Genomic DNA, 446,277 nt, shown 5'->3' on the forward strand with positions numbered 1-446,277 from the left:
TCCAACACAGACCATCTCGCAAAATGACAGTGCTGGAAAGCCCCAGATCTGGCACCCAAATCTTTTTCCAACCAACCAATTTATGGCTCCAAATTTCTCCTAGCCCACTAGAATGATCCTGCTTTTCTGGTGTTTTTTTATGGTTTTGAATGTCCCTGGAATTTAAAACTGTTTTTAATAGAGAAGATGCTGACACTGAAACTACCTGGTTTACCTCTGGGAGACATTCCTTCTTGTAGAGGTGACTTCACCCTAGCATTTGGTGGTCCCTTTGCACCAGCTGTGCTTTGCAAAGTGGTGTCAAGGCTGTGCTAGTGCAAAATTGGCCACAAGGTTCCCGTCTCTCCTTGGTGAATTGGGCCTGGCACAGCAGGCTCCCAGCATTTTCCAGAGCCAGCTCGGTGCTATTGCCACACAATCCCCTGGCACCGGAGTGATCTGAACAGAAGAAGGGATGGCCAAGTCAGTCCTGCAAAATAATAAGGGGATGAGCTATTCTGCCCATCATTTCCTTTTGGGGTCCTCAAAAAAGATTTGGGGGTCGGGGGAGCTGGTACCAGGACACTGGCTAACTGAAAGACAAGAGAAGGGAAGGAGTGAGATTCACTATCATGGCTTCACCCCCCATCATCTACTGGAACCCTGGATTCTTTATCCTAATCCTGAGAGAGGCCCTCACCAGACTTGGCCAGAAAGAGATAAAGAGAGAGATCACATTGCCACATCCACTACTCAGTCTAAATCCCAAATACCACCTGGGATGTGAAACTTTGTCGCCCTCACCTCCCTACCACCACCATTCTCCATCTTGTGTGTTCCTTTCCTCTTCCCTTATATTCTATCTAAATTAATACACAGAGCTGATCCATCCCCTAGCATCTGATCCATCTAGCACAGCTAAAGCCTCCCCTCTCGGTTCCAGCACTGGGTCAGGAACCCCAAAGCACTATGGAAAATACCAACATTCTCAGATTTATCATTTCCATTTTTCTCCAAAAAAAGAACAAAACCTAAGCTCCATGGCTCACATCCTTGCATCAAAGATGAGGATCTTTGACAGAGGGAGAAGCAGGTTCAGGAACTGAGGGCTGGTCTATGCTAGAAAGCTACGTTCATGTGAGTTGCCTTGCACCAACCAAATTGTGCGTATGTCTTCACTGAAATTGTCTTTCACTGATGTAAGTGGTCCATTATGGCAGTGCAGTAACATCACCTCCCCGAACGGCATGAAGCCATGGTCAACATACTGTGGTTGACACAGTGTTTGTGTGGATACTGTGTGACTTAAGTCTGCCCTAACAGTCCTCCAGCAGCTGTCCCACAGTGCCTGATACTGACAGGTCCAGTCACAATTGTGAACTCCACTGCCCAGGGTCACAGAGACCAGAAGCCAGGCCCCACTTTAAAAACCCCATAATTTTGAAATGCCTTTTCATGATTCACCAGCTTGGTGAGTACCCCTGGCATCTCTCCATTGTTGTGTGCCACCACCCAGTCAGCTAAGCCAGTTACATGCTTTACATGCTTTACATGCTCTGACCTGGAGTAGACAGAAGGTATTGGAACATGGACATCTCTGAGCAGATTGCATGGGAGATTCAGGAAAAGGGTAATGACAGGGAGCAGCAGCAGTGCCATGTGAAAGTGAAGGAATTGTGGCAGCCGGCAGGGAGTCTGACAGTTGATCTGGTGCCAAGCTGCAGACCTGCTGCTTTTATAATAAGCTGCATGCCATACTTGGTGGAGACCCCACAAGCAGTCCATAGACCACTGCAGATACCTCGATGGAGCCCAAGACAGAGACCCCTGCCATGAACAGCCAGGAGGAGGAGGAGGATGGTGGACATGTGTCTGGGGGATGCAGCTATGCTGTGAGTCAGGACCTGTTTGAGATTCCACCGCAGTTTAGCCAGTCCCGTCAGCTGAGCACAGGCAAGTCTGTTGAATGGGGAGGAACCTCAGGTAAGCGTGTGAATGCCTTTTGCTTTGGAATGTCTAAATGTACAGATGGCACCCAACCCCAAACTAATCAGGACTCAGGTATGGACTTCCCATGCATTTCCTCATACAAGAAGAGGTAGCAATACAACAAACAGAAGCAGAGTTATCATTTGCTTTTCATTCTCCTGTAAGGTTAGGCAGGGAGGTGATACACGTGGAGCAGTTTGTTTATGTATATAAGGAAGTCCCTTGAATTCTTCTGAGATATCTCGAAACTTTCATGGCAGTACTTTGCAATCCTCTCCTGAAGGTTCCTAGGGAAGGCTGCCTTATTTCAACCTCCATGGTAGGACATTTTCCCATGCTATTCCACAATGAGTTTGTCTAGCACCATTTGTGTGAACTGGCTAGCAGGATATGAGCTCAGGTGGCTTTTGGACATCAACAGCCGCTGTGCTTTCTGTGCCTTCATTACCTTCAGGAGCGAGATAACAGCTAAAAACACCTCCACCTCTGGAAAATAGTGCCAGCACTCAGCACCATTGCCTTGTGCCATTACTCTGGGAAATAGGGCCCAAAATTTTATTGTGTGGAATGCCTGACCCTGAGAAAGAGGAGAAAGAAGGTGACTCTGGAGTACATATTCTCAGAGATCCTGTAAGTCAGTGCTACATTGGACCTTGAACAGAGAGCACAGAAGGTGAATAATTCAGACAGTGTGGAGAAGCAAAGAGCAGATAGGAAAAAGTCCCAGCAGGAAAAGGAGAGGGAGATGCACCAGGCCATAATAGGGCTTCTCTGGCCTGCAAACACACATGCTGGAGACTCTTGTTGACCTGCAAGTTTAATAAATATGAGCTTGCATCCCTTTGCAGTCAGAGGAGATCTTTATAGTAGTACCTTCCTATTTCCCCACCACCACCACCCCTGTTCTTGTCCTGTGCAATCCTTCCCCTACCACAGTAAGGACAATCACTCACAGCTTCACAAACACTGACCAGTGAGAGCCATGGCTGGCTATATGTGTAGTCAAAATGGACATGAACGTTCTTTCCTCTGTTCTGTTAGTTTATTTGCGTATGTTTTTATTGTATTTGTTTTTAAATTGCACAGATACTTTTCCACAGGTTTTGATCCACAAATGCTTGCATAACCATTGAAAAGCAGCCCTCTTGTTGATGTACTTTGTGGTAAGGTGGGCTGGTGCCAAAATAGGGATGTGCATGCTGTCTATTGCCCCATCACCATTCAGGAACCCATTGCTGCAAATCCATCCACTAAGTTCTTCACATTAGCAAGAGTCAGTCCTGCACAGCAGGAGACCTTTAATGACCCTCCACACTTGCATGACAAAAACCCCGGCTGTGGATTTTCCAACTCCAAAATGATTTCCCACTGACCAGTAGCAATCTGGTATTGCACACTTCCGCAGTTTGATAGCCACTTGCTTCTCAACTGTCAGTACAACTCTTATTCTGGTGCCCTGCTCTAGAGGGCTGAGGAAAGCTTGGCATACATATGCAGGCATATGGCCTTTCACATCTGAAAGTTCTGCAGTCAGTGCTCATCATCTCAAACCTGCATTACAACCAGGACCGGTTCTAGGCTCCAGCAAAGCAAGCACGTGCTTGGGGCAGCACATTTCCAGGGGCGGCATCATTCCGGCCACCCTTTTTTTTTTCCCAGCCCCATTCAGTCAACCAATAAGCCCCTGCGTGGGGTGGGGCGGCGGGCTCAGCTCGGGAGTCCCGGCCTGGGGGTGGTCCCTGCCCTGGCCCACCGCTGCCAGGGGAGCAGGGCGATGTGGCTCCTCCCCCCACCGCCTGCCCCTGCCACACATGTCACAAGCGGCGGAGGAGCCCAAGCAGAGCAGAACCCAGGATCGGGGCAGGACCTGCGGTCAGTAAGGGACCTGCTGCCCCGGGCAGCTCAGCGCTGGGCGGGCACCCCTGGTGCCCTTCCTCGCAGCTGACCTACCTCCTAGCCACCCTGTCAGTTACTGTCCCCTCTGCGGGGGTGGGGCCGGGTCTGAGATCGGGCTGGGGGCCTACAGGCGGGATGTACAGCCCCGAGCACCTCACTCCAAACACTGCTATAGCATTACACATTCTTTTAACATTACCAGTGTCAGTGGCTTCTGGTGAGAGCAGTTTCTTAAAACTGAAATTATTAAAAAACTATTTGAGGTCCACCATGTCTCAGAATCATTTGTAAGGACTTGCATTAATTTCAATTGAAAGTACTATTGCAAAAAATTTAGATTTCACTGAATTATTAAAAGACTACTCAAGTATAAAAACCAGAAAAAATCAGTTCATATAAAGTCTTTTAATTTATGAGGAACTGGGCGCACCAGAAGACACTAACGTTTTTCATTACAGTGTATAGTTGAACCCAAATTGTTTGTAATTGTGACTTTGTTAAAATTAAATGAGTACACTAGAAGGAAATAGTTTTATTTCCCTAATTACAAATTCTCTGTTTTCATTTTTTTCATTTTAAACAGTCAAAAACAAACAAACAAACAAAAAAATGCAAGTGCAAACGTGTAAAAGCCAAAAAAGGGGGGGGGGGGGCAGCCAAAAATTTTTTTGCTTGGGGCAGCAAAAAACCTAGAGCCAGCCCTGATTATAATGCGATCCCACCAGTCAGTGCTTGTTTGCTGGGCCAGAAGTGGTGCTTCACCATGTGCATCTGCTCCATGATTGCCACCAACAACTTTGAGTCAGTTTTCATTATGTCCCACAGCAATTTGTCCTCCACAAAATCATCATGCCTCCCTTGTTGCATTTGTCCTGTGTTTGCACATTTATGACAGTAGTGCAGCGCTTGTGGGCTCAATGCTTCTGTTGGAGATGGCAGACACCAAAATGTGCCATGCAGGTCTGTGGGATTTTTTCAAAAAGTGTGCAAATTATGGGATATGGATGGATTATGGGATGGAGAAAGTTGCATGATGAGAACTTGACTCTTAGTTCCAGTCACTCCTGCATGACTCATTTCTACCCCACCTTGCATTGCACAACTTTCCCAAAAGATGGTGCACTGGACAATAGCAAGTTGGACACTGGGATATCTACCCATGGTGCACCACACTGTGCTTTAACACAAGTACTCCTTGTGAATAAATGCTATGCTGATGCAAGATATGCATGTGCACAAGCAACATACTAACTGCAGCAGGCTTATGCTGACATAACTTGCATTAACCAAAATGTATAGTGTAAACATAGCCCGAGCTCACAATTTCACTCTGGTGCCATATATAGCAACAGCTGTATTTCTACATCAAATGTGCTTTTCACTGACACAGGAACAGAGTTGTACCTGCAGGAGGTACTGAAGTGGAGATGTGATCTGGGTTTGCTCTTTGGAAGATTCTACTCAGCAACTCTTCCTCTTAGTTGCTGCATGGGGACATGGTGAAAAAGCTGAGTGGAGCTGCAAACTGAGCCTGCTCCACCTTCTGTCAAAGAGCTTCAGGTAGGTCATCTTGTCTTTCCATTTTCCTAATTTACCTTTCTTCCAAGCTCTCGGCTCCCTGTAAGAGCTCCAGTGTTTAAAATCTCTTGGGTTACTGGTGTGGTTGGAAGATGATGTTCTCTTATACTCAGTGAACTGTGAGGAGTCAGCAGACTGGGGAAAACTTTTAATCCCATTGACCTGTGTGCTTTGAAACCTTCTTTTGTGGACACTTCCATACTCAAAACCTTCTGTCGTAAGCACTCTGGCAGACAAAACCCTCTGCTATAGGAACTCTTGTTTGCTAAACCTTTATCTTTTTTAAAGACTCTGTTTCTGAACTTCTATGCCTAGGACATTTGTGGTGTTAATTCATAGATCGAAAACATTTTGCCATAGTAGACCCAGTGCAGAAAACATCATTTCAGTAGCTCAATGTTAACATTTTTTTTTCAATTTTTTAAAATTTATACATTGTTGCCCTAGTCAAAAGTCTGTTTTATCAATCAATGGCATGTAAATCTTGAGGAGTCTACATGCCATGGTTTTTAAACAACAGGGTAACAAAAAAAAGTGAGACGATGTCTAAGAATCAGAAACAGTGTTTTTTAAACACAGTAATTTAAAAGCACTGGCACTTTTCAAACAAATAAGGAAGCAGGTCACTGCCCAAGGAGCTTACAATCTAAGGCCCTAATCCTCTAAATGCATATGCATGTGCATGACTTTGCTCACATTGAAGTTCCACTGACTTCAATTTGTCTCTTCTGAGACATGAAAAAAGGGCCTTTGGAACAAAAGCAGCAGTAATTCTGTCACGTAAGCATAGAGAATCTCTCTTTGTTGACATTGGGAAAATTGGCATGTACTACTAGAAGGCAAGATCTGTCTTTTAATAGTACTAGTAGTATTTATTAATTCCTGTAGTGTCTGAAGGCCCAAGCCAAGATCAGGACCCCATGATGCTCAGCACTATACAAATATAGAGTAAAAATGATCCGTGCCTGTCAAGGCTAATTCCCCACTCTGGCACTTAGAGTGCAGAAGGTGGGGGTCCGCAAGGATTCTAAAAATTAATACGGGCCACTCTAGCCTTGTATTAAACTCCCAAGGTTACAGCTTTTCTCTGACCTTGAATTGGTAGATGCTGCCGCCACCCAAGTGCAGAACCCAAGAGAGCCCAGGAAGGCGCACTTGGGAATTCCTTCCTGTGGGGTACCCGCAAGCCCTTTCACTCCTACCCTCTCTGGGGAAGAGCTGAGAAAGGGGGGGAAAAAAGGAAATCAGCTGTTGCCACCAGCTAATTAAACAACATGCACAAACCTCTTAAGACGCAAAAATCCAATTCTGTTCTTAAAATAGGTAAATTTTATTAATAAAATAAAAGAAAATACATCTGGGAACTCAGGCTATTGCTAGATTTTAAAAGAGCAACTACAAGGATTAAGCACCAAGAATAACTTTCTTGAGGTCCAACTTAAAGGTTACAAGCAAAACAAAAGCACTTGGGATTATCACAGAGGAATCGACAAGCAATAACGAAATAAAAGGAATAAACCTAATTGCGTCTTCCTAGACATTTCCTGATCTACTTACATATCTGGGATTTTAAATGAGTAGTTTTTAGGTATGATACTGATGATTTTTTCATACCTGGCCCAAGCTTCTTACAGCATAGCTGCTGCACTGTCCACCTCTCTCCAGGAGAACAACAACAAACACACAAAAGGGGAGTCTTTTTCCTATTTTAAAAAGTTCTAGCCTTCCCATTGGCTCTTTTGGCCAGGTGCCAACTCATGTCCTTTTACCTGTGCATAGCAGTGAGACTTTTTAACCCTTTATAGGTAGAACAATTAGAGAACAGCTACTAAGAGGGATTTTATAGCTGGCTGGGTGTCCATAAAAGGAAGCTTACCTCCCTCCCTTTCATTTATCACAGTGCCCCAAAGAACATACAGTCTAAAAGACAAGATAGATACATTGTGGGAAAGAGAGACAGAGTATACAATCAGAGTGAATAGAACCCTGTGTTTGGCTGAGTTGGTCATTGTCTGAGTAAAGCAATCTAAATTTAATTTGGTGCAGTCAGCCCCTTTACAGTCTTTCATGTATAGATGCTTCAACATTCAAGGTTTGTTTTTACATACATAGTGTTTTTAATACTTTGCTATGTTTCAGTATTGTGATCTTCCCTTACTTTGTTCTGATCTGAGACACTAAAATAATATCAGTCACACGATTTACAGTTTTGCTAATGTGTATGAATGGAGTGGTATGGCCACCATGTTCAGCACAGAATGTATTGTAAAGGGCAGACGTTTGGAGATCCCAGTGACGGGCATGATACAGATACACAGTAGATAACATAGAATGGTCTATGGCGAAGCACAGCACTGTAGTACACACAATACACAACTTCTTCCATTTCTTTCACCTCATTCTCACATGATATTCATTAATGAGGTAATAGGAAAGCAATTTTTAACTGAGCCTTTGGTGCTTAGCTCAATGCCATGCAGGGCCCAATCCCAATACCTCCTAATGCCAGCTATTTTTAGAAATCATTTATTCTATATGTGTTTTACAGATTACTTTTCTATGGGAACAACACATTTCTCCATTTGCAGGATACATAACCTTTGAACATCAAGCTGATACATTTGCAAATTTTACTAAGAATTCTGGTATCTAACAGTATTTCCCACTGCGGGGAAAAAACGGTTTTGTGTTCCTGCTAATAGATTATATGATTGCCTGAGAGTGAGTTCCTGCTCCCAAGTTATAAAGAAATTTCTCATATTTTCAGTTGACATATGTTAGTTTTCTATTTAGTTACCCTTCTTTTTCCTCCTATATGTGTAAGATAGAAAGGACATTTATATTGTTTTGACATATCAGCCAATCATAAAACAAAAAGTAACAGCCTCTAGTGCCTGTATATGTGATATCTACGAGGTCTGGGATATTTCTGCCACCACCTTTTTCAGCACCTTTCTATTAGCCAATCAGAAAAAAGCAAAGGGCCTGAGCACTCTTCACAACCATGGAAACTCTTTCCAAAAATAGTCCTGAGCTAAGTGCCTGTCTGCTAGGAGTCAGTGACTGACACATCCCTCTGTATTTCACACTAATTGGCCAACTGTGTTCTACTAACTGATTCTTTCAAAACAATTTCATCCTATTTCAGTTGAACAGCTGATTTCTTCGCTTGGCATAGTCCCTTGACAGTATTCACTCCCTTGCTTTCCCAGGGAATGTGACATCCTTTCACATTTGTCTTTGTTTAGCACTCTGGCTCCTGGTATCATTATACAGCTGTCTACGCTTATCTTGCATCAACTGTCTTTTACTTGCAAGGTGGATTTCCTCATACACGCCACATTAACTCAGTGTGCACTATTAAAAGACATAGTGGTTTGAAATAGTTGGTTAGAAAAACAAAATTACTAACAGCTATAATTTAAAAAAGGGAACCGAAAGTAATATATTTTATCCAGAGATCAGCATGTCAATGCTAGTGCAACAAAGCACTAAAAAGCACGTTCACTTTTCAGAGTTAAACCTCTATATAAAGCAGGAGTTTTGGAACAGCTGTTGAGCTTCAGGATAGTGTCCATGTAACATATCTTATCCTTTTTATTTTTAACAGTTCTGCTCTAACACTCTTCATATGTTCGAAAAAGAACAGGTCAATATTTTAAAGCCACAATATCTACAGGGACCATGATCTGAAAGCATGGCTGGCTGTCAATATAAAAACATAAATATCCACCATAGACTTAAGGCTAAAATTAATCTAACAGAAATTCTTTCCTTAATATACTATCCACCCAATAAAAGGGGGGAAATCTGAATAAATGATACTGGCAGATGCTAGAAATATGGAACAACAAAAGGCACAGTATGATGCAGTAAGAGGTGAATTTGTCTCAAGTCCCAGCAGTCAGAATCCTAGGACATGTTTAAGGAACAAGGAGTGGGATTTTCAAAAGCACTCAGTTTTGCCTTAATTGTGCCCCTATTGAAGCAAATGAGAGTCAACTGAAGTTAATGAATTTAAGCACATCCTTAAAGTTAAACACATACTTAAATACTATGCTGAATAGGGATAGACTGCTGAATCAAGATCCTTAGCAGTTCATATATGGTACAGAGAAGTGAAACAAATTAAATTAAATTTACAAAAAAAGAAAAGAAATGAAAAGAAACAGTTTAATCCAGATGAAAATGTGATAATTGTATGTAATTTGAATAATGCCAAAATAGAAAAGCATTAGCTATTTAAGTGGTCAAGTTAAGGCTAACTTTGCCTTTTTTCTAGGTGGTGTGCATCCACAGAAGGGAGCTCTGGACTGAGGAGAGGAAACCACATTAGTTCTAATTGTGTCTTCTGTAATTTGACCTTTACACACACGCATTTAAACTACTCAGCATTTCCTAATATTGCTCTGCCCCCACCCCACCCTATGTGTTTCTCATACCTTTATATGTCTGAGTTGTTCTTTTTCTCACTTGGCTTTTTTCACCTGTGCGAGATTTTGGAATAGATATAATTTCATTTCTTTTTTTAGAAAAGTAGTTAATCTAAATTTACATTGATGTAACTTTTTAAAAAAAAAGAAATGTAAGATATATACTAATCTCAATTTAGCAGCCAAGGTTTCATACTGATTTTTTGCATTTTTTTATACTAAGATTTTCCTTTTCTTCCTACAGTACTCCTCTCTTCTGTGTTTGTCCCCAGGTTGCTACATTGCCAGAATTTGTCCTTGCTTTCTCTGCCTCTGTCACATCATATCACTCCTGTCTCCTGTCACCTTTATTAACTTCCAAGTGTCTCTGAACCCAGGAGAAAATTGGCCTCTTGATTTTTTTCTTCTTCCCCCATTAGCTGCCAATATCCGCTAACAAAAACATAGCAGATAACACATTTGCATAAATGTTTATATATTTGCATACATTCATATATTTTTATCCCCAAATTCTGAAACTTGGAATTGCACTCCAACCCCAAAGATGGTCTAGAACAGCTGATATAGCAGTTAAGTATTTAACAGCCTTGCATCTTTCTTTAGGAAAGGTCTACTAATTTCCACTGAGCTTTTTGGCACTTTTTTTTTTTTAAATCTATAGTGTCCTCTGGATATTTAAATGGAATTAAGTGGTGTATAGGTTTTGTCTGGGCCCTCTGCACAGAAGTGAATTTCTTCCTTCAAAATTAACTAAGCACTTTCATTATAAAAATATTAATTATTTTAAAACAATCCTAGCCATTCCCTTCTCTGGGCTTCTCAGTGCATCCTCTCTGTCCTGATCTAGAGCCTCAGTTGTTGTAAATTAGTATAGTCCTATTGACTTTAATGGAACTATGAGAGTCTAGCCCAGTCTATGTCTTGTTTGGACTGTGAACTTTTCAAGAGAGGAATTGTCTATATTCTGTATCTTATACAACACCAAGCACATTGTTTTTTCTTTACAACATAATTAACAATAATTCATTTTAAACTAAATATTTGAAGATGTTACTTGTTTGAAACTGATATAAAATAAGATTAGATTTCATTGTACTAAATTTCTGGCTCCCTTGCTTTAAACTTCTCTGGAGAATTTCAGTAAAACCTTAATAACATAATGTGTTTACACACACAAAGATTTGATTGATGGAAAGCCCTGAGGAGTTCCAGGTCACCCTTTGATCTTAATGCTGCTATCTAGCTAGGATGTACATGTGCAGAGCCTTCCTTAGTATCACTTTCACTCCGCAGTTCAGGAAGTTCCTTGCATTTCATCAGCAAGAAAGCTAGTAGGTCAGCTTTAGTTTGCACTTCTTCACCTTAAGTGTAAATCTGTGGACCTCATTTTGCTTTTTATTTGTCAAGGGATATTAAATCATTCGAGAAGCAAATCTCTAATTCCTTACAAAATAATGCTCTGGGGCTTCAGCAGTTGCCAGTAATTGTAAAGCCAAGCTACTATAGTATACTGTAATCATTTGTCTATCAACTGTGTGCAGTGTTTCTGTTTAATAATAGATTAAACAATGAGGCTTCCTGAGGGAGGATAAAAGCAACAATGAGGCTTCCTGAGGGAGGATATGCTCCAGTGTTGGTAGTAGGGATAAAAAGGGCTGGGCCAGGGGTCTATAGCTCCATCATGTCTTCTGCAAAGCCCTTCCTAGGACTGAGAAGCCTTCTTCCCCATGAATTCCAGCTCTCCCCATTTTTAAGAGAGAATTTAAGTCCTTTACAATATATTTATTAGCTTTCTTTTCCCATATTCAACTTATTGCCCCTCTCTTTTTCAGAACCCTTTGACCTATTTGTTATGACTGAGAATTGTCAATATTTGTTTTCAGTTTATTTAAAATTGTTTTATTATATGCAGCCACTTAAGAACTTTGTCAGTGATTGTGCTCTGTAAATAAAATTGTCATTATTACTTTTGTTGCAATTTTTGCTTTGTTACTTATAGCCAAATTGCCGCCGCGGGACATGGACTGCCATCCCATTCTAAATGCTGCCCCAAGCACCTGCTTGGAAAGCTGGTGCCTGGAGCCAGCCCTGTCCAGGACCTGAGCTAACTAGATTAAAGCTATCTTGGGTACATTGACTCATGCTGCAATCACAGTCTAGGCGTGCCCTTACTCATATGGCATCATCACACATTATAGACTTGCAATAAAACTAATGAAATTAGAACAGTATGTTATTTGCATTGCCACAGGAAGTCTGGAGACTTTTAGGGAAATTGTTTTACTACCACAGGTGCTATTTAGTCTTCATACAGCAGCCATGTTTTTGTTACTATTTTGTGACACTCTCTTCTGATCCATTTATAACAAACACAGGTTAGATGTGTCCAAACAGCCAGGGTGGATCTGATTTAAATCAAATTGATTTAAATCATGATTTAAATCACTAGTCAGGAAGACTCAATTTAATTATGGATTTCTATATAAAAGTGCATTCTTGTTGGTTGTTATAACCTTAATACATATTCTTCACAACTCGAAGATTTTTAGAAGGTACACAATATACATTTTTAAAGTGATTTATTTTGAAAACTTTTCAGATTAGTTTTACAGCTATATCAGAAAATGAATGATTGGTTGGTTGGTTATTTCATTTACCAAAGGTAATTGAAGCAGATATTTATGAAGTCATTGGAAGGTGAACTATCTCCAATTAAACAAGTTAATCATTAATATTTGGAGGATTTTCTTGCCATGCTGTATTAGGAGGAGAACATCACCAGACAGACATTTAAATTGTTTTATTTAACTAAAACAGCAACGTTATGTATTCTGGATATTTTTCTTCAACAGCAAACATATAATATTTTAACAAAACAAGCTTATGAATTTTTGAATTTAGTTAAACATTCAAGTTTTTTAAAATCAGGTTTGTTTTTGTTAAAATTGTTTTAACTAAAAAAATTAAATGAAATATTTAAAAAATAATAAAAATTAAATTGACTGTGTCAGCCAGATCAACATGAGAAACTTAAAATACTGGCTTCTGCAGCTAACTCAGTGGTCTTCACCTTCATTTTCCTGTTTTTTCATAATCTGGAAAAGAAAAACAAGCTTTCCTGCTTTTTCAGGTCCCAAACAATTTCTCAATTTGGAATGAATTAGTCCAAAGGAAGAAAATATTCTTTCTACACAGGCAGAAGAAGCTACTGCTATTAAAAGTGAGATTATCACTTCAAAAGTCTCTGAATCCAAGTGCTTTAGTGCCTTCCACCGGTTCACTGGTGTGACTTTCTTTAAAACATCACCAGCAAATTTATGTTTCTTGAATGATTCTTATTCCCAAACTGGGTCTCTTTTATGGCCTGCTGCCATTATAGGTTTTCCCTTCTAGTGAGAGAATGGTATGGTAGATCTCAAATCAATAAAGGCTACACTCAGAAAGACCTCAAAACTTCTGGAATATGCTGTTCAAACAGTTCCACTTTTGTTTCTACTGCCTGTCCCTCCCGTCTCACATTTATCTCCAGGCTTCTTCTCCTTGTCCAGATCTATTCCACCCCCAACAATCTTTTGATTCTTTGAATTTTTTGAAACTTTGCACTTTTAGAGAGAGATAAGGGATTGACTCTGTGTTCACAAATTTGCAGAGGGAAAATAGGGTTGAGGTCTGTTATTTCTCACCTCTATATATTATTTATTTATTTAAAATTTTTTTTGCTGTTAACAAGCATGTTATCTCTTGAGAGACAAATCCAGTTTGAGAACTGCAAAACTAAGTATCTCTGATGGTATCTTCTAGACTGAGCACTGAGTTCCATTGGGTAGATAGAAAGATTAACCTTAATTATCTATACAGAAGCCCCTGGAACCCCATAAGAATAGGTCCCTAATCCATGAACTATTGGAACTCATTTACAAAACTTTTCTTAAACATTACATGAATATATTGTCTCATACTATAGAATTAGAATTAATAATCCCTATTCCATGATGAGATATCTTTGAGCTATAATGTATCTTAATTAAAACTATCTTTAGATAGTTTTTTTCCTACAAAAGCATTTTATCAAAAAAATTGATTTAAATAAAAAAATCCATTTTTTAAAATCATTGATCTTTATCCACCCTGCAAACACCAGATTTAGTCATAAATATATTGTCATCCATGTCTGTGCCTCTATTTTTTATCATGCTGTCTAAGCATGTTTGTATCATTGCATTCAGGAAAAAAAATTCCATGCAGCCATCACATAGTGCTTTAGCAGAGTAAAGAGTTCCTGAAGAATTTAACCAAGAACAGCATTATCAGTTTGTTAGGAACTGTACTCAGGGATAGCCTACATTACAGAGAGATGAGAGGAAAGAGGACCAGCCAATTTGATTACACAGATATGGTAAGGGATCCATTTGCACTGGGGGAAAAAAGGTGTGCTGAACTGTTTTCTGAGAATAAACTCTCTTAATTTAAGTCCCTGGCAGCGTTGTCACACTGCCAGGTGCTAGTTACCAACATATAGGTATTGTTATGGCAGAAGTCACCAGATGGTACTGATAAATTTAGGTTAGAAGCTCTTTTTTCTTAGCATGAGAGCAAGTTTTTAGTCTTGGAAGAAAAGGCCACATTATAAGTTTTGTTATGCAGATTCTTTAGGGAGATCTATGGTGAGCAGCAAAGGAGTTTACTCTCTGCCTTAATCTCACTAACTAGAATAAATTCTTGAGGTGGGGTTGTTTTTAGAGTTCAAGCACTGGTATTTGGGCTGAGATACTTGAAAGAGGGGCTGGCCTTTGTGCTGCTTGTGACCTCCTCAGTTCAAGGACTGGACTGTATGTGTAAAATAAACCAGTTGCACTAAGAATATACTCAGATTCCATGTCATTGATTTCTCCTCCAATGAAAAGCTGACCTGTAAGGTCCCATCCTCTGCTGCCACTGAGCATAGAGGCAACAACAGTATTATGGTCTTGCACTAAAGAGACCATAGTTAAGGTTGCAAAATAATTTTCTGTTTTACAGAGTCTGTACCTCAGTGCGTCACCTGCGTTAGGAACCCTCTTTTGTAAACATGCCATGGGAAATTTGAACCAGATTTCAGCCACTAATTAACATGTGTGGAATAATCCCTCATACATAGTTTGTGTTTGTATGTTGGGTTTTTAGGAAATTTGAGAAAACTGGAACACTGGAAAAGCTTGATTCTCTCTCCCATTCCCCCCCTCCCCCGATTCACTGGCTACTGCTGCTGCCTGAGCAGTGACATTGTGACATCAGAACTAGTCAGCCACTTATCACTCCCTCCCCCTCCAGTTCCATTTCATACTTGAGAAGAGTGCCCTGGTTGTCATGGCAACAGCTGCCTTTGATTATTGATTTCCTTCAGGTACTGGAACATTCTCACAGAGAAGGGTAGATAGAAAGCTGACTGGGTTTGGACAAGCTCCTGCGATGCTCCTTTAGGTTTGTACTGGGGTAAATGACACTGTTTCTTTTCAAAGGATAATCGTTACTGTCCTCAAAAAGGGTTACATGGAAATAAGAAACAATTTACATGACAAGGAGGTGGCATTTTGTAAGTGTTGCTTACAAATGGGAGGGGAATGACTTTCTGAATTTACCTTTTAAATAGGCAGGGAATTTTAGCTATAAGTCCCTACTTAGTGTTGTTACACAGTTAAAAACAGTGTCATTTATAAGTTGCGGGGAAACAAAGTTGCATTAAAAAAAACAAATGTGTTTCATTTGATGGCACTTTAATTTATTAACTTTCAACATATTGGTCAACACGGCAGTGAGTGGTGAAATATGGAGCATCACAAAGATAAACAATGGCAAAAAATACACTGAAGACCAGAATTGTGTAAGTCCTTTATTCTTTAAATGGGCAAAGATATAGAAAATATTTTCTTTCTATTAAAAAAACTAAGGAAATCCATAAACAAGAAACTTGGTTTAACCTTAGTCAAGCTTGTTCTCATCAATGAATGAAACTGTAAAAATTAGGAAATACAAAGTTAAGGATTGAAAGGTTGCAAAGTCATGCATTCTCAAGTTGCCCAGAAAGCTTAATTCAGCCTCCTTGTATGAATGCTTTTTGATACAGTCTTTAATTACATGCAGAAGTGTCTATCTGTGAAAAGTTTGGTGTAAATGACTTGCCCAGCCTCACATAAGAACTCAGTGGCAGTGGCCGAATCCTAGACTTAATGGTAGTATTCAACTGCCCTAATGACAAGACCATCCTTTCTCTTCCTGCAGACTCCTGCCTCCTTCACTACAAACCTTCCGCTTCTGCAACAAATGAAGCAGACAACAGAGTCCTTCACTACAGAGTCCCAATTCATCCTCAGAGCACATTTGTCCTCTGCTTTGTATGAGCTAGGTATCCTGTGTGATAATAATAATAATTAATAATAAATAATGGATCATGTAATTAGAGTTTGTACCATAATGCATACCACAGAAGGGGAGAAAATTAAGACTGAATGAGCAGTGTTCATTCTGTCATTTCCTAATTTGAGAGTACTCAACTTTCCAACATTTAATTCTTTTTATTCCTTAGCTTTATTTTCTATGCTTTTGTTTATTCATTAAGGGTTCTCAAACTTCATTGCACTGTGACCCCCACCTGACAACAAAAATTACTACATGACCCTAGGAGTGGGGACCAAAGCCTGAGCCCACCTGAGCCCTGCTGCCCCAGGCAGGGGGCCAAAGCCCAAGCCTCATCACCCCAGGCAGGGGGGCCAAAGCCCAAGGGCTTTAGCCCCAAGGAGGGGTGGCCTGTAACCTAAGCCCTGCCTCCCAGAGCTGACGTCCTCAGTCCCGGGCAATGGGGCTCAGGCTTTGGCTTTGGCTTTGGGTGGTGGGGCTGAGGCTTTGGCCCCGGGCCCCAGCAAGTCTAGCTCCACCCCTGGTGACCCCACTTGGGGTCCCAACCCACAGTTTGAGAACCGCTGCACCTTAACTAATGGAACTTGAAGTTTTTTGGTTTCGAATTAATTATTATATATGGACGCAGACCATGTTTAGAGCCAGCCATGCCACTAACTAGTTAAAAACTCAATTAAAAGTTATAGTGTAGATGAGGTGAAAATCTTACATCTTAACAGAGCTGTAAATGGATTCAAGCACTGTTGCATTTATGGTATGATCAATGTAAATTCGAAACGGGAGAGAGAGATAAAGTGAGGGAAAGACTGCACCTACTTTTTAAAAAGGAATTGATAGCCCAATATGCTTTTTCAAAATGAAATAGCTCTGCTATAGCACTTGTTCATGTTAAATACAGAACCCAGTTTTTAAGTAATGTGATGGGTAAGCATTGCACGTGGTGATAAGTGGTTGCAGGATTGGACCCTTGTATTGGACCTACAGTTTGCAAGTCTTGGCTCCAATCCTGCAATCGTCTATACATGTGCTTACCTTTACGCACATGAGCAGTGCCATTGGCTTCAACAAGATGAGAGAGACAAGGTGGGTGAGGTAATTTCTTTCCTTGGATCAATTTCTGTTGGTGAAAGAGACAAGTTTTCAAGTTTACACAGAGCTGTGTAAGCTCAAAAGCTTGTGTCTTTCACCAGCAGAGGTTGGCCCAATAAAAAATTACCTCATCTACCTTGTCTCTCCAATATTCTGGGACCAATACAGCTACCACAACACTGCAAACTACTGGGGAAAATCTCAGTGAATCCACTGATAGATATTACTTCATATACTGCATCTCTAGTTAAAAGAAATGGGTTGTAGATATGAAGATAAAAAGAAACATACCAAATTAACCAAAATAAAAATGAAGTATATGAATGTTAGAAAGTTACAGGTGCATTTTTGGACAGAAAACTCAGACAAAATTTTCACTAAAGTCTGTAATCAGGCAAAACGTCTTCCTGGGCAAGGTCAGTATGAGAACGTAGAACTGTGATCGTTTAGCACACTACAGAGCAATATAATGCTATATATATCAACTATATTTTCATTGTGCAACTTGTTTCGTTTGTTGGTAAATGTATGAGATTTTCATCAGTATCGTTTCTGAGTGATAACTATTACAATAGTAAATTGGTTTGTCTTCTGATGATAGGGCCACATTATTAGTAGTAAGATATATTGCCAGTCTTGAAATGGACATTTATCTTCCACCAACAACTTATCTCTAATCACATATCTAAATTCAGTATAATATTTTTCTCGTTAGAATATTTTGTTTTCATATGTATCTCTATAACATATATTGACTAATTTACAACTATTTTAATACAAAACCTTTTTTTTTCAATTTAATGTGGTAAAAATAAAAAACAAATGTTAAGATGAAACTCCTTACAAGGAACTTTAAAAAAAAAAAAACAACCCTGTAAATCAAACCACAGACTGTACTTTCTATTTCTGGTGAATGGAGGCACTTTGATTGTGAACAAGTGTCGGATTTATAATTCCTGAATAATGTAAAACAGACTGAAATCCTTTCTAGAATACAACAAAAATGGAACATTTCAACATTAATTTCCTTGAGTTTCTAAGCACCAAGTACACAGAACTTGTTGTGGCTTCCAGGGCTAACGTCCTTTCTGCTGGAATTCCAGATAGTGGCAGTCTGCTGAAATATGAGTTCAGTTACCAAATATAGATGAGTGCGGTAAGAATACATAGTCACAGAGGACAGATGTAATTCATAGGCCACAGTCGCCTCAATGCTTACTCAGGACCAAGCAATCATTTTTGAATAGTTAAAGCAACTTTCAGCTTTCTTAAGCGAAGAAGAAAAAAGAAGCCTTTCCTGAAATTAATTATATGTGAGACTCTTCAAACTGGCCTAACAAATATAAGGTCTGTATTTTTTTGTTTGTTTTGTGAATTCAATTAATTATTCTCAGGGAATAATAGCCCAGGGCTTCAAAATCCATAGCAAAATAAGTATTTATTGGTTTTTGAAACACCATTAGAAATTTTCCTTAAACTCTGTTACTCATTTGAGTGGGCTTGATTTTATTTTGATTTTTTTAATCTGTGATTTTTCTTAACACAATTTTCACAAATTTTAAAGATGTTTGTATTTTTCCTTAGTATTTCTCTTTTCATTACAATGAGAAAATGAGATCTGTAAAATTATTTTCCATGGTACTCTGTACCTTAATATTTATTCATTTAATGCTTTAAAACTGATGAATTATTCATGTATTTTCTAAAAGTGTAAAAATTATTGCCACTGTAATAAAATAGATTTTTAATTAATTATTTTACCATGTTAATGGGTATAGTATCTGTGATTTTATATGACAAGATAAATATCAAATTGTACCATGGAAATAATTTGTGCATAATATATTTTCTGTAAAGTTAAACATTCCAAATAATATATATGCAAAATTTTTATTTTCCATGTTGTCTTTAAAAAATACAGTGCATTAATAATGGTGAATATACTCATTAGCTAGAAGTGCAAAGCACCATTATAAATATTCTGTTGTATAACCAATAGATGCTAGAAATAGAATTAGATATTTTAATTATGATCTTATGTGCTATTTGATAGGGTTAGTGTTATTTTAACTTCATTTAGCTGTGACTTAAACAAGCAAGTTGCTCTAAAGGAAATTTTGGATTCCCTGGATTACAGTGGATTTATACATTACAATATAAGTTTTAAAAGTGTCTTTTAGACCAAAATGTTCAAACTTAGATGCCTAAAGAGAGACATACGAATCCATATTTAGGCACCAAAATAAGTAGCCAGATTTTTCAGAAATGCTAAGAACCTGTAGTTCTCATTGAGGTACTCAGCACCTCTGAAAATCTAGCCAATTATTTAGATACCTCAATATGGATTTAGATGCCTAACTTTAGGCATCATACTTTGAAAATTATGACCTTCAGTCATCTGTAAACCATTGTTTTTATCTAATAAGATACATAATGATATAAGCTCAAATAATTGTAGCATGTGTTCACAATATATTCATTTTACTAGAAACTAACCATTCTCTGTTATGCTGAGCAGCAAAGGGCCAAATTCTGCCCTGAGCTATATCCCAGTGAGACAACAGAATAGCATAGGGTGAAAGTCAGGACAGTTTAACTTATTTTGTAACATTTCACATTGAGATATAAGCTACAGTATGAAGAAGAAACAGTGTGAATCAGATTTGTGTAAAGATATGCTTGTGATGCACAATATGACTTAAAGCAATACATTATCCATACACAGTAGCATATTTATTCATTTGAATATGAAGTTTAAAAAAATTACTAAGTATTCCAGAAACACAAATTCTCCAGATTTGACTCTTGATTCCCTGGCATTCATCCAGCTGCCGTAACAGCTGAGCATCTAGATCAGGTTGGGTTCATTTTCTAAAATTGCTAAATTGTAGCCAGTTATGTTGTACATACTTTTTTAGATTTTGTTGACAATATATTGGCATGATTGCTAGATTTGTTCCCCTGTAAATGCGAATAAAGGCAAAGAGACCACCTAATTAAAGCAAGGACTACCCCATCAACCTACTCTATAAAACTATGCTTCAAATGTTGAACCATAAAACAAACTCTTTAGCTTCCCTGTACTTGTATGTGCTTGGTTGTAATCCACTGGCAGAGCACACAGAAAAAAAGAGATATCAAGAAAGGCATATACTAGTCCAAGAATTCAATCAGTCAATCAGCTAATGATTATTTGCTGAGTAAGCCTCAGTGAAGTAACTAGAAGTAATTGGAGTGTTCATGAGCCAGTGTAAAATACATCAGAGTGCATCTCATGACTATCGAGCCAGCTAGCACTGAGGAAATGGAATAGGGCATACTGTGAACATGGAAACTTTTAAGCAATCTAGTTACAAGAAATTAAACTCCCATGGAAATGAGAATATATATATATATATGGTCATGACAATCAGGGATATTTAAATCACTGTTGTTCAGCTGAATTAATATTCAGAAGAAGGAGTTATCGTTTTTGGAGCCAAGTTGTCACCAATGTAGCATCCAGGAAACCAAACAAGCTTCAACTCATGGAACTTCTTGCATATCATTCCATTTGGGGAACTGGGTTTATTCTGCCACCACAGAACAAGCAAGGAATGAGATGCTTAAAAATGCTGTAGAAAAACTGAGGAGGGTTATAGACAATTTTATCTTTGTGCAGAAGCTGCTTGATACAAAATGACTTGTAAGATGTATGCATCACACTCCCTTCAATGTTGCTTTACAGTGTTTATAGTTTATGGTAGTCTGATATTCTATTAATTTAAATTATCACTGTATATAATAACGCTACCAAGGAACATGCATGTTCCAACAGCAGTGAAGGAAATGAAATATTAACAACTAGAAGAAGATCATAAATAACATAATTAATAATAATTTTATATTATTAACTAGGAGAAAGCATGGCAATTCTAATCAATGGAATTCTAGGGACCCCATTCATTCAGATTCTAACAATACTAATACTAATAATTTGCTTAAATCATTTCAATGATCTCTTATTGTGATTTAATGTTGCAATATGTTATGATTTTGAAGGCAATTTTGTGGGGAGAGAAATGCAGGTACATCATGGAAATGATCATGAACCTAAACATATAATAATAGAATGGGTAAGATTAATAGGAACCAATAAATCACTGAAAATCATTTGGAGGAGATGAGATTGTGCTAGCCAACATGCAGGGGAAAAACAAAACAAAACCCTTACAAATTCATAACAGGACTGCATGTAGAGGACCCACTCCTAAAACACTTACTTTATAACAAGCTGCTCTTGCTCAGTGTCAGTCAGGCCTATTCTAACTCAAAGTGAATGATCGTGCTACAAATAATTCTTACATCATTAGGATTTGACTTTTTCATGCCTGCTCTTGTATCATGTCCTTTGTAAATAATGAATCTACAGTTATATGACAAAAGTGTTTGTTTTATTGTCACACTCCTTATGTGCATTTTCTTCCAGCATGCAAGACAGAAGGCATGAGCAGGTGGTGTCTCTACCCTTAATGCTGAAGGAGGCTTACTCAGCAGAGAAAAGAGCCCACGAGGGTTACTCTGAAAACATGTCAGAGGCTTCCTCCTTTCATGACTTTTTTTATGATTCCCTATCAGGCATACAGGATGGAGAGGTTTCAAATGAGCTATCTGCATTTCTCAGCAAGGAGGAGATAAGTAAAAGCCTTGACCTTGCCAGAGAAGCTATTGCTAATTCAGTGAAGGAGAATGAGAATGTAGAACAGGGGTTCACTCATCATTTCAACACTTCTCCAAACTCATCAGAATATGCTTCTTCTAGGAAGGCCAAAGACCACGAACAAGATGTTTTGGGGAGGCTTCAGGTGAGCAGTCCAAATTCACTATTCAGCACAGCTCAAACTCTCCCAGAGCAACAGAAACAGCAACCACCCATGTCCCCTCAGGCAGCAAGCAGCATTTGCACTGTCCCTGAGAGGCAAGGCAGCATCTCGCCCTCACTAACGGCTAGCCCCAGCTTTATTCGGAGTCTAAGAAATGCAGAGAGATGTAGTCCAAATACGCAAAAGACAAGCCCAAAAACCAAATCGATGTCCCAGGGAGATGCTCCTTTCAGGAACAAGCTGTGTGACAAGGCTGCCATGTTCATTGAAGAACTTTCTTCCATATTTAGAGAAGCAGCAAAGGCAAGAGGCAGGAGTCCCAGTGGGGACTCCTCTTCTCCAGACAGTGGATACCTGTCTCCTAAAAAGAAACAGTCAGCCATGATAAATGCTTCAGTGAATCCGAGCCCTGTCAAAGCATATCCAGAGACGAAACCTGAAGCAAAGTTACCTGAGACTCACCACAATGGAGAGCCCTTCCCTGACAGGCAGAATGTCATTCAAGAAAGTGGAACTGCCTTCCACCATGAGCTCACCAATCCGAGTAGCTATCAGTCTTCAGCTCCTCGATTTACCCAGAAACTCAGGAGCCAGGAAGTGGCTGAAGGAAGCAAGGTGCTGCTGGAGTGCAGAGTGGCTGGAAACCCAACACCTCATGTCAGGTAGGTGCATGGCAGTTTAAAATGGTCACAGGCAATGGCTGATATATTCTAATTTTAGTTTTGTGGAAGGGTATCACCAAGGACCTGCTCATGGGTAATGAACAAGAAAATTCTAACAGTGCGTGCTGACAGCCAACTGGTTTTACTAATAAATACATGAAGTGACAGATTCTACCACCATTACCTTGGTGGTTCCTTACTCCACAAATATTTCCATTGACTTCTACTTGCAGAAAAATGTTCTATTCAGTCCAAGTAAGGGTGACAGAACCAGGCCTAAAACTGGCTTCAATAGGACTACTTATGAGACTAGTGAGTAAAGGGGTTCACAATCTGGTCCTTAAATGCTTTAGTCACAAAGACTGTAATAAGTGTATATATTGCATTTCTCTCAATCAGTCAGTACATTGGATAAATAACCTGAAAAAACTTTCTAATAATTTTCTCACCTCCAGCCAGAAGTCTTTCAGGTTGAGACATTCTCAAAAGATATCAAGATGGTCCCTGTATCAAAACATTTCCTCCAGTATGTCATTGGAATTTTGAGCCTATATTATTTTGCTTGGTGGGCATACTGAAATATCTACTGTAATAACAATTTTCACAGTGTTCTTAATTGTTAAATCATAGTTGTTAGCTATTATTATGAGAGTTCTAAATTTTACATTTCTAAAAGCTATAAACACAATTATTAAGGGAACTAAGCAACATCTGAAAGGTACTGAGAGCTTTCAAATCCTTTTGAAGCCAATGGAAGTTGAGGGCAATTGCAACTTGCAGACCTGGGCATTTCCTGGAAAGGTGTCTGCCAATATTTTGTCTTTGAGTCAGAACTTAAATCAGATGTTTTCTTACGCATCTTTAACAAGAAAAAAAACTGACAGATCAAAGCAATTATTTTGCAAAGCAACATGTTTTTGACATGATTTTAACACAATTATTCATTAAAGTACTTCAAAGCAGCTGTACTTCCTTAAATTGAAAAGCAAGTGAGAATGAATAGTCTAAAAATAGCAGACCTTAATATGGAAGGGAATGTGAAAAGGTTTGACACCAGAAAACAAGCTTAGTCTTTAATTGATTTATTTTGGCTTGATTAGAAAGAACTGATAGTTAAGTTCTATACTACATTAATGTACAAGAGTGAAATAGGTCATACAGATACACTGAACATTTCTACTGAGTTGACTATTTTTACCAGTTCTAGCCGAACACTTCAGAATTATAAAATATAAGTATAGGCACCTACCCTATGCTATGGGTACCTATGGGCACAGTTCCTGGACTAGGGTGTATGAGGTGCTTATGAGAAACTAAATCATGCTCCTTTGTGGGAATCCTATAGAAACAGTGGCTTTTTCCTTTAATGTGAATGGAATGGTGATTTGAGATGGGGGGAAGATTCAGAAGATGTGCCCCACCTTGCAATAACATTTTATTTTCGATGCCAATAAAATTCTTCACTGGGGCTTATTGTAATCTTATCCACTTTACTGAAGAGGTCACTCTATCACAAGTCAGGCAATGAGAATTTTGACAAAATTTCTCTTTAGTGAATAACACCAGGGGGCAGTATAAAGCAGTTTCAATATATTTATTTAGTTAACAAATACATTTCAGGGTGAACCATGAAAGCGGTACTATTATCCAGTCAGTTATTAAGAATTTGTTGTTAGACACAGGTGACAACAAAGATTTGAACCCTCTCAGACTATGTGGAAGTTTGGACCTAGACCCAGAGTCCATCTCCAAATCTTGTCCAGGTTTTTATTTATTAAAACAAATCACAAGTTGAATTTTAAGTCTCTATTTTAAGAGAAATCACAGCTATTATACTGTAAGACTATCTAACATTAGCATAGCCTGGTTCATTAAGAAGGCTTCCAAAGAACTGTACATTGTGCACATAAGAATCACTTCATCACCATTCTTCCTCCCTCCAACACTGAAAATCAGCCATCTTCAGGATGGAACTGTGTAACAACATCACACAGTAGTTCAACACAGGAAGGAAAAAATAATGTATCCAGATGAAATTGCAGAAGTAAATTGGAGTAGGCAAAACATGCAATCGCTGCACTTAAAATGTTTCTACCATTTTCAGAGATATTTCTGCACCTGTGTGTGAGAGAAAATATAATGTATATAGGCCCAGATTTTTATAAATGAATGATAAATGAAGTTAGTCTTTCTAATCCATATTTAAGTACCTAAATAAGTGGCCTGATTTTCTAAAGTGCTACACATCCTGCTGATCACATTCAATGGGAATTTCTGGGTATGTGTTACCTTTGAAAACCAGGTCACTTATTTGCGACCTAAATATATGGATTGGTGAAGCCTCACTTTGGACACCCTTATTTCCAAAATCTTGAACATTAGGGGGAATAATGGTAGAACCAGTGAAAATGTTCATACCCATAAAAACTAAGCATGCCAACTATATGAAACTAAAGATGCCCATTAAACAGAAATTTGGCCATAACACCAGGGCCAAACAGTAATATTTGTATGGTAAGTGCTATCAATCTTTAGTGACTAAGAGTGTTCAGAATCTTGGTTTTATATCTCATGTGAAAGGCAGCAAAACCAATAGTATAATATCCCCTAAAACAGTGGTGCTCCCACTTTCTCAGTTGTGTCTTTTAAAACCCCAGAAAGTTTGTTACTGATGCTGAAATTATAGCAAAGTTTTTTTTTCATATACACATATCTTACTATTGCTGTAACTACCATAGATTTACTCAGATTTTTTTCTTTTTTTAAGAAAGAACTTTTCTGCTAAAATTAACCTTAATGCTCCTCTGTCTTCCTAGAGCCTGTTAGTGTAGTATATTTGATGTCTAAAATATGTAAATTTTTTTTACTTCTAATATCATAGTGTTTTTACTAGGAAATAGCATATAAAATGTACTTCATTGGCTTAAGAGAAATTACTTAAAATACAATCTACTTCACCACATGATTATAAATACCTGTCTGTTGTTAGAACTATGAGGTAGGTAACAATTCTCTTGAATCATGTAACTTTTCTTTTATATACAGAGAAATATTCTTAAAATACCCTGTATTGATGTTTTGGTTTTGCTGTGTTCAAGGATTTAGCCATTAGCACTATTACTCCAGACTTCTGCACTTGTATTGTTGTTACCTGTGTCTATACTTCTACTGTCCTCTTTGTAATTTTTTTTTTATCTGAATAGGCATTCCTTTAGTCAGGGTTATGCCAAAGCTAAAGCCCTAAGGAAAGGGAGGGTGTTTAAATAGAGGACTAGTTATCTAACTTGTATTCCTTCATTATCTCCCACAAGTTCTGTCTTTTGTTAAATTGCTGCGGTAGCAAAGTACTCCTCGTATGTAAGTGTTTTGGGGGTAGAGGCATTGTCATCTTATAGGTGGGTACTGCACCTACACTATGAATAGTGCTACTAAAATATAAATAATAATACAGGAACTTTTATGTGTATTGCTATGATCCTGATTATAGAGGACGAAACTATAGTAGCCATTTTTAACCTACCAGTATGCCCACTACAGGAAGCGAAAAATTTGTTTCAAATCTGTTTATTAACGGTAGACTGTTATGGCTGTTTTACCTATCCCTAATTAAGATATGCGGTAGCTTATATATAAATGTAATGAAATAATATCCCTGTCCAAAGAGAGATTTCTCTGGATGTTACATCACTTCTTTTCATTTTTTCCTAATTTGCTTTCTTACCCTTTCTCAATCATTTGGCGTTGTTTTGTTTCTGTTGTTTTGCCTTTGATTTATATTCTCCTTTCCTCTGTTGCTTTCTCCTTGTTAAATTCTTTTTGTTAAATTTTAGAAATCAGAGTAGTATCCCTTTCCTATTTCGGTGTCTCTCCCAGTTATCTGTTGTCCTCTTTTTCCTGTTCTGTGCCCTGTATCACAGTTCTCTTTTTCCCTTCTGAAATCCTACTTCACTCCTCATTTGGGATAATGTATTTCTGTGTCTGAACGCGCAGGGAGCACCACTCTTATAGAAATTCTGAGCATCTTTGGGCTGCAACAAGAAAGTTAATATGTATTGAAAAAGCATTCTCAATGGCTGATGTGATTATTTCATCACTTCTCCTGCTTTTTTTATTGGAAAGCATGCTGTGATTGTCACTTCTCCAAACAGTGCTTGGGCAAATGGGTTTTCCTAGCCAACTTGCCTGGGGAGCTCCTTTTGGAGGGGAGGGTTTGCCATGATGCCAATGAGCAAGTGATGCAAATTCTGCCTGCAGTAATTTGTGCTGATATGCCCTGTGGATTTTAGGGTGGATGAGAGATCTGGACGAGATCTCTTCCCACCCAGCATGCGTGCTGAACACCCACATTAGGGATTCTGTGGGATTGGGAAGAATATGCTGGGAGGCAGCACTCCCTTGTGTCCAGGATGGTTCAGATCAGGCTCCCCTCTGCTTGGCTGAAGGATAGAGCAGTGGTCTTCTTTCACTTGTTAGGAAGACGTCTTTGCTTTTAAGAGCCAAGATGGTGTTGAATGGGCATCATGACTGTCTGTTGATATTATTTGTGCATAAGTGCCTGGGAACCGATGCAGTGTGTGAACACCCATTGTCATTGGAGGAAAATGTCTGACTCCACCCCCCCACACACTTTATGGTCAAATTTTACAAATAGTTACACTAGTGATAAACTGGTGTGAGGAGAGTCAGGCCCCTTCAGTGTCATTGGGAAAGGACCCTTCACAGGGACTGGGTGTTGATAATAAGATACTGTATCCTATATAACTTTGGACACCAGTCACTGGTTCAAATGTGGTTTAGTCTGTTCAGGGACCTAGAAACAAGCTTGTATGTGCAAAACCTCTAAAAGTCACTCAGCATCCCTGCCTCTTCTGTCCTTGAACTACTAATTTCACCCATTTCTTGTTCCTCTGGTATATGTTTGAGGGTTGTTTGACAGATGATGCATTTCTGCTGTCCATTATTCTTTCTGCACGCTAAGAGGAGTTCTGTCCTCAGGCAGACTGTCTGTCTAATACCTTTCACTGATCGACCTTTTAAAAAAATACAGAAACTTGTGTTCTACTATGAAATATCACAGTATAAATAAAACAAGTTAGGTGCATAAAGATGGAAGTTATGAGAGACAATATCAAGATAATGGGGCAATTGTTTAAAAAAAAAAACCCTAGGACTGCTGTCTTAAATTGGATTTAGCAGGGAATCCCAGCTCAGTCAGTTTATTGTTCAGCAGCTATTTGTGAATACGAGTTTCTTTGTCCTGATGTATTTCTAATTACATCGTGAATATTCTAAAGATTACTTGATCCACTTCTTTAACAGTTATCCCTTTTTGTCTGCTTCTGTTACAAAATGCAGACCTAAACTTGCTAACGCTCCCAAATAAATAGCATCTTAATTCCTATTTACAAAGGAAATCCAAAGACTAAACAATAATATTATCAAGTACAGTTGTATTTTGAATATTCTGGGCTTGATGCGAAGTGTATGCATCGCCACTCTAATTCTTAAAAACTATTCCTGAAGGGAATGTGAAGAAAATGGGTCTCTTTCTTTGTACAGTAAGTTTATAAGGACACTTTTTTTAAAGTGGCTATGTAAATATTGCGCTTGGCTGAGAGCATAGGCAAACTTTCTCAGATGAGAATGGATCCACTCAAGTCTTCAGCAGATTTTCACTGAACTAATTGCATCCATGTTGCACATTAGCTGGAATAGTGATTATCTACTACAAGGCTGCAGTTTTAAAATCATTATTATTAATAACAAGCTACACTGTAAAAATAGGACTAAGACTCAGCTCTCTGTGTCACTTAGTATTTATCTGAGTGCCTACTTGCATATAAATTCAAAACATGGTCTCTTGTTCTTTCTAGCCCCCTACAAGCTTCTGACCTTAGCCACCTCTTGCCAAAGATTTTGGCAAAAAGGAAATATACTAGTAATCTGACCATCATATGCTAATTTGTTGGAGGTCTTTTTTTTTGTCAGTTCAGTACTGTCAATCAGAAGCCCTATGCAAAATAGAATATTGTGTAGCTTGCAGAGGTGCAAGGGAAAAGTGTATTGGAAGTGGAGGATCTTATCAGTGCTGAGAATATGGGGAAAGGTGGGGGAGTGATGCTTTCGATAAAGAATAGCATTTGGAATCAATATATTTGGCTTCATTGCAGTCATTGCTTATCAGTGTTCAACAAGTATGTAATGCAATTCCAAATCATTTCTAAATAGTTATGTTATAGTGTTTTGTGATATGTTTGCTTACTTGCCTGAAGGTAATACCACATCTTGGATTGTTTAAGAGTATTAGGGGTAATTACAGCAATTTAATAACCTTATTTAGACAGCACATACTTTTGCGGGATACAATGCATTGCTTTATAAATACGAATGCAGTAAATACAATTATCACTTTGAAACTTGACGCTTGAAACATTCTTTGCTGACAGACACAAAGCTGTTTGCCATGTCTGAAATGCACTCTGTAAATGTTTTCATGACAGCATGGAAGTTAATTTTAATGAACTGGACTACAAAACTAAGTAAATGGGATTCTTTGCAAATGTACATAGCTGATGACTGAAAACATTAACTTCAGTTTATTCAATTAAAGCTGACAAGACCTTGGGGGAGGCAGAGCAGGCCATACTCTAATGACTTATAGTAGACCAAGCACAGAAGAAATACTGTTAAATAGCAGTGAAAATTGGGTTTATTTTATTAGTTTTAGAGGCCATCTGGAAAATCTGTTTTTCTTTCTTATAAGAATTTAGTTTGATAGGGCAGTGTTAACTAGACCAAAACTAAGTAGTTTGGTAGCTTTGGGCCAGATTGAGGCCAGTCCTGCAAGCCAGTGCAAGGGGGATTAAAGAGATGAAAGATTCCCCTTTAGTCCCTTTCATCTAGTACATGTACCATAGATAGTGGTGTAAAAGAAATATCATCTCCATGGGTCTTGTGATATTTCTTAAAGCATCCAGAAGCATAGGTCATTGTGTTACCCCCACCTCAGTGAGAGAAAGAGACTTCCTGGTGCTAAACTCGGAGACAGATGTCCCCCAGTCTTTTAGCCACCTCAAGCAAACTTCTCAGGGCTCTGCCAGCCTTTACTTTGTCTCACAGATTAACACTTGGTGTACTTCGGTTCCTGAAATTCCCAGAAGTGTCCCCCTGTAGTGTCCAGCCTCCTATCACTGGACACTCACAATAAGTGCCAAGTCCGTTGCCTCCAAAGTGACAGTGTACTCACAAGCTTACTTGATTCAACTGAGAAGGCACATTCTTCTTAATATCAGAGTGCTGTGCAGTGAAGGAAACCTGCAGCTGGCCTGTACCAGCCAACTTGGGCTCACAGAGGCTCAGGCTATGGGGCTGTTTCATTGCTGTGTCGACTTCTGGTCTCAGGCAGGAGACCAAGCTCTAAGATTCTGTGGGATGGAAGGGTCCTGGAGCTCAGGGTCGTGCCTGAGCCCAGAAGTCTACTTAGCAGTAAAATAGCCCCACAGCCCAAGCCCCATGAGCCTGAGTTGGCCAGCCGCAGGTTTTTCTTTGCTGCGTAGACATACCCTGAGATGACTTTATAGTAAAAGGAGAATAAGTTTAATAAACACTCAATACTCACTTGAATCTGTTAAGAATAATGGATACAGTATTGGTTACAAATACAACATAAGTATAACACACTTCTAAAAGACTAAGGCCTATTAAAAGTTATGCTTTTAGACCTTTATCTAAGATAAGTTTCTCATCTAAAGCAACCTCTGTGTCATCAGCCCTCAGGGCCGGGATCCAACTTTCATGGATGCAAGAAATGCTGTCCTCTTTGTTCCCTCAGTGATGGGAAAAGAAACCCCTTCTTATCCTTCTTGCAGGCCAACAAACCTTCAAAAGGATACATTTCAAAGTGTACCTCCAGAAAAGATCCTCGTTCTCCACTGCTTTGTGCTTTGGTTTGGTGACACTGTGCTGTTTGTGTCTGGTTTGGTGACTCATCCTCCTATTAACTTGTTTTGCCTGTGCTTCCACTGTATTTGGCTTATCCTGACTAATTTACATAAGAGATCCAGGCAGAAAGGTAAATCAGTATTCCTTTGCCTGGGAGAACTTTGTAACTAGGCAGGGTTGATAAACACAGTTTAAACATTTGTAGTACATGTATACAACTTCTTGAATGACACCCATACATATATCTCGTAATGCCTATATGATGTGATATTCTGTTAGCCTTTACAGAGGTGTGAGACAAAGTCAGAAGGCAGCAAGTAGACCTGTTGATTCCATTAATCCACGAAAGAGCCTTCTGGAAGGCAAACACTAAAAATCAAAAGCTACTAAAGCTACTACAACACCTCTGTGAAAACTATTTATATGTGAAATTAAAACTTCCAAAGTTCATTCACTTATTCATTTTTCTGCACAAAAGGCTTGCCCTCAAAAGATGAATAAGTGTGTGGGGGGGGGTGTTTGCTTTTGTTTGTTTTTTTAACCTTCAGATAACTCAAGTGGCTGAGCACAACTGCCTGGAATTCTTTTAAAAAATACACACATTTAGTCATGGAAACTTTAATCCACAAATACACTTCAGAAAAGTTATGAACAATGAAAAGTGGGTTGTATAGAAACTCTTTTGTGACTTTAAATATAATGGTTGCTAATAATTGCTTTAGGATTTCAGACACCAGCACAGCAGTAATTCCAAATTGGATGCAACACAATAACAAACTGTAGCCTTGCATTTTTGAACCCACTGTGTTATTACTTATTACTGTGTTGTTGAGGGTGTTCACACTCATGAACCAGAATCTTGATCAACAAGAACATTCCTTCTAACTTACAGTGCCAAAATTGTCAAAGCAAATAACTGCTGTCTATTCTGAGGGTTGGTATTTAAAATAAAATAAAATCTCATATGTGACATAAGCACTGCATTGTAATATCCATTCATACATGTAGAAAAATACTTTTTAAGAAGCACAGATACTGAATTGATAGCAGACCTCTCACAAAACTGTGAACAGGCACCAATAATACAAGCAGACTGTGCCAGTGGCCAAATATTGCTCTAATATTACAAACATTCTTAGATAAAAACCCTGAACTGGTTTTTACAGCATGTGTGGACTCTTGTATTTGACTTCTTGTGAATTTTTATACAAGCGCATTTTTACAGACATTTTTGTGGGAGACAGTGTTGAATATAACTCATGCTGCTCTGAATTAGATTTGTATGCAGCCATCTTAGAAGCTTTGTGGGTATGGAAGTCATCTAGTTAAGCAGCTGAAATATTACCACATCATCCGGTGACCAATCACAAAATATGACTAGCTAATTAAGAACAGGGAATAATTGATTGAAGTCATAGTGAATAGTTTGCAAGCAATCCATAAGCTGACATATATAGACAAATTGAGTAATTAGCAGATGAGCACTTTTCTGTATACAGACTTTTAATAATTTTTTTTAAATTAATGAGGAATAATTCACCCAGCTCTAGTGAACACTTAAAATTGTATAAATGTGGGGCTTTTCAGATAGGAAAGATTACATACCTATATATCACTGAAGAAGGTATCTTATCTGTTGCCTTAAGAGCTGGATATCCACAAATGCTAATTATGGATCAGATACTGAGAACCTTATGTGCCCTAAATAGCACCTTACTCTGCATTTAAGTAAGGTACTATTCAACATGAGTAAGAGTGGCACAATCTGACCTTGTGTTGCTTTAAAAACTGACATCAGTCTGGTTTCCTGTGGGAAAAGGCAGTGTGTTGAACATTTAAAGTTTTGCTGGTAATTACCAAGTAGAATCACCCATAAAAGTTGTTTTTTCAGCTAGCTGCAGGCCAAAGCAAGTAGATGGTTTTAAAGATCCTTGTGCAGCAAGGCCATTACTGAGATGTTTGTATTAGTTACTAACCCTAATGTACTGCTTCAAATCAAATTAACTTTTAACATCAGGGAACAGTAATCGTGCATTCCTGCAGTGTATGTATGTGCTGATGCCATAAAAATAATTAATACTTTGCAGTACCTTTCATCTGATGATCTGAGTGCTTTATAGAGAGCTTGGGTCATACATTGGCAGCTTTGGTTTGTTTCCTTCTGTTTTATATGGCTATGCTTGTCAGAAGGGGAGGGGAAGATAAGTTGAGAGAAGGCAGTACTCATTGTTACATTTTTGTCCCAGGAACAGTTAAATACCAGTTGAACACCTTGCTTACTACCTGGCAAGCAGCTGAGTAATAACGTTTATACATCATAGAAAATAAAGTTACAGAGCAGGAGCAAGGGGGCCTAGGGGAAATAACTGCCTTGTAGGCGAAACCTGAGACATCTTCACAGGGAGGCTTTTTGAAAATATTTGCCATTTTGGAAAGCTGTGCATGTATTTGCATTTTAATTGTGCCGAACTGAACTTCAGGGCCTGATAATCTATGTTAACTGGTCATGAGGCTCACAATTTGTGGACCTACTGTGTAAAAGACTGTTTAACATACAACCTCAGACTAGTCCACGAGCATTGTGTAAGAGAAGTATGAGATAATTAGTCCAGTATGTAGCTTTTCTTTCTCTATAATGTATAATACTCTGGTGCAGTGGAGAATTCTAATATCAAGAGGCCAGGTATAATGCTAGATGCTGCCACACACACTTATATCTCAGTGTACACTTTCCAGAAGGCTGACTTGAAGGGGAAGAGGGCCTCTTCAGTCAGAAGTGATGCTGTTTTATGATAGGCTTTGCTGCCTCCTGGGAACTAATCTAAATGTCAAGGCATACGTCTCCTCTCAGAATAACAAACTGGACTTGAACCAGCTTTCCCAAGGAAAAAAAAAACAAGAGTGCTAAGAATACCTAAAAACACAGGTATCTGTAAGGGAGGCAAGGTAATAAAGTAAACTCATGTCAAAAAATACCTGTTAAAACAATGTAGAATTCATATATGGTCAAAATATGGCTAGTCAAGCATCTGCAAAATTAATAAAATTGTCTCTTTTGTGTACAAAGGCCAAAAGGTGGATAATGCCAGTAGTGTGCTGAGACCAGGAGTCAGAGTGTTGTGTAAATAGTGGAGAAGAGAGATCCCGATATTCAGTATTTTTCTTCAAATAGAAGCACTTCCAATAATTCCTTTTGTGGAGAAGACCCTTTGTAAATTCAGGATGTCTTACACTGAATAGTAAAGACCATGTATAGCCCTTTAAAGTCAAACTATATCAGATCTCTGATCTCTAAGCCTGACAATCTAACTGAAACTAGGATTTTCCAGTGACAATAGACCACATATTAAAAAATAAATCTCCCTGTCTAGAAGATGTCGGACAATAAAATGCCAACAGTTAAATATGGTATCTAATACTGTTTTATGTTTTCTTCCATTATGAATAGGGTTAAATGGATTGTATCATATCACTTGAAGGTAACAGTTGGCAAATGCTGAGGTTTTTTGACTACTGAAATTCTAAATAATATCTTACAGTAATACTTTAAAATCAGTCTCAAATTTTGAACCTAAATCTCCTGTAACCACGGGGTTGTACTTTATTACGGTTTACCTCAGAAAGGTAAAGTAATAATAAAATAGTGAGAAAAACCTGTATACATGAGATTTTTGCAACAGTTAAGTGCACACTGCAATATAAGAACAGTTTGAAAAATAGTTATAGCATTCCTATATCTTTTTTTTCCCCTGCTGAAGGGGTGGGCATGGGGGGAGCTCTTTGGATCCTTCTTTCTTTTCCTAACTTTTTGAGCCAACTTCTGGCACATATGTCACTGGCTTAGTCATATGTCATATGTCCATCATTCCTCTGGATGATCAGAAATGGAGAGTGAATGCCTGTGAGGCTTGACTGACCCTGCTCTTTAACCAGCTAGAGACTGGTGTTTAATTCTGGGGGAATGCACATACCTTATCCCAGTGGCTCCCAACCTGTGGTCCATGGACCTTTTGAGGTCAACAGACTATCTGTAAGGGGTCTGCAAAAGGTTATCATTACTATAGTACAGTGGCTTTCAACCTGTGGTCTGTGTACTCCGGGGGGTCTGCAGATTATGCCTAAGATTTCCAAAGGGTCTGCACCTCCATTTGAAATTTTTTTGGAGCCAGCAAATGAAAAAGGGTTAGAACCACTGCTTTATCCCCTATGGCTGCCTGCATAGCAAATCTACTGCTCTTGTCCCAGATAGAATAAGGCACTAGAAATCAAACCAGATAATTTTCCATTAGACATTGAGTGCTACTTCTGGCCAAAATAAATTCCTACATTTTGATAGAACTGTATAGCTTCAGTGCTGCTGAAAGATTTAAAAGGAGGGTTACCAAAAAGGACAGAGTTGACATATTGCTGCTCTTACTGACCTAATCAGAGTCCATTTGAGAATCATTATTTTAATCCATTTTACACATTGGTATTACACAGATGTATATAGCTGTTTGATTTTACAGGTCTTCTCTCAAACAAAGGTATTTAAAAGCACCTCAAAGTTAGGTGTCCAAACTCCAGTGCAATTAATTGAAAAGTTCTGCCTTAAATTTTGTAGTAGGTTCAGTAGGTTCACATAAATTTTGTGTCTGAGAGCTGTCGAAAAATTTGGGAGCACAAATCAAGCTAGATAACGTTTGTACAGTATGTACTATCACACTTTATTTGCCAGTTTAAGGTGTTCTGAAAATATGTAATTGACACAACACACAAATGTACACAAAATACGAAAGCAGCAACTATGAGAACTTTCCTTTATTCAGGACAAAATTATAAAAGCCCTACTAACTCTTTGAACAAAAGACATATTCTTGGATTATTCCCATCCCAGTTTTAACACGAATGAGGCAAAATTACCAGAGAGCTTGTTTTTACTTGCTTTGCTTTTATTTTGTGTGGATCTGAAATGTGAACACTTGCCAAATTAGAGACAGTTAGCTCAGTGTGATCAAGCCAAAATAACAGTAATAGTTAATATAAAACACGTAGCTTGTACACTAGAATGTAATGTTTAAAACTGAATTATTCTTATAATGGTTATCAGTTTTTTTACATTTCCCTCATCTTCTTTGAGAATATAATATCAGTGGTGCGTTTTTCCATATATCAGATACCTTTTATGGACACCGGCATAATATCCAATTGCTTAAGCCAATCGCAGAGTTGATGTATAAGGTAGTGCCAGTTAGGCAGTGTTAAACGTCCTTGGTCTCTTAATGTGTAAAATAATCTAAACTGATGTAATTTACATGCCAAATAGCTGGAAGAAAGCTTTAATTTAAAATAACCCCTTCATTCCCTGCTTTACACACTGCAGAGCAGAACAAAGATGAAAATTAAAGTACAATAATGGGATAGTAATGGGGAAAATAAATACAAAGTACTCTGTGTAAAGGGTCTCATTTACACCACATTACATCACTTCTACATTTGACCATAAGGCAATAACTAATTGGGCCCTTTCTGTATTGGATCCATAAAAATTATTGGAGGTATCTGTGTAAAACTCTTCAAAAGTGTTTTTGAAAACAATGGGAGTGGTGTTTGACACTATTCAGTGTTGGTTTGGGTTGGGTTTTTGCCCTCGTTGTCTCAATTAATAACTTCTTAATGTTCATCACTTCCCTGTCCCACTACTGAAAATACTCACTTCTATGTTCAAAATTGGTTAGGTAGGCTCATAGGCCTTTGTTAGTTATCAGTGCTAGCGCTCCCCATCATGTATTAGGCACGGAACTTGTGTTTCTAACTGATTTAGGAATGCTCTTGTAATCTATTGTGGGATTTCTAAATTCAGTATTGTGTATAATAATTTGAAAGAGTTGTACATCTATTTCTTATTCCAAACTGATAATTAAATAGACAAAAACTGTCTGCTTATCTCTGCTTTTAGCAGCAATTTGGATTAAAGTGGATTTACATGGCTCTTGAATACTGCAGATTACTTAACCAAAGAGCAGAGGACAAGACGTGGAAATGAAAATTACACAGTTAATGGAGACAAATACTTTTTACTTACATTAACCCTTGCTAGTTTCTCAAGCAGCTTTTCCTTTTGTTAGCAGCAAATCTTCAAAAACTATCCTAAAGACAACATTCAGAAGGCATAAATGAAAAGCAGTACAATATAATCCTAACTAGAATTATGCATATCCCTAAACTGGAGACAGTGTGTGAGACTTGATAGTGAGACCTCTGGTCCATGAGGTAGGGGTGTTAAATCTCCCAAAAGGAATCCTGGCCTGTACTTCATTAGAAGTGATGGCTGTTGGCTAACTGTGTGTCAGAGCAGCCCCTTTTAAGGACAGCTCAGCCTGAATAACTAGGGGAGGCTGTCGCTGGATTCTATGGGCTCCGTTCTGTGGGGAGGAGTAGAGGACAGGAGATGTAGCCTTTCAGAATGGGAATGCTATTGTATGTTCTCTGGCTTGCTCCAGAGAGGTATTGCTTCAGGTAATGGCTTTCAAGTTTAATGAGGGGTGGGGCAGGGTGAGTGGGTTGATTCCATCTATGAGCTTCCTCAGACCTGCCCTATAGCCAGAAGCTATCTATAAAAGTTTTTCTGTAAGATCTGTGAAAGGTAATTTTGGGGACTTTACCTGTGCAGGAACTAGGCAGAGAAAGTGGTTCCCAGCCATGAAAGACATAAACCACATAGCTGAAGAGGAGCAATGCTGGAGTTTGTTTACAAGGCCTACTCAACCTCATGCAAAGTACATAAGAGAGAACAGCTAACCCTCCACTTTTAACTTACTCTTTCTCACACCGTCCTGTTGGCTGTGTTTCCTGCTACAACCCTCACTCTTCACTCCCTTTGCATGTAATTTACACTGACATTAAACTTATGTCATCATCCACATCACCAACTTTTGCATAGATGCACTGGGTTCAGAGAGAAACTGTCAGATGCGAAGCCCCACTTGATGAGGTAGAAACGCTTATCAATACCAACTTTAAAAATTCAGGTTGGTTTGCATCTGAGGCTGGGGGAAGAGATTCTAGATTATCTGTAAACCAGCAAAATTGGTTTGGTCTCTTTTAAAAGACTTCTTAGCAAAATAAGATTAATGTATTCTTCTTTCTGGCTGGAGAAAGCAACACCATTGCTGTTATCGAGCTAAATGACAACTTGGAAGCTGAATGCATGTTAAGTTATATAATGTGGTTTTACAACCAAAGTCACTCAGGAGCGCAGGTCTGGAATAGGGCACCTGACAAATTCCTATGTAAAGTGATGCAGCAGTTGGCTTTCATGAAGGCTTTCCACAGTTTAATGGCTGTAGCAGGCCAACTGTATCTGTTCCTCCAAGTCTTTCCTCCTCAAAAGGGCTATTCCACAAGTATGTGATATGAAGATAGCAAATCACATATTTTCAAATGAGCAGAAAGGCATCACATTCAAGTTTTCTGCTGGGCTAAATAGAAAAGTTTATACTTACAATGTTAAGAATAAAGCCAGATATTCAAGGTAGATTCTCCCTCCTGCCTCTCCTCTATCTGAAATATGCATCTTATGTACTGGTCTTCAGCACAAGATCATGCTGCTCTTTAATAAACTGTATACTGTATTTAAATAGAAAGCTTGATTGCATAAATTAGTACCCCATTAAACTGTACATTTAGCTCTACTTCATAGCTGCAGATGGTAGCACAGTACAGCTTGAATACTTGCATTAAAAGATGCTGTAGATTAAATGTGTATTTACACTATCTTAAGTGTTGCTCATTTTCTTTTAATTATATTTATGCTAGAACTGATGTATTATGTGAAGTGAGGCTGTTAGCCAGTAAGGAAAATACTGCAATAATTTGAACTAAAACAAAATAGCAACATATTGTCAATGAGCTGTTGTCAAGGTTCCTTCCCCACTCTGAACTCCAGGGTACAGATGTGAGGACATGCATGAAAACCCCCTAAGCTTATTTTTACCAGCTTAGGTTAAAGCTTCCCCAGGGTACAAACTATTTTACCTTTTGCCTTTGGACTTTATTGCTGCCACCACCAAGCGTCTAACAAGTATTTAACAGAGAAAGAGCCCGCTTGGAAACATCTTTCCCCCCAAAATCCTCCCCAAACCCTACACCCCCTTTCCTGGGGAAGGCTTGATAAAAATCCTCACCAATTTGCATAGGTGAACACAGACCCAAACCCTTGGATCTTAAGAACAATGAAGAAGCAATCAGGTTCTTAAAAGAAGAATTTTAATTGAAGAAAAAGTAAAAAGAATCACCTCTGTAAAATCAGGATGGTAAATACCTTACAGGGTAATCAGATTCAAAACACAGAGAATCCCTCTAGGCAAAACCTTAAGTTACAAAAAGACACAAAAACAGGAATCTACATTCCATTCAGCAGATCTTATTTTATCAGCCATTTAAACAAAACAGAATCTAATGCATATCTAGTTAGATTACTTACTAAATTCTAAGACTCCATTCCTTTTTTGTTCCCGGCAAAAGCATCACCCAGTCTAGCATTTGTGTACAAGCACTTTAAAAACTTGTCTCTGTTTATTTCTCTTGGTTACATAAATCTAGTTCTCTCCTTGTATCACACTTCACAGTTTAAGTGTCTCTGCAATCAAATCGATCTCACTATAGAATGGAGGTGGCAGGATATTCTGTCAAGTGTCCTCTACTTTGGAATTTTCTTTGCTCCTCTAGGATCACTTCAAGCACAGAGAGGCAAAGCTCATCTCTTCCCTCCAGGCTTTTGGGAACAGAGTGGTCTGAGGGTTGAAGGAATTGAATTTTTTGTTTATTTTCTGGTGACTAGTTCTGTCTGGGTTGGATCAGCAGTGTGTAATACTGTATTGGTCTTGTGTGTATTTTTCACTTATAGGCATAGATGGCATCCAAACCTTAACAAATAGGAAAGAATTTTAAAGAAATGTTTAAAAGCTTTCTTATTTAAGCCTCTTTTGGCTTGAATAGAGTCTCTAACTGCATAGGTGATGAGAGCTGTAGTATCTGAGTATGATGTGATTCCTGGAACAGTGTGTCTTCAGTCTTAAAATCCAGCCCAACTGTAGGCACTCCTTGATTTTGAAGAGAAGGGGTGATAATCTACAATCCATGATACTCTTTTTGAAGTGTTAGGAAATTGAACTTTTATATTCATTCTCAGGTAGGGGAGCTCATCTCTTTGCAAAGTCATAGGAGCCTGGTACTGTAGGCTACAAAACTCTGTATGAGTTCCTATTAGTATGTAAAGACCAACCCATGTAACACTCTGAGCTGAATTCTATTTTTCAGACATGAAGTTCTGAACATAAATACTTCCATCAGTAAATGTTTACAGGCAAACACTGAGTGTGTGGAAGACCCCCTGACAGTGAAAGTAATCTGTTTATAATCTAAGCAAACGAATAAAAACCCTTATGAGTCAACCATTTCCTTAAAATAAAAGTTATTGCTAAGTTTGACAGAATTTGATGTTTTTGTTCATTTTTTTAATGTGATTTTATTTTTATCATTGAAATGTTCACATTTTGTGAGAAATTATGGGGGAGAGTCAAAAATATTTGTTTTATGATCGTACACATTGACATTCAGAAAGTGACAATTTGTTTTAATGGTTACAAATCTTTAAATGTCACATGTCAAAATATAAAAAGTAAATATCTCAAACTCTGTTTTCTCAAGCAGCATTTTTCTTTGCTATCTGTAAATTTATATTATTATAGATGGAAATATTTTTTCGTCAACTGGTATGTGTAGGGTGAAGTCAGCATCTGCTAACATTTACTGAACACCCCCCCCCCGCCAAAAAAAAAACACCTAATCCTTCCACACCTGTTTGCATCACACATGAAAATTAACAGTAGATGATATAACCTGAACTCTAATCCCATTTTGCTTGCAATTTAATAAAGCTGGTAATGTTTAACTTCAATCTAGAGTAGAAACTCTATTATGAGAGTGGTGAGTAAAGGGAAATATGTGATATTCTTAGTCATTCAGAAATTCTATTATTCAGGAATTTTTCAAAAAAATGAGTTAGATCCCTAAATCAAATTGAATTTCAGTGGAATTGGATGCCTAACTTCCTACTGTGCCTTTCAAAATACCAGCCTAAAATGTTAACTAATCTAATGACAGAATGCTAGGTAGACATCAATGTATATGGTTTATACCAGGCGTGGGCAAACTTTTTGGCCTGAGGGCCACATCAGGGAACAGAAATCGTATGGTGGACAATGAATGCTCACAAAGTTGGGGTTGGGGTGCAGAAGAGGGTGAGGGCTCTGGTTGGAGGTGTGGGCTCTGGGGTGGGGCTGGTGATGAGAGGTTTGGGGTGCAGGAGGGTGTTCCATGCTGGGATTGAGAGGTTTGGAGAGAGGCAGGGGGTCAGGGCTGGGGAAAGTGGCTGGGGCAGGGGGAGAGGCTCAGGGGTAAAGGCTCCAAGCGCACTTACCTCAAGAGGCTCCCAAAAGCAGTGGCATGTCTCTTCTCCTACATGTGGACCGGCCGCGGACCTTCAGAGCAGGGCCATGCCATGGCTTCCAGAAGCTGTGTGGTGTGGCCCCCCGACTCGCTGGAGTGCCAGAGCAGGGCCGAGCCGCGTGGTACAGCCCCCAACCTAGCGCCCCAGCTGGAGTGCCAGAGCGGGAACTCGCGGGCTGGCTTAAAATGGCTCACGGGCCACATGTGGCCCGTGGGCCATAGTTTGCCCACCCTTGGTTTATACAGTTAAAAAAACTGTTATAGTTATCTTTAATATAGTTGTGATGTAGGTATTGAAACAAATGTTATACTGTCTATATATAACTGTATGTTAGAGTTCAGGTGGTTGTTGGAATGACCAATAAATTTTCACATGTAGCTTTTAGAAATGTATGAACAGTGATCTTTATGTACATTACCTTAACTGATCATATCCATACTTCATTGTGTTAATAGCATATTTGTGCATAACCTTTTGTTTATAGTTATATTTTGGTATGTAGTTTTTGTTAAGGTAATAAGGACTATAGTAAACTTTTTGCCTTGGAAATTACATAAGGATGTATATCATACTGCATTAATGGGAGTTCTTTTGCTGATTATATAGCCTATGTTTTTTAAGAGAGAGCTTGGTAATAGTTACCATTGTTCTGCAGCTAGTGTGGCTGCCTTTGGTTCCTCAAAATAGGATATTTTTCGAGTAAAGCACAAATATGGATTGTGCAATAACAACTGAAAGTGAATCATAGATTCATAGAATATCAGGGTTGGAAGGGACCTCAGGAGGTCATCTAGTCCAACCCCCTGCTCAAAAGCAGGACCCATCCCCAATTAAATCATCCCAGCCAGGGCTTTGTCAAGCCTGACCTTAAAAACTTCTAAGGAAGGAGATTCCACCACCTCCCTAGGCAACGCATTCCAGTGTTTCACCACCCTCCTAGTGAAAAAGTTTTTCCTAATATCCAACCTAAACCTCCCCCACTGCAACTTGAGACCATTACTCCTTGTCCTGTCCTCTTCCACCACTGAGAATAGTCTAGAACCATCCTCTCTGGAACCACCTCTCAGGTAGTTGAAAGCAGCTATCAAATCCCCCCTCATTCTTCTCTTGCGCAGACTAAACAATCCCAGTTCCCTCAGCCTCTCCTCATAAGTCATGTGTTCCAGACCCCTAATCATTTTTGTTGCCCTTCGCTGGACTCTTTCCAATTTATCTACATCCTTCTTGTAGTGTGGGGCCCAAAACTGGACACAGTACTCCAGATGAGGCCTCACCAACGTCGAATAGAGGGGGACGATCACGTCCCTCGATCTGCTCGCTATGCCCCTACTTATACATCCCAAAATGCCATTGGCCTTCTTGGCAACAAGGGCACACTGCTGACTCATATCCAGCTTCTCGTCCACTGTCACCCCTAGGTCCTTTTCCGCAGAACTGCTGCCTAGCCATTCGGTCCCTAGTCTGTAGGTGTGCATTGGGTTCTTCCGTCCTAAGTGCAGGACTCTGCACTTATCCTTATTGAACCTCATCAGATTTCTTTTGGCCCAATCCTCCAATTTGTCTAGGTCCCTCTGTATCCTATCCCTGCCCTCCAGCGTATCTACCACTCCTCCCAGTTTAGTATCATCCGCAAATATGCTGAGAGTGCAATCCACGCCATCCTCCAGATCATTTATGAAGATATTGAACAAAACCGGCCCCAGGACCGACCCCTGGGGCACTCCACTTGACACCGGCTGCCAACTAGACATGGAGCCATTGATCAGTACCTGTTGAGCCCGACAATCTAGCCAACTTTCTACCCACCTTATAGTGCATTCATCCAGCCCATACTTCTTTAACTTGCTGACAAGAATACTGTGGGAGACCGTGTCAAAAGCTTTGCTAAAGTCAAGATACAATACATCCACTGCTTTCCCTTCATCCACAGAACCAGTAATCTCATCATAGAAGGCGATTAGATTAGTCAGGCATGACCTTCCCTTGGTGAATCCATGCTGACTGTTCCTGATCACTTTCCTCTCATGTAAGTGCTTCAGGATTGATTCTTTGAGGACCTGCTCCATGATTTTTCCGGGGACTGAGGTGAGGCTGACTGGCCTGTAGTTCCCAGGATCCTCCTTCTTCCCTTTTTTAAAGACTGGCACTACATTAGCCTTTTTCCAGTCATCCGGGACTTCCCCCGTTCGCCACGAGTTTTCAAAGATAATGGCCAATGGCTCTGCAATCGCAGCCGCCAGAAATGTTCTTTCTCTTGAAGTATTTCAACAAATGCTGACCATTGGTAGCTGTCTGGTTATTTGCAGCAATAGCATGCCTGAGTTTCCTTTTGAATTACACCGAAGCTTAGTGCAACTTCTACATTAGCCTAAAAAACTCTAATTTGATGCACCTAGTAAAGCTTCTAGGAATGCAATGTGGGAGGCTTGAGCAACCAATGACCCTTTTGTAGATCTTGCCATATATGCGTACCCCACACTCTAATGAAGAGGAACTACAATAAAATTACAAACCTACCTAATTATGGATGAGAACAAGAAGAACAAAATAGCTTTAGGATGCCAGAGACATCTTAGGTGTTGTCTGTATTGGATTTTTTTATAGCAGTTCATAGTTTCAGACTCGAGTAATTTGCATTGGTGCAAGCTGCTTTCTACATTAGTGCAGCCTATCTACACTGTTACACCAGTGCAAAAACTCCCAATGTAGACACAACCTTATTACCATCTCCAGCTTACAAATGGAGAAACCGAGACACAGAGGTAAAGTGAGTTTTCTAACTTCAGTGACTCTGGCAAAACTGGGAAAAGAATACTACTTCTGACTCCCAGTCTTGTGTTCTAGTTGGTAGATTGTATTCCCTCTTCCATGATCCTTCCTTATCCATACATCTGAAACCACTCCTGGAACAATGGTTTTTACCACGTGATAGTCAGCCTATATAACAAACTGGATGTCCCATACCATCTAAGTCCAAAGTATTCTATCTAATGTAGGAAAAAGCCATTGCCATAATCTATAAAAAGGTGATCTCTGCTTCAACAAGCAATTTTAACTAGGGTGACCAGACAGCAAATGTGAAAAATTGGGATGGGGTGGGGGGTAATAGGAGCCTATATAAGAAAAAGACCCAAAAGTCGGAACATCTGGTCACCCTAATTTTAGCAAACCTTCTCAAACTCTAATTTGTATGTCCTTTTTGGCTGGGAGCATTTAACTCTCTACTCCGTGGCTTTCTTCTTTTGTAGACAATCCAGATTTCCAAGAAAAAGCACTCTGTCTCCACAAGTGACTCATCACTGGCCAATCACCTGACTTTGAATCTTGTAAACCTTCAAATCTGCCTTCCCATGAGTATATGTCTATTCCCTCAACTCTCCAGAAAGAGCTTTCCGTACTTTCAGGTCAAGGCCAAATTACTTTCCATCAGAACTTGGGTCGGAAAAGAATCCTTTTTGCTCAGGAATCTAATATAACCTCCTCCTTTACTGGCTTACTATTTACTTGCACAGGAAGTTGTTGAATACCCTTTTTGTGGATCAACTGCATTTTTTTGTAAAAATAAATATATGCTTTGTATTTAGCTTGATGACTTATCTTGAAACTTCCATTTCTCATATCTCTGAGGACAAAATTGATTGTACTGTCTGCCCACAAATGGAACCAGCCTATCACAATCAAATTGAATTCAAGTTTTTAAAACATGAAAATGTGTGTATAAAAAAGAGCTTCATTTTCACAAATATCCTAAGCATTTTTCTCCTTTTATGTTACTTGCATTTCAACTTTTGAAAAATCTTTTTGTTGGCTGAAAAAAATTCAGTTGGGTGGATGGAGCTGAGGTAATAATTGCATTGTCCCCTTTCCCTTTTTTCCTTAGTTTTCTCCTGTACTTCATTTTCTTTCTCTCTGGTATCTTGCTGTACTTTATTCTTCTGGAGCTGAGTGAGTGAGCTGGATTAAAAGGCAAAATGGCAAAAGTCACTTAAGGATGAGGAAAGCAATCTGTTCAAAGCTATTGGTGTCAATAGCCCTTTCACTGAATTTGTATAGTTGGAGTGAGTTTACCTGGACCAGGAAAAATCATATTTGAGGGGAATTCTGAACAACTGGCTACCTTTCTTTCTTGAGGAGAATATAGGTTAGCATCTCTTCAGTTATCTTAAAACTGCGTAATAACTATTAATTGTAGAAGTGGTTAAGATCAAGGGCTACACAAATGTTAAATATGAACTAATATAAAAGATTCTTAAGGGGTGTAGTTATAGTATATTCTGTAACTGAAGGCTGAAGCCAATAGTGTCTGGTAAGTGTATAGGGAAGGGAGAGAGCATAGTAATCATAGACTCATAGATATTAAGGTCAGAAGGGACCATTATGATCATCTAGTCTGACCTCCTTCACAATGCAGGCCACAGAATCTTACCCACCCACTCCTGCAGTAAACCCCTCACCTATGTCTGAGCTATTGAAGTCCTCAAATCGTGGTTTAAAGACTTCAAGGAGCAGAGAATCCTCCAGCAAGTGACCCGTGCCCCATGCTACAGAGGAAGGTGAAAAACCTCCAGGGCCTCTTCCAATCTGCCCTGGAGGAAAGTTCCTTCCTGACCCCAAATATGGCTATCAGCTGAACCCTGAGCATGTGGGCAAGATTCACCAGTCAGATACCCAGGAAAGAATTCTCTGTAGTAACTCAGATCCTAATCAAAGTAGAAGTGGAAACTCTACAGAAGCAGTCATTCAATAAGAGTTTGTTTTTTGCTGTGCACTGCTGATTCGGCCCACTAAAATCAGGGGTCATAATCCAGAGCCTGTGAATGTCATAGAATCATAGAATATTAGGGTTGGAAGAGACCTCAGGTTAGTCCAATCCCCTGCTCAAAGCAGGACCAACACCAACTAAATCATCCCAGCCAAGGCTTTGTCAAGCTGGGCCTTAAAAACTATTAAGGATGGAGATTCCACCACCTCCCTAGGTAACCCATTTCAATGCTTCACCAAACTCCTAGTGAAATAGTTTTTCCTAATATCCAACCTAGACCTCCCTCACTGTAACTTGAGACCATTGCGTCTTGTTCTGTCATCTGCCACCACTGGGAACAGCCTACCTCCATCCGCTTTGGAATCCCACTTCAGGTAGTTGAAGGCTGCTATCAAATCCCCCCTCATTCTTCTCTTCTGCAGACTAAATAACTCCAGTTCTCTTAGCCTCTCCTCGTAAGTCATGTGCCCCAGCCCCCTAATCATTTTCGTTGCCCTCTGCTAGACTCTCTCCAATTTGTCCATATCCCTTCTGTAGTCGGGGGACCAAAACTGGATGCAATACTCCAGATGTGGCCTCACCAGTCCCAAATAGAGGGGAATAATCACTTCCCTCAATTCGCTGGCAATGTTCCTACTAATACAGCCCAGTATGCCATTGGCCTTCTTGACAACAAGGGCACACTGCTGACTCACATCCAGCTTCTCATCCACTGTAATCCCCAGGTCCTTTTTGTTATACCAATAAAATAAAAACCAGCAGGATCTTATTAAAGGGGAAAAGGCAAAATGCCACATTTATTGTGAATACAGAAAGAAACATAGTAAGCAGTTAGTTATAGCTATAACATTCCATTCTATTTCATATTTATTCACACATTCATTCATACACACACACACAGGTTCTGCAAGGTTGTTATCATAGTTACCAGCCTTAGAGTTGCTCATGCCAAGCCACTGGCCAGGTGGGGGCCTTGTCAGATGCTCATCTGATGCTCCTGGAAGTTGGTTTGCAGAATCAGATCCCAAAGTTCTCACTTTCTAAAGTCCATTTTTATAGGAATTTCTTCCTATGCCAGTCTATGGGAATTGCTTCATCCTGCTGTTGCTGAATCAATCAGCAGATGGCACATTCCTGCTCCATGCTGCCAGATGTTATCTTGTTCTTTGGTTCTCCCATTCTTGAGGCTGTTGGGTGGATTCCAGTCTGCCCTCTGGGGGTCCTCTGGTTTTTTCCACTTGACGCCTTCTTCAGCCGATGGACACTGGATTCTTAGGCTGGCACCTCCCTGATCATTCAGTTATTATCCACACCAAGCATCCATCCACATACATCCTCTATCTCTATTTTAATCACAATTGTTAACAAAGTGAATGAATACAACAAAAGGGCGGGGAGTCTCTGGATGCTGTTTTTGTTGTTACAGAGTATTGCTTTGAGTCTCTCTCTGTGTGAGTGGTTGTTGTTACCAAGAAGTGCTTTGAGAATAGACTCTGTCTTAGAATTTACTAACACAATTAGCAGCTTGCAAGTTTCACACATAGAGGGAGAGAAACAGTTCCAAAAACCAAGAGACCTCTTAATTAGTAATACCCTGGAATTTAAACTATGGGGAATCAAACTCATTTGTGATTTTAATACAGAACTTCTTTAATACGTTCCAACATTTTCAGCAGAACTGCTCCTTAGCCAGTCAGTCCCCAACCTGTAGCAGTACATGGGATTCTTCCTTCCTAAGTGCAGGACTCTGCACTTGTCCTTATTGAACTTCATCAGATTTCTTTTGGCCCAATCCTCCAATTGGTCTAGGTCACTCTGGACCCTATCCCTACCCTCCAGCGTATCTACCTCTCCCCCCATTTAAATTTCATCTGTGAACTTGCTGAGGGTGCAATTAATCCCATCATCCAGATCACTGATAAAGATGTTGAACAAAACTGGCCCCAGGACCAACCCCTGGGGCACTCCATTTGATACCAGTTGCCAACTAGACATTGAGCCGTTGATCACTACCCGTTGAACCCGACAATGTAGCCAGCTTTCTATCCACCTTATAATCCATTCATCCAATCCATACTTTTTTAACTTGCTGGCAAGAATACTGTGGGAGACCACATGAAAAGCTTTACTAAAGTCAAGATATATGTCCTATCTGAAAGGCTTCAAAAGTTAACATTCCAAGTAGTGGTGCCACCAGAGTGAGAACTGCTGGAGTTAGAGCTGTAGTTGGGGTATAGGGCCTCTGTACATATTACCCTGGCATTCTGCAGATCCCAGAAAACCAGATGGATCCAAGGGCAACATCCAGGTTTGGTGTGAGGTTATTTCCTGCATGAGAGAATAGTTGGACACTGTCACTTTCTTCTATTCATCAAACTTACAATATATATACTTCAGAAAAAAACAAAACTTACGTGCATGTCTCATTCATCAAGAGTTTTCTCATTCTTGATATCTTCACTCGCAATGGAAGTGAGGCTTACTTCAAACACATTTCTCTGAAACTCCATGTGGCTATGTATAACTGAATCAAAAAAGAGAAAGTGGAAAATTGCCCTATAAACATCGCAGGATTTCTCCTTAATCAAATGTTTGTTATTTGAGCACCAAAGCTGTGTATAATATTAAACATGATATCTTGTTACAACTCTTCAATTTAAAGACAGCACTGGAGGTTAAGAAAAGTAGAACACACCACTACTGTACCACACATGAAATTCCCTTAAAATGACAGTCACACTGCATTCTTCCTCAGTAGGCAAAGTACTAGAAGTAGAGAGAAATATTATGCTATTAAAAATCCTACCTTAATTTTAAAACAATGGTGACATATGGGAACCACAGACCGGTCAGCCTCACTTCAGTCCCTGGAAAAATCATGGAGCAGATCCTCAAGGAAACCATTTTGAAGCACTTGGAGGAGAGAAAGGTGATCGGAAACAGTCAACATGGATTCACCAAGGGCAAGTCATGCCTGACCAACCTGATTGCCTTCTAGGATGAGATAACTGGCTCTGTGGATATGGGGAAAGCAGAGGACATGATACATCTTGACTTATATTAAAACCTTTTGATATGGGCTCCCACAGTATTCTTGCCAGCAAATTAAAGTATGGATTGGATGAATGGACTATAAGGTGGATAGAAAGCTGGCTAGATTGTCAGGTTCAATGGGTAGTGATCAATGGCTCGATGTCTAGTTGGCAGCCGGTATCAAGTGGAGTGCCCCAGGGATCTGTCCTGGGGCCGGTTTTGTTCAACATCTTTATCAATGATCAGGATGATGGGATTAATTGCACCCTCAGCAAATTCGCAGATGACACTAACACTAACCCATCTCCCCCCCCGCCTTTTTTTTTTCAGTAAAGGTATAGCCTAAGATTTTTAAAGAAAAACCTTAACTGCATCTCTTCCATCTACTGATTACATGGATTGAAAGTCAAACAAAATGTGGAATTTTGGTAATAGCTGGTAAAATTTACTTGGCTTTGGGCTAATAATAGGACTATCCTCCTTTATTGAATGAATAAATAACACATGGATGGGCATTAGCATTCCTTTCTTACAGCAATGAGGCTAAGCCAAAAACTGCAGCTCTAAAGAGAACTAAATTTCAAATTGTCATGGCAGCTCATTTATTTTGATTTCTAACCAAGTACCTGTCTCAAGCTCCATGCTTTTATTGGTCTTTTACTTTATACTGCACTTAGTTTAAACTATTATACTACAATACATTTGGACTTGTCTTCACGCCTAATCAGTATTTTGAGCTATCTCTGCTTCCTAACAGTTGCAAGACTCAGTGACGTGACTAACAAGTTCTTGAATTAATAATTTACATTGTCCGCCACCAGGTAGATTCAGAAATTAACTATAGTTGGTGTATGTCAATATTACTTATTGCAGTAAACAAAATGCATAAACAACTGGGGATGAGTATTGAGTGATAACCACTGTAAGTCCTGTGAGGAAGCTCAAAGGATTACTGTATTTCAGAAATGTACAAAACCAGCTGAACATACAACAGCAAAGTACTGAATGTGGCACAGTTAGTCTCTTTTCAGAGGTTCAGAAGAGATTATAGGATGGGCAAAAAGAGGAAAAGAACTGGTGTTACAATGGAAAAGTTGAGGCCACTGGAAGGTTCTGGAATCTGGTACCATTTTAAATACAAATCTTCTGGGATCGGTTGATTCAGAGAGGTTCAATGACTTCAAGATCAGTAAGCCAATTGCACTGTTAGGGCTAGGCAGCGAGTCCCCTGGAAATAAAGCGGATCATTTCTTGGCTCAAAAAGGAATAGAATGCTTAACAGAGAAGTTCACACTAATCTGAAACACAACCAAAACCAGGCATTATTTGCTGAACTGATCTTTACACATGATGGTTCCACACAATGTGGCAACTGATATTTTTATACTATTGTTACTATTCATTACTTTTATTGAGTGCCCCAAATTGTGCTAGGTGTCTCCCAAACACAAAACAGTTCCTGAACTAAAGAGTTCACAATCCACATTCAATTGAGGGTCCTAAACAGAGAGACAAGATGAAGAGGAAAAGGTAGAGAAAAGTCCAGGATAGCAATAAAATCACATTATTGGTCAGCAGGGCACGTACACATCCTGTGAATCTGCTTTTACTTACTTTTTAAAAATTGATCTTGTTTTTGCAAATGCCCTGCAGTTCTTTGTTGGAATTTGAATAGGGCAAGGAAGGTTTAGGGCGGTTTAATGTTCAATAGAAGCAGCATGGAAGAAGGCTCAGAAGTTAAAGTAGGAGAAGGGAACCAAAGGGGGCATAAAATGACAGGGAAGAGGAATATTGAGAGGAGATAATTTGAGTGAAAAGGGCTTCCAATTCAACAACAGGAAGCTTGAAATTGACATGCAGGGGAAGGGTGTGTCAGTGGAGAGAGATGAAGAGGATTGACAGGCTGTAACCAGTTTCTACAAGGCCCAAGACAAGATGTTTATCCAGATCCCTCTTCTCTACCCCTCTCTCCACCCCCGCAGCTAGGGTTGCTACCACACTGAAATTCATGGAATGGTTCCTAAATTAAACAGTCCTACCTTAAGTGCTAGGGGAGTTAAAAGTTCCAATCTATATTGGCCTTTTTGGATTTTAGTTCCTGTCAGGCATCTGTGACTGCAAAGGACAAATTTAGGCCACTGGGACCTGGAAGAATGGATTTGACACTGCGGCGCCACCTTTCAGCCAGAGGAGGTAGGTTGCTGCTGCATTTCAGAACTGTCAGCAGAGGTGATACCTTTTTGTGTGATTGGGCCAAAAGAGCAGTCCAAGGACAGAGTAGTTCCCTAAGTATCTCCACATTCTGGAACTGCACTGTCTATTCTCCTAAGCCTTGATGAGCAACTTGGATGCTTATTTATCCTCATATTTCAAAACACCTTTTCTCACAGGAGAAGGTGCAATAAACTGGGAGCCATGAGACCATGAATTCGGTTTCACCTTTTCCACTGACTGAAGTAATCTATACATTTCACAGCCCTTACTACTGAGCAAGGTCTTCTTGTCAGAGGGAAGCAAATACCACTCCCTTCCTTTTACAGGCAAAGTAACTGAGAGGTTTCACAAGCTCACTTCTGGTAGAGCTCTGAATAGAATTCTGTCTTTTAATATGGAAGAACCAAGTCTTAGCCATACTAACTGACAAATCTGGTTTTGGTTATTCTGTTGGTAACCCCCACTTTAACTACTAAACCACACTATCCTTCCATCCCCCCATCAACCTCAGCCTAGACAAATCCACACAAGCGGTCCATTTCCTGGACACTACTGTGCTAATAAGCGATGGTCACATAAACACCACCCTATACTGGGAACCTACTGACCCCTATACTTACCTACATGCCTCCAGCTTCCATCCAGGACACACCACAAGATCTATTGTCTACAGCCAAGCTCTAAGATACAACCACATTTGCTCCAACCCCTCAGACAGAGACAGACACCTACAAGATCTCTATCAAGCATTCTTAAAACTACAGTACCCACCTGCTGAAGTGAAAAAACAGATTGACAGAGGCAGAAAAGTACACAGAAGTCACCTACTACAGGACAGGCCCAACAAAGAAAATAACAGAACGCCACTAGCTGTCACCTTCAGCCCCCAACTAAAACCTCTCCAGCGCATCATCAAAGATTTACAACCTATCCTGAAAAATGATCCCTCACTCTCACAGATCTTGGGAGACAGACCAGTCCTCACTTACAGACGCCCCCCGAACCTGAAGCAAATACTCACCAGCAACCACACACCACACAACAAAAACACTAACCCAGGAACCTATCCTTGCAACAAAGCCCAATGACAACTCTGTCCACATATTTATTCAAGTGACACCATCATAGAACCTAATCACATTAGCCACACCAGCAGGGGCTCGTTCACCTGCACATCTACCAATGTGATATATGCCATCATGTGCCAGCAATGCCCCTCTGCCATGTACATTGGCCAAACCAGACAGTCTCTACGCAAAAGAATAAATGGACACAAATCTGACATCAGGAATCATAATATTCAAAAACCAGTAGGAGAACACTTCAACCTCTCTGGCCACTCAGTAAAAGATTTAAGGGTGGCAATTTCGCAACAGAAAAGCTTCAAAAACAGACTCCAAGGAGAAACTGCTGAGCTTGAATTCATATGCAAACTAGATACCATTAACTTTGGTTTGAACAGAGACTGGGAGTGGCTGGGTCATTACACATATTGAATCTATTTCCTTAAAAAGAAAAGGAGTACTTGTGGCACCTTAGAGACTAACCAATTTATTTGAGCATGAGCTTTCGTGAGCTACAGCTCACTTCATCGGATGCATGCCGTGGAAACTGCAGCAGACTTTATTTATACACAGAGAATATGAAAAAATACCTCCTCCCACCCCACTGTCCTGCTGGTAATAGCTTATCTAAAGTGATCATCAGGTGGGCCATTTCCAGCACAAATCCAGGTTTTCTCACCCTCCACCCCCCCACACAAAGTCACTCTCCTGCTGGTGACGATGGATCGTGTGGTGTGGTCAGGGTGAAAGCTGGAGGCATGCAGGTAGGAATAGCGGTCAGTAGGTTTCCGGTATAGGGTGGTGTTTATGTGACCATTGTTTATTAGCACTGTAGTGTCCAGGAAGTGGATTTCTTGTGTGGACTGGACCAGGCTGAGGTTGGTGGTGGGATGGAAATTGTTGAAATCATGGTGGAATTCCTCAAGGGCTTCTTTTCCATGGGTCCAGATGATGAAGATGTCATCAATATAGCGCAAGTAGAGTAGGGGCTTTAGGGGACGAGAGCTGAGGAAGCGTTGTTCTAAATCAGCCATAAAAATGTTGGCATACTGTGGGGCCATGCGGGTACCCATAGCAGTGCCGCTGATCTGAAGGTATACATTGTCCCCAAATGTGAAATAGTTATGGGTAAGGACAAAGTCACAAAGTTCAGCCACCAGGTTAGCCGTGACATTATCGGGGATAGTGTTCCTGACGGCTTGTAGTCCATCTTTGTGTGGAATGTTGGTGTAGAGGGCTTCTACATCCATAGTGGCCAGGATGGTGTTATCAGGAAGATCACTGATGGATTGAAGTTCCTATTTCCTCTTGTTTTTTCCTACCCCCCCCCCAGATGTTCTGGTTTAACTTGGATTTAAACTTGGAGAGTGGTCAGTTTGGATGAGCTATTACCAGCAGGAGAGTGAGTTTGTGTGTGTATGGGGGTGGGGGGGATGTGAGAAAACCTGGATTTGTGCTGGAAATGGCCCACCTTAATTATGCACATTGTAGGGAGAATGGTCACTTTGGATGAGCTATTACCAGCAGGATAGAGAGTTTGTGTGTGTGGTTTTTGGGAGGGGGGTGAGGGGGTGAGAGAACCTGGATTTGTGCAGGAAATGGCCCAACTTTATTATCATGCACATTGTGTAAAGAGTTGTCACTTTGGATGGGCTATCACCAGCAGGAGAGTGACTTTGTGTGGGGGGTTGGAGGGTGAGAAAACCTGGATTTGTGCTGGAAATGGCCCACCTGATGATCACTTTAGATAAGCTATTACCAGCAGGACAGTGGGGTGGGAGGAGGTATTTTTTCATATTCTCTGTGTATAAATAAAGTCTGCTGCAGTTTCCACGGCATGCATCCGATGAAGTGAGCTGTAGCTCACGAAAGCTCATGCTCAAATAAATTGGTTAGTCTCTAAGGTGCCACAAGTACTCCTTTTCTTTTTGCGAATACAGACTAACACGGCTGTTACTCTGAAACCTATTTCCTTAAGTATCCTCACACCTTCTTGTCAACTGTCTAAATGGGACATCTTGATTATCACTACAAAAGTTTTTTTCTCCTGCTGATAATAGCTCATCTTAACTAATTAGCCTCTCACAGTTTTTATGGTAACTTCCACCTTCTCTGTATGTATATATCTTCTTACCATATGTTCCATTCCATGCATCCGACTGAGTGGGCTGTAGCCCACAAAAGCTTATGCTCTAATAAATTTGTTAGTCTCTAAGGTGCCACAAGTCCTCCTTTTCTTCTTCCAGATCCTGTATTAGAGCCCAGGAATCCTATGTGTCTCATTCTACTGCTGTCTAGAAAATATTAGTGTACCACTAGCAAAGTGCGTCACATGCCCCTCTAGTGGTTTGCCATTGGAGGACAATCGTCTTATTGCTTCTTGTTCCATAACAACTGTATCACTCACATTGTTCCCTACTGGTTAGATGATGATTTGAGGTCCTGTCCCTTCCAGGATAACTTGAGGCCTAATTCTTTCCCTTCAGGTCATTCTAAAGGGGACAGTAAGTTCACTAGACATTTTCCTTTCTTGTTTTGAATGTAGGAGTGCAGCCTACTTGCTACTGTGTTCTGGACACAATTCTCCTTTACTAAAACAGTAATATGGAGACAAATTATAAAGAAAAATAATTGTTGTAAAAATGTTAATTAAAATCTTAAGAATCTTCTGGTCACAAGTGAATTCTGCCTCTTTATTAAACAGTCCTTAAATGATGTCTGTTTTGGGCTGAGAAAAATTAAGTGATCCTTTTGCTTTTCTAATTTTATGCCTTTTGAAACATAATAACCTGAGAACCCTTTGAGGGTGGTCATCATACATCTAACAGAATATGTTTGATTTTTATCACAGTGTGAGGGAAAATGTCGAAGTTTCAAAGTCCTTCAGTTTTTGTTCTTTGGAATGTTACCTAAAAATATCTACGGAAAAAATGTTGTCCTGTTCTGGGACCACAGATTGGCTACAAAGGAAGTACTTTGATTACATTGTAATAGTGTAAAATATATCCTCGATAATGTAAGGCAAAGGATATGGCCTTTTACTGTTTAATCTTGTTGGCCATTATCCAGAGCAGGAAATTTTCTCTGGGAGAGCTATGGTATCCAGTAACTTAAAAAGTAATATATTTTCAGACACTAGCTTCATTTCACACTGCTTTCTAAATTAGACTGTCATTTCAGAGAACAAAATTCCTGTTTGTAAAGCAGTCTTTACATTCCGAGGGGGTGTTTAAAAACAGCAACCCACTTTCTAATAGAGGGTACTTACTACAGCAGATTTTTTTTTTTAAACAAGGCCCATTAATTTGTTTTACTAGTGTTCCTGGTCAATTGTTGCTGACACTTGATTCGTGATCCAAATCTGTGGGTGTGAAAGGAAATTTTAGAGCAACTTGTTCACAGGACAAGAGTTGATTCTTAGAATGGTCATTACAAGCGTCAATAGCAATCCCAGTATACGTGACCTGCCAGTGGTCAAGGAAAGTGGCAAAGACAAATGAAAAATAGAATGGAGGGGCTCATTGTTACCTTGCACTTCCTCCATCTATTGTATCCGCTTGTTGTCTCTTGTCTTACACTTAAGTAGTAAGATCTTTGGGGGAACGGCCACTGTCTTATATGTTTATACAGCACCTTGTCCTGATGTATGATTTGGGTCTCTAACTGCTACCACCATACAAATAAGTGGCTAGATTTGCATCAAGTTGTTCAAATAACTTTGTATGCATGTGTGACATATCTTATCTGAAAGGGTATATGCTGCAAAATAGACTGAAACTGCAATAGTGGAATATGTTCTTGTTTATACCAGCCATGGATTGATTGCTTATTTTTCAAACCTAGGCATTATTCTATCCTCAAATTTAGAATAGTTTTACATACAGAATAGGTAACTTCTACAAATTACGTTTCAACTATTTTAATATTAAATATTTTAACTGATGTCATTGATATACATAGGGAAAATAACATACTGCATTCAATGTATAATTAGTCTGTGGACAATCAGTCAGTGATTCCTTCTCTTATTTGAACCTGTTTCTTTAAATAGATCTGTTGGGCCGCTAGTTGTGATTCATGGAGTGGATTTCTCTCCTAGTTCCTTGGGTGGTTCCCTTCACCTACACTTGATTATCATCTAAGTGCATCCGATGAAGTGAGCTGTAGCTCACGAAACTTATGCTCAGATAAATTTGTTAGTCTCTAAGGTGCCACAAGTACTCCTTTTCTTTTTGCGAATACAGACTAATATGGCTGCTACTCTGAAACCCATCTAAATCCTAGTCAGTCTCAAAAGTGCAAATTAAAAGATCTCACTAAGCCCCTTTTGGGGCCAGGGGCGCTGCAGTTGGGCCCACCTGGTCTACTTACAGCTTCTACAGATCCTGGATAAACCCCTTCTCTACATTTATTGTGCATGGGATCTATACAACTCATTCCATAGTGCTTATGCCAACCTATTGTAAGGAGCCTAAAAGTAGTTAAGTCTATTTGTAATAAATCTGCCTAAGGTTGCCTGGCATTTTCCATTATAAGATGCTGTTTTCAGATGCTTGTAACTTTGCCATATTTTAACCGTTTGGGCTGAAAATATACATCTGGGAGTCTGCTTCAAACTCACTTCTTCCTACCCCTCATTCCAGCCAACCTGGTTCAGCCATTGCAGAAAATAAGTTGAGAAAAATACAGTTTATTGCTCATGTTAAAAATTCTGGTGACCTTTTCTTAGAGAAGCTCTTGTTTTCCCCCCGGCCCCACTTTGGAGCAGTGACTTGAAATTTGGCAGGATGTGCCTTTATGCCAAAGTCACATGCCTGATACATTCCACAAAATCCACCCAAACTTGGTCAAGTTATGATAATGTAACACCGACAGACCCTAGTCATCGGCAGGTGGGATAAAACTGGGGAAAGCTGAAGCTTAGTGCATGAGCCTCTACAGCATGAGCTAAAAGCCAACTGGCTTTTAGCTAAGGCTGTTGAGTAAACTCATTTAACTGTCTCTCTCAGTGGTCTCAGTGCCACTAGATGGGACAGAACACCACACCCAGGAGGGGTGTGGGCAGGGCCGTCCTTACCCATACGCAAAGCACACAGCTGCGTAGGGCACCAGGAAATTTGGGGCACCACATTTCCTGGTGCCCTGTGCAGCTGCATGCTGCTTCAGCCCCTGCTCTGGCTCTTCCCGCCCCAGCCCCGCCTCTTCCTGCCCCTGCTCCGCCCCAACCCCACCCTCACTCCCCTGAGGCATGCAGCAGGGCTGGACCTGCACTCATCGACGCTGGGAAGGGCAGACCTGGCCCCAGTCGCACCGCTGGCGAGTGCTGTGGGGGTGGTTCCCCCTGCCCCCCAAGCCAGCCCTCCCGCCCTGCAGAGGCCTGGACCCTCCTGTCCCCCCTGCAGGGGGGCTGCATAGGGCCCCAGAATTGCTAGGTATGGCCCTGTGTGTGGGTTACAATAAGCCCATGAGAAAATTGCAATTTGCACATACTCAAACTTGCTAGAGCCTCAGAGCCAAATTCTTTGAAGATTGTCTGCAGTAAGCCTGGTCCAGGCTGTGGCTGCAGGGGGCTGCCTGAACAGGACCTCCCCTGCAGTTTGGATATCTGGGCTGCTCTGGGGTGGCCTGTGGCTCTGCCAGCGCACTGAAAATGAAAGCGGGAAAGTTTGTCTGCTATGCTCTCAGTGACACCACTCCCCACCCCTGCTGGTCTCATTCAGCATGGAGGAGGAAGATGCCTGATTTGAATGTAGAGGGGACTGGGGTAGGGAAGAATGTATTAGGATGCAGGGAGAAAGAGACTGGGGCAATATTAATTTGCCACCACCATCCTTATGAATATGCATTATGATTCAGTCTTTAATTACATGATTGCATACTATTTTTAACTCATGTGCAGTAGAGACCTGCTCTGGGGATAAAGCAGGGTTGTGTAGTGAAGGAGACTGTTGTCTGTAGGACCCTTGCTTCATTTGTTGCAGAAATTGGAAGGTGGATAGTCAGTGATGTAGAGGAAGGATGGCCTCATAATTAGGGCAATTGAATGCTGCACTGGAGAATTTGGAGCATGTACCATAGAGTTCCTGTGTGATGCTGGGCAAGTCTCTTAAACCAAACTTTTCACAGGAGGTCACTAGGTTGCCCAGGCAACCTTAATTCTGGCACTCTGACTTTTGAGTATGTAACTTTGTGGTCTTAATGTTCTTTTAACCTAATAAGATGTGTGTGTGTGTATATTTGACTTAAAAACTCCATATTGAAATGGATACACAAGCTCTGAATCCTCAGTCAATAGTTACTCTGAATTACAGTCAGCTAAATAAAGGCAGCGGGTTTATGCATATAAATATCATGGGTACTATTTAACATTTTTATAAACTTCTAGAATGATTGGTTTTAGTCATTTGACCAAATGACTAATGATTGGTTTTAGTCATTTGGTAGAAATTATTAAAACACTCAACCAACTCCTTGTGCTCTTTGAAATATAGGATGTCAGCATGGGTCACCCCCTGTCTCCCCCTCTCCTCCACAGCTGCCAAAATCCCACCTCAGGAAGCCTAACAAATGCCAGAAAACGTATTCTAGTCTATTCAAATGAAAACTTCTGTTAATGAGGAGTGGTTACAAGGCATGCCTTTGACCTTTCAACATTGTTCACACGCACACAAGAAATATCTGTTTTACCTGCCTTGGAGAGCATCTTATCAGCACATTTTATTCAAACAATAACTATTCTTATCAACAAGAACCAGAATCAACGGTGTTAATGGACTGAGCTGGCAAGCACCCCTATCTACATAGCAACTGGGCAAATATTGTTTCAGCCCTGCTGAGTAACGAATGAGAATCAAGGTGCTGCAGATCAGATCTTTTTCAATTAAATAGTAGTAGTGTGAATAACCTTCGTCAATGCCTTTCTCTCTTTCTGTTTTCTCTCTATCAGTATTACTATTTCTGGAGTATGATCTCATCTGCAGACAGTAAATACTTGGGGCTTTTATGAAGGGAAAATATTACAAACTGCTGCAGTTTGCTTCAAGAAGAATTTAGGCGGGAGATACATTTTAATTACTGTTAGCAACTTGTAAATATTTGTGCATGCACTGTCAAAAAGGTACAATCTTTAATTAACAGTAATGAGATGTTACCTTATCTTCAGTAAGAGCTTGTAATGTGCATTATGCCTGAGAAGCTCTCAGAAACAGCCTAAAAATATCCCGAGTAATGACAATTACCAGGGATGTATATTTTTCTAGTCCTCTAATGAATATTCTCACGGTCTAGGGTTTTTGATAAACCCTTTAACATGTGTTTTTGACATTCAGATTATCACTGGAGCCTCTTGATGGAACTGAGTCAGTTGCACTTTATTGTGCCTAACACATGGTGAGGGTGAAAAATGTTTTTCACCCTATCCGTTAATAAAATGAACCTTTGTCATCTAGCAATACCCTTCCTTAGCTGTTCAACCTGTGGCTGCGCTAGCTTTAAACTCCTTCTCAATAGAAGAACAAAACTGAAGGATGCATGTTTCCCCTTCTAAATTTTCATATCCGAAATGTAAACAATGCACATCTGCAGGGACAAGGCATAGCTCAGCTAGCCACGTTTTAGACTGTAAAATTTGATTTTATTCCTCTGCTATTCTAAGTAATAGTTCATACTAAAATTTAGCATATTGTAAGTGGGTTTCTCTGCCTCTTCCCTCCATTTCTATTTTAATCTGGTATAACTCTTACTAAATTACCTAGAATGCACATGGATTCTCAGTCTATGCAAACAAAGTTTGACTTTCTCTCAATGAGACTCTTAGGAAAAGGAGATTCTAGGGGAGCAGCACTACAGTACTTGCTACACATTTAGAGCAACTTCTTACTACAGGACCCTGGGCCTGTACGCCAGTATTTAATATGGAAGGGTGTTGTCTTAGTGCGTGCTCTGCTTGTAATGTATTAGAGAACCTGGTTTCTAACCGAAATGATGCGTTATTCATGAATATTATCTGAAGATGCTGCTATCAAAACAAAAAAGGATGACAGCCAGGGGAAATGTTACCATACCAACAGCGTTCCTTCTATTAGCTTCCAGTTTTTGGACTAAGGCCACCGCATGTATTAAAGCTGGTGTGGCCACACTTCCTAGACAGAATTTAGAAATCTGTCTTAATTTACTGGTTCATACATGTCTTTAAAAACTAACAAGTGCTCAACAATTCTGGAGTGGTTTTAGGTTTTGAATTTGGAATGTGTTGCAGGTCTATGTTGAGACTAAACAGATGCTAAACATTAGAATGAAAACTGATTTTTTTAAAGGGATATCATTTTGAGATTGGCATAAAATAAGTGTTTCAGCACAGCGGTGTCTGTAACTTCTTAGCTTTTGATGAGACAAAGGATGCCTTTCTCCATACAAAGATCCAAGCCAGAATCACTGTCCATTAAGAAAGCAAATAATACTTGTGGGACCCATTCTTATAACCATATTTTGGAAACCTCTTAAAAGATCCAAAATCTGAAGGAACAGCCGTTCACATGCACTTCCCACAACTTTGATTTCCTTTGCTATAGAATTGTCACTTTCACTTTTATTTCAGTATACTGTTAAGTTTAAATGAATGCATGTAAAAAACTATAACTTCAAAAGTTAAAAGTCACTGCCCTTGAAAGAAGCAACAAATTCATGGTCCTTGTGGTGTTTTAATTCAGATCAGGTATATCTTGTTTGTTCAAAAATATTGATGCTCCCACAATCTCTCTAGTCTAGTTTATGGGATAAGTTTTTATTGTGACTCCTGCTCATTAGAAGCTGATAGTCCATTTTATAGGCCTCTCAAAGTAATTTGCATTCATTACCAGCATAACAATTCCCAAAAGGTCAGTGATATATTGGCTTCTGCACATGTTCTACTAGTAACATTAAAGGTGAATTAGAAAGTTAAATTTAAAATTGGATTAAGTCCAAAAACATATATTCTAATGTCCATATTATCCCGGGCTACAAGAAGCATTATCATACTCTTAATATCTAATATATAGAGAGAGAGCGAGAGATAGAGAGAGAGGGAAAGAGAGAGAAGCATGAAATATATATAACATTACATTTACTCTTTTATTACCGGAGGTGGTGATTAGCTTCCATGTTGTTGTTTGAATATTAATTTTCTCTGATGTTTAAAACATTTTAAAGTCTCTGTTTTTTCCCTCTATGAAATGCTTTCACTTCTGATCTGCCAAACTTAACAAAATCATCATATAATAAATACCAGTAGTTTTTCAGAGTGATGGATCTAGGATATTTTTTGGAGAGCACAGAAGTGGCACAGGATTTCAGAAGGGAATTTTCTATTTTTTAAAATAAGTTAAAATTAATTTACTTAGTACTTACCACAGCGTGGTGGATAGACCTTGAACAATCCTCTTCCTCTTCTCTTCCCCCTCTCACACTCTCCCACTTCACTTCCCACCATTTTATGAACTACTAAAAAACAAATAGGAAGTCTTGGTGGGCAGAACTTGTACAGGAATGCATCCATCATGCAGTGTTTTGCCTGATTGACTAGTAGTGTATGCTCATTGACAGCTACTCTGCCAGGAAAATTTGCTAGATTAGAGGTTCTTTTTTCATTTGAATAATGGGTGTAGCTTTCTTACCCTCTGATCATGAGGGTGAATGTTCCCTCCTCTGAAACTAATACAATCTGTAATACTTTACCATTTATTCAGTTATCTAGTATTCTGCCCCTAGATGAAGTCCCTTTTCAAGTAATACAGCCTCTGATGGGTTTGGTTTTGTTTTGCCTTCACTTTCTACTGTATTTCCTTCCTTATGCCTTACATCACGATGATTTGAAAAAAAATTCTGGTTATTGCAAGAGCCCTTCACTAAGGGAGAAGTCACTCAGAGAAACTCACTGAACACCATTTTGAGTGGGAGTTTGACTAGACTGCTATTTTGGAGAACTGAATTCTAAGGACCAAATTCTGGCCTCTATTATCCCCTCTGTAACCCCTATGACTTAACTGGTTTTGTCTGGTGGATCCAAACCTCAGGTTCTAAGTCATAGGCTCTACAGTGCGTATTCTCATCCAGATGTATCTTCAAGAATAACTGAGTCATCTCTTAATTTTCACTATGCTGACATGTTTAGCACTTAATTTTTGGAATAAAATCTGAGTTCAGAATAGAAATAAGTGACTGATAGGTTTACCTAAATGTACACCACAATACATAGTATTATCCCCACTTCTCAGATGGGAAAATTGAGGCTCAGCAAGGGTGGCTTTCTGAGGCTCCCACACAAATCATGTGGCAGAGCAGAGAAAGGAGGCAAAATTTCTTGACACCATTGAATGGTTAGAGTAGTTCAGTATTTCAGGTTCATGCTCATTGAAAAACACTCTCCTCCCTCTCCTTTTGGTATACCACAAGTAAGGATGCTGCTGTACCTCCACAAGAATTTGTGTAAATACAGGCTTCAAAAGAGTTTTCAAATGCATCAAATTTTAAGCGAGTGCATATACAACTTCAAGAGCAAGTCAATAAATCAACAGGCTATGAAATAAAATGTAAACTGCTTCCCTCTATATACAATGTGTCATTACAGTGGTAAGTCTCAAGCACTACACTGACTGTGCAAAGATGAAATCACTGTATACTGCAGCTATACGTGTTTGATCTTGACCTTTCCATATAACACTTACTAGAATTCAGGCCCTCAATTTAATGGCTTCTTTTGAATTCAAATTCAGTTGCATCTTTTTAATTAACATTTTATAGCCTCTGATTCCCACACCATGCTGACAGATTAGCATACCATCAGAGTGACAAAAGGAGATTTTAAAAGGTAGTCAAGTTTTTGATTGTCTTATGCAATTTCATGAGCAGGGGGGAGGAAAGAATTTCAGATGCTACTATTCCCTTGATTGTTACAAAGACAGGAAGACTCAATCTTTCTTATCTGCACGTCATCCATTATCTACCTCCAGGTCTCAGAAGTTGTCTTTTATTTTGATTTACCATATGTCTATATTCTGACTTCCATTATGATCTGGCAGTAGCTTCACAGCTATAGCAGGCTCCAATGCCACTGAAGTCAGATAAAGAAAACAGCCATTCATATATTTCCACTTCAATCCAATTTTTTTTTAAATGAAAACATTCTCTTGGCTTTTGTTAAAGAGTAAGGTCTCTGTGAAGTTTATATGAGATTGAAAGTGTGGAGCTAGTCAAATGGGTGTTCCTTACTGCCTTCAGTTGCATTTCACCCTGCTGTTGCCGTATATTAGATATACTTTGTAGCACTACTTTCTACTTAAAGTTGTAAAGTTGTAACATTTTTTTTCCATCATGAAAACTAACAACCAGAGGTTGTCTTGTCTGCGCACAGGCACCCTGTTGCGCACACAGCATGACTTTTTAAAATAAATGTGGCACATGGGCAAGAAAGTCACAGCTACAGCTTGAAGGAATTAAATGATTATAATCGAGTCTATTCTGCTGATGAGGAAATTATCAATTGTTAATTAACATCTTCCTTCAGATACAATAGTATGCATCACTGAGGAAGCAGTTCTTAAAACAGGTTTTTTAAAAGGACAGTTTTAGAAGCTGCTGGGACTTTATCTATTACATTTTTAACTTTTGATACAAAGCTATCTGCCATTAGCAACAGCATCTTAACTAATTCTTTGTAGTCTTATTTTTTTTCTTTTAAAAAAAAGACTAAAGGAATACTTTTTCTTGCTTTTTGTTACAGAATTACCTAGCTTGCACCTGTATACTCTAGCCTTCCTCACCTGGAATAAAACCCTTATAGAAAGATCCTATAGGCTTATTAGCAAATGAGAACCTTTCTATAGGTTTTGGTAACCTTTTTATGGGATTTACTAGAAATTCTATTCCCTGATATAGGTTTCTTTATGGTGGTTCAAAAATCATATTAAAAGGTTATCATTTGCCATTACATTCTATTACTCTTCAGAGTAATTTCTATAAAACTCTGTTTCCTCAATCCTGATAAACTGTATAACATCAATGGAAAATTGGTTGAATATGTGGTATATTACACAGTATATGCATGCTTGCTTGTATAATATACCACATAGCAAACATGAGAACCTTTCCTGGTAACTTCACAGTATCACTTCAGGATAAATTCTGCCTTGTATTACACTGGTTGATAGAAGCTAACCCAGATTTACTCTGTTATAAATTGGAGCACAATTTGCCCAGTGAGTAAAGGACTACATTCTCCTCCCATGATGTCCTAATTTCCACTATCAAAATATTTGTATAAATCAGAACAAAAGCAATGCAACACATGTGAATCATCTGTGCAAGCCTTTCAGTACTTTCATTGACCAATAGGTGTATTACAGATTTCTAGATTTAGATTTAATGTTCAGAGATGAGCCAGACCAGTTTCACAAAGTATACTATATGTGTTCACCAAACACACTTGTTTTTGGAGGCCCCTGGGCAGGTTAAATATTTTGACCTGGTATTGTTCTACCATACCTGTTTGATTTGAAAAGAGAACTGGGAGATATCAGTGAGTATTTCTGGATAAAAATCTCAGAGAAGCTGTGACAGCAGGTGCTAATTGGTCCTTATGATCTTATTCCTAGAAAGACCAACTTTTGTATGGCAGGAAATATTTTAAAAAGCCCTGGGTGGATTAGTATACTCCCTCTGCCAAGCATTGACAAGCAGAGACCAATTTGCTGCTTTTAAAGCAACACCTTCAAACACTTTTTGCATTAGATTGAAAACTAACTCTTTCTGTGTGCAAACCAGCTGAATTTCATATAATTTTACTAGTTAAATACATGATAGAAAAACTAAGGGCAATGTTATAATGGTTCTGGGTTTTTCTGCAATACTCTTGCTCTGACAATGGAAATTAGCCTGAACTCAGGCTTGCTATGGAAGTGTCATGGATGAACAGTTTCAATTCAGAAGAAACTACTGAGCACTTTAACAAAAAATTCACAATCAAAGCCCTTGCTGTGACATTTAAAGAGCAGCATAATCCTCAGTTTCAGTGGTACTGCTTAACTTAAGACCTACATTATCTCGTGTTCTTTATAAATTATCTGGTCCCAGTTATTCAAAATTTCAGAATAGCCAAGTATGTTGCACAGGAAAATCCTGTCCCTCTCTCTTATGACAGCGTGGGTGCCAGAAACTATCACATAACTTTAGCTGGGCCCCATGTTGTAGTTGCAGCTGAAAAACTGAATGTGGCAGTTTCTGGAGTCCAGCATGATGCCCCTGTAGAATGCCTAGTCATTGTTGGCATGGAGTGTTCAGAATTGAGATCAGGACCCAAACTTGGGCCTGCTGAGTGGAAGAACAGTCAGGGGTTGGTTGAGTCAGACTCCCATCAATCAATGAATTCAGGCCCTGGTGTGAGAAGGCACCCATGGACCCACAAAGTTTGTCTCCAAGGATCTGTGGGGGAGAAGGGCAACACCGGGATGTATTGGAGTCCACCACAGGTATCAATAAATAAGTATTAGTACTGACAGGGTCACGACCCAGGCGAGCTTTGATTTCTTATAGGCTATTTGGTAAGATGTGATTCAGGTTCCTTCTAAGCAATGCAGCATGATGGAAATATTTCTAGGCCCATCTGCTAACTAGTGGGGTGATAGGATGAGGGTTCAACTTCTAGTCCAAGTCTTGCTCCCTAGCCTGGCAATGTTAGAGGCAGCCCACTTAGTCCCTGAAGGGAAGGGGAGTACATTGTATTGTTCCACAGCAATCCTGCTGGGTTATTAAGGAAAACTTTTGATAGGCCTTTGAAGGAAGACTTTACCAGTCCTACTAAGCAAGAAGGATGGTGTTTGCAGTATAAAACCTTAAGGATGTAAAATGGGAAAAGCTGGTCGGATTAGGGAGGGATGTGGAATTCTCAGTTATGAGGGGAGGGCTATTTAATTTAAAACATAAAATCAAATCAGATATCCTAATTACCAGTTGGTTATCTAGATGAAATCTGACCATTATAGATGGGTGGGGTGTGCTCCATAACTTTCTCAATCTGTCTCACACGAGGTTTTAAAACCTTTCATTCTATTGACTGTTGTGTACTGTTGTTATTAATATCTTTTCAGTAGTCTTTCAAGTCACTTGTAGTCTCTCATCTCAGCAGTCTCAAAAGCGGAATGGCCAGCCAATCCAAATATTTAAAAGGTTAAAGCAGTTCAGGCAGGGCTTAAATTCTCTTGGTGTTGCTCAGAGTCCCTCGTGCTCCGCCTCCTCAACATGCCATGAAAACTCCAGGGGGGTTGAAAATATTTACTGGAGCTCCACTCTGGACAGCTCCAGCTGAATTTAAGCCCTGAGTTCAGCATACCACTTACTCTTACTGTGTTGAAAAGTATGACGGGGGGTGTGGGGGGGCAAAATGACATCCTTCCTCAAGTGAACAAAAGTGATGATGGAAAATACAACCTTTCCTTTTCATTGTGATCTATTGCTTCCCTCAAATAATATACTTCCTGTTTTAGTCACAGAATTGAAGACTTAAATTTTAAACATCACAATCAGCGCTATCATGGACTGTAGATATTTCTCAGTGTTAAAACATTGATATCATCATATCTAAGTTCTTGTACATTTAAAAAAGCAAAGTTTAATATTGCAAACCTTAAATAAACTCTATTTGCCATCATAAAACAGGGTTATGAAACATCACCCAAACATGTAGCCAAAAGCCTGAAAGCAGAGATGGGCTTTGCATGATGTCCTGAAAGCTAATAAACTCTGTCCAACAAGAGACACATCAAGTCTTTTCCTTACATCAAGAGTACTTCTACAATTACAATGTAAATCTTCTCTTTTTGCTTTGCAAAAGGACCTCCTTTAAAGAAACATTGAAACAAAAATCATTATAGATATGCTGTCTTTGCTTTTTATACAACATTAAGACCATGAGGAAACAACACAGATCTAGTTGGGTTCCAAATAACTGTTTACAAACAATAAACAAACATAAAAGGCCAACTTCCATATATACACTACCACTTTGTTAGGTTCTGGTGGATTCTGCCTCTACCTTTTTTGCGAAAAGTACTGAACACATTTTTCAAAATTTAGGAATTGCTCTCTCATTAAGCACAACTTTTGCTTTCCTAGAGAAAAATCCTTAAATTTTGCACACAACAAAATATTTCCATATGCAAAGGCCAAATTTTCAAAAATGCTCAGCACTCCACAGTTGGCATTGTCCTCCCATGGAGCAGCTGGATATTTAGCTTTTTTTAAAAAGCTGCCCAATGAAGAGCAAGACCAGTATTTTGTTTAAAATGACACTATCTTATATATTAAGGAAAACTAGAATGACCAAGAGACAAAACAACTACCCCATTCCAGGTGGTGTTCTGCAGATGGAGTCATCAAATAAAAAAGGCAGTTGCTGAGGAAGTGGCTGCAGGGTAACAGTAGTCTAAAAAGAAAAGGAGGACTTGTGGCACCTTAGAGACTTAGACTTAGACTTAGTCTCTAAGGTGCCACAAGTCCTCCTTTTCTTTTTGCGAATACAGACTAACACGGCTGTTACTCTGAAAGTAGTCTAAAAGCACATCAAGCTACTATTCTGTTTAGAGTTTGAGAACAGAAACCTTGTAGAAAAGAGAGGCCTTCCTGTTCTCTCAGCCAACCAGAGCAGGTTCAGGGAAGGACAAAGCAGCATATAACCTGCCTTTCTCCATCCCCATACCGGGGGGGCGGGGGAGAGAGATATTCTTAGGAAGAGGGCTAGCACTAGGGATAGGGAAGATGAGATGAGACAGTTTGACCTCTCCCAGATGACAGAGGAGAGTCAGGGAGGTAAACACCTTACAGGAGAGGAAGGGACCCCAGCTTTTGATTTTGTCAGCTTTTTTTTCAGGTTTCATTTACTTGTTAGACTGTACCACCAGCCTAGGATGGAGATGGGTGAAGCTGATTTAAAGGATCTGCTGGGTGTGCCCAGCTCAGAGCTACAGCTGGCTTACAGATAGAGTGAATTCATATTCATGATCTTTCTCGCAATACAAGGGGGCAGTCAATGAAATAGAAAAGTAGCAAATTGAAAATATTTTTTCATATAATGTGCAATTAGCCTATGAAACTGATTACAAGTTAACACTAATGCCAAGAACCTAGCAGGATTAAAAAAGACTAGACATAAGTAAGGCTTGCAAGAGTTGGAATCCACAGTTGTAATAGTCAATAATATAAACAAGAGCTTTTGGAAGGGATATAAACCCTCATGCTTTGTCACCTCTATGTGATATTAAGAAGCGTTTACAATTATCCCATAACTGTCTGCTGCACAGTTTCTTCCTTTCAGTAGCTGGTACTGACTTCTGTCAGTGACAGGATACCTCGGGTCTGAATCCGCATGATCATTTCTATGATGTTTTGTGACAAGTTTTTGATACTATTATTCTCTCGCAACATTGTTTCCAGTAATGCCTTTGTAGTTTGCAGTATGTAAAAATAGCTGTTTAAACATTGTGTGTGTGTGTGTGTGTGTGTGTGTGTGTGTGTGTGTGTGTGTGTGTATGGAAAAATATATATAATTTATAGAATATATTTAAAATTTGTTAGTGTGTATATGTGTGTGTATATTGTATATACATTTCAGAGGTAAGATTTATAAAAACAGTCACATATAAAGCTGGACTGCTTTAATTGTTAAGGCCATATTAGTGACTTGGTGCCCTGCTAGGATTCACAAACTCAAACACAGAGGCATCAGGTTTGATTTAATTGTGTCCTGTTAAACATGACCATTTAAACAGCTTTTCTAACACTGCTGTATTTATAGCTATGCAGTTCAGTTCACTGTCTGTGTGCGTGTGTGCATCTGGCACGTAAGTATCTTGCAACACCTGCTACAAAACTGTCATGTGAACGCCTGTTCTCACTGTCCAGTGACATTGTAAATAAGAAGCTGGCAGCATTATCTCCCGTAAATGTAAACAAACTTGTTTGTCTTAGCAATTGGCTGAACAAGAAGTAGGACTGACTGGACTTGTAGGCCCTAAATTTTTATATTGTGTTGTTGAGTGCAGTTATGTAACAAAAAAAAATCTATATTTGTACGTTACACTTTCATGATAGAGATTGCACTACAGGACTTGTATGAGGTGAATTGAAAAATACTATTTATTCATAATTTTTACAGTGCAAATATTTGTAATAAAAAATAATATACACTTTGATTTCAGTTACAACACAGAATACAATATATATGAAAAAGTAGAAAAACATCTAAAATATTTAATACATTTCAATTGGTATTCTACTATTTAACAGTGTAATTAAAACTGTGATTAATCACAATTAATTTTTTGAGTTAATCACATGAGTTAACTGTGATTAAGCAACAGCCCTAATCAAAACCTCTTCAGCCATCCTTGAACTATGGGAGAGTGTGCATTTGAGGAAGGAGGAGGAATACTTTTACTATCATAAAAATCTGGAACCATACTGTTAGGTCTGCAACAAAAATGTTTAAAGTTTAAAACTGGAATAGCTATAATCCTAACTGGAGTGTGTTTTCCTGAGGGTTTTTTGGGGAAGAATCTGGTTATATGACTTTGACAGTTCCAAGCACTGAAAATCTGTTCTTTTGAAATTCAAATAGACTGCTGGAGAGGGCTTGAAGAAAGTTCTCTATGCCACGGAACCCCTGCAGGTATCCTGAGGTGGGGGGTGAGGGGGAATGAAGTTGAGTTCTGTACAGGAAGGGAAATTTCCTGAATAATAGTGAGCTCTCTGCTTGTGCTTAACATGCCTGCCTGGAGTGGAGAGTTAGGCTAGAAGAGCAGCCACTGGATCAACTAACTTTGATTTGTGGGGAATAGTCCATCCCTTTACCACTAGTTAGTTCGCTAGGCAAAAATCTAAGGTATACGATACGATGAAAATCTTCATTCTCTATATAATAGCATAATATTTTGTCTTTCCTTGTAACTTTTTCTATTACAATCTGGGCCTTATTCTGTCTAGTGGCTTATTTAATGCTAGTATCAACCTTGGTCCACTAGCCAATTCAGACATTCCACTTACGCAGTTAATACTGTGTGCAGTTCTGGTCTCCCATGTTTAAGAAGGATGAATTCAAACTGGAACAGGTACAGAGAAGGGCTACTAGGATGATCCGAGGAATGGAAAACTTGTCTTATGAAAGGAGACTCAGGGAGCTTGGCTTGTTTAGCCTAACAAAAAGAAGGTTGAGGGGAGATATGATTGCTCTCTATAAATATATTAGAGGGATAAATACCAGAGAGGGAGAAGAATTATTTAAGCTCAGTACCAATGTGGACACAAGAACAAATGGATATAAACTGGTCATTGGGAAGTTTAGACTTGAAATTAGACGAAGGTTTCTAACCATCAGAGGAGTGAAGTTTTGGAATAGCCTTCCAAGGGAAGCAGTGGGGGCAAAAGATCTATCTGGCTTTAAGATTAAACTCGATAAGTTTATGGAGGAGATGGTATGATGGGATAACATGGTTTTGGTAATTAAATATACATGGTAAATAGGCCCAATGGCCTGTGATGAGCTATTAGATGGGGTGAGATCCAAGTTACCCAGGAAAGAATTTTCTGTAGTATCTGGCTGATGAATCTTGCCCATATGCTCAGGGTTTAGCTGATTGCCATATTTGGGGTCGGGAAGGAATTTTCCTCCAGGGCAGATTGGAAGAGGCCCTGGAGGTTTTTCGCCTTCCTCTGTAGCATGGGGCACGGGTCACTTGCTGGAGGATTCTCTGCTCCTTGAAGTCTTTAAACTACGATTTGAGGATTTCAATAGCACAGATATAGGTGTGAGGTTTTTTTTGTAGGAGTGGTGGGTGAAATTCTGTGGCCTGCGTTGTGCAGGAGGTCAGACTAGATGATCATAATGGTCCCTTCTGACCTAAATATCTATGAATCTATGAATCTATGAATAATGTATCCTGGTTGGAGGGAGTGGGCGAAATAAGTTGGCCCTTACTTATAGAGTTGGTCAGATGCTTTGAACAAAATATCTTTAATCGAAAAATGGCCTTTTTCAAAATCAAAGTTGTGAAAATGTAGAGGGATTGACAAACTTTAAAGCAACAAATGAACCTGCTATTTTTTTTATTTTTGTTTGTGGTAATGGTCATCCTTTTCTTGTCCTATGGCTAGACCCCTTCTGTTTTCTTGGTTTTGTTTGTCAAACTCTTATTTTCTTGTTCAGTTGTCAATCACAATACATTTCTTCTTCTGTGTTCATGCATTTCTTTGTGTGCGTTTTGTCACCATCTCTTTTTATTTAGAGGTAGTGGAATTTGGGGGGATGATATTATTTACATGAGAGGGGTCCACATAGTGCAAGGCATTGTACATATGGCTCAACTCTTGTACTGAGTAGACACGCAGGCTCAGCAGTTCACCCACCCACTGCACGATCAAGGAACCAAGCTGTAGAAAGTCTTTGTCCTGAAGTACTTACAATTAGGTAGACAAGACAAAGGCTGGGAGGGGAAACAAAAGCAAAAAATAAGTGATTTGCTCAGGGTCATATGGAAGGTCAGTGGCAGAGAAAGGAATAAAAGCAGTTCAGGTCTCCTGATACCTAGTTCAGTGCCCTATCCACTAAACAATACTGCCATCCCTGCGTTACTGCTTCATGTAAATTTTAATAGATATCATTGGCAATTGTGACTAAAAAAGTGTCTAAGTTTACCAAATGGAAAACATTTTTGAAAATCTTTCCATTTTTTGAAATCCAGAATTCTCATTTTCCAAAATTATTTAACTAGAAAATAAAAACAACCAAAGAAAATAAAAAATAAACAAAAATTGATAAACTATATTGAAAACTTCAGGAAAATGAAAGGGGTCTGTCTGCATTGCCAGCAGATCGAGGGACGTGATCGTTCCCCTCTATTCGACATTGGTGACGCCTCGTCTGGAGTACTAAGTCCAGTTTTGGGCCCCACACTACAAGAAGGATGTGGAAAAATTGGAAAACGTCCAGCGGAGGGCAACAAAAATGATTAGGGGACTGAAACACATGACTTATGAGGAGAGGCTGAGGGAACTGGGATTGTTTAGTCTGCAGAAGAGAAGAATGAGGGGGGATTTGATAGCTGCTTTCAACCTGAAAGGGGGTTCCAAAGAGGATGGATCTAGACTGTTCTCAGTGTTAGCTGATGACAAAACAAGGAGTAATGGTCTCAAGTTGCGGTGGGGGAGGTTTAGGTTGGATATTAGGAAAATCTTTTTCACTAGGAGGGTGGTGAAAACACGGGAATGCATTACCTAGGGAGGTGGTGGAATCTCCTTCCTTAGATATTTTTGAGGTCAGGCTTGACAAAGCCCTGGCTGGGATGATTTAGTTGGGGATTGGTCCTGCTTTATGCAGGGGGTTGGACTAGATGACCTCCTGAGGTCCCTTCCAACCCTGATATTCTATGATTCTATGAAAAACTAGCAACAGAAATAATTGCAAAATTTACCCAACTTTTTGGGGGTCTTGTTTAAACTGATCATTTCAGACAGGGGTGGGCAAACTACAGCCAATGGGCCTGATCTGGCCCTTCAGGGTGCCACGGGCCCTGCACTTCTCCCGGGAGCAGCCAGCACCACATTCCTGCGGCCCCTGGCAGGGGCAGGGGAGCAGAGGGCTGCCCTCACCTGCAGGCACCACCCCCTGCAGCTCCCATTCACCAGGAACAGGGAATCGTGGCCAATGGGAGCTTCGGGGGAGGTACCCACAGGCGAGCGCAGCACGCAGAGCCTTCTGCCCCCTGCCCCCAGGGGCTGCAGGGACATGGTGCAGGCCACTTCCACTCTGGAGTCGCTCCAGGTAAGCGACACCGGGCCAGAGCCCACACCCCAAACCCCTCCTGCACCCCACACCCAAACCCCCTGCCCTGAGCCCCCTGCTGCACCTCGCACCTCTCCTGCACCCCTGTCCTGAGCCCCCTCCTGCACTCTGCACCCGTCCTCCACCCCAATCCCTTCCCCTGAGCCCCTTCTGCACACCACACCCCCTCCCACACCCTGCACTCCCTCCTGCACCCCAAACCCCTGCCCCAGCCCTACATTTATGGCCCTGCATGCAATTTCCCCACCCAGATGTGGCTCTCAGGTCAAAAAGTTTGCCCACTCCTGATTTAGGAGCATTTGATTTTAATGGACCTACTTATATGCTTATCTTTAAGCATGTCAGTGTGTACAGGAGCAGAGCCTAAATCTTTTCAGTGAGTTTTCTTAAATAGTCTAACTTCTTATATAACTCAACTTGGTGCTCTATACATCAACTGGTTTTAACCACATACAAGAATTAATGCACCAAAAGCTTTGTTGGGAAGCAACTAGCATCAAACTGAGTTTATTTTTGTACATATATAATGAACACACACACTTCACACAAACCCGCAAAAGCAAAGAAACGAAAAGTTAAGCTACCTAACCAAGGCCCATCAGAGGGGGAGCCAGGAAGACCATTTGGCCTTGCCCTCAAGCTCAAAGGGGGACTCAAATTTAGACACTTGTTAATTTTTTAGCATTTGGTAAGTTTTGCAACTTGTTTTCCTGCACATCCCTATCGGACCAAAATGTGACACTCTTTCTTAGCTTAGAGCTGCAAATTTAAGAAAAGAGATGTAATTCTGTAAAAACCATATTTTTTTTGTTCACTGATATAGATTTTGTCATATTAAAGAGTTAAAAATATATCGGTTCCGATGGCACAAGGTTATACCGTGATAAACGTGTCCTCTCAGATCAGCTGATTATATAAACAGACCACTATTAGTGGCTGGTGCTGGATCAAGTGCGTGTTGAAAGGTAGAGAATTGTTACATTTTAGTGTCTTTATAGTTTTACGTCTAGTTGACTAAGGTGAGAGCTGCACAAGAGACTGGTTATGCTGGAGTATGGAAAAACAATCTCTGTACTGTGCACCCTGCTTCATTTTGAACAAAAGTGCTACAAATGCATCTGTTCTCTTTGTTCAATCAGGATGGAGCATCAACAGAGGTTGGAGGAAGTTGAAACACCGAAAACCATAACATGAGAGTTCAACCTCACACAAAGGAAACTGTGTTGCATGGAAATCAGGCAGTAGGGCAGCATTAGCTGAAAGTTCAGTTGAGAATTTACTCTTGACTGAACTCTCTACAGAAACCAAATAACTGGAAAAAACTTGTTGAGTGCATCCTCAATGTCCTCCTTTTTCTTTCTGAGCGGGGATTGGCTTTCTGTGGTTCCAGTCAATGTATTGGTGATTGTGCAGATGGAAACTTTCTAGGCATAGTTGAGCTCTTCATCAAATATTAGAGCACGTTAAACATGTTCAAGAATTGCAAGAGAGTCAAAAGCGCATGCAAATCCATTATCTCTCCACACACATACAAAACGAGTTTATTGAGCTATGTGGGTCATTTGTAGAAACAACAATTCTGGATGAGATTTGAAATGCCAAATATTTTTCAATCATTGTTGATGCCATTCCAGATTGTTCTCACAAGGAACAGACTACTATGGTTATTCGATATGTTAAGATTGTAGACAGCTCAAAATTTTCAATCGAAGAAAGGTTTATTTTGATTGATAATTTCATGAGAAAAACTGGAAAAGAAATTGCTGCTCAAGTACTAGCAATTCTAGAAGGTTTTAAGTTAGATTTTCAAGTCTGCATTGGTCAAGCCTATGACAATGAATCTAATATGGCTGGGAAGTACAAAGGTGTACAAGCAGTTCTGCTTGAGCATAATTCATACTTTATTTTCTCCAGTGGTAGAAACCACACACTAACCTTGTAGGTGTTGACTGTGCTGAATCATGCAAGGAGGCAATTACTAACTTTGTACATTTGCTGAACAGTTCCAATCTCTTCAGTAGCAGTCCACAAAGGTGGGAAATTCTGAAGCAATATCTTCCTGTTTCATTGCATGGGATGTCCAAAAGTAGATGGTCTGCACCAATTGATGGTGTTCAACCAGTTGTGCAGCATTTTAATTCAGTGAAAAAGGCTTTAAATTAGTTTAAATCTCTCAATCTCACTGCACAGGCTTAAACTGAACTTCAGTCTATTCAGAAGCACATGTCCAAATTTGAATGCATTCTGATATCATCTTTGTGGATGAAGCTACTTACAATGATTCACCAAACTAATCTGGTAATTGAAGCACACAATGCTACACTTGATGTTGCGAGGGAAAGTCTTATCAATGACATTCAACAGATTCGTGAACAGTGGGATGCAATCCTGACTGAGTCCATATTAGTAGCACAGAATATTGGCATTTCATCTGAGTTCTCCACTACTCGCAATTTACTTACTGAATCCAATGCCAAGCAGCATTATAGGGTCAATGTCTTCCTTGTCATCATTGACTCTATTCAATCAGGTCTTACATGTTGAGTTGAGTCACTGTGACTAATTTGTACCCTTTTGGGGTTTCTTTGGCAGTTCAACAGGCTGAGTAATGAAGATCTGCTTTCTGCAGCTGAACAATTTCAGCAACAGTAGAACAAAGAAATCTCAAAAGAGCTCACTGACGAGGTCATCTTCCTCAAACAAATATATTCCACGAACTTTAAATTGGATTGCAAGCCAAAGGAATTGCTTCAAGAAATACTCGAACTTGGGCTCTCTGAGGTGTTTCCAAATATCACAATTGCATTGCGTATTTTTGTCAGTTTGCCTGCATCGGAGGCTTCAGGTGAACGCACCTTCAATGTGTTGAAGCAGGTAAAGCACTATCACTGTTCAACTATGGGACAAGAGCATTTGAATGAGCTTGCCATGCTTAATATCAACTGTGATATTGCACAAAAGTTAGATTTTTTTCCTCAATAATTAGTGCATTTGCCCAGAAAAAGGCTAGAAAAGCATTTGTTAAATAAAAAAATATCAAATTATGTCTCTTTCTTTTTTTGGTGCCTTATTTTGTTTTCATGTCTTTTTTTATTATTATTATTTTTATTATGGCTAGGGGCCTCAAAAGCTGAAAGTGGCCTGGGCCTCTCTGGACCTCTGAGAGGGCATTTACCTAACAATACATCCCTTCTCCTGTATCCTCCCCTGGACATTATGACAGCTACCATACGCTATAGGCCATGTAACACAGCCATAATTCTGTCCCATCTTTCAGCCTTCTGAACTCAACCAGTTTTTCCCCCAGCACTACTAGTTAGTTAGTTTCTGCTGGAAGATAGTAGTTAGTTGGGTTGTGTTCAGAAGAGTCGCTAAAGGGGGTGGTTTGAAGAATGGCACCCTAAAGGTACAGCGTTAAGGTTGCACTGTGTGGTCTGTGCTATATGATGGTTGTGGGAATGGTAACGTATGAAGGATGGAAGAGTAGAGGGTGACTGCTGGGTGCATTAACTTTTCATTTCTTTGCTTTTATGGCAGTGTCAGATAGGATTGCTGTGCACACAACATAACTGCTTCACAATTAAGTTTGGGTGTGTGTGTGTGAGAGAGAGAGTGTTATCCAAGCATTATAATGCTTAATTGAGGGTGGGAATTTAACAAGGGAGGAAGGCCTGCAGGCTTGGAGGTGATAGAAATGCAGCTACTGACAGAGAATGTTTTGTCTGTCAGTAGTTGTGCATGAATGCCCTATCATAGGGTATGATCTGATAGAAAAGTGTAGCTCCTGATGGAGACAGTTTTACGTATACCCATACCTGTTGCTCAGTCTTGCCTGTTTTCAGCCCCCAATCAATCAGGCTTATGTGTGTTGCACATAAACTCTCAATTATCGTTGTGAATAGCTTCTAAAAATGACCCTAAATCCAATTTTTTTATATTTATATCAGATCTTCTCAGAATCTACCATTCTACCAACTTTTGGGTAGACAGACAATTTTTTAAGAGATGGCTCAATAAACTCGCCACGGGTGAGGCTGCTGGTGTGCAGAGATCACCAGCTATCATGCTGACCAGTGTTGTTTCCGCATTTCCTTATACTCCCTAGTCTGTTGTCTTACATTTAGATTGTCAGCTCCTTGGGGGCAGGGACCATCTTTTTTGTTCTCATTGTACAGCATCTAGCACAATGGAGTCCTGATCCAGTAAAACTACTACTAATAATAAAAAGTAGGATTTACATGGGGAAAAAAAAGTCAGAGCCCTATTTCAAAGACATTCTACTAACAATTTAGGAGGAGAAACCAAACCAATTTCCTAGTTTTTATCCCCTTTGAATCTTCTAATCCTACCTTTACAGAAAAATGGGAATTTTTGCCAATTTTGGAATATAACCTTAACTATGGTGTTGCTACCATGAAGTTACATAATGTAATATATAATCTCAGAACACCTGTTTTTTGTAAATCTGTTTTAATATGTTGTCTTTGTTCTTTACTGAACGTTTGGCATATGATGTCCCATAAAACTAGCTTGCTAACTATTTTTTGAATTCAAGGTACTCATTCTCTAATAATAAATTTGAAGTATGTGAATTAGCTCATCCATTTGTTGACATCAGTCTGTTTTTGCTCTTCTCTGCTCTCATTTATTTTGATGAACATGAAAAACAAACCGGAAACTTCGCTTTGCTTTTGAAAGTGTATTTATAGGGAAGGCCTCTAATGTATAGTAAACACATGGGATGACGCTTTCAAAACTGGCCAAGACCCCTGGGATCCTAGATGCTTAAGCAGATCTCATCATTTACTATAAAAAGTTCAAAGGCTTCATAGCTTTTACCTAATACATTTGCTGCACAGAATTACACAGGTAGGTAATCTGATAATTTTTATTGCACCAACATGTATGTTGTAACATGTATGTTGGTGCCAAAATGCCATTCTTTAGATGTGGACAATTTTCATAAAAGAGCTTTGTGTATGTTATATAAGTATTATACATACTGGTCTACTTGCTCTTAAACTAGAAAGGTAGCTCATGTCACTGGTAACTTGCATTTGAAGGAAGTTCAGTTGACTGTTCTTATCACTCATCAACACACTGCATTGATGCACAACAACAAAAACGTATAAGGAAATATGTGGTTACCTGCCAGGCAAAAAACCCACTTTTTTCCCATGTATTCACAGAAGTGTAAGAAAGACGCCTATATGCAGATCATTTAAACAAAACTTATGCTGAGGTGTTGTTTTGTTCATCTTTCACTATTAAAGTGTCAAAACTGGAAGTCAACGCTCGTGGTCTTATACAAAAGCTGCACCCACTTGAGATGCATAAATAACATGCCAAAACAAAACTATATTTATAGAAGATGTTCATCATATGATGAGCCTTCTTGTTTCTTGTGTGCTTTGTTTGGCAGTGAAATAGTTAACAGTGTCTTGTAAATTGCCATTCAACTTCAGAGTGAAATGAAATGGAGGCTATTGTTTCCTTCAGTGAAACTCCCTCTCTGAAAATGGCCAACAGAATCACATTTCATCCACCATCAGGGCTTGATGCAATCCTTTTTCATTTGGGTTAGCACAACTCACTACTTTCGCCTTTTTTTCCCTATTTAGATTTTCTTTAAGTTTTAATTTAGTTTGATACTATAGTAGCATATGAGTGCTTTAAAAAAGATAAATTAAAACTGCCTTTTCTCCTAAACTGAAGTATTTGAATGTCTGAAACAGACTATTTTAGCCATTACATTTTAACTAATAAGCATGTGTCATAAATATAAAGGGAAGGGTAAACCCCTTTGAAATCCCTCCTGGCCAGGGGAAAGCTCCTCTCACCTGTAAAGGGTTAAGAAGCTAAAGGTAACCTCGCTGGCACCTGACCAAAATGACCAATGAGGAGACAAGATACTTTCAAAAGCTGGGAGGAGGGAGAGAAACAAAGGGTCTGTGTCTGTCTGTATGCTGGTTTCTGCCAGGGATAGACCAGGAATGGAGCCTTAGAACTTTTAGTAAGTGATCTAGCTAGGTATGTGTTAGATTATGATTTCTTTAAATGGCTGAGAAAAGAATTGTGCTGAATAGAATAACTATTTCTGTCTGTGTATCTTTTTTGTAACTTAAGGTTTTGCCTAGAGGGGTTCTCTATGTTTTTGAATCTAATTACCCTGTAAGATATCTACCATCCTGATTTTACAGGGGGGATTTCTTTATTTCTATTTACTTCTATTTTTTATTAAAAGTCTTCTTGTAAAACACTGAATGCTTTTTCATTGTTCTCAGATCCAAGGGTTTGGGTCTGTGGTCACCTATGCAAATTGGTGAGGCTTTTTATCCAACATTTCCCAGGAAAGGGGGGGTGCAAGTGTTGGGAGGATTGTTCATTGTTCTTAAGATCCAAGGGTCTGGGTCTGTAGTCACCTGGACAAATTGGTGAGGCTTTTTACCAAACCTTGTCCAGGAAGTGGGGTGCAAGGTTTTGGGAAGTATTTTGGGGGGAAGGACGCGTCCAAACAGCTCTTCCCCAGTAACCAGTATTAGTTTGGTGGTGGTAGCGGCCAGTCCAAGGATAACGGGTGGAATATTTTGTACCTTGGGGAAGTTTTGACCTAAGCTGGTAAAGATAAGCTTAGGAGGTTTTTCATGCAGGTCCCCACATCTGTACCCTAGAGTTCAGAGTGGGGGAGGAACCTTGACAGCATGTCATCAGATTTTTTTTAGAATTGACAACTTAAGTTTTATTCCTGCTTTTTAAAAAGACCCTAAAAGCAGATATTTATAAATAATATAAATAGTAAAAATGAGTCAAAGTCCAAATATCACTGGACTTTCTTAAAATTAGGGTTTCATCCAAGGTTTAGAGATTTGACCAATTGTGAACTAAAAGTATGGCATATTTTGCCATGTAACTGAAAGTAGATGTTGTCATGTTCTGAGTATCCTGTACCTTTAAATGCAGATGACTCTCTGCTGATGAGACAGCTGCCATTTTATGTTGCAATTCAGAGGCAGTGTATTAGTGAGTCAGCGCTGACTCTGTCGCTAGGTCTGCTTTTTGCTGTGTTCTATTTTTGCTTTTCATTAATAAAAATAAGTCATCTAGTCTGAAATTTTTTTTGCTCTTTGTATACAGCACACGACAACAATTTATACTGCAATAATATCGAGAGGCCTCAACTAGATCAGGGCCCCTTTGCACTAGATTGTGTGTGTGTATATATAATGTAAATAACAGCCTTTACCCCCATAGAGTTCACAAGAAGGATCCCCACATGCACAGATCTTTGCACACCTCTCCTTCCAAAACCTGTAAATAAAAAGGGCAATAACAGAGAGAGAAAAAGATCAATCTGAAGAAAAACCTATTAGCAACTCACTCCAAAATTGCAATAAACAAAACATGTTTTAATTTTAAAAGGTGAACCATTATCTTCAGCTTTGCCCAGAAGGCCACAGCTGACCTCTGGCATGTACTTTTATGTTCTGTTGAGCTGCAAGCCCTAAATGGTATATGGCACTAGAATGTGACTTTTGAAAAGCCTGGAGCTGTAAGGGCTCCAGGATATGCAAAAAGCTCTCGCAGGCACAATAGTACCACTCTAAATGACATAAATATGTGAAGAAAGCAAAAACTTGATCGCATTACCTTCATGTCTCAGCAGTACTAGTGCGCACAGCTTCAACAAAGCTGGGGTTGCCGAAAAGTTATTGCGGCATAAGTTCACTCAGCCGAATGCAGAAATAAGCCAATTTTTCAGAGAGTCAAATACAAAACAAAAAACCTTCTGAAAAGAAAACTTGTTCTCAGCTGTGTTGCTCATTACTCCTCTGTCTGAATTATTTGCTGTTTAACCCTCTTTGCACAATGCAAAAGCGAGGCAGCAAAATGCACCTTTGAATGCTGTGTGGGCATTTTCTTACATTTGTTCAGAGACTGTCATCTATAAAGCAACTGGAAATGCTGCAGGAGAGAGACCTCCAGAAAACATTTCCAGATCTGCTTGGACAGCTGGTCTTTTCAGTCCATGAAACCATAGCTGAAGATGTGCACAGCATGTAAGAAGGTTTTCACTTGTGAGCAGCAGGATATCTACTTAAGACATCTGGAAATATTGTGTGCATGGATTATCCATTTCTCGTCATAAATCCTATTCAGGTCAACCATGCAATTAGTTCAGGCGTGTTTGACTCCTGCATTTCAGAATGATGTGAAATAGTGTGATCCAGCCCTGTCTTGGAACTTACATACTGATTTGTCTAGTTTGTGTTTTCACATACTGGTTACACATTCTTAACAGGGCTGTGTCATAATTTAAAGTATCCCCAGAGGAATTACCATGGGGGGGGGGGGGAGGGGGAATCTTTTTCCTTTGGAAGGTTTCAACTTCTTCAAGTTCAAGTATCAGACTGCATTAGCCATCTAAAGCTGTGAGAAACTTATCTAATCTAACTCTTCAAGTATCCATAAAACTTGCAGAAAGGTATAAAGTGGGAAATGTGGTTTTGCCCTGGGAGTACACTTAGGAAATTTATATTTCTTATATAACTGAATTTTATTTATATAATGTCATAACCAAAGGACTGTACCATTGTGTCAGCTCTTTTTCATGTCCTGGAAAAATGGGAATGGGAGAGTGTTGTATTGATCTTAAAGGTCTAAAGAGTTAAAGACATTTATAAATGCTTTCACTGTCCAACATGAAATAGTAATAGATTCAGAGTTATTTTTAAACAGATCTCTTGGTTTTACTCAGTTACTTGGTGTCATAAATATAAAGGGAAGGGTAAACCCCTTTGAAATCCCTCCTGGCCAGGGGAAAGCTCCTCTCACCTGTAAAGGGTTAAGATGCTAAAGGTAACCTCGCTGGCACCTGACCAAAATGACCAATGAGGAGACAAGATACTTTCAAAAGCTGGGAGGAGGGAGAGAAACAAAGGGTCTGTGTCTGTCTGTAGTCGTCTTGGCCGGGGACAGAACAGGAATGGAGTCTTAGAACTTTTAGTAAGTAATCTAGCTAGGTATGTGTTAGATTATGATTTCTTTAAATGGCTGAGAAAAGAATTGTGCTGAATAGAATAACTATTTCTGTCTGTGTATCTTTTTTGTAACTTAAGGGTTTGCCTAGAGGGGTTCTCTATGTTTTTGAATCTAATTACCCTGTAAGATATATACCATCCTGATTTTACAGGGGGGATTTCTTTATTTCTATTTACTTCTATTTTTTATTAAAAGTCTTCTTGTAAAACACTGAATGCTTTTTCATTGTTCTCAGATCCAAGGGTTTGGGTTTGTGGTCACCTATGCAAATTGGTGAGGCTTTTTATCCAACATTTCCCAGGAAAGGGGGGGTGCAAGTGTTGGGAGGATTGTTCATTGTTCTTAAGATCCAAGGGTCTGGGTCTGTAGTCACCTGGACAAATTGGTGAGGCTTTTTACCAAACCTTGTCCAGGAAGTGGGGTGCAAGGTTTTGGGAAGTATTTTGGGGGGAAGGACGCGTCCAAACAGCTCTTCCTCAGTAACCAGTATTAGTTTGGTGGTGGTAGCGGCCTGTCCAAGGTGTAATATTTTGTACCTTGGGGAAGTTTTGACCTAAGCTGGTAAAGATAAGCTTAGGAGGTTTTTCATGCAGGTCCCCACATCTGTACCCTAGAGTTCAGAGTGGGGGAGGAACCTTGACATGGTGTCAGAAGTGGGATTAACCTGAAATCATTTTGAGATCCAGTTGAGATTTTTTGAACTAGAAATACAGATTTTAAAAAGGAATTTTTAGGAAGTCCAGAAGGCAGCTTTGAAACTGAAAGCAGCTTGGTTTCTCTCTGCTTTGTGGCCAAGCAGAGACAAAAGGGGATTATCTTGTGAATTGCAGGTTTTCTTGCCTGGAGGCAGGGTACTTAACTCCTGCAGGGAAATTCACAGTCTTCCAACCCAGAGGTTTTTTTTTTTTTCTTTTCTTCCTAAAAGTAAATAGGGGGTGTGTGCTCTACCCATTTGCCTGGAGACAAAAGTGGCAGGGTTTTTTTTTAGGATTTTGATTTTTTTTTTTTTGTTTGTTTTACAAGGAGCACAGGTTTGAAAAGAAATTTTTTTCTTCTTTGGGCTGGGTAAGCAGTTTTCCAAGTAGTTGGAGGTTTTTTGCTTTAATTTGGGCCCAGAGCAGAGACAAGGGAATTGTCTTTTTCTGTAGGCTGACAATCACTATCAGAGAATAGGTATTCTATTCCAGCACAGCAAAATTTTACAGCCAAGTTTTGTTTGTTTATTTCTAAACCTCGGGTGTAAAGTTAGTTAAAAACAGAGAGGTTAGAATGGCCAAATCCTCAGCTCGACTACAGCTGGAATTAGCCAAATTTCAGGCTGAGGAAAAACAAAGGGAACATGAAAGACAGATAGAACTCATGCGGCTGAAGGAGGAGGAGAAGGAAAAAGAGAGGAAGCATGTGGAGGAGATGGAGAGGATAAAGGCCCAGCAGAATATACCAACAAACCCTAGCAATCCTTCTCCAGGTACCACTTCCCATCCCAGAAAGTTCCCCACCTACAAGGCAGGTGATGACACTGAGGCCTTCTTAGAAAACTTCGAAAGGGCCTGCCTTGGGTACAACATCTCTACTGACCAATACATGGTAGAGCTGAGGCCGCAGCTCAGTGGACCCTTAGCTGAGGTGGCAGCTGAAATGCCTAAAGAACACATGAACAAGTATGAACTGTTTAAATCCAAGGCGAGAGTCAGAATGGGGATAACACCCGAGCAGTCTCGTCGGAGGTTCAGAGCCCTAAGGTGGAAACCAGACATGTCATTTACCCGACATGCCTACCACATTGTAAAACATTGGGATGCCTGGATATCAGGAGCAAGTGTTGAATCTCCAGTAAATTTGCCCTTCCTAATGCAAATGGAACAATTCTTAGAGGGTGTTCCCGAGGAAATAGAAAGATACATCCTAGATGGGAAACCCAAAACTGTAATTGAGGCAGGAGAGATTGGAGCCAGATGGGTGGAGGTGGCAGAGAAGAAGAAAACTGGTCGCAGTTGGAGCGGAGACCAGAAGGGACCACCCCAGACCACACCCTATTACCGGGGGCCGCCCAAAGCCCCACCTACCTCCCAAAGAACCCTCCAGACCCCTTATCGTCCCACCACCCCGTTCTCCAGCAACCCTCCTCGCCCCAGTGACCCGTCAGCTGGACGATGTTTTAAGTGTAACGAGCTGGGGCATGTAAAGGCCAACTGCCCCAAGAACCCCAACAGATTACAGTTCATTGCACCGGAATCACACCAGAGGTCCACAGGCCCAGATACCTCCCAGATACCCTTGGAGCGGAGGGAAACTGTGAGTGTGGGTGGGAAGAAGGTCACCGCGTGGAGGGACACCGGAGCACAAGTGTCAGCTATCCATGCTTCCTTAGTGGACCCCAATTTAATCAACCCAGAGATCCAAGTGACGATTCAACCCTTCAAGTCCAACTCTTTCAATTTGCCTACAGCCAAGTTGCCTGTCCAGTACAAGGGCTGGTCAGGAATGTGGACTTTTGCAGTCTATGATGATTATCCCATCCCCATGCTGTTGGGGGAAGACTTGGCCAATCATGTGAAGCAGGCCAAGAGGGTGGGAATGGTCACCCGCAACCAGGCTAAACAGGCCGTGAGGCCTAGCTCTGTTCCGGAAACTTCTATCAGGACCCAGTCAGAGGTGATGGACCTGGACCCCAGGCCAATGTCTGCAACAGCAGTAGTGGATCCAGTCCCAGAGACCCAGACGGAACCAGTCCCAGAACCGGAACCAGCCAAACAACCAACACCAGACCCCGTGTCAGCACTGAATCCAGTACTTGCAACCTCAACACCAGAGGGCCCCACCGAACCTGAACTGGCAGCAGCCGATAACCCTACACAAGAGGCTCAGCCGGAGCCTGAATCCCAACATAGTGCACCAGCGGAGAGCGGTTCACAGTCAACAGAAACAGCTCCATCCCCTATATCGCTTCCAGAGGGACCAAGCCTAGGTCCACAATCCCATGAGGAACTGATGTCTCCAGCATCAAGGGAACAGTTCCAGACCGAACAGGAAGCAGATGAAAGCCTCCAGAGAGCTTGGACGGCGGCACGGAGCAACCCACCGCCTCTCAGCTCTTCTAATCGATCCAGGTTTGTTGTAGAAAGAGGACTTTTATACAAGGAAACTCTTTCTGGGGGACACCAGGAAGACGGGCATCCTCAGAGACAGTTGGTAGTTCCAACTAAATACCGGGCCAAGCTCTTGAGCTTAGCCCATGATCACCCTAGTGGCCATGCTGGGGTGAACAGGACCAAAGACCGTTTGGGGGGATCATTCCACTGGGAGGGAATGGGCAAGGATGTTTCTACCTATGTCCAGTCTTGTGAGGTGTGCCAAAGAGTGGGAAAACCCCAAGACCAGGTCAAAGCTCCTCTCCAGCCACTCCCCATCATTGAAGTTCCATTTCAGCGAGTAGCTGTGGATATTCTGGGTCCTTTTCCGAAAAAGACACCCAGAGGAAAGCAGTACATACTGACTTTCATGGATTTTGCCACCCGATGGCCGGAAGCAGTAGCTCTAAGCAACACCAGGGCTAAAAGTGTGTGCCAGGCACTAGCAGACATTTTTGCCAGGGTAGGTTGGCCCTCCGACATCCTCACAGATGCAGGGACTAATTTCCTGGCAGGAACTATGAAAAACCTTTGGGAAGCTCATGGGGTAAATCACTTGGTTGCCACTCCTTACCATCATCAAACAAATGGCATGGTGGAGAAGTTTAATGGAACTTTGGGGGCCATGATACGTAAATTCGTAAATGAGCACTCCAATGATTGGGTCCTAGTATTGCAGCAGTTGCTCTTTGCCTACAGAGCTGTACCACATCCCAGTTTAGGGTTTTCCCCATTTGAACTTGTATATGGCCGTGAGGTTAAGGGGCCATTGCAGTTGGTGAAGCAGCAATGGGAGGGATTTACACCTTCTCCAGGAACTAACATTCTGGACTTTATAACCAACCTACAAAACACCCTCCGAACCTCTTTAGCCCTTGCTAGAGAAAACTTACAGGATGCTCAAAAAGAGCAAAAAGCCTGGTATGATAAACATGCCAGAGAGCGTTCCTTCAAAGTAGGAGACCAGGTCATGGTCTTAAAGGCGCTCCAGGCCCATAAAATGGAAGCATCGTGGGAAGGGCCATTCGTGGTCCAGGAGCGCCTGGGAGCTGTTAATTATCTCATAGCATTCCCCACCTCCAACCGAAAGCCTAAGGTGTATCATATTAATTCTCTAAAGCCCTTTTATTCCAGAGAATTAAAGGTTTGTCAGTTTACAGCCCAGGGAGGAGACGACGCTGAGTGGCCTGAAGGTGTCTATTACGAAGGGAAATGTGCTGGTGGTGTGGAAGAGGTGAACCTCTCCATGACCCTTGGGCGTATGCAGCGACAGCAGATCCAGGAGCTGTGCACTAGCTACGCGCCAACGTTCTCAGCCACCCCAGGACTGACTGAACGGGCATACCACTCCGTTGACACAGGTAATGCTCACCCAATTAGGGTCCAACCTTACCGGGTGTCTCCTCAAGCTAAAACTGCTATAGAACGGGAGATCCAGGATATGTTACAGATGGGTGTAATCCGCCCCTCTGAAAGTGCATGGGCATCTCCAGTGGTTCTAGTTCCCAAACCAGATGGGGAAATACGTTTTTGCGTGGACTACCGTAAGCTAAATGCTGTAACTCGCCCAGACAACTATCCCATGCCACGCACAGATGAACTATTAGAGAAACTGGGAAGGGCCCAGTTCATCTCTACCTTGGACTTAACCAAGGGGTACTGGCAGGTACCGCTAGATGAATCTGCCAAGGAAAGGTCAGCCTTCATCACACATCTCGGGCTGTATGAATTTAATGTACTCCCTTTCGGGCTGCGAAATGCACCCGCCACTTTCCAAAGACTTGTAGATGGTCTCCTAGCGGGATTAGGAGAATATGCAGTCGCCTACCTTGACGATGTGGCCATATTTTCGGATTCCTGGGCAGACCACCTGGAACATCTACAAAAAGTCCTTGAGCGCATAAGGGAGGCAGGACTAACTGTTAAGGCTAAGAAGTGTCAAATAGGCCTAAACAGAGTGACTTACCTTGGACACCAGGTGGGTCAAGGAACTATCAGCCCCCTACAGGCCAAAGTGGATGCTATCCAAAAGTGGCCTGTCCCAAGGTCAAAGAAACAGGTTCAATCCTTCTTAGGCTTGGCCGGTTATTACAGACGATTTGTACCGCACTACAGCCAAATCGCTGCCCCACTGACAGACCTAACCAAAAAGAAACAGCCAAATGCTGTTCAGTGGACCGGAAAGTGTCAGAAGGCCTTTAACAAGCTTAAAGCGACACTCATGTCTGACCCTGTACTAAGGGCCCCAGACTTTGACAAACCGTTCCTAGTAACCACAGATGCATCCGAGCGTGGTGTGGGAGCAGTTTTAATGCAGAAAGGACCTGATCAAGAATTCCACCCTGTAGTGTTTCTCAGCAAAAAACTGTCTGAGAGGGAAAGCAACTGGTCAGTCACTGAAAAAGAATGTTATGCCATTGTCTACGCTCTGGAAAAGCTACGCCCATATATTTGGGGACGGCGTTTCCACCTGCAAACCGACCATGCTGCACTAAAGTGGCTTCACACCGTCAAAGAAACTAACAAAAAACTTCTTCGGTGGAGTTTAGCTCTCCAAGATTTTGATTTCGACATCCAACACATCTCAGGAGCTTCTAACAAAGTGGCTGATGCACTCTCCCGTGAAAGTTTCCCAGAATCAACTGGTTAAAATCGTCCTTGAGATGTGGAAAATATTGTTAGTCTTTATGTACTTGGTAGTATATTTAGAGATGCATGTGTCTTATTAACTCTGTTTTCCTAGAGCTCCAGGAAGAAATCCCAGCCAGTGTTTCACCCTAGCTGAGATTTGGGGGGCGTGTCATAAATATAAAGGGAAGGGTAAACCCCTTTGAAATCCCTCCTGGCCAGGGGAAAGCTCCTCTCACCTGTAAAGGGTTAAGATGCTAAAGGTAACCTCGCTGGCACCTGACCAAAATGACCAATGAGGAGACAAGATATTTTCAAAAGCTGGGAGGAGGGAGAGAAACAAAGGGTCTGTGTCTGTCTGTAGTCGTCTTGGCCGGGGACAGAACAGGAATGGAGTCTTAGAACTTTTAGTAAGTAATCTAGCTAGGTATGTGTTAGATTATGATTTCTTTAAATGGCTGAGAAAAGAATTGTGCTGAATAGAATAACTATTTCTGTCTGTGTATCTTTTTTGTAACTTAAGGTTTTGCCTAGAGGGGTTCTCTATGTTTTTGAATCTAATTACCCTGTAAGATATATACCATCCTGATTTTACAGGGGGGATTTCTTTATTTCTATTTACTTCTATTTTTTATTAAAAGTCTTCTTGTAAAACACTGAATGCTTTTTCATTGTTCTCAGATCCAAGGGTTTGGGTTTGTGGTCACCTATGCAAATTGGTGAGGCTTTTTATCCAACATTTCCCAGGAAAGGGGGGGTGCAAGTGTTGGGAGGATTGTTCATTGTTCTTAAGATCCAAGGGTCTGGGTCTGTAGTCACCTGGACAAATTGGTGAGGCTTTTTACCAAACCTTGTCCAGGAAGTGGGGTGCAAGGTTTTGGGAAGTATTTTGGGGGGAAGGACGCGTCCAAACAGCTCTTCCTCAGTAACCAGTATTAGTTTGGTGGTGGTAGCGGCCTGTCCAAGGTGTAATATTTTGTACCTTGGGGAAGTTTTGACCTAAGCTGGTAAAGATAAGCTTAGGAGGTTTTTCATGCAGGTCCCCACATCTGTACTCTAGAGTTCAGAGTGGGGGAGGAACCTTGACACTTGGCAAACATTGAAAAACATTCATTCAAATTGAAAGTTTATTGATGAAAAACAAAGAACTAGAAATTAAAACAAGCATTTATATTGCAAATGTGGTTGAGTGAATATGCAAAACAGACTTAGACAGACCTTTTTGAAGTCCATCTCCTTTTGGAGTCAAAATATCAGTCTCTTATGTTCAGAGCAAACTTTCTTTGATTAAAAGGATAAGGTTAATTTTATTCAGACCTGATGTGAAGGGCATTCATTTAACCTTTTATTAACAAACACACACACACCAGATGGAAAAGAGACAGGATAGAAAACACGATGAAATATGGCATTTATTGATGCCTTTTGGACCGCTGGTTAGTGACAAGTGACTGCTGGTTAGTGACAACCACAATGCTTTGGCTGGCAAGTTGACCATGACACCTGCTCCTTGGACCCTGGTTAGTTACAATCTGGTCATGGCCATCATCTGGTTGGATTTTTTCTACTTGAATAAGACAGGTTTGGATGAATGCAATATAGTTGACTCCAGGATTTGATGAAACACCAAGAGATTGAGATAGGATAGGAGGAAAGAAATTGATGGTGGGGGGGAAGGAGGGTAAATATGATACAGCAAAAATCATGAATGGTTAGAGGAAAGGAATAAGGGAGCATTGTTTATCCCTTAACATAACACAAGAACCAGGGGTTTGATGGGGTATACAAACCCCACACAAGGCAACAAGGGGTTAAGGAGCTGTTCTTGGCGCAGTCAGCTCTGCCCCACCACATCTGTATGAGATGTACAGACTGGAGGAGGAGTTAAAAGGAAAGCAGACCAGCTTACTTGTGGACCTTTAACCTGCAGCTCTTGAGGGAAGGACTGAGGGAACGCAGGAACTTTCCCATCACCAACTACCTGAAAGTCCCTCCTTGAGGGAACAAAGGACTTGTTTCTAATACACCCTGAAAGGGAGGCATTCCCCCCCTCACGTACTAACCCAGTTTATTTGTGTTAATTCCCCTTATTTTGTTTATGGACTACCACAGAGGGGAAGAGACTTGGAACTGACTGAGCCGGAGGGTCAAGTCACTGGAGGAGGCAGTCACCACCTCCAAGAGAGGGAGAGAGCTACCATGCCACAGCTAGTTACAAGGAGGTGCTAAGTGGTGAGCTGACCCCTTCACACTTTCTTGCTAGAGACTGTGAACTTTAGACAATAGAGGCCCAGTAGGAAGTGGCCCGGGGAGAGCAGCCTTAAGGCACTCTTAGGTGTCAGATCCTTTGGTAGCCCTCAGAGGGCTCTGGGACACAGCTCAGTAGAGTAGGAGGCCCTGGGATCCCCCCTACCAAAACTGCCTTCTGCATTTTGAAGGATCTTAATCCCTTAACCACTAGGTGATGCTCCCCATGAGCACTGACCATCACAAGGGGTCTCCTGATAACATTAATAAGCAGCAGGTTTAATAACAAACATAAGGAAATATTTTTTCACACAATGCACAAACAACCTGTGGAACTCATTGCCATGGGATAATAAAGGCAAAAAGTGTAACTGGGTTCAAAAAGGAAGTCGCTAAGTACCGGGAGGAGATATCCATCAATGGCTATTAGTCAAGATGGTCAGGATGCAATCTCATGCTCTGGGTCTCCCTAAACCTCTGACTGCAAAAAGCTGGGACTTCACAATGGGATGGCTCACTCGAAATTGCCCTGTGCTGTTCATTCCCTCTGAAACTTCCGGCACTGGCTTCTGTCAGAAGACAGGACACTAGATATCTGGCTATATGGACCATTGGTCTGACCCAGTATAGCTGTTCTTATGTCCCTCACAGTGGAGCAGAAAATAATACAACAAGAAAAGGAAGCCCTGGGAGGAGAACCAGACCTTCAGTTCTCTGTTCCCAGAGGAGAGTGTGGCTGAGAACTGGCACTTCTTGCATAACCATTGTCTGTCAGAGTTCCCTGCAGTAGTCTGGACTGCAAACAATTACTTTAGAATGCCTACTAAGACTTGCCTGCGGGAGCTGGACTGAATTATGGCCTGCCAAAGGCCCCTTGAAAGAAGGGAGTGATGCTGTGGGCTTGGCATCAATTGGTTTTCTCACCTCCTGCCTTTTTTGACCTTTGGTGACCCTAGAAGGAGTGGTCTTCCACAAGTGGAGCTGTTCTGCCAACTGCCCAGACACTGAAAACTGGAGGATGGAGGAATACAAGACCTTGTCACACCTGAAGAGGGCACTGTGGAAGACCAAGCTCATGATAAATGGCATTGCTAAATCAGGGGTGGGCAAACTTTTTGGCCCAAGGGCCACATCAGGGTGTAAAACTGTATGGAGGGCCAGGTAGGAAAGGCTGTGAACATGTCCCTAAACAGCCTGGCCCCTGCCCCCATCCGCCCCCTCCCACTTCCCACCCCCCCATCCAACCCCCCTGCTCCTTGTACGCTGACTGCCCCCTCACGGGACCCCCGCCCCTAACCGCCCCCTGGGATCCCACCCCCTATTTAACCCCCCATCCCCTGCCCCCCCCAGAACCTCTGCCCTAACCAACCGCTCCCTGTTCCCTGTCCCCGACTGCCCCCCCCCATCCAATTGACCCCTGCTCCCTGTCCCCTGACTGGCCCCCGTGACCTCCTGCCCCTTATCCAACCCCCCGGCCCTGGCCCCCTTACCATGCCACTCAGAGCAGCATGTCTGGCAGCCGCGCCGCACAGCCAGAGCTAGACACGTCACCGCTCTGCCCTGCAGGAGCGCACAGCCCCACCGCCCAGAGTGCTGCCCGCACGGTGGCATGGCTGCAAGGGACAGGGGGGACAGAAGAGAAGGGACTGCTGGCTAGCCTCCCCGGCCGGAGCTCAGAGGCCAGACAGGATGGTGCCGTGGGCCGGATGTAGCCTGTGGGCCGTAGTTTGCCCACCTCTGTGCTAAATGATTCAGTGAGATACATCAGGGTTATTTGTCTGTATTCCAAGCAAGTGGAAATAGGAAGTTGCTGTGGCAAACTCAATTGCTGTGGAAGATGTTGAATCCCAAGAGGTGGCTGGGACTCCTGGCCCAAAGATGGGAGGACCTGTAATTTAAAAAAAAACAAAAACAAAAAAAAAAAAACAGCAACCATGGGTTTAAGTCTGTCCTGGCATTGTGGAAAGAAGTCTAAGCAACACCACAGCAGCTATCGTAAAACACTCTTCTAGCCTGTACATGGCTATAATATTGGCGCTTGGAACAAGATTTTTTTTAAATGGGAGCCTAAAGTCAGGCTCTAAAATCCATAGTTAGGTGCCTGATTTTCAAAAACACTGAGCATCCAGAAACTCCCACCCAAATCAGGGGAAACTGGTGGGTGCTCAGGCCTATTAAAAATCAGAGCCTCTATTTAAGAAGCTTAAGTTTCAACTTCAATTTGAAAAAAAAAATCTTGTCTGTGAATAACTTCAGTTGGTGTGGGCTCCATGCAATCTGTTTTTACATGGTGCCTGTGCATATGCATACCCTTCCCAGAGTACAATCGTGAATGTGTGACAAATAGATCATCGTTCTCTGTGTAGAGTGATTTCTCTACATCTACTAGCTAATTTCCTGAACTGATTTTTTTCCTTCAGCAGCACCAGAAATGTGGTTTTTACCTCAATTACTTCTGAAGAATTACTGCAGCACAGTTAATCCTCTTGAATGGCATTTTTAAGATTTTTTTTTCTTTTTTTCTTTCAAATGATGAAAGGAGATTGTCCCACAAGTAGATGAGGCAGGCGGCCTGGTGAAACTCACCCTTCACTCCACAGCTATGCAAATAGCCAAAGTGAACTTAGTTCTTTATAAAAAACTGATTGATGTATATAGGAGGCCCACTGCAGTTGGTGCGTGAACTGAGACCCCCATGGTCAAGTTAGCAGTCTCTACCAGGTGATCTATAGGGAAGATTTCCCGTTGGCCGACTTAGTCCATGGTGTTTGTGCCAAGAATATCTTATCTGGAAATCATTTTTACAGACCTTGCACATTTTGTTTGAAATTGCTTTCTCCGATGTGGAATGCTATAAAGCACATATAAACAAATGGGATTTTTTATTTAAAACATACCAAGAATTATGCATGCCTTTTACAAGTGTTTTATTTTTTTATTTCTAGCTTTTATTTTTTATGAACCTCAGTGCTTCCTAGGCAGCAAGCAGCCACCACCTCCTCTTCCTTCAGATCCTTATTAAAATCCACTTCATTGTCACTGTTAATCCCTACTTCCAAACATCTGCTCATCTTTTTTAGGCTTAATATTTATCATATTGTATTTCCCTACATTGGAGTAGGGACCATATACTTCTTTGTTCATAATGTGGCTTATACCGTTAAGCTGTTCTAAATAACTAACATTGTGACCAAGCTTTTTTTAAATGGTGGCAAAGCTCCTAAATTCATATTTTATGCCCTCCAAACTAGCAGTCTGATTTTCTGGGTCACAGGGTGACAAATTGTTTTTAACCATCAAAAATTACTGTAACAAGTGCTTTTTGAAAACAAAGTTATAACTAATGATTTCTCTCCTATGCCTCTCAGAACATAGGATATAAGCTTTCTTTAGGAAAAGGAGAATTTGAGGCCTCTTCCAGGAGATAATTTTAGTTTGGTTTATGATTCCTCTTATTCACACATGGATTTGCTGATCATGAATGCATTCTCATCTTTACAGATACACAAGGGAGCATTGACAAGGATAGACAAATAGGATCTCTTCTTACATACTGTAGATATCTTTACTGTCCATTTACTGGCAAGGGAAGCTACTAAATAGTAGTGAATATTGCATTTCAAATGGACATGAATTTTTGGCTTCTTTAGATACTCACGTTGCTTGACTAACAAAAAACATATGTGCCCACGAGTTACCAGTTTCAATGGAGAGATACATTTAAAAAAAAATTAAAAATCCTAGGATCAAAGTGCAAGAACTTTTATAATGTTCAAAATAGTGCTATTTTTAGTCTCAGACAAGGTTTTTTCATTCAGTTGTACCTATTATAACTCTTTGAAAAGGGTTATAAATGGTTGTCAGCTTTTCTGAATGTTTCCAGTGCCTCAGTAAATACATCATGCAAAAAATGCAGCATGGTCTTTTGGCTTAAACTAACTACTGTCTTACATAAAAAAAGAAAAGTGTATTCTGCCCAGTTTTATAGGCTTTATAGCAACAAGCTATAGATGAAAAGCATTTTTTCAACCTGCTGTTAGCTGGGAATAGAAATATTTATGTGGTGGAAAGAGCAGGATGATTGCATTATAATGGGGTTTTATTTGAAGCAATCCTACTTAATATTTTATCATTGTCATAACATCTTTCAATAAATTCCAATAATTTGTCTTCTTCACCTTGCTGCCAGTTTAGAATTTGATCTTAGTTCAAGGAGTATACATTTATTACATGACAGAAAATTTGGACTTTCCTCATCATTGGGCTGCATTTTATTTTTTGCGATGTATTTTTCTCTGCTCAAATCTCCTTAAAAAATCTTTGCAGATTGCATGACATTTAACAAAATCTGGATTGCTTCATTCATCCAATTAATATTTCTTTCAATAGTGCAAAACAAAACAAAAACGCACCCTAACTTTCAAGGTTATTTTTCAAGCTCAAGCTGAGGTGGTCAATTGGGTGGTGGTTATATTTAAACTATATTTTCTCAACTTTACAACAATCAGTTAATGTTAGTAATATGGCAGTGGGTGAGGACAGTTTTGTTAAAGTAACATTAACATTAGACCCAGGTTACAAAGGCGGGCCCCATCAGTCTCTTGTGGTACTGCTGGTCATGTCTACACTAACACTTATTTCCTCAAAACTTTTGTCACTCAGAGGTGTGAAAAAACCACACCCGAGTGACATAAATTTTGCTGACATAAGCACTTGTGTGCACAGCGCTATGTCGGCGGAAGATGCCCTCCCGCCAACATAGCTACCGCCACTCATTGAGCTGGTTCTATTATGTTGACGGGAGAGCTCTCTCCCATTGTCATAATGCAGCTATATGAGCGATCTTCCAGTGGCTCAGCTGTATCAGTATAATTCTGGCGCCGTAAGCTTGTAAGCGTAGACATCTCAATCTTGTCGTAAGCTGCTTACTGGCTATTTGACCAAAGCACTGGAACCCTTAGCTCGTTTTACAATTTTTCTTAAGATGAGTGACCTGAGAATTAGTATAATTTGGTGTTTACTCCTCCGTTGTCTGTCCCTCCCTACAGATTCTCGGAATGGCAGATAAAATAAGTGTGAAGAACAAGCTGTGCAAAATAATCACTACTATAGAAATATTTTCTAACTTGACCAAGTAGTTTTCTTAAAATCACCTCTAGCCTAATCCAGAGACAAACCCAGAGCTGAGCTGTGTAGGTTACAAACTTCTTGTCATATTGCCATTTGATTACATTTTCCTCTCTGCTTATTTACACAAAAGTGAATAACCATGAAGATGTGTGAAATTTATAATAGCGTAAAAATAATAATGGCGGACAGGAAGGACCAGTGACATACCTAAGGATCTCTGTTTCAGTCCAGGAAGGTGCAATGGCTGTTCTGGAAACCATGTCTGGAGCAGTCAAAGTGGAGGACCCCAACTTCTCCAGAGAGCTGGTGGGGAGTGGTGGCAAATGGAGGTTGGTCAATACTCCCAGCTTCTAAACAACAGCCTTCCTTGTATAGCTGTGCTTACCTGTTGTTGTTGCTGTTCTGGTAATATGATGTGTAGCCACAAAATATACATGCTTGTGTCCAGGCAACATCTCTTCTGGAGCTCCTCCTGGCTTTGGGTAGTAAATCCCAGTTCAGGGAGAACATCCAAAATATCCTCAGACAGTGAAACTGAACTCCCTTTTCTCCTAAGCGTAGGCAAGGAAACTCCCTTCCCCCACACCCCTTTAAAGCTGCCCCTAGCAACCCACCAAACCATTTTATTCCCCTCCAAAGGAATCTTCCGTAATCATTTTCAGAAATAGCTAATTTCCTTGTGGAAATCATTTCTGACTAGGAAATCTCTAGTGACTGGACAGGATTACTTGGATCAATAGTGTAATAGACAGAGGATAAGGAATGATCTTTGTCGTGAAAAGTCCTGTTGACATGCTCTAGACTCATGCTTGATTTTAATGTTCCTGCCAATGTGTTGTGTTTTTAGTCTCCTTTTTCTTCTTAGATATTTCCCTGTTACCATCCAAGGTCATCAGTCTCATACTGAGTTTAATAGCAGTCAGAAAACACCTTTTTTTATTTAAAGTGAAATCACATTTCTCCTCTGCTCTGTTTTGTTTTTTTTATCTTTCTTCCTCAATCCCTTCCCTTTTCAGTTTGGAGCCCTCCTCTCCCTAGGTTCAAGTACTGTATTGTAAATGACCTGTATTGGTGAATGTCAACATCATATATGAAACATGGAAGGTACATGTAGGATTTTGTATGTATCAAGTACATGACATTGGTGTTAGGTGGGCTAGGACTTATGAGCACACACATTGTAGTTGATCTAAAGGAACAGGTGAGATCTAAGGGTTTTTTTCCCCTTCACCACTTGAGACTATTTAATCATTGCATCAAAAATATCAAAGGGGGAGCAGGAAGCAAAGCCAGTAGTTTCTTTATGCAAGCAGCACAAAAGAGCCCAGCACAGCCTCCCTGGATGGGGTGTTTTGGGCATTACTGAAGGAGGGTACCTTCTCGTGCAATCTTAACTGTGCTTTTCCTGATTTTTTTCAAAAGTTTGAGTTTTGCTCAACACAACATTCTGCAAGGGGATAACATACTACAAAGCAACCTTAATTCTGTATTAATGGGTGGGTTTTCCATTGAGTACATCATTAATTATGCTGATGTTATGTTCTATTTATTATGTGCAGTCTTCACTGAAGTATAATTCACTGAATAATTAGACAAAAACACTTTAATTTTGCAGGAACCTCAGTTACACTAACACCAACCATTATAATTTTTCTTGCTCACTTCAAATACATTATAAATGTCCTTAGTTATGAATGGGCTTGTCATAAACTCCAACTGTGCACTTGCTAATTTGCAGATGGTCTTCTCCTGTTACTGTGAATTATATTCTTTCTGCAGCCTTTTCAACAACAGGTGATACTGGTGGGTGTTCATTAGAATACCCTATTAGAATTCTTTGAGGGGGTTAACAAACAAGTGGACAAGGATGATCCAGCGGATATAGTGTACCTGGACTTCCAGAAAGCTTTGACAAGGTCCCTTACCAAAGGCTCTTAAGCAAACTAAGCAGTCATGGGAAAAGAGGGAAGGTCCTCTCATGGATCAGTAAACTGGTTAAAAGACAGAAAACAAAGGGTAGGAATAAATGGTCAGTTTCCAGAATAGAGAGAGGTGAATAGTGGTGTCCCCCAGGGATCCGTACTGGGACCAGTGCCGATCATAAATGATCTGGAAAAAGGGGTGAAACAGTGAGGTGGCAGAATTTGCAGATGATACAAAATTACTCAAAATAGTTGACTCCAAAGCAGTCTGTGAAGAGTTACACGGGGATCTCACAAAACTGGGTGACTGGGCAACAAAATGGCAGATGAAATTCACTGTTGGTAAATGCACAGTAATGCACATTGGCAAACATAATCCCAACTCTACCACACGCCAAACCACTGGTAGCCCAAAGGGCCCTGGCTCAGAACCCAATGGAATGGGAGGGCCCAGGCTCCCCTACCAACAATCCTTTGCTGCCACGGGTTGCATCCTGACCACTAGGCCACGCTGAGTGGGAACCATTACATGCCTCAATAGTTTACGCTCTAGCTCTGGGCAAAAAAATAAAAACATCTAAAACCTTTTTTTAAATGGCTACTTTTTTCAAGGCCTATATCTCTGGAACCTGGGGTCACTATCCCTACCCTGCATCCTTCTGAAAAACACCAAATTTCAATGAAATCTGACTAAGCGTGTTGATTTTAGAGGGACTGTGATGGGGTGTTCACTCCACACCTCATATGAAAGGTTAAGGTAGGTGGGAACGGGCTAATTAACCTAATAGGCTGCACCTGGGGGACAGTTAGGTTGGAGAGGCAAGACCTAATAAAAGATGAAGCTCAGCTGAGCAGGTGTAGGCTGGGCTGGTATAAAGCCAGCAAGTTAAGAACAGAAGGGGACTGAAGAGGAAGTACTGTGCAGTCACTCCCTGAGAGAGGGGAGGCGTGTTTGCAGTATAGACTCTGTCAAGAACCTGAAAGGAGTGAAATAGCTGCAAATAAAGGGAGCCCCACCAGTAACCTGAAGGGGCGAGCTAGAGGAGGAAGTAGGAAGGAGCATAGGAAAACAGCAATGGGGTCTGGGAGTAAGCAGACCCCATTGCTGTTTTCCTCTGGGAGTAAGCAGACTGTGGTATCCTTGTACTGGAGCCTGGGTTCCCCTGCCTGCCACTGGGAAAGGTAGCATAGTTGTGAATTAGAGGATGGCCCAGAAAGGCAACCGGACAGTCAATCCAGAGAGACTTTGGTACACCCAGAAGGGGAAGCACATAGTGTCCTGGTCAGAGGGCCAAGGCATGAAGAGAGGGCACACTGAGTCCCAGAGAGCGAGAGAGGGCACAGCAAATGCAAATGATGGAAGAGAGTGTCAGACCTGGACAAAGCTAATCCCCTGAACAGCCAGGAGGAGGCACCCTAGTGGTGAGAGCACCATTTTGCAATGACTTTAAGTAGATGTCATGACACAACTCTATCTATAGTGGCACTATTGTGCCACTGTAATTAATGTTGCATAATACTTGTCAATTGTCTCTATAGACATCTTTATATTTGAGTTTAGTCCTACTGAAACTATTGTTTGCAAAGGAGGGCAGTGGCAAATTCCAAATGCACATTAAAAATGTTTTTCCCTATGTAAATACAAGTTGGCCAAAACGTATCAGGATATAATGAAGATAATGTATACTTGTTTTAATTCTCATTTCCATGTGGTTTATCTGATTAAACAAGGAGCATTTAACACTAAGAAATTATCTATCAGACTGACTTTTTCAAAAATGGAATTTACACTAGTTGACCTATGATCAGCCATTCTCATCCTCTGCTTCCAACTCAAATTCTTGTTGTCCTCTTTCCCAACCATTTATTTTTTTTTCTTTAAGAGGACTGGGCTAATTTGTGTCCCAAACTATCAGAATGAACCAACTCAGGAGTCCTGCTGGAACATAGTCCTGCTGGATAGATAAGTGCTACTTCAGTTTTCCTTTAACAAATATTTAACAAAGCCTATTATGCTCTTCTCTGCCCTAGCAGGAGCAGTGTCCCCTCTTTCCAAGCAGCTCCTTTCAACCGAATATATAGTCTTCCTTCATGAGTGACTGTAATACTGTGCCTCAAACTTTCCAGTTGTATGGAGCTTAGCCCATAAACTGAGAAGATGATTGTTTTGAAAATTCATCTGTTTTTGTTTGCACACACTTTTGAAGACAGCAGTAGATGTAATCTTTTGTTCTCACTATCAGATCAATTATCAACTGTAATGAAATTTTGTGATAGTCTCCTTTTTTGACCAGTATCTGAGAGCTTGTCTACACTTACCGAGGGATTAATGAGTGGCGATCAATGCATCGGCAGTAAATTTAGTGGGTCTAGTGAAGATCTGCTAAATCGACCACCAATCGCTCTCTCGTTGACTCCTGTACTCCACTGGATCGAGAATAATAGGGGTAGTCAACAGGAGAGCGTCTCCCATCGACATTGCATAGTGTGGACCCTAAGTAGATTTAAGCTACGTTGATGTGAGTTACGCTATTTACGTAACTCAAATTGCCAAGCTTAGATCGAATTTCCCCTGTAGTGGAGACAAGGCCTCAGATTGTTTAGTTTGTTACTCTCTTGCACTTCTTCCCTGTTGTGTAAACCCCCAGAAATATAGTTATGTGTTCCACTGAGCTTTTTCAATTAGAAGCTAGTTCATAGCCTTCCTTTTGAAAGTAAATTTTTTTTAGTCATCTCATGTGCCATACATGGCCTCTCTATTGCAAGTCTCACTAATTAAACTACTTTCTTTCATATGAATTAGCATAACAGATCAGACCAGTGATCTGTATTATGTCTTTTACAATGACCAGTAAAAATGATTGAGGAAGGTTCAAGAAACCCCATAATACATATCTATGGAAGAACCTGCTCACAGAGGAAGTTTCTTTATAATTTCTCTGAGACTGATTATGCCCTGAGCATGAGAGTTTATATCCTTCACACACTTATTTTTTATCCTTTATAATATTATTGATGTTTTCACTATCCTTTTCCATGTATAATCCTTTTTAACTCCACTAAGCTCTTGACCTCAGTGATACCTTGCAGCACTGAGTTTCAAAGGCCAGTTATGCATATTGCGGTTTTGGGGGGGTTTCGGTGGCCTTAAAAATCAATGACTAATCTTATCCTTCCTCTACCTCATTTTGTTTAATACAAAGTTTACATTTTTAAATACACTATTTAAAATATCAGCAACATCACATGTAAATCAGTACAGACTTGCTTGTAAATTTCCTGATGAAAATAATATTCCTTTACATGGTTTAATTCTAACCTTTGTTTACTGACATAGCTATTTTTATCTTTAGAAATTGTTCAAGCTCCATGACATTAGTTTAAAGCAATCGCTATCCAGCATAAAAAAGACATAGTTGCCAAAACCAGGATATGCCTCAGTAGATTGAAGACAGAAGACAGTTACTTCTGATATCTAGTGGCAGATATTCTTCCTGTTAAGTTTAAGAAGGGGTCATAATTTCAGTTATCAAATAGCAATTTTTTACTGTCAGGAAGTTCAGAGGAAAATCATATACTGGGAGTGTGGGGGAGAATCTGTAGTTGATGGGAGAAGTGCATCATTGTTTGCCTTCTGCAAGATTTTTTTCCTCTGAAGCAGCTGATACTGGCAATTGTCTGTGACAGGATACCGGACTCTGTCATATCCAATCCAGGGGAACATAAGAATTGCCATATTTCCACTAACAAGGTCAAATATTTGATGAGAGAGGAGTTGAGACGAGGAGACATCTTCCTCACTTTCAAACTCTGTAGAAGACTCTTTGACATGTTTATTGCTCAGTTGTTGTGAGGGCTGGAGGTGAGACCAGGCCAGGTGGGTGGCAGCTGTCCATGACCTCCTCCTCATTCAGACCCTGTCTTGACATTAGTATTCCTTCTCCTCCCTCCCGCCCCCCTCCCCCGACATTCTTGCATAATTTCCACTACAACTGATTTAAAAACCTCTGTCAGGACCTAGCTGGTGCTAAGTTAGGGCTTGTCAACACTATGCATTAATCTTCATGAGAGGTATATAAATACTAGTGTGCACAAGCATGTTGCAGACTAGCTGGCCCATGTGGACCCTGTTGGCATATGCTAAAGGTTCCCTAGTCCACATTAATGTAGTGAGAGTTAATGCACCATGTTCACAAGCCCTAAAACCCAGCCATAAGTGAAAATAAGTCTGGATTTATCCTTGTCCCCAGTGGACATTTTATTCAAGTTAATCAGTCAGTTTTGGCAAGTTGAGTACAACTAGTGCATACTGCTCATTAAGGGCCTTAGTCTGAAATGTCAAAGCACTGGCATTGACCGAGTACATGGCAAAGTCTGCCTGCACTGTCTTTGGCCGTAACCAGTCTTGTCTGCTCTTGTCTTTTATAAGTACTAAATTTACCAGCTTAAGTTTGGGGTGGGGATGGGACTCCTTGATATTGTGAGTGAAAGCATCAGGATTCATAATGCTACCAAGTAGAGGTTAAAGGCCAGCAGAGTTGCCCCTTAGAAGGGAGTGTCATAGGGGGCTGCGTGAACCTTTTCTGATAACTTTTCTGGTGAACCTTCTCGGATTTATAACATTGTACAGCCACATAATGTATTAACAAGTGATTATACAGGCAAAACAAAGTTAAATAATGGTGTGCCTCCCCCATCTGACCCCCATCCCCTCTGCAATATTGAACGGGTTGTATGGGATTGTGAGACTTGAATTCAACATACACTGTACTTGTAGCTTTTAGATTATAGGTGAGACAAATCTTTTCACTAGCAGCTCTGGGAGAGCTATGTGATTCCTGTAGTGGAGTGGGGAGGGAATAAAAAACACATTCAATTAAGTTCAATGAGACTTTATTGCATGACAAGCTGTATGAGTGTGATGAAAATACAAGAAAAAGACATGCCCCTCAGGTATCTGTCCAAGGCAGGAGTGACCTATATAGGATAGGATATTTGGAATTTGATCCCCTATGTCCACTTTTCACCTATCTTAGGGAAAAGTCCAATGAAGGCAGATGGTTGGTTCACAACTGAATTGTCGAAAGTGGATAAGAGTACTATTTTAGGCTTTTCCATAGCATCCACAGAAATCGTGGGGGGAGGAGGTGTTGGTTCAGGCCTGTTCTTTGTTTAAGATGACCAGAAGTGGTACAGAAATATTTGCTCAGATGCTTGGCTGGCTGGTTCTTGTTCACATGCTCAGGATCTAAGGCAGGGGTGGGCAAACTGTGGCCCGCGGGCCAGATCCAGCCAGTCAGGGCTTTGGATCCGGTCCACGGGACTGCCACCCCCGTGGCGCTATGGGTCTAAGGCAGGCTCCCTGCCTGCCCTGGCCCCACGCTGCTCCTGGAAGCAGCCAGCACCACATCCCTGCGGCCCTTTGGGGAACCGCGGCCAGTGGGAACTTTGGGGGAGGTATCTACAGGTGAGGGCAATGCATGGAGCCCTCTGCCGCCTCCCCCCACAGGGGCCGGGAGCGGTGCGAGGCCAGGGCAGGCAGGGAGCCTGCCTTAGCCCTGGCACCCCAGAGCTGCTCAAGGTAAGTGGCACCAGGCTGGAGCCTGCACCCCTCACCCCTCCTGCACCCCACACCCCAACCCCCTGCACTGAGCCCCCATCGCACCCCTCACGGACCTCAACCCCCTGCCCTGAGCCCCCTGCTGCATCCTGCACCCCTCCTGCACCCCAACCCCCTGTCTGAGCCCCCTCATAAACCCTGCACCCCTCCTGCACCCCAACCCCTTGCCCTGAGCCCCTTCCTACACTCCGCACTTCCTTCCGCACTTCAACCCCCTGCCTCAGCCCTACATTCATCGCACTGCATGCAGTTTCCCCACCCAGATGTGGCCCTTGGGCTAAACGGTTTGCCCACCCCTGATTTAAGGGTATGTCTACATAGCCAAAAAACAAAAACAAAAAAGAACCCACACATGGCAGCAAGTCCAGAGACTGTGTCAACTGACTCAGAGTACTGCTACATAGCTAGCAATAGTAGTGTAGACATGCCTGCTCAGACTGGAGCTGGGGCTCTGAAACCCAACTGGGGGGGGGAGGGGGCTCAGAGTAGAAATATCTACAGTACTATTTTTAGCCCTGTAGTGTGAGCCCCAAAAGCAGCTAGTTGATTCAGGCTCTGAGACTCTCTGTGGCAGGGTGTGATTTTGGGTTTTTTTGTTTTGTTTTTAGTGTAGACATACCCGAACTGATTACTATCTATAGGATCAGGAAGGAATTTTCTACCAGGTTAGATAGGCCCAAACCCCCAAGTTCACTGCCAATCTTTGCAGCATGGGATGTGGGTTGCTTACCAGGATCATGTAGATATATTTCACTAAATTAATTCCCTGCCAGTGCAGGGGCCTTGGACGTTGCACCTCAGTCCCTCCTATTATCAACTTGTGGCACATAACAGTTAAGTCTCCTGAGGACTGTTGCTGTAATACCTTTGTCTAATTATGGTTGTTCGGTTTACTTCATGGGCGCTGATTGGTGTTGGTGGCCTGTGATATAGAGGAGGTCAGACTAAATGATCTGATGGTCCCTTCTGGACTTAAATTCTATGACTATGTTTTGCTATGGTATAATATTGGGTGCTCAGTTTTCTCAAATACCTGAAATACTTTTGCCAGATTCTTCTGTGTGACACAAAAACTAATTCCAAAAGTCCTTTCTGACATTCTTCCTTATGTTGCCAAGTGCAATTGCTCCTGTTCATTACATTACCTAAAACACTGTTAAGAAGAGACTACTAGAAAGTGGCATTAATGTCCGTGTTAAGCTATGGGTGAAACACACATGCTAGTTTCTTCCTGATGTTCTTATTAAGATTTTGTTCAATTAATGATGGAATGATGAATGCATTTGCCATGTGATGTCGCACTCCATATGTATTATGGAAATATGCTTATAAGTATAAATATGATGTAACTGGAATATGCTTTATGCAAAAGGTCTCTTGTAAGGTACCATAACAAAGGTTATAGCCTACTGAATATATTGCTCCTATTTGTATGTATGTATCTGAAGTTACAAATATGAAGTATAACTCTGAGGTCCTACTGTAATTATGCAAAGTGTGGGCTATTAATAATAGTTTAGAATCTTGATGGCTCCCATTGACTAGGACAATTGGTTGTAAATGGCTCTGTTTACTTCAAACCTCCCTGTATATGTGTAGGCCAGCCCTGGAAAAATGGAGGCTGGGGTCTCACAGGACATGTTAACATGTCACCTAATACTGGAATCCATCTTAAATCTGGTACTTTTCCATTTAGAAGAGGGGGTGGGGACCCAGAGAGACAAAAGATTCCCACCTTGTGCCAAAGCTATAAAAGGGGGGTGGAACAGAACAAAGGGGGCAGTGAGACATAAGAAAACCCCTAGTTTCCACCTAAGATGCCTGCTGAAACTAACAAGGACTGTACCAGGGAAAAGGATGGGCCCAGACTAGGAAGGAGTCTAGTTTGTGAAAGAAGCTTATTGGAACATCTCTGAGGGTGAGATTTTACTTGTAATTAGTTTCTTAATGTATTAGGCTTAGATGTATGTGTTTTTGCTTTATTTTGCTTGGTGACTTACTTGTTCTGCCTGTTATTACTTGAAACCACTTAAATCCTACTTTTTATACTTAATAAAATCACTTTTGTTTATTAATAAACCCAGAGTAAGTGATTGATACCTGGGGGAGCAAACAGCTGTGTATATCTCTCTATCAGTGTTATAGAGGGTGGACAATGTATGAGTTTACCCTGCATATGCTTTATACAGAGTAAAACCGATTTATTTGGGGTCTGGATCCCCTTGGGAGCTGTGTGTCTGGGTGCTGGAGCTAGGTAACTGCTAAGTTGTTTTCAGTTAAGCTTGCAGCTTTGGGGTTGTGGACCAGACCTGGATCTGTGTTGCACCAGGCTAGCATGTCTGGGCTCAACAAAGCAGGCTTTTGGCAGGCAATATGGGCTCAGAGGTAATCTCAGCATGTCAGGTGACAGTCCCAGGGGGATCCCTGTGACCAAACCCATCACAGTGGTGAAGAATAAAAAAACAATTTATTTTTTGGCACTGGCATCCCTGGTCCACTTGTAACCACAGTAGTTAACTTGGAGCTCTATAGTTCTCCAGGGAAAGTTCTTATTTGCTTTTTGGTACAGAGCAAGCTCCTTTCCAAGCGTGGAGCAACAGAATTCACTAGAGGTAATGAGAGGGTGGTGCGGTGTAAGTTGCCATAGTTTGTGCATTGTGCTAGAAGCAAATACATAGTCGAAATTTTAAAAACTCTATATTATACAACATCCAGAGATACCAGGGAGTGGAATCTGAAATAGTTTAGGGAAGCAATGGCGGTATTATATCTTGGAAATCGAGTAAACTTTTAATTGCGGGAGGAGGGGCAGAGAGAGAGACCTACTGTGCTTCACAACTACCTAACGTTAGAGTGCCACTAAGCCCGCAATTCCCAAGGTATCTTGGCAGCTTCCTTGCTCAGGGGATGAAGAAAGCCCCTCCGTCGTGATTTAAAGCTCAGTCCAAACAGCGATCGGTTTTGGGAAGCCCCTGTGGAATTTGCTCTCTACCTTCTCTCTTGAGATCAAAATCCCCGGCAAGGATAAAGCCTCAGCACATGTGATAAGAGGAGAAAGTAAGGGGGGGGGGGAACGGATCCCTCTAGTAATTTCTTTCGTCTTATTTTTGGACATCACCAGCATTCCTCCCCCAACACTCACTCTATTTTCCCCCCAGCCCTCCTCTCTCACATACATTGCGGGAGCACACACTCACGTATTCTGAAGCAAAAGCAAGAGCAACAGTTGGACTGAAGCCAAGGGACTTGCACTCAGCTTCCTCACTGCCAGCAGCAGGCTTTGTTCTTTGGAATCAGTCGGAACCCGGGAGGACGTCTTCGCTGCTGCTCCTGAGTGGTCGGAATTTTGGCAACTCGGCGGTCTATTAATTTCCTCTGTTCTGTTCTGCAAACTAGGCTGATTTTTAGAAGAGCAAAGCTGGGAGCTGGAGATAGTCAAGGAGTAAAGGGACACGGAGACCGTTAACCTCTTTGGGGGTGGGGGTCCATTTGTTCCACGACGGTAAGTGCCAGCATTAAATACGTATAAAGAAGTAGAGGAAATGAGGTGCTTTAGTAATTTCATTGCAATGGCAGAGCATTCGAGTGAATCGCAGTGTATATGCTCAGTCACAGTGGCCTCGAACAGTGCTTTGCAGTCAAGTTTTCCTGATCTTTCTCCCGCCCAGAAAGCCCGAACAAAAATCTACAGGTTTTAGCCAAATTCTGATCTTCGAAAGATTTCCATAGGGCTTCATGACTAGGTTATCTGAAAATCTGTTCAATCGCCATTCGTAAGTAGAACAGAGTGACTACAGAATAGGAACTGCTCAGTTTGTTGTTTGAACCTGTGAAGTGGAAATTAGCACTGTCAGACAGAGGCAGCACACAGTGAAGTTGTTTGTATGTCGGTCACTCTAATGTAAGGGATGGGGGGAGGGGAAAGATTTATTTAGGTTCATAGGAGCAAAAAATAGGTTTGATTTAAACTGCTTTAATTCATTCAAACCACCTTTGCTCATTTTAGGAAACGAATCTCATTTTTTTCAGGTCTTGAAGTAAAGAGCAATCAGTTAGCAAATATTGTTCTCGGGGAAACAAGTGGAAGCCAACATACAGTAGAAAGGAATGTGTTCTTGGAGAGGCGTCTGTCATTGAGAGGACAAGAACTGGGCAAAATGAAGCCAGGTTTTCTTCTAGTAAACAAACAGTTGCTGCTATCCTTGTTTTTGTACATATCCCATACTGTTTCTTAAACTTGCTACCAAAGAACCACCCATGATGGTGTTTACAGGGATTTTTTTCTCCTTTCTCTTTGACTGGTCTCTAGAAATACTTAAAATGAACAGTGTCCAGGATATTGATCCAGAGATACTATCTAGCTGTCAAAAAGGGACCCACCTTAGGGACCATTTGTCATAAAGCTACTGATAAACAATGCAGTCAGCATGCTACTAGATGTTGCCAAGATTTAGCTGAACTGACTTGACAAAATGGTGATAAAGCTTTGAAAACCAGTAGTTCAACTATGTTAAAAAGTTGGGGAAGGGGAGAAGACCTGTAGTGTGAATGCATTTGCCATGTAACTATCACAGAGTTACAAACAGGATAGTAAACAAACTTGAGGAGGGGAACAGATTCTCTAGCCTTGCCTGTGGTTGTACCTATGCTTGAAATAGTGATTCCAAAACTCTGTAGTAATTTGCAAAAAGGCAATTGTTTACTTTTGTTTTGTCACAGGTGATGTGGGAGTGAATCTAGTCGCATACAAAATATGCAGTTGTGTGCAGGTGCAAATGGTTGATTGATTGTGCAAAATATGGCAGGTGCAGTCATTTACCTGTTTGCTCCAATGGCTGCAGCTTTTTGTTTGTTCAGTTTCTCAAACTTTTACCAACACTGTCCAGTTCTAACTTTCCCCTTTTTGTTGGAAAGAATAGTCTGGTTGGGCACCTGTACTTTGTGGGAAGATTGGTGAATAAATGTTCTGTTATCTGGTCAGCTGTCTGAGTGGGGATCTGAATTCCCAAATGACTACAGATGGTGTTCAGTGCCTCATTCATTTTTTCATGAAGTGTTCAAAAAGAGCTTTGTCCTTGTTGCACTGGGATTCACATCTTTTGTGAATGCTGTTGTTTAGTCTATAAAAAGAGTATTATTCACTTGTTTGGAATGGGACACTAGAACTAGCAAAAATTCCTTTTGGGAGCTAAAATTGGAATGGTGCTTTCTAGAGTTGTGCTCCCCTCTGATGGCATCATGTCAGATTTCATCAGCAATGCTTTCAGTTTCATAATTTCCATAGGTGCTATAATTTCTCATTGATGCAAGGAAAAACCTGAGGTCTTTTGTTAATTTTCCTGCTTTAATATGTTTTTTAACATATCATTTGGTACTGTCGGTGAATTCTGGCAATGAGTGTTAAGCTCAGCAGTTAGACACTAGAGGTTGGCCTGAACCAAAAACCGTGGATCCAGGTATTCTTGAACGATGAGAAAGTTAATATCTGAATCCAGAGTTCTGGCTCTGGCCTATCCATATTAAAGACACATCACTTTGGCTACATGTATAATTTGTCATTTGAAGGGGGGAAGGAAGCTTATTCAAACTATGGCTATATTTTTAAAAATAACATGCTACTTAGTGCGGCTGATAAACCTGGGCCTCTCTGCTCTTATAGCTGATGTGATACCTATGCTGAGAGCTTGTCTGTTAGGTAGGTTCTTTTATTATTCGTTGCCTAAACTTGACTTTCACAAACCTACAGTGAATTAGTTCCTATCTCCTATTATTTTTTTAAAGGTCTCTTGCATTTGGGGACTCCTTTTGAGACATGGTGAATACTCACAGAACAGAAGAACGGCCATACTGGGTTAGACCAAAGGTCCATCTAAGCCCAGTATCCTGTCTACCAACAGTGGCCAATATCAGGTGCTTTATAGGGAATGAACAGAACAAGTAATTATCGAGTGATCCATCCCCTATCGCCCATTCCCAGCTTCTGGCAAACAGAGACTAGGGACACCATCCCTGCCCATTCTGGCTAATAGTCTATTGATGGATCTAGTTCCTTTCTGAACCTTGTTACAGTCTTGATCTTCACAACATCCTCTGGCAAGGAGTTCCACAGGTTGACTGTGCATTGTGTAAAGAAATACTGTGTTTTGTTTGTTTTAAACCTGTTGCTTATTAATTTCATTTGGTGACCCCTAGTTCTTGTGTTACGAAAAGGAGTAAATAATACTTCCTTATTTACTTTCTCCACACCAGTCATGATTTTATAGACCTCTATCATATCCCCCCTTAGTCGTCTCTTTTCCAAGTTGAAAAGTCCAAGTCTTGTTAAACTCTCCTCATATGGAAGCCGTTCCATACACATATTCATGTTTGTTGTTCTTTTCTGTACCTTTTCCAATTCCAATATATCTTTTTTTGAGATGAGGTGACCACATCTGCATGCAGTATTCAAGATGTGGGCGTGCCATGGATTTCTATAGAGGCAATATGATATGTTCTTTCTTATCTATCCCTTTCTTAATGATTCCCAACATTCTGTTCCATAGGTGCCAACTTCCCCTCTGCCCGGTGGGTGCTCGACACCGCCCCCTCCCCGTGGCCCTGCACCATCCCTTCCCACCCCTGTACCGCCCTCGCCCCACCCCCATTCCACTCCTTCCCCAAAGTTCCTGCCCCACCCTGCCTTTTCCCACCCGCTTCCTGCCCCCATTCCACCCCCTTCCCCCAGATCCCTGCCCTTCCCCTGCCTTTTCTCCGCCTCCTCCCCCGAGCGCACCGCGTCCCCTCTCCTCTCCCTTCCTCCTGGAAAGTCCTAAATGCCACCAAACAGCTGTTTGTGCTAGGAGGGAGGGGGAGGAGTGGGGACGCAGCGCATTGTGGGGAGGAGAAGGAGGCAAGGAGGGGAGAGCTTGGCTGCCAGTGGATGCGAAGCACCCGCTAATTTTTCCCCATGAGTGCTCCAGCCCCATAGCACTCACAGAGTCAGCGCTTATGTTCTGTTCGCTTTTTTGACTGCCGCTTCACATTGAGTGGATGTTTTCAGAGGATGATCCACAATGACTCCAAGATCTTTCTTGAATGGTAACAGCTAATTTAAACCCCATCATTTTATATATATAGTTGGGATTGGAAAACATAATGTGCATTACTTTGCATTTATCCACATTGAATTTCAACTGCCATCTTGTTGCCCACTCACGCAGTTTTGTGAGATCTCTTTGTAGCTCTTTGCCGTCTTCTTTGGACTTAACTATCTTGAGTAGGTTTGTATCATCCACAAATTTTGCCACCTTATTGTTTACCCCTTTTTCCCGATCATTTATGAATAAGTTGAATAGTACTGATCCCAGTACAGATCCGTGGGGGGGACACGACTATTTACCTCTCTCTCCATTCTGAAAACTGACCATTTATTCCTACGCTTTGTTTCCTATCTTTTAACCAGTTACTGATCCATGAGAGGACCTTCCCTCTTACCGCATGACAGCTTACTTTGCTTAAGAGCCTTTGGTGAGGGATATTGTCAAAGGCTTTCTGAAAATCTAAGTACACTAAATCCACGGGGTCCCCTTTGTCTACATGATTGTTGACCCCCTCAAAGAATTGTAGTAGATTGGTGAGGCATGATTTCCCTTTTAAAAAAAACATGTTGACTCTTCCCCAGCAAATCATGTTCATATATGTCTGACATTTCTGTTCTAACTCCTGTGAGGCGTTGAGTGCCTTCAAGTTCTGCTGACTTCCGTAGGACTTGTGGAAGCTCAGCACCATCCAGGTAGAGCTAGGCATCTCACAGGATTGGGCCTTAAATGATCTGTCTAAAACTCTTTAAAGGATATTGCCAGATACATTTTACATCTGTGCCAAAAATGATGGTAGCCCACAGCCTGGACTGCAGTACAGTATAAATGTGAAAGCAGAATTCAATTTGTTGTTCTAAGTGTGGTTATTCTGACATTGTGTACTGACTGGCCGCTCTGAATATGGCTGTACTGACAGATACAATAGGTTTCTGTGAATACAATTAAACATGTATCTGCCAGCTGCTTGTGGTATCTGTATGCCTCAGTAAGAAAACCTGTTCTTTGGCTTTATCTGCCCACTGTGGTTTGTGGTACATTACTTTGACTTATTCTGCAGAAGTTGCATTTTTTTGCTGAATGATTAAACTATGATGTCATTTTCTATCTTCAAGGTTTAACCTTTAAAGGTTTTTTTGCTGTGGATGAGGCCCTTTAACATTGGAAGTAGAAAATGCCCTAAAGTCCACTTCTGAGCGACTGTCTACTCAAGCACATTCCAGTGTCACCCATTCATTTGTGGTCAGAATGATTCAGATCTGGTTAAAGATGATTTAAAAGAGAGGTTATGGGTACGCTGCAATGTACATTTAGAAAAATAAAGGGGGAGGTGTTTTTACAGCCTTATTGAGACCACATGGTTCCAGCTTGCTTTTTTTTTTTTTTTACATGGAAATTGCTGGCTGGATTTATTCAAACAATTTTCTTTCTTTTTAATTGCCTGGAGGCTGAGAGTTGGAATTGTGGCATTAATGGTCAGGTCAAGCTAAAATGAAATAGTTTCTAAGGCTCTACACATATAAGGACAGGGGTTTTCTTTTGGAGGACTTCATAGAGCATGTAAAGCTACCTTGCCCCCAACATGCAAGGGAGAAAAATGTAATGGGAAATCTTTTGACTTAATAGGAGAACTGGAGGCATAGTTACAACCAAAAAACCAATCAATAGACTGGAGATGGTCTCCATATAACACCAGAGGTTATCATCCTCTTCCCAACAAAGAATGCAGACCTGCGAGGAGGTTGTCTACTTTGACTATACACAAAATTCAGCATTTTTTGGCTATTATGGGGGAGCAGAATAACTGGATAATTAATTAAAATAAAGGATAATTTTTTAAATAACCACATCATAATTCACATATTTATCCCCTTAAACATATTACATATATAATCAATGAAGTTACAGAGTGGAAGTAGTACGCTAACATTTTTCTTACTCTTTCAAGATTTCTTCTTTTTTTCTTTCTCCCAATCTCAATCCATTTCAGTCTCCCATTTTGTACACCATCTGGTAGAGTTCTTTGCTTAGAAGAAAAGATCTCATTTGGCTCTCAGATTCCCCAGCTGTCTTTGGCCAACCCTTCCCTTGAGACATCCCTGTGATTTGTTACTCCTGTTGAGGCCATTCCTAATTCTGACCCCCTTCTGACTGTCATCCACTGATGAAGCCATTGCTTCTCTGGAAATTTCATCCCCCATTCAGATTTAACTATACTTTTAAAAACGGAAAGAAATTGCAGCCCATAATGACCTGTCTGTCTCTCCTTAGATTGTGGACTTCATCAAGCAGTCACTGTCCCTTCGTGAATGTTTAGAAAGCACCAAGCACATTAATTGTGCTCTCGTAAACAAATATTAGATTTATTTTTTAAAAAACCTTTGTTTTCTAGGCTTTAAATTTTGCAGCATACAGTGCTGCTATTTCAAATTTCATTGGTCTTTGTGGAAGATGATAGAACACCAACTTAGAGAACAAACCTAAGAGAAATCACTGTATGGAACTTGAATTTTGCTGAGACCAAAACAATATACTATCCAATACCAAAACCAATAAACAGCAGTTATACTGAAGACTTTTTTTGGACGTTCTTGGATATTATTTTGAGATGATTATGTTAATAATAAAATATTTAGGTCAACAATGCTGAAAGGGGGTGGGGGAGCATTGATCACAAATCTGTGCATAAATTTTCAATAATACATTCTGACACATACTGAGACTAAACTTTTCTGTGTTTTTGTCTCTCTCCGCCCCCCCCCCCCCCGTTTGTGTATATTCTCCAGGACACAGGCGAACTTTGTTCTTAACTTATAAAAGACATAAAGAAACTTTAACCTTACTCCTTGAATCAGAATACATGAAATTAACATCTGCCACACATAAACTACATTGTTTAAAACTTAATTGCAGTCTGTTGTGAATATGAAGTGCACAATACATATGTGGAAGTTATTAGTACCTCTGAATATCCACTAAACATTAACCAAAACACTAGATACGTCTCAGAGCACTTAAACTCTAGGATCTGAACAATCACACGATTCCACTATATTAAAGCACGTATTAATAAGCTACAAACAAGTCAGCTCAGGTTGTAGCTTTCCGTATGAAAATATAATTATAAGATAATAACTACGCAGTAGGTGTAGCAAGGTAGCGCTTGTTCTCAAACAGGTATTTACATGCCTAGTACCACGTGGCACTGCCACTCTGCCATTCTATCGGACATCACCTTCCACCTGAAGATCATTAAACACTTTGCAAGTATTAATTATCAGAGCATTTCTATTAGATAAGTATTCTAACCATCTTGCAGATAGCTAAATGGTGGCAGAGCAGTTAAGTGACTTGAACAAGGATAAACAATAAATCAGTGGCAGAGACAGGAACAGAAGCAAACAGTCCTGATCCCTGCACAGACTATTGAATCATTCTTGTTCCTTAGGACGTTTTTTATTTACAGTTCTTGTCTGTCTTCAACGCGAAATAAGTATAATTTATCTGGTCTAATGGAGAAAATATTGCTTTTAGTAAACACAAATATTAACTCTAGGAGGAAGTGTGATTTAGTGATATAAATAGGGCATGGAGCCCAAATCCACAAAGGGACTTAGGAGTCTAGCCATCCAGTGGAATCCACAAACCCAGAATTAGGTGTCTAGGCTCCCTGTTCAATGCATGGGGAGAGCTTGGCGCCTAAACATGGGATTAAAACAAAAAACAGTACGCTGGGCTGGGAGATGCCTAAGCTAGCAATAGCAGATGCTGAGGAGACACCTTTCTCCTTATCTCTGTCCTTCTGAGGGAATTAGGTGCCTATCTTCATTTGGGATCAACAGCTGGGAACCTCTGTCCTACACCTAATAAGCTTCTTGCAAGAACAGCAGCTGCAGATACCTAACTCTTCACAAAAGAGTTGGGAGAGTAGGGGCGGGAGGAGGTTTCCCTTATAATCGCTAGCCCTGTGGTTAGTTTAGTTCACTCACCAAGGATGTGGGAGACCCCAGTTCAATTTTCCCCCTCCGCTGGCTGAGGAGATGGGATTTCAGCAGCGTTTCCTACTTTTCATGTGAGTGCCTGAACCTCTGGGTTATGGGATATTCTGATGTGGCTCTATCTGTCTTTCCTGTTGAAGCTGTTCCATTGTGAATGAATAATTTAAATATTCATTGGCCAGAAAGAGAGAGAGCAACTCTATAGTAAAGTTCAAATCCCTTCTCTTCATCAGGTGGAGAAAGGAATTGAACTGGGGTCTCCCACATCCCTGATGAGTGCCCTAACTACTGGGCTAAAGGTTATAAGGGAGACCTCCCTCTGCTAGTCCGATCGGCAGTTTTGTGTAGAGTTAGGCTTGCTGAAAGCATACTACTGGGTGGGCCCCACAGGCAAGATAGGCAATGCCTCTCTTCATCTTCACCTGGTTTGAGAATCCTTCTGGACTTTAGGCACCTGAGAGCCTAGAATAAGACATTGTGTGAATGACGCATGCTCAGAAGCTGAGGCAACTAAGGGACTTTAACAGTTGGACTCTTAGGTGCTGGGGTATTTTAGGCACCACTAGGTTTAGGTATCAGAGTAACAGCCGTGTTAGTCTATATTCGCAAAAAGAAAAGGAGTACTTGTGGCACCTTAGAGACTAACCAATTTATTTGAGCATGAGCTTTCGTGAGCTACAGCTCACTTCATCGGATGCATACCATGGAAACTGCAGCAGACATTATATACACACAGAGATCATGAAACAATACCTCCTCCCACCCCACTGTCCTGCTGGTAATAGCTTATCTAAAGTGATCATCAAGTTGGGCCATTTCCAGCACAAATCCAGGTTTTCTCACCCTCCGCCCCCCCCACACAAACTCACTCTCCTGCTGGTAATAGCCCATCCAAAGTGACAACTCTCTTCACAATGTGCATGATAATCAAGGTGGGCCATTTCCTGCACAAATCCAGGTTCTCTCACCCCCCTCCAAAAACCACACACACAAACTCACTCTCCTGCTGGTAATAGCTTATCCAAAGTGAACACTCTCCCTACAATGTGCATGGTAATCAAGGTGAGCCATTTCCAGCACAAATCCATGCTCTCACCCCCCCCCCTTTTTTTTTCCGGGACACACACACACACAAACTCACTATCCTGCTGGCAATAGCTCATCCAAACTGACCATTCTCCAAGTTTAAATCCAAGTTTAACCAGAACATCGGGGGGGGGGGGGGGTAGGAAAAAACAAGGGGAAATAGGCTACCTTGCATAATGACTTAGCCACTCCCAGTCTCTATTTAAGCCTAAATTAATAGTATCCAATTTGCAAATGAATTCCAGTAGCTTAGCAGAGGTTCTGAGGATCTCAGGAGCCTAGAGTTTGATCTTAAATGCATAAATTCTTTGGTGGATCTGGGCCTGGGAGTCTAATCCCAGCTCTGCTACTGATTTGCTTTATCAGTAAAAGTCAGTTTACTCTGCCTCTCGGTGAACTCCATTTTGCAGCTGAGTAAAATATTTCTTCAGGAGGCTTAATTATTTAAAAAGCACTTGAAATACACAGGTGAAAGCTGTTGCACAGAGAAAGGACAAAGTATCATTCTTATAACCCTTCATCAGTTCAGACCAATTTTGTGAAAGTTCCTATCCTTATTACTGATTTTTATTTTTTTATTGCTCTATTTGAACTTAATCTGCAGAATATGAATATCTGGTTTAAAAAAAATTACATCTTGAGCAGGAAGGTATCAGTGTTGTTGATCTACTGTTTTTCTCTAATCAGCCTTACAAACGGACTCAGAAACCTGAAGGTTACTGTCAAGCCTGGTAGGCCCAGCATCTCCCTCCTATTACTGACCAACTGCAATATACAACTGCATATGATGCTGTTCTCCGAGCCCTGGATGATCATTTTAATCCTCTACTAAATATTGTTGCTGAATGCTTCAAATTTGGTTCCCATGTACAGGTGCCTCACAAGCCCATTGACCACTATGTAGCTGCATTACATGAGTTGAGTGCTACCTGTGGATTTCCCAGTTTCGCAGATGAAAATGATCAGAGATCAAATTTTCATGAAGATAGCCAGTTCCGAGATTCATGAACGACTCCTCATGATAAAAGGCTTTACCTTGGATGAAACGTAGAACCTGCCCAATGAGTGGAAAGCACCATCCACTTACTAAATCACTTTCCATAACATCAGATGTCTCCAAACTTGCAGAGGTTAATGCACTTCAATACAAGACTGCAATCAGCAAAGCTCCTAAATTTACATCCACAGTGGCTTTACCCTCCCACATACCACATTGCAGCAGAAGGCAGGTCACAGGGCAGACTTTCAGGGTGTCCTGCCAAGAAATCTGTATACAAGAAGTGCAAAAAAAAAAAGACATTTTGGTAATCTGTAAGTCTGCTGTCAATGTAGTATCCTTAGTTCTCACAGATAATGATGATGGGAACTGAATCCCAGTGGTGTTCTGAATATGACAGGAGATCACCATACCACTGCACACCGCTAAGTGCAAGTCAGTGGCCATGAGATGAGGATGTTAGTGGATTCTGGTTCATCTTATACTATAACTAGGGCCCTGCCATTTTGGTCAGTTTCATGGTCATAGGATTTTAAAAATCATAAATTTCATGGTTTCAGCTATTTAAATCTGAAATTTCACGGTGTTGTATTGTATTGTAGGGATCCTGACCCAAAACAGAGTTGTGCAGTGGTAGCAAGGTTATTGTAGGGTAGCAGTACTGCAGCCCAGCTCTGAAGACAGTGCAGAAGTAAGGGTGGCAATACTGTGATCCCCCCGCAAATAACCTTGCGGACCCCCACCCCTGCAACTCCCTTTTGGGTCAGGACTTCCAATTTGAGAAACACTGGTGTCTCCTGTGAAATCTGTATAGTATAGGGTAAAAGCTCACAAAAGACCAGGGGAGACCAGATTTCACAGTCTGTGTTGCATTTTTCATGACCGTGAATTTGGTAGGGCCCTAACTATAATTCCCAACCACCTCTACACTGTGCTATTTGTCAGCTCCCTACTTGAGTTGCATCTTCCAGACATATACCCCAAAGGGTATAGAGGATCTCCAATCCCCATCAATGGCTATTTTACAGCTATTCTCAAGTACAAGATCCATAATACCCAAGGGAAAATCTGTGTAGCCTAAGTGAGCGTTTCTATTTTAGTATGGAATCATCAGAGGGATCTGAATAGTACACAGCCTGTCCTGCAAACTGAAGATAGGCTATAAACAGGAATCTTCCTTGACTTTCCAGAAGTTTTCACAGGTGTTGCAAAAATCTTCAAGCAGAAGATCCAGCTAAAAACAATGTGGTGCCATACAGCACAAAATATGAAACGCACCAATTGTACTGAGACAACTGGCCAAGGAGGAGATTCTAAAATGATGCAAAACAAATATCACTGAACCTGCTGAATCATCGGAATGGATTTCTCCTATTGGTCTCAGCAGGAAGCCTAATAGTGCTATCTGCATGTGTGTGAGAGATCTAAACTCCAACACTGTTATAGATTATCTTCCTCTACCCAGTATCCATGAAATGTTGCTCACCTTGAAGGAGGCAAGAGTCTTTAAAACTCGGAGACTTATCCTCAGCTTTCCACCAGATCACCTTAATGGAAGAATCCCACAAATATGCAACTTTCTTCACTCTAGAAGGTTTGATACAATTCAAATCAATGTTGTTTGGGTAAACCTCTGTAGCTTCTGTATTCCAGGGAATGATACATGGGATCTTTAGAGAGACAAGGAGTTTTACTTTTAAGATCATATTCTAGTGTATGGCAAAGATGAATCCAAACATGTCCTCCTATATATAAAAGGTTCTAGAAAAATTTTGACAACGTGATTTTGCCATCAGCAAAAAGAAATGTCAATTCCATACTGACTCAGTGACATATCTAGGATATACAATTTCTCATAATGACATACAGCCAAAACCACTTAGTGAAAACCAATTCTGTTGTACCAGAGCCTGACAACAAGGTCAAACTTCAATCCTTCTTGAGATTGTGTGAATACTATTCAAAGTTTGTAGAGAAATTTGCTATGAAAGTAGTGAGTACGGTCTTGGTGCTGTCTTGACTCAGCTTAAAAAAAATGGTGAGAAGTCACTCTTGCACTGGCCTCAAGAGCATTGACTGAACCAGAAAAATCCTATTCTGTCATTTGAGAAAGAAGCTCTGGCACTTCAGAACCTACCTGTTGGGTCAGAGATTTATCTTGAGATCTGATCACAAGATCTGATCAGTTTTATTCACCACACAAGGTTCTGGATCAGCAATACCAAGAATTGCCAATGGGCCACCAAACTAATGGACTTTGATTTCCGGACTGCGTATCTTCTAAGTGCCAAGAACACCGCTGCAGATGGTCTCTGACCTTATGAGGGTGCAATAAAGAAAGATGATGAAGAGTGTAACTGCACAAATCACTGCTACAACCCAAGGAGTTATCACAGTCTCAGAGTGGGCAACAGCCATGAGAGAAGACAAAGTACTTCAGGACCTAAGGACGTAGATAGTCAATGCATGGCATTGCAAGACGATGATACTAGAAGACTTGCAACCATATAGACATTGTGACGGACTCAGACTAGAAGGATATAAGAGAGTGATGGAAGGTAGGTATCTCAGCCTCAGGATGAGTAGGTCGCTGTTCCCTGGATAGCCAAACAAAGACTACTCCAGGCCAATTAAGACACCTGATGCCAATTAAACAGTTAAGGCCATTAGGCTAATGGAGACAGCTGGAACCAATCAAGGTCCCACTCATACTGTTTAAAAGCTCTCCTTCCAGTTCCCTCAGATAAGCCTGGGTGAAAGGAGCTGGAGGAAAGGGAACATTGCTGAAGCCTGAGGTAAGGATGAAGCTAGAAAAGGGGATCAAAGCAGCTCCAGTGGTGAAGGGGAAGCTGCCAACAGCTGCTACCATTCAGGTCCCTGGGCTGGAACCCAGAGTAGAGGGTGGGCCAGGTTCCTCTCCCTCCTATCCCCCGCCCTACAGAGACCCCCCTTGAGATGGGAAGCAAGCTTCAGTCCAGAGAGGAGGCCGAACTGTGCCTACTAAGCTCAAAGGAGCAACAGAGACTGGGGGATATCCCCCCCCTCCCCACCTCCCATACTGGCCTGTGATGAAAGTAGCTCAGTTGGCTGTGACCCTTGCCACTACACTGAAAAAGGGAGGTCACAGTGAGAGCCTTAGTGAGCTTCTGAGGCCACCGAATCTTCATGAAAGCATGGTGCCCACCAATACAGGCTTGGAACTTTGTCACAACATGCATCTCATGGATTTTGAGAATTGACCACCTTATTGTGCCAACACTACTGAGAGAATGATTGATTCACCTGGCACATGAAGGAAATCTGGGAATGAGTCTAACCAAAAGACAACTGCATCAAGACTTGTGGTAGCCAGGGATGGACAAGCAGATTTGAGGAAATAATCAAGAATTGCATAGCTTGTTCAAGAATTACATAACTTGACAAGTCACAGAAAAAACTTCGGCATCCCTGTCAATCAGTTGACTGACTGAACTGCCCATGAAAGAAACTGGCTCTAGACCTAATGGGACCATTTGAAGGTCAGTCTGTTAGTCTACCATTACTATGGCAAACCTTTACCTATCATTCAAAGTGGCTAGAACTTACATTCACTGCAAAGATTACCACTGAAATAGTGATTAAGTTCATGTCATCATTCTTAGTCTGAGAAGATTTCTCAAGGAATTGGTAATGGACAAGGGAATGCAATTGACTTCTCCTGATATGCAACACTACTTTAGTAGCAATGGTATCAAGTGCAAAATGGTTTCTTTATATTATCCAAGACTGAATGGCGTATTTAAAAGAATAAACAAACTAGTGAAAGAAAGTTTGCTCAATCTTTCCTTAAACATTTCCACTGGAACTGTTTCAGTGTTGTCTATATTTAAAAAGAGAAGTCAATGCCATTGACCTACTAGAATTCACAAATAATTTCATAATAAATTTTTGTGACCATAAGATATAGGGGGAACCAACTGATAAGAGAGCAGATTTCACCAACACCAAGAGGTGTTGCTTTAAGTAGAGTGTAAGGGGACTGTTGCCCTCTTACTAACATTCAGTGGGGGTGTTTTGGTTGGCTAGCTCCCAGTACTAACAGGGGACGGGTCTATGGGAAACTAGGACCCTGAGACTGATAGTCCCCAGGAACAATGGGGAGAGGCCAATGCTTCAGGTCAGCCTGAATGACAGGGTGGGCAGGCTAATCAGAGAGTCAGGAGGCCAGGGAGGTCCCATCCTCCAAGTGAGCTGGATTTGCCTGGGTCAGACAGAGTGGGGCCGAGCTAAGGAGAAAGCAGGGGCCCAAGCTAAGCTGGGGAGCAGAGCTGTGCCAGATCCAGAGGGACCAGAAAAGCAGCCCAGAGAGAGCAGACCCTGTCCTGGGAACAGAGCTGCAGTCCTAAAGCCAGAGGCACAGCCCAGAGAAAGCAGACTTGCCCTGGGAGGAGAGCTGCAGCAACCAGAGCCAGAGGGGCCAGAAAAGCAGCCCATGAAGCGGGTCAGTGCTGGGAGCAGAGTCACAGAAGCAGCCTGCAGAGCAGACCTGTCCTGGGAGCAGAACTGCAGCAACCAGAGTCAGAGGGTCCAAAGAAGCAGCCCAGGGAGCTGGAGGCAGAGCAGCAGAGACAGAGTGGTGGAGCTGGGGCTGGAGCAGTCCAGAGCTGGGTGCGGTGAGGGGGGCCCAGCACAGGGAGATGCCACAGCCAAGAGGCTCTGCAGGCCAGGCTTGGATCGTAACCCCGACTGGGAAGAAGGGTCCTACCGCTTAGAACCTGAGAGCGTGTGGCCACCACCAGAGCAAGTGTCCAATCCACAGCATCCCTACACCACAGCCAGGGTCTGAGAAGAAGGCCTGGGACTTACAAGGAACAGACTGTGAACTGTCCTGACATTCCAGAGACACTGTTTGTGATGTTCCCTGCCACAGAGCGGGTTGTGGGTTTCCTTTAACCTTTCCCATTTTTCCTTATTCTTTTTAAAATTAATTGTTGATTAAATAACTTGCATTTGCTTTAACTTGTATGTAATGGTCAGTGGGTCAGAGAAGTGCCCAGTGCAGAGAGAGAATCCTGGAGTGGGGACACCCTAGCCCCTGTCCTAGGTGACCACAGCAGGGTTCGAGCCCCCCAGGAATCCTGGGCCCAGCCTTGTTGGGGTTACGAGGACTCTGCCAGACAGGAGAGTGGAAGGGGAGTCCTCAAGGGCAGGGAGGCCATTTGGGTAAAGGAAGTGGGAGCGAGGACTCAGATCCTTTCGCTAGCCCACTTCACCAGGGTAGTGCAGAAGCCAGGAAAGTTCCCCACAATAGCGGGACTATTCCCCCGCTTACAAGAGGACAGAATTTGACAATCGACATTGACTATGTTACTTCAAAAAATTCAAGTTAGATCCATTATAAACAGTGACTATTAATTCCTATTTGTTCATGTGTTTTCAGGCCTACAGTAAGTGTGAAAGATGGAAAAAGAGCAAAAATAAGTAGAAGCCAAAATCACACTGGGTGTTGAAAGTAAAAAGTTTTACTTAATAAATCATAATAGATTAGAGTGCTCAGAATTTTCTTCTGCTACTTATGAGATCTTAAGGTATTTCTGCAGAAAAGCTCAAAAGCTATTTGACTAACATTCACAATTTATTAGCAGCAATAGCAACTCTTTCTAAAGTTCAGATTTCATTCATTGAATGAGATAACATCAGGGAACTGGCAGTTTTCAAAGAAAGACTTTAGGACAGATTTTCAAAGGTATTTAACTAACCCGTCACTTCTAGAGATGTGTTCAAATCTTTTATTAGGTCACAAGTGAAAAAAATTATTTGAACACTTGTTTGTGGCAAACAATTTGCCACATGTTGAATATGAATGGCAGCCTTTCATCAAGAGAGGCCGACAACTGGGATAGTAGAGGTGCAGTAAGCGAGGTTTCCTGTGCCAGCTGTTATCTGTATGGGAAGTTTGAAGACCTACTTAAATTATGCAAGACTCCAACCCACTGCCTGAAATTTACTTAGCTTGTAAACTCTTTTGGATAGTGACCATTTTTTTTCATTGTGGTTACAGTGTCTAGCCCAATGAGGCCCTAATAGGAGTCTCTAGGTGCTACCATAATATTAACAATATTTCCTCACTTTCAGGAGCATGAAACTTACATGCAGAATGAGGAGAAAGATACTCTGTCTTTGTTAATTAAGAACTAGAAATGGACCCAAACCAAATCCCTGATCAAAACACTGCTAAACTTTGGGTTTGGGGTGGGACAATTAAAAATAAAAATTTTATATTTTGTGGCTTGAGCCTCTCTATAATAAAATTGCAATAAGCTGCAAAAAAAGGCATTTTGCTGCACTTATTGGAGATTAAAATCTCTCAAGTAAAGTAAGATTGTTCCATTTACAGCATTCTCTATTGGATACGCTATCATTATCGCTCTGGTACTACCCAATTTCACACAGATGTCTTGTCCCAATCCGTGTTGGTAGAGCAGGGCCATCTCGGGTCAAAATTGCATTGTGTATAGAGAAAGAATTTGCAAATAAACAGAATGCATTAGACTTGCCTGTAGCTAATGATTTTAGCCTTTTAATTTAAGAAGAGCAAACACTTGTCCCCTACTTCCAAAACAACAATAACCATCTTTTTTTTCCAGAAAACATGCTGCTTTTCACAAAGACCATCTGCTGGGCTAGGCAAAACTTCAGTACAGCACTTCAGTGACCCCTCCAAAGTGTCCTAAGGTGGCAAATTTGGCCTAGCCATCCCTCCATCATGACAGCGTGTGGCCAGGCCAAATCCGCCATTCTAGGCAGCTTTCTAGTTCACTGATAGCTAGAGCAGTGGTTCCCACTAATAGCTGGAGCAGTGGTTGTTCCACCGCTTGTGCAGGGAAAGCCACTGCCGGGCCGGTTTGTTTACCTGCCGCATCCACAGGTTCGGCTGATCGCGGCGCTCAGTGGCCGCGGTTCGCTGCTCCAGGCCAATGGGAGCTGTTAGAAGCGGCACGGGCCGAGGGACGTACTGGCCACCACTTCCAGCAGCTCCCATTGGCCTAGAGCAGCGAACCACGGCCACTGGCAGCCGGGATCGGCCGAACCTGCGGACGCGGCAGGTAAACAAACTGACCCAGCCCGGCAGGGGCTTTCCCTGCACAAGCGGCGGAACAAGTTTGGGAACCACTGAGCTAGAGCATCCCTAGGCTGTAAGGGTATAATACCTCTCTCTCTCCTTCTTTCAAAATCATCAAATGCTATTTGCTCCACCTGCCAATATTAATTAAATTTTAAACAAATGTTTTCCCCCAAGCATTGCTTTCTTCTTCTATTTAGTATCTGAAGACTTATCTACATGATGAGATAATGCACAACAATCCAGGATGTGAATCCACAGCACACTAGCTTGCCATGACCTAACTTGACATGTGGACCCTGCTATAGCGTACTAAAGTTCTGTAGTGCACTTTGACATACTCCCATTTCAAATATCAAAGCAAACTAAGGAACTACTACTGCATTGTGGCAGGATCCACATGATGAGTTAGCATGAGACAAGCTAGTGCACTGTAGATTGACACCCTGGCTTGCTGCTCACTTACTTGTAATGTAGACAATCCTCAGCTGATATACACTAAGTGTTTGACTTTTTTTGCATATTTTGCTACAGTGAAGCTGACTTACTAAAAGTTCTTTTGTACAATTTGGTAATGTTTATACTAGGGTTTGCTTGTTTTTTGTTTTTTTCCTCATGTTCTGGGGCAGTGCAAGAATTACTGTAATGAGAAAAGAAGATCACAACTCAACAAAAGAAAATGGTGGTCAACATTAACTGAAATGGTTATGCAGAACATCAAAGGCACATGCCACTATCTCAACCCCAGCAGTAATTGAAAAGTATATTAATTACTACTTTTATTATCTGGAAGTGTATGGGATTCCGTAATGCTTTGTCTGCATATTTTAAAAATAATAGGCAGGGATCCTGATTGGGGACCAGATAAAGTGGTCTAAGTTTGGTGTAATTCTGACTTTGCTATTGCATAATACTGCATCATCACCACCTCTGTGGCTGGGTGTGAAGTACACAAGTAATTTTAATCATTAATGTTTTGGGTGCATTTGGACACTGGTGAGGAATTGCCGGTTGATTTCTGCTTTGGAAAATGGTATTCTTTGAGTGCAATAGTGTGTACATGCTCCAATCTCAAATCTGCTTGTTTGCTTGATTCTGGTATTTTTTGCAGAGGGGAAGCTCCTCTTTCTGGTGTGACTGCTTTGACTGAACTTAACTGAGCATCTTGTACTTCAGTCTTACTTAATGTAAAGCTGAAAACCTCCTTACTTTGTTGTACTCAGTTATTGACTTGCAGAGCTGTGTGGGTAAAATATCTCCAAGTCATTAAAGTTATATGGATGCCTACTGAGTCGGCTTTAGAAGAAATCTACAGAGGGATAAGGACATTTGTGTCTGCAACAGTGTCAGTAACCTAATACTTTTCTCTGTACAAGCTTTACTCCGAAGGTTTTTTTTTATTATTATTTTATTTTAGATACCTAGGCCTCATTTTCCACTCATTCTTAACTTGGTTTCCAATATTCAGACCTATAATCTTTTAGGTACAAATAAAAGCACTTTGTGTAGGTGCTATTAGGTAGCTAACCATTTCCTATAAGTGTCATTAATTCTCCTGCACAAAAGGGCTGAGCTTTTAAATTTCACTAATAACTTTCTGAACTAGAGAGAAATATCTGCCAGTATTGGTCCTAATCCTGGATGGTTCAGAGTGTACTTGTCACAGTGTTGCTAACCCAGAGTGTTCACAAATGAGTTATGCCTCAAAAATGGATCGGCTTAAAAATTGTGAAATTATTTAAATAATGAATGTTGTCATCTTTTTATTTGGCTCTGGTTTTTGATCCTCTAAAGTTCATGGTTTTCAAGGCTTTCTCCACACTCAAGAGAGCCAGAAAATTTTATTTTTCGAAAAGTGAAATCTGAGTTTGTCACATGATTAATGACACAGAGTTGGGAGTCTAATACTTATGACATTTGGCAGTTTTCTTAGAGTGCAATTGTGAGAGCTAGCAACATGGTCACTGTAATTAACAGAAAGAATTGCTTTCTTCTGACACTAAACAAGGGGCTCTGTTACAATAAAACAATATTATGCCTTGATGATAAATCCTTAGAGTATTTCAGTCTATACAACCTGAGTTCTTTCGTGGCATAATTCAGGTATTATCTCTGAAGAGATTCTCCATGCTTCATTATAGAGTTTCTGTCTGGACATTGTAGAGTTTCTGTCTGGAACTTTCTTCAGTCTTTTTCTTCCTGGCTTCCTAAATGTGATTTAAAGAAACAAAATGCAGTGTTAGGTTGCACTTTTGTAGTTGACTTAAATGGGGAGTAGAAGATGCTAATGAAAACTTTGCAGGACTGGGCCATTTAAAACTAAATTGAATAGTACCAAAGTTTTGCAAGTAATTATCACCTGCCCCTTCCTCATCTGAGCTCTGTGTAGCCAGCCATGACCCACTCCTCTCTAACAAAGCTGATTGTATTGCATGTATCCTGTGCCTGGATTTTGTTTAAATACTATATGAATGTAATTCTATCCCTCTACTTTTCCACTTTTTTTTTTTTAAACTACTTTAACCCCCTGCAAAGGTCTCCCAAAGTCAAAAACTCTTCAAGAAGAAAATCACATTTGGCAGTTCCACAAGATGATTTTTTTTTTTCAAGTGGACAAAATAATTGCAGAAAACTGGTTCAAAAACCTTCTGTGGCCAAAGAAAGTATAAAGTTATGTAGAGCTATATTAAGTTGGAGTTGTACTTAAATATGCTTTCTAGGCCAACTGAGAGCATAATAATGCTAATCCCACAAGTCTTAACAGAGTTTCAGGTTTGGAAAATGTTCTGTGGTTCACATTTCACTATTAAATATTCTATATTTTTTAAAGTCTACTGCAATTGTCCTCATTGCTTTTTTCCTTTCTTTCTTCCCCTCCAGTCTATTCCCAGTATCTCCACTTCCATTTAGGAGACAGTAGCAACTAGTAGCAGTCTGTATATTAGAGAAGCCCAGGCCCGTGTCAACCAATGTGACAGTCTCTGCAATTCGTGAAATTAATATAGTTACCATAGGGTTCATTTGGTTAATGCACAGGAGATTTAGGTGTATAACTCCACTCAATGTTAACAGGAATCACCCACATAAAAACTTTGTGCAACAATAGGTGAATAGACCCCTAAACTTTAAACTCCAATACTTTATTCCATGCAGTGCAGTACAATAATTTGCGCACACACCCCCACACACACACTTAGATATCTATTCATCTAAATGTGCTGGCTTTTTAAGAAGGCAGAATAACTTTACGCTCAATAATATATGTTAGGTAGGTTCAGAATCCAGTCTTATTCTGTTCAGCATAATCAGCAGAAGGAGGGTGATCTTGTAGTTAAAGCACAGGAATCTGGGTTCTATTTTAGCTCTCCCCCCAGATTACCTGTGTGACTGTAGATGAATTGAGACATAGAATATCAGGGTTGGAAGGGACCTCAGGAGGTCATCTAGTCCAACCCCCTGCTCAAAGCAGGGCCAATCCCCAGTTTTTGCCCCAGATCCCTAAATGGCCCCCTCAAGGATTGAACTCACAACCCTGGGTTTAGCAGGCCAATGCTCAAACCACTGAGAATTGCTTAACCTCTCAGCTTCTCTACTGGTTTAATGGTGTTAACAACTTCATAGGAGTGTTGAAACTTTACATTTGTAAAGTACTTCAGGATGCACTGACTCAATATATAAGCACAGATTACTTTTTTTTTAATTATAGGTATAAAATATTCAAAAAGAGCACTTTATTACTCAGGTTACCTGAGGAACTGGGAAGTGGATTTTTTCCCCTCCCATAAACTGTATTGCACGACTGGCCAGGTACATAATGGATGGGAGGGATGCATTCCTCTGAAACATTAGATCCAGAACTGAAACTAAGCATTTTGGTGCCCAGGGTTATAACCATATTTGCGCCCCCTACCAGAGGTGCCACGTGGTGGGGGGGAAGCATGCACGGTCACATGCTCCACAGATATTTTGTTTTCTTCGCAACCCAGACAGGTTGGGTGGCTTGCTGAGGTGAGTTGGGGTGGAGGTGGCACTCCCTCACCGAGCCCAGAAACATGGGACTGGCCCCATACACAGAGTTTGACTTCTGTATTTGGGGGGCAAAGGGCTTAATAAAAATATTTGTGGATGGAGAATATGGGAGTTAGACACACAGGTGTGTGTACATGATGAAGTGGTTGTACATTCACCCAATGTGGTATGATTTATCAAACTATTCATTATTAAACATCTTGATTTTTTTGAATATTGGGCAATCCAGAATGCAAACATTATGACAAGGTATTTGTTGAATAAATTTGAGGAAATTATGATCTGCTTGTGTGTATCCCACAAACAGAAAAACGTGACTCCACTTGCTAAATAAGTTGTTCACTAACTCTATTTAAAATCAGAAGTTAGAAGTGGAATAGATCTACGGTGTTACGTTTATCTACTGAACCAGGAGAGTGACTTTATTCCACTGCATTCTTGTGTTCTTTTTCTAGACCAATTTCATGAGGTAGGACTCTTTCCATTGCCTTTTGGACACTATAAGGCAGTGTAATAGATCTCTCCATCCACCCTAAATTTTCCTTTGCTCAGTTTCACCCCATAAGTCTTAGTTATAGTCCACCAGCATTACCCTCAACCCACCAAACTCAAATTTGATCCACTGACCTTTTCTTAGTGGCCCTCAGAACGAAGCATTTGAAGAGCACATGCTGGGGGATTGAGCATTTAAGAGATGAGTGGGTCCTTGAAACGATCTATCTTGTATGAAGTTGCCTACCTAAGGAAAGGGCTGGAAAACAACTGCTCTAAATAATAGCTTGTGAAGGACAAACCTCAGATAGTTCAGTTCAGATATTAATCCAAACCTCTTTGTTCTGCAGAATCATACCAGAAATTTCATAAGATTTGTGGTGCCTCCTACCTGGTCAGCAATATTGTAAGAAGAGTCATTCTCCCCATTTTGTCATTTCTGTATCTAGTTTCAGTCACAGCTTGGAACTCAGAGGAAAACAAAAATGGAAAATAGAGGGAAATAAACAGAAAATGTTAATCTATCATTTTCAAACATCAAAGTTCTACAGCAGTAGAGCTGGGCAAATGATTTTTTTTTGTTTTGTTTTGGTGGCCAAAATAATTTCATCTCAGGTTCATTGCATTTCATGGGGGGAGGGATAGCTCAGTGGTTTGAGCATTGGCCTGCAAAACCCAGGCTTGTAAGTTCAGTCCTTGCAGGGGCCATTTAGGGATCGGGGGAAAAAGTTGGGGATTGGTCCAGCTTTGACAAGGGGGTTGGACTAGATGACCTCCTGAGGTCCCTTCCAACCCTGATATTCCATGAAACATTTTATTTCAATTTTGGATGATATTTTATCTTTTTTGTTAAATCAAGCTAAATTTCTAAGCAGAGCATTTTAGAAACAAAGACAGAGGGGCCCCAGAGGGTGAGGGAGAGGATTCTGTGAGCAGGGATGGCAGCAGGGTCTGTTCTCCCAGCACCTGATCATGCTTCACATAGTCTCCCAACGTTCCCACCCACAGCTTATCGGCCAGTGATTTACCCTCCAGCTTCTGGGCTATGGTCTCCCTGCTCAGGGCCGTCACATGGTTCCTGGCACTTGTACCCAGCCTGGGGCCAAGCTTTCCCCTCGCTCCTGCTCCCGGCTGCAGCAGCTGCTCCCCTCTGAGCCACCAGTATCCTGCCCGGAGTTCACAGGAAGGTTCCACACATCCAGTCCTTATGGGGACATTTTCTTTCACCTTGGACACCCCTTTGTCCCCTCAGGAGTTTGCCCAGCTGCACTCCAAGCAGTGCTTGGGGATGCAGGGGAGCAAGAGCACCCAGCTGGGGGAGGAAGCCTCTCACACACTGAGGTGGCTTGGCTGAGGTAGGCAGATCCTATGCGCATTGCTGCCGAGGGGAATGACACTAGTGGGCTCTGGAGTGCTGGAACCACTATACAGTTGTGGGGAGGCAATCTCTGCTGTGGTTGGCTGACCCTTGCCATGCCCCATTTTTCTACCTCTGTGGCTTTGCACTCTTGGCTGCTGCCCCGCTTGCCCTACCCTGCCTATGTCCCTGATTAGGTCATTACCAGAGATAGGATACCACATTTGATGGACCAGTGGTCAGATCCAATGTGGCAAATGCTATTTACTGAGCTTTCTGGACACAGTATCTTTGCTGGAAGAGGGTTTAAGTGACCTAGTAGAAAAAGGAAAAAAACCAAAGTGGAAAGTAAAATTGAAATAAAAGATGTAGTACAATTGCTGTAAGCTAGATATCATTCCCAGCAAATGCTGCTAGTTTTGCTGGACAGTAATCTAACTTTACCGTTTCCAGTATTGCCAGCTATAACGACTGGAGAGCATGGTGTTAAACCAACCTGATTATAGAATGATCTGCACCTGAGGGGAATCAGGCAATTCCCCATAAAGAGCAGAAGGTGGTTTCATTAAAGAGGGAAGATCAGGAAATTGCAGCTAGGTCTATAGACATACTGCAGGGAGCAAGAAGGCTCCTTGGGGGCCCTGAGACAGCAGGAGAAAGCTCAGAGCAGGAAAGGAAGCTGCATAAAGAGAGTGAGGGAGAAAAGATCTTAATCTTTGTTAGTGGGCTCCTCATTCATTCTCAGTCTCTCTCTCAACAGCTCTCCAGTCTGTCCCCACTCCCTAACTCCTTGTCCCCTGCTTCTTTTTGTCAATCCAATGTCTCTCCCCCTGCTTCTCATTGACTCTGTCTCTCCCCACCCTCTCAGCCAACTGGCATCAATCCCACCCCATCACTCTCTCAGTTGGCTTCCAGTCCCAGTCTACCCATCCAACTTCTGTCCCCTCTGCATTCTAATCTGACTGCTTCCTCCTTCATGTGGCCTGGGTGCCAAATGGGGTCATTGAGAGCATGGGAGAGGCAGGCTTCCTGCTCTCAGTGCTAATGCCTGGCCACTAGAGCATTTGGGAGCAGCCATTAAATGGAAGTTTGGCTTTGCCCTGGTAGTCCAGTGCTGGAGAGAGGCATCCTCCATTGCTTTGTGGGGGATGAACATGTGCAGTCCTGGCACATGCAGGAGTTGTGAGAGCCTCAAACATGCTCAGTGAGAATGGAATCTTCAGAGATTTTCACTGCTAAAATCGAAGGAGTCTCTTGAGATATGTGAATTGGAGTTTTTCAAAGGCTTCTAACTTGGCCAGATTTGGGCAGATAGTCACAGAGAATGGAAAGACATGCCCCTGAGACAAAGACCACGTCTGGTAAAATTTCAAGTCCCAGCCCCAAAGCATAGGGGTGATAGAAGTGTTCAGACAAAAAGTTGCCAAAATATAACATGGGTAATACAAGACATATTTTTCCATAGCCTTGTTCTTAGAAATGGTTGAACTGTTTAGCTGAAATCTATCCCCACCCCTCACCCCCAAAAGCAAACAAACAAATCTGCCTGAGGCAAACACCCAGCATCAAAAAAATCAGGCCAAATGGTTTTAGTTTGGTGAAGTTACAAGCAACTGAAAGCAGGATCTTAAACTGGGCAGTGTCTGGCAACCTTAATAGGGAGCACTCCCATCCCTGCCACTAATTAGACTTGGAAGTCTTAGATTTTTATCAGAAAATGTTGGTAAATATTTATTTTTACTGTACACACACAAATATGAAAAAAATATTTCTATTGATAACTGGAATGTATTGATAGGCAAAGTAAGAAAAATGCTGCTTAAGAACTTATTAGAGTTTGATTTAAGGGTAGTTACATTGTATATTTTGAGATGTGATGTCAACAGTTTGTATTTTAGCTGTTTTCTAAATCTTTAACTTTTTGAATGCCAACATCTGTCATCATATAATTGTCTGACCCTCCCCCAATAATGTCCTGCAACTGTGAACATTTCAATTAATAAAAACAAACATCTACATTAGCTGTCACAATTAGAGAGAGAGAGAGAGAGATTTTAAAAAATAACTGAATGCTGCATATAAGCCCACCTATAATATGTTGTCATGTTCACATGAGGTCAGTTGCAGTGTTTGAACATGCAACCTTCAAAATCATAGTATAAACATCTTCCATTTCAGCTAAAGGAGTAACTGGTGGAGAAATGGAAGCATGCTGCTCTTTTTTGTAGGCCTGCCCATATAGAACATACACATTGCCAGTGGTTTGCACAGGGTGTTTGTGAGACAGCACAACTGAGTACCAGGATTCTTGATTACAAACAGCATAGCCAAATGTGACAACACCTCGATTTGGGTAATCTGTGGGGACTGAAATTGGAACCTCTAGTACTTGAGCTAAGGAACCGAATATAGAATCATAAACCATCTATAAGTGGTCTAGTTGCTAGAGAGTGACAGAGCCACAATGTTAGTGTGGGTTACAGAAGTACCTAATTTGGCATGGTTTCTTCTGAACACTGGGCTACGTGGATGACATTTGTCTTTGATATATTAGAGACCTCATTTCTCTGTTCCCAGAATTTCCTGAGTGCAACTCTAGTATCTGTATATAAAAGAACTCTCTAGCCAGTCTATATCTGGTACAAGAGTCTGGCCTGCTAGTAGCAGCCCTGCAACCTACCTTGTACCAGAAGTATGTGAAATGGTGTCAGAAGTAAAGGTAGCCTCCTGGTGCCAGAGGAGAGTGGAAACAGAAGGAAAACTGCAACAAAAGTTGCAAACAGGAGCAAAGTAAAAAAGGTTGCATGTTTAACAAAGGTTGCATGATCAAATCTCATCAACATGCCACTCTTCAATGCCCCAGAGACCTTCAGCTTTGATAGTCCTTCAGGATAGACAGAATAGAAGCAAGATTTTTCATTGCTACAAAACTCCACCAGGAAACTGGAAATATTCAGGTATCTTCTTGAATTTATGCTATGGGAAGCAAACAGAGCATTTCTTTAAATCTTTTGCCTTTATTGAAGACTTACACTCTGAATGCAAAATTTTGTCGTTTGTATGTGATCAAAGACCAAAAACTTTCTGAGCTGCTGTGTGGCAGCCATGATAGTCCTAGTGAGAAAGGTGGAAGAACTCGATATTGGACTCTTGGAAGGAGGTCCAGTTCAGATGACCTTAAGAGACTATACTGAACCATATAGCATACATAAACCTCACAGGATTTCTAAAAGTGGAAATAGAATTAGAGAAAATGGAACAGATTGGCATTATCGAGAAAATCTCTAAGCCAACACCTCAGTGGCGCCAACTATAAAGAAAAATGGAAAAATACAAATCTTTGTGGATTTCAAGATTTAATGAAGAAGTTGTGAGAGAAAAAATATATCTTCCCAACACTGGATGACTTCCTCCTCAAAGTGAAAAAAGTTACAGAATTCTCTAAGCTGGATACCTTGAGCAGGTTCTGGCAAATTGCCTTAGCCAAAGAGAATTATAAACTGACTTCATTTATCACACACTGTGGGAGATTTTGCTTTTAAAGATTACTTTTTGAGATTACTAATGCACCTGAAAGCTTCCAAAGAAAGTTAGCAGAACTGTTAACGAACACAAATGGAATTAGTTTTCATGGATGATGATGATTTGATATATGGTTCTTCAATTAGAAAAACACAATAAAATCCTCAATGAATATCTAATCCTCATGATTCAGGCTAGGCTAAAGCTAAACAATGAAAAGATGCATTCTCTGCCTACCCCAAATTGAGTTTTGGGACAAACAATAAACAAAAGTGGAATCAATCCTAGCCCAGAGAGGGTAAAGGCAATTCAATTCAGTGAACCAGCAAATCTACCAGAACTGAGCAGTATGCTGGGTATGGTAAATTATTTTGATCAATACCTATGAGATCTCTTTACAGTGACAAAACCACTGAATGTACTACTAACGTTCAACACATTGTGGGTATAGGGGCCTTTTCAAGAAATTGCCTTCAAAAAGATGAAAGAAATCATCTTAACAGCACCAGTTCTCATGTACAATGATGTGAACAATGGTCCCAATGGTCAGTGAGAATGCAAGCAGCTGTGGTGTATTGTTCTATCAAGATAGAGCTGAGTGGATGTCAATTGCACTTTGCTTTTGCACACTCATCAAAGCAGAACAATGATATGCACAGATTGAAAAGGAATGTATATGGTCATGTGAGAACTTTTACAGCTATCGGTGAGGATTGGATGCTTTTACACTGATAACAGACCATAAACCACTTGTAACCCTCATCAATGGAAGAGACCTGGATCAAGCCTATTGAAAAGGTTATTGTGATTTTAACCCAATTACTAATTATGTTCCTGGAAAAAATCTGGTAGTAGCAGACACACTGTCATAGAGCACAGCATTGCACTCAACTTGAGCTTGAAGATGTAAATAGATGCTCTGGACACATACAGACCAGTGTCAGAAAGAAGGCTACATCAAGCAACCTTAACTGACACACAACTTCAAGAAGTTCTAAGTTCTATTAGGGCCAAAAAAACACTAAGGAGGTGACAAGATGCTGCTTTACAGTATGTGGAAAATTAAGTGAGTCAAATGGACTCATGATTAAAGGTGATTGCATCATAATTCCAAACAAAACGAGGAGAGAAATTTTACCTTCATCCATGAAGGTCATCAAGGTCTAACTAAATGCTGTGAATGGGCCAACCAGTCGGTGTGGTGGCTGGGCATCAGCAAGGATATAAATAATAATAAAGAATCTGCATGTGAACTTTGCAGAATAACAGTTCAACAGGACACAAAGAACTTTTAATAACACCCCCTCTACCAGACAGAATTTGGAATAGACTAGCTGCAGATTTTTGTTAATTCAGGGGATATTATTACCTTGTTGTAGTGGACTGTTTTCCAGGTATATATAAATAATGTCCTTGAAAGACATGTCACAGTGTTATCAAGAAACGGAAGTGCACTTTTGCTCATTTTGGTATTCCAGAACAACTAGTGATAGACAACAGACCACACTTCACTACAGCAAAATGTAAGTAATTCCAAATAAAATATGATTTTGATCATATTTCTAGCAGCCAACATTGCCCACAAGCGAATGGAGATGTTGAGAGAGCTGTACAGACAGCCAAGAAAATCCTGCACCAGAAAGATCCATCCTTGCTCTTCTGAACTACAGATCAACACTGATAGCAGCTCCTGGATATAGTCTAGCACAGCTCCTGTTCAGAAGACAACTCAGATTCTTTTCCAAAGACGGAAAGCTCACGAGAGCTTATGCTCAAATAAATTGGTTAGTCTCTAAGGTGCCACAAGTACTCCTTTTCTTTTTGCGAACACAGACTAACACGGCTGCTACTCTGAAACCATTTAAATACAGCTGTTCTATCTTCAAAGTGGCCAGATACGAAGAGTCTGAATAAAATGGCAAAAAGAGCTTACAGACAGTTTTACAACAGTCCTCACTCAGAACAGCCAGATCTAGAACCTGGCGACTGTGTATTGTGTCAAACTGAAAGGAGAAAAAGGATGGAAAATTCCAGTTCTCATAATTATTAATTAACAATACTAAAAAAATACATTGCCCAGATCATGTGTGATTTGAGACCAACAGTGGAGAGTTCAACAGAAATCTCTGACATTTAAAATTCTTTCCTCTGAAAGATCAATGAATAGAGCAAACTCTACAGCTGATGGATGCTGAATAAGAAGATTATTTCCAAACTAACTGTAGTCAGCCATTGGACTCATAGACAACCTGATGACCAAGTTGTTATGTGTTCAGGCTGTGTAACTAGAAAACCAGTACAACTTAGAGACACTTAATAGACTGTTAGACACTGAACTTTTAAAGATAGCAGGATAGTGTATGTTTTATAAATGATAGGAATGTAAAATATAAAGGATACATGTAATGTAATGCTAAACTGTATTATATTATACAGTCATAAGTGACACCTTATTTTGAGACTAGTAGTGCAATTAAAGCTTCTAACTGAAGACACATCTCTAGTGTCTCTCTCTCTCTATAAAAGAAGTTATTTAGCCTGTCCATATCTGGTACAAGAGTCAGACCTGCTTGTAGCAGCCCTGCAACCTACATGTACAAGAAGTACATAAGTCTGTGATACCTATGATATTGGTTTGTGATAATTACCCCTTCTTCCCCCCTCCCCTAAGTTTCAGTATAAGACAGTGGTCCCCAAAGTGTGGGTTGCGCCCCCTGGGGGGCATAGATGAATGTGGGGGGAGGGGCTGCAGCAGAGCCCAGGCCAGCCCCCCTGGGGGGAAAGCAGGAGGGAGTGTTCCCCAGCCCTGCTCCGCCCATAGCCACAGCGGAACTCCACCTCTAGCCCAGCTCCTCCCTCATCCCTAGCTCTGCTTTCAGATCAAGTGCTTCTGCTAAGCCAACTCTGCAGTAATGGAGGAGGGGTGGGGACAGATTCTATTACTGGTGGTGGGAGGCTGCAACTGGAAAAGTTTGGGCACCACTGGTATGAGACCTTGACTCATAATAAGGGTTGTAAAGAAATGCTAACAGCAGTGAGTGTAAGAGCTGTGACTAGAATTCATGGTTTTAGGGTTCATAGTTCAATGTACCTTCCCCTAGACTCCGGGGCAGGGTATAGTAGGTCTAGGTCATATTGTACTTCCTCAAATTGCTTGAATGCTGTGAAGTTCCACATCATCATGAAGCTGCCTGAAGTAGGGGCCAAAACTGTATTACTTGTGATAAATTCATGATGGTTGGTGGCACTGAGTTTCTGCATTAATAGAGGGAGACGTAAGCCTGAAGTGGGAAGTCTAGTGGTTTTGTGTTTACAAATAATTAAATCAGGAATACATCCAAATTATGTTAGTTGTGTAGATCTATGAACAACTATTGTGCAGGAAACCGTAACTTACCTCTTATGAAACCAACTACAGTGCTGTCAGTTGCAAGAATGTTTCATTTTAGGGTATGCTAGCTATAATTATGTCACTAGACTCAAGAGTGTTGGATAGACTCTTGTTATTTGAAACGTCATATGCAGTAAATACAAGTGAGAAATCTCTCAGTTCTTTTCCAAAAGACAGGGCTGACTGCATTTGAATGCTGTTCTTTAAAATGTATGGAAACTTTATCTTGCCTCCAATTATAGGAAGGCTTTTAAGGAAGACCCCTGGGCAGTGAAGTGAGCTATACTGCATTGTCTTTATCGTCCAGGAAAATAAAAAGCATGATGTGCTGATCGTGTTTCTTGTAGTTGTACAAGTAATGTTGTGGCTAACAAACTGAGAGACTGTGTAGCCAGTTCCATATAGTGTGAATAAGATAGAGTGAATAAAGAATTGAGAAGTATCTCTAACTTAGAAATCTAATAATCCAACCTTTTAAAAGAGAGATGTTAATCCTTTTACGTGGCAAAACAGCAAATAAATCATATGCTGCTGGCAGAACAACACAGACCGACAGAAGGGGGCTGCTTGACATACTGACAAATGAATTAGTGAAACAATTTCAGATGTAGATAATGTCTACCACACTTTGACTTCAGGCTAAGATGTTCCAGCCCCCAGGAGGAAGTTGTACAAAAACATTCAATTTAATTACCTGTCAAAAGGAAAAAAAAATACTGCTCAGTTTCTGGGAGTTCACATACTTAAAACTACAGGGGGTTCCACATGCAATAACTTTTTAGTTATCTGAAAATGCTGTATGTGGCAGCTGCCCCTGTTTTCCCTATGCTAGAAGTTGCTACTATAGCTACTGTTTCACACTTCTGTGGTAATCGTTACATAGAAACATAAAAACTCAGTGTGGAAGAATGAAGGAATTGTTCAATAAAGTACACCATATTCATTCTTGTATGTAATTCAGGTTTAAACAATAAGTAATTTAACTACCTACAATAACTTTTTAGCTTGAAATTAGCTGAGTGTGCACCTCTACCTCATACATTTATGACTACAATTTCTCATTCTCAACATTTATAATCCCTTCTGTATTTTATACTTTGATAACATGGAAGTGGCCAGCACAACTATTGACAGTAGTAGGGGCAACTATGAAACCAGTGTTTATTGGTATTGCAGTCATGGCCAAAATGTGCAAGGAGCTTTCTAAACAGAAGAAGAGAATCCTGCCCCAAAGATCATGAAGTCTAAAAAGACAAAGATTGCTGTAAGGTGGTGAAAGGGACAGAGCAGACTGGACAAGTAAAGTGATCAGGGTAATGATAGATAGTCATCTTATTAGCTATACTTCTTGCTTTTTTAAAAGTTAAACACTATATTTTCCTCCATTCAACCCCTTATCTTCTGCCCATAGCAGTTAGATTACAACATAAAATATTCTGCAGTCTGCTAAATGTTGTACCCAGAAATATTTGTGTGTAACTATTTAGTTTTTTTCCCTTATATATTCCCAGCTTATTTTTTACTAGCCGGTCATCATGAACCATGTCTGTAGAAGGTTCAAAACTGCATGAGGTCCAAAAAATGTCTGCAACTTTTTCCTGTGACTGTGAATGATACTTAAGAATATGTCCAGTTTCCAATAATTGTTTCCTTGAGACCAAAATGGGAGAAACAATATTGCTTTCTGCGTATTAGGGCTGTCAATTAATCACAGTTAACTCATGCAATTAATTAAAAAAATTAATTGTGATTAATCACACTGTTAAATGATAGAATACCAAATGAAATGTATTAAATATTTTTGGATGTTTTTCTACATTTTCAAAAAAGGTTTTATAGCTATGAGGTAGTTGCATGCCATTACAGTTAAGGTTTCTTATTTGTTTCCATCCTAATCCTCTTTCCTCAGTCATTTGCAACTTTCTAAAACTTTCAGCTTTTTGGCTGTGGTAATTGGTTTTGGTAATTTGTTTTTTAAAATTATTTTTAAGTTTGAAAAAAATAAGTTCACCTGTTTTTGTAGAGGAGGAAAGATATAATATAGTTCCAGAAAATCTTGACTTTTTAAACAGCTTTGCAGCTTGAAGTTCTGAAAGTTTTAAATCCTCACTGTGGGCCTGTGATAGGGTGTACCTGGCCTTTGCAGTTCTCTACAGGAGGCCCCATGCTCCTACTATAGCCCATACCAGGAAGCAGCAATGTGGGAGGAACGGAGTAATGAAGGTGGGTCCTCCACGTCTGCCTAGAGAGGCCTCTCTGGAGCAGCCATTTTGGAAAGCACAGTCTCCCAAGGGCTAGAGGGGATAGCATTGGCCAATAAGGGCCCTGCTGGCCCCGATAAAAGGATCTAGAGGGGATTAACAGTGCAGTTCCTGGCTGGGATCAGAGGAGTGGACGAGGTGCTCTTCTCTGGCCAAAGGAGCCCAGCAATCAGACAAATTCTATGGCTGACTGAATTTACATAACTGGGAATGCAGAGATAGAAGGACCTGAGGATGTTAGCCCTGAGGCAGGTCTAGAGATAAAAGGGCCTGGTAGGGAAAGGCCCAGGGAAACAGCAGCAGAAGAATGAAGTTGAGCAGTATGTTGCTGCTGTTTATAGAGTCTCTGAGTTGGAACCAGGAGTAGTGGGCAGGCCCAGGGTCCCTCACCAGCTACCAGTAACGTTGTGTGGACATCAAAAGGGGACAGACCTTAATTGGGAGCCTGAAAAAAGGACTCAGTTTAAAAAAGGGCTCAGAGCCAGGGCTGAAGACCCGAGTGAGGATAGTGACTTTATTTCCTGGACTCTAATACTCAAAAAGGGCTTTGTGACTTGGCTGGAGGGCCAAGCCACTGAAGATGCATCAAAATCAGCTGGCAGCCTGCAGGAGGCAACAGAGGAGAGAAATTGACTCTGTTATCACACCCAGACACTCAGAGGTGCTCAACAGTTGAGTGCCCTTTACAGGATAACTAAGGGTCTGTCTACACTGCAGCTTCAAGTGAGTCTCTGAGCATGGGTAGACAGACTCGTGCTAGCAGGACTAAAGATAGCATGCTAGAAATAGCTGTGTGGATGCTGTGGTTCAGTCAGCAGCTTGGGCTTTCAGGCCCACTCAGACCCTGGGTCTGAGCTCAGGTGGCTAGCCCAAGTCTCTGTGGACTGCAACGTCCGTCCTAGCATGATAGTTCAAGCTCTCCTAGTGCAAGTTTCACTCCCAGCTGCTGTGTAGACATACCTACAGCATCTGGTAGTGTTTCTGTTCCCTGCTCTGATCATTGCCCAAACCCACAAAGAGCTCTGAATATACCCACACAAACACTTCTCTTGTAAATACATATTAATGTATGAATACATATTTGCATAAGAATTTGACACTTTCTCTTTCCAAGTACATTCTTGTGAACAAAACTTCACACACAGTTGTTTTATGTAAATAAGAGGTCACAAATGCAGACAACACAAGTTCTGTTTTTAATTTGAATTAATATTTTCAAATATTACTTATTTAAAATATTTACTCAGCCCTACTTGTGAATTACGTTACTGCTTATAAAAGTGAAGGATTTAGAGTACTGACTTGAGCCAAATATAGAGCAGAAAACACTGCACAAGGTTTCACATGCAGCTCTTCCAAATGTATGTTTAGTTTTATCCACACCTATAACTTTTCAGTAGACCATGCCAATTGGGGTCATTTTTAGTAAACTGTGTAGTGATTTTGTGATGTCGATACATAAGGGCAAGAACAGACAGTTATCTTGTGACCTAAGATAGGATTTAAACTTCAGTCTCGAGAAGTGAAAGGCTTGTTATCCACTGTGCCATCCAGCACTCCCTTCTCCCTTGCTTGAAAGGGGTTTATGCTGTAAGTGATCTGATCTGAGATAAAGCTGCTGCATAGTCCACTCTTAGGCCAATCTTTCGTCTTTCAAAATAGAATAGTCTTCTCAGCAGAGGACTGGATTGAAGGAGAGACTCTCCCACTCTTATTTTTTCTCAACGTAAGGAGACCAGGCTCTTTTCTCTGCCAGTAAGAAAAGGATTATCTGCCTCCTATTCTTACTGAATGAATAACAGCTGTACAGTTGCCTCCTGTTCTGCAGGATGACTGTTAAAACTGGATTACTTAAAGTATGATACCTATAACATTTGCCACTGTGCTGTGGAAAAATCAGCTTTCACAATGAGTGCTTTCTTTGTTATCTCTAATCTTCTCATGTTATAAATGCACCCATGAGATCTGGAACCAGATCACCAAAGAGAAAATTGGCAGATTTTCACTTTTAAAGCATAATTGTCCTCCTGTTAAACTCTTAAAATAAATAATACATATTTTAATAATTATAAAGGTCTAGAAAAACACACATACAGTCAAGGTCACCTGAAAATATTCATATCCTCCAAGGGGGACTGATCAGCAGGGAACATTACCTTGAACCCTTGCAATGAAGACATCAGTACCTGCATGACAGTAGTATTTGTAGATAACCTTAACTATGCATCCCAATAATTCTGTATTTACTAAGGGCCATTTTTCCATATGGAAAATAATCTCTGTGATCTAGTGTTAATTGCATTCCCATATGCTAATACTGAAAATAAATTAACTTGTTACAGTTTGAAAAGCAAAAGCTATTTTCTCATTCTGCCTTCAATTAATTTGAGCCATGGTGAAAACTGAATTTACAGATACTCCATCAGTCAGTGAGATCACACATTTCTCCTAGATTTTTATTTTATAAGCATGTGGACAAATACAGAAACCATCTGGAATATGATTCATTGTGTCTTGGAATGCCTGTTTACACATGAAATTTTGCTAAAATAGAATGGTCTCATTTTAACAGACTCTTTTATTATTGGCTCTTATCTATATGGTAGGTTTCCATACATATACAAAGTCAGACTTTGCTCTGTTATAAAACCAGTGCAAAAAGATACTAGTTAGTTCCATTTTTGTTTTTAGTCAAATTTACCCACCTCACAGTTCTCAGCCACCACCACAAAGATGCAAGGTTCTCTCACATGGAGAAACACTTAAATCCAAACAAAAGTTTATCCATTGCATTATTTTTAAAGTTTCATTAATTTTTTTTAAGAATGATGATGTTCTGGGTCAAATCTGTTGCTGTGTCTCTAACTTTAACTTAATGGAGTAAATTTCAGAGTGTAAGCTATAGTTCCAAATGTTTTTGCTGAAAGGGTTTGGATTAGTCATATGTTTAAGTGCTTTGATTCAGGCCCAGGTCTCTCAGAATAATATGTTGTAATTATAATTAAAAGTTGAAACCGTTTAGAAGATCTTCATGTAAGATGGGCATATGAATGAGTTTGGAGGGCAGTAGTGAATTTGAAATTCAGGGCTACCATTTTGTGATGTGCATTCTGAATCATTACAGAGGTATAAATAATTGATAACTCAGTTGAAGCCAGCAGAATTTCATGATTCAAGATGAGCAAAGTGCAAAGAGTAAACAAAGATCAGTAAATAAGGTTAAAAAGCTCTCCTAATCTAAGATATAAATAAAACAGCTTTTAGAAAACATTTTTTGTTGCCAATTCTAACCTGATGATACAATGTGTCTAATACTAGGTTTGAATACAAACTGACAAAAACTAGTAAGCTGAAGGTGAAATTTTGACAGTCTATGATTTTATCACAGCCCTTGTCATATTTTGATGTTTTTCTACTAGTCCCAATGTTATGTTATGCAGTCATGTTATGATAATCTCTGTTGTTTCTTTTTTTTAAAAGGAAGCTTGTATGTGTCAAGGTAACAGAGAAAAGTCTAGAAATACGAATCCTGAAAGACTCAAACTAGAGGCAAATAAAGTCCCCAGTTTTAATATCTTAATTCTTGGGTGCTTTAAGTCAATCCCATGAACTTTTAGGGTGGACTCATGATTTTTGAATGTTCAGAGTTGGTAAAACCGATCTTCTGTGGTATCTAGCTATTATAGTGCATTTAGCATATAGTACTATACAAGGCTGTGAAACCTCTGCAATACCGAGACGCAATGAAATGAGCTAAGGACAGTGTCTGCTACAGCTTCAAATGCCTTGTCTGGATTTGTCAATGCCTAAAACTAACTTAGCAGTTCTTTTCCTTGGGTTATAACATCTCTTCAGTGTGTGTATCAACTTCAATGGAATAGTTAGTCTATAGTGCAAATTCCTAATAGTTACTTACAGCCAAATCCTTGATCATGAACACAGCTCTCACAAAAAGATTGTGAGGAACTATGTGACAGTTGGAGGGAACAAAATTTCCCCTCTAAACCGGAGTAGACAAGTGAAGACAGTCTGTGGAGTTCCTGCAGCCTACTCTCAGCAGTAAAGGCCATGCACTGCATCCCTTCTAAATCAACTGGCCCCATCTCTACCTTTCCTTCCCCTCTCTGCTTCTATGTTGCTTCCAGGGAGCAGAATTCTCTCGAACAAATTTTATACCTCTCTCCTTCCACAACACAGTGAAAATGCAGCAAATCCAGAGCCGTTTTTTGGTCTTCACATGTTGCATGAGGAAACACTGTTGCCTCCTTAGGGTATGTCTATACTGCAATTAAACACCCATGCTGGCTCATGTCTGCTGACTTCAGCTCACAGGGCTCAGGCTGCAGGGTGGTTTAATCACAGTATAGACATTTGGGGTCAGGCTGGAACCTGGGCTCTGGAACCCTCCCCGCTGCAAGGTCCAACCCAACCCTGAACATCTACACTGCAATTAAACAGCCCCATAGCCCAAGCCCGAGTCAGCTGATGCGGGCCAGCTGTAGGTGTTTAACTGCAGTATAGACATACCCTTAGAGACTAATCCTGCAATTGCTCCACTGAATATGGCACTCCCATTGAGGTGAGTGAGAGTTTTAAGATGACAATTACATTGCTAAAGAGATCAGTCCGGAATAAATGAGAGAGATCATCCAATGTTATGTACTTTTTTACTAGCTTGACCACACTAGCCCTGTAAATTCATTTTTGGACCCACTAAGCTATGCATTCAGAAAGAAGATACACATTTTTCTATTGTTTTCAGAGGTTAAAATCTTGATGGATTTTTAAAAGATATCAAAATACAGGTAGCAAGAGTCTGTCGTTATTTGTAGTCATTTTATAATATATAAAGCTAAGAATATGGACTATATATGAAAACATGTCCTAATTGCTTCACAAATTACTTTTTGTGTAAAACTGAGTTATGCATACACTAGAAGCATAAATTAATTTAATTTTGATGTGGTGAAATGGATTTCTTTTTAAAATTGTAAACTGAAAAATTTGCAAATGGAAATGTTTGCAGTCTGGAAGGGTGAGACAGTGGTTAATTTTTGTAGGGAAATTACAAAATAGGAGTTTATACAGTATAATGGAATCACTGACTATACCACTAAAGCAATACTACATTGTTTTCTTTTAGCGTTTCTTGCTGGCCATAGTTAACACCACTAAGGATAAAATTACATTTTTAATTTACAACTTATCTCTCTCCACATTTTGTAGGGGTCAGAGTGCCCTATTATAATTTTTCCCTCAGGCTGTCTTTAAATTTCACTTCAGCTGCCATTTTAAATTAACTTTTAAGAGTGTGTGGAAAGGAAACCCTCCTTATTCCTCAGTTACTTTTACTAAACATAGGTTACAGCAGGATTATGCATTAGAGGAAAGATTGAACTGTTTTTCTTAAGGCCCTGGTATATGGTCAGTCAGTGTGCTGCTCAACTGTTAATATTTTGTTCAGAGTCATTAAAATCCCAGACACACATGCATTTCCATATACAGAGGATTGTCAGGACAGGAGGGAAAGAGGAGTGAAGGAGATAGACAAATGGTATGAATGACTAACTCATGTCATGATATGCATAATATACAGACTGTTTCACAGCTGGTATCTCTCATTCTTTTCTTTTACGTAAGCATATCACAGTAAAAATTAGGATGCTAAGTATAGCCAGTAAAAAAGCTTTGCTGGGGGAGGGGGAAGAACAGGAATAGAACTACTTATACGAGAGCATAGAAGAGTGCGCAGCAGTCAAAATTCACTTCTCTGTCACTTGAAATATGTTAAAACCCTTTAATGCTAGTCTTTCTCACCCTTTTTTTAAAGTTATCTGAGCTGTTATGTCCCCTGACTAGGATATAATGTCTTGCATTAATACAGTACCATTCATTGCAAAGGATCCCGAAGTGATTTATTAAGGTTAACAAACTGAAATAGAATCTATATGCAGGGATCAATTACAGGGACTACTGAAATGTGGCACCATTGGGATAACCTACAGAAATGGTTCACTAACCCACAACAATTGTACACAGCAGTTTCGGAGAAGTGAGGACTATTGGCCAAGATCCTTAAACTAGTGACTGAAGTTAGCCTCCTAAGGGTGGAACTTTCAACGGTGCCCAAGTGATTTAGGGGCAAAAGTGCCATTGAAATTCAGTGGGTGCAATGACTGAAGTAATGATACTATGGCACAGGGGTGTCAAAATCAGACTCCTGAAAGGGATACGGTAGTCTGGAATGGTTGAGAACCACTACTTTAGACCATACCAATTCTCTACAAAGATGTGTGGTCTAAAGCATGGTCTCAACCTTTCCAGATTACCATATCCCTTCCAGGAGTCTGATTTTTGTCTTGCGTATCCCCAAGTTTCACCTCACTTAAAAATTACTTGCTTACAAAATCAGACAAAAATACAAAAGTGTCACAGCACACTATTACTGAAAAATTGCTTACTCTCTCATTTTACCATAAAATGATAAAATAAATTGACTGGAATATAAATATTGTACTTACATTTCAGTGTATAGTAAATAGAGCAGTATAAACAAGTCGTTGTCTTTATGAAATTTTAGTTTGTACTGACTTCACTAGTGCTTTTTCTGTAGTCTGTTGTAAAACTAGGCAAATATCTAGATGAGTTGATGTACCCCCTGGAAGACCTCTCTACGTGTACCCCTGGTTGAGAACCACTGACCTAAAGAAAAGAGCATAAGGTGGGAGTTAGAACATCTGTGTTTTGATCCCAGAACTGCCACAGACTCACTGTGTTATCTTAGGCAAGTCATTTCACCCCTCTGCCTGTATACTTCCCCTCTTCCCCCACCCCCACCCAATGTATACACATGACATAATATATATATATCTATAATAGAGGGGTGGGGTGAGAACTAACTAATGTTTGCACACAGTGCTTTGAACATATGAAGTAAAAAAATTTTGTTTCACCCTGAGAGCCACAGAGAAATCCTTCTTCTCTCAGAACATCTGGACTGTGGGCCCATTCTTCCATGCTACTCTTTAGGACATAATTTTCTGGTAGAATGCCTCCCTCAGGAGCAAAATTGCCATTGCCTTCCACATCCACACCAGGGTCATAATCCTCCTCCCCCTAAGGGAGTAAATAGACTATGGACTATAGATGACACATGTGGGGGGCACGTGGGGTCACATGCCATCCCCCCGCCCTCCGATTTCTGCCAGGGTGGGCTGAGCACAGCTGAAGGGTCATGCTTACTAAAGACACCAGCAGTGAGTGCCCCTGCTGAGCCCCACTAGCTGGCGCCTAGAGCAGGGAATTGAGACCACTTTCTGCCAGAGGGGTGTAGGGAGGCTTGCTGAGTCGCATCCCTTCCTCACCGGCTGGCAGCTATTTACCTGCTTGAGTATGTGTCTGGACTAGCCTGCCTGGAGCTCAGGGAGTCAGTTGGGGCATTGCGGGGGGGAGATAGTGAAGTAGTGGGGCCTGCAGAAGCTAGGGTGGGGTAGTGAGCCTAGGGAGGCAGCAGGGGCCAGAGGCGATAGGTGGGAGCTGGAAGAGGCAGCAGGGGCCAGGAGCAATGGGGGAAGGAGGGGAGCCCAGGGAGGCAATGGGGGCCAGGGATGATTGGGGTTGGGGAATCTGGGAAGGCAGTGGGGCAGGGTCCTAGGGTGCCATTTTCCCAAAGGCCAGTCATGGCAGGATGAGCTTTAAGGATAGGTGATGTGGGCGACCAACCAGTGTGCCATGGTTAGAGGGGTGCATGGTCAAGAGGGTGTTGCTGGAGGGTGCCTTGGCAGTCACCAGGAAGTTGACCATGTCTGTGGTGGTTGGTGGGGGCTACCATTGTGCCCTCCCCAATCAGCAGTTACCAGTTGCCTATGAAATGGACTGTAGAGGAGGAAATGCTGACCTAGCTAGTGCAAACTCGCAGAGAAATTTTCACATAAGCTTCATGTGACTGTTCTTCTCTGACCAGACATGATTCCAAAATTCCTGTAGCACCTGAAAGAGAAAATGGTACTAGAAGGCCTTCTTTGCCTTTCCTCTTTTAATCTCTAGGGCCATTTGAATGTGAATTCCTCCCCTCTGAACCTTTCCACACTAAACAGCAATAGGGATGACAAAGCCCAAAGTGTAAAGATGTAATCTATTGATGGTCAGTCTGCTCCATGGAATATCCTATGCTGTATAAAAGCTAGTTTGCTTTAAACTTGCTTTATTCCATCTTTAAGTGCATGCAAGTCTTAAAATTTCATCCAGCTTTATAAGCTGAAAAACACCTTTCTCATACTTCTGGGTGGCTAATGGATCCATTACACTAGTGCTACTTCGAGTGAGCTGAACTGGCACTTACCAAATTCATTGCAGGAAAAATAAAAACTTCAGTGAGGCATTCATTCAGTAGACTTAATTTTCACCTCTCCGCTGAGGAATTTACAATAAATACCCTGAATTTCCTGTAAGCAAACTGAGAGTTGAAAATGTTATCAAATAAACATACGTAGCTAATGTAACCAAAATCTCCAACGTTGTCTCTGCATTTCATGAAACAGCACTTACTAGGTTGCAACTACAGTCAGAAATGGGGGAATGAATTGTTCTTGATAACAGTGATGAGTGCAGTCAAAAATCAGGCCTGTTTCCTGTTCATCAAGCATCACATTAAAGATGGTTGAGGTAATTTTGTATTGAATTGCTTACTACTGCATTTTGATCTTCAGCTACTGAAATGAAGCAGTGTCTGATGTGGAAGGTTGGGATTCATGTTCTTTTTTCTAATGATAGGTCATTGATGGTGACTCCCAACCTCAACTAGAAGTCAAAGAATACGTAAAGATTTACTTGCAATAACTCCCATTGAGATCGCTAGTTGCTAGCCACATAAATCTCTCACGCATCAGGGGAAGAAAATAAAACTGACCCTCCTAAGAAAATAACTTTGTCTAAACCTCACCAGATAAATCTCCCTGGTACAAACTATATTAGCAGACATTTTATGACCATATAAATCATAGTACCATAAATATTTGGGGTAAAAGGAATTTCGGTGACAATAGAGACTTATTAGAAGTCTAAACCTGCACAAGACTAAAACTGGACCCTATCTGAGAAAGTAATTAGGCTATGAATGGCGTCTTTGCCTTGAAAGGTGTTTCCAGAAAGAAGAAAAGGAAATAGAAAGAGGAATAGGATTGCTAGATAGGTTTCCGAGTCCCCATTTTATAGGGTCTTGGCTATAGTTATCAGTCCAGAAATTCTGGGTCAGCCTTTCCTTCCTCTATATTACCAAACTCTTAGCCTATAGAAAAGGTGACCAAAGTCTAGGATTCTGGCAGATGCAGTAGTTGAAGTTCCTCATGCAGAATATGGAGGGGGTTGGATGGCATGGGGGAGGAGGAGAACAGAAGTGTTAATACTGGCAGGTGAACTGACTGGATAAATTTGTCCCCAAACCAGATAATTGTAAAACTAGGCCAAATGGGGCTATTGAGTAAACAAAAGGAAGTTTATTTGTTTCTTGCCTAAGTGGTTCAGTGTGTGTGGGGGGCGCTCTGGGCACAATAGGACACACAAAAGGAGCTTGTTAGTCTTCAGTTACAAAACAGAATGGTATAGGATTTTAGTTCCATTATCAACATTTCCTAGCCTTGAGGAATATTGTGTCTATTCTTCATCTGCACAGGGGACTTGTGTGCACAGTTCTCATTAGTGTTAATGGGAGTTACCTCATGTGTAAATCCATTAGATATTGAGTGGAGAAGGCACCATTTTTCCTCTAGAATATAAAAATAAGAATAAACATAGTCATTCAGATTTAATATTTTTAGAGGCAAATTGTCCAAGTATCTTCCTGTTTTGCTAATCATAAATGAAAAGGAAACCAAACTAATTTTATTCTATCCATTTGGCTAGAATGAAATAGGAACAGGTTCAGTCCATTTGTAAAGGCTCCTAATTGACCTTTATTTGACATCTCTAGCACTGCATGTAGCATTACAAACTGTTCTTAAATAGGAATGGAAGATACCCTAACACTGGATCACTTTTTTTTAAAAAAGTTTAGGAAAAGCAACAGATATGGCTTCTATTGTTTTTATTTTCAGGACAAGATGCCAACAAAGCAAAAAGTTTCAGATGGAAGCAATTAATGGAAGATTAGAATTGCAGACATGCACTAAGAAGTAGTTAAGAACTAAGGGAACAATCTTGTCAAAGGGATTTTGAATATTTTGTTGATCTGAAGTAGAAAATTCCCTGCATTTTTCTCTTTTTATCTGAAGTAAATCAGTCTTTCAATGCATTTGCATAGTTGTATAATGAAAAAAATCTATTCATAAGGATGAAGGCTGGGAGGGAGAATGTGCATGTACTGGTATTGATAAACAAATCACTTTGGAGCCTGCCACACCAGATTCCTGGGTGTTTAGGAAAGGAATAACTCCTGTCAAGAGTGAATTATGCCATTTGTATCAGAATTAGAATCACTAAGGTCATATTTAGTAGGAACCTTAAAAAAAGTAATGATATGGAAGGTGTAAGACATGGCTTTGCTATTTTGATTGCAAATTTGAGAACAAAAATCACATATTCTAGATGGAGGATTTGTAATGAACACAAAGGAGTTTGCTTGCCTACACATACTGCCTTAGACTCTCAAAACAAGAGATTAAATTGTAACCTAATTTCCAGGTGCTTAATGCAGGTTACTTTTTAAAACTGTACAATGTGTTAATGGTACCTGAAGAGAAGTTAAGAAAATTATTAATAGTAATTTGTAAGTATGTATGTTTATTAAGTAAGCTTGAGATTCATCTTATATTAGAAAGTTGTATTTCTTTGTAGGCTCCATGAAATATAAAAACAAGCAATAAGTTTTCCTTAATGTATGTAGCTGTTCAGAGTTTGCAACAATTTTTCATATCATTTTGTTAGTGGTAGATACAAATCAACACTTTGTTTTCTCTTTGTGTTCTGTCCCTGTTCACATGTGAACTGCAGATGGTTCTGTGAAGGGAAAGAGTTGCAGAATTCCCCTGATATTCAGATCCATTGTGAAAGTGGAGGCCTCCATTCACTAATCATAGCAGAAGCCTTTGAGGACGATACTGGACGTTACACTTGCTTGGCATCAAATTCTGTTGGTTCTGATAGTACTTCAGCAGAAGTATTCATTGAAGGTAAGAAAAAAGGTAAAATGAAAATACTTAGGCTCCTAAATCAGTTAGGCATTCCAACACTGACCTCAGCAATACTTAAATATTTTTACAAACCTGGGCCTAAGTCTTGTTTTCAAAAGGGATGTAGGCATCTAGGAGACAAGATCCCATTTTAAAAATGGAGCTGACTTTAGATACTGCACATTAGGTTTTGTTTATGATTTTGTAGCTTTGAGATTTTCAGCTGAGTCGAGCAAGATCTTACACTCAACTTGATGACATTTCTGTGTCTCCAAAATTCAGAGACTGTTCTAGACATCAATGGGGAGAACCATATTGATTTTGGCAAAAATTGGTAAACTGAAAGAGGAAATGGGGGAGACACAGACACTCTGGCATCTGCTTAGCAGAGCTAAGGGGTTCAGTAGTCTATAGATCAAAGAACCAGTTGATGGCACCCATTAACACCTTCTGGCATGCCAATTGTGGCAGCTCACCTCTGCCCATCCTCCCAGTACAATTTTAAAACATTGACACCCTGAATGAAGTATCTTCCAGACAGAAATTAAATAAAAATAATGGGAGGAAGAGTGGAATGGGGGCTCACACAGATGGTAGAGGCTGGTGTGGGGAGTAAGGAGGGAATGGGTGTGGGGAAGAATGGAGGAATCTGTTATGGGGAAAATGAGCAATGGAGGGGTATACACAGATCCCAATGGGGCTTCCTGGGAGTCCTTGGAATAGAAAGGGATGGGAAGGTGCCACATAGGGTGCTTGGAATGGGGAGGAATGAAAGGAGCCCCGTCCTACAGAAGCAACAAATTGTGTGATCCTCTACTTAGGATTATTTTGGTATGAAAGCCATTTTGACACTGTAACCTTTTGTAGTGTCATGATCCAAACTTAGACTCCAGTCCTACAAACAGAATAAACTCAGAGGGACTACTCTCATATGTAAAGTGCCTCGCTTGTTTGCAAAGTTGAGGCCTTAATTTCCAATTGAATGTACTAAATCAACCAAAATAAAATTTTGTTAGTCACCTAATGAATGTACTTAGAATCTGGCCTGTATGATTTAAATATTTGCTTCTCTAAAGCTTTTAAGTGAGCTTAAAATACAGGCATGCCCAGAACCAAATGCCAATAATTCTTCTCATCTCTCTTTGAATTCAAGACTGCTCATATTTCAAGTGCTTTATTAACCAACTGAAGTTAAACTATTGTGGAAAGACACTCAAAGGCGTTTTTAATTATGGCATATTTAAAGGCTAAGTTGACTTAATTCTATTTTTTTCTTTTGAGCAACTATTGTTCTTTCAACCATTTTTGGAATAATTTATTTCTTTTGGGGGTTTCAGTTCATAAATGCAGCCTGTTAAATTTTCTTTATTAACAGTTAAATATGTAAAAATAGATGGATATAGTAAACACTTGTAACAGATGTGTGTGTATATCAACATATTAGAAGGATCAGCTCTTGACCAACAAAAAAATCCACTTTTCATTAGTAATTAGCAACTAAACAGTGATGCATAATTTAGTATTAGTACTATTCTTTTAATGTTCTATAAGTGTTGTATTTTCAATATTCCGTACTTAAATACAAACGAAAATCCCCATCCCAATGAATGTATAGTCTCTAGAGCTGTTATTCTGCATTGAGATACATTAGCATGCAGTTGTACATTAATGTCCTGTTAACATCCATTCCTCAAACACTCTTCTCTCTAAAGCGCGACCCACCCAAGATCACTTTCTCCTTCATTCATGGGTACCCGTAAGAAACTTTCATGTAGACTCTATTTTGGGGGTGGCAGCCATGATGATAAAGCTCACTGCAGCAGTTGTCAGACAGTTGCTGCTTTGGTAACTTCTCCCCAAAGTCTTTTCTTTTTAAGAACCACAAAAAGGAGTCAGGGAGAATAGCTCATCCCCCTTGCTGTTTTGTTGACCAATTAGCCCTAATTTCTGACAGACTGATTTTTGGTTCATTAATTTCTGGTCCCGTACTTTTCTTGTTTACTCAGCATAATATCTTAACACAGTCCTGCCTTGAATTATATCAGGGACCTTTTCATTTGTATTAATTCAGTCTTTCATTTCCTTCTTGCATATTTCTCCATCAATTTATTGCTTTAGGTTATTGTGACATTTTATAAACTTTCATTCGCTTTTCACAGCTGATCTCACAATTAGGGTAAATTTGTAGGCCCAGTTATTATAACACACCTGCCTCCTAATTTTTATAGCCTAGCAACATTGAATATAGACTGAATATATAGGTATCTGAATGATTCTTTCTTTCCTCAGAAGTCTGTCTTTGTGATGTACTAATAACTAGTTGCTTATGATTATATCAAACACAAGTTTTTGAATTTAGGTGCAGAATAATCAACAACAATTTCTCATTTTCACACATCTCTAAAGAAGAAATCCATACACCGCCATTTCCCCCACCATGTATATCGAAGATTTGGATCTAAATAAAATGACTTTTTATGAAACATCAGTTGCTGTTAAAAAAAAAACATGAAAAAGCTTTATTCCCATGTTCAAGATGTTTTGAGATACACAGATTATATTAAAACTTCCAGTTACACAGAATGCCCCAATTTAAATTCTGAGTATGATAAATGGCATACATCAAAATTTGAAACCCTATTCTGATATTTTTCAAAGTATTAAGTTTCTTTCAAATTTCCCATTAAAGGAAGAACTAAAATCTGTGCACATAATAACCAGAATCTCAAGCAGTCATTAATGAAGGGGGTAAATGGGAGTTAAATACAGCATTTTGTTTCTCAGAAGGGTATGCAGGGTCATCAGCAGTAGTTTGGCGATGAGTATAATGCATGTAGATGAATATAAATAGCCTCTGAACTGAGGAGTTACTGAACTGAGGGTGGCCAGTTTAGCATGCAAATGTTATGCTATACTGAGTTATAGTTAAGGTTAAAGTTTATCTATAAATGTATGAGCCACACCTGTTCACTTAAACCAGCAGGAGGATAAGCCTCTTTGCCATTCTGTAACAAGTATAAGTATGTGGATATAGAAGGATGGTGTCATTGCTACAAATATTTTTATATTTACTGGTGTAAAGCCTTACTTGACAGACAGATGAAAGCTTAAAAATCAACCTGATGCAATAGCAATGCATTGGGCATCATGACCAGTTTTTTTAAACATGCTTGTGACATTACCCAGGGTACCGTCTGGACTGTTGAACAGCTGTGTCCCTCAATTCTTCAATCTGGGATGCCTTTTACGCTGCTTCACTGTGAGAACAACCACTCCTGGTCTGCCCACACACAGCTTCCAGCATATAAATGACCCCCAGATATACTGAATGAGTGCTATAGCTAGCCAGCCATATTACAGAGTGACACCAGCAAATTCTCTTCCCCAGACTTGTCCCCAGAAATGTGCATCTTGTATTGCTCAGTACCCTCCTGGACAATACAACCTTATAGAAAGTCCGTCATTTCATTTAAAGACAATTATGTGCACAAATCTTGTTATCTCAAATGAAGTTCCCAAACACACTGGTTTAGATAAAACAAATTTATTAACTATAGAAAGACAGATTTTAAGTGATCACAAGTGGAGATATAAAAGTCAGAATTGGTTACAAAGAAATAAAAGGTAAAACACAAACTAATACCTAACTTAACAAGCTGAGTGAATTTAAAGCAAAAGGTTTCTGTCACCACATGCTTACAGCAGTCTGGCTGGATTCCTTTCCGCCAGAACCCCTCCCCCAGTTCAATGATGTTTCCTTTGTCTTTTAAGTGTTGATGCAGTGAGTAGAGATGAGGAGAGAGAGGTAATCTGAGGAGTTTACTCCCCTTTCTTATAGCATTTCTCTTCTTTGAAAATCAACTCCAGCTGGGGTTCAAACAACAGCCAGTCTGTTTCTTTGCCAACATGTAAATTTCCTGCTTACACCCTTTTTCCTGCCAAAGAATAGCTGCTTAACCAGGTGGTGGTCCATTTGATTATGTTGACACCTAGCTGAGGTGTTGGCTAGCTTGTTGTCTCTGGGGAACTGGTCTATCCCCAGACTTGGAACATGTTTTAAACTAGAATTTTATAACTTTACATACAATGTTGCCATACATATTTTACTAGGACAATAAGGATTAGCAAATTATGAGCTTTCAAAAGATAACTCTCAAGGCATACTTTGTACAAAATTTATCATAGTCTTGTAAAAAGGGTGAACATAAAGATACAGACTGACACAATGCTTTACTGGAAATCTTGAATTAATGCTGACATTTTAATTTTAAAAAACAGTATATGTTAGGTAATATAGTTTCTTTCGTTGTGAGATCAAATGGAGCCTCTGGTGAAACCCAGGTCTATATATATCCAGATCTTGCTCCATTATCACCTCTTTCTCTAATCTATCAAAAGTATAGCCACACTAATTATTCATAGCTAATAATAGAGTCCAAGGCTAAAAGGGACCATTTTGATAATTGAGGCTGATCTCCCATGCAACACAGGCCAAAGAACTTTCCCAAAATAATTTCTTTTGAACTACAACATTTAAAAAAAATCCAATCTTGATTTAAAAATTGTCAATGATGGAGAATTCAGCACAACACTTCATAAATTGTTCTATAAAGTAATTACCCTTACTGTTAAAAAATATGTGCCTTATTTCCAGTGTGAATTTGTCTTGCTTCAACTTCCAATGATTGGATCTCTTTTTTTACACATTTGTCTGATAAATGAAGAGCCTGCTATCAAATGTTTGTTCTCCATGTAAATACTTACAGACTATGATCAAGTCACCCCTTAACCTTCTCTTCGTTAAATTAAGTAGAATGAAATTTCCCCCTCTTTACTGGCAGTTTTATTTAATATAACTTTAATAGCTACAGTGTATCATTTGCTATGATTCTTGCTATGAACTGCGGACAATGGATATCCCAGATGAATTGTTAGGAAAAGCTCTAGTTAGTGGCCTATAGATTTCACTCTGCATTTCTTTGACCCACAAAGACATTGAAAAGTCACACACATCCCCCCCCTTTTTTTTTTTTACATACGTTAATAGCACAGTAAGTGATTCTTTCAGGAATCTTGTCTAGCATGCATAGTATTATTTTTTTTAGTAGCATACAGCAGCAGCTTCCTTAAATTTCTTAAATTCCTTAAATTCCCTTTCGTGGAATGGATTTAAAAAATGCATCCCCTTAAACAATTAATCTGACTGTACCAAATTCATTGTAGGTATATCTCTAAAGCAGAGATGACTCATACCTGCCAATAGTGGGGGGGGAGGAGGGACAAAGTGAAGGCAGCCAGCTTCAGCAATGTTACTGAGCATGCTCAGTCCACATGAGCATGTTTAGGACTAGCCAAGCAGCAAATTGGGGGGGGGAGAGGAGACAAGTGACCCACATGCCCCTCCTCCCACTTGTTGCCACTGCTCCAAAGACTTCCATGATGTTAAACCAGGTAGGAATGAATATGGGCCATTAACTCATCTTTTAAGGAAAAATAGCATGCATGTAGGTAACCAGAGGTTTTTTGCTTAATTTGCCTTAATGTGAAGGAGTGAAAAACCAAGGAAAAACAATTTGTGATTAAATAGCAATTAACCTCTAATAATCTATATCAGCACAGTTATGACTTCCAAACTGTTTAAAAATCATAAAGACATGTCAGGCAATAAGAAAAGCTACAATACTTTTCAAAAAAAGAATTTCCAGCTCTGCATTGAAATGATTTCACTTATACTACATCCTATAAGTCAATTCAGTGTAATGCTTTCAGAATAATACTAAAGAAGTATAGTATTTACTTTTGAAATTAAGCATAGTGGAGATTGGGGAGTGTATAACAACACTGAATACACCCTTTTTTTCCCCCCCAGGTGTCAGCTCAACAGATTCTGAGAGTGAAAGTTTAGTTTTCAAGTCAAAATCTGGAGCTATGCCACAGTAAGTGTGCTCAGTAACACCAATGATATACAAATTTTCTATGTAACTTATAAGAATGGTAGCAGAACTGTTCTGCTACATCCGTCCTTGCTGATGTTACTCCAAAAGAAGAGGCTAACTGGTGTTAATCAATGATCCAGTTATGTTAAAGTACAATACCGGACCTTGATCCTGGGACTTGCTGTATGCAGGTTTTATTGTAGGCTCAGAGCTATCAAAACAGAAAACAACTTTAGACTAATGGATATCTGTTTAAAAGAAAATATGTTGATTTATAATGCATGCAGACAATAGCTGTAGCAAGATCAACTTGGCTCTACTCACAGAACATCTAGTGAAGGGGATTTCTTAAAGAACAAAGTCAATTTAACTTACTTGTGGAAAAAAGTTTAATATAGGCTGGAAAATTTCTATCTGTATATATTAGGGAAGTCGATTAATCAGTTAACTCATATGATTAACTTTAAAAAATTAATTGTGATTAATCGCAGTTTTAATTGCACTGTTAAACAGTAGAATACCAACTGAAATTTGTTAAATATTTTGGATGTTTTGTACATTTTCATATATATTGTATTCTGTGTTGTAATTGAAATCAAAGTGTATATAGTTTTTTATTATAAATATTTGCACTGTAAAAATTATGAACAAAAGAAATAGTATTTTTCAATTCACTTCATACAAGTATTGTAGTGCAATCTCTATCGTGAAAGTGCAACTTACAAATGTAGACTTTTTTTGTTACATAACTGCACTCAAAAACAAAACAATATAAAACTTCAGAGCCTACAAGTGCACTCAGTCCTAATTCTTGTTCAGCCAATCGCAAAGACAAACAAGTTTGTTTACATTTATGGGCGATAATGCTGCCCACTTCTTATTTACAATGTTGTCAGAAAGTGAGAACGGGCATTTGCATGGCACTTTTCTAGCCAGCATTGCAAGGTATTTACATGCCAGATATGCTAAATATTTGTATGCCCCTTCATGCTTCAGCCACAATTCCAGGGGACATGCTTCCATGCTGATGACTCTCATTAAAAAAATGTGTTAATTAAATTTGTGACAGACCTCCTTTGGGGGAGAATTGTATGTCCCCTGCTCTGTTTTACCCGCATTCTGCCATATATTTCATATTATAGCAGTCTCAGATGACCCAGCACGTTGTTCATTTTAAGAACATTTTCACTGCAGATTTGACAAAATGCAAAGAAGGTACCAATGTGAGATTTCTAAAGATAGCTATAGCACTCGACCCATGGTATAAGCATCTGAAGTGCCTTCCAAAATCTGAGAGGGATGAGGTGTGGAGCATGCTTTCAGAACTCTAAAAGAGCAACACTCTGATGTGGAAACTACAGAACCAAAACCACCAAAAAAGAAAATCAACCTTCTGCTGGTGGCATCTGACTCAGATGATGTAAATGAACATGCATCGGTCTGTACTGCTTTGGATTGTTATCGGGCAGAACCTGTTATCAGCATAGATGCATGTCCCCTAGAATAGTGGTTGAAGCATGAAGGGACATGTGAATCTTTAGTGCATCTGGCACATAAATATCTTGTGACTCCGACTACAACAGTGCCATGAGAAGACCTGTTCTCATTTTCAGGTGACATTGTAAACAAGAAGTGGGCAGCATTATCTCCTGCAAATATAAACAAACTTGTTTGTCTGAGTGATTGGCTGAACAAGAAGTAGGACTGATTAGACTTGCAGACTCTAAAGTTTTACATTCTTTTATTTTTGAATGCAGGTTTTTTTGGTGCATAATTCTACATTTGTAAGTGTAGCTTTCATGATAAAGAGATTGCATCACAGTCCTTGCATTAGGTGAATTGAAAAATACTATTTCTTTTGTTTTTTACAGTGCGAATGTCTAATAAAAACAAATATAAAATGAGCTCTCTGTTCTGTGTTGAAATTGAAAGCAATATATTTAAAATTTAGAAAACATCCAAAAATATTTACATAAATGGTATTCAATTGTTTAACAATGTAATTAATTGCGCAATTAATCGCGATTAATTTTTTTAATCGCTTGACAGCCGAGTATATATAATACATACATCTCTGTGACAGAGGGGTAAATTTCCAAGTAGTTTAGTTGAGCCAAATTTATATGTGGAAATACTTTGGCAATACTGAATTTGAAAAAGCATTTGGGGGCAGGAGGAGGCATTCATGTAACGGTATATATACCAATGTTCCCTCTAAAAAGATAGTTTGAATTTTGATGTATCTGAAATTTGGAAAGGTAAATTTTTGAAAGTTAAAAAGCAAAATGAACAATTTTAAAACTTTGTGAAATTTTACCCAAAAACAAATGTTGTTGCTTGCTCACCTGTATCCAATATCTTCCTTAATTCCTAAGTTTTTGGATATTCCCAGAAGGAGAGAAGAAAGGTGGACATAGTGATGAGAGTTTTCTCTGAAACTTAAACAAATAGTAATGTATCTGTTTATATTGTGATAACTGTTTCTTTGCAATGTGAAAAGAGAAAAACTTATTTTCCAGATTAAATCTTAGAATTTGCAAAGTATTTTAGAATGCAAGAAGCCTTAAATTGCTTATGTTCAAAATTTTCTCCTATCCTGGATGTTCAGAATTTTATTTTATTGGTTTCTTTCATGGAAATAATCTCTGTCAAACATATTGTGCTAGCAACAGTGTATGTGCTGCATCTTCTGTCCTTATCTAGTCTCCTTCTTTGATTAGGTATAGAAAATGTGCAGTGTGACCAGTGTGGGCATCATTAAAGATCAGATCTACCATCCTTACCCATGCTTATTCTGAGTAGTCACTCTGAAGAAAATTGACTACTCATGGAAAAGCGGGTATTTATTCAGTGTGAGTAAGGCTGGACCTAACTTTATGAAATCTTAGAAGATGTCAGCTGTGCACATTCAGAAGTGATCACTTAAACCATGATTGATTGATTTTTATAATTTTCTAGAATCTATCCCCCAAACCAAAGGAAAAGCACTTATCCTCAGAGGACTTGAGTGGATGTCAAGTTTGTGTTTTTAAATAAAATGTTTTGTTTTACAATTTACATATTACTTCTTCAAGAGGTGTCACTGTGGGTGCCCCACTGTAGGTGTTGTTGCAACCTGTGCCATTGTTCGGAGATTTTTACAGCAGTACCCTTATTGTCCGCACATGTGCAGAGCCTGCCTCACATACCAGTCTTGTCTTAATAGTGCACATGCTTGGCCAAACTCCTCAGTTCCTTTTCTACCATCCCCGGCAGGAGTCGGACCTACAGAAGACTCATTAAAACTTTTTCTCTTACCCATTCTACATCCTTTTTTCCCTTAGTTTAGCACTCTAGTTACTAGATAAGTACATCCCTTTAAAAAAAAATCGTTCCCGCTTGTTCCTCTCAGCCTCCAGCTCATGCTAATATGCCTGGCTCCCCAGGATTTAAGTGGTGCACTACGTGCAGAGATGCCATCTCTATCTCGGATGGTCACTCCCAGTGTATAAAATGCCTGGAGGAGTCCTTTATTCCTCAAAAATGTGCCCATTGTTCCAAATTAAAGTTCAGGGCACGTAAAGACAGAGAACTCCACCTGAAAATGATTCTTGGGCAGAAGTCACTTGGACCTGCTTCTGACCCAGGTTCGGGCTCCTCGGTGAACCACAGCTCTCCCGCCTCCAAAAAGGACAAAAGAGAAAACGCCCGCCTCCCTCACCCAGAAGGGAAACATTGCAAGCAAAAAGGTCACCGAGCAGGTCTGTTTCTTCTATACAGACTTTCTCTCGGCTCAGCACCTTTGATGCACTGGGTTCCTCTGGCATTGCGCTAATCCCGCCTCTGGCTGCGGCAACAGCGCAAGCTCCCGGTGCCGAGGCTTCAGGCTTCTAGTTGCCCGCCTCTGTCATGGCACCGTTCAGCACCGCAGTGGACACGGTGACAGCACAGAGGACCTTGCCGGAACAGACACGGGCTGCGCTTACCTCCCCGGCACCACTGACCTCAGCGCATGCATTGAGCGCTACGGTGCGGAGAACGTCGGTGCCAAATGACCCTTCAGCACCACAGGCACTCCTAACGGAGGGTTTCTCTCACGCAGGCTCTCCGGCACAGCAGTGCATTCATTCACCAGACCTACAAGGTGTCACCTAACCTATAGGTACCTCTATTTGACACCTATTTTTCTTCTGGACATTCACAAGCAGTCCGGACACCTGTCTCCAGCTGTATCTCTCTTTTCTGGTGATGAGGAAGCCATAGTGCAGGGAGACTTTTCACCATACCAGTTCTCCCAGTCACAGAGCCAAATCAGCACTGGTCACACAAAATCTGGGTCTTTGTTAATCAGAGACCTCCCTCCCTGGTATACAAACCCGTGGGTGGCACCACCTATACCCTTCCCCTGTCAATGGCAATACTGAGGTCCATGGGCACCATATAAGCGATTCCACTATGATAGCCAAGATACCAGAAAGAGGAGCAATGCCACCTCACCACCACCAGTGCATATGGGTACGAATGAGACACAACAACAAGCTGTTACTCCACACTTCGATGAACACACTACACATGCTTCCCCAACCCTTCTGGAGCCTGTATCCACACAGGATGAGGTTATACTGGCTGCCCCACCAACACTGTCAGATAATTTCTTAAAATTTCAAGACCTCTTCAAAAGAGTCACCAATGAATTGAATATTCATCTGGAGGAAGTTTCTGAAAACCAGCATGGGTTGACTGACATCCTGCAACCTGCCTCCACATCCAAGATTGCCTTACCTATAAATTCAGCCATTATGAATCCTGCCAAAACCATATGGCAGACACTGGCTACTAGCATACCTATCTGTAAACGAGCTGACCAGAAATATTTTATTCCTTCCAAAGGGTCTGAGTTCCTTTTTACTCACGCAGTGCCAAACTCATTGGTAGTAGAGGTAGCTAACCAAAAGAACAAACACCAATTTCCAGGTCTACCCCAACTGTTAAAGATAGTAAAAGGATGGACCTGCTTGATCGTAAAGTGTATGCTTCGTCCACATTACAATTCCGGATATCTAATTATTCAGCAGTTCTGGCAAAACATGACCACAAAAACTATGAGAAACTCATGGACTTTATTGATGACATTCCAGAGAGCAAAAAAACCATCAGTTTAAAGCCATAGTCTCTGAGGGACAGGTCATCTCCCGTACTGCACTACAAGCTGTGCTTGATGTTGCTTATACAGCTGCAAGGTCCACTGCTACAGCAGTTTTGATGCGTTGAGCTTTCTGGCTTTCATCGTCTTCTTTCCTTCGCGTGGTTCAGAATACCAGTGAAGATCTCCCTTTTGATGGTGGAAAACTATTTACCAGTAACACCAACGATGTGCTTCACTCCATGAAGGACTCGAGAGCAACATTACAGTCTCTCTGTATACAACCCCTGCAAATAGGAGGAGACAATATAGATACCAACCTTATCAATGTCCACGCTACCCGACGTATGCTCAGCAAAGTCATAGACCATATGAACAACAACATCAGCAACTAAGATGTTGCTGTATCAATTCATCGGCTCCATGTCAACCCCCTCCCACTAATAAGCAAATCTGAAGATGTGGTCGAGGGTATAGAAAACATCATCCCTACTTCAGTGCCCATTCCCTTCCTATCTTTGCCCCCCACCACACCCCACACCCTGTCCCTTTTCAGGGACCCCTCTCATGAACAAGTGCTCCACCAAGAGGTGCATCACCTCCTCCAATTAGGAGCAGTAGAACCAGTGCCCGACCAACACAGAGGAAAAGGGTTCTCCTCCCATTACTTTTAACAGAAAAGAAAACTGGGGGATGGTGACCCATTCTCGACCTCAGGTGCCTCAACAAATTTATTATTTAAAAAAAAATCAAAATGGTGACTCTTGCAACCATAATCACAGCACTGAAGCAGGGAGATTGGTTTTCAGCCCTCAACCTGCAGGGCGCTTATGTTCATGTGACCATACATCCTGCCCATAAATGTTTTATTCGCTTCGTTCTGGGGTCACAACACTACAGTACAGGGTCCTACCTTCTGGCCTCTTGACTGCGCCTTATGTCTATGCCAACCTCCTTGCAGTTGTAACCGCTCATCTCAGAAGGCAGGGAATCATAATTTTTACTTAAGTTGACTACTGCCTTTTCAAAGCCAGGACCCTCCAAGAAGCCATTCAGTCCACACAACAGACAGTCCAATGTTTCCATGCTCCTGGCCTGCAAATGAACAAAGAAAATCTACACTCACTCCCACCCCACAACTGGAATTCATAGGAGCACATTTTGATTCACGCAAAAGAATAGCACCACTCCCACTCCATCTTCTCAACACCATCAACCTTTTGGTTGCCAAGCTGTACAACAGTCCACAGGTGACTGCACGAGATTGCCTACAGCTCCTAGGCCACATGGCCTCTTGCATTTTTGTAGTCAGGAACGCTTGCCTCTTCATGAGGTGTTTCCAAAATTGGATGACCATTGCCTACAGACCGAATATCCATGGTCTGAACAACCTTTTATACATACCTCCCAGAGTCAAGGACTCCCTCCACTGGTGGACATTGCCTCACAACCTTTGCTCCGGGGTCCCCTTTCTACAGGACGTCCTGCCAGTTATCAGAACTATGGACGCATCCCTTATGGGACAGGGAGCACACATACCCCAATACGCTGCCCAGGGGCTTTCATCTCCTGCCGAGAAGTCCCTTCACATCAGCGTTTAGAACTCTGAACAATATGCAGTGTAAACAGGCAAGGGCGGGGGCAGCGCGATCCCACTCCCTTTCTACAGAAGCGATGAAACGATGGAACTGGTGTCTCAGACACAATGTCTGAATATCAGCTGCATACTTACCTGTCTTTCTCAATACCACCACAGATGACCTCAGCAGAAGATTTCTCATAGACCACGAATGAGAACTAAATGAGGAGATAGTACTAGACATATTCCACACGTGGGGATATCCAACCACCGACCTTTTTGCAACTGCAGCAAACAAGAAATGCCCAAGATTTTGTTCCAGAGCAGAACTAGGAAAACACTCCTCGGGGGATGTGTTCATGTTCCCATTTCCCCAATAACACTCATGCACAAAGTACTGATAAAAATACTAACAGACCAAGCCAGGGTCCTAATGATCGCCGCCACATAGCCCAGACAGACATGGTACCCTTTCCTTTTCAAGATGGTGCTTTCCACACCTATCGCACTACCCCGCCTCCTGAATCTCTTGTCCCAACAACGCGGTCTACTACTCCACCCCAATTTAACCATGTTACACCTCAAGATTTGGCTCCTTCATGGTTCTCTCATGCCGAGTGAACTTGCTCGGAACAGGTTCGAAATGTACTCCTTCATAGCACAACAAATTCTACATGGACCACCTACCTTCATAACTGGACAAGATTTACACACTGGTGTGCTGCCAAAGAAACCGCTCCTTTTTTCCGCGCCTCTCCCACTAATCCTCAACTATCTGTTAGAGATTAAACTCTCTCTGGACTCTCCCTGAGTTCCATCAAAGTCCACTTGGCCACAATTACAGTGTTCCATGATGCCACCAATGATAGGCCTATCTTTGCTCACCCTATTACTAAGCGATTCTTTAAGGGACCCCAAACTCTATACCCAGACATCAAACTACCTAATCCACCTTGGAACCTTCTCTTAGTCTTAATATGCCTAACCAAAAAACCATTAGAACCATTAATCACATGTTCCCTCCTACATCTCTCTATGAAAACTCCATTTCTAGTAACAATTACCTTTGCGAGACGCACAGGAGAAATTGCAGCACTCATGGCAGATCCACCATACACCATATTGTTTAAGCACAAAGTCACCCGACACTTAATCCCCAGAATTCTACTGAAGGTGAACTCATCTTTCCATGTCAGTGAGCCTATCCATCTCCCTACCTTTTTCCATAACCACACGCAAATTCCTTTGAATCTACAATGCACTTTTTAGACGTGTGCAGGGGTTTGTCCTTCTATTTGGACAGGACTAAAACCTTTAGGCGTTCCGACAAGCTATTCGTCCCCATTGCAGAATGCTCTAAGGGGTCATTTATCTCTAACCACAGACTTTCCAACTGGATCTCGAGTTGCATTTGTCTCTGCTATCAATTACAGAATGTGACTACCCCTACTTTTATCAGGACTCACACCACGGCAGCCTCAGTGGCCTTTCTACATAATGTCCCCCTTTAAGAACATTTCCAGAGCTGCCATTTGGGCTTTTGAAAATATGTTTGCAAAACATTATGCTCTTACACAGGGACCCATCACCGATACGCGTGTGGGCAGAGCTGTTCTATCTACTGCATTCCTTCCAGATCCAAGGTCCCTACCTCCTTGAGAGATACTGCTTTTCAGTCACCTACAGTGGAGCACCCATAGGGACATCTCTCGAAGAAGAAGAGAAGGTTACTCACCTGTGCAGTAACTGACGTTCCTCAAGATGAGTGTCCCTGTGGGTGCTCCACTCCCCATCCTCCTCCCCTCTACTTCGGAGCTGGGGCGGCCTCCGTTGTAGAGAAGGAACTGAGGAGTTCGGCCGCGCATGCGCACTATTAAGACAAGACCGGTATGTGAGGCAGGCTCCGCGCATGCGTGGCCGATACGGGTACTGCTGTAAAAATCTCCGAACAACGGCACAGGGGCGCAGCAACACCTACAGTGGAGCACCCACAGGGACACTCATCTCGAAGAACGTCAGTTACTGCACAGGTGAGTGACCTCTTCTTTCATAACTGAAAAGCAGCTGATGAAGGGATTGGGTTCAACCCTTCCATCATACTCACCCTTTGGGCTGATATTCTCTGTCTTTGCCCAAAGTTAATATTTTGGAAGGTAATGAGCATGGACTAAGATGGAAGATGATTTTGTAATTTTAATCTGGCAGTGTGATCAGCACGAGTTTATAAATTGCACAGTGACGCAGACAGGTAGGAAGAGGATAGACAATAAAATATAGTAGAAAGACAAAGTGGTCATATTTTATTGGACCAATTTCTGTTCGTGAAAGAGACATGCTTTGCAGTTTACTCAGAGCTCTTCCTGAAAGTACTCAGTACCTTACAGCAGGTACTCAGACACCCTGACGGAAGAGCTCTGTGTAAGCTCGAAAACTTGTCTCTTTCACCAACAGAAGTTGGTCCAATAAAAGATATTGCCTCACCCACCTTGTCTGTCTAATATCCTGGGACCAATGCACCTACAACAACACTGCAAATAAAACATAGTGTCATCCCTTTTGGTTTATCTCAAATCCTGTAAGAATTTTGAGTTTACGTTGGTTCCAAAGTAACACATTTAATAAGTGTTATATGATCTGAAAAAAAAATATTCCCCCCCCCCTCTTTTTTTCCAGGGTCCAGAAGAAAACCACTTCTGTTTCCTTAACAATAGGATCTTCTACTCCAAAGGCTGGAGTCACCACAGCTGTAATTCAGCCTATCTCTGTGCCCATTCAGCAGGTACTCAGACATCATGTTAAGTCAGTCAAATATATTAAATATATCTTTCAAAATTAAATATTGGGGGGGGACTGCCATTTGGGGGGGTGAGGGATCATACTTCATATTATTTAACTTGAAATCATTAAACTGCCATTTGGAATCTGAAGATTAACTTAGTAAAAAAAAAAAGATATGCTGAAGTTACTTACTTTATTTACCCCTTTCAGTGTATTTGAGCATGTGTACATATGTGCTATATAGGTTTTTACACCACAGTCATAATCATAATATCTGAGCACTTGATAATGTACTGGGAAGAGAGGTAGATATGCTGGAGGGTAGGGATAGGATATAGAGGGCCCGAGACAAATTAGAGGATTGGGCCAAAAGAAATCTGATGAGGTTCAACAAGGACAAGTGCAGAGTCCTGCACTTAGGACGGAAGAATCTCATGCACCGCTACAGACTAGGGACCAAATGGCTCGGCAGCAGTTCTGCAGAAAAGGACCTAGGGGTTACAGTGCACGAGAAGCTGGATATGAGTCAACAGTGTGCCCTTGTTGCCAAGAAGGCCAATGGCATTTTGGGCTGTATAAGTAGGGGCATTGCCAGCAGATCGAGGGATGTGATTGTTCCCCTCTATTTGACATTGGTGAGGCCTCATCTGGAGTACTGTGTCCAGTTTTGGGCCCCACACTACAAGAAGGATGTGGAAAAATTGGAAAGAGTCCAGCGGAGGGCAACAAAAATGATTAGGGGACTGGAACACATGACTTATGAGGAGAGGCTGAGGGAACTGGGATTGTTTAGTCTGCGGAAGAGAAGAGTGAGGGGGGATTTGATAGCTGCTTTCAACTACCTGAAAGGGGGTTCCAAAGAGGAGGGATCTAGACTGTTCTCAGTGGTAGCTGATGACAGAACAAGGAGTAATGGTCTCAAATTGCAGTGGGGGAGGTTTAGGTTGGATATTAAGAAAAACTTTTTCACTAGGAGGGTGGTGAAACACTGGAATGCGTTACCTAGGGAGGTGGTGGAATCTCCTTCCTTAGATATTTTTAAGGTCAGGCTTGACAAAACCCTGGCTGGGATGATTTAGTTGGGGATTGGTCGTGCTTTGAGCAGGGGGTTGGACTAGATGACCTCCTGAGGTCCCTTCCAACCTTGATATTCTATGATTCTATACTGAACACTGCACAGTATGGTACATTAATACGATTTTTGATCATTCTTATGTGTATTCTTTTTATACTGCTCAGAACTCCCTATGCATATGACATTTAATTACATACTTTTAGCACAAAATGACTCTTTAATTTTTATTTTCTGTGGTTAACTTAAATCAAATGGTTGTGGTTTCAGTTATACTTTGCTGTTTTTTACATCAGCTGTTGGAAATAAGTTTGCCTAAAGCGATTGTAAGTTATAAAGCATCTATGTTGGTCTCTAGACAATCACAATATTTTCTCTCAATATTAACTTAATTGAAATTAACTCTTCTTCCTCTCTCCTTTTGTTACATTGGTTCAAGCCCTCCTAGTACTTAGATTATTTTTTAAATAACATACTACATTGTTATATGGTACGTAATAATAGGAGATGCAGAAGTACTTCATTTTGAGAAAATATTTTAAAGATGATCAGATACCAAACACACACAACTCATTAAGGTAATGACAGTTGGGAACACAATTCTCGTGTGGATCACTGAAACCTTTAAATCTTGCATTTTGATTGCAGAAGCACACATGTGAAATAGTAAAGTCGCACAATTGTACTATAATAAAAACTCCTTTGCAGGATTATGTAGTTGGATTTGCATTAGATCTATATTGAACATATTATCAGAGCATATTCAAACTTTACAGTAATAATACATTTAGCACTTCAAGTGACTGTCATTTTTGGTTTTCTAGGTCCAAAGCCCTACTTCATATCTGTACCGACTAGATGGATCCAAGCCTATCTACTCCACACCCATTTTTACAAAGGTCTGTTTTCTCTATCATTATATACATTCTAGATTTTACTTTCCAGTCTCTAATAATGCATGAATCCTTTAATCATATTAAAACATATACTTTGTATAGTTTTTTATGAGTCCTTTTCCTTGAAGGTACTAGTGGCCACTTAAGAAAAACAGTTTTACACTGTAATAGTGAATTTCCTGTTCTTCTGCTCTATTGAAAAGTTTTAAAGAATTATATGTGCATTTTTATGTGTTTGTAGCATACCTATCACTTGTACTTGGCCATGGCTACAAAAATTAAAAACAAAACATTTGGCAACACATGCTAATAAGAAAAACCCATTCCCATGATTTCATCCTGGATAATAAAATCTAATGGTTTTGAAGTTATTTTAACAATAAAGTCATTCATGTATAATATAGTTATTTCAACATTTCAGATATATCATCCATCCTTATCCTGAGGATCTTTTAAAAATAAAGGCACAAACCACTTATTTGTCAGTGAGGAAGTATTGGTGGAAAGTCTATTAAGGGTTATTGAAACTCTGCAATTATTTACAGATAAATCAAATATTTAAGCTCACATTCACCTTAAATTACTCCTGAAAGTTCAGAACATACACTGTTGGAATAAACCAGGGGTTCTCAGACTCAAGGAGTTGCAAGGTTATTACATGGGGGCCCCAAGCTGTCAGTCCCACACATGGCGGGATCTGCCTGTCAGCTCTAGACCCATGTATGGTGGGGCTGACAGCCTGAGCCCATCCGCCTCCAAAGAAGGGTGCCAAAATAGAAGTTTGTCTAGGACACCATTTTCCCTAAGGCTGGCCTGGGATTGAGACAACATTAGAGGACTTGATTTTTCATTAGAGGACTTGATTAAACTGTAGACCAATCAGAACACTGAGATTGCCTCCCCTCCCCCCCTCAAAAAAAAAGGTAATTTATAATTTAACAGTGAGACACACAGGCAGGAGTGGCACTAGAGGAAGACTTATGGGGACTATAGCCACCCCAACATTTGCCTTAGCTTCCCCATGTGCAAAGGTCAAACATTACACAGAAGTAAGGGTGGCTTTCCAGCTGCCCAGCTCTGAAGAGTGGCTCTCCAGCTGCCCAGCTGTGGCCAGCAGCAGCGCAGAAGTAAGGGTGGCAATGGAGTGCTATGTCTGCTATCAAGAGTGATATTGACAATGTTTCTTTGTGCCTCTGCCCCCAGTATTAAACAGTAACTATTTAAAAAAAAAACTTTTCTGGTTATAACAATAATTTGATAAAAATGTGTTTTAGTCATAATTTAAAAGTTGTGAGGAAAGGCACATTCATTTTAAACAATAGGATTTTAAATGTATTTTAAAATGTGTTAAATATAAAAAAATGTGTTTTTAATTTCTAAGGGGTGGGGGTCGCACTCAGAGATGTGCTGTGTGAAAGGGGTCACCAAAACAAGAAGTTTGAGAACCACTGGAATAAACAGACCAACATATCACCAACTGGGGAAGACAGCCCCCTCAAAACATGGTATTCAACAATAAGTAACACGTCCAGTCAACACTTCCTTAACATAGCATGAGTTGGCACAAACCTCTTTTTATACTAACTACAGGGGGAAAATCACCAACTCATAGATTTTAAATTTAGGCTATATTTCAGCACAGCACATCTAGGTGTTTAGCAGTAAGCATATGAATAGTCAGTGGGAGTACTGTACTTAAAATTGAATACATGCTTAAGTGCTTTGTTGGATTAGGGCCTGAAAGTGCAGATTTTACAAACAAAATACAGGAATGAGGCAGATAGCTTGTGCCAGACAGCAACAAATGAGTCTTTCTTTGCATCATACTCTTAACATGGATAACAGCAAACTTACACAAAATAGTCATAATCTTCCTTCCCACCCCTTACTCAAGTATGATGCTTCACCTTTGCTATAGCAGGTCTTTATCAAAGCTCTGCGTATTTTCTTCAAGTGCATGCAACATTCCATTACAAACTTGTAGGCCAAAACTCTGTCTCTACGCAACAACACACAAGTGAACATTCAACAAATTCATTTGTATTATTTTACTCTGCTTTGATGGCTTCAAATGTTTCAGAAAAAAACATCTTGAAAACATCTTTCATGTTCTAAATGTCAGTCTGAAAATAGCGTTGGTAAATCATGTAGTCAGTTGCTTGACCATACCTTCGTTCGTTATGAAATGTATTCAGGAGATCAAATAACCAATACCAGTCAGGTTTATTGCTCTAAAGCAATAATAATGTAATACAGGAAAAAAGTTCAATATGATACCAGCCTCTTGGAAGTCATCTTGTGCATCATTGTTACATTTACTTTACACAGAAGGATGTGCTCACAAAGTAACAAATTTTAGCTAGGAGTATTTATAGGATGATTGTAGAAGTTACAAAACTCTTTACATGTCACTGAAATTCAAACCACCAGTTTGTCCAGTTTTCCTTAACTACTTGTTCTGTTCCTTTCCTTATCTTTGTCTTGGGTACTAGCCTTTCAGGTACTGGTCCATGAAGGTACCTTCTAGGTTTGTACCGGGATAGAACATTCATATATCTTGTCCTTTTCCCTTTGGGACCTTCTACTGTTAACCTGTGAGAGCAACTCCCACTTGTTGCTATGGTAACACACTCATGTCCTGATGCTGACAGTTTTTCAATTAACTTAAGCCAAAGCTTACTTCAGCTAATGCAAGGTGTTATGGTATACTTGACATGGCTGGACAGAATTGTGAGGAGGGTATAATACATTCAGTAACATAACTTCCTAACACTTACATTAATACTATGCCTAACATATATGTATTGGCGAACAAGAACAATTTATTCTCTCATGTCCAGATTAGCCAATATGTAGTTAATAAAATGCACATTTTAAAAGATGTGTGCCAGCTGAAAATTCTTCATGTCACACCATGGGGTAAAAAATGAGATAGAAGACTATCTGTTGACATCCACCTCTTGTGAGGAGTTAACCATTTTCCACTTTCTCCTTGATGATAATGCTTTCAGAAGACCAGCCTCCTAGAGAACCAACAGTGCACTACTTCTTCTGTAACCATGCCAAGAATGTATTCGAAAATAGGCCCTGTATTAAACATATTCCAACTGAAAACACTGTTCTTGGAAAAGAAAATCAGCAGAATGTTATGACACAATGAAATAATTGAGGATGGGGGAGAAAGGGAATCTTGATTTGAGCGTTTTAAAGTATGTATGATTTTTTGTTAATTTAAAGCATGTTTGTCACATTTCAGGAGCTGCAAAACTCCACAGCATCTGAAGGACAGGTTGTTGTACTAGAGTGCAGAGTCAGGGGAGCTCCGCCCTTGTATGTCAAGTGGTTTCGACAGGGTGTTGAAATCCAAGATTCTCCAGACTTCAGAATTCTCCAAAAAAGTAAGAAATAGCCCTTTGGCTAGCCCAAATAATATTCATGTATTCTCAAGAAAGCACCATGGAATTATCCTCGGTCAGTCAAAGCAGTCACTTTCCACCATAAGGATTGAGTTCTGGATAAAGGGAAAACCTCTTATCCACTTATTTGGGTAATAGTAATACAGACCAAGTAAATTAATTCCAGAAGAACTATTATAGGCAGGCGATATGAATGTCATCCTTGATTTTTCCTGCCAGTATCATCTGCATAGATACTGTACTTGCCTGTAGTATTTCTATACAGAACTTTTATTCTTGTTATTAATGTAACCTCTTTCTAATACATTTTTCTTGTTTATTTTCTCCTTGGATAATGTGATATCCAGAGCCCCGGTCTGCAGCTGAACCTGGTAAGAATCATATGAAAAAATAATCTTTTGATTCACTAGCTCTTTGTGTTTGCATTTAAGCCATAAATAGAACAATGTTTCTGGAGCACTTTGGTAATATGAAAACCCCCTTAAAGACAGTCTATTCTTTTATCACAGGCTTCATATTCTGCACTGTGCTTTACATCAATTGCTGTATTAGTTAAACAGTAAATTCCATTCAGACCAATATGGAGGGCCCCACTATCAAAACCTTTAAACAATCTTTATTCTCAGAAAATGAGCAACTTGCAAGCTAATGAGGAAAAACAATCCCTGCAAAATTCCATCACCCAAATTCTACTTGCATAGTTTTGTAACACCAGACCACTAAATGCTGGTTTCCTCAGTCTAGCTTCCCAGATGCAAGCTGTCCCAAATGTAAGCAGAGCTGGCTCAAAATAAGCACCTTTAGTTCCAGTGAGCCTTTCCAGTGTATTCACAAGGTATGGCTCTTGGAACTCAGCAGGCATAAAAATGGTCCTTCCATTTGCACTTTTCTCTCTACCTCCTTTTTTCACTGTTCACACAATTGTGATATGGACTTTTCTGGGATATCAGGTGGAAGTTGTAGGAATTAGAACATATGTTCTTCCTTGCCATACCATTTTTGTGTTTGTGCATGAAATCACTAATATCACCAACATGGCACTTCTAGCTCCTGTTCTGTGAGAGAGAAAGAAAATGGTTTCTTCTAAAGCAATTGTTTAGGCTTTTGCATAGATTGCTTGGCAAATGTCCTTTAAGAGCACTGCAGCCAACCCTCCTGCCCTCCCTTTCTCCAGAGATTAAGTCAAGGGAAAAACTAATTAGTAGGAGCTAATGGGGCTAAATACTACCAGTACTGTCCCAATTTTGTAGTCCCTGGCTCAAACTACAGAATGTAGCATTACTTGCTGCCAGTGACAGCTCTTGCTATGACTAGAGTTGCTCCAGCCACTGTAATGTAGCACACTTGGCTGCCTGGCAGGGAACTCCTGGCCCTGCAGCACATTAGTGGCAGAGAGAAGGCACAGAGCAGGGTTATTTCAGTTCATTATCGCATCAGCAGAGTATAGGGCTGTTTTCATATGCTGCCTCTGCTCCTACTTTCCCAGATCAAACAACAATTCGGGGAGGGGATGCCTCTTAGCTCAGTGGTAGAGGGTGACAGGTAGCAAGGTGAAGGGGTCTGAACCGGGGCTTGTTTTTTGCAATTGAAGGTTTGTGAGTGAATGTGGGGTGTTCTGAGCCTTGGGGTATCAGACAGGAGATGGCTCAGAACTCATAAATAAATAAGTGTTCAGATGTGGATAAATTAGGGCAGAAGAGAAGAATTCTCTGCCTGAGACATAGGTGTTGTATAGGATATTTCTGAACTGATAGGACTTGGTTAGAGGAGCCTAGGAACTTTGAGATTCTGCACTGGTGGGCATGGGGTGAACTAGCAGGATTGAATACAGGGGGGATCGGAATCAACTGGTGATTTGAGTGGGTGAATTGGTGGTGTGCATGTGAGGAATCTAGGGTAAAAGCTAGGTTGAAGAGGAAAGGTTTGGGACTAGGAAAAAACAGTGAAGGGCTAATATAGATAACTATGGTCTTCCACCATGTCTTTTATGAAACTGGGCTGGAAGAGAGAAGGAGGGTGCTCCTTTTTTCACCTCGCTTCTCCACCAACCTCCCTTATCCCCCAGCAAAACACTTCCCTATTGTGCCCCGAGACACATTGCCTCAGTTTTGGACCTTGAAAATATTGATTAGCAGAGGATGTGGAGAGGTGGGTGCGCATGCAATCCCATCACTTATTTTGGGCATCAGTTGTCATGGCAATAAGTACAAAACTTGCATCTGTGCCTATTTTTTTATATTGCAACTGCCCCACATGGTTTTCAGAGGCCTGAAATGTGAGATGTGCTAGGTAACAACCTTAAAAGAAAGTTGAAAACAATATATTTGCTCAAACTGGCCTCTCACAGCTCAAGAGTGAGTACAGGTATTAACTATGAGATTAGGGTTATAATTATACACTCATCTATATTTGTTAAGGATGTCAAATTACAGTGCAATCCAATTTTTCTGAAGGGTTTCAGAGACCTCTGAAGCCTTTGGATATGCAGGGGAGTCACATATGGTATGCATTGCTATTGTGGGCTGTGACTGACTGTTGGTTAACTAGGAGTTTGGTTATATGGTGGTCAGATAAATTGAGCTAAAGGAGGAGATATTTAGAAGTAACTAAGGGATTTTATACTAATGCTGTACAAATAACTGACTATTTGGTTTGGGTGCAGGTCCAAAAAATCAAAAATGAAAATTGTTTCAGGTTAACCCAAAATGAAAATGTTTAGTAATTTTTGGCAAACCAATATGTAGAGAAAAATTTCATTTTGTGTTAACAAAAATGTTTGTCAGTGCTAAACAAAACACTTTATTTTGATTTTGTGTTTCTTCTAAAACATTTAAAAATGTTTTTTAAATAAAATTGAGGGAAATTCCAAAATAAAATGTTTTTCCAAAAGAAAATGTGGAAATGTTTCGTTTCAGAAATGCTGAAACTGTTTTGACATTTCCAAATTTTTTAACCAAAATAATTTGCCAAAATCTACTTGAATTTGATTATTGTTTTAGCCAATCAAAGATTGCATTTTGGGGTGAAAAAAGATTTTGCATAAAAAATTTAGCCCCCACTGTGTTTAGGAGGCCTGGTTCCATTGAAAGTCAATGGGAGCTGTGTTCCTAAATTTCTGTGGAACTACTGAAAACTTCCCCCACAATATGTCTTGTTGTAGCAAAATTACTCTACTCAAGTTATTGTTTTTTAGATGTTATAAAACAAAGTGGATCAGTGTGATAAGTTCCTTTGAAAAAATGGAAATTAGAATTCTTTGAAAATAAGGACTGTTTCAAATTCTGTTTCTAGATTTAATACACTTGGTGTTATGAGAGAAGCCCTTGGCATATCTATATCAATAGTATCAGCAGTGCTCCCTCAAGCGATTGTCCATATACTCATTCCACTGATGTGTGCATGTGCTTCATATTCTAGAGGTGGGAGTCTTTTTGGCCAGCAATATCCATAAGGCATGCATGTGCTATTCAGTCCTTTTGCTCCACTGCAAGGGCACGTAAAGGAGAGGTGTGCTTGCTGCTGTTCAGTTCCTCTCACAGTTTAGAGATGGAGCCCAACAGTCCAAGAGACCGCCAGCCCCTCCTTGTAGTTTTAGCTAATAGGTGTATATTATATTTGGTTGCCTGTTGCAATCTTTAGTTCTTAGAGCTCACCCGGGCAGTATGGTGTCATCTGATTTGCTGAGATTAAAACACTGCCCTTCATGGGAGGGAACTATCCCAGCTTCAAACAAACACTTGAAGACCCTCTTTTTTCTCAGAGAATCACTTATTCCCAGTAAATGTGTAATATGCAGGTCCTTCAGCTCCCAAGCTAGAAAGGACAAGGAGGGCTGCCTTTAGGTCTTCCTAATGACCAAGTCAATGAGACCCACTTCTGAATCAGGCTCACTAGATTCCAATGTACAGGGATCTTCCAAGCCTGCGTATAAATGCAAACTCTTGGCCTTCAAGAGTTCCAACTTAAATTGCAAACATGACAATAGCATTGTCCTTTGACAGACTGCAGGGAGCTAGAAAATATTGGGGCAGGTCACCTAACAGAATTTCCTATAAGGAAAACCTCCCCATGGCACTGAATGTTGTCTGAGACTTTGCAACCCAAAAGGGTTCCCACTGAAGTTCACTCTTGAGACTGTTCGAACCGTATGGCACCGAAGCATCTGGCACCAAAATCCAGAACCTCAGGAAAGAGTACGGTATCAACCATGGCACTGTCTACTTCCGTGGTCCAGGCACTGACTCTTTTGGGACTGGATCAAGCCAATTAGGACAGTTCACCATCACTGTGGCAGAAATTGCTATAATGTCCTCCAAAACCAGTTCCCATGAACATGTACTCGCCACCCTTCATGACACTATTTAGATACTGGCACCAGTAGTCCTGCAGATTTACCCAGAACCACAATCGCCCCTGCTGTTGACTTCCACACAATGATCTATCTTGTAGTTTGATCCCTAAATCTCTGAGGGCAAATCTCATGGATCCAAGTTATACATTCTTCTGGGATTCCTCTTTGGAATTGAAGGACAAAGAAATTCTACTTCAGCAACAGAGTTACTTACCCAGCTTGTCTCCACAGCCCTCAACAACTTGTAGAGGATCCAGACACTGCTCATGCAAAAGATATTGGGACCCACAGAATCCAGGCTTATGGTTCCCAATCCCCTGGCTTCTAGGTTCATACACACTGATGCCCATGTGGCCTTGCTAGGGACCCTGGTTGGCTCACAGGAACTTCGACCCCAGGGAGCCACCTCACCACCAGAAGTCTGCTTCCTCCATGACACTGCACATTCAGTTGCCCTTAATAGTCCTTCTGATTCCTACACAACCACAGGCAGAGGAGGAGGTAATGGAAGAGCAAGCACTGGAAGACAACCTGCTGGCACCAATCATTCTTTCCTCCTCATCCCCTGATGAGGTCTTAGTGCCACCCACACCCCACAAACAGACAACTATAAGGGTTTCCAACACACATTAAAGAGGATGGCAGAGACCATCCAAATCCATATTGCAAAGGGACAAGAACAGACATATAAATTGATACACGTACATCAAGCCTCTGCAGTAGGGAAGTCAGCCTTCCCAGCAAATGAGACAATCATGGATCCAGCCAGAATCTTGTGGCAGGCACCTGCTTCTGTACCACTACATCCCCCAGCACAGATAAAAAGTATCAGATGCCTACTATGAGTCTGGAATTCTTTTACATGCATCATGTTCCATCTTCCTTTGTAATTGCTGTGGTAATGGTAAACAAAGAGACAAAACAATTCTGATCCACACCAAAGAAAAAGAGCCAAAGAAACTAGATTTATTTGGGCAGAAAGCCTACTCTTCAGCAATCCTACAGTTCTGTGTAGCCAATTATGAGGTCCTGTTAGCCAGATATAAGTTCTGCATACAAGAAAGACTGCTTGCCTTCTCAGACAACCTTCTGATTGACAGTCACAAAGACTTTGTGTTGTTAGATAATGCAGGCTAGCTTGTAGCCAAAAGAGTCTCAAGCAGCACTGGATGCAGTGGATATGGCTGCCAGCTCAATGGCAATGGCGGTTGTCATATGTGTGGCATCATGGAGAAGTCCAAACAGTGGTGGAGGACTTGCCTTTAAAAGCGGTCATATTGTTCAGCTCTAAAACTGACTTGGCCCTCGATGCACCGAAGAACTCATGAGACACCTTCTTTTCCTTCAGAGTACATACAGGTTCTTAAGGGGAAACAAATGAAACAGAAGTATCCCCCATGGGGACCAATCCAGTAACTCTTTTACCACAAAAGGTCTTCAGAACAACCCAGGAAACCACAGCATTTCCATAGGAGAAGACAACCCACTGCTCCACCACAAATTTCCTGATCTTCTCAGCCCCAGAAGCATTCATTTTGATGGGATGGTCAAGAGATGTGTCCTTCCTCCATCAGCTCCAGAAATTTCTGACCTTCCCTTCAGAAAACTGTTAGCTCACTTCAGGCATACTGGGTCTCTTACCAATATGTATACAATAACACATGACTATTCCATCAAGTTTTCTACGGTACCTACCCCTAACCTCCTTTGTTGTCTCTTTTCAGAGACCCTACTCACAAGGATCTACTATGTCACAAGGTCCTCATGCCCCTCTCTCAGAGTGATAGAAGGGTTCCTTACAGGGGAAGGTTTCCTTTGAACATTTTCCTAACCCTGAAGAAAGAGAGGCTGGCAACCCATCCTAGACTTGCAGAACATCAACACCTTCATGCACAAATTAAAAATCCAGATGGTCACCCTAGCATCAGTAATCATGACACTGAAGTCATGAGACTTATTTGCTTCTCTCAAATTCAGGATGTATACTTTCACATTTCCATCATTCTGCCCCATAGGAAATACCTGAGATTTACAGTGGGACAGGACCACTACCAATAACAGATGCTACTCTTTCGACTCTCCACAGCACCAAGGGTATTCACCAAGTGCTATCACTAGCAACAGTTTACTTAAGACAAAACATCAACATGTATCTTTACCTCAACAATTGGCAATTATGGGGAAAATTGCCTCTTCAGACCTCCAAAGCCATCTCCATTACACTCAACCTTTTCAGGAGGTGAGGCTTGAAAGTCAACAGAGAGAAACTGAGCTTAATCCAGTCCAAAGGAATGACTTCACTGGCACAATCCTGGACTCCTCCACCTCCTGTTCCTCAAGACAGGTTTGAGAATTTGTCTTCCCTTTATTTTTCGGCTGGAAAGAAATCCAAACACCAATGTAAGGTCATGCCTGGCCCTCCTAGACTAAGGAGGCTCCTGAACATTCACTACTCCTCATGCCAGACTTCACCTCTGATGCTTGCAGGGTTGGCCGAAGTTGTTTTACACAACCTCCAAACATCACTTGGACAAGCCCATCTCCATCCCACCATTGGTCCTATTCTCACTGAAATGGTGGAAGGACCCATAAAATGCATGCAGTGGGTCCCATTCAGAATACATGTATCTTCCACAACAGTAGTCATGGATGCATCCCCACAGAGATGTGGTGCTTGTACAGAAGAACTAACAACACAGGGCCTATGGTCCCTGAGAAAGCAAAGAATGTACATCAATCTCCTAGAGTGGTACAGAAGGCCTGTGAGTTTTTTCTCTCCCTAATATCAGGACAGTTAGCCATGATTTGGACCGACAACATAACAATCATGTTTTACATCAACAAGCAAGATGTGACCAGATGTTCCTCACTCTGCCAGGAAGCAGTCAGACTCCGGAATTAGTACATCAACCATTGAATATACCTAGAGGCAATATGCTTAGTTGGACTGCAGAATGGATAATGTCAGCAGATGCTTTCTCCCAAATCATGAGGGGGAAATCAAAGAGAGGATACTGGCAGATATCTTCACATCCCACAATAAACCTTTTTGCCAATCAATGCATACGCAGGTATCCAATTCTTCTTAAAAGGTGGACAGAGTCAGGGATCTAAGTGGACACGTTCCTGGTACCATGGTCGGGAGTTCTAATGTAGGCTTACCCTTCAACCTCATTAATTTTCAAAGTGCTCCACAAATTCAAACAGGGCTTGGCCAAGCTAATCCTCATAGCTCCAGCATGGCCCAGACACTTGTCAACCAATCTAGTAAATTCTCAGTAGCTCAGCACAGAACCTTACATCTGCTACCTGATCTGTTATCTCAGAACCAGGGTCAGTTCCCACACCCTAATATACCAATCCTGCACCTCAGATGGAGGCCGGATGGATGTTGTCAGTAGAGCAGGTTTGGTCCTCTCCAGTTAGAGAAGTTCTGATAAGCAGTAGAAAAGAATGAACAAGACAAACTTATCTTTCAAAATGGACATCATTTTCTCATTGGGGTAATCAAAAATAATTTATTCCACTTCACTCCTCAATCCTTCAGATTCTTGACTACTTACTTGAACTCAAAAGCAAGAACCTGTCCTTCAGCTCTGTCAAGGTACGTTCAGTGGCAATGTCAACCCACCATCTGCCAGTAGAGGATAATAAAGTTTTTTGTCATATGACAGTGGTGAGATTCCTGAAAGGCCTAGTTAAAGAATCCCCACCTATCAAAGAACCAATTCCCCCAGGGAATTGAGTCTAGAGTTTGCAGCCCTCATGGGACCACCTTTCAAGCCAATGGCCTCCTCTTCCCTGCTGCACCTATAAGTGAAAATGGCATTTTTGCTAGTGATAACTTCAGCTGGAAGAGGAGAAATTCAAGTGCTAATGACTGTTTACAGTATTCCACCTGGATAGAGTAGGAATTAGGACACATCATAAATTCTTTCCCAAACAGCCAATACACCTACCAGTATTCTTTCCAAAACCTCACACATCCAAATTAGAGGCAACACTGCAGGTGCCGGATGTGAGGAGAGCCATGGCCTAGTTACTACCTAAATGGAACGAAACTTTTTAGAACATTTCCAAGACTGTTTGTATTATGGAAAGGATGAAAGGGTCAGTAATTTCATCTCACAAACTATCTAACTGGATTTCTGCTTGCTTTAAATATGCTAAGAGGTGGTCAAGGTAGACTCACCACCACCCATCTGAGCACAAGCTATGTCAGCACACATAGAATCATAGAATATCAGGGTTGGAAGGGACCTCAGGAGGTCATCTAGTCCAACCCCCTGCTCAAAGCAGGACCAATCCCCAATTAAATCATCCCAGCCAGGGCTTTGTCAAGCCTGACCTTAAAAACTTCTAAGGAAGGAGATTCTACCACCTCCCTAGGTAACGCATTCCAGTGTTTCACCACCCTCCTAGTGAAAAAGATTTTCCTAGTATTCAACCTAAACCTCCCCCACTGCAACTTGAGACCATTACTTCTTGTTCTGTCTTCTTCTACCACTGAGAATAGTCTAGAACCATCCTCTCTGGAACCACCTCTCAGGTAGTTGAAAGCAGTTATCAAATCCCCCCTCATTCTTCTCTTCTGCAGGCTAAACAATCCCAGTTCCCTCAGCCTCTCCTCATAAGTCATGTGTTCCAGACCCCTAATCATTTTTGTTGCCCTTCGCTGGACTCTCTCCAATTTATCCACATCCTTCTTGTAGTGTGGGGCCCAAAACTGGACACAGTACTCCAGATGAGGCCTCACCAATGTCGAATAGAGGGGAACGATCACGTCCCTCGATCTGCTCGCTATGCCCCTACTTATACATCCCAAAATGCCATTGGCCTTCTTGGCAACAAGGGCACACTGCTGACTCCTATCCAGCTTCTTGTCCACTGTCATCCCTAGGTCCTTTTCCGCAGAACTGCTGCCTAGCCATTCGGTCCCTAGTCTGTAGCTGTGCATTGGGTTCTTCCGTCCTAAGTGCAGGACCCTGCACTTATCCTTATTGAACCTCATCAGATTTCTTTTGGCCCAATCCTCCAATTTGTCTAGGTCCCTCTGTATCCTATCCCTATCCTCCAGCGTATCTACCACTCCTCCTAGTTAAGTATCATCCGCAAACTTGCTGAGGGTGCAATCCACACCATCCTCCAGATCATTTATAAAGATATTGAACAAAACCGGCCCTAGGACCAACCCCTGTGAAACCTTACTACATCACTGTGAAACTTACCCATATCAGACATTTGAAAGGCTGCAACTTGGGTGTCAATGCACACATTCATGACACTGTGCCTTTAACAGAAGCCTTCCATAATTGTTTTGTTAACTACTTCAAGCTCCTACCTCCATAATATAATAATTGTGTGGGAGTCACCATCAGTGGAAAGTGCACGTGGGCAATCACTCGAAGTAGAAAGGGAAGTTACTTACCATGTACAGAAACTGGAGTTTTTCAAGATGTATTGTCTGTATGCACATCCCACCCTTGTATCCATTCTACTTCAGAGTCCTACCGTAAGAGATTCTGCAGTGAGAAGGAATTGAAAGGGGGTGACCGTCCTTTGCTTTTATATGCCCTCGCAGCAGAGCACAAGAACTGAAAAGTGCACATGCCCCCTTCAGGTACTGCTGTCCAAAAAGACTCCAGTCTCTAGCACATGAGGTGCATGCCACACCATCAGTGGAATGTGCATACTATAACACATCTCAAAGAACTCCAGTTACTGTACACGATACGTAGCTTCCCTTTTCTCTACTACCAACTCCTCTGCTTTGTATCTCCTAAACGTAGCTTATATTCCCTCACCCCATCAGCATGTCTCAAGGTTTCTGAAGGAAGTAAAATTTAAAGCAAAGTTTTCTAGGAAGTCTACAGCTCACCAAGAAATCTGCATTTTGCTTTTTTCACATCTAGTTAAAATTATTTTCAGAATTAACTCTCATTGATATGATCGTCTCTGCATATTTTAGCAATTTTAACCACTCATTGAGGATTAACAGTGCGACATGAGCTAATTGTCTTCTATTTTGGAGACTGTGTGATCTACTGGACTGGGACTCAAGAGAACTGGGTCAACTCCTGTCTCTGCCTTTAGTTGCTGAGTGAGCCTGGGAAAGTCACTACCCTTCCCTGGTCCTCGGTATCCCTATCTGTAAAATGGGGATAATGATACTCACTTCCTTTGTAAAGTGCTGTACAAGAGCTAGGCATTATTACTAGCTAAAATATAAGTAGAGTACCAGTGAAATGAACTTAATACTGTAATAATTAAAATTAAAATAATACTGACGCTGACAGTAAATCAGTATTTATAACTACTACCTGTACAAAGATGGGAAAATTGTAGGAGGGATTCTGATTCAGGAGATGGTCTTTTCCCCAGCTCTCTGGAATGTACTACGTCATCACTCTGAAGGTGCAGAATGCTCTCGTTTCCGTGTCTGGCCAGCTATATTCATGGAACTCTCATTGGTGTCCATGTGAGATTCTCTGCATGTACCATTGTTGAACTAGCTTTTTCTGGTTTCTACTATTCCCAGTGATAGTCCACACGGTGGGCCTGATTCTGCACCCAATGAAGTTAATGATAAAGCTTCCACTGGTTTCAGGAGTTTAGGATCAAACACTATATGTGTATAGGGAATAAGACAAATTTAGCAGAATCTGTCCAAACCGGAAGAACTTTAACTTTGCCTGTTGTGTGAGGAGCAGAATTTCAGAGTTGAGGAACCTTACTGCATTTTTTACAATGAGCAGTTGAATTGATTCCAGAAATATAGTGGATCCTTCTTGTTGCTTTGTGTTGCAATGCAGATTCTAGGAAACCAGATAAACCAATACCTGTGAAAGGAATGGCTCATAAGCAAGCAAATTTCAACTGCTGCTGAATGCAGACAGTGAGAACATGCACAAGAACTGGGTAAAGTGTGAGGAAGCTGACAAACTATGAAAACCTGTGGTGGTATGTGGGCAGGTACTCGAAAGTTTGAGGTAGATGCAGTTTCACCAATTTACTGAAATATTTTGATGCTATACATGTCTTATGTTGTATTATATAGCTAGTGTCCAACTGTCACAAAAAGCCTTACAATGCAAAATTCATGAGCCCTAGATGTTTATCGGTCGATATTAATGAAATAGGAACAGAGACCTCCATAAATTCATACAGCTGAGAGACTGTGAAACAGGTTTTTCTTGTCACTGTTATGTTCTATCTGCCAAATGTGTTTTACACTCCTTTCTCTGTCTAGACGGAAATCAGCCTACATCACAAATCTCTTCAGACTGTTTTGTGAATTAATAACTAGTCAGATTACTTAGGGCCAACATCACAGTTTGTCAAATTACCTGCTCTGTACTTCTTTCTTTGACATTTTGACTTTATGCTGATTGAATCCTTCAAAGAACAGTCTGCTTGGGGATAAAAAAAAAAAGCCTATAGAGTCATTTGCCAGCTGTTGATGCTTTGGCCATTACTCAGCCGTCTGGAGGCAGCCACAAACTGTATTGAATTACTTGAAGACAATTGTCTAAAGGCATGTAAGAAGAAAACTATATAAAATCATTTTTCATACATTTCCAGAAAATTGCTGCACATAAACTCTTTCAAAGCACAGTGCTGCATAATTTGACCAAAAATTTCTGAGAAGATAGACATCACTTACCTTGGATCATGCATTCTAGGTTTCATGTTTTGCTACAGTAACCCAAGGATGCATGATAGGAAATAGCCCTGTACAAAATTTCCAAATGTGGCTGCATTAAGTTTGAAACTGAAAAAGTAATGCAAATGTAACAGACCTGCCACAAAATTCAGCCTTTTCATCCTGATAGTTAAAATACAACCAGTTCTCAGTCAATGAGTATACACATTATAGGGCAGATCCCAGCTGGAGTAGTTCCACCCAAGTTGAAAGACTATCTCAATTTACACCAGCTAAGATTCTGGCTCTTCACTATGTAAAAGAAAAGAGAACATGAGATCAACAGCATCTAAATTCAGAGGGGTAACTCAACATTCAGAAATGAAAAGTAAAGGTAAAATAAACTAAAGCTATCACTAGATTAAGAGAGAGAAACTATAAATGGATTAGAGAGAATAGAAGCCCAGCTTTCCCTGCTACTCTGATCCACCTCCCTACTAACACTACCTCAGTTTTCTTGTGGCAGCTGTCCTCTGCTACCCCAGTGTATCTGCAGTATTTTGTATTCTGTCCTTGTCATACCGCTCAGGCTGTGTTGGCATGTTGGTGCTTCCCAGTCCAAGGTCAGCTCACTAGTTCTTTATATTCTTAGGGACTTTATAACTGGAAATATGTGTTATAACAATTATTGTAAAGTATTTATAACCTATTAGCATGTTTTAATAGTCAAGCCTCAATTACAAGTTATGTTGCAATATAGGCTCTCACACATATATATATTTAGTTGTATAAGAAATGTACAGCTCTCTATTTTCAGAATGTTCTCAACTCTTTGTGAAATCCAAAAATTTAAGATTCTTCCATCCCTATGCACATTAGGCATAGTGGAGTTACTCTCTGCATAGATTGAGATAGTGGCAAAATAGGAGAGAGAAATCTCACAACAAACCAGCTTCTCCTCACCCAAAAACTGATCATCTCAAAAGCATTGGTGGCTAATTCCTAGAGGGGTGACTTTTTTTCTATGCTGCCACCAAAAAAAACCTTATTTTCTCTTGATTAAAATATTCATGAGTTAAGTTGTTTCCAGGGATAGGCTGGCAGAGGGTGCTTGGCATGGTTAAAATATATTGACCTATCTGGTAAAGAGCCCAACACCACTAAGAATCTATATTCTCAGTTTTCTCACAAACAGCCATTTTCTCATTCTGGTGCTCATAAGATATCAGGCCCTTAAACTGTACCATTTTGCTAACCATCACACCTCTCCTCAGTTAAGTTCTGACCAAATATTTCGTGGCTCCTATCTCATGAACTATCTCCAGAGTTAGTCAGTGCTGCATGTCTTCTGAAATCTTGACACTGCATCTTTCAGATGCTGTAAAGCTTTAATCTCTAATTTTAGAGCTCATGAGAATACAAGGTGAAATCACTCTGGAACTGCTGTGTAGGTGGGAGGGAGGTGCAGCAATGATGATCAGAATTCCCTACATAAAAGAGAAGGCGTCAACTAACGTTTTCATTATTTTTGTTACCAAATGTTCAGAGTTTTCACAAGACTGAGCTGATATTATCTATTCTTTTTATTTGAGGCACCTCTTTGTCTTTGCTGGAACTCTGTGGTTTCTCGTCACACTCCATTTAATTCTGTTCTACACTTACTTGTTCCTCCCTGCCTTCCAGACAGATTCCCAGTTTACTAGAGGGGACCCATTGAGTACATTGCTTTCTTAATCTGTGGTGGCTCAGGGCATAAAGGACCAAGAATAGAAATAGGAAACAGGTTTACAGCTGACAGGTTTTTCACAGTGCAGAAAATGACCACTGTTCTTACCCGCTCTTTTTTTTTTTTTTATGGCAAACTCTGTTGTGGCTTTGGAATTATGAAATGCATAGAGCTGTTGCTCTATACATTGCATCATGGCCAAAAACTCTTTGTTTCCCAGGATTACATGTGCATTACAATGGAGGAAGCTGAAGATCAAAGTTGAAAATCAAAGCTGCAGATCAAAGAAAAGCATCACCTTTCATGTGATGCGCACACACATTCTGGGAAGTAAACGGTCATCTCTGAAAAACACTACACCAGGGAGAAATTAGTAAAAATGCTCCAGAACCAGAACACTAAAAACAGAAATACCAACATGGACATGGGTACAGCTTTGTTCCCTAAAGATCTAATAGAAAATATACTATTTGTAGACATAGAGGTCAGGGGTGAAAGGTTTCTTAGCTACATTTAGGTCTCACTTATGATGATTCTGACTCACAAGCAATAAATGAAAAAGATCAACGTGTGAAATACAACCCTTCTTGTTATCCAACTGACAAAATAATCAAGTGCTTGCTTGCCTCAGCATTTTACATGTTTCAGCGAACAGAATGCTTTTGTATTCATTTAGTCAAGTGCTAAATATGTTCAAGGCCTTGAGAACAGCATTTCAGAGCTGCTGTCTGGAACAGATTTCTGTGATGAAATTATTTGTCAGCTGATGATTGCTGGAAATAGAACAGACATTTTTTACTTCAAATAACCAGATTTTAGTTAACACAGCAACAGGGAAAGAAACCAATTGCACAAGATCAGTATTTAAAACTTAACTAAATACACAGAGAACTAGCTATCCAGCTTCTATTATGGGAATTATTTGCCTAATTCCTACATACAATGAACCTATATTTTACTCAAGTGTTTTATACAAATATTTGCTAATAAATCCTTTTGCAAGAATTCTGGTGGGACAAAAACAGTCTTGGTTTTGGGGAACAAATCCACTGAACCAATGGCAGTTTGCTTACCCCTCAAATATATTTTAATTAGACAGATGCTCTTAGAGGTTTTTGAAACTACTGTGACCTAGCTTTAGTCAGTTTTCTCATGGTTTTGTCATAATGGAACCTCAAAAATACACAATTCTATTTGACTGTCCAATCACCCAGCCCAGAAATAGCCAGTTTGTAAAATATAGTAATTACTTTTACCTTTTATGAGATTTATTATTAATGAAATGTAGTATTTGCAAATATTTTACTTAAATAGATAAAATGTATCATGGTAAAATACATAGTAAACTAAATCAATCCATTATTGAAAAGTAAGTTCTCAGGGCTTCCACTGTTAATCACTTTAAGAAATTGAAAAAATATCTTAAAGGACATCTTGTTGTCTTGTTATATAAGCACTTAGAAAAATAAGATAATTCTGCTAGATGGCTAGTGTCTTTGTGTCCAGAAACACATGAGTGATAAATGTGGTGTTTGCCATTTCCATTTGTTAAACCGAAATACTCAGTACTTGGAATTCTTCTGTTCTTTAACAGGAAACTAAGTAGCATGGTTTCCATATCAAATTCCATTTCAAGGGATTGTTACATCCTTCTGGATTCATGTGTAGTTAACAATATAGCATAAAGTTACTTAGACTGTCCACTTCCTAAAACACACCAAGACTCGGAAAAGTCTAACCTCAGAAGTTCAAAACCAAGCTTGTGTTACCCATTACTTATCTGATAAGACCTTTCATAAGTCATTAATCTTCATCTGGGTAAGATAAAATCCAGCATGCTACAGTACTACCAGACACCTTTACTGCAATAACACAGACTGACTGTTCTGTGCTCCCAAAAAAAAGTGTTCTACTGTCTGGAAAAAAAATATAAATTCTATGCCAAACTTTTAATTAATAATTCATTTTCAGCCAGTCTCAACACAGGAAGTCTTGTTGGATACATGATAATTTTAAAAAGGAAAAATCATTTAATTTTGATAGAGACATTGGTTTGCTGCCCTCAATGAAACTTTAAGAATGACTCCCAAAGTTTCATTATTTAACCTTAGAGAAGGCATTAGTAAATGACCCAGCCTTACTGCTCTTTTCCATACACTGATTCCCACATGAAATTCAATAGTCTGCTGCTTTTTCCAACTCTGCGGGTTGCCAGTTGTAGTATTTGGTAATCAGATGAATATGCAGAGTTCTACATTAGAGTGCAAAATTGTTTCCTTTGAAGCAGGGTCTTTTCAAAATGTGGTATGTGTTTAATAGTCAATGACCTATAGTGTGGAGGGATGGGGAGGTGTTATAAAATGCGTGTTATGAAAGGAAGCTTTTTAGACTAGCTCTACAGGGCAAACTTATGTTGGTATAACTGTGTCACTCAGGGGTGTGAAAAATCCACACCCCTGAGTGATGCAGTTATACCAACCTAATCCCCACTGTGTGATCTGGAGGGCTTTTCCCGTTCCCATAGCTACTGCCTCTCGTGGAGGTGGATTAACTGCACTGACAGGAGAAGCTCTCCCATTGGCGTAGGTGTGTTTTCACTGAAGCGCTACAGTTATGCGGCTGCATCCCCACAATATTTTAAGTGTAGACCTGCCCCAATTGTCCAGAGCAGCCTTAGAATGAAACTATCCATTAGAACTGTGCAAGATCAGGATTATTTAAATCTGCTTCCATAAACTATTGTAGAATTATTAGGGCTGTTGATTAATCACAGTTAACTCAAGCAATTAACTCCAAAAAAATTAATCACGATTAAAAAAATTAATCATGATTAATCACAGTTTTAATAGCACTGTTAAACAATAGAATACCAATCGAAATTTAATAAATATTTTGGATGTTTTTCTACATTTTCATATATAATGTATTCTGTGTTGTAACTGAAATCGAAGTGTATATTATTTTTATTACAAATATTTGTACTGTAAAAATGATAAACAAAAGAAATAGTATTTGTAAATTTGCCTCATACAAGTCTTGTAGTGCACTCTCTGTTGTGAAAGTACAATTTACAATGTCAATTTTTTTATTGTTACATAACTGCACTCAAAAACAAAACAGTGTAAAACTTCAGAGCCTACAAGTCCACTCAGTCCTACTTCTTGTTCAGTCAATTGCTAAGACAAACATGTTTGTTTACATTTACAGGAGATAATGCTGCCCTCTTCTTATTTACAATGTCACCAGAAAGTGAGAACAGGCATTTGCATGGCACTTTTGTAGCTGGCATTACAAGGCATTTACGTGCCAGATATGATAAACATTCGTATGCCCCTTCCTGCTTCGGCCACCATTCCAGAGGACATGCTTCCATGTTAATTATGCTCGTTAAAAAAAGATGCGTTAATTACATTTGTGACTGAACTCCTGGGGAACAATTGTATGTCTCCTGTTCTGTTTTATGTGCATTCTGCCATATATTTCATGTTATAGCAGTCTCAGATAATGACCCAGCACATGTTGTTCATTTTAAGAACACTTTCACTGCAGATTTCACAAAACGCAAAGAAGGCACCAATGTGAGATTTCTAAAGAGAGCTACAGCACTCTACCCATGGTTTAAACATCTGAAGTGCCTTCCAAAATCTGAGAGGGACAAGATGTGGAGCATGCTTTCAGAAGTCTTAAAAGAGCAACACTCCGATGAGGAAACTACAGAACCCGAACCGCCAAAAAAGAAAATCAACCTTCTGCTGGTGGCATCTGACTCAGATAATGAAGATGAATATGTGTCGGTCTGTGCTGTTGTGGACTGTTATCAAGCAGAACCCATCATCAGCATGGACGCATGTCTTCTGGAATGGTGGTTGAAGCATGAAGGGGCATATGAATCTTTAGTGCATGTGGCACATAAATATCTTGTGATGCTGGCTACAACAATGCCCTGAGAACAACTGTTTTCACTTTCAGGTGACATTGTAAACAAGAAGTGGGCAGCATTAGCTCATGCAAATGTAAACAAACTTGTTTGTCTGAGCGACTGGATGAACAAAAAGTAGGACTGAGTGGACTTACAGGCTCTTAAAATTTTACATTGTTTTATTTTTGAATGCAGTTGGGTTTTTGCACATAATTCTACATTTGTAAGTTCAACTTTCATGATAAAGAGATTACACTGTAGTAATTGTATTAGGTGAATTGAAAAATACTATTTTGTGGGGAGGCTTTACAGTGCAAATACTTGTAATGAAAAATAAATATAAAGTGAGCACCGTACACTTTGTATTCTGTGCTGTAATTGAAAAAAATATATTTGAAAATGTAGAAAACATCCAAAATAGTTAAATGGTATTCTATTATTGTTTAACAGTGTAATTAATCACGATTAATTTTTTAATTGCTTGACAGCCCTAAGAATTATCAATATAGTGTATCAGCCTTTTATTTATAGCTCACTGTATCATGTACAGTTACAGTAGGAGATAAAATAGGGTGACTTTCTGGGAGAAACTGAAAATATAGCCCAATTAATCAAAAATATTACCATTATAGTGAATGAAAGTGATGAAAATAAGGAGACTTTATCCATAGTAAAATAACCCCTGCAGCTAAGCTCAAATTGAGACTTGAACAGTCCCAAACTTAAGGTAAATTTGGACTTTGATGCAAGCTTTCCAACTTGGACCCTGCTGAAGGTTAGGCAGCACAGCTCCAGATTTTGGTCTCATTGAAGTTGATGGCAAAACTCCTGTTGACTTCAGTACAACCAGATCATAACTATGGTATGCTTGTTAAGGGTAATCAGAGAGGCACACATGTATGGAAAAAAAGCAGGGAGCAATAGAAGGAGCTAAATATTCAATCCAAACTGACTTTTTTTTCAAATGAGAGAGACTTCAATATTTGTTTAATGTCTTATTGGGTTTTTTAAAAGTGTATCTGTTTAGTAGTGGTTTGTTCTAGGCCAAAGAATTTTGCTGTTTCTTACATTTTTATAAATGCAAGATTTTGGATGTGGTGGTGTTGGGGGGGGGAGGGGGAGAGGCCATATTGTAATCTGCAAGCAAAAAAGCTTAGATATGACTTGGATTAAAGTGTGCAAGTTGTGTTTGCATATGGAAACTGGATAGTTAGATTATTTGCATATGCAAAGGCAATTTGTAGACAAAAGTCAGCTTTTGTGTACACAAATATGGTAATGAAAAACGGTGAGATTTAGGCCCCTTTGAAAACAGATTTATTGAGCTCTCTGTTTAGGATGTGCAACCATTTTTTAAAGCAATATACTTTGAGTGATTAGCAGGTGACCTTTAGCCTTCTGTCTCATAATGCACTGAGATATTTAAATGCACAACTCCATGTACAGCATCTTACATAGCTGATCATTGGTTTGTTCCTCTCTATTCATTTCTAGAAGAGATATGTACATTAGTAATTGCAGAGACTTTTGCAGAAGATGCAGGAACCTTCACATGCACAGCAACAAATGAATATGGGTCAGTAACAAGCAGTGCACAACTTACCGTCTGCTCAGGTATGTGTCAAAAGGGCAGACGAACTGTACATTGCAGTTCTTAGATAGTCTAACACAGGGTGGGCAAACTTTTTGGCCTGAGGGCCAAATCTGAGTATGGAAATTGTATGGCGGGCCATGAATGCTCACGAAATTGGGAATTCAGGTGCGGGACGGCTCTGGCTGTGGGTACGGGCTCTGGGCTGGGGTTGGGGCTGGGAATGAAGGGTTGGAGATGCAGGGAGGTGCTCAGGGCTGAGACCGAGAGGTTCAGAGGGCAGGAGGGATATCAGGGCTGGGGCAGGGGGTTGGGGCACAGGAGGGAGTCAGGGGGCAGGCTCCGGGTGGTGCTTACCTCATGCAGCTCCCAGAAACAGCATGATGTCTCCCCTCCGGTTCCTGCATGGAGGCGTGGCCAGACAGCTCTGCGCGCTGCCCTGTCCACAGGTACTGCCTCTGCAGCTCCCATTGGCTGAGTTTCCTGGCCAATGGGAGTTGCAGGGGCGGTGCTTGGGGCAGGGGCAGCTTGTGGAGCCCTCTGGCTGCCCCTACACATAGGAGCTGGAGGGGAACATGCTGCTGCTTCTGGGAGCTGCATGGAGTGGGGCAAGCCCCCGACTCCACTCCCCAGCTGAAGCAGTGGAGTGGGGCAAGCCTAAGACCCCGCTCCTTGGCGGGCGCTCGAGTGCCAGATTAAAATGCCTGGAGGGCCAGATGCGGCCCCTGGGCTGTAGTTTGCCCACCCCTGATCTAACGTATATGACATCTGTGCAGTTATCTGGCTACTGCCTTTGTAGAAAACAGTTGCTGCAAGACCGAGATTTTGTTTAGGCAACTTCTTGCTGCATCTACTGTTCAATCTTTGTGTGAGTCTCCCACATCTTCCAGCACTGGCTGATTATGCTCTGAGTCTGAAAGCTGTCCTTAATGGAGAATAAGGGCAGGTTATTGCATTTATCCTCAAAAGACATTTAAAAAGAAGACATATGGACGCCTATAAATCTTTTCCAGAAATCCAGCTGCTAATAGAGCGGGTCAAGTACAATCAAGCGGCTGCAGCTGAAAAAAGCTGCCTCTTCCCGCAGCAATGCAGGCAGGCGCGTGAAGACTCTTTTCATGTGCTGCCCTGAGCCTAAAAAAGCACCCGGGGAATAACAAAAAAACAAGAAGAAGTTATTTAAGCAGCCACAGTGTTAATGAAAGGGATGATAGTAAGGCCACATACGAACATGAAAAAGTAACATCACCATGGAATTATGAAGAAAATATCCGGTAGGAATGTCATTGAATAAATGGAACTCTGAAGAATAAATAGCTGGAGTGAAATGCGTGAAAGCCAGAAGTCAAACCCGTCAAAAGGCTGTTATTTTTTTAGGTTAGATATTAGGGAAAACTTTCCCACTATAAGGGTAGTTAAATTCTGGAATAGGGCTCCCAGGGAGGCGATGGATCCCCATCACTGGAGGTTTTTAAGAAAAGGTTAGATAAATACCTGTCAGGGATTACTTGGTTCTGCCTCAGCATGGGGGGCTCAACTGGATGACCTCCCAACATTTCTATGATTCTGTGATTTTTGTTCATTAGAATGTGCCTGTCACAGGCTCTTGATACAAGAAATAATTTTTTTTAAGAAACTTAAACTTAAGTCCATTGACAAATTCTCAGTACTAAAACCAGCAACCCACAGAAATAAATCCAATCCATACCATATTTATTACCCCTGTGTTAAAGTACACTTCTTAGTGGGTCATGTAGGCAATTTTTTCTTTCAACTAAGTCAAATGACTGAGACGCTAGGAAACCTCAGTTCTATTTCCAGCTCTGTCACTGGTGTCCACTGTGACCTTGGGCTAGTCAACAATATTTTTGAGGCTAATGTGTCTCATCCATAAAGTGGGGACAATATCTACCTAGTTGATGGATAAAGCTATGTTACAAAGTGTGTTGCCATCCTCAGATGGAACACACCCTGGGTGTGCCAAAATTATAGTTTTAGTTTCTTAATAATAATTTTTTATTTATGCAAGATAGGTTTAGAAAAATAATGTAACCAAGCTAAACAGATTCCTTAACATCAGAACTCTGAGGCTAGAGGGCAGCAGAAGCATAAAGAAAATAGATGAAATTATGCTGAAAAAAATGAAAATAAAATCCTTATGTTTTATGTAAAATTGAAAACAGAAATGCAGGCAGTTAAGTTTTGGAGTATACTAACCACTTGCATGTATGTTGTTGAATATGTGCAGCAAATGCTAACAAAATTCTAAAGCAGGCAATTCATTCAGGCAGCTGTCCTTGAATAACTGGAAATTGTTCACTCTTAACTAGCAACTATTGCACCTGCATCATGGGTAATTAGGAAATGAATAGTCAGTAGCATATCTAATTTGGCATGATATTTGTGAAAGCTTCCGAAAGAATATCCAGCTGATGTAGCTACTATATATAACAAAAGTGAAGTGATCTCACCTTTAATGAACTAAAAGCACACTGTGCATATGAGTTGAAGTATCTGTTATGTAGTTTGAATATGGCTTGTTGGACAGCAATTATCTTCTTTTTTGTTTTAGCCAACTCTGAAAGCTCTAGCCATGAGCTGTCAACAAGAGAATCCAACAGTGATGATTTCCAACATTTCCCACCTCCCCCTCCAGTTCTAGAGATTAGTTCTCTTGAGCTTCCTCCAAAGAAGCATACAGAGAGCCAACAGGTGAACAACACTGAGTATAGACCCAACATAGCAGCCGTTCAGTTACAGCTCAACTCTGCTGAGAAGAAAACCAATGGCATCCATCCCAGTCATGAAGCAAATGGAGTGATTAACAGCAAAGCTAGCAGTGATAAATCTGCCCCAGCTCCAGCTGTCCTGCTTTCACCCACAAAGGAACCACCACCAGTCCTTGCCAAACCAAAGCTGTGAGTATTTCTGCATGGTTTTTATTCTTCCTTTCTAATTGCTGGCTATTGAAAGCAAACCTTCTGCCCTAGAACCATTGTGTATTAGACAAATAATGGCTAGAATTGTGACTGTACCTTGTATCTTTCTCACTGGTATGTATTAAATCCCAAGCAGCTGAGTACAAGAAGATCCATGTACTTCATTTTAAAATCATACCAAATGAAAGTACATTAAAACTTTTGCTATTCTTGGTATATTCTGATAAGCCACAAAACAAAAGAAATTCAGGTTAATGGTGGTGTTCTAGCCTTTTTTTTAACCACTTGTACATAAATGTACTGGTCTGGGAATCTTGCATATCACCACTTCTCCAATAACTGAATGTCATTTGACTAACCATTTTTATGCTGAAAGTTCTTCATTTTGTGCAATTGCTAGATCTCCATATATGCAGTTTTTTGTTTGTTATTTCTCTTATTATCATATGATAATAAAACAGGAACAAGCTGTTTCTATTGACATCCTATATCAATGGTGCAGAGTCATTATAATATAATAGAAACTGCACAAGATGGGAAAGATGAGTGTAAAAAAACTACAATTGATAAAATCCTTGCATTTATGACCTGATGTCAATCACATTACAATTTATAGTGCATGTCAAACATTAGTTTGGCTTTTGTTCTATGTACAGTCTTGTCTACACTTCAGAATTATAATTGCATAGCCTTATCAGTTAGGGGTATGATTTTTTTTGTTTGTCTTAACTGATGTTGCTATGTCCGTATAAGCCCTAGTATAGAGATATGTATACAAGCATAAAAGAGCTTTTGACAGTATGGTTAACACTGATTCTATGAGAGACATAAGGAAAAGCACTTTTATGCCAGTATATGCTGCTTCTACACTCGTAGGTTTGTCAGTATATATACTGGTATGGCTATGCTATCAGAATTTTTCTAGTGTAGATAAGGCTTAAGATTACACAAAAATTCTGCCTTCCATCTCCTTCAAAGACTTTTCAAGCATGGAAGATGGACTTTTATGTTGTTTGTGTCCTGGATCAGTACTGCCAGGAATTGCTGTACCCTAAAGGTCTGATTGAAAATATTAGAAACAGTACAGAGTGGTACATTTCTAAAAGAGAGAGGGGCTTTTATTTCTTGAGTTAATTTTTTTTAAATGGGGCTAAAGAAAGGAAAAGAGAGGAGGATCATTTCTCATTCTCCCAAAAGACTGTACATATTGATTCATTATCCAAAAAGCTAGTCACTTTATTTTTTAACTGTTTTCATATTAAACATATTTCCAGATTTTATAATTGAATGTTAGATTCCTTAGCTGACAAAGGACCAAATCCTTCACCCCTAACTCAGGGAAAAAATGTATTGACTTCAGTAGAAATCAGTGAGAGTTTTCCAGGGTAAGTACTGCAGGGCTTGTTCTAAAGTCCAAATTTTTTCCAATTTTGTGACTGTTTTCATCAGCCATGCAAAGCCTTGTGTCTACCAGGTGCTGTGTTTCATCGTTTTTTTTTTTCTACAATGGGTATGGCGACTTGTGAATTTACAGCTGGCCAAAACCAAAAGAACCATTCTGATCAATGGCCTGTAACAAGGTACTAGTGAGGAGAAGTAACACATTAAAAACCATAAGTAGAATCATGTGAGTGATATTTGGTTTCTGCTTGTGCTTGACAGTCTATAAAAACAATAAATTTATATTTAACTATAAAGATGATACAGAAGTAGCAATAATGGGGGGTTCAATGGTTCATGAATGCAGAAGAGACTTACTGCTGCAATGAAATATTGATGACATTATTTGTAGTGGCTTGTCCAAAATAATGTGTGTTAACTGTATTCAGGTGACTGCAGAAAGAAAAGCTTAAGCACTAGTGATTAGCAGGCTACAACAGCTGTTCTTACCTTAATGAAGTTTAAAATCCTTCAGTATGTAGTTCATGGTCAGAAATATTGCTGGTATATTAAAAACATAATCTTCCTAATTATTTTCTGCGTGTCTGTGAAAAGCAGACAAACCAGTTTTGTGGTCATTAAAGGAAGGATGAGTGGCTTAGGCACAAGTTTTTAGACTGACGACATGATTCTTTTTTGAGCCAGCATTTCAGCACCCAGTTCAGGTGCAGAAGAACTTGCTTTTTTGTTTTTACAGTTACACACTAATTAGTGTGGGTGTGTTTGTGTGTGTGTATTTAGAGGAGGGAAAGACTATACTGAAATTCAGGAGATGACATGTTCTAGCTGCAGACTCTAACTGAATATTCAAATTATGGTATCAATACAAAATCCAGGAATTTAAAGTAATTATAAGGAAAACTTTTGTTAAATCTAAAATTTTTGTAATAATAAAAATAAATGTAAAGTGAAATAAAGCCTTCATCTTGTGAAATACGTTCTCAGCATACATCTCCTCTTATGTTTACAGTATAGTTTGCATTGTTCTAGTTTCCTTTCCTTTGTGAGTGGCAGTGTCCATTGAGGACAGAGACAAACATTAGAGGCAATCTGTCCTAGCTGAAATGAAATGTGAAAAAGTAAGAGCAGACTTGAGCTGCTCCCTCACACCTTCTCATGTACAAACCCAGAGCATGCTAAAGTGTCCTAGGCTTAAACATCCTGTTTAAAACACAAAACCCTATCATGCCCTTGTTATTTCAATGCCTACAGTCCAGAGCAGGCTACTGCAAGAAGAAACCACCATGCCTAGCCATCAGGGGTTAGGTCTCCTTCTGAATCCAGCTCTCTTTTCCATAAGAGGTAGGTTAATGTCTAATTTGTGGAGGAAAAAGTATTACCCTTAACTTTGGATTTGTGCCATCCTCCAATATTTCTATCCCTGCTGAGGGGAACTAACTTCTTCTGCCACTGCCAGGTGCCTAAAGTTGTGACCCTGTGAAACAAACATCAAGTCAGAACCATGACACCCATGCATACTGAGCAAATAGACTGTACCCATGAAAGAGGAAACCTGCACAATTGCTTTGAAGTCCAAATGTGCTTGTGCAATGTGAATGTGTGTAGTTGTTTTTAAATCCTGGGGTGAGATGCTGGTCTGTACAAAGAAAGGAGCACAGATCTTGCAACGTAGGGGGAGAGAAGGGGCTAAAGTGGTTGTAAGCCACCTTTACACCCTACTGATTCTGATCTGCTCTGGGGACCAGAGTGGTTCCCAGCATAACGTATACAGCATTGGGGAGCTGCCTATGGTGGCAGTGCACCCCAGAATCTCTGCAGCACTATATTCTGCAGCTCCAGACTTCATGCCCCTACCACCCGAGCTCCTACACCAGGGTTTGCAAGAGTGTCCACCAGAAACAGCCTGCAGCTGGCTGCATTGCTTTCTGCACAGGAAGAATTCTCCATCAGTGAGATTCAGGGCTTTTAGAGTGCTTTACATCCCTCCAGCACCTTTACCCAGCATACAAGAGTCAGAGTGGGAGTGAGAAGGTACCCACGCAGACAGATGACACGCTACAGTAACGTGATGTACAACGTGCAACCACACACAAACAGAGAGGAATGAGGCAATAGAAACCAGCATGCAATAACCCAAAAGAAAGGGGGAGAGAGGTGATATTTTCATGGCCGGGGAAGGGGAGCATTGCAGGAAGAGGCCTATTTCCAGCTGGTACCATCTTTTACAAGTAGTACTTGGCCACCTCCTGGACAATTGCTGCTCTAATTAAAGATACTGGGATTGATCAATTGTAGCCCCCATACAAAGAGGGCTACAGCTGGTCTCTAGGAGCTGTGACACAGCCCAAAGGAATTTGGCTGACCCTCTTGGCCCTTGCCCTGCTCACTAAATATTCATATTTTCTGAGATACTAGGCTCTCCTGTGCATTTATGCACCCATCCCTCTTCACCTCAATTAAATAGAGGTAGACCATAAATAACATCCAGATTACCAAAAACCTGTGTCTAATCAGTAACCTCACACTGAAAAGTATGGTTTAATTGTACTGATCTGAAATAATTGTATCCAAATGACTGCTTTAGACAGACTGTGCATTTTTCTTAACAGCATTCAACATCAGTGCCATTGGAGAGGAACTAACCACCACAGAAAAATACAAAAAATACAGGAGATTAGTAGAGAGCAGTAAGGAAAAATAATTTCCCAGAATTATAGTTTTTCCCCCCTTACATTCATGTCCCATTTCTCCAGTCCAGATGAGCTGATCTCACCCTGTCTTATATCCTGGGCTTGTGGTACTATAGTAAATTCATTCTATAAAACTGTTACTCAACATTGGTGAGGCCTCATCTGGAGTACTGTGTCCAGTTTTGGGCCCCACACTACAAGAAGGATGTGGAAAAATTGGAAAGAGTCCAGCAGAGGGCAACAAAAATGATTAGCGGGCTGGAGCACATGACTTACAATGAGAGGTTGAGGGAACTGGGATTGTTTAGTTGGCAGAAGAGAAGGATGAGGGGGGATTTGATAGCTGCTTTCAACTACCTGAAGGGGAGTTCCAAAGAGGATGGATCTAGACTGTTCTCAGTGGTAGCTGATGACAGAACAAGGAGTAAAGGTCTCAAGTTGCAGTAGGGGAGGTTTAGGTTGGATATTAGGAAAAACTTTTTCACTAGGAGGGTGGTGAAGCACTGGAATGGGTTACCTAGGGAGGTGGTGGAATCTCCTTCCTTAGAGGTTATCAAGGTCAGGCTTGACAAAAGCCCTGTCTGGGATGATTTAGTTGGGGGTTGGTCCTGCTTTAAGCAGGGGGTTGGACTAGATGACCTCCTGAGGTCCCTTCCAACCCTGATAGTCTATGATTCTATGAACAGCTAACACAATTATTTCATTTTCCAGTGCCGTTGGATTTATAGTATTCACAAGCAAAAATTTCATGCTCTTTGAAGCCCAGTGTATATTCCCAGGAAAAAAAAATATTATGATGGAGTTGAGGTTGATAGTATGTATCAATAACGCAAGAATAACCAACTCATTACGAGGATGTTGTAATTATCCCAAAACCAAATGTTATAAACTCAGGAAATTCAGAGTTAAGGTTATGCTCAAAAGAAATCCAAACAAGATTTAAAAAATGCACTCTTAAGAGAGACAAGGTGAGTGAGGTAATATTTTTATTGGACCAACTTCTGTGGGTGGGAGAAACAAGCAACTCTTTGTTGGAAGTTGGTCCAATAAAACCTATTACCTCATTCACCTTGTGTCTCTAATATCCTGGGACCAACATGGCTACAACAACACTATTAAGGCACTGACATTAAAAGACACATTGTTTTTTTTCCTCCTTCATGACATCACTACAGGGCAGAGTTAAGGTATCTTAACTATGCATTTCTTACCTTAATATGTTTGGATTTCTTTTAAGTGTAACTTTTTACTCTGAATTCCCTGGGTTTGTAACTCTTGGGTTTGGGATAATTACAGAATCCCTGTAATGTGTTTTTTTTATACTTATGTTACTGACACTCTCAACATCAACACCACCTTAATGCAGGTTTTTGTTTCTGTGGGGGTTTTTTGGCCTTAATGTGTTTAAATTTATTAAAAATGTCATACATTAGCACTAAATAAGAAACCCAAAGAGTATGCTTCCCTGCAATATTTTTAACATCTTGATGATATGTAGTATTGATCTTAAATTGTTGTTTTTTATTATTTCACTTTTGAGAACAGATTCATCAGTACAATAAACTAGCCAGAGTAAACCAAGCCAGGGGATTTAGGTTTACACTTGCTTTGCGTCACCAGGGAAGCCCAAAGCAGCTGAAGCGTACTGGTGAATCTGGCCCTTAATTTGCAATTGACTTATGGGTTTCAAGATCTGTATTAGTGAGACTGGCGCTATGTTAAAGGGGAGGTCGGAGAGATCAGTCCCAATGTATCAAGATAGTAAGGACTCCCCTCTGTTCCTTCCTCAGTTTCCCGAGCAAAACTGCCTCAGTGTGCAGTGGTGCCGAGGAGGTAGTGCTGCAGGAAGTCTTTCGAGCACTGATATCCAAGCTAGTATGCACTCACAAAATCTCTGAAGAGCAATGACAATTGGGCCCAGTATTCTGTCAATAAGCGCTCTTGTTACCTGTGATCAGTCTCCTTCATAGAATCAATTCCTTCCTCTACAGCTAATTTGCATGATGTTGATTAGTAGTTACCTCTGGTCTCACAACAGCCCCATTTAAAAGTTACCTAAGTTTTTGACCTGAGTCTGTCTGGCTAACCTATATAATCATAGCAATTGGATACAATTGTTAATGATTTAATAACTTAATTTTTTCAAATATAACCTGTGCACAAGATTTCAATTAATTTTAACTATATGGAAAGTTTGAAGTGTCTGCGCTATTTGGTTAGGCTCATTTGGGACAAAGAAAAGATGACACAGACGTTAAATTTCTTAAAGCACCCAGGTTTTTAATTAATCTTAATTCATAAAGGATTTACTTGTAAATTTGCAGGCAAACCATTATTACCCTGTACTCAGAGTACGCACTGTAAGTTTGGGAAAGATGCATTGCATTTTTCGTAGAAAACAATGAGGTTGAATCCCTGCTTTAGGTTCAAAACAGAACTTATTAACTATGGAGGTGTGACCAGTTCCTCTATAATTTGCATATGAAAAGAGACATATAAGTGTATAATACTAATTTATCCAAGCTGAGTCCAAAGCAAGAGTTGTCATGCCAAAGAGAGTTACTGTAGGTGTCTTCTGTATAGAAAACTGTTTTAAAAGCTGCTACAACATGCTTGCTTTTGTGGTAATTGAGTCTAAGAAATGTAATCCTAAAGAGCGATGATGATAGCAGTTGCATCAGTCTGGTGTCAAGTGTATTTAGAATGGAGCTTAATGCGATAAAATATACATCACCTATTAGTTGCTGTGGGAAAAATCACACCTGGGATATTGCAGAAGCTATTACTAAACACAGGTCATATTCTATCCTGTAGGGAGCAAGAAGTCAGATAAGAGAGATGGTAGTGCCTACTAAGTGGTCTCAAAGTTTTTAGATCGTGGCCCCTTTTACTGCTGTCTTGTCTCCCCTCCCCTCCTGAGCCGGGGCAGGGAGCGGGGCCATGATTGGGGCCGGGGGCCAAGGGTTAGAGCCAAAGCAGTGCTGGGGCCACGAGTGGGGCCACGGGGCTGGGACTGTGGCTATGAGCAGGGCCAGAGGCGCTGCTGGGCTGGGAGCCAGGGGCCGAGGCTGGGGCTGCAGCTTGGGGGCAGAGCAAGGCTGGGTGGTACTCCCTCCCTGCCCCTCGTGGGGGCTGGCCTGAGCCATGCCATGCCACCCAGAACATTCCTCTGTGCCACCCCCAGGGGGATCATGCCCACAGGTTGGTGACCACTGGCCTAGTGATTCTAATCTCTGACACACCCACTGATTTTGTGACTTTGGGAAATTTGTTTACATCAGTATTTCAGCATTGATTTGTGAAAAATTTTCATTCAAATTAGTGTTTTCCTCAGAACATATATTAATAAGCCATTTTGTCATATGATTGTACAGTACCTAGTACATGGGACTAGGGCCCTTATTTTTATGATACAAATATCTGAATGATTCTTAACTATTACAAAGATGTCAGTCCCAGATCTTTTGTATGATATTGTTTGAAACAAATCCATGTCCTTGAAGCTAGTTCTATATGTGGCAATCTATGTATTTTGTACATAGTTTACTCATTTAAGATTTATTTGGTGAGGCAGAAAGTGGGAGAAGTGGTGGCTTTGTCTTGAGCAGAATATACCAAAATCATATTTTTTTTAATTTAAAATGTATGCTATACAATGTTTTGATTCAAACTATTAATAGTTTGAAAGCCAATAAAGACAGCAAAGTACATACAGCAAATATGATACTGTCTAGTATGTTCTGTTTTGATAAAGCATGAAATACTTCGAAGTTATATGGTCTAACACAGTATGTAACCCAGGTCATATATTCCACTGCACTGGATAGGAGTCAAATTTTGTAAATATTTATGGAATATTTGTTCAGTAGCAGGTTGACCATGGGGACAAAGACATGAAATTTTTATGGGGAAAATACTAAATCCTTTTTATTACCTGGAAATAATGTCCATGATAAACAGACAATATTACATACAAAAATAATGTTCTATCCTGGTCTGCTTGTTTGTCTCATCCATCTGTTATGTCTTGCCTTTTTAGACTGCAACCTCTTTGGAGCAGGGACTCTTTGACTATATGTTACTATAGTCGGGTAACATGCAATGGGGCTCTGACCCGATTGGCCTCTAGTGCTACTGCAATATAATGTTCAATAACAAGAGTAATGATTCAAAACTTGAGGGGGGTTCAAATGAAATGGAAAACAATTTGAATACTAACCTGATCACTTGATTTGATTACAATACAAATTCCTTTCATTTAAATACCCTTTACTGATTAACACAAATGTTTTGTTTTTGCCTTTCCTATTCTCTCCCTTACACTTTAATGGTAATTTTTAACAAAACTAGAGACACAAAGTATGCTGCAGTACTTGATTAAGTATGTAGAATTTCTGTTACTTGGGTTACTAATCAACATATAGCAGTTGTACATGTACTAGATTATATTTTACAAGAAATACTTAACTGATTACATTCAACTAACAGAACTATCAAGAAAATGATTGATTGTCAAAGGTTATTTTAAAGTGTTTCTTGAACTAAAATAGTGATTCTTGAGAGTTGTGTATCAGGAAATGTAACCTTGATCGATGGCACACTTGCAGTAGGCATGCAACTGGTGAGAGTTAACTTATATTAGCTGACTTTATCAGTGACATTGGATCACCATGAAAAGCTTTGTTAGCATCTCACTGTCAAAAGGGGTAATTTGTGATATGTAATGCATGTTCACATAAATATCTGAAAATTCATACCTACTTACTGGGGTCCATATTTTGCTATGAAGGTATGTTAATATTTTTTACAGAAAAATAGATATTGGAACAAGGTTGCTGAATATGTTGGGATACTTTATCATGATATGGAAAAAATTATTCAAGAATGTCTGTTATCCATTCAGGTCATTGAGTCTCAAAAGTTCTAAAGTCTGTTAGCTGTACAAATAAATCTCTTATCTAGAGAATCACCAGATAACTTTAGGCTCCTTCTTTCTTGTAGGTTCCAATAACTTTGTTGGGATAATTTGATGACTTAATTTGAGGATATATAAAAGTTAAATAATTTTAATGAAAGTTCCATATTATTTCAGCATAATGGTAATATGGTGGGACAGGTTCCCACTCCAGTCAGGAAGAGATTAAAAAGCTCTTCTGGGCACAATCAGCTCCATCCCAGTGTACCTGGGAGGCCTGTCAAACCTGGAGAGGGGTAGGATCAAAAAGGAGGATCCAAGCCCAGCTCAGAGTGGTACTCAGAGATAACCAGAGCTATAGGACATAGCTCCAAAGCTCCACCAAGCAGTGGCTGTTTACCAGAAGAATAGCTGAAGAGCCTCTGTCACTTGGATCCTCTGAAGAAGTAGAGAGACCTTCTTTACTTTGTTTTCCCCTTTTTGTTTAGAACCGTGGGCACTCAGCCTGGGTCCTTTGTATTCCAGGAGATTAGGGGATCAGACCCCTTCTACAGAGACTACTGACCTCTTACCTTGTGGGGAACTGCTGGATAAACCCAGACTGTTTTGTGGCCACAATGTTACTTGGTTTTCCCATGCCATTTTTGGAGAGCTTTATGCCTAGAAGGGAGGTTGTCATCTCTCTAAGACTTATGGCCAGAGATGACCACAGTCCACTTGCTAAATTGGCTCTATAGCAATGCTTACAGCCAGAGAAGTTGGTCTGTGATGAGAGGGGCACCCGTCCCCACTCAATGGGGCACTGTAGAAGTACAAATATTCGAACGAGAGCTTTGAAGGCCGAAGTGGAGAAGGGTTCCATGTGAACAGCAGTTGAACATGGGTCAGTCGGTCCTAAGAGATAAGCGAGCGCCGTTCCGAAGGGACAGGTGATGGCCTCCATTGCCCTCAGCCGATCGAAAGGGAGTCGGGTTCAGATCCCTGAATCCGGAGTGGCGGAGATGGGCGCCGCGAGGCATCCAGTGTGGTAACGCAACCGATCCCAGAGAAGCCAGCGGGAGCCCCGGGGAGAGTTCTCTTTTCTTTGTGAAGGGCAGGGCGTCCTGGAATGGGTTCGCCCCGAGAGAGGGGCCCGAGCCTTGGAAAGCATCGCGGTTCCAGCAGCGTCTGGTGAGCTCTCGCTGGCCCTTGAAAATCCGGGGGAGATGGTGTAAATCTCGTGCTGGACCGTACCCATACCGCAGCAGGTCTCCAAGGTGAACAGCCTCTGGCATGTTAGAACAATGTAGGTAAGGAAAGTCAGCAAGCCGGATCCCTAACTTCAGGATAAGGATTGGCTCTAAGGGCTGGGTCGGTCAGGCTGGGGCGTGAAGTGGGGCTGGGCGCGAGCCGCAGCTGGCTCTCCCAGGGGGGTGGCGGCGACTCTGGATGCTAGCTGGGCCCTTCCTGTGGATCGTCCCAGTTGCGGCGGGCGTCGCTCACTTGTTAGTCTCTAAGGTGCCACGAGTACTCCTTTTCTTTTTGTGAATACAGACTAACACGGCTGCTACTCTGAAACCTATGTCAGTCAGTCGTTTTAGTTCATTTATACTAACGTTGAAAAGATAAGAGGTCTTCTGAAACTATTCCATTTTATCTCAGAAATGGCCTTAATCCTGATTCGTTTAATCTCTCCATTCTCTAGCAATGCCAGATGTGGACAGATGGATCTGATACTGCATATTGAGAACTTATTTAATCATATTCTTTTTAAAATCAATCCTTAGTTTTTAATCTCTTTCAACAAGAAACCTAAAACAATAATTACTTTCACAGATCTCTCAGTGGTTTCTTTCCCATTCTCTCAAACAACTCTAAATAATTAATATTAAAGTGAGTATCTCTCTAAGACATTGAACTGTTGCAGGCTGGACCATTCAAATGTAAAGACTAATGGATTGTATCCCATTTCTCCAAAAACTGACTTTAAAGGAAATCTAAGAGCAGATGTTACTAACTTAAACTTTCAGCTGTTACTCCGAAATACTACTCAGGCTTTTGTGAATAGTGCAGCTATGCAGTGACTTGAATTATCCACTCATTAGTGAAGAATAGCATAACCCCCAAAGTAGTAGTAATAGAACTGAGAGATTTCCTCTTACCTTCCCCCTTGTAAATAGTGTTACTGTTTGTAAGGCTACTGAACTTTAAACCTTTTAAAATCTGCAACTGCATAAGTATATATAATTTTTTAGAACAATGGCTATCTACAAATATAAAGGGCTAAGGTTAAATATAGGCAAGAACTGTATATCTAAGGCTTGGTTTCTCTTTTGGCAATGAATGTTGTCCATGTTCTGACCTTTAATAGATAGAAGTAACTGTACATCCTGCTTACATAAGAGCTAACTGGTAATCTGACAGGAAACGTCAAACATCCACATCCATTATCTGTGATAAAACATACATGTGAAGTGTACTTAGCATATGATTCTGAAATTTCAGTGGAGTGTACACTCCGAATTTATGGAAGTAGACTTTTAGTGTTCCTTTAGTTCATGATACCCAACTTCCTGATTCACTTCCATCAAAATATTCACAGAAAAAGACCTCTGATTTATTTTGTATCAAACACTGAAAACTTTTAGTGTAATACAAGATGGGGAGGGGTGAGAGAAGAAAAATGGAGAAAGTTGCTTATCTTGAATATAGTTAGGTACCGTATGCATTACTGTACATCAGAGTAGTGATTTCTCCCTTAACTCTCAGTGCCCCAACAAATATTTTTTGGGGGGCCGAGCCTGTAAAGTGCCGAAAACACTCATTAATTTCAATGAGTAGCAAAGGCGCCCAGCACCTTGCAGGATCAGGGTCAAAGATCACCAACCACAATATATACTAGGCCATATACATACACTGAGAGTCAAAGTCCTTTTTTTTTTTGTTGGAGTTAGTAACACACTATACTGAAGCACAGAGACAGTACAGCTCTTCAATACAAAACATTTCCTGAGAGAAGATCATGTGTATGCCTCTACATCTATGACTATTTAGCAGCTTTTCCTTCTGCAGCATTGACTTGGATCCTGCCATTGTGAGCCGCTGAGTTTCCTGCATTCCTATTGAAATCCATAGGATTTTGCTGATTCTCAGCACATCTCAGGATTGACTTTTTGACATTAATAACAGATTTCCTTAATATGTAAGGGACAAAAATACTTCTACATAAAGGGTTTAATGGCTTTACAAACTTCAAAGTATTTACATAGATTTCAATATATTTCATACCACCAGATTTGTCATAGTATTGTTCCATTCCCAACCCTCCATAATCACCCAACATGTGTGTCATTTAGACTATACAGGCTTATCACTATTTTTGGAGAGATGCGGGAGTTATGTTTCCCAGCTGTCTCTGGCCCCAAAGCGGGAAATAAATCCCCTGCTACGGCATGAGGGACGAACCTTTTGGGCTTGTTTTGGCAGCAGCAGGGAGTGTGGATATATGAGACAGCCCAGCTGCTGAAGTTTTGGAGCAGGAGCTGCCATTCTGGGCCTCCCTGCAGTTCATAGATTCATATATTTTAAGACCAGAAAGGACCATTGTGATCATCTGATCCAACCTCCCAGATAACACAGGCCAGAGAACTTCCCTCAAAATAATTCCTGTTTGAACTAAAGCCTGTCTCTTAGACAAACCTACAATCTTGATTTAAAAATTGTCAGTGATGGAGACTCCACTGAGAGCCTCGGTAAATTGTTCCAATGGTTAATTACTCTTACTGTTAGAAACATATGCCTTATTTTCAGTCTGAATTTGTCTAGCTTCAACTTCCAGCTGTAGGATCTTGCTTTTATATCTTTTTCTGCTAGATTGAAGAGTCCATTATCAAATATTTGTTCCCCGTGTAGAAATTAATAAACTGTTATCAAGACAGCTCTTTACCTTCCCTTTGTAGAAGCAGAACAGATTGATCTTCTTGCAACTCTCTGTCTGTCTGGCTCTCTCGCTCTCTCGCTTTCTCTCTGAGACATGTTTTTTAATACTTTAATCATTCTTGTGACTCTTCCCTGAACCCTCTCCAGTTTATCAACATCCTTCCTGAACCGTGGACCCCAGAACTGGAGACAGTATTCCAGTAGCAGTCACATCAGTGCCAAATACAGAGGTAATATAACCACCCTATTTCACTGTTTCAGTATCCAAGGATCCCATTCACTCAGTGTTGCATCTTGTGTCTTTTGTATGGAGTCTACAGCAGATAGGTAGGCCACTTCTGACAGAACCTTATTCTTAAATGAAAAAATTGATCAAAAAATTCCTCAGGATGAAAGGCTAATCAAATGAAACTTCAATTTAAAAGGCCAAGACTGAAACTGACTAACCCTCCAAGCACATGATGAACTATCATGCCAAAACAGATGCCAATTTTTTTCAGCAAAGCCACATCTGACAGCAGCAAAAGTATGCTCCTAAACTTGGCACCTTCATCCTAATTTTGCTAGTTATGGTACGTGTGTATTAAAATGTGCTGACTTTCAGTGTAAGGGGCAGAGAAAGAAAAAGGAAATAATTTAAGATGAACTGACAGTTTTTAACAAATCAAATCCACAAATACCAAATGAGGAATAACTGGGTAGGCAGCAATACTGCAGAAAAAGATCTGGAGGTTATAGTGAATTGCTGTTGCAAAAAAAAAGGGGGGGGGGCGAAGGGAATGTCATTTTGGAATGTATTAACAGGAGTTTCATATATAGGACATGGAGTTAATTGTTCTGCTCCACTCAGTATTGTGAGTACATTTATTAGAATTTAGACCTTTTTGCTACTTGTGAATTGTTTGCAAACACGATATTTTTATAAACTTATTTACAGTCTGTCTTCAAGCAGTTTCTTGAGTAGTGACTGTATTCCTATCAGTGAGGTTCATCAAGTGTGTCATTTCTTCCTAGAAGTATCATCTCAGTCTTCTCCTGGTTAAGGTTCAGTCAAGCTAGCATTCCCCCAAACCCTTGAACCACTGAGATATTGGTGCAGTTATGCAACTTTCTTAGCTAGAAGAAAAGGAGTACTTGTGGCACCTTAGAGACTAACCAATTTATTTGAGCATAAGCTTTTGTGAGCTACAGCTCACTTCATGTAGCTCACGAAAGCTTATGCTCAAATAAATTGGTTAGTCTCTAAGGTGCCACAAGTACTCCTTTTCTTTTTGCAAATACAGACTAACACGGCTGTTACTCTGAAACCTTTCTTAGCTAGGTCAGTTAAGATGGAGACAGAACTGTGTTTCATAAGCATACTATTGTCACCATAGCCCACTTCTCTTCACTAACCTTCCTATAAGCCTCCGATGGATGTCAAACAGTAGAGGTTACATGCTGGAACCTGTGGCATGCCACAGGAGAACACCCTGGGGACCAGTGAGCCAGTACTACCCTCTGGATCTCTCAGAAAGGAAGAGCACCATTTTTACTCAGGGTTGGTTGTTATTATTATTGTGTTTTATTTATTTTATTATAGATTTTATAAGTTTAAGCTTGTACAAGCACCTACAGTCTTTGATAATAAGAGCTTGTAAAACTAACTTTAAATAACTAAAATAAATTGCATTGTCTTTCACTATCCATTTCTACAGTTGACAGAAATAAGAGTGTACTTATGTAGCAAAATTATTTGTATGCTCTATTGTATAATGTATACTATATGGTAAAAATAGATAATCTGAAATCCACTGATTTTATTTTTTGAATGTGTACACTCTTCAGAATAACTATGTCTGTTGAGAGTCCCATGTCTCCATCTTACAAAACTTACTGGGAAAGTTCAGTTTATTGCAAAAATAGAAAATATCAGATAAGCCAACCTGGAGTTCACCCCACCCACACGTCTTCCAGCATAGCTCTGCAAATGTAGGGGTCACATTTGGTCACGAAGAATTTCTAGGCAGGACACTGTAGTCTATGAAGTTTTAATTAGAACCTTGCATAATAATAAAACTTCTGGATTTTTTTTTCTTGAGATACCCCAGTATCCTGTTTTTATTGAAGCCAGATAATTGGCTGATAGCTTCCAGGCTTTTTCCACAGTCATTATACTACAAGACTTGTTTCCATTTATGTAGTCCCTAGTTTGGTTCATTGCCCACAGACTTACCATTCATTATCTTTCACATTTCTCTACATTAAACTGTATTGTCCATTTTCTGTCCCATATTATGGAATTTTTCTAGTTTTTAAAACAAGGATTTGGGAGTTGAATGTGCTCAGTTTTATTTCTGGCTCTCTTTACTTGATATGTAACACTGGGCAACATATGTCTTTGTGCTTCATTTTTCTCACTGTAGAATGGGTACAATAGCTATTTGGTAGACGTGCCAGGGTTTAAATAATTGTGAGTTTTTTAGTCACTGAATAAGAATGGAGACTGATTCTACTGTCCTTAATCATGCTAAGTAGTCTATCCACCAGTCCTGTTGATATCAATGGGACTATTCATGGAATAAGGAACTGTAGAGAACCTGCTGTTCAAGGCCGCTCGAGGCAAAAACAAGCTAGGCAGCTGCCTAGGGAGGCAGATTTTGGGACCACCAGCTGGTTCCTTCCATGGGCAGCAGGGGATGAGGCATGCAGGACTTTCTGCAGGAGGGCGTGGCTGTTGGTTGGGGCTCAGAGGAGCAGAAAGCAGCCCTCAGTTAGCCTGCTGGGGAAGCAGTCCCACCTCCTCCCCAAGGGCTCAAAGAAGCAGGAAGCACTCCTCTGCTAGGGAAACTCTCTTGCCTATGGGCTGGGGGCACGTGGACTGTAGGAGGTATGGGCTGGGGATGCAGAGTGCAGGGGGCGAGGGGTGCCTAAGTCCCATTGTGGTTGAGCTGAGCAGCTCCAGTCAAAGGATTGAGGGGGCAGGGGTCCCTAGACCCAGAGGAGACTGGAGGTGGGTTGTGGGGGGCGGGTGGGAAGTGGGTCCCTGTTGCAAATTTCTGAGAGTGGGCATAGGGCAGCACGTGGAAGTTTTGCCTTGGATGGCAGCTTGGCTTGAGCAGCCTTTGCCTGCTGGCTCATTACTAGATACTTTCCCCCCAGCCCAGCTGAGCTGGAGGGAAATGCTCTGGTGGAGAGCGCTGTATTACACAGTTGAGTGCTCAGCCTCCATAATCTCTAGAGTGCTGGAAAAAGAACGTCGCAAGATCAGAAAGGACTAGGAGAGAATCAGAGACTCTAAGGGAGCAGTAGAGCTGTCAAAACTTGAGGTTTCTTGTTCATGCGAAATTTTGGCTTTTCAAAATTTGGTTTTGTTTCATTCTCATCAATGTCACACCACAGCTGCTCTGGAGCAGCTTCCCCCTGTGGACTGCCCTGGGGCTTAGGATCTCAGGGCTTCCAGACCCTTGAGGAGCTGCCTTACTTGGGAGTCTGGAAGCCTTGGAGTCTCTGGCAATGGGACAGTCTGCATTGCAGGGTTGCCATGGAGCCACAAGCCCTAGGACTCCTTCTCAGGATTTCCAGGCTCCCAATTCCATGGCAGTGAGCCTGGAAGCCTGGAAAAACCCCAGGACTTCTAAGCCTCCTGCTGCAGAGCTGGGAACTAAGCTCCAGGGTGAGTTGGGGCTTCTGGGCCGCTTGCCAGGGAGGTAGGAGTCTCGAAGTCCTGAGACCCCAGGCTCCAGCTGAAGGTCATTATCCCCATTTTACTGCTAGAGAAACTGAGGAACAGAGGGGAGTAGTGATGTGACTAAGTCACTCAGCAAACAAGTCGCAGAGCTAGGAACAAAAAGAAAAGGAGTACTAGTGGCACCTTAGAGACTAACCAATTTAATTGAGCATAAGCTTTCGTGAGCTACAGCTCACTTCATTGGATGCATTCAGTGGAAAATACAGTGAGGAGATTTATATACACACAGAACATGAAACAATGAGTGTTACCATACACACTGTAAGGAGAGTGATCACTTAAGATGAGCTATTACCAGCAGAAGAGCGGGGGGTGGGGGGAGAAAACCTTTTGTAGTGATAATCAAGGTGGGCCATTTCCAGCAGTTAAAAGGAACGTCCAGGGAGCAGTGGGGGAAATAAAAATGGGGAAATAGTTTTACTTTGTGTAATGACACATCCACTCCCAGTCTCTATTCAAGCCTAAGTTAATTGTATCCAGTTTGCAAATTAATTCCAATTCAACAGTCTGTCGTTGGAGTCTGTTTCTGAAGTCTTTTTGTTCTAATATTGTGACCTTTAGGTCTGAAATCGAGTGACCAGAGAGATTGAAGTGTTCTCCGACTGGTTTATGAATGTTATAATTCTTGACATCTGATTTGTGTCCATTTATTCTTTTACATAGAGACTGTCCAGTTTGGCCAATGTACATGGCAAAGGGGCATTGCTGGCACATGATGGCATATATCACATTGGTAGATGTGCAGGTGAACGAGCCTCTGATAGTGTGGCTGATGGGATTAGGCCCTATGATGCTGTCCCCTGAAAAGATATGTGGACACAATTGGCAACGGGCTTTGTTGCAAGGATAGGTTCCTGGGTTAGTGGTTTTGGTGTGTGGTTGCTGGTGAGTATTTGCTTCAGATTGGGGGGCTGTCTGTAGGCAAGGACTGGCCTGTCTCCCAAGATTTGTGAGAGTGATGGTCGTCCTTCAGGATAGGTTGTAGATCCTTGATGATGCATTGGAGAGGTTTTAGTTGGGAGTTGTAGGTGATGGCTAGTGGCGCTCTGTTATTATCTTTGTTGGGCCTGTCCTGTAGTAGGTGACTTCTGGATACTCTTCTGGCTCTGTCAATTTGTTTCTTCACTTCAGCAGGTAGGTATTGTAGTTGTAAGAATGCTTGATAGAGATCTTGTAGGTGTTTGTCTCTGTCTGAGGGGTTGGCGCAAATGCGGTTTATCGTAGAGCTTGGCTGTAGATGATGGATCGTGTGGTGTGGTCTGGGTGAAAGCTGGAGGCATGTGGGTAGGAATAGCAGTCAGTAAGTTTCTGGTATAGGGTGGTGTTTTATGTGACCATCGCTTATTAGCACCATAGTGTCCAGGAAGTGGATCTCTTGTGTGGACTGGTCCAGGCTGAGGTTGATGGTGGGATGGAAATTGTTGAAATCATGGTGGAATTCCTCAAGGGCTTCTTTTCCATGGGTCCACATGATGAAGATGTCATCAATGTAGCACAAGCAGAGTAGGGGCATTAGGGGACGAGAGCTGAGGAAGCGTTGTTCTAAGTCAGCCATAAAAATGTTGGCATACTGTGGGGCCATGCGGGTACCCATTAGCAGTGCCGCTGATTTGAAGGTATACATTGTCCCCAAATGTGAAAAAGTTATGGGTGAGGACAAAGTCACAAAGTTCAGCCACCAGCTTTGCCGTGACATTATCGGGGATACTGTTCCTGACGGCTTGTAGTCCATCTTTGTGTGGAATGTTGATGTAGAAGGCTTCTACATCCATAGTGGCCAGGATGGTGTTTTCAGGAAGATCACCGACGGATTGTAGTTTCCTCAGGAAGTCAGTGGTGTCTCGAAGATAGCTGGGAGTGCTGGTAGCGTACGGCCTGAGGAGGGAGTCTACATAGCCAGACAGTCCTGCTGTCAGGGTGCCAATGCCTGAGATGATGGGGCGTCCAGGATTTCGAGGTTTATGGATCTTGGGTAGCAGATAGAATGCCCCAGGTCAGGGTTCCAGAGATGTGTCTGTGCGGATTTGTTCTTGTGCTTTTTCAGGGAGTTTCTTGAGCAAGTGCTGTAGTTTCTTTTGGTAACTCTCAGTGGGATCAGAGGGTAATGGCTTGTAGAAAGTGGTGTTGGAGAGCTGCCTAGCAGCCTCTTGTTCATATTCCGACCTATTCATGATGACGACAGCACCTCCTTTGTCAGCCTTTTTGATTATAATGTCAGAGTTGTTTCTGAGGCTGTGGATGGCATTGTGTTCTGCACGGCTGAGGTTATGGGGCAAGTGATGCTACTTTTCCATAATTTCAGCCCAAGCACGTCGGCGGAAGCACTCTATGTAGAAGTCCAGTCTGTTGTTTCGACCTTCAGGAGGAGACCACCTAGAATCCTTCCTTTTGTAGTGTTCGTAGGAAGGTCTCTGTGGATTAGTATGTTGTTCAGAGGTGTGTTGGAAATATTCCTTGAGTCGGAGACGTCGAAAATAGGATTCTAGGTCACCACAGAACTGTATCATGTTCATGGGGGTGGAGGGGCAGAAGGAGAGGCCCCGAGATAGGACAGATTCTTCTGCTGGGCTAAGAGTGTAGTTGGATAGATTGACAATATTGCTGGGTGGGTTATGGGAACCATTGCTGTGGCCTCTTATGGCATGTAGTAGTTTAGATAGTTTAGTGTCCTTTTTCTTTTGTAGAGAAGCAAAGTGTGTGTTGTAAATGGCTTGTCTAGTTTTTGTAAAGTCCAGCCACAAGGAAGTTTGTGTGGAAGGTTGTTTTTTTATGAGAGTATCCAGTTTTGAGAGCTCATTCTTAATCTTTCTCTGTTTGCTGTAGAGGATGTTGATCAGGTGGTTCCGCAGTTTCTTTGAGAGCATGTGGCACAAGCTGTCAGGATAGTCTGTGTGGTATGTAGATTGTAATGGATTTTTTACCTTCAGTCCTCTTGGTACGATGTCCATCTGTTTGCATTTGGAACGGAAGATGATGTCTGTCTGTATCTGTACGAGTTTTTTCATGAAGTTGATAGGTTTCCACTCCATATGGCTAAATGCAGTGCCTTGCATAATGACTAGGAACAGAACCCAGGTTTCCTGCATCCCAGGCCAGCGCTGTATCCATTAGGTCACACTTTATTGCCTGCATAGCGAAAAAAAGCAGACAAGCATAATGCTGAGCATTAGGTATATTAGCTCCTCTATGATCAAGAACACAATAAATAAACCTTGATACAGCATCCATTCAAGAAATCTGTTCCTTTATTCCTTCTCCAGTTGTCCACTATCACTTTTCCTGGAGCAAATTCTTTTACCAATATCTCTCTTGCCTCTTTCTCTAATTTGGTTTTCATACCTACCCATCACTGTAACATTGGAGCTCCTTGTTTGTCTGCTAGGAATTTATTTAAGGAAACTTTATCTTTTTAGTAGAAATAGACTCCAAAACCAGCATTCACAATTTTTCTCTTCAGATTTTTCCTTTGTTTCTGTTCTGGCTTTTTTAGACATTTTCCTAGCCACCCTCCCTGCTCTTATGCATTGCTTACATTTCTTTAAAAAATAACTTCTCTCATTGCTTACACTACTCTTTACATCCTTGTTCAAGCAACACAGGGTGGGCCATGTTGTGTTTTCCTTGCTTAGATTTTGCTGGGATTAGTTAAATTTCATCTATTGATGGATTTTTAATACTTCACACATCTCTGTTGTTGTTCTCATACAGTACAGAAATACAGTTGTCTGTCTATTTTACATTTCCTCAGCTTTTCTTTTGCAATTAAATTCATAAATATACTTATAAAGAATGAAATACACAGTATTATAGGAGAGTTCTGGAACATGTTACAAAAGCATTTTTGGAGTCTTGTATTATAATTACCCATTATATTTATCAAAGACCTTTTCAAAGCATTGTATTATTTATTTATAAGAGCTTACTGGGAGAGAGGAGGTGCCAGGAGGACACAGAGGCAACTAATGCAGTAGTTGAATTTAATGAAAATAATATGCCTTTTTGCCAAACTTCTTTATAATTATGCAATTTTAAAGTATGGAGATATTTTAGTTTTTTCATGTGACCCATATAGTTTTCTCTGGTTATTCTCCGGGATAGGGATAACTTTTATATTTCGTGCTGTGACTGAGTTCTTATCCAATCCATCTATGTACATAGAGCAGGCTTGTAAAATTCTATTCACTCAGTTCCCTCTGGCTGGTAACTTGTTTGTGTTTCTGGTTGTTGTTTTAGAGAGGGGGTTTGGGGGGCAGAGGGGAGGAGTAAAATATTAGACACATTATTGAGTAGTAATACTTATAACTAATTTGTTCTTATACTTGTAATTATGATTATTATTGTGATTATTACATTAATATGTCTAATACAGAATATAAATACAGATGTCTGTGGCCATTTTACCTTGCCCCAGCCCTGCCTTTCTTTTTCTTTCAATTATTTTAAATACATTTATAATCTCTTTGATTCATTCCCAGTGAAAATTCTGAGCTCCACTCTTCCTTCATCTACTTAATGCTTTCCTCCTCATGCCATTCCACCTCTCTCTGCATTTACTCATTATTGCCTTTTCCATACCACCCTCCATCCCCTGTGCTTCCAACTTTTGTTCTGAGACTCATACAGTTTATTCTCTTCCTCTATTGTCATTCATTCTTGAATCTGCAGCCAGCCTCTTGTCAAGAGCAAGCCTCATATGCTCATTCATGTGCTCTTAGCTGATTTGGAATACATACTTAAATCATGGAGTTGAAGTTGGGATTTGGTTACAGCTCTGATTTTCCTTCTCTAAACTGATTTCCATCTCTTCACAGACAACAATAATCTACACACACATTCATATTAACTGCTAACAGTATTAGACTGCTCTCAGCTGTTCAGAGGTTTCACAAGCACACTGCTTGACAATTAATGGGTAGGAAAAAAGCTGCACCTGTGCTAGCAGAAAGTGAATTTGGGAAAACTTGCTTAATAAAGCTAATCCTGCAGGACCAACTTCCATTGAGATATGAGGGCACTTAGTACCTTGCAAGAGACATTCAGCACCAAGCAGGATGAGGGCAGTAGTAAGTACGTTTATTTAAAAAAAGAAGAATGCACTAGACCTGCGGGCCTGGTTCCCATGTTATTTTTTTAAAGAAAAAAGTGTCTATCCATCATTCTGGAGCTCAGAAAAACCAAAATAAATCAAATATTTAAATGGGGTTTGTTTTGAAGTTATTTGTTCACTTACCCCAAGCTGTTTTCTGCAACACACTGATGCAAGGAGGATTTATGTGGGTAAATCTTGGAAAAAAATCATACACTCTGAAATAGTAGTATGGGAGATTTCTTATATTGAGTTCTAAATGCATTTTTTTAAATGATATATTAAGAGAACAAAAACAGCCTCACTTTCTTTCCCCTACATAACTCTGAGCTTACTGGATCCTATTTCTACCCTTTACATTAAGTACTTTCAGTACCACAATATCTTAACAATTCCCGCTATATTAAATGACATCATTGGCCTACATTCTTAGCAAAACCAAAAACATTTCTGCAAGACACAGTTTTTTCAATACATTTTGTTTTGGAGTTTTGCAATACGTGAGAGAGTAAAACCTGCAAAAAATAGGCAGTGGAGCTCCCTGGGGGGGTTTTGGTTTTGGTTTTGTTTTGTTTTTTGAAGGAGTTACTTTGAACCTTCCCTCATGAACACTAAAATCCCAGGAAATGAAACTGGAAGTGGATACATTAGTTAACTGAGAGTTAACTGAGAGAGACAAAAAAAAAAAAAAACCTATAGACACACCACAAAGAACCCTTCTACGGTAAGGTGTTTTTTTGTTTTTGTTTTTTAAACTATTTTCTCTGGACCTCACATAAGCTTTGTTTATGATAATTATTTGAATGGACACGGTCACAGACCCAGTGTTTATTGGCTAATCCTTGGAGCAATAATTAAAACTACTTGTTGGAGGTTCAGGCACCAGAGAGAGTAAGGAAGGGAGGAGGAAACGTGTGCTATCAGGTCTGCCTCATACCAACTGAAAAACGATGATGTCCAGAATGAGATCACATAACACAGTTATTTAATTCTAAATGTTTTCTTGCGTGGTTTCTTGCTCATGATTAGCACTTTTTATATTTACTGTTGCTTTGGTGGTGCAAAGCTACCAGTAAAATACAGCTTGAAAACTTTAGTGCAAGGAAAAGAAAGTTAACAAGAAGAAGAAAAGGAAAAGACTGTTTACAAATGCCTGACAGTATATTCAAGATCCCCTTTGGTTTGTTGCACTCTACAATTGAGAGTCCCGGTTTGTATATTGTATTGAGTGGCTATCCCTTTGTGAGTTTCATACAACTGATGTAAATCATCCCATTGTAACAACTCATTAATTTAAGTGCAAAGGATGATAGCAGCAATTGAAAATGAGCTTAAGAAAATGGGCTGAATGCCATTAAAATTTGTTTAACATTTTCAGTTACATCTGTTTTCAATCTTGTGGTGTGCTTTAATTAACATCAGTCTTACAGAATTGTACAAATCAGTTTGCAGAAAATGATATCTTGAACGAAGTGACCTTTGTTTAATTTAAAAAAAGTGTAATGTGGGTTTGATTAACTTTACCCTATACTGTTTGATTTCATGTCAATTTCAGTGCTCAACTCCCATGATTGTTCACGTCAACAAAGCCAAATCAAGCTCCAGGTGGCAGTTTATTCTGATGTGTTGTAGCTGTTGACATATTTCTTGAAGACCAAAAATGGAAGAAATACCAACTATAGTAGTGAGAATCTAGGAAAAACAAATACTTTTGTTTTAATCTTACTGCGAGAAAAATAGCTCTTTTGGCTTATGAGCAAGTCAGAAAGTCAAATTACTAGAAATTGTTCCTTCCTATCTGCCTTTTTAAAAGATGTTTGTTAAAAAATAGTTGTCTTCTAACAGTCTTAGTTTGAAAAATATTTTAAAATAAGTGGATTATGAGGTAGCTCTTTTGCTTCTCTGTTCTGCCTTACTGGAATTTTTTCAAACAGATGAATCTCTTGAGCAATGGACAACCATTTGGAGGAAAGGAAAGTCTGGAGAAATTGTGTTGATAATTAGCTCTACTTATTTTCCATATCAGTGAGGCACATATATACATAGCATTAAATTGCAGTGAAGGGAATTCATTTCATTTCATTGTTGCATCTTAGCAGAAGAACCAGCCAGAGTTGAGACTTTCATTTGTGTATAAAAGCCCTTCAACAAGCCATTGGTTATGTTCTTCTCAGGAAGTCTAAATACAATAATTGCATATAGCATCAGGACTGTTTTGTGTTAATGGTGCTGTTAATGGTGCAAGAATTCACTTTCTTGTGGGACCCTGAAACTTTCATAATAGAGTCCAAGAAATAGTGGCAGTTTATTTTCCATTTTAAATGAAATAGTGTTGTAGGTCCTTAAGGAACACCTCCTCTTGCTCATAATTTCTGGCTTACAGTCCAGCCACAGCTTTCAATTTTCCATTTTATGGAAATCAAATGTTTGGGTGTTACTCAAGATGTGTAAAACAAACACAAATTTTTAAATTCCCAGGGCATGGGATTTATATTAGGAATTGCTAAACCACTAACAGAGCTATTTTAAGAACTATCGCCATCATATTGTGATTTGACATTAATACATTAAAAAGTCATGATGTACAGCATGATGTAAAAGTACGGGCCCCAGTGGGAGCCGTGATCGGCCGAACCTGTGGACGTGGCAGGTAAACAAACTGGCCGGGCCCGCCAGGGGCTTTCCCTGAACAAGCAGCATCCCAAGTTTGGGAAACACTGATGTAGAGAAATTAAAACAAACAGATGCACTGATGGAAATTCTAAATAAATAAATAAATAAAATAACAATTGACCCTGAAAGGAAATGACATATGGTTGGAACTAATTTCAAAGTGTGTTCATATTTCTGGCACAAACCACTAAGAAAATGCTTTTAAAAATCTAACAATTAATGGAAATATGTTTTCAAACACAATCAGTCACTGTTAAGTGACCATGAAGTTCATCCCTGATGAATTCATCAAATTCCTGATGGTGAATTTGCAGGAAATGGCCCACCTTGATTATCATGCACATTGTGAAGAGAGTTGTCACTTTGGATGGGCTATTACCAGCAGGAGAGTGAGTTTGTGTGTAGGGGGGTGAAGGGTGAGAAAACCTGGATTTGTGCTGGAAATGGGCCAACTTGATGATCACTTTAGATAAGCTATTACCAGCAGGACAGTGGGGTGGGAGGAGGTATTGTTTCATGATCTCTGTGTGTATATAATATCTGCTGCAGTTTCCACGGTATGCATCCGATGAAGTGAGCTGTAGCTCACGAAAGCTCATGCTCAAATAAATTGGTTAGTCTCTAAGGTGCCACAAGTACTCCTTTTCTTTTTGAGAATTAACAGTTCAATTTCCCCCCGTGTTGCTGATGAGAATTTCAGGGAAGACTGTTGGTGGCAGTTTCTCTAGACAACTGGAGCTGAATTCAAATAATTATTTTTCATGATGAAGATTGGGATTAGGCATCTCATGAAACCAGGCCTTGAGGTAGCATGGAACAGTCTGTGTCCTGATCATTTTTTAGAATGCATCTTGGAAGAACACAGACTCTCAAAATTATCCTACAGTTTCATAATGACTGTCTTCCTTACAGAGTTTACAGCAGGAAGCCTTAAATTAAGTGTTACAGCTCTACTGTAAGAGGAGTCTGTGATGAGACATTAGCTAGTTAGAACTAGAACAGTTGCCTTTAAATGCTTGGTTAGGATGTCTGATCAAAAATGGTTCTCATATCTACGTGCAATCATTTTACTGTGAGATAAATGTGTTATTGTAGTAGTATATTCATACCTTTCTCTGCTGCTCCAGTCCTCTAGTGCAGTGGCTCTCAACCTTTCCAGACTACTATACCCCTTTCGGGAGTCTGATTTATCTTGTGCACCCCCAAGTTTCACCTCACTTAAAAAACTACTTGCTTTCAAATACAAATAAAATACAAATACAAATATAAATAAAAATAAAAAATGGCACAGCACACTAATCCTGAAAAATTGCTTACTTTCCCATTTTTACTATATAATTATAAAAGAAATTGACTGAATACAAATATTGTACTTATATTTCAGTGTATAATATATAAAGAAATATAAGCAAGTCATTGTCTGTATGAAATTTTAGTTTGTACTGACTTTGCTAGTGCTTTTTCTGTAGTCTGCTGTAGAACTAGGAAAATATTTAGAGGAGTTGATGTACCCGCAGGGGTACATGTACCCCTGGTTGAGAACCACTGGTCTAGTGTATCCACCCCTGCTTAAGTGATTCATTCTTACCTCTTCAGAAGATTTTTAAAACACTCCATTTTCTGTTAATAATATTCAACAGACTTTATTCCATAAAGGTTATTTAATATGCAAATACCTTGTATCTTGATAGGTGTTATGGTAAGGCTAGAATTGCATGAACAAAACCTTTGATCAGATACTTCCTGGGCAAGTGTTGGCAATAAAAATCTACAGAAGAGAAGCCTTCTCAGCCCTCCATCCCTATGCAATGTTCTTAGCTTCCTCTGTGTTGGGATCTGTTGCTACATATTGTCATGGAGATCTCCCACTATGAATGAGGTAATTAAACAGAATGGATTCCTCAACATTTTAACATTCTTGCTTATAAAAGCATGGATAAGAAGCATCACCACTTCCAGAGTTAAAGCAAAGTACTCTTCTAAATTAACAGTAGCTGGATTATTTTTCTTATTAAAATACAGGAATCATTAGGTTTAAGGATTTAAACATAGTGTGAAACAACACTCTGGGGCATCAGGTCACATTTTTATTTAATTAATCAATGACAATGTGTGTTTGTAACACAAATGGTTCACTGTTTGCCACTGTTACCAAGAACAGAAGTTGAAAAGAGAATGATTCAGGCTTGATTGAAGCACAAAATTGATTCAGCATGTCCTTCAATATGCTGTGCAAAACAATATATGCATCACTAGCCACTGACAGTCCAAACAAAAATAAAGCCCTTCACAGCTGGCTACAATGAATTTTACCATTCTGTGCATTTGTCTCAGAATACACACTATGGGAAACATTTTTATACCCAGCTTTTATACCCAGTTATCTCGTGTCAATTTCAAGCCATTTTCGAAATACTATGAGTGTCACTTTCAAAAATATTTCCAACTTTTTGGTAAATTTTCAAAACACTTTCAAAACACTAACTTAAACAGAACAAACAAACAAAAATATAAAAACCAAACAAACCAAAACAACCCAACACTACCTCCTCTTCTGATTTTTCCAACTTTCCAGAAAACCTGTATCTTTGGCATATAGTATTTCAGTAAAATTGGTTTAGCTGTGGTGTATATGAAATGCTGCTTGAAAATAGGGGGTATAATGGGAAACTAGTTTCAACCTTAAATGCTGCTTATACTGCTATTGTGGCTCCACATGATATATACATTACTGATAGATTATATTATACATATAATATATATATATAAAATCTTGTGATTTAGTGATATAAAACCTTGTAGTCCTTCTTTGTTATTATTATTATTATTTGCTTCTAGTGCCTTTATTCTGTCAGTACATGAATGCCAACTGAGAAATGATTTGAGACCAAGAAACTGGTATTCAGAGTTAGGACTCCTGGGTCCTATTGCTAGCTCTGACGCTGAAGCAACTGTGTGATCTTTGATGAAGTCAGCCTCTTTGAATCCATGTTGTTATCTATTGAAAGGATATATTACTACACTTACCGACTTCACAGGAATGTTGTGAGGTTTTATGTTTTGAAAGTGATCTGAGATCCCTGGATAAATGTGCTATTGGCCCAGTCCTGCTGTCAATGGAGTCAAAGCCTTCATTGATTTCAATGGGAGCAGGATTAGGCCTTTTAAGTACTATTTTATGGCATGCACAGCTAGGGAAACTGATGCCAAAGTGAAATATTTGAATTTATTAAATTGAGCATTTTATACTATAAATGACCTGGAAAGTTTGTTGTATTGACGCCTATTTGTGGGCATACAATTATAATGGTATACTAAGGTTATTGTTCTATGTCTGCAACATTCACTTGTAATCACAGAGGTTGATCTGGCTAAGTGTTGCTCAAGACAAGTATTCACATTATAACAAGGTCTGCAAATGTCACTGAGGGTATGTCTACACTGCAAAATGACTCGGGCTAATGGGGCTTGAGCTAAGGGGCTGTTTAACTGTGGTGTAGACGTTTGGGCTCAGGCAGTAGCCTGAGCTCTAGGACCCTGCGAGGTGGGAGGGTCCCAGAGCTAGTGCTGCCTCACAAGCCTGATCATCTACACAGCAACTAAACAGCCCCTTAGAAGGAGCCCCTGGAGCCCAAGTCAGCTGGCACAGGCCAGTCAGGGGTATCTAATTGCTGTGCAGACATAACTCCCTACAGTGTCTGAAATGGGAAAGTAAAGATGATTGTGGAGAAGGAAAACAGTCAACCATGCTACTGTGTATCTCCATTTATTATGGATAGCACTGTTTATCCTGAATCAGTTAAAAATTGAAGAGTTTAGTTCCCAAATGAGCACAATAAAAGTAAATATACTATACTTACTGCCCTCAACTCAAATTCCTAAACAAAGTTACCTTTGGGAAGAGGCAGCCAGCACATCCCTGCTGCCCACGCCCTTTCCCGCAGCTCCCATTGCCCGGGATGGTGAACCACAGCCACTGGAAGCTGAGGGTGGCCGTGTCTGCGGATGGGCCGTATAAACAAACTGCCTCGTGACCCGCCAGTGGATTACCCTGATGGGTCCCATGCGGGTCCGCGGGCTGCAGGTTGCCCACCACTGCAGTAGACCCTGAACAGGTGCAGGCATCTTCCCATGCAAATCCTATTGCAGAATCAGGATCTTATACAGTAACTGTCACTGATGAGCAGGTAGACTGTTACTGGCCATAAAAGAAAGTTGCACCAGCTTCATTTTGCTTTCTTGTCCATCCTCCTTCAGCTAGAGGAAATGTGTTGGGCCTATAGCTGCCACCAGTCAGCAGGAAAAGAATGTTAATTATTTTTCTCATTGTTCCCCACTGTTCTAATACAAAAGGAAGAACAAAATGATTCTTAGATTAAGAAAATGGATACAGATTTGAATGCAATAAAAAGTTACAAAGGGAGCCACGTAACGCATTTATTGAGAAGTTCACGTGACAGACACAGATGTGTTACCTCCTGAGTGCTGTCTGCTGTTAATCTTTGCCAAGCACAGTGCACACATCTGATTATAAACCAGTCTTTCCTTTCAGGCTCCTGGCCAGACAGAATAAACAAAAGATAATTAAGAGAAGCTAAAGAAAGTAATCTGTTGAGAACAGTGTCAGAATGCCAATGATTATTTGATAGCTCAGTGCAGGATCAGGATAATAATCAGCAAAGCTGGTTTTGCAATCCTTCCTAAATTCTTTACTTATATGGTAGCAAAGCACATCAGAACAAAGTTTTATGCAATGTTGTAGCCATGTTGATTCCAGAGTATTACAGAGACAAGTGGGTGAGGTAATATCTTTTACTGGTTCAATAAAAGATATTCCTTCACTCACCTTGTCTCAAAACAAAGTTTTAACATATTAATTAAAGCCAACGCGGTTTCATTGACAAGTTATCTTCAGCCCACTATTTGCATAATAGCTGCCCATTGGTTATACCAGTCATATGAAATAGCTGGTTTGTTCGCAATCAGAGTATGACTCCTGTTTTGCTTCCAATGACATCACAATTATTGGGGCATATTTGTGGTGGTGCATAAGGAATTAGCTCCAGTCCTGCACACAATACTGCGTGGGTAAACACGTGCACTTATCCAAATTCTATTGACTTGAGTGGGGCTCTGTGAGGGACAATGGGACACGCATCTTGAAAGATCAGCAACTTCTGTTGCTGACAATAAAATGATCTCTTTTAAGATTAGGAATTGCAAAGCCACTAACACAAAGGAGGAGGCATTTGATGGACCAAGTCCTTAACCCTGGCAATGTTAGTTTAAAATCTTTTTTCCATTTTAATAGGGATGAACTTCATGGTCACTTAACAGTGACTGATTGTGTTTGAAAACATATTTCCATTAATTGTTAGATTTTTAAAAGCATTTTCTTAGTGGTTTGTGCCAGAAATATGAACACACTTTGAAATTCTGGGTGAATTTCACCATCAGGAATCACTATCACCAGCGGGAGAGTGAATTTGTGTGGGGGGGTGGAGGGTGAGAAAACCTGGATTTGTGCTGGAAATGGCCCACCTGATGATCACTTTAGATAAGCTATTACCAGCTGGACAATGGGGTGGGAGGAGGTATTTTTTCATATTCTCTGTGTATATATAAAGTCTGCTGCAGTTTCCACGGCATGCATCTGATGAAGTGAGCTGTAGCTCACGAAAGCTCATGCTCAAATAAATTGGTTAGTCTCTAAGGTGCCACAAGTACTCCTTTTCTTTTTGCGAATACAGACTAACACGGCTGTTACTCTGAAACCTGTTAATTCTCACTTGCTGATACTAGGTAGCGGAATTTGGATGGGGAGGTTACTGACAGCCATTTTTCTGCAGCCAGAGTGAAAAGCAGGAAGTGAGTTATTGACCTATTGACATAGGTCAAAATTCTACAACCTTCATCCCTTAGGCATCTTGCTGCTTTTTTCAAACTTGTCAAGCTGAATTCATGCATGTACAAATTCAGCCTATTTGAAACTTGAAATTAAATGAGACATATTTTCCAAAATTAGCATGGGGACTAGGTTTTAAAAAATAAAAAAAAAATCATGCTTCGTAGAGGTCTTGCTTGTATACGGCATAGGGTCTGTAAGTACTGGTATGGACCTGTGGTGTACTGCGTGACTTCATCAAGCACAGCCAAAGGGCACAGAGGAAGTTCTAAAAAAATAAAACTGAAGGGATAAGACTTCATAGCCTTTGATGTGGCAGGCTTTAAATTTTAGATTTGCTCTGCCAGTTCTGATCAGGGGAGAGCATGTATGTAAAATCCTTTTCCAAACAAGTCTCTCTGTTTTCTGCCAGAGAACCAATCTTGCTGAAGCAAGCCAATGTTAACCCTTATTTTAAAAAACAGCTTTATGCAACCAGTATAATCTTGTAATGACTACAAATGAAGCTCCTAATGTGCCTACATTGGCTCAAGTCCTTTAGTAAATGACTCCATTGTTCTCAAATTGAGATAAGATTACCCCAAAGCTGTGAATGGATTTTTAGTCATCAGGATGTATTTTACATGTCAAAACCTCAATTAACCTCCAAGAAAAAACAATTCTGTGATCTTGAAATTATATGCTAGAAAAAACTAAGGTATTGGTAAAAATTTGACATACACGCAAATGTTTTTTTTAAATCCTTTTGCTCTACCAATATGAATCATACTTGTGAGAATAATAGAGTAAATACTAAAATCATAGGTTTGGAAAATGTTATCACACTGCTATAAATAGCTTCATGTGTAGAAACTTTTCCAGTGTGCTAGGGTCTCCTTTCTGGCAAGCTAACTAAATTTCAAGGGAGATAAACCCACAACTTGAAAGATTCAGGGCATTACTTCCTGGCTGAGCTATATGTGTATGCATTTAAGAACTTGCTGCTTCTCCTTCTGAAGTCAGTAGCCAAGCTCCCATTGAATTAAATAGTACATTAACAGGGCTTAAATTACCATGTTTTCTGTCTTAATAAGAAACAGGTGACTTCCTTTATGTCAGAGGATATTTAAAAATCCGTGTTTTTTGCCAAACAGTTCTGCAAAGGATTGTGAGAGTCTTTCAGTAGTGCTAAGGCTGAAGTGTAATAAGGGCTCGATACTCTGGTACATGTACCAATTTCAATGTCTTGTCGAATCTATGACTTCACATTGGGTCATAACTTAAATCTAACTGTCCTTATGGAAATATAGAACAACTATTCCCTAAGCTTCTGCTTCAGTTTCTGTGTATCCAGTTTTAAAGCCCATGTTTATACAACCATGGAATGTTTGAGGAAAAATATACCAGGCAACTATTGCAGCTCTTTTGACAAGGCAAAATTTAGTGTTGCATTTTAAAAAATAATAATGCTATGCTGCCCCTAAAGTGCATAGCTTCAAAGAGTTAGTGAATAAGTCTGCTTTTTGTGTTTACCTTTGATTTTAGTTACTGACTGTGAAGAAAATATCTATCAAGTCCTTTTATAGTTCTCTGGTCCCATTTTTTCTTTCTTACGGCATCAAAATGCATATGCTTTTAAAATTTTGTATCTAGTTTTTGTTTATTGCTTTCATACCACGTAATACTCTGCATAAATCAGAACCTATTTTTAGTGATTGTCAAAGGAATTAGCTTAAACTATGAAAATAACTGTTTGTTGACAGCATAAGTATCTGACTGCCCTAAATTGTGTTTGGAAGCAAGATTATTTTTCTTTTGCAGTAACCAAAGCAACATTTAATGACTTCAGAGTGCAGTGTGACAAAGCCTTACTTCAGAGAAAAATATTTTAACCATAAATTAACAAGAGTATTGTAGCTTTGCTGCAAATGCAGAAACAAATCTGAGAAAATGAAGATTCTTTTTATGTAAGACTTTGTTATTAAGTGCCACTTTAATAATCAATTTTTGAATTTTAAAAGTATCTGAGGCTAGGCCCTTCAAATCTCTGTGTTCAGTTGCAATATCCTGAACACCTATTTTGTATGCTTTATACACAAATATCCAGTTAATTCCCTTGACATATGTGGCTTCTTGGAAGCAGATTCTAAGAACATGCAGTGTCCTAGTTTAATTAGCCAAAAGTTCAGATAGGTTTTGTTCTTACTTGAAAACTACTAAATCCCCTCCATTCTCGTGTTAGAAAGTGATACAATTCCACACGTACCTTTGAAAAGAGCTACAAATTATAGCCAAAAAGTGAAGAAAAGAGGGTGGTTTTTTTCAACATAGTAATGATTTAATCTCTTCTGAACATTTGCAGACCATAGTAATTATCTTTGCTTAAGTTCAGGAAAGTTACTTTAGTATGTTCCTCCTGTGCTAGTTGGAGTAGAACCCAGATGCATTCCTCTGCAGTTCTGGACATCGTGATATTTCACAGACCTTTTAACAAAAGGAAATAGTAGGAGTGGTTTTGATAAAAATGTTTTTAAAAAAATCCATTTAAAAATTGTCTTAAATCTAAAATGCTTAGGTCTAGAGTAGGATACGGAATAAAAAAACAAATCCGCTTTTAAAAAAAAGACAAACATTTAAAAAAATCTCTTCTCATTTTAAAAATATTGTTTAGTAAGCTTGGAAAAGTAAGCCTCACCTCAGTCCCTGGAAAAATCATGGAGCAGGTCCTCAAGGAATCCATTTTGAAGCACTTGGAGGAGAGGAAGGTGATCAGGAACAGTCAGTGTGGATTCACCAAGGGCAAGTCATGCCTGATTAATCTGATTGCCTTCTATGATTAGATAACTGGCTCTGTGGCTATGGGGAAAGTGGTGGACATGATATATCTTGACTTTAGCAAAGTTTTTGATACTGTCTCCCATAGTATTCTTGCCAGCAAGTTAAAAAAGTATGGATTGGATGAATGGACTATAAGGTGGATAGAAAGCTGGTCAGATCATCAGGCTCAACAGGTAGTGATCAATGGCTCGATATCTAGTTGGCAGCTGGTATCAAGCAGAGTGCCCCAGGGGTCAGTCCTGGGGCCAGTTGTGTTCAACATCTTCATTAATGATCTGGATGATGGGATGGATTGCACATTCAGCAAGTTCGCAGATGACACTAAGCTGGGAGGGAGAGGTAGATATGCTGGAGGGTGGGGATAGGGTCCAAGGTCACCTAGTCAAATTGGAGGATTGGACCAAAAGACATCTGATGAGGTCCAACAAGAACAAGTGCAAAATCCTGCACTTAGGACGGAAGAATCCCATCCACTGCTACAGGCTGGGGACCAACTGGCTAAGCAGCAGTTCTGCAGAAAAGGACCTGGGGATTACAGTGGATGAGAAGCTGGATATGAGTCAGCAGTGTGCCCTTGTTGCCAAGAAGGATAACGGCATATTGGGATGCATTAGTAGGAGCATTGCCAGCAGATCGAGGAAAGTGATTATTCCCCACTATTCAACACTGGTGAGGCCACATCTGGCCAGTTGCATCCAGTTTTGGGCTCCCCTCTTCCCTCCCTCCCCCCGAAAGGATGTAGACAAATTGGACAGAGTCCAATGGAGGGCAATGAAATGATTAGGGGGCTGGGGCACATGACTTACGAGGAGAGGCTGAGGGAACTGGGCTTATTTAGTCTGCAGAAGAAAAGAGCGAGGGGGGATTTGATAGCAGCCTTCAACTACCTGAAGGGGGGTTCCAAAGAGGATGGATCTAGACTGTTCTCAGTGGTACCAGATGACAGAACAAGGAGTAATGGTCTCAAGTTGCAGTGGGGGAGGTTTAGGTTGGATACTAGGAAAAGCATTTTCACTAGGAGGGTGGTGAAACACTGGAATGGGTTACCTAGGGAGGTTGTGGAATCTCCATCCTTAGAGGTTTTTAAGGCCCAGCTTGACAAAGCCCTGGCTGGGATGATTTATTTGGGGGTTGGTCCTGCTTTAAGCAGGGGGTTGGACTAGATGACCTCCTGAGGTCCCTTCCAACCCTAATTTTCTATGATTCTATGAAAAGATTCACTGTTCCCTCCTTGTAAGTGCTTGGAGTGTCTAGTACTGTAGAATCAGTTTTTGAAGTCAAGCTTGCTGTTTTGTAGTATTTATTTGGAAAGGGTGAATTGTTCTGAATGACCCTAGTGTTTGACTGAAGTGCTGAATGGACAGTCCTGAAAACTTTATTTATTCATAAAATAGATACTGCCAGGACTGAACTAATGCATAGGCAAAGTAGGCACATGTCTAGGGGCCAGGCTTGTGGGGGGAGGGCCCCAAATGGTTTTGGGTTTGTGGTGGGTTGTTTTTTTTTCTGACACCGATTTGTGCCCAAAGTGGAAGAACTTCACTCACTTGAGTGAGTGGTGGTGTGACCTGGCAGAGGGTCATAATGCCACTCACTTGAATATAGTTCTGTCAATTCACATGCAAATCTGCAGCAGTGAAGGAGTGGGCACTAACAGTTTTGCCATTCCCAACAGAGCTAAGGAGACAGAAGGGCTCTGGGTACAGAAACTGCTTTTCGAAAAGCAGTAAGTAAACAGGCTGTGATGGGAATTTACTGCAGTGGCATGTATGGGAGGGAACATCATTGACATGTATTTTTCCTGTTTTCCATGTTTTTTTGTTCTGATTGGAAGGTAGGGGCCCAGAAGTGTATATTTGCCTAGGGCCCAGTGATGTGTTAATCCAGTCCTGAATTCAGCACGGGGAACTTCAGTACAGATATCCTTGCACTACTCCTGCAGAGTGTCTCTAGTCAGTCTGACCTGGAGGGATTTCCTCACAGGGCGAGAATAGTTCCAACTCCTTAGCCTTGTCTGTCTCCTCTTGTATCTGACTGCCAACAATCAGTGTTTAATTTGTGCTAGGGCTGCCCCTCTAGGCATGGGCCAGTTCATAGCCCTGGCACCTCTGGGCTTGTTGCATCAGTTATGGATGTAAAAAAAATTGCTTGAATGCCAGCACCTCTTTCATTACAAATTAAGCCCCGCCAAAAGGGGTGTTTCTAATTACTACTGATTATGATGGTGTGTTTTGTCATTGGCATATGTCTCCTAGGAAACTGATTCCACCAACTCCTTTCACATAGAGTAATGTCTAGCACTCTGTGCCAAGTATATTGACTTGGTCACTCTTGACCCTCCTGCAAGCTGAGTTTGGAAAAACTGCCCAAGAGGCAAAGGCTGCATATTCTCTTATTAATCCCCTAAACCTTCTCGCTCCCCTAAAATCTCAGGCTACAACCCCCTTTAATTTTCTACAAAGGTTTCAAAAGGAGAAAACATTCTTGTGTGCATGACTTTTTTGAATTATTTCTACTTCAGAAGTTGTCAAACAAAAGTAATTTGATTACCATTCTATCTATGAAGGTGGCCAGGTGTCCTTTGAACAGAACCGGTGGTTTGAGCTTGATTTGGAGTGAAATGGTACTTTCAGTCCATGGTCTTTTATCACTTTCTTACAATGTCTCCTATACTACAGTAGTCCTGTACATTCATGTGAATCTAGGCTTTCTGAACTGAATTCAATCTTTGTCTTTTCACATCAGTACAACAAAGTAAGGTTGCTATAGCACTGCAGAAAGCTAGAACTAGAAGATCACATTTGTAGTTTTCCAAAGGGACTAAATTATGCTGATATTTAGTTTCCAGTTGGATGCCTCCCAGATAGTTTTGTGACAGTCACTTTCTTATGGAAGTATTCCTAACCAAAACAATTGTGTGAATTTAAATGCAACCTACATTCAATATGCTTTCATTTTACCAAAATGCCTGTAGATGTTTCAGATAAAACTGTTTCTTTAAAATTGGTTTGTTCAGTTCAGTCAGTGAACACAACCTGCCAAAGCAAAGCAAAATCTCTGTAAACATAGTCTGAGAAAAAGTTGAAGACAGTAGTTTTCTTGGCCCATTGCATACGCACTTGCAGCCAGCATTATTAGTGGGTGGTTGTAATAACCTAATGACCCACTGATAACTCATGGAAAGTTTAGAAAAACATTCATATATATATAGTTTTGCTTGTCCCTTGGATATTTAGTACTGAAAATACTCTGAGAGCAGAGGACCCTGCTCTTGGCACAGGAACAAGAAGAGGAAAAGTGGTTTGAAATCACCTTTAGTTCTCCTTTATTCTGATGCAGCTGGGGACCTATCAAGGAAAGTCAGGGCTTTTCTAACGTGTACTGTGCTGCTCCCATTTCTGTATAGGCTCTCAGAAGCAAAGAACTTTAGCAGCGTGTGCTCCAAGTCTTATCTCCCTCCTCAGACTTTGTCCACTCTCTACAGGTCCCCTAAATTAGAGGCTGTGAGCAAGATTGGCATGGAACCCTTACAGCTATTTAGCCAGTCAGGGAGGCCCATGGCTCAAGAACTACTCTGGGATAGCTGCTTCTGCCCCTTTAAGGCCTCTTTGGTCTGCCAGAGTGGCATAAAAGGGCCTCGGTGTAACAGAATTGGGCCCAGAATTTTTATCCATTAATTCGTTTTCTCCTCCTCCTTGTTTACTTATTCCTCAAGAAGTTACACTCTCTTGTGTCTGAGAACTGAAGAAACAAGTCTAATTGAGACAAAAGTTCAAAGGAGCAACAGCTTGTGACCATCTTATGCTCTTACAATGAATTTCACCTTTTCCTCCAAACAAAACTTAAGTAGATAGTTTGCTGTTTGGGGGTTTTGGGGGGGGATGTAGAAGACTCCACTGGGATTGAGTGATGGAATTCATCTCCAAAACCTGCATGCAGGTCAGCACAGCCCTTTGGGTATGGCTATATGCAATTAAAAACCCATGGCTGGCCTGTGCCAGCTGACTCAGGCTCACAGGGTTTGGACTAAAGGTCTGTTTAATTGTGGTACAGACATTCAAGCTCAGGCTGGAGCCCAGGTTATAGGAACCTGCGAGTTGGGAGGGATTCAGAGCTCAGGCTGCAGCCCAAGCCCATATGTCAGCAGCACAATTAAATAGCCCCTTAACTTTTGAGTCTACCAGTCCAGGCCCTTGCCTGCCTGCCTGCCACATGCACACCTATGATACGTATGAGTAACCAGACCCTAGATCTGTGTAAAGTTACAGACTTCCTTAGCCCTTCCCTAGTGCTCTACTCTGTGCCACTTTATTCAGAGTCAGCCTGGAGCCCTTAGTATGAAAATAAATACAGAAAGGCAGGACTCCTTCAAGGCTACTTTACCTTTCCCCATTGTGCTGGACTAGTACCACAGGGGTTCAGTAGCACAGGGGGCCTTGCATGGTTTGATTTCACCCCCAACAAGCCACTCCAATCAGAGTGCTATTGGACACCTTAGAACAGGGGTGGCCAACCTGTGGCTCTGGAGCCACATGCGGCTCTTCAGAAGTTAACATGCGGCTCCTTGTAGAGGCACCGACGCAGGGCTGGGGCTGGAGCTACAGGCACCAACTTTCCCATGTGCCAGTGGGTACTCACTGCTCAGCCCCTGGCTCTGCCACAGGCCCTGCCCCCCTACACCCCTTCCCGCCCTCTCCCCTGAGCCTGCTATGCCCTCGCTCCTCCCCCTCCCTCCCTCCGAGCCTCCTGCACGCCACGAAACAGCTGATGGGGAGGGAGGGGGAGGCACTGATCAGCGGGGCTGCCAGTGAGTGGGAGGGGGTGGGGGTGGAGCTGATGTGGGGCTGCTGATGTATTACTGTGGCTCTTTGGCAATGTACATTGGTAAATTCTGACTCCTTCTCCGGCTCAGGTTGGCCACCCCTTTTCTTAGAACATCATATTGTAGAAAGCACTAATTTTGTGTGGCTCAGCTCCCTCTAGTAGCATATCAAGGTTTTTCATAGCCTTACTATGTCCATCTTGACTCAAAAAGAATATAGGCCCAATACTAGACACCTGCCACATGTAAAATCTATCATAGATTTTCTATTAGAGCAAATCTACTCTAAAGGTCAGAGCCTATCATATAAAACAGAGATTTACTCTAATGATAATAGATATGCCAAAGTACTGGGATACTATAGGGAATTTCATGGGAGTAGCATTTTCCCCCAAAATTGGATTTGACAGCCTGCTAATTACGGATATAAATACTAATCTTGTGGACCTTGCATCTTGTGCACCTAGATGTTTGTCTCATAATTAGAAAAGGGTTGTCAACTAGTTCAGATAAACTAAGAGCAGAATCAACTGAAATGTTGAACAAAAGCCTTTTGCATATGCATAAAATATTAGAATAACTTTTTGTTACTTTTACTTTTCACATGTCAAGGGATTTCCTAGTTCAGGCTGGCCTCATAAATTACTGTATTATGAAACACCCTGAACTCAGGATCCAGTATTCTAGTCATAAATTTGTCAACATTTGTTATCTCTGGTCAGTAAGGACCAGCTTTTTGAGACATATGTGGGCAACTCTATGCCTTGTTTACACATGCAGTTGCCCTAAATATCTATATAAATGGTAGTGAGGCATACCAGTTGGGTGTTTTGTGGGTAGTTACAGTATGCATCCAGGTGCAATGATGGTAACTGTACATTGCAATTGGTTTTGCACATTTCTCAGGATTTTACCCTGTAATTGTTGTTCACAGAAAAATTAAAGCATTAAAAATATGAGTGCATGCTTATTGTAATAATCTTCTTTCACAATAGCTGCCTTTTAAAAAATGATAGGATTATTCCCTGATATATGTAGAAGGTGCACTATTCTGTCTGGATCACTTAAGCAGTTCAGAATGAATAATACAAACATGCTGAACTAGAATCATTTGCCTGTGGGCATGTATCTGTTTTCATTTATTTACAGGTCTGCTTAGAAACAGAAGGAGAAACATTTAAGCATTGCCTTTCAGAGAAGAGTCGGAATGATTTTTTTTTTATACAAAGAAAATATATTGCATAACCTACAGAAGCTTGCAACCACTTACAGTAAACTAAAAAGATGACTTCAAGGTTTTCTCTACCTACTCATTTGCAGACACTGTAAATCATTAGTTCCACTTTCCTTAGATAAAATTCCAGGCTCCTGTTTAGTGGTGAAGAATGTTATAATTCCTTGTCTCCCAACTTAATCCTCCCATTTAATCCAGAAACCCATGCTTTGTTGTAATATCTTGATTGTCAGACTATTCTACTCCCACATAATCATGTATATTATATTCATTGCCAACCATGGAGCATTTTAAATTTAATCAGATTGTAAAAATGCTAGTGATAGGTCTGAAGGGACAAGTGCTTCCAAAATTAACACCAAACCTGTTCAAATAGTGGATGGAGAGAAGAAGTTTAGCTCCCAAAGATACATTAAAACTCTACTATTTTTAAAAGATCCCGTCCTGATCTCTTCAAAATCAAATTGGTTTTGCCATTGATCTAAATGGCAATGTGTACAGGTCCACTGTTCTCAGCTAATATGCATCACATCAGAAATTTTCTGTGAATGATGCTTTCTTACCCACACAGATGATGATATGTAAAAATCATGCTTTTTTCAAAAGTACATGGGAGGTTTGCACTGTTATCTGAAAACAGGGTTTTGGGGGGGGGGGCGGGAGGTTGTTTGTGTTTAGTTGTGTAGTACTGCAAACATTGTGATTCAATGCATGACTATGTCTTCACTGCAAGTTAAGGTATGATTGGCACCAGGTTGGCATATACGTTAGCTTTAATCGAGCTAGCATGGGTAACAATGGTAGTGAAGGTGTGGCAGCACAGGCTTGTACTCAAGCTATGTGCTGGAGGACAAGCCTGCCGAGGACCCTGGGTATGTGCTCAGGTTGCCGGACTGTGCTGAAGTCTATGCCATCAACGCTTCACTACTAGCATTACCCGTGCTAGCTAGATAAAAGCTAGCATGGCTATGGCTGCCAGTGCTACTATCACACCTTCATTTGCATACTTTAAATTAGTGCCAACAGTGTAACTTTGTTAGTGGATACCAGAGGGCAGAATTACAGATAGTGTTGCAAGTTATATTTACCAGTACATAATCTCAACTAACGGTAAGTATTATAAGATTTTCTTTCAAGTGCTGAGCATATTGCCAACAAAGCTCGTTCAATTCTGACTCTCTAAGCACAGTCAATAGGCGCAACTGCTACTGGCTATACCCAGGCCAACAAAACATGGTATAAAACATTACATGGAGTCAGAAGTAACCTAAGAAAAAAATTATATGTTTTGGATTATAGAACTTGCTAAAGTCCAGTTGCCCAAAATGAACTAAAAGTGTGAATCCTCTTGAGGCGTGGAAGAAATTCAAGCAATGTGCAGGGCTCAATTTTGAGGGTCTCCTGACATCCACATATGTGGAGAGAAAATGTTAGTTACTAAACTGGATTAAAAAGAGATCAGTCAGTTGTATAGAAAACAGAGCTGAGGGACTGTTACAACAGGTTTGAATGTCACTCCAAAATGATTATTGGATTTATAGCATGCAGAGTGCAGGGTGCAAATATATACTTTGTGACAGAGTAAAAGTTCATGTATTCATCCAGCTTCCCTGTATCAGAAAATAAATTGACTGAATTAAGGAATGCAACTAAGGAAGATTCTCACCAGGTTTGCTGATAATAACATGGCTGATTGGTCCAAAGAAAAACAATTTGATCTTCCACAAGTGGAAGAATGCTGAATATTACATAATAAAACTAATGTTTGTAGAGAGATTCTTATATTCAGCACAGCAAAGTTGGGTCTCCTCCATTCTGTTTAGTTTTTACAAACAGGAGTTTCACAGTTTGTACTTTTCTATTTGTTCATTGGATTGCAAGAAGCTACGTGTGGTACGACCACCAGCGCTGTTTGAAAACTGTTGAAATTCTACTGACTTGTAACAGGGACTGATGACAAATACCAACTACTCAAGTATTCCAGAGATACCTTTCTGCTCACTAATCACTGGGTGGAAGAGTTTGTAAAATAATGACTAGTCCACTACATGTACATAGCTTTTATTGTACAGTTTGGAAAAATGTGTCCCATCTTTCACCAGGAGAAGATGGCATATTGTGAGAGATCATGGGATCCCCAGAGTTTGATGTACAATGCTGGAGGCAAAACTGGACATTGAGAATCAATTTTAAGATTAGAGGTTTGCTCTTCTGACTTGGTGTGAATGCATGATTGTAAGAGCTTCTGAAATATTCAACTGTTGTAATAAAGTAAATTATATCTAACTATTTTAATACCATTTAAGTCTAAAATTCACATGTATAGACATGGCAATTAAGTTAATTATTCAGTGAAATCATACATTTCATGAAACGTAAGGATTGGCAGGGAAAAAATGCAGATATAATGGAAAAAATCTAGAAACTGTGTTTTTTCTGCAGAAGTGTTAGAATTTAATTTCTCACCAGCTTCCAAAAAACACTGTTGGCTTGTTTCTTTTAATCTTGTCCAAATATTCAGTAACAAAAGTGGTTTTAACTTTAAACAGTTAAAATACTGTCTTGACAAAGGCTACGTTGATCCTAAGGTAAGGCTGCACCTTTTGCCTTGAATTATACCATAATCTCTCAACATGCATGTCAAGGTTCCTCCCCCACTCTGAACTCTAGGGTACAGATGTGGGGACCTGCATGAAAAACCTCCTAAGCTTATCTTTACCAGCTTAGGTCAAAACTTCCCCAAGGTATTCCACCCGTCGTCCTTGGATTGGCCGCTACCACCACCAAACTAATACTGGTTACTGGGGAAGAGCTGTTTGGACACGTCGTTCCCCCCCAAAATACTTCCCAAAACCTTGTACCCCACTTCCTGGACAAGGTTTGGTAAAAAGCCTCACCAATTTGCCTAGGTGACTACAGACCCAGACCCTTGGATCTTAAGAACAATGAACAATCCTCCCAACACTTGCACCCCCCCTTTCCTGGGAAATGTTGGATAAAAAGCCTCACCAATTTGCATAGGTGACCACAGTCCCAAACCCTTGGATCTGAGAACAATGAAAAAGCATTCAGTTTCTTACAAGAAGACTTTTAATAAAAATAGAAGTAAATAGAAATAAAGAAATCCCCCCTGTAAAATCAGGATGGTAGATATCTTACAGGGTAATTAGATTCAAAAACATAGAGAACCCCTCTAGGCAAAACCTTAAGTTACAAAAAAGATACACAGACAGAAATAGTTATTCTATTCAGCACAATTCTTTTCTCAGCCATTTAAAGAAATCATAATCTAACACATGCCTAGCTAGATTACTTACTAAAAGTTCTAAGACTCCATTCCTGGTCTATCTCCGGCAGAAAACAGCATACAGACAGACACACAGACCCTTTTGTTTCTCTCCCTCCTCCCAGCTTCTGAAAGTATCTTGTCTCCTCATTGGTCATTTTGGTCAGGTGCCAGCGAGGTTACCTTTAGCTTCTTAACCCTTTACAGGTGAGAGGAGCTTTCCCCTGGCCAGGAGGGATTTCAAAGGGGTTTACCCTTCCCTTTATATTTATGGCACGCCCCCCAAATCTCAGCTAGGGTGAAACACTGGCTGGGATTTCTTCCTGGAGCTCTAGGAAAAACAGAGTTAATAAGACACATGCATCTCTAAATATACTACCAAGTACATAAAGACTAACAATATTTTCCACATCTCAAGGACGATTTTAACCAGTTGATTCTGGGAAACTTTCACGGGAGAGTGCATCAGCCACTTTGTTAGAAGCTCCTGAGATGTGTTGGATGTCGAAATCAAAATCTTGGAGAGCTAAACTCCACCGAAGAAGTTTTTTGTTAGTTTCCTTGACGGTGTGAAGCCACTTCAGTGCAGCATGGTCGGTTTGCAGGTGGAAACGCCGTCCCCAAATATATGGGCGTAGCTTTTCCAGAGCGTAGACAATGGCATAACATTCTTTTTCAGTGACTGACCAGTTGCTTTCCCTCTCAGACAGTTTTTTGCTGAGAAACACTACAGGGTGGAATTCTTGATCAGGTCCTTTCTGCATTAAAACTGCTCCCACACCACGCTCGGATGCATCTGTGGTTACTAGGAACGGTTTGTCAAAGTCTGGGGCCCTTAGTACAGGGTCAGACATGAGTGTCGCTTTAAGCTTGTTAAAGGCCTTCTGACACTTTCCGGTCCACTGAACAGCATTTGGCTGTTTCTTTTTGGTTAGGTCTGTCAGTGGGGCAGCGATTTGGCTGTAGTGCGGTACAAATCGTCTGTAATAACCGGCCAAGCCTAAGAAGGATTGAACCTGTTTCTTTGACCTTGGGACAGGCCACTTTTGGATAGCATCCACTTTGGCCTGTAGGGGGCTGATAGTTCCTTGACCCACCTGGTGTCCAAGGTAAGTCACTCTGTTTAGGCCTATTTGACACTTCTTAGCCTTAACAGTTAGTCCTGCCTCCCTTATGCGCTCAAGGACTTTTTGTAGATGTTCCAGGTGGTCTGCCCAGGAATCCGAAAATATGGCCACATCGTCAAGGTAGGCGACTGCATATTCTCCTAATCCCGCTAGGAGACCATCTACAAGTCTTTGGAAAGTGGCGGGTGCATTTCGCAGCCCGAAAGGGAGTACATTAAATTCATACAGCCCGAGATGTGTGATGAAGGCTGACCTTTCCTTGGCAGATTCATCTAGCGGTACCTGCCAGTACCCCTTGGTTAAGTCCAAGGTAGAGATGAACTGGGCCCGTCCCAGTTTCTCTAATAGTTCATCTGTGCGTGGCATTGGATAGTTGTCTGGGCGAGTTACAGCATTTAGCTTATGGTAGTCCACGCAAAAACGTATTTCCCCATCTGGTTTGGGAACTAGAACCACTGGAGATGCCCATGCACTTTCAGAGGGGCGGATTACACCCATCTGTAACATATCCTGGATCTCCCGTTCTATAGCAGTTTTAGCTTGAGGAGACACCCGGTAAGGTTGGACCCTAATTGGGTGAGCATTACCTGTGTCAATGGAGTGGTATGCCCGTTCAGTCAGTCCTGGGGTGGCTGAGAATGTTGGCGTGTAGCTAGTGCACAGCTCCTGGATCTGCTGTCGCTGCATACGCCCAAGGGTCATGGAGAGGTTCACCTCTTCCACACCACCACCACATTTCCCTTCGTAGTAGACACCTTCGGGCCACTCAGCGTCGTCTCCTCTGTGGGCTGTAAACTGACAAACCTTTAATTCTCTGGATCGATTAGAAGAGCTGAGAGGCGGTGGGTTGCTCCGTGCCGCCGTCCAAGCTCTCTGGAGGCTTTCATCTGCTTCCTGTTCGGTCTGGAACTGTTCCCTTGATGCTGGAGACATCAGTCCCTCATTGGATTGTGGACCTAGGCTTGGTCCCTCTGGAAGCGATATAGGGGATGGAGCTGTTTCTGTTGACTGTGAACCGCTCTCCGCTGGTGCACTATGTTGGGATTCAGGCTCCGGCTGAGCCTCTTGTGTCGGGTTATCGGCTGCTGCCAGTTCAGGGTCGGTGGGGCCCTCTGGTGTTGAGGTTGCAAGTACTGGATTCAGTGCTGACACTGGGTCTGGTGTTGGTTGTTCGGCTGGTTCCGGTTCTGGGACTGGTTCTGTCTGGGTCTCTGGGACTGGATCCACTACTGCTGTTGCAGACATTGGCCTGGGGTCCGGGTCCATCACCTCTGACCGGGTCCTGATAGAAGTTTCCAGAACAGAGCTAGGCCTCACGGCTTGTTTAGCCTGGCTGCGGGTGACCGTTCCCACCCTCTTGGCCTGCTTCACATGATTGGCCAAGTCTTCCCCCAACAGCATGGGGATGGGATAATCATCATAGACTGCAAAAGTCCACATTCCTGACCAGCCCTTGTACTGGACAGGCAACTTGGCTGTAGGCAAATTGAAAGAGTTGGACTTGAAGGGTTGAATCGTCACTTGGATCTCTGGGTTGATTAAATTGGGGTCCACTAAGGAAGCATGGATAGCTGACACTTGTGCTCCGGTGTCCCTCCACGTGGTGACCTTCTTCCCGCCCACACTCAGTTTCCCTCCGCTCCAAGGGTATCTGGGAGGTATCTGGGCCTGTGGACCTCTGGTGTGATTCCGGTGCAATGAACTGTAATCTGTTGGGGTTCTTGGGGCAGTTGGCCTTTACATGCCCCAGCTCGTTACATTTAAAACATCGTCCAGCTGACGGGTCCCTGGGGCGAGGAGGGTTGCTGGAGAACGGGGTGGTGGGACGATAAGGGGTCTGGAGGGTTCTTTGGGAGGTAGGTGGGACTTTGGGCGGCCCCCGGTAATAGGGTGTGGTCTGGGGTGGTCCCTTCTGGTCTCCGCTCCAACTGCGACCAGTTTTCTTCTTCTCTGCCACCTCCACCCATCTGGCTCCAATCCCTCCTGCCTCAATTACAGTTTTGGGTTTCCCATCTAGGATGTATCTTTCTATTTCCTCAGGAACACCCTCTAAGAATTGTTCCATTTGCATTAGGAAGGGTAAATTTACTGGAGATTCAACACTTGCTCCTGATATCCAGGCATCCCAATGTTTCACAATGTGGTAGGCATGTCGGGTAAATGAGATGTCTGGTTTCCACCTTCGGGCTCTGAACCTCCGACGAGACTGCTCGGGTGTTATCCCCATTCTGACTCTCGCCTTGGATTTAAACAGTTCATACTTGTTCATGTGTTCTTTAGGCATTTCAGCTGCCACCTCAGCTAAGGGTCCACTGAGCTGCGCCCTCAGCTCTACCATGTATTGATCAGTAGAGATGTTGTACGCAAGGCAGGCCCTTTCGAAGTTTTCTAAGAAGGCCTCAGTATCATCACCTGCCTTGTAGGTGGGGAACTTTCTGGGATGGGAAGTGGTACTTGGAGAAGGATTGCTAGGGTTTGTTGGTATATTCTGCTGGGCCTTTATCCTCTCCACCTCCTCCAAATGCTTCCTCTCTTTTTCCTTCTCCTCCTCCACATGCTTCCTTGCCTCCATTTCCCTCTTGTGGGCAGCCTCCTGTACCTCCTTCTTCAGCCGCATGAGTTTTATCTGTCTTTCATGTTCCCTTTGTTTTTCCTCAGCCTGAAATTTGGCTAATTCCAGCTGTAGTCAAGCCATGGATTTTGTCATTCTAACCTCTCTGTTTTTAACTAACTTTACACCCGAGGTTTAGAAATAAACAAACAAAACTTGGCTGTAAAATTTTGCTGTGCTGGAATAGAATACCTATTCTCTGATAGTGATTGTCAGCCAACAGAAAAAGACAATTCCCTTGTCTCTGCTCTGGGCCCAAATTAAAGCAAAAAACCTCCAACTACTTGGAAACCTGCTTACCCAGCCCAAAGAAAAAGCAAATGGGTAGAACACACACCCCCTATTTACTTTTAGGAAGAAAAGAAAAAAAAAAACTCTGGGTTGGAAGACTGTGAATTTCCCTGCAGGAGTTAAGTACCCTGCCTCCAGGCAAAGAAATCCTGCAATTCACAAAGATAATCCCCTTTTGTCTCTGCTTGGCCACAAAGCAGAGAAAAAACAAGCTGCTTTCAGTTTCAGCTGCTTTCTGGACTTCCTTTCCAAAGGAAAAAAAAATTTCCTTTTTAAAATCTGTATTTCTAGTTCAAAAAATCTCAACTGAATCTCAAAATGATTTCAGGTTAATCCCACCACTATGCCACCATGTCAAGGTTCCTCCCCCACTCTGAACTCTAGGGTACAGATGTGGGGACCTGCATGAAAAACCTCCTCAGCTTATCTTTACCAGCTTAGGTCAAAACTTCCCCAAGGTACAAAATATTCCACCCGTCGTCCTTGGATTGGCCGCTACCACCACCAAACTAATACTGGTTACTGGGGAAGAGCTGTTTGGACACGTCGTTCCCCCCAAAATACTTCCCAAAACCTTGCACCCCACTTCCTGGACAAGGTTTGGTAAAAAGCCTCACCAATTTGCCTAGGTGACTACAGACCCAGACCCTTGGATCTTAAGAACATTGAACAATCCTCCCAACACTTGCAACCCCCTTTCCTGGGAAATGTTGGATAAAAAGCCTCACCAATTTGCATAGGTGACCACAGTCCCAAACCCTTGGATCTGAGAACAATGAAAAAGCATTCAGTTTCTTACAAGAAGACTTTTAATAAAAATAGAAGTAAATAGAAATAAAGAAATCCCCCCTGTAAAATCAGGATGGTAGATATCTTACAGGGTAATTAGATTCAAAAACATAGAGAACCCCTCTAGGCAAAACCTTAAGTTACAAAAAAGATACACAGACAGAAATAGTTATTCTATTCAGCACAATTCTTTTCTCAGCCATTTAAAGAAATCATAATCTAACACATGCCTAGCTAGATTACTTACTAAAAGTTCTAAGACTCCATTCCTGGTCTATCCCCGGCAGAAAACAGCATATAGACAGACACACACACCCTTTTGTTTCTCTCCCTCCTCCCAGCTTTTGGAAAGTATCTTGTCTCCTCATTGGTCATTTTGGTCAGGTGCCAGCGAGGTTACCTTTAGCTTCTTAACCCTTTACAGGTGAGAGGAGCTTTCCCCTGGCCAGGAGGGATTTCAAAGGGGTTTACCCTTCCCTTTATATTTATGACAATGCAAGACAAAGTGAGGGAAGATTTTTGGATAGCCCAGATAAACAGTTTGCATGTCCCTCTGTAATCCCTCCCAAAAATCTGCTGCATAGAATAACAGAAACAGTTAGGTGGTCTTAGATAGCAGTTCTTGTCTTGCACCTATGCTTTTCTACCAGTGCACTTAGACTCCTTACAACAATATCATATTGTATAAAACAAGATGCAGTCAGCTTGTAGTATGGCTGTCATCTTGGCTGACAGCAGGGATTGAACAAGGGACATCCAAAGTTAAAAGCATGAATCTCTGTCTTGTGCTAATAAGACAGATTCTGAAGCTAAAAACTGCAAAAGACCCATATCTTTTATGGATGAAGGACAGAGAGGGGTCCGTAACATTCAATAACCAGTGGGTTACAGTAGCACCGTAAAATAGGTATGTATGTACTAGAATGCAAGTCAATGGAAGTTGCTCTTGCTTATGCCAAGGCTGAATTTCTCATTTATTATTTACAAACAACTGCATGATTGGGCTTGTAGTCATTAAAAATCTAGCCCAAGTAATAAGTAATGACTTGAAATAATCATACAAATATTAGAAAATTTTAGAATAAAATCTGAAAATTCTGTATTAACTAAATACTCTGTTTTTTTTGCAACTCTAAACTCATGGGATTCTCTCAGGAATATGGGTGACATTGTATGTTGTGTGAGCTTTGTTATAATGGTGTGTGTGTTGGAAAGTTTTATAGCATCTCAACCATACCTGAATTTTTGGCTTGTAGGTTTTAACCCAAATCACTGTTACAATAAAGTAGCAAACTTTTGTATGTGAAATTTTTAAAATTCTAAACCATAAAATAAGTATTGTAGAAATAACCTCTCCAGTCTGACTAAAATCCATATGTTTGAGGAAACTATGAATGATGGTATCTATTCCATCCTCATCTTCCACCTTATTGCGAGTCAGTTTGTGAGAGCCCTCGCTTTTCTGAGTGTCCTTTCCAGGTCATACGAGCTGCAGAATGTAACAACATCAATGAACAGTGTCTGCCTTAATACTAAATTCCTTTGCTGTAGGTGGATGCATTGTACAGTAAGCAAAAGCCTTGATGTTACATTAAATAAAAACTGCATTGAGATACATATAGCACAGGTATATATTTAGTGTCAGTAGAAAATGACTGTCTATGTACACACAGAACTGCATCTGTTAACATTGGCAAAGTGACATTAACTGAATTTAGTAATTTACAGGAGTATCTTGATCTTTCCAAATTGTTTAAGTGATATTGGCCTCATCATTTCTATGGTCTTGTTTAAGTATCTACACATGTGACAATTTGCAAAAGACAGAAAGCAAGTACAAATCAGAAACATCTGGATAAACTATTAAATCATACCAATGTTGTGCCCAAATATCTAAAAATGAAGCATTATCATTGAAGTTTTTTCAAAGTTATGTTCAATAGTGTATATATAATTTTAAAAATAAGACAAATATAGGAATTCTTGGATTCCAATTTATGTAGAAACAAGTTTGTTTCTATGTAGCCTCATTGACTTAAGTGGATTTAGTCCAGAGATTAATTTGACCAGTGGTATCTGAAACTGATAAATTAATACTAAATCGGGTTTTCTTCTTGCTTCACTCTTTTTTTTTTTTTCTTTTTTTAACTTCTGAAGGTTGATGCTCACATTTTTTTAGAAAGTTCTTAATTGGGCCACTCACAATTCCAACTACATGCAAAAGCTTCAGGCTGAAAATCAAAATTCCAGCACTACTCTTTCCAGAGCAGTTCTGAATCCTTCTTCCAAAAACAATCCTATCAAGAACCAAAAAATGTCTTATAATTAACTAATTTATTGTTCCTCGGCTCATGGCTAATGAGGGAAATCCTGTACTGCACATTCTTTCAAGTGTAGATTCAGGGTCTAGGAATATATCCCATCCATGCACCAATCAGTACTGTTTCCTGTGATTGTAAGAAGCAGAACAAATAGTTAAACTGTTAGTTTCACAACTCTTGTTTTTCTATACTTCAAAATTTACTTTCTAATTGTCTGCCTTAGCTTGAAAGAGTAAAATGAGGCTGGTGCTCTTGTTCACGGCCTATAGCGAACATTTGTCTATATCCCAAAAGTACTGAGACTTACAGCTGGTATAGCAGGGCTGAAGGATATTGACAGGAGAGTGAGGAAGCTTGAAAGGACCCTGATCCCAGCTTTACCCAGCATAGTCCTTCATCTTCATCCACACTAAATACCTCCACAGAAGTTGATTAAAAAAAATAAGAAGCAGGAGGCATTTGGTATTATGGGGTGGTGCCTGGGATGATAAAGAATAAAAATAGTTCTCTGGCATCTGCAGGTCACATTTTGCATTTGCAGGCATTTCTCAAACTGAAACCCTCAGATTGTTTACTAGGAGTGGTCACTTTTCAGTAAAACAGCAGTTCTTGACAACTATGTACCATTTTCTCCTTCTTCAACCTATCCCCTCACATTTATGGTTTTCAAGGGGTGGGCCAGTGGCTTTCAATAAGAGAAACAATGTTTTGTAAGATTCATTAATATCGTCATGTACTCTTCTTTTAAACATTTTTGTCTGTGATTTGTTCTCTGCATTGTGACTAGAAATGGGCTCCAACTGGAAAATTTTGATCTATCTCCCTCTAAGTCCAGGACTATAAAGAGCTCTGCTTTTGATTCGGATGCGTTTCCCTTTGTGGATGATGATTAAAATCTTCTTCAATCTTTTCCATTCTAAGATGAGCCAATGAACTTGTACCAGTATAGTTCATCCTTAAGCATATAGGTTCAAGCTGCCTCACAGGAAGAGTGTTGAAAGACATGGTTCAAAGCACTTAGGAGAGGACTCTAAAGAAAGCAAAAGAAGAAAATCAAGCAGTCTAAAATGTTCAACAGCATCTTTCGGAGTATTTGAGGTTGACATTACATAGATTTAGGTTCTGGATTAAGTACAAAGCACCATCCCTGAAATTTGTTCGTGGGCAGCTTTATTCTTTTTTTTTTTTTAAAGTCACCCAGTTTGATAGTTTAGTCTAAAATTGTCATGAAAATGTTTCTTTGCCAAGTGGCTGGGAAAATTTGAGAGGCTCTTGAAAGCCTTTTAAGCCAACTTTTTATGAGGACAGAAAACCTGTAAAACTCTGCCAGACAAGCTGCTTCCCAGCTCTCCTTCTCCAGTGACTCAAAGTTTGAGGTGAGTGTGGCTTAGATTTTAGTCAGCTGCACACTAGTGAAAAAAATTATTTGTTGTGAGTAATATTTTTGAATCCTGAGGAGCACTTCCAAAACATCTGAAAACATTACCTCAGTAATGGATAACAAATAAGATAGAAATATAAATACCTAGGACTTCATGCCCATGCAGAGCTGTAAAGGGCATAAGGAGACCCCTTATGCCTCTGGCAAGTTACTTGCATTGCTGGAGCGTTGCCAGCACAGCAAGTCAAGAACAGATGCAGCCAGGCTACTATTTCCTTCCTATGTAAGTGGGCACACAGAGGTATGGAGTGGGCAGAGCCTGGTCTCCACCATCCCCCCAGCATGCTGGCCCATGTACTAGAGCAAATGGGGACACAATCTGTGCAGTAAAAGTGGTGGTGTAGATTACTTCCCCCTAGAGTAGTGGGGAGGTAGGTTGTTGGGGCATCACTGTCTGGATCCTGCCCTGGATCATGGGGCTGTGCATGCTACCCCTTACTAGGGCTGAATTGAAGAGTTACAATCCATCCTTAGGAATTACTGTAAGAAAGTCTATAAAGAATATTGAACCCTTAGGTTCATATCTTCAAAGCCGTGTACATGTTAGGATATTATCATTTTGAAGTGCCATATTCTCCTCTCAATCCTTGCTTAGTTTCCACCAAAACATTAGTATCATTTTTGTGCACATAATAAAAAGATATACCATTTTGTTATAATTTGTGTACTCTGCTGGTAATCCCCTACTGCATTTTTAAGTAACTCCTGTTGTTAGATTGCTTGCAGTGGGAGAAGGGGAGAGAGAGACTGTTTGACTACTGGACTAAGCATGATGCTGGAAACTAGTGTCTTAATCAGATATGCAGTAGCGTCAAGTACCTTCACATTCTACTCAATGCGGGTAGTACTGTCACCATCACTTTAACAAAATAAGTTGAGATGTTTCCAGAGTGTAGATTATGTTAGAAATAAGAATCCCTGAAATAAAACAATCTGGAGATTTGGCTAAGTCCCCAATAGTACGTGTCACAAAGAAAACTATTTGTAAGATAAGATGCTAGCTTTGAGTACTTTACTGTAACCTTCATTGTATTATTTCTGACCCTGACTTATTTTATAATAAAAACATTGGCATTGGTGAGTTTATCAAAAGCTTTTCAGGAATTCTCTTAAACTTCACACATGAATGAATGACAACATTATCTGAAAATTTATCCAAAAATATATAAAGGGAGGGATGCCTTGAGGAGAGAAACAGTTTCGATCTTCCTGATAAGTTTAGAATGGCAGACTTCTTCCATCCATTAGACGGATATGGTCATGGGTGTAAGAAGCAATGAAAATTCAGTGAGGTTACCACATAAGGAAATGGGTATTTCTGTTTATCAATCTGTGTGGGAAATAAGTCCAAATAGGGCTCTAGCCTGAATAAGCTAACATGCTCCTCAATCTATGGGAAACATTACTCCATCCTCAGCTTAGCACAGTTGTGTTTCCTTTAGCATAAATCAATCTGACTTTATTTTCTTTGTCATTAGTTTTCTAAAACACTTTCATGCTCAAGAAGAATTTCCAAAGTTATAACAGTAGTATAGGTCCACAGGTTTCTATTCTTTGCATTTCTGACTGTCCTATGAATAAACCCTATCTATTCCACTTGATTTTTGTCCTTTGCCTCATTGAGCCCCAACCCAACTAAAGTTATGGGCACCCAGCCAGGATCGGATAGTATTTGGTTAGCATACTCCCTTTCAAAGTAGTTTAGGAAATGTTCCTTAAATATTTCAGCTATGTGACAACGCTGTTTAACTTTTTCCAATTTCACCCTCTTAGCATCTTATTTCCTCCTCCTTAATGCCTTCCAGTTCTGGGAAAAGGGATTAGAAATATGCTTCATCTTTAGCCACATTCTATCAGACTTTTCTTTTTAAGTATCTTGCTTTGTTTCTGTGTTAACTGCAATGTGCATTTTGTTTTTCGTGTGTGTGTGTGTGTATTCTTTCTTAGTGCCACCATCGGTGATCATTTAGACCGAAGCCTAATCCTGGCATGCACCCTAAACTTCCAGTGACTTTAAGGCAAATTTGGGGTGTGCAAGGAATGTAAAATCAGGCCCCTGGAAAACCATTCAGTAGAGTTTGCTCTTTCTGCCTAATATATATTTATCTTTAAGGATTTTCATGTTGGAAACTTGTTCCATTTCTTCTCAGATAATATACATTCCATTAACATTGCGTGGCCTGGGGCCATTTAGTTCCTCCAGGCTTTGTGAGGTTTTGTTTTGAAGTTTGCTGTCTGAAATCATTCATCTTTGATTTAGTGACTATTGGGTTTCTTTCTCTTTCTCAGCCCAGTAAATATAATGAGTTACTTGATTCAAGAAGTGGAGTCTTTATTTGTATCTTATTTATATCCTGTGGTTCAGTATGTAAGGCTGCATCCAGGCAGTATTTGGTAAAAGTAGTGTGTCTGATACTATAGGACACGAAGGATGTATTTGTAATGATCAGCGTTGTTTGCCTTGCTCCGTTCTTTCTAGAGACATCCCAATTTGATGTCACTTTGTCAGTCATACTGCTTTGCTGTTTGTGCTATTTGTGGCATGCTTTCTTTGCTGTTCAGAAGTGCATTTGTTTTGTTAGGGCTAAGATCACCATTGGACAGCAGTTTTTTAGTTTAACTTTGTACATACTTTAGCCTAAAGAGGTGCCAATTGGCCCAATTTTACAAGATGCTGACTGCCTTCCTGCAAGACACTGAGGGCAAATCCACAAAAGTACTTAAGTTCTTAGGTTCCAGTTTTAGGCTCTACAACAATTCACAAAACTGACACCTAACCCTGCAGGCACCTAAACTCATTCTGTGCCTGAATTTCTGCCCTTGAATATGTGCAGTGCTGCATCACTTTTGATGCCCAAGCACCTATCTCCTGCCTAAGTGCCAGACTGGTCCACGACCCAGAGGAAAACAGGCATTCACCGACATATCTTGTGTGTAGAGCCCCCCAGTCTGGTAGGAGTACATGGAGGGCACCTACTGGATCAGGTCCCATTAAAAACATAGCCAGCAGAGAAGCACTGGAGCTGGTGTCCACCTTATAACTTTTAGCCCAGTAGTTAGAGCATTCACCTCAGATGTAGGAGATCCAGGCTCAATTCTGCCCTCTGGCTGGCAGGGGGAGGGGATGATTTGAAGAAGGATCTCCCATCTCTCAGATGGAATGCTCTAGCTACCGAGCTATGGGATATTTTGATGTGGGGCTTCCTCAGTCTCTCCTGCTGAAGCTGTTCCACTTTAGAGAAGTAATGAGTCATTGGAGTAGGGGGACTAGAACCTGGGACTCCAGTCTTCCAGGTGAGTGCTGTAACCATCAGGCAACAGAGTCATTGTCCCTTTCATTGTCTCTCTCTGGTCCAATGACTATATGCAGCGGAACAGCTTCAACAGGAAAGACTGAGGAGGGAGCTCCATATCTGAATTTAGGCACCTAACTCAATGGAGAGGTGTGGGACTTAAGACAGACCCCTCCTGTTGGGCTCTCCCATTGGCTAGCTAATGCAACTCCCTAACTAGTATGCTGTCTATTGTGGGTCATGACCATTGTAAGGCACCTATCTCTCCCCTTGAATTGTATAGGGACCCTAAGTACCTAACTTGAGCTTTGTGGATTGCAGTGGTGTCCCAATGATTTTCTAGGTACCTAAAAGTTAGGCATTGCAAGTCTCAGCATCACAGCGCCTAAGTGCCTTTGTGGATCTGGGCCTGAGTGAATTTCTAGACAGCCGGGACAATGAGGGTGTTTAGCATCTTGTGAGATCAAACCCTTAGTCACATTGTATCTGGTTTGCTCGTCTTGGTTTCTTTACAACTAAATGTTCCCCCAATAAAGCAGGCTGCTTTTAGCCAGCACCGACCTGCAATTCCAATTAAGTCCCTACATTCTGTGCTTTTAGATTGTCAAATGCTGTTCTGCAATTTAGTTTTCCAAAACTTGCCAATCCAAACAGATTTTTTATGTTTCTAACATAAAGTACTTAATGTTTTACTCCTTCACTGTGTTCACGTTTAATCCCTTCCTTTTTATTTTTGTGCTTTCACCTTCTCTTCAAGCCTAGTTTGAATTCTCAATATGGTTTTGTTAGTGTTATTTGCCAAAGCATCCTCTTCCGGGTTCTGGCTGATATGCAGCTCTGCATACCAAGTCTTTCCTTCCTGCAGAAGATACTGAGTGATCCTTGAAATGGGACCTCTTCTTCCCATGCCTCTCACTGATCTTTACACTCATAGGCCAAACTCCCCCCTAGTTTAACTCCACTGACTTACACCATAAAAAAAAAAACTGCTGTACTTTTAACAGGGAAGGCTGATGATGTTAAATGTAAGAACATAAGAATGTCCATACTGGGTCAGACCAATGGTCCATCTAGCTCAGTATCCTGTCTTCTGACAGTGGCCTGTGCCAGGTGCTTCAGAGGGAATGAACAGAAGAGGTAATCCTCAAGTGATCCATCCCCTGTCACCCATTCCCAGCTTCTGGCAATCAGGGGCTAGGGACACTTCAGAGCATATCCATGTTAAGACTCTATAACATTCTGCCCTCAATCCATAGCTGCACACAGTATGAGCTGGGTGAAGCAGAAGGGGAGCAGTTTGCTGCTCCTGGCACCTAGAGGACAATTCAGCCCCACAGCATATTCTGTTGACCTAAACTACACTGTCTGAATATGGCCCTCGGGGATACTGGCTAGGCAGGGATTGCTAGAGTGAAGTATGCTGCAGTCATTCTTTCCCTCCCTAGAAATCACCTGGCATGCCCCTGTGCTTAGGGGTAACAGGAGGTTGGCTTGGGATCCACTTCCATTTTGGAAGAATCTATAACTAAGGAAGTTGGCTGCCTTCTGGCCCATTGTGAGGCAGGAGCAGCATTTAGGGACTGGAGTGGAGGGATTGAGTCCTTTTTGCAAAGTATTTCTCTGTCTACCTATATGAATGAATATGGCTAAACCTCTTCCTAGTGCTACTACACTCCTTCCGCTACAACTCTTTAAGGCTGCTGTCAATGGCAAAAGAACTTGCATGAGAACACATTTTATTACAGTGAGAAATTTGAGTGAGGATATATGATAATTTTACATTTAAAGCCTTCTCATTAAATCTAATGTGAAAATAAATGGTCAATTACAAATATACAGAATTCTCACTCTGCAGCTATAAATGTGTATCAGCTGGAATGTCTTTTTCTCTGCAATTTTGTCAAATACAAATAATATTAACATTGTTATATTGATTACTTTGAAGTGGGAGCTCCTGTTAGACTGGTAGTCAGAATGGAGTATCATAACAGTCCATTCTGACCTCTAAATCTATGAATGATATAGACTAATTTAATTTAAAGGCAACATAACCCTCTCTTGCGCACAGACCTTTTAAGGTATTGGTCTTGACAATAGATTCACGTTATGTCCATATCTTTTCTCGAGGTGTAACTGCTGATTTCAGTATGTTAACAAAAATGTCTTTACCAGTGTGACGTTGCACTCTATATGATTTTAAAAAAATATTCTAATGAGTGTGAATATAATGTAACTGGAATATGCTTCATGCAAAAGGTCTCTTGTAAGGTATCATTACAAAACTTATAATCTACTGAGTGTGGTCATCCTATTTGTATAAATATATCACTCTTGTATCTGAAACTAGAAATATGAAATATAACTTTGAGGTCCTATTATAGTTATGCAAAGTGTGGGCCATTAATGGTGGTTTGGAATCTAAATGGCTCCTATTAACCAGGACAATTGACTGTAGATGGCTCTGTTTTACTTGTAAGTCTTCCTGTATACCTGTGTGCTGGCAAGTGAGTAATGAAGTCTTACAGTGACATGTGATCATGTCACCTGAACTGGAATCCATCTTTAACCTGGTGCTTTTCCACTGAGAAGGAGGGGTGGGAGACCAGAGGGACAAAGGATTCCTGCCTTATGCAAAAGATATATCAAGTGGGTGGAACAGAACAAAGGGGGCAGCCATCATGAGGAATCCCCTAGCTACCACCTGAGCTGGAACAAGGGCAGTACCAGGGGAAAGGATTGTGCCCAGACTAGGAAGGCATCCAGTCTGTGAAAGAAACTTATTGATACATCTCTGAAGGTGAGATTTTATCTGTATGTACCGTACTAGACTTAGACTTGTGTGTTTTATTTTATTTTGCTTGGTAATTCACTTTTTATTCTGTCTGTTGGAACCACTTAAATCCTACTTTCTGTATTTAATAAAATCACTTTTTACTTATTAATTAACCCAGAGTATGTATTAATACCTGGGGGGCAAACAGCTGTGCATATCTCTCTGACAGTGTTATAGAGGGTGAACATATATAAGTTTTATACAGGGTAAAATGGATTTATTTAGGGTTTGGACCCCATTGGGAGTTGAGCATCTGAGTGTTAAAGGCAGAAGCACTTCTTAAGTTGCTTTCAGCTAAGTCTGCAGCTTTGGGGCATGTGGTTCATACCCTGGGTCTGTGTTGGAGCAGACTGGCATGTCTGGCTCAGCAAGACAGGGTGCTGGAGTCTCAAGCTGGCAGGGAAAGCAGGGGCAGAAATAGTCTTGGCACATCAGTTGGTAATCCCAAGGGGGTTTCTGTGATCCAACCTGTCACAACCAGTACAAACTATTTTAAATTCTGTGGGGTTGGGGAGAGGATTGGAGCTGTCTCCCTCACTGTAAATAAGAACAAGTATGGGTTTTACAGCATGATAGTGTGTGAAGTTGAACACAGTAGTCTTTCAGAATAGATTTTCCATGGGCTGAATGGACCCGACAGAGCAGTAAACAATGTTTCATTATAATGTTTGGTGATGGGATACCTGTGAGGATTTCCCTTTTTGCCCAGGCCAGAAAGAGGCGTCCTTTGGATTTGGCAAATAATTTATCAAGGAATGTTTTTGTCTCTGCACAGATCTCTCTCTCTCTCTCTCTCTCTCTCTCTCTCTCTCTCTGTGTTAAAGGATACATTGTATCTGTGGCTATGTACTGTACTTTTTTAATGTAGTAATAATAATATGGCATTAGTTAGCAGACATGTGAATGACTATGCTAAGTTTTGGGGACTATATTTTAATAAGGGGTGTTGTGTCCCTCCAAATATGAACCATGTGTATTAGTACTGTGACAAAAGGCTTGGTGCACATATTTTGTTTTCAGTTTAATCAAAGTAAAAGAATTCTAAGGGAAAATATACAGTTGTCAGTCATTCTTTACTGGCATCCAACCCATTGCTGGAAAATTTCTAACTTTTTCTTAAAAGTCTAGTTTTGGTCATAGAGCATGAAGAAATATACTAACACAAACTATATGTCTGCAATGCTATCCCTTTCAAGCCAGAAACAGACTCATGTTCTGATCTTTGAAAACACTCAGTTTTGTCAGACTGCATGTCCTAAATTGTGATTAAAGTACCTCTGCCAGATAAGGGCATTTTTAGGAACTGTAGCATAAATGATCATCAAGAAACTTAAGATATAGCAATCATCCTTTCTAACTATAACACTTCTATCAAAATAATTTCTTCCCACAATAAGTCACTATCAGTAAAATTACTGAAAATGCTAAATAAATCCAGCGCTAGTATATATGAAACTTGTTGTTTTAAGAGCTATTATTTACTGATATATTGCTCTTGATAGACAAACTCCTAGCATCCCATTTGAGATTTGCAGTGTCACACACAATGGTAATTGGACATAGCCATCTAGGACTTCTTCCCTAAGGAGCAAATCCTTTGCAGTCATATTTTGAGTATTCATTTTAGCAGTAATGTGCCAATTGTACATGAATAAGCATTTACTATCTAAACTAGCATAAGAGTCTCCTCCAGTGCTTCCAAAACTTGAGCACTGTTGCTTTTTGTTTTTTGTTTTTTTTCTTCAGAGGATTGCATTCTCATGGTCAGATGTGAAACTCTCAGGAAACTTTCAAAGACACAAAAGGGAGCTCCCCTTTGTGACTTTTCCAACAATCTCTCCCTTTACATTAATTTTCATCTTAAAGCCTATTTGTGAATCCAAATAGCCTCTTAAAACTAATGCAGTATTTGTAAAGGTAAAATGCTACCTGCCAGGATTTCTCATCTGACACACACAAAATCCGAAATCATGACTGCGTTGTGGTGGATTGCACAAGGCATAATAGCTTACATTGAAGGGTTGTTATCATACCTTCAATGTGGCTGCACCTAAAGAAAAATTATATAAATAAATACCAGTCTATACTCTTAAAAAGCCAGAAATATTTTCATACTTCTGTCAGTTTCAAACCACTTTGATTCCATTTAGAACTAACCATTGTACAGTCCAAATCAGCGTAGGCTTGAAAAAAAAGTCCCCAAAAGCACCATTTTTAAAGCTTTACATTTTAATGGACAAAATGTCCTTTTCTCAGAAGATGAATACCCAAAAGAGGAAGGTTTAAAGCATTACAGTTTATGTTCTGGATCTGTTCAGACTGTTCTGGATTTCCATGTTTGTATATTTGGTATACAATTGTACTGAAGTTTCATGCAATACATGCTGTAGCTGCTTCAAAGTGCTGAAGGTTACATTGTTTCATGGAAGTGCATAGAGAAACAAAACACAGCAAAATCCAAGACAGAACAATTCCAGTTTTCTAAAATGTGGTTCTTAAAAACAATCTTCTCCTATTCTTATCCAGTTAACAGGAGGGTGGGGAGGGAAATACTGTATATGTCTGGGAACTAGTGTCTGTAGTTAAAATGTTACATGATGTGTACTCTAAACAGTTTTGTGAATATAAAATTGTACTCTTCTGAAGGAGGCATCAAAATTTGTAATCTTGTATTAGAATCATCCTCCTTTATAGAATACAGTGGTTTCTAAACATGACCTTTAGTAAAATAATTTCAGAATTCCATATGCACAAAGGTGTATCAAATAGAGCATTTTGATATGCTGCTTTCCTGAAGGATAATCAAAGCTGTCTTAAACAATGCATTCTTGCTGTGCAATGTAATTCTAAGCTATCCGATTCCTTTGCTTTTATTTTTGTCCCACTTGAATAGCTGTTTGCCAAACCTTATTCTTCTCCAGAACCTTGATAACTATCCCACAGAGAGATGTATGAGGCAAACCCTTTAAGTATTCCTGTACATCAAATGTCTGCATTGCTGTTAAAGACAACAGCTGGTCAAAGAGCAAAAGCATTGGGAAGACTGATGGATACAATAATAATTTTGATTGTGAGGAGAGTGTTTGCAACTCTCTATATTACATTATACATATTAAGGTTGCAAAGCCAAGCACTCAGTAGTTAAGAAATGACAAAAATTAAGGTCTGTCTCTCACTCTCACACACACACTCTCTCTCTCTCTCACACACACACATACACACACACTCTTGCACCCCATCTCATTCTTGTTCCCTCTGCATTTCAGTCAGGCTGCTCCTCTTCTACCACCTTGCTGCCTGGGTAAAAGCAGAGGGAGCATGACTGCAAAGGAAAGACAGTCTCTCAGATCTCAGTTCAAGTGCCTATCACCTCAACACACTAGAGCAACAATTGCAGGGAAATCCTGCTCAGTTCTTGCAGCCTTGGGCTGTAGTACACCCGCTTCAGATGAAATCTTCAGAAAATTTAGCTGCCAAACTCTAAGTCTCTGCTGTGCATGTGACATTTTATGACTTGGCCAAATTTGGGCAAATGTTCATGTAGATAGCAAAAGGCACTTCCCTAACCCCAGGGTGAACACCCTGCCAAATTTCAAGTAGGCAGGACAGCACTAGAATTTCTCAACAGAACAGTTGTTTAAAAGAACAATAAAAACAACACATTTTTCCCTAATCTTGTTCCCAGAATCAGCTAAACTATTTTTGCTGAACCTTTCCAGAAAAAAAAAATCCAGCCTGAAGTGCAGAATTACAGTACAAACAGTTTGTTTGGCAAGGTGATAAGCAACTGAAAATAGGGTCTTTATAATGGAAGCTGTTAGGTAACCATAGCTATAGGCAATGCAATATCTGAGGGTTTTATACCACCACTCATCAGCATACTATCTGAGCACCTTCCACATAATTAAATTGTGATAATGAAGTCTGTAGTTGATTTTGTGGCATGTCTGGCACTTATGGCATTTGAGCTGGTTTTGAACTTCTCTAGAGTTAACCACAGACAGAGGAATTGCTGCCTAAAGAGGTTCTGGCCCATAGGCAAGGTACCATACTATGGTGAAGGCATCCAACATACATATGTTAAGCAACTCACAGTATTGGGGCTCACAGCAATGACTTTCAATAATTAATGCGGCTGTGGAGTAGGTACCACTTTTAAAGGAAAGTTCAAACTGAATTAAAAGGCAGGGATATAAGTATCAAAGTAATTGAAACCTTCTCTGGATATCCTAAATGGTGGGACCTGAGAAGCAACTTGTGCAGCTTATGTAATTTAGGGAGGCATTTTAATTTTTGGAGCTCATTAAATAGGTTTCATAAGTCTGAGTTTTAATAAAGCAGCAATGGTTCTTGTGATCTTGAAAGGGACATGTCTGCTGAACAGTACAATATCAAACACACAAAGGGCCAGATTGCAGCACTTAGCCACTGGCCTCCACTGGAGGTAGTGCGGAGTCAGGATAGCTCTGCAAGGCATTGTGCCTCCAGGACAGTTCCTCTCCTGAGCACAGCATGAGCTGCTCCTCCCCTTGGGCTAGTAGTATTCTTGTTTGATTGATGTACAATTTGAACATTAGGTTCTGTCATGTGTGCATTACTAAAATAACTCAAAGAATAAATGGTCAGTGCAACAAATTTTTGACCTTTCAATAAGGTCTGATTGGCATGATGATTTTCACAACATCCTATGCCAATTCAGAGCATCAGACTTCATCAATAAAGAAGAAAATCATAATTGAAAATGCCCGTGGTCAGTTTGCACCAACACAGAAAATCAGCTTCAAGATGGTTATGTGAATGTACTGTAACATTTTCCAGTTTTAAATGTAACAAAGTTTGTTACAAGAATGAATTAACATTCTGACCCTAGGATCGGTGTTTCTTGTGTTGCTCCTTGGATCATGTATCAGAAGGTTTAGGAACAGATTTGGTGCTGGAGTCACTGTTGGAAATGGCATTGTATCTAAATGCCCTCCCCCATTCCTGAGCAGGAAGAGACCAATAGGCTTGCCGGAAAATAATTAACCTCACAGGAGTTATGTGACCATGTCACAATGTTTATTCCCTATATGTAGCATCAGAAAACAGTGGCATTCTATAGAACCCCGGTAGAAGGTCTGAAGCAGCTCTGAAAGAGCACTTTAGTGCTCATGTACCTTGTGCATTATGAAACATGAAGTGACTGATGAGACAGTCACTCAACACGCCAGTACTCCGATGTGTTTTATGATATAATGTGGACCAGAACAATTAAATTCTTTTTTCCAAGCCAAAACTTTGACACTAGTGTTGATATTGGGTCTTTCCCAAGAAGTCTGGCACCCTCCCTCACTTCTGTTTAGCATATTAATTACAGCTTGTTTCACGCTGTTTCTCGTGAGCTCTCCTGAAAATGTAAATAGAACATAGAATCACTGCCTGCCAGTTCTAACTCTCTAGGACAGTTCTAAAATCCCACTGTGGTACCCTAGCTATTGGACTAGCTGCAGCAAATTACTGTTTGAAGCTGCTGCCAACCATTGAAGGTAACATATTACTATGTCTTAGATAAGGAAACTGGGCCTGGATCCATTGATTTCAATGGAGGTTAGGAGCCTAAATACCTTTGAGGATATGGGCACTAGTTCCTAAAGGGCATTACAAATTGTTGTGACTTGCTGACTTCTGACAGCCTAGGACTCTACATAGGAGATGGAGTTTAGCTTTCTGACATCCATCATATCAGTTTTTGATCTGTCAAGAGCAAAGTGGCAACCAAATGCTGTACTCTGACCCTCAGCAGCCAAGGTACAAATCCTAACTTGTACAGAGGAAGAAAATCACAGTAGCATAGGTGAAACTAGACGACAGCTTTGGAAAAAGTACATTAGATCATTCAGTCAGTCTCCTTACAAATGCCAGATTATTCTGTATGCTATTTTTTTCTAATGTTCTTTCCATTCTAACTTTAAATGCCCCAATCCATGCAGCTCTTGTTATACCAATAAAATAAAAACCAGCAGGATCTTATTAAAGGGGAAAAGGCAAAATGCCACATTTATTGTGAATACAGAAAGAATCATAGTAAGCAGTTAGTTATAGCTATAACATTCCATTCAATTTCATATTTATTCACACATTCATTCACACACACACACACACACACACACACACACACACACACACACACACAGGTTCTGCAAGGTTGTTATCATAGTTACCAGCCTTAGAGTTGCTCATGCCAAGCCACTGGCCAGGTGGCCTGGACATGAGGAGGGAGCAGGGCTTTGTCAGATGCTCATCTGACACTCCTGGAAGTTGGTTTGCAGAATCAGACCCCAAAGTTCTCACTTTCTAGAGTCCATCTTTATAGGAATTTCTTCCTATGCCAGTCTATGGGAATTGCTTCATCCTGCTGTTGCTGAATCAATCAGCAGATGGCACATTCCTGCTCCATGCTGCCAGATGTTATCTTGTTCTTTGGTTCTCCCATTCTTGAGGCTGTTGGATGGATTCCAGTCTGCCCTCCGGGGGTCCTCTGGTTATTTCCACTTGACGCCTTCTTCAGCCGATGGACACTGGATTCTTAGGCTGGCACCTCCCTGATCATTCAGTTATTATCCACACCAAGCATCCATCCACATACATCCTCTATCTCTATTTTAATCACGATTGTTAACAAAGCGAGATGAATACAACGAAAGGGCAGGGAGTCTCTGGGTGCTGTTTCTGTTGTTATAGAGTATTGCTTTGAGTCTCCCTCTGTGTGAGTAGTTGTTGTTACAAAGAGTTACTTTGAGAACAGACTCTGTCTTAGAATGTACTAACACAATTAGCAGCTTGCGAGTTTCACACACAGAGGGAGAGAAACAGTACCAAAAACCAAGAGACCTCTAAATTAGTAATACCCTGGAATTTAAACTATGGGGAATCAAACTCATTTGTGATTTTAATACAGAACTTCTTTAATATGATCCAACACTCTCACTACTTCCTTTGGAAGATTATTCCACAAAAGCATAGGGTTTTCATTCAAGCACATAAGAATAGTGTTGCTCATGCAGTTTTGTACTCAGAAAGCCATAGTTTAAGATTAAACTAGAATTTTTTGAAATAACAAATTGATCCATAGCACTGCAATGTTATTGACCAAACAGAGTGTTTATTAATTCAAAAGTATCATCATATAAATACAGATTTTCCTGGTAACCTGAGAATACTAAGAAAGTATCTTTTTGTTTAAACAGCATGTGATGTTTCCTTTATACACCGGTTATGTGTCACCAGTGGCTTCAAATGATTTCGGGCATGGGGGAGAGGGGAAGGGAAGAAACTTCTTTGGAAAAAATGGTATGACAATTATTTGGTACTAAAATTCTTTCCCCAACTATCATACCTAATTGTTCAATACTTGACTATAAGATGCAGACATATGAATGTAACAATGTAAAATCAATAGTATCCTTTTCCCATCCATGGCCAACTCTGTTTTGCCTCTTTTTCCTTTTCCTATGTCAAAGAATCTATGCTTCGTGCCAACCTGTGGGCCCAGACAAATATGCTTTACTTTATAAAGTTACATGTGGAGCTTTTAAAACTGATATCATTTAACCTTCACAAGTAAAATATCCAGGAGCCACCCAGATAAAGCTTGGCTTAACTGCACTTAAACTTTAACTATGAATATAACATTCTCAAGCTGTCACCTCCCACTTAGAATCATAGAATATCAGGGTTGGAAGGGACCCCTGAAGGTCATCTAGTCCAACCCCCTGCTCGAAGCAGGACCAATTCCCAGTTAAATCATCCCAGCCAGGGCTTTGTCAAGCCTGACCTTAAAAACCTCTAAGGAAGGAGATTCTACCACCTCCCTAGGTAATGCATTCCAGTGTTTCACCACCCTCTTAGTGAAAAAGTTTTTCCGAATATCCAATCTAAACCTCCCCCACTGCAACTTGAGACCATTACTCCTCATTCTGTCATCTGCTACCATTGAGAACAGTCTAGAGCCATCCTCTTTGGAACCCTCTTTCAGGTAGTTGAAAGCAGCTATCAAATCCCCCCTCATTCTTCTCTTCTGCAGGCTAAACAATCCCAGCTCCCTCAGCCTCTCTTCATAAGTCATGTGGTCTAGACCCCTAATCATTGATTGCTCATCTGACATATCCACTCCATGGATAGCAAGGTATTTTGATATCTGTGGCCCATAACCTCCCATGACACCCTTGGGGCAGATCTGTAGTAGGCATAAACTAATTTGTTTTGGTTGCAATGTGGAAATGTCCACATGCATTCTTACTCCAAATAGAGATTTTCACTTTCTGATGAGCACATCAGGGCTAATACAATGTATGGAGTGCTGTCTGGGTGGACAAAGTATTTTTGGCTAATATAGGTTCTGCTGCTGTACGGAAATGGGTGTAAAATGAAGGTATCATGGTTGATATATTGCTGTTCTATATATAATGGAGTTAAAAATTTAGGGTTCGGTGAAGTTGTAAGGGATGTTTTATAACAATTCACATGGATCATGGACTATCACAGTTTTCCTCAGAATGAACCATTCTTGACCGGTAGGTGCCAAACACAATCAGAAGTTAATCAGATTTTGTGATTCACCTGTGGGTCATATATTGCCATAGTTAGGATATGGGGTGTGCATATGTACAAACACAATATGTATATATGTTGTAAACATACATACACATTCCTGTATAATAAATGCATGGCTGTTAAACTCTGGCAATTCACCAGAGCACGGGTTCTCAACCTCTTTCCATCTGAGCTCCCCCACACCCCCACAACATACGATAAAAATTCCATGGCCCACAGGTAGCAAGCAGAGCAATTGCTCAGGGTCTCACACCACAAGGGGCACTCACGAAGCTAAGCTGCTCGGGCTTCAGCTTCAGCCCAGAACAGCGGGGCTCTGGATTCAGCTTTCTGCCCTGGGCCCCAGTGAGTCTAACACTGGCCCTGCTCTCTGGTTTATTTTGGCAGACCCCCTGAAACCTGCTTGTGGCCCCCTAGGGGGCCCCAGGCCCCTGGTTGAGAACTGCTGCACCTGAGCATGCACATAATCCTCCAGTGTCTAGGGATACGCAGCCCATGATTCCTGTCGGAGAATTGTCTCTTGGAAAAATTCTATCAATGACAGCCACAACGCACAGTTTGAGGCACAAGAACCTTGGACTCCTCATCTTTTGCAACAGGATGCTGGTGATGACATGAAGATTCCTCCACCCCTTTTAATATAGAAAGAATAATTTTCATTTGAGAAGGGCTTCAACAAAGCATCTAGCACACCCCACCACACTAAATTGTGAAACTGCCTTTGTGCATAGCAGTGGGGACAGTCTTATAAATTTCCTTGTGCATACCCAAAATGCTAAGATCAGTCCTGAATTTAGTTCCCATATATCTTACCTTAATTGACAGAAAATTATCCTGTTTAATTCCCATTGGCACTTAGAAATGTTCAACTCAAGATGAAACATAAACTAAAAAGACATATAGATAAAATTACTAAGCACTGTTGAAGTCACATGTCAATGAGGAGCATCCTGATCTGTGGATTGGGTCAGCGGAGCATCTTGTGATCCACTTTATTATTGTCAAACACAAATATATTGGCTGTCGGTAAGGACAGATAACATTAACGGTATGACAGGTTCATACTACATTCAGAGCCATGTGGTTAAGTGTCAGCAAATCATAACAGCGCTCGTGTTTCTTTGTGTTTCGTCACAAGTCTGACCTCAGAATACAGTTTTATTTTGTTGACGAGATGCCTGCTGTGTATTCCCTGGTTTTCTTCTCTATTTTAATTACAGTGGAGACTTTTGGGGTTATTAGTTTGTATAGATCTCTCTAGTACTGGACCAAAACAGTTGGTGCCAGTGCTTTGGATTAGATACAGTCCTGTACAATTTTCCTGTTCAGGGATAGAAGTAATTTTGGGCCTTCTGTTTAATAAGATGATCCATATTGGCACCATATATTGGACTATTCCTTTAGAACCTGTTATTTATTAACCACGTATCTCTATGCCATAAAACCTGTATCAGGCAGCATAGTATGAACCCACGTTGATGTGGCTGTATTCAGGAACACTTCACAGCATTCAGTTTAGTTTCCTGAGGACAGCATTTCAAGTGTTGTATTGGTGTATTATAGTCATCAAGCCTTGGAGTAATACATTGCTAGGTTTCTGTAATAACACCTGTAGAGTTAATTACAAACTGTAAGGAGGTGGGTACTCTGAGTGATAATGGGTGCATTTGAGTGAGGTGGTGTGATGGATTAAATTGTATGTGTACATATTGGAAGTTACACCCATGCAATGAGGTAAGAAGCTGGCCTTGAGAGGTAAGGCTGTTTACTTGCCAACGCACTTGAAAATGGATATCTTGTTTAAATCTAGCCACAACCATAGGATCAACAATGAGAGTGTTCAAGGGAAATGCCTATCTAGAAACAATTCTAGATCCACTATGGCTAGAAGGAGGGTTTTGAATTGTTTTTCCAATCCAGCTGCTGTGTGGTGATTTTCTGACTTCTGGGAGATCACCCCTCAATCTCCGTAATAGAGGGAGATAGTCCAAAATGTATAAAGCTATTTGGGGAGCATAGCAAACTCCTGATTCAGCCATTTAGACAGACACACAACATTCATTCCTGCCCTCGTTCCATGTGGGTTGAACTACCATTGGGAGATCATTCCAATAAAGGCAGACTAAGTCTCTTGGGCTTGAATGGAATTGCAGCTCTTTACACCAGATATGAATTGGGCCCTTTGACTTCATGGCAATCAGGCCACCCATCAAACGTAGTTGAGCCAGGTAGCTCTATACACCCCTGCAGTCTCTCAGGGGCAGAACAGCAGTACTTGGTGATTAAATGCCCCAGAGATGCACCGTAAGAGCAGTATATATTTCCTTTCTCTCTGGACAGGAGATTACTTAGCAAAGCAGCTAGTTCTGCCTCTATACCATGCCCTGTTTTAAAGCCTGATGGGGGGAGCAGCAAGAGAAATGATCTCCAGTGAAGTCTGTGATTGTGGGGAGGAGGAACTGCTTTTAAAGCCTCCCCAGTAAAGCTTCCTGCTGGCAGCAACTACTTGATGTCTTGGAGGGAGGGGGGAATAGCAGAGAGCTATTGGGTTACTTTGTTGTTTGCAATATTGCAACATAACAGCAAATAAGCAAATATAGTACAACACCTCAAAGTTGAAAGGATGTGCCCTTCTACCCTATGAATATCCATTATGAGGTCAGTTATGCCATTCAGCCAAATGACATGGAATGAACAGCAAAATGTCCAAAGAATCAGCAATGAGATATTTGCCAGCAATATGAACACCTGGTTGAGATGATGGAAATGTCCTAAAATAGAGTTGTGCTGCTTCTGCTTTAGCTTTTACAGACAATGAGAATGAGAAATTATAATCCAGAGCTGTCCCACTCTCTCATCCCATTTTTAAATTAGTAATTGGCAATGAGGTGTCATTATGTAGAATTATCGAAGTGTTCTTTGTGTGAATTTGGCTAGTTCTTTGGTGAACTGTACCAATTTTTTTAACTTGATCTGGGCATTATCTTTGTCACTTAAGATTTTTTTTTAATTGGTTTAGAAAGGGAAAACTTAAATGAGCAGATTTGTTTTTGTAAACATAACACAAATGTTACTAGTTAAATGTTGATATGTTGGCAGTCATAACCTTATTTTATTTTATTTTTTGCCACAAGACTTCAAATGGTTTTCTTCCTGCGGAGACAAAACAGCACATATGTAGGCTATGTAAAGTATGATTCAGTTAATATATTTCTTACTCAGCTAATCCAGTAGCTTCCTCTTGTTGAGGATTGAGGGCTCTATGCGAGCAAGTAAGTGTTCATGCCACTGAGAGAAACATGCAGATGATGTAAAATCATAAGAACAGATCCTCAGTTGCCCAGAACTCATGGTCAGCACAATGTGTACAGGGCACAGTTGAGGAGTGGTGGGGGAAACTGATTTTAAGTCATCTTTCCACCTACCCAAACTGATGTTTTGGGTTATGAGGGGCTGCTCAACTTGCACTGGCAGGAGCAATTCCATAAGGACTGCTCCACAGGCCAAAACTCCGTGCAATGCCACATGATCCAATTCTGTCTCCTTTGCCCCAGTATGTTTCTCTGTCTCCCTCCTGCTCCAGATATTCTCCTTCTCCAGGAGACTCTCATGGTGGAATAACTCACAATCATAGAAGATTAGGGTTGGAAGAGATCTCAGGAGGTCATCTAGTCCAACCCCCTGCTCAAAGCAGAACCAACCCCAACTAAATCATCCCACCCAGGATTTTGTCAACCTGGGCCTTAAAAACCATTAAGGATGGAGATTCCACCACCTCCCTAGGTAACCCATTCCAGTGCTTCACTACCCTCCTCGTGAAATAGTGTTTCCTAATATCCAACCTAGATGTCCTCCACTGAGACCATTACTCCTTGTTCTGTCATCTGTCACCACTGAGAACAGCCAAGCTCCCTCCTCTTTGGAACTCCCCTTCAGGTAGTAGAAGGTTGCCATTAAATTCCCCCCTGACTCTTCTCTTCTGTAGACTAAAGAAGCCCACTTCCCTCAGCCTCTCCTCGTAAGTCATGTCCCCCAGCCCCCTGATAATTTTTGTTGCCCTCCGCTGGACTCTCTCCAATTTGTCCACATCCTTTCTGTAATGGGGGGCCCAAAACTGGATGCAATACTCCAGATGTGGCCTCACCAGTGCCAAATAGAGGGGAATAATCACCTCCCTCGATCTGCTGGCAATGCTCCTACTAATGCAGCCCAATATGCCGTTAGCCTTCTTGGCAACAAGGGCACGCTGCTGACTCCTATCTAGCTTCTCATCCACAGGTAATCACTAGGTCACAAGCCCCCCTTTAAGGCTGAGCTAAGATCCTTTGTACAACTTTTTGCAAAGGAACCTTAATGAGAACTAAGGATGTGCCCACACAGACTTCTTAATATTGTTTTGCCCCTTTATTCTTTATTATGTCTTTGAAAATATGGCCTTTAGTCAAAACCATTTTTTCACTTTGTTGCAAAGCATTGTTATCTACCAAATAGTATCTACAAAGTACTATCATTCAGAGCCCTGTTTAATAAGATCTTTACCACTTGTGAAACATTACATAATAGAAGGTATTTCCTTGTGAGGAGTCACAGCTCTTCAAGAATTTCCCCAGACAATTAGAGATACCTTCCAAGATTATGTTAATTTGGTTGGTTTGTTTCAACTTTCATTGCAGAATCACATACATTCAATATATATCTTCTTAAAATACGATTTTGAAAGATTCCCTCTGCCTGTGTTTGAAGAATGATTGTTCAAAAAGGTCCATAATCCTACACTCAGAGAAAATTAAACATAAAAGATCAGAATGGATTTTATGGAGCCAGCGAGACTCCTATGTCTACACTCTCTATTTTACTGTTGCCCTATCTTATATTTTCATGTTATGTTAGCATGTTAATTCTTACAATGTTTTCATATTAATCTTCTGAATATATGGCTTGCTGGTAGCAGTATGTAAATAATAAGCAACAATAATACATGGGAAATGCTCTGAAAGATCATCTGCTCCAGCCCCTGACAGTGAACGATTATTCCTTACAGTACACTTTCTAGGGCTTTGTCTAGTCTATGTGTCACTGGTCTAGTAGAACAGCTTGGCCACTGCATTTTCTTTCTGAGATAGCTAACATTATTAGGAGATGGGGTTTTTGCTCAGACAAGAAGTGAAATCCTAAAATGATTCACTGTCAACTTAAATGCCTGATTCATTTCATTTCCAGAGTATAGTGAAAAAATTCAGAAAAATGTTTACTTTGAGGAGTTGTTTTAAACATACAGAGCATAATTTCTCTTTGTCATCTTGTCTGTAATTCTCACCCAGTGCTACAGAATATTAAACATTCTTACTGTTTAGACTAACCTCTAAGTACTGTGTGTTTGCACATTTAAAAAGTACAAGGCTAAGCAGCAAATAACTGAAGAATAAAAAGTGATTTCAAATTGAGTTGCAATGCTGGGTTTTTTGTTTTGTTTTGTTTTGTTTGTTTTTAAATGGACATGTTCTGTAGCGATCTCTAGTTTCTGAGCAGATAAAAAGAAAAGGAGTACTTGTGGCACCTTAGAGACTAACCAATTTATTTGAGCATAAGCTTTCGTGAGCTACAGCTCACTTCATCGGATGCTCACGAAAGCTTATGCTCAAATAAATTGGTTAGTCTCTAAGGTGCCACAAGTACTCCTTTTCTTTTTGTGAATACAGACTAACATGGCTGTTACTCTGAAACCTGAGCAGATAAAATAATTCTGTGAAATCCCTGTTTTATGCTGACTTCAGTGTCTGCAACAAAGCAGTTTCCAAACAGCTGAAAACTCCCTCTTGCCTTGATGATTTCTAAAAGGAAAGGTACTCCTTAAATGGGCATAACCAATGTGTGATTGGTTAGGGAACTACAAAGGAGGCTGAGTCAGGGTGACCTGCTGAAGTCAGACTATGTCTATAGAACTGGGGGAGGGCATTGGGATAGAGGGAGGCGTGCAGTTTTACCAGAATGTTTGAACAAGACAAAGAACAGCTCCAGCAACCAAATAAGGAAGTCCGAGTTGGAGTATTTCAGAATACAAGCGTTTCAGGGATTTTAGGAAAGCTCAGGGAAGGAATGAGTACTTGTGCAGCAATCCACTGTCTTTTTTTAATGGCAGGGATGGTAAATATGGAGAATCATGGGCACTCAGGAATGTTTTTATTCTTCTTTAATCCTCTGTCAGCAAAGCTCAAGATGGATTTGTCCCTGTTCCTCATTTTTCTGAAAACTTTTTGTGGATCTGTGTTTTAAAAAGAGTGATCATAGACACCATTGTCTAACTGCCTGAAGACAAATTATTTCTTCCTTTGCTGTCAGAAAAGCCATAATTAAATTGCAAGCATTATGCACATTTGTGGCACACCCTTCTAGAAAGTCCACATGAAAAGAAAAAGTCAAGCTGAATTAATGTAGAAAGGATACAGATACTATTGAGAAACTGAATCTGCTTTTGGGAGGGGAGGGGAAGTATTGCGGGGGGGAGGAGGGGAGAGAATAGGACTCTAAGCCTCAATACCTTCAACTAATCATATCCAAGCCCCTGAAAAATCCTGGTAGAAAACTTTTTTTATTATAATCAAATTGATGGGAGAATGTTCCTTGATATCAGAAACTGGCTTCAGCTACAGAATTTGGACTCAGATCTACATTTCACACACATCCCAGCCCAGTTCCCAAGGGTATTTGGATCCAAGGTTTTGATTTGGGTGTACTCTGATACCTGTGAAAAAACTAAAAAAAAGTAAACTGATTTGATAAATAGGCACTACCAGTGACAAAGATACAGAACACCCTCCCCCACTTCTCTAGGCCTGCTAAGGCAACATAAAGCTTTGTTCGAATGGAGGAGGAGCTGCAATACAGAGTGAGACCTGGAGGAAGCTGGAACACAGAAAACCTAAATGGTTGTGGACACAAACGTCTGCAATAACATTTAAAACATCTCAACCTTGCAGTTTTGTTCTAGTTCCAAAATGTTTGCAAGAGGATGTTAAAATCTCATCCTCCTTTAAGATAAACAGTTAAAGGCACTCTGGGCTTGTCATCCTGAGGAAAGGTAAGAACTTATTCCTTTATCTTTTAAATTTAAATATTGAGAATAGATCAGCTCATGGACTGTTACTGGGAAGCATTTTCAAGTCTGAGGGAGCAAAGCGGGGGGGTGAAGCCTGACTGAGAAGGCAAGCTTTCTGTGTAGTTCCTGACAGGCCTTACTATTCCAGCAGCTGTAATTTACCAAAATGTGACTAACATGCAGAGCATTACAATACTAATGATGCTAAGGGGGTGAGGGGAATATGGGCAGGGACTAGAGCCAGGAACTGGGAATCAGGATTTAGGGGCTACACTTCTGGCTGTCACCATCTTACGCAAGTAATGGAACAGTTTACCCATATAAAAATTAGGTATACTTGTCTGGCTTAGAGTGGTGTTGGAAAGCTGCATCAGTGTTTGCCAATATGCGTTGAGTTCCACTGCTGAAGATCACTACTCAAAATTTACTATTACAAATCAACATGAAAGAAGCGACAGTATAAAGCAGTGGCTCTCAATCTTTCCAGACTATTGTACCCCATCAGGAGTCTGATTTGTCTTGTGTACCCAAGTTTCACCTCCCTTAAAAACTACTTGCTCACAAAATCAGACCTAAAAATACAAAATTGTCACAGCCACACTATTTCTGAAAAATTGCTGACTTTCTCATTTTTACCATATAATTATAAAATAAATCAATTGCAATATAAATATTGTACTTATATTTCAGTCTACAGTATATAGAGCAGTATAAATAAGTCGTCTTTATGAAATTCTAGTTTTTTACTGACTTTCTAGTGCTTTTTATGTAGCCTGTGTAAAACTATGTAGATATCTTAATGAGCTGATGTACTCCCTGGAAGACCTCTGCGTATCCCTGGTTGAGAACCACTGGTATAAAGGACACTCTCGAAACCAATCAGAGTAAGCCATAACAAGACATCTGCAATTCCATGTTACTCTTTTCTCAAGTCCCCTTCTTTTGACCCTTAAAGCCCTATAGGACCCTCCACATGCTACATCAAGTGACCTTAAGTTCTATTAAGAATACATTTGAATTAAAATATATCCTCTGGATAGGTGAATTACAGCAAAAGACAAGTACAATTGTGGCAAGATGCTGCTTATGAAGAAGTAGGATAGGAGATAAGGGCAAGGAGACTTTTTTTTCTTTGACTATTAAGGGAATGCAGAGTGCTAAACAAATTAAGGGCAAGCACCAATGTCCTGGCATGCTTACTGGAGCAGAAGAATATAATACAATTGCTTTTATAACTATAATCTTACACAATCAAAAAATAAATAAATATAGATGGATTGGTAACCATGATGGAGTGAGGGGGAATGGCAGGAAAGGTTAAATAAATGCAAAGTAACAGGAAATGGAATAAGAAGACAAAAGGGAGAAGGTCACTGAGACAGCATAGAAGCAGAGTTGGAGGAGAAAAGAGCAATGTAGAACAGGGATCGGCAACCTTTGGGACGTGGCCCACCAGGGTAAGCCCCCTGGTGGGCTGGGCTGGTTTGTTTACCTGCCGCGTCCACAGGTTTGGCCGATTGCGGCTCCCACTGGCTGCAGTTCGCCACTCCAGGCCAATGGGGGGTCGCAGGAAGCGGCATGGGCCAAGGGATATGCTGGCCGCGGCTTCCCACAGCCCCCATTGGCCTGGAGCGGCAGCCCCCATTGGCCTGGAGCGGCCGAACCACAGCCAGTGGGAGCCACGATCGGCCAAATCTGTGGACGCAGCAAGTAAACAGCCTGGCCCGCCAGGGGGCTTACCCTGGCGGGTCACATGCCAAAGGTTGCAGATCTCTGATGTAGAGGAATACATATATAATAATTTGCTATGGTTATTAGTGAGGTTTGGAATTCAGATCTTTAGCACCAAAATATAGGCCTGTACCCCCTGAGTTAATGGAGAAATTCCTTTTCCTAGTAACTGTAGCAGATTCTTCTCTATTTAAACTAGCCACTGGTGGAGGACATGCTATTCTTAACCCACATTTTACCCAGGGAGTACAGGCAGACTGAGACTAGCAGCTGAGGAGAAGGAAGTGACTGGGGGAAGCCAGAAGCCAGCAGACTGAGGAATATCCAGCGTTCAAACTGTTCAGTGCGGTTTGTCTACTGACAATGCTGGCATACATGGGCTCTAACGGGGTGGGTGGGGAAAGGGGGAGAGTAGCTGTTAGTTGGGAAGCCTGACTGAGCCTCACCCCTGTTGCTCCACCACTGCTGTTTCCAGTTCTTGCCAGGAGTCATCTCTTCCACTGGCCCTTGTGTCATTCTGAGAGATCCACTAGTTAGGTGAGCAGGTTTGGTGGGAAGGTGCTAACATCTCCCATTCTCCTCCCACTTGAAACAATTTGCAAGAAATCTTCATGAGGAAAAAACGTCAGAGATTTTCTCCCTTTCATTTCCTCTCCTGTTAGCTGCTCCCTCCACTCTCTTCCCCCCACAAATAGGGGTGTAGTTGAATCCAAAGGTTCTAAAAACCTGTGAGTATGCCTCAGGCACCAGTGTTTTAGCTGCCTTTTCTTCCATAGTCTTTTTAAAATCAAAATGGCAATGTAATAGCAAGTCTAATTATATCATTTTAATAGCTCGATGACCAAAAGGCTTTCCTGTAGTCAAAAAAGTGAATCAATTAACATTACTGTGTAGAAAGCTTAAATGTCCAGTCATTTGAGCCATGCTTCATATGCTGTAAATACTTCCTTTAGTGTGGTAGTTTAATCCAAGGCAATTTACTTTAAGGGTGGCTACCTGTCTATTTTTCTAAAGCTGTGCCTGTTACCTAAGGAAAAGCAATTTTTCTGTGTGTGTGTGTGAGACACAATTTAAACTAGTTTAAGGAGCCTGGAAAAAAAAATCTCTTGCTGCTCTCGCTCTGTTTTGATAGCTTTTTATTTATCACACTAGTAGAGCAGGGACTGGAAATCATACTTGGCTTTCAAATGCTGGAGATAGTTGGCTTTCCCTCGTTGTAAAGTACATAACCTTAATATGCTATCTTGGGATCTTTGGTGATGGCAAGGTGTGATAGAAATGAGAGATCTTATGTGCTTAAATTATTTGTCTTTCAGGGTGCTGATGATTTATTCTCTAGAATCTTTTTTTTTTTTTAAAGAACTGGTTAATTCTGTTGTTGTGGACTTCTCCAATATGAAATAATTTAGAATAAAACATATTCTATAGTCCACTCTCATCATCTCTTAAAAGCAGGAGAAGCTGAGTAGAGCAGGATGCCTGTACTGTAAGATCCAATGGGCTCTCCCGAGATCATGCTATGAATTCCGGGAGGAAGATGTACATGCCTGCTGCCCCTGTTTAGGAGGCATAAAACATCACTTTTCCACTCTGGCCTTCCAAAAAGAGCTCTAATTCCAATGCATTTCAATATTTAATGTGTTGTGTTCCTCTCCGCAGTTGTCACTATTCAGAGCTCTCAAACCTGTCAGGTGCAGTATGGGAGGGGGAATCAATTTTATCAATTGCAATTAGTTTGGAAAAGGTTAAAGTTCTTCAATTGTTGGCATTGCAGGCCTCATTCTGAACATCTTACAGTAATGGTGTAAATAAGGTTTATTTCCCTTAGGAGATAACTGAATTGAGCACTTGATATCATTATGACTCTAGCCAATTGTTGCGTGAATCAGCTTGAACACTAGCAAATTGTTCAATGGTGGCTTCATTACTGGCAACCCCAGCTGAGCTTAATCCTATTGGAACTATGGCATGATGCACAGTTTCCATTGGTCTGGACCAATTTAAAACAGATTTTATCATCCCGAACTGACGTTCAGTTTTGAATTGAAGATTCGTAAATTTTTAAGGCCAGAAGGTACCATTATGATCATCTGCATGTACCTCTCTAGTGTGGCAACCTCCTTCACCCATATAAGACAAATCATGGAACCTCACCCAGTAATTTCTGCAGCAAGGTCATAGCATTTTGTTTGAGCTATAGCCTATGTTTAGACAGACATCCAGGACTGATGAAAAGACTTAAAAAAAAATTCAGTCTTGATCAGCTTAATCAGAAACTGCACATTGTAATAAAGCATGTAATAATGCCTTCTATTTAGTATAGCAACTGTCATTGCCAAGGATCTCAAAATGTTGTATTTCACAATGCAGGAAAGCCAGCTATCTCCAGTATTTGAAGGAATTTCAAGTTCCTGCTGGAGTAATACTTAAATACACATTTATTTGGAGCTTCTAGGTGCTACTGTAATACAATCAGGGTCAAAACCCCATTGTGCAGGGCATTATACAGACTCATTAAAATACAGTCTCTGCCCTAAAGATGAAATATATATATTTAAAGAACTATATTTAGACCCTGAAATCAATTCTATAGTAGTTTCACTGCTTTAAGAGCATTTTCTAATTTTTCAGACTCAATAATTCCGTTGTACTGTTTTCCAGTCATTTGTTTTCAGTCAGATTGCTATAGATCTTACTGTTCTATTTCAGATCTTTCCTCCAGCGTTTGCAAGTTCATGATCTCTTCTTACATGCTGCAGACCTTTGGTGGTTATACTCCAGTTTACACAGTATTAATTTAATTTTGACTAGTTGCTAGTTTTTATCATTCTCCCCTCCCGCAAAGAAAAAATACAAAGGTGTGTGCCTTTTAACTTCTTTTCCCAGCCGTTACAAAAAATGTAAAAATCAGCAAGCTGAGTAAATGGCTTCATAGCTAATGGATATTTAATTTTACATGACTTTTCTGGAGATAGTAGTAGACACTAAAAGTGGAACCTGACTCTCCCTTCCACAGTACACTTTGATGAACTGCTCCTAATTTCCTTTGAATATCCACCCTCAAATTGGCTTTTTAAAATAATTGTTTTTCAAATGAGATTATATTTTAAAGTACCATTTAAAATTGATCGATACTGTCAATTACATAATTATTGTAAGTAGTTCAATCTAGTCTTCAGGTGTCAATTTAGAGTTCTGCATTGACACATCAGTTAATTTTTGTTAATCTGAGGTCAGTTTATCCCAAAATTGTGTCAAATCTAGCCTTCATTTGCTAAAGCGTTTCACAAGGGTATTCAAAGTACTAACCCATACCAACTAAAAAGAATGGCTTTTTAACTTTCATCAGCTTCCAAGAATTCTCTGTTGTATTAATGGCTCCTATCATCAACATCCCAACAATGGATACAAATTACGTACTGATTCCTTCCTGCTCTTTTGTATGTCTTTCCAAGATTTGTCTTATCATAATTGCCAGCATATTGATCAGTTTCTGTTCATTGACTTAATGTGGGTAGGAGTTACCTGATACACTTTCATATCTCTCAAGTCCCAAAATGACTTATGTTCCTCACAAATTGGGTATCTCCTCACGTTTATTACTGAAAATGATTTACATTATTTTTATTTCTGATGTAACTGGGGCTATAGGAGTCATTTACACTAAGAGAAAGAATCCAACAGCATTTCAAGTTTCCTACATAAATAATTCTGTATCCTCCTTTTTGGGGTCTTTGCCACATAGTGTGTGTCACATAGGGAGGCAGGAATAGAGTAGTGGAGTGGGAATCAGGAGACCTGGGATCTGTTCCTGGCTCTGTCATTGGCAAATTTAAGCAAGCCTCTTCACCTTCCTGTACCTCAATTTTCCCATGTGCAAAATGGGGATAATGATATTGACCTTGTTTGTATAGCACTTTGTGATCCAATGATGAAGAGCAAGATACTATTATTATTTGGGCCTTGCTATGGTGAGCTTCGTGTTCACCTCATATTCACAGTTATGTTCGTTGAATCACAGTTGGGAGAGTACCTCATGATAACTTGATGTGTGAAAGTGTCCTTTGTTTTGCCTTTGCCTTCCAAACTCATAAAATGGTATTCCTCCTTTTTTCCCTAAAGCTCTCTTCCAAAATTCTTAGTGCAACACAGTGGGTCTCACTGAGCTCACTGGCATGGTTTCTACTGATTTCCTCTTCTCTGCTGTTAATTTGTTTAATTATTAGTAAATAAGAATCCGACGGTATAATTAAGGGAAAAGCAGTTCAGTGGTACTATCCAGAAGTAGGGATTTAGTGTCATGCAGATTGTCTATCTACAACCATTACTGGCTGACAGTTACACTGCTTGTTTTAATGTGAGTGGGGAAAATGCCTATGTTCAGTAAGTATAACAAACCTAAAGCCAAACATAGTTCTGTTCCAGGCTTGGGAGTTGATGAGAACAGGGTGCAAGAGGGGGTGCAAAGTGTGGGAGGGGGCTTAGGGCAGGGAGTTGGGGTGCAGGAGGGTTGGGGGTGCAGGTTCCGACTGGGCTCCGCTTACCTTGAGCGGCTCCAGGGTAGCAGCGGCTCGCAATGGGGCTAAGGCTGGCTCCCTGCCTGTCCTGGACCTGCGCTGCTGCTGAAAGTGGCCAGCATGTCCGGCAGTGGCTCCTAAGGGTGGGGTGGGGTGGGGCAAGCGGCTCTGCTGAGTGCTGCCCTTGCCTGCGGGTACCACCCCTGAAGCTCCCATTGGCCGCGGTTCCCCATTCCCAGCCCATGGAAACTGCGGAGGGCGGTGCCTGCAGGCGAGGGCAGCAGACGGAGCCCTCTGCGCCCCTCCCTCCCCCCCCCCCGCCTCCAGGGGCCGCAAGGACATGGTGCCGGCCACTTCCAGGAGTGGCGCGGGGCCAGGGCAGGCAGGGAGCCTGCCTCAGCCCCACTGCGCCATGGGGCTGGCAGTCCCACAGGCCAGATTAAAAGCCCTGATGGGCCGGATCCAACCTGCGGGCTGCAGTTTGCCCTCCCGTGCCTTAGCCCCTGCCTTAAGTGACCACAACAAGGTTGGGGGGTCGAGCCCCTCCAGGAATCCTGGGCCCAGCCTTGTTTGGGTTACGAGGACTCTACCACACAAGAGAGTGGAAGGGGAGCCCTTGAGGTCAGGCAGGCCTCTGGGTAAAGGAAGTGGGAGTGAGGACTCAGATCCTTTCGCTATCCACTTCACCAGGGTAGTGTATAAGCCAGGAAAGTTCCCCACAATATTGAGACCATTCCACCGCTTACATAAACATACCATACGCTGCTTGATGTGGGCCCAAGTCCAACCATCCAGATCCCCAACATCCTAGCACTCTTCCAAAATGTGGAAACTCTAGCCCTTTGTGCGGTGAAAGAAAACTTGACTGTCCAGAGGTCAAGGAAAATTGGCCTGGTTGTTGTGGGATACTTTTGGTGGAGTCTCAGAGCATGCATCAGTGAGTCTGCGTCTACCCTGCAAAGGCAATAGAGCTTGAATCCTGGGTCCGGCTTAACTCAGGCTCCACCTCCATGAGTCCTGGGACCAGGTTTTGGTTAAGAACAATTTGTGTGTATGTGGAAAGGGGGTTAGGCTTGAGCCTGGGTTTAAAACCTAAGGATAAGTTGCAGTGTAGCTATACCCTGGATATGTACTCCAGCAGCTAACCTGTGCTGCCACCCACGCTTTGTGGCTTCCCTGCTATTGTTACTGGAGTCTGGAGCTAGTTAGATCAAAGCTAGTTTGGGTTTGTGTACACATACTGGAGTCACACCTCCCATTGCATTGTATACATACCCTGAGTCCTCATTCATCTTGAGTTTGTCTGCTGCTGTCAGGGCCGGCTCCAGGGACAAGCTTTCCAAGCAGGTGCTTGGGGCAGCATTCAGAATGGGGCGGCAGTCCGTGTCCCGCGGTGGCAATTTGGCGGCAGCTCTGCTGCTCTTCCGGGCGCAGTAGCAATTTGGCCGCAGCTCGCAGCAATTTGGTGGCGACTGCTTGGGGCGGCAAAATTGGTAGAGCCACCCTGGTCTGCTGTGTTGCTGATAATTTAACTTTGCTCTGAATTTACTTGCAAAGTTGAAGCAACCTTCCACATCAGCACGTGGAAAGCTTTTGATTGACTCAAATTAAATACAGTAATAGAAAGGAGAGAGGCAGATGGATCTGGTGGGTGCTCCCCATTCTCCACACTCTTGTTCCTCTGTCCACCAAAATGAGCATCGGCATCCCACTTGTGTTCAGTGGAATATGTAATAGTGATAACATTTTAAGAACACTTGTTTGTCATCCTGGGAATATTTAACATTTTGAAAGTATAATTAAATAACAAAATAACTTGCTGGCAACACACAGCGTCAGTAGACGTTCCCTGAACTCTGCCTCCATCTTCCAGTAGGGCAACAAGGCACACAATGGAATGTTTACAAAACATGTGGTGGAGGCACCCAATAGAACAGTATAAATGTTCTGAAGAGAGCCCCTAATTTAGTTCTAATCTGAAAAGTCAGGAACACTGAAAGTTGGAATGCTGCTCAACTCCAAGGGATAAGTATAAACATAATTTGAAGCAAAAAATAAATAAATAAAAAAGAATCAACTGAAGCATAACTTGCCCCATTCTAGATTTTCATTAAAATATGTGGATGTGCTGCTATACTCTGCTGTTGTGCACTATGGGTGAAAGTGATGTGGCAGGCTAGGAAACGTAAATAAACTGTGTGTTTTGCAGGAAGGTTAACCCCAGCTCCAGTGGAAAAATTTCTAAATGCTGCTGTTTCAGGACTATGTTAATTCCAGAGAATCCAGACTGTTTCCTTTCCTCTCACATGCAGCTTTTCTTAATTTATTAGAGATGTCTGCAGAGTTTGTAATGGAAATGGACACAAAAGTATTGGAAAAAGAGGGTATTGCTGCACCATGGTAACGTGCAGCTAAAGTTTTTTTGGGAAAAAGTTTAAAAAAAAAAATCCAAACCCTTGGCGCTCTAAGGAGAGAGTAATTTAAAACTTAGCAGACAGTACTGATTCAGAAGAATATTCTGAAAAGCAAAGATGACAAACCATAGGAAAAACACCAACTTCACTGCAGTTTTCAGAAATGTGGTAATTCTTTTATTAAGCACACTGACGAATTCTCAGTAACTCTGGAGGACTCTTATTATGAAGTTGCTAGAGCTAGAAAACTTTAGTGAAGAATCACTGAGTCATGAAGTTGGTGTTCTCTTCTCTCTGACTAATCTGTATATAATATTGAGAACCTGCTGGACTCCACTTCAGTCCCAAAGTGCTGGCTTTACTGCTGCAACGTATCCCCCGTCTCTTTATCTGAAAAAGTTATATTCTGGCACTGTGATAATAGATAAAGTAGGCACTGAAAAGGTAAGGTGCGATGACGCTGTTTATGTATTCTGCATGCTTTTTTTGATCAGGTAAACCCATGACTAAAACATAGTGATAGAGAATGAAAGGTCAGAGCAACTGAAGACTTCTTTTAATGTGATCTTGGTGTTTGCAGCTCTTGCAAGTAGTTTTTTTATTAATATTTACTGTCTCTTAAAGTGTTAGCCACTTTTTCTGTAACTGCAGCCAAGCTCAGAAATGCACTTTTTATTTGCAGTTTTTGGTATCAGATTAGTTTTTCCAAGTGCATTTGGGATGCTAGTGTGGCAGCTGCAGGGTGTGTTTGTGTGTGTGTGTGTGTGTCTCAACATCGGCTGAACTGATTGTTAGTACTGTATATGATAGAGCTGTAAAATAGTGAGGGCCCTTGCAGTTTTCTTTTGTAGGAGGTTTCTCTCAACTTGATGAAAGAACTTGTGGATTAAAACAGAGTTAGCCACAGGCAGGAGACTCCAGATATTTTAGAAAGCGTATCACTCAAAATGTTATCGTTTGTTATCAAAATCATAATCTTTGTATGCTGCTTGGAGTCTGTTTTGTATGCAAAATGCATGTGGGTCCCCATCATTTATATAAAGAAAAGGAGTAGTTGTGGCACCTTAGAGACTAACCAATTTATTTGAGCATGAGCTTTCGAAGCTCATGCTCAAATAAACTGGTTAGTCTCTAAGGTGCCACAACTACTCCTTTTCTTTTTGCGAATACAGACTAACATGGCTGTTACTCTGAAACCCATCATTTATATACTGTCTTTCTGTTAGTTTATTTCTGTAAATGTTGATAATTGAGTGCTGAAAGGAATATCACAGTGTTACCTAATAACTTTGTCATTTACACAGCAACTGCTTTTGGTGCTGCTTGAATTTTATTTTTAAATTTCTTTTAATAACATTTGTTTAAATGTTGATTGTGAAGACAAAAATATGTGAAAGTTTCCTGGCAGCATGCAAGTAATTAGAAAGGATGCTGGGAAATGTAAGCCTTGCCTTCCTTATAATGAGGTGTTTATAGGAACTTGGAAACCAGAGATATGCATTGGCTATCAAAGAAAAACCAATGTCTGCTGTTGGAACATTTGGATCAATGTTAGGTTAAGGAATATGGTGCTGCACATCTCACATCTTAAAAAAAGGAATGAACACATCTCATATTTGATTGGGCACTGAGGTCAAGGAGCCATTCTTCTCAGTATTTTGTGGGTTGTACTGAACTGCAACCACTGGTCTGGAGAAGCAAATGTGTTTTCTGGCATGGATTTCATGGGATGTGCTATTTGAACTGTGGTGTGCAGTTTCAACTGCCACCTGGAAAGTATCGTGTTTATGGTCTGTACACACCATACTTCACTGAAGGCCTTGTTTGGTTGGTCGATCTGTCTGTCTATCAAATATAATATGAATAATAGTGTTGCTCTAATTGAAGCCCCAATAACTGCCAGGAACCCAGACTTAGTCTATGATTCACTAAACAAATAGCAGACATGGAAGGATTAAGATTTATAACTGATAACATGAAGAATGGGCAAACCATAGCAATTTCAGTGGTTTTGGTCAACTTGATCAATCCACACAATGTTCTGAACCTACTGTGAATCACTTCAGTCAGTATTCTGTTTTCACAAGTTTTTAGCCCAGTTTTTCAAAGTAAGATTTTGTCACTTCCTACATTTGGTTGGGCCAGGAATACTGTAAGAATTGCCTTTGACATGGTATTTCAACACTTGTCCTCTTGCCTGGAACCAAAAACTCAAGGGGTGGGCTGATAAAAGGGACCAGAGCAGGGTAGCTGGGGTATGTATTCCCTGGAAATGCTCATTTTAAGTTTGGTTGGAAGGTTAGGGTCTTGTTTTGTTCAACCATTTAATCTGTTCCTAAACATGATAGTGGACCAACAGTGTTTTAAAACAGACTTCACTAGAGCTGGGTATTAGGCAGCCTTAGGGACCAATTTATAATAAAAAGTTTTGTTATGAAGATACACTGTGTAGTCACTTTCCTAGTGACCACCAAAATATTGGTTGCATCAGTAATATGAGAACTAATTATCAATACAACTACATATTTCAACACTAAATGTGAACTCATACAAGTCTCCCCAGTTGTTTTGTTCTTGTGCTAATTTGCAGAAGTGGCATTTCAAAAATCTTATTATAAAAGAGTGCAAACAAGTGGAGCTGCTTTTGAAACTCCATGATAAAGCATAGCCAAAAGTTTTGGTCCAGCATTGGCTTCTTCCCATCACAAATTCTTTACATGCAAGTCTGTGGTCCATTAGGGTGGTATGCAATTTTTGGCCTTTATTGGGGGCGGGGGGGGGGAGGGAAATAGTTCAATATTTTGACAATGACTATAAACTGATACAGGTTTACATCCTGTGTGAACTTATGACCATCTGAGCAAGTAATAGAGAAGGCAGAAGAGTAAGGTGTTTGATATTTTAGCAGTTAATTTTACACCTTGCTCATAAAGGGCATGCAGTGAAATGAACAAAATAAAGTACATGTTCACAGACAGCATTCATTAATTGTATTTCAGCTGAGCAAAATAGTAACTGCAAGGATGGTGATTGAATCAGCACTCCGTAAGTGTACATGGTTTATTTATGCACCAGTAGATACCCACTTCATTAAATATAAGATCTGATAGAATACTAGAAAAGTGATTTGTCAATTAATTTGAAGAAAAATAACCAAATGCTTCAAATAAGGAATTCACCAAATAGCATTCAACCAGCTATGCTTTTCAATAGCTCTGAATATGACATCCCGTGCGTTCCGTGTGACTTTTATCCACACCAAAAGTTTTCAGAAACCAAGGAATATAGTGTAGCATCAGTCTACATGGGGTTACTTGTGTCGATCTCAGTGTCCCTGAATTACTGGTAGATCATGAATTGGGATTATGTAGAAAGATATGGAGGCAAAGGCATGGCCCCTGAAATATTAGTATCTAAAATGAAAATGTACAAAATGGGAATGGGAGCAATGAAAAGCTATATAATTGAATGCTGAAGTACACATCTGATTAGTTCCATATTTTTTCAGTGGAATATCTTATGCTTTGGGGTTTAAACTTTTCCGTTTGTTGTTTATGCTTCAGAGGAGTAATCTGAGATTTATTGGCCTTTTGAAATCTGTTTTCAGAGGGTCTTGAAGGAGAGTGTGGAGGCATGTGAGACTGGGGAAGGACAGGAGTTCCAGGCTTATTAGTTTAGAAGAAGGCCCAGAAATGAATGAGGGAGAGACCTGAAGAAAAGATAAGCTGTACGGCTTGGGAAGAGCAGAGAGGCAAAGGGAGAAAGAATCAAGAGTATAGAAGAAGGTAGAGGTTAGGTGTTCAAGATTATTCTCCAAAAGGTTTCAGAGTAGCAGCCGTGTTAGTCTGTATCCGCCTAAAGAACAGGAGTACTTGTGGCACCTTAGAGACTAACAAATTTATTTGAGCATAAGCTGTATCCCACAAAAGCTTAGTGGGATAAATAAATAAATAAGCAATAAATAAGCAAAAGCTTATTTAGAATAATCTGTTTTTTCTCCAAAAGGTGAATTTGATACTGTAGTTCATTGTTTTAAATCTTTACTTTTTTAATTTTAGCAAACTATTAAGTCTCCAAGATTAGCTCATCATGAACATAATGCCTCTTGTGGTGGTTCTTCACTTTTTTGTCCTATTTTGTTGGGAAATAACCTTCTAATGATGGGTTTCCTGCTGAATTGTTTTAAATAAGCAATAATTGACTGTTGCAGGAATTATCAAGGGGGTAGAGCAGTAAAGAAGGGTTGATGACCCAAAGACATTAATTTCTATTATAAAGTGACGAACACTTCAGGGTGTCACATGTGCAGCACATTGAGTATTTGGTAGACTTGGTTGTCTGTGGTAATCTAATAAATGGCCGTACACACTTGTCTCATTACAAGACTAATCTCGGCTCATGATATGTGCATGTAACTTTATATTCATAAATAACCATCCACCTTGAAACATTCCAAACTACTTTATAGATAGCATTTCAGTGATGAAGTACACACAGACACACTCTCATTGCATCCACTTCTGGAGTGGAGTGGGGCTACCACTCCGTAATGACAACACTAAACAATTATTTTTATGGCCGGGAAAGGAATAATACAATATTCATTTAGAAATGGGAAGAACTTGGGTATACATGATATTACCCAAGTTAGAACGTGGCCAGGATACTCAGGCTAATGCCGTTATTCTGCAGAAAACATGATGGGCTCTTTCATGACTCTAAGTGTCAGGATCTAATCCAATATTTTGGGATTTTATGAGATGTAAAAATTATTTATATTTTTTGTCACATTCGCCATCAATGAAATAGCAAAGCAATAGAGAAATAAGGTAATTCATGGCTGAGCATTGAAAATGTAATTTCTGGATTACCACAAGAATCGCATTTTCTGGAAAATATTTTCTTCCACTTTATTGTCTAGACACTTTTTATACAGTCACTTCTCGACTGCTTGAGGCACTCCAACCTGTGCCAAGAGAGGAAGTCTGCATTTCCTTTATTGGATCATAGTGTGAATTTAGAGAATGGTTAATCCTGGAGCTTTCCTTCGCCACAAAAGGAAGGGAGTTGAAGAACACTTCCATTTTTCTAAAAGTACAATGGTCTCAATCCAGTGCTGCACTCAGTCTCTGCCTGGTTCTGCAAAATTAAGGGGACCACAAAGTAGCTCAATGCACCTCCCCACTGAGAGAAGATGGGAGGCAGGTTTGACCCTCGGCATAATTTAGATTAGCTTTAAGGCTGCTCTAAACTACCCCCTGGCAGCAGTGTCCTAAATGGGGTCACTTCATTTCCTCCACACCCCTTATGCTGAGGCAGAGGGGATTAGATAGTGTTAGCTATATGCCTCCTGGGAATTCCTCCTGCATTGGGAGGAGGAAGCCCAATTAGCAGTTTAAAACAGTTCTTTGGCTCCTTTGTGTCACCAGAACAGCACAAAGGAGCGGCAGTGGGACACGGGATTGTGCCTGATACCTGTTTTCAGAATGGACCCTTTCTATACAATGTTCTAGTAGCAAGCAGGGAAGCCACACTTCTTTTCTTACTGGTTCCTTTCAGAAGATCTTAATCAGGACAAGGCAATATAAACTTTTCAATACACACTCCAGATTTGGGAATGTGAAAGAGGTAATTAATCCAAGACCCGAGTCTGTCTATAAAGAGCTACTGTACCATGTTGCCTATGTGCTGCCACAATGGCAACCTAGTTCTAGTAAATGTTCACAATGTGGCATATGTTTCATTAGTCCTAGAGGTTTTGTTCGATGAAAATAATTTCTAGAGAGGCCCTCCTTTGTAGACATGATGTGTCAGCCAGCAGAAATGTACAGGAAAGGGTTTTGGTTTTCCTTGGCAAAATCCTTGCATTTTTTCCAAAATGAAGTGTAAAAATAGATTAACTCTCAAAAAAGTTTAAGTAATGTTAACACTGATACTGACCAACAAAAGCCATCAAATTCAAAGTGAAAGCTGACACCATAAGGTCTATACCCTGTTGTGCCTAATATTACAGGACAGGATCTGAGATCCCTGTGAATAATGAGATGGCATGGGGGAGTTAAGGATAGAGTATCCACATTTAACAACAAATGGTTAAATGTGGATACTCTATCCGGTGGCACCTTAAAGACTAACAGATTTATTTGGGCATAAGCTTTTGTGGGTAAATAATCCATTTCTTCAGATGCATGGAGTGAAAATTACAGATGCCGGCATTATATACTAACACCTGAAGAGAAGGGAGTTACCTCACAAGTGGAGAAACAGTGTTGACAGGGCCAGTTCGATCAGGGTGGATGTAGTCCACTCTCAATAATAGATGAGGAGGTGTCAATTCCAGGAGAGGCAAAGCTGCTTTTGTAAAGAGCAAGCCAGTCCCAGTCCCTATTCAAGCCCAAATTAATGGTGTTAAATTTCCAAATGAATTTCAGTTCTGCTGTTTCTCTTTGAAGTCTGAACTAAAATTCATATATATACCATGTAACACAGAGGAAAATGAAAGTACATGTGATTTTTTTTTCTCTTTAGAGAAAAAAAAAGAGGATAGAATAAATGTGCATGTATAAATGTACATTCATCTAAACATATACATATAAAGTATCAGTAAAATCTGTATCTAATTTATGGGGATGATTTGTTTAAAGCAGTTCATCTTTCATTATTTACATACAAAACTTTTAATGAGTCCAACTTTGGCTAACAGAGCTGATTCACCAAGGCAACACAAAGTTTTGAACAAATTGAAGGAGTGCTTCCTGACACAGAAACTCAGTGGTGCTGTATTTCTTCCAGCCCACCTCACTGTACTTATTTTGGCACTAAAATATAAAGCCTTTGTTTGTAGTGTCTGAAAGTATCAGAAGGGCACCCTGATTTATGACTGTAGTACACAACTACCAAAGATCTAGTGAATTTTCCAGTGGAAGTGGAGCTTTGAAAACCTTAGAGGTGATCATCATTTTTTGTGGATGAAATTTTTCCATGCTCTCTTTATATATGTGTTGGTGACATGTGCTTCCTGTACTTGTTTTCAGAGGGTTAAATGAGAACATCAGTTTCTTGATAGTTCTGTTACTAGGGCCCAAAAAATCTATTAGCTGCAAGAGGATGCCATGGCGCTGCTTTTCTTCAGTGCAGCTCTGACATGTTTAAAAGCAGTAGTTTAAACAACCTTTAATAAGGCTGTATCTGCAGTGGTTGCCAGGGGTCTTAGTGCATTAGACTGCAAATCTCTGTGACATCCAACTGAAAGGAAAGCACCGATCTCTCAACTACCCCATCAAGAAGTTGGTGAACTATCAAGCAAACATGCTAGGTTTTTTCTTTATATAACATTTCTTGCATAGTTTATTTTGAGGAGGGAGTCATGGATTCACTTCTGTGTCTTAGTTTTCACAAAGATGTGTTTCAGAGTAGCAGCCGTGTTAGTCTGTATCCACAAAAAGAAAAGGAGGACTTGTGGCACCTTAGAGACTAACAAATTTATTTGAGCATAAGCTTTCGCGAGCTACAGCTCACTTCATCGGATGCATTCAGTGTAGCTCACGAAAGCTTATGCTCAAATAAATTTGTTAGTCTCTAAGGTGCCACAAGTCCTCCTTTTCTTTTTACAAAGATGTGTGTTTTTCTGGGGGGGGAGGGGGGAACAATTAAATTTGATCGTGGACCAGTTTTGAACTTTTTTGTAAAACTGTTTTAAGCAACAAGAAGATTGAGGTGAGGGAAATCTTTGTTTAGTTTAATTTCCAAAGCCATCCATCCGTTGGCCTTTTTTTGTAGACTGACAACCAGAAGGCCAATTCTGTCAGTTGTGATGCTTTAAAAGTGATGCTGTTAAACACTTGTTTATAGCAGTAGTCATATTATTGAGCGAGAGAATCCTCCAGGGGCATTGCCATTCCATGTATTGCTAAACAACACTTCTTGTTTGGGCTATCTGCAGTACAATATCATTTTCTTAATTTTCCTTTATTTAATGTATTTGTTTTTATTATTTACAAAGTAAAATTATCCTGTGTTTAGCTGAGATTGTGGCAATCTCAATTCAATATAAATATTAAAATAGTCTTGTCTAGTATGCTTATCCTTATAGCATCTCAGATACTCATCCTTGCAATACCCTGTGATGTGGCCATGTGTTACTATCTCCATTTTACAGATGGGGAAACTTGAGATACAGAGATCAGGATCAATATTTCCAATGGAACTGTGGGCATGCAACACCTCTGAAAATCAGTCCAAGGTACCTTGAGTTGGGCATTCAAAGATAGAGGTATCCAAAATTAATGGACATGATCAAAATATTCAAGTGACCTATCCAACCACATATAGAAGATCTGGATTCTGGCCATTCCATAGACTTCTTGAGTCCCTGCCTAATGCCTTAACCAAAATACTATGCTTTCTCTCTCAAATATAACACTTGTACTCTGAATTTTTCAGATACAAAAGAATTTAGCCATACTCTGGCCCTGTTGAGAGAGATCAAATGATATGCTGTAAAAGGTTTTTATTTCCTTAGGGGAAAAAAGTCTTAATTTTTAAATCTGTACTAAAACTGTAGATCAGCATGTAATATAAAGATAAAGGTGTACCTTTTCTATCCATTTAAAAAGAATTATTGAATCCAACTATAAAATGAGACCATGGAAGTTCAAAATATATTGAAATAAAGTTCTGTTGTACTGTGAGTCCCCAGTATGTTACATGCGGTTCCCATTCTTTTATCTTTAATAGCTTTTGGAATTTTTGCTAGAGCTTTTGAGGTTATTAGCTTAACCTTCTCTTAGTAATTCATCTGGAGTTGCAGGAAAATGATCACTTCCATTTTCTGCTATTTATAAAATTTTTATTTCTAAAATCAAAAGAAAATATACATTTTAATATGTTGTATTTACAGTATGCTTGAAGTTGAAGCATATCCTTGGGGAGAAGGGATTTACAAGAAGAGACATATGGCTATATCCTGCTTTCAGATATGTGCAAATACTGAATTCTATAGGCATGTGCATGCACATTTACCTATGTAGATTGAAAGACCAAAACTATGAGATTAAAACAGTTAAGTAAAATATAGAACCGAACTGCCATTGCAAAGGCTTTCTGAAACAAAGAAAGGGCTTTAAATCTGCTATTTATTGGGTTCATTCTGTGGCTATCCATCGGTCACGAGAGGAAAAAAAGATACAAATAATACTTCTCCTACCTCTAAAGGTTCTTGGTTCCTTCAGTCCCATGACTTTAGACATTAGGGGTCATGATGATATAAGGGTGGAGGGAGAGCAGGAAATCACAATGTAACAGGAACCTGGTCCAATGAATGCTTTGAAAAGTTAATACCAACATTTTGCACTGAATCCCTTTCAAATAGAAAGCCAGAAAAATTAGCACAACAGTCAGAAAGAAGGATCTCCTTTGCTCTCCACCCACCCACTGCTACCCCCAATTGTATGGTGGCTTTTTGCACCAGTTGCAGGCAACAGAGCAGTCTTTAAAGTAGCCCACAGTATGCACATTGCAGTAACCCAGTCTTGATGTCATAAAGGCCTGGCTAACAGTGATCAGATCATTATATAAGAAACCTGGCCTCAATGTGGAGACATTCTCAAAAAAAACTCAACTCTGACCACATAGCATCATAGTTAACACCAGATGAAGGGTCTAAGCTAGAATTTGAGCAAGTTTAAAAAAGAAATTAACTCTTTCTAGGATCTGAGCTGTCATTTTAAACGGTCTAGGTTTTTCTACTGATCCCCTTCTCTGTTTTTCGGTGTACCCAATTAGTGTGTGACGCTTCATGGGAGTTAATGTGATCAATGAGAAATTAGCTGGGTATTTCAGTACGTTGGTGGAAAAGTGTCAAGAAGGCTTAAAGACTTAAGAAAAGAAACACATAGCTTGTGGATCTTTGTTTGTTACAGATTGAAGCAGTAACCCACTGTGCTAGTGAATCTATTGTAAGATGGTCTTGTTTCAGAGTAGCAGCTGTGTTAGTATGTATCCGCAAAAACAGGGGTACTCATGGCACCTTAGAGACTAACACATTTATTAGACCATAAGCTTTCGTGGGCTGTAACCCACAAAAGCTTATGCTCTAATAAATTTTTTAGTCTCTAAGGTGCCACGAGTACTGTTCTTTTTGAAGATGCCACTGTTCTTTTTGAAGGTGGTCTTGTGTTGCCTTATGAGGACTGAAACATAACTGAGATGGACTGGATTCCTCTCATGTGTTGTCTTTTTCATGATGATTTGTTATAATCTGTGGGCATGGCTTGTTGGTTGTAGGAAGGAAAATCTTTATTGTGATAAATATTTTGGTTCAGAAGAAAATGTTGATGGTTTGGGGGATCAGGGAGCTGGGTTAATATTACCTGAGCTATTGTTCTACCCTGATGCATCTTACCTTAATAACACACATACATAATCAGTATCTGACAAAGCATATGGACATAGCCTAATTTAAGTGCAAGTGAGAAAAAGCTCAAGCAACTAGTGTTGGAGTAACTTTCTCGCTGAAAGAGAAAATAAATGTACACAGATCAAGATATTCTTTTCTGTTTCTCTCTTTTTACACTATGTACATAACTGCTGTCATTGCCTTGAAAACGGATAGTTACCTCTGCAAAGCAGCAGCAAAGCTTACTTAGATTTAACATCACTTTCAGAGCTGTATCAAAACAGTTCTGCTTTCACGGTCCCCACTCACATTTCTTCATGTTTGCTGCTTCTCTCAAGAAACTGCCACATGTGACTGCCTCAACTCCACTTCAGACATGTTTACTTTAGTTAGTTAGTTGGTTAGTTAGAAAGACTACATGCTTGAATTGTTACTCGAAATCGCCATCTTTGCATACCTTTCACCATGGGGTTCTGGCTACTGGGCAAGTAGTTTGTTCACATTCTCTGTACCTTGAGGCCTTGTCTACACACACAGTACCTGAAGCTGATCAAGGTTTTTATAGATCTGGCCACAATTTTTCTAAGAATTGTGCACCGAAAAATGCAGTTTTGGGTCAACCAAAACTATTTGCAAATTTACTGGATAGTTTCTCTCCCCCACCCTCCATTGAGCTAGATTCACCAGAGGAGTTAAGTATCATTTTTGGTGGCTTCTGGTTATTCTGGGATGGGTCTCTCTCAATTTTTCCTCATGCAGCCATTTGACTTTGTATGAAATGCTTGACTATTCACTGGGCCAGAGAGAGATCATGACTCTTAACCTGGGGGGTAGGGCAATCAGCTGGGAGGGGGGAGACCTGGATTTAAGTCCTTGCTCCAGAGTGGGGATTTGAACCTGGGTGTCCCACATCCCAGGGGAGTGCTTTAACCACTGTGATATTGTATAGAATGGTGGGGGGTGGCTGTTGCACCATCTCATTGTCGTCCTCCTCCAGATTTGAGAATTTAGCTCTTAATTTCCTTTACTTTTATTTTTAAATAGTTAATGCACAAAGTCTGAATAACATTTTTCCAACTTTTTCACTTCGCAAAAAGTTCAAAACATTTTGGTTTCAGTTTGACCCAAAACAAATTTTTTAAAATTTTTCAGAAGTGGCTTTTAATACAGTTATTCGCACAGCTCTAGTTATTAACACTTCCAATGAAGATGAACATCTTTCCTCTTGCGTTTGAACATAACTGAATTTTGTAGTACTGCTACAGTGTTGTGCAATTAACATTCTTGCTGGGTACAAACTTCGGAGTTTTCTTTGGTGATTGATTATATCTAAGAATGTGAGGAGACACTTAGGGACAGCAGAGTTATAATGGATTACCAAAGAGCTCCAGCTGAGTAGAAGACAAGTTTGCAAATAAGACTCTCTATGGTTACGGTAAAACTTTTATTAGGATGAATCAAATAGCTTATGATGTTCTGAGCGCTAATGCCAACCAAGGGAAAAGACACATCCTGTTTACTGAGTGGATTCTGGAATGTACTGAACTGGGGAAACTACATATTTGCACATAGTAATAGTTAAAGTAACACATTCATTGATAAACAGCAGAGAAGAATAGAAATGTAATACCAGTATGCAGAAAGTTGCCTGATCTAGGTCAGATGAAAGTTATGCTCTTTAAAAAAAAAAATTAAATGAAATATTCTTACAGGGCATCTCTCACTCTTGAAAACATTTCTATCCCTCTATTAAATTTTCCAGTGGTAAGGGTGTGATGTTGATAATAAGAGTCCGCTAATTAAGTTCATAATATAGGTAGTGTTTGAAATTGATTTGTAAAACATGTGAATAAAAACTTTCATCAGTGAAAACTGCGTATTTTTTAAAAGTTGCTTGTAATGTTAGAAACCAAACACAACAGCATTGTGCTAGTGAAGTGGTACTCAACATTTTTGATACCAGATTTCCTTTTCCATACTCGAACCCTCCTCCCATAGAGCAGGGTTACAGCTGAGACACACTTTCCATGGGGCCATGAAACGTGATGCTCTTCTTGATGCAGAATGTCCATGCTTTTGGATGAAAATTAAAGTACCTTTGACATGTGTTTCTGTAAAAGGATGTGGGTTAAAAGGTATCTTCAATATCTCAATAAATGGTGTGGTGTTGTAGAATGGTGAGCCTTGGTAACGCAAAACTTGTGGAAAGACTTTAAGGCTTTACTTTTGGTAGTTGGTAAAGGTGTTTTTTTCAGCATCCTATGCAAGGGACATGGAAGAGTGCTGTATTTGATTTGGGGTGTTTGGGATGGTGGGCACACACAAATACAAGCAGTTCCCTCTCTCAGTCTGAGAAACAGAGCTTGTGCTGCAGTGTCTAAATCCTGGCCTGGAGGAAGCAGGTGTGAAATGGATTACTGACCACGCTTCACCTTCCTTATCCAATATCAAATGTTGCAGTGTACATTTTTCTGTCATTTAGGTGATGATGCACATTGGTGTCTAACGGTTTAATTGGTGAAACCATGTCAATGTATCTTCAGAAAATAAATTCTGTTTTAATACCGTGTAGGGCTTTTTATGAAAAATGTCAGTCCAGGAGGGTGCTAACTGATGGCTGCTAACAGATAAGTCTAAAAATGTAATTTTAAATGGGAATCATCATTGAGCACCTGTATTTCCAGTGGGGTCCCGCAGGACTGGTTCTTGGCCCTATCCTATTTAATATTTTTATTAATGATATGAAAAAAAAATATAAAATCATCACTGTTAAAGTTTTCAGAAAATTGGGGGAGTTCTAAATAAAGGAGGATAGATCACTGATAAAGAGCAATATGGATCACTAGGTAAACTGCAGGCAAGAAAACAATATGTGTTTTAATATGGCTAAATGAAAATGTATATATATTGAAACAAAGAATGTAGGCCATACTTACAAAATGGGGGATTCTATCCTGCAAATCAGGGACTTTGAAAAAGATTTGGGGGTCATGTGGATAATCAGCTGAATATGAGCTCCAAACATCCTGGCCAAAAGGGCTTGGATGCATAATCCAGGGAATCTCAAATAGGTGTAGAGAGATTATTTTGTCGCTATTTGGCACGGGTGCGACCGCTGCTGGAATACTATATCCAGTTCTGGGGTCCACAATTCAAGAAGGAGGCTGATAAACTGGGGAGGGTTTGGAGAAAAGCCACAAGAGTTATTTTGGGGAAGTTCTCTGGCCTGTGTTATACTAAAGATCAAACTAGATTATCACAATGGTCCTGTCTGGCCTTGGAATCTATGAAGAGTTCAGAAATCTGTGATTTTTGCTAATCAAATTCTTTCTCAGCCCTCAAGGTACTATCTGCATTTCAGATGGCTGAAGCAAGGCCTGTTGAGTATCATAAATGAATATCCTGTCCTCCATTAATCAAATTAGGGTTACTTTCAGTGTTACTTTGCCAGATACATTGGTCTAAAAAAACTAAGGAACATGGAATCAATTGAAGTGTGGGTGTGTTGTGCATGGTGTTCTGCTGGTTTAACCTATGTCTGATGTTTGTTTAAACCAGATTATGTGGCTGGAAATGATGACAGAAGCAATTTAAAAATGTTTACAGGGTTCTCATAACCTCAGTTTCCCAATCCAAAATAGCTGAGGAAATTTCAAGACTGGCAATACTGAGGCAGTGATGAAGATGCTGCTGAAAATTAACTGATAAGTCTTGAGCCACAGCCAACTAAACTGTATTTGGTAGTATTCATTTGAGAGAAATTGGTTTTTAACTGCCTTGAACCTGAGCTACTCCACATATAGACCTTTATATTTAAGGTGTATTCCTTATCCTTTTATAGTGGCTGAAAATGGGTGAAATCCTGGCCCGGTTGAAGTCTTTGGGAGTTTTGCCATTGACCACAATAGGACCAGGATTTCACCCAAGATCTTTGGTATTTCTGTTTAATAATGACAGCTGTATGTGGTGACATTTTTCTAGCCATTTCTCATTTCTGCCTTTGGTGACAAAATGTCTGTCACAGTTTCATTTATTTTGGTCTCAGTCTGTCCTATGTGAATGTTGCAAAACAGAATACACGCACTTTACTAGCTTTCTCTAGGTCCTAAGTACTTGGCAGAAATTTTTACTGTCTCTTTAATATTTTCCCCTTAAAGGCAGGCAATCAAATTGTTGAATAACAGTAGTAAAATGAGAATTTCAAACACTGTGAACTATGAAAGGAAAAGAAGGTGTTTGAATGTCACAGTGAAATTGAAGTATTATTTTTGTAAACGTAGACTGGTCCCAGAATGTTCCAGATTATAGAAAGGCCTTTGTGGCATTTAGCTAAAGCATGTGATTTGTTTTTTAAATTATCCAATGGGAATAAACTACTACTTTGGATTTTTTTTAAAAAACAAAGGGATTGAAAAGCTCCTCATCTCAAGAAGTCAAAAGAAATCTGGAGACTTGAGGACAATGTCCTGGAATGAGGAATATAAGTGAATATCAAAATCAGGTTATGATGAACAAGTGGAGCTGTATTCCAGCATTTTCACAGGATGTTAGCACCAGGAGCTACATCTACTGAAACTCAGAGAATCTATATATTATCCTATATCTACAGTATCAATGTAAAGACCCTGCATTTGGACCTATTGTACCAATGTTAACCCTTTGCTCCTCAGATAATGAAGCAATACCTTCAAACAGCTGAGAGGGTTTGCATGGCTGATTTTGCTTTTGGAAAATTACATTTATTTGTTGCAATAGCATAAATGCAAATAGCTGTCACTAATTAGAAAAAAACATGTTTACATCTACTACATAATTAATTCTGAAAACATGAACATCACTTTATTAATGTAGAGGTACCTTGTTAGGGATGGAGAATGCTGGTGCTGTATTTTGTGCATATACATAACTGAGAGCTCACTCTTGCTCCTACTGAAAGCAATAGTAGTTCTGTCATTTCTTTCAACGGGGGTTAAATTGATTTCTTTCTCTTTCATATGATTGAGACTGAAGCACGAGATCTGTCATTCATCTCCATTATTTATCTGTTACTGTATACAACAGCAAGCGCTCATTCAGATTTGTGTATATGAAGTTAATGCTTGTGAAAGATGCCAGAGTAACACCTCTGAAACCAAAATAACCTATCCACAGAGCAGATAGTGGCAGTGAAAGATTTCCCACACTGTCCTGCTGTTATGCCTCAATTTGCACATGGAAAGATCACTTCTAGGGGTGACAGTTTCTGTCTTCTCTGCTGAGTCTGCAAAGACAGGTGCCAGGGTGATGGTATTTTTAGCTGTTGAGGCCACTCTTCTGGGAACTGAACGGAGAGTGACTCAGTTCACATAGGGTACCAAACATTCAGCAGACGTTTGCCACTTCTGTCACTACTTACTGCATCTAAACTGGTGATCTAGAGTGAAGCAATTCACATCCCTTTACCAAAACAGGTTCCATCCTTACCATTTGAGTAATCACAAGTTAACAAGATATTTGAATTCAACTGCAAGCTTGCTCCAAAAGCAACAGGTGAAATGTGGAAAGTATTCTTAAAATAAATTATTGCACTTTTAGGTCCAAATTTTCAAACTTGTGTGAGGAAAGTTAGGCTCCTGTATAACCAGCCTGATTTTAAGAGATGTAGATTACCTAACGCTCCCACTGTATAACTTCAGTGGCAGATGCATGTGCTCTGAAAATCAAACTACTGATTTAGGTTTTGCATTGCACTAGTTTTTGCATTGCATTAGGTTTTGCATTGCACAAGTTCAGAAAATGTTGGCATTTCCCTTTTATATGACACTATAAAATGATGATAAATGTGACACAACTCTGTCCAGCTAGAGTATAGGTCAGATGACCATTCCTTTTCTGGCTGCTATATATAGTAAACTAACTTGTGTAATACATTGTTAAAATAGATGAGAGAGAGAGAGAATGTCAGCTGAATTTTTTCCATTAAAGTTCATTTTAACAGATGTTTTCTCTGTTTCCACAATGACAACGTACCATGGGACAATATTTGAAACTCAACAGGGAACTGAAACAACAACTTACTAAACAGCAATTGCGTCATCCAGTGATCGTCAACTATTTAGGTCAAGTTTTATTGCAATTTTCATTTGATTTAGTGTTTGCTATAAACACAGTTGCATTGTTGTTATTTACATCTATGGTTTGAGTTTAAAACTATTCTCCTTTCTAGTCCCTGGAAAGGAGGTCCAGGATTGCACTCTCAGCAAATTTGCGGATGATACTAAACTGGGAGGAGTGGTAGATACGCTGAAGGGCAGGGATAGGATACAGAGGGACCTAGACAAATTGGAGGATTGGGCCAAAAGAAATCTGATGAGGTTCAATAAGGATAAGTGCAGGGTCCTGCACTTAGGACGGAAGAACCCAATGCACACCTACAGACTAGGGACCGAATGGCTAGGCAGCAGTTCTGCGGAAAAGGACCTAGGGGTGACAGTGGACGAGAAGCTGGATATGAGTCAACAGTGTGCCCTTGTTGCCAAAAAGGCCAATGGCACTTTGGGCTGTGTAAGTAGGAGCATTGCCAGCAGATCGAGGGACGTGATCGTTGCCCTTTATTCGACATTGGTGAGGCCTCATCTGGAGTACTGTGTCCAGTTTTGGGCCCCACACTACAAGAAGGATGTGGATAAATTGGAAAGAGTCCAGCGAAGGGCAACAAAAATTATTAGGGGTCTGGAACACATGACTTATGAGGAGAGGCTGAGGGAACTGGGATTGTTTAGTCTGCGGAAGAGAAGAATGAGGGGGGATTTGATAGCTGCTTTCAACTACCTGAGAGGTGGTTCCAGAGAGGATGGTTCTAGACTATTCTCAGTGGTGGAAGAGGACAGGACAAGGAGTAATGGTCTCAAGTTGCAGTGGGGGAGGTTTAGGTTGGATATTAGGAAAAACTTTTTCACTAGGAGGGTGGTGAAACACTGGAATGCGTTGCCTAGGGAGGTGGTGGAATCTCCTTCCTTAGAAGTTTTTAAGGTCAGGCTTGACAAAGCCCTGGCTGGGATGATTTAATTGGGGATGGGTCCTGCTTTTGAGCAGGGGGTTGGACTAGATGACCTCCTGAGGTCCCTTCCAACCCTGATATTCTATGATTCTACTGATTGGAAACAATTTTAAAAAAAAGTCTTCTAAAAAATAAGCACTGACTGTGGCTATTAGCTCTATGTGTATAGTTTTGGGATGAAGAAAACAAATTTTTCAATACTGAGCTAATTTCATTCATCAGTGGAATTACACCAAGGATGAAGTTGGCTCTGTGAACATTTTTCCTTATAGGTTTGTTATTCTGACAGTTAAGCCACAAATTAAGTCAAACATCCTCATTTTCAATTAACCTGGTTAACCAGCCACAAAGATTCTTCATCAGATGCCCTCAGGTGGGATCAGTAAATAATACAATTAAAAATCACTTCTCTTTGCTGTGATTTCAGTTCCTGTAAATTTTCAAAGCATAGTATGTAGCACAATTCCCATTAAAGACATTGAGAGTCATTCAGTTAAATCATTGCAAGGCCCTTTAGCAAAGATGATGGCCTACTTTGGCTTTTCATGCTCCCGTGGGTAAGCTTTCTGCATGGCACTGAGTAGATACATGTTCACTCTGGATGAAATGCTATGCAAACAAAATAAATTACTGAATGCTGTAATTGATCTGCAGTACAATGAATGTACATCATCTGGCCTTAGTAAAAATAATTAATAATAATACCAACAACATAGCACTTTACGAGCATTAACTAATTTATTTTCATAATAACCTAGTGTTGTAGATTAGGTGGTGGTTGTTTATTGATTGAGAATCTGAAGCAGAAAGGTTTGTCTCTCCCAAGACCACAGAGAGTCAGTATCAAACCCAGGATAAGAGCATAATGTTTTTGGCTCCTAGTCTAGTGTTCAGACCACTAGATCATGACTCTCTGTACTCTGATTAAACACTCTTGCTCTGCTGAAATTTGTGTAAAGTCTAAAGTGATTTCCAATGCTGTACTAATGCTCCAGCATTGAGAAAGTAATGAGAGTAAGATTACCAGGCCCTTGCCATTGCTCTTCTAATTATTATTTGATGAACCTTACTGAGAACTAAGTGGGCACCTTTGAGTGTTTAAAGCAAGATGTTAACTTGCAGGGAGGCTTCCTATTAAGGAAGAGTGATGTAATGTCAGTGGAACACTGCCAGCTTCTCTCCACTCATTTTATTTATATTAGCTGCATACCAGAGGAAAATGCCCCACAAAACATGAGTGCTGTTTGCTATATTTAGCCAGGCCATCTTAGAAATACCAGGAGGTTCTGTTTCTATGCAATGGAAATAATTATAAAAAAGATTTTCAGGGCATCTTATTTCAATAAAACAGGTTTGAGCGAGTGTGAAAGTGAAAACCCTATGTTACAAGACAAGTTCCTGAGACACAGAAGAACTCTGGGGTACCGTCTATTATTTATTTTTTGGACAGGAGTTTTGCCTGTACTCCTGTACTGAAAAGCAATGTTTAAGATTAACATTTTAATTTAACAGTATTACTGGGTACATATTTTTATCTGCCAGTAATAGAAACAACATGAATAGATATGATCTTAGTAGATTTAAAATATTATAGATAGAATATAAATGTCCTACCACTTAGCTTATGTAGCTAAAACAGAAACTTCATCTATATACCCAAATACAGTAATCTAATCTGACGTGTTTATATGTCCCTAATACGATGCATCTTTTGGTGATGTATAAAGTTAACCTATCATTAATCTGGGTCCCTCAAATATATTGTCCTGATTACCTTCTCTGTGGTGTTGTTAAACTACTGAAGTCCTCCATTTAATGAGCTACAGGATTCTTTTTTTTTCTGGCTTTTTGTTTGTTATATGTACTCTAGTTGATGGCATTGATAGATAATCACAAGATTTCTTCCCAACTCTAACAATGTTGCTGCATGCTGCTGCTAACCAATTTTCTATTAATTTCACACCCAGATGGTGACCTTAGCTGGGTGGGTGGTCTATGAAACCATTGAGCCTCCATGCCACTCATTCTGCCCAAAGGAACATTCCTCATCTAAAATAGCTGGGCGTACATGGGTTTGCTACAATGGGGAAACTGTTTTCTCAAGTCAGTTAATTATGTATTCAGTGTTTGTAGCTGTTTTGGTCCTAGGATATTAGAGAGACACGGTGGGTGAGGTAATATGTTTTACTGGACCAACTTCTGTTAGTGAGAAAGATAAGCTCTCAAGCGGTCACAGAGCTGAAGACCTGAAGAAGAGCACTGTGTAAGGTCAAAAGCTGGTCTCTCAGTTAATTATCTGATGCATAACACAATTCATATCAGTTACTTACGTGGCATATAGGAAAGAGTTTTTTATTAATACATCTAAATGAACCCATTATTTGAATAACTTGCTGAGAATCACCCCAGTGTGATTGTGAAGCAATGTGATATACTGCTATAGTTCAAAGAATTGGTTCAAGAGCTACCAGATGATTTCTCAGATCTGAGTTCATGAGGTTTGGATATGTCTGAGATAGTATAGTTAGGTTTCAAGGAAAGGGTGAACAGCTGTCTGAACATCTTCCTGTTAATCATTTTAGAGTGAACCCCTGGTGGTGGTTTCTGAGAAAGCTACATTGTGTTAGTCTTCTGGTCAGAAGTAGGGCAAAATGGCAGCAAGACCCTTGTTGCACAAGGAAAATAAAAACACAGTGATCAGTTAGGACTATTGCAAATCAAGTTTTGTGTTTCTCTTCACATCTGGAAAGTGTTTTAGAACTGTGGAACTGCTTAATATACATAGAAGGTGTTCCAACTGTGATAGCAAGTTACTGTAGCACATTTCCAAGTGTGCTGAAGATCTTTTCCCACTCAGTCATTCTAAGTAATTCATTAGGGAAGTGGATCGTGCGGCTAAATAATGATGAGAGAATATTTTAGGTCAACTAGAGGTCAAAAACATATGGTAATCAATCTGTGTTTTTCCTTTTTGTAAAATTCTTGTTGATTTTAAATACCAAAATAAAATTGTAAGAGAAAGTGGGGGTAAAAATGTTCCCATGTTCTTCAGATGGTATTTCTTAGAACCAGGCTCCAGAGGACCAAATATCTCCCCCAGGATAAAACAGCAGACATAACTAATATATGAAGTATTGCATGGACAGTGAGGATGATGTGCTAACACTTCTCATTTGGCACATTTTTTTTCTTAATTTAACTAGACAAAAATAGGGTTTTTGGCATTTTAATATTCTTGAATCACTCTTTGAATATTTCTGGATTGATTTACTCTCTGGTGTTTTCAAAAATGATCTAAAAATGGCCTCAAATAGCACTTTCTTTAGGGCGTGAGAATACAATTAATGTGACAAGTCTTAGTGTATGGACTCATTAGGATCCTGGCATGCAAAATAGAAGAAGTGCGGAGAAATAAATGTAGTTGCAACCGAACAAAAATACTTATCAGTGCAATTTGTCATCAAAGTTGGGTGTCCGAACACACTTCAGGATGTACAACTGAACTCATTATGGAGGACAACTGCTTCTTTGCCTTTTCTTATATTATCCTCTCTACTGTAAGAACAATAGTTAATGATCTATTGTACACAGCTGAAAGCATTAGATCTGCTGTCAACAGCACACTTACTCTTCAAGGTGTACGCTTTCCCCCATTTCTCTGTGATTTTTTCTGGTGCCTTTCTCTTGATTTTTTTTTCCTGTTCCACATAAAATTATCAGAATACCACTATATGGAGGGATGGACAAACCAGTTTTGAACTGCTCTGAATTTTAGTTTAGCTCAAACCAAACCAACTCTAAAACTTCTTATAAGATTAAAATAAAGTTCAGCTAATTTTTAAAGTTTCCAGAGTACCGTTGGAAAGGGCAGAAGGTGATTTGGTGCTTATCCATTTCCACACATGGAGGAAGGACATTGTCATCCATGCTAGCCCTCACTCTGGTACAGCCCCAGAACTTCTTTAGTCTCGTCTTCTGTATCCTGCAAACCTAAAATTCCATTTTCAGTGTAGACGTGTGGGCTGCTAATCAAAGTGCAGTTTTGTAAAGTTCTTCTGTTCCCTGTCTCAGCTATTTATAAGGTGGTAGGCAACTGCTGAGAGTAATTGTCATGGCATTTAAAGAGAGGATGTGCATCTATGAATAGAAGACCATGGCTTCACTACAAAAAGGTGTGTTTTTACATCATCAGCTTTCCTGTTGTAAATCCTAATGGAGACAAGGCACAGCTAGTTTCTACCTTGATTTAAGTAGTCTAAGTCAAACCTGTATCAACTGAGGTTTACCTCACCTGGCTACACGATGGTAAAACCTAGCAGTACCTTGTCTCCACTAGGATTTACAGCAAGAGAGACCTCTTGATGTATGAACATGCTTTTTGGAGTAAAGATAAAGTCCAATATACTGTCTCTGAGAGCAATATCAGATGCTTCAGAGGAAGGTTCAAAAAACTCAGTAATAGGCTCCATAGATGTGGATTGTTCTTTCTTCATAATCCCTGTCAGATCATGGTTGGAATATGCCTTGAAGCATGAGTTTAATAATTTATAATTAAAAAAAAGCCTCTTACAAAACACCTTTCACACTGTCAAGCTCAAGGCTAATAAAACTGGGCTTGTGGGTTTTGGGTTTTTTGGGGGGTTGGGGGGGGGCGTGTTAATAGAATTATAGAAATCAGCTATTTTCATACTAGATTATAAAGTCCACTTCTTGTAAGGCAAAATTGTTCCATCCAGCATGTTAGAGTAATCGGGGGAATGCTGTTCATTATTTTTTCCAATATTTATAGTTTTGCAGCTTTCTTTAGAAGCATCCCATGAACAGGATTATTGCCCAGAAATCACTGAAAAGGAGTAAGAACATAATTAAGGCTAAGATTTAGTCATAGGTATTTTTAGTAAAAGTCATGGATAGGTCGGGCAGTAAGCAAAAATTCATTGCCCGTGACCTGTCCATGACTTGTCCTATACACCCCTGACTAAATCTCGGGTGCTCTGGAGTGGGGGTTCTGGGGGTACCACTGGTGCTCTGGGGCAGCCTGGGGAGCACACATCCCAGGACTGCCACTGGTGCTTGAGGGGCAGGCAAAGCCTGAGACCGCTGCTAGTGCTGGGGGGAGAGGGCTGCAGGCCGAGACTGCTGCTGCCGCTCTGGAGGGCGGGCGGGCGCACTGGCTTAAGAAAGCCCCAGCAGTGGCTGGTGCGGCTGTCCCGGGGGCTTCCTGAGCTGCTCGGGTGGCCTTGGGGTCAGCCGCACCAGCCACCACTGCAGAAGTCATGGAGATCCTGGAAAGTCCTGGATTCTGTGACCTCCGTGACAGACTCGCAGCCTTAAACATAATTTAACACAAATGTATAGCCTGTCCCTCTTGTGCTAAAATAAACACTTCTGGGGTGTGTGTGTGTTTGTACTTTGTCTAGTCCATTTTTAAAATGTTTCCAGGTCATGTGGCTTACCTGAGAGCTTTACACCAGCTGGATAGCTCAAGGGGATAAGCACTGGTCCTTTGAACCTGACCAGCCCAGCCAATGTTCAAGTTCTACCTGGGACAAATTGAGAAAAGGTTAGATGGCATATAGAATCATAGAATATCAGGGTTGGAAAGGACCTCAGGAGGTCATCTAGTCCAACCCCCTGCTCAAAGCAGGACCAATCCCCAACTAAATCATCCCAGCCAGGGCTTTGTCAAGCCTGACCTTAAAAATTTCTAAGGAAGGAGATTCCACTGCCTCCCGAGGTAACGCATTCCAGTGTTTCACCACCCTCCTAGTGAAAAAGTTTTTCCTAATATCCAACCTAAATCTCCCTCACTGCAACTTGACAGCATTACTCCTTGTTCTGTCATCTGCTACCACTGAGAACAGTCTAGATCCATCCTCTTTGGAACCTCTTTGGAACCCCCTCTCCGGTAGTTGAAAGCAGCTATCAAATTCCCCCCCCCTCATTCTTCTCTTCTGCAGATTAAACAATCCCAGTTCCCTCAGCCTCTCCTCATAACTCATGTGTTCCTGGCCCCTAATCATTTTTGTTGCCCCCCGCTGGATTCTTTCCAATTTATCCACATCCTTCTTGTAGTATGGGGCCCAAAACTGGACACAGTACTCCAGATGAGGCCTCACCAATGTCGAATAGAGGGGAACGATCACGTCCCTCGATCTCCTGGCAATGCCCCTACTTACACATCCCAAAATGCCATTGGCCTTCTTGGCAACAAGGGCACACTATTGACTCATATCCAGCTTCTCGTCCACTGTAACCCCTAGGTTCTTTTCTGCAGAACTACTGCCTAGCCATTCGGTCCCTAGTCTGTAGCGGTACATGGGATTCTTCCGTCCTAAGTGCAGGACTCTGCATTTGTCCTTGTTGAACCTCATCAGATTTCTTTTGGCCCAATCCTCTAATTTGTCTAGGGCCCTCTGTATCCTATCCCTACCCTTCCAGCGTATCTACCTCTCCTCCCAGTTTAGTGTCATCTGCAAACTTGCTGAGGGTGCAATCCACACCATCCTGCAGATCATTAATGAAGATATTGAACAAAACCGGCCCCAGGACCGACCCTTGGGGCACTCCACTTGATACCGGCTGCCAACTAGACATGGAGCCATTGATCACTACCCGTTGAGCCCAACAATCTAGCCAGCTTTCTGTCCACCTTATAGTCCATTCATCCAGCCCATACTTCTTTAACTTACTGGCAAGAATGCTGTGGGAGACTGTGTCAAAAGCTTTGCTAAAGTCAAGGAACAACACGTCCACTGCTTTTCCCTGATCCACAGAGCCAGTTATCTCATCATAGAAGACAATTAGATTAGTTAGGCATGACTTGCCCTTGGTGAATCCATGCTGACTGTTCCTGTTCACTTTTCTCTCCTCTAAGTGCTTCAGAATTGATTCCTTGAGGACCTGCTCCATGATTTTTCCAGGGACTGAAGGGAGGCTGACTGGCCTGTAGTTCTCAGGATCCTTCTTCTTCCCTTTTTTAAAGATGGGTACTACATTAGCCTTTTTCCAGTCGTCCGGGACCTCCCCCAGTCGCCATGAGTTTTCAAAGATAATGGCCAATGGCTCTGCAATCACATCCGCCAACTCCTTTAGCACTCTCAGATGCAGTGCATCCGGCCCCATGGACTTGTGCTCGTCCAGCTTTTCTAAATAGTCCCGAACCACCTCTTTCTTCACCGAGGGCTGGTCACCACCTCCTCCCTATGCTGTGCTGCCCAGTGCAGCAGTCTGGGATCTGACCTTGTTCGTGAAGACAGAGGCAAAAAAAGCATTGAGTACATTAGCTTTTTCCACATCCTCTGTCACTAGGTTGCCTCCCTTATTCAGTAAGGGGCCCACACTTTCCTTGACTTTCTTCTTGTTGCTAACATACCTGACGAAATCCTTCTTGTTACTCTTAACATCTCTTGCTAGCTGCACCTCCAGGTGTGATTTGGCCTTCCTGATTTCACTCCTGCATTCCCAAGCAATATTTTTATGCTCTTCCCTGGTCATTTGTCCAATCTTCCACTTCTGGTAAGCTGCTTTTTTGTGTTTAAGATCAGCAAGGATTTCACTGTTAAGCCAAGCTGGTCGCCTGCCATATTTACTATTCTTTCTACGCATTGGGATGCTTCGTCCCTGTAACCTCAATAAGGTATCTTTAAAATACAGCCAGCTCTCCTGGGCTCCTTATTGCTAGAATCTGTCCATCTTTTTATGGATTCTCCATCACTGACAATTTTTAAATCAAGGTTGGTTAGTTTTCTAAAAGATCTGGTCTGGGAATTATTTTAGTGAAGTTCTATGGCCTGTGTCATACAGAAGGTCAGATTAGAGGATCACAGTAGTCCCTTCTGGCCTTGGAACGATGAAGCTTTGATGCTGTTCAATACAAATTATTGTCCCTGGCTGTTCCTTAGGAGAAACTTCTGTCTGAGTTGTGCCTGGTTCTTCATTTTAGGCCAGTCATCATGTTATATCTGCCACTGCATGTGGGGGGAAGGGAAATTCACTTGCTTCTACTACTCTCCCCAGGCCACAAGCTGGATTTGTTTAATTTACAGCTAAACAGGTTCCAGATCAGTTTTCCACAGGTGAAAAGCCAATCAGTTCCACTTATGCATTATAGAAACACAATGAATGTTTGTGTTTTTCATCATAAGCTTGTTTGTGCCAATAAAACAAAAACCTCACACCTTAAATATACTGTTCCCAGTATTACAGCTCCCCTATTGTGCAATTTATTCCAGTTTTTGTAATAGGGCCTCTACAGCAAATAAGCCCTCTGTTGAAAGCTTACTTAATGGCTTTTGTGGTAAGTAATATTTTAGGTGGACCATCTTCAATGAAATGGGTTTTATCCTTAACAATTGGTACAAAAGAAACTCTGTGTCTTGCTATCCCACATAATAATAAGAGATCTTTTTAACAAGATAATGAATGGTCTTATAATTAGTAACTAAAGAAAAATTGATCTAAATTCTCACTGCAAATGACCTTCACTTATTTGCCATGACAATCCTGTTTTAAACTATTTATTGCAGATGTTAAAAGGAAATTGAATCATTTTGAGTGCCCCTGTCCAAGTATATATTCATTCAGTATATAGTATTTACCTTTCTGACTGTAGATTATGCAGAATGTCCTGTTCAGAAGGGTTTATTCTGGGTACAAGAAGCTTTTTGGTTCCAGTGCAGCTAATTGTCCATTTGTGTTGCTATTTGTCTGTGCCCAGAAATTTTTGCTGATTCAAGTTTTGGTGGGTTTTTTTGTTTTTGTTTTTTGTTTTTTTTATAATTAGTGGTTATCCAGGACACAAAGCCCATTGGAATGTCAGGTTCAGTCAGGCTTTAAGGCTAAAGAAGCCTACTCTGTCCAGAGGGGCAATCACATTATAATCCAGCCCCTGTTTCAGATATTGGAGAAGAATGCTAGGGAAGCAGTGGGAGGTGTGCAGTGTTTCTCAGCTCCATGGAGGAGGCAACATCCACCTCAGATAACTAACTGGAGGAGGCAATGGGCTGCACTCTCAAAGGACATCAAAATGGAATCTGGGAGAAAAAAGCCTCCCTGTGAATCCTCAAAAGCCTCAGCAAGAAAGCTCCAGTCCGTAATGCTGCAGTAACCTCTGAGGCCCAGAGGAGAGGTTTTTAGAATCTGCAAAGGACTGCATTATCTCCTGCCGTCTCTCTTTCCACTAAGTATACACTCAAAGCACAAGCTGATTCTTTCTGCACCAAACCCAACTATCCTTGGGATCAGCTGGGCCAAGTGCAGAGCCATGTTACAGCGGGAAGGGAATACAAGACCCATCACTGAGATGTAACACAGACCCAAGATTTGGTTGAGTTAAAATTAAAAGTTGTTTAAATAAATGTCATTTAAAAATTGTAAGAAAGTGAAATACTAAGTAGGACAATAGCGTTAACATCAGTACTAGGAATCCCAATGTTCTGGGGAGTGAGGTGGAGAACGTGTTAGGTTCTTGAAAGTTTATTATTGTTTCTTGTTTTCTCTCTCCTTTCCATCTCTCCTAGAAATAAGTACGTGCTTTTGATGGGGTCATTCTTACATTTATAAAAGGAGTTTCTTAAGAGTGATATGGTTGATTGGAACTGCAGGGCATGATGATAAAATGGTTCTGGCATCCAGCATGAATAAGCTGACATTCTCATAAAAAGAAAACCTCAACCACATATAATGACTGTATAACTTCTGTTGGTAAGAGAGACAAGCTTTTGAGCTGCACAGAGCTCTTCTTCAGGTCTGGGAAAGATAAGACCAGCCTGAGAGCTTTAATTCATAACTTTGCTAGACACTTAAATTCATGGACTCAGTGGAGACACTGGCTTTATCTCATTACAACATCATCACTTCCACACTGACCTTCCTTTGTCTTATCATTGCAGAGGTGTTAGTTGCCCACTTCATCTTGAATGATCTCTTGCACCATGAGTTAAGTCCGTATGTTTAACAATCTCTTTCACTTTGTATTTAGCTGTGACACTCTGATTACCTTTCCCACACCTGAAGAAGAGGTGTAACTTAAAAGCTTGTCTCTTTCACCAGAAGAAGCTGGCCCGGTAAAAGATATTGCCTCACCCACCTTCTCTCTACCAAATATATGAGACTAAGGCTATCTCTACATTAACACTTTTGTTGGTATAACTTTGTCACTCAGAGGTGTGAAAAAAACACCACACTGAGCAACATAAATTACACCGACAGAAGCGCTGTCCGCACTGGCGCTATGTTGGTGGGAGATGCTCTCCTGCTGACATAACTACTGCCACTCGTTGGAGGTGATTTAATTATGTCGATAGGAGAGCTCTCTCCTGTTAGTAAAGAGTGGCTACATGAGCGATCTTACTGTGGCACAGCTGCATTGGTACAGCTGTGCCACCATAAGCTTGCTAGTATAGACATGGCCTTACCTGAGGCAATGATCCTCAGCAAATAAAGGTGCTTCAGAACAGCTCTGATTTCTGGGTCCTGGAAGGCTGATGAGGAGGTAATGAGTTATAGTGCTTTCTTACAAAGGCCTGGAATTAGATTCTTAGCCATTAGATTAATCTCAGATATTTGTTTTCATTAAGTTATCTTATCAACTAGCTGAGATGCAAACTTGCAGCTACAGTGTATATTCCATTGATCAGAAGCTTCTTACATCTCTACCGAGATATTCATTCCATTTCTTCTTTTTAAAGATAACGACATTGGAATTGAGATAATCAACTAACTTCATTAATCAGCCCATGTTACAGTTGCCAGGCATCTGGTTTTTGACCAGAATGCCCAGTCAAAAAGGGACCCTGGCACCTGCTGACTGATTTGCTTAAAGTCCGGTCAGTGGTGCAGCGGAGCTAAGGCTCCCTGCCTGGCCTGGCTCTGCACAGCTCCTGGAAGCAGCCAGCATGTCCGGTTCCTGTTTGCAGGGGTGGCCACAGTGGTTCCATGCACTGCCCCCAGCCCAAGCACTGGCTCCGCAGCTCCCATTGGTTGGGAACCGTGGCCAATGGGAGCTGCAGGGACAGCGCCTGTGGGCATGGGCAGCACACAGAGCCCCCTCACCCTTCCGCCTAGGAGCCAGTCATGCTGGTTGCTTCCAGGAGCCGCACGGAATCAGGGTAGGCAGGGAGCCTCCATAGCCCCGCTGCGCTGCTGACTGGGAGCCTCCTGAGGTAAGTGCTGCCTGGCCGGAGCCCTCACCCCTTCCTGCACCTCAACCCCCAGCCCTGAGCCCCCTACCAGAGCCCACACCCCCTCCTGCATCCAAACTCCTTCCTGGAGCCTGCACACCAATCCTTGGTCCCACCCCAGAGCCCACACCGATGGCCAGAGCCTGCATCCCCTCCCACACCCCTGCCCCATCCCTGAGCCCCTCCTGCACTCCAAATCCTTGGCCCCAGCCCAGAGCCCCCTGCACCCCTCATTTCTGGCCCCATTCTGGAGCCTGCACCCCCAGCTGGAGCCCCATCCCTCTGCCCCAGCCCTGTGAAAGTGAGTGAGGGTGGGGGAGAGCGAGCAACAGAGGGAGAGTGTATGTAGTAAGTAGGGGGCAAGGCCTCGAAGAAGGGGCAGGGCGGGGCAGAGCCTCAGGAAGGAGGTGGGGCAAGGGTGTTTGATTTTCTGTGATTAGAAATTTGGCAACCCCCACCCATCTCTAAACTGAATCTGGTAAATTCTGGATGTCCTGTTACTTAGTCAAGCACTATATAATTTTAATGAGTTCTATGTGCATCAAAGTGAAAATTTGCCCCACTAAATCTATATAAATTGGATGGCACTACAGCATTAGATAATTTGTTTACTATATGCAGATATTAGGTTATTTGATTTTAATTAGGAAAAATATGAGCCATCTTTTGCCTCTTTTTTTCATTTTTATATGTGTATGATATTATGCTATTGCAGTTCTTAAAAGTCTTAATTCTGTATTTAAAGAAAATAAATCTCTGCATAAGTCTTTGAAGAAAGCAGTCCTACCTCCTGGTCTTGCTTACTGTACATAAAAATGAAATCCAACGGACATACCATTAGACACAGTCTTTAGCTGTCCTTGTACTATAATCGATGTTAAAGGGATGTAGAAGACCAGTTGGTCCATTGCTGTGCTAATCTAGTTATAAATTCAAGCAATGGTTCTTTTACCAATAACCGTGCCTCACTATCTATAAGTTATGCTTTTCTCCCCTCAACAGTATCACTTAATGCCTCCTGCTCAATTTTTCACCTTATATGTCAGTTGTAAGGGACTCATAGCATTGCTTAAGTGACACTCTTGAATTACAAGTGCAGACTGCAATGTAAGATGCCAAACTCGTTTTCTGATAGTAGAACAGGGGCATTAAGTTCAGTTTTACTTGTAAAGCTATATTGTGTCTTTGCCTTGTTAAACAATGAATGCACACAAAAGCACAATTTCCTCTCTTTCTGAACCCAGGCTGAATTTGTTATCTTACTGGTACATGTTTTGAAAAATGTCCTTATGGAGTTAGAGATATGAAAAATGGTTCCTGTCTGTGAAAGCACTGAATGGCAACGTCTTGTGTCTCAACAAGTACTGGCAATATCACTACTGCTGGTTTCCTTCGGATAGAAATTAACTTGATGCCTTTTGAGAGATAACCCAACAAAAATGGAAAATGGGCACAAGTACAATGCCACTTTTTAGGACAAGTTGGGAAAGTCCTTAATAGTCAAACTAGGGCAAAATTTCCTTATAAGAGAGTTCACAAACAATGTTGCTACTATGTAGATGTTTTACATTTGTTGTCTTGTTGTCTGAGGTTTTGCCTAATGAGGAATCAAGCTTATTTTCAAAGTATCCTCTATTACAGTGCATTGTATTAATAGTAGAACATTCTGGGTTTCTTTTGAGTAGATTGTTTACATAAGTTCTTTTTCTCTCTTTTGACTTGAATTGGATGTTTGTTTATAAACAGTAATACAGTTGGAAAGTATTGTTCAATTGCATTTGAAGATCTTTACCAGCAAATTTTGTGTGTTGAAGAAACAGAGGTTGGTGTGGCAAAACAAATCTGGAAAGTTTTTCAGTTGTGGGGATTGTTCCTACCTGTCCAGAATGAGGACCAAATTTGACCCTCAGTTATATCCATGCATCCTCATTGAAGTCTGTGTAAGGAAGGACAAAATTTAGCCCTGAATAATTTTCATTTTAGCATGTACGTTGTCATTGATCTTTCACTTATCATTCAAAGCCTACTGGGATAGGAGCCTTTCTAGGGAAATTAAACAGGCTGGTATTGTTTCTTGGAATGCAGGGTATCATTCAGCATCAAGAGGCTTGGTGCTTCAGTACAAAATGTTTATGCTAACATGACCTGAGGGCTCTTTCTGCATTGAGCACAGTCCAGTTTTGGAAATGTTGCACCTTTGTTTTAAATCTTCCCCTTTCTTTGTCAATCTTTCTTGTCATGTAACCATTTTAAATTTATACACATCTTTTTCAAAATGTGAAAATATTAATTTACCATCCACAGTGTAATTGGATGCAGTCCTGCTCACTACAGCTGATAACTCATGCAATCTTAGTAGAAGGGTAGTTTTTTCATTTTGAAAATGGAGGTATTGCATTATTGATAAAACTCATGAAACACACTGCCCCCTTGAATGAACAAATGTTACCTCAAAATGCAGATCCATTTATCTGGCATTGATCTCAGCTGTTAATCTAGAAAACTGGCTGAGCATCTTTCACTAAGTAGTGGTTCATTCTAGGAAAAAAGTAGGGGGGGTAGCTGTGTTAACACAGAGGGGTAGCTGTGTTAGTCTGAATCCACAAAAACAGAGAGGAGTCCGATGGCACCTTAAAGACTAACAGATTTATTAGGGTATAAGCTTTCATGGGTAAAAAACCCACTTCTTACAATGCATGAAGTCACAAAAGCTTATGCCCTAATAAATCTGTTAGTCTTTAAGGTGCCACCGGACTCCTCGTTGTTTTTCTAGGGGAAAAAAATTTCAGTCAGTCCCTCCTCCACCTCAGTCCATTACTATGTTTAACACAGTTCGGTGAATCTCTGTTAGGTTCATTTCAAAGAGCATGTCCATAGGAAGACTGTGAAGTGATCAATCTGCTTTGACTCTCAGAACAACTCCAGATGCAGTATCTGTATGTAGGGAGGCAGAAATGAGTTACTGTTTTTCAGTACTTGAAGTAAATTAGACTTGTTCCTCTAAACAGAGACTACTCTCCTTTCTCTTTAAAATTATATATATAGATAGCTATCTATCTATATATATATATATATATAATCTTGTTCAAAAAGATTTGCAAGGGGTTTGATGACTTCATATTACACTTATATGCACATATTACACATAGTACACAATATACAGGATTGTAAAACATTCAGTAAACTTCAATGCATTTATTTAGTTGTGTTGAGATACAAAGGCTAGACCGTTTTCCAATCTCTGCAGTGTATTTCTATTTACTGAATCTTTAACTTCATGCAGTGTAAGTGTGGATCCCACTGTTGGGGTGCATGAGCCTCATGTGCAAGGTCAGGGTCTTTTAAATGGTAGTGTCCATCACGGCTACACATACACCCTGTGCTTCTTTGTGCTCTCATTAGAGGGCATTAAGGGTGGGCAGCCGCAACTCTTCCTCAGGTCCTTCTTGGTAGCAAGATGGAACCTAACAAATATCCGACCCACTACTCTGATCAGAGACTTCAACTCAGTTTTTGAACTACTTTTTTTTTTTTTTGGTTTTGTTCAGTTTGGTTTGGGGGTTTTTGGAAGAAACTTCATATTGAGACTCCCTTTTCCTCAACTTGGACATTTTAAAAAAAGAAAATCATACGTTCCACTACACTATCCGTCCAGCAGGATGCAGTGTTTCATATCAACCGTCACACCTCATGGGTTCAAACCCTGCCTGTCCTATGACAGACTGATTCCCATCAATGATGGACATAGCCAATGCCTTTTCAACCTTGGAAAGACCCACATCTCAGATATGTACTCTGTGTGCAAGTCAATCTCCACATGAACCTACAAATCCAGGGATATTCAGCTCAAGATACACCTGCTAGAGCAGTCCTTGTGAGTCAGTTTGGGCCCAGAGAGGGTAGTAACTACCGGAATGTGGCCAGACAAACCAGCATCAATCAATTCTGCCTCGAACAGACACCATACCCCAGGATAAGGCAGAGAAAAGAGGGCAAGAGGAACCACTGTCAAAGCCAGCACTGGCAACTTCCACACTGACCAACTCAGCACTGACAGTCTCAGCATCAGCAGCCTTGATGCTGGAAGCCCTGTCACAGGCTGCCAGCAGACAACCTTGGCAACAAAATCAGCACCTGTGGCCACAAAAAGGTGACATCAAGAGACTGAACTGGAGGGAGCTCAAACATAGCTCCAAACAGGGAGCATAGTCCCGAAGAGATGACTCATCCAAGGGCAGAGCCTCCAAGCCCTCCACCAAAACTGGAGAGATGCAGTGGAAATGATACCCATGAATAAGCCTGGCAATGAGCTGAGATGCATTCTGCAAGACTCAATGTTCCTTGCAGAGACATCCTCCACACAAAAGCAACAACCAGTACCAGGGCCAATACCAGTATCATGTCAGCATACAGCACCACCACTGAAAGAAGAGCTCTTCACTTCACCATCCTACTCCTTTTCTCCAGTGTTGAGCAGGGATCCCTGTCCCCTGCCTTTTGAAAGCAATCTTAAGGAGCATACCAGATGGCTTTCATTTAGAGTTCCATCTCAGCTGGGGGGTGAGTGGCACCAAACCAACCAGCTTCTAGCTGGCTGGTGTCCCTATAGCATGCCACTAAGACTGTATCGGCCCTACTGAGAACTATCGTAATTCGGGTCCAGGAGCAGATATCCCTCTGAAAGAGGAGGAGATCCTGTTCCTTCATGGCCTCATTAGTCAGGCCACCCACACGAGCTGGACAATGGCCCCCATGAGCAAGACGTAATGGAGGGACATCAACAACTGACCCCTAGCTCTACACAAGATGTCATCCTCACCAGATGAGATGGTGGTGCCTGTCCCAGAGCCAGCAATCAATGGCTTCAAGGCATTCCAGGATCTTCTGTCTCACATTGCAGAGACCCCAGACATTGAAATGACATTGATACAGGAAAAATCCCACAAACTTTTTTTTTATATTTTAAGCACTGCAACTCCAGCCCAGGATCTCATTCCCTTTCAATCAGAGGGTCCTGCAGCTGACCAAACCCTCGCCATTCTTTCTCCTACTTCTAAACAAGTGGAGAAGAGGTACAGATGCCTCCAAAGGGCTTTGAATACTTCTATGCCCACCCAATTTGAGGGCTTCTGGTTGTTTTGGCAGTATAGGAAAAGTTCAAGTCCACAGAAGGCCTACTTAAGGACAGAAATCCTAAGAAGTTGGGTCTATTTGGATGCAAGGTATATTAATTTGCCTCACTGCATCTCCAAGCTGAAAAGTACAGGGCTCTGTTTACTATATATGATTTTTTTCACCAGGAAGAGGGTCACCTTTTTTCTGTTACATAAAGCAGCAGAAGATGGCATCAAGCCTAGAATATGCTCTTCCCTTGTTCTCCCTGATAGACCTCTTGGTGAACTATGAAAAATCATCTCTTGACCCATCACAGAAGATAGAGTTCATAGAAGCTTTGATCAACTCCAGGTCCACAAGAGCATATCTTCCCGAGGACAGGTTCTTTTTCATGCAGTTGATAGTATGTTAAATGGAATCGTACTCTACTGTGATGGTATGGACTCATCTAGGGCAGCTAGGTCACGTGTGTGCATGCACTTACATTATGTCCTTTGTCAGACTTCTTCTGTTGGCTCTGTGATGGAACTCTGACTCAGATCGATCTATTCCCCAGCAAAACACCAAATGAACAAAAAAGACCTGACCCCGCCTCAGATTGTCACTGAGATGGTTGCAGGAACCCAAGAATGTATATAAAGAGGTTCTGTTCACAGCTCTTCCCCTTGAATGGTTGCTATGGAGGTTCATTATAGACCCAATATTCCTTCATTGGGGATCTCCCATGATAGACCTGATTACCATCATCAACAATGCCAAGTGCCAAAACTTTTGTTCCAGAGGGGCACAAACCTGAATAGGTACCAGATGTCTATCTTCTACACTGGTCTCAAGGCCTTCTCTGTGCCTTTCCATTGATTCCCCAAGATAATATCCAAGATCAAATGAGATGAAGCCACAGTCATCCTTGTAGTCCTTACTGTCCAAAGCAGTTCTGGTTGAAAGACAGGCCACAGATGTCCACCCAAACACCTGACCAGCTTCGAGTGCAAGAAACATCCTCTGCCTGCTTCAGGAATGTGCCAGTTTCTCAGATCTGCAAGGCCACAATGTGGCATTAATTCACTGACTTTTTGTCAAGAGTTATGAGTTGGACTTTGGCATCAGCCCTGACAGCCACCAAATTCAAGGTGACAGTACAACAATCGCTGACTGATGCAGCGGATACTTCACTCCCACCATCCAGAGGGGACACTGCTTGCCACTCACTAAACTCTGATCCACACTAATACATAGTTACTAAGAGAGAATGGTTACTTACCCTACAGTGACTGTGGTTCTTCAAGATGTTGATCCCAGTGTAGATCCCATGACCCCTCTCTGTCCCTGCTTTTGCAGATTTCAGTTACTGGGGCTTTGAATTGCGAAGGTGCTGAGGGAAGGTCATGGCCATTCTGCCTGTTAAGCCCTCATAGAGGAGTATGATGAGGCACAGGTCACATGTGCAGCCCTGACAGACCTGCTGTGAAAAAGAGTTTAATTTCGCATACATGAGGCACATGTGCACCCCAACTAATTACATCATCTCAAAGAACCACAGCTACTGCAGGGTCAGTAACTGTTCTTTTTCTGAGAAGGGAGAAGGCAAAGCAGAATTGCTGGCTGCCTTCCCAGGTAAAGTACTGTCCTATCGTTTGTACACAGTTCATTTTCATTTACATCATATAGTAATAATAATGCCTACCTCTTATATTACACTTTTCATCAGTAGATCTCAAAGCACTTTACAATAGAAGTCAGTATCATTGTTCCCATTTTTTTCCAGATGTGGAAACTAAGGCACATGGAGGGAAGTGACTTGTCCAAGGTCACCCTGCAGGCCACTGGCAAAAATGGGAATTAAACTCAGCTGTCCTGAGTTCTACCACAGTGCCCTATCTGCTAGGCTATACTACCTCCCCCCTGTTAGTGTTAGTCACTAGTTTAAGCTTGGCCTCTAGTCAAGGTATGTCTCCTGGACCAAAGATTCTATACATAAAGCTCATTTTCAATGTCTGATGCTTTGTCATATTGTATTCAACCGGCTACTACCAGTATGCATGAATGTACACAGGTAGTGAGCCGACCATACGTAATTATAAGGAACGTCCACCCAAATACCTGAGATCAGTATTGAGCCACTTGTAATAGTTGGTGCAGATTAGTATGTATATTGTGTTTGTCAATATGTTGTCTGAAGAAGGCTTTGATGGTAGCATGAGGGATTCACTAACTTCATAATGGGGAAAACAGTCCTCCTAGGCAATTAGAGTACTCAGCTTCCAGTTCCCATAAGCTTTGCAGCTACATATTTTCATTAAGCAAAGCAATAAAATAATTATACTTATTTATAAGTGAGATGTCTTTCATTTCGGTAATTTGTCTTGGTAGGGGCAGAGAGGAAAACAAAGTTGTAGAAATATCTGAGACGTAATAATCTCTTCTTGAAACTTGGTATATGTACATTAAATAAAGCATTGCTTAGTTACAGAGAGTGTAAGAATTCTCACAGTTAATTATAACTCTTCAGCACTCAGAGGTATAAAACAAAAGAGTGACAACTTGCAGCACACACAGTGCTCCCAGAAGCAAGTGTATTTCCAGCCTTAAGATGATCACACCCTCTATCATTAGAAATTTCTAGTGGTGTGAAGAACATAAATCCTAATTCTTAGAAGCAATACAAGCTGAGTTTATTCCTCCCCCGGTCTCTCTCTTTCAAGGCAGAGTTGCAGAGCAGGTGAAAGACCATCCAGGGAAGACATAGTAATGGAGGTGAAAAAAGACCATGCCTTCTGCTGTCATTTTAGACACAGTTATTAAGAGCTGAGCCCTCTTCTCCAAATAGCTCTGAGATATATACAGCAGAAACTAGCTTGTGTAGAATAGAACAGTAGTTTATACTTGTTATATAGAAAAGTTGTAATGTTACTGCACTATGTCAATAGTAAATTGGCAAAAATTAAGTATTGTGGACAGGGTAATAATATGCACATTTACATTAAGAACTGAATAACCTTCATACCGTATTAGATTTTCCCTATTGTTGTTTAGACCCGTGCCCTCGTTCATATTAAAATATTACTACTTCTCACTGTTACATTGTGTCTGTGTGTGTGTAAATATGTTTTTTCAGTGGCTTATAGGTCTTATTTTTTTCATGTTGTCTTTAACTCTGTTATCATAGCTGTTGGAGCGTAGGCAGAGATATATACACATACAAATCTATAGCAAGAATTTCCAACATTAGGCAGGAAATAACTGACAAATATCAGAATAAAGCTGTTGAAATCCCTTTATAAATGGTCATGTCTGAGTTCAAATGACTTGCTGAATGTCCATTTCCCCTCCACCTCCAATGTGATTATTTTATAGTCGGTTTCGCCTTTTCACTGAGGGAATTTTATTCAGAAGTTACTTTTGATTTTTCAGTTTCTGTAATTAACTGTTAGATAAAACTGTAGGTGAACCTCAAATAAGTCATCAAAAATAAGTATGTGAAAATGTTATGGGTTTTTTCACTGTGTTTAAAGAAGTAGATGTAAAATATATGTGACCGGTTCTGTGAAAGTGTGCCTATCTATTACGCTGGATTACTAAACACACCTTAGTTAGCTGAGATAGGATCATCTTGTTATAACTAAATTACTTTTGTTTGTGTCCTCCTAGTCCCTGAAGTTTTTCTTTATCTCCATAGTTGCTTCACTATTGCTGCTAATAATGGAAGAAGCACTGGTACAGATTGGCCACAGGTGGAGTATTTTTAGCTACTGTGTCTAGATTTGTACTGAGTAAGGTTAGATGATGTGGTGCAACAGTGTTAAACACCAGTGCCCCCTCTCCACCCTGATGCTCCCAACATTATTAGCACCAGTGCAATAGCAACAATGGGATATTTTTTTAAAAAAAATGCTGGATGACATTACTCTAGGATGCGTCTAGCACTAGAAAATTTAATACCAGTCTTACAGCAACAGAATAGCTGCAAAGATGCCTAATACAGGGATCATGCATTTTTACCATTGTGGCATGAAAACCCGCTCAGAGTAGGATCTTTCCTTTACCCAACATGTAGATTTTCATAACACCCTGGATTTAAAGCCTGATCCTGGTCTACACTAGCACTTCCGTCATTACTAACACTGATATAGCTGCATCATTTAGCAGCAGTTGCTGTAAAACAGGTAGTAATTAGCATTGACAAGGCCCAAGTGGTCACTGCTATATTGTGCCACTGTTTGAAAGATGAACACATGACTTTGTAATTTAAAATAGAAAAGTTTCAATGCAGCACAGGATACCTTTTGTTATGGCACACACTTGGTGAAAAGTCTCTGTTTGAGAGTGTTAAACTTCTTCCATACCAGGCACAACATATATAGTTAGGTACATTTCTATTTACTTCTTTGGCCTTAGTCGCACTATAATACATTAAAATGATGGGGAAAATGAAGTAAAATTTGTATGAAAATGAAAGTAAAAAATGTTAAAACACTCCTATGACCATTAGACAATGTGCCCAAAAATAGTTAAAATGCACAATTTGGAAGACACAAACTTGAAAAGGAAACCCGCCCAAAAATTTTTTAAAAAAGGGTTTTTTTTACTTATCTATCCAAGATGGTTTGGTATTGCTGCTGGAACTCTGCCATTGACTGGGAGGGTCAGATGACCATATGGGCTAAAAAGAAAGCCTCAAAGCAAAATAGCTCAAGCAGTAGCTCTTTCAGGTTAAGGGACATTCAAAGAGTATTAAAAAAAAACCTAAAGATCAGCCTTAACCCAAACCTAACATCAAAACAATCTGAACTCAGCAGGATTTGGATACTATATGTTCAACATTCAAAAAAAATGAATAGAAGATTCAGAAATCTGTAGTGAATAACTCCGAAGTGTTTTACACAACTATATCAAAAACAGTCTGGTAAAAAAGAGCTAATCTGCTACTAACAAATAAAATATGTACTGTATGTGGGGTAACTCTCATTTCTAAACCAAGCTATCTTTGTGATATGGTTTTACAAAATAGTCAGACCCTTCAAAACCTTGATTTTTTTTTTCAGTACTGTCTCAAAATACCTTGTGTGATTAATCTTAAACTTCTGTCCCCCTCTTTACAGCCAAACAGTCTCCTTTTCTAGACACCACACGTGAAATTTCAGGCCGAAAATATTTTGAGTACTCTGGGGAGCAGGAGTATCAAAATGAATCTTATAATGGAAAGTAGGTTACAAATGTAACTATGACATCATGATAATTTCTAATACCAAAAGTATGCATCCATTATGGTGTTTGTCATACATACATATTCCATGCATTCAGTAGACTCTGCACTAAAATCTCTGGTTAAATAATGACCTAAATTATATCATAAATGACATACTGTATATAATATTGTAAAGTATTTATATGTGAAATATACTGAAAAGGTGCATGTGCACATAAAACCACAAAGACATCTGGAGCGTTCAGACAAAGTTACAATTCCCAGCTGGGACAAGACAATTGTTAAGCTAGTAAAACAGATGAGTTTTAGAATTAAGACCACACACAGCAAAGTTTGATCTCTGCTTTGATAAGGGCCTTATTGCGGTTGTAGTGCTGCTAAAGCAGGGCTATTAAAGGAGATTGACAAACTACCTTAGTGGTCTTTAGTCTCAAGATTTTTTTTACAGAAGTGCATACTGAAGGAGCAATTAACAGGAAAGCAGCAATGTAAATGGTCATTTAAGCATTTGTACAATAAGCAAAAATATGTACAGGATCTGATTGTCATCCGTGTTGAGTGTCTATAGTTCCTGTTGACTTCATTTGGAGTTCTGGGTGCTCAGCGCTTCTGAATGTCAAACCTACAGTCTTTACAGTTATGTGAATGTGAAGAAGTTCTGTATTTTTATTGTAAATAAGCCTATCTCCCATTGGTATGGTGTCATGAGTCCAGTTAGCAGAGCCCTAGAGCTTTAGTTCCTCAGCTGCCTCCTGGTATGATAGAGTTATGAGGCTTAGTTAAGAAGAAAAGTTGTAAAGAGTACAGATATATTAACAGCCGTCAGTGGAAAAGCTGGGACTAAAACTCATGGTTTCCCGGTATGCAGCTTAGTTCACCTTTCCCTAGGTTGCAGAAAATTATGGGGGAAGTTTCATTCACTCCCTCACAAATGTGTGGGAAGGCTTGACAGAGCTGTCAAATGTGTGTCACCTCATGGGAATGACACATGATTAACAGCAGGCACAAGCTAGGGCATTTAGATTTCTAGCAACCTGATTATGGCTGCAGTAGCTTAGATATTTGAACACCATAATAAGAGAGACAGAATTGAGGCCTTTTTAAAAAAAAGTGACCCTTAATACTAGGACTCTTGCAATTAATATATTAAGTTCAAATAAAATTAACAAATGACCCACCAGCACCCAAATAAAAATCAAACTTTTTTTAAAATTCAAAAGGGTCTTAATTTCTATTGTGGCATTAGCTGAAAATAAGAGTACTAAGAAGATCACAAAAAGGACTTTGCTTGCAGTATTTCCAGGTCTGATGAAAGAGGGAGCTACCCCATCCCAATCTCCAGACCAAAAAAGGTTTCAATCTGTTGGGGAAAACCTTAAATAAGTATTCAAACCAAATCTCACAACTTCATCGAGGTTTTCCATCCCAGCAGGGATTCATGGCTTTATTAATTAGAAAGCTTACAAATGGTCCTTTAGCTACAGTTAAGTGTTGTAGCAGTTTAATATCTGATGTGCGTTCTTGCAGGGACTTTGCTGGCAAGGAGATAGACTTAAGGATCAGATACGCAAATAGCTCTGACTTCCATTGGCTTCTAAAATTCCAGGTGACAAAATAGAGCTCAGTGTCTAGATAATGAGGTTGTCTCTTTATTTTAATCCTCTCCTCTCCCATCACCACCCCTCTGATTAACTTTTTCTTCTCATGCAGGGACCCTCTAAAACTACAACAACTGCAGAACCAAATTCGTCTGGAACAAGAAGGTGGTCAGCGGTACCATCACCACCAGCAACATCAAAATCCTCCTCCGTCTCCTCCTTTTCCTCCTCCCCCTTCTTTCCAGGAGCTGGTGTCCAGCCAGTCTGTCAGCTCTCCTGTGCAAATGAGCGTTCTCAACTCCCACACTTCCCCCACCATGCAGTCATCCAGCACCTTCAACTATGCCCGGCCTAAACAGTTCATTGCTGCTCAGAACATCAGTCCTGCTTCAGGTTATGTAACTCCTTCATCTGGGTCTTCCACATCCAGCCTTCCATCCCCTATGTCTCCAACTGCCTCTCAGAAACAATTTGGCAGAGCACCTGTTCCCCCTTTCTCCCAGCCATTTGCTCCGGAAGGAGAGTACCTGTGGTCTCCATCTTCCTCTTCACCCCCTCCCCCACCTCCACCAGTCTTTAGTCCAACTGCAACGTTTTCAGTTTCTGATTCCTTCCCACTTCCCCCACCCCCTCCTCCTCCTCTTCCTTCCTCAGTTTCCTCACCTTCCCGCAGTCTTTCTCCAACTGCTAGATTCTCTAACTCCAGCCAGTCTCCAGCAGCGTTCCTCAGCTCCATGTTACCATCCCAGCCACCACCTATATCTGTCAATGCACTAGGACTTCCAAAAGGTGTTATGCCTCCGTGAGTATAAACAGCTAACAAACTTCTTACATTTAATTTTATTGTTTATTAATTGTATTGGTTCTCCATTTTGATAGCTTTTTGGGCTCTCTGCACTGTGGCTAACTGAGAGGGGGTGTGGGGATGACAGATTCTTGAATCAGTGGAAGGAATTGCAAGGAAATCACCCTTCTGGCCAAAGGTCTTGCAGTCACTTTCATAAGGTGATACTTGGCCTCTGACTCTAGTGATTTCTCTAGATGGAGGAGTGTCAGGGAAGAAGACACTGATCAGAAATATGTTGTATTCTGCTTATGGAACAAAGCTGCAGAGATGGAAAATGAAGGGGCACAATGGCCTACTGATATTTGGTTATCTTTTTTTTCAGGGGAGAGGGGAGAGAAAGGATGTGGTGCTGGGGATTTGTAAGAACCGTGTTTAAAAAAACAGGAAAAACACCACAGACTACATCAGCTCCACATATTTTCCCTCCCTTTTGTCTCCCCTCAAGGCTAAAATATTGTTCTGGAGCATGCCAAAAGCCCAGAGTAGTTCAGTTTGTCTTTCCATTGGCACAAGATTCTCATTCCATTGTTGGAGAACAAAGAGAAATGATAAAGAACAAAAAATGAGAATAGCTGGATCCAAGGCTTATTTATAACTTTGTTTAAGGGCTTTCTAAACATGTCCACAGTATCAAGATAACTTACTGGGCTATAGATTTGGTACTGTAGGAACTTCTGTTATTTTACTCCAAGACACTTTTGGAAAAATTCTGTCAGTTACTCAAAGATATTAATGAATTTGTCTGCAATATAAACAAAACGTAATTTTAATTTTAACATTTGGTGATGTTAAAAGATCTATTACATAATTCAAAAATCAACTTGTTCTGTCTCTTTAACTTTTAGTTTCATTTTTCTCTTTTCCTACCAAATATCTTCTTTCCTGCTACTGTATGTTATCATATCCTTCCTTAGTCTTTTTCAGTGTCTGTTTCCCCTTTGTCTTGTTTAACAGTATTCTTCGTCCCGTCATCTTCTATCTACTCTGCCACTCTTTCGTGTGTTTTTTCTCTCCTTTCTTTCCCCCAAGTTCTTTCAGTCTCTCAATTTCCATTTTTCTGTATTCCCAAAATTTCTAATTTATTGTCCTATCCCTTCTTGCCACCTCTGTTTCTCCTTCACTTCTCCTTTATCATCTCTATCTTTCTATGGTGCCCATTACTGTAGTACGTGAGCACCTCCTGGTCTCTAATGTATTTATACTCACAACACCCTTGTGAGGATATCTCCCATTTTACAGATGGAGAACTCAGGCACTAAAGGGGCTGAATGACTTGGCCAATGTCAAACAGCAAGTTGGTGGTGGAGGGAGGAACTGAACCCAGGTCTCCCAAGTTCCAGGCTAACACCAAAACAATTAGACCCTTTCTCCTATCCCTTTTCTTCACTTTATTCACTTTTTTCTCAGCTCTCACCCTCCACTCACTCCAGTGCATGGTTGTTGGCTGCCTGCATTGGTCTCCATAGACAGAGCCAGTTAGTAGTATAGATGAGACTAGACTGAGCAAAATTAATTGACTGCCAGTCAGCTCCAGGGACGTAGGAGGAGCAGAAGCCAGTCAGCTCTGCAGCCTGCAAAAGGGAAAAAGCCTGGATGATCAGCAGTCCAATCCTGGCCTGTACTCCTTTCTATCGCCCTGCTATTGATATCCATTGATTCTGAAAGGAAGACACTGTTTCCTTGGTAAGACACTGTAGTGTGGTCGTCTGGGTGCTGAACATGGAGTCGAGATTGGGCACTTGTATTTTCAACTCTGACATGCATCTTGAGCAAGTCATTTAATTTCTCTGTCTCCATTTCCCAATCTATTAAATGGGATTACAAATTATATGTTACGCGTTGCTGAAAATGAACTAGTCAAAGTGTGGAATGCATTCTGTAGATGGAAATGAGCAATATCTTTATCAATATTGGAGAGTCCAGTATAAGACAAGGTCTAAAGTAATGGGATTTCAGCTTTAAGATAGATTTTTACTACTACATACATCAGTGGGAGTAGGGTTGGATCCTTGATTGTTTTTTAAATACCTTACATTAGCTACCTTTCTTACCAACTGTTTTATTAAGAGAGAAAGCATTCTTGCAGCAAACTTTACGGTTACTTTCAATGCCTTCCCCTCGCTCTTGTTTTTTTATTGCTGGTTTCTTTGCCACTTTCCTAGTGTACTTGAGGATCAGATATTCACAGCTCATGTTTTTGTGTATGGTCTTCACATGATAGTTCACCCTATTCTGCCTCTGTAGTGGCTTCCTGTGACAATGGTAGTCAAAGACCTGAAAAAAAGAAAAGGGAATTTTTGAACTGCTTAGTCTTGTGTCAGAATCTGTAATATAACCTAAATAACTTGCCACCCAGATGAGCTGGAATTCTTATGGAGTACTTTTAAAAGTGATACTTCTTGGTGTTCTGATTACATTGGTATATATTGTATATTTGTAATATTTCTTTGATGCTCTCCATTTGAATGTAATGAAAAAATATTATTAATTCAGATTCAGAACTGGCTGGATTATTTTGGCATTTTTTCATCAAAAAATTATTTTTTGATTAAATTGAAATTTTCACAAATTTATTTCCATTGTTGTTGAAGGTCTTAGTGTTCGATTTTTAAAAATTGAAAATGGGAAAAAAAGGAATTTTTTGTTTCATTTTGGTGGGCAAAATCCTACTTTCTCTCATTTCTTTTTAACTTATTTTCCACTAGGGAAAAAAGATAGTGAATAGGGAATATAAAAAAATGAAAGTGACTTTTTTCCCCCACTGAAACAAAAAAATTGAAAATTTTTGAAAAATGTTCAAAAATTTTTTGGACTTTATCTAGCCAAAATATGATGGAAAATGTTGAATAAAATGAGGAAAAAAATGCGTTTATTTAAAAAAAATGTTCATGAAATATACTTACTTGTTTTGGACCTGCTCTATCCAAGATTCAAGCAAAGCATGTAGCCCCCCACAACTCCTTTGCGTAGGGGCCCCCATTTCACAGCCACAGTCGAGCATGCAGCCTTCTCTCCATTTCCCCTAAATGGATTTGCTGTGCCAACTGGGTACAAATATGGACTAGAGAATAAGTAATGTGTCTAGATTTGGCGGGGTGTGTGTGTTTGTTTTTGGGTAGGGTTACGGACAGTGCTTAATTTGTAATGAGAGGTGCTGGGGCTCAAGTTATTAGGTGCTGGGGCTCAAGAAATTTTTCTTTACATTCATAACTGGGGCAGTAAGCCCAGAGGTGCTGGGGCTATGAACTGCCAAGCCTAGAGGTGCCAGGGCTCAGCCCTGTCAAGCCCTGGCACAAATTAAACATTGGTTACAGACAAAAGGATGGAAGTTTCCTGTAAAACAGAAGGCAAGAGAAACATGTGAAATGAAGTAGCCCAAATAAGGTCAAAGTGTCAAAGGAGACATCCTGATCTCTCATGAGTCTGACGTCAGCATACAGCAACTCTTATTTCACTCCCCAATTCCTGTTTCCTCTAGCTCAAACGGGAATTAATTCATGGAAGTCCTATGACCTGTGTTATGCAGGAGGTCAGACAACATGATCACAGTGGTCACTTCTAGCCATATTAACTATGAATTTAGGAATGAATTACGTGGCATGGAAATATGAGCAATAAATAACACACTGGGTTGAAATGACAATGGGATGGGATTCCCATGAGTTAGGGAGCCCCCAGAGGCTGTGGGTTTGGCAGCAGCATCTGAACTGGTTTGTTCAATATGGTTTCTAGTTGGATGGTTTTGATGAGCTAGTTTGCTGCCAGTATATAGGTTAATAGTCTGACTGTCCAGAACTGTGAGAAACAACAAAAACCAATTGACTAGATTTCTGGGTCTACTTCACAAGTGTCTGACGTTCAGATAAAATGAAGAACAGCTCTGGATATAATAGTTCAGGATGGTTTTGATGAGCTAGTTTGCTGCCAGTATATAGGTTAATAGTCTGACTGTCCAGAACTGTGAGAAACAACAAAAACCAATTGACTAGATTTCTGGGTCTACTTCACAAGTGTCTGACGTTCAGATAAAATGAAGAACAGCTCTGGATATAATAGTTCAGGATGGTCTGAACTTTTCAATGCTGTGGGCCAGATGTTAGTTTTGTGGGCCACGTACAAATACTACCTTCGTGGGCCACATACAGAAATATCATTCCAGATTCTAGAATAAGATTCTTTTTTTAGGATTTATTAGCATTTAGCTTTTCTGTGTAGGGTTAAGAAGTAATAAAATTAAATAGGAGACTAGCTCACCTTATCAAGATAGGGGTGCCCCCAGGAATATTTCAAATGGTACACATGTCCCTACCCCTTCTGACTCAGGGAGGAAACTCTGGCCAGGACTTCACTGTGGTCAGTGCACTGTCTGTGCAGAAGTAAAATTCCCCCCCCCCACACTGCCTACAGGAAGGGATGGGGTGCCAGCTGCACTGACCATAGGAAGGCAGGAACAGGGAGCCAGGAGGTGAGAGGACAGGGAATCCAACCTCTCCCCACACCCAACTGGCTCCCAGGCTGCACAGACCCAGCAGCTGCTGCCTCTCCTCCTGACAATGCCTGGCACAATAGTGCAGGCAGCCCATGGCCAGGGACCCACCACCCTCACTGGGGGTGATGGGTTGGAGTGCCCATATCCCTGCCCAAAAGGTGAGCCCTGCTGGAGTCCTGGTGCTGTGGGCTGGGAGGGGAGGGGACTGGAGGCCTCAGCACTTCCCTAGTCTTCAGCCCCAGGTGAGGCAGTTATAGGGATGGAGGCTGCAGCTTGTATGCTGGGGCTTTTCATGAGGAGTTGGGTTGCAGGGGGCTACGTGGTACTGGAAGAACTGAAATATATGATGAAGGCAAGCTTGGCCTGGTCGACCCCTGGGACAAATCTGAGTGAGAAGCACTGCGATTTAGTTGGGGTTTGTCCTGCTTTGAGCAGGGGGTTGGACTAGATGACCTCCTCAGGTCTCTTTTAACCCTAATCTTCTACAATTCTATGATCTACCATGTGTTGGAATTCTGTATGGTAGAAATTATTTCACTTTTTATTTTTTTACAAAGGTATTAAGCAAGGACAATGCTTGAAGTAACAAAAATCAAATTGTTTTCAACAGCAGTTGAACAATAATGTTTTCATATTTTTTCTCCCACCAGCAGCCTGACCATCCCAGAGCCCTCAAGGGAGCCCCTAGCACTCCGCCAGTTCTGCTCTCTATTCTCTATTGCAGTCCCAGTCCTTTCCACACTCTCTCCTCCCTCAGCTCGACTCCCCACTTCACACAGTCCCAGCTCTTCTCCCTGTTCTACACTCCCACAGCCTGGCTCCCATTTCACACTTCCCCTCCTCCCAACTTGGCTCCCCTTCCCTCAGGCCACTGGTTGGACCAGCTAGTACTAGTTCATCATTAAATATTTATTTGCATAATTTTACTGAGGAAAAAATGTCAATTGGATAAAATACTTAGTACTGCCAGGGTGGTCAAGTCACTTGCAGTCACTTAACACTTTCACCTAGTGAGGTTAGTAAGGGACATAGGGATCACTTTACCCATCCATCAAATGCAGCCACGTTTGGGATGGAACACAGTAGTTTTTACCACCATATAGTAACATTTAGAGAAGAAGTGAAGAATGCTGTAATCAATTAACATTTCAGAGAGGCATTATGGGGGCTGAATATTGTTTATTTCTGAGTTGGAATTTGGCCAATACCCTATTGCTCAATCCTTGTTCTTGGGGGTCTCCGTTTTTCCTATTCTAAAGAACTCTACATATTAGTAGATTTATTGGTCCAGCTCAGCCTTCAGCTATGCGGAAGGTAACCCCTATTAACTTCAAGGGGAACTACACATGTGACAGAATCCAGAATTGTGCCCATTTGGTTTGCTGACAGAAATATATGGAGGCTGGAACCTAAGTTTCATCAGCCATCACAGCAAAAGTTTGATACAAACCCAGGTTTTTCTCTGATTTGCACCCATGCAAGTCAGTTAAGTTTGGATGGGTGTCACTGACAGCAAAATTTTGGCTCACAGAGTGATTCTATAAATGCAAAGTGTAAACCACTAGAAAGAAAGTATGGAATTAGTCATCAGACAATGACAGCATCCCTTTCAAAGTAGAATAAACATGCATTTTCAGATATGAATATATCAGTTTAAAAGGATCTTGACTGTAGGACATATCTAATTCTTTCCTTCAAGCAGTTGCATTCTTCAGTAGTGTTGCCTAGGTCACTAACAGAGGAAAATATCATGATGCAGAGTTTTTAAAAGGACTAGACTTAAATAGGAACAGCAAGTACCAAGTTAACTAAACCTTTTTAAAGAGAAAAGAAAACATCACTTTGGAACACTTTTGTAAAAGTAACATAAGCTGTATTTTTCATCATTGCTGATGCTAAATTTAATTGCTGTTTCTATGCTCTTCAAAGCGTTAAACCAAAGAGTTCTTGGGATAAGGAACAATGCAGGGAGAACAGTGCAATGTTTTTGCCTTTACTTGAGCTAAAGCAGCTGGTCTGCTCTTCCAGACTTATTCTGTACATTGAACTTTGCCTGAGTAACTACTGATATGCCAAATGTTTTACTGATCTCCAGGTTCCCTGCATCTGTCAGTGATGATAGTGAGCATCATAAGGGACAGCCACCCATGTACATGTTGTCACCATGTTGTCACCATGTCACTGTCAACTCTCACTCGGTCCGTCATTACCAAGGACATCCCCCACTTTAGAACACAATTTATTGCTGTCCTATATAAATCTGGCATTTATTTTCCTGGTTTTGTGAATTATGTCTATCACAGTTTCCTCAAACTGAGTTTACAGTCAGTGTGGTTTATGCCAAAACATTCATGTGTTGGATGGGGCTTCTGAGAGCCCCTTGCTTAAAAATTCCACCACCAAATTGAGGGTAAAGGTTAAGGTGGTTTCTCTTCCTCTGAGGGAGCTCATCTCATCTCCGTAATGTTCATTCATCCCTGCCAAACTTATCTCTGGGGCTCATGAAAATACATCTGAAGTGAAAGTTTTCTGCAGTTGAAATGAACTGAATTTCAGCAAATGTCAGGTTTGGCTGTTTTTGTTTTTTAGTTTTCCAGTTTGTAATAGGATTTGTCACAGGTCCAAGGGAGAGAAGTTCTATGGGAACCCTTTGTGAAAATGACAATTCATCATTCTGCTAAACTAATGAACCCAGTTGTTCTTGTTGTTTTGTATTACAGTAACACCTAGAAGCCTCAGCGGAGATTGGAACCCCATTGGGCTAGGCACTGCACTACACAGAGAGAGAGCTCCTTTCCCAAAGATCTTACAATCTGAATAGACAAGACAAAGGGTGGGAGGGGAAACAGAATTATGGAGAAGTGAAGTAACTGTCCCATGGTCACACAGCAAGTCAGTGGCAGAACCAGGATTAGAACCAAGGACTCCTCATCCAATGACTTTCCCAGTAGACCATACTGCTTCCTATTGTTAAAAGCTTCCTGCCCTATTGTCCTCCCTGTGTTCTTCATCTTGAGCGCCACATCTCTGGGAATCTAAGTCCTATATGGCTGTCAAGGATATGAGCAGATTCTATACTATACTGGACTATAAGGTGGATAGAAAGCTGGCTAGATTGTCGGTCTCAAAGGGTAGTGATTAATGGCTCCATGTCTAGTTGGCAGCCGGTATCAAGTGGAGTGCCCCAAGGGTCGGTCCTGGGGCCGGTTTTGTTCAATATCTTCATAAATGATCTGGAGGATGGTGAGGATTGCACCCTCAGCAAGTTTGCAGATGACACTAAACTGGGAGGAGAGGTAGATACACTGGAGGGTAGGGATAGGATACAGAGGGCCCTAGACAAATTAGAGGATTGGGCCAAAAGAAATCTGATGAGGTTCAACAAGGTCAAGTGCAGAGTCCTGCACTTAGGACGGAAGAATTCAATGCATCGCTACAGACTAGGGACCAAATGGCTCGCCAGCAGTTCTGCAGAAAAGGACCTAGGGGTTATAGTGGATGAGAAGCTGGATATGAGTCAACAGTGTGCCCTTGTTGCCAAGAAGGCCAATGGCATTTTGGGATGTATAAGTAGGGGCATTGCAAGGAGATCGAGGGACGTGATCATTCCCCTCTATTCGACACTGGTGAGGCCTCATCTGGAGTACCATGTCCAGTTTTGGGCCCCACACTACTAGAAGGATGTGGAAAAATTGGAAAGAGTCCAGCGGAGGGCAACAAAAATGATTACGGGCCAGGAACACATGAGTTATGAGGAGAGGCTGAGGGAACTGAGGATGTTTAGTCTACGGAAGAGAAGAAAGAGGGCGGATTTGATAGCTGCTTTCAACTACCTGAAAGGGGGTTCCAAAGAGGATGGCTCTAGACTGTTCTCAGTGGTAGCAAATGACAGAAAAAGGAGTAATGGTCTCAAGTTGCAGTGGGGGAGATTTAGGTTGGATATTAGGAAAAACTTTTTCACTAGGAGGGTGGTGAAACACTGGAATGTGTTACCTAAGGAGGTGGTGGAATCTCCTTCCTTAGAAGTTTTTAAGGTCAGGCTTGACAAAGCCCTGGCTGGGATGATTTAATTGGGGATTGGTCCTGCTTTGAGCAGGGGGTTGGACTAGATGACCTCCTGAGGTCCCTTCCAACCCTGATATTCTATGATTCTTTGATTCTCCTTGGTTGTTCTGTGAAATATGGTTGTTTTTTTAAAAGGAAATTTTAAATTTAATGAAATGTGCACATGAGTTACCACAGAAAATATCATCTTTGCATTCTTAAAATAAAATGACTAAATACAACCACCATATATCCATACTGTAAGGGACTGGGGCATAGGCGGTCTGGCCTAGTGGTCGCAGCTATGCTGGGGTCCACATATCAGGGACAGTGGTATTTGAGCAGGGGTCAGAGGAATCACTGTAAACCAGCCTGAGTAAGCAAAAGTTGGGTCAAAGTGAAGGCAGCGTTGGAGACTGGAGATCAGAGATAATACTAGGCTAGAATCAGGAGGCAAGAGTCAGGCTCAGGATCAGGCTAGAGACCAGTCTGGAGTTGCAGCAGGCCCAAAGTCTGTTTTGTTGTCCAGGCAACCTCTTGGGGCACTCTCCAGGGTTAAATAGGGTGGTTGGCCAATCAGAGGGCTGCAGGGTACTGTCATTATGAGTCATTTTGGGCGATACTTCCTGCGGCGCTTATTCTCCACAGTGCTCTCTGGCTGTGCCTCTGCATGGTTTCTTGGTGTCACTGTAGGACTGTCAGCTGTCACAGGCTCTGCAGACGTAGGTTCTAACCACCCATCCTTACACATGCATTTGAACTTTGAATGCCAAGCTGTGCCCGAGTCACAATTATAAACCAAATATTTGTGTGAGTAATGCTGTGCAAAAAAATTTTTGGCAAACTTTTTTTGGCAAAAAATGCAGATTCAATTACACTGAAATGTGTTGTGAATTTGTGTTGGTTTTGCCAAATTGTTCACGTAAAAAAAAAGTCCAAAAATGTCAAACCATTTTGAGATTTTGGTTTGCGATAATTTTTTGAAATTTCCTTCAATTTTATTGAAAACCCCCTCACCACCACCACCCCCCAAAAAAACAGACAAAAATCTTTAAAAAATAGTTAAAGTTGAAATAAAATGTTTTGTTTTGGGTTGAACAAAATGTTTCATTCAACCCAAAATTAAACTTTTTTACTTTTCGATACTCTGAGAATTCCAAAAAATCTCATTTTTGGTTTGACCCAAATGAAATGTGGCATTGGTTTGTGTTTTTTTTTATTTTTGTTTGTTGTTGTTTTGTTTTTTTAATTGCTGGTGAACTAAAACATCCATTATTCTTAGTGTGAGGGTTACTTTATTTGTAAGTTACTCAAGGCTAAGTAAAGTATAGACCAAGAAATTTACATTAAGGAAAAAGACACGTAGGGTTGGTGCAGTAGCCAAAACCATGACCTCCTGCATCTTGACCATGGTTGCATCTGGAAGGCTTTATTTTCCAGATGCTTTTTATCTATTTCTTTTTCCAAATGATTGCTGCAGATGCATATGCAAAACATTTTAAAATGCCCAGAGACTTACTGTCAGCCTAATCTAAACAAACTGGTGATGCACGTGCACTCTGTTGGAGAGAGGGAGTGTGTACTGATTTATTTACCTTGTTTTGTAGCTTTTTGGCCTACCAACCTGGCTAGTATCCTATACATGTTGTCCCTGTTGGCCAAAGCACAGAACTTTACTTCAGACAAATAATTTATGAAGGGATGTCACATAAATGTCTGTAAATCAGTCAGAGGAGCTTCTTTTCTTTTTATTCAGATATTAATTGATTTTGTATATAAAAACAAGTTATGGTTTGTTGATGGCAGGGGATGCTTAGTGCACTAGCCTTTCAACAACTGGAGACCAAGGTTGATTTTGGATAAATCACAAATACGACTGAGATTAGCCTCCTCTCAGTCCCTAGTGGATGTTTGTTCACATCACATATATTTGGCATGTTTGTCAGTCACTGCTTAAGAAAGACCCAGGACTGCAATAACTAGAGTGTTTCAGACTAAGATCCATGGGCTGTGTTGAGTAGGGAAATTCATGTGTCATTCTTCTCTAGCTTTGGCTCCAGTCAATGCTATATTAATTTCTTCATTTTCATGACTATCAGTTCAAAACACAACCTTTATAATAATTGTACGGGACGGGGTTACAATTTATATTGCCTAGATTACCAGAATTTCAGAAAGGGCTGGATTTTTTTTAAACTGAAATCAAACGTGCCTGCCCATTCCTTGGAAAAATGTTTCACAATGGATATGACATAATCTCAATTATAGCAGCCAGGAGGCACTCAAGCCCAGATCTTCAAAGATATTTAGTCTCCTTCCAATTGAAAACAATGGAAGTTAGGTGCCTAAATATCTTTACTGATTGGGTCCTCAGATACTTATAGTGATGAATGCCAATATGAAAACCTAAATAAGCTGATAATTTGCACAAGTGGAGCGGGCTTGATTAGAAACTCAAAAAAATGGTTCTGGTTTTTATTAGGTGAAAATGCATTTTAATTGCATGCCTTGCAGAAATGACAGTCCTGGGTGATACGATCCCAGCTTTTAGGTGAATGGCTCCCTCTTTGTTGTTGAATCTCTGATAAAAGGATCAAACATGCTGGGAAATATGTATTGTACATACCAACTTTCATCCTAGCTGATCTATGGGTAAGATTGATTTTTAATCAGTCTCTTGCCCTTTTCTTAAGATACTTTCCTGGGGGAAGTAGATTAACTTTGTTACCTTTGTTTCATTTTGAGGGTATCATCCCTTAGTCAAGACTCTGCATAGGCAGTCCTTCATTAGTCCAAGTGCATTTAATTAGCACTACTGGGAGGAATTTGGGGGTTGTCAAGGTCCCTTCCCCACTCTGAACTCTAGGGTACAGATGTGGGGACCCACATGAAAGACCCCCTAAGCTTATTCTTACCAGCTTGGGTTAAAAACTTCCCCAAGGTATTTTGCCTTGTCCTTGAAGAGTATGCTGCCATCACCAAGTGTCTTAAGCAAAGAACAGGGAAAGAGACCACTTGGAGACATCTTCCCCCAAAATATCCCCCCAAGCCCTACACCCCCTTTCCTAGTGAAGGCTTGATAAGAATCCTCACCAATTTGTACAGGTGAACACAGACCCAAACCCTTGGATCTTAAGAACAATGAAAAATCAATCAGGTTCTTAAAAGAATAATTTTAATTAAAGAAAAAGAATCACCTCTGTAAGATCAGGATGGTAAATACCTTACAGGGTTATCAGATTCAAAACATAGAGAATCCCTCTAGGCAAAACCTTAAGTTACAAAAGACACAAAAACAGGAATATACATTCCATCCAGCACAGCTTATTTTACCAGCCATTAAACAAAAGAAAATCTAATGCATTTTCTAGCTAGATTACTTATAGATTACTTACTAACTTTACAGGAGTTGTAAGGCTGCATTCATGATCTGTTCCTGGCAAAAGCATCACACAGACAGACCAAACCCTTTGTTCCCCCCACCCCTCCAGATTTGAAAGAATCTTGTCCCCTCATTGGCCATTTTGGGTCAGGTGCCAGTGGGGTTACCTTAGCTTCTTAACCCTTTACAGGTGAAAGGGTTTTGCCTCAGGCCAGGAGGGATTTTGTAGCACTGTATACAGAAAGGTGGTTACCCTTCCCTTTATATTTATGACAGGGGTTTTAAAACCTTATAGTATGCATGACAAGACCAAACTAAAAACATTTGTTCTTTATGTGCAGCTGCAGCTTCAAAGCTTGGGATCCATGCTTACCATAATTCTGCATTTTAAAGTAATTGAAAATACTTTACATGGATGGGAATTTGCTATGTGCCAGAAGCCAGAACAGACTTTTGTAAGGCTTTGGTTATAAAAGGAGAATCAAATTAATGTTCATTTGGATTTCTGTGAAACTGAGCCACGCTGATGGCAAAAGCGAACACATCCTTGGGACTGTAACAACCACCAGCCTGTTGCCCTTGTTTACTCTGTCAGAACAGTGGGACGGAGGAGTGGAAAAAATCCCATCCAATGTGCACACTGTAATCAAAGCATGAAAAGTGTTGCTGGTTTGGCCTGCTTTCTAAATAAATGTTACAGTGAGTATTCAAAACAGGCTGGAATTGAGCCAAGGTTCCAAAATTCTCTGCTGTCACGTTTCTGCATGTGAAATAATTAAAAGTAAAATATGTGGAGCGTCTATGGGCAGTTTCCCTGTGCCCTCTCTGGCCAAAATAATTCAAATCTATATGCTTGAAGTTATGCATCTAAATCCAGATCTGGGCCCCTTCATAAGAAGGGCGGGGGGAGGTGGGGTGGCGGTGCTGAGCTCCTTTGAAGCTCCCTTTGAAGTCCATGGAAATTTCGGCCTGATTTTGAAAGACAGCATAACATTTTCAGCCACAGTTTTGTGCTGACAGTTATTTGCACCTATATTTTAATTCTGCCTTTTCTTATTGTGTCCTACAGTCTTAATCCTCCCATTGTGCACTGAAGATTATATTAGACAAAAAATTCACATTCAAATGCACAAATAAATTAGCAGCATTTTGTCTATTGTTCCCTAGAATAGGCTAAACATAATCATGTGAGCAGCCAGGAACAAGAAGAAAAGTCTCAGGACACAGTGTGTCCAGATAAGTACATAGAGATGGTGAACCCACTGCAAAAGCCAGTGAATAGATGGTTTGAGTGACAACCAAAACAGTAGAATGGTAATCACTTGAGGTGGTGGTCTGAACGGATTACAACAACCATGGAGGGAGCTGATGTTGCTCATTACAGGGGCCATGCCCTGGAGGGTAAATTGTAAATCCAATGGTGAATGAGATGAGTGGGCACCAGTGGCCACTGGCAGAGCTCCACTGGGGAAGGAGCAGTGATTTGTGGCAATGGCATACATAATCCCTGATGGGGCCAATGCTTTGTCTCCTGAATCTCTCCCATTCCCTAAGGGCCCACTTTCCAGGTCCCTGCAGTGTTGTTTCTCTTCTCTCTTTGCTACATAAGAGCAAGACCACCTTTCTGACCATACACACCCAATGTCCTTCTATTTATCTCCATTTGCTTGTAGCCATATTGAAGCTCATGTCAAAAAATGTATGTAACTTTTTTTTGGTATACGTAAGTGTGATTTAAGAGAGGGGGATAGAATCATAGAAGATTAGGGTTGGAAGAGACCTCAGGAGTCATCTAGTCCAACCCCCTGCTCAAAGCAAGACCAACACCAACTAAATCATCCCAGCCAAGGCTTTTTCAAGCCAGGCCTTAAAAACCTCCAAGGATGGAGATTCCACCACCTCCTAGGTAACCCATTCCAGTGCTTCACCACTGTCCTAGTAAAATAGTGTTTCCTAATATCCAAACTAGACCTCCCCCACTGCAACTTGAGACTATTGCTCCTTGTTCTGTCATCTGGTACCACTGAGAACAGCTGAGCTCCATCCTCTTTGGAATAGGAATAGATCATCTCCATGGGGGGTCACAGCTCTCCTATCTCCTCTCTCCAGCCCCAGTCCAAAACAGTCCAGAGTTGTTATAAGGCATATCTATTTGCTAAGGTTTTTGAGGGCTGCTAGCTGTACACATTTTTTATAGTTATATATCAAAGGCAGGTTGCCTGAAGTAGCTACCTCATTGTTTGAGTCATGTTTTGTAAATCTACGTAAATTTTGTTGATAAACATATTGTTACCCCCTTTGACCCAAGCAAGTGGCCAAAGCTCGGGGCCCTGGAGTTTGTTTCTGTTAGGAGGAGAAATTGATGAGTGAGACAGGTATCTGTGATGCAATTCTGTTTGTTTACAACGAATGTACAGAGGCCTGTTTCTATGAACACTGGAGGAATCAAATAGGAGATAGCTTCTTTGCTCACAGTTCCAACCTCCTTTCAATCAGCCTTGGCCCAAAAGCTCTCTGTATGATTTTTCTCAGGGCTGTGCTCTGAGTGCTTGTCACTGGCTTTCTGCTCCTTCTCTGTAGCCTGGTCCAATCTTAACAGTTAGATCGACATAGCGACAGTGCTCAGGGGTGTGAAAAATCCACATCCCTCAGCACCACAGCTATGTCAACCTACTCAATCTAGCTACCATTGCTCATGGAGGTAGAGTTCCTATAGCTTTGAAAAAACCCTTTCTGTCACTATAGGAAGTATAAAGAAAAGGAGTACTTGTGGCACCTTAGAGACTAACAAATTTATTTGAGCATAAGCTTTCGTGACCTACAGCTCACTTCAGCTGTAGCTCACGAAAGCTTATGCTCAGATAAATTTGTTAGCCTCTAAGGTGCCACAAGTCCTCCTTTTCTTTTTGCGGATACAGACTAACACGGCTGCTACTCTGAAGCCTATAGGAAGTATCCACACTATGGCACTACAGTGCCATAGCTGTTGTGCCTGTAGTATACACAGGGCCTGTGTCTGTTTCTGTGGTGTTTTTCTTTCTGCTTCTCTCTCTCACTCACACACACACACTCTCTCTCTCACTCACACACACATTCTCTCTCTCTCTCTCTCTGACATGCACACCTCTACTTCTTCCATGCTAGTTCCCCATGTGCTGTGCAAAACTGAAATAGTACTGGCACAGGGGCAGCATAACACCCCGCTTTTTGTGTAACTTTCTTGGGCTTATTGTAGGTTATTCCTTTTTGGACATCTGTGTGCCAGGTAGTGCGTGGGATGATTGGGACCTAGATGTATTTTGCTAAGCTGCTTCTTGAATTTAGTGATTAAAATATGAAATTGTAGCATGTGATATGAAAGCGTGGTTTCTTAATGTATTGCTGTATATTAGTCACTTGTGATTCGCTTCTCAAAATAGCCTATATGTCACCAGTTGATATGGAAAATGTTATCTTTTTTTAACAGTAACCTATCCATTTCCCCACTATTAATTTACTTTCAGTAACAGAATATAAAATGTTTCAAGCAGAACGAGTCCAATTATAGTCTTCCGCATCAATTCACTTGTTTCCTTATTGGTTTCTGACAGTTCATTTCTACCATATCAGCTTAATAAACACTAAAATTATAGTACAAGGTTATATATAAGGAATTACCTCCTTTCCCTATCCTGGAAACATGACTGAGATTGATAGAAATATTTTCAGGTAACCACCCAATACGTGGTATCTCCATTTTATTACTAATTTTAAAAGATCCAGCACCAGCAGTTGACTAGTTAGTTATGTGTTGACAGGAAGATGGACTGAGATGCTCTAACCTAATTGGAATCTTTTTACATCTTTATCATCTATGAATCTTAAATTCTAAATAATTTTAAATGTTCCTAGCAACAGCACAAACTAGGAGAGCATGATTTTTTCTATCATCCCATTAAAATTTTCACAATAAGAGAAAAGTTTCACTTTTAAATAAAAATGGGTCCGGACCAAAACCCCAGGTCTAAACACCCAGAAGTGTGTGGATGTTTGGAATCTGACCTGGATCCAGTTACGTATATTGCAATGCATCTCTCTTTACAATGGGCTATACCAAAATCAGAGATCTGACAACCCTCAAACACTGGGGTGTTGAAAATCCAGCACTGAGCCAGTATCGAAGGTTACAGTGGCATTATGCAACTTCTTCAGGCTGTAGATGGGAACCCCGATGTGCTACTGTTTTAAAAATGCAGAGACCTGACAGAAGTGGTCAGTTCCACACTGCTTGAACTGAATAAGTATATCCTTGTCTACACTAGAAAATTTAACTATTATTTTCAGTAGTGAATCCCTTGTACAAGTACTGAAAATGGTTTTGATGCTAGTGCAGACTAGACAAATCCATTTTCAATCACTCCAGATAGTGGGACTGAGACTTTCTGAAAGTGTGAGTGTACTTTCTGCAACGGATGGAGAACAGCTTTTTTCTTTGTATACCAGCATTTAAACAGTTGTTTTCCTGTCATGAGGCCACACCGTTGAAAAGTGCTTTCAGTGCTGGTTCAGTTTCCCAGTGTAAAGCAGGCTCTGGGACTGACTAGTCTTTCAGAAACAGTATTGCCATGTCATTTTCCAGCTGTGCTAGGAAGAGAAAACTTTGTTACACACTATGTATTCACAAACAGTAACATGGGTTAATTATAGTGCTGAGGCTACACCACTCTAGTTAAGATTGCATCACAACTTCTCCTTAAATGTTGACCTTTCTAAGGGGTCTATACTGCAAATAGACATCCGGGGCTGGCCTCTGCCAGCTGACTTGGGCTCACAATGAGGGGCTCTTTAATTGTGGTGTAGACGTTCAGGCTTATGGTGCCACCTGAGCTCTGGGACTTTCCCACCTTACAGGGTCCTAGAGCCTGGGCTCCAGCCAAAGTGCAAACATTTAAACTGCAGCTAAAAAGACCCTTCGCTTGAGCTCTGCAAGCTTGAGTCAGTTGGCATGGGCAAGCCATGGGCTTTTAATTGCAGTCTAGACATACCCTAAGTCCTCTAAAATCAGCATGCTTCGTCAGATTCCTTTGATATTTGGTGTGCCTCAGGAGAGTATGGGATATGGTTAGTGATCCTAATTTGGAATCATATGAGTTAGGGGTTAAAGGAGGGTTGGGTAAACCATGGCCTGTGGGCCGGAGCTGTTGTAAGCCGACCCACGAGCTCCTGCTCTGGTGCTCCAGCCAGGGTTCTGGGTCGGGGGCCACACCATGCAGCTCCCGGAAGCCACAGCATGGCCCTGCTCTGAGGGTTGGGGGCTGTTCCTCATGTAGGAGCCGGAGAAGGACATGCCACTGCTTCCGGGAGCCACTTGAGGTAAGCGCTGCTCGGAGCCTGCGCCCCTGAGCCTCTCCACACGCCCCAGCCCTGGTTCCCCTTCCGCTCTCCAAACATCTCAATCCCAGCAGGGAGCATCCTCCTGCATCCCAAACCTCTCATCCCTAGACACGTTCCAGAGCCCACTCCCCCAACCAGAGCCCTCACCCTTTCCCGCACCCCAACCCCAATTTTGTGAGCATTCATTGCCCACCATACGATTTCTGTTCCCTGATGTGGCCCGCAGGCCAAAAAGTTTGCCCACGCCTGGGTTAAAGAGACGTAAGATCCTCCAAAACATTTTCCAAACAGTTTCTAAATTTCTTCTTTTTTGCAGGGCAAGGGGTCAAACTATTGATGTAGTATGGGTCAAAATGGGCTCAATCTGTCAAGTTTTACCCAAGGCAGTGCATGGCACCCACTAAATCTTTGGGCAGTTAAACTGAGCATGGTCTTTAAGGACATGGTCACTTCTTTGCTTGCGCAGATGTGGCGTCTGGAAGGATTACAGTGCACATGCACCAGTAAAGAAAAAAAACATGAGAGCATTTCTATGCAGCTATTTTATAGTGCCTGGGTAGTTTGAGGGAACATGCTAATGCTATTGTCCCCATGAACACCGCACCGTTGACGTATGTAGTTCAAATTTTGTATGCCTGTATAATAATGATGTAATAACTCATGTTGCTTGCTACATGAGTTCTCTGTTGTAACGTGTTTTTAATTTATGGGGAGGATTACTGTGAAGACAGGAGAATAGTCAGCAGTCTAACCAAAATTTTTGTAATGGAGAGGAGCTAGATGACTTCTGAGGGGAGGTAGGGACCGGGAAAGGGAGAGGGGTTGCAGCTGCGGAAGGGGTGGGAAATGGAAACCGGTGGTAGGCAAGCCTTGGATTGGTTGTTTTTGAGAAAATCTGTACTTTACTAGCCTCTGCTTGCAGTGTGTGTGTGTGTGGGGGGCTAAATTGTAGGGGGGAACACAGTGAATGGGTCAGAGGCATAGCTTGTGGGGACCACTTAAGCCAGGCTGATGGTGTCCAGACTATGGGAGGCAGCGCTGGCTGTTTCGGTATGCAAATTGTGGGACATGATATGAACAACTGCCTAAATGACTACTAACTTCTACCAATAACATATCTTTTCGTAGGCAATTCAGTGGCAAAACTCTACATTAACACAAAATTAAAGTTGCTTGGTCGTATGTCACCACCTTGCAGAATGCTCAGTTAAGCAAAACTCAGACTTTTGAAAACCATGCAACTTCAACTCTGCCCTCTTTTAGCAATGCCCCAAAAGGTCCTGTTAAATACATATCTTTACTCTGCCAACCCTACAGGTGCTGAAATGTACAAGCTCTTCATCTCGTTTTACCACCCATTTTCTCTGACCCAGAGGAGTGACCTGGGAAAAAGTTAGAGATCAAAGACAAAACGAGGCTGGGGGCTGTAAGCTGAGAAACTGCTCCTTCTTTTGGTTTCTCCTGCATTTGGAGAAGCAGAACTTGGTACCTTCTTTGTAAATAAACAAGATTGCATCAAAAAAATACCAGACTCCATCAATTTCTACTTCCAACTGGAATGTTCCCAGGGCCCTAAAATTTGACCACCCATTCATATCAAAAAGGGGCAACAGTATGTACAATGCACACCCCACTTTCCCTGTCATTCTTGCTGAACTAGTCATGCCTTCTTTACAGGCGCTGTTATCATATTTGTTGTAGTGTCATTGCTAACTTTGCTTGCTATTTTTTGTGTGTATTATGTTGGCACCCACTTCAGCACCATTTCAACTCCTATTTGAACTAATGCTTGAGAAAAAAATCAAAAAGAAACATTTTAAACTTTTGCCATAGAACGGACCCTCAGATCACAACAAAGTGAGTTAGAAGAAGAATTGTATGACTTCAGCTGAGCGTCTGCATTATTACTGATAACTGTGGTAACAACTGTGGTAACAACACAAAGAATATAGTTTAAAAAAAAATAGAATATCAGGTTCACAGCTTGAATTTCATGAGTTTGGACAGGGTAAGGTGAGATCCTGACCCTACTGAAGTCAATGTCAAAAACTCAGTGACTTCAGTAAGGGCAGGATTTTACCCAGGTATTTTTAAATGTTAATGGTTTAATAAAAAACATTACTTTCTTGTATTATGTTGTAGGGGATTTCCAAAGAAAACAGGCAGAACTGCTAGGATAGCATCTGATGAAGAGATTCAAGGGACAAAAGATGCTGTCATACAAGACCTGGAAAGAAAACTTCGTTTCAAGGAAGAACTTTTGAACAATGGCCAGCCGGTATTTAAACATAACATGTAATGGGGGGATTGGGCATAGTTTCTCAGATAATTTATTATTTGTATTACAATAGTGCCCAGAGGCTCCCTCGGGATTAGGGCCATTGCGCTAGGCACAGTCCCTGCCTCAAAAAGTTTACAGTCTAATCTTAAAACGAGACAAAACAAGTGTGTGTAACAAACAATTGGAAGAAATGCTGTTATGAAGCATGTGGATACAGATTAGCCATGTGCACATCTAAAAGGTTTTGAGCCAAACATTTTTCTATGCATTGTCAGACATAAATAAAAAAGTTTCTAATTTACTTTTGAGAAAGTTCACCAGTTGTTCAGAAACACCAACTCTCTCAAACCTTGTGTGAATTTTTCAGTTAAGGGATTGTTTTAAGTGTCTTTGAAACCATAGTAGTCCAAGAATCAGCTGTTGACATCTTTCTTGTGATCTGTTTTAAATGATGAACGTTATTTAAATGCTGTAGATTATCTTCCCCATTTTGTAAATGAGGGGCAAAATTTTCAAAAGCGTCTAAGTGATATAGAAATAATTGAAATCTCATTGATAATCAAAGGATTTTAGGTTTCTTGGGGTATGTCTACATTGGAAAAAAAAAAGACGTATGGCAGCGAGTCTCAGAGCCTGTTCAATTCAGGTTATGGTGCTAAAAACAGCAGTGTAGATGTTCTCACTTGGGCTGGAGCCTGGGCTCTGAGACATTCCCCTCTGTCTTCCCCCCCGTACACACACACACACATACACACTGGGTTTCAGAGCCCACGCTCTAGCCCAAGGCTGAACACCTACACTGCTATTTTAGCCTGGTAGTGCAAGCCTTATGAGCCCAAATTAGTTGACCCAGACTCTGAGACTCACTGTTGTGGGTCTATTTTTGCTATGTAGATATACCTTTAGTGCCTAAGTCACTTTTGAAAATTGGACTTAGGCTTCTAAATCACTAAAGAGCTTTTGAATATTTGCCATAGATAAATAAGAAGCAGAGAAGCTAAGTGACTCATCAGAAGTCTGCAGCAGGATTAGAACACAGGACTCTTGAATCCCAGTCTTGTGCTTTGGCTGCAAAACCATCCATTTTAAAATAAACTCAGTTTCTTAAAGCTGAAAGAATTACAGAAATCTAATTTCTGCTCCACCTTCGAGTCAGTTTCACTTTCATAGACTGTCACAATGCTGCAATACTTGATCTGCAAGAAAATGTTTAAATACATGGGAATATTTTTGTTGCAATTTAGAAGGAAAAAAATTAATGGCAATTTCTATTAATGTTAAATAGAAACCTTTTTTCTATTTGTGAAACCTTTTTTTTACTAAAACATAAATTTTAGGTCTAATCTATATTATAGTGACAGGTTTCAGAGTAGCAGCTGTGTTAGTCTGTATTCACAAAAAGAAAAGGAGTACTTGTGGCACCTTAGACTAACAAATTTATTTGAGCATAAGCTTTCGTGAGCTACAGCTGAATGCATCCGATGAAGTGAGCTGTAGCTCACAAAAGCTTATGCTCAAATAAATTTGTTAGTCTCTAAGGTGCCACAAGTACTCCTTTTCTATATTCCAACCTGAAGCAAATACTCACCAGCAACCACACACCATACAACAGAACCACTAACCCAGGAACCTATCCTTGCAACAAAGCCCGTTGCCAACTGTGTCCACATATCTATTCAGGGGACACCATCATAGGACCTAATCACATCAGCCACACTTATCAGAGGCTCATTCACCTGCACATCTACTAATGTGATATATGCCATCATGTGCCAGCAATGCCCCTCTGCCATGTACATTGGTCAAACTGGACAGTCTCTACGTAAAGGCATAAATGGACACAAATCAGATGTCAAGAATTATAACATTCAAAAACCAGTCGGAGAACACTTCAGTCTCTCTGGTCACTCAATTACAGACCTAAAAGTCGCAATATTAGAACAAAAAGACTTCAAAAACAGACTCCAACGAGAGACTGCTGAATTGGAATTAATTTGCAAACTGGATACAATTAACTTAGGCTTGAATAGAGACTGGGAGTGGATGGGTCATTACACAAAGTAAAACTATTTCCCTATGTTTATTCCCCCCTCCCCGCCACCCCACTGTTCCTCAGACGTTCTTGTCAACTGCTGGAAATGGCCCACCTTGATTATCACTACAAAAGGTTTCGTCCCCCTCCCCCACCCGCTCTCCTGCTGGTATTAGCTCATCTTAAGTGATCACTCTCCTTACAGTGTGTATGATAACACCCATTGTTTCATGTTCTCTGTGTATATAAATCTCCCCACTGTATTTTCCACTGAATGCATCTGATGAAGTAAGCTGTAGCTCACGAAAGCTTATGCTCAAATAAATTTGTTAGTCTCTAAGGTGCCACAAGTACTCCTTTTTTTTTGTGAATACAGACTAACACAGCTGCTACTCTGAAACCTATATTACAGTGTCTCTTATAAACTGTTCCCTTATTCTGCAGAAGGGTAAAAAGAAAGAGGAAATCACAATCTCTCAGGAAGATAATATTTTATATAAAGTTGTCCTCTCTTTCACTGACAAATGGAGAAACAGAAAGAGACACTCTCCTTGGTATTCTCAATTGAACTTTATGTGGTTCTGATGTAGAAACTTACGGGCAATAGAGGGAAGTAGAAGCATTCAACTACTGGGCAGATAGGAATGTGTACTGATAAACAGTAGCAAAAAAGTTTCATTTTAATCCCATTGCTATTCTCTTTGATAACTGTATGTAAACCTAAATTAAAGAGGCTTCACCTACTTTCAGAAATGGCCTACGATAAAGCTACTTTTAATCCTTATACTATATCTGTTTTATAAGTGCTTTTCTTACTTAGAATCCAAAACAACCAGCAAACATCCATTTCTAACCACTTTGTGTTCTGTATGGAGGGGGAATGAAGCTGGTATTTTGTGGGTGGTGGATGTGATTGTGATAATGTTGCAAAGGTCAAATCATGGCTCTAGGAGGCAAGAGTCTGAAAGGTGTTTACTAATGATTTCCTACCTTTTTTATTATTTTGTTGGCAGTATACACACTCTGCACTACCCAACTACTTTAGTTAAAAAATATTTTTGTTTATGGGGAATAATATTAGAGCTACTGAGGCTTAAGTGAGAATTTTAAGAATATTTATTTAGAAACCATGATGCTTGTGGCACTTCTTACATTTTCATATTGTTCTCAATTATGAAGAACGTTTGTGTGAAATGGGTTCTTTGTTTCTTCATAATAGTATCTGCTGTTCCTGCTTGTTTCTCCTCCGAGGTAATAATTGTGTTTGGGAGTGTAATTGTTTTCTGTGGAAATTATGTTGATGCCACAAATAGAGGAGATGGATTTTTAATAAAGATCCTGTTTTCATTTGAGCAATACAGAAAATATGACACAGAAGCTAACTTATTTCTAAACTGAATGATTCTCAGATTTTCCCATGGGAACATTAGTTGCTCTCTAAGTTACCTGCCGTGAAGTTTTTAAAAGAGAAAAAATAACTTTCTTTTACTTCCCCTTCCCCTTCTCCACTTTCCTTTCCTCCCACCCCCCTTTTTTGTTTTATTTTGGTTCAGAGGTTAACATATGAGGAGAAGATGGCACGTCGACTACTGGGTGCTGACAATGCTGCAACTGTCTTTAATATACAGGAACCAGATGAAGAGCCCACTACACAGGTGCTACATAACTCTGCACTTGCACAGTAAAATAATCATTTCCTTTCCATTGTTCTTTTCAGACAACATTCTACTAGAGAGGTCCATATGGTAGGATAGATACACACAAGACAGGACGGATTTGACTACAGAAGTTGTGATTTATACACAAAAGCAATCAAGCAGAGAATACCATGCTTCTTGCTCAGTTTTTCCACACTGAATAAGATGAAAGCGTTCTCAAATGTCTGCTTCCCACTTTGAGCTTCATTTCTTTTTATTCTATCCTATCCTAACCCTTCAGTTTCTCAAGGCAAAAATACATCCTCTGTTATCCTGAGACTAACTTGTCTTGTATGCCTGTAATCTGTACTGTTGTGTGCAAACCAAAATCAGAAGTGTAGCAGAAAGTCTGTTTAAAAAGCCGAGTAAACGAATTTTCCATTTTTGCTCTGATGCCAGTGTTGCTGTTCAGCCATTCATTTGCTTATGTTACCACATGCAGTACTTTCTTCTGAAAGAACTCCCAGAAACTGTAGTGGATTCCTCTTGATTTTCTTACTGCTAGCCTTCATTTTCTTTCTGCCCTTACAGGAAGCTTGCTCTCTTGATGCTTCTATAATGAATCCTGTGGATAATCAAAAGGTTTTCATCTTTCTTCTTTCTTGCTTTTTTGTCTATTGACTTTTTGTCTCCTGTACCTTTCACCTTTACCCTTTTCCTTTAATAACACTGCAGTGGCCAAACATTAATAACTTATTTCTGGGGTGCACTTACACACATGGTGTTTAATTTAATTTAATATTTAGTAAGCAACTGCAGACAGATTAACTTTAACAACACTACCATGATAGCTCTCTGTACAAATATCTTTCCCCAGTAATTCTGAGATCCATTGACGCGAGATGCTTTGCATCCTGCATTGGCTCATCTAAGTAATGTAGAATATATACAACATGAATAATGAGATAATTGGATAAAATTTCATGGGGAAATTTGTAAAGAAATAGGCAAAATGTTTGTTATAACCAAAATTCAACTTTTCTCTCACTTTTTTCCTGCACAAAGTGATCATTATTTTCTGTAACCAAGTCAGAGGGTCGCGATGAGGGGCTTAATGTCATCAGCCAGATCAAATTAATTTGCAGAGGGAGAATCTGCGAAAGGAGACTTTACATGAGATACCAATATTAATAAGAAAAAGAGTGGTTAGAAATAATATAAAACCTACAAAAGGCTGTTCTATTTTCTGCAGTCTAAGAAAATCAATGATAAAGATTTCTGCTGCTCTCTAGTCTTCAGTTCACTTACCATAAAGCCTACCTCAGACATGTCTAGATGCAGAGTATCTTCTTATGGGTACAAATCAGTAGTAAATTTAAACAAATTGTGTATTTCACACTAAACATTCCTTGTTTGTTTGTTTGTTTATTTATTTATTTATTTGTGTCACTGTTTTTTAAGCAAGGGCAATCTGTGGCAGCAATTGGGTTGGGGCTGGAGACGTGAGAAAAATATGACAGTTGTCGTCATATGCCAGTAATGTAGCTTTGTCACTGCTCAGGGAAAATGTAAACAAAATAATGGTATTTTTATTGTACTACTTGCAGTAAGGTTCTTCACAGACTCCAGCTGTGAACCATATGGTCTCATGGCCATCTGGAAACAAACCCCACCCTAAATCTGCCTACACCCTCCAGGAAAAATCAGTGTTTTTTTTTTTATGAACTGTTTAAGAATATATGATGATATGCTTTGTGTGTTTGGAAAAAAAAGAGAGAGGAAGGAAAGCAACCAATGGCTTTTTTTCTTACGAATTAAATCCTAGGACAATATGAAATGTATGCCTAGTACCAGATGTTTTCATTGTTTTATAAGAATCTCATTTTGGCACAAATTGTTATGTTTTTCTTCTACATGATACAATTTCCTTTTATATGTAAGATCCTAATCAATTGTCAAAGACTTAGGGAAAGAAATTCATTCGAATCACATCATATTATGTAGTAAATGACGACAGACAGTAACACGAACCTTCCTTGTCCGATAGGAATATAAAGTCTCCAGCTTTGAGCAGAGACTGATCAGTGAGATTGAATACCGCCTGGAGAGGTCTCCTGTGGAGGAATCGGATGATGAGGTGCAGCATGGAGACGAGCCCACTGATAACAGTGTGGCACCATATTTTGAGATGAAGCTGAAACATTACAAAATCTTTGAAGGAATGCCAGTCACATTTACATGCAGAGTGGCTGGAAATCCAAAGCCAAAGGTGAGAGAAAGAAGGAAATCTCTTCAGAAGTGTGGAAACTTCTGAATTATTGTATTGATTATCTCTGTAATAACAAGTGTTCCGTGTATTATAAATAGGGTGACCAGACAGCAAGTGTGAAAAATTGGGATGGGGGTGAGGGGTAATGGGAGCCTATTTAAGAAAAAGACCCAAAAATTGGGAGTCCCTATAAAATCGGGACATCTGGTCACCCTAATTATAAGAATAACACGTTTTCTGTCTGGGGGCAGGTCCTCAGGTGACATCTTCTTAGTGTATGTGCTTCAGGTGCCATGTGACCTTCATCACCAAATTTGGTCCACTGGTTGGATAATTAGCTTCCACAGCCTGGGTGCTGGGTACTGACGGAGAGTGCAACGTGAATGCTGATCCATGCCCCCCAATCAGATGGCAGAAATTGTCATAGCTCTATTGAAGCCAATGAACTTATGGTGATTTGCACCAGCTGAGGATCTGCATCTTGGGGTTTCTCTCTAAAGATGCACAGCTAACCATCTCCCAGTCACCTTAGCCATATATAATGGGTGTAAAATTTTCCAAATCACCCAAGTACCATTTTCAAACGTGACTTAGGAGCTTAATTGTCATTGAAAGTCAATGGGACTTAGGTCATTTTTGAAAATGGGACTTAGATTCCTATGTTACTTACAAAAAATGTCCCATATATTTCTGATACATTGTAATGGTGCTCCTCATGCTTCTGTAATTTTTATTTTTTAATGACAGAAGTTTGTTCATCTCAAAATCTTCTCAAAGGTCACCATACCTTCCAGTGAAGCCTTGTCAAAGGAAACTGTCATTGACGGGGCAAAGATTTCTTAGAGGAGTTTACTCCACAGCCCACATGCCAAGCATCACTGTTTTCTTTTAGATTTTTAAAGTTCAAAACATAACAATATAGCATCTCCTGGTGTGGTGCACAGCGCTCAGGATGGGTTTCCTTTGAGAAAATGTTAAATCTCTGTTGATACTAGGTAATTAGTGTGGAAGAAAATGTCCTGTTTAGTAGACTGTGCCTAGTAATTTTAATGATTAACCAGTAATCTACTGACCTATTTAGGTAACTGGAAAACAAAAGCAGCACTGGTTCCTTGTTGGCTTCATTCATAAAGCAAGTACCTTCATAATTGTCCTGCTGGGCAGGGAAAGATGGGAGGAAAGCAGTAATGTGTGGCAGGTTGTCACAGTGTCCCCTTATGGCTAGATACTGTTTTTTCATTTAGATTATTCCATTGAAGCCCAGCCTTCACAGCAGCGAAGGCCACATTGGTAAGTTGCCAGAAATGCAAGGGCGCTACATAATTTACATAATAAATGTATTTAGGATTTTAGTTTGAGGAAAATATACATTTTAAAAATGTGTTTATAGAATGCTGTTAGCATATAGTGTTACACAAAATTATAGAAAGACCAAATGTGTTTGGAGTGTTGCCAGGGCAAGACTAGTTGGGAAAACTGGCGCAGCTTCCCTGGAAGTTCAGCTTTATTGTTCAGCTGAAAGTTCAGCTTCTTGATGTTCAGCTTTATGTCTGAGCTTTATTTTTCAACAGTTTGACTCTGTTACGCAACGTTGTGGTCGCTTTGATCCCTTCAGAGTCCAAATAGAAGAAATATCTCTTGACAAACATAAGTACTTCCAAAGAGACTTTTACAAATAGCAGGCCTCTTTATATAACCTACGAAAGCTTTCCTGGCCTGCTGCTCCTGAAACCCTCTGTCTGATCTGTTCATTTTATCTAGAACACTCCTGTGTTTCCTACTTTTCACCTATTCTTACTGGTAGTCTGCTTCTCTAGAAAGAGATTGAAATGAGTAGCCACAGATTGTGTATCACAGACCTAATACCTTTTCATCTCTAATCGTTAATGTAATCCTAAAGAATGTATCTTGGTGGTGTTTAAGTGCAGTCCACACTGGATTTCCATGTTATAGTTAACTGTAGTCGTCGTCGTCATCATCATGGCAAATCCCAAAGGACCCGGCCTCCTTGCAGTAACCAGATAAACATAGTGACATAATTAAATGGATATAATTAAGTGTCGGATTCAACACCCTATTGAAAAATTTATTAGAAGGTTTTATCTCTGAGCTCTTGATTCAGGCTGTGAGACTATGGACTCAGGAAGATAGAGAATAAGCATACATTTTTCTTCACAACCATCATAGTTAAATATTAGGGTGTGATTTCCAAAAACACTTTGCTCCCATTGAAGTCATTTAAGCCAACATTGAGCATTGCTGAAATCTCACTTAATTAAAAAATAAAATAAAAGCTTAAATTCTTAGGAAACTGAGGGTATGTTACTGGATCTCAAGAACCAACTCAGCAGGCTGTGGATTACATACCCCAAGCTTCTTTTTCTAATTTTTATTTTTGTATTCTCTCTCTGAAACTCAAATTTAATTCCACCCCATGTACTTGATGCTGCTGCACTTTTTACTAATGTAGATTGACTTTAGAATGGCTGAATCATAAAAAGTATTATGGTTATTTATGTTGAAGAAAATAATCCCATAGCCTTTTCAGTCTGTGTACTATTTTCTCTTGTACTTTGTTTCAGCTTTGTCCCACATTTGGACTTGGGAGGCTGAGAGCAATGCTTAGAATTGGCCTTCCTCAATCTAATTTTTCTGGTCAATACTCGTGTATGTACAGAATGAGAAACACAGTGATGCAAACAAGTGGGCAGTATTGCACACAGAAGAGATCAAAGAGGGAGTTTTTAATTAACCACAGGTAGTATTTAAAAAATTCAGTTTCCTAAACTAAAATATACAAAGCTCAATGTGGTATTGGCTAGTCCATTAAGGAGCCAGGACTAACTTCAGGCCTGATCCAATTCTTATTGACTTTGATGGGTGCTGATTAAGATGGGAAGACAAGTCAGGACAGAAAAGTTTCCAACTACGTTAGGTCACTGTAGTTGGGTGTGTGATCTGATGGAGAAGTGTGCTTTCTGCCCAAGGCTTATGAATCAGTTTGGGTGGACCATAGTGAACTATGGTCAATCCCTATATTTGGAGAGCATTCAATTGACTGTTCCCTAAAAACACTGGATTCAAAATTAGTGTACTGTTTGATGTATGTTGTGATAGGGATATTATGCTCCATTTCTCCATTATATTAAAAATATATAAATTGAAAGTGGTCTGTCATCCTGATTGCTGGGGCTATGACCTTTATTCAGTTTGCTTGGAGATGCTTCATGTGTGATTTGCTCAGTTGCTAGGGGTGGAATCATTTCCACTGCTGTTGGGCAACTTGTCAACTGGCCTTCTCTGGAATTACCAGAACATGTCCTTTCCCTTATCTGCTTAAGTATGCCAAGGTGGCAATTCTGAAATGGTTGAGACAGCTCCTATACTGCCATGTCCGGATGCTGGAAATGTTGACACTGGCAAATGAAAGCCTGGAAATTATTTACTCAACTTGAATCACCTTTTCCCCAAATAGTCTGTGAAAGAATAGATTTGGGAGGAACTGTGGTATGTCTAAAATCTAGCATTCATTATAAGGGATCTTTGTAAGTAGGATTATTGGTTTGATTTTTCTTTTTTCTGAACATGCCATGTAAGTTGAATACTGATGTGCAAATTCTGTCTTTAGATATGTTTCTAAAAAATGTATTTCCTTTGGTTATAACTCTCATGATAGTTGTTTTCTGGTTAAAGTGGGAATCAATGTGTGTGAGAGAGGAAATGTGCTTTTTGAGGGATATTTGTCTTTATGATTATGATAATTCCGTACAGAGAGAAATTCACTTCAAAATAGGGGTTAAGTGAGACTTGAGTGGTGCACAGACCTTGTACTGGCCTCTCTGCACAGGGGTGGATGTCATTCACAATGATTTAAAAATAGCTGAATCTGTGGTACAGGGTTGAAAATCACTACTGGTTTTTTAAATACATTCACTTACAGTTTTTGAAAAATCTATTAAAAATATACAGTATCTAAATGTGAGGTCAATGACTACATGGGATAGTAGTACCTTTTATTACAAGGTATCATACAAGGAAAATATTTTACCATATGGGTGGCCTTTGTTTCCAGTAGAAATAGTGATGGTACCATTACTTAACAACCCACAACAGACAAGGGTTACATTAAAAATTCACTCAGAATACAAAGCCGTAAATGGGAACTTTTTTACTACCTGGTGGAAGTGAGTATTAAGCAATCAGTGTATCAAGTTCGGACAACAGGTACAGTTAATATGTGTCTCTGCTTAATAATTCTTGGCATGTTTCCTGATTCTCTGATGAGAGAAGTGTGTTACAAAATAATTACCACTTAATGCAAGCCCAACTAATGTCAAGTAACATTATGAAACATGTGAAGCATGCAAGTTAAAACTCATTTTTGCAGCTATGTCGTTGTTCAGAACCATTAGCATGTGTTTATAAATGATCAAATATCTTTTGTCTCCAGTAAAAGCTCTGTCAGCAAATGAGAAAACATTACCAAAGCTGTTAACACCATAGATTTTCTGCAAGCATGCTGACAGACAAAATGGGAAACTAGTATAACCAGCTATTGAGGAAATGAAATCATTTATAGTGACATGTAATGCCTGTCAATACAAGAACCAGACATGGTAACTATTTTTTAAAGGAAATTTCCACTCATTTCTCCTAGTCTATTGTGTTTCAGTGAAATTTAAAAGTGTCCTTAATTTACTCCCCCAAATGAATGAATTATTGGCTTTGAAGAGTTGGCAAGTATGAAGAACCTGGAAGATTGTAATCTAACTGGAATCTTGCTCTGCTTTGTTGCTTGACTGTTGCTGGAAAACTTCCGAACACATTTTTCTCACTAAATCACTGAGTTCTCACTACAGAAATAACACTCTGGACAACCTTGCTTGCCTTATGCTAATAATCCCATTGGTTTCATGACTAGGGGAAGAAAAAATTCACTCTATACGTACTGTACTGCAAAAAAAGAAATCCATATTCATTTATTGTTCTAACACATCAGCCCATGTATAGTAAGTGGACGTAGCCCTTTTCCCTTCATCTCATAGGCAATTATAACACTGTGAAGACATATATTTTCTTCTAAGTGGGAAAGTTCTTTGAATGGAAATACAGGCTGTATGGCAGGACCTAGAGAGAAACAATGAGAGAGAAAGAGAGTTCACCAGAGGTTCAGGTTTGAACACAAATCACCCTCTCCTGATAGGGTTTTGTTGCAGGGTTCTGGTTAAACCCAGATTGACACCAGTTTTGTAAGTCTGTAGCTGCATTCCATCCATGCACTTATACAAGCAGTAAACTCAAAAGAAGCCAGATGGGGTAGCTCTTCTATTCTGCCTGGAGCTTCCTGTCCTGGCTTTTGGTCAGCACAGCCTTCTTAACTTCCCTGTGTATGGTATGTGCATAGGCTAATCTGCTCCTGATTTGCTTCCAGCCATTAGTGCATCCCGCGGATCCTTCTGATCCTCAGCTGGGAATTAACCCACAAAGTCCTTTGTTTGGGTTGGTGGAGCTGCCTCCCCAGGACATCAGTGGGACTGGTTGTGTCAAGACTTTGAGGCTCCCTCCAGGGGATGTCAAAATATACTGTAGTCCTTGTACTCACTGTTGCAGCTTGTCAGGCATAGAAAGAAAATGGAGAAAGTCAAAGCAGATAAGATGGGTGGTTTTAGACTTACTTTGCCCTCAACTCTTTTCTACAGACATTAAGGTAAGGCAGAGCAGAGGGAGAACTTCCCCTCCCTTCTTGTCTGGCTGATGAAGTGAGGACTGCCCAGCCATGAGAGGAGCTTCTTCCTGGTGCTCCCAGTTTTTCCCACCAGTCAGAGGAGCATCTAATGGCAGAATTATGGCCCCAGACACAAGTTCTCTATTTGCCTCCTTTACAAAGGAAGGTATTTCTCCAGGCTAGTTCCAGAGGAAGGAACTTGCCCCAGCAGCTCCCTATTCCCCTGAGGAGGGAGAGGGAAGGAAACAAATAAATCGTATGTTTGACATAAAATCTCTTTTTACATTATATATTTCAGGGTAGAGATCCAGACCCTCTCCTTTTTTGTTTTTGAATCAGTACAGATTTGCCATCCTAGCAGACACTGGAGAGTGTCTTTTTACTTTGCTTGCTGCTGGCTCCTTTGGGGAGTGGGGAGAAGAAACCCTGTCAAATGCATTTCTTTTCTTGACCCCATTCTCTTCTCTTTGCTGCCTTTTATCATCACAAAATGATGCAACACCTCATTCCTGATAATATGGAGACATGTAATGGCAGCCATCAAAATTAATGAGCTTCCCCTCCTGTCTTGATCTACTTTATCCACTGCACATCTGTGTAAGTCCACAATTCCTTTACTTGTACATCTTTTTATGATGGAGGTTTACATAAGGGAGCTTCTTATTTCCTTGGATTCAACTGCACAGACCCCTAATGGTAAGTCTGCTAATTGCATCTGATTGTAATGTTTATGCAAATGGATACCCTGCTCTCTTTTGGCATCTACTGTTTTTACCAGTTGCTCCTGGTCTGTTATGGGTAAGGCTACGATTTAGTCGTGGGTATTTTTAGTACAAGTCATGGACAGGTCATGGGCAATAAACAAAAATTCACAGCCCGTGACCTGTCCATGACTTGTACTAAAAATACCAGTGATTAAATCTTGGAGGGGGGGGCACTGATGGGGGGATGCCTGGGGCTAGCAGCACCAGTTGCCGGGGGCCAGGGACTGTTGCCCAGGCCGCTGGAGCAGCAGCTGGTGTGGCTGTCCCCAGGGCCTCTCTAGAAATGGCTGGTGTGGCTGTGTCGGGGACCACCTGAGGAGCTGGCCCTGGAGCCAGCTGCTTGGGCAGCCCTGGGGTCAGCCAAACTGACCCCCGAAGAAGTCACGGAGGTCACAGAAAGTGGCAGAATCCGTGACTTTCATAACCGCCATGAGACACAGAGCCCTAGTTATGGGTAATTGAAATGTAGTGGTGAGTGGCATTTTAACTAGGCCAGATACAGGGGCCAGCAATTTTCAGAAATAAATGCCTTAAGTTAAGCTCCTAAACCCATATTTAGGCATCTAAGTTAAGTGACCTCTTTTTCAGAAATGTTCAGCATTCACTGACTTCAACAGAAGCTGCTGAGCAGTCAGCATTTTTGAAAAAGAGGCCATATATTTAGAAGCCTAAATACAGGCTTAGGAGTCTAACTTTATGCATCTTGGGTAAAATGTTCAAAAGCACCAAAGGCCCAGATCCTCAAAGGATCCTTAGACCCAGATCTTCAAAGGTTTTTAGGCAATTAATCAATGGGAGTTAGGTGCCTAAACACCTTTGAAGATCTGGGGCTAAGTGACTAAAGCACCTTAGAAAATTTTATACTTTGGTCACAATTTCCAAATCTCCTTTTTGCTTGTGCTGGAGGCTCTTAAAAACTGGCTTTATGGAATGTATACAAAAATGAACATTACAGTAATGTTTTTTTCTGGTTACGTCTGTCTTGAACTCTTGTCCTATACTTAAGGCCCTACCAAATTCACAGTCCATTTTGGTCAGTTTCACAGTCATGGGATTTTAAAAATGGTAAATTTCATGATTTCAGCTTTTTAAATCTGAAATTTCAGTGTTGTAATTATGGGAATCTTGACCTAAAAAGGAGTTGGGGGAGGGGGGTGGCAATACCACTACCCTTACTTCTGCGCTGCTGCTGGGGGCAGCTGTACCTGCAGTGCTGGGCTCCTGACCAGTAGCTGCCGCTCTCCAGCTGCCCAGCTCTGCAGGCAGCACCACCGCCAGCAGCAGCGCAGAGGTAGGGATGGCCGGGCATGGTATTGCCAGCCTTATTTCTGCGCTGCTGCCTGCAAAACTGCGCCCTCAGTCAGCAGCTGCTGCTCTCTGGCTGCCCAGCTCTGAAGGCAACACAGACGTAAGGGTGGCAATACCGCAAACACACCCCCCGCAACTCCCTTTTGGGTCAGGACCCCCAATTTGAGAAACGCTGGTCTCCCCTGTGAAATCTGTATCGTACAGGGTACAAGCAAACACAAGACCAGTTTTCACTTTCCATGACATGTTTTTCATGGCCATGACTTTGGTAGGGCCCTCCTTATGCTACGCTACAACCCGGTCTTGCATATTAGCCTGAGAATAAAATATATAACTACTTAAAACCTTACAGAAAGGTCCTCTCTTATTTAATAGAGAAGTTAACCATTCTGTAGAACTTTAACCCATTATATAGTTGGGATGTAGTTCTCTAAAGTACTATACTTTGATTTAAAATGTTGGTATTTCCTATGAAATTTTTAGAGTATTTAGAGTATATAAACCTATTAAATGTTGATAATACCCTATTATTGTTTAAATATTATTGTCAGTCCTACACTTATAGTAAGGTGGGATGTATCTGTCTCTTCAGGGAATGATTAAGCATGTTATTCAACAATTAAAATTTAAAGAGAAAAGTTGTTACATTACATATTGAACTGGGGAGTGAGAGTTTGAGTACCATGCCTCTTCATGGTTATTTGGTTCAGATTACAGAGTAACAGCCGTGTTAGTCTGTATTCGCAAAAAGAAAAGGAGTACTTGTGGCACCTTAGAGACTAACCAATTTATTTGAGCATGAGCTTTCGTGAGCTACAGCTCACTTCATCGGATGCATACCGTGGAAACTGCAGCAGATATTATATACACACAGAGATCATGAAACAATACCTCCTCCCACCCCACTGTCCTGCTGGTAATAGCTTATCTAAAGTGATCATCAAGTTGGCCCATTTCCAGCACAAATCCAGGTTTTCTCACCCTTCACCCCGCTACACACAAACTCACTCTCCTGCTGGTAATAGCCCATCCAAAGTGACAACTCTCTTCACAATGTGCATGATAATCAAGGTGGGCCATTTCCTGCACAAATCCAGGTTCTCTTACCCCCTCACCCCCCTCCAAAAATTATTCGCAAAAAGAAATGGAGTACTTGTGGCACCTTAGAGACTAACCAATTTATTTGAGCATGAGCTTTCGTGAGCTACAGGGGTGGTGGAGGGGGGTGAGAAAACCTGGATTTGTGCTGGAAATGGCCCAACCTGATGATCACTTTAGATAAGCTATTACCAGCAGGACAGTGGGGTGGGAGGAGGTATTGTTTCATGATCTCTGTGTGTATATAATATCTGCTGCAGTTTCCACGGTATGCATCCAATGAAGTGAGCTGTAGCTCACGAAAGCTCATGCTCAAATAAATTGGTTAGTTTCTAAGGTGCCACAAGTCCTCCTTTTCTTTTTGGTTCAGATTAGTCAGTGTAAGGGTATGATGAGCCTCGGGAGGCAATCCAGGCCAGTGAGAGGTTGTGTCACCACTTGCTCTGAAACCTAGATGTCTTACAGTGCTTTGCTGCTATATCTTCTAGCCTGGAACATTCACAATGAGCCTACAGACATGCAGGTTGCACTCCGAAATAACTGTGCTAGACAGCTCTGGTTCAGCAGCCCTGAACGCAGCAGCCTGTCTACATCCCCACTCAGGCTTCCAGCAGCCTTGGTTACTACTTGCAGCATGACCCCAAGACACGCTAATTCCCAGACTTTCCTAAAACTGTGTGCGCTGCAATGTCCATCCCTCTTCTGGACAGTTCAGAGAAATAATAATGTCCGTTTGTTCCTTTAAAGAGACACAAGCACATCACATAGCCTATTAACTTAACTGGGGTAAATACACACCCTTCCCTTTAAACACAGCACTGAGTTGGTTTATAGTAAAAAATAAAACAAATTTATTAATAATAGGGCATAGGTTATGTGATGCCAACTAAAGGAATAATGTTAGAAAGGGTTACAAGCAAAATAATACAGTAATATTGTATACTATCAGTTGATTCAATTGTTTATCACTTGAGGTTCAGACCCCCCTGTCTTGATAGACCAGTAAACCTTTGAAATGGATTCTTCTGAGGATTACCCCTCAAAGTAAAGTTTATTCAACCTGTGAAGAAGATGACATGGAGTCTGGTGATGAAGGAAGCTCCGTGCTCTTTCGTCCCCCCGCTGTCTCGATGGTCCTGTTTACTACTTGGATGTAAATACGGACCTTCATTGTCTTTTCCTGAAGATTGGGCTGGTCAGACAATCAAATTTATATTTCTTTGTCTAAGGCAGACCTGCCCACCAACTCCCCCTGACAAGCCTGGTTTCATCACTTTAGTCATAATTCTAGCATGTATCTATAACTCTTAAAACCCATCATGTACATACATCATCCAAGAACATTAATGATCAGTGAGTTATTAGCTTTCAAATGATACCTCACAAGGCATGTTTTGTACAAAGATTATTACAGAAGTGTGTGGGATGTGATTACGGAGTGCTTACAGTCACAAATGGGCATCTAGTAAAAGTGTGACTTATCAAGTATAATTATCACTTGTTTTTATACTGACTCATCGGCATAATCATTCCTGTAACCATCATGGTTTTTTTCCACTAGGAAAAAAAGCATTAATATTCTTAAATTATTTTTCCAACTTCAGATTTAAATAAAATACAGAAAAATTATTTGATCTAGAATATTTCTGTAAGTGCTCAATTGTCACTTGCTTTTTGGAAACCGAATACTACGCTCTAATCTAACTTCTCTGTGTGGATGTTTGTGCTTTCCCTTCTGAAGATTAGAATTCTGTAACAGAAACATTTATTACATCCAGTTCATGGATTCAGGACCGAGCCCAGTTCTTTACTCCTTTTAGAAAGAGGTTTTCTTTCTATCCACACTAGTGAGGTTTTCAACAGTTGAGAGTTGCTACCACTGTTAAATGAGAAATGATGACAATACCCACCCACTTCTGATCATCCACCCTTTGTTTTCTGCTACAGATTTATTGGTTCAAAGATGGGAAGCAAATCTCTAAAAGGAGTGACCACTACAGAATTCAAAGAGAACCGGATGGGACCTGCTCTCTCCACACTGCAGCCTCCACCCTGGATGACGATGGGAATTACACTATCATGGCTGCCAACCCTCAGGTAAATGGAAGTTTGGCTGCAGAATAAGCTTCTGTAAACTTACTCTCCTCTGACAGTTGTGCAATTTAATTAGAGATGAAGTAATCTTAAAGTATGTAATACTTAGACTTCATCAGCAGGGTGGGACCACTGTGCCTCTACGCTTAGGAAAAAATGCTATGGAATGGTTATTTTGTTTGTTTTTCATTATCATTTCTTTGCCTTCAGCTGACACTGTCTAAATGTCTTGACAGAGCATGCCTTAAGTAAATATTATGCAAGGTAAAATAGGCAAGGGTCCCAGCATAAGTAACTGAACACAGCTAAGCTGTTGGTTACACTTCCGCTGATGGCACTTATTGACACAGTTAGTCCCACTGAAACCAATGGGACTATGTGTGCTTCTATGAGTGGGACTATGAGTAAGGCTTTTAGATTCAGGGCCTAAAACTACATTACAATAATAAGGCTGAAATGCAATCCAACAAAAGCCAAGGATTATATATAGCACGTAGTATGTGTAATGTGGCAGCCTGATGTGTAGGAAACATCCTATGGTCTTCCCTGTATGTTCTTCTGAAACTCACAACATGATCTTGCTTTGTAATCTGAGTGATTCTTTACATATGCAGTAGCTAATGAACTAGAGCTGTGGTGCATAACAGAAACCTATTATCACACACATTGAAAAAGTAACACAGTGGACCTAATGCCTGAAGTCACAGGCTATGAACACTGGAAGTCATTTTTTCAACCCACTTTTTCCTAGTTTAGCAAGCTGAAGGCAACACTGCTTGAATTCAAGTCATGAGAGACCAAAGCATTACCATAGCTTAGAGAAATAATAAATAAATGCGTTCTGCAGCACCGAGAACCTTGCCAAGATCAAACTCACAAATACTTACTCTGTAAAATAACAAACTTTATCATTAAGACACAACTTAATCTAAACAGGACTGTTGTGCTCTGTTATGCACGTTGCTAGGCTACTTAGCATGACACTTCCATTTTTGCATAGCTTTTTAGCTGTCAATACCTCCTCAAGTTGCTACATATATACAAATGGTAGCTTTAAGATAGACCTTGATACCACAAATTGTATTGGATAAAACTCTCAAATGTAAATGTTATTTCAACATTATATAAATAGTTCCACAAGTCCCTGGATAATCTTTACAAGCTGGACACTTCCTTCATACAGAAAGCACTGTACAACAACTAAGTAATACACCTACCTATTTGTGTGATAAATAATGCAAACTGATAGCAGATTTGTTTGGAATAAAAAAATAAACCACCACACTCCACTTCATCTTGAGAATGCTTAGGTTCAGTATTTGAGGCCTGATTCAAAACCCAAGCAAGTCAATTGAAAGAGTCCCATTAACTTAGGGTTTTTTTGGATCAGTCCCTAGGTGAGATTTACAAGTTTATTTAGTACCTACTTTTGTTTCTCTGAATATCACCAAGAGGCTACTGACCAATCTGATGACAGAGATGTGACCCAGACAATCATCACTGACAACTGATGGCATTTAACAGTGCTACTTTTTTAATACAGTAAAAAGTTCTTCTTTATTCCCTGTTTTGGAGTCTGAGAAAACAGCTGTGTGAACTAATGAGAAAATCTTGTGCTCATGTTTGCTTGACTTTGGACAAGAACCAGAAGCATCCTCCTCCGGATCCCCTGGATCAAAACTTGGAAGTTTATGTTGTTATGCAATATAGAAAAAAACATTTGAATGGTTCACCCAGCCCTTTATGTTCTTTCTTCATAATGTAATTCCCAAGTAAATATAATTATGTCTCCCAGCATTAGTTTATTTCTACTATGCATTTAGCAGTTCAGTGGAGGCAAAGAGCAGCAGTGGATTAATGCACGAGCCTTTCACACCAGAAGACTTAGATTCCAGGCTGGTTAAGTCATCATACATGGAAATAAGTGTGGTTTGTCCTCCTAATGCTAATGGAAATCTGTCCGCATCTCAAAGCCACCACAAACATAGGCAAAATTAGCAGCTTCTTTCCAGGAAAAGCATAGTACAAGAATATGTATTAAAGCACTGTACAGAGGGTGGGGTCTCAAAACAGGATTCTAGTGGATTGGCAAAATTGTGTTAGTACAGGTTACACAGTGCTGCTGCACTTTGCTAGACTCTGGCCAGTACTATTAGCCCCTCATTTTATGTGCACCAAACTAATCTAAATATAAAAGGCAATGAAGCTAATCCTCAAATGATGTAGATGTAGTTAATTGATATAAAGGAGCTATGCCAGCTGAGGATCTGGACTGATATTGTGAAATTTACACAAGTAGGATTTACCAGCTTATCTTGGAAGAAGAAAAAGTAAATACTCAATTCTTGAGTGTGTGTGTGTGTGTGTATAATATACACACACACTCACACACATACGACAGTTAATGTTGTATAAGTATCTACATTATTGTCAGGGTTCCCTCCCCACTTTAAACTCTAGGGTACAGATGTGGGGACTCGCATGAAAGACCCCCAAGCTTATTTCTACCAGCTTCAGTTAAAAACTTCCCCAAAGCACTAATTCTTCCTGGTCCTTGGACGGTATCGCTCCCACCACCAAGTGAGTTAGACAAATATTTAGGAAAAGGACCACTTGGAGTTCCTATTTCCCCAAAATATCCCCCCAAGTCCCTTTACCCCTTTCCTGGGGAGGCTTGAGTGTAAAAAAGGTGAGCACAGACCAGACCCTTGGGATTTTAGGACACTAAAACCCCGATCAGATTCTTAAAAACAGAACTTTATAATAAAGAAAAAAAGTAAAAGAAGCACCTCTGTAAAATCAGGATAGAAGGTAATTTTACAGGGTAATAAGATTTAAAACACAGAGGATTTCCCGCTAGGCAAAACTTTAAAGTTACAAAAAACAGGAATAAACCTTCCTCTTAGCATAGGGAAAATTCACAAGCTAAAACAAGATATACTCTAACGCATTTCCTTGCTATTACTTACTATTTCTGTAATTTTAGATGTATCATTCAGTAGGAGCTGGATTACTTGCTTCGTCTCTCTCTTTGTCTTGGAGAGAACAACAAAGAGCACAAACAAAAAACCTCCCCTCCCGCCCCCCAGATTTGAAAGTATTTTCTTTCCCCATTGGTCCTTCTAGTCAGGTGCCAACTATGTTAATGGCACTGATTAACCCTTTACAGGTAAAGGAGCGATTTTATGCTACCCTTAGCCGTATGTTTATGACAACTATAGAAACCTGAAATCTGGGATTTATAATCTGGCAACAAACTGGGTTCACTGTAAAGCCTGGAATACAGCATCTTAACCGAGGTGCAAACTTTGTTTTGCAAATTCTCCAATAACTCAGTTTTGTGTGTTTTATCCCATTCAACATTGCTTTACACGTATTGGTAACCTCCCAATGGCTAGCCTCCTACCAATGCCAGTAAGTGTGGGTGTGGATCCTTACCGTCTCACACCTTCCTGTTTTTCTTCCTCCTTTTACTGCTTCTCTCTCCCCTTCACTCTTTTGTAATGTGGAGTAGCAATCAGGTGCCCCCTCACTATCTGACTGGCCATCCCCAGCCCTTCCCCTGCTGCTACCATCTTCCCTCCACTTTCTAGGCCATCTTCTCCTAGATAATGCCTCACCCATGGTTTCTTCACTTCCCAGTTCCATAAACTGTCCAGTTCCCTAACCCTCCTGTTAGCGTTTTCCATTCTAGATTCTTTCCAGTCCTTTACATTTCTTTTTCTGGATGCCCTCTTGCATCTACATCCCAGTAAATTTAGCTAGAAATGAGTTAATTCACTGCCCACAAGCAAAAAGTTAATGTATGGGGCGCCTAAAATAGAGGCTTGCTGGTTCCAGATGTTTTTTATAGTCTTATAACTCGTTTTCACAGGCCATGTGCAGTAACTTATTGTAACACAGGTATTTGTCTGGTGGACTAAATGGGTCAGAGGACTGGGGATACAGAGACTTTCACCTCTAGCTCTCCAATTCTAATCTCTGCAGTAATCAAAAGTTCATTACCCTTTGAAAGCTATTTAGTGACTGATGTGAAATTTTGTTAGGGGAGTCCATCCAGTTCCTAGTGAGTGGCTGCCCACATCGTGGTTGGCACCTTTTATTACCAGTGTTACTGGAGACATGAGTATGGAGTCCAAAGCTCAGGTACGTCTGCAGACTGATGCAGGGATGCTTGGCACTACTGCTGCCCATGTGGTAGCTATTCAGTAGATAAAGATCACTTCACTCTTTAGGGCACCTAATCCATGATTTTTCAGGAGCATTAAAGTTGCGCTAATATATGTTTAAAAATAATGCTTTCTGTGACATAAATATGATCCAAAATAGCACTGATGTGCGTAGCATTTGTTTTATGAAGTTAATAACATATTTCAAAAGCTTTTACATCAGTTTCAGATATGTAACACACTTTTAAAAAAACCCTGCCTCAAATAGAAAACAATTACCGTCTACAAATACTCTATTCTCATTTCTTGAGCAAATCCAACCTATGAAACTGAAAATAACTACAAAACAGTTTTGTGGTTATCATTACACCACAAAACCCTAACAGCTGATAACTAACAGTTAAAACAAATTCTCTGTCCTTACCATCTTCTGTGGTGTCGTCTTCTCAAAACATATGCACAAAGGCTATCAACTTCATGAAATTTGTTAGTCTCTAAGGTGCCACAAGTACTCCTTTTCTTTTTGATTGTCTTTGTCAGCTGCTCAGTATATTATGTATTGTACATGCTCCAGTTACCTTAGAGCAGGTAGAAAATTAACATTAAAATTTTTCTTTAACAAAAAGATGACTTTTAAAAAGAAATTATTCCCCCTCACCTCAAAAAATAGGTTTTTTTCAGAATATTTTGATTTTTCAACAAATCAGGTCTAAATGAACATTTTCATTTAGTTTTGATTTGAATCTACTTTTGTTTGTGAATTATTTTGTTGAAAATTTCCATGTGCAAATTGTGAATGAAACAATTTTTTCTGTTCAAAATGTTTCATAGAAAATATTTAGAGTTTTTCAAGGAGCGCTAATTTAGAATACAGCCAAAAAGTGCAAACACTGCAATACTAGAAAAATAGAAATTACTTTTAAAATACAGATTCATCTTGTGCAATAAAACTGAGAAGGATCTGATACAACTCAGCCACATATGTAACTCACACCTGAACCATGGGAGGAACCAAAATCCAATATCTAAACATGGCCAAATTTTCATGGATTCAAAGGCCAGAAGGAACTATTATGATCTGGTCTGACCTGCATAATATTGATTTGATGTGATTGCATTTGAAATCTAGACTCTGTAGCTCAGTCCCATATGCTAATGAAAGCCATTCATTTAAAATTAATACACAGTGCAAAATCGTTGTTTTGCAAATTTGCTTCTAAAGATAACGCTGTGCATGCTGACTTCATTGTGGCCTTTGTAATGGAGCCTTCTGAACATAGGAATTCACTGCTTGTTTGGATTAAATCAAACGTTCTAATAAAATGTAAGCTTTTTGCCAGGTATTTCAGGCACTCAAGAAAACAAAACAAGTTCTACAGTTATTACATAGCCAGATGTTTACCAACAGGTCAAAGCAAGAAAAATTAGCAGTGAGCTTGCTGTGTATATAACACAAATGAAACTGCAATCACGAGAATGGAGCTGGTTTGCATTAGTAACACTGCACTTTGTGTTTTATTACTGTGCATAGTGTAAGGCAGAATCTTTTGTCTGTGGTTATGACAGGAAAAAAACATGCTTATATCATAAGAACGGCCATACTGGGTCAGACCAAAGGTCCATCTAGCCCAGTATTCTGTCTTCTGACAGGTTTCAGAGTAGTAGCTGTATTAGTCTGTATCAGCAAAAAGAACGAGGAGTACTTGTGGCACCTTAGAGACTAACAAATTTATCTGGGTATATGTTTTCATGGGCTAAAGCCCACTTCATCAGATGCATGCAGTGGAAAATACAGTAGGAAGATTTTATACACACACACACACACAGAACAACAGTGGCCAATGCCAGGTGCCCCAGAGGGAATGAACACAACAGGTAATCAGCAAGTGATCCACCTCCTGTCCCCCATTCCCAGCTTCTGGCAAACAAAGGCTAGGGACACCATCCCTGCCCATCCTGGCTAATAGCCATTGATGGACCTATCCTCCATGAACTTCTCTAGGTTTTTTTGGAATCCTGTTATAGTCTTGGCCTTCACAACATCCTCTGGCAAGGAGTTCCACAGGTTGACTGTGTGTTGTGTGAAGAAATACTTCCTTTTGTTTTAAATTTCCTGCCTATTAATTTTATTTGGTGACTCCTAGTTCTTGTGTTATGAGGAGTAAATAACACTTATTTACACCATTAATGATTTTATAGACCTCTATCATATCCCCCCTTAGTCTATTTTCCAAGCTGAAAAGTCCCAGTCTTATTAATCTCTCCTCATATGGCAGCCATTCCATACCCCTAATCATTTTTGTTGCCCTTTTCTGAACCTTTTCCAATTCCAATATATCTTTTTTGAGATGGGGCTACCACATCTGCATGCAATATTCAAGATGTGTGCATACCATGGATTTATATAGAGGCAATATGATATTTTCTGTTTTATTATCTATCCCTTTCTTAATGATTCACAACATTCTGTTCACTTTTTTGACTGCTGCTGCACATTGAGTGGATGTTTTCAGAGAACTATCCACAATGACTCCAAGATCTCTTTCTTGAGTGGTAACAGCTAATTTAGACCCCATCATTTTATATGTATAGTTGGGATTATGTCTTCCAGTGTGCATTACTTTGCATTTATCAACATGGAATTTCATCTGCCATCTTGTTGCCCAGTCACCCAGTTTTGTGAGATCTTTTTGTAGCTCTTTGCAGTCAGCTTGGGACTTAACTATCTTGAGTCATTTTGTATCATCTGCAAATTTTGCCACCTCACACTGTTTACCCCTTTCTCCAGATCATTTATGAATATGTTGAATAGGACTGGTCCCAGTACAGACCCCTGGGGGACTCACTATTTACCTCTCTCCAGTATGAAAACTGACCATTTATTCCTACCCATTAAGTCCTATCTTTTAACCAGTTACAGATCCATGAAAGGACCTTCTCTCATATCCCATGACAGCTTACTTGGTGGGTGACCTTGTCAAAGGTTTTCTGAAAATCATCTAAGTACACTATATCCACTGGATCCCTGTCCACATGCATGTTGATCCACTCAAAGAATTCTAGTAGCTTGGTGAAGCATGATTTCCCTTTACAAAAACCATGTTGACTCCTCCCCAACAAATTATGTTCATCAATGTGTCTGACAATTTTGTTCTTTACTATAGTTTCAACCAGTTTGCCTGGTACTGAAGTCGGGCTTCTGGACCTGTAATTGCAGGATCACCTCTCCAGCCCTTTTTAAAAATTGGCATCACATTAGCTATCCTCCAGTCATTTGGTACAGAAGCTGATTTAAATGATAGGTTACTTAGGGGTGACAGTGGACGAGAAGCTGGATATGAGTCAACAGTGTGCCCTTGTTGCCAAGAAGGCCAATGGCATTTTGGGATGTATAAGTAGGGGCATAGCCAGCAGATCGAGGGACGTGATCGTTCCCCTCTATTCGACATTGGTGAGGCCTCATCTGGAGTACTGTGTCCAGTTTTGGGCCCCACACTACAAGAAGGATGTGGATAAATTGGAGAGAGTCCAGCGAAGGGCACCAAAATTGATTAGGGGTCTGGAACACATGAGTTATGAGGAGAGGCTGAGGGAATTGGGATTGTTTAGTCTGCAGAAGAGAAGAATGAGGGGGGATTTGATAGCTGCTTTCAACTACCTGAGAGGTGGTTCCAAAGAGGATGGTTCTAGACTATTCTCAGTGGTAGAAGAGGACAGGACAAGGAGTAATGGTCTCAAGTTGCAGTGGGAGAGGTTTAGGTTGGATATTAGGAAAAACTTTTTCACTAGGAGGGTGGTGAAACACTGGAATGCGTTACCTAGGGAGGTGGTAGAATCTCCTTCCTTAGAAGTTTTTAAGGTCAGGCTTGACAAAGCAGTGGCTGGGATGATTTAATTGGGGATTGGTCCTGCTTTGAGCAGGGAGTTGGACTAGATGATCTCCTGAGGTCCCTTCCAACCCTGATATTCTATGATTCTATGTTACAGACTATAGTTAGTAGTTCTGCAATTTCACATTTGAGTTCTGTCAGAACTCTTGGGTGAATACCATCTAGTCCTGGTGACTTCTTATCATGGTTGCAGGGCTAGCTGCACCTCTGTCCCCTTTCTGGTCGCTGGACTGAATGCTGCCTTTTCTGGACTGAATTCTGCAATTCTCCCACTCTTATACTGGCTCCTGGTCTACAGTGCCCAGTGTATCCACCATTCTTATCCAGCAAGTCCAACAGGGCTCATGTGCCTGCAGTTCTTCCCTTTGGGAGTCTGTGACCAGTAGTGTATATAGTGATCAGACAGCTTTCTTAAAACAAAAGCATTGTTTATTTTGGTAGTAGGAATAAAGCACCAGAAAAAGGATTTTTTTTAAATTGTCTACACATATGTCTGTGACCTAAACATTTACCATCCCCTGATGGAAGCCTCGACAGGTCTAACTTGCTCAGACAGCCCCAGTGGGGTCCTGTGTCTCAGTCTGCTTCTCCCAAACAACTACAGCCCCTCTCTGGAGACAGGGTTCTTTTTAAACTGCTATAGTTCTTTTGTTCTTCTGTGTCCCCGGGCTTTGACCCATCTTGTCAAAACAAGTCCTGTAGGCTCAGCAAGAGATCAAACGAGTACTCGGAGCCAGTGATTCTGGTATTGTCCCTGAACAACTCTCAAGTGTTTGCTGAAAGGCTGGCTGTGACAGAGTGCTAGGTATGAAACCCTGAGTCAGCACTCTGTTCACAGCAGCTCCAATCAGGCATAGCAGATTGGAGCTGATGAGGCAGACCTGTGCCTAATTTGTGGGTGCGGCAGGGCAGTAAGGCTAATTAAGTCATTAGCCAGAGCCCACAAATAGGCACAAGAAGGAAGTGAAAAGGGAAAAAAGCAGGCAGTGAGAGGGAGATTGCTCTCTCCCTGCTTGTAAAGGCACTAGGTATGCTTTGAAGGTAGTGGGACTCAATTATAAATAAACTGCACAAGGTGTTGGACCAGCAACACCTGTCTATGTGGTTTGTAGACAGAGACAGAAGCAGGACCAAGGAGGCCCTGGTACAGTGGCTTATCTTGAGGTGGTGTTCTCTTTCCTGCCATTTTTCCAGATAGACTCCTGTTGAGTTAAACCAAAGTCCTACAAAAACACCCCAATAACTAGACCAACAGACTCTATTCATAAATTATCACAGGGCACCTCCAAATCTGTCTCAGCTCATACAGCTATTAGAAATGTAAAAGGAACATCACACACTTTTTACATCATAATGGATGCTATGTACCATGTTTATTGCACAGGAAAGATATTGGAATAGCCCCGAAATGTTCAATGCCCTGATTTCTACCACTCCATGTGAGTGTCCACAACAGCAGAGTCCTGAGAAAAAGTCCAGGAAGGAGGGCGTCTAGGCCTTAGAAGCCCCAAAGCAGGACCTATCCCTCCTAAAATATACTAAATCCTGCCCTTCTGTCTGGAAGAACTTGAGGTTTCTCCCCTTGCTGCTACTCCTTTGTAACCTGCAGTTCTACAGACATTTCAGAGGGAAAGGAGTAAGTTACATCTTACTGTTATCGCCTAATTTATTGCCTTAGTGATAGTCCGATCCTTATTCTGGCCAGATGCCGGTATCTGCTGGAACATGAGCAGTCTCTTGTTTGGCAGTTGGGAACATTCATGTTTATCCACTGGACCAAACAAATATATTTATGTGAGGTCTATGGGAAATTTCAGCAATTTCTGTTAACTTGGATAAACAGACACTTAGTGCTTAGGGGTCTTGTTGAAGATGATAGACACTGCTGGAGAATCGGCTTTTAATACAATCAACAAAAAAGCACTTGAAATGCACAAATATGTATTCTATTTTTTAGTAAACTAAAATCTTTCAAAAACTTAGAAGCTTTTTGGTTACTTTTAAATGCTGTTTTCATCCCCTCTATGGCTGAGAGCCCAAACGACTACTTACCTCTGTTTAGCAAAGCTGAATGGACGCTCCAAAACCCAGATTTCCCACTGTGCTGTGAAATGTGCAGACAGCTGTCCAGAAATACATATTTTTTACTGGTACCAACCTTTCTCTCAGAGATTTTGCTTCATGAGTACTGGAAATCAAATGCCTTGTGTGGTACATTTTGTAAAGCAGCACGTATACATGTTATCTATCAGTAATAACTGTATTTCAAGGTGACTGCTTTTTCCCCCCCTGCTTTCTGATTTTATGCAATACAACTTCTTTTCTGAATGTGAAGACATCAGTGGTGCAAACAAAACAATGACTGAGCTGCCACAAGCTCTGCATATAAAGTTTGTTAGGTATATTTTGGGTGTGACTTATAGCCGGCGGAGGAGCAGCTGGATAATTTTACTACTGGATAACTAAGAATCAATGTGAATGTTATGCTGATGTTAAGAACAGTCAGCAGCATTACTAAATGGTCCATCAGCGAGAGCAGAGTCAGCAGCTGGACCATTGAACAGCATAAAGGAAAATGGCAATATGTCTAACTACTTTATTCTAAAGGCAATAGGTATCTCACTGCTATCTGTACTAGCTGTATTCCAGATAGTGCAGAATTTTCCCCCTTTTGAAAGGGCAACCTTGTAGGATACAATAAAGTAGACCTCATAAGTTTTTATTGATGATTTTTTGTAACCACAGAATTGCTTCAGTGTGTTCACAGTTGGATTGCTAGCTGTAAAAATAGGGAAAGTATTGATGGCAGTTGGGATGTTAACTAATTCTGATGGGAACTCCCTTCTTGTGGAAGAAAAGATTTTGAAAGCAGGGCATCCGTAAAAGTTGGCACCAACAAGTGAACTTCAGGCTCTGGGCATTTATTAATACGTTTGTTTAGTGTTTTGGGGAAAATCTATTCTGTTAAAATTGTTTATTTTTAATAAAATAATTTGTTTTTTTCACCTCAATGTTTGTAACAGGGCAGAATAAGCTGTACTGGAAGGCTGATGGTTCAGGCTGTCAATCAGAGAGGACGGAGTCCTCGAACACCCCCCAACCAGCCTCATATCAGAAGGTACTATAGATGTTTTCTTTACACATTCATCACTGCAGCTGCTAACCTAATCTTCTCTTGTATCCAAAAATCCCTATAATTCTTGGCACCATCAGATGTACAACAGGCAACTTATCTTAGTTTTTTAACCCTTGACCTCCCTCCCTTCCTTGTTAGTCATGTTCACCTGCTGCATCTTGTCCCAGGCCTGGTCTACACCTAAAACTTAGGTCAACCTAGCTACATCATTCAAGGGGTATGAAAAATTTCATGCCCTATGCGATGTAGTTAAGTCACCCTAACAACCACAGTACATGCAGCTAGGTCAATGAGGGAGTTCTTCCATTGACCTAGCTACTGCCTCTTGGTTAACCAAGTAGAGGATCCCAATTCAAGTGTCTGCTGTGGTGCATCTATTTGTTCTGTTCATTGATTATACCCACTGCAGTATCTTGCCATCAGCTGCCAATTACAACACAGAGTATAGATATGACAGCACTAATTACTACATTCAGGATGAAATTAATGGATTTTGTTGCTCACAAAAACAGTTAGCAACTGAGGAAGTATATATGGTACAAATACTGCATGGAAAAAAGAGCCCTGCTAAATATTAAATTAGATACTAGAAAATCCTGGTAAAACTGTGGTCAGTTGTTTATGAGGATGATTCTCAGATCCCCCACCCTATTTCTCCACTTTATTTCCTCCTTTCTCAGAATTCATGTTAACCTAATCCTTATTTCTGGACAAGAAGGCCTGGTATGCATTTCTCTCTGGATCTCATAAGCCTCAGTCCTGAGTTGGCCAAAAGGTGGTAAATCAAGCGTTGAAAAGTATTCTCACCCACCCTCACCTAGTGCTATGCAAACCGCCTCCATACAGTTCCAGGCCCAGGGATAACAAGGAGATGATCTCAAGGCCTAAATTCAAACCCTTTCCACAGCAGTGTGTTGCACATTCATTAGGCCACTAAGCCCCCAAAAGCTAGTTGTATGTTCATTTTTCATAGAAAATGTAGTGGAGAAGCTATTTCAGGACTGCACAGCCACTGATTCATCAGTAGGTTGATATTCAATATCCCTTGTTGCACTGAATCAGCACCTTTGCAATTCAAAGCCTCTTATTAATCTGTGACCAGAAGAGCTGCCACGAGGAATTGTGGGTCAGAGCTATAAGGAGCCTGCAGGTCACTTAACTTCTAGAGAAGACAGTGTAAAAGCCTTTTGGAGGGGCTGGGAGCAGAAAGGAAAACGAAGATGAGTGAGAGGGAAAGAAAAGAGGAAAAGAAGAAACAGAGAACACTAAGCAACAGAGATCAGTCTGGCTATGTTCTTTAAAAGAGCTCTTTGGTTTTTGAGCCTGTCCAAAAATATTTGTATTTCTCCAAGACAAAAAGAAATGAACACAGATATGAAGGTTGATATGCAAAATAAACTTCTAGTACATGCTAATTGAAGTCAGAATTTCACTTTTAGAGCCATGCAAATATTATTGGCCAAATGAATCTTCAGTTACAGTAAGCAGTCCCAGTTTGTTGCACTAGGGTGTCACTGTAAGCAGAGTTTGGCCATAGAAGAAATGAATTCATTGGAGCTGCATGACTTTAGCAGAGGACAGAAATTGGCCATAAATCTCATTTTAATTACATAGTTAATGTAATATTTTAAGTAAAATAGGACTTTACAGAGATTGCAGAAATAACATTTTGCTAAATAAGTTACTTATATAATGGAAATATTGTTACTTTCAATTGAAAAGGAACTGGTTAGCCACAGACAAGGGTACAATAAATTAATTGGCAAGAACTGCTCATCACAGAAATGACAGAAAACTGTATTTCGGGTGGAGAAAATCTGCTGATTGGTCATATTTTCTGCATTTTTCTTTCCATGTTCTTTTATTTTTACTAAGAACAGTTTAATGTCACAAGATCTTTTGTTCTTTTTAGTACGTGTTGCTTATGAGCTAAATTCTCATTCTTCTGACACCATAACTGAGTTGCTTTGGAAATGAGTATAAATATCAGAAACAGATAACTGTTTAGTGAAGAATAATCCTCCAGAGCAGTCACATTTAAGTCACATTAATGTAAATGTCTTTACCTAGTAACAAATAAGAGAAGATAATAATGGAAAATCTAATGTGGAACCTAATGTATTTGTGAATTGTGATAGTCTTTAGCTTCTACTATTTTCTTAAGGTAAATGTAATTATTGACCGTACGAATTTTCTGTCTTAATCTGTAATAGAGTGGGCTTCAGATGTACGAAAGACTAAAGCAGAGTTGTGGCTGTAGATATAAAGTATTGCCAAAATTCTTGTACATTTTCTTTCACTGATTTAAACTACAGAATAAATGAAAACTAAAAAATATTACTATGTATATAAACAAACTACCATGTTAGGTAAGTCATTCATTGTGAATGAGATAATTTTCTACTTCATGTCTTTGCTACAAAATGTAGACTGAATCAAATTAATAAACAGAGAGAGAGAGAGTCATATTTAGTTGATTTCTGAGACAAATTCTGCTCTGTTATGCTGGTGTAAATATGGTATTATTACAAGGGGATCCAGTGGAATTAATCTAGATTTATACCAGTCTCACATCTGCATTTGGCTCTTCAGCTTCATCAAAAAACATAGGGAAATGCCTAATAAACAAATTTATTTCATATATTATTTTAAGACCTCGATCTCGATCAAGGGACAGTGGCGATGAAAATGAACCAATTCAGGAACGATTCTTCCGACCTCATTTCCTGCAGGCTCCTGGAGACCTGATTGTTCAAGAAGGAAAACTCTGCAGAATGGACTGCAAGGCGAGTATTAAATTTGTTTTAATTAGTGTTTGTGTTGAACTAGAGAGGGAACTCTGTTCAAATTCAGCTGTATCCTGTAATACTCATGCACCTCAGATTTCAGTGGGAATTCTAGGTACACAAAGGAGTCAGAATTAAACCCAGGATGCAGACTTGGCCTTTAGCAAAGTCTCCAATTGGGGCCCACCCTTGTGATGGGGGAGGAGGGAGCTAAGAGGTAAAGAAGAATCTCTGTATTTCTTTTCTTAGAATAAAGCCAGCTTGAAAGTTTTTAAGTGATATCTTAACAAAATTTCAAACGTGTGAGTTTGTATTATTGATTTATCCAAAAGGTGAAGGTGAATCACAGCATTTCCTACAGCCCCATAGCTGGCCTTTGAGGTCCATGAAAACCATGACTAAACGTACCTCGGTTTATTGGAAGGAATGCAAGTCAGTTAGTGACTACAGGGTAATGCCACCTTGCTGTACTCATGGCACAAGCTCTTTCCTGCAACAAAAACCACTCCTATGATGAGCAGCCATTGAGCCCTGTGGTGACAGGGAGGGGCAGTTCACTTGTAGGAATAATCTTTTTTTCCGCCTTAGTTTTACACAAGAAGTCAGTAAGCACAGCTCTGAAAATAATTTTTCTATCAGTGTGTGCTCCCTCTGCAGTAACTAAAACTCAAAAGTTGTAGATCTTACATAAGCAATGACTGTGACTTTGAATGAATTTGACAGATTAACAAACTAGAAACAACACACTGCTCCAAGGGACATTCTTCACCACATAGTACATTTTATACAACAAATATTACCCTAACCAACTTCAGTGGCCCTTTTTAACTGAGTGAGACAGCAGGTTTCAGTGATATAATTTGCTTTAAGTACACAAGGTAATTTGAAGTTTTTTGCTCTTTTTTCAAGCAAGGATTAAAGCCTTCAACATCTTCCCTTTATTACACTTAATTTCAACCTACTACTCTGCATGTGTATGTGCCTATGTATATAGAAAAAGAGAGACACATTTCCTATACAGGTCACCTGCCCTGTTAAGAAAAATAAACATGAATGAACAGAATGGCTAGTGGAGAGAACTGCTGCTACATAGCATCTATCCTGTTCTGATTCATCCCTTGTGTAGGTTTCAGAGTAACAGCCGTGTTAGTCTGTATTCGCAAAAAGAAAAGGAGTACTTGTGGCACCTTTTCATAGATTCATAGATATTTAGGCCAGAAGGGACCATTATGATCATCTAGTCTGACCTCCTGCACAATGCAGGCCACAGAATTTCACCCACCACTCCTAAAAAAGACCTCACACCTATATCTGTGCTATTGAAGTCCTCAAATTGTAGTTTGAAGACCTCAAGGAGCAGAGAATCCTCCAGCAAGTGACCCGTGCCCCATGCTACAGAGGAAGGCGAAAAACCTCCAGGGCCTTCCAATCTGCCCTGGAGGAAAATTCCTTCCCGACCCCAAATATGGCGATCAGCTAAACCCTGAGCATATGGGCAAGATTCATCAGCCAGATACTACAGAAAATTCTTTCCCGGTAACTTGGATCTTACCCCATCTAAAAACCCATCACAGGCCATTGGGCCTATTTACCATGAATATTTAATTACCAAAACCATGTTATCCCATCATACCATCTCCTCCATAAACTTATCGAGTTTAATCTTAAAGCAAGATAGATCTTTTGCCCCCACTACTTCCCTCGGAAGGCTATTCCAAAACTTCACTCCTCTGATGGTTAGAAACCTTCGTCTAATTTCTAATCTAAATTTCCTAGTGGCCAGTTTATATCCATTTGTTCTTGTGTCCACATTGGTACTGAGTTTAAATAATTCCTCTCCCTCTCTGGTATTTATCCCTCTGATATATTTATAAAGAGCAATCATATCTCCCATCAACCTTCTTTTAGTTAGGCTAAACAAGCCAAGCTCCCTGAGTCTCCTTTCATAAGACAAGTTTTCCATTCCTCGGATCATCCTAGTAGCCCTTCTCTGTACCTGTTCCAGTTTGAATTCATCCTTCTTAAACATGGGAGACCAGAACTGCACACAGTATTCCAGGTGAGGTCTCACCAGTGCCTTATATAACGGTACTAAAACCTCCTTATCCCTACTGGAAATACCTCTCCTGATGCATCCCAAGACGACATTAGCTTTTTTCACAGCCATATCACATTGGCAGCTCATAGTCATCCTATGATCAACCAATACTCCAAGGTCCTTTTCCTCCTCCGTTACTTCTAGTTGATGCGTCCCTAGCTTATAACTAAAATTCTTGTTATTAATCCCTAAATGCATGACCTTACACTTCTCACTATTAAATTTCATCCTATTCCTATTACTCCAGTTTACAAGGTCATCCAGATCCTCCTGTAGGGTATCCCTGTCCTTCTCTAAATTAGCAATACCTCCCAGCTTTGTATCATCTGCAAACTTTATTAGCACACTCCCACTTTTTGTGCCCAGGTCAGTAATAAAAAGATTAAATAAGATTGGTCCCAAAACTGATCCTTGAGGAACTCCACTGGTAACCTCCCTCCAACTTGACAGTTCACCTTTCAGTAGGACCCGTTGTAGTCTCCCCTTTAACCAATTCCCTATCCACCTTTCAATTTTCCTATTGATGCCCTTGGAGACTAACCAATTTATTTGAGCCCTTGTGTAGTGGCTTTCATCCTGAAGGTCCCAGAGGTTTAAAAACTTACATAAATTAGTGTCATTGTGAAGTATTCCTTTGTAAATTACAGATTGTTTCAATCACTTTTTTCCTTTTTAAGGAAGTTTCTTGTCCAGTTTCACACATTTCAGTAAACCAGTTCACCTTGATTTGGTTCTAAGCATGAAAGGAGATAACCTTTTCCCTCAAATAACAGCAGTACCACTGTGTTACTCTCCTAACCCCTTTTCATGTGTTTGGGGATAATATTATCCCCATACATCCTGTTATGATAAAAACAAAGACCAAATGATCTTTCCAGCATACAGCTAAAGGATCAGTTCCCTGTTGTACTCATGTGAAGTGATTCTGCTAGTAAAAGGAAAATGGACTCTCTAGAAGAGATTGAATGAGGGCCTAAACGCTGAGTGGAAAGAAGCACTTTGGGCCGGTCTCTTAGCTCAGAGAGAAGGACTTCTACAACTCAGTTGTGTAAACTGAACATGCACTTCCATGTGAACAGAGATGTGAATCTAACACACACACAATGCCTGTTAGTCACCAATCCTTTTAGCCCATTTTGGCCTGTTTGAAATCTTACAAAGGTAGGACCGAAACTTAGCTTAGTAGAGAGATTTGTGACTTTGTGTAAGAGAATTAATTAAAATTCATACTTCAGCTGTTTACTTTTAAACATAATTAGTTCTCATAATACAATATGTTACTTTTATTTTCCTAAGTAGCATGTATTGTTGAAGAAACATCTTTCAACAGTTTGTCATTGGTTCAAACCATCTGTATACAACGTTCTGTAGATGGCATTGTCTATAATGAGCAATACATAACTGGAATGGAATTTGGAGTTCAATAACAGATTACCAATGGGTTTGTTTTTTGAAGGAAGAATTGCGTCACAAACCAGTTGTCGTCCTTTGTCTGTAAATTTCCCACAAGAAAAAAATTCTGAAAGTTTCTTTTCTCATTCAGAATCAAGGGCAACATTCCAAAAAGATGACAGGCGACATCCAACCTTTTGTTCTGTAATCTATTACTTTGTTATTTAGATTCAAGATATATTTTAATGCTTATATCTAGTCAGTCATACCTGGAACCCATGGAAACCTATGGCATTGTACAGGGTGTCATTTAGCCCAGTTGTGCTCCTGTGCGTAACTGAGGGCAACGTTTGGTCCATTGTATTTTGTCATACACATAAATAAACATTCCTCTTTTTTCTCTGCAGTATGAAGTTCCCTACTGTTCTGTATTGCTAACATTCTGTCCCATTCTGTTTATATTTAAGGTCAGTGGATTACCAACTCCAGATCTAAGCTGGCAACTCAATGGAAGACCAATTCGTCCTGATAGTTCTCACAAAATGTTGGTGCGTGAGAATGGTGTACACTCTCTGATCATAGAGCCAGTCACAGCTAGAGATTCTGGAATCTACACGTGCATTGCCACCAATCGAGCTGGTCAAAACACATTCAGCCTGGAGCTCATTGTTGCAGGTAACCTCTTCATTCTAAGACTACACATTGAAAACAGTTCGAGGCCTACATGAAATATTGAAAATGTAATTTAAAGTTCTCTAGGAAAGACTATGGAATTATTACCCACTAAAATTAGTATCTCATTAATTCCAGGAGGTGTGTGTTTGAACTATGATATTTTCAAATAAATGCATATAGTGCATGGTTACAAATATGCAAAGAAATGTGTAACTGCATTTGTTACTTTGAACCAGATCCTTGCCAATGCTCTGACCCCTTTGTGCTTCTCCAGAAACACAGAGGGGCTATAAGCCTGCCCTTAAACTGACAGATGAAATACTCCTGGTAGGAAGAAAACTGTGGCTCTGTTCCACTTGCCACTCAAGAATAGGAGGCATGCTGGGAAGAGAGAGGGCCAGAATGCACTGCAGCCAGCAGAATAGTCATTACCAGTTGACGTTGGGAAAGCAATGGAGCCCAAAGCATTTAGCCAAGTTTGCCCCCTTCTCTTGAGTTCTGTGCTAAACACAACTCAGCCAGCCCCTTGCTCCAGTATTAACTGTATTTTGCAGGGATACAGCAAGTGCTTGGGGATCTAATAGGTATGTAGCAGCCTATCAGGCTGATTGAGAGAAGGAAAGCTTGAAACTCAATAGGACAGCAAGGAAACTAAAAGGTAACATTTAAAAAGGATAAAATGAAGTCCTTCTTCCTCCAGAGAGGATATGAGAAAACAAATCATGTGACAGATGTTAATGCACTAATGGAAAGCATTCAGATACGATGGTGATGAGCACAGCCAAAGCATCTATACAGAATAGAAGGGGGGAGGGAGGTGCAGTGGACTGTCTTATTTTAGTGGGGTGTTTTTGTTTTGCATTTTGGGGGGGGGTGCTGGTCATATCAGCTCTTGGAGCTCATGGGCACAAGACATTCAAAGGATTATATGGAATAGGAACAACAGTTGAAATGACACAATTTATGTTACAAGATTTTAATGGTGAACAATTGCCACGGTGCAGAGCATATGCTGATGGTCAGCTGGGCAAAGAATATCTTTTATCCCAAATTTCTTTTGTGTATGCACACAATCAGCCAAAAGATAGGCTACTACATTTGTCTGAAGTACACTTGAGGCAATAATGGAGACCACATATCAGACTAGTTTGCCAAACTAAGAGAGAGATCAAATAATATCTGTATGGGACCAGTTTTGTCAGGTAATGAGAACACCTCACAGGATCTCAAAAATGAAGCCACTTCCATTTGACAATCTTGATCAGCTGAACTGAAAATGTAAGCATTTGACCCTGCTCTATTAGAACCCATATTTCTCCTATTAAAGTCATAGACAGGACAAGTTTTACTTCCCTGAAACAGTTGCGGGCCTAATACAATTATTTTAAAATTATTTTAATAATTTTAATTTTAAAAAAATATTTTAATTAAATGCAATGATTTTTATATTATCTTTAAATTACTTTTAAATTTTCTTGCCACTAAGTAGTGGTTTAAAATCTTCTACCATTTAACTGAATGTTTAACTGGTGTTTTCACAGCTAAGGAAGAACACAAGCCACCTGTGTTTATAGAGAAGCTACAGAACACAGGAGTGGCTGATGGATATCCTGTGCGACTGGAGTGTCGAGTCTCTGGGGTGCCGTATCCTCAGATATTTTGGAAGAAAGAGAATGAGTCGCTTACTTACAACACTGAAAGAGTGAGGTTAGAGCAGTTTAGTATTATATAATTGATCTCACTGACTAACGGCCACTTTAGCTACCTAAATTCCAGAATCAGACCCTAGTGGGATTCACAAAATCCCCACTCAGCTGTCCCCAAACCCTGTAGGCACATAAACTCACTCTGTGCTTAAATTTTTGCAGTGAAAGTTCCCTATGTTTCTGCCTCTGAGCATGAGCACTGCTGCCCCGTGGCACACATACAAACGCGTAAGTCCCAGTGGTTCACACACATGAGGGGAAGATTCACAAGCCTGTAGGTAAGCTCTGAGCCCACTTAGCAGATGAGCTATCTGTAGGGGGGGACTTACTCAAATTCAGTGGGAGTAGGAGGAGGATTACCTCCCTTGTAACTTAGGGGTGAGGGTTCTCAACTGGGAGGTAGGAGAGCCAGTATCCAGTATGCCTGCTCCAATGAATTTAATTATTTATTCACAGTGCAAAGGATTCAACAGCAAAGGCTGAAGGAGCCCCATGTCAGAATATCCCAATGGTTAGAGCACTCTCCAAGGAGGCAGCAGATCCCAGTTCAAATCCCTTCTCCCCTTCAAGTAGGGCGGGGACTTGAACCAGAGGTCTCCTTCAGGCAAGTGTCCTAACTGCTGTGCTAGAGATTGAGGTTGCTCCTCCTCCCTCCCTCAAACCGAGCATGGGTGTCTAATGCTAAGAGAGGGTTTGCAGTTGAGGATTCAAGCAGCAGGAGGTGCCTATGTCAGTGGCTTCTGTGAGTCCCATTCCAAGGTGACTATCTCCCACATTCATTGTGTAAATGCAAACATATACATCTGGAAACAAAGAATATAGAACACAGTCCCCCATTCTGTAAGTATCTTAGGAAGCAGTGCTTCTGAAAAAGATTTGGGAACTGTGGTAGGTAATCAGCTGAACATGAGCTCCCCATATGATGCTGTGGCCAACAGAACTAAAGACGATCCTAGGCTGCATAAATGGGAATCTCACATAAGAGTAGAGATGTTATTTTACTTCTGTAGTTCACACTGGTGTGTCTACTGCTGGATTACCCAGTTCTGCTGTCCATGTTTCACAAAGGATACTGATAAATCGGAGCAGGTTTTGGAGACAAGCTACAAGGATTAGAAAACATGCCTTATAGTGAGACTCAAGGAGCTCAAGCTATTTAGCTTAATAAGGGGAAGGCTAAGGGATCACTTGCATACAGTCTGTAAGTACTGCTGTGGAACAAATATTTAACAGTGGCTCATCTATCTAACAGAAAGGAAATGTTCAATCCAATGGCTGGAAGTTGAAGCTAGACAAATTCAGACTGGAAATAAGATGTACATTGTGTCATTGGAACAGTTTACCAAGGGTTGTGATAAATTCTCCATCCCTGACCATTTTTAAAGCAAGACAGATCTTTCCCAAATAACCCTTAGAGCCTATGTGCTATACAGGAAGTCAGACTAAGTGAGCACACTGGTCCCTTCTGGCCTTGGATTCTAGAAGGCTGTGAGTAGGAAACCTAGGCACTGAACTCAGGCTTTGTGAATCCCAGAGACTTTTTCGGGGCTTAAGTTTCTTTGTGAATCTAACCCTGAGTGTTTATTACATGCTCTTAACGTGAAGTAGTCCTCACAGGAGGCCTGTGAAACATTAATGTCTTCATCTACAAAAGGGGAATATGAGGCACATGACTTTCGCAAAAATTATGAATATCTGTCTCTCATTCCTTAAAGGTCAAATCTGTTATCCTTCCCCAAAGTTTCTTTTTTGAAGTTTTGACTTGGAAATGCAATTGAAACCTGAACTCTAAAGTAGTGTTTTGAATTGTGGACAAGAAAAAGATTGGTTACTGAGATATTAGCCAGATGTTAATTGTGCATCTTGGCTTGGTTTTAAAAATTAGCATAAAAACAATTTTTTAAAAAATGGCAAGACTTAAAAATTAAGCTCAGATTCATTTTTCACTTTCTGTGCACACATCTCTCTCTCATTCCTTTAGTGGGAGCTGCATGTTCATCAAGAGGAAATATAACCTATTACCTGTAAATTTGCAGCTTTAAAATTGTGCTTGTAATGATATATTTAAACACAATAAACCACGTCCACACTGGCTGTTACGTAATTTAAGTTTCTTTTCTTCTCCCCTATTTAGTATGCACCAGGATAACCATGGCTACATTTGCCTGCTTATTCAGGGAGCTACAAAAGAAGATGCTGGTTGGTATACTGTGTCAGCTAAGAATGAGGCTGGGATTGTGTCCTGCACTGCCAGGCTTGATGTTTATAGTAAGTACCTTCTATTCTCAGATATGCAGTTAAATTAAACCAATCTACCCAAAAACCAGCATTCTAAAAACCTTAGTTTATATCACAAAGGCTTACACTGATCTCTTTCTCTTTTGTTTATAGTTTCTTCACAATAATAATGATCCTCATCAAGACAGCAAATACTCTGTCAAAGTATACTTCACTACCTTTCAAATACTTATGCAAACCAAGCATGCTGGTTTCTTTAGTTGCTTAGAATACTACATCTAGCTTATTTACACATGCATCCTTATCAGTAACATTAGAGAGCAGCATGACATTTTCGGTTGGTCCTTGTTACAATGCTCCACTAGCATCAGCTTTTAACCTTTATTAGTATTACCTAAACACACTTGAGACAGGTGCTAATGGCCCAAGAATGCAGATTCTGTTGCAGTTTACTACTTAGACCAGTACAGTTCCTCTGTTGTGAGCTGATCTTAAACCAAAATTAGATAATGTTGGACAGTAATCTGACCAGTTTATCACTTTGAGCAAAATGTTTGTTCTTGTTAATTTCACACAATAATGGGGTGATGATGGTGTAACTTGTTACAAATCAGCAGATCCGAACAGGACTCTGCCTAGCTTTGTCACATCACATCGCAGAGGGAGACAAGGATAATCTGATTTGTTCCGCTGGGCACCCATTGGAGTAATTCCATTGAAGATCAATTACACTAGTGGGAGATTAGAATCTGGCCTGGTATTTTCATGGGGCGGGGGGGAGGAGAGGAGGAGGAGGAATGTCTTGCAGTGTTCTGCAGTTACTTTTCTGGACATCTTGGGAGCAACAATGGCAAATTTTGTACTTGGCCAGTTGGAAGGTAGTCACAATGCACGTCTTTCAGGAGTAACGGTGGGAGGTGGTTGAGAAGGTTTAGCACAGCAAAATAGTGGAAGCACACAATTTACATAACAGCCAACCCTTCTCTCTCCTTGTCAGTGCCACTTAACCTGTGTTATGTAAATCAGTATATAAAAGTAAAAAATCTAGAATTGTTAATTCCCTGCCATTCATGTGAAATAATTTATCGGGAGTTTTTAAAGAACTGAACAGTACAGGAGTGTGCCTTATAGTACTGCTGTTATCTGAGTTAAGAAGGGTGAACCTAATTTGTTTTTTTTTAAATCTGTAGCTCAATGGCAACAACAACCTCAAACCACCAAGCCAAAGAAGGTGCGTCCCTCAGCCAGTCGATATGCAGCACTTTCTGACCAAGGACTAGACATCAAGGCAGCGTTCCAGCCTGAAGCAAACCCAGTTCATCTGACATTGCAGTCTGGCTTGGTAGAGAGCGATGACCTGTAGACCTGAACTGCCAGATCCATCATTTTCTTTCAAGAGCAGAAACACTGAAAGCCATTGCCTTGACCAATGATACTTTTATGTCACTTTATGTAAAGCCAGACACCTTTCTAAGTACAAAAATCCCCACCTTAACCATATATTTCTTATTCCTACCAAATTAGGATAGGTAGCTGATTAATAGAAATGTTCACATTGCACAGAAAATCACATTCACCCTTTAGTTCCTTATGCCTATCTTGCTAGAACTCTTATAAATAACCTTTTTCATAAAGGCCAAAATACTTCTGAAAAATCTGGTTCACTTCAGTAAACAGTACAGTATTTATCACCAAGCGCCTTCCTAAGCAAGATGTAGATGCTATATTGTATTAATGGTGTGAGAAGTTTCATTTAAGGCTATTAGACCATAAAGGAAATTAACATGTATGGTTATCTTTTTACAATTCAAAAATGGCAATGCAGCGTGATAGATACAGTCAACAAGTGCAATATTGTAAGAATGAAACAGGAAGCGAGAAGAAAAAACTGAAGCAAATACCTTGTCTCTACAATGAGAAAGGAAATATGTGCCTTAAAATGTTAGAACTGCCAATACTATATAGCAAGGCCGACACCTTAGTTCTTAAAAATAATTTCTATGTTTTCTTTATTTTTTTTTTTGCCAGCTAGGAGGCTTATTTACAAACATACTGCAAGGCTAATTTAAGCATAAATAATTGAACCTAGACAAAATAATGAGAGCTGAGGCATAATACATTACTACAGACTATAAATCCTAGCACCCAAATAAGGGATACTTTTGGGGGAGAGAAAAATGCCAGTAGTATAGTTTTACTACATAAGGTTAGCAAAAAGGAGTGAGAGGGGGAAAACTATGGATGTTTTTATAGTATTTAAAACAAAACAAAACAACAGTTCCTGAAAACTAACAGAACCCTACCATTCACACATTTGAAATTCCCAGGTCAGCAGAAAGCTATGGAGTTTATGTAGTGAACATTTTTGATCGTTTAGAGCTTGTGAATATGTATGAGGATTTTAGAAATGTAGAGCAAGTGAAAAAAATGGACTGAGTCTGCAACCAGAGTTTTAATGATAAGCACATATCATAGGGGGTAGGCTAGTAGAATGAAGATGGAGAAAAACAGATGTGCCATTATATTATTTTCTTAAGACAACATGTGCAGGTGGTAGATGATAAATATTTGTTCTCTTCCCTTGTGTACAACAACAGACTAACCATGCTGTGGCTAGGGACTGCGTGCAGTAGGTGAAGACTTTAGAATAGAGGCTCCTTTCAGAATGCAAAGCAATTCCACATCAAACTGGACTCTACCTAGTCTATTGTACTAGGCAGTTTTGACTCTGAACCAATTAATTTAGTTGAGGGGGCAGAACAATTTTAATTGGGCCTAATGGGAAAAAAAATAAGGACTGATGGTACGAGAGTACTTTGATATAAAAGGAACATGCTGTATTCCTTATATGAAGCACGTACGGTTATCTTTCATTATTTATAATAAAGTGTTGAAATCTATCTCAGCTCAGTTATTCAAGTCCAGTTATTAGTTTTATTGTTTGTGTACTACCATATATTTTGCATTATTGCTATACATATATTGCTTCATACCTCTTTGTAAGTATACAAAGTTTTTTTTAGTGACTAAACTTTAGCACAGAAGATAGTACTATTCTATGCAGATTGGTGCAGGTTATGACCACAGTTACAGGCACTGCTTATCTAAATTAATATCATACAGTCTGTCATATGGAAATATCCTACCTATATTTTAGAGAAAAGTATGTCTTATTTGCCAAGTTTTTCTTGACTGTGACATGCTAATTTACTGTTTGTTTAGCTTAACTAGCATTATTTTGACACCTTTTATTTGTATTTATAAAAAAGTACTATCATTACTTTGGATTGTTGTGCTGACATAATGTGGGTTTAGCATCAATAAATATTACACAAATAGAAAATTGTCATTTTCTGGGCAAAAGTAGTCATAGCTATTTCTATAAAGGGATCCAAATATAGAATTTGGAAATTTAACACAAGACAGACAAGATTAGGGTTGTGAGCTGGAAATAAAGATTCTTTGAAGTTTCTAAGAAGGGTCAGAGTTGGTTTAGGGAATCTCCTTTGCTGATTTAAACCTGGGTGGGATGGAAGGACCCTTTTAGTACTGTGTAATAGTTTAGTTTAAAAAATGTTTCATGTTCAGTGTGTATCTCCATTCATCCTGCGCACACCATTGCTTTTGAACGGTCTATAATACCCAAACCATGGTACTTACCCAGTTGAAGAGAGACTGGAATTGTGTCACAGGGGCCATCTTGTGATTAAGAGGAGTTCTTGATTATGTTTCTATTTAAAAAAAACAAACAAAAACTATTTAGTAGGTACACAGAATTGTTTGGTAAACAGCCACACTTTCTATGTTGTAAGTTAATACTTTGCCCTCCATGTAGAGAATCAAGTTATTCAGTAAAGCTCAAATTTACTATTTGGTTTATGACAGGTTTCAGAGTAGCAGCTGTGTTAGTCTGTATTCGCAAAAAGAAAAGGAGTACTTGTGGCACCTTAGAGACTAACCAATTTATTTGAGCATAAGCTTTCGTGAGCTACAGCTCACTTCATCGGATGCATTCAGTTTTGGTTTATATTTACATATTTAGGAACAGTTCCATACAGTTGACCCCACAGCAACCCACTCAGCAAAACAAACTGAGTCCTGACATAAGTGGTTGTAATGCCATTGATACCAATGGTGTTGCCCCTACTTACACTAGATCAGTATCTTGCACAGTATATTAAATCTGGTAGGGCTTTTGAGAATCAGAATACTTGTTTTATAAAACAGCTTGTCCCTCTAGTTTGCTATTGGTGTGTTAAAAGTAGTTCCCGTCAAATAGTTTATGTAAACATTTTGCTTCTCAGACAAAATGTCTATCCTTGGCTTTCTTTATACATACCCACGCACGAATTAGGGATGTAAATATTGTTTAAAAAGTTAAATGTTTTAATTTTAATTGTTTAACTGGTTAACCAAGGGCGCAGCCAGGGCTGGGGCACATCCAGCCGGCCAGCACAGGGCAGCCCTGGGGCCCCTCCAGCTGGCACAGCTGGGGCTGCTCCAGCCAGGGAGATGGAGTTTATCTGGTAAGCTTAATGCTTATCAGTTAACCTTTTACATCCCTAGCACAAATAGTAAAATCAGGCCTTTAACTAAAAAGTAAGGCTGTTTAATTAAACACTTGGCTGTGCTGTAAACGTTGAGGATGTTGTAGGTTTACCAATGCAGAAAAATAAATCAGAGTAGCATAAGCAGGGAGAGACACGTGTGCTTGCCAAAAAGCTACACACCTATGTGAAGTTCACTGAATCATCAAGGTCATTTTATAGAGGGAAATTTAAATTTCTAAGCCAACTACACCCAACTGAGGCTACCAAATGTGACTAACTGATAATGTAACTAGTTATTTTAGACCAAAGAGTTCTCCACTGTCTCAAAGTCCTCTGCAATTAAATTTTTAAGTGTGTTGGAAACCCTCTCCATTCAAGCATATTTACAAAGCAATTCAAGACTACTACATAAGGTGGCTGCATCTAAAGTTTCAAAGAGCTATTGAGGGAGGAGGAAGCCTCCCATTAATAGCAATAGGAATAAGGTGGCTGAATCCACCCATTTTACATAGAATGTGTTCAGTTTTTTGGGGGGGTTTTTAGCTTATGGACCACATCTTAATACAGCTCCCTTCACTTTCTTGATTACAAAAACTTGGTGGCATCTACAGCTGTTGCTTACATAAAAGTAGATAAAACTCCTATATAGATTAACAGCTGGAAAGAAACATCCAGCACTTCATGATGTTTCACAGCTATTTGGATCAAAGGCAAATGAACCACACTGCACAGTTTGTTTAAACACCTGAAAAGTTTAACTTTTCCAGATACACTACCTTTTAAACATTTTTCTGCACTTCATATGGTAATGAACACCTCAACTGTCCAAAAACACATCTTATCTCTGCCTCCAAACTTTCCCCTGACTCAACAGAGCAGTGATTCTCAAACTTTTGTACTGGTCACCCCTTTCACATAGCAAGCCTCTGAGTCTGACCCCCCCCCTTATAAATGAAAACCACATTTTAATATGTTTAACACCATTATAAATGCTGGAGGCAAAGCAGGACTTGGGGTGGAGGCTGACAGCTTGCGACCCTCCATGTAATAACTTCGCAACCCCTCTTCTCCACTGCTACCAATGTAGCCTCCAACTCATAGTAGGCTATGCTGCTTCTACATGTATCCCTCCCCTCCCTAGGCGAGGCAATCATCTAAACCAACTAGATTACTCATCCAGCATTTTCCCCTTGATCCAATCCCACCCTTTATGGTGCAGATGGAGTTGTGCATGCTGTGGTTGAGAACATCTGCACCAACTCCCCAGACTCACTGCTTATTGATCACTCTGCACCTGTGATAAGCAGGATTTGCCCATATTAATATAGTTCTCAAATGGCAACAAACATTTTCCCCTCAGCACCTTTCTGCTGCTTATCATGTGACTTACATAGTCATGGTTCAATACAAAGAAGAGGATATGCTCCTTGCCTCAAGGAGTTCACAATCTATATCATACAGTATGCCCATTACTTTGGGTCTGTAATGTGGAATTTGGATAAGGCAAGCATTATTTTGTCTTTGCACCTAACCTTTAAGTAAACTGATTAAATCCTATGCTGCACTATGTTCCTATTAAAAGATTTGGGGGTTTAAAATAAGGCTCTCAAGCACATTCCTAGGGAGAAAGCATCAGACTGAGAAGCATCAGTACCTGCAGGGAAATGACCTCATAAATGCCTAAAGAGGTGAGACTAACTTGGCTGCAGTGACTCTAGGAAATCAAGTGACTGCAGTGCCATATATAAAATACCAGTGAAGGGTCAGACTCTACTACTGACCTCACCTTCTACTTCTGTAATAGTACAACCAAGAAACACCTCCACAGCAAGAGCAATGGGGAAAAAGAATAGTAGATGGCCACTGCTCAGACTGATTAGATCATTTACAACAGAAACTACAAAATCTCATCACACTGAATGGGCTAGATTTTGCTAGACTCCATTTTTTAATCATTTAGCTAAATATGCTGTTAAAATTGTTTGGGTCAACTCTTGACCTAAACTTAGCAAAGAACAACACTCTCAAAGTACAGCTAAAAGGGGGAATGGTATTACATCAATCTATCCAGCTACACACTCAGCCCAGCAGAAGAGTCTGTCCTATCTTGGGGACTCTCTTTCTGCCCCGCCATCCCCACAAACATGATACAGTTCTGAGGTGAACTGGAAGCCTACTTTTGCCGTCTCTGACTCAAACAATACTTTCAACACTGAAAAGCACACTGATACACAGATACCCACAAACAGCACAAGAAGAACTCCACATGGACTCCTCCTGAGGGTCGAAATGACAGTCTGGACCTATACATAGGATGCTTCCACCGACGTGCACAGGCAGAAATTGTGGAAAAACAACATCACTTGCCTCATAACCTAAGTCATGCAGAACGCAATGCCACCCACAGCCTCAGAAACAACCCTGACATTATAATCAAAGAAGCTGATAAAAGAGGTGCTGTTGTCATCATGAACAGGTCTGACTACCAAAAGGAGGCTGCCAGACAACTCTCCAATACCAAATTCTACAGACCACTCTCCTCAGATCCCACTGAGGAATACACTAAAAAACTGCACCATCTACTCAGGACACTCCCTACACTAACACAGGAACAAATCAACACACCCTTAGAGCCCCGACCGGGGTTATTCTATCTACTACCCAAGATCCTCACACCTGGAAATCCTGGATGCCCCATCATCTCGGGCATTGGCACTCACTGAAGTCCAGATATGTGGAGTCTCTACTCAGACCCTACACCACCAGCACTCCCAGCTCTCTCCATGACACCACTGATTTCCTGAGAAAACTACAATGCATTGGTGATCTTCCAGAACACACCATACTAGCCACCATGGATGTAGAGGCTCTCTACACAAACATCCCACACACAGATGGAATACAAGCTGTCAGGAACAGTATCCCTGATGATGCCACAGCACAACTGGTTGCTGACCTTGGTAACTTTATCCTCAAGCACAATTATTTCAAATTTGGTGACAATATATACCACATGGCCCCACAATATGCCAACATTTTTATGGCTGACCTGGAACAACGCTTCCTCAGCTCTCGACCACTCACACCCCTTCTCTACCTAAGCTACATTGATGACATCTTCATCATCTGGACCCATGAGAAGGAAACCCTGAAATAATTCCACCACGATTTCAATAGCTTCCACCACACCATCAACCTCAGCCTGGACCAATCTAGGTCCACTTCCTAGACACCACAGTGCAAAAAAATGACGGTCATGTTAACACCACCCTATACCAAAAACCCACCGACCGCTATGCCTACCTTCATGCCTCCAGCTTCCATCCTGGATGCACTACACGATCCACTGTCTACAGCCAAGCGCTGAGGTACAACTGCATATGCTCCAACCCCTCAGACAGAGACCAACACCTACAAGATCTTCACCAAGCATTCTCAAAACTACGATACCCACATGAGGAAATAAGGAAACAACAGAGCCAGATATGTACCCAGAAGCCTCCTGCTGCAGGACAAGCCCAAGAAAGAAACCAACAGAACTCCACTGGCCATCACATACAGTCCTCACTAAAACCTCTCCAACGCATCATCAGTGATCTACAACCCGTCCTGGACAACATTCCCTCACTTTCATAGGCCTTGGGAGGCAGGCCAGTCCTTGCCCACAGACAACCCACCAAGCCGAAGCATATTCTCACCAGCAACTACACACCGCACCATAGTAACTCTAACTCAGGAACCAATCTATGCAACAAACCTCGATGCCAACTCTGACTACATATCTACACCAGCGACACCCTCACAGGACCTAACCAGATCAGCCACACCATCACCGGTTCATTCACCTGCACGTCCACCAGTGTAATCTACGCCATCACGTGCCAGCAATGCCCCTCTGCTATGTACATCGGCCAAACTGGACAGTCCCTATGTAAAAGGATAAATGGAAACAAATCAGATATTAGAAATGGCAATATACAAAAACCTGCAGAACACTTCAACCTCCCTGGACACACAATAGCAGGGCTTAAAGGTAGTCATCCTGCAGCAAAAAAACTTCAGGTCCAGACTTCAAAGAGAAACTGCTGAGCTTCAGTTCATTTGCAAATTTGACACCATCAGCTCAGGATAAAACAGAGACTGTGAATGGCTAGCCAACTACAAAAGCAATTTCTCCTCCCTTGGTGTTCACACCTCAACTGCTAGAAGAGGGCCTCATCCTCCCTGATTGAACTAACTTCGTTATCCCTAGTCTGATTCTTGCTTGCATATTTATACCTGTCTCTGGAAATTTCCACTACATGCATCAAATGAAGTGGATATTCACCCACGAAAGCTTATGCTCCAATACGTCTGTTAAGTCTATAAGGGGCCACAGGACTCTTTGCCGCTTTTACAGATCTAGACCAACACGGCTACCCCTCTGATACTTACTGTAACTGTGATTCTTTAAGATGTTTTGTCTATGTGGATCTCACTTATGGTACACATGCACCCAACATCAGAATCTTTTCACTAGCAGCATCTGTTTCAATCATGTTTACACATCACATGTCCCCTTCACTCCCGAGGGCATATAGGACAGAGGCCCCAGCAAGGGAGTTGAGAGATGGTTAATTCATAGTCCCAGTAAGAATGGGAGGTGGGTTAAGGAATCTACACAGACAGGATCTCTCCAAGAATCATATAGTTACCATAATGAGATTTTTTTTCTTAATTTTCTTCCTGTTAGCGTCTTCTCTCCTCATTCATGACTAATGGTTAGACACTAATTCCTCCCTCCTATGGAATGCAGAGGCAATCCAATGTTGCTAGGAGCTCCAGATTTAACCCCCGCCCTTCAGCTCAGGCTACCAGAAGAAATGCTCTAGCAACCAATTATTAGCCTTAAGGCAACTCGATCTAAATGCATTAAAAACCTTAACACAATTATGTCTACATGTCCCTTTAGAGAAAAATTTCAATTTATATTCTGGTCATTTACCAAACGACCAGGATGAGAAGAGACAGATGCTAACAAAGAAAAACCAGGTAAGAAATTTCTCATTCTGTTGCACTGCTTTTCTCATTCATCACCACCAATGGGAAGTAGCAAACAGTGAATCACAGAAGAAAGAAAAGGAGGGAGGGAAAGGATAAGCAGACGTCTAATTAATTACAGTAGAACAACAAAAAGGAAAGGAAGTTCCCCTCATAAAAAGCATGATTTTAGCAAATTAAGGAATTATATGGGAAGCAATCCAGCAGCTCCCTCCTACCAATAGATGCTTCTGCAAAGGAGAGGAAGCCTACTTTGCAAATCTTCCACAGGATGATACGCATAAGCTTTTCCGCCTATGCACCTAGGAACTTCTGTGAATGTTTTCCCAGATGCTCAGCATGCCAACCAGTACAAGATTTTAATGTCTTGCCTACAGCTACATTGAGGCCCCAAAGCTTTGGCATTGAGAGAGTATGAAATGAATGGGATACAACTGGCATAGTACTCCATATGCTTGAAAAACTTCTTCAGATCACTAGAAATGCCCATTTATAGCACAACCTTCCAAAAGGATTGCAATGGTTCAAACTAGATTATGGGAGAACTATTTCCCAGGAACTGTGGAAAGAAGAACTTTCCTTAAACAGAGAGGTTTCTGGAGCTGTAAGAATAACCTTTTCTTTCACAAGTGTGCAACACAAACAGCAGTGTGGTTCTTGCATAAATACAGGATCTAATTTCAAAACCAGAAGTAATGGTGACTAGAAAGGCCTCCTGCAGGCACCGCCCTGCCTACTGATTGATTGCAAAGCTGTTGTATAGTAGGGACCATAGTTCAGATCTTCTCTTGAGCAGCAAAAAGGATCTGGAAGCTATTCAGATCACGCAGAGTTACAGCACCTTGATATGGAGCAAGGACTCTGTGACCATCAGATGTACAACAGGCAACTTACAGAATCGTGTGATCTTAGTTTTTTAACCCTTGACCTCCCTCCCTTGTTTGTCATGTTCCTTGTGACCACGAGCCTTGGATCTGTAGGTGGTTCTGGTGGGCCACTCAGTGGAAGCATCTATAATCAGCATCACCATGGGAAGAGGGATACAGAAAGGTACCCCTCCTTTGTAGGCTATTTGGGAACTTAGGCACCAGTTCAAAGAAACAGTATAGGAATCAGGACCATGAGATGAGAGTCTATATAGTATCTCGTAGGTCAGTAAACAGACTTCTGCCCTGTCCAAGGCTGGCTGAAGTCGATTCTGGCAAGAAGCACCAAGTAAGTACTGACACCATATGACCCAACAGTCTGAGACAGATTCTTGCTTTTTTGCAGCAGTCTCCCAGAGACAGATCAGGGAATGAGAAGGTCTGAAGTCAGTCTACCAGCAGGTATGCCTTTGCTGATTTGGAATCTAGAAGGGTCCCTATAAAGTCTATGGACTGAGAAACAGTGAAGGATGACTTGTAATTCCCTCAGCCCTAAAGAGTGAAACGAAATAGGATGCTGGACAACTCCTGTGAGGATCTCTCTCCGAAAAGCCAGTGAGCCAAGTGCTTGCCATTTCAGATGGGCTGCCACTACTGCCAGATATTTTGTGAATACTCTTGTGGCTATAAAGACAGAGCCAAAGTTGGTACCCTGCATTGTCCCACTGTAAAGCAGAGAAAGCTTCTGTGGGTTGGATGAATTGCTATATGAAAATAAGTATCCTTAAGATCAAGAGCTGCAAACCAATTTTGACATTCTAGAGAGGTGACAATGGAGGCTAGCATCACCATTCTGAATTGTGTCCTGTTATGAATTCATTTAGTTGCCTCAAGTCCAAAACAGGACACATTCCTCTTTTCTTTTTGAGAAAAAAGTCTAAAGAGTGGATACCCCTCCCTCTGAACTCATATGGTACTTCTATTGCTCTAGATGAAGTACCTAGTCCACTTCTTCCCTCAGTTGCCTCTTGAGATGGGTCTCCGAAGAGAGACGGGGGAGACAAGGCCTGAAATGGCAAGGAATATTCTTTGATAGTCTTCAATACCCATTGATTGGAAGTAATCCTGGCCCATGCTGGAAAAAAAAATGGTAAAGGCAGGAAGGAAAAACAGTGGGGAGGGGGGAAGAGAAGGAAACTCAGGTAGATTGGTACAATGCTCTCAACTTGATCAAACCTACTGCATGGAAGATGATGCAGGGTGGGTGGTAGAAGAAAAGGAGGGAGCTCTCGAGTGGGTGAATCAAGACTTACTTTCACAAATGCAGTCAGCAGGTCTCTATTGCTGATGGGCGGGGTGGGGAAGAGGGGGGCAGAAAGATCTCTAGCTAAACTGACCTTGGTATGTAAAAGTTTTTCTCCTGATAGTGTGTAAATATCCCGGGATCTCAGTGTAGATCTAGAGTCCTTCAGAGTACACAACAATTCATCTGTGCAGAAGCTAAAACAGATCTGGTCCTTCAAAGAGGAGAACTTTTACAGTGGTTTGCATTTCTCTGGGAATCTGAGGATTGCAGCCAGGCTGTCTTTTTCCTGGTGATGGCTTTAGCCATGAAATAGGCTGTATCAGAGGTGTCCAGGGCTGCCTGGAATGAAGTACTAGTTATTAGTTCTCCCTCCAAAATAATGGATCTCTGGTCAGCCCTCACTTCCTGTGGGAGTCTGTCAATTAATGATGATACTCCACCAGAGTACCAGTACAGACGGGTCTTGGTTTTGTTGAGGCATCTTTGCTAGTGCTAGGCTTCAGAATAGACTTCAAAATCAGGTAAGACAAATAATCAACACTGCTAGGCTGCACAAGGTGGTCAGGCCTCTAAACTCATGGTTTAAAAAAAGGCAGAAAGCCCATGACTCTTAACTTCTTTGCTCTTTATCGTTCTGGGTAAGAAGATCAGCACTGGGAATCATCCTTAAAGAAGATCTCAGATCTGCCCTGCATCAACATGGTGGAAGCAATATCAGGCTTTAGTGATGGACTCCCAACCAACGCTGAGCTCACTTTGGAAGACAGAGGACCGAAGGGGTAGCAGACCCTCTCTCAATACTGGTAGTGAGAGCCTTTAAGGTAGAGTCCCTTCTTAAAGGGATGCTGAAGGAATGGGATCTCTGGGAAGTGTCCTCCTTTTTGGAGTCAGATTATCTTTCCAACTCAGCTGATACCTTCATGGACCACTCCACAAGGCAGAGCTTTAGCTTGATATTACTGGAGCAATGAGTTCTGCCGGAGAAAGACCAGCACATAGGTCAATGGTCCAGAACATGGCTATCACCCAAAGAGAGGACACACCAACAGCATCCTCAGGTAAAAGAATAAATCCATCATATGAGGGGCATAGCTTGAAACTGAATGATTTGGTCTCAGCCATTACACAGGAAGGTGTTTTGATGCCAAGCAGAAGAAAAGAGATTTTAAAGAAAAGAAACACACAACAGGCTGCCAATAGGCTAGAATTTTGTCATTAAACTAAACTCGCTAATCTAATATTTACATATTGAAAGGATGCTCCATGGTAGCAGACAGACATTGCAGAGTTCTGTCTTGCTGCCACAGGTGGTAATAGGAAACAGAGAAGCAGTCAGGGTTGCTCTGCCATCTAGGCCTGTGGTTGGTGAAGACTAGCAAGGCGCAGACATGGCCCTAATGGACATTTCCAACTCAACTGCATGGGACATATGCACACTACAAGTGGGATCCACAGAGAGAAAGATTCCAAGAAAATGTAACTAACTTTCTTTTCCCCAGGCTTATAGGAAATTGTTTTCAGTGGAAATGCCCACACCCAAAGCGTATGACAAGGAAAAGCAGACTGCCAGTAATATGAAGTGGAAAGGAACTGTAACTTGAGGTTGTTGGCAGGCCTCACCATCATCATCATCATCCAGATTGAACATATAGATTTTTAGTGAATTTGGCACACAGATAGCACATTCAAAGGCTTGGGCACCAAAGTCCACAGAACCAGTGTTGCATTGCAAGTAGAAGTCTCTGCTAACCCACCAATGTGCTGCAATTGTGCTTTAGAGATACCATGGAGTGGTGAAAGCAATGAAGTGGCTTTTCTGCTGTGACCTGGTCTCCATGGCAGCTGTGATTCAGATTTTTACAATACGGACACCAATCCACAGGAAGTGGAAAGCAACAACCAAGTCATGGCGCGCACACACACACACACACACACACCCCAAAAGGCTTTTCACTACTGCCCTGGAGAGATTTACTCTGACGATCTCTCTATGTAATTTTGCTCCTCATAACACTGCAGTATCATTCTATTTAGTGTATGCTAAAATCAGTATGGTTTTGTTCCCTGCTAACTATCACTGTACACTAGTTAGAGATGATTTCTTTAAAATCAAGAGATATAAGGAAACCATCATGAGTTCAAATAAGAACAAGTGACTACAAAAATGCAATGAATACTAATATAAATATTAGGGCTGTTAAGCAATTAAAAAATTAATTGTACTGTTAAACAATATAATATCATTTATTTAAATATTTTTGGATGTTTTCTACGTTTTCAAATATACTGATTTCAATTACAACACAGAATACAAAATGCACAGTGCTCAGTTAATATTTATTTTTGATTACAAGTATTTGCACTGTAAAAACACAAAAGAAATACAATTTTTCAATTCACCTAATACAAGTACTGTAGTGCAATCGCTTTATCATGAAAATGCAACTTACAAATGTAGAACTGTGTACAAAAAAACTGGCATTCAAAAATAAAAATGTAAAATTTTAGATCCTGCAAATCCACTCAGTCCTACTTCTTGTTCAGCCAGTTGCTCAGGCAAACAAGTTTGTTTGCATTTTCAGGAGATAATGCTACCAGCTTCTTGTTTACAATGTCACCTGAAAGTGAGAATGGGCATCCTCATGGCACTGTTGTAGCTGGTGTCACACGATATTCACATGCCAGATGTGCTAAAGAGTCACATGTCCCTTCATGCTTCAACCACCATTCCAGAAGACATGCATCCATGCTGATGACAGGTTCTGCTCAATAACAGTCCACAGCAGCACAGACCGACACATACTCATCTTCATTATCTGAGTCAGATGCCACCAGCAGAAGGCTGATTTTCTTTTGTGGTGGTTCGGGTTCTGTAGTTTCCACATCGGAGTGTTGCTCTTTTAAGACTTCTGAAAGCAAGCTCCACACGTTCTTCCTCTCAGATTTTGGAAGGCACTTCAGATTCTTAAACCTTGGGTTGAGTGCTGTGGCTATCTTTAGAAATCTCACATTAGTACCTTCTTTGTGTTTTATGAAATCTGCAGTGAAAGTGTTCTTAAAATGAACAGCATGTGCTGGGACATCATCCGAGACTGCTATAACAGGAAATATATGGCAGAATATGGGTAAAACAGAGCAGGGGACATACAATTCTCCCCCAAGGTGTTCAGTCAGAAATTTAATTAACACATTTTTTTTTTTAACAAGTATCATCAGCATGGAAGCATGTCCTCTGGAATGGTGGACGAAGCATGAAGGGGCATACAAATGTTTAGCATATCTGGCACATAAATACCTTGCAATGCCCGCTACAGAACTGCCATGCATACGCCTGTTCTCACTTTCTGGTGACACTGTAAATAAGAAGAGGGCAGCATTATCTCCTATAAATGTAAACAAACTTGTTTGTCCTAGCGATTGCCTGAACAAGAATAGGACTGAGTAAACTTGTAGGCTCTGAAGTTTTACATTGTTTTGTTTTTGAGTGCAGTCATGTAACAAAAAAACATCTACATTTGTAAGTTGCATTTCCATGATAAAGAGATTGCACTACAGTGCTGGTATGAGGTGAATTGAAAAATACTATTTCTTTTATCATTTTTACAGTGCAAATACTTGCAAACAAAAATATACACTTTCATTTCAATTACAACACAGAATATATATGAAAATGTGGAAAAACATCCAAAATATTTAATAAATTTCAACTCGTATTCTATTATAGAATCATAGGATATCAGGATTGGAAGGGACCTCAGGAGGTCATCTAGTCCAACCCCGTGCTCAAAGCAGGACAAATCCCCAACTAAATGATCCCAGCCAGGGCTTTGTCAAGCCTGACCTTAAAAACCTCTAAGGAAGGAGATTCCACCACCTCCTTAGGTAACACTTTCCAGTGCTTTACCACCCTCCTAGTGAATTTTTTTTTCCCCCAACCTAAACCTCCCCCACTGCAACTTGAGACCATTACTCCTTGTTCTGTCATCTGATACCACTGAGAACAGTCTAGATCCATCCTCTTTGGAACCCCCTTTCAGGTAATTGAAAACAGCTATCAAATCTCCCTCCCCCACCCATTCTTCCCTTCTGCAGACTAAATAACCCCAGTTCCCTCAGCCTCTCCTCGTAAGTCATGTGCCCCAGCTTCCTTATCATTTTTGTTGCCCTCCGCTGGACTCTTCCCAATTTTTCCACATCCTTCTTGTAGCGTGGGGCCCAAAACTGGACACAGTACTCCAGATGAGGCCTCACCAATGCCGAATAGAGGGGAATGATCACATCCCTCGATCTGCTGGCAATGCTCCTACTTATACAACCCAAAATGCCGTTAGCCTTCTTGGCAACAAGGGCACACTGTTGACTCATATCTGCGGAACTGCTCTCTTGCCACTCGGTCCCTAGTCTGTAGCAGGATTCTTCCATCCTAAGTGCAGGACTCTGCTCTTCTCCTTGTTGAACCTCATTAGATTTCTTTTGGCCCAATCCTCTAATTTGTCTAGGGCCCTCTGTATCCTATCCCTACCTTCCAGCGTATCTACCGCTCCTCCCAGTTTAGTGTCATCTGCAAACTTGCTGCGGGTGCAATCCACACCATCCTGCAGATCATTAATGAAGATATTGAACAAAACCGGCCCCGGGACCGACCCTTGGGGCACTCCGCTTCATACTGGCTGCCAACTAGACATGGAGCCATTGATCACTACCCGTTGAGCCCGATGATCTAGCCAGCTTTCTATCCACCTTATAGTCCATTCATCCAGCCCATACTTCTTTAACTTGCTGTCAAGAATACTGTGGGAGACCGTATCAAAAGCTTTGCTAAAGTCAAGGAATAACAAGTCCACTGCTTTCCCCTCATCCAGAGGGCCAGTCATCTCGTCATAGAAGACAATTAAGTTAGTCAGGCATAACTTGCTCTAGGTGAATCCATGCTGACTGTTCCTGATCACTTTCCTCTCCTCTAAGTGCTTCAAAATTGATTCCTTGAGGACTTGCTCCATGATTTTTCCATGGACTGAGGTGAGGCTGACGGGCCTGTAGTTCCCCGGATCCTCCTCCTTCCCTTTTTTAAAGATGAGCACTACATTAGCCTTTTTCCAGTCATCCGGGACCTCCCGCAATAGCCATGAGTTTTCAAAGGTAATGGCCAATGGTTCTGCAAACACATCCGCCAACTCATTTAGCACCCTCGGCTGCAGCGCATCCAGCCCCATGGACTTGTGCTCATCCAGCTTTTCTAAATAGTCCTGAACCACTTCTTTCTCCACAGAGGGCTGGTCACCTCCTCCCCATACTGTGCTGCCAAGTGCAGTAGTCTGGAAGCTGACCTTGTTCGTGAAGACAGAGGCAAAAAAAGCCTTGAGTACATTAGCTTTTTCTACATCCTCTGTCACTAGGTTGCCTCCCCCATTCAGCAAGGGGCTCACACTTTCCATGACCACCTTCTCGTTGCTAACGTACCTGAAGAAACCCTTCTTGTTACTCTTAACATCTCTTGCTCGCTGCAACTCTAAGTGTGATTTGGCCTTCCTGATTTCACTCCTCATGCCTGAGCAATATTTTTATACTCCTCCCTCGTCATTTGTCCAAGCTTCCACTTCTTGTAAGCTTCTTTTTTGTGTTTAAGATGAGCAAGGATTTCACTATTAAGCAAAGCTGGTCACCTGCCATATTTACTATTCTTTCTACACATCAGGATGGTTTTTTCCTGCGCCATCAATAAGGATTCTTTAATACACAGCCAGCTCTCCTGAACTCCTTTCCCCCTCATGTTATTCTCTGAGGGGATCCTGCCCATCAGTTCCCTGAGGACGTCAAAGTCTGCTTTATTATTTATTTAACAGTGCAATTAAAACTGTGATTAAATTTTTTGAGTTAATCAAGTGAGTTAACTGTCATTAATTGACAGCCCTAATAAATATAGATACTGAGTCACAAATAACTCCAGTTGCTTCCTATGGGTCTGATCATCAGCTGACCATCCACATTGGGAGTCACATGTGCTCAGCACCACTCAGTCCCAAAGTGAGTATAAATGCCACATCTATTTGATATCAATAAAACACTGGCTCTCATTTGGCATGTTCAAGCACACATGGTGGTGCCATCATACCCTCCACTGGCAATCTACAGCGGTATATTAAGTCTCTCAAAAAATAATATTCCATTGGTATCAAAGGTTTCATATTCTTATTGGCTAACCTATGCATTGCTAATTAAACCTTTAAAATCCTAGAAAAGTGTTAGAATAAAAGCAGTCAAGAGAAGGTAATTTATTTGACCTGATCTGATGTATACACACAAACGATAAAATAGAGTGGGCAGAATCAAATTACTGCAGTCCGGGTAGCTCCTTTCATGGAACGAGGGGAGATGGTGTTAGAGGACCTCAGAGTCTTAACCGCTATACTGCTATTAAAACTAAAAGCAAATGCACTCAATACTTCCATGCTTCAATAGAGTTGTGAGCTCTTATACAAGCATTGAGCATAGCGCTCAGCCCCTGCATATTAAAAGGTATCTTCCCTCCTGCCTCACACCTTTTCACATACTTTTTTGTTTAGCTCATTTCATCGTGATTTTGTATCTAGTATTAAGTATTTGTGTTTGGCTTTCAGAAGGTCAGCTGTGATTAATTTCCCTTAACTGAATTGCATTCTGCACTTAAAAAATAAAAATAAAAAAAAAGAGTAAACCCAGTGCTAAGTAAGTAACAGGTAAAACACAATCATCTCAACTTCATGGAACAGATCTCATCCTGTGTTAAGGGAACAAGTGAGGAGAATAGGTACTCACCATAGTCTGTAATTTAGAAAATATACAAAGATAGAACAAAAGCAATTTAGTTTGAGTTATACAAACACTGTTAACAATGGCAATAATAATGCCATGGAGATGAGCTTGAAGGCTGGGAGTTTCAAGAACCTATGGGACTTAGGTATTGAATTCCCATTGAATTTGAATGAGAACTGCTTGTCTAGCTTCCTTCAACCACTTTCAAAATCCCAGCATAAATCCCAAGAGAACACAGTCTACATGGAGTTGAGAATACTGGTGACAACATTATAGGTATCAACCTTATAATCAAAGCAGTCATCTCTACCTTCCTGGAATTATACAGATGTTTTAATCTGAATCATTCAATTTCCCATATGATTATACCTTTGGTTATACTGCCCTCAAGCGGCAAAAAAAAAAATCCCTTCACTGAATATAATTTATTGCATTGTATAATTTATCTATCAGCTGCCTAACACCTTTCCTGCATATTTTTCCCCCAGTGGGGAAGCAAGCCTGTCCACTGCTCTCCTGCTGCAGTTCCTGGCAGAAGAGTACACGCTAGTCTGAAAAGTACAGTGCATGAGTCCCACTTGAAGATCTTGTTGATAGAATATGAATTACACTATGCTTCCAAAAGCTACTAAAAGTCCAGAGCACTGCAGCTACCTGTTTTTATAAGTCAGGTAAGAGTAAAGACTGGATAAATTCTGACTACAGGAATCACAGTGAACTTGTAGTTAAGAAAAAAGGGATCTATACAACATAGCCTGTCTCACCGAGTCTCATGTTGAGCCCACACCCCAAAGAGCCAACTATGGGTAACATACGGCTCCAGTGACAACCCTATCCTATCAAAGAACCAGAGAGTATAAATAGCACACTAGGCCCTCTGTCACTGGAGGACATGCAGTAAGGAATCAAACTTTGAGGACTGAGACATGCAAGAGAGTGTTAATTTGGAAAATGAAGGGGAAATTAAGAACTGACTGGAATAGGCAATAAACCATTATTAGTCACATTGCCTAAAACGACGTATAATGGCATTCTGACATATGTAAGAGCACCACTGTATCCACCAACAGGAAAAATGTAACATGAAACTTTGTTCACAAAAGTAACACAAAACACCACTATTGCTAATAAACCAACCAATTGGAAAAAGGTCCCATACTTTGCTGAAACAATGATAATAATTAGGGCAGTAGGGCTCACTCAAAACAAGTTATTTTTAGTCACTGGAAGAAAATGGGAGTTAGGCCAACAGTCACCACATGTCACGTAACCCAATTTTCTTGCAAGATAGAAAGGACAAGGTATAAATAGCAGCCAGTTTACTGACTCTTCTGCCAGACTGGTAAAAAGGCAGCTATGGACCAACATCCTTTGGCTTCATATTTTGGAAATATTTGGTTTTTAAATATCAAACTATTTTTTTCAGTCACTGAGAGGACACGATACCATTTACATACATAGGATTTCAGACAGAAAAGTGGCTTGTAAATCATAGAATATTAGGGTTGGAAGAGACCTCAGGAGGTCATCTAGTCCAATCCTCTGCTCAAAGCAGGACCAACACCAACTAAATCATCCCAGCCAAGGCTTTGTCAAGCTGGGCCTTGAAAACCTCTAAGGATGGAGATTCCACTACCTCCCTAGGTAACACATTCCAGTGCTTCACCACCCTCCTAGTGAAATAGTGTTTCCTAATATCCAACCTAGACCTCCCCCACTGCAACTCGAGACCATTGCTCCTTGTTCTGTCATCTGCCACCACAGAGAACAGCCAAGCTCCATCCTCTTTGGAACCCCCTTTAAGGTAACTGAAGGCTGCTATCAAATCCCCCCTCACTCTTCTCTTCTGCAGACTAAATAACCCCAGTTCCCTCAGCCTCCTTATCATTTCCGTTGCCCTCCGCTGGACTCTCTCCAATTTGTTCACATCCCTTCTGAAGTGGGGGGACCAAAACTGGATGCAATAGTCCAGGTGCAGCCTCACCAGTTCCGAATAGAGGGGAATAATCACTTCCCTTGATCTGCTGGCAATGCTCCTACTAATACAGCCCAATATGCCATTGGACTTCTTGGCAACAAGGGCACACTGCTGACTCATATCCAGCTTAGATTCATAGAAACAAAGGTCAGAAGGGACCATTATGATCATCTAGTCTGACCTCCTGGACAACGCAGGCCACAGAATCCCACCCACTCCTGCGAAAAACCTCTCACCTATGTCTGAGCTATTGAAGTCCTCAAATCATTGTTTAAAGACTTCAAGGAGCAGAGAATCCTCCTTCTTGTCCACTGTAATCTCCAGGTCCTTTTCTGCAGAACTGCTGCTTAGCCAGTCAGTCCCCAGCCTGTAGCAGTGCATGGGATTCTTTCTTCCTAAGTGCAGAACTCTGCACTTGTCCTTGTTGAACCTCATCAAATGTCTTTTGGCCCAATCCTCCAATTTGTCTAGGTCACTCTGGGCCCTATCCCTACCCTCCATCGTATCTACCTTTCCCCACAGTTTACTGTCATCTGCAAACTTGCTGAGCATGCAATTAATCCCATCATCCAGATCATTAAACATGTTGAACAAAACCGGCCCCAGGACCGACCCCTGGGGCACTTCGCTGCACACCAGCTGCCAACTAGACATCGAACTGTTGATCACTACCTGTTGAGTCTGATGATCTAGCCAGCTTTCTATCCACCTTATAGTCCATTCTTCCAATACATACCTTTTGAAACTTGCTGGCACGAATACTGTGGGAGACCATATCAAAAACTTTGCTGAAGTCAAGATATATCACATCCACCACTTTCCCCATATCCACAGAGCCAGTTATCTCATCATAGAAGGCAATCAGGTTGGTCAGGCATGACTTGCCCTTAGTGAATCCATGTTGACTGTTCCTGATCACCTTCCTCTCCTCCAAGTACTTCAAAATGGATTCCTTGAGGACCTGGTCCATGATTTTGCTGGGAACTGAAGTGAGGCTAACCTGTCTGTACCTCCCCGGGTTCTCTTTTTTCCCTTTTTAAATATGGGCACTATATTTGCCTTTTTCCAATCATCCAGGACCTCCTCTGATCACCAAGAATTTTCAAAGATAATGGCCCATGGCTCTGCAATCACATCAGCCAACTCCATAAGCACCCTTGGATGCATTATATTTGGACCCATGGACTTGTGCATGTCCAGCTTTTCTAAACAGTTCTTAACCTGTTCTTTCACCACTGAGGGCTGCTCATCTGCTCCCCATGCTGTGTTGCGCAGTGCAGCAGTCTGGGAGCAGCCCTTCTCTGTGAAGACCGAGGCAAAAAAAAGCACTGAGTATTTCAGCTTTTCCACATCATCTGTCACTATGCTGCCTCCCCCATTCAGTAAAGGTCCAACACTTTCCCTGACCTCCTTCTTGTTACTAACATAACTGTAGAAACCCTTCTTGTTACCCTTCACATCCCTTACTAGCTGCAAGTCCAATTGTGCCTTGGCCTTCCTGACTACACCCCTGCATGCTCTAGCAGTATTTTTATATACCTTCCTAGTCATCTGTCCAAATTTCCACTTCTTTTAAGCTTCCTTTTTGAGTTTAAGCCCACCAAAGATTTCCCTGTTAAGCCAAGCTGGTCACCTGCCATATTTACTATTCTTTCCGCACCTTGGGAAGGTTTGTTCCTACGCCGTCCATATGGATTTCTTTAAAATACAGCCAGCTTTCCTGGACTCCTTGCCCCCTCATATTAGCCTCCCCGGGGATCCTGCCCATCATTTCCCTAAGGGAGTCTAAGGGCATGGCTACACTTGCAGATGTAGAGCGCTTTGAGTTAAATCAGCCTTCGTAGAGCACAGTAGGGAAAGCACGGCAGTCTGTCCATACGGACAGCTTCAACCGCACTGGCGTGGCCGCATTTGTGGCACTTGCAGCAGCATTGGGAGCTGGCAGCTATCCCAGCATGCAAGTGGCTGCAACGTGCTTTTCAAATGGGGTGGAGGGGTGGAGTGTGACAGGGAATGTGTTGTGTGTATGTGGGGGGCAGAGAGAGAGAGAGAGACTGGGTTGGGGGGGGCTGAAAGCGTCAGCATGCTGTCTTGTCAGTTCAGACAGCAGCAGACCCCCCTCGCCCCTCTCTCTCTCTCTCACACAGCATTCCACACTAATGGTTGCTTTGTCTTGGAGCAGATAAGCAGCTGGCTGTCAGAAACTGAGCTTTCAAAGGGCATTTCCGCATTCCTACAGCCGATTCCAAACAATGACAAGAGTGGCCACTTGACTTAAGGGGATTATGGGACATTTCTGGAAGCTGATCAGAGCGCAGTAAGGCAACACCTTGTCCACACTGGCGCTGCAGCGCTCCAGCGAGGGTGCAGCAAACGTTTTTCCACTCGCCAAGGTGGAGTACCAGCAGCGCTGTAACCGCAGAGTCAGAGCGCTCTACGTGCCTTGACAGTGTGGACGGGTAGCAAGCTAGTGCACCCAGGGCTCCTTTATTGCGCTGTAACTCACAAGTGTAGCCAAGCCCTAAGTCTGCTTTTCTGAAGTCCAGGGTCTGTATTTTGCTACTCTTCTTTCTTTCTTTCGTCAGGATCCTGAGCTCAACCATCTTATGGTCACTGCTGCCTAGGTTGCCACCCACTTCTACTTCTCCTACCAATCTTCCCTGTTTGTAAGCAGCAGGTCAAGAGGAGCACGGCCCCTAGTTGGTTCCTCCAGCACTTGCACCAGGAAGTTATCCCCAACACTCTTCAAAAACTTCCTGGATTTTCTGTGCACTGCTGTATTGCTCTCTCAGCACATGTCAGGGTGACTGAAGTCCCCCATTAGAACCAGGGCCTGTGATCTGGAGACTTCAGTTAGTTGTCCGAAGAAAGCCTCGTCTACCTCATCCTTCTGATCTGGTGATCTATAGCACACGCCCACCACATCACCCTTGTTGCTCTCGCCTCAAAAGACTCTCAACAGGCTTTTCTCCAGTTTCAAATTGGAGCTCTGAGCAATCATACCACTCTTAGATACAATGCAACTCCTCCACCTTTCTTCCCGTACCCGTCCTTCCTGAACAGTTTATACCCATCCATGACAGCGCTCCAGTCATATAAACTGCCCCACCAAGTTTCTGTTATTCCAATTCCATAGTTTCTTGATTGTGCCAGGACTTCCAATTCTTCCTGCTTGTTTCCCATGTTTCTTGCATTCATGCACATGCACATAAGAAAACTAGCAGATTGCCCTACTTTCTCAATATGAATCAGGAGGCTTCCCGTCCTATACCCTCCTCCTTACGTTTCCTCCTGGTATCCCACTCACCTCCAGGTTTAGGTCACCATGGTCAAATGAAGTCCCTGTGGAAAATGTGGAAAGGATGACGGCTATACTGCTAATTTCAGTTCAGATTTAAAATACTGGCATAGAAACATTGTACTGAAGTGGCATCTGACACTCCAGTGACCAAGCAATGACCTCAACACGCACTCACAACTGCTACCCATTTCAATGGGAGTTGAACCCATATTTGAGAACAGGATTCAGAAACCTATGTTCTACACAAGATTAATGCTTTTCACTGCACTCTATTTCAATCCCCTGAAGGCAGTTCAGTTATGCTAGAGAGCTATGAAACTTCCAGCTCCATTGCCTTAGCTACAGACAAGAAATAAAAGAAACCATTTACATGTATTAGATAGCACTACAGAAATGGATTGATTAGGAAATATTTGGTAAGAGAATAAAAGCAAAAAGGTGAGGACCTTCCTCCTACAGAGGTGTTTACCATTTCGTTACACATGATGCCATTTCTTCTGAAAAGAAACATTTGAAATATTTGGTCAACTAAGCAACCACAACCACTGACCAGTGAACAGGCTTAGAAATATTATAAGTCTTGTTGTGCTATAGGACCCTTCAGAGTGATGCTCCCATTCTATCCCAAAACATAAAATGTGAATGGCATTTCAGAAAAAACTTATTTAATTTTAATGTGTGATTCAGTATCATTACCATTTCCCCACCTCTTCAGAGAAGTTATGAAAAAAAGTTCTATGATGCATCCACCATGCATTTCCTCATTTGGCATCCTATATGCAGGCTTTAGTTAACTGACCAATGTACATATTACATTACAACCTTACGTTCTAGAGTTTACTATTTAACTTATACATTATTATTTTACTGTTTTGATTAAAAAGTGTTCACTCATGAAAGCATCATCTTGATTACACACCTCAGAATCTTCATCAGCCAAGTTTATTTTTTCCTCCATTCAAGTCATTTTATAAGTACTGTTGTAGCATTTAAATTAGAAGCTGCAAGCCTCCATCTACAACTAGAATATGCCCTGTAATATAGGGAGACTCCAGAAGAAAGACAACAGCTTGTGCAACTTCATCAGGCTCTCCAAATCTTCCAAGAGGAATAGTTTTCTTCAACTGATCTTCCTTCAAATGTGCAGTCATCTCTGTGTGAACAAAGCCTAAGAGAGAAAAAATGTTTGTGACATAAAATGTAAGCAGAATTTGATGAGAGTAGCTGTAGAAGTCTGTAAGAAATCCTGGTATGATATAGTGGCTCTATAAGATCCTTGAGTCCTATCCTTATCCAATGTAAAGTAAGTTAATGAAAAAACATAGCATAGTTATTTCACTGAGAGTCAATCCAATCTCAGTGCAAATACATTTTGTGTGCACACGCACACACACACTCTCTATTACTCCTGAGGGCATTCTGCACCAAAAAATAAAAAATTCTGCACACAATATTTTAAAGTTTTGCAAGTTTTATTTGTCAATAAATAAATGCAGAGGCTCCAGCATGGCTGTGGGGAGCACATGCCACTGGCTGCATGAAGGTGACAGATCACCCCACAGCCCTCCCATCACCACCCACCCTTGGGACACGGACTCTGCGGTGAGGCCGCACCCGACTCTAACACAAGGCCTGGACCTGCCCCAGAAAATCCCTGGAGCTCTGCCCCTTTGCATCAGGTGCACCAAATGTGGGGCAGGCAGCCTCAACCAGGCAGGACCCAAGTGCGAATGGGCTCAGTGTGGGGGGATCCAGGTGTGGGGTGAGAGGGTTCTGTGTGGGACAATCTCAGTGGGGGAATCTAGATGTTGGGGGATCTGGATTCACAGAGGCTCCTTGGGGGGCTTCCAGGAGAAGGCGGTTGGGTCACAGCGGAGGGGTCTGGGTGCAGCTAGTTGGGGTTCAGTGGCATCAAGGTCTGGATGTGGGGACTCAGGTTGGTGCAGGGAGGTGAGGCACATCAGTGTGGGGGTTTGAGTACAGGCAGCTCGGGGGGGGGAGGGAGGAAGCGTGGTCTGGATGTAGGAGTGAGGGTCCAGAGGCAAGGGGTCTGGGTGCAGGGGGTTGAGGTTCATTGCAGTGGAGTTCAGATATGGAGGGCTAGGGAGGTTCTAGGTGTACGGAGTAAAGCTTGGCGGGGGTGTCTGGATATGGGAGATCTGAATGCACAGGGGTTGGGTGGATGGGGGAGCAGCTCCCCATTCAGTGACCCCTCCCGCATCAGCGGAGGAGCTATGGGGGCAGGAAGCAGAGGAGGTTTCTGGGGGTAGGTCTGACACAGCCCCTGCCACTCCTTGCAGGGGAATAAGTCCCGTCCTCTCCTGCCTCCAGCCAAGATGGACTAGCAGCTAATTCCAGCCCCACCGTGATTTACCTCTCTGCTGGCTGCTCCGATGTACCTGCACTGCTAGGGAGTGATGAGTGACTGCTCTTGCAGCTTCCCTATGCTTCCCTGTCAGAAAGTCATTTTTCTGTGGGGAAGCAAAGAAATTTGCAGGGGCATGAATTCTGCACCTCCACCACAGAGCAGATGTTGCAGGCAAATTGCTGGAAAAAGCGTATGAAAAAGAAATTGAGCAGTGTGCATAAGGTCTAGAGGGTGAAATTGTTAACCTGAGTTTTGATGGGTGGAGCAATGTCCACAATAATCCTCTTGTATGTGCTTATGTGACAACAGAAGAAGGGACTGTCTTCCTTACAGAAACAATTGATACATCAGGAAATGCACACACAGCAGAATACTTACAAGTAGCAGCAGTAAAAGCTATAACAAACTGTGGGAAAAAAATTCAAAATATCTAGTATGCAGCTTATTCACAGACAATGCCGCAAATGTATCCAAGATGAGAAGAAATTATTTAGAAGAGAGTCTCAAGCTAACATACGATTGCAGTGCTCATTTGATGCATCTCCTAGCCAAAAACTTCAGTGTTCCAGAAATAAAGGCTAACGTTGTTGAAATTCCAAAACACTTCCGTAACAACCACTTTGCAGCAGCTGCTCTGAAAGAAGTGGGAGGAACCAAGCTAACTCTCCCACAAGACATGCGATGGAACTCAGTAGTGGACTGTTTTGAGCACTATATCAAGAACTGGCCTAACCTGATGACAGTTTGTGAACAAAATCGTGAAAAAATAGATCGTATTGTCACAGACAGAGTTCTCAACGTTGGGCTTAAGAGAAATGTTGAACACATGCTGAGTACCCTGAAGCCTATTTCTATAGCCTTGAACAAAATGCAGGGAAATAGCTGTTTTACTGCTGACGCTATTGAAATTTGGAAGGAACTGAGGGACATCTTAAAAAGACAAATTTGCAATGACAGAATTAAACTACAAGCATTAAAAAAAACAAATGGGACAAACACCATCTCCAGCTCATTTTCTTGCAAATATTCTCAATACTCGGTACCAGAGTCAAATCTTAACTGCTGAGGAAGAGGAGTTGGCTATGACATGGACATCCAGCAATCATCCCTCCATAATGCCAACTATAATAAACTTCAGAGCTAAGGGTAAACGATTCAAGAAATATATGTTTGCTGATGATGTTTTAAAGAAAGTCACACCAGTGAACTGGTGGAAATCACTTAAACACTTGGATTCAGAGACAGCTGAAATGATAATCTCTCATTTCAAAGCAGTAGCTTCTTCTGCCGGTGTAGAAAGAATATTTTCTTCCTTTGGACTAATTCATTCCAAATAGAGAAACCATTTGGGACCTGAAAAAGCAGGAAAGATTGTTTTTCTTTTCCAGATTATGAACGGGAAAATGAAAGTCAAAATAATTAAGTAGGCTGCAGAAGCCAAAATTTTAAGTTTCTCATGTTGACCTGGCTGACATCGTTGATTTATTTATTTATTTTTAAATATTTCATTTAACTACTTTAGTTAAAAACTATTTTAACAACAACAAACCCGATTTTAAAAAACTTGAATGTTTAACTAAATTCAAAAATTCATGCTTGTTTTATTAAAATATTATATGTTTGCTGTTGAAGAAAAAAATCCAGAATACACAAAGTTGTTGTTTTAGTTAAATAAAAAATTTAAATGTCTGTCTGGTGATGTTCTCCTCTTAATACAGCATGGCAAGAAAATTCTTCAAATATTAATGATTAACCTGTTGAATTGGAGATCGTTCACCTCCCAATGACTTCATAAATTGCTGCTTCAATTACCTTTGGTTAATGAAATAACCAAACAATCATCATTTTCTGATATAGCTGTAAAACTAACCTGAAAAGTTTTCAAAATAAATCACTTTAAAAATGTATAGTGTGAAAATGAAACCTACATCTCTCTCGGAGTTGTGAAGAATATGTATTAAGGTTATAACAAAAAAATGCACTTTTATGTAGAAATCCATGATTAAATCGAGTCTTCCTGACTAGTAATTTAAATCATGATTTAAATCAAATCCACCTTGACAGGAATGTTTGGGCTTTTTGAAAACCACTTCATTTCCCGTCAAACTAATAAAATTGGAAATTTCAGAAAATGAACCGACTAAAAAGAAAAAAAATGTTAATTTTAACTTTTAAATTTATCTGAGGCTTTTGCCATTCAAGAACAACAAAGGTTTCAGAGTGGTAGCCGTGTTAGTCTGTATCAGCAAAAAAAGAATGACTTGTGACACCTTAGAGACGAACGAATTTATTTGAGCATAAGCTTTCGTGGGCTAAAACCCATTTCATCGGATGCATGCAGTGGAAAATACAGTAGGAAGATACACACACACACTGAAAAAATGGGTGTTGCCATACCCACTATAACGAGAATGATCAGTTAAGGTGAGATATTATCAGCAGGAGGAAAAAAAACCTTTTGTAGTGATAATCAGGATGGCCCATTTCCAACAGTTGACAAGAAGGTGTGAGTAACAGTGAAGGGGGTGTGTGTGGGAAAATAAGCATGGGGAAATAGTTTTACTTTGTGTAATGACCCATCCACTCCCAGTCTCTATTCAAGCCTAATTTAATGGTGTCCAGTTTGCAAATTAATTCCAATTCACCGTTTCTCGTTGGAGTCTGTTTTTGAAGTTTTTTGTTGTAGTATTGCCACTTTTAGGTTTGTAATTGAGTGACCAGGGAGATTGAAGTGTTCTCCGACTGGTTTTTGAATGTTACAATTCTTGACGCCTGATTTGTGTCCATATATTCTTTTACATAGAGACTGTCCGGTTTGGCCAATGTACATGGCAGAGGGGCATTGCTGGCACACGATGGCATATATCACATTGGTAGATGTGCAGGTGAACAAGCCTCTGATAATGTGGCTGATGTGAAGAACAAAGGCACTTAGAGAAATGTTGCATATTCATTAAGCAGACTGCATATTCAGGAGATAAAAGGTGTCACCTAATCTAACCCTGCAAGCAAGGTGCCAATGAAAGAGAGACAGCAACAAACTTTGAATCTAAACATGTCTGAAAGAGGCTTACTGTCCTATAATTTCATGAAAACAGGAAAAGTATAAAAAAAACCAACCCTCTGAAATGAGAACCCCTCACACACATCCTCTCTAGCCTGCTTAAAAACAGCAAGCACTACACAATTCACCCAGTCCACATCTACAAGCAAGGTGCCACAGCAATGATAAAACACAGAAGACTCAAAAAGAAACCAACCTAAGAAAACCTCCTCAAGATTTTAACAATGGTGAGATAAACTAAGACACTGCTAAAGGATTAGATTTAAAACTAATTATTTTATTGGAATAGTGAAATGCAATAACTTAAAATATTAATAGTTTCTCTTGTTATTCACCAAAAGGTTAAACTGTATATTCTTGGAGAAGAAATGGGGCTTGTCATAAATGTAAAGGGAAGGGTAAACCCCTTTAAAATCCCTCCTGGCCAGAGGAAAAATCCTCTCACCTGTAAAGGGTTAAGAAGCTAAAGGTAACCTCGCTGGCACCTGACCAAAATGACCAATGAGGAGACAAGATACTTTCAATAGCTGGGAGGAGGGAGAGAAACAAAGGGTCTGTGTCTGTTGGTATGCTGCTTTGCCGGGGATAGACCAGGAATGGAGTCTTAGAACTTTTAGTAAGTAATCTAGCTAGGTATGCGTTAGATTATGATTTCTTTAAATGGCTGAGAAAAGAATTGTGCTGAATAGAATGACTATTTCTGTCTGTGTGTCTTTTTTGTAACTTAAGGTTTTGCCTAGAGGGATTCTCTGTGTTTTGAATCTAATTACCCTGTAAGGTACCTATCATCCTGATTTTACAGGGGCAATTCCTTTACTTCTATTTCTATTAAAAGTCTTCTTGTAAGAAAACTGAATGCTTTTTCATTGTTCTCAGATCCAAGGGTTTGGGTCTGTGGTCACCTATGCAAATTGGTGAGGATTTTTACCCAACCTTTCCCAGGAAGTGGGGTGCAAGGGTTGGGAGGATTTTGGGGGGAAAGACGTGTCCAAACTACGTTTCCCAGTAAACCCAGTTAGAGTTTGGTGGTGGCAGTGGTTATTCCAAGGACAAAAGATAAAATTAATTTGTACCTTGGAGAAGTTTTAACCTAAGCTGGTAAAAGTAAGCTTAGGAGGTTTTCATGCAGGTCCCCACATCTGTACCCTAGAGTTCAGAGTGGGGGAGGAAACTTGACAGGGCTAAACATCAGTAAATACAGAAACAGTGGAATTTAATTGGATATAAGATTCTTAACTGGCCAGTCTCAAGACAGCCCCTTAAATGGCTTCTTCTAAGTAAGTGATTTAAATATTTTCTTGGATTTCATGGAATTTAGTAAAAATTGCTTACTCTGCCCAATTATAGCATGTTGTGGTTATCAATGATATATACCAAACAGGATCTACCTGTTTTTGAAATTATTTTGCAAAGAATACAAACATTCTTTGTTCTCTAAGGATAGACTAAGTCTGGTTTCATACTAATTCTGGGAAATATGGCCTTCGTTTCAATTTACAAAGAGAAAAAAGTGCCACACCAAAGGCAAGTCCACTCTCAGAGACGTAATCTCTGCTAAAAGCTCTCCAGAGAGAGGCATGCTTCTATTACAGTCTGTTCTATAACAGGTTTATTAGTTGGGTTCTGTCACTTGTCTTGCTTTGTTTAAGGTTTTCTATTCCTTTCTTTAACAAAATAGCCATGGTCTATAACTTGATTATTTTGCTTGATCTCAGTTATGGTGTACCCAAAGGTATGTAAAGAATCCCATCTTGGAATTGGCAATAAGAGAAACAATTAGTAAGAATTGGCTTACTATTTCTAGTTTCTCTAAACATTTTTAGTAATTTATAATAATACAATTACTTGGCATCCAACAATTTAAAATTACCCCTTTCTGCCCCATATAACTATATGTCCCTTTAAGAAATTGAAAGATCAGTCCCATTAGGAAATAGTACAATATACCCTCTCTTATCCATTTTCTTTTGTGTACTAAGAGTCTGAAACATTAAAGACAATGCAGATATAGAAAGGAATCTCCTACAAAAGAGAAATTCCTCCTCACGCAGCATTTCTTAAATTTCCTTTTCTACACTGGGTTAGTTCACAGAAGTAAAGGATAAGCAAACAAAATTAAAATAGATACTCCAGAAGGAGCACACATTTATTCCCTTAAGCACATTCATATGTAAAAATGGGCTGAGTAAGAAAATAGACAAAAAATTTTGTCTAAAAAAAAATTTTAAATAAAAGATTACCATTCTGATTGGAAACTAGCCTAAAACCTGCTACTTAGCAGTGTTTTTCTATCAGAGTATTTTTATAGATAGTTTCTTACTTTCAGAGTACAATAAGCAAATAGTAAGCGCTTCTTTGTTCCAACCTTGCTGATCTATAACTGAAGTAATCACAAAAAATGTACAGAGATTTAGTATCTTAATCATGAACTAACCTGGAGCAACCATGTTGACTCGAATTTTCTTTCTTGCTACTTCTTTAGCAAGAGAGCGTGAAAATCCAACTAACCCTGCTTTGCTGGCACTGTACACACTCTGACCAGAATTGCCCTTGAGTCCAACAATACTTCCTAAAACAAACAAAAGAGCAAACTGAGGCCAAATGACAGGCTAAATTTAATCTTTTACAATAGCAATGTTATGGCTTTACTGAAGTCAGAACTTTTAATCACCATCCTTTTAAATAACAGCAATTTTATTAGAGCTTGATACGCATGTAGAGTCTCCATTTGCAAGTTAGGCATGTATTCAAGGGAAAATTTGAGTTCTAACTATTGGAGAGACAGTTAAGATTACAAATAAAGTAATGAAAATAAGATTGCTTCCTGCATATTAACTTATCACTGACAGCAAACCTCTCAGCTATCTATGTACAGTTCGTACAAATATGCAAGAGAAAATTATAGTAAGTGTGTGGCAAAGCTCCCTGAATAATACCCTCCTAGAGAGAAAAAAAAGCCATGCCTTATTGTTAATTAAAATCAAAATAGAGAAACACTTGCAATAATTGGCAGAAGTTACAGGAAGATTATAAAAGCATGATGAAATGCAGACTAAAGGTTTTTAGAAGGACTTTATTTACCACTGACATGAGCTGCGCTTACATTCAGAGGTTGCTGAAAAAGTTTAAAAAGGAACAATGTGTTCACAAAAGAAAGGCTAAGAAAATAGTGACTCAGTGAGTTTAATGAGAAAACACACGTGCATAAAGTTACTTGAATGTGTAAGGGTCTGCAGAACTAGGAATAAAAAAAAAAAAAAAAAACCACTAACCACACACACAAAATTCATCGTAAATGAAAAAACATAATACTCCTTCAGCCTTTCATACTGTGTGTTACTTCTGGATTGCTTTAAAGGGGCACTGTAAATCTGTAATCTTGTCTTTTTTTAAAATTAAAACTAACATTAAATATCACACTTGACTTTGAATCCTCTTCCCAGTTGTTATGGTTATAAAAAAAAAAAAAACGGAACAACTCACCACATTTTCCTAATTCTTTAACATATTACTGTCTTTCACAAACAGAGAAATCTATCAGACTCTCCAGAGGAAACAACCAAACTAACTTTACACCAAACGCTATGAATAGTGACAGGTAAATATACTGGGGAAAATAGAGGGGGGAAATATCTTATTTTTCAGTTGTAGGAATCTTTGGTTTTCATCTTGCAGTTAGCTTCAAATGGGCACAGAGGTCTATTCATTTGAAGCTCATTCCAGGCTTGGAGCATAACAATAATAGGCAGAATATATTCAAAATGAAATGTGGAGAATTTTTTTATTATTTGATTATGTCCCTCTACAAGTAACTGGACCCAATGGTAAAATATTAATTCCAGGATATTATGTATTTCCTACAATTGTTTCAGTTTTGGATTCTTACTATATGTTTTTAGAGGTAAACCTTTTAACATGAAATTTCTAAGACTGTGTCTAAGAAAGTCATTTAAATACAATTAACCACCTTCAACTTGCCTAAGGTGGAGACTCACCTATGTTAACAATAGCACCTCCTTGCTGTTGAAGCATACGCCTTACAGCAGCTTTGCATGTCAACATTGTCCCCAGAAGGTTAGTGTTAATTTGGGATACCATATCTTCAGATGTGGTTCTCAGCAACAAGCCATCCCTGTCAAAAAAGCCCAAAAAAACAAAAACCCTGAAAAACTGGTTTAAGTCATCCCTGGTCAAATTTCATTGCCCAGAATAAAGTTCCACCAGGGAAGAATTTGACCCTACATGCACTAGCGCTGTTCTTGATAACACTGAAAAATTATGCACAGTAATAAGACATAAGGCCCGCATCAGCCATTTTGCTGATAGTATATTACAAGCGGCCAAATGTATTCACTCAGACGACTGTCAAACACTAATTTCTAATGGATGACAGTGTTTGACAGTCCTCTGAGCGAATACATTTGACCGCTTGTAATATATTTATATATATTTGTACTGGAGTTTATATCTGTGAGTACAACAGAAAGACAAGGAGAGTGAAGTAATATCTTTTATTGGACTAACTCCTGTTGAAGAGAAAGACAAGCTTTCGAACTTACACAGAGCTATTCTTCAGGTCTGGAAAATGGACTTGAAGGGTATGTCCTCACTGCAATTAGACACCCACAGCTGGCCCATGTCAGCTGACTCAGGCTCGCAAGGCCATAAAATCGTGGTATAGCTGGAGCCCAAGCGCTGGGACCCTATGGAGGGTCCTAAAGCTCAGGCTCCAGACCAAGCCCTAATGTGTATTTAAAACAAAACAAAAAAACAAACAAACCCACAGGACACCTGCAGGTATTTAATTGCAGTGTAGACATATCCTTAGTGTCACAGCCAAAACACAAGGTGGAACATATTAACTACTTATGCTAAACACCACATTTTTCAAGGGACTATTCAAGGAGAAATAGCCCCTAAGCACCTCCAAGTGGTGCACGTAAAATCCATGTCTTACCAGTACGGGGGGACACCATCTAAGGGGGGCACATGACCACCCCATGCGACCCTCCGTGTGACTCCTCACTGCCCCACCCCCAGCCCAGGGCACCCACGCTCTCCCCGTCCCCTCCCTACATCCATCCCATATTACCTGGGGCAGGAGGGGGGAAAGGTGTGCTCTGTACTCCTCCTGCTGTGCCAGAGACAGGGCTGGGGGCGCCGGTGGTACAGCGGCCAGGGAGCTGCCAGAGTTCTGCTCCGTTCCCCGCTGCCCCTCCCAGCAGGGGCAGCAGTGGAGAAAACAGCAGAACTCCCAGCACCCGAGCTGCATCTCCATCCTTCCTTGTACTACAGCAGCAGCCCTGCCACAGACAGGGCTGGGTGGGCGAGCCTAGGAGCAGTACAGCCACTGGAGGAACTGCCAGCATTCTGCTCCTTTCCCCACTGCCCCTCCCAGCGGGGATATGAGCAGAACCCCCAGCCCTCTCCTCTGGCAAGGCTGCTGCGGTGTCTTTCCGGTACGCCATACCGGCTATAAATGGCTTGCTGGTACAGCATACCGGCCTACTTGCACTGCTGGTACCTCTCAAGTCATGCGGGGGAGGGAAGGGTTACAGATTCTTGTAATAAGCCATAGATCCAGTGTCTTTATTCAGTCTATGTTTTTTGGTGTCTAGCAAAGTTATGAATTTATGCTCCCAGGCTCATCTTTTGAAAGTGTTGTGCAGGTTTCCTTGGAGAATGAGAACTGAGTGGTCATACCTAGAGTAATCGTCTGGTGAAAATTTTTCACCCAGAGGTGATAAGGCATTTTTGTCGTTTCATTTTTCTGTGACATCTGCAAATACCATTTTTTCATTTAAGAGCATAGTGATTGTCTTATTTCACACTCACAGTTGTTACTGGGATATTTAGTGCATGTACAAGACCCATGGATCTTGAAAAATGTGTTGCGGAGGATGTTGATCATCATAGCAGTAATTATGTCTACAAGTTTTGCATCTGTTGTTCTGGCTACAACAACACTGACCACAATACACAGTCTTCAGATACATTTCAATTAATTTTTAGAGCCATTACTGATGTGTTTAATTTTGCAGTTACTCTCTTAGGGTACATCTACACTACACGCTGGATTGGTGGGTAGTGATCGATCAATCCCCAATCGCTCTGCCGTTGACTCCTGTGCTCCACCATGGCGAGAGACGGAAGCGGAGTCGATGGGGGAGCGGCGGCAGTCAACCCTGTGCCGTGAGCACGCGTGGCAAGTCGACCTAAGATATGTCGACTTCAGTGACGCTATTCTCGTAGCTGAAGTTGCATATCTTCGGTCAACCCCCGCCCCCCCCCAGTGTAGACAGGCGTTAGTATATTTAGTACCTTTCAACAAGAATGCATGGCCTACTCTTACTTACAACATAAAACTAACCTGTTGACTCCAGCAGCATTAACCAAGTAATTAACATGACCTAAATTCTTCTCCACCTCCTCAAATGTATTTTGGACATCTTGTTCCATGGCTACATCACAGCTAAGTGCCATATGACCTGCTGTATTGAAATGAAGTTGCATTAGGCTAACAGTAAATATAAACAGCAAAATAATAGTAAAAACAGATGTTGAACTAGTTCTAATTTAAGAAATCTGCTCCACCTCAAAGGAGAGTTAAATGAGGACAAGTTTCAGGAAGTCTGCTGATTAGTTACGACACTTCCTTGGGTTTTGTATTTTTTGGCCCTTTTCAAGTTTCGAATCAATGTGGTCTAGAGCAGTTTGAGGTCTCGGTTGGCTGGAAGCCAAGAACTGCCAAGTTTTAATGCCATTTCTGTCACCAACTCACATGACCGTGGACAACTGCCTTAATCTCAGGTTACCCCATCTGTAAAAGGGTGTCTGTAACAATTACTTACTTACCTTCCTGGTAGGAGTGTTATGAAGATTATATATTCGGGAAAAAAAGTAAAGTGCTGTATGAACTGCTCTTAAATGCAGAATATTATAGTTATAAAATATTATAACTGTAAAATTCCAGAAGAATGGATGGTTCTTAAATGCTGTTTGGCACTTCCACACTTTTCCTATCTGCAAATACCATTTTTTCAGTTACCACAAACCCTGCCAGTGTCAGGCCCGAGATTTCATGGCTTAAATTTCAAAACAGCAGTGCACACAACTATACTCAAAAATAGTTTAAATGCACTTTATAATTAATACACAAAATTCACTGGACATTCATTTTGAAACTACACAAATTTAAAAACAAAATAGACCATCTTGCTCCCAGTGAAGTTAATGAGAACTTTTCTATTGACAATCATGAGAACTGGCCCAGGCCATTATTCACACTATGTCAGATAGTAAATCCTCCATCTGCTTTGCTATATTTGGCTTAATTCTCAAATAGATGCTCTGCCTTTTACTTTCACCTGCATTTGGGAAAATGCTCAGTTTAGATATATTACTGTATTACTCTTACCAGTTACTTAAACAGTGGACAGTCATGAATAAACAGTAACAAAGCAATATACATACCCCCAAGGTGATTCACAGTAGTTTGAGCTACTTCCAGATTTCTAGCAATAACAGCCAAGTGGTATCCTTTCCATGCCAGCAGTTGTGCAACAGCTTTTCCAATTCCTCGGGATCCTCCAAAAATGGCACAAACTTTGGGCATCTCCAAAGAATAATTCACAAACAGCAAATAAGTCTACAATCAACAGTGATTGGCACCAAATATTTTAGGACCTGATCCTCTATGGTGCCAATTATCTTTCATTCCCACTGAAGTCAATGAGAATACAGCACTCTGTTGTATCAGATTGTTTCAGTCTTACTGTATTCATAGTTTATTGTTTATATTTAAAGTTTAACAAAAACAGCTGAACTAAACATTATTAGCTATGTGTTAAGGTGGAATATCTTCAGGTGAGAAACAAGTGTACTAAAATTTTTGAATTACAGATAATCTTCAATTTTGCAGTCAGATAATCACTAACCACAATTTAACTATTATTTTAAGAGCGTCACAAAGTTTCCAAGTAACATAATTGTAAAGATCATTATATACCTGCTCAAGTCAATACTTATAAAATTCAGTCTTTTCAAAGCCAACTCAAGAACGAAATGTGATTATTGTATTAGCACTTCTGATATTAAAGCCACTCAGTCTTTTGACCATGGCTACAAAACTCATCCCAAGTATCTCTATGAACCATAACATACACTATTTTTATTAGTAACACATACTGTGTTTACATTGCCACTAACCAAACAGTATTTTGTTCATTGCTTCTGCTTTTAAATAATAAAAAGCTTGTTTAATGAGTTGAAATGATGCTTGAGCAGGTATGTACCTAACTTCAGGCCAAAACCTTGCACCTTAGTAAACACAGAATAAAGGCTGTAGAATTTGTCACTTTGCCATTATAATGTTGCTTCCTGTGGGAGAGGTGGGGGTAGAAAAGAGGCCTCGTTTCTTTTCTGCTGGTTATGGAAAGAATGCCAAAAGGTATCTTTTCAGTTAACTGCCATGTTATGTCAGGGGAAATTATGAACATAGGTTTTTAACATGAAAATATTCTGGAACTACACAGACTCCTTTTAGCAGTTTTATACAATCTGTTGGGAGATTTCTAAATATCTGATAATGCCCTTTAAGAAAAATAAAAGTGAGAATAAATCATCGGTCCACAAAGGACCATCACAACTGGCAGTTTCAACAGAGTGTAGCCCAGAAGTGTATCAATAAGATTTTATAGGGTCATTCCCCCTTATTGAATCGCTGCACTGTGTCTTTTACCACAAGGACAAGGTCAGCATTCTCACCTTTGAGACACTTCAGAACCCTCATCTTTCCAGACATTTGTTTTATACCACAGTACCTTTTATCAAAGGATTTCAAAATGCTTTACCAACTCTGGCTATTATGGAACTACTCACATGAAAAAGGCCTGATGGACTGGGTCCTAGGGAGAAAAATCTATCCCTGTATTGGTACTGAGTCTAGTGAAGGGGCGGGGTCTTGCACCTTTTCTACCACTGGGGCTGCTGGGGCCATTTTGGCTTCTGGTCAAAGTTTGAACAGCTCTAATATCTGCTCAGACAGGGACGCTAGATGCAGCAGCTGCTATACACCATTTCACTCCCAGGACACAACAAAGTCCCAACCGCGCCTTTTCTCCTTCCAGGGATGTTTCCACACCACTGTTCTCCCACGCCCACGCGGTGTGACTTGCTCTTCTGAGTTTCACACCTCTGGGAATGAACTGGACTGTTAACTCTTCCTGCAAGGGGGCCCCCAGGCTTGCAGGCCTCCATGCGCAGAGCCGCCCTGCAGGGGCGGCGTGGGGAGAGCACGGCGGGGGCCCGGCCCGGAACGGCGAACACCCAGAGGAGCTCGCACAGCTCCCAGGAGCCGCTTTCAGCCTCGGCTCCAGGAAACTAGCGCAGCCTCCCGCCACCCACGGGAGCTTCACGCGAGCGGCGCGGACCCACCCAGCAGAGAGCGGCCGATCTGGCAGGCAGCGCCCCCGGGCGTTCACCCACCCAGCCCCTCCGTGCGGGGCCGAGCCCCCGCTCCCGCTGTCCCCCAGCTCCAGCTCTGCCTGCGCCTGCCGCCAGCCTCCCCTAGGGGGAGCAGCAGCAGTTGGCGATCCCGCCTGGAGTAGCGGCAACCGGCTCCCTGGGGCGGAGCAAGCAGCGTTGGAGCCTCGCGCTCCCCCAGTTCCGAGGCAGGCGCCCTCGGCTTCGCGCTATTTCAGGCGCTTGTCACAGTGGCGCAGCGGCATTCGGGATTCAGCAGTAGCCGGTTACCATGGAGACCACGCCGAGCTCTGTGGCACCCGTCTGCGTTCCTCCCCCTACCTCGCTCGCGCTGTTACTTGGAAAAACGCGCGCGCACCCCTTCCTTCCTTATGGTCCACGGGTGGGCACTGGAACGCCTCTCCTGCTAGAGACTACTATTCCCGGCATGCAATGCGGCCGGACTGCTCGGGCCGCAGATAGAGCGCCTGTAGCTGCCGGTATTATTAGGGAGCAGTGCATGTTGGGACTTGTAGTAAGGGGTGCCCAGGTGAAGCTCCGGCTGCTGCTGCGCGGGGCTCACAGAATCCTTGGGTGGGACTAGGAATAATCGTCCATCAATTAACCACCCCCCAAAGGTTTCGACGTAGATGCTGCCTCACCTCAGCCGCTCTTCCCCACCAGACAACATGCCCCTTGCCCCAGCCACTGCCATCCCACAATCCAGGCTTGGTCAGTTTTATCAGGTGGCGATAAAGCCCCGGTTCCTGGAGTCACAGCAGGTGGTTCTAGGGGGTTACACCTTGAATACGAGTCAATACTGTGATGCAGCTGTGAAAACAGCAGTTATTCTGGGCTCTCAATGGCCCCTCAAGCCCTACATTTCTACGATTATTGCGTGAGACTCTCTCTCATTTTAAACAAAAAGTAGTAATGCTAACCTCAAGCAATGTATCAGTCAGGCCCCTCAAAGGCATGAGTGATTTTTAAAAACAATTTTTGTTACTACTACATTTTAGGTGATTTTTATTTGTCTTCTGGTTACTGAGCCTTTTGGGTGCACTCATGTCATGTTCTCAGGCTTTTCTCTACAACTGTGAGGACCAGAAATTCATTTTTAAACAAAAGCTGAGTTTCTCCCCTAGTCCATTGCTTCCAGGAGCCAAGCCTCTAAGAAAAAACACCACATATCATGAAATGGTGAAATCACAACAGTTACCAACATTGAGTAAATTCTAGTCTTCACAGTTGCTAAAAACACACACGCAATAAATGAATCAATTTTTTAAAATTAATAATTTTTGAATGCTTTCCTTTGACAATGCTACAGGCACACCTTCCTGTCACCCCTGCATGCCCTGTCCCCAGACATGCAGCTATTACTTAGGTGCCATGCAGCATATACCTTTCTCTCATCCTCCACAACCAGACAATCTTGCTTTCTATCTTAGTTCATAGGTTTTAGGACTTTGAACTGAAATCTCAGTTTTACACATTGAAGCAGTAATTTACAATGAACCTATCAACTATTTTAACACTGCACTTTTTAACCTAACCCTGCTCCTGTCCCGAAGAATCTGTTGTCAGAAATGATTTGGAGTGTAAGTATACTGAGAACTTATCTTACATCACATCACCTTTACATTGAAAATGGCTGCACTCTATTTTCTTTTTAGCATACCCCTATTGTATACCTAAGAATCTTTTTTTCCCCTTTTCTCCTTTTTCTTCTTCATAGTATATTTCCCCTTTCTCCATGGATCTATCAGCTTGTGTCTACACTTACACTGTAACTATGCTGGCGTAATTAAAATGGTATTCTGTCCACCTCAGTGTACACAAGGATAAGGTATTTATACCAGTATAGCTGCATCTAGATGAGGGCTTTTACTAGCATAATTATATATATTAAAAAAAAACACACACCCCATATACTTCTGACATGTTATGCCAATAAGTGTAGAAGACCAGCCCTTTATCATACATGATATAATACTGAGTGGGACAACACAGCTCATCAGCCATTCAGTAGTCAGTTGGAGGATCTTTTGAGTGATTCCAGGTCTCCTTTCCTCTACAGAGAGAATGTCTACACTGCAGCTGCTACACAGGCACAGCTATGGTGCTGCAGCTGTGCCACTGTAGTACAGACGATTCCTGCATCAACAGAAGAGATCTCCGCCCGCAACCCCAATCAACGTAGTTAATCCTCTCCAAGAGGTGATAGATCAACGGAAGAATTCTTCCGGCAGCCTAGCCACATATACACCGAGGGTTAGGTCAACCTAACTATGATGTGTGCAGATGTGGTCTCCCCATCTCAAAAAAGAGATACTGGAATTGGAAAAGGTTCAGAAAAGGGAACCAAAAATGATTAGGGGTAAGGAATGGCTTCCATATGAGGAGAGATTAATAAGACTGGAAAAGAGCTTGGAAAAGAGATGGCTAAGAGGAGATATGATTGAGGTCTATAAAATCATGACTGGTGTAGAGAAAGTAGATAAGGAAGTGTATTATGAGAAGTAGTAAACAAGAACTAGGGGTCACCAAAAGAAATTAATAGGCTGCAGGTTTAAAACAAAAGGAAGCATTTCTTCACACAATGTGAAGTCAACCTGGGAACTCCTTGCCAGAGGATGTTGTGAAGGCCAAGACCATAACAGGGTTTAAAAAAGACTAGATAAATTCATGGAGGATAGGTCCATCATTGACTATTAGCCAAGATGGGTAGACATGGTGTACCTAGCCTCTGTTTGCCAGAAGCTGGGAATGAGCAACAGGGATGGATCGCTTGATGATTACCTGTTCTGTTCATTCCGTCTGGGGCACCTGGCACTAGCCCTTGTCAGAAGCCAGGATACTGGGCTAGATGGACCTTTGGTCTGACCCAGTAGGGTTATTCTTATGTTCTTATGATGCTCAGGGCATGAAATTTTTCACAGCCCTGAGTGACATAGCTAGGTCAAGCTAATTTATAAGTGTAGACCAGACCTGATTAATTTGGCAGTGATACATTGAAATTTGTGTACATAATAGACAAGGAATTAAACCAGAGTCTCCCCTATGATGGGGGAGAATGCAAGTGTGCCTGGATTTGATGGTTTTGTGACTATGTTACCATTGTAAGACTTTATTTGTTTAGCTCTACTTCAGGGGTGGGCAAACTACAGCCCAAGGGCCACATCCAGACATTCAGATGTTTTAATCTGGCCCTCGAGCTCCTGCCAGGGAGTGGGGCTGGGGCTTGCCCTGCTCCGGCACTCCAGCTGGGGGCTTGTCCCACTCCACATGTGCTGTGGCTCCGTGCGGCTCCCGGAAGCAGCAGCAGCATGTCCTTCCCTCCAGCTCCTACGCATAGGGTCAGCTATCGGGCTCCACAGCTCCCATTGGCCAGGAACCATGGCCAACAGGAGCTGCAGAGGCAGCGCCTGTGGACAAGGCAGCATGCTGAGTCACCTGGCTACACCTCCACAGAGGAGCTGGAGGGGGGACATGCCGCTGCTTCCGGGAGCTGCTTGAGGTAAGCGCCACCTGGAGCCTGCACTCCTGACCCCCTCCCACACCCCAACCCCCTGCCCTGATCCCCCTCCCAACCCCTTGATCCCAGCCCAGAGCACCCTCCTGCACTCCCAACCCCTCATCCCCAGCCCCACCCCAGAGCCTGTACCCCCAGCCAGAGTCCTCACACCCCCTCTGCACCCCTGCCCCAGACCAGAGTCCCCTCCTGCACCCTGAACTCCTAATTTCTGGCCCCACCCCAGAGTCCCCAACCCCCAATTTAATGAGCATTCATGGCCCGCCATACAATTTCCATACCCAGATGTGGCCCTCAAGCCAAAAAGTTTGCCCACCTTTGCTCTACTACATAGTTTTGTTTTCTTTTATGTTTTAGTCTCAAATTAAGGTTGCCAATTTTAGTTGGATTTTTCCTGGAGCTTCCATTGCATGAGAATCTTTAATTAAAGATTAATCTTTAATTCCTGGAGACTCCAAGACAATCTTGGAGGTTTGGCAACCCTATCCGAAATGTGGCTTAATTTAAAGTTTAGAGATTAGTATCTGTTTATGTGCAGGACACTTTTCATAATTGTTTGGGCTAATAAAAATTATTCAGAAGAGTTATCAGCTCAGGGGAAATGTGCTATGTGAGGTTCTGACCTTCTGCTGTAAATCTCAGTAATCAGGATTTCAGACGGTTTCTCAGAGCTCCAGGATTAGAGTTGAGAGTGAAGTTATCAATTTTAACATAAATAATTTTCAATCGGCCAATCTTTATATATGATAGGGAAAGATGTATTTGGGGTTCCAGACACACCATTAACCAGCTATAACTTATAACTAGAGAGTTGACATTTGGTCTCAAAATAGTCTTTAGCACAGACTCTCTTTTGTATTACAGAAGTGAGAGTTCACAAAGGGGAAAATGTGGACATTTTGTTCAGGTTAAATAGACAGCAGCAAAATGGCACTGGGGGTCGGGAGGGGGGGGGGGAAGAGAATCAATCAATCATTCTCCAATGAAAAGGGATATAGCTAATTAGCTAAAGCTGGTGGACTAAAGACACAATAATTCCAGGTTCCATGACATGATATGGGTAGAGCAACAGACCAGAATTCATGTGACATAATAAACTAGGGCTTAATAATAGTCTGATGCTCCCTCATCAAGAAAGGCAGCATAACATAATGCTTTAAGAAAGTAATAAAAAGTTGGTCTTCCCTGTACACATTGGAACTCTGACACAAAAGTAGGAAATTCTCTGCATTTTTTAAACATTTTAAACTGCATCATGTAGTGAACAAAGTGACAATGCAAAACATTCTTTCCCATGGTTCAGACAAGATTGTGTTCAGCTCTTGTCTAGTAAATGCTTATTTAAAACTTAGATGTGTAATCAGAGATCACTTATTAGCCACAGAACCACCAGATGTTTGCAAAAGTTATGTTAACCTTTCTCTCAATGATTTATTTTTACATGTTTTAAGCACATGGCCAAAAGCATACACAAGCAATGAATCTGAGTGAGTTTACCCCTAGTTATTTCCTAATTTTGTAAAGGATGAGCTGACTGTGTTGAAGTGAAGAATCAGTTTAATATTTGATACAACTTCTCCCTGTGGGACTGTGTCCTACTCTGACTGATATATGAACTCGATCTAATAGATCTTTTCCATCCCTAATGGATAAAACTGTAGCAACTATTACAACATTGGCTGTTTCTATGTCTGGTTTACTAGGACTGCAGAATTACGAGCAAATTAATCACATATGGTTCTCTATATAATGGTGTATAGACACATTTGGGACTTGTTGACAATTTACAAGATAAAAGTAAAATTATCTAATTGTCTCTACTCAAACCTACTGCATACAGGCACTCCAAACAGTCTGTGCTAGAAACTGCAGTTTTTTTAACAATTTCAGCCCATTATATGAAAGAGTCATTGTTTTTGAGAAAAAGCTATTTAAGTTTATAGAAAAAATGATTAAGCATACTGCAACTCACCAAAGCAGTTGAAGGTATTTAATGTACTGAAAAGCATCAAATGCAAATCAGAACAAAGTAATATAACCTTTAAATCATTAGTTATGGGCCACTAGTATTGGAATACCTAAAGTCCCTCAGATCAGATACTTCAGATCTCCTGTGGTAGTCTAATGACTTAATTCTTCTTTTCTCACTTTGGGCAACTGTTGCTGTGAAGTATGTAATAATGATTTAAAAAAGTAGTAGTATTTTGCAATCTGGCTAACTTTCCTCAGCCACACTGATTCAGATACTTAGGTGACCAAACTACCATCCTATTGTTCTTCACTGGTCTATTGTGTTTCCCTTGGCTGTCCAAATCTGTATTACTTTCCATTGAATATGGTATTCACAATTATAAACACAACTATAACCATATAACTGTACACCAGTTTTTTTTCTACTTGTCACTCTACAATAAAATGTATTTTTAACAAGTGTGTAAATCAACACATTCATGATTTTATAGAACAGCTTCCAGGAGAGGCCTTTTACACCAAAGAAACAAAGCAAGTGGGGGCCTGTGTCAAATATAACAGGTTCCATCTACTTCTTTCCACACTACAACTGGCATTAACTCACAACCTCAGCAGAGTGGCCTAAACGTGACTGAGTATGGAGACCACACAAATTTGTCCACTCAGTGGGAGGTAAGGTGTACTGGTAAAGGTGAAATGAAGCTTGCACTGTTGCTGCCTCATCTGTGACAAATAAGAGGATTTCAGTTTCCAGTGCTTCACTTGGCAATTTCATGGACATTTTAAAACAATACCAAATTAGCCACAAAAAAAGCTTAAAGTTATATAAATTCCCCTAACTCCCACAAGTCAGGAAGTTCAGGTTCTATCTGAAACTCCAATTTTAATATGTATTTTGTTCTGCCTACTAATTATGGGAGTGGAACACAAGCAGTGAACAATCTCACATATTTTATCCTGTAGTATTCAGACATACAGAAAGGAGAATTAAGAATGTGTTTTCAGTCTTGGAATTTCTGTGCTTCCACTGATCTATCAAACCCTCTATTTGAGCACTATGCTGCTATACAAAGATGTGAGAGTTCAGCTGTGTGTTCATGCCTGAGCCAGCAGGGACTGAGAACACTGAGGATGCAGCACTATCAGCCTTTAGGGAGGCAACACCTTGTATTATTGAGGAGGACACCTCCCGATATACACATGAGCAGCCTCTATGAACAGCAGAAGGAGCCACATGCAGTCATCTGTCTCCAGGTCAACTACCAGGGAGATTTTGAAGAAGGGTAAAATGGACAGGACTCACCTTTCTCCTGGGACCCACTATATATTTTTCTTATTATTAATGCACAAGGCTATCATCTTAGGTGTGTAGAATATTTTGTAAGTGATAAGCATATCCCATAAATGTTTTGGTACCACTAAATTCTAGAACTCTACAGAAGCATTTTGCAGGTATGCCTTTTTAAAATATATGAATATTGCAACTAGGGAGACTTCTGCTTTCCAATTATGTAGTTTGTAAATTGGCTTTCAAATACCTTCCTCTTTTCAAGGCAGCTATAGCTACTAGAAAGCAAGGGGCAGATTGGAATACTGGAGACTTCAAGCTGTACCAGATGTACCTTGTTATTTTGGGGTATGCTCATTTATTAGGGTTACTCTTCTGGGGAGGGGAGTTCTGTAATTCTATTAATGTACTGCTTGTTTCAATTGTGTGTTCATATAGAGCTCTACTTCTCCCTTCTGCAAGTCCCTCCCAATGGAGCTATTCTGCAGGACCTAGGTTTCCCAGGGCTGGTTTCCTCCACTCCAGAACCAGATGAACATGCGCGCACTCACACAGCAAGTCTGAGTGGGCCAGGTCAATCAGCATTTTCAAGCTGACCCCCTTATGTGCCCCTGGTCTCAATAGGCTGGGCCAAGCAGCACTTTCAGCTGTCACACTTATATGCCACAGGTTCAGCATGTCCCTATCCTCACTTTCATATTACAATTATATTGGTAGTAACCCACTTGATGAGCAAACCCCACAGTATTTTTGGGCGCTACAGGGATCTTTAGCTTAGGTAAAAGAAGTGTTGCTGCAGAGTAAATGGGAAAGTTAAAAACACAAAAGAGTAAAGTTCAGGAGAGAGAGAGAGGTGCAACCAGCTTAACCATAAAAGTTATTTATTAAATAATCGCAATAACTACACAAGGACGGCTAAACAAACATAACAGTTACATTACTAAAGGTTAAATACCTGAGATAGAAAAGAAAACAGAGAGAGATCTAACCCGCTCCATGGAGCTTGAACTGGTCAGGGTTCCCAGGTGATGGTGGTAGCTCAGGGTCCTGAGTGCTGGAGACAGGCAGAGCCCCCAGCACGATCAGTCAGGAGATGGACTCCCAGTGGGACTCATGCAGAGTTTGAGTCCATGCATCAGAACACTTACTTGGGCATAGGTAGAGAAAATACAATGGTTCAAGGGAGAACACTAGATTTGTTTATGGGTAAACTGATGACTCAAGGGTTTTCTTTAGGCTAGACAATAGGAGCTGATCTCTATGGGTGGTGGGTTCTTTCAGGGAGCTCACAATGCAACTAGGCTGAGTCAGTATTTTGGTTATCAATCAAGGATTTATTACTAGAATTGGTCTGATAACTGCTGAGCTGGGTGTGTGCAGGCGTAGGTTCATTAACATCTGGAGCAGAGATCCCCCATGATGCTGTGCTTCCCTGCTTTTCCGGTCCCAGAGTTGAGTGCGGTTCTCTGTTCTCCATTCTGTGTGCAAACAGACTCTCTGTCCCATCTTTCATGCAGATGAGGCTAGGGGAGTGGTCTCTGTCCTTCATTCTGTATGCTAATGGAGATGTCTTAATCTTGTCACGAGGGGTCTAGGTGTATCTCCCAACACCCTTCACTGCTCTCTGCAAGCCTTTTCTCTGATCAGTTTTGGTTCAAGCAGAGACGGGGGGTGTTTTTCATGAGTCAGACAGGCTGATACTCTGCCTTGGTTCCCAAGAACACAGAGCTGACTGGTATCAGAAGGCAGCTTTACAAAGGCTGAGGACTTTTTAAAAAACACTTGGTTATTTTTGCTCAGGTTATTAAAGATAAATCATGACTTTAGTTATCAGAAGGTACTTTACTGCCATCACTAAGAGGACAGTTTGAGTAATCATGGAAGAACAGCTTATTATTATTCTCCTGGATGTGAACAGATACATTTTAAGATCTAGGATGTGCTCACAGTAGAGAAGATTACCAGCCTCAATAACACTCAGAAAATAGTCAGCTACCTATTCATCACATACCTAGAAAGAACTCATGTAGCCCAAAGATCTGCAGCATATTTGAACTACTAGATATTTATAAAATAATTCTGTCCACCTGGCTTTTACAGCTTCAGTTCATGTATCATTGCAATCCAAACTATAACTGAGGGGTCCAATCCTGCCATCTACACTCTCACACACAGTCCCACTGATTATACGTGAAGAAGTGTTGCAAGATCAGGCCTATAGAAAGTGACTCCAAGGATAATTTAGCCCATCGTATTTATGTTTGATACTATTAAGATAAAATCTAATACAGATTTTTTTTCAAATAGAGTTTCACAATACAGCAGAAAACTTTACAAGATTATATTGTTGCTTTGTGCTAAGCGTTAGTATAGAAAGTACAGTTCTCTTAGTATTTAGATATAGCCTAACATTAGTCCCATCTCCTTCCTTCCTGTTCTAAAGTGCTGACAGCAAGTGTCAGCAGACTACTAGCTTATTATGTCACTAATCTCAGTTTTAAACACCGGATCTTCACAGATGCTATAGACATCTCTAGAGAGTTGCTCTCTATATGCCCTATGACCCAGCCTACTGGAGATTTACACCTTCTAGTGCAAAACTGTATTTTTAATTAATCAGCCAAGTAGATTATTGAGACGAGAATTGGCATGGCTTAGCATACTCACTCACCACTTTGATGTGCAGCTGTTAACACCGCAACGCTTTTTACTTCAGTCAGGACTAGTTGTGACTTTATACACAAATGCTTTTTTAAAAAAACAAAAAACAAACAAAAAAATACATACTAAACTATGGGCTATTGCCTGCTTAAAGCACATTAATTCAGCACAATTAATCATGTCTATCATAAGGAAAATAAAAATAATCTTGCCCTTAATTTGATGTTCTTTCCTGCAGTGGTCAGATTAGCAGAATTTAGTTTTATGAACTATGAATATATTCTTAATCTTAATATTCTTAATAAAAAGGAAAAATATATTACAGTAATGGCACAAAACGATACTAATTTTAACCTTTGACCTGAACTAGGAAGGATAATATCCAGTATTATGTCTAATTCGTTTTTCAATGCAAACCCTCCAGTGAAACATAGTAGGAGAATTTATGTTTAACAATATGCATGGGCCTGATCCTGCATCTCCTACTCATGTGAGCAGCCCTGTGGACTCATGTGAGCAAGGGCTGAGTCTCATAAATGTGGTGGTCAGCCCGCAGGAAATGCAGTAGATTTAAATTAAAGTATGTGGAAAAATAGTGTTGTATATTTATTTCCCTCTATTATTTAGTCTAAACATGGTTGGATATCAAATAAATGAACAAAGAAAAGAGCAAAGGAATTATTAAAACAGCTTAAGGGGAGGAAGAGAAATTATAAGGCCCTGATCCCACAAACTCATCCTACTTGTCTCATTGACTTCAGCAGAACTGCTCTTGTAAGGACTACTCAATTAAGTATTTGCAAGATTGGGCCCTAACTTGTATAGGGACCTGTTGAGCACTTTTTTACTCTGGCAAAATGTCAGTGGGTGATTTGCCTGAGTAATAAGAGCTGAATAGAGTCTACAGTAAAGAGTAACTGTGGCAGGGGTAATAGTGACATTCACACATCTCACAGACCACTCACCTCCCTTATCTTTACCAGTGCTATAGGAAATGTCAAAGGCAATTTTTTTAAAGCAGCTGCTATCCATTTTGCAGTCTGAGTAGCGCACAATAACACTTGGACGACGTTCAGGAAACTCAATTTCCAAGATTCAGTTTTCTCTATCAGATTGTCTCAAACATATCTAGTTTTATATCTCGTCTCCTAACAGCAGCAGAAATACTTGGCTGTCATTTTCACTCTGCTGTTTATGTAACTGAGCAACTGAGGTCTTCATCTCTCTGTAAGAAACAGAAGCCTTTATTGTTGTTTTTCTCTTAATGATTGAGCAATAGTGCAGTAAATAATGATGATAGTGGTCTAAAAATATCCAGTCAACTGGCTTAAAGTAAGAAGTAGGTTGTTAAAAATGAGAAGTGACATTTGAAGAAGATTGCTTGGATTAGTTTTTAAATGCACCTACCAGTGAGTACTCTCCCTTCAGGGACTTATCAAAAGTGATAACACTTTCAGATTAACATCTTTGAAAATAATCTAGACAGTGCAATAGTTTAAGACATAATTGATTATATACAAACATCTTACATTGGTGGAAATTTCAACAATAGTCCAAATTAATTCCTGTTCTACACCCACTGTGGTCAAATGAATTGCATCATGCCTGAATATTAATATCCTAAATATTAAATTAATCTGATTTCTGGCAGAGTGGGGGTATTTTACTTTTTAAATGCTAACTACCACTTTACCAAGAAGTCAGATCTGTTTTTCTAGTTCCCATAAAAGGTTTTGAATTTCCCTGATACACAACTTGACTGATTTAAGTGACACCAAAGGAGTGAGACATGCTCCAAGTTTGGAAAAACAGGCATAAAACAGTTCCTCAGAGACAAAAGCCAAACTGATGCCTCAGCCAGGTGTCAACAAAATCAAAATGGACTACCTCCTGGCTAAAGGGCCATTCTTTGGCAGGAAGAAGGGTGCGAGTTAGAAATTTACATCTTGGCAAAGGGTCTCAACAGCTGGAGATGATTCTCAAAGAGGAGGAAAAATATAAAAATGAGGAATGGATCTCTCAAGTCATCTCTACTCACTAAGATTTGAAAGACAAAGGAACCATCCTTGAACTGGGGGAGTGGTCCTGGCTGAAGGAATCCAGCCAGACTGCTGTAAGCATATAGTGAGAGAAACCTTTTGCTTTAAATTCACTCAGCTTTTTAAATTAGGTATTAGTTTCCGTTTTACCTTCATTTCTTTTTCTGACTTTTTTGCATCATTACTTGTAATCACTTAAAAAATTATCTTTCTGTAGTTGTTAAAGTTGTTTTATATAGTTTTATCTAAGCCAGTATGATTTAAGAGTTTGGCAAACTCCATTTAAGACAATAGGATTTTTGCATATCATTTTCTACTAATGAGTTTGTATTTTCCAGAAGAAAAAAGATGGACACACATTTCCGGGGACAAGTCTGGGACTGGGAATTTGCTGGTGTACTCTGCAATACAACTTAGGAATGGTTGGCTAGAAGCATAACTCAGCTGAGAGTAATTTACATGCTAGAGGCGGTGTGAGAGCAAGGCCAAGAGTGGTAGGTCTCACAGCGAAGCAGTGTAATAGGCACCCCACATAGAGAACAGAGGGGACATAGCAGTTGAGAAATCCAGATTGTACCCTGGGTAATGTCAGTCACAGTCACATATACGTCCCTTTATTCATTTTATTTAAGTGAGATATTTAAACGTGCTCCCTCAAAAATGACAAGTTTAGAGCATCATACTGGCACATATGTGATGCCATGTACAGTACTAAAATCCCACCAGTTTCTTTGGTACTTTCATAGTCAATTGTGGTAAAGGGATAGCTGGAAAACAAGAATTCCATTTTGCAAACAAATTATTGAAACTAATATTTCTGCAAAAAGTTTTGACAAATCAATATTTTCCAACGAAAACATGTTTTGTAAAAAAAAAAAAAAAAAATCTTACAGTTTTACTGAAAGTTAGATTTAAAGTCACATGACTCATCCAGTGTACATGCACTCCAGGAGAAGCAGCGTCCTATGGAACATCAAGTAGAACCAATAGACTGTTGCTCAGGGTGTTGCATGTCTGGCAGCACACTGCATCTTCCTGTTTTGAGGCTGCTTCCCCAAGGATACAGATATGAGTTAATATATGTACTGTAACATGCGGTTTCCTTTTTTATTCACCTGTCCGTGTAGAACACTAGTTGCTAAAGGCTTTACATCATTTGTATTCTACAATATTTTCTAATCATCATCATACTTTAGATTTTTCTGTTTTTGCTTTTCTTGTGAATTTTAGCACATATGCAAATGCCAGATGGAGAGCACTGGAGATTGACGCTCTTTATTAAGTCACAGCACAGGCATGGAATGAAAAGCAACAGTGCAAGATTTCCCCACCCTGCTCTGCCTTTGTGCCTCAACCCTGACCCAAAGGGGCCATCAATATGGATAAGAGGGTAGTTTAGTCTTCAGGGTCTCTTTCAGTGTTAGAACTGGTACCTGAGATTGCAAATTTACAAGTTACCATTTGTGGAGATACATGAAGGCCTGTCCATCAGGAACCAGAATGAGGCCACCAGATTCATTTCAGATAGGCCTCTGAAATGACATCAGATGGCAATGAATTCCTGCTCTCCACCATCCAGGCCTATGGTTGTACTGGCAAACTAAATCTACTTCTCGTCTCTTGAGCCAGCCATTGCCCTAGCTTTTTCTGTAACTCTGTTCACACACTGAAGGGCATCCCTGAACACCTGCAACCGCTTTCAGTGAGCACTACAGCATCACATACGCTATGCATACAGCTCCAGCCAACTCCTACAGGACTTGTTGACCATCTCCACTATGCCTATGGGATGTGCAGTGTTTATGTATACAAAACTCATTCTTGTTTGCTTGATCAAATCGGTATTCAGAGTTACAGGCACTCTTTCATAAAGAACTATTCTGCTCTAATGGAAACAAGCAATGCGTTTGCTTTATAGTCACCTGGACAAGGAGCTCCTACAGCGTGAGACAGCTGTCTGTCACAAACTTTAAAATGTTTTGAAAAAAAATATGGCATGCCATCTGGATCCCAAACTCTCATTAGATCTATCGAAACATACCAAGGGTTAATGGGCTAACAGCACTTCTCTATAAATAAATTTCATTTTTAAAAATATGAGGATACAGACAAGAGGAAATATTTAGTGCTTACAATTAGAATATTTTTATTAATAGCATTTCATTTCTACTGCCAAAAGTGCAGACAGAGAAAGACACAGGCCCTACTCCCAAGAGTTTACATTTTCTATGTGACATGAGTGAGGATGAGAAAGCAGTAGGCAGGAAACAGGAGGAGGAAGGTCAATGGTAGAGCACTAGAATATGAAGAGAACTAATTGATGGGTAGCCTTGTGGTTAAGACCAGGGACTAAGGAGGTCTGAGTTCAATCCCTATCTTTGCCAGAGATGTCCTGTGTAACTTGACAAGTCACAAACTCTCTGAACCTCAGTTTTCCATCTTTAATTGGGGATAATACTTCTTTTGTTTCTCTTGTCCACTGATCCCTCACTTCACTGTCTGTGTGGTTTCACTGCTATGACCCCATAGCACCCCACTGAAGTCATGGGGACTCTGTAAGGGTGCAGGAGTTCTCTCACATAATGGAAATTGCAGATCAGGCCCCTAAACAGTAAGAACTTTTGGGCATGAACTGTCTTTTACTATTAGAACTGGTCAAAAAGTACCAAAAATATTTTTCATGGGCTCTTCAGGGAAAATGGGGTTTTGCCATTTGTATTTAAGTTTCTTGTGGAAAGTTCCCCATCTCTGCCCCCAAACCAAACCAAAAAAACGCAAACAAACAAACAAAAAAACCCCAAACACTAAAACCAAAGATCATTCCATGTCCAAACAGGTTTTGGTAAAAATTTTAGGTTGTTTGTAATAATTTTCAGAAACCAAAACCAAATTTTTTAACCAAAACATGAATATTTTTACTAAAAAATTTCAGTTTCCATTTTTCATAGAAAAACAGAAAAGCTTGACAAAAATGAATGTTTTCTAAAATAATTTGCATTTAGGTAAAAAACAACACATTCTCAAAAAACATTTGACAAAAAAACATATCAACCAACTCTACTTACTGTGTGTCTGTACAGTAGTGCTACCCTAGTATAAATATTAAGAGTATGAATTGCAAGTATACAGAAACCAGGCCCCAAGAATAACATAGTACAGTAAATAAGTTAAAGCAAACAGATAAACGACCCAGGTTGGGGAAGAATCATATTAAAGTCCAAGTTCAGCTCCCATTAAGTCAATAGCAGGACTACCATTCTTACTAAGGTTCTGGGCATGGAGGAGTGAATATTCCCCTTTGTGATAATGATGGGGTGGGGGTGGGGGAGGGAGAGTTCTTTTACTAAACTAAACTAATCTTTTACTTACAAGAGTCCAGCCCCCATCTGTTTCCCTCAAACTGACTGTGTAGCTAACTTATTTAGATCCCATTTGCACTGTAATGCTTACATCCAGAAGCAGCATCCTCTAGAGTTCCGGCCAGTTAGGTTCTTTATGTTTGTTAGGGAGGGGAAGAAAAAAAAAAAAAAGATGATGATGATGATGATCCTGCCTTTGACATAAATAAGGCACTAAATGCAGCTATTTAGGCATTCAAAGGAAGCCTTTCTATTCTAAGCCTTCAGTATCTGGAACATGCATATACAATGATTAAAAAAGACAAACCAGCCAATAAGGGGGGTTTGGAAACAAATATAAATGCAACAGTGCCCTCGTCTTTTGACATCTGGAACTTGGAATTCCAAAACAAGATCCTTATGAGTTTACAAATCTGTTACACTGACAAGAGGGTCATTCCATTTCTGATAAAAGAGACTACTCCCTGGAGGAAGAGAACCTGTGGACATGAAGTCATTGTGCACTGTCTGGTTCAAATAAACGTGCCAGCATAGAGACAAGTTATTGCTGGGTAATTGTTCTTAATGAACATCAGTTGCATTTAAAAGGCAGACATGTAAAGATTCATTTGATGATAAAAATCAATAAGTTATAAAGAGCAGGATGTAGTACATAGTTCACCAACTGGTAATTCAAAAAGAATCAAATCTAAACATTCTTCTGTAAAGGACAGAAACTATTGCTATGTATTGTACCAAACTGGCAAGTAAATTGATAATTCATCTGTTCTGTCAAAAGCAAACATCCAAGATAATTTTCTCTTTATTGGTCTTAACACTTTTGACACTGGTCCACAAGTCTGCTTAAGTGTGTAACTAAAGAATGTTATGATATCAAAGTTCAATTCCACTATTAGATTGAATAAAAAACATTCATAGTAATATTCCCACTTATGCTTGTCTTTATCCTTTACGGAGCTTTAATAAAGATAATTATGTTCCCTACAAATCTTTCATGATGATTTAGAAAATAAACAAATAGAACAGCAAACTGCATGACAAGGCAGCATCATGAAAAAACAAAGACAAGACAAGACACTCAGAAAACTAATACCTATAAACCTGGGCCACTTTCAGATATAGTTGTATTTTCTTTAATGCCACTATAACAGGGTGGCTTGTACCTAAGGGCTGGAAGGCCTGGGCTCAAACTCACTCAGCCTGTGGAGTCCTGGGGCTGAGGCCAGAGTCAGATGGAGGTGTGTAGACACCAAATGGTGGCTTGGGATCCAGCCTGAGTCTGAGCCCCTGGCTTACACTGCAGTGTAGCAATAACCTAAGGAGACACACCTGAGGGAAATAAGGTTACAAGAGCAACAGATCAAGTAGTTGTGGCAGAGGCCGAGGAAAAGCTCCCAAGACCTGAGGCTTTTCCCCAGTTAGGTAGGGAGTCTCCAGCCCTCTTAAGAGGAGAAAAACACCAAAAGGTAGTTTGGGGGCCAGATTGCATAGGGACTAAATAAAGCGGACCCCAGGAGGAGAATGTTTTAAATCACCTTTGGACCGGCAGCGTGCAGTTCTTAAGATGACCCGAGGATGGGGAAACACAGGCAGGACACATCAGAGGCAGCTGCCCTGTTACAGTAACCAATCAATTCAGCCCACAAGTTAGATGACCTAATGGAACAATCTATTGTAATAGAAGGCTGTTAGTACAAGGCAATGTCAGCTATACCAATGCAAGTAAACTGAAGGATAAAAATATTGGTATGTAAACAGAGTCAGGATGAGCTCCACTCTGACATCTGGTGGTGAGTTGTGACAAGTTGTGGAAAAGAACTTCAGGGACTGATCTCATTTGCATAGGCACACCCACCCCACCTACCATGAGCCCATAGCTGCCCAAATGGTCACTTTGGCTGCTGTGGGATCCCCAGTTTCTCTGTTATTGGGGCAGGAAGAATATGTTGTTAGTATCCTGATTATGTGAATCAAGGACAGTGGAACTGTACTTGGCCTTTCGTTATGATGGAGGGACTCGCCAACAACTAAGTAGCACTTGCTAAGGAAGGGACATGGGTTCCAAAACTCAGTGAATTGAGAGAGACTGAGGATAGGTATTAATACCTGGTGAGGGCCTTACATGCTAATTGCACTTCCTCCACTGTGGAATATCAGAGCTAATTTTGATTCCATTAGGAGTCTAGGCTGCTGAGCTGAATTCACTTTGGGCCGATGGTGCACCAGCACTGAGGCTCCCCTACTACAGGCTGAAATCACAAAAGAGCTAAACTTACTAAGAGCTGAAATCACTGAATGTTGTGTTTAGTGGGGGAGCCTGAAGATCTATTGTGGAGCAGTTTGCAGGACAGCTGGCAGAGCAGAGTGGCTCTTGGAGCAGAGCGGTTCGTGGGATGGCTGGAGCAGCTCATGGGGGCAGCTGGCAGAGCAGAGCAGAGCCCCATGGAGAGGTTGGGGCAATTAGCTTTGGACCACGTAAGGTGCCCCTTAACCCTCCCCACCCCCCTCACATATCCACCCAGGTTGGGAACTCTGCAGATAAACTTTCAAACTCTGGTGCTGTACTGACCAGGGACAAAGACTTTGGGTTGTTGGACTCAAGAACCAAAGGGAAAGGTCACGCCCCAATTTGCTTGGGGTAGGATTTTTTTGTTCATGGGTTGTATTATGAATCCTGTTGGTGGTGTTTCCCCAACGTAATGCCACATTGTTTCTCTCTGTTATTAAAAGGCTTTTGCTACACTCAGACTCTGTGCTTGCGACAGGGAAAGTATTGCCTCTTGGAGGCGCCCAGCGGGGGTGGTATATATTTGTCCCAGGTCACTGGGTGAAGGCTTGAGCCGGTTTTGCATTGTGTTATTGGAATGAAACCCCTAGATAGCGAACCCGGCCCTTGTTGCTGCCAACTCTGACGGGCAGAAGGGTTACAAGTATTTCATTGGAATGCAAACATTCTTTTGCCTCATAATTTTTGGCACAATCAAAAGCAATAGGAACTCCAGTCTGGAACACTTTTATCTGTATATTACAAGAAAACACATTCAATATGTTTTATTGAGGCAGAGATGGCTATGGATGGGCCTATCCCTGGAAAGAGAACAGTGCACGTGGACCCATGTGCTCTCACAGAGCCTTGTTGAAACAGATGACTCATGCCTTCCCATACTGAGTAGACACAATCTAAACGGGAGGACACATGACCACCCCATGTGTCTCCTTTGCTCAGCAACAACCCCCAGCCCAGGGCCACTGCACTCTTCTCTGCCCATGTTACCTGCAGGGCCAGGGGCTCTGTCCTTTACACACTGCACCTGTCCCCCAGCACACTCAGCTGCTCTCCCTGGCAGCAGGGCCCTGGCAGGGAGCAGGACAAAGCTGCTTAGCCCAGCTGAAGTGGCCATTTTGGGTACAGCAGCTGCCTGAGAAAGGCTGGCTGGAGAGGCGGTAGTGGCCTGCTTCCTGCCTGGGCTTGGCTGCTGATGACAGGGGCTGAGCATGCGGAGAGGGGTTCAGGCTCACCTGGCCCCTGTCCAGGGCAGGGCGTGGCCTGCCACCTCCCCAGCCAGGCTCTCTAAGGCAGCTGCAAGGAGCAGCGACCCAGCAGCCAGTGAGAGAAGTGTCTGGTCCTGACCCTTCCGCTCCCTGCCTGGCTCAACTTCCAGGAATGCGGGCCAAGCATGCTGGGGCCAGGAGCAGCAGGAGGATAGACATCCTCTCCCTTCCCCCCCACAGCAAGCGAATCTGAAGGCGGGGGGCACCTGACCCCTTGTGCCCCTCTTATGCATTGCCTCTGCTTATTGAAGTCAGTGGCTGCAGGGGTTTGTCCATATAGTTCTCTTTGCAGGATCAGGGCCTAAAATTCCATATGGTCTCAATTTTTGTTTATAGCCTTATTTCATAGGTTTTGGACATTAGCAAATCTAGTTTAGATTTAGGCCTTCTTCGTCATCACATCTCTAGCACTGTCCAAGAAACTCTGTTTTGTTTGACATTTTTGGAGTCCATGCAATTTCAGGGGAGACAGAGCCCACTGATGCACTTGTACTAGATAAGTAAATAAATATCTGACCAAGCAAATACACTCAAATTATTTCCAGTTGTCTAATCTGATGATGATGATCTAGGACAGTGATACTTGGACCTCAGTGGTTAAGGAGCCAAATTAGCAATCAACATTACCCAAAAGAGCCACAGGGTGTGAATTCATATTATATTTAGTTATATAATTATTGTATTCTTACAGCAAAAAAGTTAACTTAGTGCGAGTTGGTAACTCAGTTAATAACATAGTAAAAGCATCCTGATTGGTTAATACTTAAAATCACACAGTGTTTTAATATGTGCTACAAGGAGCCACAACAGACACATTAAGGAGCAACTTGTGGCTCACGAGCCTCAATCTGAGTATCACTGATCTAGAACTTCATCAGCCCTGTATCTATTCCAATCTTAGGTTAGGCTGAGTGAGAAGAGTGCTGATGTACTCCTAGCTCTTTCATGCATGCAACCTCCCTCTGCAGTCCCATCCCCTCACAAAACCACTGTGAGCAGAGAGAGGAACATACACCCCTGACCACCCCAAATTCTGCCCCACTTCTTTCTGAGAAGGGAAGAGAAGAGGAGCAACTCTCCTGAAGGCCAACCACCCTTCTTTGTCCTCCAGCAGGAAAGGATGAAGAGGAATACACTCTTCAGTGCACCCACTCTGATCACTTTGGTAAGGGCAGAGAAACCACACGCATGTGCACATACATATCCCAGAGCACCACATGTATTCAGGAGCCCCAGGAGGGGAAGCAGGAAGATAGGAACATGTGGATCTGTGGTCCCCCACACCAGCCCCTTGGGAAAGATATTTACCAACTTATGTTCCCACATAGTTGCTTCCTTTGGCTGGCCTTCCTAAAACCCTTCTTGACAACAGCTATTCTACTCCAGTGCTTGGATGATTTACACTGGAGATCCATTATTTCAAATAGAAGTATATGAAAGCCTTCAGGTTTTGGCACTGTGGTCTAAATTTTATTTGTACCATATTCCTTTTGGGGACCTAGCTGTTTTTTCTGCAGACATGGCTTTCTTGATATGTACTTTGGAGGATGGCAACAAATTGTTATTTCAGCCCAGGGTACCTAAAATGATCAATTTATCCAACGTTGCCGGTACGGACATATGTGGGTCTGACAGCCTTAAGCTTAATTTAGGAAAGGAAATCACAGTCACAGAAAAACACCTTAAGGATTCCCTGAACCTGAACCCAAATCCTAATCCTCCCGCACAAACTCCTCTCAACACACTATGGCAAGTCCTAAGATATGGGTAAATCCCAGTCAATATAAATTTATACTTCATTTAGCCTGGAATAAGAGCCTTATGAATCTGAGACAGAGCTTTGCCCACCTCTCAAGCTAGGTAACTGGATGACAACAGTTCTATCAGTTCCCGTAGGAGTTCTCACCAGAAACCAACCCTATATGCCTATCCTACATATATCTGATAATCAGCCAAAATGAGACCTCTGGACTCTATTCTTCTGTTAAACTATATGTTGTGGTCCTTCATCCTCTCTCTGAGAGGCCTAGTGTGCTCACACATTATTAGGTCAGATTTGCTGTTGCAACATCCAGCTTACGCCCAATGCAGTGTAGTTCCTTTCCCCACACTGCTAGCAGCTGCTGGGTTTTTCCTCAATTTTCACCATCCATGTCTATAAATTTCTCACCACAGTCTGTAGCAGATTTCCAGCCCTAGTGACATGAGCCTCCACATGATTAATGCCAGACAGGCATATGCTGATCAAAGTGTTGCCAGATTTCCTGGAACCGGTCACATTTAGTATTCATCTCACTGCCTATGCTGAGCTACCCAGCCATGCTACAGTAAACAAAAGGGTTTGGCTGAGTCAGACGTTCTGCTCTCACTGTTTGCATCAGCAAACAGTGTTTTAAAAGTCCTACAGAAGCCCCTATTTTTGCTCTCTCTCAGTCAGAGCACTTAGTACATCAGTGGAACTTAAACATGTATTAAAGCACTTGCTGGAGCCAGGCAATCATGGGGTTCTCTACTCACCACTGGGGTGCCTCCTTGCAGTTACATCTGGGGAAAAACTCTGCCCAGACTGACACCCACTTTGGTCTCTTCCTTGTGCTGCAGCCCCTCACATGCTGCGGCAGTTGCAGTGCTTTGTCTTTGTGAGTTGAGAGACTCATTTTTCATTGCTTGGCTCTCTAGGGTTTCTCCCTTCCAGAGTTTCAAAGTCTCACCAGACTGACTGTCCAGGTAGCATTCCTAGAAGTCTTCTAAGGCAAAGCTATGCTACTTCCCTCTGGGGCTAGTAGGCGAACTCAGGCCCAACCACTACTCTGCGTTCCAGCCCAAAGACCCTACAATCAACAACCAAGCTCTGCTCCATCCCAAACCTTGCTGTTATTTCCCTGGACTGCTTCCTAATCCATCTTAATCTGGCTTCTTGGTAAACCATTCTTCTGGGCCAGGATCCCAGAACTTCTACTGGCTTCCTGCTTTCACCCAGCTAAGCCTAGAGTGTAACTGTAAGTTTCCACACTACAACCCCCTTTCTTCTTAACCTTACACTAAACTACACCAGCCCAACCCACTCCTGCTCAGCTGGTGCTGCAGCCTCCATTAGGGATTGCTTATGAAATCTAATTCTCCCTCAGCTGTGGCCTATCAGGTTAGTTTACCCTTTCTGGGCCACATTAACCTTTCCAGACTATTGTGAGGTGAACACCCCCTCACAAAGGGCCTCGATGATGAACATACATATTTTAATTTTGTTTAGGTGAGTTCAGTGAGCCACCACCATTAACACTAAAGCTAGAAAATGGAAAATATTTGCTGAGCTCCCCAATGCACGTCACCTCCTCTCACTTCCATAGCCAGATCACAGCCTCAGCTAAATAGATTTGAAACACCTCTTGCTATGTGTTAATAATATTTTGTTTGTATAGCACCTTTCATCCCCAAACTAGGGACAGCATCTGTTAAACAACCCACTGTCTGACAACCATTTACATGTTATCTCCAGAGTTTTTAGTACAATGTTGCTTGGCCTCTATTTAAAAATCACTTCTACAGGATGACTGATTTTTAAGGACCACTCAAGTTGTAACTTAAGACAGTTTTCACTGTACATACACACAGCTCTACTGATTTGGTATCCATCTCTGGGATTGAGAGTGGTAACCAATCAGCAGCACAACATTGAAATGGCACTGAATAGCAAAGGGGTACTGTTTTATAAATAGGGACAGAAATTTTAGTTCAGGGTTTGTTTGGCTTTTGAGTTCAGATTGAAAAGCTGGTGAAAACATGTAAACGCAACCCAGGGACATGGCATGTGAAATGTAAAACTTACTGTTTTTGTTTAATTAGAGAAAAAGTGGAATTAATTTTTGCATTTAATATACGTATACTGATTGCTGGAACTAGCTGATGCATATAAGTAGTTGCATTTTCAGTGCATGTTTCTTCATGTGGCTTTGTTCTAAGGACAGGTCCATTGACTTCAATAGGAATGAAGGCTCTGACTTAGCAAAGCACTTAAGCATATGCTTAGCTTTCTAAACATGTTTAAGTTCATCCCTATTCACTTAACACTTAAGAACATGTTCAAGGATTTTGCTGAATCGGAGCATAAGCACATTCAGTTTCTTGCAGTATCAAGGCCTAAAAGATTCACATTTGTGGGCAGAGAGAACTGATGACGTTTTATCAGACTCAGTCTGACACATGCTTCCACTAACATTCAAAGTAAAGCAACTGAATATTAAATACATTGGTTAGAGACTCCTTTTATTTATGGGCTCACTATGAAAGCATATATAGTTCACCTTTTCTTCCAGAAATATTCTATGGTATTATTAAATAAAATGAGAAAATTAGTACAGTGGCAGTTAAAGCTACAAGCTGTTGGAAGTCTTGTAAATGGTATAATGTAAAACACTTTTAGCCTGAGAGTCTTTGGGGGCAGGGGCTGTTTTTAAATTTGAGTCTTGTATAGCATATTGGTGGCACCAAATGGTGAATAAATAATAAAACAATTAGAGGTGCTTGGAAATTTTCCATTGGAAAATGTGGATTCATCAAAATGAAATGTTTCATGGGAACATATCAGTTTTGACAACATTTTGTTTTGAAACAAATGCAGTGGATTATTCTGATAAGGTCAAAACACACTCAAATAGCGATTTCCTCTCTCACATACAGAAGCAGATTTTCTATCTGCAAACCTCTGCCAGCATTAACTAATGATAACAAACAGTAGGTGTGCAAGATCAAGAGTGCAGGATTGGTCGAAGTGCTCTTTCAAGTGCCTCTTGTGCTTGGCACATCAAGATCTCAGAACCGTTTTAAAAGTAGGTTTGGCTCTTATTCAAGAAAAATTGAAGCTGTATCAATGATATACCAGTATATTTCAAACTGTTAATTGTAGGAGCATGCCATTCTGCATTCAAAAACTGAATCTGATGCAGTCTTTACTGGAAGAAGGGAAAGGTAGCCTGGAAAATTCCAACTTCATCAATGCTAGTCAGTAATACACTAGGACTCAGGAATAAGCCTGGAAGTTTGTCATGGAGGTCATAGCAGCCCCTGGGCCAGTCGCATGGCCACTGCTGGGGCAGTCTTGGGCCATCACACCACCCTTCCCCAGCAGGAACATGAGTTTGGGAGGGGGCAGGGCATTGGGGCACAGGACGGGGTGATGGCTCTGGGTGGTGCTTATTGTGAGGCGGCTCCCCAGAAGCAGCAACATCCCCCTACCTCAGCTCCTAGGCAGAGGTGTGGCCAGGCAACTCTGTGCACTGTCTCCGCCTGCAGGCACCCACTCCCACATCTCCCATTGGCTGTAGTCCCTGGCCAATGGGAGCTGTGGAGCCAAAGCTCTTGGCGGAGGCAGCCACAGATCTGCCTGGCCACACCTCTGCCTAGGTCCTAAGTGCTGAGAGAGGGAGATTTCACTGCTTCCGGAGAGATGCGGAGCCTGCCAGCCCCACCAACCCTCCCCTCCAGCACCAAACACAACACCCCCAGCCACCTCCCCTGAGCACCCGTGGCATCCCCGCCCCCCCCCCCCACAGTTTAGTAGGGAGAATATAGTATTAGTCATGGACAGGTCATGGGCCATGAATTTTTGATGGCCCATGACCTATCCATGACTTTTACTAAAATACCCGCCACTAAAACATAGCCTTACTCATGAACGCTTACTTAGTAGGTTCTTCTTTAGCCCCCTCACCAAAATATTTGGAGTGCTTCACTATCGCTAGTGAATTTATCCTCACATGACTCCTGTGAGGTACGGAACGGGAAGAGCTATTATCCCCATTTTACGGATGGGGTACTAAGGCCGGAGCTTGGGCTCTGAAGCCTGGGGGTGGGGAAAGTTTCATAGCCCAAGCTTCAGCCTGAGTAGGAATGTCTACACACCTATTTGCGAGGTGCGTGCTGTGTGCGAGCCTGTGTCTATAGACCCTGGCTCTGAGACTTGCTGCTTGTGGATTTACTTTTGCAGTGTAGACATACCCTTAGGCACAAACACCATCCCCCAGTCTCTAGGGCACCAGGTGGTTAGCTAGGGTGTTCATGCCTCTCCTTTTTGTCAAGCTTTTAAATTATGTATCTTTTTGTGCATTGGAAAAAGGCTCTCACGAAGGGCTGGTCTCAAAATAGTCTGAAGAAAGACTTTACTTATATTGTCTCACTGAAGACGACTTACTTATGCCATCCTTATAAGGAAGTTACACTGCATGTTGCCTATGGGACTCTAGTGATTCATGAATTATTGAAGTCAGATGCTTTGAATGACCTATAGGGAGTAGAGGTTCTCTATGTTCCACAGTTTTAGAAACTAAAAACTGGATATAGCCACAAAGAACCACTTTTGATAAGGAGTAATAAATTGCCAGCTTTTCCTGATCCCATTATATTTAAGAGAGAGCAAGACTGCCTGGTACCAAATGGGGGAGTAGGGCAAAAACCTTTAAACTTTTATTTATATTTAAACATTTTAGAGTTCGAGTTCTTCAGTTTTTATGAAAATCTCATCCAGCTGGAATAAGAAATCTGACCTAGGGCATGTCCCTCATTGTGGAATACATAGAAGGTCACCACTTTAAAGTGATTCAGCTGCTGACTCATCTCCTCTCCCATGTGTCCACAGATATACCATGAGAAAATCGTGCAGTAACTAACCACAAGACAGCTGTGGGTTAGCAGCAGCTAGCAAACCAGATGCCACTCTGCAATTTTGGACTTGCACATACATGGTTTTGATTGAAACATGACCAAGTCTCCCATGTGTCACTGGGTACTGCTAAATGCCCTTACCTTTGATCTACAGCCTTCCCCATGCTAGTAGGAAAAATATGATCCTCAAGAAAAGGATAACACAGCCCTAACTAATGCTTTTATTTTTCCAATTATATGAAAAGTTATCAGGTCTTTTTTCAGATGTCTAGGAAATGTTTGTTGAACTATGGTTAAGCTTGGATGCTTATTACCTTAGCGATTCCTCTAGTTTAAGGATGACACACAGTAGTGGAATAGGGCAGGGAAGCCTGAACTGTCCCTGTGTATGCTGCCATTGCTCTACTTAAGTTAGAACAGCAGCTCATGCAGACCAATCAAACCCAGTTTAAACCATCTGAGGTGCATCCATGCTGAATCATAGTTCAACAGACTTTTCCTAGACTTTTTTTTTTTTTTACAGTGGCTTAAAACTGACAGTGATCGTGTAAAGGAGGAGGTGCAGGCTGGTCATCTCACTCTCAATCCCAGTGAACAGTCAGGGCTCAGGGTTAACATTATTGCAACTTGTTAGCATAGTTTGATGACTTAATGATTCTGAAGGCTGGACCAAGACAAAACATTTTTAGAAAGTATTTATACAGCTCAAGGTGGCTAATGAGAATTTTTAAAATGTTTACTATGCTCCAGTCTCAGAAAGCATTTGTGGGCTTCTGAGCCACTCACGCTACTGAAGTCCATGGATGCTAATGCTGTAGCAAGAGAATGATGCTGAAGGAAGATCTTATATAAGTGGACTCCCAGACTCCTATGCCCTCATCTGTGAATTCCCACATGCAATGAATAGGCTGGGAAGAACCTTTGATTCTACTTCTCAGAGGTTGTTTTTAGAAATATATCCAATAAATAAAATAAAAGTAATAAAGAAGAGATGTGAGCAGATGGAGAGGTAGATTTGAGACTCATGAACAGAGAGGTACTAATGGACTATAAGAACAGATGAGGTCACCTGGTGAGGAAAGAGTGCTCTTATGTGATCTTGGAACACATTGGGTTGGGCAAAATATGGAACAGTGGCTCCTAGGTGGCTATGGAACCCTGCAGCAGATAGGGAAGAAAAGCTTTCTCGCTGTATGAGGAACAGCGGTGGGTGTTATTTACTGTAGGCTGAGCCCAAAGATAGACAGTCCATCATCCATAGTCCATGATTATGCCATAAATAACCACTATAATCGCTACAGTCACTTATTTTAAAATCCTCATGAAAGCTGACAGGAAATTAACCATAACAAAATCACATTCACAAGTAATGCTAAGGGTTTAATTAACCACAAAAACTGGAAAACTCAGTGCTGAGATTTTCATTCCATCTTCAATCTGACATGTTGTGTTTAAGTAGTACAGGAAGTTCTCCAAACAGCATGTGATCTTCTCTTAATCAAGTGCTGCATTGCCATGACTATGAAAGAAAACTAGAACAGCTACCTTATTTCTGACTTTCCTGACTTTAGGGAGATCATTGAATGTACATTAAATAAGAAAACTAAATTCATCTGTAAAACTTGGTCTGTTATACTAGGATAGTTATGTAAAGTTTCACCCTCTCCTGACATCCTTAAATGCCATCTACAAAGGAAATAATTTTAAGGCTTGTGTTTTTATTTGCACAAAAAATGAAGTTAGAGATTTATTAAGCACTAGTGAGCCAAATATGTTCCTAATTCAATATTACACAGCAAGGGCTTGCTTTTGCTTCAGCTTCAACAGAAAAGAAAAACTTAACATGTATTTTACATCCACTCTAAGGCCTAATTCCATATTCTTTGCCCTGGTCTACACTAGGAGTTGAGGTCGAATTTAGCAGCGTTAAATCGATTTAACCCTACACCCGTCCACACAACGAAGCTCTTTTTTTCGACTTAAAGGGCTCTTAAAATCAATTTCCTTACTCCACCCCTGACAAGGGGATTAGCGCTGAAATTGGCCTTGCTGGGTCGAATTTGGGGTACTGTGGACACAATTAGACGGTATTAGCCCCCGGGAGCTATCCCAGAGTGCTCCATTGTGACCGCTCTGGACAGCACTCTCATCTCAGATGCACTGGCCAGGTAGACAGGAAAAGGTCCGCGAACTTTTGAATTTCAATTTCCTGTTTGGCCAGCGGGGCAAGCTGCAGGTGACCATGCAGAGCTCATCAGCAGAGGTGACCATGATGGAGTCCCAGAATCGCAAAAGAGCTCCAGCATGGACTGAATGGGAGGTACGGGATCTGATCGCTGTATGGGGAGAGGAATCAGGGCTATCAGAACTACGTTCCAGTTTTCAAAATGCCAAAACATTTGTCAAACTCTCCCAGGGCATGAAGGACAGAGGCCATAACAGGGACCCAAAGCAGTGCCGTGTGAAACTTAAGGAACTGAGGCAAGCCTACCAGAAAACCAGAGGGGCAAACGGCCGCTCCGGGTCAGAGCCCTAAACATGCCGCTTCTATGATGAGCTGCATGCCATTTTAGGGGGTTCAGCCACGACTACCCTAGCCGTGTTGTTTGACTCCTTCAAGGGAGATGGAGGCAATACGGAAGCAGGTTTTGGGGACGAGGAAGATGATGATGATGAGGTTGTAGATAGCTCACAGCAAGCAAGCAGAGAAACCGGTTTTCCCGACAGCCAGGAACTGTTTCTCATCCTGGACCTGGAGCCAGTATCCCCTGAACCCACCCAAGGCTGCCTCCCAGACCCGGAGAAGGGACCTCTGGTGAGTGTATCTTTTAAAATACTATACATGGTTTAAAAGCAAGCATGTTTAATGATTAATTTGCCCTGGCATTCGCGGCTCTCCTGGATGTCCCAAAGCCTTTGCAAAAGGTTTCTCGGGAGGGCAGCCTTATTCCATCCACCATGGTAGGACACTTTACCACTCCAGGACAGTAGCACGTACTCGGGCATCACTGTAGAACAAAGTATTGAAGTGTATGTTTGCTGGCGTTCAAACAACATCCGTTCTTTATCTCTCTGTGTTATCCTCAGGAGAGCGATATCATTAACGGTCACCTGGTTGAAACAGGGTGCTTTTCTTAAGAGGACATTAAGAGGTGCCCGTTCCTGCTGGGCTGTTTGCCTGTGGCTGAACAGAAATGTTCCCCGCTGCTAGCCACGGGGAGGTTGGAGGGGCTAGCCACGTGCTGAGGGAGGCAAAATGCGACGTGGAACGAAAGCACATGTGCTATGTATGTAATGTTAACAGCAAGGTTTACCGTGAAAAAGTGTACCCATTGTTCTATAAAATGTGTCTTTTTAAATACCGTCCCTTTTTTTTCTCCACCAGCTGCATGTGTTTCAAGGACCACAGGATCTTCTCCTTCCCAGAGGCTAGTGAACATCAGAAGGCGAAAAAAACACACTCGCGATGAAATGTTCTCTGAGCTCATGCTGTCCTCCCACACTGACAGAGCACAGATGAATGCGTGGAGGCAGACAATGTCAGAGTGCAGGAAAGCACAAAATGACCGGGAGGAGAGGTGGCGGCCTGAAGAGAGGGCTGAAGCTGAAAGGTGGCGGCAGCGTGATGAGGGGAGGCAGGACTCAATGCTGAGGCTGCTGGAGGATCAAACTAATATGCTCCAGTGTATGGATGAGCTGCAGGAAAGGCTGCAGGAGCACAGACCGCCGCTACAGCCCCTGTGTAACCAACCGCCTTCCTCCCCAAGTTCCATAGCCTCCTCACCCAGATGCCCAAGAACACGGTGGGAGGGGCCTCCAGCCACCCAGCCACTCCACCCCACCCCAGAGGATTGCCCAAGCAACAGAAGGCTGGCATTCAATAAGTTTTAAAGTTTTAAACTTTTAAAGTGCTATGTGGCCTTGTCCTTCCCTCCTCCACCACCCCTCCTGGTGCTTCTCTCCTCTACCACCCCTCTTGGGCTACCTTGGTAGTTATCCCCCTAATTGTGTGATAAATTAATAAAAAATGCATGAATGTGAAGCAACAATGACTTTATTGCTTCTGCAAGCTGTGATCGAAGAGAGGAGGGGAGGGTGGGTAGCTTACAGGGAAGTAGAGTGAACCAAGGGGCGGGGGGGTTTCATCAAGGAGAAACAAACAGAACTTTCACACCGTAGCCTGGCCAGTCATGAAACTGGTTTTCAAAGCTTCTCTGATGCGCACCGTGCCCTCCTGTGCTCTTCTAACCGCCCTGGTGTCTGGCTGTGTGTAACCAGCAGCCAGGCGATTTGCCTCAACCTCCCACCCCACCATAAACGTCTCCCCCTTACTCTCACAGATATTGTGGAGCACACAGCAAGCAGTAATAACAGTGGGAATATTGGTTTCGCTGAGGTCTAAGCAAGTCAGTAAACTGCGCCAGCGTGCTTTTAAACGTCCAAATGCATATTCTACCACCATTCTGCACTTGCTCAGCCTGTAGCTGAACAGCTCCTGACTACTGTCCAGGATGCCTGTATATGGCTTCATAAGCCATGGCATTAAGGGGTAGGCTGGGTCCCCAAGGATAACTATAGGCATTTCAACATCCCCAACGGTTATTTTCTGGCCTGGGAATAAAATCCCTTCCTGCAGCTTTTGAAACAGACCAGAGTTCCTGAAGATGCCAGTATCATGTACCTTTCCCAGCCATCCCATGTTGATGCTGGTGAAACGTCCCTTGTGATCCACCAGTGCTTGCAGCACTATTGAAAAGTACCCCTTGCGGTTTATGTACTCGCCGGCTTGGTGCTCCGGTGCCAAGATAGGGATATGGGTTCCGTCTATAGCCCCACCACAGTTAGGGAATCCCACTGCAGCAAAGCCATCCACTATGACCTGCACATTTTCCAGGGTCACTACCCTTGATATCAGCAGATCTTTGATTGCGCTGGCTACTTGCATCACAGCAGCCCCCACAGTAGATTTGCCCACTCCAAATTGATTCCCGACTGACCGGTAGCTGTCTGGCGTTGCAAGCTTCCACAGGGCTATTGCCACTCGCTTCTCAACTGTGAGGGCTGCTCTCATCTTGGTATTATTGCGCCTCAGGGCAGAGGAAAGCAAGTCACAAAGTTCCATGAAAGTGCCCTTATGCATGCAAAAGTTTCGCAGCCACTGGGAATCATCCCAGACCTGCAACACTATGCAGTCCCACCAGTCTGTGCTTGTTTCCCGAGCCCAGAATCGGCGTTCCACCACATGAACCTGCCCCATTAGCACCATGATGCCCACATTGCCAGGGCCCATGCTTTGAGAGAAGTCTGTGTCCATGTCCTCATCACTCTCGTCACCGCGCTGATGTCGCCTACTTGCCCAGTTTCGCTTTGCCAGGTTCTAGTGTTGCATATACTGCTGGATAATGCACGTGGTGTTTAATGTGCTCCTAATTGCCAAAGTTATCTGAGTGGGCTCCATGCTTGCCGTGGTATGGCGTCTGCACAGAAAAAAGGCGCGGAACGACTGTCTGCCATTACCCTGATGGAAGGAGGGGCGACTGATGACATGGCTTACAGGGAATTAAAATCAACAAAGGGAGTGGCTTTGCGAGAAACTGAATGGCCCCCCTCAAGGACAGAACTCAAAACCTCAAGGATAGAACTCTAAACTGGGTTTAGCGGGCTGTTGATTTCACAGAGTGAGGGAGGAGAAAATGAATACAAAACAGATCTGGTCTATTTCTTGTTTTGAGCCACTTCATCTATCTTTATACATCTTGCTGGCAGCAGACTGTGCAGTACGACCGCTAGCCATCGTCATCTCCTGGGTGCTCGGCAGAAGATGGTGCAGTATGACTACTAGCCATCGTCTTCTGCTGACTGCTGATTAAAAGACAGTGCACTGCCGGTAGGACTCAATCGCCATGAGACGAAACTTAAAAGGGAAATGACCTGGCTGAGTCACTCCCATGTTTGCTCAGGCGCCCCTGATCTCATCGAGGTCGGTTAAAAGAGCACCCAGGACTACGTCGACGACGGCTACCAGTCATACTGCACTGTCTGCTGCCAAAAGGCAATAAACTGCTGCTGTGTAGCAATGCAGTACCGCGTCTGCCAGCATGCAGGAGACATACGGTGACAGTTAGCTAAGCGGGCTCCATGCTTGCCGTGGTATGGCGTCTGCACAGGTAACTCAAGAAAAAAGGTGCAAAACGATTGTCTGCCCTTGCTTTCATGGAAGGAGGGAGGGAAGGAGGGCCTGATGATATGTACCCAGAACCACCTGCGACAATGTTTTAGCCCCATCAGGCACTGGGATTTCTACCCAGAATTCAAATGGGCGGCGGAGACTGTAGGAACTGTGGGATAGCTACCGACTGTTGCCTCGGTACTGCGGACACACTCCGCCAACTACATGCACTTAGAGCATTTGTGTGGGGACACACAAAATTGACTGTATAAAAACGCTTTCTACAAAACCGACTTCTATAAATTCAACCTAATTTTGTAGTGTAGACATACCCTTTTTGGTGATATAAATTGAGGACTTTTTTCTTTATTAAAAAAATAGAGGCCATGGCTGGAGTTGATTACAACACACAAACCAAACACAAACCCTAGTCTGTGCCCACTTATTGCATGCCCCAATTTGTTTGGTTTATTTATCGTTTGAACTAATGTGGTATAATTTGCCTCTCATGTTCAAATTATGCAAATATGGTGGGGATCCACAGTAACTTATCAAACGCACCAGGGAGAAAGGAACTTGTTTTTCTAAGACTAATCAATATATAATAAAAAGAATAGACAATATCTCAATTTGGTTCCAATGCAAAGAAATCAAACAGAAAGACAGTACCCTATGTAGTACAGCTCCCATATGGATCATGGTACTTACATGGGAAGCAATATCCAAATATCTCAGAACAGCACTCTGAAACCCTCAAAGGTAAAAAGGAGCACTCATCATGAGTGAAGTCAAAGTGAACTGTTTGACATTAGGCAAGGCAATTTGGTCATCCTGAGACTACTCTGCATAAAAGAAAAGGAAAACAAAAAATGCTTATACAAAAGCATCAGACCATTGTAGATTATGATACAGTTATTGCTGCAGTCAAAGGTAGGGCAGGCATATTGTTATTCTGTGGCATCGAGAGAAGACATCTCAGTGTAAAGCTTCGTGCTACATCACAGCCAGACAGTGGGTTTGTATTGCACTTTGTTCAAGGAAATGCATACCATAAAATAGGATCTCCCCTTCCCTTTACCTTCTTGTCCTTCAAGCCATCCCTAAAACTGGGGTCCCCATCTCATGTTCTCTTCTAGCCCCTTCCCATTTGTGGCAAAACCATCCCATCTTGCCTCTCTTCCCTCTTCTCTACTCATTCCTTCTCTCCCTTTTCTCAACCAGTCTCTTGCCATTTTACATTAAAACATATTCCTTTCCTGTCTACCCTGAATATAAAACAATCCCTCTCCATCGGCCTAAAGTGTATATTACATTTTAAGAGTTGTATGGCTATTGAGTCATGTAAGCAGAATTAGCAGTAACTATTAAATATGGGTTGAAATTCCATCCCATGTTTGTAATTATCCGTACATTTTCAATGTCAAAAGGGCAGAACAGCATGCAAGGTAAACATTTGTCAAGTTGGGTGGGGGGATATTTACAGACAAAATTAGAAAGTGAGTGTATAAGGTCAGATTAAGACACTCAGAGCTGAATAGACTACTGGTGAAGAGTGTGCATTGATTTCACTGAGTTGCACCTATTTACACCAGTGATTAATATTGCCCTGACTGTAAACAACATTCACTTCTCTGTAATAACATTGTGGTGATAAATTCATAACAAAGCAGATAAATTACGTTATTTTGTCAGTATGATTTGGGTACATAATTTCTTCAAATGCTTCTAAAAATGGAGAGATATGCTGGTCTGACCTCCCTCATTCACACATACACAAAACAATGTTAACTTCCTCTTTTCTTGTGGTTTTAGACACTGAATTTTGCAATAAAGTCCAAAAGAATTCCTGCTGTTGTAATCTGAAAATAACTATCCAAATGTACCAGACACTTATCCTTCCAGGGAAACACTTTATTATTCATATGTACCTGATGATACTCTGCCAGTCCTAAACCGATGTAATTAGACATGTTCAGCTTGGCATGGAAATCTTTTTGTGGTAAGATTGCTCACAGAATCTTTGATATGGAAAAGATCAGTCAGGTCATCTAGTCCTCCCTGCTGCTACTACATTATATTTTTCTGACCTTCCCCTTGAAATGCATCTTATGGTATTTGAATATTTTTTTTCTTTATAAACACACACATCCTCCTGTGAATTCTGAAATTAAGTTTTGTTAGTTTTATTTGTAAACTTGTTATAAGTAATTTCTATTAATATTTGCATACGCTTTCTGCTTAAAGATGTTTGCTAAGAAAATATTTATTAGGAATAGGAGCTTAACACAATAAATCAATACTTAACATTTCCTGGACCACAACGATAGACATAAAATATTTTACAAAAATTCTTTATGGAATTACATAAAACAAATGCACAGGGTTTGTCTGTTTTTACACTGACTT

General features: G+C 40.8%; 2 protein-coding genes across 11 annotated transcripts; one reads left to right on the plus strand and one right to left on the minus strand.

Annotated features, from left to right (window-relative positions):
* The first annotated feature begins 18,627 nt into the window (after positions 1-18,627).
* On the plus strand, positions 18,628-377,217 carry PALLD (palladin, cytoskeletal associated protein). 4 transcript variants are annotated; one of them, XM_084626104.1, is made up of 21 exons: positions 18,628-18,704; positions 21,826-22,881; positions 149,265-149,443; positions 155,313-155,379; positions 164,754-164,859; positions 166,755-166,829; positions 170,083-170,224; positions 170,590-170,613; positions 189,375-189,494; positions 192,044-192,389; positions 314,593-315,282; positions 334,758-334,893; positions 338,482-338,583; positions 340,613-340,834; positions 351,677-351,826; positions 362,906-363,000; positions 365,672-365,804; positions 369,762-369,969; positions 371,511-371,676; positions 373,810-373,943; positions 375,104-377,217. In XM_084626104.1, exons 2-21 carry the CDS (start codon positions 21,827-21,829, stop codon positions 375,274-375,276), a joined length of 4,323 nt encoding a protein of 1,440 aa, XP_084482230.1. In that variant the 5' UTR covers positions 18,628-18,704; position 21,826; the 3' UTR covers positions 375,277-377,217. The 4 variants fall into 4 exon arrangements, with proteins under 4 accessions (XP_084482230.1, XP_084482231.1, XP_084482233.1 ...); XM_084626105.1 differs by lacking the exons at positions 18,628-18,704; positions 21,826-22,881 and adding an exon at positions 106,111-106,469 and having other exon boundaries at positions 375,104-377,214; XM_084626107.1 differs by lacking the exons at positions 18,628-18,704; positions 21,826-22,881; positions 149,265-149,443; ... (5 more) ...; positions 189,375-189,494; positions 192,044-192,389 and adding an exon at positions 264,988-265,263 and having other exon boundaries at positions 375,104-377,210.
* Positions 377,218-398,669: 21,452 nt separating this feature from the next.
* On the minus strand, positions 398,670-413,072 carry CBR4 (carbonyl reductase 4). 7 transcript variants are annotated; one of them, XM_084626109.1, is made up of 6 exons: positions 412,983-413,072; positions 410,652-410,793; positions 409,549-409,669; positions 407,174-407,310; positions 405,613-405,747; positions 398,670-398,914 (listed from the first exon to the last, which is right to left on the minus strand). In XM_084626109.1, the coding sequence occupies exons 2-6, from the start codon at positions 410,791-410,793 to the stop codon at positions 398,736-398,738; spliced, it is 714 nt and encodes a 237-aa protein (XP_084482235.1). In that variant the 5' UTR covers positions 412,983-413,072; the 3' UTR covers positions 398,670-398,735. The 7 variants fall into 7 exon arrangements, with proteins under 7 accessions (XP_084482235.1, XP_084482240.1, XP_084482234.1 ...); XM_084626114.1 differs by having other exon boundaries at positions 409,549-409,666; positions 412,932-413,064; XM_084626108.1 differs by having other exon boundaries at positions 412,932-413,064.
* Between the last annotated feature and the right edge of the window lie 33,205 nt (positions 413,073-446,277).

This window comes from Lepidochelys olivacea (assembly GCF_965140295.1).
Source record: "Lepidochelys olivacea isolate rLepOli2 genome assembly, chromosome: 4".
Classification (NCBI taxonomy): Eukaryota; Metazoa; Chordata; order Testudines; family Cheloniidae; genus Lepidochelys; species Lepidochelys olivacea.

Excerpts from the sequence above, each read along its gene's own strand:
- PALLD (XM_084626104.1), top strand. The coding sequence starts at position 21,827 with ATGCAAGACAGAAGGCATGAGCAGGTGGTGTCTCTACCCTTAATGCTG. Across the intron at positions 315,283-334,757 it reads CCAAAAGGTGTTATGCCTCC|GGGATTTCCAAAGAAAACAG; the intron begins GTGAGTATAAAC and ends ATTATGTTGTAG. Across the intron at positions 371,677-373,809 it reads TACAACACTGAAAGAGTGAG|TATGCACCAGGATAACCATG; the intron begins GTTAGAGCAGTT and ends TCCCCTATTTAG.
- CBR4 (XM_084626108.1), bottom strand. Across the intron at positions 409,670-410,651 it reads TACTGTGAATCACCTTGGGG|CAGGTCATATGGCACTTAGC; the intron begins GTATGTATATTG and ends ATTTCAATACAG. Across the intron at positions 405,748-407,173 it reads AGGTGCTATTGTTAACATAG|GAAGTATTGTTGGACTCAAG; the intron begins GTGAGTCTCCAC and ends TGTTTGTTTTAG.